General features: G+C 47.4%; 20 protein-coding genes and 2 long non-coding RNA genes across 59 annotated transcripts in view; 12 read left to right on the top strand and 10 right to left on the bottom strand.

The window, feature by feature from the left end:
• FGD5 (FYVE, RhoGEF and PH domain containing 5) overlaps window positions 1-2,769 on the top strand; it is a 78,834-nt gene extending 76,065 nt beyond the window's left edge. For all 3 annotated transcript variants that reach the window (XM_051627321.1, XM_051627320.1, XM_051627322.1), the window contains exons 20-21: window positions 430-578; window positions 1,292-2,769. In XM_051627321.1, coding sequence (XP_051483281.1) covers window positions 430-578; window positions 1,292-1,328 — 186 coding nt within the window. In that variant the 3' untranslated portion in view covers window positions 1,329-2,769. The remainder of the gene's footprint in view (window positions 1-429; window positions 579-1,291) is intronic.
• The window catches only part of LOC127388153 (uncharacterized), a 145,247-nt gene extending 138,180 nt beyond the window's left edge, over window positions 1-7,067 (bottom strand). Inside the window, exon 1 of the long non-coding RNA XR_007890324.1 lies at window positions 7,004-7,067. This is a non-coding gene — a long non-coding RNA (uncharacterized LOC127388153). The remainder of the gene's footprint in view (window positions 1-7,003) is intronic.
• Window positions 7,068-12,312: 5,245 nt separating this feature from the next.
• Window positions 12,313-49,356, top strand: NR2C2 (nuclear receptor subfamily 2 group C member 2). Of its 13 annotated transcripts, none has more exons than XM_051627177.1 (18): window positions 12,478-12,529; window positions 13,959-14,145; window positions 15,586-15,669; window positions 16,920-17,019; window positions 22,443-22,553; window positions 23,898-24,098; window positions 25,283-25,385; window positions 26,395-26,574; window positions 27,310-27,457; window positions 29,025-29,139; window positions 29,501-29,634; window positions 31,038-31,215; window positions 33,297-33,418; window positions 33,920-34,059; window positions 36,936-37,073; window positions 38,574-38,679; window positions 40,781-41,033; window positions 44,438-46,874. In XM_051627177.1, the coding sequence occupies exons 5-17, from the start codon at window positions 22,482-22,484 to the stop codon at window positions 40,953-40,955; spliced, it is 1,812 nt and encodes a 603-aa protein (XP_051483137.1). In that variant the 5' UTR covers window positions 12,478-12,529; window positions 13,959-14,145; window positions 15,586-15,669; window positions 16,920-17,019; window positions 22,443-22,481; the 3' UTR covers window positions 40,956-41,033; window positions 44,438-46,874. The 13 variants fall into 13 exon arrangements, with proteins under 13 accessions (XP_051483148.1, XP_051483147.1, XP_051483136.1 ...); XM_051627179.1 differs by lacking the exons at window positions 12,478-12,529; window positions 44,438-46,874 and adding exons at window positions 13,533-13,607; window positions 48,489-48,578; XM_051627175.1 differs by lacking the exon at window positions 12,478-12,529 and adding an exon at window positions 13,533-13,607.
• A 483-nt stretch (window positions 49,357-49,839) lies between these two features.
• On the top strand, window positions 49,840-51,702 carry MRPS25 (mitochondrial ribosomal protein S25). Of its 4 annotated transcripts, none has more exons than XM_051627446.1 (5): window positions 49,840-49,928; window positions 50,379-50,470; window positions 50,601-50,679; window positions 50,990-51,077; window positions 51,311-51,702. In XM_051627446.1, exons 3-5 carry the CDS (start codon window positions 50,631-50,633, stop codon window positions 51,501-51,503), a joined length of 330 nt encoding a protein of 109 aa, XP_051483406.1. In that variant the 5' UTR covers window positions 49,840-49,928; window positions 50,379-50,470; window positions 50,601-50,630; the 3' UTR covers window positions 51,504-51,702. The 4 variants fall into 4 exon arrangements, with proteins under 4 accessions (XP_051483406.1, XP_051483405.1, XP_051483404.1 ...); XM_051627445.1 differs by having other exon boundaries at window positions 50,573-50,679; XM_051627444.1 differs by having other exon boundaries at window positions 49,855-49,947; window positions 50,573-50,679.
• Window positions 51,703-52,617: 915 nt separating this feature from the next.
• RBSN (rabenosyn, RAB effector) lies at window positions 52,618-65,151 on the bottom strand. Its single transcript, XM_051627442.1, has 12 exons — window positions 65,068-65,151; window positions 64,530-64,779; window positions 63,204-63,344; window positions 61,341-61,441; window positions 60,668-60,713; window positions 60,396-60,557; window positions 59,299-59,540; window positions 58,740-58,810; window positions 57,978-58,064; window positions 57,433-57,535; window positions 56,940-57,014; window positions 52,618-56,091 (listed from the first exon to the last, which is right to left on the bottom strand). The coding sequence occupies exons 2-12, from the start codon at window positions 64,690-64,692 to the stop codon at window positions 54,958-54,960; spliced, it is 2,325 nt and encodes a 774-aa protein (XP_051483402.1). The 5' UTR covers window positions 64,693-64,779; window positions 65,068-65,151; the 3' UTR covers window positions 52,618-54,957.
• A 6,222-nt stretch (window positions 65,152-71,373) lies between these two features.
• TRH (thyrotropin releasing hormone) lies at window positions 71,374-75,350 on the bottom strand. Of its 4 annotated transcripts, XM_051627914.1 has the most exons (4): window positions 75,264-75,350; window positions 75,122-75,174; window positions 74,022-74,239; window positions 71,374-72,824 (listed from the first exon to the last, which is right to left on the bottom strand). In XM_051627914.1, the coding sequence occupies exons 3-4, from the start codon at window positions 74,215-74,217 to the stop codon at window positions 72,244-72,246; spliced, it is 777 nt and encodes a 258-aa protein (XP_051483874.1). In that variant the 5' UTR covers window positions 74,218-74,239; window positions 75,122-75,174; window positions 75,264-75,350; the 3' UTR covers window positions 71,374-72,243. The 4 variants fall into 4 exon arrangements, with proteins under 4 accessions (XP_051483874.1, XP_051483876.1, XP_051483875.1 ...); XM_051627916.1 differs by lacking the exon at window positions 75,122-75,174 and having other exon boundaries at window positions 75,264-75,342; XM_051627915.1 differs by having other exon boundaries at window positions 74,022-74,233; window positions 75,122-75,287.
• A 27,625-nt stretch (window positions 75,351-102,975) lies between these two features.
• TMCC1 (transmembrane and coiled-coil domain family 1) lies at window positions 102,976-183,567 on the top strand. 10 transcript variants are annotated; one of them, XM_051627401.1, is made up of 8 exons: window positions 103,451-103,543; window positions 105,877-106,123; window positions 111,011-111,159; window positions 113,166-113,222; window positions 116,405-116,649; window positions 170,470-171,404; window positions 177,765-177,900; window positions 179,369-183,567. In XM_051627401.1, the coding sequence occupies exons 5-8, from the start codon at window positions 116,446-116,448 to the stop codon at window positions 179,681-179,683; spliced, it is 1,590 nt and encodes a 529-aa protein (XP_051483361.1). In that variant the 5' UTR covers window positions 103,451-103,543; window positions 105,877-106,123; window positions 111,011-111,159; window positions 113,166-113,222; window positions 116,405-116,445; the 3' UTR covers window positions 179,684-183,567. The 10 variants fall into 10 exon arrangements, with proteins under 10 accessions (XP_051483356.1, XP_051483358.1, XP_051483355.1 ...); XM_051627399.1 differs by lacking the exon at window positions 111,011-111,159; XM_051627396.1 differs by lacking the exons at window positions 103,451-103,543; window positions 111,011-111,159; window positions 113,166-113,222 and adding an exon at window positions 102,976-103,053 and having other exon boundaries at window positions 115,942-116,649.
• Window positions 183,568-203,135: 19,568 nt separating this feature from the next.
• On the top strand, window positions 203,136-272,369 carry PLXND1 (plexin D1). The gene is made up of 36 exons (XM_051627580.1): window positions 203,136-204,829; window positions 218,599-218,775; window positions 221,183-221,314; window positions 222,848-222,948; window positions 223,357-223,486; window positions 224,349-224,523; window positions 226,027-226,135; window positions 226,578-226,680; window positions 230,226-230,330; window positions 231,994-232,083; window positions 232,719-232,812; window positions 235,173-235,336; window positions 236,806-236,957; window positions 237,065-237,164; window positions 239,825-239,964; window positions 240,644-240,811; window positions 241,838-241,928; window positions 242,059-242,334; window positions 243,241-243,390; window positions 245,938-246,052; window positions 247,123-247,230; window positions 247,901-248,013; window positions 249,219-249,326; window positions 249,959-250,089; window positions 250,507-250,705; window positions 256,434-256,580; window positions 258,436-258,592; window positions 259,256-259,359; window positions 260,344-260,407; window positions 261,450-261,484; window positions 263,027-263,131; window positions 263,902-264,065; window positions 265,517-265,664; window positions 268,216-268,356; window positions 269,216-269,290; window positions 269,693-272,369. Exons 1-36 carry the CDS (start codon window positions 203,522-203,524, stop codon window positions 269,807-269,809), a joined length of 5,796 nt encoding a protein of 1,931 aa, XP_051483540.1. The 5' UTR covers window positions 203,136-203,521; the 3' UTR covers window positions 269,810-272,369.
• Window positions 272,370-273,537: 1,168 nt separating this feature from the next.
• Window positions 273,538-274,816, bottom strand: LOC127388418 (protein B4). The gene is made up of 5 exons (XM_051627889.1): window positions 274,801-274,816; window positions 274,323-274,606; window positions 274,107-274,239; window positions 273,964-274,022; window positions 273,538-273,894 (listed from the first exon to the last, which is right to left on the bottom strand). The coding sequence occupies exons 1-5, from the start codon at window positions 274,814-274,816 to the stop codon at window positions 273,538-273,540; spliced, it is 849 nt and encodes a 282-aa protein (XP_051483849.1).
• A 1,998-nt stretch (window positions 274,817-276,814) lies between these two features.
• Window positions 276,815-279,644, bottom strand: RHO (rhodopsin). Its single transcript, XM_051627816.1, has 5 exons — window positions 279,183-279,644; window positions 278,147-278,315; window positions 277,892-278,057; window positions 277,428-277,667; window positions 276,815-277,055 (listed from the first exon to the last, which is right to left on the bottom strand). The coding sequence occupies exons 1-5, from the start codon at window positions 279,541-279,543 to the stop codon at window positions 276,936-276,938; spliced, it is 1,056 nt and encodes a 351-aa protein (XP_051483776.1). The 5' UTR covers window positions 279,544-279,644; the 3' UTR covers window positions 276,815-276,935.
• A 4,061-nt stretch (window positions 279,645-283,705) lies between these two features.
• IFT122 (intraflagellar transport 122) lies at window positions 283,706-314,590 on the bottom strand. Of its 3 annotated transcripts, XM_051627338.1 has the most exons (29): window positions 314,502-314,590; window positions 314,130-314,196; window positions 313,023-313,107; window positions 312,254-312,332; window positions 311,409-311,485; window positions 310,946-311,012; window positions 309,775-309,921; window positions 308,327-308,402; window positions 307,603-307,794; window positions 306,751-306,889; window positions 305,937-306,139; window positions 305,382-305,519; window positions 304,473-304,637; window positions 303,496-303,693; window positions 301,925-302,065; window positions 300,192-300,245; window positions 297,877-298,038; window positions 294,814-294,980; window positions 293,979-294,150; window positions 292,753-292,855; window positions 291,513-291,653; window positions 290,427-290,524; window positions 289,430-289,530; window positions 288,156-288,321; window positions 287,094-287,205; window positions 286,546-286,674; window positions 285,641-285,720; window positions 284,828-284,992; window positions 283,706-284,152 (listed from the first exon to the last, which is right to left on the bottom strand). In XM_051627338.1, the coding sequence occupies exons 1-29, from the start codon at window positions 314,540-314,542 to the stop codon at window positions 284,063-284,065; spliced, it is 3,555 nt and encodes a 1,184-aa protein (XP_051483298.1). In that variant the 5' UTR covers window positions 314,543-314,590; the 3' UTR covers window positions 283,706-284,062. The 3 variants fall into 3 exon arrangements, with proteins under 3 accessions (XP_051483298.1, XP_051483299.1, XP_051483300.1); XM_051627339.1 differs by lacking the exons at window positions 310,946-311,012; window positions 311,409-311,485; XM_051627340.1 differs by lacking the exons at window positions 309,775-309,921; window positions 310,946-311,012; window positions 311,409-311,485; ... (2 more) ...; window positions 314,130-314,196; window positions 314,502-314,590 and adding an exon at window positions 308,506-308,851.
• Window positions 314,591-314,659: 69 nt separating this feature from the next.
• Window positions 314,660-318,232, top strand: MBD4 (methyl-CpG binding domain 4, DNA glycosylase). Its single transcript, XM_051627148.1, has 7 exons — window positions 314,660-314,950; window positions 315,247-316,079; window positions 316,549-316,623; window positions 316,955-317,089; window positions 317,332-317,481; window positions 317,746-317,849; window positions 318,062-318,232. Exons 1-7 carry the CDS (start codon window positions 314,664-314,666, stop codon window positions 318,137-318,139), a joined length of 1,662 nt encoding a protein of 553 aa, XP_051483108.1. The 5' UTR covers window positions 314,660-314,663; the 3' UTR covers window positions 318,140-318,232.
• A 125-nt stretch (window positions 318,233-318,357) lies between these two features.
• On the top strand, window positions 318,358-320,240 carry RPL32 (ribosomal protein L32). Of its 3 annotated transcripts, none has more exons than XM_051627151.1 (4): window positions 318,358-318,432; window positions 319,416-319,516; window positions 319,619-319,800; window positions 320,065-320,240. In XM_051627151.1, the coding sequence occupies exons 2-4, from the start codon at window positions 319,421-319,423 to the stop codon at window positions 320,192-320,194; spliced, it is 408 nt and encodes a 135-aa protein (XP_051483111.1). In that variant the 5' UTR covers window positions 318,358-318,432; window positions 319,416-319,420; the 3' UTR covers window positions 320,195-320,240. The 3 variants fall into 3 exon arrangements, with proteins under 3 accessions (XP_051483111.1, XP_051483110.1, XP_051483112.1); XM_051627150.1 differs by lacking the exon at window positions 318,358-318,432 and adding an exon at window positions 318,579-318,685; XM_051627152.1 differs by lacking the exon at window positions 318,358-318,432 and adding an exon at window positions 319,267-319,291.
• Window positions 320,241-320,391: 151 nt separating this feature from the next.
• On the bottom strand, window positions 320,392-335,889 carry LOC127388102 (cullin-associated NEDD8-dissociated protein 1-like). 2 transcript variants are annotated; one of them, XM_051627146.1, is made up of 15 exons: window positions 335,755-335,889; window positions 332,864-333,007; window positions 331,232-331,386; window positions 330,182-330,305; window positions 329,304-329,560; window positions 328,698-328,803; window positions 327,891-328,030; window positions 326,939-327,231; window positions 325,537-325,678; window positions 323,834-325,339; window positions 323,373-323,468; window positions 322,887-323,056; window positions 322,630-322,794; window positions 321,871-321,978; window positions 320,392-321,677 (listed from the first exon to the last, which is right to left on the bottom strand). In XM_051627146.1, the coding sequence occupies exons 1-15, from the start codon at window positions 335,820-335,822 to the stop codon at window positions 321,450-321,452; spliced, it is 3,702 nt and encodes a 1,233-aa protein (XP_051483106.1). In that variant the 5' UTR covers window positions 335,823-335,889; the 3' UTR covers window positions 320,392-321,449. The 2 variants fall into 2 exon arrangements, with proteins under 2 accessions (XP_051483106.1, XP_051483107.1); XM_051627147.1 differs by lacking the exons at window positions 332,864-333,007; window positions 335,755-335,889 and adding an exon at window positions 332,241-332,325.
• Window positions 335,890-335,916: 27 nt separating this feature from the next.
• On the top strand, window positions 335,917-341,809 carry SEC13 (SEC13 homolog, nuclear pore and COPII coat complex component). The gene is made up of 9 exons (XM_051627149.1): window positions 335,917-336,034; window positions 336,246-336,290; window positions 336,961-337,076; window positions 337,494-337,645; window positions 338,381-338,514; window positions 339,143-339,276; window positions 339,790-339,910; window positions 340,403-340,549; window positions 340,939-341,809. The coding sequence occupies exons 1-9, from the start codon at window positions 336,032-336,034 to the stop codon at window positions 341,047-341,049; spliced, it is 963 nt and encodes a 320-aa protein (XP_051483109.1). The 5' UTR covers window positions 335,917-336,031; the 3' UTR covers window positions 341,050-341,809.
• A 1,697-nt stretch (window positions 341,810-343,506) lies between these two features.
• On the top strand, window positions 343,507-345,900 carry GHRL (ghrelin and obestatin prepropeptide). Its single transcript, XM_051627612.1, has 5 exons — window positions 343,507-343,538; window positions 343,814-343,951; window positions 344,423-344,536; window positions 344,966-345,074; window positions 345,873-345,900. Exons 2-5 carry the CDS (start codon window positions 343,844-343,846, stop codon window positions 345,890-345,892), a joined length of 351 nt encoding a protein of 116 aa, XP_051483572.1. The 5' UTR covers window positions 343,507-343,538; window positions 343,814-343,843; the 3' UTR covers window positions 345,893-345,900.
• A 452-nt stretch (window positions 345,901-346,352) lies between these two features.
• On the bottom strand, window positions 346,353-360,172 carry IRAK2 (interleukin 1 receptor associated kinase 2). Its single transcript, XM_051627602.1, has 13 exons — window positions 359,837-360,172; window positions 358,739-358,918; window positions 356,417-356,587; window positions 355,710-355,822; window positions 354,103-354,297; window positions 353,603-353,667; window positions 353,164-353,278; window positions 352,689-352,798; window positions 352,140-352,335; window positions 351,497-351,559; window positions 350,273-350,473; window positions 349,598-350,108; window positions 346,353-349,247 (listed from the first exon to the last, which is right to left on the bottom strand). The coding sequence occupies exons 1-13, from the start codon at window positions 359,997-359,999 to the stop codon at window positions 349,129-349,131; spliced, it is 2,202 nt and encodes a 733-aa protein (XP_051483562.1). The 5' UTR covers window positions 360,000-360,172; the 3' UTR covers window positions 346,353-349,128.
• A 2,474-nt stretch (window positions 360,173-362,646) lies between these two features.
• On the bottom strand, window positions 362,647-365,054 carry VHL (von Hippel-Lindau tumor suppressor). The gene is made up of 3 exons (XM_051627610.1): window positions 364,816-365,054; window positions 364,482-364,592; window positions 362,647-364,201 (listed from the first exon to the last, which is right to left on the bottom strand). The coding sequence occupies exons 1-3, from the start codon at window positions 365,015-365,017 to the stop codon at window positions 364,017-364,019; spliced, it is 498 nt and encodes a 165-aa protein (XP_051483570.1). The 5' UTR covers window positions 365,018-365,054; the 3' UTR covers window positions 362,647-364,016.
• Window positions 365,055-365,693: 639 nt separating this feature from the next.
• LOC127388280 (uncharacterized) lies at window positions 365,694-388,792 on the top strand. The gene is made up of 4 exons (XR_007890347.1): window positions 365,694-365,791; window positions 366,671-366,807; window positions 387,030-387,231; window positions 388,560-388,792. It is a non-coding gene; the product is annotated as an uncharacterized LOC127388280 (long non-coding RNA).
• THUMPD3 (THUMP domain containing 3) lies at window positions 365,775-371,441 on the bottom strand. 2 transcript variants are annotated; one of them, XM_051627605.1, is made up of 9 exons: window positions 371,207-371,441; window positions 370,911-370,988; window positions 369,911-370,426; window positions 368,676-368,806; window positions 368,185-368,254; window positions 367,693-367,808; window positions 367,398-367,508; window positions 367,031-367,154; window positions 365,775-366,765 (listed from the first exon to the last, which is right to left on the bottom strand). In XM_051627605.1, exons 1-9 carry the CDS (start codon window positions 371,411-371,413, stop codon window positions 366,634-366,636), a joined length of 1,485 nt encoding a protein of 494 aa, XP_051483565.1. In that variant the 5' UTR covers window positions 371,414-371,441; the 3' UTR covers window positions 365,775-366,633. The 2 variants fall into 2 exon arrangements, with proteins under 2 accessions (XP_051483565.1, XP_051483566.1); XM_051627606.1 differs by having other exon boundaries at window positions 367,398-367,505.
• A 3,602-nt stretch (window positions 388,793-392,394) lies between the features above and the next one.
• SRGAP3 (SLIT-ROBO Rho GTPase activating protein 3) lies at window positions 392,395-489,995 on the top strand. 3 transcript variants are annotated; one of them, XM_051627599.1, is made up of 22 exons: window positions 392,395-392,618; window positions 440,292-440,484; window positions 443,706-443,868; window positions 450,466-450,528; window positions 455,811-455,996; window positions 456,975-457,103; window positions 466,215-466,436; window positions 466,921-467,022; window positions 467,246-467,443; window positions 468,729-468,813; window positions 470,919-470,946; window positions 473,663-473,765; window positions 476,196-476,256; window positions 476,668-476,745; window positions 477,545-477,679; window positions 480,032-480,137; window positions 480,410-480,637; window positions 481,280-481,359; window positions 482,967-483,147; window positions 483,679-483,828; window positions 484,185-484,512; window positions 486,852-489,995. In XM_051627599.1, the coding sequence occupies exons 1-22, from the start codon at window positions 392,552-392,554 to the stop codon at window positions 487,266-487,268; spliced, it is 3,303 nt and encodes a 1,100-aa protein (XP_051483559.1). In that variant the 5' UTR covers window positions 392,395-392,551; the 3' UTR covers window positions 487,269-489,995. The 3 variants fall into 3 exon arrangements, with proteins under 3 accessions (XP_051483559.1, XP_051483561.1, XP_051483560.1); XM_051627601.1 differs by lacking the exon at window positions 473,663-473,765 and adding an exon at window positions 475,508-475,538 and having other exon boundaries at window positions 392,397-392,618; XM_051627600.1 differs by lacking the exon at window positions 392,395-392,618 and adding an exon at window positions 398,925-398,948.
• Window positions 489,996-507,522: 17,527 nt separating this feature from the next.
• RAD18 (RAD18 E3 ubiquitin protein ligase) lies at window positions 507,523-542,781 on the top strand. The gene is made up of 13 exons (XM_051627603.1): window positions 507,523-507,639; window positions 507,939-508,020; window positions 509,062-509,123; window positions 510,523-510,593; window positions 517,172-517,527; window positions 519,594-519,693; window positions 522,412-522,596; window positions 525,709-525,785; window positions 526,484-526,544; window positions 528,197-528,328; window positions 530,459-530,615; window positions 540,413-540,475; window positions 542,569-542,781. Exons 1-13 carry the CDS (start codon window positions 507,586-507,588, stop codon window positions 542,669-542,671), a joined length of 1,503 nt encoding a protein of 500 aa, XP_051483563.1. The 5' UTR covers window positions 507,523-507,585; the 3' UTR covers window positions 542,672-542,781.
• Window positions 542,782-559,997: the final 17,216 nt, after the last annotated feature.

Below are 559,997 nucleotides of genomic sequence, written 5' to 3'. Positions count from 1 at the left end.
ACTACTACTTGCACTCAGCAAATAAAAGTCGTTGAAAAAAACAGAACTGGAAGCAAGTCTCAGGCTTTCAGAACTGTTGCTGTACTGTCTCCCATACTCCCAATAACCTCTAGTTCGCCTCCTGGACCCTTATGTCAAATGTAGCAATTAAGAGTAATGGCTAATTTGACCTTCCTTGCCATGTGGATGATCACAAAGAATTGTACTTTCAAGGGTGGTGTTCAAGTTCAGGACTAAGACTAGATGAACTCGTGCACAGGCACCACTCCTGGTTAGGCAAGAGCCACCAATCCAGCAGAAGATTCACACCACTGCTTTGCATCCCAAAGAAGGGTTATCTTACTGTTTGGTCATATCATTACCAGAAAGAGCCTCAAACTGTTAAAAACCCTCTCTCTAATTTTTTGTTAATTTCTTGTTTGCTTTCAGGACAAAGTTGCCACAGAAAGTTTGCCTTTGCTGGGTTTCACCATTGCCCCAGAAAAGGAGGAAGGAAGTACGGATCCAGTTTTCCATCTGTACCACAAGCAGACTCTCTTCTATAGCTTCCGAGCAGAGGACAACAATTCAGCACAGAGGTAACAGGGATGGGCTTCCACGCTGGCCAGTGTCCAGCTCCAAAGGCTTACACAGGGCTTTACCCTTCCTTCCCTTCAGAATGCCTTCATTACAGGAAACCAACAGCTTTCAGAGTGTTGATTAAGCCCAATGCCTGTGACTGGCCTGGGCAACATTAAAAATCTAGCCAGTGCTTTTCAGCTGCCTTGGCAAGTAGAGTTTGCTCCCTTGTGTAGATAAAGAGGAAGCTGAGTCTTAAGAGCCATGCCCAGAAGTCTGTCAAATGGTGTTACTGCACACAAACTTCTGACTTCCGTGCTGTTTGTCTATCTCTCAGCTTCCTCATCAACAAATAATTGTTTAGATTTCCCATTCTAACGCTACTGCTTCTACATAATAAATAATGGAACTAGTAATAAAAATGCCAGCACCTGGTGACACACAGGGAAAGAAATTAGTGTTTATGGGAGATTTTGTTGCTTTTAAACATAGTTCAGTGTTTTCATCATTCCTACTCTAAGACAGCCCTTGTACTATCTTTGATATTTTACAATAACTTACTGCTAAAGGTTGTCATAGAACACCAGTCATAGTACTACCAAGTTTCCTGCATCAATCTGGGAGCTGGGATGGCCAATACAGTTCTCTTCGGGCTTTATGCTCTTAAAATACATATACTCTTGAAATGTACATAATTTTATAAGTACCACTTTTTCTTTCCTGCCCTTTTCAGGTGGATTGAAGCCATGGAAGAAGCATCCATATTATAGCAGCTATTACTCAATGGACTTGGAATAAATTCTCAAATTTCTATACATTCCTGGCAAACCTCTTCTCTCTTACAAAACTGAACAGTGCATTTCAGGCAAACTGGCTACGTACACTGGATATGAACTGTTTCCAGATTGCTCTTTTTGCTTCCTTCTTCTTACATCCACATTTTTGCAAAAGGAAACTTTAAAATAGAGAATATTTATGGTGGTCTTTGTGTCTGTGCAAGTTCAACCTGTACTATAAGCTTCTCCTCTGATCCCACATTAAACTAAATCTAACATCAAGACAAGAAAACACATGGAAATACTGACTACAGTAAGTTACAGGCTCAGTTTTACTTACTCTAGAGCACTATCATACTTCACTGGGTTGTTTTTGATGTCTACTACGAAATGAGAAACAATATAGTAAACAACAAATGCTCATTTAAAGCACTTTATTATTTTTATTGAACTACAGTTTCATTATTTCATGTTTCTAAGGAGTTCTGTGGCCTGATTTCTCATCCATTAACAAATGTCAACATGAAATTATGCCCTGCATACACTAAATTGCTTCCACAGAAAATGAACGAACAACACATTCAATTTACCTGGTCTACCAACACTTCATTGGCTATGATCCAGGATAATTACTGTCAATTTATAATTTTACACAGATTACTGTATAATTTATATTAAAGGCTTCTATTTCATACTACTACAGTACTTTGAAATGCATTCCATCAGCTCTAGAAATCCAGACATTGAATTATATCACTTCTCCCTAAACACTGCATCAGACTCAAACCCAAAGGTAATTTTTAATTTATTATAAGCCTACAGTTTTTATTTAACACTAGTCTACCTAGTAGTGTTAAGATTTTTATCATCTATTTAAATAGTCTATTTTTCAAAGGTCCTGTTGCTTCTGCTGTTCTTTTTATGAAAAATGTCATCAGAAGTTCAATCCATAAACCAGCACACCACTGAAATGTGCTGGTGGGCTGAAATGCACTTGTCTGAACCTGCTCCCTGGAGTGCTCTGAACTCCTGTGGCTGCATGCCTCTTACATCAGACTTCTGCTGTGCACTACATCTCCAGGGCTGGATTCTCAGCAGACAAGTGTCTGTAGGCCTTCAAAGATGATCTGCTGCTTTACACCAGCTGAGGATGTAAATCTCTGGAGTTTTGGGGTTGTTTTTCTGTTGTTTTGGGGTTTTTTTTATTTTTTGTTTGGGTGAGGGTTGGAATTTCTTTTTGGTTTTAGTGTTTTGTCTTTTTATAAAGGTTAAGACGTGGTGTACTAATCATTGCAATAAAATGGTTTGTGTCCTGTATTTGTCATAATATTTGACTGAGAAATAGAATGGCATTTATTATTAAAATATATCTTTGTATAAAAATACCATGTTCAAGAATTTACTTACATTAAACTATATTGGGGGAAGACTTTTATTTTCATTTGTCCTTTTCTTCAAAGAAGCTTAATGGATATCTGAATTTTTTATCCTAACAAACTGCTTAGAATTGTCCATATTTTAAAAGGTCTACAGTATGTATCCAGCTGATAAAGGCAGTTCAATTTATCACCTGGGGAAAAAAAAAAGCTTAAAAAAAACCCAAATACATAGCTACCACTAATTAAAAACACAGTTGTTTTAAGTTTTTTTTTTAATTTATATTTGAGTGTGATAGCTTCAGAAATTATCATATGCAAACAGAAACTGAGTTGGGGAAACGTAAAACTTGTATTCTTTATTAATATATGAACACCAATGTTAATTATTCGTTTCATGTTAGAACCATGGCCTTGCTACCAATGCACTGTAAATGTTTATCCCCCCTTTAAAACATTTTGCACTGACAAAAAAAGAACATTGAATAAAGAGCAAGATCTCTAATCGTGGTCCCAAACAAAACAAAACTGCACTACACTACTGCGCTACGGAACAACAGTATTATGAAGATTTAGGTGCTGACATTTAGTGACTGTTGTATGAAGTTTTTAATTATAAGCAGGAAATGAATACATGAAAATATTTTGTTGTAAAAAATAAGATACAGTGCTATTAAACATTGTTTTAAGTAATGTGGAAAAATAAAAAAGCAAAACATAACTGCAATTCTACAGGCTTTTCCTTTACATTATTTTATCTTCTTTAATTCCAGCTTTGCTGTTAGGACAGTTACCTATTAACCAATTCTCTGACAAACTAGAGAAGAATATAAAAGCAGAAGACTGTAGTAGAGGCCTTCTGGTTAAAACAGGATTCAGACCTCACTGCTATCAAGTGTTTTAGTCCACACTGCCTTTACCTCCTGCAAAGCCTGCCTGCCAGTCAACTCCACTTCAGTTACAGATATAAACGGTCTCAACAATGTTAGTCGAACTGTTCTTTTGAGCAAAGCTAAGCAACAGAGACAGAAATTATCTCCATTTCAGAATAAATACAGTGATCAGCTTTCAGAAAATTTTAACATCCTAGAATAGAGGTATTTAGATACTCAGTTTACTATATGCCATTTACTTAGAAACACTCTTCCTAACTTGTAGTTAGTATTGCTTCTTCAAAACAAATAATTTGTTCCACACTTCCACAAACGTTTAAGAAAACAGAACAGAAATCATTTGCAGCGTACTAGGTATTCAGTCAGTAGCTCAGATACAACCTGATCTCATTTGTTTTTTCAGTGGGTTTCTGCTTATTTTGTTACTTATTGAAAAGCATTAAAATTATTAGCCATTATCTACACATAATACTTAGACCTATCTTGCAGTATATGCCTAGTTAAAATCTGGCTTTTAAACCATTATTTATTTTTCCAAACAAAGTACAAGCTCCTCAGCACTGGGAAATATTCAGACATGACAAGATCCCCATGCCCTTTACACAAGGCTGCTGGACCCAGCCCTGGGCCCTCTGCCTTTCCTGAGCTCATTCTGTTTTCTGATTGATGAAAAGCACAGCTCTGGACACCAGCCATCTGGGCTTTTCCTGTTGCTATGCTTTTGTACAACAGCAAGGAGGGCTACTTTCGCTGTAACCACCTTCAGTGAGTATCACTGCTGATGAAGGGAATAAAGTGGCAACAGTACCTTAGGGAAAAGGTTTTTCGCTTGTCACTTTGTGAACCTTCTACAAACTACACTTAAAACTCCAGTCTAACTTCACAAATTACTTAGGTATATAGCATACAAACTTCTGTGTACTAAAAAACAGTGAGATTTTGATCAAGTTTTCACAAGAAAGTTTCTAGACTCCAAGGCAGCTTTACAATCCCTTTCAGAGAGATAAAAGTAAAAATTTATTTTTTAAAAGGACCTCTCCTAAAACACCCATTTCAATATTCTGAATGTCTTCCTTTTCCACAGAATAACAACAAACACCAGGAAACCTTTACAGTGCCCTTGAAACAGCATTGCCATCCTTTGCCACGCTTTCTTTATATTATTATTACTAAACTACAAGGGTTGAACATTCTTTTCATTATTTTAATAGCTTTTTTCCCAGAGAAGTGTTGCAACTTGTTTGTAATCTATATGCTCTGGAAAGGCTTGGAATACCGTTTACATAAATATGCTCTGCATTTTTAAATCTTTTTACCTGTAGAACTACATTTTTACATCCTTTCCTTGCTCCTCTTAAATTAAAAGAAACTGGAAGACAGTTTAAACTGCCTAGTAGTGTCTATATTTGAATTTAATATACTATACATCACGTTATTAACCGTAGTAGATCACAATGTGATCTTAAAGCACCAGAGGAACTGGAATTACTTTCTATTCATACTAACAGTTCTTAGATAGCAGTCATGTCCTGCAGTAGTAATCATCTTGAGATCACTCTGAACTTTGGGGCATGGTTAGGATTTTGCACTGCTCTTGCTTTTCAGTGTCTTCAATGCGTAACAGTTACATATTGTTCTTCAAAGTGCTTTTTACAAATAGTAATAAAAATAAATTTCCCTATATGGAATTTATTGCACAAGAACTCTTTCTAGCTTATTCTCTGCAAAATTTCACATCAAAGTACATCCACTACAGGACAAATAGCAATGATTTCTTGGATCAACAAGTTAATTCTTTCAAAGAGTTTGGTGCACAAGACAAAAGGGCTCAGGTGTGCTCTGATGTTGTTAATTAGATGGTAGAAACCAGCACCTGCAACTCAAGCTCCTGATTACTAAGCAAGTGCAGTAACACTATAAACATGGCATTCCAGGATGGAGAGAAGTTATTGTGCTCTCTAGCGTTCTCACTACCCTTGAAGCACAGACTGTCTCAGCAGACAGTGTGTCCTCTATTACTTAAACTCAATCCGACTGTATTTATGCTCACAGGTTCACTAGAAAGAATTGCTCAAAGGCAAATGCCACAGATTGTACCCAGACAGCACTGCACCTTTGTCCTTGCACATTCTGGAGACAACAGCAAGTACCATAAAGCATTTAAGATACAGACAGTTTTTTAACGTTGCATCTTTTACTCACTGGAGCAGTCCCCACTACACAAGCACTAAAAGTCTCACCACCACCAGAACCTTTCGAGTACAAGGAATCACTCTTCTCTCTTTCCAGAATCAAACAGCATGTTATTAGCTAAATAACCGCCTTTCCAGATAAACCACCAAACTATTCAGAACTCAGTCTGAAGCGAGATTTTTCTGCAAAAGCCCAAGGCTTAGAGCAGTCAGCAAGCTGTCTTTTTAAGAGACACAATGTACGGAGAAACGATGGCCAAAAACCATAGGATGGAGGTCACTCGCTCCCCTCAGCACGGCCCAGCCACATACACACCTGAACACCAGGCACAACGGCTCACACGTCCAAAATCATCTACTAGCACTCAGAAGACAGATTTAAATTGAATGTGGCATTAACAAGTCCAAACCGTTTATAATATTAACACCTTCTCAGCTTTTCAGCCAGTTATAACTGCTGAGGTCTTCCATGCAACATTTCAGCTTTACTCTTAAAATCTACCTCCAGTTCCCGGAAAATTCTATGAAAACTTTAAGCATCTGAAATAACAACCTAAAGTCGACAGAGCTCTACAATGTTGTTACTCTCAAACACTGAACACACATGAATATCTGCCAGCACCACCGTGGGAAACTGCTCTTCCCCGCGACAGCCACCGAGGGAAGCGGCCTGTGCTGCGGGTGCTGCCGCAGCCCGCCCCGCAGCGCTGCCCGGGGCACCACCCAGGCACCCGCGACCACCCGCCCGGTCGTGGCGAGGCTCACTCGAAGATACTTCTGGAAGACTCATCACTCACCAGAGCCGGCCCCTCCACCTCCAGCAGCCTCCACGTGGCGTCCGGGCCTGCGGAGCGGCCTTCCCAGCGCGCTGCCCCAGGGAACCGCCCGGGCCTGCCCGGCCGGGGCTCGGGCTGCGGGGCTGGCCAGGCCCGCGCTGCGCTCGCTGCTCGGCTCCCCGGCCCGGCCCGGCCCCGCGGGGCAGGTGCCCGGCTGGGGCGGCCCCGCGCCCCGGCCGCGGGAGGCAGGGCGGGCGCCTCGGGCGGCCCAGGCCGCGGAGCAGGCGGGAGAGCAGCCCGAGCGGCGGGCGATGCGGCCGCGGGAGGCTGCGGGGCCAGGCGTTCGGCTTTCCCACCACCCACGTCTGTTTTAATTGGCAATTAGTGACGTTCATTTTCCCCAAGTCAAGTCTGTTTTGCCCGTGACAATACCTGGCAAGTGATGTCCCTTTGACTTCCCAGCTTTTTCATCCCGTTTTCTGTCCCGCAGCGAAGGCAGGAGCGAGCAGCGCTGGGGCGGCCTCTGGCCGCAAAGCAAGGCCAACTCGCCACGCTATGGTGGACGGGTTTAATGCTTTCCTTTGCTGCCAGTTTAGTTATTAACCTTTACTTGTGGAGTATCTCGGTTCTCTTTGATCTTTTTCACCTCCAGCATCTTCTGTAGATTTTATTTCTCTCCAGTCACAGCTAAAGCCTAAAAGAGCCTATAAAGCACTTTTTAGTGATGCTCTTTCATAAGTCTGTAAAGTTATAACTTTATAAATTACAATTTAGAAATAATAAATTTAGCAAATTTCAGCATTATCTAATATGATATTGCTTATTAAATAAGTTAAGGCCATACAGTATAGTTCTAAATTTCACTGAAGTTATTGAAAAAAATGCAGCAGAATAACTATTTCAGCTATTAACTAACTTTAAATAAGCCCACGTGCAAGACATTTGCCTCACTAGAGCACAATCAGTATATTTGCATCAGCTACTTCTAGAGGCAACCCAAGAAATAACAAATAACAGCCTGTCACAATCACAACCAATTACTTGTAGCTGCAAATTTAATATTTCCAAAATCTTCAGCAGTTATGTAGATCAGTACAACATTACACAGTAGAACCCAGAATTGGTTCACTACTTTGAAACACAAGAAACAAACTGAATCACACACTCGGAAGTGACGGGATATCAATATTTTTATTTCCATAAAATCATAATTCTATGAAAGCAAGTAGTTCTAACTTATGCTCACTTCCCTGCCACCATCTCAGGATCCTCAGAACTATCAATGCATATGTTGGAACATTTTTGCAGGATTAACACTAAGCAATCTTATTTATTTTCAAATTACTGTGCAAAACATTAAATAGGGTGTCTTCAGATTTTGTTTAATAGGCCATACAATTCTCATCACTGCGTTTTCATTTCCAGTACCACTTAGAGGAAAAATACACCTTCTAAGCATTTCTGTATTCCCAGCCTTCCAGCAAGGTCAGGAACTGGTTCAGACGCTGGTAACATTCAGAACAATACAGAATTACTGGCAACGTTCAAAACTATACAGAGTTTTGCTTTAAGATATTAGATCACTGGTCTAAGTACAATATCCTGACAAAGAAAATGTATATTGTCAAAAGCACAATGATGTAATCAGACAAAAATACCCTTTATCTTCACCACAATCAGTTGGACTCCAAAGCAAGAAGTATTCAGTGCAATGTCCTCCCATAGCAAAATTCTCACAGTGCCAAGAACTCTAGGAGGGGGAGACCTGCTGAAGCAGCCTGTAACTGAGGTGCAGGTTGAACAGGGTGAGGAAATGACATGCTTGGAAGTTATCATCAGCACATACCTGCTTTACGGAAACCAGGACAGCAGAGCATCCCAGTGATTGCTGGTCTTTTCCACTCCATGATGCCACAGCAATCCTTTAACAAATTCACATACATTTGGTTGCCAATATATATATTGTATTTTCAAGAAAAACTTTCAGAAACCAAAATCCCAGTTTATGGAAGGAAGTATTTTCATTTCCCCTTGAGCTACCAAAGACTATTAATACAGATTAAAAGGATATTGCAGATCATTAATTGTACAGGTTTACGTAAGAATCTTGGAGAGGACTTGTATGGTCTTCAGACATACATGTTCATATTTACAGACTTTCCTCAGACAAATCTCACACTTACCTTAACAAGAATTTTGTTCATATAGGAAAAAAAAAAAAGGTAGTGACAAGTCAGGGGTACATTCTTAAACACAACACAAGGGGCAGAACACTTTTAGAGACCAAGAAACAGGGGTGATTGCACAGACAAGAGGAGCAACCTTCCTAGGTAGGCCACCTGACTGGCTGTCCCACAGGGCACACAAGGCTGTTGCTGCAGTGCCTGTGAGCCCCAGCGTGCAGCATCACAGTAGTTTTCAATAAATAAAACCAAAAGACAACCTATGTCAAAAGAGGTTACAACATGATTATAAGACAGGATAGATGGAGGTAAGCAAACCAGTAAATTAGCTGCACTATGTAGTCTCTAATTCGTCAGTTCTCGGGCAACTGGTAAATTCTTTCATGCACTAAGACCACTGTCGAAGCTGTGCCGTGGCATCTAGTGCACTTTTGCCCAAGCCAGTTAAAAAAAGAAACCACCACACCCCCCCCCAAAGCACACCCTTGCACACATCTCAACATGGAGTAGTGGAAAGGGCAGAGAAATGGAATAATTACTTATCTGGTAAGAAATTATAGAACAACTACAGAAAAGTGAACAAATGCCAAAACACAACCACCTGGGAGCCCTTGAAAAGTTCTGGCTCTCTCTAGGCATGAACTGAACAAGTAAAAATGTCAGTCTGCTCCCAATACTGACAGTCAGAGACCAGAAAAGTAGAAAGGAACAAGTTAGAAGACAAAAGCTACAGAAATGCTTGACCTCCATTTTAAGGTGTGGGCAAGAAAATTTGCTAGTGAACGGAATCAAATGAATTTAAAATATATTTTATTATCAAGTAAAAATAACACTTTTTTTTTGGTGAAGAGCTCAAAATAATAATCACTGCTGAGATTTCTATATAAAGCAGGAATTTAACTGAAAGCACACTGGTCTGCTTGTTATCTGTTCTAGATACTCTGATATTCCTGGTCTAAAATATAATTCTAAAAATTAAAAGCTTCTTTATTCGTGGTGGAATTCCCCTCTGGTTTATTCAGCAAGTATCCATTACTGGAGTGCACAACTGAACATAACCATTAGCAAGAAACACCAGGTCTTGCCAGAGGTTTCTCTGACCACAAGATTCACATCTCTTTCTACCAAATGGTGTGAAAAAAAAAATTAAAATATTTTAGAAAAACGATTAAGATTCTAAAAACAAAATTTTAGGATAGTCAATAAAGAACAAAACTAGATTCAGTTTACATTTTATTACAACCATGATCCAACAGATGTACATCTCGTTGTTTAAAGCCAGACTAACAATTTATTCCCTTAGTTTATTTCTGTTTTAGGAAGGTGGGCTTCTGTGCCAAGTCTTCTATTTAAAAATATGCTCCACAAGTCATTATTCCTGATTTATAAAAAGGGAAACACATTCTGACCCTAATATGTAACCTACTTCTACAGAAACACTATTATGAGAATTTTGAAAATCATTAAAGTTATGTGTTACAAAAATGTATTTACACCTGAATAGTATTTTTAATGAAATTAAAAAAAAAAAAATGCTTTTGAAGGGATGTCCATGTCCGTATTTTGAAAATTTGCAAATTCTTGATATATTTAATGTTACAGTACCATACAAACACCCAAGACATTTTTTAAACACTTTATTCATGTTATTGCAAACACATCTGTATGGCTTGTGCTTTATTAACTCCAGTTTTCTGTCAGTAACACATAGTTCTTCAATTCTCATATCCCTGCCCCAAACAGTCAGTTCTAAAAAAAAACAAACAAAAACCAAAAACCCACCAAAAAATTAAAAATCAGGATGCTGACTGCATAGGTATTCAGACAACAATTTCAGTGATTATTGCCTTCAGCTGCTTCCAAACATTTCCTTTCAGGAATTCCTATCACTTCACATCTTCCATTTTTACTGTTCATCTGACTACTCCTTAGGTTAGCTTCTGCCAAAATTACTAGACTTCAGAGAAACCTAATGGAAATATTAAGGTAATTTTTTATACGAGTAGATTAAGAAATAGCTACAGAGTTATGACAGTGAACGGGGGCCACAGTTCAACATACGACAGCTGCTGTGAGATCAAGCCCTTGAAAGGTGGAAAGATCTTAAACTAACGTGGCCCATGCCTTGGAAGCAGGACAAGCCTTACCTAGTGGTCAGCTCCATTGGGAGAGCCCTCATCAATGCCATCAACTTCACAAAATGACAGGAAAACTTGGGATAGTTTGGTGGCTGTGAGGGACCAGCCCTCTGGACCTACTTTGGGAGATGGTATCGAAACCCCACTGTAGCCCCTGCTCATATGCATCTGAAAAGGCCTGCCTGGGAGGATGGAGGCTGCAGGAACGGCCTGCACAGGCCTCAGGTCTGCAGAGATGAGACAAGGACTGAGATAACGACATGATCGAGGGGTGGAGGGGGTGTAGGTCCACTCCAGCTGCTCACACATGTATAGCTCAATCACACGTACTCGTTGTGAAATCAAGATTCCAGGCCTATAGAATAGGGGGCTGCAATGGTGGGCTTGGGGAGTTTCATCAACACTGACCATCGACACCCACCCTCCCCCGCTGGCTGGACCAACGACAAAGGGCCGGTGATTTTCCTGTCCTCTTCATCTCTTTCGCCCTCCCTTCCTGTCACCTTTTTCTTCTCATCCCCTTTTCCTTACTTAATATATATATGCAGGTGGTTTTGTTTAGGTTGTTCAATATTAACTCCTACTGCTGTAATAAAAGTGTTATTTGTTATAAGCAGACCTTGTGTGTCATTGCACCTTAACCTGATCAAGGGGTATTGGACGGTCGAGCTTTTACTTGGACCATCATACATTTACTCTCTGGGAAGAGACCAGGTCTGAGAGGATTTTGGGCCCAGCCGCACCAGGCTCCTCTCTGAAGGCAGTCTGGAAAGCAAGGGGGTTCAGTCCTCATCTCCCTGGGCTGCCCAGTCTGAGTTGTGACACGCACAGGGCTGGATCCAGCTGTGCATGGCTCCTCTATTGCAGCAGGAGCTTAGAAAGCAAGGAGGTCCAGTTTTAACCTTCCTGGGTGATTAAATCCGGGCCGTGTCAGTGGCGACCTCTGTGAAAACCACCATCAACTGCAAGCCTACCTGTGACCCTGCACCTTCTCGAAGAACCAAGACGGACGCGGCAAGTAACGCCCACCTGTGCCCATCACCCCCACCTCCCACGGATTAAGCCAGGCTACAGGAGGGTCACCAGGGGCGGCCTTTGCACAGGGGCAGTACCGTCCCCTCACAGCTTCGGGGAGGGAGCATCGGAAGGGATCTGCCAGGCCCCGATGCCTGCCCTGCTCCCGCCGGGGGACAAGGAAAGCCCGGCGCAGCGCCCGGCGCCCCCACCTGCGCAGGGCCCGCGGGAGCGGAGCGCGGCGCTGGCGCGGAGCGGCGGCCCCAGGTAGCCCCTCCCCGCCGCCGGCCCCGGCCCCGCCCCGCGAGGGGATGGAGGGGGCCGCGGCCGGGCTGGTGCTGGGAGGAGGAAGCGGGGAAAAGCTCCCGGGCGGCGGCGGCGGCGGGCGGGGTCACGAACTCTGACCTTTCCCAGGGGCACGGCACACAAAACAAAACACCACCCCCCCCGCGCGGCCCCGAAATACAGACCCGGCCCCCTCCCCTCCGCGGACCCCGTTAGCCCCTCACCGCCGCGCCCCACGGGGGGAGGGAGGGCCGCCGCTGGGCACCCTCTCCCAACACCGGCCCGCCTGGGCCCGGGGCAGGGTCACCGCCAGGGCACGTTTGGCGCCAATATCTGAGGTAAAAAAATCGTTTTTTAAAATAGAGGCGGCCCGGTTAGGTTTGTTTCGTTGGGGCCAAGGAGAGGGAAGGGGCGCGGGGAGGTGGCCTCGGGGCCCTGGTCGGGGCACCCCCGCGAGCGGAGAAGCGGAGGGGTAACGCTCGGCTTAAGGGGAGGGGGGATTTGAGGCTCCGGTATTTTGCTGGTAAGCGAGAGCCGGCCATGAGGAGAGAGAGAAAGAGAAAGAACACCATCTGGGGGTGCCGGGTTGGTCCGGCGCGGGGGTCCCGCTGCGGAGCCGCCGGGCTGGTATGTGGGCTTCCTGAGGTCGGAGCCGGTCCGGTGTCGGTGGGATCAGTCTGTTGTCCGGGGGTCGCAGGGGCGATGGTCGCGGCGATTACGAGCTCGGGACACGGACAGAGGGAGAGAAGATGGAGTCTGAGCGGGCGGAGGCGGCGGCTTGAACCCGACCCTTTTACCTTTGCCACCGGGAGGGCGGAGGGGAGGGGGCGGCGGGTACTTTGCATACGGGGCTGAGACCGCCGCCATCTTACCGGCCGCTTCCCTGCTGCCATGCCCAAGCCTCTCGTAGCCTGACATGAGGAGATACCGGCGCGGGGGAGGGGGCCTAATGGCGGCGGCAGCAGCCCCGCCTGGGACTTGGCCGACAGCCAGCGCCGCCATTTTGTGCTGCTCGCGTCCCCCGGGTGTTTTCCTTCTTACTCGAGAGGCGGGGCCAGCGGCGCCACGGGCGGCTCCCTCGGCCAATCGCTGGCGAGTGTCTGACGTGAGGTCATCGGTTGCCACGGGAGGCGGGAAGGAGGGCGGTGCGGCCCGCGGGGCGCGGTGTGTCCGCCGCAGCCAATGGCGGCGGCCGGCGGGGCCGCTCTGCCGGGGCTCGGGCCTCGTTATTTTCTGGCCTGTCAGTTGTTGCAGGGGTTTCTGCCGGCTTCCTGCCGCAGTGACAGTGTAGCAGGGGCTCCCGGCAGAGCCTGGCCTGCCAGCTCCGCGCTTCCTGTCTCACTCTCCAGGCTCCCGCTGGGGCGGTCCGTGCTGGCCGCCTCGGGCAGGCGCTCTGAGGAACCGGGACCAGGCTTCGTAAGCTTGAACTTGGCCTTTTGCCGTGTCGTCGTAGTAGGGCCGTACCCACAGAATACCTCAGATGGAATCTGTGACTTTCTTCTGAGATTCCAGGGCAACCTAGGGAGAGATTTATGATTTTGTGCCAAATTTTGGACAGCAGCACATCTGCAAGTATTGAGCTGGCTGCCACGCGGTTAACCTGTAAATATGTTCCTGGTACTTTAAGTGCCTCCTTGCAGTTTTTAAGTTCCGCCTTTCTTGTTGGGTTGATTTGGGGATTTCTTTTTTTTTTTTTTTTGTTCTCCTTAAGAACTTAGCTGCTTAGAGATCTTGCTAGGAAGCTGATTTTGCCTTGTTTCATGTTAGGGATGAACGAGCTTACTCAGCACGGCTGTAAACGGTCCCTGGGCTTCCAGTGGCATCTGATCAGATTGCCTGAGCCTATGGCTGTTTTGGGAAGGTCGAAGGCACAAAAACCTTGGTGGATAAACGACACCAACAGCAAATCTGTCAGAGCCTTACCACGGCAAAGACGTCATTCTGTCTTAGAAAGGTATTCTTACGAACAAAACAGCTACACTTCAGGGTGTCCCTCATCTTAAAGCACTGAGAAAACAGCATTCTGTGAGCATATGGTTATCTTCGTTGCTGAACATAAAAAAATAATTTAAAATAACATAAAACAGAAAAGGAATTACTGAACAGCTGATAAGGCGTTCTCAAGCTGCAATATTAAATAGGTCTGGTGGAAATGGTGCATAAGCTCACTGTGCAAGTTAAACACTAAAAATTACAAGCTGTGTGGGAAATTAGAATGAATACGATTTCCATAGGAAATGTCTCAACTTTGATTATGCATTAAGAGTGGTCTTTCATTGATATGTACAAAATAATTTTCACAATTACCTCAATACCATGTAATCTTTTAAACTTAATAAATTTTGACATTTTCAGCTGTCAAATAGGAGTTGCATTTAAGAAGAGGGGTTGCTAGAAGCATGTGTGACTTTTTCTGTAACATGGTTTGCGTTGTTCACAGCATTTTTAAATTTCATGTTAAATGTTTGCTTTGCAAGTACCAGCAGGTTTTCAATAAAACAGCAGATGGGCCAGCATTCAGAAGTGCCTTTTCATTACCTACACCTGGGTCAGAATCTGAACTCTGACTCTGTAATGAGTAAGTCACAATTAAAAGCTGAATGCATTAAGTTGAAATCATAGATAAATTTTCCCTTAGAGAAACACAGCCCTGGTAAAGTTAATTAAAAATATATTGGATGTGGGTTTTTCTTCTTGTTTCTACCTTTTTTATTTGCTTTTTTTCTTTTCTTTTTAAACCCTGTGGAGGATAAGGTTGAAGGTACAGGTACTCACCATAGGATAAAGCAATTCTGCAGTGTTTTCTCCTCAGAGTGATAATACTATCACATTATAATAAAAAATAGTTTAGATAAACTGTCACATTTAAACTTATCTTCTGTTATTTGCTCTATTGTGCAAGATTGCTGTAAGAATATGGATGAACATGGCAGTTTGATGGAATGACTCAATCAGCATTTGCTGAAGTCACAGTTTCCCGGTTAGGGCAGGAGTAGCTGAGCTGTAAGGAGCCTCTTCCCTTGAGGAAAGTGCCTTAGAGAGTCGAGAATTCCACACACTGCATCAGTAGTTGACACTCACGTTAGTCCTTTCTACTGTATGAAATTTACATCTCTTCTTTGCAGCTTAAATAATAGACTAGAAATGGTATATTAGAGGCTTTATAAAATAAAAGAATAACTATGTGCCTCCGCTTTTTGAGCAGTTTGGTTCCAGCACCTACTGTACGTACACGTGTCTATGTATGTGGATGTGCACACACAGGCATCTGTGGCATATTTTCTTATGTGGCAGATATGTAAAAAATATTGTAAATTATATTTTAAAAAGCTTTCTTTAATAATAATACGTGACTTTTGTGCCTGATGGAAGTTGCTGGCATCTTTTCAAACAGGTTCTCTAATGATCTTGTTTCACCATGGCAACCAATATGGAGGTGCTGGCTCAGCAGGTAGTGGAGGCTCAGCAGGTGGCTGAGGTGAGTGACAGATGATATCACAACAGTTGGGATATGAGCTTTTTAAATAAAAAATATATTAGGGAATCCTTGGTGTTTACAATTAGCATGAATGGAACAGAAAATCTTTATAGATCAGTATTGCTTTCCGCCTGGGCACAAACAAGAAACCAGTGCAACCGATACGTGGTTTGTTGGCCCCCATATTAGGGATGCAAGTAGGAAATTCAACACAAACTACAGAGAAACTTGGTTGTATTATGGATTGTTAAAAAAATTAGTACAACAGAATTTCTGGTCATTTGATCATTAACTTGACCATTTTGGACATGAAAAGTTTCTCATCAGTTTTCATCTAGATCCAGAACAGTGTTTAAAATTTCCTGGTTTATACATTATATTGAATTTACAGTAGGGTGACTTGTTTATATCAGGATTTATATTTTCTACCTACAGGTATGGGAAAAAGAGCACAAAATCTACTTTAAATTATATTAATTTATGTCTTCATGTATATACACTAAAGCTTGGATGCTCGGCAGCTAAAATGTCTAAATTGACGCATAAACTTGGAAAATGTGGTCATGGCCATAGTAAATAAGCTGTGTATTTCCTTTAGTATGCAAACCGCAGTCGAAAAATAAACTAGCATTTTTATCTGTCTAAAATTATTTGGTTTAATATCCTTCAAATATATCATATGATTTTTCATATGATTACATAATAAATGGGTTTCATAAATACCAAAGGGCAAGTAGGCTGAATGATCTCTGTAGACAAGGCCACTTTCAAACATTCATACAGATTTTTTTTACCTACTGAACTAAGATTACACCTGGGTATTAAAAAATATTTTTAGTTGAAGAAGAAGCCCTTATATATGAAGGAGAGAAGTGTGTCATTGTGCATTCAGAAATGGATTGTACATTCAGAAATGCTGTACTTAGAGCAATTTTTTTCTAAAAAAAAATTAGTTTGTTTTAAATAGTGGAAAATGGCCAGCTGAGCATCCTGGAAATAGCACCTAAAGAGTGGTTCCTGAAGACTCCAGAATTGCACACTGAAAACAAACAAGGGAGTTTTTACTCTAGTTTGCTATACCAGGTGTCAATTTGGCAACCTGCATTTTTTAAAAACACATCTAAACTATCTTGGAAATAAAAACCTGTAGTCAGAATACTAGCAAACCTTATTCTATTTTGGTAGAACTTGAGTGCTATAATCACATCTAAGGCACATAAAATATGTGACATTTGTAATTCCTCGTGCAGGAAATGCACCGTGGTTACGTAGTGTGATGGTTGTATCTTGCCACTGGAGAGATCGCTCCATCTCAAGAGTGTATGAAGCTCTGTGATTTCTTCCTGGCCGGTGGGTAAATAGAGGGCTTCATCTCTTTATAGTATTCAACTCCTCCTTAAATTATATATGCCTGTCCACTGCGTAACACTGTGAAAACTTTGTTAATGGAAAAACAGTTATAAGTAGCATTATCTCATTAAGAATTAATTACTGCTATGACCATGTTAATGTTGAACTATTTCTTTATGAAAGGCAGTCTTCCTGCTCTTTGTGTCTTCAGTCAGATACAGTTTTTAATAATACAGGTAAATATGTTACTAGTTTTCTTGAAGTGTGCTAAAATTCTGTATTTGTACTCACTTTTTCTCAGAGAAAACCTAGCATGAAATCTGGCACTGGCCTTAAAAATGAGAGGCTTCTTCAGAATATCGTATTGTTCATTGGTGAAAATTAAATGGAAGGAGAGTCATTAATTGTGCACTGGATTTTAAGCTATGAATGATGAGACACAAGTTGCAAGCAGGATAATGTAGTGCAGATTTTGGCAGGTTTAGCTATATCTGCCTCATTTTTTCAACATAATTACCACATATATAGTGCATGGGTTAATTGAGAACTATGATGCCAAGCACCACATCAGTCTGTCATACAAGTAGGCCATATGTTGTTTTTCTTTCTTGAGCAATGGTTCATCAGGTTTGTTTTCCATGAAACTGTGAGTATCTTACAGAAGCTACTGAGTGCATTCCAGTATTACATATATTTTTGTACTTATTCTATGTTTAGGACTTTGTACAATTGTCCTTCAAATAGTTTCACTGCTGTTGGTTGCTTCTGCTTCGTAGCAGTGTTGCTTGCTGCAGTTTTCCAACTGTATTTCTGAAGAGATTGGCTGAGAGCGCTCCATTTTAGGTGCCTGCTGTTGCCTTCACTTACATTTCATGAGACTGGAAAACAGAACAGCTGGGGGGTTCAGAGGAAATTGCAGCAGTTTCTCCTCATCCTGAGTAGCTTTTAAAAAGCATAAAATATACTTTAGCCATAGTGCAAAAATAATTAGTCTTGCTTTTCTCAAGTATTTATTTAGTACTGTCAGTGTGCAATATATCAGTGGCCCAGGTTCAGTCCTAGTACCAACTTAGGTTTGATTTACATATTGTTTAAGAAAAAATTATTTTTTATGAAGTGGAGATGTATTCCCTGTGCAGTGCCTTAGTTTTCAATGCAAAATTTCTAAACAGAACTGTCACTGTGGGGAGGAATAAGGACTACTTCCTCATTTCAGTATCAGCTCTGATGTGACCAGAATTTTTAGTATTTGCTAAAGCTGTCCCCTTCTGGTTCCATGACAGCCACAAACCATTCCCAGTGCATCCCTTTTCTCTGTCAAGAAGCTAGACAGAGAGAGAGAGTGTCACAAGAGATGACTCTACTGAGCCCTGTGCTACTGGGATCTCATTTATGCCAGCTGCAGTCCTAGAGGATTTCCATTGCTTTTTGTTCCCTGAGCACCTTGATAAGCGCACATCAAAACCTTTGGCCTTTCTGAAAGTATGTTTTGCCATGGAACTGAAAAGATACTGGACATCTTTGTCCTTTGTTTTCTTGGCCATCTTCAGATCTCTCTGTCACATTACATCATAAGTAGTTCAGCAATTTAGGGTTTGAGTCCAGATGAAGCACAGTGTGCTGAAAAGGAGAGTAGAAACACTGCTGTTTTGATGGAATAATTGTTTGCTTTGTTGTAAGAGTTAATGAAGTGTAAAATAAGGCCATTTATGTTTAATGTTGACCATTTTCTCATTTCTGGATGAATTTGTAAGGTGGAGTTTCGATGCTGAGTCCTCTCAGGTAGTCTTTAGTTCAAATACAGCTTTTCTCAAGTTTCTGTTAATTGCACAAACCTAGACAAGCTGTCAGCCTGTGAGGTGTCTCACACAAAGTGCACATGGGAGTCATGTATGTGGCTTACGCAGTTTGGCAGTCTCTGAATTCAGGAGTGTTTCCAGATGTGGCAGAGCTGCTGTGTCCTATAAGTACTGGGATGTTAGATAAGATGCAGTCTGTAATTCTTTAGGATGGAGATATGCCACGGAAGAGTTGTACCTCTTCCAGGACTGTTGCCTTCATGTGTCTCGTACATGATCTTGCACCAGTGTCCCATTAGGGCAGTTACACTACAGGTGAGATCTTACATGGTGGATCTGAATTTTATCTGCCATTCTACAAAGGGCTCAAGTGGTCAGGAGAGTTAATCTTTGAGAATTTGTGAGTGACTCAGGTAATTGTGACAAAGCTGCAAACTACGTCAGTAGTTACTAATGTAGTACCAACTACATCAGTACACTACATTTGATAGGTTTTTTATTTTATTTCAAATTTTGATGGCTAGGTAGTATTTTGATTCAGAAAACAAGCAACTTTGTATTATTATTATTATTATTATTATTATTATTATTATTATTATTATTATTATTATTATTATTATTATTATTATTATTATTATTATTATTATATTAAGAAATAGGATAATTCCACTTTCTGTGTGTAATGCAAGTATTCCAAACTGTAGAGTGGGGAAGCCTACTTCTGAACAGAGGTTTATATAGCTGTCATGACCCAGGTAGGGCAACCTGGGGAGATTCAAACTGGACACCCTTGCTTTCTAAACTCCTCAGAGAGGAGCCCAGGTGCAGCTGAATCCAACCTTAGTGTCAGACCTGGCCCTTCCAGAGAGAGAGATTAAAATGTAACGGGCCAGGAAATGGTCGACCATCCAATACCACTTGGTCTGATTATGTTCTGATTATCCTCTCGGCAGGCCTGTTGGGATGCAAATGAAACTTTGTTGTAAGGGCTACAGTGGGGTTGGGGGGCTGGTCCCTCACAGTACTGATCAAGTGTTCAGGATTTGTTTCTTGTCCCAGGAAAGACAGGGACATAATCAGGTATTATAAATGTATTTCCTGAATTAACTGGACAAATAAAAGCCTAGGTTATAAAGTGTGGTGTCAGATAATAAGCACAAGGAAAATCCAACTAAAATTTCATTGGGTTTTCTCACATGTTTTAGGTATAACCCTTTTCCCCACACTAGATCACAGTTGGTCACCTGACAGTTTTGTTGTAGCTATGCTGTAAATACACTGCTGCAGTAGTTATTCCTAGATAATATTTTTAGAGAGTTGTACACTATCAAATCAAGAGCCTAATTTCAATGGAGAGCACATTTCTGTGCTAAGATTAGGAGTCCTTGAAGCTAAAATAAAATACCAGTGCTACTGAAAGACACATGGGTCTTGCATTTGTGTTGCGTAAGGCTTTGTAGTGGAAATCCACTGCATTCAAGTCTACTGTTGTAAAACCTGTCAAGTACATGATCATGTTTCCAAAACTTAACATATCATAACTTTCAACAATTTTCCCTTTCTAAAAATTTTAATATTTTTTTTTCACCCATTTGTCAGCCTTTGCTGCAGCCTCATAAAAATATTTTGTTATAGAGTTTAATGAATCACACATATGTAATGAACTTAGTATGTGAATTCTTACATGTAGTAAGACTGATTATGCTACTTCATATTTGAGGGCCTGGGATTAGGTTAGAAAGGCCTAAGTTCCTTTGAATACATTAGCTTAATGAACTTTAAGGCTAAGGATGCTCCTCAAGGTATGTGGTGGATTTTCCTTTCAATTTTGCATATTTGAAAATAATTCAAGATACAGGCATGCCCTGTTTTCAGATTTCGTTTTGCTGGTTTACAGTTCACAGAGAGTAAGCAAGTTGAGGGGCTTGAGAACAGGAGGAGGGGTAAGCTTGATAAGATGGGACTATCTTCCCCAGATGAAATTAATTTTACTATTAGACAAACTCCTTCAGCAGCTGGCAAAACAGCAGGAACACGTCGATTCTGCTTCCTTGGTTACAGGGAATGATAATGCACTTGACCTTCAGAGGAACAGGGTCACAGAGAGGGCTTTTTAAAACAATGCTGGCTGCTTTCTGTGATTGGAATCCTCGGTAATGGAGACTGGCTGAAAATACCTATAATCTGACTAAAAGTGATATAGGCATTTCTCTTGGATTGTTTTGCCCTCAGAGTTTTGCTGAGGAAAAATGTAAATAAAACTGCAGGAAGAATTTGGCACTGTAAGTACTACAGTCTACGCAGTGTACAGCTAGGGAGCTCCAGTAAGCAGATTATTTTTCCCCTGTCACTTACAATAAGTGTACTTGATGTGTTTTGTATAAGGAAATGAGGTTTTGAGCTGTCTTTTACATTATCTGTGTTATTTTCTGACTGTCTGAGTCACAGTGTTTGTGGCTTCTTTTAAACAATTGTTGATTAAGCCTCTGTCAAATGTGATGCACTGAAGTTTTCTATGATATACAGCCTGCTTTGTTCCTTCGTATCTTGAAGATGAAATCTCTTTAGAGACTCTTTCCCATCTTAAAGAAATTAGTGAATTTATTGTTATAAATTTATTTTAGAATTACAGAAACATACTGTCATTGAAAAGGTTTTGCATGCACAGCTTCCAAAGCAGTTGCTTTATACATAGTACAGGTTTCATGGTGTCAAGTCTCTTCTGAAGAACAGATCAGAATAGTCAATGTTATGTTTAATCCTGTAATTGAACCTAAGATAACACTGAACTGTGTTATCTTCTTGACATGGGTACTTACAAGCTGTTTGCTTTCAGAATACTTTGATTCAATTTATTTCAGATTCTAATTAATGATAGCTTAATTTATTTCTTATATTACTTATGAACGCTGTCTGAAGTTAAACTTGTAAATCTCTGATAGAACTTTTTTAAGGCATTGCATATTCTTGGACTACTACTACTTCTTTTTTCTTTTTCCTTTTTTTTTTTTTTTAAATGTTTTTACTTAGGAAGTCAAATTTTATGCAGTTGACCAGAAAGGTCCATAATAAAGCATCACATATTCTTCCAGCAGATTCCGTGTATCTCTTGTCCCTTGTGTTCCTGGGCTTGGGACCATTGTTATTTAGAGGCCTAGAGAAAAGTTTTTCTAAATTTGAGGCAGCTGAAAATTTTAAAAGCAGTTCATAAAGTACTTTGAAATTATTAAAAGGTGAAATATTTTACATTCTACATTGTGTATATGGTGTATTTTGTTTTTACAAAAGCAAAAAGTGAGACAAATGCATAACTGAACGTGGAAAAAAGTATTTATGCATTTCAGTAAGCCAAAGGATCACATAGTAATTATCCAGTGATTTATTTGGGGCAGAGTGGTGGTGGTTTGGTTTTGTGTCCTGTCATTTGTCAAGTTCATTCAGTTCCCAGAAAAAGCCAGTATTCTGATCCTTTGTTGAAAATAACTCCAAGTTGGTTTAATGACTGTAACCTTTCTAATAAATTTAGATTCCATGCTATAGGGTGACCTAGTCTTTAATAAATTAATGTATTTTTAATTGTTCAGTACTGTAAGAGTACATTATAATTCTGTATGTTATTTACAGGTGCAGACTGTTCAGACTTCACTCTCTGAATCTCCAGTGATGACCAGCCCTTCCCAACGTATCCAGATAATTTCCACAGACTCCTCTGTAGCTTCACCACAACGCATCCAGGTAAAAATCCATTGATTAAATCACTAGCTATTACATAATTATTTTTTTTCTTCTCCCACTTAGGTTTAAATCAAAGCATGCTAAAATCAGTGGAAGATTTCCTTAAATTATGTGAGAACAGGTAATTTTTAGTGCAAACTAGAATTATCTTTCTCCCTTAGCACGTATTTGGTGATGAGCGGTTGGCTGTGTAGGTAATGGTATGGATGATGTAGTCAGTGTGGAGCACTTGCAGAGGTTAAACTTAGCCCAAGTAGATAAGTTTTGAGCTCTAGCCATAGCCAGTGGGCATTGTCAACAGAACACCTAAGATCATCTGCAAGGACATGCCTCTCTCTGTCATAGCCAGTTGGAGACTAGCCTGTTTAGGATGAAGTTAGCCTTCGGGGAATGCTGCACAGTGGGTTGTTGTTACTGACAGATAATATGAAGATCCCATTAATAAATCAGAATGTATGCAGTGACAAAAGATGTACGAATTGTTAAGGCTGCAATACTGCAATACCGAACTTTTCCCTCCCTGACCCTGCTCCGTGCCAGCACAATTCCCCTGTGTACTCCTGCCAGAGGTGGTGCTGGAGAAGAGGACCTTGGGCTAGAATTTGGAACAGCCCTGGCAATGCCGCCTCCATCACAGGATGGACTCTTCTTGGGATTTGTCTTGGTCAGGGTGGGTGGTACTGCCCCTGTGAACAGCCCCAAAACCACTTTTTAAATTATTTTGACATTGTCATTATATTTACTATACCTGGTATGATTTTTGTGTGTAATGTAATGTAATCCAGAAATTCATATTGCAGCATGTATAGAGTAAATATATCAATATGTATCAGTATTTCTTTGCAAGGTAGATGCTGTACTGAAGCGTACAGGAATGGGACTGAGGAGTAATGGTTGTCCTTTAACCTCAGAGCTTCTTTGGTACTTTGTTTGTAGACTCCATATGCTTAGACACTTAAATGTTTATGCATATGAGACATAAAATAGCATATTCTAGTCTGAAAAAATAATCTAAACAGTCCCTGAAAAGGGATAGAGAGATATATATAAAAAAACCTGAAAAATATTAACAATATCAGACTCACACTTTTCACAATTGTCTAGTATTTTCCATCTATGCAGTGGGTATTTAGATACATAAACACTTATAAATTCAGTTTGATTTTGTTTTGCACTTATGTAGGTAGCTGCAATGATTTTGCACCAGTGTGATAAATGTACCAATAGCAGAAGAATAAATTACAAGTGCAATTAAAAGAGATGATCATCTAAGTCTGAGACAGAATGAAATGTTTTAAAACAAAGTTTGCTGTGGCTTATAAAATTCTTCAATATGTTTTACAGATTGTGACAGATCAGCAAACAGGTCAAAAAATCCAAATAGTGACAGCAGTGGACTCAGCTGTGTCTCCAAAGCAACAGTTTATTTTAGCCAGTCCAGATGGAACTGGGGCAGGAAAGGTGATACTGGCAGCACCGGAGACATCTAATGCCAAACAGCTTATCTTCACCACCACGGACAACATTGTGCCAGGCAGAATTCAGGTAAAAACAGTAATTGAGATAGACCATAGATTTCTGTTTCTCAGTTTTCAGATTTCAGATTATTTCAGTTTAGAATTGCTTTAAGACAAACTGCAATAGTTTTCTAAAGTTCTAAGGACATGGGTTAGTACTGGCTGTGGGCTTTGCTGTTCAATCATGGACACTCCCGTCTTCACGTTCCTCATTCTTTTCATTGCATTAATCACCCTTTGTTACGTGTTCTCATTAAATTTCCAAAGACATAAGCTAATACTTAAGATGGTGATAGTGAGGAGTGCCAGCATTGCAGATGGTCTGTTCAAGATCCATAGCTATAAAGAGATACAACTCGCCTGAGCAAACTTATGTGCACAACGCAGTAGCAAGACACTGCATTAAAAGCACTTTGGAGCAGAAGCTGTCTTCTGTTGTTGTTTGTAGGTCTTGAGTGTAACCCAGGCCAATGGGAGTGTTGCAAAATAAATTATATAAACAATGATCTATTTCTAGTGAAAGTTGAGGTTCCTTCCTAGCATTCTGGCGCCTGGTCCTTATTGCTACTGTTACAATAGAGAATATTTTACAGGGAGACATAGATCATTCTTACATAAATATTTGAAAAATTATATAAAGTCTTTTAAAACTTATTCTACTATGTTAAATGGGTTAGCTGATGTTGTAGGGGAGAGTGGCTTTTTTTGCTTTTTTTTAACTTTTCTGTGTTAAATAGAATGTTCTGAAGAGAAGTTTTGGAATCCGAGGCATTTGGAAGTGAAACTGTTTCTGTAGTGGAATTCGGCTTCAGGCTGTCCCCTCTATACCCATAACAGCTAGAGAAAGGATAGATGGGAAGAGCATCTGAAATACAGCCATCTTTGTCCAAAACATAGCAGCTGTTTGAGAGTGATTGCAAGAAGGGAGGAATAAAGTTGACTGCACAAGTGAGGAAACTTGTATTGAATAAAGCTAGGAGTTTTATTTGGAATTTGCTGACTGTTCTAACAGTCTCACTATTGACAGTAAAAACTGCCATTAACTTGCATTTTCTACTATGTGTTTTCATTGCACATGTCATACTTATTCTCAAAATCAGCCAAATATTCCCTATTCATAACCCACTCTTGTTCTGTAGGCAGAACTTCTTACTTTATGTCAGAAGGAAACGGTGGCTAATTACGTCTTTTTGTTCTGGAATTTTGTTTTAGATAGTGACAGACTCTGCTTCAGTGGAACGTTTGCTCGGAAAGGCTGATGTTCAGCGGCCCCAGGTAGTAGAGTATTGCGTAGTCTGTGGTGATAAAGCATCAGGTAAGGAAGCATAGAAAGTAATATTCAAGAAACTTGATTGAAAGGATGAAGGGATGAGGTTTCATGTATTTTAACTGATTTTAGCCATGCTGAAGGTAAAAGCACTGGAGTCCAAAATGAAAAAAGATAACATACTTTGTATCTGTGCACCCAGTATAGTTAAACCCTGCTTGTAAGAATGTTAGTTGGTACTTCAGCTGGAGCATATGACACATTATCATGTGCTGAAAGACAAAATAATGATTGAATAGTTCCTGGTAACTGAAAGAGACTATTTGAAGAATTTAGCCCCCAGCTACGGGCAACCATGCAATAAACATGTCTCCTACAAAATTCTACCTGATACAGGAAAACACTTCTTAGTGCTCTCTAAATCTCCCATTAGATTTTGGTCTTTTGCTATCAAAGAAATAGGCTAGTAGAGATCTAGTGAATCCTCAGTGATTCAGATCCATGCAGTAACAAGAGGTCTACAAGGTAAAATTTGTACAAGCCAAGGAAGCAGACTGTGCTTACCCACTAGAGACACCTTTCTGTCTCTCTGTCTCATTTTTATTTTTTTAAGTGTTTATGTAACTAAAACATATGTTTATATGTTTAGGCATTTTAAATTAAGATTGTATTACATTTTTTATTGTAAAATTACTTATATTCTGAAATTACTTACACTTTTAGCTTGTATGTTCTCTTAATGCATCCTAAATACACAACAGCAAATAGAACTGTACCTGTACTTGCCCAGCATGGAAACTACCACTTCACAGGCCTCTCATTCAGCAACAGACTTAGCCTTCCTCTCTTCTCTCCACTCTCCTACCATAAAGTCCTGACAATAGATAAATGGGAAACATCCTGTAGGACTTTAACAATGATTTCATGGCCCAAAATGATGGTAAGGATGCAAAATAAATTTAAAGAGTGACTTTTACAATGTTTCACTTACTTGAGGTAAATGTTTTTATGCTAAAATACAAGTAGTTTCCTTCTGATAACAATGTATGTTTCCTAGGTCGTCACTATGGTGCTGTCAGTTGTGAGGGATGCAAAGGCTTCTTTAAAAGGAGTGTGAGGAAGAATTTGACCTACAGTTGTCGTAGCAACCAGGACTGTATCATCAATAAACACCACCGGAATCGGTGCCAGTTTTGTAGGCTTAAGAAATGTTTAGAGATGGGCATGAAAATGGAATGTAAGTGTTGAATACCCAATATGATACTGTGCCTACCAAATACTGAATGTGGGGTCTACCACTTTTTAGTGTCTCCTCTCCATTTCAGTGTATGTTGCTTGAAGGAAACAAAACTTTCGGCAGCCAAAGCACCTACCATACCTTTATTTCATCACTGTTTTGGTTTCAAGGTGCAGTAGTAATTTGTTTTGAGCCATGTCTCAGACTGCTGTAGTCTTTGAGGAGCCCAGTTAGATCCTCAGTTGAAAAGGCAAGTTACAAACATGGTGTATGTTTATAATACAAAATATTTTAACATGATTGGACATAAATCTGATTCTCATATTTCATGTTCAGGATCTGCTTTCCTTCAGGTTTCTTCTTGATGCTTTTTCATCCAACGATAGTAGATGATGTTCTACCTGTAAAAAAATAATTAACAGTTTGAAAGCACATTTTGCAGAATGTTCCATCTTATTAAAAGCCAGTGAAATAGCCAGGTGTGACTCCAGTTCAGCAAAGCTTAAAGAAAATTATCATTCTGTGACTTTCTTCATTTAAAAATGTACATTATCACAGGTATAGTATAACTGGAGCCTGTGTTTCTTGTGTCTTTATATTAATTTGCCACCGATGCACTGAGCTGGTGCACCACCAAAACTGTGCAAACTCAGGTCCCACTGCGAGAATTTTACTTTCTTTTTGTATTTTTCAGTTGAATTAATTCCTTTCAAATCTGCATGTTTCCATTTTTAGCGGTTCAAAGTGAGAGAAAGCCTTTTGATGTGCAACGTGAAAAACCAACCAACTGTGCAGCTTCCACTGAAAAAATCTATATCAGAAAAGACCTACGAAGCCCTCTAATAGCAACTCCAACATTTGTGGCAGATAAAGATGGGACGCGGTGAGTACCTCAGTTTCGTGGGTCTCTTTAAGGTTATTTGTACATATTACTTTGCTTTAAAGAGTTGGACAGAGAAGAGCTCCAATTCAACAAATCATCTGTTTGCACTACCAAGAGCAACCTAGATTGCTCTGCTTCCCATGAAAGTTCTTATGGCTTAGTATAGCTGTGTGGTTTTCAGTTCAGAGCTGGCTCTTGTCCAGCCTGGTCAAAGCACTGGAGGGCAAATATGTGATATTCAAGCCCAAAGCCCATGGGCTCAGACCGGTGAGTTCAGGGTAGCCAGTTCTCTGAAGCCACATCTGCAAGTGGCAGACTCAGTCTTCGTTCCAAAAACAGTAGTAAAAGAGACTGCAAGTGACTGCTGATTCAGATCCCAAAAGACTGATTTCAGCAATAGCAAAACAACAAGCAGCTTCCTTTTACTATATAGCAGATATTCCAAGATGGTTCTCGTGCTCTCAGTTGTCTCCAGGGCAGTGGGTGTGGAAATGTGTATCATCATACACAGGGGCAAGATTGTCTTCTTCTGAGTAGAATTAAAAAACAGCTCTAGGTTAAATACTACATTTTTAAAACTGTAGGTCCAGTTAGTTTATGAATGGATAATAACCACCTAAGGATATTGGATCTCAGTATTCAGGTTTTTTTATATATGTACACTTATATTTGTTAAACAAATGATACTGCAGTTAGGAAGACCAGGCTGCAGGTTTCTCGGGACATTGCTTTTTTGGTGTTCTTGTTTGCAGCACAGGCCTATAGATAATATTATAGTCAGTAAGTGTGACTATCATTTATGTAGGATGCAGATTTGCATAACATGTGATAATCTGTTGCCTGTGGTAGTTCACAATGTTTGTTGTTAGTCCCAGACCCCTTAAACTTTAAATTTGCTGGGACCCTAACCTGGCATGCCTGCATTTCTCTTGAATTATGCAGACTTTGAGAGTCATATGAGTAACAAATAAACTTATCTTTGCTGACTGCGAAGACTTCCCACTGTCTCCTTAAATTACATACAGCAAAGGGAAAGGATGTTTGATCAGAAAGTAGCAGAAGTAAAGGCAGCGGGGATTTTTTGCAGACCTTGATGACATGATTGTTTATGGCTGCATTTTGGAATGTAAAGGATATTTTCTTGACATAATTTTTCTTTTCACCGCTGTGCATTGTACAACTTGGAAAGCACAGCTCTGCCTTTCTCCAAAGTCTAATGTGTGATTCTAGAGTTAATAAGTGACTTCTGAGAGCATGAGAAGACAAGAACTTTTATTAAGTCATAATAAACTGGCATAAAAAGATAATGACAGAATATCGATTTGGGAAGTTGTAATTAGATTTACACAGGAAAGGAAAACTTAGTCCAGTCTTTCTGTCTTTCCAGGTACTTGTTGGAAACTGTTTCAGAAAGACTTAAGTCCTTATGAATAAAATCTGAGCTTCATTAAATTGTTAAATTAGAACTTGGTAACCCCTTTTATTCTGAGATAGGTTGTTACATGTTTACATTAAACATCTAATGTTACATGTTACGTGATTAACATTAAATGCTATTGACTGTCAGATGCCGTATGCTTTTGAGCAGGTCAGCAGGTCTTCTTGACCCAGGAATGCTTGTGAATATTCAGCAGCCTTTGATCAGGGATGATGGTACAGTCCTCCTAGCTGCTGACTCCAAGGTATTATGCTTTCAGCTACGTTCTAAACATATATATTTGTTTGTTCAATTTATTTTAGTTATATACATAATAATTCTTGCTCTTGAGAAGATAAGGTTGGGATAAGTATGAAGTTCTGTACAGCTGGAGGTAATAAGCTGACCAACGGGAGCATGATTCTGTTTCATGGGCACATTTCTGCAAAAGGTCACCCACAGGTAGTTGCCCAAAGGATACATGAAATGGGGCCAGTATCAATGAACACAGTAGGGTTTAAAGGTCATTGTGAGCCATTGGCCTTTCTGTAGGGGTTCAGGATGAAGGATTATGTATGTTATATTGCCTCTAACTTTTATCTACTAAAGTGTTTCTTCCTTTTTAGGCTGAAACAAGCCAGGGTGCTTTAGGAACACTAGCAAATGTTGTAACATCTCTTGCTAATCTCAGTGAGTCACTAAATAACGGAGATACTTCTGAAGTACAACAAGAAGAGCAATCTGCAAGTGAGATTACACGGTATGCATTTATACTTGCTTTTTATATTCTGTATGGTGTATACTTAGTGTCATTCATTGAAGTAACTTGGCATTATGATACCAAACACAGTAGAGATTGCCCCCTGCTTTGAAACACAAACATAATTATTTAGAAATCCAAGTTTGGCTGTTGTCCTCTTGTGATCCATGTCCTGTGTTATAAATACAGTGTTCTGAGGCTAGACCAGATTTCATACTTGGAAAAATAATAAATTACTAGTATGTGACCTTGAGAGACACTGAGAATAGCAATATTTAGGTACTGTTTTAACGGATAGGCTTGCTATATGGAAGCTTCTCCTGTGCAATGCTCATGCCCTTAGCACTGCTCTTTAGGAGACTGTGTTACTGCAGATTTGTTTTTGAGATTGTGCTGCCATAGTACTTGCTAATAATGTAGAGAAAATGTAGTTCAACTAAGATGAAAAATCTTTTTCTCACATTTAGAAAGAGTTTAAAGTCTTTGTCTTTATTAATGAGAAAAATGGGGGAAATTAACATGTAATCTTAAAATTTCCAGAGGAGCTTGAAGTGTGTGAAATGATATTTAAAAATACTTGCTGGTGCAACTTCAACTTAGGACAACCTTGTCCTCTGTCTTTAAAGCAGAAAAAAAAAATATCCAAACCCCACCCCCCAAAAATTATTGACAAAAGTACTGGCACTGTAATACTGTCCACTGGTATGAAGTAGGAGCACAAAATTAACCTTTAAATCTCAGCTCTGTTGTCCCAATAAGGGATTTTACACTGCCTTACTCCAGCAGTGGCTCAGCTCCAGCTCAAGTTTGAGGGAGTCCAGGGACCAGTCTCTCTTACGTTAGTGTCATAAGGTTTCTAAGGCTCAGTCTATACTGTGAGATCAGGTGTGCCTGAACATATCTCATCTTAGGGGAATGGAACTCCAGGCATGTTGTCCAGAGGAGTATTACACTGTTCTCCACTGTTCCAAGAGAACTGACATCAAGGACAGGGACTGCAGGTTGTTCTCCAGAGTGCATCTGGTCTGTTATCCTCACATAATCTGTTAAACATTCCAAGGTGAGAAGGAGGGGATAATGAATGGTGAGCACAAGAGACTTCTTTCCTATTAAAATACTAGCATAAAACTATCAGAGCAGGATTTACAGTAGTAGAGTGCTTCTCTGACAAGGGAGATCTTCTATTAGTGATAGATGGGCAGATCTATTCCTTTTTTTAACACCTGAACAGTACAGGCAGGCCAGGTTGTAATAAAAAGTCTGACCTTGTGTCTTAGCATAAACAACTCCTTTATATGTTACCTCTAAGTGGAAATGCTTTATAGTGTTTAATTTGACTGCTATTGTGAATTATTTTTATTAATATGGAAGCACTCTTTCATTATTTATTTGTTTTTTTTCAGGGCATTTGATACTTTGGCTAAAGCACTTAATACCACAGATGGTACAGCAGCTCATAACTTGGCAGATGGGATGGATCCTACAGGAGGAGGGAATATTCATGTAATCAGTAGAGATCAGTCAACACCAATTATTGAAGTGGAAGGACCACTACTTACAGATACACACGTCACATTTAAGGTACTTCTTTAAATGTCTTACTAAACAAACTAACACTTAGATATAAACCAAAATTAGTTTACTGTGTTTGCTTTATTCTTGTATTTAATTTTGGCAACATATTCTAGGCTAGCATCTCCTGTTACAAAGCATCTAATACAGTTTTCACTCCTGCATGCTGTAGCTAGAGAGTTTGGTGTTAGTTCACAAAGCCTTTTCATCAACAGACGGATGCTTTAAAATTTATTTCACTTTCCAGTGCTATTGATAATAACTTCCCTGATGATGCTTAATGCATTTCTAATTCTAGATAGTGTAAAGCTTCCGCCTGATGTTGTCTACCTGGATTTCTGTGAGGACTTTGACACTGTCTCCCACAGCATTCTGATGAAAAACCTGGCTGCTCATGGCTTGGATGGGCACACTCTTTTCTGGGTGAAACACTGGCTGGACGGGCCCAAAGAGTGGTGGGGAATGGAGCTAAAGCCAACTGGTGGCCAGTCACCAGTGGGGTTCCTCAGGGCTCAATGTTGGGAGCACTTCTTTTTAACATCTTTATCAATGATCTTGATGAGGAGATAGAATGCACCTTCAGTCAATTTGCAGACACCCAAGTTGGGAGGGAGTGTTGATCTGCCTGAGGGTAGGGAGGCTCTACAGAGAGACTTGGACAGACTGGATCAATGGGCCCGAGGTCATTTGTGTGAAGTTCAACAAGGCCAAGTGCCAGGTCCTGCACTTGTGCCACAACAACCCCATGCAAAGCCACAGGCTTTGGGAGAAGTGTCTGGAAAGCTGTCCGGTAGAAAGGGACCTAGAGGCTCTGATTGACAGGTGACTGAACACGAGCCAGCAGTGTGCTCAGGTGGCCAAGAAGGCCAAGGGCATCCTAGCCTGTATTAGAAATAGCATGGCAAGCAGGATCAGGGAGGTGATCGTGCATCTGCAGTTGGCATTAGTGAGGCCACACCTCAAATATTGTGTCCAGTTGTGGGCACCTCAATACAAGAAGAACATTGAGGTGCTGGAACGTGTCCAGAGAAGGGCAACAAAGCTGGTGAAGGGCCTTGAGAACAAGTCTTATAAGGAGCAGTTGAGGGAACTGGGGCTTTTTAGGCTGAAGAAAAGGAGGGGAAACCTCATCAGCTTCTGCAGTTAGCTGAAAGGAGGTTGAAAAGAGGTCGTCACTGGTCTCTTCTGACAAGTAGATGGTGATAGAACACGAGGAAATGGCCTCAAGCTGTGCCAGGGGAGATTTAGACTAGACACTAAGGAGAACTTTTTCACTGAAAGGGTTGTCAGACATTGGAACAGGCTGCCAAGGAGGTGGTTGAGTCACCATTCCTGGATGTGCTTACAAGTTGCCTAGATGTGGCACTTGGGAATATGGCTTAGTGCTGGACTTGGTAGAGCAGGGTTAGTGGCTGGACTTGATGATCTTGAAGGTCTCCAACCTAAGGAGAAGTTACAATGGCTACTTAAATGCTTGTTGTTAGGCCACTGGAAAAGATTTTGCATTTCAGAGATGTTTCAGCCTCAACTGAATGTAAACAAACAAGTTGGTAACAGAGCGCAATACATGGTAAGGGTGTTCATATTACTGAAATCAGATTGCACTGTTTCAAGAAATACAAAGATCATTACTGAAATAAGTAACACTTAATGTAGTCAAACTTTTCTTATAACCTGCTTATTCCCATTAATGGTGTCATGGTAGATTCCTATTTCATGGCTTTCCTGTTTTAGATATTTAGATTCTGGGTTTTATTTTGCTGCATTTAAGAAGTTTTAAAAGATCTTTTATAGCACTATGATGCCAGCCAGCACTCCACAGAGCAATGAAAGCTGTCAATTTCATTATTATTAAATGAATATGAAGCATTTTAAAAGGAGACCTTGGAGCTCTCTCCCATGTAATTTCTTGTCTCCTTGCCAGTAGTTGTGAGTTACTGAATACAGTTTTCCTTTGACAATTTCTTGTCACACCATTGCTTACAACAGACTGAGAGTAGCTTGCATGTTTTCACTGGTTATTTCATTGATAATAAAGATGGTTTTATGTCTGAGCTGTGTCTGTGGTCCTGTACTTCTGTTTTTTGCAGCTGACGATGCCCAGCCCGATGCCCGAGTACCTGAACGTGCACTACATCTGCGAGTCAGCGTCACGGCTGCTCTTCCTCTCTATGCACTGGGCCAGGTCCATACCTGCATTTCAGGCTCTTGGGTAAATGGACATATTCTGCTGAACAGTTTGCTTTCTAACTAACTTAAGCACTGATGTGAACACTTTTCAGCTATTATGAATTTTTAAATGATGATATTGTTTAATTTCTAACAAATTCCCTAAAACGTTTGAAGACTATGCAATGTTCTCCTTTTTGAAGAGTAAAATAGAAGATGGCAGAGGAGGGGATAACTACAATATCTGATGTTGCTACGGCTACAGAAGCTAAAGCCGAATCAAAAGCAAGCATTTAATTTCTAGAATTGTATCTTGGTAAAGAACTGGTGAGCACCATTTTACAGATAACCTGAAATGGTTTCCTGTAGTCAGCCTACCACTACTTCCTGCTTGTTGAAATACTTGTAGTATGCCAATATGCGCCTTGTAATGACGCAGTTTGCAATGCATTAATTATTATTAATTGTTAACATAATTCCAGACAGGATAGTACCAACCTGATAGGAAGACTGCTTCAGTTGTTTGTTTTTCTACCACGTGTAGGCAGGACTGTAACACCAGCCTCGTGCGTGCCTGCTGGAACGAGCTGTTCACCCTCGGGCTGGCGCAGTGCGCGCAGGTGATGAGCCTGTCCACCATCCTGGCAGCCATTGTCAACCACCTCCAGAACAGCATCCAGGAAGGTACGTCTTCAGCATCTGATTCTCTGTGTTCAGTCCTGTCAGCACTGCAGGGACCTTTTGGTCATGTTTCTCAGTGTGTTTCCTGATCGCTGACAGAATTGTTCCTCAGGACCCAGGGGAAGGAGAAGCCTTCTCTTGTATCATTTCCTTTTCCCTGGAGATCTACAACTTTTGTTGCACTGACCTCAGAGAGATCTCTGTGGAATGTAAGTGTCCATAGAAAAAGCAGAGATCAGGCTGGAGGACATACTCTGCCTTCTGCAGCTGGCTGGCAGTGCAGAGAAAGACAAGTACATCCCGAAGTTGGGTGTCCTCACAGAGCTTTCTGCTGTCCAGATATAATTTTTGTCCCTCTTAGAATAATGATATCTTCTAAACCACACCAGAATTTTTTCTTTCCAGAACTTTTCTCCTCCTTTTTCCACTGTAAAACTATATAGCATTTGCCAAGTTTCACAACAAGAGTATTCTTGCAAGTACAAAGTTTTTGGTACTGCTGTCATGCAATAACGATTAACATGTTTTGAAGTTAATGCTCTGAAGCATTTAACATCCTATTTTCCTGGCACTCTTAGGAAGATTTATGTAATTTAATTTTTTTGTTCAGTGTTGACCTATTGATAATAACTATATCTAGAATGGATGATGATCTATTATGATTGCTTTTTTTTTTCATTCTTTCAGTATGCTCCCAATCAATATAATTGATTAGTGTGAGAATAACATTCCATTTTTAATAGGAAAAAAACCCCAATACTAGCAGTTTTAAACTCTGCAAGCACAGCATATTATGTGAAAGCTATCTTTAAATTTAAATGTGAATTAAAGGCAGTTACAGAATACTATTTGGTACCAATTTGTTTGATCCTTTGTGGTCCCATTATTGTGCACATAGCAAAAAATGGAAATAGGCTTTTACCGAGGAGAGTAAAACTTAATTTTAGACCTATAAAATGTGCAAAAGCAGATAATCTGAAAAAAAAGTTATCCTTCAATCCTAATGAAGTACATTTGTTTTTATTTACTTTATTAGCCTCATTATTATAAAGTAAATTAGACAGAAATTTACTTCTTAATTGGATAGCAAGTTTTCAGAATTAATGTAGGGGTTGGGGTTGGGGTTTTTTTTGTTGGTTTGGTGGGGTTTTTTGTCAGATTGTTGGGGGTTTTTTTGTAATTTAAGAGACTCTGGACAGCTCTCAAAATATAATGAACTGGTGCTCCTTTCCTGCACAGAGAGGCCAGAGTTTAAAAGACCAGCAGGGAGGTGTGCACATTCATTCTATGTTCTCCAGAGTTAGGCTTATAATTATATCTCTGCCAGAGTAAATACTAAATATTCCATCTACACCCCAGGCAGTGACTTTGTGGAGGAGTAAGTGGTGGGGCTGTTACAACCTTAAGCTGGTTCCACTTCTCTTCTGTATCTCAAAAAAAGAAAAGAAAAAAAATGTGTTCTATAACCTGCATGTCCAGTCATACTGTGTTATCTGGGACTGGCCAAGAAAGAGGAGGGGGTTTTGATTATTTGTTTTACTCATCTATTCTGCAAAGTTATCATGTTGTGTATTATAACTTTAAAATTAAAAAAGAAGTGAAGACATTTAGTATTTTAATCTAGGAAACATATTAGTGATGAAGCTATTTGGAAACTGGAATTCAAGTTCACTTTTCCTGAGTATATCTGCACCATTGTTTCCCACTTAATACAGAAATAAAATAATTACATCATGTCTACCTTAATCCATCTTGAGGAATTAAAAACTCATATAACAATTAATGTATTTTAGAAATGTAATGCTTTCATTATTATTTCAAGACATTGTGCAGAAAATGTTTATTCTGTTCAATCTTTTTTTTGCAGTTTCAGAAAACATGTAAAATAATAATAAAGTACTTGAAAGATTCAGTTTAAGGCACACAGGTCTAAGCAATCATATACACTAATAGCTGTACAGACAAAGGTAAAATATTTAAGTTATATGAAATACTAGCATTAGAGATTATGACTGAATTAAAATTATTCTAATGTATTTCTCAAGGAAAGGTTTTATCCCCTGTGAATTGACTCATCTCTGAAGTTTTATAATAGTAATTTTATATTCAAAAATTTATCTTAGTGTAATCTCCAAGGTTTTCATTCTTGGACTAGTCTGCAGGTATGCAGCCAGAGAGAAGGTATGTTTACCAAAACATAAAACTCTCCCTCCCTTGCTGAGCATCTAATACCGCTCAGTTGTAACTTACCCACAAATGATACAAGATGTTTTTAATCAACATTTTAGGAAACAATGTGAAGGCAGCAAAAGGAATATGATGTGTCTAATGATGGAAGAATCGGTGTGTACCTATGTGATTGAATTTACCCCATTGGAAGGAAAAAAGACTATTTATCACAGTAAATGAAAAATTAATTTCTACAAGTCAGAGGAAAAAGTGGCACTGTCATTACTTCTCTTGAATTCACTTCTGGAAAAGTTTAACTCAGTGTCTTTTGAATTTAAAATTGGGGTTGCATGATAGCATCTGTTCTGTGCTTCTGTTCATTCCCAGGGTCACTCTGGCCATTTGTAGAATAATTAATCATCATTTGAGAGTCTCAGCACAGAACAGTACAGCACTGGGATAAGACTGGTGTGGCAGATCATGCTGTACTGGCAAAGTTATGCAAAAGAGTTAACATTCTGTTTGACAGCACTAGCTTTATAAATCCTCACTTCCATAATCATTCAGGCATCCTTGTAAAGTGGTTTTAAGATAGCAAATGACACAAAAGACTTTAAAATGTCACTTCACTTATTTTTATAAAAGGATGTTGGTTAATGTATCAGATGTGCTTGAGCTGACACAAAAGAGTAAGCAATGTCTTTTTGTAGATAAACTCTCTGGAGACAGAATAAAGCAAGTCATGGAACACATCTGGAAGCTTCAGGAGTTCTGTAACAGCATGGCCAAGCTTGATATTGATGGATATGAGTATGCATACCTTAAAGCTATAGTCCTCTTTAGCCCTGGTAAGGAATTTAGTAACCATCTCTTTTTAAATAACAAGCAGTCATATGTTACATTTAGCAGTTTTTAAATGAGCCTAATGTATTGAAGTGAGGCTGATCTGTTAAGCTGCAGATAAAATGATTGTTCCATAATGATTTATCACAAACAGTGTGTGTTTTTAAAAAAACTTTGGAGCAACATATCCATGTTATTTACATTTCCAACATATCAGGTATTTCCTTGCAAGCACCTTAGAAGACTAGATTCTCAATTATTTCAGCTGAGAATCTATGCGTAATAAGTCATCTGGGATGTGTTCTAGTAATATTAGGGAAGTAAATGGCAGGAAGGATCAGAGGAAATGCATTCTAGCAGTGACAAAACCAAATTGGCTGAAATTTTAATATTTTTAATACACTCATATGAGGGATTGCTGAAATATGAGCAGAAAGACCACTGTATTTTACGTGGAACTTCCACAAAATCTCCAAAACTAAATGTAAACAAGCTGTGTTTCATTTGTTACCAAAAAAAAATTACAGTGGGCAACTAAAATATGATCAACAGTGTTTATAAGATATGAGGACTTAATCTAAGAAGACACATGAGATTTTGTGGAGTGATAAGGTAAGGACATTAAAGAAATGGAAGTGACAGTCTCTTCAGGAAAGGTGCAGAAATGTTCCTAGAATGCAGGAAGGTTAATTTAAAACTGCTGACAGGCTGAGTCAAGGATAGGGAAATTCTTGCTCAAAAATGGGAGTTATTTACTTTAACTCAAAGGTGTTTACCACTTGGAATTTAACAAAATACAAAGAAAAGGAATATCTGGTTATCAGAGGGGCTGGGGGGTTGTGCATTGGTGTTATTTTTCTCTTTGTAATAAAATTTGCTTTAATTAGAAGACACTGGTGTCCTGAAATTTGCTTTTGAAATTTTTTTTTTGCTTTTTATTCAAGTTGGGGGAGCAAGAAACTCTCCAAACTCAAGCTAGCTCTGTCCCGTTTCAAGGGAAGAGCAGTTGGAACACAACATTGAAGGTATTTGAGCATAGTCAGATATGTGGTATTAACTGGTTTGTTTGGTTTTTTTTTCCTGATGATGTAACTGGGAGGAGCTGAGCCATCTAGACTCAAAATACTAGAGAGACTTGGGAAGGTCAAGGAACTGATCTGTCCAGAAAGCAGCCCTGGCTGCTGCTGAGTCAGCATGTTCAGTCAAAGTCAGAGGCAAACACAAGGGACAGTTAAAAACGTAAGCTAGGAGGGTCATTGCCTGCAGTATTAATGCTCTGCCACTTTCTTGTAGATACACACAGCTAAGGAGAGGAAATTGAGCAAGGTAATTCTGAAGCAGGAAGCAAATGTTCAATTGAGTGGTTTCCTTTATACAGCTAAGGTGTTAACCATCACAATGCAAGAGAAATATTTAAATGAAATTAAATGTGAGAATCTTATAACTACATATATTTAATAATGTATAGGGAAACAATCGACATACAGAAATGTTTTTTTCTTTAGATCACCCTGGTCTCACCAGTTCAACCCAAATAGAAAAATTCCAGGAGAAGGCACAGATGGAGTTGCAGGACTATGTTCAAAAAACCTATCCAGAAGATACTTATAGGTATTTATTGTCTATAGTACCCAAAGTAATGTTGTGGGCTGTACTGGCAAAAGTACAAAATACCATCATACCATACCATGTAAAAATTTCCTTTTTGACACCTGTACTTTTTTGACTATTAATGAGAAAGAGCTAGAACCTTGTTCATAAAAGCCAGTAAGTTTGTTTAAATATAGGTAGAAACAAGAATAGCTGTCTAGCCTCTTCCACATAACTTGAGTACTTTATTTCTTTGAGTCTTTTTTCTTGAGAGGTCCATTGCCATGTTTAAAAAAGTAAACAACTTACTTTATTAGAAGTCTCATGAATAACTGCCTCAAACTTCTTTAATTCAAGCTGCCTCCTTTTTCAGCAGGCTTTGAGATAATAAAAGGTGATTATCATCCTTTATATGTTTGTCAAGTTACATATGCAGAAAAGTATTAAAACTTGAAACAGTGAGGTTTACATGTGGGCAACAGGAACCAACTCTCTAACTTCTATTTATAAAAAATTCCCACATCCTATTTATTTTCTTCTTAATTTTTTTCCTTTTTCTCTTTGAAAGTATGTTCCCTCAGCTGTTCCTGTTTCTTATTTGCTAGAAATAATTATTATATTTTCTAATAATCTCCATCAAAACTATTTTAAATTTCATCAACACAATTATTCTCTGCACTGCAAGGGAAATTTTAACTTCTGTGTAGCAATATATCCTAGGACATACCCTTTTACTGTGAAAGGTATCTCCATGCAAAGAAGTATCTGCCATACCTGTAAGCAAGGTTGGAGGGTAGTGTAACTGTAAACAAACAGAAGCCTGTAAAATAGATCTTCACCCACCTCAGAAACTGGTTTCTGCACTGATCTTACAGTGTTAACATTGCATGGGGCAATAGAAGGGGCATCAGGATTCCCAGTTACGGGCAGGGAAGATGGGATTCTCTGCTTCAGAAATATCCTCAAATCCCACATTCTTCTTCTGCGTAAAATTCAGTTATTCTGGTTTGCTGCATGAGAGCTGGATATCTGCCATAAGAAGAAACAGATTTTTTTCCATGTACTTCTCTTTAATAGTGGCTAAGGGAAAAAAAAATCAGAGTTACGTTTCTCAGACAATGTCCTGTATTTTAATTGATACTGTCTGTATCCCCATGCTCACCCACAGATAAGTTTAGAGTACAAATCTGATGATTTATGGGCAACTGACTGCTGGCATAAATTGAGATAGAAGCAGAAGTGTTATAATTTTCACAAAAACAGCAGCATAGCTTGAATCCTTTTGCAGTTTTTCCCTAAAATTTAGAAGATGTGGTATATGAGCAGAAGGGACCTTATGTATTTTCTCAATGGATAACCAGGCATTTTCCAGAGGCCTGTGTTCAGTGCTGCCTAAGGTTTGCTATTACATGGCTCTGGTTCAAGAGATGTACTTGTTTTGGCTTTTGTGATCTATGTCTGCCATGTAAACACAGCAGATGTGCTTTCATCACTGTCCTAAACTTCAAATGCATTAGAAGTCCAGAAATTCAATACAATCACTTCATTATGTTGGATGTCTGTTAACATCCTGGTACATTAAAAAATCCCAGCATTTGGCAACATGTATGAGTACCAGCACATCCCTCCAAATTCCTTTTCCCATCAGAAGCAGATGCTCTTATTTCTTTTTATACATATCCCATTCTTGCTATGTGATTTGTCATTAAGTTGCTAAGCAACTGAGGGCTCTGCTAATCAAGCATTTTACTCTTAAAATTGTGTAAATGGTCTCACTAGTCAGTAGGAATACTATTAGTCTCAGCATTGTCTGAACTATGAAGTGCTTTCAGAGCTGGGAATTTGAAAAGCAGACCAGACCTGTTTGTAGATACACCTTGGATCTAAACAGGGCACAAATAAGTCCTTTTCATTGGAAAACCATGAAGAAAGATGATGCCTTCATTTCACTTGCAGGATAGAATAGTTACCATTATTTTTATGGTAGCTCAGTTAGCTTTCATTGCCTCTTTATTCCCATTAATGAGTTATGGTACTAATAAAAGCAGATCCAGCTCTTTAGCCACAAAATATCATTAACTGGTATTATTTGTATTTATAACCCACGGAACTTCTTTTTCAGGCTAGCCCGGATTCTAGTTCGCCTGCCAGCTCTTAGGCTGATGAGCTCTGGCATTACTGAGGAACTCTTTTTTACTGGTCTCATTGGAAATGTTCCCATTGACAGCATAATCCCCTACATTCTCAAAATGGAAACAGCAGAATATAATGGTCAAATAACTGGCACGTCTGCATAGTGGGAACAAGACAACTTGATGGATCAGAGTAATTTTCATAAAAACATACAATTACGAAGTTAAAAGACTAGCATTTTGGTATGTACAAATATTTCCAACTTCTTGTCAGTTTCCTGTCAAGATTTCTCCTTGTCTGTTTGCTGACGTTGACAAAATCTAAGCAGCTATTAAAAGACCTGCTATAGGACCTTTTCTGCCACAAGGAATATTTTTGATGCCTTTCATTTAAAAGGCTATAGATTACTGAAAATCCTTTTCACATGCTTTGTATTTAAAGATTATCAGTGGTTAAAAATAAGAGTTTTATAATATCAGAGATTAGTAATAAAATTACTCTAAAAGTAAAAATAACAGTATGTATATATTTAAAAATGTCCTTGGAATTAATATCTAATAAATGCCAGGGTATAATACTAGCACTTTGTAAGCACTTGTCAACATAACAATGTCATCAACATCCTGCTGATGAGTATGGAAAATGAAAAACATTGCCTGTCCTTAGTCAAAATGCTAGGGACTTTGTGACAATGTAGAATGCCACAGGAGACAATCATTTATTCTACAAAAAGTCATTTGCTCTTATGTTGTGCATGGAATATTAATGTGGATTCTTAAATCAGATATCCACATTATATGAAACTATACTTTTCAATTGTTGCAGTTGTGATTCACAGTACAGTGCAGTCATAGTGACTGTTGTGTGCTACAGAATTACCCAAAGTAGGAGAAAAAATGAGTTTCTTGCCACAGTAATAATGAAATATTCAGATTCCTAAAGACTATTCAGACCAACACAGGGATGACAAATTTTATTCTAATGGAAGCCTTTTGATTGTGGGGTAAATCGGTCATTAAGTGGAAGAAGTAATTTTCAAGTAGAGCTGTGTGATGCTCTTTGAGTATGCTCTTTGTATTTCCAAATTTACTCCTTCTCTCTGTATTCCCAAACACCCTCATCATCCAGCCAGAGGTTCAATTTAAAACCTTCAATGTGTAGAACCTCTGGCTGCCATCAAGGGGATATTGCAAAGCTTTCTTACTTTATTTCTGCCCCCCTTTCTCCCCTTCCCTGACTGAGCACTCCCAGTTTTGCAGTGCTCTCAACCTTCCTATGGCTTGGTTTAAAACTGAAATGTAGTTAGGATTTACATTCAGTCATGTGCAATTGCAGTTGAAGACTGATATACCATGAAGTTACAGAATTAACTACTTTTTCATTGTCTAGTGTGGTGAGCCATCAACGTGCTTTCTAGCATTGGCCATTAGCTGCAAGCATTGCTTTCATTTTAGTGTAATTGATTATTGTTGACATTAAATATTTTAAGCAATCAAAGTTTAAAAAAAAAAAGTCAAGGCAATTAATACCTTCATCTGATCCTAGTTCATTAGATACATCCATTATTTTAATTATTTTTATGGTAGAGCTATTTTCTACTTGTGTATTTTTATGTTACAAAAATCTATTGGCAAGTTCAGCACTTCTGGTTCACTTCAGTTACTGATGTTTGTGTCTTTTAAGGGTCTGAGTTGTAGCCAAAAGACTTTAAGCAGCTCTAGATGAGGCTTCTGATGTAGTAAAAGTGTTGCCCTGGTATATACTTCATTCTCATTAGGAGGCTCAGGCTTGTAGCACTCATTGTAGCTCAGAAGACTATTTAATTTTACCTTCTGGTTGCATTAAATTCTTCTACAGTTACCATTGTTACTTGGTTCAGACTCTCCTGTCTCTAAAGGCTGCTCCAGAGAGCCCACTATGAATGCAGAAATGTGTAATACTGCATTTTCCATTTCTCTGGGCTTTTGCTATAGTAATGAAACTGCCACGTTTTAATGTGATGGGAGCTCTGCACTCTGAATGTGAAACCAACCCGAATGCAGCATTTTGTACTGGTTGTTTTACTGCAGTGTAGCTTCTTGTGTGATGGTGTCAACACTTCTGATGCAAAGTCTCTGTTTTAAGGGTATACAACTTAAAGATTAATTGTGATATTAACATCAGAAGAAGTAGCTACCTTGGAAAGAGTTGTGGCCATTTTTGTTACAATGTAAAATGTTACTGGGTTTTGTCTATGGTGTTACACAAGCACTATGCATTGAATTACTGTGATATTTTTCATTGCAAAAAAAGATTATGCATTTTAATTTGATTTCAGTATTTTATAAAAATAATTTAAACAGAAAAGTAAGCATTGTTGATGACAAATGAAATATTTCTTAGCAAAAAAACTATCAATTGGAATACTTTTTACCAAATTTCAGTACACGTGAGCTGGCTTTTTTTATTATAAACCATCATTTCAACTTCCAAATTTTTCAAGTACAAGGGCATTTTCTGTGCAAAAATTTGTTTTCATATTTTTTCTTACTTCTGTTGTAAGCATAATGGTTCAGGAAACCAAATAAAGCCACTACAGTTTTTTGGGAACAGAGGGATTGCATGAAATAAAACTTAAAATGTGTGCATTGTATCACATTTGTAAATCCAAATGGTAAATATCATGCAGCTCTGTTTACAAATAAACTACACTCCCTAAGAATGCAAGACCACATAATGCTGCCCGTGATCCATCTCTGGTGGTCACTTACTCTGCAAATAGTTCCCTGAATTTTAGGGATAACATACTAATTTGTATAAATGAAGTAACGACAGTGCAGTCCATATCTAGGTTTTATTTATTATGCATGCATTTAATAGAGGAAATTAAGCAGTTCCATACTTAAGATTCTGATACTATCACCTAAAAGGTATCAAGTCTTTATCTGCATAGCATCAGCATGATTTGCTGGATTGCAGTAGTCATAACCAAGCTAATTTAGTTCTTATGCCATTAACAAAAAGTACTTTATCTAGCTAGATCCTGTTTGATTTACAGACTACCAGTTCGTGTTGTAGAAGTTTGGATGGCAGATGGTAAATGCCAGAGCTTAAGGAATATTCAGACTCTAAAATGCTTTGCATTTTTTCATATTAGCTATAAATAATAAGATAGATGTGATAACCTAACACTTCCTTCTCATGTGCTGCTCAAGGGCTGTTCTAAAAATGAGCCAAAGATGTGGCATGTGATGGAGAGACACTGAATGGAATCACTTAAAGCACTGCCATATAAAGGTATAAATAAACCACCTTCTCCAGTGCAGTAGGGCTGGTTTGCACAAAATGTCAAGTGTAATCACAGATTGGTTGAGGTTGGAAGGGGCCTTTGGAGCTCATCTCATCCAACCAGTCTGCTCAGGCAGGGCCACCTACAGCCAGTTGGTCAGGACCATGTCCAGGTGGCTTCTGAGTATCTCTTAGGACAGAGACTCCACAGATTCTCTGGGCAACCTATGCCAGTGGTCAGTCATCCTCAGCCTGAAAAAGTGTTTCTTGATGTTTGAGGGAACCTCCTGTGTTTCAGCCTGTGCCCAGTGCCACTGGTCCTGTCACTGGGCACCACTGAGAAGAGCCTGACTCCATCTTCTTTGTACCCTCCCTTCAGGTATTTGTACACATTGATGAGATCCCCTCCTGAACCTTCTCTTCTTCAGGCTGAACAGTCCCAGCTCTCAGTCTTTTCTCAAATGTGAGGTGCTCCAGTCTTTTCATCATCTTCATGGCCCTTTCTTGAACTTTCTCCAGTACGTCCATGTCTCCTGTACTGAGGAGCCCAGCACTCTAGCCTTGCCAGTGCTGAGTAGAGGGGAAGGATCCCCTCCCTCCATCTGCTGTCAACAACTGGTCTAGTGCAGGCCAGGATACCATTACCCTTCATTGTGGCAAGGGGCTGTTGCTGGGTCATGTTCAAGTTGGTGTCCACCAGGACCCTCAGGTCCTTTCTGCCAAGCTGCTTTCCACCTGGATGGCCCCGAGCATGTTTTGGTGCCTGGGGTTTTACCTCCCCAGGGGCAGGACTTCATGCTTCCCCTTTTTGAACTTCATGAGGTTTCTGTTGGCCCATTTCTCCAGCCTGTTGAGGCCCCTCTCAGTGGCAGTACGACCCTCTGGTGTACAAAGCAGTGAAGCTGCTCATCTGTCAGTGATCTAGGTGTAATGTAGCAGTGGAAATATTTTAGCTCATTGAAAGATTTTTCTTTCTGTGTATGTCCATTGGCAGAAGATGTTCAAGAGGCACAGAACTGATGAAGGGATTATTTCTGCCAACAGTTTAGGTGTTGCTTAGTAGCAACAGAAGAAAGTGGGCCTTGCAACGTTGTTCTTGCTCTATGTTAACCTTTGACATTATTTTCAGCCTCTTCCAGTCGCTGGGCTTTCAGGCCACTCTTAACATACCAACTGTAGAACAATGTACACAGTACAGCTGCAGACTGAAGCAAGTTTTAAACTATCTGCAGAAAATCCTACAAGGCTGATGGAGGTAGGGTTGTTCCATCCCCCCTACCAGTAACTGGATAATGGTAAAAGGCTAAGCTTACTAGGTTTACTTTTAAATTAGTTTAATTTTGTTTCTTCTTTGCAAATGCAAACTTCTGCTTATTAGTATGGGAGAGGACAGTTTTTATTATTGAAAACCATTTATTGATTTTAAGTATGGAATACCTTGTCTTTATAAAGGCCAAATTTCAATGCCAAACTTGGGTTCCCAAGCTGGGAGTAAATGCATCACAGTCTGTGTGTGATTCTAAGGAAAGTGACATCTCACTGAAGCTTTACTTAGTGCCTAAAATTCACGTTATCAGTTCACACTTATCAACGTGTAGGAGCATTTTGAGTTAGCTTTGAAATACTGATTTTTATTGCATTTGTGACAAGGTCAGGCAAGTATACTACTTTTCTTCCCTTAATTTACTTACATGGGAATAAAGAGACACAGAACAAAGACCATGTGCAAAAGTCATCTCTCTCTGCCTATTTACACTGTCAATTAGAAAGACTGCTTTTGGTCCCACTGGAGTTACTCTGGCATGAAGCTGGTACAGGAGGAAAAAGTAATCTCCAAGGTGAGATCCTTCAAAGAGATCATACAGCCTTTATTTTAGCTGCCTTAAAATGTTAGATTATTAAGGACACTTAGTTTTCAGAGCACTCTAAGGCAACAAACTATTGTTGGTCACCACTGATTACTTGGTATCATTTAGCAAGTCTCTTTCTACCATCATCTGAAGCACCTGGGCCTGAGGGCAGCCCGAACACCTCCAGTGAACACCAGTGGCTCAAGACTTTTGTGCTGCAACAGCTGGCTCTGCAGTGTCATTACAGCACCCTTTGGTACTATATTCTGAGGTGTGAGAGGGAAAGCAAGTCAGGGCTGAAGTTCTTATTGTTTGATGAAAAATGCTCTAACCCCTCTTGTTAGATAATGCTACAACCCTACTTCTGCTGCAGTCAGTGTTAGCAACATGATATGGGAAATAATTTGTGAAAAAAAAAAAAAAAAAAATAGAACATTGTTTATACTGAGGTTGCAAGTTAAAGTAAAATTCTTTGTAAAGTTTAAAAGCTCTAAATCTAAATATATTAGACTTGGAAAACATCAAACCCCAGAATTACCTTATTACTGAGCTTTTTGCTGTGAAGTCATGCTGAGTTCCTCACAGATAATACTGTCATAATGTTCCATAATTCCACCAGCCTGTTTTGTCCTCTGAGTTAAATGACTGCTTTGAAAATAGCTTCTTATTGTTAAATTCATGCCTGTCTTCCTTCTTTTTAAAGGGTTTGATAGTTTTTTACACATCTTCATTTTGTGCCTCCCACCATTGTGCATTTCTGCATGTTCAATTCTAAAACTCACTTGAGCAGCTAATGCATATGTACATAGTTGTATGTGTCTATGAATGTATATGTTTATACCTATCTGTCTAAATATATTCTGTACAGTGTATAGAATGTGTGCAGTGTATATATTAATGTACATAGGAGATGTAGCCATGTGTTCATACCATTCTATATGTAAAAGCTTTTTATTCATTTGCTAATCCAGAGCTTCCTAGTTTTCATTTCTTAGCCTAAACTAAGCCTCGCTTACCCAGGTAAAGCCTCACGAGTTTCAGAGCTTTGCACCTTTTTCTAAACCCAGCCTGAATTGAGTATTTTCTGTTCAGAACAGACATATACTCCATGAATTTTCTGGCTTTCACATTACTCCCTTTAACTTTTCTCCTTTGACCTGTAGAAGTCTGCCAGGGAATAGTTCATTGACTATGTAATGACTGTTAAAAATAAATCAATACATAAATAACTACAGCCATGATACATATTTCCCTGTTTTCAATATATACTCATTCTCTTTCAGCCAACTGAGAGACTTTTTCGTGAAGTTTCTTTTTGCAGTGAAACTTGGAAAGAGATTGATTTTAAGTCTTCAGCAGTGGCAAATTCACAGAGAAACAAGCTGCCCTGTGTCATTATACTGTAGCACACAGAACAGGATGCAGTGGATGCTATTTAAAAAATCAATACTCATATTGCAGTAACGATAACATGAAACTAAACTGTTAGTTAAACAAAGACCATGCCCTCTGCTCAGTGAAACAATGGCGTTGCTGTCACAGTGGTAATTAAGTAAGAGGGAAATTGCAGCTTGTTCATTTCTTAGATCGCAAGCACCGGCTTAGGATTTTTGTGATGCATTTCAGTGGTATATTCACTTTCCAAAGTTATTCTCTTTATTGTCTAACTTAAATTAAACCAAGCTGGTTAATTTAGTTGTCAGACTAATGGCCATTTTCAGGTCCAGTCCTTGCCTAACTCTCTAATCCGTGCAGCTCTTGCAGTGTGTGTGTGAAGTGTCTACTGCTCCCATGGGAGCTGAGAAATGAAATTAGACCTGCAGTAAGACAGGTTATTACTCATAGGGAGTATTCAAACATTTCAATTAGCAAAGTATAAGTAGTTCTTGTACCTTTTCCCTTATGATGACTTGAGTTACAAAGGAAGCTTTCTGTGAAAGTAATTTTATGAACTTTGTGGGGTTTTTTTAAAGCATTTCACAAATCATGCAGGGGAGTAGCTCAGTAAGTCTTGTTGCTGTCAGATTGAAAAGAGGAAGAGGAATTTTCTGGACATTTATTTCCACCTTTTGTACTCAATGTGGCAAAGACAGACACCAGTTAAAATATTGTGAGCTTCTTGCATGCTTAAAGGAAAACAAGTCTCTCAGAGTCAGGCTCTCTGCTTGGAATTCTTTGCTATGAAAAATGCTGAGAACATTCTGTTTCTTGCTGTAGTGTTTAGTAAGCGTTTGTAAGCCTTGTTTCAGATACGGAAAAAACCTGTAAAACATCCAATTAAACACTTCAAACCTTATTTTTGAGATTTTCACCAGGAAAATTATTTAATGGCAGGAATTCCTGTGACAGATGGTCCTTCATTGATGTCTTGACAATCAGTGCTGTTTGAACACTTGCTTTCCTCTCTGAAAGCAGAATGGAAACCTCAATGTCTTATTAATGTCTTGGTACTGCAGCAACTTAGGAAGCCAGTTGGGGTATTGATCAGGATTGAATCCGTTTACTAACTCAATTGTATTTAGAAAAAAGGGCATACTTTAAAATTGTGAACTTGTTTCATATACTCTTTGTATCCTAAAGGACAAAATGGTTTCACATTGAAGTGGCAAGAAAGGCTGTGTTGTAACGTTGTGTGGGAACTGTGGAATGTGACACCAGCTTTTCTGTGTGTGAGCGCGGAAAGGGAAGCCACAGCACACCGCAGTACCTGGCTTCTGTACGTCTGGAATGATCTTAGAGAAATGATAATGAAGCACAGGGCCATCTTAAAATATTTTCATTTGTTGGAGGTTAAAAGTAGGGCTGAATAAATTTAAAATAAAACGGATATTCTTTAAAAAGAAAACATGTTATGTAGAGAGCATGTATGTTAAATTTTCATACTGGAATCAGTATTTAATGTGGGAATATTTTTAATAATTAATCTGTACTCCAAAATACATTGCAAGCCAGTGTTCAGTTTCATAACTGAAAAACTGCACATGGTCTAAGTGTTTTATCTATTTAGTGTAACAGGGAGTTCTGAGCTCCTACAAAAACAGCCAATTTTTATAAGCAGAATTATCTACTTTTAATTCCTTGGGACATTTTCTGGAAGTCTTTGTTCATTATAATTTAGAAAACTTGTTTATGTTATTGTATTTTAATTTCAAGTTCAAAACCTTGCAAAGTTTTTAATTTCTCACAGCTTTTGTGAAATCAGCATTGTTATGTGTGATAGCATTTAAAAATAATAGCATGTTCTTTTTTAATCTGAATTTTATATCTAATCAGTGTCTTCAGTCATGAAGAGGAATTTGCATTGTTGTGTTTGTATATAGAGTATTGCAGTGCATGATTTAGCTTATGCATTTTATTAAATGCTGTTTAAATGTGGCATTATGTTGTTGTGGCTTAATACTACTGCCTAAACAAGGTTTGTACCATTAAAGTGAATTACAAATATAAATGCATTCCTGAGTTTTATTTTTAAGTTCACATATTTCTTAAAACATTAAGTGTTGAAGCTGTGTTACTGCACAGGGAAACAACTGAAATTAATTTAAAAAATAATACATGTGATTGCATTTTGGTTGGGTTGGGGGTTTTTTCCCCCGTTTTGTTTTTTCCCTTTTTTGGGGGCTATTTATTCCAGAGAGGAGCAGTGCGGCCCTTCCTTCGCCCTCCAGCTTTCCGGCTTCCAGAGCTGTCACCAACGCCTCGCTGCTCCCGCCGCTCCCGCCGCGGGCCCCCCCGCCGCGGAGCACCGGGACCGGCCCCCCCCCGCGCAGCCCCGCGACGTCACGAGCCGGGCGGGACGTCAGTGCCTGGCGGAGCGCGGGGCCCGGGCCGGCCGGGGAGCGGCGGGACGCGGCTCCGGGGCGCGTGCTCAGCGCGGCTGCCGCCCCTGCTGGAAAAGCCGCCGGCTTCGCGCAGCCTCCGTAAGAGCAGCGCAGCGCCCGGGACACGCGTGGAGACACCGGCGGCTGCATCTCCGTCTCCGCAAGCTGCGGCCCGCCCGCCCCGCCGGCAGCGGCCCGGGTGAGGCAGCGGGGCCCGGGTGAGGCAGCGGGCCCGGGTGAGGCAGCGGGCCCGGGTGAGGCAGCGGGGCCCGGGTGAGGCAGCGGGCCCGGGTGAGGCAGCGGGGCCGGGTGAGGCAGCGGGGCCCGGGTGAGGCAGCGGGGCCCGGGTGAGGCAGCGGGGCCCGGGTGAGGCAGCGGGCCCGGGTGAGGCAGCGGGGCCCGGGTGAGGCAGCGGGGCCCGGGTGAGGCAGCGGGGCCCGGGTGAGGCAGCGGGGCCCGGGTGAGGCAGCGGGCCCGGGTGAGGCAGCGGGGCCCGGCCCGGCCCGGCCCGGCTCGCGCCGCTGCTGAGGGGCGGGGCTCCCGGCGGGCCCCGCGCGGCGCGGGGCTCCCCGCCCCCCCCCCCGCCCCCCCCCCCCCCCCCGCCGCCATGCCGATGAAGGGCCGGTTCCCCATCCGGCGCACGCTGCAGTATCTGAGCCAGGGCGATGTCATCTTCAAGAGCTCGGTGAAGGTGATGACCGTGAACTACAACACGGCGGGAGAGCGGAGCGAGGGGGCGAGGTGAGCGCGCGGCGGCCGCGCCTGCCCAGACACCGCGGCTCGCGCGGCTGCGCCCGCCTCGGGGACCCCGCGTGTCTGTGCGTTTCTTCTTCTTCTTTCCAGAAAGTTTGTGTTTTTCAACATCCCCCAGATCCAGTACAAGAACCCCTGGGTGCAGATCATGCTGTTCAGGAACATGACCCCCTCGCCCTTCCTCCGGTTCTACCTGGGTAGGCGCTGCCGGGGGCGCGGAGCCGGCGCGGCCCGCGGGGCCTCCCTGCGCGGTTTGCTCCGCCGCTCGGCCCCGCGGGGGGGCAGGGCGGGCGCGGGCTTCAGACGGGGCTTCTGTGGAACCGGGAGCGGGTGCCCGCCTGCCCTGCCAGCTGGCCCAGGCGAACACCGCGCGTTTCCTATTGAAACGTTGTACATTAGAGAAGCAGATGCCTTAGTTTGCATGTTTATAGCACTTCTTGTAGCTACCGTGAAACAGCAGGGCAAGGGAAGGGAGACTGACACACTACTACAAATCTTTCTCGACAGACAATGGAGAGCAAGTTTTGGTTGACGTGGAAGATAAAACCAACAAAGAGATAAATGAGCACATTAAAAAAATCTTGGGGAAAAGCAAGTAAGTAACTCTTAATAACTAACATCCAGTCTAGCATACATTGTAGTACAATCCCTGCAAACTTGTCAGATGTACAGAAGAAAATCACACTTTTCCCAGACAAAATTGACATGTGCTACGTCAAGTCCACAAGCTAGGAACTGTAAATCTGTCTTTCTCATAAATTGTGTTCAGGGAAAGAAGAAATGTTGACATTCAGGGTTCTGATAGTAATAAACAGCTCTCTTTTCTAGAGAAGTACTTGAAAAAGAGGAAAGAGAAAGGAAGAAACAATCACATCCTGCAACTTTCGGGCCCAAGAAGTATCATCTGCGAGAATGCATGTGTGAAATCGAAGGCCAAGTTCCCTGCCCAGCTTTTGTGCCACTGCCTAAAGAGATGAGAGGAAAATATAAAGCTGGTATGAAAAATGAAGCATCAGCCTGATCTCTCAAGTCATGCAGTTGGTTTTTCCTTGGGGCTGGACAGTCAAGGTACTTAGTGAGACACAAGAGCTAACAGTTCCTGGAAACAGGAACAAGCAAATTCATGTAATACAGACAACCTTGTCTCTCAAGTCTTCTTACAGCTACAACTAGAATGACTGACGTGAAAAAAAAAAAATCAATAAAAGTTTAAAACATAAGTTTTTTGGTGCCAGTTTTGCAAAGCATTACAGTCAATATGTCATAAAAGGAAAACAGAACAAGGAAAACAGTGACTACAGCCCTATTTCCTACTCATGCCTGCATGTATAAGGTTATGGCAAAAAAAGGACCATGTTTGCTTTGGGACAGAGACTAGACTAAAAAGTAAATTTATCTTAGAAGCAGCACAGAATACTACAATTTATAGGAATTTGTGTGAAAGTGTTCCTGCTGGTTTCCATCTTGTACAAACTGAAGACAGCCAAATGATCATGTCACTCAAACTACATGCTTAATTTTCTTGTTTAGTTACTACTCAGAAACAGCTAAAAGTCTCATTTACAAGAAGGTACAACCTTTGCAGATGATAGTGCAGCTCTGAGAAGCACCGATCGAGTCAAGAAAATCAGCAGTAAAGAACATGTAAGTTGGTATTTGAAAGACATGCTTTACAATTACCACTCCTTCAAAAAATTTAAAGCTACTTTTAAGGCAAGAAAATTTCCTAAACTAACTTTCTTAAAAAAAAAAAAAAAAAAAAGCCAAAGATAGGAGAACTGTGTCTAGATTGATCAGCTTCCAGCAAAGTCTAGCCAGCAAGTCCATTATGCCCCAACTCCAGAATTGCTGTAGAACTCCTTATCTCAAACACTCCTGCTCTCTGCACATGGTAAAACAAATTCTAAACCATCATAGCTTCTGCCTCACCACACAATTGCATTACACCTGCAGTAGTACATACATGCATCTGGTGGGTTGTGGTACATTGCTTGGCATTTGGTAATTGCACGTGCCTTTAAGTCAGGCTTATAAATGTAAATTACTGTAGAAGTGCATTTCTGAGCTAATGTTCAAATACATCATTTCACACCAATTCAAGCATTCCATAAAAACTGTCAAGGACAAACACCACACAAAATAAACATGTTGGTTTATTTCATCTCTGTTTACAAAGTTTTCATACAGAGTAGTGCATGCAGTTTTAACAGAAGTCAATGCTAATTACTGAGCTTTATGGTTAACATGTCTTCATTCTCTTGTGCCCTGTGATCCTCACAGCAGTCCAAATACCAGCGTAAGGTCTTCACTTTGGAGATGACTTCAGTATCAGATGTCTAGTCTATCACGTTTAACACTGACAACAATCATGAGGTATGCTAGTCAGTTACCTGCTTGTAAAAATACATTATTACATGTAGAATAAGGATACTTTAATTATTAGTGTATTAAACTGAAAATACAAACAAGGCAGGATAGTTGCAACCAGGAAAACCACTTTTTTAATGTGAAAGCTGAAACCACTGAAATATTTTTCATGTTTATGCCAAAAAAATATTTGGGTTACAGTGCAGGGAGCAATCCTCTTGACTAGCAAACAAGTCTGTCTTAAATAGCTTTATACTATTTCTATTAAACACTTGCCATCTTAGCTTTTCTTGCCACCTTCATAAAGCTGGCACCACTGTGCAATTTTGTTTATGACCTTCCAGAAACCTCCACTTGTCATTTCATTTGGTGCAAAATAACATAGCGTTTCAACTAATACATCTCTGTATAAAAACTTCATGGTCTTAAGACAACCTGTCCTGCACATCTTTCAGCTGCAGATTTAGGCTACAGTAAGAACATCAGCTCTCCTTCACTGGCTACTCTTACCTCCTCAGTGACTAGTGCCATTAAGTGAGGAAATAGGTGGTTTGGTTTTCTTAAAGTTCCACAAGTCCCCTCCTCCATTTACTTGCAGCAAAATAAAACTGGAATTCCTGCTCTTTAGGTAGTGTAATTAGTTGTGTCTCTAAAATACTATGCAATGCTTGGGTTACAGATATGTTGATATATATTATCAGAGACACAGTTAAGGGACATCTGAGTAAGCTCACTACTATTTGTGCTATACAGTGTGATCTGCCTGATTTTCCTCTATTTCAGCTTAAAATAAATACACCCTTGAGACTAACCCCTCCCCACCACCCTTTCAAACACTGATGCCTGATGATAGACCTCTGCCTTTCAAAGATAAAAATCAGAGCAGCTCAGGCTCCATGTTTTGCAGAGACAGAGGCTGTCCTCACCCTGAAGTGATCCTGCATTTTGGATACCGACCTTCAGAAGCCCTCTGGCATCACAGCTGCTGGCTGTCACCTAGGCATCCCCTGGACCACAGGGGCACAAGATGACTCCAACGTGGAGCTTCCTTTTTAAGATAGACATGCCTGATTCTCCCAACAGCTTCTGGTGGGAACCAAATACAAAAGAGAACTGCTGTTTGGCACTACTGTAGCCACAGACTTTGTCTCCCAGCTTTCAATGAATTCCAGTTCAGTGGCCCTTCAGCTCTCCATTTTAAACAAGGTATTTTTTTCCTTGAATGCTACAAGAGGGTTCCAGTCTCACATATATGACAAACATGATCATTCTGTCACCCAGAGAATGTAAAGGAATGTGTAGATTCCATAAGATAATTAGGAATTAGAGGGTCACCCTTTATATTATAATTTGAAATGGTGCTAGCCTGATGCTTTTTACATGGAAACAAGGAGGTATTTGTTCCCACACAAGCAGGTCTCCAAAGCCAGCATGGCTCTCTAGTACACCATAGTTTGTGCTCAGAGCAAACAGAAACTGAAAGGGATTAAAAGACAGCATCCAAATGTTACTTGGGGATTGTTACCAACACATTAAAAAGTCACTCATTGATATAAAGTTCTCAGTCTTAAAATCCTTTATGCATTAGCATTGCACAAAACAGATCTGCAAGCCTGCATATTCTGCACCTCAAAGAATCACAGTGGTCTTTTAACAGCCCGTTCTGGTAACACCATCAGGCAGCTGATCTACCTGCAACCCTGCACTGTCACTGCCAGAGGGTGCAGAGGTTCCATAAAATGTTCCATCTCTCTTTAGCCAACAGCCAACTCAAAAGGCCAAGACTGCAACAGAAAGGGGGGCAAGATGACAAATCAACATGGCAACCACTTCCAAATTGTAATTCCCTATTAGCACTTAACCACTTTGACCAAAATAAGCACACAGTAAGACCTCATGCCAACATTTCTTAGTGTAAGCGTTTGGAACCAGCAGCATACCTCAGCAACTCCTTCAAGACTGAGTAGTGGAAATGCCTGATTGAAAGTGCATAAAAGTCAAGATTCTCCCAATTCCCTCTTGTGACCTGTATTCCTGTTTGTATCTGCTCTACCTTCCCATATTTAACAGTAGACTTCAAATAATTATTACCCAACCCCACTGCTGCTTCAGCAGTTGGATTTCTCCTTCTGCTTTGCTAATGTGCGCTTCAGTTCCTTCAGGTTCTCTGTCAGTACCTCCACCTCATCCATTCGTCCGCTATGCTTGGCATCAAATATATAAGCTTTGATGTTATCTATCTGTTGGAGAAGCAGCTCCTCCTCTATAGCCTCCTCTCCAGAGATCTCATTGCCATCCTCCACCTCAAAGGGATTGGTAGAGCATCCCTCTTCAAATGGATTCCCAAAATTCCAATTGTTTGTAGGCTTTTGAAATGGATTTTCATCCTCTTCAAAAGGGTTTGAAGTGGTGCCAGGTGCTCCATTAGTTTGTTCATCATCCTCCTCATCTTCAAATGGATTGTATTCTTTTCTATCACTTTGCAGAGCTGTGTTAGAGAAAGGAACCACTGGAGAAGTGTCTTTGGCAAATGGGTTAGCAGGATCGTCCTCTAACGGAGGGGTATCAGCTTCATCTTCAAAGGGGTTTAGACAGGTTGGCTGAGCTCGGTCATTGTCACACTGTGGGACATTCTGGGGTTTGAGTGTGAAGATCAAGTGCTCTTTAGCTGGCAGCTGCTCAACAGCATGAGTTTCAAAACTTTGCTCCCCTTTGAACTGAGTAATATCCAAATCCAACACATGTGCTGTCAAGTTCCGATTCTCTTTTGCAACTTCATGCTGATGGTGCTTGACTTCTCTTAAGTCTAAGGACCGTGTCCTTGAATGCTGAGACATCAATTTGTGTTCTCTTTCCCACTCTTTTTCACGAAGGATCTGAAGTTCCTCCCTCTGCATCTCTTCCTCTTCTGCCTGTTTTTTAGAAAGCTCGATAGCTTTCAAGGTTTGTTGTTGGTCATACTCATCCTGCAGCTGCCTCAGGTTCTCCTGCAACATACGGACCTCGTCTATCCTGTTTGCTGCCTTTGCTTGTTTAATGAAGGATGTGATATTGTCAATCTGCTGAAGAAGTGGGTCTGCTATCTCACTCTCTCTGGATATGCTAGATGTAGGTAACCAGCCTTCAGACTTCCTGACTATTCCTTTTCTCAGGTGTGTTGTATCACCATTAAGTGCAGCTGCAGATCTGGAGATAAAGTCTTTCTGCTTTTCATCTTGTTTTCCCTGTGTTTCAAGAGCCATCTAAAACAAAAAAACACGTAAGAGAACAACACTGTGAGCTTGAAAAATTCCTTTCTCAAAATCCATAGGTATATGAAGTTAGCTGATCTTAGGTGTTGCTGGCTGTCACTGAAAGGGATCAGCTGCGTTTTTGGTTCCTTTGCAGAAAATGCTTATTTTCAAAATATTACCTAAATAGTTCTGTTTGGCTTGTTTGTGATGAAATTGATCAAAATGCCACATCTGCCACTAGAAATCTGAGAGCAAGTAGGAGCAGTGATGGTGCTTTATACAGAGCAAAAAAGTGCCTAATGCAAGTGTGCTCAGAGTGGTCTAGAATGATTTGGACTGTAACTGTATCAGAGCAGATATCTGAAACAGAATATCAGCATTAAATCTGAACCTCTACCTGAAGATAAAGCTATTTTAGCTTCTAATTGATGATGTCCTCCCTCCTAGCTGTAAAACACACCTCTACTGGAAGAGGTGTTCTTATTCTAGTATGTCCTTTTTCACCACTGAAAAAAATCTCCAAATTCCACTCATGCAAATGAACTCCAGAGCAGTTTCAAAATCCACATAAACTACCTAATGTGCTTGGTTCAGGGTCTGCTCTGCAGACACTGCAGGAGAACAACACAGCTGCTGCCTGCCAGTGTTCAGCTGCTCTGTGTGCACTTGCTCGTGTTCTGGATAGAAAACAGTGACAGTGTCACATCAACCCCTGAAAAAGGGTATGGGATGATCTGGACAAAAACTTAAAAACAAATCCAACAGCAAAGGCAACTACTCATACACACACAGCTGCTGGCCTTAAGCCCTTGAAAGAGGCTCTGGTACAAGACATAACAGATCTTAATCTGTCTTACCATCTGCAGTCTTCTCTTCTTCAGTTCTTCGTACTGGTCTTTGGTTGGCAGGGACATTAGGCCAAGCAGTTTTTCCTGGCAAAAATTAGAAAGGTTCAGTGTTGCTTGCAGGCATTCAGCCCATTTTCAAGTACTTGAAAAGAGAGATACCACCAAGAGAGCACCCCACAAAGGGACACTGCAGCCACTGCTGCAAGTCCGAGTCTTTGCTGCCATAAGGGCACTACTGCTGGCTGGGTTCACAGCCCAGCAAGGGACAAAGCCAAGATCCACACACTCTTAGATCCCTCAACTCAATGCTGCTCTGACTACACTACCTGTAATCAAGATATCTCATTAAGGCTACCCTAAGTCACTGGGGAAACTACAGAAATGCTTTGAATTAAACCTCCTGTCAGAAGTTTCAAACCACAGGGATGCCTGCCCAAGAAGAGAACACTACAGACAGCACTATATAAAATGTACATCCGTTCATATCGTGTGCTCCATTTACCTGAACAAAAAGTGTAGCTGAATATCTTATCATTCTCTGAAGTTGTAGAGTTTTAGGGTGAGGTTGGGGATCTTCATGCAAGCCTAGACTCAAAATCTTCTTACTGAATCAAAGCAAACATACAGCCTCATCAGTTCATAAACAAGGGCCAGCAAAAATGCAACAAAAGGGGAGAGAGATAATATTGCAGTAAAATATTCTGATGTGCTTTTAAGTAAACTACTTTGGGTATTACAAATTATAACACTTTCCACTCCCATTTTTTTAAACTGTTCCACTATTAGTTTCCTCTGTGCTCAGCTATTTCCACTGCAGAGGAATGCATGACTTTTAAGGCTGGAAAAGGAAGCAGAAACGGATGGTGCACTGGAACAGCATCCATCTTTCACATTCTCTTCACAACTGAGCAGACAAATTGATTATCCATACAAATAAGCAGGTATATGCTACACAAACACAAACACCAGCAATTCAGAAAAGCTAGAGAAGCCATAACAGAGGGAGATACACGTGGGGGTGGGGGAAGAGACTTTTTTTTTTTTTACCTTAGAGCATCTATAAATTCGTACACTTTTTGAATCTCCACCCTCAAGTCATTAGCATGTTCAAGATTGTAGGTTGTCTCCCCAGCACTAAGAAACAAATACAACTTTACTGTAAGTCATGCATCCAGCTAACAATATACACAACACTAGAAGTTATCCCAAAATTACTAAGATTAAACAGTGGTAAGAACAGCTAACATTAAAAGGGTTGAACGATTTAATTTCAAGCTCGTTGTTTAAACACCCTTTCTTTGGGACAGAAGTGGAAAATGACAATCATCTTGTGAACATAATTTTATTTTTTGTTGTCTTTTTATTTACTATTCTAGAAGAAACTTTTTTTAAACACAAGAATGCCACTCTACTGATAATACCTAAAATATACACAACGAGCAAACACATCTATTTTGTGTTTTTTTCCAGGTGATTGGATGTGGAAAAAAACACTGATGGAAGAATTAACTATACCAATAAAGTAAAACAGTCATCTCCACTAACACTTGCCAGAAGGCAGAACCCCACATGGGTATAATATTTAAGGTGCTCATAACCAACCATCCACCTGGGGACACAATCAATTATATGCCCTTCACTAGGATCTCATATTTATTGATAAAACAAATTAGGATTTAGCAGGGCAGACCACCAGTTTTTAGCTTCTGTCTCCTTTTATACCACAAATATAAACTCCTTACTCCTTTTTCCTTTTGGTGAGGAAAAATACAAATACATGCATAAACAAAAATCAGCAAATGGGCTTACTTAAGTGATTCTGCCATCCTTATGTATTCTGGTGCCTTCTGGTCAACCTTCTCCATGCAGAGTCGGAGTTTCTTGTTTAAAACAAGATGTATAAAAAATAACTTACATTAAAACACTAGTGCAAGAACATGGTGACATAAACCTTTCATGCTGGCTGGGCACTTTCAGAGTTAACCCTGATAAAAGCTCTTTAACTGTTCAGGGTGACAAGACTGTCCAATTATCTTCAGAAGACACGATGGTGTGGTCAGGAATAGAGAAAAACTCCCTCTACTCCTGCAAGCTGAATTTTTAATTCCAAAGCTGACTTAATGGATAACTTAGATAACATCTAGCCTTAAACCTCTTCAGAAAGAGCACCAACAGAAACTATCTCTCTCCTGTGGCAACTGGCTCCATCATTTAAGATACTACAGGGCCTGAACACCCTCTAGAGTCTACTCTAACACAAGCAACTATTGCCATCAAGTAAGAGCCTGGACAGGAGAGAACAAACCAAAAGCCAACTAGTGACAACTGCAGACAGACACCCTGCGGATGAAAGCAGAGTCTGACTTGCCTCATAGAGTTTCACAATCTCTGGGGTGTGCTCTCTCTCATCAATCTGCTGTTCTCTTTTCAACAGGGTATCTTTGCAGTGCTGGCAGCAACGGATCCGCTCATCGTCCTTCTCATCCAGAACGGAGCTGACGCTGCTGACGCTGCTGATGCTGCCACGGCGGGAGCCATGGACACTGCTGGGTGAGGAGGTCGGGCTGGTATGAGCACTCAGGGCCTCTTTGCTGGCACTCGTGAGTTTGCCTAAAAATTATACACAGGTCATTTGACAGTGACCGGAGAAGCCAACAGATTTTACCAACGCAAATGGATTGCACTTGAACAGAACCTCTACATTCAGGTAGTACTAGAAAACCACAGTGAAGAAGCCTGCTGAAAGATATGCAAGGAACCCATGACAACCAAGACAACAAGTCAGAATTTGGGTTTTCACTGTAAATCCTGCTCCATTCTAAAAGCAGCCAGAGAGCAGACTGCTAAGAACCACCCACGTTGGTTATGCCTAGAAGCATTCTCATGTTGGTGCTTGCACAGTTATAGAATAGTGTGTGGAAGAACAGGTAAGTTAATGCTGTCCATGTTTTATGCTTGAAAGCTCCAAAAAGCATGGTTAGTATTTATTTCCAAAGAAAATACAGTCACCTCTGCAATGCACTAGATGAGGAAATTAAAGTTCAAAGGGTTTCTTAAAGGTTTGTGGATTAATTTCCTTAATGTCATCATTTCGACAACTGTGGGCAAGACTGGAAGTATCCACAATAGTTTTAAATGTCAAGAACCTCAGCAGTTATAATTCCTGACGGGAACTCAGTAAAATAAGACACTAAATATTAATTATATTTACTAGTAGTAAATACTACTACTACTTCTAATAATTTTTTCAACTCTAAAGAAGGAATGGAGAGAAAGGATGGAGAAATCATTCTTCTTACTCTGAATCACAGACAAGTGCCTGCATGAAATCAAAACTCATATTAAAGACCAAGTTTTCCACACAGGCAGAATATAACCAGCAGCTTTTTTTCTAAGGGCAGAAAGCCAGGATGCAGTTAGCACTGAGTTAAGTAAAGGGAAATTAACACCACACTTCCTACTTACTTGCCAAAGGAAGACTGACAAGTTCTGTGCACTTCTTGCACATAATGGACCCACAAAGGCGGCAGTGGTGGCGTCGGTTTCGAATACTGAACTTACTGCCACAGTCTGGGCAGAAGGGAACATCCTGATCACTGACCCAAGGCACAACAGACTTCTCTATAGCTGTGAGTGGGAGAGAGGGGAGAGAACACACAGCGTAAGGTCCTCATCCCATTAATTGCTCAGCTGGTTAAACTATAGGAGCAAATAGGCTGAGGCAAGCTCATACCCACCTCTTATTTTAGCTGACTCAGTGTTTGCTCTGTCAAATGATGTAAGCTAGGAGGAGATAAACAGCACATTCAAGAAGACTGTACTTTTACAAGAAAAAAAGCACAACCCAGCCCAACAAGAAAAGGAAACCTGGCATTTTAAGAAGTAGGAGTCTTTACACTAGATTCCTGCAACTTTTCTATTTATTTCTAATGCCATATTCATACAAGTAGTGGTAAACAATGAATCCAAAACCTGTACAACTCAAAGCATTCTGGACATAAATCTTACAGCATTCAACATTGCTACATCTGAGCCAAAACGTAAGTGTAACATTGGTAGATTTTGAAGAACACAAAGCTGGAAGAATTATGACAAGAACATTAGGGAGAAATTTAGTAAAGTAAAAGATGGAGAAAATAGACAGGAAAAGATGGTTCTTGCAGCACATGGAAGTAGCATCTTCAGCTTGGAAACAGTGCACAGAAACAGAAATTACACCTGCAATACAGGGTCAGACCAAGCATAGTGCTCCAGGGTAAAAAAGGAAAACAGTAGTGTGCAAAGTCAGTCATAGTTTGGTATCCTTTAGAAAGTGCACTGCTAGATAAGTGGGCACACTCATACTAAAATATGATTTTTTTTTAATCTAGAAAACATTCAGAAGGCTGGAATATTAAAAAACAAATTTACCTTTTCTAACCTGATAATTAACTTATTAACTTCAACTACATAGTGATCAATCCTGGCTGCTCGGTGCTTCTTGAAATCAGAAAGATGGCTTCTCATAGCACCTGGAGAGACAGCAGAAAGTTTTCATGGTCACCCAGGTGTTCTGTATGGATTTACATGCAGTTAAAGGCCTCTTGAAAGACAGTTGTCACTTCTTTTCACTATTTATCTCTTATATTCAAATTTAATTTTAAAGACACAGGAGAAACCTACATTTTCAGTGCTGCTCTACATAAAACATGCAGGCTAAAGCTTTATCTCCAGGCTAACAACAGAGTTTTATTTCTACTACAGAAAACAAGCACTATGTTAAAGAGAACATCTGCAACTTGTTTTTTTCTCCCCCTCTTCATCCCTCAGTTACATTTGGCAAAGCTATTATCAACTAGTAGCATTCTCAAAACCAACTCCTTTTAGTTTCCTGGCTACATGTTGAACAAAGGAAACAAGCAAGTCCAGGGATTACTAGAGGTTGAGGCAAAAGCAGCTCCTCATTCAGACTGGTAATCATCCTCCCACCTTTAGGGGTCTGAACCAAATCTTTGAAGGCAGTTCAGGTTTACAGAAAACTGATCACCAAGTACACAAAATGACAATATAGCATGTATTTGAGAAAGGCACAACTGATGCTCTACAATCTTAGTTTAAGTTTTGATCCTTTTTCAAGCAAGATGAGCCAGGTATTAAAAATCAAAGTTACAGAAAAAAACAACAACAACAACCAAACAAACCCCTACTGACTGAAACCACAACATCAGATGCTGCTTTCCAATACACCTACATAAGAATCTCACTATTTAAAGCTCATGAAATAACAAAAAGACCTCCAAAGCTGAACTCACAGGAATGAAAGGGCCCCTCTGGGTAACTGAATTCAAGCACTGCTTCAGAGACATCACACAGTCCCTTCCACAGACCTAACAAATCCCATCCTAAAATTCACAAGGTTCATCACTTCTCTGATGTTCAGAAACCTTCTGATAGTTCACTGCCTAAATTTATTCTTAGCTAACATTTATACTACGATTTCTGCAGAAACTGTTACAAAGTCAAAACTATAATAATCTACAGAATTCAGACTCTGCACACCCAAAGGAGTAAGTCCTAGTCTGTCAGCAGCACAGGGGAAACTTTTCCAGGAGCCACCAAAGATAGCGCTGCTTCCTCCCCCTGAAAATAACCATATTTCAGTATCAGCACGAGGCAATTTCCAGTAGCAGTATTTGTAATTACAGCCTCAGTCAACATGTCTTTGAAATTCTGTGCAGGTTTGGGGTTATTTTTGTTGGTATTTTGCTTGTTTTGTTTGTGTGTTTTTTTACACCTCAAATCCAACGAAAAAGCTGACAGAATTTAAATCAATGGACAGGTTTTTTGTCAGACTTGTAAACTACCAACTACTTTAACTGTAGCCCAAAAGAGAGATTTTACATAGCTATAGCTTAATTACTAATTACTGGGTTATCCGTTTTGTAAAAAGCCACCAGATGGTTGCAGAACACCTCAGCAAAGCTAGATGCACAGAGGAAAACACACATCCAGCAGGCCTCAACAGCTGAGGCACAGTGACCAGACAAACAGCTATCCTGCTCTCAAGGCCAGTTGGGGTACTGATCTCTTTTCCCCCCTCCATTCTCTGCATTTTGCCCATCTCCCCACACAATGTAGGAGGCTGCATAAAACCAATATGCAAACCACAGCCACAGTCCACAGCAAATCAATCACAACAGACACGATTCCATGCAAATCCAGAAACACTGCAGCACTCTCCCAACTCAGATGAATAGAAAAGTCCCCACTGCCTATCAGTTCCAGCTCTCCTACCTACTTCCTGAGGCTCCCACATGTAGGGATCTACTCCACCATAGCTGAATGACTCGTATCGCTCCTGAGACCCAGAATCAGTTCTGTCATCTTCTTGTTTCAGCAATTTCTTCTTTGCTCTTTTGGCCTTCTGGACTAGATCTGAAAAAGATAAACTCAAGTTATCAAATGTGGCAAGCAGTCACTGGACATTTCTCACATGAAACCAGTATGGAATGTTCCTCATCTTTTAGCAGAAGTCTTTTTCCTTGATGACTGGTTTACCCCCTGTGTGTTCTGTTTAGAACCAGAATGTGGGGCAGAGAATCACAGATTATAAGAAATCCTCTTTGTTTTCTGTCATAAAATATCACCAAAGTCCTTAGGACAAAGCAGTAGTTTTAGACAAGTCATTCAGGGACTACACTGTAAAACAGAAAGCTGTCTTAAACTATGGGACCAGTTTCACAGCATTCTGGGACATCATAGAGATAATACCTTAATGCTCTTAATTCTCGAAGATTTTCTTTACAACCACATTCAGTCAACCTCAAAACAAAAACAGGACAAACAAAAAAAGAAAAAGGGGAAGAGTGGGACCCAAAAAATAGTAAAAATTAAAGACTGTCTGACCACTATCTCTAGCATAATAACAGCCAGAAATTTTTTTTGCAGGGAACACACAGAATTATCACCAGCTTCTGCACATTCTTCTCTTAATTTAAAATGACACTGTGTGCAGAAAGGGAGTAAAAAAGGGAACTATTTTAGTTAAATGGAATTCAAAGGAGTTTTGCAAACACGGGTAGAAGTTGGTGACCCACATCACAACCCTGGGACACTCCCAGCACCTACCACCAGCTCCACCACCCACATGCTTTTCAGTCTTTTCCTACCAACAACCTTCTTTAACTTTACAGTAGCTGCAACCACAGTTTTATCTGCTGTCAAAACAAGGGATTAATGAACTTGTTCCTGGCAAGTACAAGAGATTCCCCATATTCTGTGAAGTCTTCAAGTAATGCTTGGGAATTCATCTGGGTTACAGTATAAATAAAGAATTTTTAGAAAAAAAACAACGAAGAAAGAACCCAGGAGACCAATAATCAATCTGACATTTGAAGAGTGATGCCTTTTAAGTACCTACTTTCAACAAGAATATTTTTAAGCATGGAGCACAATGCAAAAATTATGCCCTATCCTAAGGTAGCTTGTAGGGAAGTGCAACCCCACAGCTGACTTGAGAGTCGCTTCCACGGGTATTTCAGTGCTCCCCGACATTCGGGGAGCGCAGGGAGCTGCTCCGCGCGGCACCGGAGGCAGGAGAGCATCTCTCACGGCTCTTACTTCTGAGCTGTCCCCGCACGTCCCGCTCCTCGCCCGAGTGCTCCTCCTCGTAGTGCGCCTGCAGCTGCTGGAACGCCTGGAGGTCCTTCAGGCAGAGCGGGCACAGGAAGCCCTCCCGCATCTCGCCCGGGTCCCCGAAGGGCGGCGGGCCGCTGGCGGCCATGGCGGCCTCAGCAGCGCGGGCTCGGCGGCCCCGCGGGGGCGGCGCGCGGGCGGCGCGGGGGCGGCAGCGGCATCGTCCTCCGCGGGCCTGGAAGAAAGGCGGGCCGGGCGTCGGGGCGGCTCCTCCCCGCGCCCGCACCGAGGCCCCGGGCCCCGGGGAAGCGAGGCCTGCGGAGGGGGGAGGGCGCGGCGGGCCGGTCGGTCCCGGCCCCGGCCCCGGCCCCGGCCCCGGCCCCGGCGGTCGGTGCCGCTCGGCCCGGGGGGGGGGGGGGGGGGGCGGTGGGTCCGCGCAGGCGCGGGGAGGCAGCGCGCGCCAGGCCCCTGCCCCGCGGAGGGGCGCGCGCAGGGGGGCAGGCGGGCACGCGCCCGGCCTCACCTCAGCGGCGGGGACGCGGCGGCCCCGGGAGCGGAGCCCGGCGGAGGGCGGGGCGAGCGCCGAGGGACGGATGGACGGGAAGGGCGGGCCCGGGCGGCTCCATCCGGGAGCGGCTGCCGAGCGCAGAGCGATGGAGGGGGCGGCCCCGCCCGGGGGCGGGCTTGGCGGCCGCGCCGGGCCCTGAGGTGTGTGCGGGCGGTGGGGATGGGGCACGGAGCCCTCTGGGGAGCGGGGCGGCTCCGGGACAGCCGGTACCGCCGGTACCGCCGGGCTCTGCCGCAGGCGGCGGGAGATCCGCGCTTGGCTGCGCGGCCGCTGAGCCGCGCCAAGAGGAGCAGCGCTGCTGGCGGCGACAGCCCCGGAGCGCCCTCGGAGCCCGCCGAGTCTTAAAACCAAACTGATTTAACCGTAGCAGCACATGAATGCGACCAGCAGTGAACCTCTGATTTCCTACGTGTGCCCTTCCTTCCCTGTGAAGGGCTTTATGCTCTGGGTCTCAAACCACGCAGAGTCGATTCAGTTATGAAGAGAGAAACGGGCAACTGTGGAAATAACGCAGAACATCAGTTACAGTCACCTTCCTATTCAGGAAGTGAATTATTTTTAAGTGTTACCACTTTCATTTTAGAACTTGAAAAGTCTTCAGCCTAAAGGGACTAGAAATGAAAGTAGGATAGCCAGGGTTTAATTGATCCCCGTCCCCGATGAGCAGCCGCGTGCTGATTTGAGGGCTTTGCACGGGCAGCTGGGGATGCAAAGGAGAAGTTTGCAGGGTGTAATTAGTGCTGCACTGGAGCAAAACAAGCTATTGTTTTTTCACCTGCTGTGGTGTCACCCTCCTTGCCCTGGGTTTGCAGGAGCTGGGTGCTTTCCTAGCACTGAGCCGTGCTTGTGCCTTGGGAAAGCTCAGATGGAACCAGCTACCTCTCCCTTTGTGGCTACCCTGCTTCTTTTGTCCTCTCCTGCGGCCGGGGATCGGTAACTCGCTGAGCCAGTGACAATGCTCCAGCAACAAAGGTGTCTAGCAGGGCTTGCAGGGCGCTGCCTGGATGGGAGAGTGGCGAGTGTGAGAAGGACGATAGCAGGAACAAGTGAAAACGGACAAGAATAGATGCAGGGCTTGTAGGGGTGTGTCTGTAGCCGTTTCAGTTTTCTTGTGCCTGCTTCGTGTGCGCGTTCTGTGCATTTGCTGGGTGTAGGGGCGGGACAAGGAGCAGGTAGAGCATGGGTGACATGCCTGTCACTAGATGGCACACCAAGCCTTTCTGAGAGCGACCAAAGGCCTGCTGAGGGCCTTTGCAGTGGATTTCACAGCGCATGGGGCTACTTTGGCATCTGTTGTGAAGATCTCTCTCTTGCAGCAGGCAGGATAGCCCTGCCTGTTGAGCTGCGAGGCCCTGATGACCCAGGCAGCTCGGTCTCCTGTCACTCAGAAGTAGAAAGAGTCAGGTATAAGGAAAAGAGGCACTGTACTGTACAGCAAGCTGTTCCCTTAAACCTGCCTTTATCTCCAGCTTCAGTAACTGCTCATTTTCAAAAGGAAAGTCTTAAAGGCTTATTAAAATGGTGAACACAACACTTGAAGTCTAACACCCTACTACTGGGACACAAACGATACAGTGAGAAGGATGATAACAAGCTGGGATGTGAACTGGAAATCAAACTTCACTGAATCCTCAGTTAGTTAATTGTGCTCTTTTGCATCTTCTACATTTGAATACAGACTATGAGAACCCATCTCACCAAATTGATCGTTTTGAATTACTGATAAAGCACCATGTTGTGTCAAGCACTCTTGAAAAGAGAAATTTCATTCAACATTTTCAAAGAAAAATTCCATTTGTTTGCATATTTCTGAATATAAATGGTCTTAGCACTGCCTGAGGAGCTCCTTTCCTGTTAAGTGATTGCACTTTTTGAGTAGGATTTGGATCTTTATGAGAGTATGAGACTGTTACTGGGAGTCTCTCAGAGCTGCAGTAGCAATAACACAAAGTCAGCAGGCCAGATGCAGTGATGTGTTGAATGGAGTCTGTCTGCTGCCAAAGGGAAGCTTGAAAATTTTGCTTTAAAAATTAATTTCTTAATCCATCTAGTTGCAATAGGAAGAGGGGACGATTTAAACCTTACTGAAATGCTGCAGATCCTGTTGAGGACTGAACTGGAATCAGGAATGGCTCACCATTGTGGATCAGTGTGAAGAAGCAACAGCACTGAGTGCAGTGTGTAACTCCTCCTGCTCTGCTGCACTTGAGGTCCTTTGCAAATACTGAGTAAATAAGGTGTAAAATATGTTTGTGAGCTGTTGAAATAACACTAACAGTGAATTTTAGGACCTGGTCTGTTGCTAAGTTGGTCACTGCAACTAATGTCCAAGAGGAGAGACTTCAGTGGGAATGCAGCTGAGAAGAGGGACAGTCAGCCCAGTAACCATGGCACAGTCCTGTCTCTAATTAATTCCACTTGGGTTTGCATGGATTCTCTGACTTACTGTAATGTTTTCAGAGCCATTTGGAACGTTAAATAGTGGAATCTGACTCCAGTACAGGAGAGGTAAACATAAACAAGAAGTCATTCTTGATGATGCCTGTTTACTTCTGAAGGAATGCAGTGGAATATTTTTGCACAAGTATGGCTTGCTTACTAAAAAAAAAAAAAGAAGTGTAAAATATCTGGAAATTAGCAGTGTTGAGTTCGATATAGACTTTGTGGTGGAAGCAGAGTGGAAAAGAAGAATGTTCTTGCTAAGTATTCCCTAAAGTAAAAGCTAGTTAATTAAAATTTATGCTGTTTTTAAAATTGGCCTAAATTCAATTTTATAATTTCAGGACAAATTAAAAAAAAATCCGTTTTAAATCTCCTAACATCGAAATGGGTAGCACAAAATACTTCTTACAACGTAAAATTGTCTTTTATTTTAATTTATCTGAGAAAACAGAGTTTTATTTGTTTAGGTAGATCTAAATCAACATTTTATGTGTCTTTTGTTCAAAGAACTAAACCAATTATGTATCACTCTTCCTTTTAACGAAATACATATTCAATATACTCAAGTTACTTGCAGTAAACTTGATACCAAACAAATTTGGTTAATTAGTCTGTGTAAAAAGGATAGAAGCTACATTTCCATGCCAAACCCTTGGTTTTTCCTGTGTTTGCAGACTCATCAGTCAAAACTGACAGCATGATGATTTGTAAGAGCTGTAGCTGACAACTTGTTGAGCCCCATTTATCTGATTTGCCTATTAACTGCTTCAGTACTGGCAGGCTGAAGAATCTGGCATATTGGTCCTGAGTGCCATGGAATGGCACCACTTTTACACAGAGTAGGTGAATTATAAAGAGGAGATATGAAAATTCGGAATTCCTTTGCTTTTACACTTTCTTTAATGTTTTAACTGTCAGATCCACAGGCAATGATGTCCAGATTAAATTCAGGGCTCATGTCAGATTCTGAGTGCACCATGTCAGACTTCAAGTGCCGTCCTGCTTTAGTGGGGGAGTTGGATTAGATGTTCTCTAGAGGTCCCTTCCAACTCTGACAGTTCTGTGATCCTGTGAAATTACCTGGAGCTGCCTGCCTTTTGGCATGCTAATGCAGGTAGTCCACATATCCGTTTCCTAAAACCAGAAGGATTTCCCTGTCTGCATCTTCTGCGTGGTGTCTCTGTTCATCCTAGGCCTCCCCCAGGCTCATCTGCCCTGCCGTGCTTCCCCACTTCGCTGCTTTTCATCATAGTTTTTACTCGTGGCAATGTCCTGACACTTTAAAATTGCAGCTGGCTGTTTAATGTTAACTGAGTTACCAGGTAGGCAGTGACTCCAGCGATGGTGATGATATTGTTTCAAACTTTCTCCAACTAATGAGTCATTAAAAGTAATAATAAAGGGGTTTGTTTGGGCCACATGTCCCTTGGAAACACTCAGTCCCTGCTAATTATGGTGGGTTAGCAAAGAGCTCAGACTGCTGAGTGTGTGGGAGGGGGCACAGAGAACAGTAATGGTGAGAAGACTTGAACATGGTTGCAGGAAATGTTAATTATACAGCTCGTTCACGTTAACTTTCCCCTCCCATTGAAACAAAAGCTCATTTTGAAAACACTTGCAGAAGTTGCTCTTTATGAATCAAACTCCCTTATGTCTCAATAACTCGTAACATGCCAGAAATGTAAAACTGCAGTAGAATAAACAAAGAGCTCATCTGTGCACAGTTGTTTTAGTCTCAATTAAAGCTGGAAATGAGATTTTGCATGATTGTGGAGCCACATTAGGGCCAGTGCACAGCTTTGCTTTGTGGACCTAATCCAGATTCAGCAGAGGACACGGGAGATTTTTCCACCGACTTCCATAACCTTCGGACCACCTATTGATTTGCTGTCATTCCTGAAGGGCCATAAACTGTCTTACAGACAAACAGTGCACTTCATCAAGGAACTGAAAGGCCCTGCTCTGCAGTTATCAGAATGTGCAAGTACATCTGTGTCTGTCCTCTTTGAGTTTCTAGGATTTTCAAACCCAGGTCGTTGACAAAAGCTCATGTTTCAGCCTCCAAATTATTCTGTTTTCTGTTCATGGACATGTCAGGCCAGCATCAGGACCGATACTGATGCTTCTCTGAATGGATATCTGTGTTTTGTCATGTAAACTGGATACTGGCCTACACTACCTGGAAAGGGAACTTTCACATGTGGCCCCATCCCTGTCCAGGAATCCCTGAGAGTGTTTCTGTCATTCTCCAGAGACCTTTTGCTTTAAGTAATTGAAATGGATCAGAGATCTCCCACTGTCTGCTTTCACTGTGCCTCTCCCAGCCAGGCAAGTGAATTTTCAGCAACTCCAAAATGAAGCAAGGTTTAAAAACTGCACCTATAATCATAATTATATGATAAATCTGCTTTACTGCAAAGTGCTGTCAGCTCAAGCTTGGCTTTAAAAAAAACAAAACTAAAATACCCAACAAAACTACTCAAAACCAACAGAAATAATTCCTTAAAAAATATAGTAGTGATAGCCTTGCTTTTAAGTGGTGACTGGCCCTGGCAGAACTTGGCATCTCTGAAAATACTGAAGCACTCAGAACCTAAAATACACAACATGGAAAAATTAGACTTGGATAAAATCAGTTCTGATAGCTTCTCACTGGCCACACTGAGAAGAGAGCACACTCTTTCCTTTCCCGTAAGTGAGAGAGGGAGAGAGAGAGAGAGAGAATAAAGTGCATTGAGGATTTACTCAGCATGGTGGATCTTATAGAAGGTAACTGAATAGCCTGAACCAGCTGTTTGTAGCTGTGCATTAAAAACTTTGACCTTGGGTTTTCATGCTTCTCCCCGTTTCCTGCCTTGGCTTTCTTGTAGCAGCCACAGCAGCATCCTTGTCTTCCAAGAACTATAATGCATTTTTGTTGTTTCCCACATTTACTCACTTGGTGATTTTTTCTGTTTTTCTCTTTTTTTGGACATTTTATAGCAAGTGGAGGTACTCCTGTGTGGTAGTGTTCCCTGAAGTTTAAGAAGCATTCATTCACTGCTGGAAATGAAATATTTTCTCCAAAGTTAGAAAATTTGATAGACTATGTTAAGTGTGGATCAGCCTGGGAGCATCTAACGTCAGTGAAACTCTCTGAGATTATTCATTATTCTTCTTCAGGGAAACTAAACCATATGGCAAAACCAACTTCTATAACTGAGGAAGTGCTTTGAAGCACTGCATGGGGAAGCATGTTTCGAAGGAACATTTGAGGCACTTCATGTGTCTTGATGGTATTGAAAAGGATGAATATCAGTGGAAAACATAATAATTTGTTTATAAAAAATAAAGTTCCAGCAAAATACTGACATGCCCTAACCTCTTTAAATATACAAGAAGTGACAGGAATAACTCAGTGCACTCAATAACTGCAAAAATCAGTAAATCTGTTGTTCAGACCTGTGAAGAAGAAATCAGACTTCCAGTAAAGTTCCCTGTGACCTAGATGACACGGTTGCTATGGGTTTAGCCCAAATATATAATTTTGTGTGTCATACAGATAGAAGATTTAAAAAGGAGATTTATCTGTATGCAAACCATCTTCTCACTTCAGTAGCACAACAGGTTACATGTGAACATGTGCAGACCACCAGCATGCAAGATTGTGCCCAGAAAAATACCTTTTGATAGTAATTTATTTATCTATCTGTATCTATCTATCTATTAGCTTGGGCTGGTTTTATGTTTTTCACTTTTACAGTATGTTTGCACAACCAGTAAGGACACCCAGAGTTGACAACTGATCTTTATTGAATCATTCATATCAAATGAACACTTTTGGGAGTCTGGCCATGGAGAGTAAAAGCATTCCTTTGAGAGGAGAGAAATCAGAAATCCTTATTGGAAGAAAAGGATGTCTGCTTGGTTTATATTTAAATGTCTGAGGAGAAGGCATGATTTCAAGAGACAGGACTGAAATGTGGACACACCAAAGGTGGGGGTCCTAGCACGGGGGTAGGCAGTCAGGTTCACAATTGCAGTGGAGATGCTCTGGGGTGCATTAACCAGTCGCACTGTGCAGCCTCTTAGATGAGAAGGGGTTCTGTATGCCAGGTCCCAGTCAAACTATGGAGTCAGTCATCTATTCTGTTCCAGTTGGAAAAGTTCCTATCTCTGTTTAGTGCTTAGTTTTTGGACAGATCATAGTGTACAAGGGTTCAGGTCTCAGTAATGTATAATTTGGAATTGAAAACCTCTTCAATTTAATTTTTAAATAATTGGCATATGTTCTTTTCTTCTTTCTCTATTAATTTCCTGGTTTCACTGACGTGAGAGGAAACCATTTAATTATTCCCCTTCAGTAGCATCAGAACAGATATTTAAGACCCTGTTTTTGTCATTTGGGAGCAGAAAATAGGACACACACAGTGGGACTATGGTGGGGTCTTGGCCCATAGGGAAATGAGCACTCTTAACTTTCTAAAGTGAGGGAGTTGAAGACTCTCAGTACTTGCCTGTCCCATTCTACTGGATCCTTTAGTTCCTTTACTTTAAGCGTGTGACAAAGCCATTAACTGAAATGGGAACATTAATGCACTGAAAAATAGGTGCAGAGATAAGTAGCAGGAAGCCTAAAGGGAGTGAACAGAATGTTTTAGTGATCTGGCAGTTTACTTCACCAAATGCAAACAATACACAACTATTCTCTCATTCCTCTGTTTCACTCTCCCATCCTAATCTCTTTCCTGGGTGCTGATGTTTTTCTTCTACCCTGTCTTTACTAACATTTGCTACAAAATCAAGCAGCAAGCTGCCTTGGCTACAGGTGGAGGAGTCCTGAAAGTTGCAGGGCCCTGCATCATCTGGGCTGTCAGAGTTCCAGTGCCTTTTTCCAGGGTGCTGACGTTTCTCGCTGTATGGGTCACTTAGGCCTACCTCAGGATTCCAGCCTCTCTGGCGGGGACGCTGGCGCTTGTAGGTCAGGGACCTTCTGCCTGGATGCTGCCGTTTGGATAACTCGTTCAAGTAGGTTAGCTGTGCACTAGGGATGTCAGTGTTCTGATCTGGCTGTGACCTTCTGCCAGGATGCTGTCGCTTTCTCAGCTCCAGATAGCTGCTAAGGTCATCCTCGATCTCTCTTTTTCCTGGATGCTGCCTCTTCTGAATGTCTCCATAAGATTTGTCTTCCTCAACATCTTTTTTTCCAGGATGCTGTCTCTTCTCCAGGTCACTTAGGTACTTTTTTTCAGGGTGTTGTCTTTTGGAAAACCATTCTGGCAGATTTGATTCTGTCCAAGGAAAATAATAATGTTAATAATCCCCCATAATCCTCACTAAGAAAGATTAAATGGGAATTTGTGGAGTTCTCTGGTGCAGGATTACAATTTGTTGCTCATTATTCCCACGTAATTGCAGTTAACTCTATGATCTGGAATTTGATCACTCTGGATGGCACCTCTCAAAGCAGTTTTGGCACATTTTTAGTGAGGATGGATTGACATATTAGGAGCTGGCTGCAGGCAAATGAGAAGACATCCAATGACAAAGCCGGATGAATTGATTCTGGTAAATGTGTCAGACTCAAGAAAAGGGAGGTGAGTAAAAGATGCTGAGCAGCTGTGAGAAATCAGCTGCCAAGGCTGGGTACAGGGAAGAGCTGCACATCAGCATGAGACAGGGAAAGGACAGGGCTGAGACACAAGAAGAAGCAGGGATGTGGACATTTGAAAGCCAGCTCAGTATTTCCAGCAACCAGCCATAACTCTGTTAGTATCTCTTACTCATTCTTAAGCTCTTTCTAATATTTCGAGTCTTGAATCGACATGACCAGCTCTCACCATTCATGTGAAGAGGAGGAAGTCTCACTCTGTGGGCATTTGGGGCCAGCTCCTCTTTCTTTCTGCAAAGGCTCTGTGCTCCTGGCTGGTGGCAGGCACCTGTGTTCTGCTTCTTCACTCCCCAGGTGTGATTTGCTCCCACTGCTGTGACTAGTGAGAGCAGAGCTGCAGCAGGCCAGGAGGTGGGGGACTATAGAGCAGGCTCTGCCTTCCCAGCCACGGAAAAGCCCACCTCTGTTGGGCTGGAGAAACCAGTGGCTTGAGGTAGCAGGGGAATGGCAGCAGTCCCACCTCCAGTTAACGTATGAGGTACAGTGTCCAGAACTGGGGAATGTCCTCCATGTGTCAGAGCTTCCCTAGGGAAGTACTTGCCAGACAGGCAAGTTTTCTGTGACAGGCTTCTACCTTCTTACTGTGCAGCAGCTGCTCAGTGATGGTCCAACATCGCCTAAGTGGGGAGATCTTGGAGAAGCAAGCACCTTTGGAGAACTCTGTGTTGATATATTGCAGCAGACCTCCTATCCTTCCCCTTAGTTAGGATAACAAATCTGTATATTAGAACCTGGGAACTATACATTGGATCTCATTATCTCAGCCAAGTACTATGCCCACATAACCAGATGGATGTCCCTAGTGTTTTATATTTACCTTTATTAATCTCTTCTTCCTTTTCAGCTTTCTTGAGGACAGACTGAAGAAGGAGGTTTTCAGATGTCTGCAGGATGTCATCCAGGGGACTTCTTCCCATGTCCTCACTTCCCTCTGGAAGGGGCTGTCCACCATTGAGGCAAACACCACACAAGGTCAGGCAGAGGAGTAGCAGTGGCAGCTGGAGAGGTGACATTGTGGGACAGGGGTTCCTGCAGCTTCCATGTGAGAGAGAGAGAGAGCAACAGGGAAGGAGGATGGAGCAAACAAACCTAGCAATAATGGCAATATTTCCAGACACTGAAAAAGAGATATGGCACTTCTGTAGGGATTGAAGTCTCTTATGAGAGTCCTTCCTATTTTCTGGTATTAATCTCTCAGTTTATTTTATATTATCAAATAATCTGTAAATTATTAATAATGAAAACCAGGCACCTGATCATTCTTCTGGGAGAATAAATATGAACATTTCAAACACTTAACTTCCTGATGCACAGATAGTTCTGAAAGCCAGTGATTTTACTTTGCCTTCTGCCAAGAGGCAAAAATAATTTCTCTTTTGAACTTTGTGTTACCTGTTTTCCCACAGGGTGTACACACATACATACCTGCACTAACAATCTCCACCAGGCAATTCTCTTTGTTAAGGGTTCATTTTAAAATAGTACTGGGATTTGCAGCACTTTCATTCCACCTTTACTTAAAACCCAACTTTAATACTCCATTAGTTTTTTAATATCTGTTTCTATATATTTCAAGTGCCCACATGTTTGTGTATGTCAGTACAGCAAGACAGCTAAACTCTGTTGGTCAGAGAGATTTCTTGCATTGGGCAAGCACCTCATATTTTTTTAAGAGACATAATAGTAATAAGCATGTTCTCTGATACATCTTGCCCAGATAATAAGTGTTTTTCTATGCCTTCTAGCTAGTACAGGAATTCCTAATACACTTATCACGGATTTATTTTTCAGTAAGCAGAGCTCCTTCAGTAGAATGGAATACATCTTTAGTACTAGTATAGCAGCCATTCATCTTAATTATATCTTCAGAACATAAAATAAATGCACAATTTTACAAAGTTAGAATAAGTATATTACCTCTTTTATTGGCAGGTTTCTGTCACTTCTGATGAAGTCCTTGGATAACAGCCCTAAGAATATCACACTGGCTGTTTGGCTCAGAGCAATCTTTAGAAGAAAAGTTAAAATCAGCTAAAAAGGAAAGTGTTTGTTAAATTACCTGCTTTGTAGTTTCAGATTTTTGCTTGATAGATCAGCCAAGAGGTGTCTAGTCCCTTAAAGCTGTTTGCACATCTAAGTTTCAAAGTTGCCCTTTTCCTGCGACAGACACACAGAGTATCCAACAGAACTGTTGCCGAGTTCTCACTGGGTGGCTGGTGTTCTTATAGGGACTGCCTCTGGACCTGTATGCAAATAGCTGTGAGGTAATGTAGGTGATGTGTGGCTGAGATCTGCATTCTGAATGCATTTTAAAACTGATGGTTATTTGCTGACCTCTGTATATTCATGCTCAACTTCCAGAAATTGTTATTTTTCCATTATCTAAAGTAATTATGTTGAATTTTACGTAACATAGCATACAGAAAAGGAAGTTTTTCTCTGCTTAAAGCCAAGCTTGTATATCCTCTATTAAGCAAACACTGTGGAGTGAAGGCAGAGAGGCAGGTAATTTATTAAGCTGTGGAAGAAAAACAATGAAAAAATGTAATGGATTGTATTTTAGTAAGTTTATACCATGGGTTGTTATTCTGAATCACACTATCCAGTTTTTGGCTTACAATTTCGTATTTTCTTGGCATGGACTTCCATAAACAGTACATTGGAGTATGGGGTGTGTAGCCCGAGATATTAAAACACAGTTATGTTGCTGCCATGTGCTTGAAAAAGCATTATAGTATTCTAACTAGAAATAAGACTCCCTGTCTTTAACCCGTCTTTCTACTTGAGCTGGAATTTTAGCAGCTCTCTAGGGTGCTGTGCCACAGTCTGAGGCAGAAGGCATTTCAGTGATGCCCTTAAAAGCACTGCACTTAAAACTGGATTAGTTATGCTTATAAGTAATATGGATCTTCATGTGGCCTGTAAAATTCCTGAAGACAAAGGGCATCTCTTCTCTGAACAGGTGTGGAAATACCTGCTAAAACTAAAGAGAAGTGAAGTCATTTGTTCTCTAGCAACGTGACTTGTTACCCATCAAAATACATTTTAAAAAATTGTCATCTTACAGAGCTTTTTTCCCTGCCCTGTTCAGCATTACATGATGGATCACAAAACACACATGAAAAATCTTGGTTTCAGTTCTTTAGGAAATGAAAGCTTCTTTTGGGTGACTTCAGTGGAATGCAGACATTACCTCAGCCTTAATCTATGAGAGTGTGGTTATCTCCTGAATTTTGACTTAATATGTCAGGAAAAATTTATTGGTAGTCTTAAATAGATGTGCTTTTCGATATTAATTACCATGATGTAATTTGAGAAGAGTCTAGGATGTCAGTGCACTTGTTCCAGATTTGCAGTGAGGGCAGAGCTTGGGGCTTACAGCATTTGTAACAATTATATTTAAAAAGGAATATATGTTCCTTCTTGTTTGGATTTCTAAGGGAGTTTGAGACAGCATGCATTTAATGTGCAGAACACATCTGTGGCTTTGTGAAGATGCTGTCTTTGCCAGTCTAAGGCCATGAAAGTATTGCTTTCCTGAGCAGGTCTCCAGATGAAAGATCTGCAAGGCAACTAAACTCAAAGATCAACAGGCAATTTACAATAACAGGCCAGTAAAGAATGACAGGACAACTAATAGTCCCTCATCCAGAGCAAAGATCCCTGTGAAGACAGTTCCGATGTATTTTTAGCTTTAAGCAATGCAGTAGGGAACAGCTAAGAGTTTTATATTAAAAATAGCCTTCCATATGAATGTATTTCATCTTAGCACTGAGCCATTGAGTCAGATTTCACTTGTGATGCAGCAGTTGACATATAAATTTTCTCAGTTATCTAGAAATGATAGAATTGATGTCAGTTATTTGGGACAACAGGATAGCTCAGACTCATGCTTTGGAACTTTGTACGACTGCAGTTTAATAAATCTGCATTTGCCAGATGTTTCCAGTGTGGAAGTCCTCATAATACATAATTATGAGCTGGAAATAATTATCAGCATGTAGTCCTCTCTCCAGTTTGAATTAATCCAGACAGCATCGCAGGCTTGCACATGTGGCTGCAGCTTAGATCCAGCAGGAGCTGCTCCGTGCAGGAGCCTCTGGCTGGCTCGGGCAGGTGCTTGAGGCCACACTGTGCCATCAGTACCCCGTCTGTCCTCATCCTGGGGTGCTTTCTTCTTAAGACTATCCAACCATCACAAACCAAACTCTGTAATGAAGGAAGATTAAGAAGCTATTCAGAATTACTGAAGCCTTCAACCACATGATGAAAACATCCTTTTTAAACAGTGTATTGAGAAGGCACGCTTGGCTTAAGCAGCTTATCTAGAAAGCCTTGTAGGGAGCTAGCAACAGACTTCTTAACAACTTCAGTGTTCTGTTTCACTTTTTATAAAGACATGTTTTAAAATACAGTTCCAATTCCATCAATGCTTCCTTTGATTTATAGGTCAATATACTAATTTTTTAAACTCAGGTGTCATGCCATAAGAGATCTTCAGGAGTTACTACACCCAGGAAATGCCAACAGCTAGTGTGAAGTGAATGAAAATACAAAGCACCCAGCAATGAACATCTATGTTCTGAGACTGCAATGCAGTTTTCATGAAGAATGCTTAGAAATATTAAAAAGGAAGTACTGAAATGAGTACAAAGAGTGTCTTAGGCCTGCATGCCTGGCTACAGCAACAACCTGATTTCAGATTCACAAACAAGGAATGGGTGATCTCGAAAAAAGTTGGGGGTTTTTGTTTTTTTGGCTGGATGGACTTCTGGATCACTAGCACTTGGTCAGAACAGGAGTAGTAGGTCCAAGTTGGCTCTAGACATTGTAGATGAGTTCCTGGTTACTGGTACAGGTATTCTACATGGCATAAAAATGCATGCAAATCCCCCATTTTAGTAGGTAGGGGCTAGGAATTCCCTTTCTCTTAGGAATACCCTCTATGCCAGAATGAATAGGAGTACAGTCCAATGCTAAGTCATAAATCCTGCACTGCTCCTACACTGTTCAGGGATTCTTTTCTCCAAGGAGACAGCTCGAAGGGGAGGTTTTCTGAGTGTTTTGGATCCAAAAGTTATGCTCAGTAGAATTCTACAGGGTGAGATTTGGCTTGTATTCTCATTCATTTTATAATTATAATTTCATAAAAGAAGTTATCTTATCCATTGACAGAAACTAAAAGTAAGCATTATTCAAGGAAGCACATGAAGGGAGGTTAGCATGTTTTCGTTGTTATTAAAATCTGCTTCTCAGCACCCTTGGGCTGAGGACATAATTTACAGACCGGGATGAAATCCTGTTCCAGCTACATCCCCCCCTGCAGGGCTCCTCAGTAGGTGCAAAGTTATATCCACAGTGCAGTGGCCAGGATTTCGAGCCAAGTATCTGGCCCTTTGCTCAGACTTATTTTTGGCTTATTTTGGACTGATTTAGCAGAGCTTTAATGCTTTGTTTAAAGGAAGAAAGGTAAATTTAAGCACCTCAGAGGGTCTTCCATTTTGTGAACATGTCCTTTTCCTATTTCACAGCTGGAAAACTGTCTCTTTTTAACATGTATCTTTCATTTTAGAATGCTCTATTTCTTTTTTTCCACCACATTTTTTCTGTTTCATTTTCCCCACAGGTGACTTTTCTATTTAAAGGATTTCTGGAGGTTTATTTTGTAAGTGGTAATATCCTTCCTTCTCACTCACTGCGCAATTACTCATGACACTGTGAGCTGAATTCATGGGTAGGAGGGAGACTATTTTCTCAAACTCCAGAACCATCTTCCAAGCTGTACTTTTCTGTCTGTCACAAACCCACTGACAGCTCAGACCTGCCCTTTCTCTGCTTGTGCTGAGTCCTTGTCCAGCTCAATGTCAGTGTTTGTAACAATCGGGCCTGTCACTGAGCGCACAATTGTTGGTTCCGAAAAAGATCTTGAAGGTGAATGATGAGAAAATCTGCTGCTAACCCAGGTCTGATGTCTGTTTTAAAGAACATAAACACTCATATTTTGTGCAGTCCATCAACTAGGACAGCCTGGAGTTGGACAGAAAGTTCTCCTTGGCAGATTTTGGCATCTTCCTTGGCACACCTTGCTCTGGTCGCTGTCAGAGATGGGTAACTGAAGTACATTGGTCTTCTTTGGTATAGTCATCCTTTAGGAATCCTACAGTGTAGACGTAGTTATGGAAACTGCTCTTCTTTTAGGGAACTGTAGGATAAAAAAACTGTGAAATTGATGTGCTGCCTGCCATTGCATTTGTTACCAGTTTCACTGGGAGGTGTTGATGGATTAAGTGGTTTGCACTAGGTTTGCCCTGCACTACAGAGCTGTAGTGGCAGAATCAGGAAGTGAGACCAGAATCTATTCACTCTGATTCACTTAACATTCCTTTAATAAAACGGTGTGGTTTTTTGGTAGTACATCACAAGAGACACATTTTTCTCTTTTAGAAAGTTGCCTACAGGACATTACTTCTGTGTGCAAGGCTGAGAGAAATCTCCCCACTGGCTACTTAAAGCATCCCGTTATTTTTTAGTAAGTGTACAATGTCCCTGGGACTGTAGTTTCTAACTCCTCATATCTTTAAACAGTTTTATGCTCTTGATGATTTACTGAATTGTGTTTATTGTGATGACTGCAAATCTAAGCTGTTCTGTCTGATCCTCCTCTTGTTAACTGCTATAAATTGGGAATGACTTGTTTGCTAACAGAAATGAGAAGCAAATCAGCTCTTTTGTTTTCTCTGGAAAATGTAAAAGCACAGCTTACTTATGTCACTCCTCCTACTGTAGTCCTTGAATTGAACTAATTGGGGAGAAAATTATGGAGATGGGTATCAGAAATAGGTGGGCAACTCTATCCTGTGTGATCCTTTCTAAAATGCAATGTCTCATGCATCAGGGTATGTCATTTGCCGTACAAGGAGGACCTGCTGTATTTTTGTGAGAAGTGTATTTCCTGCTTCTCTTCCTCTTGATTTGAATGATACTAGAATGCCAAAGCGGGTACAACCACAATGATCTTTATATGGTCCCTATTACTAGACCAATAGTATAGTTTTACAAGCCAGGTAAGCTTTCAGGAATACAGACCTTTCTTAGAGTTGAGGAAATGCGTTTGTGTCTGAAAGTTTCTCTCTCTTCTTAGGACTAAAAAAGGACTTATGGTGCCCCCAAACTGTCAGCTTTTCCCAGCAATAGATGTCACTATAATAAAAGGTATTGTACCTAACCTACAAATCTTGTATTAAATATTAATCATTGCTGAAGGCAGGGTTCCAAACAAATTGCATCTACCTAGTCCTCAGAATTTGTTTGCTAAGTAAATGGGCCTAGATAGTATTCAGAGGATTTAATGGCATGTGAACAAAGTTGTAGAGACGCAGGCCAGTGTAGTCACAGCCAGCATCAGTGAGCCACTCTGTGGCAGGCCTACCCATCTAGAGGAGCTTCATGGTGGTCAGCAGCACCATGTGTCATAGCCTAGCTGGCTTTGTTGTGATTCGTCAAAAACCAAAAAACATTGAGGAACAATAAGTGTTCTCATTCGTTTTTAGTAGTTGAGAACATACAATCTAGGAGGGGAAAAGAAGGCATTTACTCTACCTTGATCTCTGTTCCAGTACTGAGCCTCAGCCATGGTGCTTCTGCTGTTGCCTAGTGCAAGCTCCTGTGCTGGGAAATACTTGTTTCTGATATGAGCTTGGACGCCTCTTGGAGCTAGCTGCTAGTTAAAGCAAGGTGAGTTAATTGGCCTAGAGAATCTGGTGAAATCATGAGAAGCCCTGCTGGCTAATGCTGAAATGTCACTTGAAGTGTGACCTGGGAATGGTGAGGAACAAAAGTAAAGGGCCTCTTTTGAAGGCTCAGTAACTTTCAGTCAACACCCTCCTTCTCAAAAATTCCAGAAATGGCAAAACCTTTTGCTCTAACTGTATGACCCAGAGTTTTATAGTTTTGCAAACACAGAAGTGTTGAAGCTTAAGCTTTTGAATTCCTTGAAACTAATAAAAAATCCTTTAAGGAAATGTAATACAGAGAGAGATTAGGTCTTCTGTTTTGAGTAATGAATAGGACAAGTATTGAATGTGATGAGAACATTAATTTCTGTGCAGAGAAGCTCTTAATAGAATTACTGAGTAAATTCCACACGGAATGCCCACAGCTCCCCTCACCAATTTAAGTCCATAAAGGCCAGAGAAGGCTTTTGCATTAGACAGACAAGGGAGTATCCCACATAGCAGGAAACTGTTGCCAAAAGGAGTAGAAATAACATGTTGCTTATATCAGCTAAATTGTTTTATAGTTTCATGAGGAAGCAAAACCAAAGTATTTTGACATTAATCCCACATACTGGTTTACTGACACTTTTCAATATTAAACAGCATATTATGGAGTCAGAACTTGGCAGGCTTAATTGTATACTTAAGAGTCAGTCTAACTCACAGTTTGTTCTTTCTGGCATGGTGGCAGTTTGGAATTAAAGATCTCAATGGATTCACTGTAATGTTTCTTTATTTTGTAATTATCTCTGCAATGTTTATGCAGGGTCATTTCTATAGTTTTCTAGTTAAGAGAACCCTGTCATTTGGGAAGAAAGTGGCCATCTTCAGAAAGAGTATAATTGTGCCTTGTCTCTTGTTTCAGGCACAGCCCAGGATCTCTCAAACCTAATAATGTCACTTAATTAAACAAGCAAGACACTATTCAGCCCAGGTGCCCAGCCTATTGTTTTTTCACAGCTGCTAACAACAGCACTCAGGAGATTCTTGTTCACTTCCAATAGGGAGTTAGTCATTGGACAAAGCAATGGCTCAGTATACCTGGCCAAAGTACTGTTTTTAAGCTGGGCTGAGTTTCACGTAGGAAGAAGACATTCAGGGAAATTTGATTTGGTATGAGTGAAAGGGTGGACATCCAACTTCCTTTGAAACTATAAGTCTGATTCTTGCTGTCAGGGAGCTTGTAAAGTCAGTTGGAGGTTTGTAAACAGGAGATCACTACTTCCCATAGCAATTAGAAGAGGGACATGCTAATTGTTTCCACTGTTTCTTTACACTTGCTACTAACACATCCTAATTGGGATAAAGAAGTCATAATTTGGTATGAATTTGGTATGAAAGGGAGAAAATCTGTGAGAGGAGAGTTGACAAGAGATTTTGTGTTGGACCCAAAGTATCTGAATGTGCTGGTTTGTATTTTAAAGTCTCCAATCCTCAGCTTGCAGTTAGTTCTCCTATAAAGTTCACTGGGAGCAATCATCATGGAGCATAGTTGAAAATCCCACCTGCCAGTCCTTGGTTGCTCAGATGTCAAAGGTACAAGGCTCAGGAGCTCCTGAAGGCTTGGCATGCATAATTTATGTCCAGTGGCAGGGGCTCAGAGACCACAGTGGGAGCACAAATAAGAAAATGGAGTAAAAGCAGAAGGAAAAGTTCCAGAACTGGTCCTTGTGGCTGACTATACAACAACTTCCTCTTGAAACTCAGACATGTCTATAGCAGCTTTTAAAATTAAATATTTTTATTTCTTATTGTTACTTTCAGTTGCTGTAAAATACAGCTGTATATTTGTATAAATTATTCAGTAAAGTGAGCTTAAGCCTTGCTTTAAGGATGCAGTGCACATGTGATTTGCTGTCAAGGAGCCGGGACCAGAGGCAATGCCATCAGCAAAGCAGCTACATTTATTCCCACCTGTACACAGCAGCTAAAAGCAGCTGTTCTTGATGGAGGTGCAACCTGGAATCAGGTGTAGAGAGGAATTCTAAACAGAGACCTGGTGTTACTAACAAAGTTAATTTCAGGTACCAGTCGTATCAGCTGGTGTGGTTGAAATAGATAAATTAGGTCAAGTGCTGTTCCCTCCGTTGTTTCTGTGTGCAGGCATATGTGTTATGTGTGTGGTTTTTACTAACTAACTTACTTTCTTGACTTTTTTTCTAGTGGCTTTATTGTTCTTAGTAGTTACTAAGTTATTTTTTTAGCTTATTTTTTGAGGGCTTAAGTTTGTCAAACAGTGACACCAGTGTGGACCATTACGTGAAGGTCTTAGCAAAAAGTAGTGATACAATTTACAGTTTCTGGTACTACCCATTAGTCCTGCTGTGTCTGCAAAGCATGTGCAAAGAGAATAGTTAAGGGCTTTTTATTTCTGTAACTTGCTCCTGTTACTAATGCCACCAGTGAAACTGGAAGCTGTTCCTTAAAATCCAATATCCTTGAGTGTATCAAAGGTATGGATTAGTGGTTAGAAATCAACTGGGATTGCTACAGCTACAAGCTACAGCTTGTACTTGGCTAACCACAGAAGCCACCAGAGATCTAATACAGTGTTGAGGTGTGCACATTGCATTGAGCACAACGGGTCAGCAAGTCCCTTCTTTGGAGGGTTGAGTGAATTACCTGGTTGAGTGAATTACCTGGTTAATATGAGGGAAGTTCATAGAGTACTCAGCTTAGAACTGTTCCCCTGCCCAGCATTCATAGTCATTTAGATTAAGTTGGATGCACAACAGAGAGACATGGAAGAGGAGGAAGAAGATCCCCACAACCGGTTACTCAGGTAAAACAATTTTCATATTATACTATTAGTTGCAAAGCAATAAAGACCTTTATGTAATTTGCATCTTTATAACTTTTAGTCATTGTAATAACAATAGACTTTTCCACTGGTGCTTAATGAGTTTGTTTACAAGAAAACAGGATGAACTAAAAATCATTGGGTATTCAGCTGCCTTTTGGGGCAGAGATTATAATAAAAGCTGTTCTGTAGGCCAAATATTGGCCGTCATGTCTTGTGGGACTATAAAGGCACATACCTGACCAGTGAGGTGTACTCCAAAAGGCCAGGAGTAGCACTGGCTTTTAGAAATGGCTTCTGGGGTCTTCTCCTGGCTTCCTCTTGACCTCTGCCCAGCTGGCACACTCTGTGCATCCCAAGGGAAGCTGAGTGAATGAACACAGAGCACTGGAGTAAAAGTTTCTTGGGTTATTTGATACCTGCTTCTGTTGAGGAGGCTGTAAGGCACAAAGTCTTCTGTCACTCCCTTTCCCTGGGCATTTTCAGCTGAGCCCAGTACATTTAAAAGCAGTTAGAGAATGGTTTGCAGATGCAAACTACGGTGACTGGTGTATTTTTATAAACACCAAGCTGGGAGACCGCATAGTCATTTGGTTAGAATGGGGTCTGGGAATTGGGACAGCTGTGTTCTATTTCTGTTTCTCCTGTTGAATTGCTCTGTGACTCTTAGTGGTGCAGAAATCCAACTGTAGTTAAAATCAGACTTTTAATAGGTGGTAACTGAAATTAGGTAGACCCTTAAATACCTGAGTTTTGTGTTCCCTGTCCACAAATAAGTGATAGTGACACAATACAGTGATTTTTGATGCTTGTGACATGCTTTGAAAATATCTGGTGGTGATGCGAGAGGTCAAAAGGGTTGTTAATGGCTGGTGTGTGGTTTTTTAGGAAGCAAGTATAATTCACCAAGCCCAGTGGGCCTGGTGGGCAAATATAAACCAAGAAAATGGTAAATAGAAAAGCTGTGATTCACTGGACTCCAGTGAAGCTTTGGTGTGACTGTTTGTGACACTAACTTTTCCTGGCCCGTAAACAATGATGTGACATCCTGTTAAATGAGCATTTTCACAGGATTCTTTCTACAAACCACTGATGACTTTATTAAACAGTTTTCTCTTCAAGATTTTTCTTGTCTGTATCTTCTGTCAGATTTGAGATGTTCTACCTAGGCACCTAAATGTTATGATGGAATTCTAGAATGTGCTCCTGGCATGGCAGGTGATGGTCATGGTGTCCTTGAATGCAGAGATAGCTGTGATGCATCAGGCATTTTCAGCCTGTGGTAGAAGACAGTGCAGGGTTTGGAATTACTTCAAAGGAGTGAGTAAAAGGTCATTAATAAAAGCAATCCTTTTGTGAAATTTGCCCTGTGATGATCTGTAGGTCACCTAGAAAATGCTTATAGATGCTTATAAAAGAAGTAAAGCAACTTGAAAAAGCAAAAATATATTTTTGAAAGTATTTCTTAGGCCTTCATTTCCATCATTCTGATTCAAAGGCTACAATGGAAGAAGTGGAGTTAAAACTTTCATAACATTACATTTTTGTAGCTATTATTCAAAAATGTCACCTAACATTTTGACATTTGAAATGGCTCATCAAGAGCAAGAAGCTGATTGATAGACTGTTTTAGAAATACTTTCTGGAATATTTCAGCAATAAGTGGTTATTATTTCTGAGCTTCTGCTGCTCGTGTTGAGTAAGAGAAGCTCGAGTCTTTTTGCATGGAGAAATTATGGAAGTGCCAAGGAATGCCTGATAAACAGGTAGTGCCATTGATCACTAGCTGTATTTTATAAACACGATACCTTTGTCCTTTCAAAAACAAATGATCTCTATGCCAACACCAGAGTAAATCTTATTGACCTTTTACAGCTACTTGTGCTTTTATTGAAAAACAGTAACTCCATCTTCATTAGAATAATTTTCAGTCCTATGCAGGGCCAGGTACTGAGCAAAGGAGCTGTATAAACACCTCCTTGTGTAGGAAGAAGAAGGTACGTAGCAGTTTTCTTCACTTGAGGATATGCAGCATTGGTCAATACTGAAGAGCACTGCTCCCATGAGACTAAGTTCATGATACCCACATTTGGGAGCATGTTACCTAGTTCAGGTGGAACTGGGTTGTATTGAGTGCTTCATGTCTCCAGCTGAAGCTTGCTTCTACTGATGATGGTTCTGCTGCTCTTCAACATGATTCTGTCCCCTGGCCTTGGGGACATATGCCTTTATCACCTCTCTGATGGGCAGGAGTAACTCTGATCTGGCTAAGCACCAGATGCTGAGAGAATTCTGCTGAGTAGAGTTCTGTACATCCTCATCATTTCTGCCTATAAGCACATCACCCCAGGTTTGGGGTCTGCCAGGTTTTCAAATAGTAAAAGGATTGTCTAAGGCTCCTGGGTGAAGACTGGTTTGACACCTTGTGTGAATTTAAGAACAGAGGTGATCTTTTGGAGAGCTGCTTAAAGGCATTTACATGTTGCATTTCTGCCTTGTGTCTGTGGTGTGAGGTGGGTCCCTAACTTAGAAATGTGTGCAGGAGTGCCAGGAAAAAGTGTAATTCTTTACTGAAAGTACTAGACCCCCTAGTGTCGATGACAGACGATGTGGATTTTGCCTTCCAGAAGCAAAAATTAACATCCATTTTATTGGGAACTAGAATCTGTCAACTGCTATTACCCCAGAGTAAACTTTAACTTGGTCTGGCATAGGGACTTCCATGGAGCATATATTTAAAATGAGACCAGAGGAGGAGAGTCTTGCTGTTGGCAATTCCTGAGCACATGGTGACACAATAAATCATGGTGTATTTGGACTTCTGCTTCAGAATCCTGATTACATAGTGTTGTGGTTTGGACTTTGCTAGTATAATTTAGCAGTCTGCAGGACTACAACAGTTTTGTTACCATTAAATTCTGGTGTTCAGAGTTTTCAAGTGCCTGGAAAATTGACAACATAAAAAAGTTAAAAAGAAATTAATGACAATGGATTAAATTAAATTAAAAATAAAGGTTTATCTTTCTCTTTGAGACACAAATGACTCTCAGAACCACAGAAATGTTAGAGGTTGGAAGGGACCTCTGGAGATCATGGAGTCCAACCCTGCTGCCAGAGCAGGGCCACCGCAGAGTCTGGGGCAGGTCACTCAGAAACGCATCCAAGCAGGTCTTGAAAGTCTTCAGAGAAGGAGACTCCACAACCTCTCTGGGCAGCCTGACCCAGGGCTCTGTCACCCTCACAGGAAAGAAGTTCTTCAGGTTGAGGTGGAACTTCCTGTGTTCTAGTTTGCATCCATTGCCCCTCATCCTATCACAGGGCACAAGTGAAAAGAGATTGGCCCCTCCTTCTTGACACCCACCCTTCAGATATTTATAGACATTAATAAGATCCCATCTCAGTCTTCTCCAGACTAAACAGCCCCAGGTCTCTCAGCCTTTCCTCATCAGACAGATGTTCCAGGCCTTAATCATCCTCGTAGCTTCTGTTGGACTCTCTCAAATAAATCCCTGTCCCTCTTGAACTGGGAGGCCCAAAACTGGACACAACACTCCGGGTGGGGTCTCAGTAGGGCTGAGTAGAGGGACAGGAAAACCTCCCTCTACCTGCTGGAGGCACTCTTGTAATGCACCCCATCATGGCATTGGCATGAAGTAGCCAGGTGTGCTGGAGTAGCCATTGTCTTGGTCCCTTCTGTCTTTTGAAGGCCTGACAATGTAACAGTGGCAGCCTCTGGGTGCCAGGCATGTCTGACAACTCCTCCTGGGTGTGAGAGTGGAAGCAGAGCCCTGCTATAGCATGTGAATTGACTTCAGCTCTCAAAGTAGTACAGATCTGGAATAAGTCTGTGATTTTAGCAGAGTTTAGGTGCAATCTGGTGGAAACCCATGTGAAAAGATAAGTTATATGAGTGATAATGTATCATCTTTTTTGATATCACTAGAGGTTGCTAAAGGTCTTAGGTTATTTAATGTTTTCCTGCTTCAGAAAACATGTTAATGTCCTTGATCGCATCCATGCTTCAAAGGCACCAAGATAAACAAATGACTCATGAAGTGGCTGCCTATTGTTTTTGCTGTGATATGGGGGAAGAAAAAAGCAAATGAAGTGATGTCTAGGTTTCAGCCTTCCCAAGATGTTGGCATAATTATGTTTTCTGCCTGTAAAAGCGGAAGAGGCTTTTACAAGGTCTCTGCAGCTAATCTATGCAGCTATTGTGAAATGTCCATATGTGAGGACATTTTCTGGGGTGATTCTTCTCCAGGGCCCTTGCAGATGTTTCTAACTGAGCAAAGTGGGCCTGAACTTTGTCTCAACTGAGCGTCACTCCTCCTGTTCTTGGGAGTGTGAGAGTTTAGGCTTGACTTGTTCCAACTCATAATTTTTATTCTAGTAATATTGACACAAGGCCTGTAGCCTGTCTAGCAACAGGGACAGCGCACAAATAAGAGTTTCTGCTTTTAAAGAGGCTCTCAAATCCAACTAAGGAAAAACAATCAATGACCATTTAGATGTTTCTGACTGAACAAAATGTCTTTAAATTAAGTCTCTCTGCTTCTCATACAAGACTTGGAAATAAGAACACTCTGGCTTCCTCATTTAGCCACCAAACAGCAGAGAAAAAAGTTTTATTGGGTTGTTTGGCCAGGTGACAGACCTTATACTTCCACCAGGGTTCTTAGTCAGTGAAGCATTTTTCTTAGGATGTCTGTCACAGTGAACAAACTACCTTTTGGGGTGCATAATAAAAGTAAAATACTCAATTAGTGATCTTGTAATTAAGCAGCAGTTGATGATAATTCACAGATTATTATATTGGTTCAATGAACTCAATAGTTTTATAACTAATTGCTGGTGCAAGGGACAGAGCACGCACTGCTGAAGGCACAGAGAGGGTAGATTTGGGGCAGCCTGGTTTTAGACCAGCATCATTGACTGGGTCACTGTTAAGCATAATCAGATCTAACTGCAAGTAATCACTGAAAAAGACAATCTCTTTCCTCTCATACTATATTCTTTCTTGCATAAATTGCAGGGAACTTCTCAGCCCCAGTTGATTTAATTCAGCATTCTGATCAGATGGATCAAGAAGGGTCAGAACTTCTTGGCACAGGGCTAGACATTCCCAGGACAAGGACTGAAATCTTTACTCTGCCTTCATTCTGATATATTGAGGTCGCCTTCTCAGTGCACATCATTCTAGGATTGCAACAAATTGTGCCATTGATCTTATTTTCTGGAGTGTGGGGGCTATGGTTATCTGCCTATTTAGAAAAGGTCCCCAACATTTATTTAATTACTGCTTGCCAGAGAGAATTGCAGAGCCTCTGTGGTTGCTCTGTGCCCTTGCTCTTCACAGGATGCTTCCAGGTAGAACTGGAACAAAAGTCAATTATGTTTAACTATGACAAGGTAGTGAAGTGTGTAGTAAATATTATTGTTTCATTAGCAGCTCTGCATTTAATTTAGATACGTGTTTCTGCACAAATGAGAAACTGTTGCACTCTTTACTGATAGCATGAACCCATGCAGTTGTTCCAGTTTGTACCCCAAGCCAGTTACTCTGGCCATGTGGGCCCACCTGCAAATCTCCTGAGGTAAGGAGGGGGAGACAAAGGAAACAGACCTACTGGGAGCAGATCTCAGCCTTTAGGTGCTGGTTAGCAGAAGGACTCTCTTTGGCATAGGTCACAGCAGGCAGTTTGTAACCAGAATTCTGCCTATTTTCTCTTCTTCCTCATCCACAGTGTGATGACCAAGCAAGGCCAGTAATTATTGAGCCAGGATCTTAGTGCCTGGCACAACACTTGGAGCAATCTTCATGATGGTTTTTGAGTGAACTGGCTGACTTTTAGCCTTCTCTAACATTAGCATAGTTCCCTAGAAATCACCCACAGGAGGAAATGGGGTGGAAATGATGGCCAAGACTGGCAGACTGCATTGTCACATGCTGCACTGTTACTGATATGCAGTAGCCATGCTCCTGTGCATGTTGCTGTACCAATATGTGTATCCCTCAGAAAATGTTATCTGTAACACTTTATACAAGCTTATTTTCTTTCCCAGAGGCAGCTGTGATCTTTCTGTCTAATTTATGGCCTAGTTTACCAGCCTGTTCTTCCTCAGTCATGGCTCTTGGACACATGAAGGAAAATGTCAGTTTTGCAGTAACTTTGTTACGTGAAATCCATCACTAAACAATGAAACAGTACTTTCCACTTTATTCTGCAGTGGGTCAAATGCTTGTTTCTTTTAGGTTTTAATTAAAAGTTCCCTTAGTAGTCAACCTGTTAATGTGTACAGCTGTTGATAATTGTTGAGCAGCAGATGGTGGGCATAGGAATTCACCTGTAGGGAGATCACAAACCAATTTGCAGGGATGCCACTGGAAATCTTAGCCCCTCATAGCACACTGTTTGTCATACAGTATATCTTACACCAGTGGTCCACCAGAGCCAGCCCCTGGCCTGCAGCACTGCACAGATGAGCTGGTATATTTATTTACTCTGTTCAAAAACATTAATGTTTTTCAACAAAAAAGGCTCACAAGAGGGAAGTGAAAAATGCTGCAGTGGTAGTGCGTGAGAACATGCATTTCCTTCCCATTCACGAGGAGTTCTTTAGTCATCATACATACTAAAAACTCCTCTTTGTCCCAATGCCTGTCCTCCTGCTCTTTGGCTTCCCTTGAATATCTGTTGCAACAGATGTCTCTTGGACCATACCCAGCAGATCAGCAGGCTGTGGTCCCAAAGACTGTGTGTGTTTCAAAGGTGAATATGCTGTGCGTATCCTGGCAGTAGGCTTCTCTTTTCCAGTTTTATCCTGTAAGTGATGGTAGTTGTAATGAATTAATATAGGGAAAGAAGTGACTTCTCAATGGAGATGGAAGATATAAGTTGGGCTTTACATAGCAAAGTCTTACCCTGACAATACTTGCAAAGTCACACAGTGAAACAGGAAATGGTGGAACTATCCTTTCTCCTTTTGTGGCGTGCATGTTCAGCAAGGCTTCAGCCAATCTTCTTCTGCTTGGATATATCGTTATAGCTACTGGTTCTGCCCTGAAATAAAACACATGCACTAGTATTAGGAATTAAAAGCCTTAAAGAGGGTCTCTTGAACCTGCTACTCATTTGAGCCACAAAAGAGGAGCTGTGAAGTTGGTCTCATAAATATCAGAAAGTTAAATCTGACATGGAAATAAGAGCCAGAGTGATTAAAAACTGATTTGCAAAGCAAGGATTACAAACTTGTTTGTTTCCTCACACCTGCTCTCCACTTCAGCAGTACAATAAAGCAAGACGTATCTGATGCACCTTCCCCCTCAAGGGAATATGATCAACTGAGGCTTTTAAGATCACACCACCATTTGCCCAATTATACTTAATGACAACACGTTGTTCCTCCAAAATGCGTCTTTATTCCTTGGGAGGTTACATTTTGTTTCAGCCTCTTACCTATTGATTCAGCAGCACCTTGTGAAGAACAGACTTCTTTGTTGTCAAGTCCTGTTTGCGAGACCAGGAAAATCTTTCATGTCATCTTCTTGATGTCTGACCCCATCAGTGAGAGAAAAAGCTTGTATGGAACATGACACATTGTAACTAATTTTGTAAAACAAAGCGGTAAACAGAATGAGTCGTTTGGGCTATATAGATAATGGATAATGTTCTCTGTGCACTATTTCTTTGTGCACTTGCTGCTTTGATTTCATAAAGCATCTTCAGCTATGTGAAGAAGAGGCCTGCACTATGCAGCACTTGGAGTGAAGGGTAGTTCTAATCTTGGAATACAAGTAGGCAGATACTGACTTCATTGCAGAAAAGTAGGTGCTTTGTGGAGCAAAGCTGCAGCATTGTGAAGCTGGAGGCATATTTACTTCACATTTTTGTGGGGGTGGAACGGCTTGAAGAAAGCTGGTGAAATGATGTACCCCAAAAAGAAACATTTCTGTGTCTGTCTTCTCTGAGCATTCAGGACTTCAAGTACAGGCTGATGAGTAAGGGCAGGGTTAGATTCTGTTTGCTCTCACAAATTGTCTCCCTAGTTATTTTTACTAGTTGTAAGTTACAATGGAAGAAATACTCTTTTACAGATGCAGAACCATTTTGTAACTTCATAGCTGTCCTGGTAGCTTCCTACCATCTTTCAGCACTTTTTAGTGGAGTTAACTTCAACCCACTGCTCTGGTCTCCAGATTAAATGCCCTTTACTGTGATGTAGTTTCATGGCTGATGGAACAGTGTCATTATTGGCCAGCACACTACTTTTGTTTTCAGTAGTACCCCCCAGACCCTGCTATGGATTATGAGCATTCATGTGTCACCCAAGTGTTGCCCTTCCTGTCCTTTTCCCAGCTCTGCCCATGGGATAGCTGCAACGGGTTCTATTGACCTGAGTGATTTTATTAGGTCTCTCCTTCAATTAAACAAAGTTAAACTGAACACCACATCCAGCCAGTACTTACAGTCAGGTAAGTTATTTCTCAGAGCTTGTGCTGGTATAATGGAGATCAATGTCTGGCTGAGTGTGAGTTATGGCTGCTCAGAGGGAGCTCTGGTAGGAGCAGTTTTTGGAGGAGTGAGTAGCAGTTCTGACTATGCCAGACACACATTGATTCCTCACTAATTAATCTCAAACAGCCCAGCACATGTGCCAATTTATCAGACTTTGAATGTACTCTGCAGCGTAGGCTGGCATGTGCAAATGTCTTAAAAGCCTTGCTTGAGTTCCTGTAGGAGCTCATGGACAGAGTGGATTGATGTCAAGCAGCAATCTCCTTCAGATTCCCTCTTTGCTACTGAGCTGATAGAAATATTTAAATTGGAGAGTTATTTTGTTTAATGACATTTCACCTTCTGCAGTACAAATAGAAATTACCGATTTATTGCTGCTTCTGGCTTGTAGCTGCGTTTCTGTTTTCTTATTTCTTATTACATCCATGGATTTAGAACAAAAGGTCTGATGAGCCTAAATTTCTCAGGATGTGGCCATTAAACAGTTAATCATACACTATTCAATTTAGTCTGTAAAATTTGCAACCTCATCATTATTGTCTTTCCTTCCAACATTTCTTCTGGAGTGCTCCCTGTACAGTGGGCTCCTTCCTGTGAGAACATTCAGTTTTGTTCTCACAAAGGTTCTTGCCAGTGAATTGAGCTGGGGGAGTTCATGGGCTCTGTACTTCCCTTCTCTGAGAAGCACAACTGAGCACAGTGTGCTCACCTGCTTGAATCCATTTTGTCTCCTCCACAGGCTGCATGTTCTGCCTGCATCCTCAGGAAGAGGGCAAACCTGGCAAGTTTTACATACATTGGAAAATGGAAAGATTTTCTCTCCTAGTGTAGGAGAACTGGGGGGTTAGCACTGAAAGTCACGAAGAGAGAAACTCATTATGCCACCAAGTCATTTCTCCCTAGCTGGCTGGCTGAGTATTGATCCCTTGTTCCTCAGTACTTAAGCCCTGTGGTTGATCATAATTATTCTGGGACATCTCATTCCAGTCACTGGATCAATAATGTCTTTCATGGCCTCCTGCTGTGTGTTCCTGTCAGGCCTGGGCACCTCTGCATCACCTGCTGCTCATCAGGAGCCCAATGAAATAATGTGCTTTGGTGTGAGAATGCTGTCAGCCACTTCACACTCATTTCAGTCTCAGCCAGGGCACAACGTGAAGCTTTGGATCTACAGGATTCATGACAAATGCCAGTATTAACTTCAAACTGTCCCACATGTTGAGGCTGGATGATGTTCCCTCAATGTCACATTAAGTCAGGCATGCTGCCTACAGGTTGCTTGTCATGAAATTGCCTTTGAGCAGGAACAGGGATAACTATCCAAGCACCCCTTTTCATCCAGAGGCTCAAAGGAAACCTGTCAGTTAGGCCAGGGGCTCACTGTGGGATGGAGAGCCCAGAGGTGAGTGGCAACAAGGTGAGCAGGGCAGGGGCAGTTTCATTCAAAACAATCAGTTTCTGCAGCCTGTCCTTCTGCTGAGTGTTCTCGATCTTTCCACCACTGTTGCTGCAGGGTATGTTTTGCAGAAGAGCTTTGTCCTCAGTGTTCCCAACTGCACTCTGGTAATGGAAGAATCTGCAAGCCCAGCCTCTGGGGGGTTCAGGGAGCTTAAGACCCACACTTCCCTCTGCTGATGTTCTTGGTGTCTGTCCTGGTTCAGCTCTTTCTGTCCTCTGAGAACAGCCCTGAATCCAAATCTGAGAACAAACCGCGACGCAAATCCAAGAACCCCTCTGCCACCAGCTAGTCTCCCAAGTCTTCTATTCTCCTGAAGTCTCTACAGGATATATATAATATCTGACCTATTAGGAGTTTTTGTATTTCTAGTGCTGATACAAAAATATTTGAATATTATGTCTTTCTCAGGATTTAATCACATATGTGGGCCCTGAGCTGTGTATCTCATAGGGTTGTCCCAGGAAATAATGTTCTGTCTCTAGGTGAAAAACTGTTAAGAGATTGGAAACAAAAATGTGCTGGAGGTTCTGGCTTTCCCAGAGTCAAGCTTAACTCAGCCAAGGCCGTGAGGAAGAAGATATCACTACATCTGAATGTAGATCCAAGGTCTGTTACAGTTCAGGGCAGTTTGAAAGCAGCAGTTTGTTTTGTACATACTTTTATCCAGTGAGTATTGTTTATGACTAGCTCAAAACCCTATTCCATCATCTGGCAGAGGCAGAATTCTAGTCCTGTTTTGTGCTTTGCTCTCTTGCATGTACCTTTGTTTCCTTACATGTATTCCACAGCTACACTGCACGTTACACAGTGTTCAAGCCAGTCTCACTCCCTTGTTCTCTTTCATACAGTTAAAATGGAAGAAAGGAAAAAAAAACCAGCCATAAAACTTCCTGTATTTTTGCATTTCTGTTTCCCAGCCTGATCTGTGCTTCTAGGCAGGTTGTGAATATCCAGCTTGTACAGTAGAGCCAAAGCAGAGCCTACAGCCAGCAGGCTCTGGAAAATAAAGGGAATATGCTCCATAGTAGTTTGTTCTTCACAGTCTGTTCCCTGAACCAGCTCATGTGGCCTGAATAACCCCCAGGCCTCTAGTTCTCAAATTTTGGCTGTGCCTCAGTGGTAGCTGCATCTTATCGATACAAAATTCTTAGGTGTTTCAGTTGAAGTTTGCAAAGAACTTGTCAATTTTTAATAGTCAGGTTTATTGATTTCTGTCTGACCTGCATCACTCCCTGTTCCCTGAATCCACTTTGCACTAAATTATTACGTGAGCATGAACAGCAGGCAGGAAAGGCATTCAGGAGGCAAGAGCAGCTGCCAACAGGAATTGCAGGCAGTGAAGTCGCTGTGGCCGTGGGCACAGACACACGCAGCCTGAAGAGGCGGTGCTGTTGGGGATGCTAATCAGGCTCATCAGCTGTGCCGAGCGATTAATTGCTTGTTGCGGGGCGGGGGCGCTGCTGCCCCCTGGCGGGGCGGGGCGGGCGGTGCGCGGGGCTGGAGCGGGGCCGCGCCGGGCTGGGGGCGCGCAGCACCCGCCGCTGCAGACCCGCACCCGCGGCCTGGCAGCGGGCACGTCCCGCCCTCCGGGGGGTCCCGCCCTCCGGGGGGTCCCGCCCACCGGCTGCGCAGGTGGAACCAGCTCGGTGCCGAGGGGAATGGCTGGGTGGGCAACGCTGCAGGGACCCTCGGGTTTGTTGCGGGGTTTAGGGACGCACACGGACCTTGTTCTGCCTGAACACTCGCAGTGCGCGAGGCAGCAACATCGCAACCTCCGTGCGTTGCTCCAGAGCTTTCTCGCGTGTACCGTGACAGCCGGGGAGCGCACGCTCGCTGGTGCTGCCTCTGCAGCCCGGACCGTGGTTCCTCAGCTGCTTGGTGAGCCCTGTGCTCCGGGCTGCCGGCTCCGGCGGGAGAGACCCCCGGGCCGGAGGGGCGGGACGGCGGCGGAGCTGAGCCCCGTGCCCCCCGGCGTTGCTGAGCCCCGTGCCCCCCGGGGTTGCTGAGCCCCGTGCCCCCCGGCGTTGCTGAGCCCCACACCGCCCTCGCTCCCGCCCTCGCGTGTGCAGGGGAGCTCTGGGAGGGACGAGCCGCGGGGTGTCCTGTGCCCGGGGCTCCGGGACGGGCAGAGACCCGGGGCGATGCGGGGCATGAGGAGGTGAGTGAGCTCCTGCGCCAGCCCGGTTGCAGTGAGAGGAAAGGAGCAAGAGGTGGCACTGCTGGGTAAAAAACCTTCCGTTTGCTGGGCTCACGCTCTTCTTGCAGCAGGTCTGCCTCACCAAGGGGAAAAAAATGTCCAGGCTTTCATTCTAGTTCTCTAAAGACCACGGGGAATCAACGGCAATCTGTTTCTGAAGTAAGGAATTGTACAGGCATTCCCAGCAAGGCGTGGGTCGGATGAGCTGTGGGGCTCGGACGTGCTCCCTGCTGGCAGCTGTGATGCTGGACTGGGCCCCATCCTCTGAGCCTTATCTCCCTATCTCTGGAAATCTGGGAAACACTCTCTGCCAACCTTGGGGAGAGATAAAGCCTAAATGGAATTGAATCTGGCCAGGGATGCAATGACAGGACAAAGGGTAATGGTTTTAAAGTAGAAAAGGGTAGATTTAGGTTGAACATTAGGAAAAAGTTCTTTAATATGCGGGTGGTGGATCCCTGGAACAGGTTGCCTGGAGAGGTGGTGGGGGTCCCATACCTGGAAACATTCAAGGTCAGGCTTGATGGGGCTCTGAGCAATCTGTTCTAGTATGAGATGTCCCTGCTTATTGTAGGGGGTTTGGACTAGATGACCTGTAGAGGTCCCTTCCAACCCAAGACTTTCTCTGATTCTATGTCAAAGACAACAAGAAGGGCTTCTCTAAGTACACAGAAGACAAAAGGAAGACTAAGGAATGCGTGAGCCCATTGGTCAACAAGACAGGTCCTGGTTACACAGGCCTGGAAAAGGCTCAAGTACTGAATGCCTGATTGTCTCAGTCTTCACTAGCGAGACCAACCTTCAGGAATCCCAGGTCCCAGAGACCAGGGGGAAAGGCTGGAACAAGGAAGATGTACCTTTGGTGGAAGAGGGTCAGGTCAGGGAATACTTAAGCAAGCTGGACTATAAATCCATGGGATCTGATGGGATGCACCCAGGAGTGCGGAAGGACCTGGCAGATGTTGCAAGGCCACTCTTGATAACCTTTAATTGATCATGGTGACTGAGAGTAGTGCCTGAAGGCTGGAGGGAAGCAAATGTCACTCCTGTCTACAGGAAGGGTAAGGAGGAGGGCACAGGCAAATACAGGCTGGTCAGCTTCACCTTGATCCCTGGCAAAGTGATGGAGCAGCTAATCCTGGAAACCATTTTCAGGCACATCAATGACAAGAAAATAATCAGGAGTAGTCAGCATGGCTTCATCAAGGGGAAGTCATGCTTGACCTCCTTGATAAATATAAAATACAAAACTTGTATGATGGAATGACTGGCCTGGTAGACAGGGGAGAGCAGTGGATATTGTCTACCTGGACTTCAGAAGGGGCTTTGACATTGTCTCCTGTCAGATCCTCATGGACATGCTGTAGGTGTATGGGCTGGGTAAGCAGGCAGGGATGTGTGTTGAAAATGGATGGAATGGCCAGGCCCTGAGGGTGCTGAGCAGTGTCAGGACTAGTCTAGCTGGGGTCCAGTAACCAGCAGTGTACCCTGCTGGACCCAGGCCTGTTTAACATCTGCATTGATGATCTGGATGGTCTTCATCCTTGGAGATACTAAAAAAATCATTTGGAGCTGGTGATGGGTGGTCCTGCTTGAGCAGGGAGTTGGACCAGATGACCTCCAGGTGTCTCTTCCAAACTCAACCATTCTGTCACTCTGTGATATTAAGGAATTTTCTTTAATTCTAACCACTGGCTTTTGAGAAAAACAAGCTTTACATTTTACCCTTCTTAAATCACTTCCAGTAGTGATTGTTTTGTCAGGGCACTTTTCTGTTTTAACTTCCATCTCTGTTATGCTGCAACTCATGGGCCTTTCCTTTTGATTTCATTATTTCACTGGGCTTTTGATTAACAGATAGATGCCTGGCAGGCTTTTTTTAATGATAGTAACTGGGACTTTGTTTATCATGTGGGTATCACACGGCTCCTAGATGTTAGCCATTGCTGAACACAAGAGGAGAAATAGGATGTGAATCCTTTAAACGAATACCCCTTTGGTCTTTAATTACTTTGCCACAAATACAGAACTTTTTTATGAAGTCTAATTTTTTATTCTTTCAGTTTCTTCAAACTTCTGTAACCCTTTCTAACTGAACAGTCAGAGTGCTGAAGTTTCTATCTTGGCAAAACTACCAGTCAGTATGGAAAGAGTCCCCAGATTTCTCATGCAGAGACTGAGCCAGGCAAAATCAGTCCTAACAACCACCTCCTCTGCTTCAGCCCAGCATGTAACAGAGCAGGCAGGATACAGAGCACTTGCTGGGAAGTCCTAAAATGTTGTTATATCCATCAGCAGACAGTTTTCCGTCTCTCTCAAGTTACTTCTGTTGCAGGAATGACTGAAAGGCTCACCTAGTATCTGTAAAATACTCTGGCTTCATGCTTTTCCAGCATAAGTCTCTCCAAAAGGTGCAAAAGCAAGGGAAGCTGAAGGGTTCAGCTGGATTTTGGCTGGGGAAGGTGAATATTGAAGGAAGTCAGCAGAAGGACACAGCACTCATTTCATCATGTCTCCTAAGAGAGATGCTCATCCCTTGTCCAACATATTTTTTTTTCTCTCCAAAGGAGGGTCTTCCCATTAGGCACTTTGCTTCAGAAATCCAGCCTCTGTCTTGGTAATTGACAGGTATTAAAGCTAAGAGGTGATGAAGAAGCATTAATTGTGCACCATAGGGTGCATGCACAGAACACCCTAGCAGAGGGTTTGCAGACCTTAAATATTCCATAGGTCCCACCTAATTTAAGGGAAATAAGTGAGGTAGCAGTTTTAGTTACTTAACCCATGGTGCCATAATAAATCTTTGTGATAGAAAATTCTGTAAAATGGTTTCCTAAAGGCTGTTTTATATTGCAGACCCTAAAATAGATCCATCCAGAATTCCTAAAAGCGTTTGAAACGACAAGCCCCAGAGAATCCAGGTAAGCACATGGACTAACAGAATCCTTGCAGCTGAGTATCTGATGTTTGCATTAAAGCAAACAAAACTCCCTTCCCTGAAACTAGAGTTGCATGGGTATGAATTAGAGGTATAAACACTAACTGCAAAATTCAATCCCAATCATTTTTAATTCAGTTTGCCCGTAGCATTTGGTGTCTGACATGTTAGACAAGTCCATTCTGTGGGTTCAGAGCCCACATCTGACTTGGAGCCCGGATTTCCTGGTGGTCTTCCCTGGGATTCAGCACTGCCCTAAACTCTGAGCTGAGATGACTCCCTGTCTATCTGAGTTGGTATTTGGGTCTTGCTGTGTCACAGCTTCCAGTGGAATGGTGTGGGAGAACTTTATCTCCTGTAATATCCAGTCTTTCCAGATGTACCTGATGAACAGGTGTCACTTTCCTGACATCACATGTGATTTGTGGAAATCCTCTTAGGGAACTCCTGACCCCGTCCTGCCTCCTGCACTCTGAGCTGGTGGCCTGCTTTTCAGCCCTGCAGGGTGACTCTTTTTTCCCCCTACCCCTTTTTTTAATGGAGAGCTCAGCACTTTTTAGTCCTGCCATGGTAGCAAAAGCAATGCAGTTCTGATTGCTGACATTTTTCTCAGAGCATCCCAATGAAGGTTAAAAGAGATGCCAAAGCAGCTGCCATTGTATTTGCAAGCAAGGCTCAATGTTCTGCTTTATTTCTTATTTTCAGAGGATGCATACAGTTTCTTCCTGCTCTTGTGCAACTGCTGGAGTGGCTAGAATTTGTCAGAGAGCAGTAATTTATTTACCCTGAACACATTTAAAATTACTCTCCCATCTTTCAGTATGTATTACCTCATTGTGTATTTCAAATGTACATACATGAGTTACTCGAATTATTCTGTAAGCAGGCATTACATATGAAGTTACATTTGCTGCATGCATAAAGGAGTTTTGTGCCCAGGCAGCTGTGCTTGCCCATGACTGTGTGAGCCCTGGAGCACAGACACTGGTCTCTGACCAGACACCTGGCCAACTGCAGCAAAGGAAAGAAGAGAGGTTGCTAAATCAGGAGGCAGAGACCAATTGAAATAATAGCAGGCAAGTCAGAGAGAAAAAAACATACTTGCCAATTTTCAGGGCCTCTTTCTGACCTGTAGGCAACAGAGACTTTGGTTTTCTTTCTCATATGAAAGAGGAATTCCAGCCCTAAGTGCTTCCCCCTGCCCTCATGTGGACAAGGCTCTGTGTCCAACTGGACCCGCAGGAAGTGTCAGCTGCTCCATCCAGCATCCATTTTCCAAGACATTCCCAGTCCAAGTACTCTCATTGTGGGAGCACTGCAGAAGTGAAAAGTATCACAGGGATATTGGAGATATCTGTAACGTAGCCAAGTCTTCTGACACTATGCAAGAAGGAATGAAATGGCAACATGAAAGCAAAAGGAATGAGGTCTCTGGAGGGTGGTAATCACAAAACAAGCTCATGGTTGTTTCTGTAAGGCCTCCCTGAGAGCTGATGCAGAATTAAAAGGTAGATTTTTTCCAGGTCAGATCAGCAAATATTTTTATGCATTCTAACCAGAACTGCCCTCCAGAGCTTGTGTTTCTCTCTGTAACAAACTCCCAGGGTAGCTCGTGTCCTTTATTCACCATTTCTGGCAGTATAACCAGTGCCTGCTGGTGCTTCTGAAATGGTATCCCAGCAGTCAGGCAGGGTTAGTTTCTATAGAGACTGGAGATTAAAGAACTAAGCTTTAATCTGAATGTAATTTATCAGTCCCTTACATTTAGTTCACCTGGTAATTTCATGTCTGTCTTCAAGTCTGCTACTTGGTTTCATCCCAGCAACTTCCTATTGAAAGAGCAAACATTATACAAAGACAAGACCAAAAAAATCCCATCTGGTGGCTCAACAGGTCATACCTAAAGGCTGGGGACTGTGGTTGTACCGAAGGGCCTGGGTAACAAACCAGGGGTGGCACTGGAACAAGTGACCAGGATACTGTAAGCAGTGTTTTGAGGAAGGCATAGAAGGGTAAATCTAATCAGTCCACAAGCTGTTTTTATTTTTCCCTGCAGGAATCAAAATAAATTAATAGAAGCACAAAGAGACCCTCCCCAGAGTCAACACCCTACAAGCTATTTGCTTTGGTGTTTCAGCCCAGCTTCCATCCTCCTACATTCTGTTTAGACCCAGAGCCTGTCACAGGACTTCCCTGTGCAAATGAGCATTAAGAGCTGTGCTGAATGCCACCAGCTCAGAAAAATAACTGCTGTGCTTATTTTACATTGACTTTGCACAAGCCCCTGCACTGGACAGAGACCAGCGAGGCCCAAAATGTTGTCTCTTTTGTAAGCAGTGAACTGATTTTAAGTTGGCTCATCAATCACCTGGAAGTTTAGAGCTGGATTACAGTGGTAGTCCAGATCAGTGTCCAGACCAGAAGTCTCTGTAATAAGGGCTGGCTCCTGCCCACAGGTACATGTAGCTGTACAGGTCTGGATTGTGCCTGCACACCCCCCTGACTTCCACAGACACTGAGCTCCTTGGGCTTCAGTTGTTCTGAAACAAAGATACTACAAAGCTAAGATCATAGAATCATAGAATCCTAGGGGTTGGAAGGGACCTCGAAAGATCATCTAGTCCAACCCCCCTGCCAGAGCAGGGTCACCTAGAGCACATCACACAGGAAGGCGTCCAGGCGGGTTTTGAATGTCTCCAGAGAAGGAGACTCCACAACCTCTCTGGGCAGCCTGTTCCAGGGCTCTGTCACTCTCACAGTAAAAAAAAATTTTCTGATATTCACCTTAAACCTCCTATGCTCCAATTTGTATCCATTACTCCTTGTCCTATCACTGGTCATCACTGAAAAAAGCTTAACTCCATCTTCTTGACACTCACCCTTTACGTATTTGTAAACATTGATGAGGTCACCCCTCAGTCTCCTTTTCTCCAAGCTAAAGAGACCCAGCCTTTCCCTCAATATCTATTTGCAGATTTGCAATGTTCCCCTCTTTGAATTAGTGAATATAAAATACTTTTGACCATGAATCACACAGTACAAGATCAGATGTGTAGAAATATATTGCAGAGAGTCCTATTAGAAAGTATGTAAAGAAGGAATATCATTAATAAGCCAAAACATCGATGCCCAGTACCTGCAGAGAGAAGTTAATCACTTTGTGTGTTGTCTAAAAGCACAGATTTCCTCTGATCTGATGTTCTTAACTATGTTGTACTTATTAGACTTATGTGTTAAAGCCAATTTTAATGTCAATTGGAGATAAAACACTAACAATTTGTTACTTACTTGGACATTTCTCATTAACAAACAAGAACAATTAATTAATAAATATGTTGAATAGAAATGCCACCATGTGTGCTGTTTGTTTATGCTGCATACTCTCTGGGGGCAGCTGGTGAAACTTCGCAAGTCAAGTTCACTTTCTGTTCTCCTGTGCTGACACAAGATCTCAAGGCTTGGTTATTCAGCTTTGAAAAGAAGGAGAGGTAAAAAGTTATTTCAAGAGAAAGAGATCTCTTACTAGTTCTGCCAGTTGTTTTTGTAGGAGATAGGGGAAGGACCAAAGTTCCTGTCAGCTTTAAACAAACTGTCCTCATTTCCTGGGTCCTGCAACGCCCAGGCAGACCTTAGCTGACCCACTGTTTATGAAGAGGCGTGAGGCTTGTGTGACCCCTGCGGGGTGGCAGAGGGAAGGTGGCCAGGAGGCAGGTGATGCATCCATCACACTCCTCATCCGAGCCCTGGCTATGCCAGCGCTGCGGATTCGCTTCAGGAGACAGAGTCACCATCTTCTACGTCCTGCCTTTAGGTCTTCTGCGTGTGTCAGGATCCAGGTCCTCTCTGCGCGCCCTGCGACTGTGACTTCAGGTGCCAGGGACGGAGTCCAGCGCAGCTCTTGCCCTGTGCGCCCCGGCGTGTCACGGCCGGGCCTTGCTCCGTGGCTTCAGGACACGCGGCTGTCACCGGGGGGCCCCGGGGGGCCCCGGGCCCGCCGCGCCCGCACGCGGCAGTGGGCGTGGCCTCTCGCCGGACCCCGCCCACATCCGCTGACGTCACCCGCCTCGCCCCCGTCTCGAGGCTGCGCGCTGACGTCGCGCGCGGCCGGGGCGCGCGCGGGATGGCGCAGGCGGCGGCGCGCGCGGGGCCTCGGCGGGGCCGGTGAGTGACCCGCGGCACGTGGGCAGCGCGCGCGGGGGGGAAGGCGCCGGGAGGGGCCGCGCGCCGGGAGGGGCCCGTCCCGCCGCGGAGCTGCTGCTGGGCCGCGCCGCCCCGGCTGCGCGGCCGGTGCGGGGCCCCCGCGGCCCAGGCGCCTCGGGCCGCCCCGCTCCCCCCGTTCCGCGCGGCGGGGCTCGCAGGTCTCGCTGCCGGGGCCGGGGCGCAGGTGCCGCCGGGGCGGGGGGCAGCGGCCGCCGCCCTGCGCGGGGCCGGGCCCGGCGGGGCCGGCAGCTGCTCCCGGAGGCCGCGGGCCGGTACGTGCGCGCAGCAATGTCCGCAGAGGCGCTGCTGGAGCGGGGCGGCTCGTGCCGGCGGCGCCCGGCCCGGCTGGGTTTTAGCAGTAAGTTTGGGGCCGTCTCACCTGTGCCTCCCGCCTTGGCCTGTCGGTGTCAGATAATCCAGAGACTGAAGGTTTCGTTGTGCTGAGAAGTCGGTGAGCTTGGATTTTGCCGTTCTATAGATGGGGTTTCAGAGGCAGGCCTTTGAAGTAGAGAGTTCGGCGGGTTCTGGGCTTTACCGGTGCTGAAAGCCGTGAGCCTTCGAACTGGAGCTGCTTGTGCAGCCGCTGTCACCGGGGGTGTCAGAAGGACCTAGTACAGACACAGCACATCCACATGCAGGGGCTCGAGGCATCACTTTGCTGCAAGGTTTGATCACTGTGGAAGCTTGAGGAGGCTTCTGGGTGGGCAGAAGTGAGCTGAAGGTACAAAGATCTGAGTGGAAGTGTGCAGGACACGAGTCATATAACCACCGCGTCAGAAATGGTGTCCATCAGCCACAAACCTTAAAATCTAGTGTTTCTGCAAGGTGGAAGCCCTTAGTAACACACACCTGGGCTGGAAGCGTGGCCACTGAAGTACTAATGCCCTAAACCTGAGCCAGTGCAAGAGTGTCCTCCTGAGCTTGGGGAGCAAGAGCTGCTGTCCTTGCTGCTGCTCACTGCTGGTCCAGCATGAGCGTGTTGCGGTAGCATCATGTTCAGTCAGCAGGACCGTGCTGCTCTCAGGGTAGATTCTTTGTCCATCTGGAAGTGTCTGGAGGTGAGGCAAGGCAGGTGTGTCAGCTGGGAGGGTTGTTCCTCTCTCTTGGTGCTGGGAGACCCTCTCCCCGGCTTGCAGGACTTGCTCCGTGGCCTCACAGGGTTTGTACAAGTTTCTTGGAGCTTTGTGTCCACTGTGTCCAGTTCAGCTGACTGATAAACCCTTTCAGCCCATGTGGAATTCATCTAAAGCACAGAAACAAGCTGAAGATGGAGGAGGTTCTACTTTCTGTAGATTTTGCTTTAGAAATAAATTCAGACTTCAGGCTTTTGTGTCATAAAAAAAACGCACAATTTTTTTTGCCATTTAAAAGTCTGAGGTCACCTGCCCCTGCCACGCAGCACGTGAAGGTTGCTGGGTTTTGCTGTCAGCAGGTGTCTGGTGTGGCCTTGGTGCTCTCACATGCCTCCCTCGTGGCTGTCCTCTGAGGTGTGAAAGCTGGTAACTTGAGCTTGCCTGGATACTGCTCGATGGAAGGGTCCTCAGAGAGCAGATGGTCCCCTCTGGATGAGAATGAATTTCTTTAGAGCCAGTGGGATTCACATTAGCTCTCCAGGGTGAGAGAGGGCAGTATTTCAGTATTAACCCTGAGACTTGTTAAAGTGGTTTGTGGGCAGCCAGCTCTTGGTGGTCCTGCTTGCACAGGAGTTGGAGCAGATGACCTCCAAAGGTTCCTTCCAACCTCAACCAGTTTGTGATTCTGTGAGCTCAGCACAATGTTTAATAGTGGATAAGCTGGTACTTTGGAAAAGTGAAGTGGATGAGACGCAATGTGAAGGTGGCAGGCTAGAGGGGGTTTGTCAGCACTGCCAGAAAACAAGTAGTCTGCTATGTTTTAAATACTTAAAATTATTAAAGCCCCTCTGCAGTCAAGACACTGGGTATTGTCACAGCACAGTGAGCTGATTCTTAATATTGTTCTTCTGGCCAAGCATATTAAAATGGTCACAAAAGGAACAGAAGTATGTGTGGAGTTAAATGTCTTTTTTGCAAATTGAAATATCTTCATACCTTCAGAAACATTTTATGATATGTAAAACTATGTGACCTTTTTTGTTTGTAAAGAAGAATCCTACTGTTGTACCAAAAGTGCAAAAACTTGTGTCACAGTAACATTGAACAGCTTTGATTTGGAACCCAGATCTGGCATACTATGGGAGATGCAAACACAGCAGAGAAGGTCTCTGTCCCAGAATGTTTACAGTTGTTTAACTTAAACCCAAATTAGGTAAGTTCAGAAGTATACCAGCACTCCTGGATGTTTATGCTGTGCAGGAGCTTCTCTAGTATGTGCCCATACCTGTGCTGGGGTGGACCTGCATCCCTATTGGTCCTTGATCTGAGCAGCAGCTCGGTTCTTCAGTCTGGCGTGGGTCACACAAGTATTTGTGTGAAAATACAGGGTGAACACTAAGTTCTGTCTGAAAGTTTTGTCTGAAACAAGGCACTCTGTGGTGTGGCATTGTCTTGTGTGCTCTGATATGATCAAGCTTTATCTAAATGCTTAGAGAATTTTCCTTCTTGATATAATTTATTAGGTTGAAGTACTCAGAATATGAAGTAGCTTCAGAGGTCTCTTCTGATTCTAAGTATTAAAGCCAGCAGAAACGCTGTGTTTCAAATAAGAGTGAATTCTTTTATCTGAACGAGCCTCTCAAGCTGTGGTGCTGATTTGCTGCTAATCAGATATTAATGTTGTTTCTTCTATGCTTGTTAATTTTGGCAGGTCTTTCTCCTCTACAAAGAAGCTTTGTTGCCAAGTTTTACTCTGAAAATGACCTACACTACTGACTGCAGCTGTCTATAAATGTAGAAGCCAATAAATTGTACCTCCTTCCCTCCTCTGACTTTCCCGTTTCCTGTGGAATTTATACTTCTAAGTATTTTTAAAATTAGACCTCTGTTGAAGACGTTTGGATTACAACTGTGAGCGTACCTATGCAAAGAGACAAACTCACCTGACGAATTTTGAGGTATGTCTACTATAACTTATTACAAATGGGAATAAAAAGCCATCTGATGATAGGGTGAAGGGAGCTCTAGGTGTACGTTTTCTAGATTCAGGTTGATCCACACCGTATTTCTTGCCTTTAGAAAGGGTATATACTATGCACAGTGAGACTGTATGAGCACCAGAATATCCAGCTGCCGTTGTGTGAAGGGTGACCCTGTTTGAACCTGCTGCAGGAATATCCAAAAGAGCGGGTTGCTTGTGTTGCATGGCCTGAGCCTTCATTGCTCACCCATCCAGCTCTTCAATGGCACCAAGGTCTGCAGACATTTTCCTCTTCCAAGCATTTGGAAGTTAAGTAGTCATTGAAATGCACTTATGAGGCAATGGGAGTTTCTCTGGTTAGAAGAAGCATTCCGATGAAGTTAGAAGATACTCCCCTTGAAGTGGAAAGCATCTTTAATGAAGGCTAGAGAAGCAGTAGGTCTTGCTTGCCTTCCTGTGCACAGGTCAGACTGCAGTGGTCTTTTTGTTCACAGAAAGCAGCAGTCCCATAGGGCAACCTGCCTGTAATGACTAGCAGAGCCGGGTGGGCTTTGTGACTGTCCCAGCTTTGTCCCAGCCAGGTAACAGAAGATGGAGAACCTTGGCTCTTTAAGAAGTGCAGAAATTCACCAGCTTGCACAGCTGTGTTTTACCTTAAGGCTTTTAGCTGCACTTCATCTTGAATTCTAAACCAGGAATGAGGAAGTCAGCTAACTTCCTCTGCATGGGCTTCCAGAGGCCAGTGAGCACTGATACCATCTGTTGACTCTCCCTTTGTAAACTGCTTGGACATGGTTCTCTTCTCTGGGATTGTTTGCAAACACTCCAGAGCAGTGGCAGTCTTACCAGCTGCTTGTGGCTTACAGAGAGAGGTGAGCACATCACTGTCTTGCAGAAGACACTGATTAGCCCTTAGTTTAGGGTCTCTTTTAAGGGAAAACTAATGTGCTGAGAGGAGATACCTGACTGAATCACTCAGCATGCTGCATTGCTGTACAGTGTGTGTGTAGAAGACATTCTTTTCTTCAGAGCTTTATTCATGAGCTCCAGTGATTTAGGCTGAGGCAATACTTTATTTCCTTCTCTCTAAATTGAGGTTGATCTACCTTTGTAAAACATTTGGTTTCTTGAAAAGTGTAGTTTGCAATAATTTTCATTATTGAGTAAGTTTCATTATTCAAACACATGACTGAAAGTGAATACTAAGTTGTGGAATGGCAAGGAATTTGAGCATAAGATAAAGTCTTGTTTTGATTAAAGAAATGGTCTGAAAGGTGGAGTTGTGTACATTAATGTTACCCTAGAACTGCCCTACGAGGCATTTAAAAAAAATTGGAAGAACATCAAAGGGTACTGAGATGCTGGGAAGGATGGTAGTGCCATGGATTCAACTTGTGTGTGATGGGTTGTGATAAGAAGTTCGTAGATGCCTACTTACAGTTTCTTCACTGAAAATGTTAGTATTTTTCAGATTTGTGTGAGCTAGTTGGTCTCCCTTAAATTCTTTAGCAGCCTTTGTCCTCAGTTGTTGGCTGTTATGTTCCTGGAAGCTCGTTGCCTTAGTGATTATCCTGTTAGCAAATAAATGTGTTTTTCATGATCTCCAGGTATGCTAGTTTGGAGCAAAAAGGCTGCGTTCTTTTCTGGGACCCACAGGGACTCAGTATTTGTAAACCCCTGCCCGTGGCAGGGCACTGGCCAGGAGTCTTACACTTCAGTAGGTTGTCGCAGTAAGGTGTGAGGCTCTGTGAGGAGCAGGGAGTGTTCCTGTGAGTCTGAGCAATGGTGAAAGTCTGAGAAATTAACAAAGGTATTTAGGATGGCCCATATAGGGTGTATACGTGCTGGGGGCCTGACTGGCTGGAAAGCAGGTCTGCAGAAAGTGACCTGAGGGTTCTGGTGGACACCCCCGTGGAGCAATGTTCTGAAAGCAGCCACTGACACGGGTCTTGCTTGGTCTGTGCTCTGGCTATAAGCCTGCATCTCCTCAGTGGCAGGTAAGCTTCAGCCTTATTCAAAGAAATCTGCTTTCTTTTTGTGCTGCTTTGGGTAAAGGTTTTGTGGATTTTTTTCAGGTTGACTCTGCCATGAATGTGGGAGGGAACATTCTGGTTTTGGCTGAGGCCGTAAATGTGTGAGTGCTTGATTCCCATTGGCAAGCAAGTCGTTAAGCCCAGTTTCTTCATACCAAATGCAGGGAGTTAACTGCTGTCTTTGTGCAGTTGACTGTGGAGGTGGATGTTGAAGAGCTAGCATATTTGTGTGTATGGCACGTGAGAAGCATATTCCTCCTTTTGAGTCCATGTTTAATGTCTGTAGAGGGTGGTTAAGGTACACAGTTTAGAGCAGATATGTTAAAGATCTGGGTTGCAGTATGGGGGTGGTTATCAGTGCTTCGGATTCGTAGATGTTTCCCCATTTCGGGACTGAGTGCCATTTGAGTTAGTCTTTGTAAACTGTTTTCTATTTTGTAACTCATTTGATGCTAAACATTAGTGGAAGGCTTTCATATACCTAATATGAATATATGAATATTTCGTATACCATCAGCACCTGAATCAGTGGGAAAGGCATTTATAACTTTGCTGAGCTAAATAAAAACTTCCTTTGATCTGTGTTTTAGTCTCAGTAAGTTGAGCCAACACTTCTGAAAGATCAGAGAATTAATACTGGTTTTGAGTCATCAGGGGGAGTATTTTACCAGTCTGTGCCAGGTTAGTTCTACTTTCTTCTTTTCACGAGTCATTGTAAAATATGATGCTTTCAAAATTCAGGGCTAAAAGCACATGTTAAGATCGCATGTAGCGTAGGTTGGTGGTAGATGATAGCTTTCTTTGCAAGCCTGGTAATTTAACTTGCTTTCACCCTCTTCAAACTCCAAGCCTGAAATAAACCTTTCTTTCAGAGCTAGAGGTGCTAAATCTTTCTTGCTTCTGTGCTGGCCTTGTCACAAATGGATCTGCTAGGAAGTAAAATGAGAGGCCATCTCTTCTCTCTCTCTCTCTTTTCTTTTTTTTTTTTTTTTTTTTTAATATGACTATGCTTAAAAGTCTCTCTGTAATGCCTGAAAAAGCTGCAGTGTAACCTTTCATCTTGGAAGTGGAATGAAAATACCTGTATTTCCACTTCGTGGTTCACTTGTTCCTGACATTTGAGTTAGCTTTGACACATTGAAAGAGGCAGCATCTTCTGGCAGAGGTGGAGAAGAGCAGCTTTGATCTCTTCCCCCAACCCCCTTCCTCTCCTGAAAGGTCCTGCCAGAATGTTTGGCATGGCCTAGTAACGTTGTGCTTTTCCAAAGGCAGGGGAATTTGATCCAGATAGTGCAGATGTCAATAGCAAAAGTGGATTCTAAGAATGCAGCTGACCACAGGAACATTTGAGATGCCTCCAGGAATTAAATTGTTCCAGTGAAAGATTTCTTTAAGAGGGGTAAGATAAAAGAAGCTGACTTACTCCTTTTCACCTTTGCGCATATGGAATTCATCTGGTATTTGCAGGTAGGCTTTTATTTTTGCTGTGCTGCTCTGGACAGGCTCAGCACAGGCAGGAAACACCTCCAGAGTCTTATCCTCCTCAGTGGAACAGTTGCATCTGCTGCAGTGAAACTGAACTGGTTCCTGCTGCTTGATGTCCCTGCAATAGTGAAAACTGGCAAAGCTGCTTAAAATGGTTTCTTCAAACAAAGAACTGTGGCTTGTTTTGACAAACAGGACTTGGTGCTTAAAGCTGCATTTTAAATGAGACAAGACACCTGAGGGTGTATTGCAGTACTGCAGGAGCAGTTTTTACTCGTTGAGGTCCACATAAGTCAGGAGTTTTCCTCATCTCTGAGTTGAGGGGAGCAGATTGTGCCAATGACCACGTAATTGGAAGGAGAAAAGGAAGTGAAGAGAGTGTTGTCTGCTCATCTGTGACTTGAGTGCAGTTTTACCCACAGGATTAATGTTTGAGCTTTCAGGAACAAAAACCGGTTCATTAGTTTTGCTGGTCAGTGGTATTAAATATAAAGTGATAGGAAGGAATTGTTTCAGCAGGATGTGGATCTGAGGTGAGACTCATGTTGAAAAATCATCTCTGGTATGTCTATGGGTGTGCTACCCTCACACGGGATGGACATGTGAACCATTAGGGGATACAGGGGTAGAAATGGTGGGTACGTTTTGAGGTGCCAGAGCTTAAAATCTGCTTGACCATTTGTTAATGTGCATGGGGAAGGTCTGAGAAAACGTGACTCTTCCTCTCTCCCTCCCCACTTCTCCAGAGAAATGAAGAATTCTTAATGTCTTCAGAGTGACCTCAGGGATCTGGTGTCCCCCCCCCCTTTTATTTGTAGCATGCTCACCCCTAACAAACTAATGGATGGACAGTGTAAATCTATTTTAGGCTTTTGAGGATTCTAAGAGGGAGGTTGTATGTCCCATGTTTTGTATGGGCTCAGACATAGTGCCATTTTTGCCCCTGAATATCTTAAAAATACTGTTAAGTTGCTCCTTGGTGATGATCATGTAATTCTTACATGATCCAGCCTCTCTGTTATGTTATTAACAGTGTGCTGGAGTGAGGTTTTTTGTCCTTTGGTATTCATACAAGTGACCTGTGGTTTATTGTGTGTGAAGAACTGATTTATAGTGCATGTTTCAGTTGACTTAAATAATCCTTTTACCAAAAGTATACACTTGGCTACCTTTTAAAATTCAGCAGCTTGGCATTCTATCTGTACTGATACCTGTACACATTGTCTTGAAGGAAAGCTAAGTGTTTTGCTCCATTATAAAGTCTTTTATTAAAGTACCTTCACTGGTACTACCCTGGGTGTTCCTCTCCTCCTTCAGCTAGCTGGGCTGTTTTTATTTTGCATTAGGCGCAGACTGACTTGCTCAAGATCTGACACAAGCTGGTTTAGCCCAAGACACCTGGTCCTCAGGCCATGCTGTAGCCACCACACTGTGTTCCTGCTGAATCCATGGGATGGAAAGGGAAAGAAAGGATAGCAGAGGTGACATCTTACAGGTGACTTCCTTCTTGACTTCGGAATAATGCTTGGGATAGGTTGGAGGGTTTAGAAAAATCATTACGCAGAAATCAGTAACACCTGTTGGTTTTGCCCTGTAACACTGTGCTGTGGGTCTCTCTCTTTGCCCCGTGTTCCCTGTTCCTGTTAGAGTGGCAGTTTCTCTCCCTCTGGTTCATCCTTGCCTGCTGTATTGGGCGGCAGGGACTCCTTATCCTGAGCACTGTGGATTGATTCAGTTACTTCCCTGAAGCACTCTGTGCTGTTTCATCAGGAGTAGCTGGCTTTGGGCTACTCCTCTTTTCTAAAATCTCAGCTGCAGAACCTCAACAGAAGTTTGGCTGCTTTACACATACTTGAAGCTGTTTTTTTCCCCCCATCTCCCAGTTGCACTATTTGATATGCTGAGTTTTTCTGGTTTTGTCTTTCAGTTTGCTCTTTCAACCATACTCCCTTTCTGCTCTCCCAGAGTACTGTCAGGGTTGTGGCCAGGTGAGGGGCTTTGTATGTGTTTCTCTCCTCCCATCCCCTTTTTAATTTTAGACTTCGCTAGAATGCCAGGAAATCTTTTCTTGGGTGAATTTTGGAGGAGAAGGTATCTTGAAAACTACAGATATCCTTTCCATTGAAAATAGTATTGTTGTCTGGTCTTTAACTGTGTTCCCTGTATTCTGCCATCTTACCCATATTCTTTGTGTTTCGTTTTTTTCTTGTACATCTTTTTCTTCTCCTCTTGTCCTGGTTCTTTACTCTGACTTTTAACATTTTTTATTATTTTGTAATAGTTAAATATACCTGTCTCTTTAGGCATTAGGTAGTCATGCCACTACCCAGTTGGGTTTTTTGAGTCAAGTTCTTTACTCTATTACTGTTGTCTTCCTCTTTGAATGTTTTCCAAACCACAGCCCCCTTGAATTTTACACCCATTCCGGTTTCCCACGAGTTCCTCTTTCTGACAGGGTTAGTTGTGAACACTCAAAGCTTTCTCTCGTTACTTGCTCTGCAGCTTATTGCTGTTGAACAACGATGCTTTTAGAATATCTTAATCCTCCTGTGGGTGTAAATCACTTGCTAGGGTTCCTAGTTCCCATTGTAGGTGGTTTTCCAGTGTGTCTTTGGCCGTTTTGGAGTGAGCTTCTGAAAATCATCTGGGATTTCTCAAAACTAAGCTGGGCTGTTTCTTAATAAAAATCATTCTTATCCTGAAGCAACTGAAAAATATTTTTCTTTTGCCAAACAGGAAGGATGGGAAGCATCTTCTACCTAAGATCCATACAAACTGTGGACTGCAACTCTATGATGAGCCATTAAACTTACCTGCTTATGGCATAAAATAAATATGAGAGTTTCTTTGGTAATTGAACTTCAACATTAATGTTAAGGGTTCAAGGTGTTCAAATACAGTAGAAATAATAGGTACTTGAAATATTCTATGAAAAGACAGAATCTTTTCTGTTGTCTTTGGTTGAAAAGGAAAGGTGGTTGCTGCAGAAGACAGGGGCTAGATTTGTTGGACTCCTGACAGAGGTTGCTGTCAGGCACAGTCAAGGTGACAGAGGTGTCCCTGTGAAGTGAACTGAAAGGTGCTCATGTTTCAAAGTGCTTACAGTTCTCACGTCCTAAAGCAAGCTGTTTGACCTGTGCAGGGAACATTTGAATGACTAAATACGAGGAGAAAATGAAACCTGTGTGGACCAGTCTGACCTTGCAGGCTGGAGCCCTAAGGTCTGCCTGTGCTTTCAGCACATGCTGGTGGCCATAACGCCAAGAGAAAGCATTCCTCCACAAGAGCTTCTTGATTAACTCTGGAAGGCTCAGTTTTAATTTCAATTATATTTGTATCCCTTCAGTTATTTGAAAGAGTTTAAAATAGCCCAGCTTCCAGAGGCATTTGCATTTAAATGAGAAAAATACTTAGAAGTTGGAACCATGCTCACTTTGTTGATTGTCTACATCTTTCCTCCTATTTCCAAGAATTGCATCTCATACCCAATTTCTTTTGCAGTTTTGTTCAGTGGAGGGACTGCTGTATGTCAGCCATGCTAAAGGGCAAGTGATGGAGGCAAGTACTAGTTTATATATTCAGTTGTCTAATACTGTTTTTTTGCCAGTTTCTCCTTTTGAACTGTTTTGTTTCCTAGGGCTGCTGTGAAATAATTGCACAAATTAAGGACTATATTAGTATGTTTTGGGATGTAATAATGTTATAACACTTGCTCAGTGTGACTGTACGTGGAATTGTGAATTTTGTCCTTGATGCATTGTATTCTCAAACGAGTAAGAAATGTGGTTTTTTGAACTTCATGCTATAAAGTACTCCATTTCCTCCTTCAAACAGCTTATAAAGGCTGTTATAAGTGGAGAAAAAAACAAGCACAAAACTTGAATCCTAAGGCAAATAAATGGGTTAATTAACACTTCTTATTCACAGTTCTTCACATTTATGTGTAGTTTTTTCCCCAAAGGTAGATACTAGCACAAATAAGTAGTTAGGTGGATCTTTGTACCAGATACACAATTTCAAAAGCTCTTTCCAGGCTCACAACAGACTGATTGGAAATGTGGATAGAAAGGCCACCATAGAGCTCTCTGTAGGAGCCTCTTAAAGATAAGAGTGTAACTTCAGAAATCAGGCACAGGGCACACAGGGATAGTAGTGACTTGTCTGTGAGCCAGCTGTGGGCTGATCTGCTTCAGGTTTGTTTGTAAATTGGCATAGGGCTAATTGAAGCAGGTTATGGTTTCCAGCAGGTAATGCATGGTCTCTAGTTAGACTGGAGTGGTGTTCTTTAAGATCAGCAGCATTACCAGTAGTAAACTAGCTAGAAAGCATGCAGGAGAGCAAAAACATACTGGTTAGAGGGTGTCTTGGACATCTTTGGTATGAACTGCAGTTCTGCAGTGAGTGCTGACTGAAAAAGGAATACTGAGGGATTAGCTAAGATGAAAAAGGCAGTTATGGGTCAACTGTCAGGTTTGTATTTTATACGCCAGATAATTTTGGGATTCTTGCCTTTTAGACAGTGAGGTTTGTTCACTGAACCATTTGGTCTGTTGGATGAAAAAGGATAATCTAGTTTTGCATTTTTTTTTTTCTCCAAAACTTAAATTGAGTGGAGACCTGCAGTTCAACTTTCTGGAAAACCTGTAGCATAAGAAAAAAGAAATATAAAGGAAGAACAAGCTCAAAACTGAAAGCATAGTACTAGTCACAAAGGCACTTGAAGTAATTTCAGAAAGTGTCAAGTATGTAAAAACAAAAGGTTGGTTGCTCTTTTTTTCCCTCATGCAATTTATGCACAAATGTGGGTAAATACATTACGTTTTTCAGGGATGTACTTTATTACTTTGCATTTAATGTAGTATTGATTAAACTGGCCAATATATTTAGGCTCAATGCTTCTACCATGTCCAAAGTACTGAGATAAAATCCTGTATGATTCCAGTGTTCTGCTTTTTGTAAGTACTGAATCCCATCTTGCCTCCAGCTGATTGCAGCGACATTTGAAAAAAAGAGAGTGTGAGGCAGCTCTTGATATTTTTGGATGCCAATTTGGAAAGCATTTTGGAATATCTGTTTAACCCATTGTGTCAGGTTTTGGATGCAGAATATTGAGAGCGCTCTAATGGTAACCTCAATGCATTATATTTCTGCAGCTGTTTTAAGATAAAAATGAATGCTCTCAAATCCCAAGCATATGTTGCATTTCAAAGAAAATGTTTTTTTTAAAGCACAGTCTGCTTTCTGCCAAGATTGAAGTAGACCTCTCTGATCTGACTTCATTATTTATAGAAGCCTAATCAAAGCTTTCTTCTGCAAGAAAACAATGATCGGCTTCCGAGCATGTGATCTCATGGTGCTGATGTGAAACTCTTTAGATATTGTGTCCTTCCATCCTTCCTTCCTCATTCCTTTGCTGCACTTCTCCCATAGTGTGTTTCTGTATCAGTGCTCAGCTGCAGTGTCTACAAGCAGCTCCTGCCCAAGCCCTGCTGGTAGGTGAGGTTGGGCTCTCCTGGAGGAAAGCTGCCTGTTTTCTCTGCTGGAGACTGAGCTATACATCCATGGTGCTGCTCCCTTTCAGATTGGTTGCTTAATCTACTTTTTAAAAGGCATTCTTGTTTTCTCTCAGAACTGTGGACAAGACTATGCCAATTGAAACCATTTCACTTGCCTGTTCTTGCTGGAAGACAGATTTTCACATCTAGGTTCCAGGGCCATCGGCAGATGTTGGCAGTGATGTGCCATTTCTGACTATTTGGGAATGCATAACTGCTTTGGAAATGTTCTGTTTTCTTGCATATATTAGATACTGCGAAGTTAGGCATTCTACAGGAACATCAGGTAGGCAGAGCAGACATTACATTTGAAGCACAAAATACCAGATCTTTGTCAAGGAACAAAATTAATTCTGCCAAAGAGACTAACAGGCTCCTTGTAAGTTTAAGCTCATGTTCTGTTAGATATTATCTGGGCTTGTTCTTAATAAGCAAAACCCCACTGTTTCCTCCTTGCTTCTCCCTCTTTTGAACAGCTTTTTTTTACCTTTCTTGCTTCCCTGTACCCTTTGTGCTGGGCTTCTTACCCTAGGCAATGAATGACCTGTCTCAGACAAGCTTTGGCTTCTGCATACAGCCTAGGTGCAACTAATACCACATGGAGAGATGCTTGGAAAACTGATACGTTTTGTTTTGTTAATGGCATGTTTTGAGAGTTGGATTTTTTTAACCCTCTACTTTCTGCATGGATGTATAATAATGACTCTTTTGTTTGACATTAGATAAGCATGAGATCACCGTGGCACAGCTGCATGTGTAGTCACTCTTGAAGCAATTGCACACCTAATTGGCAGACAATCTTGGCATTTTTAGAGCAACAGCCTTTTAAAGACAGGGGACTTTTTAATGTATGAATAGTCAAATAAACCTGTTGGGTGTCATCAATGGAGCCCTCTGGCACTGAACAGTTGTGTGATGACCCTGATCCTGGAGGCAAATCCCAAGATCAAGACACCAAAAAGCAACATGAATCAGAGCAAAAATTATCCAAAATAACCCATAATGCTTTGGAGAACATTAATGTGATTGGTCAAGGCTTGAAGCACCTTTTCCAGCATCAGCGCAGGAGGTCGTCAGTTTCTCCGCATGATATTCAGCAAGCTCAGGCTGATCTGGAGCCTGACATGGATTTGGAAAGCCAAAGCATCTGTGCTGACATTGATGGTGTCTCCACCCACCCTACAGCTCTGAACCGGGTGCTCCAGCAGATCAGAGTGCCACCTAAAATGAAGAGAGGGACGAGCCTGCACAGCAGGCGGGGCAAGGCAGAGGCCCCGAAGGGAAGCCCGCAGATCAGCAGGAGGTCTGCACAGGACATGCAGTCAGGTCGGCCCAGATCATCCTCGACTACAGATGCTCCCACAAACTTGTCCGTGATGGAGATTGCTTCTTCTATCTATGTAGGTGGAGAGGAGGCCACAGCAGCAGCAGTAAGTTACTCAGATTTACCTTTGGTCTTTATCATCTCCTTGTATGTTTTCTTAAGCCTTTTTAATCCTTTCTAAAAGCAAGTTTCTTTCAGCAAACACTAATGCTACTGTTTTCAAAAGCTTCTTCAGTAGTGAAGCAAAGAGCCTAAAAGACACAAGCATTAGTCATTTTCTCACATGGCAGGTGGTGTATTTTATATGTATTTGATCAGTGAAATGAGAGCTACTTTGGAAACACGTTACGATGGTTGGATGGCACAGCACAGCCAAGCAGGGAGTGATGGGAAGAGCAGCAGCCAGAGTAGTCCTCCTTAGCAGCTGTTCTGTGGTTCCTGCAACAAAATCTTGCATTTTTGTAGATGGCTTTCTTCCTTCCCCTCTTGTTTTATTGTTTATTTTCTGAAAGTGAGGAATTCCAGTTTGAGTGAGTGGTGCTGTTGATCTTTCAGGCTGTGGAGAGGCTCTGGCTGCAGCCTGTGACTGAGCTGCAGTGCCAGGTGACTGACCCTGGTTTAGAGCTGATATGAGATCCCTGCTCTGCCTCTTCATTTGTCTGGCCTGTGGAAAAAATGTTCACCAAAATGCCAGTCTCTGTGTACTGGCTTATTGAGGATAGCAAGAAGTGGTGTTTGTCTCACCACCTCTTTTCTTTCCCAGATCAGTTTAGTTGAAGCACTCCCTTTTTTTGAGAAACTAGATTTCTGACTTAACTTTAGCTACAACCTATGTTTTCCTGAAATTCTTTGCAGCTTCTTCAATGGAGGACAGACCCTTTGATAAAGATAGGAAGCACTGTGAAACTGATTTCTGGTTTGTGTACTCTCAGTTAAAGTGTGTCTGACCATGATTCTTTGAGCAAGAGGAACAATCTGGTGTTTAATACTGTTGAAATAGAATAGTCCTGAAACTGATGTGTATTTTTTGTTATGAAAATTTGTTCTCATATACCACAGTTTCTTTGATGCTGGCTAGATGACGGGGTTGAGGCTGAATAAAATCTCCTCGGTCATCCCAAAGCTGTCCCACCTTGTTCCTGCAACAAGTTTGTTCCCTTGTACGTTTTCCTCCCCTGGCAGCCTACTTTGAAATACTCCAAGCGAAAACCTTTTCAGAGTATTTGGCAGTATAATATGCTTTCAGTGTCTTTTCCTGATAGTCATCTGGAAATTAGCATATCTTGCATTTATAGATGGTAATTACAAAGTATGAGCAGAAATTACAATGTCATTCTAAGGCAGTAAGTAAAGTTTCCTCTTGGGAGAAGGTCGGAGGTTTTTGTTTCTTAGCAGCAGTTAAAAGAACAGAACTACTAATAAAGTAGTTAGGAAAAACATACTCTTTCCTAGGATGGGTTAATTTTGCAATTGAGCCATTAAGAGGCCTCAAAAAGACACTTCAGGTTTATCTGCTTACTGGCTCTCTTTGTGAGTGAACTTAATACTTGTTTCAGGAGGGTTTTGGGGAAAGGTTGGGTTAAGCCTCTTTTAAAGGTACTTAGAGTGCAACGAATCTAGTTCCTGGTATAGGCTGTCCAACTGGTGCCAAACTCCGCTATCCATCAAAATAGTGTTATTTTTTGCCATGCTGAAGGCAGGAGCAGGCAGAGCAGGAGACAGAGGTGAAAGGGGCACTGCAGCAAGGGAGAGAGAATCTTGCTTTCACAGGGCTCCACAGCCTGGAGAAGAGGAGGCTCCGGGGAGACCTTAGAGCACCTTCCAGTGCCTGAAGGGGCTCCAGGAAAGCTGAGGAGGGGCTTTTTACCAGAGGGAGCAGAGATAGGACAAGGGGTGATGAATTTGAAGTGGAAGAGGGGAGATTTAGGTTAGACATCAGGGAGAAGTTCTTCACCTTGAGGGTGGTAAGGCGCTGGAATAGGTTGCCCAGGGAGGTTGTGGCTGCCCCCTCCCTGAAGATGTTCAAGGGCAGGTTGGATGAGGCTTGTGCAGCCTGGTCTGGTGGAAGGTGTCTCTGCTCATAGCAAGGGGGTTGGAACCTGGTGTCTTTAAGGTCCCTGGTAACGCATCCAGGCTATTTCTATATCTTCTGTTCCTCGCAGAGTCAAGCCCTGAGCTTTGTCCTCCGTGTGACAGGTCAGTTTTCAGCCCTCTGCTGATTAGATACACCTACACTTTTTCCTTTTCGTGCTTATAACTCCATTACATCCCCCACATTAAACACACTACCAGGGAGCTCAGGAAGTTAATCTCCTCAAGGTATTGTATTGTTAACACAAGAGGGTTTTCCATTTGGTTTTTTTCCTCCTCCCCCTGCTTTATGTGTGGCTGCTGCAGAGTTTCGGAGGCAAGAGTCTCCATTTCTTGTTTGTTCTACAAAGCCCTCAAACAGGGACTTGGTGAGGTCAGTGCTGCTGACAAAGGCAGGAGCTGCCTGCTCACTGTCCTGACTCAGTTTAGAAGAGCTTCTCTGACTATGCAAACAGAAGAGTAATAAAATCTCTTCTGTATCTTTATAGCACTAGTTTATGTGAAGAGCAGGGTTAAGCCTGGGGCAGCTGTTAGTTTTTCAAGGGGTGTAATAGACCCTTTTCAGGTAAATGTGGAGAACTTTGGTACTATTTTTACTTTACTTGTAAGTAGGTTGATGTTGTAAGCATTAACTCATGTTTGCATGGTTCTCCAAAGTAATAAATGCTGGATGAGCCTGATTCTGTGTGGTGCTGAGATCCTCTGCTCCCAGTGGGAATTAAGGACATTGAGTACTTTGTGGCATAAGGGAGAGTAAATTCTTAATAATCCTCTGCACACAAAATATTTTTAGTTCACAGTATTGTTCCATTCTCTGTTCTCTCAATTTGTTATTGAAATAAAAGGGCAAAATGTTATTCCAAAACCCACAGATTGGATTTGCTCTAACACCTCATTTACATACATTTGCATGTGTAATAATCTTGCTGCATATTGCCAGGCTTTGTACGGAAACTGAGAAATGAGATTGTCATAGCATGGAAAATAATGTAATAATTAAAGTCTTACTGAGGCACTTCACTTGGTCTTGTATTTCTAGCAGTCTACATTTAAATATTCTTACATAAATCTTTTCTTGTAGAGGCAGCCCACTGACCTGAGAAATCAGAAACGTGGTGGTTGGAAAAGGACTGAGCCTGCATGGGTCTGATTTTGTTACACTGTACTTTGACAGGTTTTTGTGGGGTAACAAGTTACATGTGAAGACATGGAACAGCAGAACAATCTTCGGGTTCCGGAGATACAGGAGTAGCAGAACTTAGGGGAGAATCTGTGTTGGAATGAACTGCATTGTATAGACTCCTATGCTGGACTAATTAAGCCCTTTGACATTGTTAGTTTTTTTATGAAAAAAAATACAAAATCAGTCTTACTGAAATAGAAGTTATTACAAATGTGCGACACCTTGGGTTTTTTTTTTACTGCTGAGAACCTTATGTGGTTTGGTGTCATCCAGACTTGGAGGCCAAGCACTGGTGTTAGAGCAGGGTGGCAGGGAGGTGGGCTTATCCATTCAGGGTTTTTGAGCAGTGAGTGGTTGGTTGTAGAGTTGGTGGAAGTCCTTGGCTGACACCTTCTGGTATCACTGAGAAGGCAGACCAACCTGAATTAGTTTCGTATTAAGTTGTTTAGTGGATTTGCACCTTTTTGCCTCCACAGACCCAAACATTTCCAGTTTACCATTTGCTTGCCCTCACGGTTACATGAATTATAGGAAAAGGGATCTGCTGTCCTGCCATGAGATCCCTGCAGGGCACCTTTCCAAGCACCACTCACTCCACTTCTTCTGTGTCCTGATGGGACTGCCTGTGTCCTCATCCTCTTACCAGTTTTGACAATCAGATGGCATAAGTATTTCAGATATTTTTGGATTTTACTTAACAGCTTAAATCTGTATTCTGTTACTCTCCACATTTAAGAAAATTACCGTATATGCTTCTGGAAAAACAACTTCCAGTCTTAGATTGCAGGCTCCTCAATATTTTCCAGTCATGATGGTGACCCCCTGAGTATCAAAAACCTACTGACAGTAAGCTTGCTTTCCTTCTCATGGCTCTTTTCAAGCAGTCTCACTGGTCTGTGAACAACCTATTAGCATAAACAAAGTAACATGTTCAGCTGTGGCACCCTTTCAGCACATACAGCAGAGTTGTGGAAGAGTGAACAGTTTCTCTCTAACTGTAAATAGTCTTTAAAGCAGTCATTTATTTGCCAGAAACATTTTTCACCAACTCTTGTCCGAAATACCACACAATACACTTGGGACAACCACCTGGGAGCAAGGTATACAAAAACCTGGATGGATTGGTGTATGAGGAACATTTCAAGACAACAGCAATTTATGCTCAGTCTGGAAGCTGGTGCTGCAAACAGCTGGTGCTGCAAACAGCTGGAGCTGCAGGGCTGCCTGTGGCTGACAGCCAGCCTGGTCTCCTGCTGCTGGTGCTTCCCGCGGGGATTGGGTTGCATGGTTTGCATCTCCTGACAAGATAAGATACTGGCAGGTCACTCTAATGGCTTAATTGCAGATCGAGCTAGATCAGGAGTAGGCTGAGGGTTGTTTCGCAAGCTCAGAGATTAATCTTTAGGTCCTTAATTACTCTGGAAGAGCGTGTTGTACCAGGCACCTCTTCTCCCTGGCTTCTCCCTCCCTGCTTTGTGGAGCGCAAGAGCGGCCATGGGCTCAAAGTCTTGTTTATGGGCAAAGGAGACAAACGTTACAAATAAGGAGAGCCAAGAGTTTAATATTGGTATGGCTGAAATGTTAAGGGTCTAGTAATTATTAGTCCAGATCTCCGTGTTACACAAAAATAAATAACAATGCTGTTAAAATTGTTTTATACACACACTAGTTAGTCTATAAGCCCTTTGGGTCATGCTCACCCTTCCACTGCTCCTGCGTCCTGCAGTTGGTGGTTTCATTCTGGTCAGGCTGGAGGTGTGTGGGTGTTACACCAGTAGTCAATATCTGGAGTCCTTCACTGGGAGGAATTCAGTGTTCAGGATGATGGTTTCTTCTTCCTCACCCTAAGATGTACTTGGGGTATTTTTTTTGTGTGTTTGGAAACACGCATTTAGACTTTCCTCTTTCTTTATTGGTCTGCAGCTCCACATGCATCCAAGTTTACTATGTATGGTGTCTTTTCTGTGTCACATGCTGTTCCTTTGTTATGGTGGCATCAGTAGATACCTGCAGATGTGGAATTAGGATCTTTTCTGATACCACATTATGAAATGGACTGAGACAATAGGAAAGGCAATGTAGGTAAACAATCCACATTGGCCAGAGAGTAGACAGAATGGCTCTTTAATTTTCCTGTAATACAATACTGCATTTTTAGCTGAAGTCATAAGCAATTTGTGGTGACCTCTTTTTCCACAAATGGCTGGCTACTTGGTTGCTCAGTCACAGAGCTGAAAAGTCAAACTTTTGTGATAACACAAGTTATGGAGTTGGAGGTACCAGTAACCAGCGTGGACTGTGTAACTGGTAGGTTGGACAGGTTCATGTCTTCAAATTAGAATACCATCTCAGATTTCCCTTGGGACAGGAGTTAATTTGAATAAAAGGGTCATTTGAGCAATTAGGAAATGTGCTGAACCACCTTGATCAGGTTGTCATCACCATGAAGGGTGAGGCTGTGTCTACTGTTCACTGTAGCAGCACCCGGTGTGATGGTGGTTGTGCTGTTACCCAGTTCCATGGCAACTTGGGAACCTTTTGTTTAACTCCTTTCTAATATTAGGATTGACTGCAATATGTACGTCTCTTATTTCCAATTTTTTTTGCAAAGTTGTCCTGAGTGCTTTATGAAGCTTGCTGAAGTGGCTGTTTTGAGGCAATTCTGTTACTGATTTGGAAATTAATGTTAAAGTAATACCACTTCAGCCTTTCCCTTGCAGCAGCCCGTGCACCCCCGTTTGTCGTGCTGTGAGTGCAGAAGCAGCGGGTGTCAGGGAGCAGAGGTGCGGGTGTCAGGGAGCAGAGGTGCGGGTGTCAGGGAGCAGAGGTGCGGGTGTCACTGCCGCTGGTGACCCCGCCTGGAGCAAGGGGCGCTGGAGCAGGGCGGGGGGCTCTGTTTGCCGCTCGGTCGTTAACTTTATTAGTGGGCTGGGTCACTGGTGTGTTGCTGTTTGCGATTGTCGGAGGGGGGAACGGCGTCCCGTGCGTTTGTGTTTCGGCGCCGTTTGCGCTGCAGAGCCCCGGGGGGGGGGCCGGCCCAGCCGAGCCCCGGCCGCGCTCCGTGCTCCGGGCACCCCCGGGAAGGGTCGGGAGCGACCGAAGGGGCCCTCAGATAACGCTTATCGCCCCTGCGGCAGCCGGGGGACTTATCTGACACCGGAATCCGAGTCTTCTGCAAAACACAACTGATTGTGGAAGTAGTTTCATTTCAGTAAACCAGAAGAAAAACATTTAAACGCTTTCCTTGAATCTAATTTGTTTTCCCAAAGCAACTCGTACCCTCTTATGTGCAACAAAGTAGGCTGATAGTGCCAAGTTTAGAACTTAGTATTTTATCTTAAAAAATATTTTATTTTATTTAGAAATGTATCTAAAATAAATAGAAAGGGTTGATCCTGAGAATGTGTGTGCTTGAACACATGAAAATTTTATCTTCCAAGCTTTCTGCAGTAAGAAAACTTCTCTACTGTTGGTTACTGCAACAAGTCCTTCCGTAAGAGTTTATCAGTAAGACACCTACCTATTAATTGAAGTGTATAAACTATTGCTTTGACTTCCATAAATGTTTCTGCTAACCTTGTATAATTTTTTAAAAACTGCTAAAAATTGTTAATTTGTTTAAAAGCTGTCGAAGATCTCAGAGAGAGGAATATTAAAACAAAAAAATAATTTCTTACTGAGCATTTCTAAAAAGAAAAATGATTACAAGATGTTTTGTACTAGAAACAAATACATTCTAATTGTGTTTTGTGTTCTCCTGAAAGGGTGCCAGGCAGAGGCTCTTAGTTTATTAGGCTAAGTTCATTTTAAATTTCAGCACAAAATTCAGTTGCTTTGACTGAAATCTGACTTTCCTACATCCTGAATGTGGTAACAAAGTAAATAGTTTTTTTGTTTGAAAAGAAGTCTTTGATAGACTGAGGGAAGTCTGTTGAGATTTTAAAACCATAAAGACAATATCTTGGGTGGAAACAGATTAAAACTATGGAATTCTCATGTGTGGATATTACGCTGGTAGGTGACTCTGGAGTGTCTGTACACATAGCATAAATATAAAATACTTCTTGATTTTTATCCCTACCCTTCCTTCCCTTTAATTTACACAACATACTGGGTTTTGGTTATAACTACATTTTATACTGGGTTTTGTATAGAAAGTTTTCTGTTAATTCACTACATTTACTTTTCAATATTTGCTAAATATTCAGGTGTCACTGAGTGTCTATATACTACACATTTAATTACACTTAGGCATCTGTATATAATTAGTGTGATAGCCTCTGGGAATTCTGATGCAATAAGCTGTTTAGAGTGTCTCTTTAGAAGTTTGGTATGTCCAGATCTTTCACATTATTTTAGTCTTTGGCTTTGGAAGTACCATATATTAGAGGCAGCTTTGGAAGTGTTAGCATGTTGAGAGACTGTGTTGAATGGTTAAAGTGTTTTATATTCCTGAATAGAGAGAGAATTCACCAATTAATCTGTTACACAGGGATGAACTGCTATAGGACAAGAAGAGTTGTGATAGCCCAGTGAAAGAGGCCTAAGGAAAGAAGGTGCCCGTGTCTCTGCCTAAGAGTAGGAGCCAGTTCATAAAAATCAGTTGGAAATGCTGAGTGTGAGGCCTGGGCTGCGGAGGCAAAGGAGAATGTTTCTCATCTCCCAACTCGGTCTTGGTCTGGTGTGGGTGACATCTCACTGCTGGCTTCTGTCCCGCTGAGCCATCAGGGGAGCTGAGGCACTGTGCCCAGAGCCTGGGAGGGACCAGCTGGTCCTTGCCACTTTGGGCACTGAGGGTGGTTACCCAGAGCCACCTGTACCCACTGTCAAACCGTGTGGAGACAGAGCTTGGATGCTGCAAAGAAATGGCAGGAGGGAGCAGCCTTCCTGGGCTGCCTTGATCCAGTGTTCTGTTCTGACACAGCTGTGCAGGGGATTTGTCTCCACCCTGCGTGGCTGTTTCACTGCAACTCCTTCAGAGGCCGTCTGACTGGTCTTTGGGTTCCCAAATGAAATACGGAAATCCTAGGTCTGCCTTTGAACACACTAGACTCGGAGAGAGTTCTTTGGAGAAGCTATTTTTGGCCTCATGAGGATGCTGTCACAGAACTGGTGACAGGCCTGGTGGTCTCAAGGGTGTGTGGCAGCTTTCCAGGCGTGGAGACTCTTAAGATGGTATAGAATTCCTGCAGTAGGAGTTGAGTGGTGTGCACAAGGCTTCTGAAGACATTCAAGTGGCAGAACAAGAAGTGCTGACCCCATTCAGATGAGTGTGGTGCAGCTGTGAGATGCACGATCCCCTGAGCAGCTGGTATGTTCTCCACCAGCATGAATAGCTTCTTCTGGTGTCTCAGTCCCATTGGTTTCCTTTGACTCTACATGGTCATTATAAAATCAAGGCCTGGTAGCTGGGTAATGTACTATCTATGTATTTCCAAGAAAAGTGAGTATTTTGAGAAGAAGCCCAAGTTCTGGCAGGGAACACTTCATCTGTACTGAACACATTTTTGCATTTTGAAACCTCAGAGTTACCACTGACAGGGCAGAATGCTACCAAACAATGCTGTCATGTTATAGCTGGGGTTTTCAGTGCTGAAGTATACATCTATAGATGTTAGTTTATAACTCTCATCTAAAACTAAACACCTCTGTTTAATCTTTTTGTAACTTTCCCATCAAGTTCTATTTACAGAACCATACTGACCCTTCTCATAACCCTTCATGGCTCAACCACAGATGTCTCCTCAGTCTAGCCTCCAAGTCATTTGATGACTTTAAAAATAGGCTAAAACCATTTTTCCTTAATGAGGCAAATACTCTGGCCTAATTCACCTTCATTTTTCTACAAGGCTCTGTACCCATGCATGGCAGTAGTGGTTCTGGTGGTGGTGCAGACTGTGGGTGAAGTAGTACTAGTCAGTTGTGAGTAGTGACATCCCAAGCAGACTTTTTGATCTAATTCCATGTTTTTTTCTGAGTTGCATTATGACAGCCCATTTAAGGTTTAAGTTTTGCTAGTAAATCAGGCTGTGTAGGTGGCATTGAATAACTGCTGCTGTAGATGATTGGAACCAATGAGTTGAATGCTGTTTGAACAGTGAGCTTTTATTTAATTAAACTTGGAATATGAAATCTTTTGTGGTGGATGCTTAGTGTAATCTCTGTCATCCAATCTCATCCATGCAGGTGACATCTCTTCCTTGAATGTCCTAAGTTAAATAACACAAATATGGGGAGAGGTAATTTACATGCTATTAAAAATGTGGCACAGAAAAAAACATGTACAAGCAGTCAAATAGAGGAAACATTTTTATATTTGTATGAACTAATAATTCCTGTGTTTTCTGTAGTAAAAATATTTTTCTACATATTATGGGCAAAGCATGCCTGTAGCTTTGTCTCCAACATTAAAGGAATTTCTGAATAGCATTTCAGATACACTGAGATGTGGTTTCTTTTTAATTTCATTTTGAATAATTGCTTTTGAAAATAGTGGAATTGAAGTCTGTATGTCATGTTAAATTGTCAGTCTGGTACTAAAGCAACTCTGCAGTGTCTGAGCCAACGTTGTGAGTACTGGGTGGAAAGGAAGGCACCATGATTTTGCACCCTCTACAAAATCTGGCCTCTGCTGATGGTGGTTTAGTCCAGACAATGCATTTTTAGGGTTTTTGTTATTAAGGACTGTTGAACAATAAAAACACAATACTGTAAGGCAGCATTCAGTGTTCCTCCCGGCAGAGAGCAGTGCAGCATATGGCATTAGCGGAGCAGGGGTGCTGGAGATGGAGCACCCCTGCGTGCCTGGGGGCAGCCGAAGGGCTGCTCAGTGTCCCTTCCTACAGGAAGGCACCATCAGTGTGCATGAGGACTAGCTGTTAGAAAGGTGATCATGCTTCTTAGAAGTGTCTCTTTTCCCTGCAGTGTCCAGGACTATGCCAGTGTTCACCACTGAACAACTCCAGCACAGGTTCTCATGCCCCGCTGTCCTCCACGCCAGGCAGAGCTCAGCTGACAGGGTGTTCACCAGAGTGAATCACCTCAGCCAGGAAACAAAACTTGCTGATAAGCAGGGACTGAGAGCCATGATGATCATCTGCTTGCAGAACAAAGACACCTGCAAGCCAGTCACTGAATTCTGTCAGTGTTAACCAAAATCTATAGACAAAGAGAAGTGCTGTAGGACTTGAGCCTGCTGTTCATGAAGCCTATCTGCCAACTGGAGCTGTTTGCCTGGCATGTGACCGTTTTTACAGAAGTTGTGTGTCCTCGCATGGTGGCTGAACAGAAGACTAACCTTGCTCTCAAGCAAACCCTTTTCTAGTATTCTACTTTAACACAGACACCAAGTCTGGAAACTCGGTGTGTCTTTGCATATGTCATATGCTATTAACTATGTAGGGGGGTGTATGTGAGGCAGACTCATTTCTGTTGCACATACCTTGTGAGATAGATCCTCAGGCCTTCCCCTGAATTTTGTGCTTGCTGAATTCAGGATGGTTTAGAAACCAGCCTCCCTACTTATTTCAAACAGAATTGTAGGAAATCTCCATCAGTTCTCAGGTATCTGACTCTGTAGATTGCACCTAAATCCAGATTTCTTGGAACCTCTTTGAGCATTGCTGCAGAACCTGTAGCAAACTCATGGAGTCCTGTAAACCCCTTTTCTGCATGAAGATGTTGCCGTGTCCATCACTCACAAAGGACTGTAAGGGGGGAAAGAGCAGTTTAAGGGTTTAGAAGCCCGGGACGTTGGAGGAAACAAAAGTGTGCCTGACCCTTTCACCATAGATCGTTATTGTGCATTTGTAGTGGGAAAAAATAAATATTTCAAGTATTTTGCAGTGATTGCAGCAGGGTGTTCGCTTCTGGTTCCTGTAGGAGGATTAACCTTCACCTGCTGTAACGTGCGAAGGCGCCTGGAGGGCCCGGCCCGCCCCCTCCATTTCCCTTTTTTAACTGGTTTTGGGGCGCAGCGTCGGCACCGACCGGGGCTGGAGTTCGTTCCTGCCGCCCCCGGTGTGGGGCCGGGGCCGCCCCTGCGCACCGCCCGGTGCGGGGCTGTGTCTGCGGGAGCAGCGGGGGTCGCTGCCGAGACCGCGGGACGGAGCAGGGCCCGGGCGGTGCCGGGGGAGGGAGCAGCGCCCGCCCGTGATGCAGAAAGCACCGAGGCCGGGGTTGCCTTTCGCGGTGGCACCGCCCGCGCCCCGCCGGCGGCTGCCGGGCCCCCCGAGCCGGGCGGGTCTGCCCCGGGCGGGGCGGGCGCGGTGTCCCTGCCCGCCCGGGAACGCGGGGCCGTGCTCGGCCGCCGCTGCCCGCAGCCATCCCCCCGAGGCCGGGGCCCGGCTCTGCGGGGCGGGAGCAGCGTTCGCCGGCTCCGCGCGGGGCCGGGGCGGGGGTGCGGGGCCGGTGCCCGCCCCCCGCAGCAGGGAGCGCCCCGCCCGCCCGGCCCGCCCTGCCCCTCCCCGGGACGCCCCCAGACAAGGAGCAGCCTCGGGCCCTGGGGCGGGGGTCCGGCCGTGCCCCGCGGCCCCGGCTGCCGCCCTGCCCGACGGGCGAGCAGACCATGGTCCAGCGCTTCAGCCTCCGCCGGCAGCTCTCCAAGGTGGGTCGCGGGCAGCGGCGGCAGCTCCGCTCGCCGCGGGGGCGAGTCCCGGGGGCGGCTGCTCCGTCTTTTGTTCTCGGCTCTTGGAGACACAAAGGGGTTCTGCTTGCTCGGGGGTCCCGGTGCTCTCGGGCGGACTGGCTGTTTGCAGGGACGGGTTCTGTGCCTCTCACGCCGCGGCTGCCGTGCGGGGCTTTGGGAAGCTGCTGTTTCCTGGGCTTTATCTGGGGTCTGAAGGAGGGGCTGTGCCGGGGGGAAAATCACCAGCAGTTGTGCCCGCTTGCTGCCTCAGAGGGTCACTGAGGCATGTGCATTGTACTGCCCGGAATGTCTTCGGGAGTCGGGAATATGAGGTGTCCCAGCCACACACCTGCAGAACCGGGAGGAAAGCTTGCCCTCTTTGAAGTGCTCAGCAGCTTGCTGTTAATACAGGGTCTAAGAACAAAGGAGCTGCTGCGAACAGGTTTTGCTGTTTAATAATTGCAAGTGTTCTAATTTATTTCAAGAAGCTGCTTTAGAGGAGAGAATAATTAATCTATGTAGTTTTGCAGTTTTGTCACTGAATCAGTCCAGTGCATGTAGTTCAAAATCATTGGGGAAAAAATTCAATCCATGAATAAAAGCAAGGATGTATAGTGCATGCAGGTAAGAACAGCCAGCACAGCCCTGCTTCTGCATCTAACCATTCCTGTTGAGCAGACTTGGCTCTGGACTTAGGATTTACAGTATTAATTGGACACTTAAATAGCAAGCTGAATTTTCACTTGGCATCTAAGCTCTTCTTCCCTGTGTGTGTTTGTAAGGGGTTTTAAAATACGTTCATCAAAATTTTAAAATGCTGCCACAGCATTTAAAATAGGTCAGAATTCACATCCTGCAGACTGTCTTGGGAAAAGCTACAGCTTTGCAATCAGTTGGTATCTTCCTTATTGACTTGTGATTTTATGTTTTTTTATTTTGAGCTTCTGCTCATCTTAAAGAAACAGAGGTGGCCATTTTTAGGAGGAGTGAACAAGCGAAACTTATGTCTTTTAACGGTTTACCTTGTTCCATGTCAAGAGCAGTGCCTGCAAGTAGTAGAAGTCTCCACAGGCACCAACAGAGTTTAATCTTCCCCTCAAAAGAGACTTGATCTAGTTAGTGATGAACTTAGCATCTAAGCTCTGCTTATGTGGGGCAGCCAAAATAACTTTAAATTAACTCCTTTGGATAACTCAATTTTGATTCTGATTATCAAGGCAGGCAGGGTGATTTGGAAGAACATTTACACTGATATTTTACTATTGGAGAACTGTTTCAAATTTGTTTTTCTAGCTCTCCATTTTTGTGTTGTCTGACATAATTGTGTCTTGCAGTGAATTAGCTCTGTGTCAAGCCTGCTTTAAACAATTGTCTAACCTTGACAGCTGCTTCTTTGTTTTAATTGTGAAAGAGTCACAACTTTTACAGTATGATGAACTGAAAGAAAAAAATGAGGTCTTGGTCTGTTTACCAAAATAAAAAGTGCAGTTATGTGAAGAAGCAATCAGAATGGATTGTGGTTATCTAGGCTTGGATGTGGAATGAGAACATCATCTCCCTGTCTCCTCACAGCTCTTCCAAATGGGATTGGGAAGTGCCTTTGTCTTTGGGGCACAGGGGGGAAGGGATAGCAAAGGGATTATAAACCACTCTGTTGTCTGCTAGAGAGAAACTGTATAAAATACAGAGTTTTGCTGATATATTTATCAGCCAAAACATAATGACTGCCAGATTATATAAAACAAAGCAGTATTTTATTATTATTTTGTGTGCAAAAATCTGGATTCTTTCATGGCTGCTGACTTAGACTTCAGAGTTGGCAATCATCTGTGTAGGGCCTGGAGCACCTGCTACAAGGATGTGTTCACTTCTTGGGTGAACTGGGACATTATTAAATGGTGTGCCTGTGTTCTGCAGGTGCAAGGTCAGAATTCCAGTTTCTAACCATATTTAATGGTGGAAGCTTCAAATAGAATGTGACTGTGCAGATTTGAGAGCTACAAGCTTAAAAATGCTGCCACCATTGCATATACAATGCAAGCACAAAAAAAATGTAGGGCTTAATGTGGGAAGGAAAAATATGGCTTTGTGATACAGGGTTTAGCCTCAAATAACTGGTTTCCCTTTCCAACATGGCTATTTGCACTGCGTGGCTTTGACAAAATCCTTTAAGTTCTCCCAGCCTCTCTTTCCCTTCTATGAATGGGGCTAATGCCTTTCTCCTATTTACAGAATGCTGTCAAATTTTGAAATACCGTTCTGGGGAGAGCTGTATAAGCACTTAGCTGTGTGCTGCCTAATTAAACATTCACATTTGATAACCCATTTGTATCAGGAATTCAGAAACTTTTACCCAGACTTATCTTCACGTGTTACTTCTTATTTCACATATACTGCATCAGTGGTTAGTATGGGTGGGTTACTGCTTGGATTCTGTGTTATTTTGCCAGCTTTAAAGTCTGTAGCAGTTAAAAATCTAAGCAATAAATTATTGCACCTTTACGGTTAAGACATAAAGGCAAATACTTTATGACTTTTGGATTGGTTCAACAAATGTCTTCCCCTGAGTATCCTGAGTCCTTTCCAAGTATTTTGGTTGAAACCACTCTCTGTCTTGCACTGTTTAGAAGTTCTTGGAGGGCCTGCAATTACTGCCACCCAAGACCTGAAGAAGTACTGTTGCTGCTGTGTTGCATTTAGTTGGGAAACTCTCTCACTCATGGAGTGATAGTACAAAACTGTGAACAACTTTTCACTAAGCTTGACTTTGTCCAGATGATTTAGCTTGATTTATGAAAGGAAATCAGTGAAGATAAATTGAACTGTATTTGAGGAAGTTTTTCTGAGTTAAAATGTGTTCCCTTTCTTTTAAAGATTCTGCTCTCCGAGAAGATGCTTGGGGAGCCAAACATGGCTTTCATTTATGGCTGAGGTTTTGACTAGAAAAGGCTAGATTAAATTTAAGGAAATAAAATGCAAAAAAAAAAAAGTTGTTTTTTGTGAACCATGATCTAGTCAGTTCATTTAACCAGCCCATTAAACACTTAAAATTTCAGGCTGGACTGTTATGTTCTTAAGTATTATATGGGTTTATTAACATCTGAACTGCCTCTGTGTTGTCACTGGTGTGGATTGAGTTTATTTATGGGCAAGGATCATCGGAGGGTTATGCTGAACTAGCCCTGGAACGCTTGAGCTGGAGCTCAAAGCAGTTGCTGCCAACCTTTCCAAGAGTTCTAGCGGCGGACGAGCTGTTGTGCTGACAACAGTCTGCACTCCTTGTCCTTGTTGCAGGTGGTTTCTTCTAACAGTGTCTCAGCTTCCTTGCACCACACGTGAGATCAGGCAGACACAGCACTTGATGTCATACCCTGAGTGATTTGCTCTTCTTCAGCTCTGTTCCTTACCCAGTGTTGATGGATAATGATTTGGTTCCTTTATGCTGCTGACCTTGCGGGTTTTTTGGGGGTATAGAGTTAGCAATGGGAGTCTCTATCCATACATGTAAATGGTTTGGTAAAGAAGGATGTAGTATAAAATAACTGTTTTAGCAATCTAAATTTACTATGACCTGATATGGGGCAAATATTTAAAATATTAAATCAACTAACCCCTTAAGACCGTGTCAATTAAACTGTCACCTAAAGAGATTCCTGAGCAGAATCATAATGCTTGGGATTCAAGAATAAATAATGGTCTTTGCTAAGTTCTGTGAACTTCCAGAGCGTATTGCTTGACTTGTTCATGACTGTATTCTCCTTTTTGTCTTACTGTCTTTAGGAGAGAAAGTCCCTAAAGAAGCTTGTAATGTGAAGTAAAATTACTCTGTCCTTTCTCAAATCAGTAAAACAGTTACCCAGGAAGTTAAAAGTAGAGTGACTTGATGCTTCTGAGCTCTAGGGCCAGTTGTGGGGCTGTTTCCCATCTATCAATGTTCTACATGGAAAAACGCATCTCAGTGCCTGGGGAGTTACTCAGAAATTTCCTGCTGCTCCTCATGGAAAGGCGGGTGTGCTGGTGCTGGCTGTTTTGGAGCATCTCAGCCTGTTCCTCCTCACATCATTTAGTTTTGACTAAATGTGTACTTTGTAAAGTTTCATTGGGCAAAAGGCTTGTCTAAACAAAGCTGAGAGGTGGTGGGATATAAATAGGTCCCCAAGAATTTCTGGCCATGCTGGTGTTGCGGGAATACTGGCAGGGATTAGAAATATAATGAACGTTTCTAGGTAAGATTTGCATTAGTTAGTTTAGATATTAGATAGTTTTGCATTTGGGGAAGAAAAATGTCATGCACCAATACAGGTTGGGGGCTGACCTGCTGGAGAGCAGTGTAGGTGAAAGGGATCTGGGGGTCCTGGTAGACAGGAGGATGACCATGAGCCAGCAGTGTGCCCTTGTGGCTAAGAAGGCCAATGGCATCCTGGGGTGCATTAGAAAGGGGGTGGTTAGTAGGTCAAGAGAGGTTCTCCTCCCCCTCTATTCTGCATTGGTGAGGCCGCATCTGGAGTATTGTGTCCAGTTCTGGGCCCCTCAGTTCAAGAAGGACAGGGAAGTGCTTGAAAGAGTCCAGCGCAGAGCCACAAAGATGATGAAGGGAGTGGAACATCTCCCTGATGAGGAAAGGCTGAGGGAGCTGGGTCTCTTTAGTTTGGAGAGGAGGAGACTGAGGGGTGACCTCATCAGTGTTTACAAATACGTAAAGGGTGAGTGTCAAGAAGATGGAGTTAAGCTTTTTTCAGTGATGACCAGTGATAGGACAAGGAGTAATGGATACAAATTGGGGCATAGGAGGTTTAAGGTGAATATCAGAAAAAATTTTTTTACTGTGAGAGTGACAGAGCACTGGAACAGGCTGCCCAGGGAGGTTGTGGAGTCTCCTTCTCTGGAGACATTCAAAACCCGCCTGGACGCCTTCCTGTGTGATGTGCTCTAGGTGACCCTGCTCTGGCAGGGGGGTTGGACTAGATGATCTTTCGAGGTCCCTTCCAACCCCTATGATTCTATGATTCTATGAAGATGGGTCCCTCAAGAAGGGAAATGAGCTTCCACTACATCATATTGCACATAGAAATGTATGGGAAAATCTTCCCATGATATCATCTTCATCTTACCAAAGGGAAATGAGCCTCTGGCATTCTGTTTTAAGAAGCAGGAGTAACAGGTTTCATGAGCAGTTTGTCCTGTCTCAGTGTCACAGCTTCATGAATGCCATGACTGAGCAAAGTAAAATGGACTTGAAGCATCTTCCCACATTGGTAATTAACAGGGTGGGTGATCCTACACCTGCAGAAATATTAGAGGTAGGGCCAGGAACTTGTCTTCATGAAAAAATGTTGCTGGCAATCCAAAGAATTACCATATACATGCCAGCTGGGGGTCTGGAGAGTTGCACATGATGGCTCATTGCCAAATAGACAGATGATGTTAAAAGATGTAAACACAGACTACAAGATGGAATGCAGCTTACATAAATGCATCTTTCTAATAATGAAATTCCACAGCTCATGGCAGTTTGCTCTGCAGAATATCATCAAACTTTATAATAGGTGCTCACATGGGGCTGGATAGCAATAAAGATTGGAATTTCCTACAAGCAGTGATCAAAGGAAGCATTAAAAGTATCAGTGTCTTTACTCTGAATTAGTTACCTTTAAGGGGTCCTTTGTAGAGATTTTCGCTTGTATTTGCCCCTTTCCCCTCAATTCTCTGTGATAAATCAGCAGGCTTCTTCCTCAGCTAGTGATTCTTCAGAGGCAGAGAAGAGCGTGCTCTCATTCTACAATTCTTTCCATTCTGGATGCGACAGTCAGTGATAAAAATGTATATGTAAACTAGATCCCGAAAAGGGTAGAAAGGCTTTTATGCTGGAGGAAGGCCTCAGAAGTTTAGGGCCAAGTCTGTGCAAGAGAATACCTTGGAGCCGGCAGGCCTCAGGGGGTTAGCAGCCGAGAGGTTTATGGGGGAAAATGGTCAAAAGCTATCATAGCTCACAGTAACTGTACGGCAGCGTTCCTGTGGGGTTTGACATTCCAGAGGGGATCCGGAATGCCAAGGGTACCCCCTCTCTGAGCCCAAAAAATGCTGGTGTTGGCAAGAGCCCAGGGATGTTCTCTGTCCCAGGCGCCCGCTGAGCTGCAGCAGTTTGGTGCTGCCACGGGACTGGCCACTCAGTAAACCTATAGAAGCACCTAGTAGTAGTAACATTGAGTCTGGCTCAAACATGAACTTCTGCTCCACAGCAGCCACTGTCTCTTGCAGACCCCTTACTAAGTGCAGCATGCTGGGGGAAGCCCAGCACTGAGGCCAGGCAGGCCTGACCCTGGCACTGACCCCAAGGCACTGGCCGCTGCTCAGCCTCTCCAGTCTTGGGACTGATGCTTTCTGTCTCATTCTGAAGCAGCTCTTCCAGGTTCTAAAATCAGTCTCCCTGCAACATTTGCGACGAGGAATCTGGGGCCAATCCCATCAAATAACTCTGTCCATACTGATGTGAAGTAACTTTTAAATCAGTGGCAGTTTTTGTTAGTATGCAGCATATTAAGTTGTACGTGCAGTACAGGCTACTCATGTTGGAGGGGATGTGTCAGAATAGCCCGTTTTTTGAAGACAGAAATGAATTAATTTAAAAGCATGCTATGTTTCAGGAGACATTGACAGGAAAACCAGAGGAGTAAGCTTTTTTGTTCTTTGTTTGTTTGTTTGTTTTTACTTAAGATGCAGTTTGGGTGCCACTGAGATCAACTGGTGTATGAATGGGGAATATCGGCTTAGAAAACGTTGTCTTCTTGAGTTGTGAGTTTTGAGACTATTTAAAATAGACAGGAAAAATTTGTAAGGAAATGAAGCAAGAGTCTAATCCTTAGAATAATCCCTGTGAATGACTTAGTGTGCTTTAAAAAAGAAAACTGTATTTAGATTTGTAATCAGAGTAATAAAATGTTTCAGCAACACAAGTGTTATCATTTGACTTTTTTGAGAGGGCATTCAAAGGGCACATACTTAGCAAGAATGGCGTCCAAGATGACAGGAATGCAAACTGTAAAGTTTTACTATAAGGGGTTTATTTGTGTTTTTGTTTTTTTTCCTTGAGTCCTGTTGGTAAACACTCAGAAAAATACTTTCTCTGTGTTATGTGCACCTATCATACTTAACTCTCAAAACCCACAAGCACTGATGACACATTTGGAAAATGTGTAACTAGTAAAAGTTTCAATTCTAGAATCACTTAACTATTCCTAAATAAAATGAAGTTTGAAGGAGTGCTAAAGTTACTGTGGAGTAGCCTTCATGTAGATATGTTTCTTCGCTTGCTCAAGCACATCTGCCTTGGGGGTGCACTGGAGCCCACTGCCTACACCCCCAGTGTGGAAGGACCCAGGGTCCTGTTGGTGGTGAACAAAAGCTCATGGGGAAGGCAATACTTCTGTTGTCAGACATACATTATTCCAGCCTGATGACATTGGCAACAGGACAATAGGAGTGGAGGAAATGAAGAGCTTCAAGTTGGTGTGGAGGAGGTGTTTCACTGGAGGCTGGATTGCAAAGCATGTGAAATATTAGTGCAGAACTTGCCCACAGGTCTACAGAATTCCAGACAACTGTTTTGGAAAGGGACTGAAGTGTCTAACAATCTTCTGTATTTAAATAAGCTTTTAGTTGATCTGTGTTCTTTCTTTTGGTGAGATGTGGGCTGCCTTTCTCTTTATAATAAAGACCTCCACCCCACCAAAAACAAAAACAAAGAAAAGAAAAAAAAAAGGAGAGGCATTCCTCATCTTTTTATGCACAAAGCATTAATTTCAGTAGGAGTTGGGCGTATCTTGGGATCAGGCCCATTCATCTCAAAAATAATTGTGTATCGCAGAGACGTGGAAACGCGGAGTCCTGGAGCTGAGTAGGGAAATTGTGCTTTAGTCATAGTTACTACCTGATAGGATAAAGTGCTATAAATTAAACTACTTGTCAGATTTGGAGTTATTCCCGCACTTGTTTGGTGCTTTCAATATTAACGTTCTGAATAAAATAGTTGCTTAATTAGGGTAATGTTTTGGCAATACTCTGATAACTTGATCTATTCCATCCTTCAGTCTTTTCGTTGGGTTACATATGAGTTCATCTAATTCGGGGTTTAATTTTTTTCCTCTGCTTAATGTCAGCTACAGAAATTCAGAGGTATATTATAGCCTCTGTATATCTTATGTAAAATATCCTGTATATGCATAGACTGCCAGAAGTAAATGGTTGCATAAAATATGAGATCTTAAGCACTCAAAATGAGACATTTCAAAAATTAGATACTCCTGTGAACAGGTGGGAGAGGTTGTGGATTATCCAAACAATTAAGCTAATCAGTACTGAGGAGAGAATCTATCTCTGAACAAATGAATCTTTATGCATGTTCCTGCCATTTTGTACTGCCATGTCTCTAGCTGATCAGATGTTCCTCAGACACCATCTGTAACCAGCAGTTCTATGTATTTTATATATATCATAAGTTTGAGTAACTGACACCTTACTCAGCTGAATGTTTTCAGTTACCTTTGCTCTAGCTTTCCTCTACCCATCCAGATCTGACTATCAAAACTGCTAACAAGGAGCAGAGACATTTCAGCCTTTTATGTATAATTAGAGAATTTAAAAAGTAAGGTGTATAAAAAAGGCCTCCTGGTTCTGTAGTGTCATTCAAGCAGTTTTCTTCTAGCATTTTAATGGTAGGCAGTACACACCTGACAGTCTGTCATAGCTGTGTTTTGTTGCTGGGCCTGAGATGTTGAGGCTGTGAGCGCTTTCCTGGCAGTTGGGGTGTGTACTGTTGATCAACTTGAACTTGGCTTTTCTGATGTTCTTCATAAGTGGATACTTAATACTTACCTGGTGAATTGGTGCTCTCTATGCAAGCTTCAGTGTCTGGGCTGTGGATTGGAAACAGTGGAGAGTAGCAGGAGGCAGCAGCCAGTGTGCAGCTGGCACATTCCCGGGCTGGAAGCGGTAGCTGTGGATGTGGATGTGTGCTGATACGAAGGGTGGGGAGCAGGGTGTGAGGCTGTCAGAAGAGAACTTACACCCTCCAAGGTGCTTCTGGGGTTACACCACCAGCTAGCTCATCACCCAAAAAGGCGATAGTTGCATTCCAGAGTTGAACCTTGGGTAGATAAGGCTCAGTATAAAACCGGAAGTGGAAGGAATTCCAAGGTTTATCTTCTTTGGGTCTGTGGTGTCTTGCAGGATTGTTTGGTTGGCAGTTTGACCTGTGTCATACTCTTAAACTATCACAGTATGTTGCAACCATACAGAGCTCTAAGCAGTCTTAATTATGCTTTAGCCTTCATTAAGAGAAAACCCTAGGCGTTATTTACCAAGATTAGATTAGCATGGGGTTTGAAAAAACTGTGATAACTTGCAATACTGAATGTAATAGTCATCTACAGGAATTCCACACATTTCTCTTAAATCCAGATACTATACGGAATGGAATCCCTGCAAGAAGACACATTGTTCACATATTAATGGAGGGTGAACTTCTCTTCATAACCCTTATTTTTTTTCCATAAAACATAGATGCCAGTGGTCTTTTATTTCCAGAGATGGAGCACTTTCAGCACACAGCTCAATGGTCTGGTGACAGCATTTGAAGAAAGAAAACATTAGTTATTTCAATAAAATCTGCAGACTTGCAATCCAGTATACATTAACTTCGTGTTCTATGTTTGTCCATCTACACTGGTGTGGCAACTTGCTGCAGGTGGTGCCTGTTGGCCAGCAGAAAGCTGGAAGGAGCTGGTGTGTCGCCAGCCAGCATCACTGCAGAGAAGCAGCAGCAGGGAGAGGCCTTGTAGAGTTATCTCGATACTCAGCCTAACGTTGGGATCTGCAGAAACATCATCAACCTTCTGCTATTGCTCAACACTGCTTTTGGGAAATATTACAGTCCCTCAAGCAAGGTGGAAACCTCCCCATGCTCCAGTTCAGGTGACTTGAGGTGTGGGTGAACCAGTGAGATACTGAGAGGCAGAGCTGTGCCCTGGGGCACCAGCATCTCCATGTCCTCCTCTGGCAGGAACAGCCACCAGGTTTCTTGCTTTTGCCTGGTTCCACATTGTGGGATTTCTGTTTCTGCAGATGCCACCAGGAGCTGGTACGTGTGGTAGTGGGCAGGTTGTGAATACGGACACAGTTCCTCCTAGTCCTTAGCTTCTTTTCTGAACAGTGCAGTGTTGCTTTAGTTAACACAGCAACCCTTCTGTATCTGATGTCACATCTTCAAAATCAAAAAGTAGGCTACTGCTGTTGCCAGCAAATGCCCCTTTCAAAGCCAGATAAGAAGTTCAGATATCCACAGTCAGGAAGCAGCATTCAAAATTAATTTGATTGAAGTTGGCCCTTGCAGCAGTGCTCTCCTGTGCCTGGAGCCGTGTTCCTGATTGTTCAGCTCCTGGACACCATCCGAGCTACAGCACATTGTGCCCAGTCTTCAGGGGAGAGAATGAGAACGTAGGTTGAAACTGCCATACAACAGGCTCAGTGAATTAAAACCAGTTGGGTTTCAGGCTCACTAGCAAAAGTTCTACAATAGCCAGGTTCAAAGTGTAAAACCTTCTGTTTAAAAGAAAATCAAACTGATTTTGATATGTACATTTCTTTATATAAGCATTTAATAAAGAAATAACAGTGGAGCACATTATGTCTTTAGAGATCAAATGCTGAATAGAAATGAGTTGGTTTCATGTGCTGTCTGTGAATTAAGTGGTTGCTGTTGCTCCTTGAGCAGCAGCCCAGCCCACTTACGTGCTGTGCCAGGCGCGGCTCTGGGTCCCATCTCCAGCAGCAGGTCCAGGGCTGGTCACTTAAATGCTTCCAGCTTCAGCCCTTGCAGGTGTCTCACTACTGGTGCATGGTCCTGTCCCCTCTAGGCTTGAAAAGCTGGGTAGCTCTCACTGAGGTTTTGCCATTAGCAGGTTCTGGTGGTTTAGTGAGCTGCTAGTTAACTGAGGGTTAATGCATCTCTGTGCAGCTTATGCAGCTAGTCTTTGATCCTTTGATTTGGTGAAATGGATTCAAGCCTGTTTTATTGCTCTTGGTTGTATCTGGGATGTGCAGAGAACTGGTTCCCCAGAGAGGAATTTACGTAGGCACTACTCTGTAATCTCTTTGCAACGCAGTGGCATGTTGTCTTCAAGGATTATTTGGGGATTTCAACAACTGACTGGTCTCTTGGATTGCTCCAGGACTAGAAAAAAGTGCTTCTAAGACTTTTGCGGTTAATTATCCTAGCTAGATTGTTTTAGATGTACTTGTGGATGCTGCAGTCTCATTGTGGTGAGCAAACATGGTCTTCTGTTGATTGTTTTTTTTGACTTTTCCTTCCAAATAATGAGATGGATAGATGGATGTATTTTACAGAAGCATCGCAGTTCACGTTTGCTTAAAATTCCCATCCAAATACACCGATACTTTTTCAATCCAGAAGAAGGCAGATGAGATTGTGGCATGCCTTGGTTCTCACCCTGGGGGAGGGCTTTCTAGCACTGGATCAAAAGGTGCTGGTTCAGCACCCTCTATTTTACCAAGGCAATGAGGAAAAAAGTATCCCACTACAGTGAGAGAGCTTAGCAGAAGTCATCTTTGAGTCCTCTCTGAACCAGCAGTATAGGAAGAAAAAGCTGTTGATGACTTGGTTACGGTTCAGGCTATTGAGTTTCTTCTGCAAAGGCAGGAAGAAGAGAGGTGTCTTCTTGTGCTGCTCTGATGTTGCTCATAAGTTAATTCAGGCTGGAAGGCATCTCTGGGGGTCATCTGTCCAGTGACCTGCTCAAAGCAGGGTTGTCTCATCAATTCCTTTCTCTTTTGAATCTGTGGTGGGACTGACACTTACTAATGAGCTGCAAAATTCCAAATGACACCAGGAACGAAGATGTACCTATCATGTCAGACAGTGATTTCAGGCATTTAGGTAAAATTCTCTGTACACTCATTTTTTGAAGAATTCTCTATTCAATTTTTTTTTTCTGGGGTGAATTTATGTTACCAAGTGTTATGCCCTGGCTGTAATCGTGGCTGTATCTGGTTTGGGAGTTCATAGGAAACGAACAGCTGACAACTATTTTGGTAGTTTAATTTGTGAGGGAGGTTTGCATGGTACAGTGTCTTTCAGTTCTGCTGGCTCACCTGAAGGAGAATGGAAGGTGCTTTTGCCACTCCTTCAGGAGCCACCTTTCTGGCAGAAGGCAGAGGGAACCAAAAGCCTCCATTCTTGAAGTAATTGGTGTTCATGAACCTCCTGTGCAGACTGGCTGTGGGAATGTTGGGTGCTCTGCTTGGGGAGTCACCTCCTGGTAAGAGGGCATGTGGGTGGGTCTGTCACACCGGGACATTTGCATAGCTCATCTCTCCTCTTGGCACCCACACCTCTCCCCCCACTTGCTTTCTCTGAAAATGTTGGACTCTTAATACAAAGGACTTCTCAAAGCAGGTCTCCTTTTGCTATTCAGCAGTGTCATAAATTTAAAAAAAACCCCAACAAATCAAAACAACTGTAGAAGCAGGCGTTGTACATCTTTTATCCATGTTTCCCCTGTGATGATGTGGCAGGTAGCATCCTTGAGACGCGACAGGGCAGTGGGAACTTGATCAGAGGAAGAGATGAATTACTGAGTTTTCTGCTTCAGTGAGGCAGGGGGGAAATGAAATCCTGCTCTCTTCAGCATTGCAGGTTTTAACCCAGTTTCTTACTGTGAGATACCAATTCTTACTGGATTGTTTTCTTACAAAGATATGTAGAATGCAGTCATCCTTCAGATCCATGCTGTTTTCCTTAAGAAATAATTTAAACACATTTAAAGTCTCCTTTTAAAGCTAGAAAGGAAATGTCCTATATGTTTTGACAAGTTATAATCCTTAGGAGGTAACTTTGTATGGAGTGTCTTACTCTGTGCTGTGTTAAACATCCTGACTGGATCTTTTACTGTTCAAGCAATTGCTGAAAAATCACAAACGTTTTGACTTGTCAGGTCTCCTACTCAAAACAGGCCCAGTTCACAGGGGACTGGAAGTCTGTTGCAACCTGGTCACTGCTTAAACTCATCCTGAAAAAGTATTAGAAACCAGAGAGGTCATCCAGCACCATAAGCTGATTTGGTTTACATGGAAATGGAAAATTAAATGCATTAAGTGTGTTTTAATCAGATGCATCTAATGAAGATGCAGAGTGGCTCATACTCTCTGTGCATGGTAATTTCCTGTGTGTATATTTCTCTTCTGTTTTGTTTTAGAAGCTGGCAGATGCTTTTCTCTTTGTTTTTATTTGTGATACTTTTGGAAATCTTAATTTCAGTATGGAGTTCTGTGAGCATTTCTGATATCAGACCCCTGCAGAAGAAGCAACCCTGGCTTTCCCTGGGGACAGTGGATAAGTGATGTCAGAGCCAGCGGTGACATCAGGTGCACTTGCAGGAAAGCAGGAAAGGCAAAAGAAATTACTTGATAAAGAAGTCAGTGGGCATCTAGCCGAAAAACATTGTGGACACAAATTACATGGTCAAGTATGATGTCTGCAAAGAGAAATTAAACTATTAAAATCTCCTGTGCAAACTGGAGCTGCCAGAGGGATGTTGGAGGAGGTCAGTGGTTGGAGTCTGTGCAATCACAGATTTGATCAGAACCATGAACTGTGGAATTGCAGCTCTCGGGTTCTGCATCTCTCTGCCTTAATGACCATGAGCAGATGGCTTTGAATTGTTGTGCTTCAGTTTTGCTGCCTCTGACACCAGCTGACCCCTCAGTGGGAGAGGCATATTCCGCTGCTGCTGCTGTCTCTTTCCTCCAAGCAGGTCCAGCCCAGCAGCTCCGCACGGGCTGCGCTTGTGTTCACATGCTCATGGAATCGCCACTGAGGTGACTGTAGCTCAGGCTTAGTCTTAGCAAGGCTTTGTATCTATAACATTTAGACAAGGATCTACCCCCCCACTTCCCCTTTCCAAGGGCAAAGAAAAGTACTACTGTATGTTTTGTGTTAAACTGCTTTCATGCAGCAGTACCTTGTCTGTTAACACGTATTCTCCAGTGTTCTTTGTGTACACCTTCTTTGCCAGTAACTTCTAAAGCAGTCTCCTCTTTGAAGGGAATATTTATGTGAAGTGATGTTTTAATGACTGATTGCTGCAATCCACAGGCAGGCAAATCCCCTTCAGTACTGCTGGTTGCATTAATGCTGCCAACTGCGGCAGCGCAGGACTTGAAACAGAAAAGGTCTTGCATGGGTCACACGTGATCCCTATCTGCATTGTGGGAGTACAGTGACATTCAGATACAGGACTGCTTCTTTTCTTCTTTTTAACCTATAAATAGCATTAAAGGGTTTTTTTTAGCAGGGAAGAATGAGGCCATGGCACCTACCTATACATTGATAGCTACGCTCACTGTTACAGCTTCAGGAAAATGCCTTGCAACCTTAGTAGGTCTTACTGCAGAGTAAAGTCAGTGGCTCTCTTCCTGCTCTGCAGTGTATCTCACTGTTTCTCCCCCTCTATCCCTTTATCTCTCTACTCAAAGTTAATTGTGGTTGGACACATCCTGTTTGAAAACAAAACAGGAAACAGTTGGAAGGGGAGAAATAATAATGGGTTTAAGGGTTTAGATCACATTGATTTTAATATAGCCAAATGGATGCTTGAGCTAATTTTTAATGAATCTTGACACTCAGAATAGCAGACATTTCAAGGAACATCCTCTCTGTATTTTGGTATCCTAACTCTTTGACCGTTGGAAGCAGTATGAAATAATAAGAACCTGAGCTAATTTAGTGTAATCTGAAAGTAACAAATATGTATATTTGGCATTTCTACTGAAATTCTCTGAGATTTTCTGCCCACCAAAAGGTGACAGGATTTTAAGTACAAGCAAAGAGAGCTGGTATAAGGACACTGCCATGCTTTATAAAGAGACTTGGTCCCTTAGCACATGCTGATTTCTCTGGGTATCTGGTTGATTTTGACTAAAGCTGGAATAGATTTATCCTGTCTTCAGGATGCCATGTGGGCAAACTTGCAGAAACTCGAGCTTATGTGTCTGCTGCTGCACGAGCATTTTGTTGTGTAAGTGCTCACCACAACTCTGTCCCTGCCCATAGCTCTTTCCACCTACCAGGATTCTTGTGTTCCACAATTATTTCCAAATGGTGCTGCTGCTCTGTGAAAACCTGGAGATTTGGACAAAATGCTCTTCAAGGCAGAAGGCAGCACAGAACGTATTCCACTGCATTCCATGTTCCTGGTATTCTTAAAACACTTGTACCCCCATTTGTGTCCTCTGCTGAATTTCCAGGGCTTTCATCCTCTGATACAGTGGTTTATGAGGTCACACCCTCCTGCTTTTCATAAGTATCTGTCCATGTTTTCAATTTTGTAGGAAACTGAAGTTCACATGGTTACAGCCCAAGCTGCAAATAGGTGAGTTCCGCTTTAATTGGAGACATTGCTCTGAGGTGTCTCAGGGTGTGTTATCTAACTAGAGCCAGCCCAGCCACAAGAGTGTTTGCCACGGGTGGAGCAGACTCCACCTTGTCCCACTCTCTCATGCCCCTGTGCTGTTGCACTGCCCTTGGGCTGGAGCCAGCAGTCCTGCAGCCCAGGACACAAATGTGCTGCTACATGTGGCACTTCTGGCTTGCAGGCTGCTGCTAAAAGGTCCTTGGTTTGCATGCTCAACCCAACTGACCTTAGAGAAATCTTTAAGTAAAGTGTTTCTTTAAGTTAGTTTGTGTTTACTATCAAAATGTTGATCTCTGATTAATATTCAGTGACTTGTATCATATGTACATAATAGGAGCTTGTTGCTTTGTGCTAGGAGTAGAGATAAAATACTACTTTTCATGCCAACAGTGAGCAAAAAAGCTAAAGACTCGGCAAAGAAAGAATTGTGCTGTGTTAGACTTGAAATAATTTGATCTAAAAAGGCCAGGCAAGGAGCTCTTGTTGGCTGCTGCAGTTCAGTCATGGGTAATGCAGCGTGACTGCATCTCCCATCTATCCATAGATAGATAAACAGCCCTGAAAACATGTCCTTTCTCTGGGCAGAGTTGAAGCTGCAGGAGTTGGGAGGACTCAGGCACTGCTGCAGCTTTGCAGCCTTGACCTTAGGGGTTCTCAAAACAAGCGCCTGTTGTGTGGTTGACTGGCAAACATAGAAAGGTTTTTGGATACAGGAATCATCAGCTATCATTAAGCTGTTTTTCACGCTGAGCATAATACAAATGTCTGCTTTAAAAATAAATCCTTCCTACGTAGGCTATGGTTATAGGTCTGATCTGGTTTGCAGGGATACTCCTTCCTTTAGACGTATTCTCAAAGCCATTGACATCTGTTGATCTTTTCTAGTTCTTCACTAAATTAATTTCTGCATATTCTTCCTGAGTTTTCTTAAGTAAAATACCATGAGAATGTTTCAATTCACTGTGTGGGAAAAATTTCTGTGGGGAACTATGCTTAAGTCAATTTCAGAATTTTCAGTCTGTATTGGTGGTTTGTTGTCCATGTGCATCAATGGAAACAGGAGAATTGCGAAGACTCAGTGTGTCCTTTTACATGAGCCTAGACCTAAGTGTTATCTAAGTTCAGAACTGTGCTATGTTTCATATTATCTTGCTTAATATTAATAAAATTCAGTGTGCACTGCACTTTACTGATATGTTCTCCGCTGTAAGTGTTTGAGAATTAGCCTATCCAAACCCAGCAAGAGTACAAATGGTGCCTTCCCAAAAGTGGTACATGTTACTAAGTGATTGTCTGTGTAGGAGGCTGTCTTTTGAGTATCTGAAACACTGAACCTAGATTATAGGCATATAGATTAGGAACTTGGTACTTCTGCTCAAAAATGTGGAAAATGGACCTTGCTGCAGGTGTCACTGGAGAGTCACTGGAAATTAGTCAGACATGTTTATCCCACTTGTTTAACTCTGAAATTGTATCCTTTCAGAATCTTCTTGTCTGGTAAAGTAAGTGTACCTTGGCTAAGGAAAAACCACGTGTTCAAATGGATCGAACTGTTGTAGATGTGCAGTATGAGTGTGAAAACCAGGGAACAGACATTTGCTGGCACTCCCCTGGCATTGCCTTTCTGCAGTAATCCTGCTGCTGCAGGTTCATGCTGCAAATAATTTTCTGTGGTATTTAGTTCTGTGGCTGAAGCATTCTGCAAGTCCCCTTCTGCTGGCACCCACTGTCTGGGTCCCCATCCTTTGCCAAGTTGCTGGTGTAGTTGGCCCCACGGTGTGATGGTTGTTCAGGTATCATCCCTGAATTCTTGTTGCAGTTCATCTGATAGACATGTTTTAGTACACCAGGACACTTCTCAAGGATCATCCTCCTCTTACCTGCTCGTGCCCAGGCCCTTCCTGATCAGGTTTCATTGACAGTGTTTTAGCATGTTTTTGTTGATGCAACCATCTTGAATATGACCTTTTTTTTTTTTTTTAAACTGTATATAATTAATGGTTTTAGCAAGGTAAAGGGAAATTTGACGTTATTTAACTTCAAAGTTGAGAGAGAAAAAGCACTTAAAGTATTAAGATTTGTTGGAGGCCATGTGGGCATACTGTGTATGCTGAAGACTTGGTAAGTTCGGGTGGTTCAATATTACTCGTTGGTGCAAGGACCCCACAGTGTGTCTGACTCCCCGGGGCTCTGCTGCCAGGACATCTCCAGAGCAGAGTCCCACACTGCCACAGCCCCTGGGGCTGGAGTGGCAGATCCCTGTGCTGCAGAGGTGTACAGGCAGCGTTTAGCTACTACTCTGGCTTTGGCCTACCTGACTACCTGAGTAGTCATTTACTGTCTCCCCAGAGGAGAGGTAGCAGCACAGGTGGATGTCTGTCCTTTACCACTGAAATGGTGCTGTACAGTTGAATAAAGCCTGGACAGGCTCCACAGGGAGCTGGTCAGTATTCTCTGCTGGTCTGATGTCTGCTCTCAGCAGAGGATCTTCGGTTTTGCCAGTCTGTTTCCTTCACAGTTAATCACCCTCAGTAGACATTAATTTTGTGAGGCTGGTATAACCCATTATTGATAAATTATGGTCTGGTGGCTGGATTCATTTGGCAGTAGGTCCGAAATTATGAATGCTGAAGGATTTTAAATGCATCCCAAAAGTTGGACAAACACAGAGTCACTGAAGTCAGAAGGGACTTCTGGAGACTGTTTTGTCCAACCCCAGTGCTGAAGGCCAGGGCAACTAAAGCAGATTGCCCAGGGCAATGTCCTGGGATTTGACTAACTCCAGGGATGGAGTCTGGGCAACCTACTGCAGTGTTTGATCATCCTTGCAGTAAAAAAATTGTTGGCTTCTGTTTTTTTTAATGTTTGAAGTGTCTCCTGTACATCCTTCATAACTTCACAGTGAACAGCTTCAGCACAGACTAATCTTTTCATATATTTACTCTCCTTCCAGGATGAAAAGTTTCTTTGAAATTTGCAGTTGATTCAATGCTATAATGCAGGAATCTCACCAGACTGAGACCTTGAGGAACAGAATTTTGATGATAACATGAGTTGTAATGAAGATGCTGAGCCCTTTGTGTCCACATGGACTGAAAATGGTTACTGAGATAGCAGGAGAGTAGGAGCAAATACTTCAAATGAAGAAGTACGTAAATGTATATAGCTCTTCCTTCTGGAAGCCTGCAATAAAAGTAGATAACCCTTAAGTGTAAAAGAAGGGAGTTTTCTGAAGTTCCTCTAAATAGATATGAAGTGCAAAGAAGGTTTGAAAACAAAAACTGGACTTGATTCTGTGAAATACAGTTTATGCAATGTGCAGGGTCAGTGTTACCACGAAGATCACATTTTATATGTAGCTTTTTAAAAATTGTACATAGGTTTTTTTTTAAAAAAAACTCAGTGTGCATCCACTACTGTCTGTCACTCTGTCTAGTCATGTTTCAGGTGACTGAGGATTGCCAGTCTAGAGTTTCTTCTGCTTCCTTCTGACTAAACCTGATTTATAGATTAAATGACCACTCTGTTCCAGGAGGTAATTACCTGTAAGATTAAATAGCTTGTGTGTAGAGAATGGTGCTGACATCTTGGCAGCCGTGGTAGCATCTCAGCTACAGGCTTGCTGCACAGTACTAGAAACCTTATTTCTATTAATGTCATTGCTGAAAAACTAGCAAACGATATTTATATCACATTTTATAGAAAGGGCAGTAAATTGCATTAGATGCTTTGTTGTGCCATGGAGAAGCAACACTTAATTATTCAAGTGGCTCAGTGGATATTTTGACTGAAATTCCATCCGCCAATGCACAAATTAGTTCTATTTTTAACAACATGAGACACTCTTCTGCAATTATTCAGCAGAGTTGCTTCTGCAAGGGTATTTTCATATGCTAGTTTTGATTGTCTTCTGGGTGAAGTTTGTGTGTGATCTTCTGTGTATACTCTTTGTTGTCTTACAACAAAGCTGAGCTGTCTTCAGCTATTCCATGACAGTTTTCATTAAAAATGTGTGGAAGAATTCCAGTCAGTAATCAGAAAACAAGTGGGTATTTTCAGAAAAGTTTTATTCTCTACTCTGAGGCCAGGTTTCTGAATGGGGAGAGTAATTGAGCAGTGGAAGGGCAGGACTCCAGCTCTGCTTGTCAGGGCATTGTTGCTCTGCTTGGATGTGCCCTAACCCTAACCCTGTGCACGGGATGGATGCTGAAGGCTGCACAGCTGCAAAATTGAGACAGTGCCGTTGGAATTTGCTTTGTAACTTCAACTGTCCTCTCTTAACTGCCAAATGTTAGTCTAGATAAGCTGGGCCAGTGAAGAATGCTCCATGGTAACTGTGTGGTTACCTGGTGTGATGTTACTGAAAGGCCCATGAGAGCTCCAGGAGTGTCTGTGGTCAGGGTGTTGTTAGGGAGCTGGGAACAGCATGGGCAGGGGAGATGCTGCCTGGAGGATGGCACCCATTGGCTGAGGGAGATGCTCCTCTGCCCTTTGGTTTCTAAACTAATGATTCCAAGTGACAGAAGCTGAAGAATTTCTCCATGAGCTAATTCCTGTAGTGACAAATTTTCCTTGAGCGCCAGTCCCAGGCGGGTGTGAGCCGTGGGCTTCAGGAGCCCCTGGGGCTGGTGGGCAGCGCAGGCGGGCTGGTGGGGCTGGCACGGCTGTCCCACTGTTTGGGAAGGTGACCTTACCTGTGTGGGCTCAGTGGGACCTCATTGCCCATCTCAGTAGTCATCAATACTAAATACTAGGCAGAGCCCATAGGGTAAATTGAGAGTAAGGGTGAATTAATGTGTGTTGGGATTGATGCATTTTTACAGTAAGACCTAGAAATGTAACAACTTGAGTTCCTTAACTGAGGGCAACTTCCCCTGAAACAGAATCATCATAGACTTGACAGACTACTACTAAGCAGTCTGACTAAGATAGTTATTACAAATCCAGAGAATACACCAATGTATGTTACCAGTCTTTGTGACCTGAAAAAGTATGAGGGAATTGTACAACGTGGTGTCTCTTAGACTTAACATCCACGTCTGCTTTCCTTGAGTGAATATGGTACAGACAGCCAATCTGATCAGCAATTAACAGAACATAATTCTTGTGAAAACATGCCTGGTGAATAAATTAGCATCTTTCTTTTCAAGGATAGATCTGTTATGAATAGATGGCGAGCACACTTGTCTGACTGCGGAGCAGTAAGCTATGAAGAAGCTTCTCTCACTTCTCCTTTCCCAGAGGAATAAATTTTCTCACCACCCAGTGGTTTCCCAAAGCACACAGAGCAGGCTCACTGTGCTCACCCAAGGCATGACACAGAATCCTCCTCTTGACATGTTTTCTGCTTTGGGCTCGTTCAGAGCTGCTGGGGATCCCCTCTGCCTGTGATGCCTTCTGGATTTGTGCTTGGTGGAGGAGAGCAGGGGCAAGGCTCCCTTCTGCTTCCTAGAAGAACCTCTCTGTCAGCAGGGACAGACCAGATGCATCACGTCTTTTCTCCCTGTTTTCAGTCCAGTGGCTCCTTCTGCTTTTCTCTGGGCACCCTAAAGCTGTGCAGGGGGCTCCAGCCATGGGGCCGGGGTTTTGTTGGTCTCACCTGAGACAATGCACAAGGCTTCTGCACCATCTTCAGCAGAGCAGATGTTGAGTTTGTCTGCAGTTAGCTCCTTGGCTTGTAGCAGGAGCCTGAGCAGTCTCCCCTGGTAGGATCCAGAGGGGGAGATCTTGAGGTTGCAGCTTGCCTGGAGCTCTAGAGGTGTCATTCACCCCAGCAGTCTTCCTGTTGGAAGGGAATGTGAGAGACTGATGGGGTTTTGTTGGTTTGATTTTAAAAACAAACTTCCAAGACCGATGCCAGCAGATGTACTTTGCTTTTTTTTTTTTTTTTTTATTCTCCACAAAACAAAACTCTCACTTCAGATGTGTTCCTGACAGGTTCAGCGATGGGGTATTTTTAACAGACTCAGTAACATTTCTGCAGTGCATTTGTGCCTCGCTTGCTCAGGGCTGCAGTTGCTTTCTCAAACATGCATTCGGGGCTCCTGCCAAGACACCCCGGCTGCTACTGCCCGATGTTACAAGGTCCTGCTTTGTCAGGGCAGGATCAGGGCTGGCGCGGGTCCCCGCTGGGCAGGCGCAGGGGCTGGAGCAGCTACCCGCATGGAGGGATCGCCGCCCGCTGCCCAAACCGTAGGTCCCAGGGCTTTCTCCTCTCGGATGTCAGCTCTGTCAGGGTGGTGAATGTGACTGGTTTGCCAGACACACACCCAGGGCACCAGCGAGTGCCCGGGCTCGGCATTTTTGTTTGCTGCTGCTGGAGTTTGCTTTTTAAAATCCGGTCTGTGAACTGGTGCCTGTTGTGATGCTGAAGGGATGAAATCAAGTAACTTCTGTCCATCCTCTCTGCCACGGGATTAGAGTTTGTTTCTCTCCTGTTGCTCTGTAGTAAGCAGTTATTGCGCCCTTCTTGGGCACGATATTAAAAGAAGGAAAATTGCTTGCACTGCTGAGGAGGTGTTTGCATTTTAAGTGTTTGATATGTTCTTGCTGTGGGGTGAAGGTTTTATGTTGGGAGGTTCCCCGTGAACCCAGAGAATCTGTGGTTTGAATGGTTTAGCGATTGCAAAGGTTTTCTAATACCAGAAGTCTGTGTCTTTTGGGCTTGTGGTTAGAGCTTCTCCAGTTATGTGATTTCTTCCAGGGAGTTTTGAGGTCACGCTGCCTCAGGGTAGCCCTCTGTAAAGTGCTCCGGAATTTGTCCTAAACGAGTTGTAGAGAATTTGTTGGAAGGTGCCAGGTACAGACTTAATGAACAGCAAGGAGTGTGGGCAGCAGAGGAAATGTGGCTGAGATCAACTTTTAATATTGTTTAGAGTTTCTTTAGCATTTTATGACAGTGTTTTAGCAGGACAGTGAGGCAGTTCTAGGAAACTTTTTGGAAGTCTGCCTGCATATCCTAGTTTAACTAGTAATATTTTGGTTGGCTTTAAGATTGGTGCTTCATTAAGGAAATGATGGTGAACTGCAGAGCAGTTCCCTTCCCTGGAACTAGGGGAAATGTCATCAATTCGGGGGTGGCTGGTGGGGTTGGCCCTGACTCTGCCTCCCCGTTGGGGCCGTGATGCTGTGCCCGGTGCTGGTGCTGCCAGGCCAGGCTGTGTTGGAGGCAGGTTATGCTGCGCTCAGGACCTGCTGGTGGGTGGGACGGGGTCCTGCAGGGGCCTGGGGGGTCTGCGGGGTTGGGGCTGGCCAGTTGGGCTGCGGGGCTCGGCATGTCCCGGGGGCTGGGGCGGCTGCCCCGCCGTCCCGCTCTGCGGGGACAGAATCGGAGAATGACACAGTGTGTTTGGCCGTGTCTGCGCGTTCCCAAGGACAGAGCTGCATTGTTGGGACAAAGAAAAGTGAAAATACTAAAAGCATTCAAGCTATTTATTTTTATTTGGGAAGCCTTTTTCTTTTGTGGAGCTCTGCTAAGCAGCCAGACCAGCATGTAGAGCCACTGACAGAATTTAAAGGTGAGCTGAGAGTAGAAAGAAAGTCTTGTATGTGTTTTGCTTTTTTCGCAGCTTATAAGGAAGGGGTTTTATATTTTTATGTGAGACATTATCAAAGCTAGGCTAAGACGCCTGGAGAACTAGTACAAAAGATAAGTGACAGCTGATCGATTTAAAAGGAGAAAATATTTTTAGTCAATCTGTTTTCAGATTCTTTTTTATGGTGCATATTAGATTTCAATGACTAATACTTTGGGGTTTAAAAATTCATCTTTCTTGTGTTGTCAGTTTAGCTGCAAGTATCTGAATCTTCAATTCCTCTCTAACAAAGCCAGGAAAGATCAGATTTTCTGCTATTCAGATTCCTACAGTTTAAGAAGTGTGGGTTAAAGGGAAGAGCTTTTGCAACAGAAAGGACCTGTTACGTATGTTTCTTTTTAAGCTGTCAATGGGAAAAATAGCACAGGGTTACATATTTAAAAAACTTTTTTTGTAGGTCATCTGCAAGGAAGAATTATGTTTGTTGTTGAAAACAGTTTTAAATGGTGGGAGTTTCTTTTTTTTTATAAAACAGAGTAGTGGGTGTTTGGGTTTTCTGGGTTGTTTTCTTTTTTTAAATGCTGCTTTGACATTCTACTTTCACCAAGGCCACCAAGAAGTATCAATCCAGGACAGTGACTTATTGTTCAGGATGATTTGCCATTGCTATTCAGGATGCTGCAGCTTCCTCGCATTAACAAAGCTATTAAATTAGTAGGGTATTATCAATTGGAAGCTTCATTATTATCTTTAAGACCCAGAAGATAGCTGTGAAAATAGCCATGGCAAACAGCGGTTCATTTTTTTACAGAACAAGGGTCATACTCTGAACAATTTAGTTGCTGTTCAGATTTCCCTGTGCTGTGAAACATCTTCAGATAGAATCATAACCCAAGTGAAGATAAAATATTTTTTTTAAAAAAACACAACAACAACAAACAAATCACAGCAGTGTTAAAACGATGAGAGGGCAGCAGGGGAAAGGGAAGTTCCAGAGACAGAAAAGCCCTCATAAGCACACCTTCACAGTGGGGGGTTCAAATCTGGGAGAAAAGAACTGAAGCCAACCCAAAGCTGAGTCTCTGGAGCAGGTGGCTGGAGTGTGGGGGAACAGGGGGGGTTGGTGGGTGGGGATGGGGCTCAGGGCGAGGCAGCAGCACTTGGGACATTCCTGGCAGCTTTGTGTCCTGGGGGCTGGTTGTGGGCTCTCATATTTGGAACTGGGTTTTAGCAAATGGGCAGAAGAAGTGCAGATGTTCAGAGGGAAAGCAGTGTGCAGATCCAGCTTTCAGAAGGAACAAAACTGAGCCGAGGATGAAGCCTCTTGATGAGGACGTGGCACAATAGGTTCAGGGGATATTTCCCATTATTTTTGATGGTAAGAGTGCAGGTAGAGGTGCTTTCAAGATAAGAGAGCTTCTGGAAGAAGAGCATTGTCTGAAAGGACAGATGTAGAAACAAGACATTTGTCAGGTATCCAAATGCTTAAGGCAGGGAATGCTAATTTGGGGAAGACTGGTGAAGAAGACAAACATAACCTGAAGATACCCAAACACAAATGCTGGTTTCTGTGATAGCCAACTGCCTCTATATAGTCTGTGGGAAAGGACAGAATTTCCTGTTTTCTGTCAGTGAGTTGGACACATCTTGCCAGCATTTGGACATTATACAGCTCTGTCCACATGCTGTGGTAAGGTAGGATGTGATTTCAAAAGCTTCTGGGTAGGATCACTGTGAGCAAAGATTATCAGAGCTTGTGACTTTTGAATTGATCAGTCAGTGAAGTTGCTCAAATTATTATTTTGTTCTTTAAAGAAAGGAGTAAATAGGGATTGTTGTGTGCCAGCCACTGACTTGGGCAGCCTCTTGTACATCAGGAACCCAGAGCACACAGAAACTGAATCCTTATTTTGTTCAGTACTTGCTCTGAAGCCTGCAAGAGCAACAACATTTTCTTTTGTCTGGAGTCATCCGCGTAATCAGTGGCCCTCTTCATAGTTGCATTCACGTCTTGGTTTGGTATTCTGGAATAAAGGACCCTTCTCTAGAATGTGTTTATATTGTATTTATGGCTTGTGGGGAATCTGCTTTCCTCCACACCCAGTCTGTTGTGACATTATTAGTTCTATCTATGTAACTTAATAATTTATTTCATAAATCATATTATGTGAATCTGATAGATGGGCTTGCTGAATTTTATGTGCTACAATCAGAGAGCTTAATTGGCTTTTCTGGTTTCAGGATTTTTGTAGAAGTTCTGCAAGTTCCAGGTAGAGCTTCAAATTTTCTGTTACACTGTGACTTTCATCTGCTTTCGTGGCAGAAAAGCATTCAGAAGCAACCAAACAGGAAGAAAAGCAAAGTATACTGCTTTCCAGAGGAGGTACAGCTGTAAAGGAGTGTGGGCATGAAGCTCCTTTAGAAATCAAGAAACATGTTCTGAGATTATCTTTCAGTTGTGAGCTGAGAGGAGAGCTATCAAATTCATTGTATCCAAGCCATTTCAATGAATTTAAGACCTCAGATATATTATGGAGTTAACAAATTAGCCTATGTCAGCTAAGCTGCAGTAACCCATCATGCCACGTGCTTATTGCACACTTTAAGGTCATTGCAAGGTAGGAATAAAATCTTGAATCTTGATCTACAGACTTTATGTTTAGGCAATGATTAAACAAAATGTTTTTTGGAGGACTGGGTGTATTCTGCATCAGTTAGACTTCTATTGGACACTGGAATGATGTTCATGCCAGCAGTATGGAGAAGCTGGACATCAAGCCTACTTGGAAATTTTCCTGTTCATCACTGTGGAGCTTTTAGGTTTCAGCCTTATTGGTAAACTTAATTATTTATGCAGACTGGGCATTTTGCCTTGATTGTGGTTTCTGTTGAACCAGAGTCATGTTGCACGGTATGCTAAAAGTCTTTATTTAGTATTTTACCATGTCAGGAAAGAGGAATATTTTTAAATGCAGATTTCTAACAGGATAATGAAGTAATTATTTAAAAAAAAAAAAAAAAAAAAAGGCTAAAACCACTTAAAGACCATCAACCATTTACTAATTACTTACATTACAATTGGAATGGGATTTCGAATGCTCAGATTTTACATTTGGTGCTATTTGAGGAAAATCAGAGCTGTGAAAGTAGACATGCCCAGTATGGATACACAAGAGGGATGGACAGTTGTTTTTTCATGAGGAAGAAAAAGGAAGCCAGTCAGCCATTTCTGCTGCAGACAAGCAAACTTCTGACTTGGTCCTGTACTGCCAACCTAGAATTTTCTTTTGCAGCAGGATCTCCTTTGCTTTAATGGGATTTAGTACAGATCTGCATATCCTTTGGACAGAAGCCCTTAAAGTTCCATTCCATATTGGGGAGGGGAGCTCAGTCAGTACTAACAGATTAGTGTAAAGTGAAGTTTTGGGTCATCATGTGAATAGCTGGAATAGACAATCTCAGCAAAAACTTTTTGAAGTCTCTTCATGCTGGGTTATAAATATTGAGAAGTCCTTTTCTAAATGGACATAATTTTAACCATGTATGCAAATCTGGTCTAGTAGCAATTTGGCAAGCAGCAGCCAGATTTCTCTCATTGTTACTGTGGGAAGGTTGATGTGATGCAGCAGTCATCAAGAGAATGCCCTTGGAAGGTGTCCTTGGCATTGATAGCCTCCCAAAGGAGGATCTAACCTGGTCCTTGGGGCCATCTGCTGGCTAAGAGCCCTGGTGAAGGCTTTTATTTTGGGAGTACCTGAGTTTGGAGCAGTATCAGCAGAGCCTGCCACTGTCTCTTCCTCGAGGTTTGATGTTGGTGCTGAGTGCTAAACTGGTTGTGAAGTGACCATCAGCACAGGCAGGCTGCACACCAGGGCTGCAGTGTGCTGCTTGCAGGGGCTGACCTTCCTCATGATGAAGGGCTAGCAGAAATATTCTGCATACTTGTGCAAAGGTGTGTGGGGAAAAAAAGGCCTGCTTTTAGTGTGGTGATTAAAGCTGGGACAAGAAACTGCTAAGAGTAACAAGGAAAGAAGTCCTGTACTGAGCATCTTTTGAGTAAAACCTGAAGAGCACAAATATAGTCAAAACTAGTTTTATCCCAGTGTGTATGTACAGAGGGGCGGAAACTCCAGTTCTGTGCAGTGACTTTGAAGTTTAAGAGCTTAAATTAGAAGGTAAACATTAAATAATGCATTAGCTTAAAGTGCTTCTGGACCGAATGGTACCTTATAACATTAGGTTACTGCAGCTTTTATAATCACACACGGTTTGTAACTTACATATGCCAGCAAGAATATTTAGGTGGCTTTAGCCCTTGTCCCTGGCAGTGAGCAAGAAAGCGATAGTAGTAGCTTTAAGAAAAGTTCAGGAGAAAGGTTTCCTTTCCTGAGAGAGAATGTTTGTGTGTCCAGGAGTTCTGCGCAGCACAACAAATGGGGTCCCTTGCTCTTTCCTGTTTTTCTTGCCTCTTCTGTATTTTATCAAGCTGGTATTTTCAGTGTAGGTGAGATCCCCTTACCCCAAGTGCAAGGAAGGATATGCTCAGAAAACCAGGACCTGCAAATGTGCAGTGGTGTGACCAGGTTGGTGGCAACCACCACAGGGGCTGTGGCAGGAGAACTTGGAGGTTATCGTTGTGTCATGCAGCGCTTCCCAAACTGAGGTGAAAGGTTTTACAGAGATGAGTCATCGCCTGCTGCAGCTCTCTGCATCCAGGACCATGCTTCTTAGAAAAAACCTCAAAACTGAAACTGTTCCTCTGGAAAGAGAGCTCATGAAAAGGGAAGGAGGATGACGTTTTTTGGTGACGGATTCAAGTCCCGTATCAAGAATAGAGTTTGCAGTGTTAGTAAGAGGTGCAAGATGGTTCCTGAAGAGCTGTATTTCTAGGCAATCCATGGTTTGGTCAAAGGGTTAGACTGCTTGAGCATCTTGCTGCCTGCTGTCTGTCTAAACAGAGTCCTTTGGAGTTGAAGTGATCTTTAAGTACACTGAAAAACAGGTGTTTTGTACTCCTTGTGTAAAAATACGGTCATTTTGGATTTATTTAGGAGAGATTTCCTAGTTTAGTTAGAAGAAAGCTGAGCCTGTTACGTTTCAAGCAGCTCAGGAGAATTATGAATTCTTTGGACTTTAGAAAGAATGTTTTCTTTCTGAAGTCCTGAAAATGAGTTGACTGATGCTGAGTGCACAGTCCTAGCTGAACTCTGGCAATACTCACTAATGTGAGGAGCTTTGGTTCTGGTCCATGGGCTCCATGCTCAGTTGCTTACACATACCTCTTCAGTTGAACTGGCAGAAATACTAGACATACTAGACAATATAGATTATTAATTTGAAAACCATGACAATTTTTGCAATAATTTTACTATTTTACAATTGCAAGTAGATAAAATTAATGTATACACTGTACAGTTCACATGTATTCTGATAAGTACTTGTATCATGTTTAGTTTGGACATGAAAAAGTGAAAAGGCTGAGTCTGATTTGGTTTATTGCCTCCCTCCCATTTTTAATTTTTTTTTTTAGCCTGTTGTGTTGGTCAGGGGATGTCTCTACATGTCTGATACTTGTAATTTGATGTACTGATACCAAGTGTTTGCACTTCACTGCTCTGTAATTAAGTTCCTACCACTCACTTGGCTTTCTGGCTCTCCTCCCTCTTACCTGTCATCCTTCCCTTGGAGAACCTGATTCAAAAGGTTCAAAGCAGATCTTGATTTCATGAGCTTTGCAGTTTTCCTGTACCCAGAGAGCGTGAAAGGGGTTGATATTCCAGCTTACTGTCCTTTTATTAAAGTGCTCTCTGCAAGTACTAGGTTGGCCTCTTAGTAATCCTTCTTGAATCACTAAGAAGCAGAACCTGAACCAGTATAAAGCCTGAGTCTGAACGGGTGTTCCAAGCCCAGGAACTTGATTAATAACTAGTTTCAGTACTGTATTAAAAAAAAAATTGAAAAAATTATTTTACTTTGCCACAGATTAGTATTACTGAAGCTTCCAGTTTGTACTTGCTGAATTCAGAGCTCAGCCACTGTTTCTCCAAATGTTCCTCTCTGATTTTATGTAGCTTTGTATAAAATAGAGTAGTGCAGGTTCTGCTGCAGAAGGCAGTGGCAGGATGAGCTGTGATGTGGGAATGGTTTTAGCTGTAGCATCAGGGTTAGAGCACCTGCTGCAGCTTTTCCTGGTTCTACCTGGTGTCCCAGTATCTCTGCATGCAGTAGTCTCAAAAGTAATGGAGTTTAGAAATCCAAATGATGAAGCTTTGGAAACAGCCATGTTCCAAGTTTGACAGGACGATGTTGTATCTTGTATATTGCATTAACTGCCCAACCGTGGATCTGAGTGTTCTCCTAAACATGCCCCCAGTGCTGTGGCCTGGGGTGGCTGGAGAGCTGCCGAGGGCACTGAGGAGCACGGGCGGTGCCGGCAGGTCCCGGGGCAGGGGCAGCTGCCCTGGTCCCAGCAGAGCCCCGAAGAGCCCAGCCCTGAGGCCTCTGCTCCTGGCACCGGCTGAGGGCTTGGGGCCAAATCAAGGATGTCCTGCCATGCTACCAGCCCAGGTTTCTTCTGGTAATTATAGTCTGCCATTTTAGACTCCTCTGCCATTTCAGTTTCAGGGTTTTGCTGCCCTGTAACTGTCACTTTTCTGTGTCGTTTTCCTGGTTCCACAGATGCCAAGTGCAGTGCTGGTTGTTGCTGTGAGGAGCCAGTGGACACCAGTGCACCTATGGTGGAGGGACAGGGCTGTACCTCGCCTGTCCCACAGTGTGGCCACCAAGTTAGGGGACAGCTCAGCAAAAGAACAATCCCACACTGTTCCTGAATTTCCCTCCAGTTTCTCAATCTCTGACTTCATATTTTGTATTACTTACTATTTGGCAGCATTCATATTTCCCCAAATATATGGATCTAGCCCCTGCTGTATTTTTTCCTTAAACTTACTGGTTTTAAAAGTCTTGGAAAGATTTCTCATCTTGTTGCAGGGGTCATGTGAGCATCTAATCTCCATAAGTTTTTAAGCTGCATCAAAGCTCATAAAGCTCATTTGCTTTTTTTTTTTTTTCCCCTCATTGCTCCTCTCTCCAGTTTTCCTAAGTACCTTCAGGAAAGTACTGCTCTAGAGGGCAAAGGAGCTGCTGGTGCGGTGGGGTCCAGTGGCAGAGGCTGAGGGAAGGTGCAGGGACAGGGCCTGGCAGCCCTCGTCCTCTCCCTGCCCTCTTACTGCTCCTTCTGTTTATGAGGCTTTTTCCATTCTTGGCTGGGACCTCTGGGCACGCCTGTGTCCCCCACGTTTCTGAGGTTTTATCCCACCTTCTGGCTTCTGCTGTGGCCTTGGAGCCGAGGGGAAAGGCTGCAGCCATTGCAGAGCTCTGTCAGTTTGGTTAGCAGGGAAGAGTCACTGTCGTGCTCTTTTTATCATGTTTCTGTTTCTTTGTGGGTGTAGAAGTCTACTTTTAACAGCACGGAACATCAGCGCACTGTTGCTGAGGTTTGAGAGTGTGACAAAACTTACTGAAGAAAACATGCATTCCTCTGGGATGAGAAGGGAAACCAATTTCTCTTAATGGAGGGGATAATCAGCCTGGTAGGTTGGTTTTGGTTATATTGCTCTGTAAAGTTTGTGAGGGCTGTATGTTTATATTAAGTAGAATAATGAGCATATTTTCATGAACTTCCTTGTTGTGTTATGTGGTGAAGTGATCTATCTGAATAGCAGTAGAATTCCTGTGAATCAATATAGGTTGTCCCCAACATAAACTGCTCCTAAATAAGGGTAATGACATTCTGTACAGGAAATTTCACCTGCCTTTCCTTTCACCTCTGTCAGAGGGGATCTGCTATCATTTATAGATAAAAAGTCTTAGAAATCTGGAGGTTTCTTATTATAGATACTGGTTTTCAAGAGTAAAATCTGCCATGAGAATGTAAAACAGTTCCCTGAAAAAATTGTGACCTTTTTATTTTTTTAATTTCTTGTCTCTCTGTTAGATTGAGATACGAAATGTAGCGTGTGCCTTGAACTTGCACAAGTATAGAAATTGTTTTACTTTCTGTACTTAGCCTGGACAGCTTTTTTTAGCAGTGATTTCTCAGCAGACTCTTGCAACAGAGTGGATGCCTTTTGGCCTGGTTCTTGCCTCTAGTTGGTCTGGAGCTCAGCCCATCAAGTCAGAAGTGACCTGGCAGCTGTGCAATGCTGTGCCGTGCATCAGTGTAAAACTCTTCTGCATGCCCTAGATGACTGCCTGAGTGCAGAGGTTTTGCAGATGTGGGGTGGGATCCTCATCTGGTATAGGTCAGTGACTAATACCAACATTTCCTTTTAAAAACCTTAACAACAGCTTTGCTAGATGGAATTCTATGTGCCATTTGTTAGAGTAGTGCTCTCATGATCAGAGAATCTTAATAGCTAATGTTCTCATAAGGTAATTAATCTTTAGAGACCCTCTTACCATTTAACTCTGAGAATACCCACAGAGAAATGGTAACGTAAGTGTCACATGAATTACATTTCCTTTAACTTCTGGCATTTACAGTCGTTTGCATGGCACTACGTTGCAGTTTTGAATAGATGGCAATATGCTAAGGTATGTTGGTTTTGTTCTGTGCTGTGCAGGTTTGTGCCTCAGGTGTGGCAGATCTGTCCCTGGGGCGCAGACGAGCAGGGCACGGAAGGGCTTTGAGGCGGATCACGGAGCAGCAGAGGGTTAGAGAGCAGGGTGAGAAGAAGGTGGCTCCATCCAGCAGCGTGGGTGCTGCTGGTGCCTGCTGGTGCTGGGCTCCAGAGCCCGGGTCTGTACCAGAGGCTGGTGCTCACAGTTTGCTGAGCACCCACCGCCCCCTTGCAGGATTGCACCAGTTGTTTTGGTTGCCACCTTCCTTTTTCCTTTCCCTTCATCCTTCACCCTTTGTGTCCTGTTCTCTAACATCACAAAATGCTATTGTGGGTTTATCTTTTAATGTCTCCACACCAACATGCCTTGTCTTCTGCATGAATCAGACTTTATTGTTCTTTTTCTGGGTAACATTTGCATTCTCAATTCCTGTGCTAGATGCCCATGCAGTATACTTGCTCTTTCATCATAATGGTTTTCCAGAAATGCCATCTGATATATCAGTATAATTTAAGACAATGGGTTTTTTGCTGTTTTTCTTCTAACCCTGGTTCCTACAGAATCCATTTTAATTCCTCTTTTTTTCCTCCTTCCTAATGAAATCTGAATTTTGCTCTTAGTAACATTTTCTTCCACATTGCCCATGTTTTGAGTCATTCAGAGTTTTTTCCTCTTACGTTGCTGAAATGTGTATTTTATGAGTTAACATTTCAGTGCAAAATTTCCTTACAGTAGCTGTGCAATACTGTAAGTTAAAAGGTTGATTTTAAAAAACTCCAAACCTCCCAAGCCTAACCAGTGTGATGTCTATCACAGCCTCTTAAGAGTCATCTGGCTTGAAAGGATAGAGGAAAAGAAGGTATCAAAGTTGCCTCCTTGTATCCGTGCAGCCAGCACGCTGCAAATATGTTGCATGGGTAAGGCAGTAGGAAACTTCTGCAAGACCATTTTAATTCTATTGGTTTGGGCAGTTCCTGGTATTTTAGCCTTGGGAGCACCTTGCATACTCTGAGGTAAAGGTTCTGAAGATCTCAAACTTAGATTATATGTGTCTTGGCTTCGTGAGACAGGAGAAGAGCAAGGGAAGAAGCAGCCATGAAGTGAGGGTGGATTTTTAAAAATGGGTCTGAAGGAACAGGGCTTGATGGCATAAGGTGCTGTGTGTTAGAGCTGTCACAAACAGCTGAGGAGCCTTTGCTTTGCTTCTTCTAAATATGACAGTGGAACACCTTTTCTGTGACAAGGAGATTAAGAGTGGTGGTAAAGAGGTGGTGAGGTTTCTTGTTACAGCAGTGACAGCTGTGGTTAAAATGCTGTTGCTGGCTCTTTTTTCTCTTGAGTCCTTCTCTGACAATTACTTTATAATTGGCATTTCAGCCTTCCAGGAGATCACATTAATCTTCTGAAAATTTATTTAGTGATTATTAAATGGCAGTGTTTTGGTGGTGCTGTAAATAGAGCTTGTAGTTGATCGGTGGGTTTATGTCCTGCTGTGCACCTTGCAATCTCCATTTTAGTAATCCTGCTTGAGTCTTGCCACCGAGTTGGTTGTTCTGGACGTGCTGGGGAGCGTCCGTCGCCTGCGCTGGATCCATCTGCTCCCGGTTTCTCCGCCTTGCCCTGTGCAGGTTTTTTGGCTCAGAGGCGCAGTTTTAAAAATAGCGCCATGCGTTCAGCCCTGACTGGAAACGCTGCAGCTTGGCATCCCGCGGTCCTGGCCCGGTCCTGGCCCGGGAGCAGCTCCTGCGGGCCGGAGGAGGGTGCCGGGCAGGAGCGATGCGCGGCGGGGCCGGGCCCGGCGCAGCCCCGCGGGGCGATGGGGCCGCGGGGCCGGGATGTTCGTCTGGAGCTGCTGCTGCTGCCAGCCCGGCAAGGTGAGGGCTTCCCATCGCCATGGCAGCCCTGCTGCTCGGCTTGGGCTCTTCTCTTTAAATCTCCGGTGGAACTTGACCTCGTTTGGTGGCATCAGCCTTGGAAATGCTGCGTTTTGCTCCAGGCGCTGATGCTGCATTTCTGTGGTTGTTTTTTAAATAGCTTTTCTTTGCTTCCGAAGCTGAGAAGTATGAAAAAGGCTTCTGTCTGAGTGAGTGTTGTAATCTATCAGCAAGATTAAACGTCGTGTTGCTTTTTGGGGTTGTGTTGTTTTGGGATTTGGCTTGCATGATACAATGAATGATGAAACAAGGGGCTAGTAAATGCAGCCTGATGTCTCAGATTTTTATTAGTAGCTTTCTAAATGTGACCTCTGTTTTGCTGTTTTAGCTGTGCAAAATGTTTTTTCAGGAAGCAGTAAACAAACTGCAGAATCATATTTTTCCTCCAGGTGAAAAAAGAGTAAGACTGTACAGCTCCCTGTGGAGCTGGTGACCTTCAGAAATGAATAAGTACTTTTCTTTGATTCTGCTCTGCTGTGTAGCTGGGCATTGCCCTTTCCTGGCCTGGGTTAACTGTAGGCTGTGCTTCTCCCCCCACATTTATTAGATATTGAAGAGACACAGTGAGGGCTTTGACACTGATCTCTAATGCAGAATGGAAGATACTTCTCTTCACATTGTTACAGTTAGCTCTCCAGTGCTTTGAGGCTCCAGTGTTTGGAAAAATCAAATAAATATGGGATCCAGACTTTTTTTTTTTTTTTTTTTTTTTTTTTTTTTTTTTTTTTTTTTTCTGTTTGCCTTTGCTGTGGATGAATGTTTGCCCAGGGTTTGTTATCATTTGCAGATGATATGGTTGAGAAATGGCATTGTGTTGCTGTTGTGTTTGAAGCATATATGTTTAATCACAATTATTTAACAGGCTCATTACTTTGCGAAGTTTTGGATCTCCCAGACTGGGACATGTACCTTCCTGACGGCATTCATCCGGCTCTATAGCAGAAGTGACACACAGGTGGCTGTTGGGAGCAGCTCTGCTCAAGATGCAGAGCTGAGGTGGTGCAGACCACCGAGGTGGAGGGCAGCAGGAAAGGAGGGGTTTGTTGATATCCCACACCCCAGGCTGAGCATACTTTGTATCTTGGCATGTGTAACATCAGGCGAACGCGTCCCTGCTTGAGAACTGGAGAAGAGGCAGTGAGAGCAGGATACCCTGCTCTGTGCTCTATACATCAGGCATCTGCTCTGCTGCCAGGGGAGCCTGAGCTTTTCACCTTGGCTCGTGATATGCTGCTGCAGCAAGATTTGTCTCTAGATGGAGTTCTAGGGGAGGCTTCTCGCTTTTTGCAGGAAACTGAAAGCAGCATAATGATTTCAGTATTGATTTAATTCCATGTTTGTTATGGGTTTCTAGACACGTGCCCTGCTGGGTCTTCGTCATCCCTTGAATGCACTTGATTGCTCTGCATCCCTTGAGTGCTCTGATGTCTCATTGCTGAGTGTTTTCTCCATCCAGGTTCTGAAGGCACACATGTCCAGCCCCAGGGAGGGGGTGTGGTTTTGTGCTGTAGGGGCTGCCCTTGCCTACGTTGCTTCTCCTTGTCCTTGGGCAGCTAAGTTGGCCCCTTGGAGCAATCTTACGGATTTAATAGGTGCTAATGTAGGAGCACCCTTCAACACTTGGAGCTAAACAACGGGCCATGCTTGAACAGGAGAGGAATCTCTGAAGCCAGGTCTATTGCCTAGCTTTATGGCAAGTGTGATTACCTGATGAACTGTGTGTATTTTATATTAGAAAGGCTTTAAATAAGGAAAAAATATCTCAGGAAATGCTATCCGGGAGTGACAAAAGAAATATGTTCACAGGAAACATGAATCCTGCTTCTTTGAAATATCCTTTCACATAAACTGTTGATTGGATCAACTCTGAAATACTGGTTCAAGAGTTAGTTTTGGTTATGGTCACACTCTGTTATACCTGCAGAAAATACTACCATTAAAAATAAATAAAAAGAACTTAAGTAAGTGTAGAAGTGCAGTAGTTCTGCTGTGTATGGGAGCCCTTTAGACTAAATACTTGGAGATGACTTGCTTGTTTCATTTCAACAGAAAAAATCTGAAAAAGGGTGGAAATCCTCACTGTCACACATGGGTATTCTCTGCAGTGATTGCACAGAGATGTTTATTCTCCCAGACTCCAGACCAAGTTTACTCCATTGGTTTGCATGTCAAATTTAACTTACAATCTGAAAATTAAACTGAGTTGTTTACAAACAAGTATGTAGGATGCAGTTATAATCTGTATTTGTCAGATAGCAGCTTGAAGCCTAAAAAAATCCCCAAGCTACTCTCTAGGAAGTGTTAACAATAATTTTGTCTCTAAGGCAATGACATATGATTCAGACATACTGCGGAAACCAGAATTACTTTTTTTTTTTTTATTTAAATACACAATACACAGAAAGTCCCTGTCATTTTACATAGCCACTTTCTGATAAAACTTGTATTAACTTGTTTCGAAATCCACCCTCTCCTCCCAGTTCCTATACTTAATTTTTGTTCAGCCTTGCCTCATTTCCTATCCTTATTATTGTAACTTTTGGCCTGACTGGCAGTCCCCCGTTGATTAAAAGTCTGCAGCTGCTAAAATAAACATCCATTAATGTTGTTTTGGCTGTATCTTTTGCTATGTCATCCTTTTTTGTCTCAAAAATCTAGTTACTGCAAGCCCTTGTGTATAATTCAGTTCTCTCCTATTTTTCCATTCAGATTGTTTTATCCATTCCCTTGGACTTGCCTTAATGCCCCGTTTATTCAACCAGCACTGCTTATTTTCTTGACTAGTCTGTAGCTTTGGAAGAACATTATTGCATTGCACCACCAAGCCTTACTCTGTTTTCATGGAAAAGTATCTTTTCTCAAGATTTCACAAGTGGGAGGTCAAGAAGGTAAGGCAGGGAGCTGCTCACCTTGGACCCCCACCAGAGAAGGGGGCGCTGGGTCATGCAAGACCCTCGGGCACCTTGTGAGACGTTGCTCTGCTGTGGTTACCCTGTTGGTCCCGTGTTGGGTGTCTGCCTCCTCTTCCCCTTCCTGTATGGTGAGGATGTGCAGGAATGCTGGGAGCCAGGCACCAGGCTCTGCCTTGGCAGGTGTACCCTGAGCACCCACGTGTTGGAGTAATCATCTCTTGGGATTGTGTAACTACTGTGAGTAAGGTTTAAAGCCATTTCCTCTTGGTGTTGCCAGGGTTGGTTCCTTGCTCTAGATGTTATCATAGGCTGGCAAAGGGATTGTCTTGGAATTCTTTATTTCTTTTTTTTCAAGGTAATTTTTAATTTTTGTTTTCTCAGTGTTTTGTGCGGGTTTTTTCCATAACCGGGATGAGCTGCCCACCATTTTGAAGGTTAAGTGCCCACAGACAAAAACTGTTTATTTCCTTTAGAAACCCCAATTATAATCTAACCAATGAGCTGCACTATGAAAAATACACAGCAAGACTTCCTTGAGCTGTCCATCTGTTTGTATGCTTTCCTTAGCCAGCTTTGGTTTTGATTTGGATTTAGGAGTGTAACAGGGGTAGCTCCAAACAGTGGCTGGCAATGGTGACCAGCTATTTCTATGGATAAGTAGATGGAAGAAGCCTGTTAAAATGGGAAGCTGCTCTAGTTTCTGAAGATTAAATTGGCCAATAAAATTTTGCAGGATAACTGCACGGTGTGTCATGATGCATCACACTGGACCTGTTATTTTATTTCCTTTTGTATTTTTCTTGGCAGTAAAGCCAGGGCAGGTGTAACATAGTGCAGGAACACGTATGTGAGCTGGGCACCTGCTGAGGGAAGGTGGATTCTTAGATGAATCCACAGCTGAGTGGGCAGTTGTGTTTCTGTGGATGGTTCCATGCAGCAGCATTTGGATCTCCTGTCTGCGTTTAATCAAGAAATGAGTGGACAGAAATCTTTTCCTTTACATATGCTATTACACTGGATTTACAATGATACAAACCTGCAATTTGAAATAAATAGTGAACCAAAGAGTTGTTAGTATTAAATACGTGGCAGTGCTGCAGCACACAGACAAAAAGCATTACAGGTCCAAATTTTTATTACAGAGTATCTACAAATGTAATATGTGGGTGTGAAATCTCTGTTTTTGGAGATAATCCAAAGCTGCCTGGATATGGTCCTGGACAGGTGGCCCTTGGTGGGCCCTGCTTGAGCAGGGGCTTGGAGCAGATGACCTCCAGAGGTCCCTTCCAGCCTCAAGCATCCTTTAAAAAGCAAAGCATTAGAAAAAGCTACCTCAGCCACAGGTCGTAAACTGGGGCCCACAGACGTGGCTGGACACCAAGGATGTTCTCTTTTTCTCCGCTATAGTTTTTATTCCCCATAAGATGTTAAGTACAGATCTTACTAATGAACTGTCCTGTGTCTGTCATGGGAGCCCACTGAGGCAGGAGACCCTCAGCCCATCCACCCTGGAGGGCTGGGCCTCACCGGGCCCATGCCTGGCCCTGGCCAGCGAACGCTAATGAGGCTGCTAATGAGAGGTGTTTCCGACCAGGAAGTCTGAAACTTAGGACTTTCTATGAGTCTCCCAGATTGTTCTGCTTGTGTCACTGTACTGCCTTCAGCCCAGTGAGGAAAAGGGAGCAAAACAACTTCTGGATGTTTGAGTGGTTAGTTTCTCTGCCGTTCAGGGTGCTCTGTCACCAGGAAATGTGATTAATCCAACATCTTGGCCTCCATTCTCTCCCTCCCAGGGATGCTCTCCACATGTGTCATCTCAGCTGTCCTGTCTCACCTGGCCCTGTATATTTTTATTCCAAGTAACATGAAGCTTTTCAGTCAGTTCTTTAAAGCTCCAAGTAGGAGAGGAGGAAGCAGGAACTGAGCTCCTGTCACAGTAGCCTTGCTCTGAATTCTGCTATTGGCTTAAGCCAGCTGCCCTCTTGTTAAAAAAACCAGTCATTGTTCTTGGTGAGTGACTTGGTGGTATGTGCATTCACTGAAGCAGTTTCAAAAGGAGAAACACCTTTAAAGGAGCTGTGTTTAATCTTCAGCAATACCAAAAGGCAAAATCATAGGTTCTTTTTGGGCTGGGTGTTGCAGAATAGATAACATAAAAAAAACTTTTACAGGAGGGAAGGCCTGAAAGTGCCAGGAATGTGGTAGGATCTTGAGGGGGAGAAGGCATAAGGTCCTCACGTGGTTTCATTCGATTTCTGGTGTAATGCCAGAGCAGTTTTCAGTGTAACACCTGGTGGGAGCTCAGGCAGGTCCACTCTGTCCGGACTGACTCAATATACTGGAAAATTGATTGCAAGGCAGATTGACTAATTGAATTGTAATCCCTGTTTTTATACAATGTTTTTATACAAACATTGACCATTACAGTATTTAATTTACCAGCATCTTTTCAGGACAGATTGCCAGTCATCTTAAATCAATAATATGTCACCAGCGTTTCCCAGGGACCCAGTTTGTGCTGAATCTTCCCTTTCTCAAGCCTTGTCAATATGGAAAAAATGCTTAATTTATATCAGGTCTGTTCCAGAATAGCACTTTGTACAGCCATTTGCTTTTTAATTGTAAAAAACCCTTCTTGTTATTCCAGAATAATAGTCACACAGCTGGTAATTATAGAGTAATTATCCCAACACGGTTTATTCTGCTACAGCTGCTCTAGTTTATTTTCTGTCTCAGGTATAGGAAGTTAACCTGAGGAGAGATGCTGAAGTTGATTGACTTTAAAAGGGGGGAAGAGAAAGTTTCCATAACATTTTCTCTCACAAAACTTGTGTCTGAAAAGAAGAGTATACCGTTAGTGTAATTCACAGCAATTATACACTCTAATTAGACCCAACTGGGAGTAAATGAAGCTGATAGAAACTCTCTATTGCAAAGACATGTTGAGGTCCCATTGGTTCTACAACACTGAGATGTGCACGTTTTGGCTCAGAGCAAGTCTGTGCTGTGGCAGAGCTGGAGGCCCAACAGGACCAGCAGCAGTTTGGTTCTGGCGTGCTGGGTCACTCCGCTTGCGCTTGGCTTTTCACTGTCCAGGTACAAAAGTATTGGTTTGTGAAAAAAAAATCGTGATTTCACATTACGTTCTAAAAAAGTTGCATCAATTTTGTGGAACTTTCTCTTTTTTCATCTGTCATTAATACTAACATTTCCTTCTTCTTGAGTAGATACGGATGGTCAGAAATGGACTGTAGGGTTCTTTTTGAGGAGCCAGCTTGTTTTGTAAGGCAATTAAGAGGAATAATAGGATTGTATCAGTTTTCTGAGCAGAAAAGTCTGCGCTGTGCTGCTTTAGGGCTTCTGGTGAGTTGGAAGAGCAGCGAGTGGAGCTATGTGCTGTTGTGCCTGTGTTCAAGGAGCTGAGCAGTCACTGCGGGGAGGTGGTTGATGCTGTGGGTCCGGTGTGTCCTGTGCACGAGAGTGTTGTTTCCTTCTAGACCATGCCTAGAAATCACATCAGTGACAAGCTTAAAGTAATTACTAATGCCAAGAAAAGAGGTATTTTACCAAGTGTGTGCTACTCTGAAATAAATGTCCCTAGGTCTCAAGAGGGAGTACGTTCTGTGCAGTATTAGTATCATGCATGTTTTTGGTCCCACAGGTTAATACGAATTCTCCGCAATAATTTTCCAGTAATCTGCCCAGAGATCAGGGTTTCTAGAACTAAACCTGGTTAAGAAAGCAGTTGACATTTCTGTAGTCATTACAGACTGAAAACTGATGTTCTGCAGTTCCCAGCAACTGAACTCCTCTAGAAAATAAATCAGCTGAGTTTTCCGTGTGTCTGATGGGTTTTCCTATTGGTGTTCCAGGAAGGAGGACCCCAGCGTAAGGCTGCTGGGAAGGAGCCTGGCTGACCCTGCCCACACCTACTGCAGGGTGTTCATTTTGTTGCATTAAATTATAAATATGGAATATTGAAACAATAGAGAGAGGGATGCAATTAACTCAAATAGGATTTTTTGTTTTGTAAAGTATATATTCACAAGATAAATGCAGAAATGTGTTCAGTATTTGGGGAGTAAGCAATGAATTGGCTGGTAGTTGTTTAAATAAAGTATTCTGGGATGCTGCCCAGTGTTTCAGTGGAGCTGTCGGGCCCCGGGACACAAACAAATGTGAACCATCCAAGCTTGTTTGCTAAATGTGTAGGGCGTGAATCACAACCTGTTTATCCAACATGTTGTAGGTCTGTTGGCTGCGTCTACAGCAGCCAACACGTCTGTTTGGGTTTGCATGGTTAAAACCAGTTAAAGCTTACTTTATTTTTTGCAAGTGTCAGTGGAAGGAAGGGGTAGCGAGGCTTTCCTCGCAGTGCTGCGGGGCTCGGTTAGACAGCAGCCTTGCGGTGGCGGTTTGTAATTGGCGGCTCTGGAGAACGAACGCGGAGAGAGGACGGACGGCGGCCCGCCGCTGCCGCTGCCGGGGGCCTGCCCTGCCCGCGCCGCTCGGCGCTCGCCCCGCGGGCGCTGCGGGGCCAGGCGGGGCCAGGCGGGGCCAGGCGGGGCCAGGCGGGGCCAGGCGGGGCCAGGCGGGGCCAGGCGGCGGGGCCAGGCGGCGGGGCCAGGCGGCGGGGCCAGGCGGCGGGGCCAGGCGGCGGGGCCAGGCGGCGGGGGCCGTCCCGGGCCGCCCGCTCTGCCCCGGGGCGGGGCCAGGCCCAGGTGGGGCGCGGGGCGCGGGGCGGCCATGCGGGCGGCCGGGAGCCATGCACTGGGAGCGGGCGCTGCTGCCTCGCCGGGACAAGGTGCGGGGGGCCGGGGGTCCGGGGCTGGGGGGCCGGTCCCGCGGCGGCTGCAGGCGGGGGGCGCGGAGCGGCCCGGCCCTTCCTTCAGCCCTGGGAGTCGCGTCGGTGGCCACTCTGGTTACTTGGTGTGGTTCGTTTGCGCTGGAACAGAGTTCAGCTTGTTTTTTTGGATGAAAACGGGGCTCGTCCTGTGAAACTCGCCGTTTGCCGTCCGTGCCGAGGCACCTGCTGGCGGGCCGCGGCAGCTGCAGCCCCTGCGGTCCTGGGGAAGCGCTCGGCTTAGCAGACCTCAGGTCTGCTGGTAGGGTTCGTAATTCCTTCTTCCACACGAACAGATGGAGCACTGCGAATAACTCAGGCTTGCTGTACACTTGATCTGTGTGGCTTTTGCTCTTTCACAGTTACCTTCTCTGTCTTTTTGCTGCCCTGCTGACAGAGCTGCTGGCCCTATACCAAAGCTTCAGAGAACTCAGCCTGCCAAACTTGGGTGCCCTGTCTTGCTTTGGCCTTGAGTTTGTGGTTGAGACCATTAAGTTGGCTGGAGTAGGAGAGGTTTTGCCTATTTCTCAGCTTTTGCTAGGTGTCTGTAAAATAGATGAAGCTCAGTTGATAACATACCTTGGTCAGCTGAAAAAAGGTGGGTTTTTGCAGTTACATTCACTTCTCTAGCTGGCTGGCACAAAGAAGTTTTATATTAGCAAAGCTGGTGATGACATGTCTCTCTCCCTGCCTAGATCGAGCGGTTGGAAGTCAGCAGCCTCGCACAGACCTCCAGCGCAGTGGCCTCCAGCACTGATGGCAGCATCAATGCAGACTCTGTCGATGGGACCCCAGATCCTCAGCGTACGAAAGTGGCCATCACACACCTGCAGCAGAAGATACTGAAGTTGACCGAGCAGATCAAAATCGAACAAACAGCCCGAGATGACAACGTGGCAGAGTACCTGAAGCTGGCCAACAACGCAGACAAGCAGCAGAGCGCCCGCATTAAGCAAGTGTTTGAGAAGAAAAATCAGAAGTCGGCCCAGACCATCTTGCAGCTGCAGAAGAAACTAGAACACTACCATCGAAAGCTGCGAGAAATTGAACAGAATGGGATCCCTCGGCAGCCAAAGGATGTCTTCAGGGATATGCACCAGGGTTTGAAAGATGTTGGAGCAAAAGTCACTGGCTTCAGTGAGGGAGTTGTGGACAGTGTAAAAGGTGGGCTTTCCAGTTTCTCCCAAGCCACACATTCAGCAGCAGGAGCTGTGGTTTCCAAACCCCGGGAGATTGCCTCCCTCATACGGAACAAGTTTGGGAGTGCAGACAACATTGCTAATCTGAAAGACTCCTTAGAAGAAGGCCAGGAAGATGGGACGGGAGGCAAGGCTCTAGGTGTTATTCAGAACTTTCAGTCAAGCCCAAAATATGGCAGTGAAGAGGACTGCTCTAGTGCCACATCAGGCTCCGTGGGAGCCAACAGCACAACAGGGGGCCCTGTGGGAGCTTCCAGCTCCAAAACAAACACTCTGGATATGCAGAGCTCAGGGTTTGATGCAATACTGCATGAGATACAAGAAATTCGAGAGACACAGGCAAGACTGGAAGAATCATTTGAGGACCTTAAGGTTCGCTATCAGAGGGATTACTCATTAATAATGCAGACTCTGCAGGAGGAGCGGTACAGGTAGGTACTTTTGTACTTTGTTTTGGTACTAATAGTTGTGAGGTGCAGAGCACCACCGTCCCTCATTCGGAGGGGAAGTTCCGTGGTCTCAGGGTTTTGCTATCCCAGCTCTGCCTTTTATCATTACTTTGCAGCTCATCTCCCTTCCTGTGCAAGAAGTAGCAAGGAAAAAGGTTATTTCACACTCAGATCCATATCTACCAGAGAAGGAAATATCTAGCTTTCTTAGAGCTCTCCAAGAAGACATGATCGTGCCCATGTGCCAAAATTAGGATATCCCATTCCCTTTTCTGCTCAGCCCTACAGTGGCAGGGCTTAATGAAATTAAGTTATCTTAAATGTCAGATACTGGCAGTGCTCTTGTTGTGGAGGTCATGGGGCCCTGGAAATGGAGTTTCCGTGTTTCCATCAGCCTTCCCCTCCCTGGAAGAAATGGAAAGTGGAGGAATTGCTACAGTGCTGCCAGTCCCAGATCAGGTCATAGGGGAGAGGTGACAGTGATGTCAGGGAGGCAGCTTGGTGACATGGCATGGCAGTTCCTCCAACCCTGAGAGTTCCCCCACTATCCCTTGGAGAGGTGCCAGGGGAATGCTTTCCCACCCCTTTCTTTGCTGGTGTGGGGAGCTCTCAGCAGCCTGCCTGTGCTGTCCAGCAGAACATCTTGTGTCCCCACCACATGCTGGGGGCAAGGGCTCGTCCCCAGGCTTCCCCTCTGCAGCTGTGCAGCCTAAATCAATGTGATGATTAAACCGTGTTTTTTTAACTTTGCATAACAAATGCAAGGGGACCAACTCGTTCTGTTGGAGGGCAGCAGACTTCTTAATGAGGTTGCTTGTGGCCTTGTTGCTTTGGCCAGGCTGCAAAGCACAACCCGTGAGGCTCCAGAGCTGCTGGGTGTGGGGACAGGCTTTCTGAAGCAGCCTCTGCCACTTGCTGCCTGGGTTTGCACAGTAGGACATGGGATTGCCCTACAGCTCTTTAGACATGCTGGTGCCAGATGATTGGGAAAACATTTGAAAAGGCTTAGCCTGCTAGGATCTTGTGGAGACAGCAAGCTTTCTGTGTGCTGTGCAAAGCCTGGGTGGACAAAGCCAGACCAACACCACTTTCTAATCCTACTTTGCAACAATCAGCAATTTGGCTGAAACCAGCACCCAGCACAGCAACTTTGGTTCCTAGTGCCTCATTGTCATGAAGCCATGTAACAAAGTGATGTGGAGTCTGGCCTTCTGCTCCCCAGCAGAGCAGGGTCCCGTTGTCTGTGGCTGTGTATGTTGTTGTTCCACCCATACAGCAGCAGCCATTCATAGCAGGAGGCTGTACACTGCACAGTACAGCCTGAAAGTACAATGGAAGACCTTGGGCACTGGTGTGTGTCGTCAGCTAAACTGGCTAGTTATTCCCTGAAGCCTTTCAGCAAGGTTGACACAGGTCCTTGTACCAGTGCAGTATGAGATCATATCTGTTGTGTGCTGTTAGCCATGACTGAGTGCTCCCAAGAGTCCAGAGCCTCACCACTAGCCAAGGCAGCCTGCAGTGACAAGCTTCCGGGAGAATCTGTATTTGGCTTATAAATGCTTAAAAATGTGTAATTTAGATCTGCCATTTTGAATGTTTGTGCAAATTCACTAAAGGTGTGACCTTTAAAGTGAACCAGTTAAACCACATAAGTGTCCTTAGCTTTGCAGGCTGTCAGAGGTGAGCAAGGAGCTGCACAGTCCACAGGCAGCTCATGGGTTAATCACAGTGCGACTAGTACCTTAGTGTGCATGTTTGATAACTTCTGTATTTTAAAATGTGAAGATAAAAGCCAGCATCACCCTGAGAGCTGGAAGGTTACGTGATGTGTCTGAGGGCAGAGAGGGCTGGTGCTGGTTCCTCTGACTCCATCCTCAGCTCCCTTCAGAAAAAGGGAAAAGATGGGAATGAGGTTGTGGTTTGAAGCTTGGAGGCTGGGGATTGAAAATTAATCATAACTGGCTTTAAAAGCTATAAATACCTCATAACTCTGCTCTATTTCTGGGAAGCTTTCAAAAACAAGCACCGAGTTCAGTTAAAGCTTAAAAAAGAAGTATTTTGGAGCAGCCTGTGCTCATGGGGCAGCACTGAGTGCTGGTGTTGTACCTGGAAGCTGGAACAAAGCGTGAGCTGTGGCATTTTCTCAGCCAGTCTTTGTCCATCCGCCCTTTTTTAGATGTTCTACTTTTTTGCAGGTTCTGATGTCTTTTCCTTGTGTGTTTATGCAGTTTCTGTTTATCAGCCGTAGCTGGCCTTGCAGGTTTTCCGTGTCCTCTTCCATCTCCTCCCTCCCCTTGCCTGTCACCCCGCCTGACTGCCGGCTTGGAACCAGCTGCGGGGCCAGCACCTGCTGGTGCAGTTGCTCCAGCTCTCCCACCCTGGTGCTGCCCGGTGCAGGGTGGGCTGTGCTGGCAGCACGTGCCAGCCCCGAGCCCCTTGTGGCTCCACTGGAGCTGAGTCGTGGAGGAAGGAGGATCCTTGGCCCTCATTGTGTTTCTGCCGCACCGGGAGCAGGCGCTGGAATCGCGGTTGCTTATCTCATCGGTTGGAAGGTGGCGGTTGTTTACTGATAGGAGCAGGGACTTTCTGTGCTATTGAGACTGAAAAAAAGTTCCTGCTGAGTATTTTCATCTTGCGTGTCCCTTTAGGAACCTGTTTGTACGCGGTGAAATCATGAACTCACATACTTGGAGCGTGGCCAGTCTGGGAGTTTGAGTTTCTTCCCAAGCCCAGCACCCTTGGAAAGGGCACTGAGGTCTCCCACACTCCTGTCAAGAGAAATCCATCAGCCAAGATGCTAGATGCCTGTGCTTTCATTTATCTGATTTTTGCTGTAGTCTAATTGTTGTGCTTCAGTCTGTTCTCATGATTTATTTTAAAATAGATCAAAGGTGCTAAACCTTTGAGGTCTAGAAGGGTTGAAGAGGCCTCTCTGGAGTGTGGCTGGGCAGTGCAGGCAGCATGTTGGGTCAGACTGGTCTTCACCCTCTGTGAAAGCACCAAAATGTCCCTGCAAAGCTGTCATCCTCTGCCAGGGGAGGTTTGAAGCTGAAAGCACAATGTGGTGTGGGCACTGAGAGCAGCTCATGCCACCTTGGCAGCAAGCTCTGTCCCTCATGTACCATTTAGATAGAAGACTTGGATGTGTTGCAGATAATGCTGCTTTTACCTGTTACTCTGCTATTGAAAGCAGTGTGTTTAGTAGCATGAAAAGTATATTTGGATGACAAAGATCAAATGTGGTTTTGTTTGACTCAGCTGTAAAAAATAAGGTCCATCTTGAGAGATACTTGAAGAGAGGTATTGAACAGTGCACTGCACAGATCTTTTAGGATCAGTTTGATCAGTTTCTTCACTCACCAGAGCACTTACTGAGTGCTGATGAAATGTCTTTGTCATCCCATCTCTTACTTACATACACTGTATTAGCCATATATTTTGCAGCTATTACTTTAAAATGCCTTTAAGCTGTTAAAAAGATGAGATGGTCGTAATTGAGCTTCTTAGCCTTCTTCAGATCAGTTCCCAGGTTCCCAAGCAGTGAGCCGCAGAAAATGTGTGACATGGCTTGTTTAAAGGCTGTGTCCCCATGGCTCAAGGCTCAGCCCCAGCAGTGCACAGGGTGTCTGACACCAGCAACTGGGGATGGTGCTCCTGGCAGGCACCACTGGCCTCCTGCACAGGAGAGTTTCCCTGCCAGACCTTGTTAATCTAGAGGATAATAATTTTAAGGAAAAACTTCACATTTTGGCTAGTGAAAAAATAATTCTTGGACTCTAATGAGGAATTTTCCAAATCTGAAATAAAGTGGGGCTTGATTATTCAGGGCGCTGCTGTGTTCACAGACCAGTTTAGTGCCTGTTGCAGAGGTGCTGGTGCTCACATGGTAGAGAGAAGTGTGAGTATCACCTGAACCCTCTGGTGTCCTATCCCTTTTTTATTTCTGTAATGCCTCTGAGTTAAATGCAAGCCATCCTTCAATAGGAAAACCCTGGACCTGTAAGTTACAGGAACCCCTCTTGGCTTTTCAGATGTAAACATCAGTAGAAAACAGCAGGAAAAAGCCCACTTTTCTAAACTAGATAATGGGGCAAGGAGTGAAAAGGAGATGGATGGAGGAAGTGTAATTTCAAAAATAACTCTGGGTTGTTTTTTTGTTGTGGTTTTTTTAAACAACCCAGTTACAGCGGTTGCCTGACACGCCAGTTTTCTGAAAGTGCAGGTGATTCTTGGGTGCAAACTGCAAAAGTTCTGGAGCTGAGCAGGGAAATGAAGTGTGGTTCAGGAACAAACCAGTAGTCCTGCATTCAGGGCAGGGAGGACTGGAGCCAACCCTTTTTGCTAATCATGTTATGCTTAACTATACGGATTTGCAGGGTATCCTTATGTTTCCTGTAGATTGAGGTAGTTTTGAAGTTACTAAAATACAATTGTTTCTTGTCAGAGAACAGGATTTAAGCTGCCTGGCAACAGACATTTTATGAAGGGCGTTAATGTGAGAGGAGGTTAAAAGCCATAATCATATTTTCAGAAATGCTTAAGTCTCTTTTTTTGTAACAAACTCACTGGAGAGTTTTGTAATTTATTAACAAACTGAATTTATTTCAAGTAATTGATGCTGCCTTTGGGAGTTAGAGTGGGTTTAGTTGTGATTTCTTGGTTGTTGGCAAGTTGTTGTTTTTTTAGGTTGGGTGGGAACAAATGACAGTATTAATTATCTGGGCTCCTTCTTCATTAGCCAGTCTCCACATGGCTATTCCCTTGCTTGCAGCTTGTTGCTCTTGGGAAACCAGTTCTCCTGTGTGTCCTGTCTGGGCTGCATGGCCGTGTGGCACCTTTTGGGGCTGACCTGTGTCAGCCAAGGGTTGCCTTGGTGTCTCACTACTGGCTGACCACATGTGTTTCACTCCTGGAAACTGTCTTTCTGTGTCTGACTCCCTCTTAGTTTACAGCCAACATTGCATTGGGAGTATAAATGAAAATTCTCCTCAGACTTTTCAGGCTAGCTTGTGCCTACAGATTGTGAATATTTAGCTTGGGAAGCACCACAAATCTTGGGGGAGTGAGGGGAAGGAAGCAGGATTTTTGTCTCAGTTTTAGAACTTGTAATTAAATTCTTCATTCTCTATATTGTTTATTCATTTTATTAGTGTGTGTATAAACTAAATTCAGATGGAGTCTAAGGAGAACTGAAATTAACCAAGGAATTATCTCTGTGCTGGATTCATTGAAAATTTCTCAGTTATTAGTATCAGGGGTCAGATGATAAGAGCTATACAATAAGCTTTTTCCATTCTGCTACAATGAGAAGACGGTGAAAAAATCCAGTGGTCACAGTGGCTGTACCCAGACCTGCCTTTCCTTGGAGCTGCTGCTTGTAGGAACCAAGGACAAGAAACCATCAGGAAGTGGTGGAAGAGGGTGGTATGGAGGGTGCCCAGGTCCTGACCCCCTTGAGCCCTGGCCTGGCTCTCTCTGTGTGTTTACCTTTTGGAAGTAGGAGAAGCACTTGCCTGATTTTAAAAGGCTATTGAAGCATGAGTTGCTTGTAAATTTTGGACTTGTAACTCCAGAAATGTGCTACATACAAATGCAAGGTGTCCCTAGTACACCTTGAAAGTGCTATAGTAACATTGTGGAGCTGTCATTGCAGTCAATTTAAAATTCCCTCAATGAGAAGCAAAACTCTGTCTTTCAGAAGTACTGTAACTGTTTTTTGGGCAGCCCTCTGTCTCCGGGCTGCTCTAAGTCCATTCATCAGTAGCAAACTGAAAAATAAACCTGCAGGTTAATGAGTCATGTACCCTTCCTATAAGTAATATGATGATCTGTGCTAGTTAAGCTGAATCATTTATGAGAGATAAAGAATTAAGTCAGAGATGTCTGCGTGACTCACATGTAAAGATCAGGCAGGACCATCATGTTCTCTGAGGCATCAGTCATGTTTAATTCTTGTGTCATTTTTATGCCTGTTCCTGTTGCGAGTGTAGATGAAAATGAGCTTGTGTTACTAGAAGGAAACTGTTCAGTGTAAACAAAAGCTTGGGGAACAACTTACACTATTCTAATTCTGTCCTTTAATTCTTGCATCACTTGACAGTTGTCATTTAACCACTGTGTATTTTTCCCCAGGATAGAAGCAGGATGAACATTACCTTACCTGGTAGAATTTCCATGATTCCCAGTGAGAGGGCCCTGCTCTGTAGTGTGTGCTGTGTCACCACTGAGGGAGCCTCCCTAGTTTCAGTAAAATGTCTGTGATGTTCCTTGCTCGGTTGTTACAGGTGCCATTTTTCAGTCCACTCCTCACTAAAGCTTCTGTACCATGTATGTCATTTCTAGATGTGAAAGACTGGAAGAGCAGCTCAATGACCTGACTGAGCTCCACCAGAACGAGATCCTTAATTTGAAGCAGGAGCTGGCCAGCATGGAGGAGAAGATCGCCTACCAGTCTTACGAGCGAGCCCGGGACATCCAGGTGGGTGACAGGCAGGGACACTCCAGTCCTGTTTTCCACCTGCCTTTCTGTAACTCAGCTCTTCTGAAGTACTCATGTCGTTTGATATTTGGTTTTAATCCTTGTAGCTTTATTGCTAAACTGCAGTTTGGTGAGTTCTGAAAGGGCCTTTGTTCCACCTCTGCCCCTCGGGTCTCTGCAGGAAACTCCTGTGGAGAAGAAGGGCTGTGTCTGCAGGTTCCTCAGAGGGACCTGCCCCTTGCCCCGCAGCAGAGCTTTCAGAGGAGCTGTGTCCAAGTAGAGGTCTGCATCTCCTTTCTGTACAGGGCTTTGCAGGGTAGTAGAAACAACTGGACCCTGACCCGAGCACTTTTTTTTACAGTAGCATTCCCAGTAAACTGACCCTAGGGTGTGTTTCTGTGTCACTAATTTTAGAGCAATGATCACATATGTCTAAGGAAAAACTGCTTTGTGTACCACTGCCTGGAGTCAGGAAACTATTCTTTCTGTTGATTTTGCCCAAATAAGGAGGTGTTTTAGAAGACAAGTTTCTTTCCGTATTAAAAGACCAAAGCTATAGAGATAGTTGGAGGGCCTTCCACAGAGCAAGAGACCTGGGGAATGACCTGAGCAGCCATTAAACCTTACAAAGAAAGGCTTGTTGAGAAACGGGTCCATCGTCCATTTTAAATCCTTGTGCCAGTTTTAGCAGGCATCTCGGTTTCGATCGCTGACGTGGAGATATTTATAGTGTAAGCAGGGAACTGTAGGTCAAAGTTCTCCCTTTTTCCTCCCCCCAAAGAGCCTCTGCCAGGTGATTTCCTCTGGAGACAGAGCAGGCTGTGCTTTTGGCACACTTGGAGACCCAGCTGCAAGCCCTGCTGAGCCCATGTCCCTGCAGGTTGCTTGCTGCTAGAGGGGCTGATCAGTTTGCCCCATGGTTTCAGGGACCATAACTGCAGAGAAGCCCTCGCATTTCATTAACCTCCACAGACATGATGCAATGACAGAGAAATGTAACAGGTGACAATGACCTTTAAGTTAAGGTTAAAATAAATAGGTGTCTGTGGACAGTGGTCCCATGGCCTCTGACAGAGTAAACAGGAGGCCCTCCCTTGGGGAAATGTTACAATATTCAGCTTTTGTTTTCCTCTCTAATTTAATACAGCAGGAAGACCAAAGGCTGAAGACTTAAATCGAAGTGGGGATTTTTCAATAGCTTTTAAAATCCTTTTATGATTCAGAGCTTTAATGTAAACTTGCAAATTGGCAACAAAGGGCAGTGCCTAATTAACGAGGAGCCCCTCGCCCTCAGCCACGTGGAATGGCAAGGTCTGACATGGGCGTGGTGACTGATGTCCTGCAGAGGTGCGTGGGGCATGAGGCAGGTGGCCCTGGCCTGGCCCAGGTGGTGAGATGAGAGCGGTGGGCTGTCCACAGCTGGGGCACCCCGGGTGCTGGCAGCCCAGCACTGTGTTCTCGCCCACAGGAGGCACTGGAAGCTTGCCAGACCCGCATCTCCAAGATGGAGCTGCAGCAGCAGCAGCAGCAAGTGGTGCAGCTGGAGGGGCTGGAGAATGCCACAGCCAGGAACCTTCTGGGGAAGTTCATCAACATCCTCCTGGCTGTCATGGCTGTCCTCCTCGTCTTCGTCTCCACTGTGGCCAACTGCGTGGTGCCCCTCATGAAGACTCGCAACAGGACGTTCAGCACTTTATTTCTCGTGGTTTTCATTGCCTTTTTGTGGAAGCACTGGGATGCCATCACCGGCTACTTAGAACGGTTCTTGTCTCCCCCCAGATGATGGTGGCAGGACCTGGCTGCATCCTCCTCCTCCCGGCGCTCTCGGTGAGCAAGCGTGGCAAAGATTAGTCAGCAGCTACTCTGCTGAAGTTTTAAAGTGTCCGAGTGAATTTGTTTACATTTAGAATAATGTTTTTTCTCTGCGAGATGCATTGCAATAGTATTTTTTAGATTTTATTCAAGAACTCTTTTTTGGCGAGAATCCTGGATAATTTTTATGTAGCATGGTTCTCTTTGGATGCAAATCTTAAGATTCTCTGAAGTGTACAAAAGAAATAAATAAAATGCAGAAATTTGGAGCATACCAATGGGCAATTCAAATTGTGGCTTGAACTACTGTACTAAACCTGTCAGGAAGAAGTGAACGTGATTAGCTTGAGAGGAGCAAAGCTAAATCTAGTGCACAGCCTTGAGTGATGGTACCACAGCAAACCTGTAACACTAAACTTTTACTGTGAAGTCTGCTCACATTCCATGTCCAAATGTATGCGTTCAGAGTGGTTTCTTTCCTTAACAAGAGAACAACAACGTGTGGATCTCTTCCCCAGCCCAGCGTCTGGGTTCGCCGTTTGTGCTGACCTGATTTACTGTAACTTTCTATAAGGCTGGCTAACTTTGCTAAGCATATGAAGTGGAAGCCTCATGCCATACGTAGTAACTGCACAGCTGTGCTACAGTATTTTGAAGCAGTCCTTGAAATACTTATCTTTAAGTAGAAGCCCTTGGTCGCACTTTTAAGGTTTTTTTTATATATGTATATTCACAGATTTAAAAAAATCCGAACAGCATACTTGAAGAGTGTAATACTCAAACTCTCAGTGCTTCCTTATTGTTTCTAATAGGATTTTTTTATTATAATAATTATTATTATTGGGGTGTGTTTGTTGTTTTTTTTTAAGGGATTGGGAGGGTCATTACTTTTTTTTTTCCTTTTAAATAAAGAAGTGATGTTTTTAAATGAAGAAATACGTGAATAATTGTGAGCCGTCTTGTCCTGAAACAGTTTTGAGGAGGGCAGAGAGTAGTTTCTAGTGCCAGCTTGTCTGGAGCACAGTGCTGTCCATATGCCATGTATCTGTCCTCCAGAGCATACAGATGCAGCATCATGAAAAACATCTTATCTTCTCCACACATTTTTGTCATGCAGGGCTTTTTTTCCTCACTGTGAAGGAGAGTATGTTTATATTTCTCATTTGCATGTCATCTCTCATTCCTGGCCTCAGGATAAGGAATTTATTTTTCATCCCTTCCTACGGAAAAGACAGGTTCTTTTAAGGAAAGAAATACTGAATCAACAGTCTACTTAAAAGAATGGTTGTCTCAGAAATAGCTCTCATTTAATTTTTAAATAAACCCCTAAAAAGTGAAACCAAAGTTTTCCTGCTGTCAGGCTCTGGTAAGATCATTTGTGTGTCTGTCTGTACACTGTACCTGTGTGCCATCAAGAGCATCCTCTTCTTCAGCCATGGGGCTGAGTACTTGGTGTAGAAAACTTTCACAGCTCTACAGGAAATAGCAGCTTCAAATGTGCCTCTGAAGTCCTAGCAACGTGCTGTTGCTGGTGACTTGTTGGTACTGGTGGGCTGGCTTCATGTCCAAGGAATCAGCGTTCACTCTGTGCTCTTTTGTTTGTCCCTTTTGCTTTAATGAAGCCAAGATTCAACCTCCATCTCCAAGAAATAAAAAAAACCCTCCAGGATTCTCTTTCAAAACCATGTATGATGTTTAGTTAGATCTTACTGTTTTCCTTTTTCAGGCTTAAATTCCCTCTAGGAACCAAATGTTGCCCAAGTGACCTGAAATCATACATGTACATACATGGAACACGTACATCATATATATATATACACACACGGAAGCCTAGGACTTAATGCAATTCTGGGTTCTGAGAAATTCCCTCAAACTAGGTAACAGCCTTGAGGGTCTTCTGATAAGCAGCAGAGGGCTTGCCATCCTTCTTCCTTCAAAGATTCTGTCTATTTTTTCCATAGTCACAGGAAACTCAGGTACCCTTCTCCCCAGGGATCCCAGCACACCTCTCTTTGTCACCATGTTCACTAATCTGCTCCTGTCCTACTTAAAATGCAAATTGCCAATTGCAACTGACTCAAGCCAAAAATAATCATGCTTTCTACAGAGTTGCAGAGAGAGCAAAGATTGCATAAGCATTCCCTCCTTAGACCATGCTTCTAGCTCCAGCAAAACTCTTCTGTTTACCATGGTTCTCTGATGAATTCAAATGACGTGGGCAACCAGCGCCATCCCATTACATAGTTTGTGTCAGAAACAAAGGTGTCAGTAACCATAAGAACTGAATTGGCACAGAATTGAGAAGCTTTGTTGCCTTTATTTCTGGACCCTGGCCTTTGCACCTCTTTTTTTTCTCAGTTCTGATGACACTAGAATTGCTCGTGGTAGGTTTTTATGTGGTGAAAGCAGGAAGGAGTTGAAAGCCAATGGATCTGGACACTCAGTGCCACTTGTCCGTGGTATTTGAAAGAAGTGTTTATCCCTCTTTATATCCTAATTTCATTTAGAATCTGAACTCTGTGTTGTCTTCAGTAAATACCATTTGCTAATTTGCCAGAAGGCACAGGCTTAATAGAAACTTATCACCTCAAAACTGTTTGGTGAAGGCCACGTACATATGGTTGTGGACAATGTCTGTCTGTCTGTCTCTTTCTCTCTCGGCAGTTTCTTCCATTCCAGAAAGTTGTCTGCAGTAATGCCACATGATGCTGCATCCACTTTTCATATCCTAACACAACTGCCATGTGTTTTGCCTTTTGCATTAGCAGAACTTTGTGGGGTTTTCTTCCCTCTTCAGTTTGAAGGTCTGTGATGATTTCTGATAGCTTAACAATAATTATACTGTTGGAAATGTGATTCTAGCTTTAAAGCTCCCTTTCCTTGTAAGTGGTTGTGTTTGCTTTCTTGATGAAGCATCTCTGGATGACTTGTAGAAGACAGTTCCCACCATGGGTGTAAGTGTGTGTGTGAGTACCTTGTATTGGCCTTCCTTATGGAGGTAAACTTCTTAGTGACCATCTCTGAGTTGCAGAATGTTTCCCAAAACATTTCATATTCAGAGTTGAAATTATTCTGAAGTTGCTTAGGTATGTTTAGCACGTATCAACTTGGCATATAAAAAGGGAAGAATATAATGGACTGTGTTAGTTTAAAAAGCAGCAGCTCTTCCTTGAAATTCTATGGTTCAAATGAAGTTTATCTGTTTCCCCCATTTGCTTTCTCAGTGTAAAGAAGAAAATCTTAATGCAAAAAATATTTACATGTTTAAATTTTGTGAAGTTCTCTTTTCTCTCAGCCTCATTAGGTTAGTTTAATGATACTGAGCATGCTCACAGCAATTATTTCATTGGTTTATTCCAATCCCGTGAGTTCTTAAAGTTTGATCAGATGAAATGTTGAGTTCTGTACATGTTGCACTGGGACAGAAAAGCACTGTCTTTCAGCTTTGAGAATATGCATTTTTTTAATTAAAAACGCAGCATTATAACAAAAGAAGCCAAGCTACAAAAAGGTTCAAGATTGGGTAGTTTTGCCAGTTTTTAAATGAATTCTGAACGTGGCTAAAGAGTTTTAAACCCTGTGTGTCTGTGTTGTGTATGCCAGGTGGTATAGTAGTAGGCAATTGACTTAGCTGTAAGTGTGTTTTTAAAGTGTAAAAAAAAATAAACAGAAAAACTCACTTGCACGGGTTGAAAAGTACAGAAATGACACTTGTGAACGTAACACTGTAGTTTATAGATCTTAAGCTGCTAATTGTTGAGAGAGATTTACATTTGTCTTGTCTGATTGTTGCAGATTTATCTGTGACACTTTTACTGTATATAAAAAACTTTAAATAAAGACCTCAGCTATTAACACTGGCCTAATTTGGATGTTTCCAAAGGGATGGGGAGGAGGTAATCAGGAAAGCAACAGAGAGGTGTTTTAAAACTGGGCTGAGCCCTCTTCTACTATCGTAAAACTTGAGCCTGTTCTCCACGGATCTGATCATCAGACTTCATCCTGTAATCAGCCATACACCCCCAGCCTTGGTGAGGATAAATGGGCTGCCTTGTTTGGTCTGTGGGCAGAGGAGGAGCCGAGCTGCATTCCTCCCTTTCCTTCATCCCTGGGGAGCCTGGGACAGCCTGGCAGGGTGTTGCACAGCCTGCAGGAGGGACGGTGAGGGAAGGTGACTTCTCCAAGGGGGTTCAGTCTGAAGGCCTGGGAGCTGCTCCTGTGCTTTCCACCTCTGAGCAGGTCTGTAACTGGGCTGCCCCAGCTGAGATGGGGTGGGGGGCTGCTCCCCTGGGCCCTCTCCTCACTGGGACTGCAGGATCAGCTCTGTGCTGAGCTGTGTGTGCAAAGCAGGGTACAATTGTCACCTCACCTGTGTTTCTCACATGCTGGTTGGACTCAGTATGGTTGTTGAACGTGTGAGGATCAACTGGGGGCACAATGACCAAGGGTGAAAGCAGTGGCCTTCTGCTCCCCTGTCAACAGTTTTAATCCCATCATTTAGAGGATTAGGAGTCATTACTCAGCTTTTTGGTTAGTCTGTGGGAAGTGATTTGATAGCTCCACCCAGGTCCTGGGGGACAAACAGGGATGTGGCAAGGGTCTGGCTATGCTGGGTTCCCACAGTGGAGGCAAAGAATTGGCTGATCTTTCCGACTGGAGCAGTTGTTCTCCCAGGTCAAATCACACCTCAACGTGTTGATCAATCTGGGCAAACAGCTCCCTACCCCAAGGCATCTGCCTTCAAGTTGTTTCTTAACAAGCACTAAATCCACGTTCTCCTTTAAAAGACCATGTTGGTTCCTAGTTTGTTGGCCTCAGTGGAGCTGAGGAGAAAAGCCAGGACAGGATGGGAAGCTGTGGAGTGCTTTCATCCTTCCTCCCCGCTGCAGGTTTGCCTGTGCATGGCTGATGCTCAACTGGCCTTGCAGTCAAGGTGTTCAGAAGTTCCTCACACACACACACACACAAGCTCTTAAACCCCGAGGCAGTGGGAGCCCGTGAGCGTGCCTGGCCTGCACAGACCAGTCTGAGTGTGACACCCCCCTGCTCCCAGGGGCTCTGCCTTTCCAGCTGGGTCGGGCGCTGCTGCTGCTGCTGCACATCACCCACGAGCCCCTTAATGTGGACATGAGCTCTGGGCCAAGACAATTCCTGTTCATCCTTGGCCTTCTGGATAATGTCCCTTGAGGGGAGACTGCTGGAGCAGGCTGAGGAGGAGGGAGTTTTTTGGTTTGCTGTGGGAGGAACTGTGACCCAGGAAGCACAGCTCATCCTCGGTCACACCCTGTGAGCTAAGTGGAGCATTTAGGAAATGGACATCCTGCTTATGTGGGGGAGGGATCCTGAGAAGAGAACAGGGATCATATGAGGAGCGAGTCACGTTCCAGTGGTGGAGCACTCCTCAGCAGAAAAGATCTTCAAGGAAGTAAGATCCCTCTGATCCTCCCGCTTTCCATCTCCGGCGTCCCGAGGCAGTTGTGATGCTCAGCATGGGCTTAACGGCACTTTCCCAGACTGCTCGGGAACTTGGGTTATGTTCTTTTCAAAAACCTTTTGAAAGAGCTTTTGCTTATTTCAGATCAGCTCTGCTCCTGCATTGGTGACGTTTGCATTTCCCTCCCGCATTTGAAACAAACTTTCAGGTAGGATCAGCTGCTCTCCCTCTGTCCCAGCCGGGCCCGCACCACTGGCGGGGAGCAGGCTCCAGGACTGCAGAGACAGGCAGAACAAGTGACCCGAGCGAGCGAGGGGACCCCCCTTTTCTCCCGGCAGCCCGGGCAGCGGGACGAGACGAGCTGCCCCCCAACCCGCCGGCGCCCCCGGAGCTCCCCACGGGCTGCCAGCTCCCTTCGCGGGCCCACCGCAGGGCTGTGGGCTGAACCACGCACATCGAAACCGTGTTAATTGCCTGGGATTAATGACCAGATTTTAACGAGTCTAATTTAATTTACGATACCCTAAAGAACGCGAGACCCGCCCCAGCAAAACCCCGCACCAGTGGCCGTCCCGCCACTCCTGCCGCCGGGCCGGAGGGGACGAGCTGCCCCAGCTGCCCCTGTTGCTGTTCCTCTCGCTGCCCCTGCCCCTGCCCCTGCCCCTGCCCCCGCCCCCGTCCCCGTCCCCGCCCCCGCCCCCGCCCCTGCCCTCTGCCGGTCCCCGCGGCCCCGCCCCGCCGCCGCTCCCTGCCGCCCTCTGGCGGCCGCAGCTGGTCCTGCGCGCCCGTCCCGCCGCGGTCTCTGGCGCCACCCGGTGGCGCCGCCGCGCCCGGGTCTGCGGCGGGAGGGACCGGGCGGCGCGCGCCGCGCGTGGTTGCCCCGGGTCTGCAGGGCCTGTTCCAAAGCGCAATTGCTCGTGGTACGTGGTGATGGCGCTCAAACCAGCTGTCACGTAAGGCTGAATGCTCGGGTGTTAAGCATGGCTGGGCTGTGCTTACAGTGAAAATACATTATTTGACCTGGAGCTTTCCTCTTCTCTCCTCAAAGTGGGGCTGGAGTCTATGAAAATTTGGCGACGTGCTCCTGCCAGCTTCCTCCACCGTACAGGCTCTGCTGGGCTCACGGGTCTGACCCTGCCTGCGCCTGCCGTGCTCTGTTCGAGGTGTGCTCTGCTGGCAGCCCTGGCCCGCGGGGTCTGATGTTTCTGTCTCCTGGACAATGTCTTGTTCTGTTTGCTGACCTGCCCCAGCAGCGGCTGCTGAAGGGCCTGCCCCAGCCCTGCGGTAGTGGAGCTGTGTCCTGAGGCACAGAGCACACACCAAGGTGCCTTTTCTCTGGTGCAGTGTAGATTCCTAATAAAAAATAAAAAAAAAAAGGGGGGGCGGGGGGGAGGGGAGGAAACATATGAGGTTTGTAGGCTCTCTGGGCACATGACAGCACACAGGCACAGCTGCCACATTGCTAAATTGCCTGGTCCCCAGCACTGGCTGTGGAAGGAAGGAGCTCTGCAGCAATGGTGCTGCAGAACAGTGGGGCCTGGAGGTGGCAACCGGGCCAGCTCGGGACATGGCCAAGGGGAGAAGGCCCACAGGGTATGCAGGGACATGGCAGAGCAGACAGAGCTGTCAGGGACAAGCTGCCTGCTCTCTATGGAGCCAGACAAGCCCGCAGAGGCTCAGCCTGAAAATGCTCTCTCCTGTTGGTGCAATGCCCATTGTCCTGCTGCCACGTCCTCCTCCCAAGCTCTGCTTACAGGTGGCACCTTTTGCCAAGGGTTGTTAGTGGGGTTTATTCCAGGGGGCTGAGAGTGGACTCAGCCTGGGAAGGTCTCAGGGTGTGGAGCAAGGGCTGCCCCAGTCTGGGGACAGGGCACAGCTGTGAGCTGGTAAAAGCAGGGTGCTGGCTCGGAAATTACTTTTAATTGGGCTGTTAAAAATCCTTTCCCCCTCTTGACATCAGCAGAAGGCAACCTGGGGCTGTGCTGTCCGAGACACTTGCTCTGTTCTGGCACCTGGACAGGAGCTGCTCATGGAGCCCCACAGAGCAATTCACCAGTGAGTGAGGTGGAATGTCCCAGCTGACCACCAAATGACTCCAGTGCTGCTGCAGGGCCCTGTGGGGACACCAGCCCCACGGAGTGCTGCCCGGAAACCTGTGAGCAGAGGTGTGAGCCTGGGGCTGAGGGTCGCTGGCTCTGGGGTGGTGTTGCTCTGGCACAGCTGGCTCTTGTAAGTGTTGGTGCAGCCGTTTCTGCCACAAGTGTTTGCAGGGAGCCCTGGAGCTGCTGTGGGGCCCTGATACGTGGGGGAGCGTGTGCTTTTCCTCTCTGCTGTGCTGGCTGATAAGCACAAAGCAGATGAAGAGGAGAAGGAAAGATGAACTTGTCCAGTCTCCAAGTCTGATACGGAAACTCTGGCGAGGCCTGGTTTGTCGGTCAAGATAACAGCTCTTGCTAGGCTAACCTAGACGTTTTACACACAGACGTAGCAGTGAGCAGGAGTGATAATGGCAGTGGAGTAGATAGGTTGCTGCTATCTGGATTACGAAAGGGCTTTTATTTAATTATGCTCAATTTTCTTTCTCTTCCTCTGGATTCCAGCACTGCCATGCAGGGCTTGACGATGCTTGCACCCCAGGGCCTGCCTGGATGCTTCCTGGGGTGGTTGGAGCAGCCTCCCGTGGGCAGGCATCCATAGCCCTGGTGCCACAGGACCCCTCACACCACCCCCCTCCCGGCTGGGTTGGCTCAATCCCCGCGCTGGTTTTGCGGAGGCTGCAGCACCTGGCAGAGCCAGCACGCTCTCTGTTGCCTTCTATTTATAAGATTTCCCTTTGAGCATGTTCATGGGGTAGCTGCCATCCATCAGGGTCTCTCTTGTTGGGGTGATGGTGAGTCTCAGCTGCTGGGAGGGTGCTGTGACCTCCTTGAGACAGAGACATCCAGAAGAGCCACAGGTCCAGGGACAGCCAAGGCCAGCTGGGACTGTGAAGGTCCTCCTGGCTGCACCACCAGACCAGAAGGCTTCACACTGGAGTTTCCCCTTGCTGAGGTGTCTCCCCCCGACAAGACCATGGACAGGGCAGAAGAGGGTCTATCCAGGGTACCCCTGTGCAGCCATGGAGCCAGCAGCCCTGCTGAGGCCCCAGTGCTGCCTCAGCCACTGGCAGCTCACAGACCCAGTGGGGACACAGAGCTGGTGCCCTGAGTGCCAATCACAGTGATGCCAGGCAGGACCACATCCAGGCTCCAGGCCAAGCCCGAGGACCAGGAGGGACCCAACAGTGGCTGGTTGCCCCAGGGCTCACTGGAGACCATGCTGGATGGGTCCTGGTTTTGCTCACAGAGACTGGGGGTCTGGTGCTGAGCCCCAGCCAAGGGTCTGACCCTGTGGGTGCAGGCTGGGAGGGGGGCAGAGAACAGGAACCAGCTGTTTTTTCTTGCCACACTTCCCGTTTCCGCTGCTTGTGGCCATTCCTGCAGTCCAAAGCAAGACCATGGCTTTTAAAGGTGCTGTTTTTGCTTCTCTGTTAGCAGGCTTCAGCTCTGACTCACTTCCTTTCCCACCGACACTGGTGGGAGGTCCCGCTGTGAGTCCCAGAGGCTGGAGGAGCAGCTACTGGCTGGTTTTGTCTGTCTCCTCCACCAACAGCAGTTTCAGTAACTTGCCAGGTGACAGACACACAGGCTGAGAGGTTCAGGATACACCTCTGCTCCCCTAAGCCCTGTCCCGTGCCCATGGACTTCTTAGGAGGTGCAAACCAAAACTAATCACTGCTTGTGTTTGTTTGTTTACTTCTGTTGATGGCTTTGGGCTTGTGGGTGCTCACCCAGCATGTTTGATTTTTTGACTGGAGCATCTGGAAACCCTGAGAATTTCAGGCAATACAGGTAGCTGTTGCAACACAGAGGTAATCCATCCTGCCCTCTCAAGGACAGAGGATCTGGGGAGGGCTGAAGGTCTTCACCAAGGAAGTTTCTAGCAGATGCTTGAAGCTCTGGCTAAGTATGGATTAATTAATCTTATGAGCTGCCTGCCAAGCAGCCTGGCAGAACAATCCTCCTCCAAACAGCTACAGGGAGGTGGAATGACATCCCCAGAGTCACCAATGCCATCGGTGGAAGCTCTGGGAACAAGACTCTTGAGCCCCTTGGGCAGCAGCAGGAAGCTGGGCTGCTCCAGCAGGAGTGTGGGTGGGAGCAGAGGTGTCCAAGGGCCTCGCAGTGTGTCCAGTGCTGGGCTCTGGCTGCTCCTCTGCCCAGGTGGGCACGGGCTGCCCCACACTGGTGCTCAGACCCTTCTGATACGTCCCTCTGGTGGGGGACAGGCAGGGTCTCTGCTACCCCAGGGGGTTATGCCAGTCTCCAGCCACTACCTAAGGTCTCTCTGAGAGGTGTGAGAAATGCTGAAGCCCCTGGCAGCCCCCAGCCTGTCTCTCCAGCCCCATGGGCAGGGGCAGGGGGCAGATTTTGTCACGCTCAGAGAAAAATCACATGGAGCCTGGTTGCTTTTCCACCTTGATTTACTATCAGCTTTGACAAGCTCTGTCTCTTGGCTCCTCTGGTACTGCCAGCTGTGTCTAATGCTGTTGATTTGATAATATATCTAATCTGCCTTTCTTGAAAGTGCCCAGTATCTCAGAGCTGCTGTTCTCCTACTTGAACCATCTTCTTTCCTTGCCTTCTTTCTATCTTCCCCAGCTGGGGCCAATCTGTCTGGGAAATAGTCCAATTTGCTTCCATCTGATGGGAGCGGATCCCAGCTCCGTTCCCTTCATCTACTCTGGAGTCAAAATCAGCCTAGGTCATTATTTTGAAATCCTTTATTTTCCTCCTCTGCATTTTTGCTGCTGCTTTTCTCCCTCAGCAGAGACATTGGTGAAAACACATCTAAATGTCTTTCTTTGGGGTTTTTGCAGAGCAACCAGCTCCCCCTCAGCATCACACAGACATTTGAGCTCTGGACAAGATATTGCCCACATTTTAGACCCTCCCATGATCTGAGGAGGGCCTGGAAAGCGCCAGTGGCCAGGGAGGGAGGCTGGGAGCTCAGTTGCATGGTGGTGTGTCACTAAAGGACCTCTCAGCCCCTCTCACTCCATCAGGGCTTCCTGGACAGGACAAGGAAGGGCCTGTCCGAGCTGCCTGTCACCTGGGGTGTGGGCTTCCCTGTCACCTGGGGTGTGGGCTCCAACAGGCCCTAATGGCCCTAAGCAGCCCCAGCTGGGCTTCCCACACCCTGCCCAGTCACAGGACCTCATTTAAGCCCAGGGCTGGGAGATCAAGGCTCCCTGGGCTGTGCTGTAGGTGCTGCTGTTTGGCTCTGTCTCTGGTCACTGCTCCTGCACTGCTGGTGTCCTTCTGCCTGCCATGGTGCTCAGGGAGGCTGCAGGCTCAGCCCCTAGGACTGTGATTTTGGTGGAGTCATTAACTCAACCAATACTGTGTGTCCAGGGTCTCTGGATGCTGCCTGAACATGACAACAGCATTTCCTGGTCTGAAGCATTGCAGCCTCACCCACAAGTGGCTGAGTCTGTCAGCCCCAAAAAGCATCAGCAGGTGGGCTCAAGGGAAGGTCTTTTCACAAGCTCTGGAGTGTGGCTGTATGGAGAGGCAAACTCATTCTGCTGAGGAGCACAGAGCAAGGCTGTGTGGGGCCCACAGCAGGCTGTGAAGAGCTGGATGTACCCTGCAGAGCTGCTGGGAATTCAGGTGAGTGAGGGGTGAATATGTGAGAAGCTGCTGGGATGCCCTTCTGCTGAAGGGGTCCTCAGGCATTACAGCCACAGCTGCACTGGCCATCCGTGCCCCTGCCAAACTGGGGAACTGAAACCAGTCTCTGAGGAAGTGTTCCCAGTTTCCATGATTCAGGGTTTCCAGGGCATTGTGGTCGCCATGAGGTGGCACAGGAGATCCTGCTGACACAGCTGGAGTGGCCCTTGTGCAGCTTATGGGGAGCAGAGCCTGAAAAACTAGAACAACCCCTGTGTGACCTGGGGAGTGAGGCTCCCAGAACTCCCATCTGGGCATAAGAGGGAAAGCAGGAGGCCTGACTGGCCCCAACTTTGGGCCACCAAGCTCAGGGTGATCTTAGCGGGTGTGTAAATTGGTGCTTGTGAAAACAATGCAGTGGCCACCGAAGCTGATGGAGTAACAACTGCCCTTCCACTTGGCCTGCAGACAAAAGGGCTTTAAGCTTGTAAGCAAACAAATGCAAACCTGTAGCAAAGCCCAGCAGCCCTAGACGAGGGGAGATAACAAGGCAGAAACCGGGGAGATCCAGAGGGAAGGTGTGTGTGTGCGGCTGAGCAGGAGGGACCCCCGGCCCTGCCACCCAGCTCTGTCTGACTGGTGCTGAAAAGAGAATTGCTGCTGAATTGTCTAGTTTATGGATCCACCCAGTTAATTAACCGTGATTAATAAGGCACTGCCAGAATGAACCCTGCTGTCAGCTTTATCTGTATAATCCCAGTTTGTGTCTTTAAAGACTGATAGGAGAGCCAAAAAAAAAAAAATCCAGACAAAAAGATAAGGGTGAAGATGCATGGTGATGTCTTGGAAATTCAATTTAGTGAGGAAAATATCCCTTTTAAAGCCACATTATTAACTGCTGTCAAGTGACAGCCGTTTGGGCTCCGTGTGCAGGGGGTGGTTCAGCCAAGCTGCGTCAGGCTCTGCCCCGGCTGCTTCCCTGGTGCTGCGGGTGCATCGAATCTGCATGATTGCTTTGGGATGGAGCTTGTCAACAGCGACTGCAGCTGGGCTGTGAATCACTTTAATTTGTCATGTGAGCTGGTTTCACACCGATATCTCTGGAGGGAAAACGCTGGGAAGTTGGGGGGAGGGGGGAGAGGGGATGTCAGACACGATCCCCGTGCCCCAGTTCTTGATAGAAATGTTTATCCCTCTCCACCAGCTAATGACTAGTCCTAATTTAATAGAATGGAGCGAAGTGGTCAACATAAAATGCGTGTTTTGTTTTCACATCTGAGTCTAACATGGCCACAAGTCATAGTCTGAAATGATTGGGGGTGTTATCAGTCACACAATCTGACATTTTGCCAGAAGGTCTCTTTTGTCTCTGAAGTGCGAAAACAGGGGATGCTATTTCTTGTGCTCTGTAAAGAAAAATGTGGGTTGCAGAGTCTTAAGGAGCCGAAGGAAACCAAAGAAGGAAAGAAAAATCAAGACCACTTCCTTTCAATAATCATGCAAATACTCCAACTCTAGGGTCACTTCATGGAAAACATTTGTAGGAAGCACCTGAAAAACTGGCAGGGAAATTTCCCAACCCAGCCTTCATATTGTTTCCTGCATCCTTTACTGGGATAACCTTGAGAAAAATAAAAATAATAATATAATAACTTGATTAGTTTAAATTTTGGATTTATGTATTCCATCACCATTAATAACAATAACAATTAAATACCCACCTCTGACTGAGTTCCCTTGACACTTAGTTAAAATACACAATTATGCAAAATAGGCAGACTCCCAGTGCATGTTATCCCAAGCAGCAAAAGCATAAACCAAACATAAACCATTCCACAGAGACAAATTACCCATCAAAAGAATTACTCACTGTGGACCAGGAGATTTTTACAAGGTTGACTTTAACTGTGCAGGTGAATGTTACACCTCTTAAGAATTCATTAGTCAAATCTGCAGCAAAAGAAAAGGAAACGTAGATTTGCTTTTCCTAAGTGTAAAGGGCCTTATACTGTGCTGCTTGAAAGTTAAATGCCCTGTTCTCTTTCTTTATCAAATCAAGGTGTTTGATCATGTGTCTAGGTTTAAGCTCACAGTTAGCCCTCCTGAAATTAGAAGAATTACTTGCTTTCTCCCAGAGTTGCATTGTTAGACATCTTGCAAAGACGAGAGGGGCAGTGAATGCAAAGGTATGACACAAATGCCCTTTTCTAGCTCTCCCTCAACACGCTGCAATTTCCCCTCTGGTATGTACAGAGCCAGGGATCTGTGTGGCTGCTCTGCAATCTGTCTGGTTGGAGGCTCTGTTGGCACTGCTAACATCAGGGCTGATTAGCATGCTATTGCAGTCCATCCCCTCCTGGTCCCCAGCAGCCAGCCCAGCCCTTCAGCTCTTCCCAACAAATTACTAATCTGGCCTTGCAACACGGAGCTCCCGCGGCAGCCGTCCTGGTAAACACCATATGTGAGGATGAGCTGGTGGAGCTGCCGTGGAGGCATTTGCTGCTCTTAAATTCCAGCCCTGTTACAGCAGGCAGAGCCCACCTGTTGGCAGCAGGAACAACAATCCAGCCTGGGTGGGCATGTGGGGAGTGCAGTGTCCCTGGGTGATGTGGACCAGCTGCCACAGCAGAGCTCCCCAGGCTCTGTGTGCCTCGGGGGGTGCCTGCTGGGCACCAGGCACAGTGTCCGTCTCTGGCACCTTCACTGAGAGCCACAGAGACCCAATGCCAACCAAAGCTGTGCTGGGAACAACCTCCTTGGTTCTGTAGTACCTCCTAAATCCACTCATTCTTCAGCTGCTGCTTCTGATACTTCCCTTTCCCTCACTGTGCAGTCTGAGCCCGCGGAGGTTATGCACATGAAAGGAGGCAAGAATTGGCCCCTCAGGGAGGAAGTAGGCACGGACTTTTTCTGTCTGATTCTGGAGCTAACAGCTCCAGCCAGGAGCTGTTCTGATGAGGTCTTACTGTAAAACAGATGCAAAGTTTCATGCAACGAGTGATGTAGCATAGGGAAATGGATTTATTTTTCCATGCTGTCTTTCCCCATCTCTTGCATGGGATCAGAGCTATTGGATCTGAAGCTGATTAAGTGTGAGACCCCAGCACAATAACAACAGTATTGGCCACCAGTTTCTTAGAGATCGTCTGGGAGATGGAATGTGATGTTCATTTGAAATACTGGCTGCAAACAAGCTCTTCCCACTTTTTTACCCTTCCCCACTTTCTGCCTTAGAAAGAACGGAAAACAGACAGGTTTGCTAATAGTGTCAGAACTGGAGGGTAGAGGTACATTTACATTCAAAACCTTGCATGAACATCCAGCTGCAAGAGTTTCCAAGCAAGGCAAAAGCTAGCGAGTGAAAGAAGCTGGACAATTACACTCATTTGTCTGCCTTGTTTTCATTGAAATAATTCAGGCAAGGCCAACTGTGTTACTTGGATTCTCTAAGGTGTAATTTAGGCATGAGATGTTTACAATCAACTCTCATTTGCATCAACCGGGAGGAGAACGTGGGATCTGTTGGATATTTCAAAAGCTGGGTTAATTACTAGTTTAACCACTAATATTTATTCAACGTTCTGCATGTGCCACCGGGCCAGATCCTGCCCCTCTTGCTGCTGTGCTTGCTCTGCAGCGAGGGGCGCTGGGCAGGCCCTGCGAGTGCAGCTCTGCTGGTGCCAGGGAGACCCAGAGCCAGGGATGGGTGTCTGACTGAGAGCCCAGAACCGTCAATCTGCCGGGAACAAGATGCTCCTCCTTTCTGCAGCCCGGAAATGGGCTTAAACAAAGACACTGTTTACTATGGGCCACGCTCTGTTGTCGGTGCTAGTGATGATCATTGAACTTTGTAGCAAACAGCTTGATAAAATCAATGGGGCCATTTGCTAGGTAGGAACTCCCCCCTCTGTGCCAGGAGCTCAGGGACTGACCCCGGACTCTCTGTGAGTGCTGCCCAGACAAATCTGAACACTGCTAAGCCAAGCTAAAATGAGCAAGGAAGTTTATTGACAGTTTTGATTGAAACCAGAAGTAAGTTTTGCTGGTTTTTGGTTGTTGTTGTGTGTTTTTTTTTTTAACCCAGGCTTAAACAGACATCACTTAGAAGAAAGATATTGATAGAAAGATAAACCTAGAGCATGAGAGGACCCTCAAGGTGAAAAGTGCCATTAAGTAGGTTGAAGGAGCCTGCCCTGCTATGACAAGCTGCTCCCTGTGCAGGAGGACAGAGAGCACTGAGAGGGAGATAAGATTAGGAGGTCAGATGCAAGGTTATGGAAACCTTGATGGCTTTCTCCATCTTGGGCAGCTCTGTGTGGCTGGTGGCCTAATGAGGGCTGGCTGGGGTGGTTTGGTGCTGCTCATGCCTGTCCTCCAGGAACCAGCCCAGCCCTGTCAACTGATTCCCATATGCCAGTGGCTTTCTGGGTGGATATTTAGCTGCTTGACCTGAAAGGATTTACCAGCAGGGAGGAGAAGGGTCCCATGTTTCATGACATGTCCTGAAGTCACTTATGTGAAATGTGTGTTTTCCCACCATGACCTCTGGCAGCCCCTGACAGCCCCTTGGTCTCCTCCCCTGGCCAGCAGGAACAGATACTTGCCAGGGGTGGTGGAATAACAGCAGGCTCAGCCTGAGCGTCTGGGCATGGGTGGCTCTGCAGGGTGGCCGGGAGACAAAACCAGGGCCTGGTGTTTTGCTGCTGATGGCAGGAGGTGGGAAATTCCAGGTTCAGGTCTGGGAGCACAAAGAGCTGATGGAGCCCAGATCGGACCCCACAGTGCGAGTGAACCAGGTTTGTCTGTCCAGCCCCAGGGATCGAGTCCTCCTGACACACTCCTGGTCTGAGGGGCAGAGGAGCTCAGCACCCAGCTGTCACCTTCAGCAGAGAGCCAGTGTCTGCAGCTCATTAGTCCTTATTGTTATTAAAGCTCATTATTTTTCTCTCTCTCTCCAGAGGAATGCCATGAAGCCAAGGGTTGCTGCTGCTTCCTTTGCCTTTCCAGGGCTAAGCAGGACATTAAATTCACTAAAGCTATTGCACCCTGTGTGGCAGACTACATCCCTTACACTGGACTCGGGTAAGACGGCAGTGCCATTTGTATGATTCCATCTACCATGTGGGGCAGAAGGTGCTGAGAAAAGGGAGTCCCCTGTGACACCAGGACCCCTGAAATACACAGTGCATCTATGTGCAATGTAATTCCTGGGTGTGAAAACAGAAAAAAACCCCAACTGCTTAGACAGAAGAATGTGAACAGTCGACTTTCAAGTGATTAAAAGTGCCCCAGTCTTTCACTGTAGAGTGCTTACATTTTTGAAAGAGTGAGAGTTGCATGGTCATTTTAACTATTTAGGCAGTTTAAGTACCTTTTCTTTTCCACTTTTGCCAGCTGTATCAGCAGGCTGCTCCATCTCTCTCTGCTTTACCTCTAGTTCTGCTCAGCTTCAGGGTCACATTCACTGATGGGTGAAGAGTTTTGGGTGCATGTGCTACTGGGTTATCCAAAGAGTGCAAAGAAAAAGCTGGTTTCACTTGTATACGGATTCATGTGAATGTTTCCATTAGCACATAGTTTTGTAACATCATATTTTACATAATGGATTTTGTGGTGAGTTCAGACACAAATGCACATGTGTGCACAGGAGCATTCAGATTGTACACAGGCCTTATCTTTGCAGGCTAAACTGAAACAACTGGTAGTTCTTTTCCGCTACAAAATTAAAAATGCTACAATTTATCCAGTATAGGACCTGCCAACATTTTAAAAGTATATGCACCCACGTGTCTTTTTTAATCCATATGTATGTGTGTGTGACTTCTAACTTTTGGCTTATCTCTAAGATTAATGAACGTGTTGACTGCACATGAGAAATGTATAAACCTTTTAGACTGTTGGGGTCACCAGGGAAATGTCGAAAACAAGATCACACTCTTTACAGTATGTCCAAAAAGATAGACCCCAGACGACACCCCAAAAGTGACGTTACAGTGGGAGGCAGGTACCAGAGGCACAGTGGAACACGTGCTGCTGGAGCTGTGTGTCAGCCACCCCCGCAGGGGTGCAGGTGGCAGCCACGGCCCTTGGCGAGGGACAGGGCTGAGGAGGGCTCAGCTTTCCTAGGAAAAAAAAGTGGGGGCACAGGTTTGTAACTAACACTTGCTAATAAGTTTCTCTGAGAGGCTGACCCTGCACCTCTCCAAGTGGCAGGACATGGTGCAAGTACTGCAGGACACGATCCACCCCCCTGGGCTCAGCAGGTGGAGGAGCATCTTGCCGAAGGGCTGAGTCCTGCCTTGGCTGGAGGTGGCAGGGACAGGTGGTGGGCTGGCCTGGGGCTGGCACAGGTGGGTCGCTGGCAGGACTCTGGGCTGGATGGTGCAGGGATGATGGTTACGGTGCTGGAGATGGGACTGATGGGGCAGGGCTGGGAGAAAGCCAGGAGGGCCCCTGGGGGATCAGAGTGAGAGAGGCTGGCATTCAGCATGGTTTGCTGCAGGATGGGGTGATCCCTGCTGGGGTAGGTTCTGGGGATGGTGCTGCCAAGCTGGGGCTGGCCTTGGCAGGTGCCCATGAATTCGCATGTGCCCTGGGTCTGGCAGTGTCTGGGGAGCTGGTTCAGGGCAGGTGGCAACCACGGCCACTCCTCTGGGATTAGGAGACCTGTGAGAGAAACTGAGGATGTGGGATAGAGCTGGGAGGTGCCACCTGGGGTGTACAGAAGTTTGCTGGTGACTGGCCCTGCCAAGCTGAGGGCACGTCTGAAGCTGGTCTGGGGTCTGCTCGGCTTTGCTCAGCAAGGTGGAGAGCAGTGATGCTTGGAGCTGGACACACCAAACACAGTGCTGACTGGGAGCTCAGTGAGACTATGTATATTTTAAAGCAATGATGAGATTTTAACCAAAACACTTATGTTTGTATTAAGATGTGAAAACAAAAAATCTGCAATTAACCACCTTTAACCCTTTCACTTCAAAGCACTTAATAAGCATCAACACTGAAGCCTCAACTAGCCCAGTGAACATGGGAGAGAATAACGTTCAACTCCCTAAGTCAAATGGGTTGGGATTAACAAGGGTAGTGTGGGCTGTAATAATATATTTACAGCCTGGTGATTATACTGTGGGAAGGAAGGGAAGGGGATTAAATCTTTGTTTAGTTTAAACTGCATTTTAGTGCAACCAGTTCTTCAGTAGTACACAGTTAAAAATATAGTCTGTCAAATCCTGCTGACATATTTTGGCAATAGATATTTTCTCTAATTGAAAGCAATTGTTGTGTTGTAAGCTTTCCCTCTTTCCCATTTGTTTTGGTTAACGGGTAGTGGTGGCCTGTCTGCTTAAGCACGTATTGAGCAACTGCTCACTGGAAAGCTCACATATTGCAAAGAGCGCGGCACGATCCTGCCTGACTTCATAAGGAAAAACTTCCTCTGGGCTTTTGCGGGGGATGTTTGAACAGAGCTGGTAGGATCAGCCTTTCTGGTTGTTATTGCAGGGCTGTGCTGTTTGGGTCAGCTGGGGCCTTCATCAGTGAATCCTGGGGTAAAAACCAGGCTCGCTTCCAATGCAGCCATGCTTTGTTTTGAAGACTCAGCACGGCCCCCGCTGGGAATCCCACGAGGGGATGCTCTGCTTGATGTTGCCTTTGCTGCCTCTGCTGGGAGCCCAGCTCTGCCCCTACGCTGCTGGGACGGGCAGGGACCCCTCGGCCGCAGCTGCCGCGGGTGGGCAGGGCCCGGGGGGCTCGCCCAGCCCCTGCTCAGCCGGTCCAGGCAACATGGGGCAAAAACAGTGCATCGACCAGTGCACAGTCAAAATCAACAAGGGAGGTGTAGGGACAAAAGACTGTTAGTGTGGTGAGGCTGGGGTTTGAAGGGATTGTGTCTTCACCTCACCACAGGCCCCAGCTCGTGCCAAATTTCCTGCAGGGCAGAGCTGGAGACCCGTTTGAGCTCACCAGCCATGTTTCCAGCCCTGACTGGAGTGAAGCTGGGGTGAGTGAGTGCTGAGCCCTTTCTAAGCCTCCAAAGAAAATAAAAGCAACAGGTCACCAAGGAGACCTGCAGGAAACTGGGGAACCTGCTGCTTTTGCATCCCAGCTTTCCACCCACAGCACCCAGGTCAAACCCCAGCGCAGGCTACAAAAGACATGATTTTTTATTGCTTTGCAATAAATCTGCTGGTCTGGAAAATCCTGCCATTATTGTGTATATGAACTTTCACCAGCACCGAATCTGTCATTAACCTAGAAGGAGACCTTTTCATGCTCACAGCCTCTGTCTGCACAGCTCCTCTCTGGAGGCAAATCCCTCACGGTGAACACGTCAGCCGGCCGCACGCTGCCGACAGGGTTATGACTGCATTACATGCTCTGAAGGGAGCAGTGCTCCACATAACACTGAAAAAGGTCCATCTTTTGCAAACAAAGAGACTTGATGGAGAAAAAAACCCCATGATTTTACTCAGTGAGTGCCTCAGGTCCCCATAAATCCCTCTTGCCCCTGCTCAGATGGGGCTGGAGGCCAGCAGTGGGGTGGCAGCAGAGCCCCCCACACCGGTACAATTCCTGCCACAGCCACTTGCAGGGAAGGCTGAGACCACAGTGGAGTGTGTGTTTAGATTAAAGGACATTTGGGAAGGGACCTTGCCTTAATCTTTCTGCTAAGCACCTAGCAGATTGCCAGTGTGCTAAATCATGAGTAATAACAGTAATGACAGTCTGGCCAGCTCCTCCATGAGCAGTGTCTGCAATACAGAGTAATAATAATAAAATGGGGACTTGGTCCATGCTTCTCCAAAGATACACTGAGGATTGCTAATCAGTCTATTTCCAAGGCCTCTGTTATTTCTGAGTGCCTTGAAGTGCTTCATGAGCACTTTCCTGATGCATCCAGCCTGATGACACAGGGCACTAACAACTAACTGGACAAAGGCAGGGTGGCAGACAAGACTGGAGAGCATCAGAGGAGTGGGGTGATCAGGGAACAGGTCTTGTGCAGGCAGTGATTTCTCCAAGTCTAAGTGCTTCTCAGCTCCCCTTGTGTTTCCCTCCTTTCTGTTTAGAAATTCTGCTCCAGGGAGAGCTCTGTCCTGCCAGTTGAGGGCTGGGCAGGTGGAGACCAAGCAGGACTGCTCTGCTCTCGCCTAGCTCTTACACTCTTTTCTTGGTTAACTGCTAGTGGCTTCTCCCAGGATGGGGAAAAGACTTGAGTTGGACCCCTGCTCTGGTGCTGTGCAGAGCTATTCAGTGGCCATTTTCCATCAGTGTGGGTTTCCGACAGGGAAAGCAAGCAGCCAAAAGGATACAACACACATATCTGCTAAGTGTTTGTGCATGCACCTTACGGCCTCCTGCCAATCTGCCGTGCAATAATCATATAGAAAATGACCCAAATAACACACTTAGAGGCAAAGAGTGTAGGAGAGGGGGAAAAAAAAAAAAAAAAAAAAAAAAAAAAAAAAAAAAAAAAAGAGGACTGGCTGCCTGGGTAGGAGCAGAGGGACCTTCCTGGGTGGCTGCTGCTGTGTTGGCTTTTCCTCTGCTGGGGCACCAAGTGTCCCCTCTGTGGTGGGGCAGAGGGGGCGTGGCTGCTCTGCACTGCCTGCTCGGGCCCTCCTGGTGTCACAAGCAAGGATGTGAAGCATGCTGCTCTTCTCCAGGTGCCAGCTCCTGAGCCATTCCTGGGGGGGATCCCACTGCCACTGTTTGCCCAGAGCTGCCAAGTCAAACCCGTCCATCCCTGGCATGCCAGGGTGAGCCTTCTTCCCAGATTCATGGTGTACTTTATGGGTACCTTGCAGATAAACCCTGATAGATAAATAAATAGATGTTTATACTCCCTGTATTAAATCTATTAGGTCCTGGGTTTTGACCATGTTGAGTCAATATAACCTGAGTAATTGCATGAGTAACTTGTGTTTCCCCTGAAGGGAAACTGTTCTTGTGTAAATATATTTATTAATAATTAAAGTGTTTTTGAGTTCTTGTGCACACAGCCCCTCTCCTCCACAGAGAAGTCTGAAAGGTTGTTATCCTTAAACCTGCACAGAAGTCAAGCGGGAGGGATTTTGGCAGGGGGTGATGATTGGTGGCAAGAGGCATGTGGTTTAATTTTGACCTTTTTTTCTTTCTGAGCAAAAAATGATGGCAAAATCTCTCAATGAGATACTTTAAAACCTCTACTACTCCATTAGGAGCATTACCCTGAAATACTCACTGGAGCTTCTAACAGCCCAGATAACAGGGGTGGGAAATCACTTCTGGAAAATACTCCCCTCAAAGTATCTTAACAAGGATTTTTTCCTAAGAACAACAATAAAATCTTAGTCAAATGATCCTTCAATACCACAGATATTTTGGCTTTAATTGTATCAATGTAGATAACTGCTTGGCATAGGAAATGGGAGTCAGAGCTCCTGGGGGATTTTTTCTGACAAAGCCAGTGCTGGATACCTTTGGGTAACTCACATTTTTCTGTGTTCTTTGGCCTAATTTTTTTTTTCTAAACTGACTGTAATCTGGAACCTAATTTGATATGCCTTAAAAGACTGATTTCACATGGAAGATGCTCTACTATCAGGATAAGCAGCCATAAGAAACCCTGAAATAGGCAGATTAAAGGTTTGGGATCATGGAGGCTTATTTCTATGCAATTAAAGACATGATCACATTTACAAATTGCTAACTTGTAGTTTAAAAAAAAAACCAACAGCCAACCAACAACTTGAAGTCCCACATTTAAAAACAGCTAATAACAATTAATTAAGGATATGATGAGCAGAGACAATGGGTTAGATAGCATGAAGCACAGCTTTTAATTCAATGCACATTTTCAGCGGACATGGCATGGCCAAGGCAGCCGTGTATTAATTAGTGCTCTGAGCAGGGTGAGGGGGACAGGAAGGGGGTGAGGGAAATTGGCAGGTGTAGAAATGAGATTAGACAACAACAGAGGATTTTTCTCTGCAGAACAGAAGTAATGCAGAATCCTCATCAGCCTTGCTAACATGTTTTGAATAAATGAACATACATGCCATGAGAGCAGGCAGGGCAGTGGGGCACACCCTGGGGATAAGGACAGGGAGGGCAGCTTTCCAGGGCTGGCTAGAGCGTTTCCAGGAGGTCCTGACAGAACACGAGCCTTGATTTCCCACCCTCGCTCTGAACACTGCTGGCTATTCTGGATGGCGAGGTGGCTCCACAGCCCGCCCGTGCAAGGGGACCGGTGCAATTGCGCTGCTGTGCTGCCGCAGCAGCCCGGTGAACCCAAGCCTTGGGGCTTCCCTTGGCCCGCCCCCATCGCGCAGGTGTCCCTGCTCTGAGTGGAAAATCAGGCTTGAGAAAAGGATGCTGCGACCATGTCCTACAGCCTCTCCCCTGGGCTTCGACTTGAAGAGCCCGCATGCTGGAGCCCACCCGTGCCCCTCTAGCACGGGGAGAGGATGGATCCTCTGTTGCTGCCCCGGGCGCACTCTGTGCCCAGGGCGGTGCGGGGCCGCAGGGGTGCGGGGCCGGGCAGCCGCTCAGGGGACACCGGCTACATGGGGAAACCACCCCCCGCCGCAGAGCTCGGCCCCGGGCAGCCCGGGCCCCGGCCCTTCCGCAGCGCCCCACGGCTCTGGGGGCCCGTTTCCCCCGCGCTCAGGGGTAAGTTCAGACGGCGCGGGCGGCCCGCGCAGGTGGAGCGTTTCCCGGGCGGGTCAGAGCCCGCGTTGTCTCGGCGCTGCGGAGCCCGGCGGGCGGAATTTGGGAATATCATAGTTCCTTTCGCGGTGTCTTTTTTTTTTTTTTTTTTTTTTTTTCCTCCTCCCACAGTTAAAAAAGCGCCCGTTGGAGGGCAGAGGAGATGCACAGTCCTACTCTGAACTCGGCTTTTGGCAAGGCGTGCGGGCAAAGCTCCCCTGGGGGTGCAGCCCAGCAGCGGCCCGCGCCTCCCCGCCCGCCCGGTTCCTCGGGGGCTGTTCCCCCACGGGCAGGCGGCAGCGACTCGGGGTCACGCCCACCCCTCCGCCTGCCCCCCGCTCCTCGAAGCGCAGCCCTCGGCAAGCGCGGCGACCGGGACGGGACGAGTCCTGCAGCCGCCGGCGAGGCATCCGTGTTGCGGGGAAGGTCGAGACACGCCCCGACACACACCCCCGGCGCGGTCGGCGGGTCTGCTCCCTCCACGGGCTGCCTGCTCCCTCCACGGGCTGCCCAGCCCGACCGCCGCGTCCCTGCCCCGAGCCCGGCTCCGGCTGCCGGAGGCTGCGGTGGGTGCCTGTCCTGCTCCGCCTTGCTGCTCCGTAGCTGGGAAAAGCGCTTCTTCCCCTGCCCCAAACTGTTCTGCGGGAGAACGCGAAGGAGACACCGGAAAGGAAGGAAAGCCCGGAGGAGGCAGCGGAGGGGCCGCTCCCTGGGCGGGGGCCGCCATGCCCGGTGCCCACCGGTAACTTCCCCGCTCTGATATGACGGGCCCGCCCCGAGCCCGGTGAGGAAGGCGGCGGGGGCGGAGCGGGCAGGGGGCGGGCGGGAGGCGCGGCCGTGAGCCCCCCCCGCCCCCGCCACTTCCCGCGGGCGTCGCGCGGCGGCGGGCGCTGCCTGCGCAGGAACCGGCCCCGGCCCGGCCCCTCCGCTCCGCTCCGCGCGGGGCCGCCCCGGCACTCTGCGGCGCGGCGGCGGGATGGCTCCGGCAGGCGCTGAGCCGCGGCCCCCCGCGCTGCTGCCGCTCCTGCTGCTGCTTCTGCTGCTGCTCCTGCTGCCCGGCCGCGCCGCCGGACTCGAGGTCCAGCGCAAGTTCCTCTCGCCCACCCCCACCAACAACTTCGCCTTGGACGGCCCCGGCTCCCGCGTCTACCTGGCGGCCGTCAACCGCCTCTTCCAGCTGTCGGGGGGCGAGCTGGCGCTAGAGGCGGAGGCTGCGGTGGGGCCGGTGCTGGACAGCCCGCTCTGCCACGCTCCGCAGTTGCCTCAGGCCTCCTGCGAGCACCCCAAGGTGCTCACCAACAACTACAACAAGATCTTGCAGCCCGACCCCGAGCAGGGCGTCCTTGTCGTCTGCGGCTCCATCTACCAGGGCCTCTGCCAGCTGCGCAGCATGGCCAACATCTCGGCGGTGGCCGTGCGCTTCCCACCGGGGGGCAGCGACCCGGTCACGGTCTTCCCCAGCATGCTGAACGTGGCGGCCAACCACCCCAACGCCTCCACCGTGGGGCTGGTGCTGCGCCGCGGCGGCGGCGGCGGGGCGCGGCTGCTGGTGGCCGCCACCTACACCGGCTTCGGCAGCCCCTTCTTCCCCCGCAACCGCAGCCTGGAGGACCACCGCTTCGAGAACACGCCCGAGATCGCCATCCGCGCCCTCAACGCCCGCGGCGACCTGGCCAAGCTCTTCACCTTCGACATCAACCCCTCCGACGACAACATCTTCAAGATCAAGCAAGGCTCCAAGGCGCGGCACAAGCTCAGCTTCGTCCGCGCCTTCCTGCACCGCGGGGCCGCGCCGCCCGCCCGCCGCCCCTACGCCTACCTGGCGCTCAACAGCGAGGCCAACGCGGGCGACAAGGAGAGCCCCTCGCAAAGCCTGCTGGCCCGCATCTGCCTGGGCGAGGCGGCCGAGGCCACCCTCAACGGCAGCGGCGAGACCAAGAAGCTGACCGAGTCCTACATCCAGCTGGGGCTGCGTTGCGGCGGCCCCGCCGACGCCTTCACCCGCCTCGTCTCCGTCTTCCCGGCGCGGGCGGCCTGGCGGAGCCCCCCGGGCCCGGCCCCCGCCCCCGCCGAGGAGCTGCTCTTCGGCGTCTTCGAGCGGGCCGGGGCCGGCGGGGGCGGGCGGCCGCAGTCCGCGCTCTGCGTCTTCCGCTTCGCCGAGATCGAGGAGACGATCCGGGCCGCCCGCAACTCCTGCTTCGTCAGCCCGGGCGCCGGGATGGTCACCGTGTTGGACAGCGTGGTGCAGGGCACCGGCCCGGCCTGTGAGAAGAGGAACATACAGGTACGGGCGGAGCGAGCACCTGCCGGCACCGGGGGAGCGGGGACGGGCCCCCCGGGACGGGGCGGGGAGCCGGGACCGGCGGAGGCAGCGGACACGGCCCGGCCCGTTACCGCCTCCCTCGGGCCGGAGCGCTGCGGCGATGGGGTGCGCCCCGCTCCCCGCACTCCTCTCGCCCCGCACTCCGCTCTCCGCACGTCCCGCTTTCTCTGTGCCCCGCACCGGTCCGCGTGTCACACCGTGTCACACCGTGTCACACCGTGTCACACCGTGTCACACCGTGTCACACCCTCAGAGCCGGCCGGGTCCCCGCTGCCCCCTGCAGCCAGAGCGTACTGCGGGGCTCGTACCGGGCGGAGAAGGTGCGTGTGTTGGGGGAATCCCTCCGGGTGTCAGTCCCCGGTGAGCCTCGGGGATGCCCCGGTGGGTGCCCTTGGCCATGAGCATCGCCGGCTCGGGCGGGCCCTCCCCGCATCCCGTCCCGCCCGCGGCCGGGCAGCCCTGCCGGGACCCGCACGCTCAGGCTGTCCCATGCCTTGCGTTCGGCTAAAAGTTTGCTTTTGTCGCAGTTTGTTACCAAGTGGCTGCAAACGTTGACGGCAGATAGAGACGCCTGTGCGATGCTTGGGAAAAAAAGAAAGAAAAAAGCTCTGCTTTGAGACTGCGTTTTTGGCTTCCTGTGGGAAGGATGCATAACAGCTCCATCAGCGATCGTAAAAACATCTGTTTGATTTCCAAGTCAAGATAGAGTGTTGGGGCTTGGGCTGTCCTGTGCAATGTCAGTGGCAAAGAGAGAAAGGTTTGCCATGGTAACTGAAGTGTTTAGTGTGGCATCTCCACGCTGTGTTATGTTGTCTTAATGCACTGGCTCATAGACCTACTCTAGCAAAGTTAAATAGTTTTTCCCTGGTGGCAAAGTACAAGCTGCCTGGCAGCCAGGAAATCTGGTAGTCGTCCTGGCTTTTGAGTTAATTCCACAATGACTCCATGTGTTAAGCAGTGGGAGCCCAGTCCTGAAGCCATGGCATGGTCACGGCTCTCAGAAGAGTCACTGGGAGTCAGGAATCCTGTTCACGGTATGTGAAGGCACCCACAGTTCTTGCTGGCTGTTGGCTGAAGCTCAGCATCCCTGGAATCTGCCCCTCAGCTCCGGCAGGGGTGCGCTGTCAGGAGGTGTGGCTGAGGCTTCGGGAGGGCGCTGGGGATTAACAGCCCACTTGTAGTCGAAGCTGATGGCAGAACCTGCTTCCCCTGAGCTTCCTCAGTGCTCCAGGACTGTTGGGGAAATACTGTTTTTTCTAGCTGTTGTTCAGTAGGGAAAATAATGACTAACACTGCTCTGTTAACATTTAAAATAACGAGTGCTGTATCCAGTAAGGAATTTTGACAGCCAATTCCCTGGTGACTCCAGGGGGTTGTAATTTCGCTCTGTCCTTGGGTCTGGCCCATCATGCTGTCCTGCTGTGCAGCATCCCGGGTAGCAGCCCTTCTCTGAGCCTTCCCTGGGTGGGTGAGGAGGGTGGCTGTGGGTTTGCTGTCAGTGGTGCCACAAGGGCAGTCCCTGAGGGGTGGCTGTGTTCTTGAAGGGGTAAGGGGCATGAGATTTACAGGAGCAAGCTAGAAATCACTGAGCCTCTCGAAGCATATAGAGTCAGTAGAAACCCTCCATGTTTAGCACTGTCAGACCAGGCTGTGAGAAAAATGGTCTATATGGAGACAGTAGTATGGCTGGTGGTTATATAGGGTGGACAGGGGAAACTGGGATCTAGTCCTGACTGACACTGCTGCTGTGTTGCTGGCCTTGAAGCAGTCATTTAGCTCCAGGTGCCTCAGTTTCCTGATTTGCCACATACTCGTATATTACTATTATGCAGAAACTAACTGGCATGTAGCATATTACTGTATTTGTAAAGCTGCTTTGAGATCCTTTGATGTCAAGTACAGCAAGATAAATGAAGCAAACCATTAATATTCGTTCATGCCTAATATTTCTACACTTTCCACTTATTTGAAGAGTATTCCTCTAAAACCGCTGACCAAGCCTGCTGGGAAGCTTTCCTACCAGTCAGAAGGAAAGCCTTTCATTTTTTTTTTTGCCTTTTACTTAATCTTTAGAATTGCCAGCAAGTTAACAAGCTGGTTTTGTTTTCAAGTCCCAGAGTGGCAGTGTCAAGAGAAGAGTTGTAATATTGTGTTTCTTTGTGCTGCGAAAACATGAAGTCCATTTCCACCTTCAAGGCAATGAAATACTCTAATACATTGTGTGTCCCAGCCTTGGGAACACAGCAGGAAAATGTATTAAAGCAGCAGCTGGTTCGGCAGAGCAGATCAGCATCTCGCTGCCTTCCCATTATGGGCTCCATTTCTCCACCCATTAGTGGGTTTCCAGGTTTTCTTTTGCCTATGCATCACTGATAGGTGCTCTGGTATTATCAAAATTGTAGCTCATTAGCCCTTCCTGTGGACTAGGTGGTTGGGTTTTAAGCTCCTTCTGGAAGAAAACATAAAAACCTAATGATGGCCTGATTCATTCCGAGCGCGTGTTCGGCTGAAGTCGGTTGTTGCAAATAGGGAGCACGGGCTGTTAGGTGTAATGTGGTGTGAAAGGAAAATCATTGCCCCCTTGTGTGCTCTTCTGTCTAATTGAATGCTCCTCTCCGGCAGCGCCGGGCTGTGGCTCAGCCAGGAGCTCAGTGCTCTGCTGCCGCTGATGGGTTTTGCCAGCGGGCCCTGGGCAAGCCAGCCAGCCCTGCAACCCCAGCGAGGGGCCGAGTTTGTGACCCCCAGCCGGTGCTGAACGGAGGGGCTTAGTCCCCGTGCAGGGGAGTGTCCTCCAGCTGTTGTGGCAGCTGCTTGTTGGGCTCCTGCTGTGCCGCCGTGGGACCCGCCCTGCAGGAGCTGCAGGGGGTGGCGGGCCAGGTGGGCCTGGGGACAGTGCACCCCTGGGAGCTGGCAGGGGTCCTGGGTGGCTGATGAGCTGGTGTCCCCAGGGTGGGCAAGGGGAGTCACCAGCTTTGGTGGAAGTGCGAACTTGCAATTAAGCACGTGCCGAGCGGCTTGTGAGAGGTGCAGAAAATGTGCAGAGGAGGATGCTCTGGGTCAGGAGTGGAGGCTGGTTGGTTGTTCTCAGGGAGTGCTGCTGAAAAGTCACTTACCAAGGAGGTGAATTTGCAGCAGCAGCTAAGGGGAAGGAGGATATATTAGGGAAGGATTATGTTTGATGGGGTTCTTGTGCTGAGAGTGAGTGGATGAGCACTAGGATTGCTTTCCCTCAACAGAAATAGCTTTTTATAATTAATTTTGTGTCAAATACTGGGCTGTCTGTAACACATGCAGTTAAAATTAAATACCCACATGGAGTCACTGCTGTGTTTTGCCCACTCGAAGCCTGGGTGGAATTTGGACCTGAGCCCCCAGGAGAGGAGTATGAGCTCTCGTTAACAGGCTGTCCTGAATGTCACTTGCAGCAGTGTGCTGACAGAGCTTGTCAAATCCCAAGGACACTGCATGGGTTTGCTTCATGTCTGAAGCCTCCTGCCCTGGCAGGGTTACACCAGGTGGGTGTTAAGGTCACCTTGGCAGTGTGGCTGGAGCAGACTGGGCAGGACCCTGTCCCCAGCTTCCTGCTGACTGTGAGGAGCAGCCGGAAGACTTGGGTTTGCTACTCAGAGATCCACACCTTTCCTGGGAAATATTTGGGGTCTGCAACTCTAAAAAGGCTGAAAATCCAGATTGTTTCCTGTGCTGAAAAGCCTAGGCATGGCAGCATGGGATAATGATGCGTTTCAGCATTAGTTCTCAAGTTTCTGGCTCTTGTGGCTTTGTGTCAGATCCTGCCTGCTCGTGGAGCACAGTGTTTTGTGGTGTGATGATGAGATACCCACCAGTGAGCTTTACTATAACGGGTTGTTAAACAAAACGAACTCCTTGGGTAGACTGTATAAACAGTCTCAGTGTATGTATGCTTGGGCATGGAAATGTGGTTTGAAACCAGTCAGAAAATGTTCCCAAAGAAAAAAATTCAAATACATGTGGGAATATGACAAAGCATCTACTTACTGTCCAAATATACTGAGGCATCTCCGTGGGATTGAGTTTTATAGGAGCTGAGTTCCTTTGAAGTGCTGCTTTATACTAATCTAGAAATTTCAAACATGAAAATAAATGTGCTCTAACCTTACATCTACTCAAATAAATTTGGAGGATTAGCCACACAAAGGAAATTGGGAATTTGCACTTAATTTGTCCATTAAAAATGAAGCAGGAGTTCTCATAGCAGGCTTAATTTCTGCTCTTTGTGGCCGGTGCTGTGTGGAGTTGCTCTCCCTCTCCTGAAGGTGCAGATGCCCCGTCACTGTGGAGCTGCACCGTGCTCTTGTTGTCACCATAGCTTCCTTTGCTTCTGGATATTGTTCTACAAGCAGTGGGAGGCCAGTGTCCCTCCAAGCCACTGTCCAGAGGCTCAGTGGTAAGGGGCTGATCTGTCCATGAGGAATTGGAGGACCTGGAATGCCCCAGAGGAGAGGTTCAAGCCACAGTCTGAGTCCCACGTCTTGCAAAGATGTTTCCTTGGGAATGTCTGTGGAGATGCAACCTCCTGCTTGCATGCAGGCAGCTGGGTGCAGAGAGCAGGAGCTGTGAGTCTGGTCCTTCCTGGGAGGGCAGGCTCAGCTCCCCAGGGTGCCTGTGCCGGGGGCCCCCGCGCTTTGTGCCGAGCAGGGGAGTCTCCAAGGGAGTGGCTGGATGCCCCCGAGCTGGAGGTGGGTGGTGGGAATGTGCCTGTTGGGGCCCCGGGCTCACCCCTGCTTTGCATCTCAAGCTCAAACAGATCCTGAGTTGCAAAGGGAAGTTCGGTCAAAGTGGCAGAAGTTTCTGTGCCTGGAAATCAGAAGCTGGGCTGCTTTAGGTGAGAGATGAAAGTGGCTCCAGGCCAGGGCAAAGCACCTGCCTGCTCCTGGAGCATCAGTACCTGATGAAAGAAGGTTGGTGGAGCTGAGGGCCCCTGGAGAGGTGCATAAGGCACCTAGAGATGTGGACGGGTGCTGAGGATGCTGTAAAAGCACCTTCTTGTGCCGTGTAAACCCCAGCAGGCGTGTGTTCAAACACAGCTCGCAGGGAGCTGCACCCTGGTGATACTCTGGTCTGGGAGCAGTAAGCTGTTGGAAACATAATAGGTCTGAGCCCCTGCCTGTGGTAATCTAATGCAAACACGGGGCAAGCTAGAACTGGCAGCAGTTGGAAACAATCAGTTAAAACCACGGGAGTGCTACCTACAGCATCGTGACTGTGCTCCAGCTTGGGCTCGTGCACGGCACGTGCAAGGGTCACAGCTGCAGGGGCTGCACAGGGGTGTGACTGCCCATGGACAGTGAGGAGGTGATGGATGGGGTCAGTGGTCCTGGCTGGGAGGAAGAAACCGCTCGGTGGCCAGGGGCAGGTGGCTGGCAGCTGGCAGTGTCACAGCTTGCACTGTGCCCCTTGGGAAGGAGCCATTGTCACCCCTGGGGACAAGGCACCAGCCTGTGCCAGGAGTGTTACTGCCCTCTTTTCACAGGGGAAGTGGCAGGAGGCCACTGGTTGATGCCTCATTGTGGGTCAGATGTGTGGCAGCATCAGGATTTGGATTGAGGTCCTGAGTACTGGAGTGCTGCTGTGTCACTGTCCCCAGCACACATACCAGGGTCACAGGGTGTGGGGGTGAGCAGACCCCAGCATGCAGGAGGATCTGCTTTGCTTTGCTTTTGTGTTTGGTTTTGTTGTTGATTTTACTGAGTTGGTGAAGAAATAATTGCGAGTTCTTGTTTTCTTTTCAAGTCAGGATCTCACACCTTGCAGCAAGTGGAGGAGGTGGCAGACTGTGCAATCTCTTGCTTTGAGCGACGGGTAGCATCCATTGACTTTTTCGTCAATTAATTAAAATAATTAAAAGGGGCCATGGAAACCCTGGAAAGTTCTAGAAGACAGCTGTGTGTAGAGTGATCCTTTTAGGAGGAGTTAGGAAAAGTTTACAGTATAAAGATAGCACTTGATGAAGAAGAGGAGAAGCAAAAGATGAAGGTTTTTAATGTAATACAGCAGTTTTCAAAGCCGTTTGACTCTTGAGTCCCTGTAATCCTTCAATATATCCCCTGGGTCAGGATGTTGACTGTGAGTTGTGCAGGGGCACTGGGATTGGTGGCTGTTTTGTGTGGTTCCTTAAAAAGCTGTGACCACTACCCAGTTCTGGGAACAAGCTCAGGTCAGGCTTTTGGGACTCAGTGTTGCAGGTTGTTAGATGGGAAGGAAACTGTGGCTCATCTCTGCTTGAGGGGAGATCTGGGGAGCAACTGGCACAGATTATTTCCTCCCCACACTTTTGGTTTGAACTGTGCATGTCCTTGGAGTCCCACATGGCAGAAGGCTGGGATGGGTGGAAGTTCCCTCACATCCCTCCTGGGATCCCTCCTGGGATTCCCCCTGGACACAGAAGGGCTACTTGGCCATGGTACAGTAAGCTGATGAAGAAAGGGTTCAAGCTCTGGGGAGGAGCTGGGGTTGTGCTGTTGTGTCCCTGGGATCACCTGACAGTGGTGTCCATTTTTGCTGAGGTGGGTACCACAGCAAGCTGCAAAGCTCAGTGGGTCTTGCCAAACAGCTTTGGAAACATCCATTTCTACACATTTTGAAGACAGGCAGAGAAAAATATGAAATGGTAGAGAAAAGGAAAGCCTTCCTGACTTTGACCAAGTAAGAGAGGTGCTCAGTTGCTGAATCCAGTAGGACCATTGGTTTTTAACAAATTTTGAAATTATCCATGGGGGCACGGCAGGGACAGCACTGCCCTTTGGAGGCAGGTTGTGCTGGGGATGCATAAGGGAAGAGCAGCGCTCTGCTCATTAGCTCAGAGCTTAATTGATTTGGCAGAACTAACGAGGAAAATACAGGAAAGCGTTTACTATAAACTATTGCTAAATGAAGCATATTTGAACTGACACATGCAAAAGACTGGTTGTGTTAGGTAAGAAGTTGTTACCCTAATGGATGCTTTTTTGAGCTCTGAAACACACAGATGTGCCTTCAGAGCACTCTGAGCATGTGAAGTGCTAAGTGTTAGTAGTAGCAATAATAAAAATATAACCCCTGAAGATGGGGGAGCCAAACTCACAATTCACCTGGGACTCCTCCCTGGGGGAAGAAGTTTGAATAGTTGGAGATTGGTTATTGAAGCCAAAGCTCAACCGAAATGAGAAACACAGCTTGAGTGGCGGGAGGGGGGCTTTCCCGAGGAAAGAGCAGCTAAGAAAATACAGTGTGAATAAATCAGGCATCTTACTCCAAGCAGCTTGGAGGGGGACACGTTGGCTGGGCTGTCAGAGCAGTGTGTGTCCTTGGGACAAGGCATGCTGGGCTGATCTGCTCTGCTCTGTGTCCCTGGGGAGTGGGGCAGAGGAGCCCACGGTTCCAACAGGCAGGAATTTAAAGGACATACAAACCCTCACTGCTAAACACATGCTATTTTGACTATGACAACCCCTTTGGAGCCTGTTGTTTGTTAATCCCTCTGCCTGCCCATTCCTGGCGGATTTGATTGCATAATCTGAAGTATTGTATTTAATGCAGGATGAAGGCTAACTTAATAAGCTTGACCAGTCCTCCTGGCAGCATGAAGGATGTGCAATTTCAGTTAAAAGACTGCTACTTTTTAATATTTTGCTGCTTGGAGCAGTTCCCCGTGCAGCGGCACGTGCAGCTTCAGCTCTCTGCAGGGAGACGCGCCCGCGCCTGCCGGACCCCGGGGTCCTGGGGGTGAGAAGGGGACCCAGCCCAGGAGAAGGTGTTTTGGGGGAGGCCTGTGCATGTCCTGCCAGGCTCTTATCAGCATTGCCCTCGGCTTTGCATCAGTGACATCACAACAGGGCTGCTGCAAGTCCAGCTGGTCGCTGTGGGAGGAGGTGGTGGGAGAGACCAAGTGGGTGGTCACACCATCCAGTTGCAGTGCCTGGCTTTGGTGCTGCTGGAGGCTGGAGCCACTGGGGGCTCCTCGGGCTCGTATGTCCTTCCAAACACTCCAGAAAACGCTCCTGGTACAAACATCTCCCACCGTCTCCTCCTGCACCTGATGTGACCCAGCAGAAGAAGGGTGTATGCAGGAAGCCTCTGTGTGCAGCTGTTGTTGAGCTTTGGCTGTGCTGTTGCAGAGCGACCGGCTTTGCCTGCACCAGCTCCTGGTCCTGTCCTGGTCCCTGCACTGTGTCTTCCCTCCCAAGGGACTCTCCCAGGCTTGCAGGGGAGGTACTGAGGCTGCTGCTGCCGAACAAGCCAGAGCTTAGGTTTTGCCTCTGAGCTGAGACGTGGTGCTGGGAGCGTCTTCTGGTGTTTCAAACCATCTCAACATTGGTGGTTTGAGGTCTGTGGTTGTGGCAGAGGTGACACTGGCTGTGGTCCCTGCGATGCCGCGATTTGGCCTTGGACTGGCTGGAGATTCGTGTCTCCCCAGACTCACTGGAAACGGTTTCTGGTTTGTCTCTGAAAACAGTTTCTTGTTTGCTTTCTGGAGCTGGTGGGCTCAGCACGTCGGGTCAGCCCTGGCCTGAGTCCAGTGTCAGGCACACGGTCTGCCCAGCCTGTCACCACGTCACAGGCAAACACCTCGACTGTTGCCACAAACCCAGAAGTGGGTGAAGGGCAGGACAGGGGCACGGGCAGCCGGGGCTGCCAGGCATCGCACGCTGCCGGTTGTGCAGATTCCTGAGCCGTTCTTGTGCAGTGCAGAACAGGTCTAAGGCGATGGAAAGTTCCAGGAGAACCCTGGGACACGGTCCGGGTGGCTGCTGAGAGCAGAGGGGTGAGTGTTTGGGCAGCCTATCACTGGTGTCATGCTGGTGGCTCAAACAGCACCCTGGGCCAGGGCTGGCACTGTGCTAACGTGCAGAACACAGCAAAACTGCCACTTCCTCACTCCAGAAACTTGTGATTCCAATAAAAAGTGAAATGAGGGCGCAAAGCTCATTTTAAGCCTTTTTTTTTTAAGGACATCTGCTGTGCAGGACATGTGCTGGTTTCTTAGTGAGGATGATTCTTGAGCAAGATTCAGCAAGACTCATTTATCAGAGGTTCTCAGCCCAAGTGCCTCGACTGGCCAAGAGCGCACGATGATTTGCCTCCCATTGCCTAAAAAATGTGGTGGGAGGTCAGAGGAGCTCTGTGGTAACGCCTGCCCGTGTGGCAGCACTGCAGTCACAGACCGCTTGCGTCTCAAGTGCCTTAACAGTAGAGTCCTCTTCTGAGGATGACATTTTCCTCCAGGCATTCCAAAAAGCCTGGTTTTGACAGCTCTGGTTGTGACACTCGGCAGATAAACGCGTGATTGTGTGTGTACAAACTGCTGGCAGCGGGGGGGCCCTGGGATGAATGGGCTCGGCTGGGGAGGGGGTCGTGGCCAGTCTGGGCTCTGCCCGACACAGAGGAGGGCTTGTCCTGGCTGCTTGTCTGGCTTGTCACCATCTCTTGTTCTGCCCGTTTCCCGATGGTGTCGATGCAATATTTCCACATTGGTTTTTAGCCTCTCTTTACTGAGACAGTATCCAAATTATTTGGATTATTATTTTCTCTGCATTCAGAGATTTCCCTGAGTCATACCTAAATGTTAATAAAAGCCTAATGGTTTATGTTAAGGAAGGCAAGAGATAAAACTGGAGCTCTTTTATCACAGACTTTAATGGCCTGAAAATGTCAGTTGTGTGGGAGCAACTGCCAAATTTTGAGCCTATGAAGATGATGGCTAAGTCCCACAAATCAACAAGTTTGGAGCGGATTATCGGATGTTGGCTGTGTCATTTTCCCAGGACTCCAGGCATGCTGGAAGCCAACACTTTAATCCGCTCTGATACGATGCATGAAAGGGGCCGGGCTCCCTTTCCTCTTGCTGCTCTGCAGGGCGTTTGGACCCACTGGAGCAGAGTCAGAAGAGCCTTGCTGAAAGCAAGAGCTGTGGGGCTTTTTTTCTGAACTGTAGCCTGCTTTTGATTCAGAAATAAACTCCATCTTTGCCTAAGAACTATTTTTAAGGTCACAAACACAGGATGCAGAAATCAGTATGTTTCATGGTTTTCCTGAGTGCTGCCTCACCACTCCTCTTCCTCCTTCTGTTTCCAGCAGACGTCCTTCCCGAAGGGACATCCTGCTTGCCTGCCTCTGGGGCGCAGCGCCCAGGCCTGGGGGGCTGTAATGGAAATTCTGGAAAATCACTTTTTTTGCTCCCTTTAGGCCTGGGATAAAGAACTGAACCCGTGCCGTGAAAAATGCTGAACTCTTGAGCTCTGATGTGGCTGGAAATCCTTTATCTCTGCCCCCCTTTGTTTTTGCAATCATGCTCAGAGGTTAATCTGATGAACCCTCCTCTTAGATGTGGCTCCTTGGTTTGAATTGATTTGCATCCCTTGTGAAATGTTGCAGAAATACGGAGTCTGCCCTCCTTGGTGACAGCAGCCCTGCTCAGCCAGCACTTGCACCTGAGGTGGCTCTTGGATAGCTTCAGAGTCAAATGTTTTGGGAGTAGAAAGATTCAAATCTAGACTGCCCCAATATTTCTGTGAGTTACTGAGCATCCAGAGCGTGCAGCAGAAATATAGTGGCAATATAGTAAATGCCCATAGGGTTCTTTTAAAATGTGGATGATAGAAAGAGATTGGTTTTGGAAGAAAGCTCTGGGTTTATGCTCTCCCTGTTCAGAGAAGGGCAGTTTGGTTTAAGGTGGAGCAAGATTTAACCCATCCTGTGTGGCGAGAGGCTTATAAGACAACTTTTAAGTGAGATTTCCCAAGCTGCAGTGATCCGGTGCCTGCAGAAGGATGTGACTTGGCTGTGTCCTGTTTACAGTATCGTGACAGAGTTCAGGTGTCCCTGTGGTGCTGTGGTACAGACAGCAGCAGTGCAGTGTCACCCCACCCTGGGACCCGAGAGGGAAGCACCATCTGTCTCCTCCTGCCGGTCGGAAGAGCTGGTGTCATTTGAAGAAAGGTGTTTCAGAGGAAGGATGTGTGCGGCCAAAGCAAGGCTCGGCTGTGCTCAAATAGCCACATCCTGTTTACTGTGGAAAACACTTTGCGCTGGTATTAGCTCTGAAGTGTGTGATTTATAAGCAGGCAGACGCAGCAGATAAGGAACTTCCCGGGATTTCAGCCACCTGTGAGAAGAAAGGGCTGTGTCCCCTGGGCTGAGGGTGGCAAAGACAGAGGCCGGCGCTGGGTCCCGGCAGCTGCTGGGAGGAGGAGCTGAGCATCCCGGGGCCCTGGGAGCCTCTGTGCCTCAGCTGCCCTGCAGGAAGGAGCCCTGTGAGCTTCAGGGGTTTAATGCTCTAACCAGTAAAGACCTGGGGCTAGAGAGAATCATCCCCAAGACAAATAAATAAGCCCAAGTGTTTTTCTAAAGGTCTGGCTGTGAATGGAAGAGACCACTAAGTGGGAAACATGGATGACTTGCTGCATTCTCTGTGTGGTATAAAAAAGTTGTATTGCCCAGTTACAGGGGGAGAGATACCAAAGAATTTGGGCTCTGATTTTATTTTTTAATGGAATGAAATGCCAAAAAACTGCAAAATGCATTTAGCAGAGTCACTTGTGTCCACAACACTTCATCCTTTCGTCTTGGTCCCATGTGGACCGAGCTGCAGCTCTGAGTGTTGCCTCCTGCTTGGCACTCACTTCGGCAGAGGAAGTTTTTCAAATCAGTCTTTGTTACTTCTCATCTGAGGTGACCAGCAGCAGCAGCAGGAGTGGGGTCTGGTGTCTGCTGGGGTGCAGGGACTGAGGGCAGGCTGTTTTCATGGTGAGGACCCAGCCTGCTGTTTGTGGTAGCAGGGAGATGAACCCTGGATGTGTGGGCAGTGCTGTGCTGCCTCTGCGTTGCTGGAGGGTGGCACCGACCCCAGAGATGGGTGGTGCTGGGAGGGTGGGACAGGCACGAGGCAGTGGGTGCCCCAGCCTGGGTCAGTGCAGAGGAGTGGTCCTGCTTGTGTGTCACGCTCTTGCTGCAAAACCTGGAGATTTGCCTAATCTTCTGAACTGTCTGGAGAGGGGGGACAGCTGAAGATTTTAGTCTGGTTCCATTAATGAAATAGTAACTATAATAAGGGAATTAAAATACAGGCACTGGTGCACTCGACCCAGGGAGGAGGGACTAGGCTGAACTGGCTGGTTGTCAGCTTCTCCTGCCTGGGGGGAGCATGTGGTCCGATTTCTTAACAGACATAGCCTCAAATCCTGCATTTTTTCTGCTTAAATTAGCGCTCCTGATGATTATGTTGGAAGGAATATGTGTGTTATGGCTGAGTTCATTAAGGCGTAAAATGTGCTTAGTTTTAGGGGTGTGGGTTGCAGCCTCCAGCAGTGTCATCTGGGATTTTGCACAAGCACGTCCCCAGTGAAGGCCTCGGTGTGGAGTGGTCCCTGGCAGCCCACAGGCACCTGTGTCTGTTGACATGTCATCCCGCAGGGTGACAGGGGGACTGCAGGTCCCCTTACCCTGAAATGACACCGCAGACAACACAGGAATGGCCCTGGAGCAGCTCTGGCTGCACCCATAGCACCTGGTAAGAGCTGCTGCCAGTGACAGCAGGGAGGTGGTTGGCAGCGAGACCATGGGGATGTTCAGGTGCTGTTGAATCCATCCACATTGTCTGAGCAGAAATTATGAGGAGTGTCTCAGAGGATGCAGGGTGAGAGTGGTCGTAAATCTTGGGTGTGCCTTGGCAGGGTAGGAGGAACATGAGGCATCAACCCTGCTTTCAAGTGCTGCTGTCATGCAACAACGGTGCTAATTAATTTAGCGCAGGATAGTGAAGTCTGTTGTCTTGCTTTGGGCCAAATGAGCCAAATGCCTGCTCACAGACAGGGCTCTCAGATGAGGAGTCCTTAACAATTGTCCTCTGCCTGGGAGCCTTGGCAGTGTCTCGTGGCCCCAGTCCCCAGCCCTGGTGGCTCCTTCGTTGGTCCAGCAGTGGCTCCCTGGGCCATTCCTGCCAGGGTTGGGCACCCAGTCCAGCTGCTGCACCTGCCATCCTGCTGCAGGGAACTTCACTGCTCTGTAGCAGTTCCTGCTCCCCCAGAGCTTTGATGAACAGCTTGAAAGCAGAAGCCAGAGGCAGATAATGAACATGTTGAGGTGTTGGGTGCAGGGCACAGCTGTACGTGCTCCCTGGGCATGGTGCGTGGCTGCAGGATGGGGCTGGTGGCTCCAGCATTTCTGGGCAGAGGTTTGCAGCTGTTGCTCTTCCTCCCATGTCCCACAGCACAGTGCCTCCTCCTGCTTGGCATCTTTCCCATCCCAGTGGGAGACCAGTGGAAGTTTTACTGTTGACTGCAGCAACAGCAACAGCAGAGCCAGGATTTAGTCCTGAGAGTCACCAGCAAGCTTTCATTTCCCCTCTGCCCCTCCCTCATCTCTGTTCTCAGTCACTTCCTTACTTATTGCAGAGAAATAGTATTTTGAGTTCTTTTATTGGAGAAACTTTTTGCTTCACCTTACGTTTGAGAAGGGAGGGGCTGGAGATGGCTGCTGGGCTTACAGCCACCCCGCTGAGCACGGCTCCCTGTGCTCCCGAGGGCCAATCCCAAGGGCTGCCCCGCGGGAAGGGGGGACACACCGCGGCTCCCTATCCCTGTTAACCACTTTCATCTCCCCTTTCCACGACTCAGCAGCGAGGACCTTCCCAGGGCTGCACACAGTGTGTCCCCACAGGCACAGGGGACACGCGGTGTCTGCGCAGCCCCTCGACCTGTCCTGTCTCCCCGCAGCTGCAGCCGGAGCAGCTGGACTGCGGCGCCGCACACCTGCAGCACCCGCTGGCCATCGTCCACCCCGTCACTGCCACCCCCATCTTCACCCAGAGCGGCCTCACCGCCGTGGCCGTCGCCAGCGTCAACAACTACACGGTGGTGTTCCTGGGCACAGCCAGCGGGGGACTCCTGAAGGCAAGTGGGGGCAGGGGGAAGGGGCCCTTCCAGCCTCTGATCTGCGCAGGGGACAGCGTCTCTCATGGAGTTTGTCCAAACACCTGCTTGTGTTTGGTGGTGGAGAACTAATTGGATGCTGCCGTGATCTGTGCAGTGATATATGCTGCCTGGTGACTGGTGGCCGTTAATTACTCTTCAAGGCTGCCACATGAGCAGGATAATCTTGATGAACCCTATGCTGGAAGTGTTGTTGTGCAGCATTGAATTATCCACAGCTCTCCTGATAAATTGTCCCTGTAAGCTGGTGGCTTTTGAAGGCTCCATGCAGGCAGGAGCATCACTGAGAGCTGCTTCATCCCAGCTGAGTTCAAGGCAGGTGTGAATCCATGCATCTGATGGGGTTCTGCTTTAAGTAACATGCCAGAGGTGGTGCAGGGCAGTGCAGTGCCCTGGCTCCAGAGCCAAGTAGCTAGGCCAAGGTTCAGTGACTTTGGTGCTTGAAGTTTGCCAAAGGAAGTTTTGATTCCAGCCAGCCACAACAGTTTGGTGTGCTCTCAGCATTGTAAGTCCACAGAGAAGAGGAGACAAAACCCCCTGGAGCAGAGACAGGGCTGATACTGCTTTGTTTCAGCCTGGGATGAGTAGTGCAAAATCTGGATCAAAGTGCTTGGAGAGAGGAAAACTGACACAGTCTCTCCCCTTGCATCCAAGTGCTCCTGGCAGAAATGTGGGAATGATCACAAAGAAACAGACTGCTTTGATTCCTGCCCACAGGGGGGACACTGGCACCCTGGGCAGGTGCAGTTCGGGGGCACATGTCACACGCAGCGCAGCCCCTGTTCACACAGTATTAACAGCTCTGCTCCCATTATCATCCCCAAGAAAGCAGCCTTATCTGCTGAGGCTCCATTAGGGAGAGGCTCCTGGCTACCCTTTGCTAGGATAATTTGCTCAGATAGCTCTAATCTAATTCTACAACACAGCTGCATAACCAGAAGCCCTTTTACCTTCAGGGCTCCTTGTTATTTGGCACGGGATTCAAGAGACTTTGCGTGAGTTATCGTTCAGATTTGCTGCCTGAGAAAAGACAGCAAAGGGGCAGAAACAGTGCTTGACTAGCTCCTGCCAGCAGCCATTAGGGCTTCCAGGGGTATGTTTGGGGAATCAATCAGGCTGCAGACGGGCACTTGGTGAGGACCATTATCAGTGCCACATCCAGCAGCTGTGGAAGAAAAATCAGCACTCGGTGAGTGGTGGCTGGGGCGAGATGTGGCAGGGGCAGTGCCCTGGAAAGAGCTGGGGTGGAAAGGGTCTGTGCTGCCCAGTGCTCTTGTGCCCAGCTCTGTTGCCAAGGTGCTGTGGTGGAGTTGCCCAGAGCTGCAGCCTGCTCCACTCCTGCCAGTGCTTGTGCAGCACATGTCCTTTAGCCCACCCAGCCCTGCTCTGGTGGGGAAAGAGGTGTTCCTGCCCCTGGCACTGCTCAGGGATCTCCTCTGGTGCAGGAAAGACACCTGAGCCATGGCAGCGTGGGGTGAATGAGCCCAGGAGGTGGGGGGACCCAGGGTAAGCACCTAGAAACAGCCGGGCACAGAGAAACCTCAGCAAGAAAGGGAGAGGGGATGGTCACAAAGCTGAAGTTGAGGCATTGGGACTCACTTCATGGACGGCTTGGGTGATCCCTGGCAAATTATTTTGCTCCTGGACAGCTAGCTTTTAAAATGTGGATAATGATAGCTCATTTCTTTTTCTGCGTAGGAGCTTGCAGGGCTTGTATTTGGTTCTTAGGAGAGGGAAGCCCTCTGCTTTGAGCTTCTGCTATCTTACTAGGACATGTTGGTGCCGCTCTAGTGTGAGAATTAATTCATCCTATGTTAACTAATTAATCCAGACTTAAAGAGCAGAGGCATGCTTGGTCCTCACAGTCATTGCCTTCCCTTGCTAGTAAGGAGACAGGAATTTTCCTCGCTCCCTTTCTGTTTTAAGCTGAAAAGTGACCCTCAGGAGAAATTGTGTAGCCCTATTGTTATTTCCTCTCAGCAATGCCACATTGAATTTGCTGAGTTTTCAAGTCAAATGCCAAGACATTCTGGGATCTGAAAGGCAGGTTGATGCTCTGCAGCTCTGGCCATCACTGCCAGCACTTCAGCTGGTGCTTCACATGGCAAGGTGGGATTGAGCAGCTGCCATGGTCTTCTGGAGGCAGCAGGGATAGAAGTTTCTTTTGGCCAGGAGTGACAACACTTATTTTCCATACGTGCAAGGAGCTCCATGTGTGCAGCTGGTGAAGCATGTAGAGATGTACAGTCTTGGAGATGTGGAATGCCATTAGACGCCACTTTGATTCTTGATTATAACTGAGGAAAAATAGTCTTCCTCCGATAGTGTTTGAAAAATGGTCTCAGGGAGTGGCTTTTTCTCATTACAGATTAATCTGGACAGCACCATGAAGGTTATTAGCAGGAGATCCATTTCAGTGGCTTACGGAGAGCCTGTCCACCCCATCATGCAGTTTGACCCTTCTGATTCCACCTACCTCTATCTGATGACCTCCTATCAGGTGAGACCTTCAGTCTTCAGCAGAATAGTCCTTTGAGCATCCTGTTTCTGGTTTAGCATTCAGCCTTAAGATGGGAGCTGGAAGGCAATAAAATTTGCTTTATTATTAATGGGCAGAGCCAAGAAGTGCAGAGCTCTGGGGGGGGGGGATGTCAGAGGGCTTTTTGGGGAGGTCCCTGTGCTGGTCCATTCTCCTGCAGGGTGAGGATCCCACCGAGCAGACTGGCTTGTCAGGCTTTCTGGTCTTGGTGGTGACCAGGTAAAAAGAAGAGTGAAAGTTAAAGAAATGGATCCCACCTGTGGGGGTGCAGAAATCAGCAGATGTTGTTCCTATACAGACACCTGAAAATAACAGTACACAGCCTTTAAGGAGGCTTTTGGGAGATCCTGCAGACAAAAGTCTGCCTGTCGGAAATGATCCTCAGGGCAGTTTGTGCTCAGCCTGGCTGGCGGGAGGGCTGGGTAGGAGGAGGGCTCTCTGCAGAGACCAGGAGCACCGCAGCAGGTAGGAACAGACGGGCTCATCTCCCTCAAGTGAGCAGAGCAGGAACACAAGAGCTGAGCGCTCCAGGCGCTGGTGGTTTGTCCTGAATTACATTTTAATCTGTCAAAACAGATGCACAACCACAAATGTTGTATGTTGTATTTCTATTTTCTAAGCCCTAATTCCCTGCAGATTGGCCATTATAATTTCACAGAGCCCTCCTAGGATGCCTCTTTAGCTGATGCTTCAGCTCTGCTCCCAGGCTGTGCTGTGCTCCTGCTCAGGCTGGATCAAACACCCCATGCAGCACTTGTGATCCCAGCCTCTGTCTGTTTCTTCTCCAGGAAACCAGAGGAGTTAGTTTTTCTTTCATAGCATGGTGAGGAGCTCTTAAGGAGCTCGGCAGGGTTGGGCTAAGGGGTTTCTGAGCACCATGGTGGTGGGGAGCAGCAAAGTGATGCAGGTGAAGTGGGGTCAGGCCAAGGAGCCCACCGCCGATGTGCGCTTGCCTGATGGGAGCTCAGGGCTCTCAGCACCTCGCATTGCCAGTATCTGCTGTACATAGTGACTCAGTTTTCCTTCCCAAATGTATAGAAATTGAGGGAGGTAAAAGCAGAGACTGACACATTATTTTCCTCCACTGGCTCCTGCCAAGCAAGGCCCCAGAGGTCCTTTGATTTCTTTACAAATTAAGGTTTCCAGAGTGATTTTGCTTTCTGGTCATTCTGTGAATAGCCAGATAGTGTTCAGCTGTCTAGAAAGGAGCTTTCTGCAGCTCTGAGCAAGAGCTTTTCACAGGAGGGGACAAGCTGTGAGTCCATCTCCACTTGATGCATCAGGAAGGCATGGTGTCACTCTTCATAGCCTGACATCTCACATCCATTGCCAAGGTGTGGCTGGCGAGGGGCAGCTCGTGCTGCAGCAGCGAGCCCTGTCCCTTGGCCATCCTGACCTGCCCCAGGAACGTGTCCCAGGCTGGGACAGGCTCTGCTGGGGCAGCAGTGGGGTTGGGTGCTGTTGTGGTGGTGTAACACTTGTGCTGTTGTGCAGATGGCGCGGGTGAAGGTGGCTGCCTGCAACCAGTACTTGACGTGCACGGAGTGCCTGGCCGCCGCTGACGCTTACTGCGGGTGGTGCACCATGGAGACCAGGTAGGAGAGCTTGTGTCCTGCTCTGGCCTGTCCTTTGGCCTTCTAGCCTGGGCAACAGTTCTTGGTGCCTTTTGTATTGCCACACTGTAGTCACACTACCATTAGTCTTTGCCTGTTCCTTATGAAATACGTACTCAGATGGCTGGGATGCTCTTCAGAGCCCGGGTTTGGCTGTGGCTGCATTGTCACGCTGCAGCCAGCTGCCCATGCAAGGAATAGCTTGCAGGCATCCAACCATGGGACAGAGAGAGCCAGCACTCAGTGAGAGGCTGTCTCTTACCCCTGCAGTTATTATTCAGGAGTAAGAGACAACTGGCACTCGAAAGAGGATTTACAGAATTAAACCTGGTGTTAACAAATGTTGTTTTAAAAATAATCAAAGACGAATTGTTCTCCTGTTTGTTGCAGGTGTTCTCTGCAGCATGAGTGCACAAACTTCACAGGGGCCAATTTCTGGACGAGTGCAAGCGAGGGAGTGCAGCAGTGCCCTTCCATGACCATCCTGGAGCCTGAGATTAATATCGACAAAGAGAACCCGGTGTGTTTGGTGTGAATACCAAATTAACCTTGTGCATGTCCCATGTAGTTGTTACCTGCTCTCAGGGCTGGCAAACACCCCTGCCCCTCCAGCACTGCAGCTGGGCTCCGCGCGGCTGCGGGTCCTGGGCTGCCAAGAGCTGTCGGGGTCTGGGCAAGGCTCTCCAAAGCACCTGAGGTGACCTCCTGCCTGGACACCCTGGAGCCTGCAGGACATCAGCTTCTCAGCCCCTAAACGGGACTTGTAAGCTGCTGCATTAAGCATACTGGAGAGATCTGCAAAATTTCAAAATGCAGAAGATCAGCTGCAGGCAGCTAGATCAGCTGGTTTTCTGGTTTTGTGTGGTTGCTATTTTTAACAATATTTTAATGATATTTTAAATGTTTTCATCAAAACACTTTTTGTTTAGAGACAGACTCTCTCCCAGTGACAGAAATTTCTCTCTGCCAAAGTTCTTGACCAGCCCTATCATGGGGAAATCACTCACAAACAGGCAGCGGTTGGGGCAGAGCCCAGACCAGAGCTGCAGAGGAGATCCCACGGGACGCTGGCACTGATTCGGCTCCATGTCTGTGCTTTTTCCTGAGTCACCTTCCTAAAAAGCACTCCCGTTCTGCAAAACTTTCTGTCCCTTCCCTTGGAGGCTGATGGCAGAAAGACACCCCTGCACCAGTCCGTGGGGCCAAGGGCTCCTGCCAGGAGCTCCTTCCAGCTCTGTGCCTCCTGTCACTGTCCCTGGCCAGGAGGGGTCGGGTGCCCAGAGCAGGGTTGGTGTTTGCTGCTGGTGCAGGCAGCGTGGCTGGGGCACAGCCTGGGCACTGGTGGGAACTGACTGCTTTTTTTTTTTTCTGTCGAAATGTAGGCCCTGATCATACAAATAAATGGAACTATCCCGAACCTGAACGGAACAAATATTTCATGTGACTATGGAAATAATATCCGCACGGTAGCCAGAGTGGCTGGAGATTATGTGAACCAATTCATTTATTGCAGTTTGCTTCCACGTGAGAAATACCCAACGTTTCCAGATGACCAAGGTATGTAGAGGAAAACAAGCTCAGGTCATTCTGTGTCCACTTTTGTGGATACAATTTTTCAGTCTTTTTTTCTTTTTCCTGTTGTGTGCACAGATAACACCTACAGGGAAAAAAGGCCCAAACTGCGTCTGTTTTATAGGACATGTGACTTTAAAGCGTGGGAGTTCCACCATCTTAACATGAATTGACAGTATTTCAAAGCTATCAATTTTCGTTTTAAACATCAGATTTTAAAAGCCAGTTCGTGTACTTATTTTATTAAGATTTATCTAGTTAGAGCTTCTGTTTTAGATTTAATAAGTACCAGAGCAAAAATGTTTTAGCCCTGGGGAAATAACATGCTTATTTATATTGATACTTTCAAATGCTTTTGGCTAATTTCCCTCCTGAACATGCACTACCTTTCAGGAGTTCTGGAAGAAGAGCAATTGTGTACCTAAAGACAGCTCAGAAACACTTAATCCCAGTTATGCAATTAAAAGCCAGATGGAGGTCTTCTAGTGTCACCCTGCTTTTAGGTGGCACTGAAGGGGACACCCACCTTGAGGCTCCATGGAGCTGCATTCCAAGTGACAAGGTGACAAGGACCTGCAGATCTGGTTGAGATCAGCTGAGCCTTGATGGCCAAGCTGGCCAGATCTGATACTGGCACTTGGTAATGGAGACAGCCCCATTTTATAGCTCCTTCTGAGCAGTTTGATGCTTCATTCCAGACTTGAGTGCTTGTTAAATCTTCATCTTTCAAGCCTGAAGTGAATGCTCTATTGAAAATGTCTGACTTCTGTAGGAGAAGAATTAGCCAGTCCTTTTGAAAATCCCACTTTTCATAGGCAAGTTTATAAAGCTGCATTGTTTTTCTCCTTAGCTATCCAAAGAATGGGAGATCATTAACTGTTCTGTATTGTTGGTTACAGCAATGTCCAAATGAATTTCTGGAATCCACTGCGCTGATTTATTGTACATATTCTGAAAGAGGCATTGTCTCTTGTCCCTGGTGCTTATATGGCAAAATTGCAAAGGAAAAAAAATAAATTAAGCAATTTTGGGGGAAGGGGGAGTTAGTATAGCGTGCTAAGTAGCCAAAAAAGGGATTTCCACTCTTCTCTGTGGGTTTGTTGTCATGGGGAAATTGAGCGGGGTTTTAAAACATGATAACTAACATGTTTTAATTATCCCTTAAAAAAAATATATAATTTAGCACCAACTGTAAGCAAAGACAATAATTAACTCTGTTAATTAACACTTGCACAACATGCTGGAGTTTTCTGCTGAAAGTCACAATGTTCTTTTCTGGGGAAGGTGATAGAAAGTGTTGATTTAAGAGGGAAGAGCTGAAAGTCAGAGGGTGAAAGATGAATGGTCCAAGCTCTGAAATGCAGCTCGGAGGAAACCCTAGAGAAAACAAATCAGATTTAGCCCTTGTTTTCCCAAGGGTCTGTCTTGTCTTCTAAGCATGAGCGAGAGGCTCTTGCAACCCAATATCCTCTGGCTTGATTCTCTCAGACCACGTGGTTGTCGGAGCCGCTCTGCGGGTCAACAGCAAAAACATTATCCAGGCCAATTTCACCATCTACGATTGCAAAAGAACTGGAAACATTTACCCGAAGAGAGCGTAAGTGGGCAGGGTGGGCAGGTGGGCACTGTGGGGTGGGTGAGTACACACACACAGCCTGAGCAGGGTGGGCAGGGGCGTGGGCAGGGCTTGGCAGGGCTGCAGGGGCTGCTCTGCTAGGGGCTGACACAGGAGGGTCCTCGCAGCGTCTGCAGCCATCTGGACATGTTGGGTTTTTTTCCATGTGAATAATATTTTTGTGTGAAGCTCATTCTCTTCACCCTTAGGCAGCAGAGCTGGGCTCCCTCACCATCCCTGGGGAGTGAGGGAGGCCTGGGCACCTTCTCTCTGTCCTGTCTCCCCTTCCACGTGCCCCTCATCGGCAGAGTGGGCTGCAGGGGAGCGGTCCAGTCCCACCCACAGACAGTCATGCCCCTCCCAGGACTGTGTCCCCCTGTGCAGCCCGAGATCTGCTCTTCTCACAGCACCTTTCCCATTTCAGATGCACCAGCTGCCTCTCGACCCGGTGGAAGTGTCACTGGTGTCCCTCCACCTACACCTGTGTCTCCAACCACTCGCAGTGCCACGACGCGCTGCAGATGAAGGTAAAGCCCATCAGACCTGCCTGCTTTGGGACACCTTCCCATGTCTCCAGGCTGTTGCTGTGGTTTCCCTCTTCTCAGCAGCTCTGTGTCTCCATCAGCTGCTGGCACGAGCTGGCCATGGCTTATCTGGGGCTGGGGCTGGAGCTGGGGCACCCTCCTCTGCTGGTGTCCTGGGGTGGGACAGGTGTGGGGCAGGTGACCACAGCTGTTCCTGCAGGTGTGTGTGCTGGCAGCCTGGCTGGAGCATTCGGCTTTCCTGATGCGCTCAGCGGGCTCCATCCCTGGGCTCTGCCTCCCCTCTCACATCTGCAGCACTGCCACCCCGCCTCGTCATCCTGGGTTGCACAATGCAGTAACCAGCAACCCTTCACAATTCGGTTAGCTTTGACTAGGCTGTTGTGGGGTGTTAATAACTTGCTGGAGCACTGCTGGTGGTGCTCATCTAAAGGAGAAAATCGCCCCTTTCCAAATTACAGCTTTAATAACCCAGAGGCTCAGTGTGTTCCTGCTTCTGAAATTTAAATTGAAGTTAATTTAAATAAAATTGGCCTTTTAGCAATCAATCTGCCATAGATTCAAGCCAAGCTTTTACACTGTAAATTGAATATCCCTTTGGCAGCGGTGCTCTGCTCTCATCTCAGCTCTTCCAGCAGTTCCCTGTGCTCATTGCTGGTGGGAGCTTGGCCACATGTCAGTCGTCCCACCCTTGGGCTTAGGCATCTGCTCCTCTCCAGCAGGGAGGACGTGTTTGGCTGCAAGCACAGGGGACAGGGAAGGAGAACCCTGGAAACATGGGGACCCCCATGGGTTGGTCCTCCATCCATGTTGGTCATGGCTGTTGCGCAGCGTGTTGCTCATTACATCTAGAGGAAGAGCTTGGGCTGTGAGAGGACTCCTGGAGAAGGTCCCTGGATTGACTTTTTCCATGACAAAGTGCTGCGTATCCTGCAACTTGGCAAAAGCTAAAATTGCCTGAGATAATTTGTCTCCTTTGACTTAAGTGTAGCTGCTGCTGGAAAGGCAGGGCTAAGCAGTTATCCAGCAGAGCAGGGAGTGATGGGCTTTCCTGGCCCAACCCGTTGTCCCTGCCAGACTGTGTCTGAGGAGATGCTGTGGTGGATTTGAGGACAGGATCTTACCACATCCAGCTGCCCCCTCATTCACTGCCCTGCACAGCAGAGCCTGGTCTTGTTCCCTCCCTGTGCAGGGCTCCTGGTGAGAAGACAATCAGTAAAACTGAGTATGTGGGGGTAAAACCTCCTGCCATGCCCGTGGGGCTTCTCGCACAAATCCTGACTGTGAGGACCATGTGGGACAGCGTGGCACGCGGAGCTTGGCATGGGGAACAGCTGTCCCTCAGCCCAGAGGGAGGAGATTAGGGTGGTGGGCTTGGGTCTTGAGGAGCCTTGCCTACATGTTATGGAGAGCTGCACCCAGCCTTCCTGCTTTGCTCCCGTCACCTTGGAGCAGGCAATGAGATCCAGGGCTACCCTCTGGCAGAGATAACCATGCTTCTCCTTCCCTACAGATAACCATGCCTATCTTTGCTTTCTTGCCTCTGATCTACTCCTGGGGTGCAGTTGGGTTGGATGCTGCACCTGGCTTGTGCACATTCCTGATTTTACCTCCGTGCCTTTCTTAGCTCTTCCTGCTGGTTTCCATGAGCAGCCTGCAGGACGAGGTGCTCTGTAGCCCTGGAAACACGGTGCTCATCCTACAGTCAGAGCTTCCAGTAAACAAACCATTGCTGGCATGACTGCACCTGAAAACTCGTCCACTGGGAAGCCAACGTCACAGGCTTCATCCAGGGCATTTTAAACATCAGACCCTCTGCCCTGATCCAGACATGAATGATACAATCAGCTGGAAAGCTCTTATTTCTAGCCACTGATGAACAGCAGGAGAAGGGGCTTTGAGACGACAAGTTAATCAGTCCTTTAAAGTGTATTTTCTAGGAAGCTACGCCAGCTGCTGTGACATGCAAGGACACACCAGGCTGTAGGAGCTTTTACGTGAATTTTCAATTGTGGCCCCGCTGGCTTAATTTTAACTCTTGATTCTCCTAGAAGAGGCTTGGGACTGAAATCTCTCCCCAGTGCTTTGCTTTGTTGTTTTACTTCTCTTATGTGCATCTCTGTTATTTAATCTCCTTGTTTATAGGTGGCACCAACTGTGTTTGGCTGAGTGTCCTGGTAGGAATTAGGTGTGTTTTCCACAGTCAAACAAGCACTCCCAGATAGTTTCCTGACCTGCAGCTTCATCAGAGGAAGGCAAGAGAGAAACCTCATGCTCACTGGATGTCCAGCACTGGGGATGTGTCCTGCTGGGCATCTGAGCACTGGGTGGGCAGGCTGTGTCACCAGTGGAGTCACAGTGGGGTAACCCCTACGGCATGTGGGAAGGAAATCTTGCCTGCTGCAAATAATTCTGCATAATGGATCAAAAACGTTGTTGTCTTTTACCCCAATGGCTCCAGTGTCAAAGGCATTAGTGTGGATGTGCCCTGGAGCAATGGAGAATCTGGCTTCATTTCTGCTGTAGTTTTGCGGTACCATTTACATCTCATGAGAGAACAGGATGGGCTTGTCATACAGACTTGAATTCTGAGTCAGCTTCAGTATCTGAGCCATCAATTTCAAGTGAGAACAAAAGTAGGGGGACAGATGACCTTTAAAAATCGTTTTTCAGCTTCATTTAGGCCTTTCATTTCAGCTGTCCTGCTGCTGCAATCCCCTTGCTGAAGCCCTTGCAGCTCATTTATTCCCTTTCCTCTGCACACGCTGGTGCACACAGCAGCCCCCGCGCCTCTGCATTGATGCTGTGCAGGAGGGAGCCCGCCGGAGAGCAGGGTCTTTGCAGGGGTTTGCAGAAACATGCATCATGATGTGCGAGACATCAGCTTCCTGCTGGCAGGGGGGTCAGGCCAGCAGACTGGCCATTGGAGGCTGCAGGGCCTCCTTTCAGTGTCTCTCACGCCCTGTCCTCTGACATTGAAGTGCACGATGGTGCCCAGGGTGGCAGCTGAGGAGCGCATGTGCATTTGCTGTTTACTGGGGAGGGCCTTTTTTCCGGTGCTGGAAGATGGAAGTGCAGGCTTGGCAGCACCACTGCCCAGGGGATGGGAGCTGCGACGTTCCCGAGCTGGTGGAAGAGCCCAACAGGAGCAAGGGGGATCCCTGCTGCCCTCCTCCCTTGGCTGGCTGTGGCTGCTGGCCCATGGCTGCCAATGAGCTGCCCTGGAAGCCCAGCCACTGTGCCACGGTTACCTTGCTGGTGGAGGGGTGGATTTTAAGGCAGTGCCACACTGGGCTGAACATAAAGCTGGTGACTCGGGGGAGGCAGGTTCCACGTGGTGCTACGCTCTGTGCGTCACGGTGCCGTTTTGGTATTCACTTCCTTTGGTTACAGTGAGATTGGACTTCGGAGATGCAGTGAAGCTAGTATTTTCAAGTGACCTGATGTGTCATCTTGTCTTATCATTAGGGGTGCTCAGCATGCACCCAGCTCACCTCTTTTTTTTTCCCCTCTTGTTTTGTACCTAACAGAAGAAAATTGACTGTCCACGAATTGTGCCTGCCTCGCTGGACCCGATGCCCACGGGAGTATCTCGGGATATTATGATCTCACTGGCCAATGCCACTTTCTCTAAGGTAAATAGCTCCTGGAGAGATGGGGAAGCTTCAGATGAGCCCAGGCTGGTGTGCAGCAGGGCAGCCAGGTCAGCCAAAGGAGGTTTCAGTGCGAGCTGGTTTCTGCCTGGGGAGCAGGTGGTGGGGCTGGTCCCCGTTTGGTTTGGCAGCTGAAATTGTTGTGTTCACAAGGGGCACTGGTGGGAAGCCGCCACCCGCCTGGCGAGTGGGGTTGCATGGCAGACGGGCCTTCAGCAGGGCCCTTGAGTCGTGTCTTGCTGTGTCCCTGCAGAGGATACTGGTACACTGGGCAGCCAGGCAGCTCCTGCAGGGAGAAGAGAAGGTTGGAAGTGCTGGTGGAGTTGTTGGAGCTGCCAGCTCGCTGTGCAAGGCATCGCTTCCTCCAGACCCTGCCCTCCAGCACGGGGGCACAATGAGCTCTCCCTGCCTGTTTGAGCTTCTGTTTCCTGCGTGGGTCCAGCCTCTGTGAAGGAGGATGTGCCCTCTGCAATCAGCAAGGCAAGGGCGAGAAATCCTTCTTCCTCTGGGGATGCTGAAGGTGGCTGAAGGGGAAGCAATACTTTATGTAGCCTGGTAGGAAATGGAGTCAGGAGGAAAGGGGCTGAGGCACCATGGCTCCAGGCTCTGGCAGTCTGGCTTCCTCCTACCACCATTCACAGGCTGTCCTGGGGCACCAGCCACATTCCTTCTCCTTTCTTCTCTACTTCTCTACGGGAGTTCACGAAAGCTGCTGGAGCTTGGAGCATCAGATCCACGTGCCTTGACCCTCGGCTGTCAAGGGGACACTGCCCCCTGGCTGGGGGGCAGGGGCAGCTTGAGGGCAAAGGCTTCCTGGGCACAAGCCCTGTGCTGGAGGAGATTCCAGTTTCCCCTCCTGGCCACATGTGTGTTTGCTGAGCAGCAGCTGCCTGCCAGGAGTCTGGCCCTTTCATGTCTTTTATTTGATCCACTGGTTTTCAAAGGTTGGTTAGACCTCAGTAGTGGTAGAGCATCAACCTGCTTGGAGATGGGATTTTTTCCTGCAGAACGCAGCCACAGCAGTAAGTCAGGGCAGGATATCATCTTTGTGTTATCAGGAAAACAGCATAGAGAATCTGCCTTTGAACATACTCCCAGCTGGGTCCTTATTTGAATTAGAGATTTGCTCTGTGCAGTTGTTGGGAGGAGAAGGAAGGTGGCTTTGAGCCCAAATCATGCACTGGATTGGGCTGGCTTGTGCAAGGCAGCTTGGGACCATGTTGGCTCTCGTTCTGCATTGCAGCATGAGCTCCAAACACCCCAGTCCAGAGGAACCCACGTACCGTGCTGGTGGGGCTAGCAAGAGTGTAGCCCAGCCAGACATGTCTCCTGGTCTGCACATGCCGTGGGTCAGACACATCCCTTGGTCTGTGTGCCACATGTCCTTGGCTCCATGAGTGGAAGCCCCACTCCTGGTCATGATACTTGATGGCAGCAAGCTGTGGGTGTGTAATAGAGCAGGATTAATTAGGTCCATTCATTAATGGAGCTGGCCCCAGCCCTACTCACAGAGTCGGGTTCTGCTCTCCTGACTGGGAGACATGTCTCAGGTATTGGTGGCAGAACCGCGGTGAAACCCGGCACCTGCCATATGGGTTGATCAAGACGTTGTTGTTGCAGCCATTCTGCCCTTGTCTCCCCGCAGGAGACGGCTCTGGAGTGCCATTTTGGGGTGGACAGGACGTTCGAAGCCCGGTGGGTGAACTCCTCCACCGTGGAGTGCGCGCATGTGCTGGTGAGTTGGGGGGTGGGCTGCCAGCCCCTGCTCCGCTGGGGTTTCGGAAGGAGCTGCTTGTTTACCTTTCCAGATGGGAAGAGTTCAGCTCAGGCAAAGCGTTTGGCTACCTTTCAATGTTGCTATTTATGTAGCTTTTATTCTGAGCTAGGAACTGGCCTGAGAAAATGCTCACGTGCCCATCAAGGAGCGGTGTGTGGTTGTTGGAGGGCCAGCTGCACCTCTGAAACACAGCAAACATTTGGGCTTCCACTGATGGGAATGTCACAAGTAGCAGCTGGAGGGGAGCGCTTTCCATCGTGTCACCTGCAGAACTCTTATTGTAGCCTACTGCTGAATAGGTGCAGACTGGCCAGTTGATTAGTTTTCCTCTCTGTTTCTGCTAAAAATAGCAGCAAGGGCTCTGCTCTCGCTGGCTGTGCACTGTGTCCTGGTGCCCTTTGTTTGCACCTCAGCAAAACAATTAAAACAGAAAATAGCTTTCCCTCTCTCTCTGCTAAAGATGACACTCTCCCATACTGAAAAGCAGTGGTCAGAGAAGCCTTATGAGGAATGTTAATCCATGTAGTATGTGTATGGAACCTTGTATTTTACTGTTTCCTAAGCTTTTGTTTATGTTTTTTATGTGCGTGCAGCTCCACACAGCAGAAAAAAGCCATCTCTTCCCAGTGAACCTTCAGCTGAAGGACAGACCAGACAGATTTATCGACAGTCCAGAGATGATGACAGGTCTGAGTTGAAAATATTTTTATTCTGTTCTCATCTGGTCAGCTTGAATGACTCTCAAATCCTGGCAAAGTTTATGGGTTCAGGAGAGAGACCACAGCAGAGCCAGGCACAGCTCGGTTCTTTCTATCAGGCACACACAAAAAATGTATTTACCCAGAGTTGTGTCCATGTGAAGGTGAGCCCAGAGACCAGCTGGACGGCCTTGGACATCCCCTCTGCACCAGGGAAGGTCAGGGCCTGTCCTTGGGCGCAGGGGCTAGCTCAGGGCCCCCCTCGGCAGGGTGTGGGGCAGGCTGTGCCTGTGCTCTCAGTCACAGCAGAGATGGGGGTGCTGCCAGGCCTGGGAGAGAATTCCTTCCAGAGGAGATAAGGGACAAGGGAGGGCTCTGCCTTGAGCTCCCACAGGAGTGTGGCATCAAGGTTCAGCCCACTGTACAAACCAAGGATTTATTTTTTTTACCCCTCCTGTTTTGAGAAAGAATGAAATGTGTAACATTTCAGCCCTGGTCTGCTCTGTCTCTGGGAAGAGCGCGAGGATTCCCGAAGAAGCCCTTGCTCCCTCAGCAGGCTCAGGAAGGCAGGCAGTGTTGGAGCAGGAGGGTGCTGGGTGAAGGTGTCTAGAGAAGCCAGCCCAGCCACTGGCCACCAGAGCCAGCACTGGCCCAGGGACACCAAGCTGGCCTGGGGACACAGCACTGGCGCTCCAGCAGCAGTGCAGGGCTCTCATCCTGCTCGGTGCTGGCAGCAGCTGTGCAGAAGGTGCTGACCTACCTAGGTGCAAATGAGAGCTCAGTGCCTGAAGTGAGATTTGCTTTTAGGGGTAGAGAGACATTAACACCCTCAGCCCCTGGTCAGGGGAAAAAGGTTTACCCACAGGAAATCCCAGTGTGTAAAGGAGGCTCATCTGGCAAGACTGGTGGAATAACCTTTGGAACAGCAGCACGGGCAGGCATGAGACATGACTTCCTTAAGGAAAGGTGTCTGTAGTTTTGAGATATAGAGGTGACCCCGAGGAGAGGAGCGGGAGTTCTGAGCTGAGACTATTTGATGTGAGAGAGAAGACTCTGGGTTCTCAGCGTGGGTGGTGCTGGGAGCGGGAATGACAGCAGAAAGAGCATGAAATCCCCTCCCCTCCTGAGCGGAGACAGAGCTCGCTCACACTGCTGTGTTTGCGGCAACCAGAATTTGCCAGAATATTTGGAGATCCTGTGGGACCATCAGACTGCTCAGGCTCCTCCCCGCCTCCATCAGAGTGTGGGGCGGGTGAAATTAGAGAAGCCGACTTGCAAGCAGAGACAGACCTGCCAGGGCAGTTATTAATGTGTGCATCTTCTGTACTGTCTCTAATGGAATTACTGTTATCAGTGTTTATTATCTCAATATTCATTAGCTTTTATTGTTAGCTGCAATTTGGTTGTCCACTGAAGGAATCCAAGCTCTTTGCTGTTGAGTGGAAAACCAGCCAGTGTAACTCACTGCTGGGACTTAAGATGAGGTGAAATAAGCTCATTTTTTTGTGGTGCTGATGACGTTTTATTAGCAGGAGCACAGGTAGGACTGTTGAAGGCTGGGGGATTCTGTAGCTGCTTATGAAGCGCCTTGAGAACCTCCCGTGAGCAGAAGTGCAAAGTGTGACTGTTTCTTTGTTTTATGTTCTCCTGCAATGTCTCCTCTGGGAAAAAAGGGTGTGAAAGCAACGTTTCCTGAGTGTTTCTGGCTGTTTATCTCAGCGGATACCCACACTCCAGCAGTAGAAGTCTTTAGGCTGGAGAGGAAATGTAACCTAGGGCACCAGCTAAATAGAGGTGAAAGCGGTGTAGAAAAATGATGTGGAAGCTGAGCTGAGCAGATCAGAAGGGAGAAGTCAATGAAAGGGGCCTGTGGTCACCAGGGGGAAGGAAAGGAAAAGTAAACACTGTACAGAGCACTGTAACCATCCGATTCTTGTCAGAGTGTGGAGGCAATGTGATTGCTTTGCTAACAGGATGGAGCCAGCTTTGCAAAGTGGCTTCCCTTGTGGATGCTGAGAGTTGGAAACATGTAGCAGAAATTGACAAAAGGTTCCGAGTTTGGGTGTTGTTTGTTTTCCAAGGGGAAGAAAAAGGAAACGAAAGTGCTAAATTATATTGCAGTGAGAACAAGCACCCAGTCCTTCTGGGAAATCTTCAGGAAGGCAGCCAAGTGCTGCCTCATCTTGCTCTATGTGCAAGCTGCTCTGCTCATCCGCTGGATTTCAGATGTTGCCTGGATTAATGTAGCTGGGGGTGGGTGAGCGGGGGGATGTTTGTCTGCCTCAGGCTGAGCAAAGCTATGAAAGCCTCAGGCCCAGGAGCTTACACCTTCTGTTGTCTCTGGTTTAGTGGAGGTGTACAACTGTGCAACAGGGAGCACGGACTGTTCTCAGTGCCTGGGGAGGGAGGACCTGGGGCACCGCTGCGTCTGGAGCGAGAGCAGCTCCAGCTGCAGGCTGCACAGCGAGCCCCAGCACGTTTCGGACGCCTGCCCAGCTCCTGAGATTAGGAAGGTAAGACCCAGACAGGAGAGGGAGGGCACATGTGGCACGGCAGGCAGTGCAGGGGCTGCAATGGCTGCACTGTCCCCAGCCGGGGCTGAGGGGAGCCACGCTTTGTCACTGGCACCTGACAGGGTCAGGACCAGCACTGAATTACACACTGACTTTCTGTGCTGCTGAGACACCTGGTGCCAAGGACATCCTGCTAGTGATGAGATCCAGCCTTCATCATGTTAGTGAGAAAAACAGCACCAGCACAATCCAAATGTCCCAGATTTCCTGGGGTTGCTAAAAGTGAGAAGGATTTGTAGGGCTGGCTGAAGGCTTCTTATCAGGAATAGTGTTTAATGGAGCATAGCTGAAATGTGAACGTGAGCACTATCTCCAGGCACATGTGCTCTGCAGTTCTGCTGAGATGAAGAGTGACAGAGGAACCTTTTGGCATTAGGCCTTTTGAAATGAGTCTTACTTAAATTGCAGTCAAATGAATGTTTGTTGGGAGTGTTTGGATCTGGGGTTCTGCTTAGAGGTATGCTATGAGCCAACAAATTTGTCCCTGACAAGTAGCAAAAAAAGTATATAGAGCAAATCTTAAAATGAGTTCCCTAGGAAGGGAGAAGCTGGAGAGGCAAAACAGCTAATATGAACATCAAAATCAGCAAGGATGTGGGATTTCTGTTCTTAGGGAGGTGTGCAGAAATACCCGCTCAAATTCTGGGTGCTGTACCACTGCATGGAGGGACTGCAGCACCCTGTCACCATGGGAGAGGGCTGCCCCCTGAGAGCCTGTCCTTCCCCCGCACACATCCAGTGTTATCAGCAGCTCACCAGAACATAAAGGAAGGAAACCAGAGTTTAGGTTGCAGTGTTGCAGAACTCTTGCTGTTTCCTTAGCAAATAGTAGCTGGTAAATCCCAATGCTCCAGAGTCAGGCAAAGAAGCCCTTGCAGAGCCTTCTTGGAGGGAGGGGGAACATCAAGCTCGGTGGTGGGTCCTGTCCAGCCCTGGCCAGCATGGCCAGCTGGTGCCACCAGGCACGTTGTGCTGGCTTGATGTCCCCTTGCCTTCACAAAGGGAAAAGAGCCATTTCTGAGCTGGAGGGATTTGTCTCACCCTCTGAATAATGCTGCCACGCAGCCCAGGGCTGCCCCTCGTGTGGTGGAACGGCATCAGGCCATCTCTGCCCCAACTCCATTTGAAGCTATGGTGTGAAAGGAGAGGTGTTTCGTTCCGATGTGTCTGCAGCTGCAGTGATTCCTGACCAAACGCCAGTACCAAACCCAGGGGTGGCTTCTCAATGGCAAAGCTGCAGCAAGGGGGGCGAGGTGGTGGGCCCACTGTGGGGGGAGCAGGAAGGTGAGGAGCGAGGTCTGTGTTCCTCACGACGGGGCTAAGTGGGAGGTGGACCTGGGTGCAGGCGCAGGGTTGAAGGGCAGAAGCTCCCTGGTGGTTCTCCCCTGACTGGTGTCTCGGTGCCGCAGATCGAGCCGCAGCGGGGGCCGCTGGAGGGGGGCACCCTGCTGACCATCCGCGGGAGGAACCTGGGCCGCCGCCTCAGCGACGTCCTGGGCGCCGTCTGGATCGGCAGCGTGCCCTGCGCGCCGCTGCCCCACAGATACCTCGTCTCTGAGGCGTGAGTGTCGGGGGCACGTCCCTGTCCCCCTCGTGCCCCCTGTCCCTGTCCCTGCTGCTCACCCCCTTCCCAGCGGCCTCTCCCAACCTCCCCTTTCCCATCCCCAGGATCGTGTGCCAGACCGGGGAGGCTCAGGAGGCGTTTTCTGATGTGGTGACAGTTAATGTCAGCCGGGAAGGGAGGTCCAGGGATAGATACTCCTACGTGGTGAGTAGCTGCCTCCTGGATGTGATTCTCGCCCTGGCTTTCCCTGCAGCCCCTGTGCCCCCAGCTGGCTTAGGGAGAGGACCCAGCAGAAGCAGCTTCAGGGCCCTGCCCAGCAGCTGGCCTGTGTCCGTGCCCGTGGTGACGGGAGCGAGGCCGTCAGCTGCAGGCTGCGGCACGGGCAGGACTGCAGCACAGCTGCTGGCCTCAGCTCCTGCGGGGCTGGTCACTCCTCCTGGCTCTACTGTCATTTCTCCTGCTAGAAAAAGGAGCTCATTTTTCTTCCTCCTCTTTTGCTAAAGTGCCATTACAACCTGTGAGATATTTTCAGACTTGTAAGGTCTCTTTGTGCTGGGTGAGTTATGTACCGTGTACTCACATTATTTAGGACTGATAGCTTTTTGCTGCAGGGATTGTCTTAGCTTTTGCATGGGAATAATATACTTGAACTAACCCTGTGGCATTATTCTAAGAAAAGCCCTTTATAGCTTTGTGCTGTACCATCTCACAAAGATGACTTTCACCTCTATAAACATGAAAGAAGTCCATGCAGCTCTTCTCTTCCCTACAAGCTCCCTCAAGTTCCCAGGAGGACATTTGCTCTAGGACCCATTTCCCTTGTTACCAGGCATCAATGTTGACATCCAAAATGTCTTGGAGATCCAGCAGTCTGTAGCAGAGCAAGGTACCGCTGGGGTACGACCCCATAATGCACCTTGGGTCTGGGGTTGCTGGTGCATTGCCATCAGGATGTGTGTGCTGACTTGGCCACATCACCTGCTGCCAGGCCGATTGTCTTCTTGACAAAGGGGAGAAGGGCCCGAAGAGTGGGAAGGGGCTGGGCAGCTTCTTCACCAGCTTTTGGCATGCAAGGAAGAGCCCTCTCAGGAAACACCTGTAAAAGCACTGGCAGTAAACAAAGCAAGAGGAGCCCCAGCCAGTCACTGAGCTCAGCCCAGGTCCATGAGAGCTGTGTGCTGGCAGCTCCCAGGCAGGCTTGTGGCAAAGACCGTCCTCCCTGGGGCAGGAGAGGAGCCCTTTCCTGCTTGGGTGGCACAGCAGAAAGCTGTCTTGTGTCTGTCTCAGCAAAGCTTGGAGAAGGATGAGGCAGTGTCCTGCTCTGTGCATGTCAGGGTGTGAAGCTGTGTGATGTGTAGCTGCTGCTCTGCTCCATACCAAAAGTGGCTCCTGCACCATTTGCAAACCTAGCAATACTGTTTAGTTCCGTTGATTCCGCTCTCACTTATGATGGCCTGAAGATGGAGCAGACTACACCACACAAGGCCAGTCTTGGTGAGACCTGAGCTTGAGCATTGATAGTAGTTTACCTGAAAAAATCTAAAAGGCTTTTAGAGCTGCCCTTCCAGAGAAAGACACTTACAAAATATCAAATACTCTGTGTGTGCTACATCTTTTAAAGTCCCTGTTAGATATATGTAGAAGAGAGAGTATTCAGCTGTAATTCTGAGGAGGAGGGAGAAACATGATCAAGAGCCTTCTCCAGGATGTTATAGCAGGCTGAGGATGAGCTGAGTTTGCCAAATGAGCTGAATTTGCAGAAGTTGCGATGGAGGCCGTCAGTGCTGGCAGAGCACTGAGAGCAACAGCCACTGGCTCTTGCTGAGGGCAAGAACTGGAGAGCTTTGGGGGACATGAATAATCCTCTCTGCTGCTGTTGTAACTGCAGATTTAAAAGCATCATTTAGGGTCCAAGGGCAGGAGACAGCTGCCTACAGGCACTCAGAGAAAGACTGATTAACGAAATGAATCCTGTGGAAATGGGCAATGGTCAGAAATGGGTTTGCTCTGTGGCAGCAGCCAGGGCTGGGCTGTGGGGCTGAGCCAGCCCAGCAGCCTCGAGCCTCCAGGGTCTGTGCTGTTTGACAGGGGATTACAAGAGCCTTAGGAAAGGGTCTTGAAATCATTATTTGCTCTGCCCTGGGTGTTATATCCAAACCAGAGCAGGGAGGTGGCCCAGCAGACTCTCCCGGGGTGCCCTGTGTAGCAGCCATGAGGGTTCAGTGGTGCTTTATCAAAGCCTCAAGCTCATGAGTCTCAGGAAGATTTTCAGGGGCTGCAAATGCAGATAACATACACGATAATTTCTGCTGAAAATGGCGAGAGGCGAAGTAACTTCCTTCTTAGTTCCTGTTGCCTCAAGAGATTCAGATTTGAAGTTTCCTTAAGAAAGAGTTTGATACTCAGTTATCTAGACCCAGGTAGCTGTTTCCACAGATCTGAAGGCCATCATCCAGTACGGCTTTAGCATTAGCTTCACATTCAGGAGGAAATGGATCTGGAAGGGCTGGAATGGAGGAGAAATTTCCTTTTGTTGATGGACCTTGAGATGTTACCAGCTCTGGATCTTCCATTGCCAGTCTCAAGGGTCTAATGAGATCCTGGGCTCCAGTTTGGACTCCTGTCTCATTTATTGCCAGAATTTAGGGACTGCAGAGAGTCACAGAGATTTTGCATTACCTCACTCAGCACTTGTACCTCTCTCCTTGTTCTGAAACCTGCCAGCAAAAGCTTTTGTTGTGCTAGTGTTTCAGAGCCTCACAATACTGGATACTTACATTTACTGAAACAATTTCCACCTGCAGTATGGAGTATCCAAATGCGACTTTACTGGCCTCTAAACTAGATCTCCCCTTTGTTTTTAGCTTCCCGTGGTGCAGTCCATAGTACCCCTGAATGGCCCAAAGGCTGGTGGAACCAGAGTGACCATCAGAGGCAGCAGGCTGGACGTCGGCTCTGAGCTTCGTGTCCTCGTCAATGCCTCCAAGCAGTGCACTGACCTCAGGTGGGACCGGTTCTGGGGGCTGGTGCTGAGCAGGAGCCAAAGCATTAGGAAGGATGATACTGTCCTGAGAGATCAGGAAGTGCTGGGGTTTGGGTATGGGGCACCTTGGCATGGGCTGCATGGGGCAGAGCTGCAGTGCAGTGCCTGATGCCAGGGCCAGGCCAGTGTTCCTGGCAAAGTGATGATGTCGGTGTTGCCATGTTGTGTGACAGCCACCAGCAGCAAACAAAATGCTTCTCATGTGCCTGACACTGCCAGGACCCTTGGGTGGTCTGGGACTGGGACCAAAACCCTGGGAGGGAAGCAGACATGGGCTTTGTTCCCAGATCTGCTGGAGGCAGGAGGCACCTGCATGCACAGGGACCTGCTCCTGCGGCAACAAACTGGTGGGAAGAAACCCCTCCTGCTGGGTGTTCCCATCCCACCAGTGGGAAGAAGTAGGAGCCAGCACTTTTTCTTGGGATGTATGGGAGCTCACTCTGGCAGCCCGGGATGTTACTGGCTCAGAATTGCTTGTTAGTAGGCAATGTAATTAGTATGTGACTGGCATGTGAGTGGAAGCTCCTTGCCTGTCTGTGCTGAGCAGGTTGCTTCCCCAGGGGCTCAGGGCTGTGGTCCTGGCTCCATTTGCTCTGTGGATTCCTGCTCCCTGGGTTCCTGACCCTGGCTCTCCCCGCAGCCGCAGCGACAGCACCATTACCTGCACCATGCCGGCCGCCGAGCTCGCCACGGCCGTGCGCCTCTGCATTCAGTTCGAGAACAAGTCTTGTGCCAGCGACAACATCACGTTCAAGTATGAGAAGAACCCAGTTATATCAGACATCAACCCCAAAAAGAGCCAGATCAGGTGAGATCCCCCGCCGACAGAGACAGCCAAGTCTGACAAGATTTGTGGCCTTTGCTGAGATCAGCCTCGTTGTTTTTGCTGAGCGCAGAAGTGAGCAGTGCTCTGCCATCCCAGTGCAGGGCTGACTGGAGTATCCTGGTGTGGCCTGCGAGCTCACCCTGCCTGTGCCTTGGAGCCACCCAGCTGCAGAGCACATGCTGAGCAAACCCTGAGTAGGAGCCCCTGGAGTCATGGAAGCCCAGCTGGAAGGCATGGGATCAGGACCCCATGCCACACTGTTGGAGCATCATGACTTCCATTTCAGAGCTGGCACATGTCTGCACATGCCTGCAAAAGAGAGGGTTGGCTCCAGGCTGGTGGGAGAGGGTCCCACAGGGAGAAAGGGGCTTTCTCTGCCCTGGGGGGTGACATGTTGCCTTGCTGACAGGTACCAGTGGAGTGCTCTTAGATTGCTTCAGGGTACCCCAGCACTGGGATAGAAAAGGTCTCACACACCAGGACTGTCCATAGCTCATTTCAGTGTGTTTAAGCCTGGGTAACCATACTGTGGACACCTGTGGGTGCTTTAGGGAGGTCCAGGCAGGGGCTCTGTGAGGATTTTTCTTGGCAGTCAAACTGCTGGAGGGTAAACTGAGATTTGTAATCTTGGATTTCAGCCTTCCCTGAGGTCGCAGTATTTAATTTTTAAAGCACGTTGCTTTCAATTTCACGTCTCTCTGTGGAGCTCCCAAGCTCCTGTTCCTTTGGATACTGTGGTGAGATCTCACCTTTCTCTTCAGTGGAGCTTGGAAAGCCCAGGGCTGACCAAAGGTCCAGCAGCTGCTGCTCCTTCTTCCTTCCCCAGTAGCTTGGCAGCAGTGTGGATGCTTGCTGCAAGTAGGAGGAGGACCTTGGCTGTTGGGTTACATTTTCTGCACAAGTGTCTGGGAAACATCCCTGGGAAAATGACAGCAGGGAGACCCATTGCACCTTGCTGTCTGTACTGTCCTCTGCAATCTCCCTGTCTTTCTTCTCTTCTCCTCAAAGCGGGGGCAGGATCATCACCCTGGAAGGAAGAGGCTTTGAGCTGGTCCAGAACGTGTCCATGGTGGTCCGTGGCATCGGCAGAGAGCAAGTGGTGTGTGTCCTGCAGGGTCTGGCTGGTCGCTGGGAGCAGCCTGCATGCTGCAGACTGGGCTGAGGGCAAGGCTGGGTGGGAGCACTCAGGAGGTCAGGTTTGTGATGTGGATGCTCTCTCCTGCCTCCAGAGCTGTAAGGTTCACACCGACACCATCATCACCTGCCCCTCTCCAGCAGCCTGCAACACCACTGTGGGGAGCAAGCCTGCCCCTGTCGATTTCTACCTCAACGGTCGCCTCTACACAGATGACCGCCCGGCCCTGGATGAGGAGATGTACCCTGAGGAGCTCTTGCACATCAGCAAGTTCAGCCTGGAGTACTATGCTGATCCCCAGTTCTTCACAGCCAAGAAGGAGAAGTGGATCAAGCACCATCCTGGCGAGCCCTTAACTCTGGTCATACATGTAAGAGAGTGACATTTACAGCTCTGCTCTTTTTGGGGTGTTGCCTGCTCCCCACGGGGAAGCTCTTCAGTCCTACGTGCCAGCACAGTGACTGTCCACAAAGGCAGGAGGGAGAAGAGGGGAATGAGGATGGGAGAGGCAGGACCTGTTCAAGACCAAGCAGTTCTTTCTCAGCTGATGCTCTTGCATCTCTCTTGGTACTGCCTGACCTGAGGATGCACTTTGAGGCATGACGACAGAGCTATATTTGAAGGATGTACTATCAAGAAGCTAAATAAAATACTGGACGTATGAAAAAGAGTGATAATGCACTGGCCTGAAATCAGGCAGGTCCTCCAGAATGTCCTGACAATAGATATTTATTCCTGCAGAAACAGGTCATGCATTCTTCTCTTTTGGCTACTGAATTCAGCTCAGTTAACGAGGAAGTTGGGATACAGCAATTGAGTGGCTTGGACAATGTGCAATAGTAATTCAAAGGCCATTGTTCACTGCAGGATATCCTCACTGGCTGCAACGTGCTTCAGAAAAGCACTCCCCTTTCTCAGGCTCTGCCGAGCATCCCTTGGCCATCTCCTCTGCTGTACATCCTTCCCCCCTCCCAGGTGGGCGCTGAGATTCTTATCTCTGGTGCACAGCCAGGGCAGATCATAAGCAGAGTTTTCCAGGTTCCACAAGGGGCTTGCTCGTCCTATGCCCCACGCTGAGGGAGGAATGGAAAACAGGAAAATGGGGAATGGGCGCGTTCTGAGTTTCCTGTGGAGTGCTGGAAAAATGTCCTTGGAGAGTGAGAGTGGTCTCAGGTCTGAAAAACAGCAGGCAATATGGAAAGTAAAGCAGGAAAATCCATTGCAATCCCAACTGCTACTCTGAAAACTGACATCCTGATTCTATTTTTGTCATTAGAAAGAGCCTGACAACCTGGGCCTGGAAAGCAATGAGTACCAAGTGAAAATTGGCCTTATCTCCTGCGAGATCCAGATTGTTTCGGACAAAGTCATCCACTGCTCTGTCAACGAGTCTCTGAGCACCTCGGAAAGACAGCTGCCGGTGACGGTGAGTGCCCAGAGCCTGCACAACAGAGTGCAGGACAGGACAGGAGGGAGGACAGAAGGGGCCCTGCTGCCACCCCTGCCTGCAGGCAGGACCTACCAGGCACAGGCTGCCCCACAGAGGCCGCGCAGCTGGCAGGAGGGACACGGCACGCTGCACACGGGCTGTCCCTGGCGGGTTTCGGAGCAGAGCTGCCCTGAGCCCTGGGCCACCTCAGCTGCCTGCTGACGTGACTCTGCTGCCTGCTGGGGGGGTTGGGTCAGTTCTCGTCCAGCACTGCAAAATCCCGGGCATGTGAGTTTTTGTCACTTGCAGTAATTTTCTTTCTGCCCCCCATGAGATCTGTTTGGGGATTTCCATCAGCTTCCCCTCAGCTGGCCTCCTCATGCCAGTAAAGGAGCTTCCAGTGAATAGGAGAGTCCCACCCTTACCAAGCTGCAGTAAGCCACTGGAAATGTGTCCTTGTGTGTGGCTGGGGAGGGCAAGAGGGGGATGTAGGGCTGGAAACCTTCATGTTGCTTCCCAGGGTCTGCCATTTTGTTGCTGCAGAGTTTGGTGTTCAGGGCTGATGTTCATCTTTGTGTCTGCAAAATTCACAGTACTTTGTTACCATTGTTATTTCCACAGAGGGCTTAACTTCTTGCCCTTGGTTTCCCTCATGTCAAGTGCAGCCCATGGCCACGCAGGGATGTGGTTATGGTTCTCTGTATCTGGAGAGAAAAAGCCTCCATCTCCATGGTGTGAGGCCCTGCAGCCCCCTCCCCATCTGTGTGTTAACAGTGGGGGTGGGAGGCTGCAGAGGCAGAGCAGGGGCTGAGGGCGCTGAGTGCCCAGAGGAGAGGGACAAAGATGCACCACCCGCCCACTGACAGGGCTGTCCAATTCCTTGGCTGCAGTCTGTGGTGTATGAAATTCTGTTGCAAACTGGAAACATGGAAATGCAGAAGTAGCAGAATTTCCCAAGTCAATTTAGTGGAAATTTTAAATAGGGTAATTTTGGTTTCAGTGAGAAATGAGAAACAGGGAAATCCCTTTGGGGAAGAAAAGGAATTTATGAGTTGGCTAGTCTTGGTTTGACATGAAACATTCAGGGCAGTGCAGTGCCTTAGCCAGTCCTGAGGAAGCAAGAGAGTGATGCCTAGTCCTAAAGTATCACACAGCTGTTAAGAGTGCACCAGCAATGAGAGTGCAGCTAAATAATGAACCTGTATTCACATCTGTGCACAGTTATTAAACCTTCATCCATGGTGTGTTATTGCCTGCTGCCTGTTTCACAGGCTGCAGCAGCCCCTGTCACACTGGTAATGGCTTTGGTCAGACAGGGCCAGGCTCCCTGCCCCAGGTGTGTGTCCAGGATGGCTCTGGGGACTGGAGGCCCCGTGCTGAGGGTGGTTCTCTCTCCTGGAGAGCCAGGATGGCCATGGGCACTGCCAGGCAGCTGGGGGTGCTGCAGGAGGTGGCTCTGCCTGGCAAGGGCCGTCCTTCCCCCTGGGCTGTGCAGGGAGCAGTGCAGGGGAAACCTCCAGGCCTGTCCAGATGCCTTCAGCTGGCAGCATCAGTGCCCACACCAGTGCTCCCTGGAGCAAGGGCTGGGATTTCCTGGAGGGCATGGAGCTGTGCTACTTGATGTTTGATGGATGTAGTGGGAAAGCCCTCTTTGGGGCACTATTTTGCTGTAGCTGCTAAGGGCTGACCATAATTTACCCACCTAATCACATATTACATCTCTTCCCTACCTTGTTTCAATTTTTTTGCTCAAGTATGTGTTGCTTCTTATTCCTTGAGAGAAGTGAAACTCGCATTTCCAGAAGCAGAAGACTTGCATGGTCATGAGTTTTCCTTATCAGATGATGCTGTTGAACCCTTTCATCCCAGGGGCCTTGAGAGCCTTTGGTAAACAGCACCGAGTAAACTTGCCAGCCTGCCTGTGATGTGTGTTGGCCTCTTTCCTTCTGGGGATCAGGAGACCAAAGGACGGAGCTCAAGCAGTTTTGCTTGGTGTCACAAGAAGTACGGGTTGGGAGCAGAGCCAGCACCTCCTGACACCCAGTCCACTGCTTTAGCCACAAGATCGTTACTCCTCTCTCTTGTTACTATTTGTTTTTATTCCCTTGCTTGATTTATATTTCAAAGTTTTTAAAGTTTCTTTACCCTCCTTCTCCTGAGTGGCAGCAGTTTTCGTTTCAGAGGAGAAAGGAGAGTGCAGCTGGGATTCAAAGGCCGTTCAGAGGTGTAACAAAGTCAGATGATTAGTGGAAGTGGTTGGCTAGGAAAAGTAGTGCAGGCAGAACCGTGTGAGCTGACCTTGCCTTCCTATTGGAGCGCTCAGGAAGGGAATTGGGCTCCTTGAGACACACCAAATCCCCCAGGGTCCAGCACTGAAAGGAGCAGCCTGGCCTCCCTGTGAAGCCTGGTGGGCTGGGCAGCCTGGTCAGGGTGTCCTCGGCCAGGGTCTGCTGAGCTGCCCCCAGCCCCTCCCGCTCGGCCTCTGCGCCGCTGGGCAACGTGCGGCTCAGCTCCTGCTTTCCCTCCCTCCTTCTCCCTCGCCAGATCCAAGTTGGGAAGTTCAACTATACAATTGCGATGCTGCACCTCGGGGGAGGAGAGACTGCAATCATCGTCTCCATCGTCATCTGCAGCATCTTGCTGGTCCTCTCTGTTGTAGGTAAGGAAGCAGAATGCTGAGTTTCCAGGCAGTGCCGAGGTTTCTCTCACTGCCTGTGAATGACTGCAGAGGACTCGCTCACAAGTTAGGAAGCCTCTGAGTGCTGCAGTTGTGCATGATCCGAAACTGGTCTGGGTGCAAAAAGTAGCCATGCTCCTCTGTTCAGGACCAAGCCAGTACCCAGGACCCAAGCCTCTTGCTGCATGGACCCTTTGCTGGCTGAATCCAGGGCTCAGCTCTGTCGCTTGAGCCTGGGATAGTTACAAACTTACTCTTTCCCCGAAACACTTAGTAGCTACTATAATACAGAACAAAGAAGGGTGTGAGGAACTGGTGTTGGACTCAGACTGACTTGAACAGAGCTTGCTCACAGGCGTGGCTGTCCCAGACCTTCCCAAAGGTCCACCTGGCCCAAGGGCCTGTCACTGGTAGCAGCCAGCAACAGGCGCCTGGCAACGAGCACAAAGAACAGAGCAAGTGTCCTTTGCTGCAGATCTGGAGCAGACAGAGCAGGTTGCCAGCCTCACTGGAAGCTGTGCAGCACACCTGTGTTCTCTGGCTAGGAATCTTCTCATTGCATGCCCAGAATGGCTGTGCAGCAAGAAACCTGTCCTACTCACAGCAAATAAGGTGTTTCTAATAGGGATTTAATTTATTTTTAATAAAGGTTATAATGCATGCCATTTATTAAATGCACCACTCATCATTAGAAACATGTTTCTGGAGGCATGGGAAGACTGTTAGACATGAACACTGTGGTACAAGTGGTAAACATCTTAAAAATCTGTATTTATTAATCAGCTGGAATACATTAATATACAGTTAAGCTGAATATAGACAGCCCAGACCTAAATTGAAGATGACAGTTACAGCATGATCATTAAATTCCAGCTGGTTTTACTTATTTACAGATAATAGAGAACTGCCTGATCAGATACCAGTCTTGTTGTAGGTGTTAAACCAACACTGAGTTTAGCTTTCTACACCCATGTCAGCAGAAGACGGCTCTGATCCCAGCTGCAGCTGCTCCTAAGCCCCAGTCCAAAGCTCATTCCCTTCCTCTTTTCCAGCTCTCTTTGTGTTTTGCACAAAGAGCCGCAGAGCAGAGCGCTACTGGCAGAAAACCCTGCTCCAGATGGAGGAGATGGAGTCACAGATCCGGGAGGAAATCCGCAAAGGTAAGTTGGCGTGCTGGGCACCAAGGAGGAGGCAGGAGGGAATGCTGGAATTGCAGAATTGGAGCCATTCTGTAGAAGTGTTCAGAATTCTTTTTAAGAGAGTTTCTGTCAGCATCTTTGAGCTTCAGCAGGGTTTGTGGTTGGGGCTCAGTGTCTGGAGGGGTGGCTCTGCCGCTGTCCTGCTGCCTGAGTAGGGCAAGCCACTGATCAGCACCACTGCCTTCCTTGTCTCGGGCTAATGACCCTTGGCCATGTCAGGGGGTTGCTTGAAGGCCACAGTAACCTTCAGCGTGCTTCTCCACTGGGTGCAACAAAGATTGCCACACACTCCTGCTAGAGCAACGTGAGAAGCAATCCAGGCATTGTCACCTGCTGTCCCCTGTTGTGGTGCATGGCTCTGCAGCGTGGTCTGAGGTCCTGCTCCTGTGACCCAGGCTGGGGACTGCTCTGCTGGCAGCAGAGAACGTTCTCCCTGTGCTGAGGGACACCATGTGTAGTGCTGATGGGTACACCCTGATGGTGATCTGCTGCGCTTCAAGAAAACCTGGAGGGAAGGGCTGGAGGAGGCAGAGCTGAGACATGCTCGTGTGTTCCATTGCCAGCCTGCCTGCTCACAGCTTCGGCTGGTTGAGGATGGAGCTTTTACCATCTGTGGGTCTCTTTGCGTAAGGTTTTGCAGAGCTGCAGACAGACATGACAGACCTGACCAAGGAGCTGAACCGCAGCCAGGGGATCCCCTTCCTGGAGTACAAGCACTTTGTCACCCGGACATTCTTCCCCAAAGTAAGGTGATATTGCGGTTCTTGGGGGCCTGATCGCTCCCAGGTCCTTCCTCACCAGAGCAGGGATCTGCTTTCCCCCTGCTAAAGGGTTATTACAGTGTAACCAAATCATTCTGCTGTTGTATATTTAGTTGTCACGTATTTCAGCCTTAATTATCATCAAAAGTGGAGCTGCAGCTCCTGGGCTGTGAAGGAAGGTCAGACTTGCTGGCACAGGGTCAGAGCCCCGGGGCAACACCTTCCTGGGGTTGCTCTGGCTGCCTGTTTCCTGGGGTTGGACTCCCCTTCTGAGAGCGTGTTCACAGGCACAGAAGGTGCTGGAACCCCCTGCTCCCTCCCTAGGGCTCCAGTGTCCCCCCGCTCTGCTTGGCGGAGGCTGCAGGGGGGCTGAGGGGCATTTCTCCCCTCAGCCTTGGGGGAGCGGGGCTTTCTGCGCCTCGCAGCCTGCTCCTGGCAGCACTGCTGCTGCCTGGGGGCTCCTTGGGTGTCTCTGTCCCCCCCTTTCTCCTCTCTGCCAAAGGCAGGGTGCATGATGCCCCCAGTAAGACACCCCGTGGGCACCCAGTCCCAGCCTGTCTGCCCAGAGCCCCCCAGGGCCGCGCCAGACGCGCCGGTGCCGTCATTGCCATCACCGGCTGCTCCGCCGTGTCGCCGCGCGCCCTTAACAGCGGCTGTATTTCACCCCTGGGGCAGCTGCATTTCAGTGGTGAGGAGTGAGATGGTGATTTATGACTGCAAAGTGTTTCATTAGTAGTTATTAATCAGGTTTTAAGTTATTCAATCTTGATATATCTGCACACTAAAGTCTTTAAGATTCAGGCTGCTACATGAATGTTGGAGACTTAAACATTTTTCCCATCTGTTTCAAAAGTTACATATGTTAAAGCACCCAGTACTCCTCTATTTTGACTTAGTCTTCCATAATGCTTTCTCTTCTGGGATTTTTCTAGCTGTCAAATGAGTCTATTTGCAGTCTCCCTACCCTAACAGCCTCGTGTCTGCACAGACATCTGCCTCCCCCCAGCCTTGTGGTGCTTGCTCATTCCAGAGGCTCTTGCAAAATGAATGTACCGAGGCATGTCTCCATGATGGGTGGGCTTCAGCCCTGATGACGTGTCTCTCTCTCATTCCCTGGAGGTTCTGGGGCAGAGGAGGAGGCCTCAGGCAGGCAGAGCTGCCCTGCTCTAATACTGTGCTTGCTTGCAGTGTTCCTCGCTCTATGAGGAGTGCTACATCCTGCCGTCCCAGCAGCTCAGCTCCCAAGGGGGCTCCCAGGTCCAGGAAACTCATCCGCTCCTTGTGGGGGAATGGAAAGTGAGTAACTCACTAACCAAACAAACGCTCTGGAGTGGTTGCTAACCACACTGGCGTGCTGATAGTGCCACATGTTTTCTTCTGGTGTGGGGGGGATGCTTCATCACTCAAAACAGTTATCACATACCGGCACTGGATCAGCTTTGGCTGATTGCAGAAGGCAGATCTGTGGATCTGCTCTCATGAAGGAGCATTGTCCTGAGATACTTCCCAGCTCTGCTGGGAGCTTTTCCAACCAACGTATCATATTGTGTGTCACTTCAGTCCGTTGAGAAGTTTGTCATAAATGAGATTCCTTCCAAGCAGGGACTTGATAAAGCTGTTGTTGTCCCAGAGCTGGGTTTCATGTGGACAAGAAGTAGGAATTGAAGAATCAGAGGGTCTCTTAGGTTGGAAGGAATATCTGCTTAAAGCAGGTCCTATTAGACGAAGTTGCTTCTGATGCAGCCCCAGACAGTTGTGTCCTCGCCAGGGAAGTGTGATGCTGACTTGGGTCAAGCAGAGGGAGTAAAAGGTCTTCAGCTCAGCGCCTCTGTGTTCAGCAGGGACATCCTTGCAGTCAGGAAGGATAAAAGCTAGAGGAAAACAACAAGCAAGGTTTTTCTGACTCTGCTTTCTAAATTTTTCTTTAGATCCCTGAAAACTGCAGACCCAATATGGAAGAAGGAGTCTCACTGTTTTCCACCTTGCTCAACAACAAGCACTTTCTCATTGTATTTGTCCATGCTCTTGAGCAACAGAAGGACTTTGCTGTTAGAGACAGGTATGAATTTCAGAACCAAAAGCCTGGCAGCTGGAGGAGACTGATTTATTCCTAACCTGTAAGCAACCCAGCCCAAGTCTGGTGCCGTGCCTTTCAGTTAAAGGTTGTTCCAGTTGCCTCCCATTTTTCTATTAGTTATGGACAGCCATAAACCTTCTTTATCCTGAAGGCCACCAAAAGGTACAATGAGTGATTTGCTTGTGTTTGTGTCCCTGAACATTTGGTTTACCAGCAAGAGGGTGCAAGCTGGCCCAAGGTTCTGCAGCCCTGAGAGAGGATTTGAAGTTTTAACACCATTGAGAAGGCTCATGAAAATTGTCTGAAATGCAGCCTTTGTGTTTTGGGTTTTTTTAATGCCAGTTGTCAGTTTAGACTTGCTGGGTTGGTGCTTGAATCTTGCTCAATTCTGTGTTTCAGATGTAACCTGGCCTCCCTGCTTACTATTGCATTGCATGGCAAACTGGAGTATTACACCAGCATCATGAAGGACCTCTTGGTGGATCTAATAGATGCTTCAGCTTCCAAAAACCCCAAGCTAATGCTGAGGAGAACAGAATCCGTGGTGGAGAAGATGCTCACCAACTGGATGTCCATCTGCATGTACAGCTATCTCAGAGTAAGAGAACCAGATTGCTGCTGTGGTGGGTGCCAGTTCAGCACTGCATGCGGGGGTAGCGAGGGACAGCTGAGGACCTAAACACCTGCCAGCATTGCCACTGGAGTGGTCACTCCTGGTGGACAAACTCTAGCCTATTGAAAGGTTCAGGTATGGAAAAGCAACCTTCAGTTCAGTCGCTTCTCCACTTCTGCTCAGGGGTTTGGTGAGATCAGCCTCACGCAAGGCCAGGGCGTGTGCCAGTGTTCTCAGCCTGCTGGAGATGAGCTGCAGGGGAGGGGAAAAAGAACCAGAAGGGCTTGAGGTTTTGGAAACCGTTCCAGTTATTTGTTGTTCTCCCTGACCAGCTCTCAGAGCCCTGTGGATGGTGCAGCAGTGTTGATGGTGGTGCCCTGTTCAGGGTGGTGCCCTGTTCAGGGTGGTGCCTGTTTAGCAGCCCCAGGTGTGGGGGGCAGTGGCCCCGGGGCCGGGGCTGCTCCCACGTGGTGCCCGGGGGACCCTTGCACGGAGGTGTCCTCGTGGCTCCATGCTGGCCAGGCAGATCTTAGCAGGAGAAGGGGGTGTCTGTCCCAGAAGCCCGACTGTCTTCCGACAGTAACGGAAAAGAATATATTTGGCATCTCACAGCACATCAGCAGTCCATCTGCTTAGTGCTTTATCTCCAACATTTGCCAGTTCTTGTTGGAATTTCCCAGAAGAATTGAGCAATAACTTAATTGATTCCATGGCAGTTAATTGGAGGACACCCCATTATACCCACAGGGGAGAGCCTGGAAAAAGCCTTTGAAAAATCTCTTTTCCCCAAGTGTTTGCTATAGCCACAGAAGTGATGCTGTATTGTCCTCATACATATCATAGTGTCTTCTGATCCCAGCTGATGAACACTTTTTGTCCTAAAGCCTGTGCGTTTGTAGTTAATAATCTTTCATTTTAGCTCACATAATTAGCCATTATAATGAAATAAAAGTTATAGGAGCAAATCAGGATGGCTGTGCCAGTGCAACATGACTATCCAGCCTGTAAGAGCAGAAAAGAGTGGATTAGTGAATTTTTTTTAATCTTCAGTTTTTGTGCCTGTAGTTAAACCATTGGAGAGAAAAAAAAAGTGCTGATCTCTCCTTTTGGGGAGTGAAGACCACATGTGAGGCATCTGATCCAATTCCAGTTTGTGCTAAAAATGGACATTGTGCAAGAAGGCTTTCTCAGGGACAAAAAAAAAGAGGAAAGTTGAGTCTTATCACGTGGTGCTGAAGACTTGGGCACACTATGTGGCTAATTAGGGCTGAGGAGCTCCCCAGTGTGGGCGCTGCGCCGGGAGGTGCCGTCACCATCGGCTGCTCCAGGCTGGGCTGGTGTCTGTCCCTGCAGCAGGGACGGTGCAGGTGGAGCTGGTGCCAGCTGAGGGCTGGCTTTCCCATGCTGTGCCACCCTGGCTCTCTGCTGGTGCCAGTTGAGAACTGTGCTACCCTGGCTCACCCTGCAGAGGAAGGAGAAAGGATGGGGTAGGGATAGAGCAGGTCTGCGGGGTGATGGCCTTTTATAGAGCTGATGGGCCACCAGCTGAGCCTGCATCTCCAGCCGCCTGGGATGGTGGCTCCTCAGCAGGGGCTAACATTGCACAGTAGGTCTGCTGTCCCCTCTTTGCTTCACATGCCCAGTCTGAGGCCCTGGCAGTGAAGACCATAGCTGCATTTTCTACCACAGGATATTTCTCACCTCACAGTTTCCACAGGAGAGCACAAGAAGGAGCTGATTTCCAAGGTCACATCCCATGTGGTCCACGGTGAGGGTGGGGGACTGGTCAGACAGAAATGTCCAGAGAGGCCCTTTGATGGTCTCAGGTGGACACGAGCTCAGCTGTGCAAAGGGATGGGGGCTCAGTCCAGATGGGAGAGCTGGGACCTTTCCTGCTGTGCAGACGAGTGCAGAGCTGCAGCAGTTGGACAGACAGACACAGCTCCTCCTCACACGGGGGTGGTTTCAGCTCCGGGCTGCGATTTAAGTACTAGTGATAGTCAAATGCCTCCCATGTGCCTTGCGTTCCTCTGGATCAAACTCAGAGAGGGAAATGCCTTCAGAGGGGCAGTTCTTGGTTGAAATAAAAGCTGCCCGCCTGCCTGTAGCACTGGTCTGTCAGACGTGTGATGATGGGTCTGGTTTTCATTCCTGAATTATCCCCATTAATCACAACGTCTATTTGAAACAGCTGTTGCGAAGGTCCCTGCCTGTGCAGTGGAAAAGTTCCAAGTGCTTGTATTTCCCCTTGTAAGTCAGCGCTACATACTCAAAACATTTGTTTCATATTAATTCTCTGCCTAACAGTCCGTCCATTTGTGTTTTGGGGGAAAATGATTTGGAGGAGCTGTCTTCAACTGGGAAGGAGCTGCAGGCCACAGTCACTCGTGGTCTGAACATGTGGAAGGCACCTGAAGGCAGGGGAGTCACCACTCTGGCAGGGGAGCTTTGCTCCCTGCGTGCAGGACATATGATGGAGAGCTAGCAGGAGGCTTGCTGGGAAGGGATTGAGAGGAGACTTGCAGCATTTGCACCACCTGTGCAGACCTCTGCCTCTGCAGAAATGAGTGAGAACCCTAGATAAAACGGTCTGTATCTCTGCTTCCTGCTACTGCTTTGGTGGAAAATGCTGGGAAAAAGCCTTCCCCATGAGGTGCTGTGGTGCCACTGTGCCTGGCTCCTAACAGCATTAGGGGACCAGGAGCTGAATGAAAACTAATGTCCTGGAATTCTGCTTTTAGGTCTGCATCCAAGCTTCCCAAAGTCGGTTAGAGCTGAGGTTTGTTTCTTCACAGAATGCAAATAGATAGTCATCCCAAAATTAGCAGGCGCTTGGGGCAAGCAGCTGTTTCTGTGTTTTTCCCACCCCAGCCTCACCAAGGCATTTTGGAAATGGCTGTAACGTGTTCCTGGGAGGACACCTCTAATGCCTTGTCAGCCTTGTTAATAGGGCAGCAACATGTGAACCCAGTCTGTACTCTAAACCTTTTTTTTTCTCCAAGCATATAAAAATCAAGCCCTCCCATGCTCATTGTGCATGAAACAGTTCGAGTAGTGCCAGCCTGAGCTGTGCTTCCCATTACTGCAAAGTGGTTTCAGTGCCCTGGATAGCTTTAAGAGCCCATAACAGTTCAGTCAAAAATGAAAATGAAGTCTCATTAAAATATATCCACAATAGGAGGAAAAAAGGCCCCAGACTGTGTTTTTTTTAAGTATTTTTTTGTCCTGAATCAGCACTGATCTCTTCTAGTTAAACTTCCTTTCTCCCTACCAGCCAAGTCCAAAGACAGTTTTGATTCATTTCCAGATGAGTTTTCCGAACAAAGCTTGAGGTTTCCAAGTTTGCCATTTTATCTCTAGTCCCTGCCTGCCAGCCCTTCTTTCCCCTCTTTGAAATTTGCTGTCTGATTAGCACTTTTGCAGATTTCCATAACATCCCACAGTTCCTGAGCCTGAAAGCCAAGAAGCCAAACAAACAGGATCCCGCCGGCGGAGCGCTGCCGCTATTCCCGTGTGTCCATCCTGGGCCTGGTGCTGCTCGTGCCCACTGCCCCCAGAAAGGGCTGCAAGGTCAGCCTGACCCATGCACTCTCCACTGGTTCCAAGCCCTAAAGAGCTCCTGTATCAGCAGGACTCACACGTTTTTAGTGTTTTTGGAGCAGCCGCGTAGCTGTTGGCAGCCTCCTCCTGTCTCTCTGTGGCTGGAGCCACGGCCAGAGCTTCCCACGGGGAACACGGGGCAGGCTCCAAAACCCGGCACTGAATTTAGCCTTGGGTTCATGCCTGCCATGTGCCCACACACGTATGATGTGAGCAGAGTTCCTGTTGCAGCAGGGCCATTGTTAGGGTCGGTCAGCACTTCTTGTGCAGGGTCAGCTTGGACCCACTCCACAGCTGACATTATGGGGAGAGCAGGTTTTGCAGCCTGGGGGTCTCTCTGTGTTGCTGTCACCCCCTTGCTTGTTATCTCATACTTCCACTTTTCTCTAGGAAACTAACTCTTCTTTATGTCTCCTGACACTTTTTCCACTCTGTTCACCATCTCAACTCCTCCATGTCCCAACGACTTCTCCTCTCCCTCTCCTTTCTGGAAGCTGCACCTTCCTCCATTTCCAGCGCTGGCAGCTCGGCTGCTCAGCCCGTTTTGTGCTGCCTGCTCAGAGGGAGCCTTGCAGGAAGCCATTAGGCCCCAGCAGAAGCCCTGAGGAGCTGCCCTGTGTTCATAAAAGAAGTTGCCCTCGGCAGATGAAGCGGGTGCAGCGCTGGCACAGATGGTGTGTGCCCACCTACAGCCCCGCTGCAGTGCCTCGCTGGCAACTGTGCTGAGTGCAGCCCCATCAAAACTGACATCAAACTAATTGCTTTGGCAATTATAGGGCAATTAGAATAAAAGAATCACCAAGTCTTAATTAAGAAGCAGATTGAACAGGATTTAGCAGCTCCTAGCTGAGAAATACCAAATCATTCAATATCTGTTGTCTTGAGCAGGATTTCAGTTGGCAGGAGTGCTTGTGCGGGGTGTGTGTGATGCTCAGAAAGTACATAAATGTGCAATAATTTGCACTTGCCTCCTTGGAAGGAAATTGCACATGAACATTAGGGAGAATGGGATGTACTCCAGTACTGAAGAGTTTCTTAAGAAAATAGTTTATGTTTTACTTGCACATCAGGGTAGCAGACAGAAGTGGATCAGAAATCAGAATTAAACCGTGTAGCTGAACTGCATCACAAAGAGCTGTTCCCTGTTTTGTTTCTGTTTTCATTGCAGCAGTGTCACAACTCACCTCTCTCTCCTGTAGGATGAAGTTTGATGAATGTAAGGAGTTAAATGGTGTGTTTGCTTCCTGTCGCATGGGAACAGCTTGTTGACCCTGATCTTTCTGCTTTGCTGTGATCAGGGCTCTGCTGTGGTATGAGAAGTATGAACACCAGTTCCCAGGCACAGGCAGTGGGCTCACTTCCATCGAGCTCAATGGCAAACCAGGCAGCACAAGAAGGGGTTCAGCTGATGCCTTCATGAGGAAGCTGAGTGCCCAAATATCCCCACAAACCTGGATTTTTGTGCACATTAGCCCATCCTTGTCCTGCTGAGTGCAGTATGTTGTACTGTCAGTTCTCTGTCAGATGGCAAGAAACATCTCTGCACCAGAATACGCCATAATCCCCCCAAAGTTCATGTGTAATTTCACATGTAAATTAATGCACATTTGTGTTTTGCTGAGCATCGTGCACACACGTACCCACTCAGCACAGCTCTGCATATGCCCCAAACTTCTGAGCAGTACCCGACCACTTTTCCCGTGAGATAGCAAATGCTGGCACAGCCTGTTGGTGACAATCCACAGCCCCACAGGATGTGCTGTAGAAGTTGGATGGGTTATGTTGATGCTGACAATCACAGCTCACCCTCCCCAAAAATCGCCTGTGGCTGTTGTCAGCTGTTATGTCCTCTTTCTCATCTGTGCTATCACATTGCCACAAGTCTGAAAACTTCTGAGCATTCTCAGAGATGCTGTCAGGAGTTGGGGGCTGATGGCACTGAGCACCACTGACATCGTGTCCCAAACAGGGTGAGCTACACATGGGCCAGTTCTGCTCCCTGCTGTGAAGAGGCACCTTGGGTGTCCATGCAGAGCCCGTCCCCACTGCACTGCTGGAAGGAGTTACCATTGCCAGTCAGGTTTGCTTACTTGGACTTCTTTCCTTCCCCCAGGAGACAGTCGGAGAGCCCTTCTTCCTGTTGATCTGTGCGATCAAACAGCAGATTAACAAAGGGTCCATTGATGCCATCACAGGGAAAGCCAGGTACACCCTCAATGAAGAGTGGCTGCTGAGGGAGAACATCGAGGCAAAGCCGAGGGTGAGTACCTGTGTGGAGGCCTGAGGGACATGTCCCTGGGGGGAGGTTGTGCCTGTGGCTGATTTGGTGCCCGTGCAGGTGCCATAACCATGTAGGTCCTACCCTGCAGTCACCTGGCTGCTGCCTAAGCACATGGTGACAGACAAGGCTTATAATGACTGGTTGTTTTTATGTCTGTCCCTTGGCAGACCACTTAAGTACCTCAGGTTAGGAGTGGAGGAAGGTGAGAAAATTTGTTCTGCCCTATTTAGAGAGGTAAAGCAACAGGGTTACTGTTCCTGGCAAAGAAGCATCTTCACCAGCTGTGGGAAGGTGCCGGATGCAGCCCTGAGTCCCGGGTGGGGGCTTTGCCTGGGGTGTCACAGGAGTGGGGCTGAAAAGTGGTTCTGCAGAAAGGCTCCAGTGGGAACAGAGCAGACGAGGACTGTGCATGTGAAGGGCTCGGTTCCCTCCAGTGCCTGACACAGAATTCAGCAGACACCTTTCTAGAGCCTGGGTCAAATCCTGCTTTCAATTACCTGGCATAAATCTGGAGTAGCTTCCCTGAAGTCAGTGGGTTATCCCAGATGTGCATCACCATAACTCAGAGCAGGTTTGAGCTCCACATCCTCTGCAGATTCCTTTTACCAATTGACCTGTAAATTTACAGCACGGGGCGAGCAGCAGGGTGCAAAGTATTAGCTTTCTCAGCAGAAATGGTAACTTCATAAGTGTGAGCAGGGAAGTATGGCTGCTTCCTACTGTATTTGCAAGAAGAGAAACAAAAGTGACCAGGATACATTGGAGGAAGGAGAGCACTGCAGGGTCAGTGCTAACTCACTGGCAACACCCCCTGTTACTGCTAACTGAACTTCTGCTTTGAAAACCACCTGCCTAGTATACAATGCAAAAAAAGTCTTCATTTAATGCTACAGAGAAAACTGGACTTTGTATGTGCATTTGTGTTGCTTTGATAGTCAAAGCTGCTGCCTCTGTAGCCAGGCAGTGAGATGGCTCCGGGGCTCCGTTCCCCACCACAGGAAGGTGGTGTTGCCCTCAGGTTCGTGTACACCAGGCAGTGGACAGGGCAGAGGCAGAGCTGGGGCTGTCCTGGAGCAAAGCCCCTGGGTGGTGGGAGATGCCAGGCCTGTAGTGTTGGGGTCTGCACAGCTTGGCAGAGGAGGAGGCACCTGGGCTCAGGCTCTCCTTGCTGGACTGCCATGGCAGCAGCTCCCACATGAGGGGAGGGTTTTTCTCATAGGAAGAGTCACTCTCATGGCCCTGCAGCTCTCTGCTGTGACAGTGGCAGTGCCTGGGCATCCCTGTGGTCTGAGCTGGTGTTCGTGGCAACCTGCAGCCACGGGAAGCTGCTTGTCCTGTTCTTCAGTAGGTTCTTGAGCTGGTTATGGGGCGGTGCTGGTGGAGGACTCCAGGCTTGCTGCAGCCCTAGCCTGCAGCTTGCTTACTGCTTGTTTAAGCAAAGGAGCTGGATGCGTGGGGAGAGGCTGAGCAGTGAGCTGAGGCAGCCCTGTTCCTCAGCGGGGGGAGCTGAGGAGCTGAAGCCTTGGCTGCTGATGGGGCCCGGCCTTTCCTCCCGCCCGGGGTGGTCTCTGCACCAGGGGTACGGCCCATTAGCAGGGCAGCGTGAGAAGAGGTCACAGTGTCACTGCCTGTGTCCTCCTGGCTCCGTCAACAAACCGGGGCCTTCAGCCTCGGGCTGTAAATCAGCGCAGCTCAGGAGCAGCGAAGTGTCGCTGGTCACATTTGTTCCTCACAACCACCAGCTGGGGCCGTGCAGGCACCGCTGCTTCCCTGCGCCCTGCGGAGCAGCAGCGCTGGGCAGGTCACCCCCTCCTAACCACCCCTCTGCCCACAGAACCTCAATGTCTCCTTCCAAGGCTGCGGGATGGACTCCCTGAGCGTCAGAGCCATGGACACGGATACGCTCAGCCAAGTGAAGGAGAAGATTCTGGAGGCTTTCTGCAAGAACGTCCCCTACTCACAGTGGCCAAGGGTGGAAGACGTTGACCTCGGTAAGGACCAGATACTTTGGACCAGGTGGTCCTTAAAACCAGATTAAGCACCTGATGTTTCATGGCAGCTCTTGGTGTCCGTCAGAGGGCAATGGGTGAAGCAGCACTGACGAGGGCAGACATCAAGGCGACCTTTTCTTGAGGATGGTTTTCAGGAATGAGCGATGGGACCAGATACTTGTGGGGAAAAGGGAGCCACATAACTAGAAGGAAGCTTTATGAACACTCAGGTGGAATAGAGGGGTGGTTGGACTTGCCCCCTTTAAAGCCTATTATCTGAACTCCAGAACAGATACCCTCTAAAACACCCCTGAGCCTGCAGAAGGCTTGTTAATACGTCTCTCCTTTAGCAGAAATCATTGAGCCCGTGGACTCCTGTCTGGCCATGGATTCAGATCTGTCATTTACCTGTCCATGGCCAACTATTTCTCCCAGAATTTAAGATCCAAGCCCAGTGCGGGTAAGAGAAGCCCAGGCTGTCTGTGGTGCCTCCATGCCATGCAGTGAGCTGTGGAGATGCAGGCATGATGTCCAGTGTGGTTGGTCAGTACCAGAGGGAACCTCTGCAGAAGAACACCCTGGGCTGGAGCAGGAACAGAACCCCACTCTGCTCAGCTGTGTCCCACTGGGCTGGTGTCTCATTTCTCCCTTCTCTCTGTTCAGAGTGGTTTGCCACCAGCACCGACAGCTACATCCTGCGGGACCTCGACGACACCTCGGTGGTGGAGGATGGCAGGAAGAAGCTCAACACGTTAGCACATTACAAGGTAACCTGCCGGTGCTGAGGGGAGACTTTGCTTCCTCAGAGCCTGCCTGGCCTCGGGGCGAGCTGTGGTTCCCCCTCCAAAAATGGGATTATCAGGAACAAGCAGGGAGGTTGCCATAGCTCCGTGAGAGCTTCCGGGGAATAGACATCTGCCCTGGCAAGAAGCTCGTTAATATTGCAACACACTGAAACTAATTAAACACTCTTCATGCAAAACAAGTTATTACTGACAACAGAAAGAGGAGGAAAAAAGCTCCTATTCCCAATGGCCACCAGCTTGGCTGATTAGTACCACTCTGCTCTTGACCCTTCTCCTGTTGAAATCAGTGGCACAAGTGTCGCTGCCTGCCCTGAGAGCAGGGGCTGGAGATGCCATCGAGGAGCAGAGGCCAAAAATGTGGGAAGTGTGGTGAAATGTGGTGAATCAAATTGTTTTCTTGACCGTGTTTCCTTTTAAATTAAATTAAACCAAAAATTCTGATAAGATTTCCATATTCCCTGGTACGCCAGGGAGCATAATCCTCACTGGTCTGTAGCAATGTGTGGAAAATAAAAAAGGGAGCTGAGAACTTCTGACTGATACTACCTGTGTAGCAGCTGTGCCACAAAGCCCCTCTGCTGGCCCCACGTCCAGGCTGCAGCCAGCTCCTTTCCCAGGGAAAGGCAAAAAGCATCTGCACAGTGTAACACTCTTTGTCTTTGAATTACCTGGTGTTGACATCCAAAAATGTATTTTGGATACTTGAACCTGTCTGATTCCCATTGGATTGGAGAACCTCACTGTCTTGCATTTGCATTTGCAATCCCTGTCCGTGCAGGGCAGTGCTGCTACTGCCAGTTTCCAACCTGAGCAGCAGGGGCAGGGTGGGCACCAGGGATTGCACCAGCACCACCGCTTCCCAGGATTTCCTTCCCAGGGAAGGGCTCCAGGGGAGGCACCATGAAGGTGCCAGTCATGGACTTCTGCTCTTCCCTTCCTCCTCAGATCCCCGAAGGGGCGTCGCTGGCCATGAGTTTGTCGGACAAGAAGGACACCACACTGAGCAGAGGTAATGCCTCTCCTCTCTCCCCTGCTGCTGGTGGTGGCAGAAGCACTTGTGTTGTCCCTGGCCGGGGGTGCAGAGAGCTGGCTGCCAGCCCCGTGACCGCTGGGGTGGTGTTACCTGGGCAGGGCTGGCTCTGGTGTCACCAGCACCCTTTGGTGGTGGCACGTTGGGCAGCGCTGGGCATCAGCTGGGCCTGGGCAGACACTGGGCCTGGCCTGGGTGTGCTCAGGGAGCCCCCCACACCCTGCAGACCCCCTTGCCCATGCTGCTGCATACGTCTGGGGCAGAGACAGCCAAGGAGCTGAAGATGATGCATGGTGGCTGGGGGATGTGGCCGTGCTCCCCACGGGGGCCCAGGGCTGTGTCCTGCCACGCTGGCAGCGGCAGCGCAGCGTCCCGGGGGGACCAGTGGCGAGACAGAGCAGCAGAGTGGGGACACTCAGTGCTGCCAAGTGTGGTGGCATTGCTGGAACCGCAGCCAGCACCAGGGGAGAGGGATGCAGGGAGCTTTGTGCCCACTTTTCCTTCTGTAGGAGACATGCACAAGGTCTGGGAAGTGTAGGTTGCTGATAGATGCAGTGCGGGGGAGGCTGGCGGCACACTTGTAGTTTTGCTTTAAAAATGCAAAACCTGGTTGGAGTGAGGAGCTACCCTGGGGGGGCTGGGAGATGGCCCGGGGTGCACAGGGCTGCAGGGCATCACAGAACATCACAGGGCATCATGGGGCGTCGCGGGGCTTCGGAATACAGGAGTGCTCCTGTGCTGACCTTGCTCTAGCACCCTCTTGCGCCCCTCTTAAAACACCCCTTGGGAGACCTCAAGTCCTCCTTAAAGTACCTCCTGAGGAACTCCCCATGCACCCCAGAAGGTGATAAGCACCACCAATACAAAACTGCTGCAGTTCCTTGGGGTGGGAACACCAGCTCAGTGTTGGAGTTCTTGGGGAAAGCAAAACACCTCCTGACACAGCGGGTGTCTGCAGAGGTGGGTTTTGGTTTGGGTCCCCTCACTAAGCCTCTGCCTCTCTCTCTCTTGTGCTTCACAGTGAAGGATTTGGACACCGAAAAGTACTTCCACTTGGTAAGTTCCCCACTCCTGGCTGCCAAGGCTGTGGCTGTGTTAGGGGGCCAGGGGCCACACTCCCTCACTGCCCACCCAGGGGAGCACTGCTGGGGAGCAGAGCCATCGCTCCAGGACACTCCCAGTACACAAGGGGATGGGTCACAGAGCTGCCCATCCAGGCTCCTGGGTGTTGCCCCTTCGTGATGGCCACCCCTTAGCAACAGCTTCTGACTCTGCAAATGCTGCTGAACCAGCAGCAACTGGGCATGGGGGCAGGCAGCCCTGGGCTGTGGTCCCAGCATGGCAGGGGCCAGCTAGTCTTCTGCTGCCAGGCTGGCTGTCCGGGGGGACATCACCCTGAGGGGCGGCAGCCTGGAAAGCACAGGGAGCAAGGAGGTGACGAGGCAGGCTGTGTGTGCACAGTAGTCCCACAACTCTCCTGCACTTAAGTCTCTGGTCCTGTTTTCTCAGTGTATGTGATGAAAGAGGAGAAAATCTTCTCAGCCTTGCTGATATTAACTTAATTCATCTCTGTGGGCTGGAACGTCAGATGTGATGAACAAGCTGGATCAGAGCTCGTTGTTTTTCTTCAGAGAGGCTCAAAGAGGCACAGGAAGGTTATCTGTAGACAAGCATTAATGCTGTGGGACACAATGAGAATTTTCCAGGAGGGCAGAGCAATTGCTGTGCCTGATCCAGCTGTCAGCAGCTGCAGAGACACCCGCAGCGGGTTGGAGCGCGGCGCCGCCGGTCGCACCTCACCCAGCCCGGGTCCTGGCACCCACCGGCAGCTCCTGGCACCCCACCAGCTTCCCAGGGCTGGCAGATTTATTAGTTCCTGCTTGTGTGCCACGCTGCAAGTACCAAGTGCTAAATGTTGCTAAAAGCTGTTATGAAAAAAAGTGTTATGGACAGTAACGATATTTTATGGCCCGAGGTTGTGGGTTTTTTTCACTGCTAAAGTTTCCATGCTCAAATAGAGCACAAACACACACACGTGCACACACACACAGAGCAAGAAGGGAGGGGGGATGGGAAACTGAATGTGCGCATGTGAAACGATGCCAAGATGAACTTAAATGGCTTGCTAGGTCATTACAGAGCAGTGATTAACTGACCTGTCCAGTGGAATATTTATTTTTGTTTTTAAAAAAGCCAGAGTATAAATATTGGCTGATTGTTATTGCACTTTTTCCAAATCTAAGACGAGCTGGTTTCCGTGGAAGCCTTGTGCCTTGCTCCTGGGAGCCTAAACTGCAGACACACAGGAGCACTGCATGGGGACCAGGAAGGCGAGCAGACTTACATGCAAAGTGAGATTGATTGTTTCATTTCTTTGTTCAGTTTGAGAGAGGCAATAAAAAGCACAAGAGAAACAAATGTCAGAAAATCTGCATACTATGAATCACTTTTTTTAAAGCCATATAAGGGTGTATTTATAACACAGTAACTGCTTTTTAGTTGAACTTTATATGCAGTTGAAATTCTATACTTAAAGGAAAATTCAGTGTGACACTTTCAGAGAGGAGTGCTCTGAACATGTGTTTTGTATCGGACCAGGTTCTCCCAACCGATGAATCCATTGAACATAAGAAGTCCCACAGGCAGAGCCACAGGAAGAAAGTCCTACCAGAGATCTACCTGACGAGGCTGCTCTCCACAAAGGTAGGAGAGGGGACGCCCTCCTTCACAGCAGGTGGGATTGCTGTTTGTGGTCCTGCTCTAGCAAAGGAGCACTGGGGGCTGGTGGCTCTCCAGAGGTGGTGGGACTCTTCTGTCCTGGATGGCTGGAGCATGTTTAGCCAGGCTGTCGGGCACCTGGAGCTTGGGGTTGCCTCCAGCTTCCCAGCTCGCCCTTGGAGCAGCAGCGCAGCTAATGGATTGCCTGGGCTGGTCTATGCACATGAAAGGGCTGCTGACTGCCTCAGGACTCATGGTGCATAGTTCAGACCTGAACCCACCTCCCCAGAGAGAGATCCTGCTGGGAAAGGGGGTAGAGAAGCTCAGCAGGGGATATGTCCATGCAATCTTAATTCAGATTAGAATTTCACCACTCTCTGTGAGTGTTCAGCTCCAGCAGTTGGGCTCCCAGCCCATCTTTAATCCCAGCATGATGCCTCACTGGAGCAGAGATCACAAGAATGGCCAATGGTCTCTGGTCTTCTTGTATTTACTGTGCAGAACGATCACAGATGTGAGATCCTAGCAGTAAGAAAGAAAATACCAATGCCAAAAGAAATCAAACCCAAATGCAAGCTAATTATATCACTATGCACAAACAAACCTTTCCCTCCCTGCTTTGGCATCCCCCTTCCCTTCTGATTTATCCAACTGGCAGCAGAGGGCTTTCCCTTGTGCACAGCCCCTCGTGCTGTGCTCCTGGGCTCGGGTGCTGCTGCTTTCCCTGCTCTCCATCGTGTGCACTTGTCCCTCAGGGCACGCTGCAGAAGTTCCTCGACGACTTGTTCAAAGCTATTCTCAGTATCCGAGATGACAAACCACCTGTGGCCGTGAAGTATTTCTTTGACTTCCTAGAGGAGCAAGCGGAGAAAAGAGGCATCACAGACCCTGACACTCTGCACATCTGGAAGACCAACAGGTTTGGAAGAGAAAATATCTTCTTTCTTTCCTTTCTTCCTTCCATCTCTCCAGAGCAGCAGCTGCAGAGCCTTGGTGTCCTGGACTAATCATTAGGTAGCTAAAAGTAGAAAAGGAACTTGGAAAACAAGGACAAGTGTGGAGGGGGGAAGGAGATGAGGCCAAACACAGGCTTGGAGAGCTCTGAACACATCCAGAGCTCAGGGGAGTGGTGAGCTGGAAGAGGAGGGATAGGCAGATAAAGGGCAGAACAAACTGGAACACTAATACATATAATTGAAGGAGAAACAGCAGAGGGATGGGATGGCAGGAGACAGCAGTGGTGTGAGCTGCAAGCACCAGAGATCCAAGATAGAGTCCAAAAATCATGCCAGGTTTTGAAACGTCATGGAGATTTAAAAAGCAGCGTATTTGGCTCCTCCTTTTCATTTGCTTTCTGGCTTTTCAGCCCTTGGGAGCACTTTTCCCCACTCATCTCTGTAACCAAGCTGAGACTGCAGGGTGTTCCCATGACTCCAGCTCGTGCTGTGACAGCAGCATGCTGGCGGGCACAGCGGCTCTGGGGACAGGCCAGGAGTGGTGCTGAGGGAGCTGGAAGCAGCAGGAATGGCACAGGGGGGAACAAGGTGAAGGGGCAACATGGAACAGGAGAGGAAATCGAAGTTTTGTGAGCTTGGAGGGAGCATCGAGGCGAGGCTCAGTGCTTCTCAGGCTGCAGGGACAGTAACTGTTTCCAGCCCAATATGTGAAAATTAAAAGCAAATTTGGCTGGGATAGCAGGCGTGCAGACACAGCCATTGAGCTGCAGATTTGCCTGTCCTTCATTCCCTTTGATTGCCAGTAGAGCAAAGACTGTGGCTTTCACTCCTCAGCTGCTGAGGAGGGATGGTAGGAAAGATAAGTGATACACTGAAACTGTTGTGGCCAAGTGAGCACTGAAAGACCTGGAGGAGAAAGTTATGAGAAAACAGAAATAAAGACATGTCAGATGCATTTCACGGGGCCAGGCTTACCATCAGAACCAGATGACAGTTACTGTCGAGGAAGGGGGAAAAGAATCTGACACCATTGCTGCAAAGCTGAGCCAGGGCTGCAGCCCAGCCCGGTGCAGGCAGAGGCAGACCTGCCCATGTTCCCCCTGCAGCCTCACTGGCTGGGGAGCTGCTGAGGGAGCCAGGGCAGACACTCACCCAGATCAGGTTGTACATGAAGTTTCCTGTCTATGCCATGTGCTTCAGCCTGAAGAAAGGTATCTACAGGTTGACGATGTGCCCCTCTAAGTAGGTAGAGGGCTGCACACTACTGTGACTTGATTAAATAGCTGAACCTGGCCTCTCACCTTTTTCCTCTCTGCGATTCACTTTCTCTCATCATCTTTACTCCATTTCCTCTGGTCTCCCTCTGGAGTACACAGATTCAGCTGGTATGTGTTTCTGGTTGTTTCCCTCACAGCCTACCTCTGAGGTTTTGGGTCAACATCCTGAAGAACCCCCAGTTTGTCTTTGACATTGACAAGACCGACCACATCGACGCCTGTCTCTCTGTGATAGCCCAGGCCTTCATTGACGCCTGCTCCTTGTCTGACCTGCAGCTGGGCAAGGTACTGTCCAGAGGGGACATCTTGCTGCAGCCTGGGCAGCCACAGGAGCCACCAGGAGGGTGGGAAGGAACAGTCAGAGGCCACCCAGTCCAACTGCCCCCGGCAGTGGGGCTGGCTGGAAGCCACTTGTTCAGGTCCATGAGGCTGAGTTTTGGCTGTCTCAAAGGATGAGTTCTCCCCTCTTTGTCCAGTTTTCTCAGTCAGGACTGATTTTTTGGGGCAGCATTGACACAACAACCCTGTAACAGCAGCCAAAGGACAATGTAAAGTCCCAGTGACCGGATGGAAAATGAAGTAGCTTCAGGGGAAGTTTTCCTTGTGGCTGTCAGTGGTTTCTGCACAGCCTCTCAGCTGTAAGGGGCTGGGACGATGAGCCGAGCCCTGGTGAGCAGCAGCTGTGCCTGCCCGAGCAGCAGGAGCCAGCGGGCTGCAGTGAAGGTGCAGGGCTGTCCCCTGGGCACTGTCCATCAGCAGGTGGGAAGCACCAGTCGGTGCTTCACCGCGGTGGCAGCGCCTCCGTCACACACCGGCCGCCTCCATCCATGGTCACAGCCGGTGGGCTCGGCCCATCCACCAGGGAAGCCGAGGCTCCCCAGGGAGCCTGGAGGCTGCGCAGCCCAGGCCTCCCGCCATCGCGCTCCCACGCACCAGCACACGCCCAGCCCGCCCAGTTGCTCTCCTCCCACTGGCGTGGCTGAGCATGGTGTTGACATTTGGGACTTCCCGACATAAATAAGGTTTATTAAGAAACGCTGCAGGACTCCCCCCACCCCCCGGCTGGCGGCAGCACCAGGCCTGAAGCAGAGGGACCCTACGGAGAGAGGGGCGGGAGGTGGGTGCTGCTGCACAGCCCCCAGCTGGGAGCAACAGGAAGGCTCTGCTGGGAGAGGTTAATCATGGAGGAAGATCTAATGAGTGCTTGATTTTTTGTTTGTTTGGGTTTGGGACTTTTTTTTTTTGCATGCATTACAAAACACCTACCATTTGTCCTTGTCAAGCTGGGGATGAGGGGAAGAGGGGTCAGCTGGAGTCAGAGAGCAGATGGAAACATTTTTCAGGAATACAATAGCATAAGTGAAGGAATTGTTGAGTAATGTGGGAAGAATAAATCCTCAGCATAAAAAGCAGCTTGCATATGCATGCAGGATATTGCTGAATGTTTTCCAGGCTGGATTCTTCTCCTGGTTTCAGTATGTTGCTCTTGATACTGCAGATGGGAGGGCAGACTCAGAGTCTGTACATCTACAGTGCACAAGCAGTTAATAAACCAGTACCCATCTCTTCATAATACAGACAAGTAAGACACAAATTAAAAAGTAACTTAGAAAAGAATCAGCATGAGTTTCTTTTGTGCTTCCAAGGGAAAAAAAAAAAAAAAATCTGTTGTGAGCAGGCTCTGTAACTTGGCTATGTTCCTGTAGTGCCTTGTCACTGGGTTTGAAAATAAACTGCTGTGGGATCTGGTGCCACAGCCTGGTGCCCGTTTCCCATTCCCCCCGCAGCATCAGCCAGGCTGCACTTTGCAGCAGCAGATTGCAGTTACCCAGGCTCCTGCTCACTGCCCCATGCAGCTGAAGTGCTGCCCCGTGGCTGGATCCCCAGGGGCCTCGCTCCCCTCTCCACCTGCCCGAGCATCAGGGGAGCTGCCTGCTGCGGGACATGTTGATTTTACTCCCTGGGGCTGTTTCCCTTCGGGATGCAGCACTAGGCCAGTCAGCCAAGTTCATTCCCAGGGTAATGATATCAGCAGGGCAGGATCGCCTCGAGGTTAAAATCATTCATTCTTGGGTCTGCAAGTACTGCAGGCAGGGTTACGCCTTCCCTGACAACCCAATCATGTGGCTAGGAGGTTAAGGCTGCTTTGTCCAAACTGACATTAATCAAGAGAACTCAGTATTTTCTGTTAATTACGTTACATGCACTCAATATAGGCCAGGCAGGCTGGGTTAGCCGATGCAAAATAAATCAAAGCTACATGAAAAATCCAAGAGCAACATTTCAGCTGACAAAGTTCAGCCTCTAGGAGAGCTTTGTTCTTCAGTTTAAATCAAGCCGGCTGCTCAAGAGCCCCAAGCAGATGCACACAGGAGCCCTGCCCGTTACCAGTTTCCACAGAGCACAGGCGGTTTATCTGACACAGCCGTGCCACACTCCTGGCAGAGCCTTGCCTGGCAGCAAGCCACCCCCCTGACTCTGTGCAGGCTTTTCAGCTGCAAATCAGCACACACACACACCTCCTCTGGCGGGGCAGCTGATGAACACTGAGCTCCTGCTAGGACGAAGGGCAGAGGGATGGTGGGGTGGCTGAGGCTCCACGGGCAGGCAGTACCAACACACATCGATGTCTTGGAGCAGCTGCCTCTGCCACTGGCTCTTTGGTGCCTTGGTCCCACCATGCTCCTGTCTCCAGGGTCAGGACCAAAGACGGTGCTGTTCCTTGAACCCAGCTTAGCTAAAGTCAGTGTCTGATGGCCAGCACTTGGTCGGACAGGATAGGTTTTCAGGCAGGAACAGTCAGGTGTCTGATTTCAGTGTCTCACCCCTGCTCTAGGATTCCCCAACCAACAAACTGCTGTACGCCAAGGAGATCCCCGAGTACAGGAAGATAGTGCAGCGATACTACAAGCAGATCCACGACATGCCCCCGCTCAGCGAGCAGGAGATGAACGCCCACCTGGCAGAGGAGTCACGGGTAAGGGCTGGGCGGCCAGGGACAGGGTCGGCTCTGTGAACCTGCCCTGCTTGGGCTGAGAGCAAGAGTCTGGGAGCAGCAGGGAATGCAGAGAGGCTGTAGTCAGCTCCTGCTGCAATGCTGGAAGGAGCTGAGAAGAAAGGATATGTTGCCTCAAAGTTCCAGGCACAAGCTTCATCTGACCTAATTCCAAGCATCTTCAGTTACTGCCAGAGCTGCAGTAAACACCCACGAGTTAGGTTGAACCTAACTAGCTTTGGCACCACTGGGAGTTGAAAGTGAAACTCAGTGCCAAAGAGCCAGGAAGTTTGGAAGAGGATCTCTGCAGCCCCCCAGCCAGCTGGCCCCGGGTGCCTGCTGCCAGGGCCGGCCCGAGTCCCGGGCAGCCAGACCTGGCATCTGGCCTGGCTGCGGGACACCAGCCCTGGTACCAGCTTCAGGAGCTGGCAGCCGTGCTTGGATCCACATCCTGCCACTGACTGTGCTGCAGCTTCTTCAAAATCCAACCCTCTCCCCATGGCATTTTAGCTTCAGCCACTGAGTGGGTATTTTCTGCCAGCATTCCTCTGCCCGGCTCTCACACCACCCCATCCTTGGAAATGGCTTTGAGCACTGCAGGGTGATCAGTGCTGCCAGCCGTGGGCACTTACAGCTGACTTTAAAAAGCCTGAGACAGTTTCTGATATGAGCAATTGCACCTTCCTTAAAGGTGTAAGTCAGAAGTCTAGCTGCACCAATACAACAGCTACAAAAATACCCAGAACCTTATTTTAATCTATTTAATGCCTGCTGACTGGCCTTGAACTTGCTTGCTGCACCACATTAACATTCCTCCCTGCTTTGTTCTGTCTTTATACAGAAATACAGAAATGAATTCAACACCAACGTTGCCATGGCTGAGATCTACAAGTACGCCAAGAGATACCGGTCCCAGGTAGGGGGCTCAGGCCTTGGCACCCCCTGAGGGAGCAACGCCCGCCTTTGGTAACCCAGCGGTCAGGCACATCCAGGCCCACAGGAAAGGGATCAGCATTCTTTGCATAATCCCATGCACACACGTAATACATGCACACACAGACGCACCTGCTCTCCTGTCCCTTGGCTGATGACTTCTTGGAAGGGAAGGCCAGCTATTCCAGGCAGATTTTAACAGCATTTGGCAGGCTGAAGCAGGGCTGCCGTGCCCCGGAGCAGCCGGAGGGGGCTGGGGTGTGTGACACACACAGGGGCTGTGGGGCTGGGTGGCTCTCCCTGTTTGCTGGGTGGGGGATCTGGGCTGGCAGGTGGGCACCCTGCCCACGCTGCCCCAGCCCCCACCTGCCCGTGTCTCCTGCAGATTGTGGCTGCCCTGGACGCCAACCCTACAACGAAGCGCACCCAGCTCCAGCACAAGTTTGAGCAAGTGATTGCACTCATGGAGGATAACATCTACGAGTGCTGCAGCGAAGCCTAGGCCGACTGCAGCCCTGGAAGTGACCCTGCAGTGCCATAGGGAACCTGCCTTCAGCCACGGATACACTGTGGATGAGCTCCACCAGGGTCCTTCTCAAACCAACCTTGTGGTGGGGGTGGGCCTAGCCCACAGCCAAAGGACTCCCTCACCTGACAAGAAGCCACGAGACACCTTTCCAAGCACCAAAAACTCCTCTGGTCTGCACTGTGGCACCCATAATTTATTTGCTGTTGGCAACCAGATATGGAGACGTGAAACTTGTGGCAAGCTCAGTTCACCACTCCCCTCTGATCAGCACCAGAGGTCAGCAGCTCCCTGCATCCCTGCTTGTGGTTCCTCAGGGCAAGACATGGGGCTGCAGAAGCAGTAACAATGGACAAAGCAGAAGGGGAGCCTCAGGGAGTAACGAGCAGAGACAGCAAAGGCCATTGGAGCAACGCCTGAGCGCCCCTCCGCACCATCCTTCTGACATCCTTGTTTTTCCAACACCAGGGACTCTATCAACTGTTCATTATCTGCTGCATTCTGTGTAGTTTTGTGCCTTTTAATTTTTGTACTGTACGTGTAAACTTAACCACTCCTCCATATGAGACTTGGGCAACACAGGGAACTTGGGGCCGATAGAAAGCAGTTGTTTCCCAGGTAGCCAGGGCATGGTGAAAGCACTTTATCCCCTCACAGAGAGAGCTGGTGCAGGGCCAGAGGGAGCACGTTACTGCTAGATAGAGCAGGAAGGGCTGTTCCCCTTCCCCAGGTTCCCAGACACGTTTACAGTGAGTGGGCAGGCAGATATCCCCTAACAACTGCCTTCAGCCAGATGGGCACAGCCATGGCTGCTGCTTGGAAGCAGAGGACCAGACATGGTGGATGGGGGACAGGACTTCTCGGGCTCCAGGCTCCCTGCCACACTGGCTGCACACACATCCGTGGCACTGTCCCAGCTCAGCCCCAGAATGCTGCTCATGCCAAGAGGGGTCAGCTCCTGCTGAGAGCCCTCCAGCAGAGTGGGCTTGAGCCACATGCAGAGCAAAGCATCAGGTAGCATCTTCCCTCCCTCTGTCCCACGTGCTCTAGTGTCCCTGCAATCACCACTGAAAACAAGGCCAGTGCTACAGAAGTGTCTTCCTAAAGCAACTTGTTCTGCTTGTACAGACCCAGCCCACCATGGCTGTCACCCAAGATCAACCAAGGGGGCACAGCTTTGCTCTGTGCCCAGTCTGTTTTGGCCCATAAAGGCAAAGGGAGCAGACCCCCTCCCCTGGCAGCTCCACCTTCTGGCTCAGGCTGCTCCAGCACCCCTAGCTGCAAAGACAGAAAGTGTTCCACGCCTCCCTGCGCTGGGGCCAGCAGCAGGGTCCCTCTGCACAGACCTAGAAGTTTCACTGCTGTCCCACAGCATCCATGCTGGGACAAGCCCCTGTCCCAGCTTGGTGGCCCCCTTCTCCCTTCTGCAGGCAGGGGAGCCGTGACCACTCCAGCCCTCTTCAGCATCCCTCTGCAGGGGCTGTGCTGCAGCAGCCCCCGGGCTGGCAGCCAGCACTCCCCTGCAGGCACAGGCAGCCTGCCCTTGGAGGCCAAACCCAGCCACAGCCACCACGCTGTCACACTGCCAAACAACAAAGAAAAACAGAAAAAAGTTACTACCTCACTGCAGGCAGGGTCTAAGGTGAGCCTCCAGCACTGCTCCAGCTGGCACGGATGCAATCTGGTGTGGAGTGACTTGGGTCCACCACAATTCCTCCTAGGTGACTCGCTGCCATGGACAGGTGGCCGCCATCCCATCGCTTCCAGTAATGCCACATTTGAGGAAATCGGAACATCAGAATCGTGTGTGTATATAGATATCTATTTTAAAACAAATGATAGACTTTATCCAGTATGTTAAAAGGGGGGGAGGGAGGGGAGAGAAAGGGGAAGAGCAGAGTTGCTTTTTTTAAAAAGAGAACTACAGAAAAAGTACATACACTGTAGAGATTTCAATGCTTTTGCTGAAGATTTGGCTTCAGAATAGAAACTCTAAGAATGTAGCTGGGCTACATTTTATTTTGAAAGTGATTTCACAAAAAATTCTTGAATCTTTTTTTTTCTTTTAGAAACTGTGAATAGCTGCCAGAGATGTAGGCAGGCCCAGCACAGGGAAGGTGAGGGTGAGAAGGACCAAGGTAGCAGAGAACGTTGAGCTTGTCTGGAGGTGAGGAAAGGGCCATGGAGCAATAGCCCCATGTTGTTAGGAGGAAAGGGTACAGGTGAGTTGACAGTGAATACAGTTTGCCTTCAGGTAATGTGGCTGGGCCATGTATTGGGGCCTAGTGCTTTATTATTTAATTTTTTCCAAAGTGTAAAAAAAAAAATAAAAAAAATTGCTACAACCATTTTAAAGGATCAACTTTACCAGAGCAGAAGCTTGAGGGTTTGGAGTGTTGCCTGGAACCCCCAAGCCCTTTGTAATATGTTTTTTAACTTTGGCACATGTTGTGGGTGTAGTGCCCTTACCTGCTGTGTAGTGGAAGTGGCAGACTCTTGGAAAAGCTTATCTTTGTAATAAAACCAGGTGCTGAAACCCGTGTGGTGACCTTGCTGGCCCCCTGCACGCAGGGGACACCCGACATGGTGGCAGAAAACCGTGGCATTGCTAAACCCTCTCTCTTCCACCTCCCCCAAGAAAAGCTGCTCTTTCCAGGCACCAGAGGGATTTTCTTTCCCCACTAGAAAGCTAAATCTTAGCAAAGCTAAATCCAGCCATTAAATGGTTTGGCCCCTCTCAAAGCGAGAGCCTCATGTTTCACACTGGGTGCCTAGTGAGAGAGGAGGCAGCTGCTGCCTGGTCCCCTTGCAGAAGGGACATGTCCGTGCCTGTGAGCAATGCTGGGTGAGGTTAATCACCAGCAAAGGGTCAGGCAAGCTCCGCTCAGTGATCACTGCAGCATCCCCCATCCCAGCCCTGGGGGGAACACGAGTTTGGGTTCCATTAAAAATGGATCAACATAGCCAAGGCTGAAGTTTAAAGAGAAGTTAGTTTGCTCAGCTTTTGCTTAAGCCCTAAAGCAAGGCCAGGAGCCTTGGAGGGCACTGGCAAGGCCAGCTGAAGATTAGCAAAATCCTCTTTAGGAAGAGAGTTTTACTTCCACTTATTTTCTCCTGCCCAGGAGAACTGTAACCCTTTGCATTATCAGGCTGACCTTCAGAAGGGCTCTGTTCTGTGCAAAGCAAGAGAAAGTCAGGCAACTGAAGCTATTAAATCAAAGTGTTCATACATTGACCCACAGGAGTGAGCAAGACTGGTTTAGAGGTGAGCACTGTGCCAAAGATAGGTAATGGGAACACCAGCAATGCTGCAGTCTACAGCAAACACCCCATATTATTTTTTGAGCCCTAAAATACTAATATTTCCTCTTACCGTGCCAGAGCACAGGCAGCTCCCCTGGCGCTAGGGACCCTTGCCCATGGCATGTGCCCAGTCTTGCTGCCCTAGCACTGCAGTAATCCCAGCTCAGCCAGGCTTTAGCACAAGGGCAAGTGGGAGGGCAGCAGGCTGACACCCCCAGGGGTGGGAGCAGGGGGCACGTACCCACCTGCAGGGCAGCACACACACCATGTCATGAGGGGAGTGAAGAAGCTTTATTAGCAGGATGTGAACACAGTTAAAACCTGTCCTGGGGACTAAAAACCAACACAGACCTCAAGGGCTGGAGCCCATCTGGAAGCAGGGCTGGGGGCTGCCTGGTCCCCTACGGGCCCTTCTTGCCCCCCTGGGTGGGGGCTGCCTTCCGCAGCCCTGCCTTCTCCTGGCTGGCTCCTGGGGCTGCCAGGGGCTTCCTTGCCTTGCCTTGACCCCCCTTCACCTTGGGGGCATCCTGTTGTGCTCTGTTGGGTGCCTTCCCCTTGCTTTTTCCCGCAGGCACCTTTCGGGGTCCCTTGGCTGCAGCACCTGCAGAGCTGTCACTGTCACCATTGCCCTCTCCTGCATCCTTGGCGGCCAGATCCACGGGGGGCCCCAGGCGCCTTTTGCCGGGGCCCCTGGGGCGGCTGGCTGCGGGCAGGGTCTTTGCTCCATGGCTCCTGGGCTTCGCTGCTGCCTGCTGGGGCTGGGGGGAGACAGCACCTCAGGCTCTGCCGTGCCGGGGTCCCCCCACCCCACCTCAGGCACTACTCACCTCCGCAGGCTTGGCCCTCGGCTTCGGTTTCACTGCTGCCTGCTTCCCCTTCGCAGCACCTGAGGGAAAAGGGACAAGTGGATGAGCCCAGGCAGGGGCCCCTCCAGGGGCCAGGCAGCCCCGGGCGGCACCACCGCCTTTACCTTGCTGCCCTGCTCCCACCGCAGGGGCCTGGGGGACCTTGGGGGCTCCTTTCTGTCCCAGCCTCGGGGCCTGTCTTCCATCCGGATCCACCTGGCCCGGTGGCTTCTTGTGGTGCAGCTTCTCAGGTGCCAGCTGGGGAGAGAGAGGGGATGGAGGGAGGGCAGGCAGCCCCGCAGCCCCAGCCCGCCGCTCTGGGGCCGGCAGCCCCCGCTCACCTTGAAGCGGCCAGTGGCCCCCATGGCAGAGGAGTTGTGGGGCCGCACCAGGTCCCCACAGCTCAGCCCCTTGCTCAGCGCCTGCTTCAGCAGGTACTTGAGGCGGACGGGGTCCACGGTGGGGTACTTGGCCAGGATGAACCTCTTGATGGCGACGACCGAGGAGCCCTTCCTCTGGTCCTGGGCCCGCAGCGCCTCCATGACCATTTGCAGGGTGGGGGGGTGCGGACGGCGCCGGCCCCGGGCCAGCAGACCTGGCAGCGGGGCTGTGCCCGCTGCTGCAGCTCCTGGGAAAGCCAGAGGCACCTCCTGGGACCAGGACCAGCCCAGAGGTGCTCACAGCCCCCAGGGCTTCAAAGTCCTCCTGAAGCCAAGCAGCCATCACCCTGCTCATCCCTGCAGCCCCACAGAGGTCACAGCCAGCACAGCCCAAGCTGAGCCAGAGCCCAAGCCCCACAGGACCCAGCAAGCCCCTTACCTAGCTGAGGTTCCATAGCAGCACACACACTCCTGAGCACACCAGCCAAACACTCCAAGCCCAAACAGCCCCAGCTCTGCTCACAGGCTCAATTCTCTCCCAGCTAATTTATCTGATTAGCACCCAAACTGCTGGGGCTGGTTGGCAGCTGCTAATTGCTCCAGTTGCTGCCCCAGTGGGAGCAGGTGGCTGGGAAGCTGATTGCCCTTTGCCAAAGCTTTGCAAGGGGCTGGAGGGAGAAGGGGCACATCTGAGCAGAGGATATGTGGTGAGGTGAGAGGAGGTTTGTGGGGTGATTGCCCTGAACGTGCAGGGAAAAGGCACCTACTGGTGGTGGAGTGCTGGGATGGTGGCTTGCTGTGGGGCACAGAGGGAGCCAGCCTGCCATGTGGGGCCCACATGGCACCCATCCCCAACGTGCTGTTGTGGTGTGTCAGCTCCCTTCTCCTGGATCCTGCCAGGATCACCTTTGTCAAGGTCTGTGCCTGCCTGCTGAGCCCAGGGACAGATTCTGGCAGGGACTGAGGTGCCAGCAGGAGTCAGGCCTGGAGCAAAGTGCTGGAAAAAGTACCCAGTGCTGGGAACCTGCATGCCCAGCTCCCCTCAGACCAGCACTGTTGGGCTGTTTCCTGCTCCATTCTCAGTCCATTTCTGAATTCCCCTGGAAGGGTCTGGTGGGGACACTGGGAAGGCTGCAGGGGCTGGCACCATGGCGGGGTAGGTGCCTCACTTCCAACCACCTCCTCCTGGATCTAGCCAGCTCTGTGGTGCCTCCAGCACTCTCCCGGGCTGGCAGGGGGATCCCAACCCGTGCCAAGCAGCCCAGGGCTCCTGTGGAGCACAGCCCCACCGACAGCAAGAAAACACCGAATCCTTCCTCCTCTTCCCTCCAAAACCAGCTCCCACATTTGAGGTACATGAATCAGACATCAGCCTAAACACTGAATTATTCATAAACCTCTAATCTTTAGATTTCACTGAATATGCAGAAGTATCAATAAAAAAAATAATGAGAGAATTGTACTTGCAAATTGCTCTTTATTAAAGGTTTAACTCGCGTGGGTTCTATACATTCCCTATTAGACCTTGCAAAGGTGCATAGGATTAGAAATCAGAGAGGATAATAATGTACAAAAATAGTTTTAAATGCTGATAACACTGAACAGCAAGAAAAACATCTTATTTGTATAACTGAGCTAAAAATAAAAATGAAGAACACTGCTACAATTGCAATGTGCCATCTTGTAGTGCTTAAAACATATGCCGACGTCTCTGAGCCATATGCTCCTGCTACACCGAGGGGGAAGCTGCGCGGGCACCGACCCGTCCCCGCAAGGACAGGCACGGCCGAACCCCCGCCTGGCTGGTGCCGAACCCCCCTGCTAGGGCTGGTGCCGAACCGCCTGCCGCGGAACCGGCGGTGCACGGGAGGACCGGGACTGCCTCGGGGTACGGCCCCGGCGCGGCGGCCCGGAGGTGGCTAAGGATGACGGCGGGACTGCGGGGAAGGGTTGCGGGGGCACGTCGAGCGGGGCTGCGAACACCCTGTGCACGTTGCTGCGCGGGGACCCGCAGGAGCGAACACCGGTGGCTCCGCGGGTGGGCACGCGTGGCTGCGCCGCGCTGTGCGGTGCTGTGCGGTGCGGTGCGGTGCGGTGCGGTGCTGTGTTGTGCTGCCAGGCCCTGCTGCTCCCTGCGCAGCCACCGCCTCTGCAGCACCGCGGCCTCTGAGCACCGCTGCCCCATCCCGTTCCCCCGGAGGGGTCACGGTAGCTTTCAGGGCTTCCGACGCGTCGGAGCAGGGCAGGGCTGGGGCACCTGGCGGGGCTGGGGCACCTGGCAGGGAGCGGCAGAGCCGGGAGGTGCCCCGGCCCCCTCGGCACAGGCAGGACAGAGCCAGCGCCCGCCGCGCTGCCGGGGTGGGCAGGGCGGGCCGGGGCTCGGAGCGGGGGGAGCAGGCCAACAGAAAGCACGGATTTACGCCAGTGGAGGAGCTAAGCCTTTGCATTTTAATTACAAAACGTGTATACACATTTCCAGCCTTGTTCCCAGGGTTCCTAGTGCCAGGAGAGAGGAGCCCGCCGCGCGGGGCTCGGTTCCTGCCCCGGGGCGCCGCGCCCCGAGCCCCGGCGGGACTACGCGGGGGAGACCTGGCTGGTGGAGACCGAGGAGGTCTCTGTCTTGCCAGCAGACGTGTCCTCGTCGCCTAGCGGGTTCTTGCCGCAGCAAAGGGTTGTGATCATGCAGTTACGGAACTAGAAGAGAGGGAAGCCCAGGGTGAGGGGGGCGGGAGCCCGGCAGAGCTGCTGGGCAGCCCCCACCTCTGCAGGGCGGGAGACACGATCCTGGTGGAGCCTCCTTCCCTGCTGCCTGCCCTGCCTGCTGCTTTGGGCTGGGGCTGGTGCAGCCCCAGCTCTTCCACCGAACCAGCACCTGAGTAACTCCAGACGGGAACGTGTGTATGGAATTTATGTGACAGCAGGGATGAGCTGCACAGTTGCCAGAACAAGATCACCTAGAAACCAACTCCCTGCCTGACCCACTGGTACCTCAAGGTGCTGTAGCTCCTTGCAAGCTGTTGAAAGCAAAACACAACAAAGGAGATTGCAGGGCATCCTGCCAGTTACCTGTTTGTTCATGACGATGTAAATCACAGGGTTGTAGATGGCAGAGCTCTTGGCAAAGAACGCCGGGATGGTCATGAAGATGGGCCCGAAGTCTGACCCCTGGTTGGTGAAGATGTAGAAAGCAACACTGGCATAGGGCACCCAGCAGATCAGGAAGGAGATGACCATGATGACGACCATGCGGGTCACTTCTTTCTCTGCCTTCTGGGTGGTGGCAGACTCTTGCTGCTGGGCGGCAGCCTGCGGGGAGAAGGGAATGGAAATGTGATGGAGCTGGGGAGGGCTGCACCAGCACGGGGCCTGCGGTCAGGGCGTGGGGTGGCTGAGCTGCACGTCTGCAGTTTGCTTTCTTCCCCCTTCATGGAGGGCCAGCCTGCCCCTGGGGCCCTTCTGTCCCCAGCCTGGAGCCCCTAGCACTGGGGATGCGGGTGGGCCCTGTCCCACCACCACTGGCAGGCACCCACCTCCTTGACAGTGCAGACCAGGTTCCCGTAGCAGAAGAAGATGACGGTCAGCGGGATCATGAAGTGAACCACGAACATGTAGATGACGAAAGACTCGTTGTTGATCTCCGGCTTCAGCGTGTAGTAGTCGATCCCACACGAGCACTGCATGCCCTCGGGGATGTACCTGCGGGGAGAGCCCGGCTGGTCGGCACCCAGCGGAGCAGAGCGGCTGGAGGCCCCGGCCCTGCCAGCCCCGGCCCTGCCGCCTCCCACCTGGACCAGCCGAAGAGCGGGGGGGCCGCGCAGGCCAGGGCCATGACCCAGGAGAAGGCCACCCCCATGATGGCGTGGTTCTCCCCGAAGCGGAAGTTGCTCATGGGCTTGCAGACCACTACGTATCTTTCGATAGCCAGGACAACCAGCGACCAGAGAGCAATTTCACCTGCACCGGGGAGAGAGAGGGACACAGGGACTGCAGCAACAGGAGGAGAAAATCGCGCTGATGCCAGCACGAGGCCTCCCCAGACTCCTGGCAACAGGTTTTGAAAATCAAAATGAACCAAGGCCGAGCGCAGACACAGCAGGAAGGCAGGAGGAGACACTTCCTCGCTGTGCTGACCCACTCTAACCACTCTGCTGCCGTTGTCTGTGATCTGTGGCTGGATCCTGCCACTCATCCAGGACAGCACCTGCACCTACAGGCCTACAGCCCCACTCTGGGATGCAGTGAGTGCCTGTCATTCCAGGATTTCCCCTCACTACCCACAGCTTCCCAGGAAACTTGTGCCACAAGGACTGAAACAGTTGCCTGTGGCTGAAGGCTGTGCTGAGCAGAGAAGGGCATTTTTAGACACAAGATTTTTGTTTAACATCTGTTTCAGTCCAAGCCCGGCTGGCATGGGGAGGAGAGCCAGCCTTGCTGCCCTGCACCACCACACACCACATCAGAGCCAGACTCAGCTCCTCAGAACAGGAGGAACAAATTTGTCACCTCTCAAGTCAGAAAGCAAGCCAAAAAGATGTGCAAATCCAACAACTGCAAAATCTGCTACTGGTTGCTTTTCATTGCTGCACTGTTGTTCTCAGGATACTGAGCAGGTGGCTACCAAAATAAGGTAAAAAAAATAAAATCGTTTCAGTTTATTCACCTCCCACCCTGAAACACTGCAACTGCCCCGGCCCACATCAGCAGCAGGCCAAGGACCTTCCAGATACCATGTTTTCCAAGATCATCTCAGCATCCTCCCTTCCCCTCATAAGACCTGCAGCAATTCCTGGTGGAAGATTTTTGAAAGTTTGGAAAACTCACCACCCAGTGTAGCAAAGAAGCCCTCGATGTAGCACCCTGTTACTCCAAAGACAAAGTACCCGTTCATCGAGGTGTACATGGTGGTTGTGAAGCCTCCAAGGACCATGAAGAGGTCGGCAACTGCCAGGTTCAGAAGGATGTAGTTTAGAGGTGTCCGGAGCTTCTTATGCTGGATGGTGACGTACAGGGTGAGGAAGTTGATGGGGAACCCGAGCAGGATCAGCATGAACATGTAGGCAGCCAGTGCCGAGAACTTCCAGGGCTCAGCCAGGTAGTACTGGGGGTACTCGAAGGGGCTCCTCACCACCCCTGTCTTGTTGGACATGGGTATGTAGAAGTCTTGGCCTTCTGTGCCATTCATGGTTGCGGTTCGTGAGGTGCCTCTTCCTCAGGGGTGGGTTTTTTGAGTGCGGGGGGCGGCTTCTGAAGCGGGACTCCTGCCACCTCTCAGCCCTCGCTGTCACCCGGGGAAGTGGCTACAGTCAGCTCTGCAGGGTGCCCCTTATAAAGTGCCCCTTGGGGTAAGCTCTGGGCATCGGAGTCAGCGCGATTAGGGCTTACAGAATTATTAATCATAATCATCCGGGGGTAAGTGGCTTTCCTGGGAAGGTATCAAGGTGACACCTGTTCCTGGCCCTCACTGTCACTGTTGGAAACCACAGCTCGTGGTCAGATAAAGAAGAGGGAGCTCTGCACCACACCTCTCACCAGGGGCCCCAAACCAGGCAGCAGCTAACGGGAGGGAAGTTTGCAGTTCAGAACCCCACAGCTGTGGGTCTGGGGGCTGCAGATGGCTGCTGGCCTGGGCAGGAGTGGTGTGGTTTGCCAGTGACAGAGCAGTCCCAGGCCCATTCTTACAAAGGCAAAGCAGGTCCACGACAACAGCTAGTCCCCACTGGAGAGCTGTCCCCACCATGACCACCATTCCCCATGGGAGACTGCAGAAGGGGGCTCTCAGGCAGCATTAGCACCATCAGCCCTTCTTCCACATGGTCTCAGCCACCTCTTTTTCTGCTACTGGATTTGGCCTGGGAGGTCTCAACACCATTGAAACCCTGACCCTGCTGGCAGGTTTCCAGCTGTACTATTTGGGTTTGGTTCAGGTCATGACAATTACATTGGCAAGACCCAATTAATAACCTAGTCCATCTGTTCTGGACAGGTACCATTCCGCAAGGGTGCTCATTCCGTCCACCGCTGCTGGACAAGGCCCTGAAGGCAGGGTCTGAGCTGAGGCCAACACTTGACTTCATACAGTGGTTGACAGGCATCTTTGGCCTCCCCAAAACCTTGCAGAATCATCAAACTCCATAGGGAAAGCCCTTGTTGGAGCCTCCCATGTCCTCCATGTCTTGCTGCCTTCCCACTCAATGCACTCAGTTGTGCTTGAGATGTTCTTTGTGCCACCCAGCAACCCAGTGGGACACTGCGTTTTCTTAATTTTTCAGAGGCAATGGGACAATCTGTACACCAGAGTGAGCACAATGAAGCCAACTGCAAAGGCTCTCTTTTCTGGATAAGGTGTTTCCCTATAGTTCACACCATCACAAATAATATTTCAAGCCCCAAAGCTATTTTCCCCATCTTTTCTACCCACTGTTTATCACCTTTCTCATGCACAGTCACTCCAGCGGGCAGGCAGGTACCAGCTGATTCTACCATGGAGGCCAGGCAAGGACTGTCTGCTCTGCCCCTTGACAGGGGACAGAGGCTGGTGGGGACCTGAGCACCTCCCCTCCCTGCTCTGGCTGAGCCAGGGGCTGAGCTGAGCAGCAGGTGCAGCCAGGAACAGAGGATGGGGAACCAAGAGCCTCATCTGGTACAGGAGGCTGTGCCAGAGCTGCTGGAGCTCATGGGCACAAGGCAGGCAGAAGATCATGTCCTCTTGGCCCTAATCAACTCTCTTCAGCCCTGGCCCAAGTTTTACCAGTGTTCCCCATGGGTTAGTTTAGCACATGCAAAAAGTTTAAATGCAAAAACTCCAAAGCTCTGTACTCTTGTTAAAGAAGAGGCCAAGCTGGAAAACCTTCAGTCCAAGTGGGGAAGGTCTAAAGGAGCCAAAGCGCTGGCACTAGGGACCAAGGAGACCCTCGTGCCCAAAGACAGGCCACAGTCATCCTGGGCGGCCACAGTCCTCCTTCATGCTAGGGTGGGAACACCACGTCCTCACACTCTCCCCTCATACTAAGTCTCTCTCCATTAACTTTTCACACGTGTTGCCAAGGCCAGAGCAGTGCCACTCACTGCAAATGCCGCTTTCATACTTGCACCCAAGAGGGATTACAGCTTTATCTCCCAAGACATAAATATGCCACCCTAAGCTCTGATGCAACAAGCTGGTGCTGAGCTCAGCGGGGGCTCAGGCCCATGCGTCACGGGGCAGGCCAGCAGGCAGGGGGAGGGACACTGCTGGTCAACCCCCCACAGCAGCTTCTGACAAATGGACCATGGGGGGACTTCTTGTGTGTCCAGGGACTCCTCACCATGGAGTGACCCAGCCTTTCTGTGGCACGGGCAGTCTGAACTAGAACATCTCCACAGCGCACAAGATGGGTCAAGTATGTTTCTGCCCAGAAAAGCCCAAAACACTTCAAACCTAGACTGTGTTCACTAAAAAGAAGAAAAAAAGCTCCCTTGCTTGATCCATTTTGTTTCTGTCATGGCAATCCCTATACATTTATTTTTATAATTCTCCATTCCCACTAGCTCTGCAAAGCCAGCTCAGTTCCGGGAGAACGAGCCGAATTCCATCCTGGCTCCCATCCCAACCAGCATTGTTTATCCGTGTCAGTCACTACGTCTTCATTGCAAACAGTGACAGATGAGTCAAAAAGCAGACAAGCAGTAATTAGAACAGAATGTTTTTCAAGTGGTGAATTAACCAAACTTTGTGAGGAACCACTGAGGGACTCGGAAAGCCTGCAGTGCCATTGCAGAGGGTCACTCAGGAGGACCTCAAGGAGACAGGACATCTCAAGTGCCATGTGCAAAGTGCTGTTTATATGGTAGCTGCTTTACCAGCACCCAACCACCTCAGCCAGGAGCTGCAGACAGGAAAGCTGAACATAATTTCCCACTCACAACAAAGGGAGGCTGTGACAGACAGGATGTCATAACAACAATAGAGCTCATGGTAACATGGGCGCAATTTATACTGGATTTAAGTCAAGAGACCTTATCACTTCCCAGCTCAAACCCAGCCCAGCTGGTTACACACACAAACTCTCCTGCTGTGGAAGAACTCCTCGAGGACCATCCTCAAGAGACTCAACTACCCCGAGTACAGTGGTGGGCTGGGTCTGGCTGGGATGGAGTTAACTTCCCTAGCAGCAGCCATGTGGTGCTGCTTTGGATCTGTGTCCAAACCCGTGTCACTAGCACAGCTCAGCAGTGCTTCCACAGCACCCAGGTTCTCTTTCGCCTACTCTATCTCTGGCAGCAATAAGCCAGAGGCAGGCAAGAAGAAGGGAGGGGACAGAGCCAGGAAAGCTGGCCAAAGGGGATTCCACACCAGATGAGCTCAGCAATAAAAGCTCAGGGAAAGGAGGAAGGATGCTGTGTTTGTGGTCTTTGCCTTTCCGAGTATCCCTTCCTCATGCTGAGGCCCTGCTCTCCAGGAAGCAGGCTGGACATCTGCCTGCCATGGGGAAGCAGTGAGTGAATTCCTCATTGCTTTGCTTTCTCTCACAGCTTTGCTTCACCTATTGCACTGTTTTTATCTCAACCCACGAGCTGCTTTGCTTCTGCTCTTCGGCAGGGACTCCCCAATCCTGCAGGAACTGGGGAGTGAGCAAACTACTGCAGGAGGTCCAGCTGCTGCCTGGGACTGACCCACCATGTCTGGCTGAGCAGTTGCATCACTAACATCCCCTCAGCCTCAGGGAGAGGCTGAAGTAGAAAGCAGCGGCTCCATCTCCTCTCACCTCTACACATTGTTTGCCCATGGCTCTGGACTGAAATGATGGTGGGGAAATACTGCTCAGAAACACTCCTTGAGCTCATACAGGCCTGCAGCCCATGCCACACAGGTATGCTTGGATCACAACAGCTTCAGGTGATGTGGGAAACCACTGCCTGACTACAAGCCTGCAGCTGCTCTGGTGTTCCTGCCTCACACCCCGACACCTTTAAAAGCGTGCAACTGTGCTCAGTTTAGTCCCCAGGTCAGGTCACTGCTGTTCCTTTCAGGAGCGGTAAACAGGCTAAGGTTACCAGGTCACCCAGGTGGCAGCAGGCAGTGGAGGTCCTTCTGTCTGTGCACCCTGGATAACACGGAACGTGTCCTTCCGTGCACAACCTGGCATTTGGATTTAACAAGAGTGAATTCTACACAGATGAAGAAATTCATCCCCCTCCACCATGTGTGGCTGTGAGAGATGCTCCCTGATGTCAAGCTCAGTGTAACTCTTCAGATCATAATTTAAGAGCTCTAAACTCTAGTACTGTTCTTGCCTACATGGAATAGAAAGAAAAAATACAAGCTCAGAGGAAGCAGGATTATTGCAAACTCCCAAGACAAAGAGTAGAAAAAACCAGTCCCATTTATTTGAAGATCTGTGAATAACAGCTACATATTAAGGAGGAAATTAAGTCATAACACAAGTTGGAGTAAAAACTATTACTTCAAGGCTGAACTTGACCATAGAAATGTTCCAGTAAAAAGCTGTGGCAGTTCAGCTGCTTGCCTGGGAAATGTAGAGGATGTTCACAAACAGACATTGTCATTAAAAAAATGTTACATTCCTGCAACTCAGTTCCACTCCTGTGTGCAAACTGGAACAAGATGACTTAACTAAGTTGTTTGGAAAACTCTGGATCTAAGAAGTGTTTTGCCAAGCCAACAGGGAAGTCTGTCAGTTGAAGTGCAAGACTGTTTTTCTTCATTGGTTTGACTCATCTATTCTCCGTCGACAGAACGGACAACAGTTATGCTGGAGTACGAGAAGCTCATAGTCTTCTGTGTGAAACATCTGTTAATTAGGAACAGATTGAGGGACAAGTTAGCCTGTGACCAGCTCAAAGAAAATGCAAACTGAGCTCAAGGGCTTCTCTATGGCACAGATATTCTGAAGGTGCATTCCAAGAGAATTGGTCCTCCTGCTTTCAATTGCTACAAAGTGGAACAGAGCAGGCATGTCACAACCACTGCCAACACTGCTCAACAGGCACAAACCCACTCACTGCTTTTGCAGAAAGGACAAAAATGAGACAGTTTCTTTGTAAGCAAACATAACTGAACTCCAGTATTTCAAAAAGCCATTCCTGAGAGGTGAAGGAGAGGGATTGAGCCACGAGCTAACATAGTTACTGATTTTCTCTGCTAAGCCAAGCTGAGAGAGACAGAGCAAAAAGAAATAAATACAAATCAGCATTTGTTGTTCAGCCAAGGTTTGCTCTACAGGCTCTGGCTTGCTGTCAGTGCAACCTTTCAAATTCAGCTACCTCCAGGTTTTCAGAAGGCAGCTGTTGCTCTGTGTATCTCAGTGCTCTGCTTTGGGTTTTCACTGCCTTCTCTGTCTTGACATCATTCAGGAGCTTGTTGAATACATTTTAAAGTATCAGGTTTCAATGACTAGAATTGTTTCAGCCACAGGGTTCTCAGTAGGACTTTTTGGTTGTTTTAAACCTGTCGATGGAAACACTACCTGGAAGCAGGAGGGACACATGGTGATGGAGGCCTCGGGCAGCAGGGAGCGGTAGTACTGCCAGCGCAGGGGCCTGGGCCAGCGCTTGACCAGCACGTCGCGGCGGCTCATGGACTGCAGCACGGCGCGGGTCACCACCACCGGCACGAACCCCGAGCCCCCCTGCTGCAGGGAGAGACAGGCACTGTCAGATCTTGCAAAAAGCCAAGAAAAATCCAGTAGAAATATCTAATCTAGAACTGGGCCGAGTCCAGTCCCACCAAGTTCACAGTTTTATCAATACCTGCAGCAACAGCACCATCCAGCCACATCTAGCCTGGCCTCCGTGAGCTTCCATTAGTCATTTCAACACAATTCCTTGTAAATAACACCCATGCCAGAGCCTTCATTAAAACCTCAGTAATGACTGGTTTACAGGTATATTGACCAGACACAAACACCCCGGGGGACAGCCCTATTGTAACATTTTTCAATGATAAAACTAAATTCCATGAATATTTAATGTTGACTTAAGATCTTTGCTGTTTTGTGGATTGGGGATGTGTATTTGTGTGTGATTTTAGGAGTTCTTTGGGGTTGGGTTTTTGGTTTTGTTTTTTTTTTGCTGGGTTTCTGTGTTTGGTTTGGGGTTTTTTTTGTTAACTGGTAAATCCCTTTCCCTCTCAAGTTCCATCCCTCTCTTCCAGCCCCCTGCTTTGTATCTCTCTCGTGTCCTTGTAACACATTCACGAGAAGAGCTGCATGGATTAGAAGTTAAAACTTTCTGTTGGTAGGCAGAAAGAAACAAATGGAACATACAGGAAAGGCTCTTACCTCAAAGCTCAGTTTTGCTATAAAGGGATCATCTTCTTCAGTAATATCCGTGCTGTCATCAAGCCTCAAGCTCTGTGCATCTGGATGCATTTCTTAAGGAAGGAACTGTTCTATAACTTGTGAGCAGCCAGCCCTCAGTGACTGAGGCACAGCAGCAGGGCTGGTCCCCGCACTGGTCCAGAGTGTCAGGGCACTGCAGGGCCTGGATTCTCACAGAAGGAGCTGAAGAAGGGCTGCTGTGACTGGGGAGATTCATCACTGCAGCTGCTGATGGCAAAGCTGGCCACAACCAAGCATGACATCATGCCTGCTCTTCCTCTCTGCCCCTTCCGACGGACGACAAAAAGCAAAGGAAGCGTCTTTCAATTACACATGGAGCAGCTTTAGTCAGAGATTGTGTTTTCGTGAGCATTCCTCTGCACCTCATGTTCTGTGTGTGTGTCCCCCCCCCCCGTAACTGGGAGCTCTGGATGCCAAAGCATTACAAACCAGATTCCAACAGGAATGGTTATGGGGAAGGTCCGTGCTGGCTTCCCTTGGCTAAGGGAAGGCAGCCTCTGCAGCAAGCTGTTACTCGAAGTGGTAACACTCTTCAGATTCTCCCCATTCTTTACAGAAAGCAGTAACAACAGAATAGGAAAAGCATGGTGTTCCATTGTTAAAAAGAAATACTTTACATTATTAGAAACAAATTTTCCTGATTAAAAAGCTTAATGAAACTATTAGATTTAGTTAAAACATCGCTTTAGTTGTTATTCAAACTTGAAAAGGAAAAATAATGCAATTGTACTCACATCAGTTATATGACAAAAAAAAATTAAAGCTATGGGGAGAAAATTTCTCAAAATTGTTGCTTTTTTTCCCCTAATAAAAGGACTGGAAAACAATTTTAATCAAAAGGATACGGTCACTCATGGTCTCTTGCCATTTATTCTCTCTTGTATTTGTCCTTGGAGCTTCAAGATCAATGAGAGCTACAGCTTCTTCATCTGTGATGCCATCTTCCAGGTAGAACTCCACCAGGTGCAGAACTTCTAAAGGGGTGCGAGAAGCAAGAGCATCTGCCCTTTGGTAACTCAGAGAAGATACTGTGCCCCTTTAAAAATTAACACCCTCTGGGCTTCTATGACGGTGGTGTTCTGGCCCACACGTTCTCATAAAGCAAGTTAAATAAAACAAAACCAACCCCAAACCCCCTCAGCTTCTCACAGATTGTATCTGTGTTAATTAAACACTGCATACATTCAGTGTCTTCTACAGCAGCACTTCTGCTGCTGCTCTCCTGCCATGGAATCCTGGGACAAGAGGCAGCCACGCAGCTAAATCTCACAACACTAAGGGGAAACGTTTGTCTGCCCAAGAAACATTGCAGAGAGAACAAACGCAGCACTAATCGACTCAGTTAAGGTTTCTCTAGCTGAAGAGCACGCCCAGGGGCGATGTCCCAACGCACCGTAGGAGGAGGCGGAGAAGACGAAGGGCTGCCTGCAGTTAATGCAGACGTTCCCCAGGTTGTTCAGCAGGGGGTTGTTGGTGGAGCACCTGTAGCACAAGGGCACCAGCTCCTGCAAAGACACATCCAGAGCACGGTAATCATCAACCCCGAGCTCTTTGTTTTCAATTACATGCGGGCTCCTCCGGCTTACACCACTGATATCACATCAGCACTAATCTGGAGAAATACTGCTGTGAAATCAGATCCTTTCACATCTGAAAATGCTTCCCCTTTTTAATAAAACAGTAAGTTTTCACATTAAAATAGCTGTCTTCGCCATTACAAGAATTAAATTTTCACCTTGCCTTTGCAGTAACAGAAGCAGAATTCCACATTAAATAGGCAGTGATAGAAGAAGTCGAAGAGAAGGTTACTGAAAGTTTTTTTTGCTCTAAGGTTTGGTCAAATTTAAGTTCTCCAATTAATTCACCTCTCTTCAAGAGCACAGTTATTTTAGGCAGTTCTTAAGATTGTGTTTCCATTCTTTCAGTGCCCAGGTGCATGTTCACTTGCACAATACAATTTATTTTTAGTGAGAACTCCATGAGACATGGCTTTATAGAGCACTGCAGAAAGTCAGACTTCAGTTAAAGAAGAAAAAGTGCTAAAATAAGAGTTAAGGAAGGAAGGTCATTCCAGGGATAGGGGGAGGAGAAAAGGGGTGCTAGAAGTGGCACAAAAGAAAGGGACCTCCAGCTGGAGAGACAGACAAAGACTGGAGTAATTGCATGTGGATGGGAGAGAAAAAGGCTCGAAAGAATTAATAGGCAGAGAGGAAGGTGGATGCAAGAGAGGAGAGGGAGGGTGGGAGCTGCCCAGAACAGAAAGGACTGATTTTAATTTGTTCTCGGGAGCAAAAGGAAGTCTGACCTGAAGCCTAACAATAAAAGGACTGTGTTCCCAGCAGAAATGTAATTATATCACAGGGCTATGCATAATGCATTTCAGATTTTTTTGTGCATACAGATTCTTGGATTAGGCCATATATTAATAATTAACATGAACCACATTACAACTTACTTCACTGTCATGGAATGGCTTGGATCGGATTGTCAGGCTGCCCAGCTCAATGGATTTCTGGAACCTGGCTGGGATCTGCAGTCCCTGGAGCTTGTCATAGGCATGACGAGCCAGCTTATATGCACCCAGAGCTTTACTCTGTTTTGCCAGAGCAAATAATGTATTGCTATATTTTAATTAAGGAATAAAAACACATATGGCATTTAGGAAAAAATGCAATACACCTCCTAATCAGAGGAGTCTACAATGAAGTATATCCAACACCAGCACTTGAAACAGACTAACAAGAGAGATCAATTTACATAACTCCATCTAGAAACAAGTGTGGAAGGACCATCAAAGTGTCTGTGGACAATTATTAGCAAGGTAAGGAACTGTCCCTACATGAACACTGCTTTGGTTAAGTGTTCTGACTCCATGTACAAAATATCAATAATTTTAAAACATTTTCACCACCAGCAGCCCACTGACACCAACCAACCACACACTATCCCACTGCAAATAAAGCCTAGGCTCTGGGTCACTGTCCAAGCTTTGCTTTTCCCCTTCACTGGTGTGTAGCAGCAACTGCTGCTTAGAAAGCTACTGATGGCAAGGCACGTTATGAAGGATTTTATGAAATATGACACCTTTTTAAGTGAGGCAGTTATGAAAAGGAAAGCCAACATGACATCCAAAGCCATAAATGAAGTGAAACAAGAAAATCAGGCCTCCCTGTGGCATCAAGTGACCCTGCTTGTTATCTTTGACAGACAGGTGCATTTCCACAGGTTTCACACAGAGCGTTTATGAAGTGCTCTCCAAAGATGCAACAGGCACTAACAAAGCTGTGCAAATGTCAGCCTGACAGACACTACACAGCTACACCAGCCTCCTGTGAAGGAAAAGCTCCTGGTTTCCCCTCTCCTGTCTCAGTTCAGTCTCCTTGCAACAACACTGTCAAGACTGAGAGCCAACAACCTGTTGCAGTGACTGCTACCCTAGAGCCTGCTTCTCTGACAAAGGTGATACACTAGATGGGGTGGGTGGTTTGCAGAATTACATGTCAGTTGATTTGTACAGGTCTACAAGACTATTAAAAAAGTAGTTCAGTTAAACACACAATGTTTTGAATATTTCCTTAGGGAGAAAAGTCAGTTTCCATTAACTATACCCAACAGCTGAAACTGAAGACACCCTACAGGAGATCTCTGAATTGTGGATCAGCATCAATTATTCCTTTTCATGTATCTCACAAGATAATTTCAGGATTTTGTATTGTATGGGAAGGATACACTTTTGAGATCCCCACGGGAGTCTCCTTTGTTAAGCTGTGAAGCAGGAACCTGGAAATATTGAAGAGGGTTTCAGGCAAGTGGGAACTGAAAGGCTCCTCCTGCAGTATTAAAAACAGACATATTTCTAAGCTGGAAAACCAACAACTCGTTCCACGCAGTGTCACAGCATTTCAAGAACCGCTTCTCTCAGCTGTAAAAAGAGGAGGTGCTAACAGAGTATGGCAAGTGGATTTTGCATGTCTTTATCACTAAAGCTCATGCCTGCTACATGCAGAAAAAGAGAGGAAGAGATCCATGGGACTCAAACAGAACCTTTACCAGACCATTTAAAACTGAGGGCATCCTGGCCAGCAAGTGTAGAGTCTCCCCCACTGCAAGCTCTGAAGTGGCCTGACCAGCAGAGACCTCTACCTTCTGGGGCAAGGGCACAGATCAAAGCTTCTCAAACGTTTTACAAAAGATACTCTCACCAACAGTGGCAGCAACATTACTATACTGCTGGAAGTAGCAGGAGTCCTCATGACTGCTCATCAGTTTGGAGTATTTTACACATGACTGACACATGTATCCCAGGGAACCACCCCTCAGCTAGGCTGCCTTCTCCTGTTCAATCCTCCTGGTTTCCCATGGTGAAGGGACTGCAGCCTGTGCAGGACCAGAGGCTCAGGCCACTGTGGAACCATCCCAACATAACTAGAGGGGCTGGGAAGTCAGTCTCATTACATTTTCTGCTCACACTTGAGACAAGAACAGATCTGGCAGAACTGCACTGCAGCTGTTGGGAACTAAGACAACAGAAGTTCTTCCACAGTACAGCAGAAGGCTGTATAATGAAGTAAAGTTAAGTAAATTAAAAAGTTACTATACAGTATCACTAACCTACAGTCAATATTTGAGTGCTTGAACAGTCATTGATTATCCCTAGTTATTTCTGGACTCCCAAAAGCAAGCTGCTCAGGAAGCAAACACACAACTTCTACAGCGAGAACCTTACAGTGTATCTGTGAATGGAGTGATAGACGTGGTAAACTTCTGCCAAATGCTGGAAGTGATGAAACTTCTGTAACATCTCAGCCTTCTGTTGTTCATTCTCTGCAGGAGGCAAAGCATTCGTGTAAGTCTCCAAGATGAGTCTATGAGACTCATTTGGAAGAAAACAGCACCTCATTACTCCAGCTGCAGCACTTCCATGAGTATGTGCCAGTTCAGGTGTGTCTCACCTATCTGTGCAAACCACATGTTGTACAGACCTGCCATCTTTCTGAGCAAGTTTCTGGTCTAAAACAAGCATGATAAAACACAAAGGAGTTGAGGCAATGGTTTAACATAGAGGCTACAACGTAGTTATAGGCAGAAAATAGGTGTGCATCACTGGGAAACTCACCCATAACTTCAGAGCTTACGAATAAAATAGATTTCAAAGTATTTGTTTAATGAATATTAAATATGCTACTAAGTCAACTAGGTAAGTTTTCATCTCTATAAAATACCCGAGTGATAACAGATTAACACTATCATGCATCAGCTGAACACAAAAAATGGCACTTAGCAGCGCCAGGCAAAAGGCAGTATTAGCAATCTTTTGTATTCATGACTAAATGACACCTATTAACTAGTGGCTCCCCCTCTCACCCAGTGAAATACATTCAGAAGACAAGACGATCCCTAACAAACAATCAGTTTTATCTCTGTTGGCAGAAGCAATTTGTAAAGTCCCTCTCCAACCTATGTTCAAATATTAGATTTATTTTACCCTCCTTTATTTAATAGTACTTTAACCCTCCAATCATTTCTCTAGTTAGCGTGAGGATACACAGTCCCAGGAGACACAAAGTTGATTCCAGTCAGATTCAGGAGGCCTGTGCATGCTGGTGTTGCTGTTTGCTTATTTGCTTTAAATAAGCACGTGGGAACACCAGGGGGACTACAAAAATAGCACAAGCCATAGCTTTAAAAAAACCCAAGCAAGACCAAAGCCACACAGGAGTGAGGCAGCTGCAGCAGGGCAGTCCCAGTTCAGTAACTGCTTGACTACATGCACGAGAAGGTAACAAATGGAAACCTCCTCCGAGTTCCTCACCTTGGGCCATCTCTAAGCACTGCATGGAAAGCATCCAGTAATAATAGGCTGCGTCGTTGAAGCGGCTTTCAGCCACGGCGTTGTGGGTGAGCTGCTCCAGCACTCTCACAGCCTCCCCCTGCCTGCCAGCCTTGTGAAACGCTGCAAGGAAGGCCAAAACAAAGAGGATTTTACAGTGCGATTATATCAATTAGCTGAAATTAATGTTTTTAAATTAAGAGCAGTCTATTCAGCCAGTATCACAGAGTCTATCCAGGGCAGGATGAAAAGGATTACACGCTGGTATTTTTCTCCTTGAAAGCAGCGACACTAATGAAACACGAGGAGCATCTGAGGGCATCCTGGGGCTTTTGCAGTGTCTCAGCAGCCATGCAGCTCATTGGCTTTGTGCAACACTGGCTGCTTTTGTTTTGTTTTTTTTTAATACAGAGAAAAGCACAATTTATGACAATGAGAGCTCTGTGCAAACAACAGTGATCTCTAAACACTGCAAGTCTCAACACTCAAAACTGCAGTAAAGATACTGAATTCTCATGTGGTTAACAGACACTTGGCAAACACAGTCTTCACGCAGGGTAATGGGGATAGGGGGACCTACCTCCAGAACCCCAACCCCACAGCACAACTGCCCCCTGACTTCAGCCAGCTCAGGGAAAACTCTGATGGGATCTCCAGCTCACCCAGTCCCGGGGCACTGAGGCTGGGTGAGCTACAGCAGCACAGAGCTTTGTGGAACACTGAGAACAATGTACCTATGTTCCCAGAGTGCAAACCACCAAACAGCCCAAAAACCAGGTGCTCAGAGGTTGCTGCTGAGGCACACACTGTGCAGGCCAGGGCTGGAAGGGCCACCATCTGAGCTCCTGCAGGCTGCACCCCAGAACTGGAGCCACACTAACCCTGTGCTGGCTCCACATGGAGCTGGCTCCAGCATCTCCTTGGCCCTGCAACAGTTTGTGAATGCAATTTTGAAGCCTGTCCACATGATGAAAGGTTGACAGTTCTCTTTAAAGGCAATTTGATAAGCCTAACAAAAATACATTCAAGTTCTTAAAGAAACAGGGAAATTTAACTTGTACAAACCCAACACTACCTAAACAGAAGGAAAAATTACATGTTTTCCACTCAGGTTTATATGATGGATGCTGTATTTTGAATATAGAGAAAATAGAGACTGGAGAGTTTGGAAAAGTATGGAGTAAATGTCAAGTGAACAGTAACCTGGCAGGAATATTCTTACCTTTTTGGGCTTCTTCAAATCTATCATTCTCTGCCAGCCACTGAGCATAAGGGACATAGACATCATCTTTGAATTCAGGATGCTTTTCACTCAAAGCAAATGCCTGAGGTAAATAAATTCATTTTTAGGATATTGCATGGTTTAAACAGTTAAAAGGTTTAGAATATTCCATGAGATCAATCCTTTAGCTCTAAGTGAACTCACAATAAAAATATACATAAACAGAATAAAGAGTGTAATCCATATTTTCTACAGTATGAAACTAATGTATTTTAAAATAAAAAGCAATCCACAACAAAAGAAGAGAAGCTAAGCATGGTAACAATCAGGTTATTGAAACAGGGAATCTGGAAAGCTATTATCTAGGAAATGTAGCAGATTTCACAGCAAGAGACAAAAATATTTGTATTATTACTGAATATACCTTCTGAATAAATTGAAGTAGCACTGTAAATGCACTTTAGACTGGGTTTCTAAGCTTGCTAACTAGTTTATAAAGGACTAAGTCTGCAGTTTTCCAAAGCAACCATATAGCTAGGGGGGGATATGTGTGTGGAGAAGGGGGTGTCAACTGTAGCAGTACTTTGAAAACATTCCCTTAAGAAACTGCACGTGTCAAAACCTCAATGTGAATAAACAAGAACAAAATTAATGGTGACCCCAGCTGTGACATGGACGGTACTGGTAGACCCATTTTTTTTGTGCAAAACCCCAGTGAAGTCAGAGCTTGACCTCACCAGTTTCAGAGTGGGGCCCACACTGACCCCACAGAGTCATCAGATCCGCACTATGTGTGTGGTGTTCTCACTGGGGCATGTCCACATTATTAATAATACAATTCAAAAAAGAAGTTCCCATTATCTAATTACTGCTTCTTCTGACAGACTAGAAGCACTGCATGGATTACCAGAGGAAGTGGGCAGCTCCAATTCAACATGCAGAAAAGGTGCTCACAAGGGAGACCAAGGAACATTCAGCCAGGAAACCAAAAAAACCCACAACACCCTAAACCCCACAAAACCCCAACCAAACCAAAACCACCACCAAGCAAACACTGAGCATACAACATTAACTGAAATACTGTGCATCACCCTCTAAGAGAAACCTCCCTCCCTGCCTCTCCCCTCACTGCAGGGGTGGGACAGCCAGCCCCCCCCCCCCCTCCCTTCCTTGCAGACAGAGACAGCAAGAAGTGGTTCCCAACACAGAAATGAAGGGCGACTGACCTCTTCCCAGCGCTGAGTCTCCACGTGGAGATGGACCAATGCTTTCAGGTCACCAATCTTCATGTAGGTCTCTGCTGCATAGCCAGGGTTGTCAAGTTTCTTAAAATAGAAGGCACACTTGGAGAGCAGCTCACGCTCAGCTTTATCCAGTTTTCGAGCAATGTCAATTAACCTAGACCCAGTAAAAAGGAGCCAGATGTTTGCCTTTTGTTTAATTATTGTCATAAGTTCACCTTTAATCTATTAGTATTTAACACATATTAGTTCTCAGTAAAAATTACTAGCTCTTTTTTTCCCCTCTGCCAGACAGCACAGCTGGGGCAGGGCCAGCTGAGTGCCCTGTCCAAGCAGCAACTCAGCAACATCCCAAACTGTCACCAGTTGCACTTCAAGGAGAGTTTGACCAGTGGCAGGAGCAGGTCTGGAATTTTTAGGGATCCTGCACTCCAGTTGTCTTCTCTGTGCACTAGATGATGATTCTTAGCAGCTCAAAACAACAGAGCCAGGCTATGGCATCTAAACACTGCTGTGATGATTGCTCTGGGAAGTTCAAGGCATGCAAATTTTGGAAGACAGTCTCATCCTACAGATAAACCCATTAATTCTCTTTACTGTTGCAATGCATTTGTTTCCATAACATATTTATGTCCCTACCCTCCAAACATATGTAACTTCTACAACATTTTTAATTGTAGATGTGCTTCAAATACTCCATCTGATACAAACAAGGGCACATTTCAAACAAGCTTTGTCTTGTTTCAAAACTATGCAGAATTCATAACAACTCATCTGAGTTTTCAGTATATATTATCTCTGAGATGGAAATAAAACCTACATATCAACCCAGCCATGGTCCCCACTGAGTTCTATGGCCTTCATGTGCTCTCCTGCAGAGAGGTACATCTCCACTGCTGCCTTGGGCTCGTTGATATTCTTGGCCCAATCTGCCTGCTTTTTTATTAGCATCTTTGTGTCTTTGGGGTCTCCAGATGCCAGGAAATCCTGAAACAGTGCAATACAGGAGTGTGCATTACCTTCTGGTCACAAACATTGCTACAGTCCAAGTTCTAAAATACATAATAGCTTTTAAAATTAATATTGTTATGCCTCCTAAGAAAATAGACACTGCTACAGAGCAATGTGAACTGATCCAGCCTTCAGCAACTAATCAAGGCCCAGAGTTTGGTAGGAAACAATGGCAATTCTCCCATTTAGATAGTTTTTAATTTAAAAAGTGGAAGATTCTGGGAGGGCAGGAGAAGGACCATACAGATGCCTCTGAAATAATAAATGTGTCCCCACTAGATTCCTTGGAAAGCTTGCTCTCTGCTGAGCCTGTTGAATTGGATACAAACCATGATTTCTGCTTGATTTTTGGGAACATGCCCTTCCAAAACAAAATGGTACTCATCTCAAAAACTGTAGTAGATCAATCCCAAGTCTCAGATTTTCTTTTGCAAGCCACAAGGGTACAGGTTCATTCTCAAAGATGACCCAGCCCCACCCTCTGCTGAGTTAACTATAGTATGCCCACTTAATCATGTTAGCATCAGGATGTCCAACCACAGCTCAATTAGAGGCTGAAATTCCATTTTCTGCAACGACACTTGATAATTATATTACAATATATCAAAGAAGTTCTTTTATAAGGACAGAAGGACAGCTGCTCAGAAGTGAGAGTGACTCTGAACTGCTGGTCAGGCTCTGCAAGGAATGCAAACACCCAGCCTGGCTGCTGTGATGATGACCATTTTGGAAATATTTCTAATAGTTTGTTCAGCTTCTTCTGCCAATACCAAAGCACTGGCACCATATGGCTCACATCTGTTGACATCAGCTGCCAGGAAAAAAAAAAAGTACTTCAACACCAGAAGATGGATTAAGGGCAATTTTGTCTGTTAACAGAACAGGCTACTGTCCATTAAAGGAAGTTCTATCAAATGAAAAACTAAGAGGAGAAACTGGAAGGTGAGAAAAGAGGGTAAATAACCTTATCCTCTGTGTTTCTGATAAATTCTGATTGAGCTTTAAAAAAAAAACACAACAAAAAAAGAACAAACTGACAAAAAAAGCCTTACAAAAAGCACCCAGACAACAGACCTGCTGCTCTGCAACAACTTCCCTGTTCCCCTGACACGGCCAGGTGACAGGTACAGACAGCACTCATCCCTGGTCAGCCCCTGGCTGAGCTCCACACAGGATTTGGCTCCAGCTCTGCCTGCTGCAGCACAGCCCTGACTCCCGTGAGTAACTATGGAGATGGCACGATGATCTTTGACTGTGAAAAACTGAAGTGAAAGAATCAAGTTGAACAGTATCTTTGACACAACTTGTTTTTCAGCTTTGGGCACCAAGCTAATCCCAAGATCAAAAGCTCAGCTCCTCACAGCACAGGGTGTTGTGAGCTGTGTGATCTGGCACCATGAGAACAAGCCTATCACCAGATATCAAAAGATGTCCTGAGCTCTGCATCCAGTCTTGGCTCTCTGGCCAGAGCTAATCAAAGTCAAGCACAAGATATCAGGTTCTGTAAAGGTTCCTTTGTGTAGTTCTGGCAGCATTAAAGCAACAACAACCACCACCACCAAATCAACCCACAAACACATAGGGGAGGTGGGGTATCTTTCCTTGGAAAAATAACTGGCAAACAAAGGGGTTTTACATATTCTCCCATGCAGTGTGCACTCCCTGCACAAGAAGCTCCCTTCATTTGCTCTAGGTACCTTCAGTTTCCTGTGCATGAAGAGGAGACACAAGACCTTTTGCTGTCTGCTAGTTAAATATAGACATGACTACAGCCAAGAATTAAAAGATTCTTAAGAAGACTTATGGGAAAATATTCATCTATGAATTACATTTATGTTCAAGAGAAGCCAAAACACTGAATCTAACAAAGACTCATCAGCCAAAAATAGTGGAAGTCAGACTTACATCAGCAAAGCCCCAAAGTATTTATACTAAGCTCTTGGAAGAAAAAGATCTCTCTGTAGCACAGCCTGGGGAATCTATGCTAGAACAGCTTCTGTGCATGTCACGGTCAAGTCTTTGTCCAGCATTGGGCAGAATAAGGCTCTGATGAGTGATGAATGAGACTGAACAGTGCAGGCATTCTCAGGGATTTTGATAAGGATACATGAAGGAAGACTTAAAAGCCAAATAATGCTTTCTTATCAACATATAAAACCAGCACTTTTAAAAACCACACTCAAATTATTTCTACATGGAAACAGAATTTAAAAAAAAAAAGCCAAGAACTATGGAATCTTTGGAAGAAAATTCTCTAGTAAACAAAAACATACTAGGTTAGTACGTAACACTTAAAATACATCAGTATAGAACTAACACACCTACTGAAGTTCAAATTCTGAAAGAAAAATATGTTTACTATAATACAGAAGCGAATTCAATGGATGGTGTGCTCACCCCCACTTTGCACAGGTACTATCTTTGGAAGATAAAAAATAAAAAGGGTCTCTTGAGCGAGACAGTGGGGAAAAAAAGTCATAAAAATGAGATTTTAATTTTCAGAAGAAAAGGAAATTTTCTATGGATAACACTATACAATCACAAGGAAAGAGTCACCTCTGGTTAGTGTTAATGGCTTCATCCTGGCTCAAACCAGGACACCAATGAAAAAATCCACTGAAAAGACATGACATTTGAGACTTGGCAAAACCCACCCGGCTACCTCAGCAGCAGCTGCTGAAGACAAAGCCCACCATTCCAGCTAGCCACAGAGGACAGCTGGTTTTCCCCTTGTAAGCCAAACTTCAACCTATTAACTGAGAAAAAGTTGGACTTCAAAGCCCACGTTTCATCTGACCCTTTTGCAGGATCATACTGTGGGAACAGTTACATTAACATTTCAGCATTTAAATACTCAGTTGCAAACTGTTACCTTTGCATAGTCAAACATGCGCAGATCAGAGTACATCTCCAGAGCCAGGTTTTCATGTCCGCTCTTCTTGTACAACCTGGCTGCCTCGTGGAATTTTCCCTGGTAGGCATAAACATCCGCCAGGAATAGCTCCTTGTTGTTCTCTCCCTGCTTCTTCCGCTCCTGGGGAAAAACCCAGAGAGAGATGTGGAAAATATTCCAGATGATCAGGATCTAGGTGAGAAATAGCCATGGAAGAATAAGATTTTCAGGTTTAATTTTAACTGTTAATAAAATCCTGTAAGAGGATATGATAATTATGCCTCTCCTACATTTCTGGTGAATTTATAATTAAGGGATTAAATCCCTTCTTAATTAAAATTAGGAAGAGCAAAATTAAATGTCACTATAAAAAACAAAGTGATGAAAAAAAAAATCACTTCTCTTGATTTCACACAGGAGAATGAACAGTCTCTCATCATGCCATGCTGGTTTTTAAAAGGCACCTGATGGGTTCCTCGCTTCCTCCTGCAGAAACTCACTGGCACAGAATCCGGCCACATCAACAACATGCACGGGTGGGATGACACATGAAAACAGCTGGTGGCAAAAAGCAGTTTCAAGAAGTATGTTAACTGGCCTCTGAATAAACATCAGTGTCCCCACAGGCAAGGGCTCCCCACTTCAGGTAGGCACCCCCAGGGGCATACCTCCCACCAGTGGGAAATGCTCACTGGGATGGTGTGGGAAAGGCCCAGGGAGGCAGCATGTGCACAGTGACACAGAGACACCCCTGGGGTGCCCCACACCACGGGGACACCAGCTGCAAGGAACCAGTGCCAGAGATACACACACACACACGTGCTCCAGCATGCACTCCATCCCGCGCCTCGGGAGCCCTGCTCTGCTCCGGACACAACTGCTACCACCATTTAGATCACTTCACAGAGGGGAACTGAATGTCAAGAAAACTGCACAGAAAGGAGAAAAGCATTCCAGGAGCACACAGATTCAGGGCTCTGCTGCCAAAGGGGGCTCAGCCATCACTCCTGGCCACATGTATGGACTGGGCTTAATCTGGACTGGTGCTGAAAGTGCCCCTTGAAAACTTGGTTAAAAGAATCATCAGAGTTGTTACACCATTTTTAATGACTTCACAGAATCTTGCTAGACACTGAGATCTGGCAGTTAACATTTCCTGCTGTCATCAATTAGAAAAAAAAAAGTGTCATTACTGAGAGAAAACCATCATATTACTGGAACACATGTGCTTAGTTACACCCTTACAAGCCTGAAAGGAATCTGACAGACCACAGCAAGAGCAAGCAGTGGTGTACAGCTCTCACTTCAGAAGAAGCATTCTGAAGAAGTCTGAAAGTTTATGCCTATTTCTCTCATTAAACAGAATACAACATGAACATTTCAGAACATCCTCAACAGCAGCAGATCTGGAGCAGCATATGTGGACAGAGGTTAGTTGTGGTGAGCGAATGTGCGCATCTACCTCTACCCTCTAAAAGCAACCAAAAGAAGAGGCTCCTCAGGGAGAACTTTGTCCCATATCAGATACCAAGGAAAGGTAACTGCAGCAACTGGCATTTTGACAGAACCAGGACAGCTCTGCAGAAAGGGAAGATGAGCAATGGATTCTTTCAGAGAGGGTGTAAGTCTAATTAGTGTGAGGAAGAGGAATTCCCTTTGTGCTGTCTCCGCACAGATCTCTGGGCATTATCATGCAGTCTCTGTAGGAGGACATGACATGATACCATGTCTTTTAATGTGCTCATGACAGACAGTTATTGTCTAGTGAAATTCTATCAAGAAGTGTGAAAAGAATAAGAACTAGTGATTAGAGCACAGTAAGGAAGCAAGGAATCCCGAAATCTATTTCCAGTTGTCACAGACTTGTCAGGAGACCTTGAGTTTGTAATTTTATTTCTCTGGGCCAGTTTCTGCCTCTGCAAAAATGAGATAATAGTAATTACCAACCTCCAGGGGGTAAGGAAAGGCTTAGTTACCTCATGTTTATGAAATATTCTGTATTAAGTTATGTTAGCACAGTAATATTCTACCAGTTCTTAACTGAATATTGAATATTTTTCCAGTTTTCCGAAGACAGTTTCAGAAGTTCTTGTTCTCCCTCAGACCTTTTTTTCCATGAAGTTTCAGTCATATGATCAGAATTTGAGTCACCTCTGCTAATCAGGATTTTTCCCTCTAAACACATCTCCAACAGTCAGAAGCACCATCTGAATAAAAGTCCCTTCGAAACAGAAAGTGCTGATTTTGGCACAGCACTAAGTGTAAGGAAATACACTATTGTAGTTCTCTCTTACCTCTATGCTGCTGATCAATTCTAAGTACCTAAGGTCTCGTACCCTGGTAAATGCCTATTGAAAAAGAAAGAATATAAGGAATTAACTTGAAATGCCATAAAAAAACCCAAACAAACATAGTATCATTACACATAAATCAAGCTGTTTTCATGCAAACAGACAGCTGAGCAGCCCCTGACGGGCCTCTGGGGCACTCCAGCCAGTGAGAGGAGGGTACAAGGCAGAACGCCCCCAGGAAGAAACAGAGGTGTGGGGGGGGACTGGTCCTGCACTTGTGTCAGCCCCCCAGAAATACAAAAATTTAAAACAACTTTACTTTCAAACATTACGCACTTTTATTCTGGCTATTCTGTAGCTTTTACATCTTGGTTATGGCACAATCCAGACCAGGGAATTTAAGGAAACCATCAGAAGGTAGAACACTCAGCTGATGGCACTGCCAAGCATGCTACACACACCAGCAGCTTTGGCACCATTTTCCAAATGGGAGGGGGAGTCACTCCAGGAGAGGAGGGGGAGTAAAGAGCACGGGAAGTTAAAAGTACTGGAAGGCAGAGTAATATCTTTTGCAAATGGAGAGAAATGTGCAACCCAAAGTCTCATGTGGCCAAGTCATGTGCCCACTACAGCAGCTTAGCACTTACTCTTGACATGCATCAAAAAAAACAGGAATTTAACTCTTTAGACCACATGTTTATAGACTTCTAACCAAACTAATGCTTCAGAGGGCATGGAATATTCTGCTTACACCAGATTGGACTAGGAACTGTGAGAGCCTTTAATGTCAAGAAGCTGCTTTTGTTCAAATTAATCCGCTCTAATTCTAAGAGGGCACTACTTTTGAATTCCAAGGAGGCACTAAAAACTTCTTTTTAAGAATATCTATTTGCATAAAGCTGTCTATGAAACTAAAATTATTCTGATGCCTTCACTTAAGAAAAAAAAAAAAGCATTTAATTTCCCTTTAAAAAAAAACCCTGTTATTAAAAGATGCCTATAATGACAGGCGTTTCCCAGCATATTTTTAGAATGTTTTGTCTTTCATACAATATTCATGACATTAAACTCAGTTTGTGCTCTCTTATTTGAATAAAGCTGCTGAAAGAAAATAGGCAAGTATTTTATGCTGGAGAAAACACTGTTTTTCAGTATTTGCCAAAGCACAGACCACTCCCAGAACCAAGGCATTCCAGATAAAAAAATGACTAAAACCATGACACATCTCACCAGCACTGCCTTCAAAGAACATTACTGCGTGAAGAACAAAGAACACGAAACCTCCACATTTGAACTGAGGTTATATTAAATCCTCAGGGGAAAACCGAGGAAGTTTACAGGGCCGAGGGGGAAGGCGGCCGGGCCGTGCTTTGCTGCCACCCGGCGGTCAGCAGCACCCCTTCCCACTTCTGCTTTCCTCGGATTTATTAACGCCTTTTCCAGCAGATGAAAGAAAACACTTCCTCTGCATTTAACGCTTTGATTTAGAACATGGCACTTCTTTAGAGAGATAAATTCGCTTTCAAATTAAAACCTCACCTCAAGATCCCGAGTATAAAACAAACCGGTATTTTTTTGATACATGAATAAACACACCCACAGCAAAGAGAAGGCATTAACCCAGCAACCCCACTCTACTCCAGCCATAAAACACACATTATAAACACACACACGATATATATATATATTCATATATAACAAAAGCTTTCTGCTGAAAAAGTAACTATCTGCTTTACCTTTTTAGCTGTCTCAAACTCCAGCCCTTCTAAGGCTTCCATGGCTAGTTCTTTCCAGTCAGCATCGGTTACCCCCAAACATGCAATTTGATAGGCTTCTTTAAACATTTTTCGTTCCAAATACTGATACATGGGTGCAGACTGAGGATTTACAGTGAAAAACATGTATTAGAAAGCATGATACTGAGATATTAGTGGAATTCTCTATCTACAAAGAAAATATATATTCCAATTACAACCACTACAAGCTCCACGGAGAACAAACGTGTATTTTTGTATAATAGAACAACATTCTAGGGTGATCATTATTGTATCTTCAGACAAGATGGGTTAATTATATTCCAACTTCATCCACCTTGATCTTCAGCTCCTAGCATAGAAGTAGTCAAGAAGGTGAATTCCTCTGAGCATTGTACATGCTAAGTGCTACGTACGAGCTTGGAATTTTTAATACTATGGAGGCAGAGGAAAGGAGAGGGCACTTTATTCTCAAAGGCTGAAAGCATGAAAAGCGCAAGGAAGAGGAAGTAACCCTTCTGGGCCAACCCTGATGGCAAAGCTGCTTTACCAAGACTGTGACTATTAAGCCCAGAAGACACTTACCTGCAGGACTTGCCCTGGAAGGGCATTACAGGGAGACTGTGTCAGCTGCAGGAGCTGCTCTGCAGCCAAACACAGGAGGCAGACTGGATTCTATGTTAGTTTTATCAATTCACCTGAAAACTGTACACTTCTTGGTACTCCCTCCCTCCAGAAGTGTGGCTTTGGAAAAGCTGCCCCTGTGATACTCGATGGTGATGTCGTGGCACGTTGGTGGCCACGGGCTGCCCAGGCCAGCCCCAGAGTGCAGTGTCCTGCTCAGCCCCATGGCTGGCAGCCCCAGTGGGAACCCAGAGCCTCAGGAAGGACCTGCAGAAGCCCCAGGGAAGGGTGGTCAGTCACACAGCAGCCACTCCTGCAGAGAACCACCTGACACTTCTGCCTTGTTGACTCTCAGTTTCAAATCCTGGCCACACTTGGGTACATAAGTCAGAATCTTTTTCCTTGTGTTGCTTCTTGAACTGCTTTACGTTCTTCCACTGCTTCCCATAATGCAGAAAATAGCATTTTGCAGAAGGCAATCTCTAAATTTAGAATAAAAAACTATACGTTCAGACTAAAATATACAGCTTAAATATTGCCTAAACACATTTAGATGAAGCAACAATGAGAAAATATTTTATGTACTTCTAAAAAAAATTAAATTGCAACTTGACAAAGAGTAAATAGAGAGACTACAGAAAGAACAGGAAGAGGTAACACCTGGAGCATATCTTCACCTTTGCTTTTAGAGCATTTGCAAGTAGAAAGGGAGAATCAGAAACAACAGCAGCAACAAGGAAGTTAGCTTAAGTAATGCAAAATAATCAGAAGTAAAACAGATCATGCAGTATCACTTGAAAAACGAAGAAAGTGTGAACTGCAATCATTCTGGTAATGGAATACAACTAAATCTCAGAAAAGCTTCTTTACTTCTTAAACATTGATGTTTATGAAATGTAAAGCAACACTTAATGAGATTAAAGGATTACCTGCGGAACTTCCACAGCTGACATGGAAAAAACATGAAGACAGAAGATCTTGGAGCCGTTGTAGCCCACAACAAAGCCTTGAAGTTTTTGCTGGTGGACAGGGAAGTTGCTGGCTTTGATATTGAGGTAACCCCCTCCAGAAAAGCAAAGCATATCCTCACATTGTGTATTCCAAGCCACACTATTAGCGTTGGGTTCCTGACAAGCAAAATACGCGATAATGACAACAGATGCAACCACATCTTTCCCTTCTGACCTATTGCCTGAGTGCACACACACACACACACTCTTACTTACATTTGTAATATTCTGAAGTCTAGTATATTCCTGAACATATTTACAGGGACATACTTTACTTTTTGATAAACAGCTGCAATTGTCCTTGGCTTTTATTTACTAATGATCTATACTATCAAACTGTACAACATAACATAAAATTCCACAATAACAGTTTGTTAGCTAGCAAATTTAACTGATGATGTTTCTGGCCTTTACAGAAAGTTACAGACCCTGCCTTCATTGCACTTCGTACTTTCTAGCCAGTGTTCTCTGAAAATTCATGAGTGAACCCTTAGAGCAACTTGCTGAACTGCCAAGAGAGAATTACCATTATTCATTTTATAGTCTGGGAATACACAACAAAGAAGTTTAGGTTTTGATTCTGTTTGTACTAATGATAAAGCCAAAATGCTCATTAACTGTAACACTTCAAAAGGAACCAGGACAGAGCTCGAAATCAAACTGAAAAGGTGCCACGTTTAAGTGCTCTTTATTCAGCTCATTCCTTGTCTATCGTCTTACCACCTCTAAAAGGGCAGTTTTGATAGAGAAACAGATCACAGTAAAATCCTACAAAATGTGCTTAATGGCTTAAGTGACAGTTACATGGATTTCTGCACAGCAACACTTGAGGTGTTCTGTGCTCCACAGCACTTTCTGCTCTCCCCCCTTTCTTTTTCCTAAGGCTTTGGGTTCACCTGGAACAGCAGCTCTTTGGTGTGGATGTCGTAGACCAGGCAGGTGTCGTTCTCATCCACCACCGCCAGCTTGCTGCGGGAGGCGCTCATGTCCAGGCAGCGCACGGCCGTGCTCTGCTTCAGCAGCACGATGGCCAGGGCGTTGTCCACAAAGATCTTCAGGATCTGCACACACCGGGAACCTGCCTCAGACCACCCGTTCTGTTCCTCCACCGAGAAACAGCTCAGCAGGCACACACCTCCAGGCTGCTGAAAGCCTGCAACTGCCAGAGATAAACTCTGCATTCCAGTTATGGAAATGCTTCCAGTCTGAGGTGACTTGGAAAGACTTGTTTCCACAAGGTGCTCCAGGCTGCAGTCCCCTACAACTAACACATTCACTCTACATCCCCCTTTGTTAACGCCCTGCTGGTTAAACAATCGTGTTAAGATAAAACTACAGGAACATAAAGCAGAGGTACAGAGACACAAAGGCTCCAACTTCCTCTCTGCTCCTTTCTGTCAATGCCTCTGGGCTCCAGTTTGATGTTTTCAGCTGCTAACTGGTTTGTGGAATAAGGAGCCATTTCAGCTCTAGCGCATCACACCTTCACAAGGGGTCACCAAGTGTGTACACACACACACCAGCCCCTACTAAGGACAAACATTCTCTCAGGTCACCAGGGACTTATTTTTTGCCAATTGTTCTTACCAACTTACAGACTTCAGACAAAGTTAAACATGTTTGTTTGAATTTTAGAGCCAGAGAACGTGAAAGATAGAAGTAATTAGGCTTTAATCACAAGAAGAGATGCTGTCAAATAAAATTCTAGGTTGTAAAAGAGCATGCTGCTCCCAAACTCTCCCCCTAAGAGCATGAAACAGATTTTACTTGCACTGAAAAGACACACACTGGACATTACAAGTTACCTGACCATTCTTTAGACCAACTAAGAGTCCTTCTCTTCCTGGAGGTCCTCCAATTACTTTAATATAACGAATAAGAGATTCCATCAGCCACTCTCTTTCTTTAATGCCACTAAATGAGAGGCACTGCAGTCTTTTCTCCTAAAGGCACAGTAAGATAACAAAATACTGCATGGAGGTAAAGATAAAACCACTGTCTTTCATAAGCCACATTTACACATGTACTAGCATGTGTGCTCAATTTCACATATAAAAATCATAAAAGTCAAACAGTCAGTTTAGCAGGGTGAATTATTTAAAGTTTTCCAATGCTGTGAACAAACAAGACCAAAACCACCCCACCTTTTCCTAGCAGTTCATCCCCACACAAAAGTGCCCCTGGATGATGTGCTAAATTATCAAATTCACTAGAGTGTTCTACTGAAGCAGAGCCCCCTGCAGCCTGCCCAGCTATGGCTCAGCACATTCCAGCAGCACCACCCACCCATACCTGGGGGAAACTGGAAGAGATTATACAGGAATGCACCCCAAGACTGTTCTAGATGTTAAGGAACATACCTGGCATAAAATAATGTGATTTGAACATACAACCAGCAAGTTGCATTCAAATTTTTTTACTATCTTTTCCTTCACTCGATAATACATATCTGAAGAATCATCCGAGCACAGCTCATAAATCAAGATTTTCTCTGGCATCTGGATTGCTAATCTGTTCTTGTAGATGGCAATTTTCTTTACAAGCTCTCTGCCTTTTATTCTGACTAGAGAAAAAAACAAAAAAACCACAGTATTGGCTGACAGAAATAATGGATACAGAAATCAGAAAACTTGCTGGTACATTACAATGGAATCTTTCTAAAGCACTCTACAATCAGAAGCAGATTCCTGCTCAGATGTGTTTGCTGTTCTGCATCCATGTAATCTACTATACCCCTCACAATCTATCACTCTCTATTATTTGTCAACAGCATGCTTGGGAGCAAGACTTTGACTCCCTGCCATAAAAAGCCAGATACAATGAAACAAAATCAGCACAAACCCTTAAGGCTGCAAGTAAGAAAAAAAAATCTAAATATGATGTACACTACTTTTATCTCATTTGCAGAGATTAAACCCTTATCTTAAAAGCCTCTGCCCCTCCCAGTGTCCTTTCAAATCCCCACATCTTTCACTAAGCTTGTCAGTGCTGACCCTCCAGAACCCTCTCATCCTGCTAACAGCATTCCTCAGTTTTACTGTCAAAGTGACAACAGGCTGTCTGGTACAAGCAGCATAGATCCCAAGTGTTTTGATGGATATTAACAAAAAAAACCCAAACAAGCCAAAACAGAGTGAGAGTGAAGCTCTGGCCTGACTCCAAGTGTGAAATCACCTTTCTGTTCAGTGATGAGGTGCTGGACAATCACATCAGTCATGCTGTCTCTGTACGCGTAGCGATCCTTGTACAGGCCATGGACGGTGCTGAAAATCAACTGGTAGAAGGATATTGTTCCATCTTGGCATCCCACGGCCTGAGCACAGGGAGAAAATGATTTTAGTTAGCTGGTACATGGAGGTGAGAATTGGCAAAATGTGTAGAATGTATAGGAACATTATGTTCCTTTCCTGCATAATGTACAGACTACTAATTACAGCCTGCTGGTGCTTACGCAGTGGCAAAGGGCAACATGACACAAGGGCTGATCTCATCACGGGCCATCGAGACCTTCATGGTGGGGGCTGGTTTGGTTTTGTTGCTGGGCGGGTTTTCTTGAAGGGAAGGGGGGATGCCTGTTTGTTTTTCAAGTTGCCCTGAATCTCTTTACATTTGTGCAATGACAGAGTGCAGCATTTATCACCAACAGTTGCCTTGTAGGCTCTTGCCACAAGGTGTCATGCTAGAAACTCCAACACATTGGAACATTTTCTTCCCGTGATGGAATTAAATCCAGTCAACCTAGAAGTTATTTTCTACCTTTTTTTCTTCTTTTCGCTCCTTTTTGAATCAAAATTCAGCAAATGCCTTATCACCTGGAAAAAGGTGTCATACTCATTTACAGCTTTCTTGCAGCTCAGGTGTTACTTCTGCAGGGTACCAGAGTATTTTTCATTTCAGTGGCAGTTCTAGGACCTCACCAGACACTGCCTAGGTTCTGCTGCCTCAATAAGAACGCGCAGATTAAGCAACAGCACTGGAAATCAGGGTCTTACCTTACATGACAAATTGAAAACTGATCCTACTCACCACGTAGTTGGAGTCTGGTTTGGCTTTGCACGTCCACACCCAGCTGCTCTGCTCCCCGATGGCCCCGAGGCGCACGCCGTCCTTCGTGAAGAGGGAGACTTGCTTATCTGAACCTCCCAGTAAAATATACTCTCCTTTAGTAAAATAGCTAACACAGCAAGGATCAAAATTGAGCATTCTGTCTTTCCCAACCTACAAGGGAAAACAAAACAAAACCATTAACAAAAGGATAACTTCATGATTTCCCAAGGCAACAAGTGCCATCACTGATACCATTCTTCTCATCTCTCCAGCCATGCACAGCTTTCCAATACCCCAAAACCACTGGCTATATTAGGATTTTCAAAGGCAGCTCTAACACATATCCAAGAATCCCTCCAGTCCCAAACCAGGCTACTCACAATGCAAGCAACTCACAAATCCCCCTTTAACTGGTTGTAAAACATACAAAGCTGTTCTGCACAGACCAGTAACCCTGATCATACAAGTCAGCAAAGCTGTAAGGGCTTTAATACAAGAATTGTCAGAGAGCAGCTGAGTTGCCATGGGAAAAACAAGAGCTGAAGGAAAAGATGGTTAAGAAAAGCAGACTCATTAAAGGTTGGGAAAGCAGAAAACATTTAATGTAGCTAATAAAGCACTAATATGCAAACACTTAGAACACAGGACACAAAACAGAATTGGAAACGGCCTGACACTCTGGAAGGCACTTTCTAAAACATACCTGTTTGCCACTAAGCTGGTAAAAGGACAGTCTCTGACCCCAGTCTGCCACAGCTAAAATATCATTGCGTTCATCTCTAACAACAAAAAAAGCAAGCAGTAATTCTACAGCAATTTATTAATACATTTCTTAGTGCAACAGAATCAAGTAATGGGATAGCAGAATATACTTCATCTTACTCTTTAAAAATAACACCGACTGAAAGGACAGCAGTTACATCTTGCCATTTAAAACTGAGGAGGACAGCTTGGGGACACAAAAGAAAAGTCAGGCTCCTTTGCAGCAATAACTGCAAGGCTTGATGGATCATGCCCTGCCCAGCTGTACAGGCTGTGGATTCAGTGGAGCTCATGGTCCCTGAGCATCTGAAGAACCTGGGCCCAGTTCTGGTCTTGGCTACAGCAGCCCAGAGCCACCAGAGCATCAAAGTCAACACAGCTGGGCAAGGGTGAGTTACAGCTGTCAGTACAAGGCAGGAAAAAATTGTGTGAGACCAGCAGAAGACTGAGGAAGGGCTTCAGGACTCAAATTTGTGAGCTTTGGTACTCCAAGAGGATCTGTTCAGCTTGGGGCAAAACGTGAGTCACCTTCTCCACAACTTTTGGCACAGGAAGATGGGAGATGGCAATCAGAACATTCTGCTGCAAATGATGCCATGAACTGAAAAGGGAAACAGGCAGAAGACCTGATGAGAAGCCAACTGTTTGGTGAGCACCCTGCCTTTGCTCAGGGCACAATGCACACCCCACAGGGAAAAGCAACACTTCAGAACTGCTTCATCATGAACACCCACTAGCAAACAAATTAAGACCATACAGGCAACTGTTCATCTAGAATTTCCTAGTTTTTGAATGTCTGGTTTTGTACCCTGCATAATACTCTCTGCTCTTGGTGCTTTTTGTAAATTACTGTTCTAGATAATACTGATATATATGTTCATTTGAAGTTTCACTCACAAGTTGAAATCCATAGAGGTGTCTTCTTCCTGGTCTTGTCCCTCTGTCTGACTACACTGCCTACTGTCAGGCCTGGATTTCTGTATCTCCTCTAAGCAGCTGCCAGCTGACTCCATTTCATCATCTGCTCTACTCCAACAATCCTCACAACTGCAACAGCAATTATTTATTCACATTCTGGGGACAATATCACCCCTGAAGTGAAAAACCAGCTCCCTTCCCTCCCCTCCAATCCAAAGACACCTGCCCACCCGCAGAAAAACCCAACCACAAACACAAAATAAATGTTTCTTGAGATCAAAGTGGAGCTTGTTCCCAGTTTCCCCATTCAGTTAAAGAGTGACAACAAAGCCCAAACCCCAGCGCATGATCACTCAGAAATAACATCCACAACACTCATCCTGCAGCAGGGATAAAAGTCAAGCCTTCCTGCAATCAATAACCCAAGTATGATCTATTCAGCATAAAAAAAAGAAGGATGAAATTATTTACCTGGATGGATTCCAGCAAATTGACCATATTGGAGATGAAGCACCCCCTGCACGCTCTATTTTCACCTTCTCATCACCATTTTTGTTCCTTATGCTGACAATGCCGTTGAACATCCCCAGAGCAAGGTACTGGCCATCATTTGTCCAGCTGGCAAAACACACACATTCTGAAGAGCAAACTACTAAAAACAAGCAGCAGGAAGGTAGGATGGTGCAGCACACTCAAACAGGGATGGTAGATTGAAATACACTTCGAAGAGGGAGTTCTGGGAGGTAGCCAGTAATCCTACAGTTTGTTTATGCATCTAAATCCACACTTATGGCACCAGCATGCACTACAGCAAGAACATTTCATGATGTACACAGAAATTAAAGATTGTAGAAACAACAAAAAAATAAATCAAAGCTATCATCTGCTTGCAATACTTCTAACAGAAGTTAACTAACTAAGCTAAGTAACAGATACATTTTTGGGGATGACGGTGTTGGCAGTAGACCAGACTGCTTTAAAAGCCACATTTAGAACACTGATCAGACAGAACTACATGGTGCAGCACAGGGAAGTGGGTTTCTGTTCTTGTCTCTGCTGTAGGTACATGGAGGACTTCACACAAACTGATGTGCCCTTGCTTCAGGTCCCCTATAATGGCAGTATCTCCTTCTACTGAAAATACCAGCAATACAGGAAGTTAACAGCTCTACAAACAAAAAGTGTAACATTTTCCTCTAACTTCACTTTATTGTTATTGCCCAAGATGGCTAAACAGGGAGAGAGAAAAGTGAAGACACTTGCTCAAGACCAGAACACCACTCTGGTACTTTCAGAAGAATTCAGTTATAAACAGTACCAAATAAAACCCAAACCCTTTGCTATTAAAAAAGGGAGGGGAAGCTCTCTCTGAGAAGACTACACAAGAAAGAACAAATCACCCTTGGTAATTAAGTCACATTCCCACTGGAGCATTACAGACACTGCCCAGGTATTGTAATGATGAGAGTGGGGAAGCAGCACAAAGTGCACGATGCTACTCAGGAGGAAGGCAGGAGTGCCATCTCACACTGCCAGGCACTGTCTCTGCATACATTGGACTATTTCACTTGAACTTTTTTTCTTTAAGCTTGTATATTATTTCGACCTGTTTGTATTGACACAGGTAATCCTTAAAACTTACCTACAGCAAGTAATCTTACTGCTGGTTTTATTTTTAGTGACTGACTTCTGTTCAGGAGACCACAAGCCTTGAGTAAAGCAAATAAAAAGCCAAATTACAAGTAAGCATTTACCAGTGTTCAGATTAGAAACTATCAAAAAACTCAGTTGGGACTTCACAGGGATCAAAGTCTCATCCACTGCTAGACAGACATTTAAATATATATTACTTATCAATAAATGGGGACAAAAATTAATATAAATAACACAGGAGGGTCAGAGACAAGGCAGTACAAGTTACCCTCAGCACCTCACTCCATGGTCCTTCCCAACTGAGTTTAAGTTATTTAAATAAGCATCTAACGTTACTTCACTGGGTAGCTGTGTATCCCCTCTCATGTGGGTATCAAGAGCTGTACCTCTCTGGAGCTCTACACCTTTACCAGAATTCCCTGGCTTAACAGACAAGTTGGAGGCAGACATACCAAAATCACTGGAGGAGCAGGATGCCAACTGATGAGTAAGAGGGTTGTATGAAACGCACTGTATGGAGTCATTATGCCTAGAATGAAGTTACAGTCATATCTCAATAAATCATTCTTAAATGCCCCGTTTCTGACTTTCAGCAAGATAGCTGAAAGGTTTGCCAGATGCCAGAAATAATGTGATCAGCTTCCATTACATCAAATTAATCTGCAATTACTGCAAACTAAATCATAATAATCCTTAAAAAAACCCTGCCTCTAAGTGGCAGGATTCATTGTATTTCACCAAGATTAACTAAAAATGTACATAGATGGTGGTTTGTGAAACACAATTAAAGGTTAGCTCCAAATTCCAGAACAAGCATGCTTGTGGGCAGCAGCACACTGCTTGTGCCACTAACTCATGTAGACACACATTCAGAAACAGCAGGTGAAGATGTTCCTTAAGAAGGATGCCAAAGACAAAGCCACAGGAAAGATGAAATGATACTTCACGTATCAAACCCTGTCTTTAATTTGGCCTTTGAACCAGAAATTGATTAATTCTGTTTATTATACAGGATCAGAGTCACATTCTGTTTCATTATACAGTTACCTCAGCTCTCTGCCAGCCCTCTAACTCCAGAGATTTATCTAGATTTTCACCCTCTTTTATGGCTTTAATTGCTTCCTGCTTCATTCAAATACCTCCACTGTTCTTCTCTTCCCTCTCCTATTGCCCACTCACCAGCATTTTCTCTGACCTTAGTCAACCTTCTTCCAAATCTAATGGCATGTACTCTTTGACAGAAGTGCATAACCAAAGCCTGCTTTTGAGAGGCACAGAACTGAAAGGCATCACTTACGTGTATTTCAGGATTCCCTCTAGCTTTGAAGTCCAAATTATCACACTTTTATCAGCAGAGCCAGATGCGAAACGTTTGCCTAGGAATTAAATATAATATTTAATCCCACACACACAGGAATCACTTTCATTCCAAATACTCAAAGATAGAGCAAGAAGCTCTTGAACTTGACAAGGCTGAAGTCATAGAGGGCCTAACACTGCAAGTGCCTTGGTGTGACTGCACCTCTCCACCTACATGGAACTCCAGTGGCCTCATTAGAGCCCCCCCACACCAGCAAGCAGCCAGGTTTTCCCACACTGCCAGTCAGCAGTGTCCAGGGAAAAATGGTACATTTATACAGGTACCCCCTGTAGTTCAGTTCCCACACAGAGTAAGACCTGGAAACAATGAAAGAACTGGAAGCAGAACAAGGTCTGTAGGAAGCATGGTGATGTGTGAAGGATCAGAGGATCAGGAGGTTTTGGGACAGAGAAGCCATGAGAATAAAAATCAGGTGGAGCACTAGAAGGAGGGGTCCCTGGGATAAGGCTTCTCCTCACATTATCCCACAAACACAAACTGAACCTGTGCTGCAGCAGGAGGGAAAGGGCACTTCTGCCTGTAGCATTGTACAGCAGCTCCAACTCTCCATTAAAACAAACAAAACACCAGCACTCACACACACATTCAAAATGCTGTTACCAAATCAACCTTGATCTCTAAGGACTGGCAGCAAGAGGTGGGAGAGGTGCAATTCAGAGAGCAGACTCACAAAGTGGTTATTTACCATCTCTAGCATAAGCCACACAGTACACAGTGTCCTTGTGTCCTTTCAAAGGCTGGATTAAGGTTCCATCAGAAGTATCATACACCTGTTTAAACAGAGGCAAAACAAAATCAAACAGAAAAAGAAAAAAATCACACATAAAAAGTCTTCCACTGAAGACTAGGATATAAAATTACTGCAGGCCAACAAAATTATACACTTTCTTTTGTTTGCTCCTTCTCAGAGCATACAGCCCACGCAAGAAAAAATGTTCTAGTGTAGCAACAGCCCTCCTTTGTGGAACAGTGCTCAGAAGGAATGAAGACTCAGTATTAGAAAGTTACGTGCACATAAGAAATTTCCAAGCAGCTCATTTGCCCAGCTTGTTGTCATAGAATCATACAAAGGTTTGGGTTGGAAGGGACCTTAAAGATCATCTAGTTCCAACCCCCCTGTATGGGCAGGGACACCTCCCACTAGACCAGATGTTTAAATATAACAAATCACTGGAAAGGACCGTCACTAAATACACCATTCTGTGGGCACTGAAAACAATAAAGCCTGCTGTCCTGCAGTTCTGAACAACATCTCTAGAATGGTGCCATCAACCCATCCACCCTGCAGCTTCTGCACCTGCCCCATCTAACAGCTGTGCAGGAACCCTGGGAAGCCTGGTCCTGAGCTGCTCCTCTGAGGGGAGCAGCAGGCCAGAGGAACCAGGAAACTGCAAAGAGCTCCAGCTGAAGCTTCTCACAAAGCAGGGACATCGATTTGTGTTTCTATCCCCTTTTCACAGAGGTTTTCATGAAGCCTGTAGCAAGGCCATATCTGTACACCCTGCCACGGTGCTCAGCTTGGATGGTGGGTCACGGATTTCAAACCACTGGGTGAGGGGCAAGAGGATGAGATGAGACAAGTCACTTATATCTCATTAACAGAGCTTAAAACGTGGTAAGAAACATCAGAAGCCTTAAGAACACTTTATAGTTAGTCTGCATTAATATGTATGTAGATAGGCTGGGCTGGCAGAGATAAAAGGATTTTTTCTAAGTTATATTCATAAAAGTTAATGTGAAATAAATCGTATTCATACAGCTGTAAATGCAAGAGGAAAAAAAGCTTCCCTACCAGCAGCCTATTTCCGGCAGCAATTACCAGCTGAGTCCCGTCCGGTTTGAACGCGAGGTCATAAATACTGGAGGAAAAAGCCGAAAAGACCCCACATGAGCGGGCAGCACACGCGCTGCCCCGCACCGAGCAGCCGCGCACCGGGACCCGCCGCCTCCCCCGGGGCCGGCGAACCCCGAACCGCGCCCGCTGCGGCCGCTGCCCCTGCGGCAGCGCCCCGGGGAGGCCGGGGAGGCCGGGGCTGCGGCCCGGGCCGCTGCGGCGAGAGGCGGGCGGAGCGGCCGGCGGGGCCAGACTCGGCGGGGCGCGGCGGGGAGCGGCGGGGCACAGCCGCCCCGCCCCGGGCCCGCAGTGACGCCCCGGGCCGCTCACCCCTGCTCGGCCCGGTCGCGCCAGGTCAGCGCGGCCCGCATCCCGGCCCGCCGGCGCTAGGGGCAACGCGCACGCGCGGGGGGCACGGCCGCAGGGGCCGCCGCGCCGCCAGGGGGCGCCCGCCGCAGGGGCCGCCTTGCGCATGCGCAGAGGAGCGGCGGGATGGCGGCGGCGGGGCCGGGGCAGCGCGGGGCCCCGGGGGCCTGCCCGGGCTGGGGCCTGTCCCGCCGGCACCCGGCCGGGGGCAGGGACCCGCCGAGCGCCTCGGTGCCGCGCAGCATCCCGGGCGGCAGGGGGGGTGCGGCTGCGGAGCCGGCCGGCCCCCGCGGCGGGGGCACCGGCGCTCTGGCGGCGGGCGGGCCCCGCAGCCCCCCCCGCGGCTGGCAGGTGCTCACCCGGCGGAGGCTGTCGGGCCGCACGGCCGGGAGGATCGATGTGTACTTCGTGAGGTGAGGCCGGGCCGCGGCCGGTCCCGCGGGAGCCGCGGGCAAAGCGCTCCGCCCTGCCGGTGGCGCGGGCCGGCAGTGCCGGGAACCGAGCGTGCGCCTGGCGCGGAGGCCGCCAGCCGAAGGGCATCGGCCTGCAGGGTTATCTGTGAACTTGTCTGGTCAGGTCACAGGCACGCCTCGAGACGTCGCCCTGTCACCTCTCGGCACTTGTTTGAGTTTTTAAGCACTAGAACAGCTGAAGCGCCGTGCAGGAGCATGAGGAAGCCATCACTCATTTACTTTCTTTCCTACCACAGCCCTGAAGGAAACAAGCTGAGATCCAGGAGCGCCCTCCGGGAGTATCTTCGGAAAACAGGGGAGACGAGTCTGAGAGCAGAAGACTTTGATTTTACAGCTCCTGGTCAGCACAGAGCCCGTTCAAGGGGGAAAGGATACAACACAAAAGCCGTGGGAGCTGCTGCAGAGAGTGAGGATTGTTATGGCCAAGAGCAAGGCCTGGGTGCACAAAATGGGGCAGAGGACAGAATTCAGAACATTCCAGAGGGAAGTGAACACCTGGAAGACATGACATCCACTCTGGAAAGTGAAGGTTTGATCATCAGTGGTGTTACCCCAGAGGGCTGCTTGAGAACCAACAAAAAGGGGACAGGTGGAAAAAGGGGTCAGAATAAGAGAACTGGAAAGACCTCAGAAAAGAGGAATCGAGAGAATACCCAGAGCAAAAGAGCAAGGAGGGTGTGTGACAAACAGGAAACCCAGTGTGCTCCAAACAAGTGGCTCTGCAGTCGGGCAGACCCATGTGCCAGTGCCTGGCAGGGGGGCTGTCACCAGGACACAGACCCCAGGGGCTCAGCAGCAGCTCAGGTCAGGGCTCCTAGGCCTGGGTCAGACCTGGAGCTGAGGGCAGTCAGGCCTGGCTTGCCAAGGCACCCGGGGAGCTCAGCAGAGGAACGTGTGGAGGCAGGTTCCAGTGACACATCTGCCCAATCTGAGGGGAAAACCGTGGGATTGGAAGTGGGGAGAGAGACAGACCAAGGGAATCCAGATTTCCAACCTGAGGCTGACACAGACACCAAGGGCTTGCAGCTGTGTGACAAGAAAAGCTTCACTGCAGTGAAAAAGCCACCAGGTATTTGTTTTTCAGCAGAACATTCTAATGCTCTGGGGGGTTCCCTGACTGTACAGACTATTCTGTTCCAGGACAAGCTGCTTTGACATCCAAACGTGTCTCCTTTATTCTCCAACAGCATTTAACTTCATGCAGGGTTATTCCCAACTTACCCTTATTACCTAACTCTTCATTTCCTTTCCTGCATCAGCTCTTGATGTTGCTGCACTGTTGGTCAGTTTAATGCACAAAAAAGGCTCCTTTTAGCTTGTTTCATTTGCTGGAATCTGTTTCCTCAGTAACACTTCACCTTCCAAAGATTTTTCTTAGGCCTGGAATACAGAGGAGCACTGGAGTTAATCTATAGCACATTTATGTTCCATACAGGAAATCCTTGCTTTTCTGTCACAACATAAAGTGGAAATACTGCATGAAACATGACAGCAAAACACTTGGGTATTTTTAATGCTGAAATATTGTTTCCTTACAGAAAAGTCTGTCCCACGGACACAAGTGGACAGGAGGAAAACAAGTCCATATTTTTCAAGTAGATACAATAAAGAAGGTACAGTATTGTGCAGGGAAATAAATCCTCTTCTGTGGGGGGAGGAAGACGGGACTGGAGGCAACATGGACTGTGGCAGTGGCTGGGGGGCCCAGGGCCCCTCTCCTCAGGACACAGTGTCCCGTGGGACACACAGGCAGCCTGGACCCCCTGCAGCCTGTGCCAGGAACATGTTGTCTCTTGCACTTCAGTCAAATTCTGTGTGAGTTGCCAGTGCCCCATCCATGTGCAGTGCCCCCACAAAGGTGAATCTTAAACAATGATTTTCATTTAAATAGGTAAATCCATCTTCTGCTGCCCAGTAACGTTCCTGTTGTGCCTCTGTGTGCAGCTCCCAGCCCACCCAGGAGAAAGGCCTTCAGAAAATGGACTCCTCCACGTTCCCCTTTTAATCTGATCCAGGAAACACTTTTCCATGATCCCTGGAAGCTTCTCATTGCAACCATATTTCTCAATAAAACTTCAGGTAAATCAAGTCATACCATTTTGTGTTGTGTGAACGGGGGGTGGGGGTGCAGGTCAGAACAGCTGCCAGGGTGTAATGGCACTGATGGAAGAATAAATGTATCTTGTGTCTCTCTAAAAAAAATATATCTGTAATTTGTAACTCTTGCCTCAGAAGCAGCTCCCTTCAAAAAGCAGATATAGGTAATTTCAGCAGACTCTCCTGCACAGCCTCCTGTCCATGAGGGTTTCTTCCTCCACTAGGTAAAATGGCCATTCCTGTGCTCTGGGAATTCCTGAGGAAGTATCCTTCTCCTGAGGTAACCCGGAATGCCGACTGGAAGGAGATGTCAGAGCTGCTCAGACCTCTCGGCCTCTATGAGCTCAGGGCAAAAACCATCATCAGGTTCTCAGGTGGGTTCCCTCGGGGTGTCCTGGGGAGGCCTCAGGCCGCCCAGGAACAGCAGGAGCGTGTCCAGCATTCTGGCACCTGTGCTGACAGCAGCAGCGTTCCCCTGGGGGCCCTGAGGAGGGCTCTGGTTAAAGCTCACTCGCAGCGGCAGGTTCGAGTTGCCCCCCATGGGATTCCCCGCCTGCCGTCCCCGGCAGCAGCCGAGCCGTGTTCCCTGCGCGGTGCCCCGGGCGAGTTCCCGCCCGGTGACGCTGCCCTCCCTGCAGACGAGTACCTGAGCCGGGCCTGGCGGTACCCGATCGAGCTGCACGGCATCGGCAAGTACGGGAACGACTCCTACCGGATCTTCTGCGTCAACGAGTGGGAGGAGGTGGGTGCTGCGGGGCTTCCCCGCTCCCGTCAGGAACCGGTGCCCTGTCTGCTGGCCCCGCCCCGAGATGGGTGCGGGGGCCTCCGCCGTGCCGGGTGCCCTGCCTTGCCCCGGTGGCAGGCTGGGGCGGGGGGCGGTCCCGGGGCTGCGGGGGGGCGGGCGGGGAGGTGCGGGCAGGGTCCCGGGGGCCGCTGAGCGCCGCCGTGTTGCAGGTGCAGCCGCAGGACCGCAAGCTGAACGTGTACCACGCGTGGCTGCGGGAGAACCGGGAGCGCCTGAGCCTCGCCTGAGCGGCGCTGCGCCGGCCGGGCCGCTGGCCTCCCCGCGGGCTCCTCGCTCAGACGTGGCTGCGGCGTCGCGCTAATAAAGTTTGCAAGTCTCGACCTTCGTACCCGCGTGCGGCTCCTCCCGCGCCGCCTCGGCCCGCGCCGCCTGCCCGCCCGGAGCGGGGCCGCGCCCGGAAGCGGGGGGCGGGGCCGCGCCGTTGCCCTGGCGACAGCCAGTCAGAGGCGGGCCCGGGGGAGCGGAAGTGAGGCCGGCAGGTCCTGGCAGACCAGAGCAGCCCCGCACGGCTCTGGTGCTGGTAAGTCCCGCTCCGGGCCGGCCCCGCCGCGCACGGCCCCGCCGCGCACGGCTCTACCGCACACGGCCCTACCGCACACGGCCCTACCGCAGCCCTTCCGCCTGGCGGCAGCTCCCGGCGGCGGCCCGAGCGCCCCCGGGGCGCGGTGCCCGCTCTGCGCAGCCGCGTGCACCTGCCAGGACCCGCCTGTCCCATAAGCCCGTGCGCGCGCGGCCGGCCCTCTCTCGGCGGGTGCAGCCGCCATCGGGCACCGGTGAGTTCCCGTCCGTCCCCATCCGCCGCCATCCGCCCCCGCCCCGGCACTGCCGGCCCCCGCGGCGGGACCCCCTTTCCTCCAGCGCCGCTCCTGCCCGGGGCGCGGCTGCCTGGCCCCCCGCGGGCCGCAGGGCCGGGGCCGCCCCGGTAGCCTCCCGGGGCCGGGCGGGGCTGTGCCTGCCGGGGCGACGGCCCTGCCCGCAGCGGGCCCCGGCGGCGGCTCCGGGGCGTGGGCGGGCTGGGAGCGCCGGGCCCTGACCCGCGGCCTTTGGCGGGCGGCGGAGCCGTCTGGGCCGCGCTCGGTGCGCGCTCGGGCAGAGGGGGGTGCCGGGGGTGCCGGGGCCGGCGCGGGGGGCGGCACTGAGCGAGGGGCGGCCGGGGCCGCAGCTCCGCCCTGGGTGAGGCTCGGCCGCTCCGGCCCCGCTGCCAGCCCGTCCCTCGGCGGTCGTGCCTGGGTTTGGGGCCGGGCGGGCTCGGGCTGGGATGGAACGGCTGCGAAGGCGGCCCCGGGAGCTGTGCGAGCGCTGCGTGACCTCCTAGGATCGCATCTGGAGAGCTCTCCGTGCTCTTCCAGCTTCGGAAACGGGAGGGAGAGGGACTGCAGGTGAACACCCATTCCCTCGCCGGCCTCCGGGTGGCCAGCGAGCGGAAGAGCCCCTGCTACACGTGGGGCTCGGGCGGAGCACACACCCCCCCCCCGCCTCCCCGCTCACCCCCGTCTGTTGCAGACACCATGCCTGCCCTCCGGCCCCTCGTGAAGCCCAACATCGTGAAGAAGAGGACCAAGAAGTTCATCCGCCACCAGTCTGACCGCTATGTCAAGATCAAGGTACGGGTCACCGGGTGCTCTTAGGAGACGAGCTCTGGGGCAGAGGGTCAGCCTGGCAGGGGCTGCAGGCGGGCCCTGGGTCACACCTTCCCTGCGTTTCAGCGCAACTGGCGCAAGCCCAGGGGCATCGACAACCGCGTCCGCCGGCGCTTCAAGGGGCAGATCCTGATGCCCAACATCGGCTACGGCAGCAGCAGGAAGACAAAGCACATGCTGCCCACGGGCTTCAGGAAGTTCCTGGTCCACAACGTCAAAGAGCTGGAGGTGCTCATGATGAGCAACAAGTGAGTGCAGGGCCCGATCAAACAGGGATCAGACCTGGGGCTGTTGGGGCGCGGGCAGGAGTCTGTGGTGCTGGCTGTCACAGCAAAGTAACGAGTAGTGACACCACGGGAAATACCTCACACTGGCTCCTCATGGGCATAATGCCAGTGGAAGGGCCAGGCTGCTCTGGAGACAAGCTGCTGCCTCGGGCAGGGTGGCAGGGCAGGCACAGGGCTGCTCACAGTGACACTGTGTCCGGGCCTGACGCGCAGTCTGTCCCACAGGTCCTTCTGTGCAGAGATCGCTCACAACGTCTCCTCCAAGAACAGGAAGGTGATCGTGGAGAGAGCTGCCCAGCTGGCCATCAAGATCACCAACCCCAACGCCAGACTGCGCAGCGAGGAGAACGAGTAAACCAGCCTCTGCATCCCAGATGTATTTAATAAAGTGTAAAAAACAACTCGGGTGGGCTCTGAATGGCTGAGGGGACAGGCAGGGCCTGGGTGCCTGTGCTGGGGCAGGGCCTGCTGCAGGGAGTGGCAGGAGTGTGAGCACAGCTCCCAGGGCACCTGTCACTGGGACAGCTAATGAGCTCAGGAGTGCAGCCAGGCTCACAGGTACTTCTTTATTCTTTATACCACCCCAACCATGGAGGCTCTCACACAGCACTATAAATACTTTTCACATCAAGCATTCTTGTCAAAAGATAAAGCTTGTTACAGCTCCATGGCTACAAGAAGCATGTCCTGGGAGCCTTGCTCTCCCAGCTGCTGTCACATCCTCTCTCTTAAGGCTTCTTTCCCCCACACAAAGCAGGATTTGAACACAACAGCGGCTACACAGGAAGGTTTCAGATGGCAGAAGGGTCAGTGCAGCTGCTGGTGCTTGCACCTCTGGCTGTCGCTTCTGTGGCACTGCTGAGCACTGGCTTTCCTGCTTGGTGACAAGGGCTGTGCAGGTCCCTGCTGCGGGGGGCTCAGCACAAACCCCAACCTGCCCCACAGAGGAGGAGCAGCCAGTGTGATGTGCAAAGAGCTCAGTGCGAGGGTTAGTGCTGTACCATGACTGAGTTACCACCTCCCCTGGAAGACAGCTGGCTGAGGTATTTTGCAGTCAAAACCGTTAGAATAGAAATCAAGCAAGATAGTTTTGTGTTGCCCAAACACCACAGAAACACTGAGCTAACAGCCCAGTGGGTTGGGGCCCAGGTGGAAAGCAACAGCCTGTCCCTGTGCAGCTCCTGCACTTGGCCAGTGCCAGGCTTCTCTTTCTCAAACAGCCTGTGGCTGCTGAGGCACAGACCTGATTAGTGAAACAAATACATCTTCAGGCAATTGGGGCAGAAAGTGCATGTGCAGTGGTTAAAAAAAAAGACATTTTAAACTATTTGTACTGCAGTAAGGAAATCTTTCAGAACCACATTCAATTTTGATTCCTTTTAAGCCCTGTAACAACTTGCTGAAAAACTAGATTACTGTTCTTCCAGCCCTCCCCTCTGTAAGGATGCATTTCCCTCCTCTCACACATCTCTTCAGGGCTCAGCAGGTGCAGCTGGACCCTGCCTTTCCCTGCTGCCATACCTGGTGACTTACAAGTGGCCCTTGCAGTAGAGTCCAGCTGGATGATGTCCCCCTGGGGGCAGGAAGGTGGTGGCATGAACGAGCAGACCTTAGCTCATGTCCATTGACTCTGAGGTGGGCAGGGAAGCAGAATCCTTCTGAATGCTCTCAAAAAGTGATGCCATCTCGGGACTGGCTCTGATCTGAGATGAAAAGTCAGCCATTGCTGGGCTCTTCTCTACTTCAGGGATGGTCAGGAGAGCAGCAACTGCTCTCATGGCAGAGCGTTTCAGTTCATCCTGCTTCTCAAACTCCTGCTTCACAGAACCAGCTTTCACCTGCAAATCCAAAGCACCCTTTTCAGCTGGCATTTGGAGAAGGGAGAGGCACAAGGAATCAGACACACCAGCAGAGACAAGCAAGATACTTTCTAACCGGAGCAGTGCAGGGTGCCAGCTGCTGTGGAGCAGGGGCAGGAGGCTCCCCACAGGGCTCTGGCACCACCCCGGGTGTCACACCCCCTGGTCTCACCTTGGTGGAGCAGGTTGCCCGGAGAGGCTCGATCAGCCGCTCGAGCCGCTGCAGCACAGCGCTGGGACAGAGCGTGCAGAGCCGGGCCAGCATGATGAACGTCAGCATCTGGCAAGGGCAGAGAGAACAGGGGCTGTTCATGGCAGCCTCCCCACGGAGGCCCCTGTGGTTGCTCTCCATGCTGTGCCACATGGCACCCACAGGCTGCCCAGTTCCCTTGGACATGTGCAAGGGGCTTCACCAAGAGCTTTGGCCCTGTCAGAAACGCTCCCGCTGGCAGCCAAGGTCCCTGAGCTGCCCAGCTGGGCCTGGCACCCCACTCCAGGGTTCTGGTGAGACAGCCCGTGGCAGGAAGGGCAGTGCCCAGCACAGGGCTGTGACACTGCTGTCAAGTCATGCGGGTCAGTCAAACCGTGTTGTGACAGGGACCTAGGGCTTCTGTTAAGCTGTGAGGCCACCAACCATGGCAATGCCAATGCAGTATCACTGGCCACACTGAGCAAGCCACGATTCAGAGATACTTCAGACTTTGGTGCATTTCCTATCAAACCAACTACACCAGGCTTGCAGTTCCAAGGCCACCAGGGACAAACCAGACACTGTCAGGGGAACGGCTGCCACAGTCACAGAGAAATAGGAAACAGCACAACAGGGACAGCTTGTGCTGTGGTGACACGTCAGCTCAGTTCAAGCCCAGGCCCCCAGGGGATCAGTAACACCAGGGATGTCCCCACCCTCCAGGTAAGGTGCAGCATCTACCCGAATGTCATAGTGATCCTTCAGTCCGTCCTCCACGTGGTTCAGGTACTCGTAGATGTCCAGGCGGTCGAGGCAGCTCTCCAGCAGCGTGTACATGCACTCAAAAGCAGCTTTCCTCACGTCAAGGCCATCATCCACAGTGTGCTTGAATGGCCCCATTTCTACCTTAAACAAGAAGAAAAGTACAGCTGTCATTTCACAGCAGAGGGTGGCAGCTCCACCTCAGCTCCCCATGCCCACCCGGGCTGCTGACTTACCTCCCGGATCAGCTCCCTCCTGACCTTGGTTTCATCGTACAGGCTGGGCAGGACTGCAGTCAGTAAATCTCGGATTAAAGAAGGTTTGTTGTGAGCAGCAGAATTAAACAGGGCTAAAGCCACACGTCGAACATTCAGGTCTGGATCCTGAAGGGTTTTTAAGAAGTCACCTGTGGGATAAGAACACACCAGTCAGTCCTGCTGCAGTGTTTCAGAAGGATTTTCAAATCATATAATAAGTTTAAACACAGAAGGAGCTTATGGTCCCTAGAAATCTCTGTCACCACTGGAACATGCCCAGGAGCAAGACATCAGAGCGTTTAACAAGGACTCACGTGACAGTGATGTTCTTTAACCCCAAAAGCAGAGAAACACAGGTGAAAACTAACTGGCTTGGATGAGGTTCATGTAGGAGTGAAAAAGCCCTGGGCTGTGAATGATGACCAACATCTCTTCCAGCTCTCCTCGCTGTTCCCACCCACCTACCTATGCAGCCTTTCAGGAGAGGATCAATGGGCTGGGGCTGGTCTGCAATGGTGAATTTTATGGCAGTTACCACTGTGCTCCGGGCATGTGGAGAGCCTGTGGTGGAGATGGAGAGAAAAAACAGGGACAGATCAAAGGGACAAAATCATTGCTGTACCTTTGCAGTTCCATGTTCTGTTCCTGGTCACATTGCACACAAATTGACGAGGTAACAGGATTTGTCTTAACAAGCTCCCTGTTTAATTCCTGCCCCAGCATAATCTCCACGTGCAGTCCCTGTTCCTAACACCCTCCTGCACCCCATGCAAGGCAGTGCTCCTCCTCCCCCTTGCAGAGACCCCTTGTTTCCTTCTCCCCTTCACAGGCTGGCTTTGCTCCCCATTGAACCCACCAGGAATTTGGAAGAAGATTTTGAGCAAAACAAGGCACTCTCCCACCTTCACCCTCGCCCTTGCCATTACCTGATGACAGCTGCTTCTTCAGCCGGGGCAGCAGCTCTGAAGGATTCACCAGAGTCAGCTTCCCCAGGCACTCTGCCACCACGTTGCGTGTCCCTTCCTCCGTGCAGTCGCAGTGCTTGAAGAGCAGAGCCCAGATGTCCTCCACGTAAGGCTCAAGGCCATCGGCCGGGGAGGAGCTGATGACTTCTTTTAGAGAGTGCAGCAGGAGGTACTGCCTCTTGGGCTGGCTCCCAATCTCCTTCAGCACGAAGGGAAGATACTCCTTCAGATTCCCCACACTGACATTCCCCAGGGCGTAGGAAGCCGCAGATTTCACCTCTTCGCTGGGGGCAGTGAAGGCCTCCAGGATGACAGTTCTGAGCTCCCTCTGGGCACTGAGGTTGGTGGTGCGGCCCATCTCTGCCAGGGAAAGGAGGGCCAGCACTTTCACAGCTGAGCTGGACTTGGGGCTCTTCACATCCTGGACAAACTGGTTCACTGTCGCAGGGGTTTCCTTTGGGCAGGCTGAGGAAAGGGCAGCCACGCACTTTGCCGCCGAGTAATAGGCCTGTTTGTGTAGGGTGGCTGGTGCCTCTGCTGACCCCGAGGAGTGGATGGGTGCAGTCAGCTGCCTCAGCAGCTCCAGGTAACCCATGGAGGCTGTTTTCGTCAGGACCAGTGCCTGGAAAAAGTCTGTGATGGCATTTAGAGCCCCTCCTTGGAGCAAAGGAGAGTGGACAAGCTGAAAGATTTCCACAAGAACAGAGCCACTGATCTTAGAGAGGCAGGAGGGGTACACCTGAGCCAAAGTAGTCAGGAACACGATTGCCACCTGGGAAACATGCATGTCATTCTCAGTAATTAATGCTGGGAGCTCCGTGAGGACAGACTCTATCATGGCAGGCTTGAGGCTGTCACTGTAGTTCTTCACCAGGATGTCCAGAGCAGTCAGAGTGCTCAGTTTCAAGGCACGCTGGTTCTTTCTCAAGAAGGAAGCTAGAATAGGAAAGCCTTCCCCTAGAATGGGTCTCAAATCTATTTTAAGTGGAGAACTAGCAATTAAGGTTAATGCTTTGACTGTTGTCAATCTGGTGATTTCATTTTTGAGCCTCTCCAGAAATATCTTCAAGGTTGGCTGGAGATCAGTGCTTAAATGGTCTCCCAGACTGTAAATGATTTGTCCCATGCAGGAGATGGCACGCTCCTTCACCTCCTGGTCAATGTCAGCTGCCTTCAGTCTCTTCAGAGTGCTGGGGAAAAGGTCCTTCACGTAGGGCTTGGCATCAAAAGTGCAGGGCTTGTCCAAAGGCCTGATAACTTTCACAAGTTGCTGAGTAACCAGCAGAGCTTCTGAAGTGATCTTATAAAAGGGGTCTCCAATGCAGGTGACAACCGGAGGCAGCAGGCTTTTGATGTGAGGGTGAAACACCTCAGGTTGGTGGTTGCAAAGAAGGACATGAAGGAAAGACAGAGCATCAATCCGCATGTTGGAGGAGCTGGATTTATCAGCCAAGGAGAAAACAACACCTGTGCAGAAGAGACAAGGAAGACTGCTGCCTTATTCCATCAAGTGTTCCTGTCGAACCCCCTCCCCTCAAAACACTGACACAATCAGTTTCCTTTCCTTCCTCTCCCCGCCCAAAAGGTATGAGCCATTGGAGAGAGCTGCTGGGAATGGATTGAACCAACCCTGCTTCTGCACCCCGAGACCACCACCAACTTACCAGGGACCAGTGCAGGGATGTGATCTGCCAGGCAACCAGGAAGGACGCTGGCCAGTTCTGTCAGGAGGCTGAAACACCCCTGTCGTGACTTGATGCTCTTCTCTTTGAGCTGCTTGTGCAAGGCCTTGACAATGTTGGGGACCTGCAATTGGGAAAAGAAAACCAGAAATAAACACCCATCAGCCCATCCCAGGGCACAGGGCTCTGCCACCAAAGCAGCTTGCTCAGCTGGGCCAGCATGTGGCTGCTGTTCCCAGAGACCAGACTGGGGACAGCACAGGGCAGGGACAGGGTACATGGAGAGAACTCTCTTTTTTCCATATTCTACAGACTCCTGAGCAGCCTTTCCTGAAGCTGGAGTCATCCCCTAGCTCAGAAGCTTAAAGAAACACAACAAAAGGGTCAGACGAGGACACAGGGCTAAAGGAGCTCTGAGTTCTGCAATGCCTTCCTGCTCTGCTGCCCAAAGACCCAGCCCCAGCACTGCACTTAACCTTGGACACCCTGCCAGTGTTTCAGTGAAACTAAAATGTAAATCACAGGGCTGAGGTGCAAGTTATATCAATAAATATCTCATACATCTGAGAAGATTAATCAGGGATGTAATTACATTTTGGAAGGGATTTTGACCCTCCTGCTTCAGGGACTCACCAGTCAGTAGCAGCACTGGCCAGAAAAATCTGCTCTTGTGGCCAAACTATTCTAGAACAATGTGGTTATTTCCTATGTTTCTTTTTTCTTCTAAAATGGTGTGTATGGGCCTCAGTGCCAGCAAGGATCCTGGGCAAGGCAAAGCCCTGATCAGCATGTGTGGTGAAATTGTCCTGACTAATTCCTGCAGCATGTTTCTGAACTGGAGCAGCAGGTCAGAAAACTTGCCCCCACTGCTGTGTGTCTGACCAGCAGTGATGGGCACAACCACAGCAACCTGCCTGGGAGGCCTCTGGCTGTTTGCCCACAATGGACTGAGTCATGTGCTCTCATACACCTGCTGACCAGACCCAAACCTCTCTGAGCTTCCAGTGTCATACTCTGGTGCCTACACCACAGTGTATTCCATGGAATTCCTGAGCAGCAGCTGGACTCACTGTCAGGCCCCAGACTGGCACCTCACCCAAAGGCTAGCCCATCTCACACCCCTTCTGCCAACCTGTGCCTGAGGCCAGCAGAGGTGCCAGGCAGGTTGTGCCTCAGTGCTCCTGCTCTGGCTCAGTGCTCTCCTGGGAATGCAGGAGACACACTGGGAAGCTGGCCCTCAGGATCTGCTTCCCTCTGGCTGTGTGCCAAGGGCGCCTTCAGCCAGCTGTGTTCTCAAGCTTTTCCACTCTGTGTGGCCACAGGTGGCATGGTACCTCGTTCTCTTCACTGCTTTCTGACTTCATCTGGCCCCCCATCTCCTCACCTGGTTCTGAAGCATGGTCAGGGGAAGGTCCTCCTTGCCAGCAGCCTCTGACGCATGCAGCCAGCTCTGGATGGGCAGCGTCTGCTTCAGCAAGGAGATGTAGGCACTGAAGATGTCAGCTTTGACATTCTCCTCCCTCTCCTTGAACCTGCTGATCAAGACTGGGGAAAGAGTTCTGTAGAAGTCCTGAAGGAGGTCGTGCCTGCTGCTGACCAGGGCCTCCAGGCACTTGGCCGCAGACCTGCGCACCTTCCAGCTCAGGTCGTCATCGTCGCTGTACTCGTCGTCGCTTTCTGGAGGGGAGAACAAGGAGCACCATCGTGAGGAAACCAGGGGCAGAAGATCACTGGGTCCTCACAGCTTCCCTCTCCAGCTGACCAAACAGGTGCAATAACTCACACACCTCTGGGAACATGAACTTGTCTGAACAGCCTGGCCAGTACCAGGCAATAAGCCCCAGGGCTGGGGCTGCCCTCTGCCAGATTCCTGCTCCAAGTAAGAGCTGATGGAGAATAAACCTGAGTGGCACTGCCCTTACTGGCCACTCAGCTCAGGCATCAAGGCTTTTGCTTTGAATGCAGAATGAGGTTCCCAGACTTTTAAAGACAAAAATACATAAATATGTGTCTTAGCAATTTCTGAATAGCACAAAACAGCCTAACCATTTACTGTGTTAGTGGCAGAATATCTAACATACTCTCCATGGCCAGGATCTTACCCCAGTTAGTATGAATATAAACAAAAATTACTTTCTTCCAGGAAACTTGTTCTAACACTTGCTCTTAGCTGCCAAGCTACATGCAGCTATAAACAGAGGCTTATGAAATGTTGTCTATAGCAAGCAGAAAGTACAGCAAATCTGAATAGTAACATCACAGAGGTAAGAAAGCAGGAAGGGGAGAAATGTTAACCCAGTGTTCTGCTGAGCACAGTCATCCTCACAAGCAGGCACCTTGCTCTTCATCCTCCCCATTTTCAGTTTCCATCATCTCTTCCTCCTCATTGTCATAGTTGTAGTTTGGGTCAAATGTGATGTACTTCAAACATAACCCCATCACATTATGGATGTGAGGGTCAATTTCCTTTGGGCACCTATCATGACAAATAAAAATCCTAAGAGTTAATAAATTAAAGACTAAGCAATCCTAAATATCCAAACAAGATAATTAATCTCAAAAGGATCCCAAAATGCTTCACAGACTACATGACCCTTTTGTTAACATGAGTTAAACCAGAGCTGCTCCTTCCTGCTGTGCACGAAGCAAACCACGTTCTCCTGGGGAGGAGGCAATGATTTCTGAAAGGAAAAACATAGAAATAAATTGCCTTCACCACCTGTTGGAATCCCCTCTTCATGGGAGAAAACCTGGGCAGCTCTTCAGGGCTCCTTTTCCAAGACAAGCAGCAAATATTTGACCCAACCGTGGGAGAGCTGCAGCTCAGCAGCTCTTCTGCCTGAGCCCCCTTCCTGTCTCCCATTCCCCCCATGCACCAGGAGTGAGGCTGCTCCCTCTTGCTGAGGAATATTTCAGGGACAAGGAAAACTCCTGCTCCTGCAGAACCAGTACAGAGACACACTCACACGTTGAGGTAAAATAGCTCACAACTCCAGCCCAACTCTACCTGTAAGGAAGATGTGACCTGTCCTTCCCAACAGGAAGCTGGGAAGGCACTCGACCCTGGGTGCTGAATGCAATATTTACAGCAGGAGGACACGGATGCACAGGACAGGGAGCAGTTGCTCCTCAAGGGCACACACCTTCTCACAAAAGACTCAAAGGCCTGAAAGCAGTACTCCCTCAGCTCGTCATCTTCCACGTTACAATACTGGACAATCAGAGGAATTATCTTCTCCAGATGTTCTCCTGGGAAAGACAAAGTAGGCAGCAGTGAAAAGTCAGCCCAGGGGTCACTTCCCATCTCTCACTTCCCTCGTGTGCCTGGCAGAGCATTCCTGCCCTGGACCTCATGGTCCAGCCTTGCAGGGATTTTCAGCAGACAGCTCCTGCTCCCTGTCCTCCCCTTGCTGCCACTTCAGTTATGGAAAGAGCTGTGACTAGAAATCTTCTAGGCCCTAATCTCAGCTCTGGCAGATCGTTTAGGTAAGATTTCTTCTCTCATTTAAAGAGGGGGAGTCCACCGATCTAGTTCAGAGATGTTCCTTCAGACCAGGGAAGTGCTTGAGATGAAATCACCACAGAAGGGCAGCCAGGGAGATGCTCTGGTGTCTCCTCCCTTCCAGCTCAGGACCATAGTGGGAATCACAAAGCCCAAGCCACTCCAGTTGTGCTCAGGGTGCAGACACTCCCCGTGCCACCCAGAGGAGCTGCTCTACCCCCAGACACGTGTCAAGCCCCCGTCCTACCTATGCGGTGCCCGGCCTGTCTGCTGATGCCAGCCACGCACTGGATGTACGTCCTGGTGGTTGAAGTGGACTCGTTCCTCCTCAGCTCGGCCAGCAGGTGCTCTGTGAGCTCGGAGAAGATGCTTCCACTGCAGGTCAGGACCAGATGCCCCAGGGCAATGATGGCCCTTTTCCGCACTGCCAGCCTGGGGCTGGTCAGCTGGGGAAGGAGGCAGCTCAGGATGGAGGAATGGAAAGAGTAGAGTGTTCCCCCCAGCCTGCAGTCAACAGCAGAAGACAGAGGTTGAAAGTTAAGGCCTCAGAGCCTTCTTGCCAGCAAAAAAATGTAAACATCCTTCAGCAGTGAGGACTCCATACATGATGTGGGGAGAGAGTGGAAAAGGGTGGCTTTGGCATTTTGGTCTGAACACAACTTGTTCTGCACAACACCGGGAGAGGTGACTTCTCTCCATCAGAGTCTGGTTTTGACAGTGCCCTTCTGGATGACCTGGGGGTTGTCAATAATTTCCTGCATGCAGGTGACATATGACACTGTCACTCTGACTCATGTAACAAGAGAAAGAGGCAGCCAGGAAAAAAAAATGCATGTGTGGCCAGATCACAGGGCTAAAATAAACTTCCCTGCTTTGCCCTCTCCCTCCCCACAGTCATTTGAACGGAGCCTCCGTGGGATCTATCACCAACATCACTGCTGCTCCCAGGCACAGAAGGGCTCAGCATGTTGTCTCTTAGCCCTGCTGGGGAATTTGTTTTGCTGAGATATTCCCATGGCAGCCAACCCAAGTCCCTTATTTTTAAGTCCTCATAGCAGGATCAGGGAAACACAGAACCCCAGAGCCAGCACACACATGCAGCCCAGCTGGGAAACCCGTGGGTACCTGCTCAGCATATCTGACAGGATGTCAAGAGCCTCCAGCTGCACAGACACATCCTCCTGCTTGCCAATGGCCCCTGTCAGCTGGGCTGTGATCTTTTTGCACACGTTGGCTGTCATGGTGGAGCCTGAAAGAGAGGAAATTTTCCTCAACGTCAGCTAAAAGGAAGCCTTTTATTGCTAAAAACCATTTAATCCATCCTATAATTGAATAAAAAAGAGAACAAAAGAAATCACCACTGGGAGCCTAAGCAGAACAGCAGTGGCTGGCTTGTCTGAGAAGGTGGGGAGACACTGCAGACAGAGGTGTCACTCCTCTGGGTGTGAGGCACTATCTGGAAGAAGCTTCTCTTCTCCCCTAAAAGGCCCTGGCTATCACCCAGGCAGCACCCAGGCCCAAGCAGGGAGCAGATGCAGGTGGGAAGGTTCTGGCATGGTTTCTTCTGTGTTTTTAACTTGAAAATGTTCAATTTCAACACACACAGGAAGAGCAGTCTCCACAGACACTGCTCCTTAGCTCTGTGATGAAATTTCAGGGTAGAACTAGGTAAACTCATCCCAAAATAACATGTTACTGAGGTTCAATAACGTGTTGAGATTACAACCACAGTCCAGAACCTCCATCTCCTACAGTCCAGGTCAATGTCTAGATACAAGTTTAGTCTTCATGATGGGCTGTGCTTGACCCAACACCAATTTTTGACTTTTTTTTTTTTTCCAGTTGTTTCAGTGCAAAGCACAAGCAGCTTCAAATTACACAGAACTTTCAAAGGAAGGGACAACTGCTTCCCACACCACTCTGAACAGCCTCCGTGACGCAACTGAGTCCCTTTAGCACTGTCCTAAAAAAAAAAAAAAAGGATTTCTCCAAGAACTCAGATGCAGTTTCAGACTTAAGTACCCTTGGGGTGATAATCTCAAGTTTTCATTTCATCCCACCTTTAAGCACATTGGTGTCTCAGCTTCTAGTCTCTCTTCTCCTTATCCCATTGCTTGTCCTCTAGCCAGTGAATAGGAAATCTGTAAGTCTGGCACTCAGGGTCGGACACTTTACCTGCAGAAGCTGGTGGCAGCTCAGAGATGACTGTTTTCAGTCCAATGCTGGAGATATCCCGCAGCTGCTCCTTGTCAGACAACATGTTTGCACACAGGGTATCCACGATGGTTTCCACCTGGTACTCCTTCACTTTGCCCACCAGCGGGCCCAGGCTGCAGGAGGGGAAGCTGGTCAGGGTCAGGAGGAGGAGGGATGGTTTCCACCATTCTCAAGGAATGCTCAGGCTCACTCCTCCTTAAAGGCAGCTCAGCCACAAGTGCAAATGCTACCAAAACATCAAGCACCAATATACCCCAGCAGGTTGTGTCCCTGGATTCAAGGACCTCACATTGTTGTCTCAAACCACTCTCTATCTGACCACAGTGAATTCCAGATCAGGTTTGTAGGAGCACATTTCACATCAACTACTGCAAATGTGAGGCCAGCTAAGATCTTACTGGAAGGAGCAGCTCAGAAATTATAAAACAATGAACTCAAACCAAAGCAACCATGTTACACAGAGTAACGGCAGAATTTACAGGCATTTTTGGAAAAAAAATCAAAAACAACCCAACCATCAGAAACTGATTTTCAGGAGGAAATGCCAAATGGGTTTGCACCAGCAATTAGCTACTTACAGCCCTCTGCCCTTTGTGTGAAAACCTCCACCTCAGCCAAGGCTCAGAATTAAACAAAACAGAGACAGCTCCCTTTCCCCTGCACTTCTAAAAAAATTATAATGATTACAAAAACGTTCTGTTAACGACCTATGAGTCCTGCTGACAGGGCAGGAGAGAAGTAGCTTGCTCAATGCCCATGCGTTTTGCTTCAAAAAAACAGAAGAAACAAACCCAAAGCAGGCAGAGACAGGAACAGGGCCAGAAAAAGTCAGGACAGAAAGAAAGGGCCAAAGGTCACAGGGAAGGTACAGGGAGAGAAGCAATATATGGTTAAAAAGATGGAAACATGAATAAGATGCACAGTAGGAAAAAATACAGGTCCTCAAAGTTGTCTTTAAATGGCCCACCTTTCTGGAGCCCTGTGCGTGAACTGACCCAGCCAATTCCTGTCTAGAATGAACTCTCCCATTTAGACACTCTGGGGGAAAGAGACAGGAGAGAATGTGTCAGCAGAAGGATCAGTTCACCAGATGATTCAGAACTAAAAGAGCCTTCTGCCTTTTTCTTTGGGATTAAAAAAATACTGAAACGGTCCAAGGCAGAGCAACAGCACACGCTGCACTTGGAGCCAAAGCAGGGGAAAAACCAAGTGCATCATGAACTTTAATGACAGTGTCCTTGAAGAGCAGGACTTGGGCCTGAAATTCAAGGGCCATTTGGAAGGGGTGCACCTGCTCAGTACCATCTCTACCAAAGGTAGGGCCACTGGGAAATCCAGCACTGGATTTCAAAGCCTCAGAAAGAGAGGAACTTGATAACCAAAATTTTAAGCTGGGCTTCTCTCTGAAGGAATAGAACCTTTATTTAATATGGTAAAATTCAAAATATAAACACTGAACTACTTCCAGAATCCCCTGCTGCTCCTAAACAGGCATGTGCATGCTCACCCTTTCTGGACAGCAACAGAGAACAAGCCTGTGACAGCTTCACCATGGACATGGAATATGGTCATTCCTGCCCAGGCTCTTACCACTTGACAGCAAGGTTCTGCACTTCCCCATTTTTGTCCTCCAGCAATTTCAAAAGCATCTTCACAACTTTTTTCTCGCTGTCTTCATCTAGTTTTATGGAGTCTTTCTGCAGTTCCACCATCAGGTCGTTGGTGGCCATAAACCTGAAAGAACACCAGGCAAAAGTGGACTGGCTGACACAGACACAATTGCACTTCCTTCCCACCACTTTGGACAATGGAACTTGACAATGAGTGTTTGTGTGAAAACACTTCCAAAGAGTAATAACCTAAAACCCTTTTCCCTGTCCTGAAAGACAAGGTACAGAGAATTACTGCTGTCTCACAAGTGGGAAGCGCAGGTAGAAGCAGCTGGTGAAAAGGCTTCAGACAAGGAATCTGTGAAAATCAGAAATACATGTTCTCTCCTTAAAATAACAGGGATGGAGAAAACTAAAACACTAAAATTAGCATGCAGCTTGTAGATTTTTGTCTCAGTAACTAAACCAAGATGATTAAATGGGCTAGAAGATACCACAGAGTTTTTTCCCCAGCTGCCAGGCCTAGGAAAGCCAGTCTGGGGTCTAAGAATGCACCTGGCTGTCTTCCCTCTGACTTGTTCAGCACCGACAGTCTGATCCCACATACAGAGAAGGGGCTCAAGCTATCAAGCTCAAAAATGAAAAACAAACTCATGAGTCCACCCAAACCATACCTTAAAAGCTCCCTAGGCTATTTATAGATTGCTATTGTTCAGCCCAGCCAGAGTTTGTTTATATCCTTCTGCTCCTGGAAGCCTTTACTAATCCAAACAGTTGTGTCCTCCACACACTCAACCTCTTTCCTTGTGTAACTCCCTCTCCAAGCTGTTTGGGTTTTTTCTGTTCTACAAAAAAGACCCTAAACCTCTGACTCCAGCAGGGCTCCCCTGGTGCTGGGTGCAATGCTGCCACAGGCTGGTGTATCACTTGGGCACCAATCAGACCACAGAGGCTGCACCTGTGCCACAGCTTCCCTTGCTGACCAAACCTCTACAAGAGCTGCTTCCATCCAGGATATGCGCAGCCTCGACCATGCCAATCCCTACACCTCATCCTCTGGTGCCCCTTTATTAAGAAGCACTTGTCTGCTCTTCAGTCCTTATCCACTGTCAAATTGATAATGCTCACATTTTAATAGCAAGATAATATTTGGCATGAAGGAACATTTCTGATTTTTTCTCCCATGAGCAAACCCAACATCTTAGCTTGGAAGCTTAGAAGGAAAACCAAACTCCCAGCTGTTAGTCAATGTAATTTTCTAACAGGGATGATGTCAAAATGGATAATGAGAAGTACTGGAAAGTATCTATTTTTCTGGGAGCAGGAAACGTAAAAGCTGCTACAAGTCTGATGTTCTGAGAAACCTAAGTGTGGTTATTGTGTTTGGTCCCTTTCTAATGCTGGCCTCAGCACAGGGATGGGAATCTGAAAGGAAGTGCAGAGAAGCTCTTCCCTCTACCAAATGGCACCTCCATTTTAAATTAGGCTTTGATGTAATTAATTCAGCATGTAAGGGCCCTCATGTATCAGGGCAACATTTGTGTCTTCCACCTGCAAGCCTACTCCTGAGCAGCAGCTGGGCACATCTGGAAGGAGGAAAGGCTGTGGTGTCAGGCAGCCAGGAACCCAGAGTGAGGAACCCAGAGGGCTCTGATCTACAACGCTAGCAGTATGTGATCTATTTTGGATTCTGCCAGAGCTACTGAGCTGCACTTGCAGTCCCATGTCTGCGCGGAACAAGCATGACCAATTATGGCCACGGGCTGAGCAGAGCCTTCCACAGCGACACGTGCAGCTTTTGACCTGCTACCTGCTGCCACCCTGCCCACAGCACCTGGGACACTGGCACCAGGGCCCTGTACCAGTGGGAAGCACCTGCAACCTGCCCCTGCAACTGGTGGCACAACTGGAGACACACAGCGTGCCGACGTCTGAGCCTGTGCTGGCAGGAACGGCCCTGGGGTGTCTCTAACATGACACATGCCCCGTGCTGGGCACACCTCGTTTGGAGCGTTAACTGCAAATTCTTTGAACAAAGTGTCTGTGCAACTACTCCATCACTGGCTTCTCTAAAAAGCACCTCTTTTAACATCAGAAAAACAACAGCAGCCTCTGCAAAAAACAACGTACTTTCAGGATATGACTTGCCTCTCTCTTCTGCAGGGCCTCAAAGCCCCAAGTCTGGCACAAGCACCACCTCTCAGGCTGGTACCATAAGAACAGGCTCGTCTGTGAAACGCCTCGTACTCGTCAGCTGTAATCATTTTTTATGGGGCTCTTTAAGCGTTATGCCATCAGCCTCAACCCTAGAAAGATGTCATTTTTGTTTTGCTGCTGACATAAAGGGAACACAAGAATCCCGGTGCTGCCGGAGGCCGGTCCTCCCGCAGCACGGCCCGGCCCGCAGCACAGCCCGCACATCCCGCACGGCCCGGGCCGCGCTGTGCTGCCCCGCACAGCCGGCGCCAGAGCAGCGCTCTCAGCGCTTTTGCCGCGATGCTGCTCGTCTGCAAAGCGAAGAGCCTGAATCCAGCCGCCCGGCCTCGCACCCCCCCCTGCTCTGCCGGCTCCTCAGGCGGCAACCTCGGCCAGGGGGGCGAGCCGCTGGCTTCTGGCGCTCCCCTCTCGGCCTCAAGGGCAGAACCGGCCTCAAATACCGTCAAACACGCCCGATTAACGCCCTGGCACAGAAACTGCCCGCGCAGGCCGGGGCACCCCGCGACCGCCGGCCCGGGGGGACGGAAGGCCCCGCTCCGGGGGGACGGGCCCGGGGGGACGGAAGGCCCCGCTCCGGGGGAGCTCCCCGGCCCGCACCCGCTCTCCGGCGCCGTCCCGGGCGGCTGCCGCCCGCACGGCCGGCCCGGCCCGCACCTGAAGTCCTTGTCGGTGGAGGTCATCTTCTCCAGCAGGCTGGAGACGTGGTACGAGCCGCTGGCCATGGCGGCGGGCGCGGCGGGCGGCTGCCCTCGGGCCGGGACCCCGAGCCGGGGCTGGGCGGGACCGGGCGGGGCCCGCAGGCCCCCGCCCCCGGAACCCGGCGCGGGCGGAACCTCCGCGCGCAGCCCGGCGGGCGGGCGGGGCGGGAGCGGCGCTGCCACGTCCGAGGAGCCGCGCAGGCCGGGCCGCCGCGGGGCTCGGGGCCGCCGCCATGGTAGGCCCGGGCGGGGGGCGGCGGGCCCCGCTGCGCCGGGAGGGCCTGGGGAGGCGACGGGCCGTCCTGCCGCCCGCAGCAGGAGGGAGAGGTGGCGGGGTCGGGACGGCGGGGAACCGGCAGCGGGGTCGGTGCTCGGCCCCGGGGCCCGCGGGGTGCGAGGCCGGCTCTCCGCTCGCGGTGCGATCGCCGTTGTTTCTCCTCCCCGCAGGTGTCGGTAATTAACACGGTGGACACCTCCCACGAGGACATGATCGTAAGTGAGCGGGGGCGGGGGCTGCGGGGCCGGGCGGGCTGAGGGAGGGCCCCGTCCCGCCGCCGCGTCCCGCCCGGCCCCGCAGCTCCCGCAACCACCGCAGCCCCGTCCCGTCCCGTCCCGCCGCCCCGCGGGTGGGAGGCGGCCCTGCGCCTTGAGATGGAAAATCCTGGCTGCAGTTCGGACGCTGCTGATTTACCCCGTGCAGGCAGGGAAATCTGGCTTCCGGGGAAGGGGAAGATATCGAAAGCTATTAATTTTCACACCTTGGCTTGGTTTCTGCTCGTTTCTATGAAAGGCTCTGTACTTGTGTCCCGAACGGCGCAGAGCTGCCGCCGTGACACCGAGTGTCCTTTGGGGGGTGTCTGTGGGCGCAGGTGTGTAGGTGCAGCAGGGGAGGACACCTCCAGGTAAGCTGGGTGAGCCAGGAGCCCGGGTAGACCGTGATGTTTCCAACATAAACGAGGGGCCAGCGGGTCAAGACACAGAAATACAAAACTGGCCAGGGCTTGGCAGCCAGCGTCACTGCCTGCTGCCCCCGCCTGAAACCCCCGGAACGCCTGAATCCCCCGGGTTAGTCCCGCACGCCGGGGGCGCGGTTGGCAGCGGGCGGGTGGGGGTGGAGCAGCGCGTGGCTGGTGCTGCGGGCGCTGAGCCAGCCCTCCCGCAGCACGACGCCCAGATGGATTACTACGGCACCCGCCTGGCCACCTGCTCCTCCGACCGCTCCCTCAAGATCTTCGACGTGCGCAACGGGGGGCAGATCCTCATCGCAGACCTGAGAGGGTAAGGCTGCCCTGGGCACCACCTTTTAGCTGGAATCTGAGCACGCGGTTCGCTTTGCCCCGTGGTAAGAGGAGGTGCTGGGTAAAGCCAGAGGGGTAATTGCTCTGGTTATCACTGGGCAGCTCTTCAGGGGCAGGACAGAGAGCGAGTCGGAAATAACACTGGGGCTTTTTCGTTCAATATTTGATACCTGTAATTTTCAAGAAGTAGGCTCACAGTCTTAATTGCTAATAAAAGGATAAACGTGGAATGTTTTCAAAGGCTGTGGCTTTGTGTGGCAGTCCTGTGTGCCAGTTTTCATCCTGACTTCCCTCACACCCTCCACATGGCTGTGTTCATCCCTTGCAGGACCCTGCCTGGTGGTGACACTGGCTGTGGAGCAGCCCCAGCTTTTCCACATCACTTTGTTCCTTGCAGGCACGAAGGTCCCGTGTGGCAGGTTGCCTGGGCTCATCCTATGTATGGGAATATCTTGGCTTCCTGTTCCTACGACAGGAAGGTGATTATCTGGAAGGAAGAAAATGGCACTTGGGAAAAGACGTACGAGTACACAGGGCACGATTCCTCAGGTGTGTGGGGTCTGGGGCTAGGGGGTGAGGGGATTCAGAAACCTTGGAACGAGTCCATCCATGCTGAGGAAGAAAGCCTCTATCAAACAGCCAGGGAGAAGCTAAGGGAGGGACAGTCAGTCTGCTGAGCATGAGCAGGTCAGGTCATGCTGCTGGGTAACCCCCTGTCCTGCTTCATGCCAGAGTTGCTGTTTAACCAACAAACCCCCTTTCAAACCAACACATTGGCTGGGTGCAGAGTTATTGAGGGAAATGTTGTGTGTATCACTAAGGAAAGAAAGGGGAAAGGTGGATTTTAGCCTGCTGCACTTTGTGTTTCAATGGAAACTTGTTTTTTTCTTGATCCTCCTATGTGCAGCTCTGAGAAGTCAGTCTCCAGCTCTGCTGTGTTATTGACCCAGATTTCAGATACGGTGCTGGCTGTTCAGCTTTGGTTCCAGAGTCAGTGATGCTCCTCCCTGCTGTGGGGGACAGTCAGAGTTTGTAATCTCTCATTAAGAGTGCTCTTTTGGTGTCCTCAAAGTAAAGTAAAACTGCCAAAAGTAAAGGCAGTTTCCCTTCATTCAGGAGACAGTGTTGACTGACTGCCCTGCTGAGGTTCAGGGATGCTGAGACTCGTTCTTGGCTTTCAAAGCTGCTGGTTTTGGTGACTCTTCACTAGTGCTGGTCAGAGCCTTGGTCAGTCAGGGGGAGGTGGTTGCTGTGTTGTGATGCAGCCTGTCTCACCCTCCACAGTGAATTCTGTCTGCTGGGCACCCCATGACTACGGCCTGATCCTGGCCTGCGGCAGCTCGGACGGGGCCATCTCGCTGCTGAGCTACACGGGCGACGGGCAGTGGGAGGTGAAAAAGATCAGCAATGCACACACGGTGAGTCTGGGGCTCCTGGAGCTGCAGATGAGCACTGAGCTGATGCCTCAGAGAACCTGGGGAGTATATAAATACTGAAACCCAATGAAATTATGTGAAACAGTTTCCAGAATCAAGAACAACTGGTTTAAGCATTGTGTTAAATGCAGTGCTGGAAGTAACCTGGTAGTAAATGGAGTTGGTGCTAAGAACACTTTTACAAAATGAAGCTGGAAAAACAGCAGGACTCATGTTTTCCCCAGAATAGTGGGGATTCGGGCAGAACTTGGTAAGCTGATGGCAGTGGCTCACAGTAAAAGGTAACCAGGCTGCAGAGCCACAGGGTCCCTCTACTCCTCATTCCTAAATCTTAGCAACTTGTGCCTTTTCAGTTTTATCTCTGTCTCCACTGTTTACATGTCCAAGATCAAACAGTCACTTGGCTACCTAAGGCTGTCAGTGAGTGCCCTGTTGAGACTCAAATGTAACTTGGTTCCCTAGTCAATATCCATCCAGCATTGTGCAAGACTCCCAGTTTCCTAAGGTGGGCTTATTCTCCCCACCCCCAATGGACAGGATGCCTTGGCCCCCTCAGCAGCTTTTTATTTGTTGCAACTTTTAATTTTTTGTATTTTTTTTCATTAAATAGATTGGGTGTAATGCAGTTAGCTGGGCTCCTGCTGTTGTACCAGGAAGCCTTATAGAGCAACCATCTGGTCAAAAACCAAACTACATCAAAAGATTTGCATCTGGTGGCTGTGACAACCTTGTCAAGATCTGGAAGTAAGTTCTCTGTTGCCAGACTTAAGAGCTTATAAAACCTGATATCCTTTATAGTCTTTCAGTGTTCCTCTAGTACCTCAAATAATATTTTGGCATATTTATGCTTTCATCCTTGAATTACTGTTTTAGAAAAGTGCATTAAAAATGGAAACAACTGAGTGATGTACAGTGTCTCACATGGTTATAGTAATTTGTGTCAGCCCTGCTTCATCTTACCTTGGAAGGTGGCTTTCTAGTTGTCTTTGATTACCTGTGTCACTTGGACAACAGCAGATCCCTGTTCAGTAGCTGAAGATCAAATCCCTTCTCCTGTGCTGCTTTCTGTCCCCTGGGAGGGGTTTGTCAGGGTAAGCCACAGAGCATTTGGGAGGAGAGTGGGGGACACTTGTGCTTTGTGTTACCTGCTTGAACTGGGAGTCTGAAAGCTACAAACCCAAAGCCTTCCAGAACAGGAGATGGGAACTGCAACTACCTGCTGCTGCCAGCCTTCTGACTGTGGGAATGTGTTTCCAGGGAAGAAGATGGTCAGTGGAAAGAGGAGCAGAAGCTGGAGGCTCACAGTGACTGGGTTCGAGATGTAGCCTGGGCTCCATCCATAGGTTTGCCAACGAGCACCATTGCCAGCTGCTCACAGGTGAGGCTCTGCTGGGGGGACAGAGGCAGGCTCCTGGGGCCTGCAGAAAAGGGGGAGGTCAAGGAACAGCAAGGATAGAACTGCTCTAACAGGTCCTCTTGGCAATCTTTTGCTATAGCTGAGTCTGTGCTAATAATGCGGTAAATGCTTTTTTTCTATCAAGACTACTCACTAAGCTGCTAACATGCTCTCTTGTGACTGGAAAGCAAAATCTCATTCTGGGGAAAAGACTTCAGCTGAAATGTGTGTATTTTGGGAGCTCTTCTCTGGTGTTTGTAAGTCACTATCTGTGTAGTTTTTCTCATCACAGCTGTACTCCTGTCTTGCTTTTAGCTGTAGGAAGAACAGCCTCTGCTGTGCTGAGCAGAACTCCCTGTGGACACACCTGGGGTTCGTGTCAGCTGTGGTTTGAGGTGCAGCTCCAAGTACACTCAAGGTGGTTCTTTCTGTGCTGTAACTTGTCCAGCTGCCTCAGTCTGCTTGCTTCTGCAGGATGGCAGAGTGTTCATCTGGACCTGTGATGATGCCTCTGGAAATTCGTGGTCACCAAAGCTGCTGCACAAGTTCAGTGATGTCGTCTGGCACGTGAGCTGGTCCATTACTGCAAACATTCTTGCTGTGTCTGGAGGAGACAACAAAGTGAGTACTGCTGCCTTGGCCTTTGCTCTTGCATGCTGCAGTGCCAGCAAGCTGAGATGAGACAGGCTCTTGTCAGTTTGGTTAAGACTGTTGGAGATTCTCCTTTGCTGGATTTTTTTCTCTTTTGACTTACCAAGAGGGGAGTAAGACCCCTAACCTCTGTCAAACTGCTTGCACTGCATCCTTGGTCCTACTGGAGATGAGAAATGCAGGCTCAACTCCACGTACTTTCCCTTTACCCCTGGATAATTATTCCATAGACAGCCACAAATAACTTGATACTTAGAACAACACTGCAACCCTTCTGTAGCTGCAGGTGGTCACCAGCCTGGTGCTGTGGCTGCAGGGACTGTGTGGAGGCTGGAACTGCCTCTTGGTCTGTTTTTCAGGTGACGCTGTGGAAGGAGTCGGTGGACGGGCAGTGGGCGTGCATCAGCGACGTCAACAAGGGCCAAGGAGGGGTGTCTGCTGTGACAGAGGGGCAGCAGAATGAGCAGTGAGGCACCAGGGGATGCTCCAGCTGCAGCAAGCGATCACTGTACCTGATTTGCAATGATTCTTGAACCAGATGAGAACTGTTTTTTTCTAAACTCAACATGAAGATGGGAAACAATTACCTAATTTGATGAGCACTCTATAACCATTGCTGGAAGGCTACAATATGTTGATAATCAGCCTTAATTGACATTCCTTTAAATTTAAAGAGCATAGCAAAGCACTGTGCCTTATACTACTCCTTGATACTGTAGAAGTTGTGCCCTGTTTTTCCAGCCTAGGGATCAAACTGAGTTGGACGTGCTGCAGACTTCAAGCACCTGCCTAGGAAGGGGAGGCAGCTCTTGGGGGTGAGGTGTGAACCCCTTTGTACAAGGGGACAAATCCTCTGTCCCTTCCAAGGCCAGAACTGTTTCAGGTGAGGAGAAGGGCTGGTGCAGTTTGTGGCACTAAATGACAGTGTGTGAGCTAGCCCTTCTGGTGGTAGTGAAGTGGTGCTTAGATCTTCCTAAAAATAATGTGCTTGGATATGTGGAAGTCTCTGTGCTGTCCTGAGGATTAAAAGGAGTAGTGGAATGCATATGTCTTTTGCTTTACAATAATCTCAAACTTGGTTATTTAACCAACATCAATACATCAAATCTTAACTCAAAAGATATTTTTTTTAAGCCACAATTCTGTACTGTACCTCAGGTTTGGTTTTGGTTGTTTTTTTGTTGGTTTGTTTTGTTGAGATACCAACAGAATAAAGTCCTCTTGGTTAAAGGCTGGTGTGCTGTATTAATAGTCTTGTCAAGACTGTCTCATCTGCCTCCAGTCACACCCCTGCCACGTTGTGTCAGTCCCCCACAGCCTCACAGGAGATGGTGTCAGAAGGGACACCATGTTGCCCTCAGTTGCACTCATGAGCCATGGCACTTCAGGCCAGTACCTTGGGCTGGAACAAGCCCTGTTTCCATGTGCCCTCAGCTGCAGGATGAAGGACTCTTCCTCTCTCACCTGAGGGAAAGTGCTTCACTGAAAGGTCACATTTTTCCTTTATTCTTCAGCTGTGCTGAAGCAAGTGAACACTTCACTACCTTCCTCCTTCTCCAAGGCAGTGGTTCCCAGGCACACTCTTTGTGTAGCATAGTCAAGATAATACAGCTGCTTTTCTAGAAAGGCAAACCTTGTTCTATGATTGTTATCTATACTAACCAAACACTAACCCAGCTGCTCTCACAGAAGCACACACATGAATTATCTCTCTGTACACCAACAGGAGTATGCAACATTCCTGTTTGTGTTTAAATGCACTGTAGCCTTACCCCAAAGCAATTAATCAACCCATCTAGAAATTAGCATTACTTCCCAACAGTTCCATTTCAAATTGCACAGCAAAGCAATATTTCCTGTCAAGCTGTTATGAGTTTCTACCAGGATGATGATAACTGCTGTTATCATGGTGAACAGGCAGCCTTTTGTCCCCAGCACTACCACTTGTTCTTCCCTGGTACCCAGCACCCTGCCACCTCAGAGGGGTCTGGTTGCCCTTTAATGCCTGTGCAAACTACAAACTTGAAGTGGAAACAAATCAGCTCCAACAAAAAGGCTCAAGAATGAAACCTCACTCCTTAGTTTTACCACACTTCATTCTAGGGAAAAGGGCACCAACTCCTTAAGTACAGGGCAAGTTTTTGCCTGTTAGGGATATTAGGTTTCACAGCTCACCATGTCACAAGCTATCCTTAAATTTTTAGTTTTAATACTTATGATTCAAATCTACTCCACAGCAAGGCCCAGCTCAGCCTGTTGCCCCTTCATGCTTAAGCTGAAATGTATCTCCATGGTTTCCAGTGATGATCAAAGCATGCCCAACAATTACAACTGATAAAAGATTAAGAGATACACAGTTCTGATCACAGCAACTTGGTCAACATCATTTTCTCCTACTCTCAACTTAAAAAAAAAAATATAAAATCCCACTGGGATTTTTTCAGACCCTCAGCCACTGCTGTTGATCTTCACTGAATTGTTAAGAAATTGTTCACCTTCTGGTTTTAGAGTAATGGAAGCAAGGTTTCCAAGGTATTATTTGCAGTTTCAGTCTCCCAGCAGAAGATAAAATGTGCTAAACCAGAACCTGGGAGAGAAGACACAACAGAGGGTCACAGCACCAGGAAAAGGGTTTGGGGCTTTTCCTTCTTGAGAAACACACATTACAGCCATTGATTAATGTTTAAAAGGAACAATGTTAATGCCACAGGAAAAAAGGAAACTCTCCCTTCATTCCCCTCACAACTCCATTATACACACAACAGGCCTAGCCACAGATCTGTGCAGTTTACACTTTTTCTGTTGATTTTGTTACCTTCCAAGTAGGCCAAGTTTCCATGGAATTTGAATACCTATCAGATTCCATTTCCAGGAATATTGTAGCACAGAACAAATACTCCACTTGATATATAAAGTGCTTCAGAAAGCAGCTGTTTGGTGAAGCCACAGAACTAACCAGGTAAAGTTTCTCAGCATTTGCAGCTTTTGCTGGTTTTCCTGTGTAATTCCTCTCCACTAATGTGTCTGCTCCAGGACCTTTATCTTAGTTATAGAAGAAAACACTGTAAGTAATAATCTCTTTTGGACAGGATATTTTTACCTTTAGCATATACAAATGATGTGCATTTTATACATCCATCTTTAGAATTTCAGCAGAAAGATTCTCATTGGATCTGGATTCAATTAAATGTAGAGGCTGTAAAATGTGTTTTATGTTTCAACCTGTGTTTTCAGGCTTGACAACCTGCCTTTGGAAAGATAACTATGTTTCTCAGAATTACTCTGCTGGGAATGATGCTTTTCAGCATCCTCTGGACAGAAACTACTCTGGCTGGCTCTAGTTTTTTAAGCCCTGAATATAAAAGAATGCAGGTAAAAGAAATTCAGAAAAATACCTTCTCAAGATTATCTTCCTCTGTAAGTCCTTCAAACCAATATTCTTTACAGCATTCAGAGAAGCTTTTAGAAGACACAGTATCTGGAAGAGGAAGGAGTTATTCCAGAGAACTTCTGTAACAAACCATTAGCATTGTGTGCATGCTATGAGAATATGTATCTCTTGTATAACAACTGAAGAGAAAGCATAATTTAAATAACTTGTTGGCATCTTCTTCGGAAATTAACTGTAAGGTACTTGTTATTTAATTAACCTTGAACCAAAGAGCTATGTAAGTGCATGCAGTGGTGGCAGTTCAGTTCTTACAGACTTACACATCCACATACCATGTCTGATGCCTTCAGCTAATTTGCTACATCTGTGTTAATTATAGGTTCTAATTCCCCCACTACAGACTAACTGGATTATGGAAAAAACATATAGATGTTATTTTGCTTGCTTTCTAGCAACAAAAGGGTCCAAAAAACCCCCCAGCACAATTACATCGCCGAGGCTCAGAGGGGTTTTGGGATGCAGATGAAGTGGGAGCAGAGGATGACAGGAACAGCATTGAAATTAAGGTGTGTATTTATTCTTCTTGCTCACATACAAGGTTAAGGGGTGGGGTTGGTTACAATCTTATTTAACTTGAAACACAAATAGGAAAGGGCACATGAGAACTGCCAGCACTGATGGTATGAAATGATTTAGGCTTTGCTGCTGTAATTCAGGTCAGTTTGCAATTTAGGATTCACCTACATTTCAGAACTCAGATACAATAATGGAGATGCTTGTAAAGGTTTCTTTCCTCCACTCTGCTGTGCAGTTTGGTTTGCAGTAGTTGCACACCCTGCTTCTCAGATTTTGTTACATGTCTCGGCACTAGTAAGTGAACAGATGGAATAGCTTTTTATACCTCATGCTTGTCATCATTCATGTGAATAAAATTAACTTGCAGTGTCCTTGTCCAGAACTTGTCTGTTAAACTCTGTCTTTTAATGTTTTTATAGTTTAATGTTCCCTTTGAAATTGGTGTCAAGATAACAGAGGAAGAGTACCAAGAGTATGGACAAGCTCTGGAGAAGATGCTAGGGGACATACTTGAAGGGAATGCTAAAGGTAATGCAGCCAAGACAGAAAAGCAGGGGGTTGTGTTTTATTAAATAAGAAACAAACCACCAACACCAGAAACCAAACAACTTTTGTCATCTAATTTGTAATGTGAGACATTCAGATCAGCATTTCAGAAGTGACTGGGACTAAGTTGCCACTAAGAGAACGACTAAAATATCTGATGTCCAGAAACTGCCAGTTGAACTCTCAGGAGGCACAGCAAGGTACCCCAGGCAGAAGGGGAAGGATTCCTTCCTCTCCTTGCACCACCAGTCTCTATCTTCCCCTTGCCCTCACATCCCAGCATTCAGCTAAGACCTTCACAATCTGCATGGTGAAAAGTACTACAAGCCTGAGTGTAACTAAGATAGTTCTGGCAGATTCACTGGTACCTAAAACTCCAGTGAGCAACTCCCAGCACGTGCCACCTGGATTTACCTTCTCAGCTGGCACTCAGGATCTGCCCTCACCCACCTGGAGCTGAGCTTGATGGATCTTGTGCTGTGATCTTTATGTCAGCCTGGATATCCACGTCACGCAATCCAGCTACAAGCTGCCTCACACTTCTGCTCTCAGTCTGCTCCTCAGGCTCCCCAGACTTCCTCTCTGTTTCCCAAGTTCCTTCCCAAGGGATGCTGCCCCGGCCAGTGCAGAGCCAGGGAGCCTCCTGCCCACCTGGAGTGGGGCCATGTCAAAGCCACCTGATCTTCCGCCTTCAGCTGTGGAACTGCGAGGTGATCTAAACAGCACCTTCAGAAAAATATTAAAACTATCAAAATTAATTTTTCTCTTTTGCCTTTTTAGAAACTCAGATGAAAAACTGAGGCAAGAGGGACAAAGGCAGCACTAAATGGCCGGATTTTTTTTTTTAATTTTACTTTAAAATGAAATTACTACTGATTTCACAACTCTAAAGAAGAAAGAACTACAGGAAGCCAACAGACTTGGACTAGCTTATCTTTTAAGGAAGAATACAAGACCTAAAGCCAAAAATAATCAAGGGCAAGGTGAATCACAGGCTGACATGCAGGCTTATTCTCTTATTTCACCTCTTTTCCTTAGTAAATAAAATTATTATCCTAAATGACATGCTTGAAGGCTATACAAATTCTTTCTAAAACTGGTGGAAACCTCTTCTTACACTTCTATACACATCTGCCATAGAAAATAAAGATTATGCTGAAACTACAGTTATTTGTGAGCTGTTTTTTATTTGCTTAAGAGGAGCTCAAACTAGATAGTTCATGTAAAAAATTACACAAACTACATTGACAAGGACTCAACTTTCAGCTGCCAAATTAGCTTCATTGCTTTATTGACAAATTGATCCATTTGTCAATATGGATCTTATCAAGGAAACCATCTAATATCTCTTCCAGTTTAAAAAAAAAAAAAAAAAAAAAAAGACAAAGAAAAACAGAGGAGTGAGTTCTCCAGTTAACTTGCTTGGATACAGAACCACATCCATAAAAAATGTCAGTAAAAGACTTTCAAGAACAGTAAGTTGCATGATTATCAGAACTAGCTGGCACACAGATACTTGGGCTGGCAGCAGTGAACTGCACCAGCAGCAATCACTGAAAAATTCCTAAAATTCTTCTTTTTCCCCATATTGACATAAGTTTTAAAAAACAAGGGCATCTGGACTGTTGCTGTGATTACACTGTGGTTCATTCTTACTAATAATTTAATATAACAATTTATTTATGTATTTATTTATTAAAGATCACCTTGGGAAAAGGCAAATGCAGCCACCACAGGACTTATCTGCAGCTGCAATCCATCCCCAACTGAGGATGCAGCATTATTTTGGTTTTCAAAAAAACTTAGGAAAAGCAAAGCTGTCTTCTTCCACTAATTTGACATGAGGATGCAATTGTGAAACTGAAATAAGGTGACTAATTAAGCTATAATCAACCCAGTTCCTATGCAAGCAAAAAACCAGCTAGTAACATCACATCACAGTCCAGGTCCCTCAAAATGAGCAGCTAGTATTTCATAATGAATTTAAATGTTTAATTCTTTATAGATTAGGGAAGTGAAAAATAGCCAGTCACTTCAACTGTAACAGTTCCCCAATCTAAAGAATGACCTAATGTTTGTCTTTTTCTCCTTTTCCTGTAATGGTTCATCACTAGGCTGGGCTTTACAAAACCAGGACAATTCCTGAAGTAAGAAATAGACCGAGAACATTTCACCCATTTTAGATACAAAACTGGTTTTGTACAATGGACAGAGACATAAGCTGCAGACAATGGTTACAGAAACACTGGCTGGTTTGTTACACAGCAATTAGGAGCCTTGAACACTGTGTAATGCAGCTTTCTGCAGGCTCTGCACATTCAGATGCCTTCTTAGTTTCGCTAGTAGATGTGATACTACATGTTTCTAGTTATTCACATTACTAAAACTTAATGTACAAGAAAACACAGAATAATGTGCCAATTAATTGCTAATTCTTACCATTCACCAACCACACAGGATCATATTCAGCCTCTGGGTTTTATCACCACCTTTGGGAGGTACTGGTCTCCAAATTAGTTTTACTTGCACAGTTCTACAGTTCTGTAACAACTATATTTTTTAAAAATTTATATTCTGTGACCTTGTTCTAGTGTTCATGGGAAAAAAAAAAAAGCAGAGTTGTCCTTCATGCTTGACAAAGAGCTACAGTGTCTTAAGGATAAAGAATACTATAATACTATACTACTAGAATACTATATGCATCTAAACAGCAATAAAGGTCAATTTTAAATCAGTAATCCCTGTAATTAATAATTTTAGAGTGAAATTTTTCTCTAGGGACACCTCAAGAGGAAAAAATCAGCTATTTAACAGTGAATGAAGACTGAAAAACATGTTTGTATTAAAAATTACTAAGGAACAAGTGTGTGCAAACAGACCTTGAGCTGCTTCCCTACCAACACAAACTTGCCTAAATAGGCTGGATTGAGAGACATTTTTATGTGCCATAAATCACGAAAAAGCAGTCTATAAAGGAAGGGTTTTTTTCGGGTTTTTTTATTCACAAAGGTATTAGTAAATAGTAATGTATAGATTTGCCAAGTTAAGATTAAAACAGGCACTATGACTCCTCTAAGAGCATGTGGTGAGTGTGGCACCAGAACAGGCCCACGTATGAGCTCCTCTCTCACCAGTTCTTTCCCCCATTGCCAAAATAAATAAAACTAATTTCAAGTGACATATAACGAAAATTAAAGATATTTTAAATTAAAGCCTTGTCTCTAGTCCAAGATTTACAAGTTACCACGTGAAATTCAATGAGAAACCTTAACAACATGTAAAGGACACTTAGGAAAAAATCACCTTCCAAAAATGCTTTTAGGAAGTATCAAACACTGTCTCAGCCCCTGACAGTGAAACTTGAAGGCTGGACTTTGAACAGTGTCACGTGTAGGTACGTAGTAGAGCAGCTCCTAGACTAACACAGCTTAAATTCTTCACTTACAGCTATTCCAGTGCAATTCAAATGGAGACTGAGTCACGTGGAACACATCTGAGAACTTCCATACCAATTCCCCTCCCTGGCAATGTGGTGGGTCTCAGTACGTAGGCCAAGATTACACAGTATGGGACAGATGAATTTGAAACCTGAGCCCTGCTCCAACCTCTGAAGATTTCTGCCTGCTGGTACCCAGCAGGATGACAACAAAGGGTATTGCTCACTGGCTGCTGATCACTTGCCCCACAACTTCTGGACTGTGGTTTCCAAGACATACATCATGTGTAGTTGCTCTTTGGAAAAGGATCATAAACTATTTTGGCAGCTGTTTGTGTCTGCGTAGCTTTTTGCACTGCAGATTGAGAGGAATAAGGCATTTCTGGCTGCAGAGCAGCACTGTGCTTCAATCTGCTTCAGAAATGATGTTTTCTGTTTCTTCCCAGTGGGATCACTTTTGCTTCCTTCAGTCAGGGCTCACGTTTCTGATCCGGATCTGCTACTTCACCTTACATGAAAGGCACTTGTACTGTCTTTCTAAAGGAGAGAAAGTCCTAATTTCTTCTTCTGAGCTGGCCACTGCTGAGAAGTCCATCCAATTTATGATTCAAAAAGTTCAGAACTGTTTAATTTGTCTTCTTCATACAGCAAAATATTTTCCATGAGCTTCTTTTTTTGATCATTTATCTCTATTTTCCAAGATGTCTCTCTGCTTAATGCTGAAAAACAAAAAATATTGAGAAAAAGATCCATCTAAGGAATAAATCACAATTTTAAATATAAAAAGACCCTCACAAACCTGGCTTGGGAAAAAAATCAGAGAGAAAACCAGGGAAATATTTCATGGACTCATTGGTAAATCATAGCCAATGATGAAAGATTTACTGAAATGTGTTTAGAAGTAGGATGAAGAATCTAAGCAATTCTGGAGAAGACAGTAGTTTGTCCCTACTTATAACACCAGGGCACTTTTACAAAGACTGGTTCTCACAGCAGGAGCACGGGCAGGTTTGCCAAACCAGCTTGACGACCGCGTGTTTGAACGTTCTTCAGACTTATCTAGACTTACCTTGTGAAGAACACGAGGAGTCCAGGTCTGCATTCCTTTCTGGAAAGGTGCTCTGCGCAGCAGCCGCTGCTTCCGAGGCGTGGGCACTTTTGGTGCAGGCAGCACTTCTCTCCTGGAGCCCATTCGCAGGTTTTTCCTGCTTCATCTTCGGCTCAGAGGCTGCCACGTTCCCTGCCTCGTGAGAGCTGTTGCTGGACAGCTCATCTGCAGATCTCTCTGAAGGATTCCATATAAAGCTGCTCGACTCGTCGGATTCGCAGGGGACCCTGGACACCTGTCCGCAGCACTCGCCAGGCGAGACGCGTCCCGCCCGCAGCGCGCGTGGGCTGGTGCCGCTCGCGGCCGCCGGCTGCGTCCTGCCCTCCCGCCTCTGCCCGGCAGGAGCCACCTCCGTGCTCACTGTCTCATCATCAGTTTCTTCGGGAGTGTTAATGGAGAATCCAGAAATGCTGCCTCCACAGAGGTAATGCTCTGTTAGTTTATTTTCAGCCATTTCCATAGTTTCAAGCACCTGTTTTTAACAATAAAATCCGTGAATGCAGATTAATTCCTGTTCCCCTGCTTAGACACATTATCCTACGTCACCCTCTCAGAAATAAGCAAGGCATGAATGTTGCAGCTTCAGACCCTGCTGTCAAGAAGGCTAAAACCCTGGTCATGTATTTAAGACACTACCTCTGCTGCGGTGGAACGCTTCTTTCTCAGACACAGACAGATGGCTGAAGCAAAATCAACAGCAACCTCCTCCAGCAAGTGGCCTGCTCTCCTGTCTAGGTATTTACAGCAGATCTCCTTGGCAGCCAGCTTTTCAACATTTTTCACTTTGGAACACAAGCTTTCCTTCACTGTTTCAATTTCATTGGCAATCATATCTTTCTGTTCAAAGGAAACAGAGACGTTAGTGAAGAGAACATTAACACAAACCTGTATCTATCTGCATGACTGGGAACATGACTTGAGTATTTGCTATTACTGCTCCTTAACCACTGGTTTACAGACCTAAAAGCTTTAAGAATCTCCATTGATGGAACTGTCAGAAACGTGTTTCCACAGGAGAGAAAAGGCCAAAGGTTTTCTCTGCAGGTGTCCAATGTCAAATTCACCAAGGCAGACACAGCTCCTCAAGGCTTGTGCCCATTTATAGGGATGAAAAACATTCAACGCTGTGGATAGCAGCCTTGCTCAGGACTTGCCAAATCCAGGGAATCCTGGATTAAGGGAATCCAGAGGATCCCTTATGTTCTGAACCCATTTAACACTGCTGAATTGCTTGGAAACGTAAGAAAGAATAATGTTGTTTTCCGCTCAAAGGTTTCAACAATGGGGCAACTCCAGGAGCACATCACACAGGAGGAAGAGAGGTGGAGTCTGTTCCCATGCAGCTGAACCAGCTCTGCTGCTTGTGCAAGCAATTTGTGCAGTTCTCATCACTGCTTGGGCAAGTTGGCCAGAATGTTAAACCCAGGCACTAGTGCAATAGATAAACACCCAACAAACACAATCATCAGCAACTGCAGTCACCACCTACCCGGGTCTCCCCATTCTGTTTGGCTCAGAACCCTTCTTCCTGGCACATAAAATACATGCAGCAGCATTTTAGCCCAAAGCCTTGACTCTTAAATAATCCATTCTTTAAACACCAATGATTCTGGAATATCTCCTAGTATGATGAGGCCAGCACTCCTGAGTGTGGTATGTGAAATGGGAGGAGACATCCTGCTTCCACCTGAAGGCAGGCAGGCTGTAGGTGGTAATGGACCCAGGATACAGCTCCTGAACATCCCTTCTTCAGGATGTGTACAGCAGACTGCAAACTGTATTTATATAAAATGAAAATTCATTTTATGACAGCAACCCCATTCACTCGTGCTGGTATTCATGATTCCTGCTTTTTCTTACCAGATAAATGGGGTGTCTTGCTTCATCCAGTGCCTTAATCCCTGTCAGTATCTCTGCTAAGACCTAGAAAGAATATTTGAAAGAGAAAATAATTTGTCCAGAATTAATGGTATTTTTACTTCAGATGGCTTAACAATGTCAGACTTGGGCACTTTAGATCTACCTCCAGAGCCAAGTCCAAGCTTTTGTTAGGTAAAATAAGACATTTTTTAAACAAAGGATGAGAAGAAAGTAATTCTAAATCTAGATAAGAAATCACACTGAGGAGAATAACGTCCTATTCAAATAGAAACATCCAAGACAGGTGATATCATAGACTACCAATTATTTTAGCTGAAATTAAAAAGTGACAGGTGATGTCTGTAGCAGCTCATGTGGCAAATCTATGAGAATTCCGAGTACTGAACTGCAGGCTTTCAGCTACTCTTTTTTTAACTGATCAGTAGTAATAATTGTTCTGTGACAAGAAACAGTATTGTTTCTGTTGTTCAGAACATTCTTCACAAGCTGAACATGTTCTATAGTCAGGAGTTGTGGCACGAAATTGCTGGGAAAACAACTATATGAGGCACCTGCTGTTATATCCAGTTTCCTGTCTAGAAGCACCAAAGAATGCAACAGAACATGGAAAAGGGCAACGTACCACACCACAGCCAAATATATCCACTTTTTCTGTTAACTGCCCATGTCTGACAAAGTCTTCTGGCAGATAAGTAAGAGAAGCTTGTAGGACTTTGGTTTTCATCACAGCATATGTTGATTTTTTATCAACAGAACACAATCGCAGACCCGAGTGTCCAAGCTTTGGGGTGAAGTTTTCATCCAACAAGACATTTGAGCTGTGATAAAGAAAAACAAATGAAAATATTGGTAAAGAACTATAATTTGACACTTTTAAAGTTAAGTGCTGAAAGTTCCCAGCACTTGGCTTGCTGTGTGTGTGAATGAAAGGATAAAGAATGGTAGAGAGAGGGGAAAGAACAAGCACTCCAAAAATGACTTCAAAAGAATTACTCCACCATTTAGAAAAGAGAGACAGATTAAACTAAAACAGTAAACACTCTACAGAATGAGAGAGCAAAAAGATACTGCAAATGGATTTCAGAATTCCATAAGCTTTCAGCCATTACTGTTAAAGAAATCCTGGTATTAGCAGGTGACCAAGAAAGTGCTGATCTGCCAAACCCCTCACCTTTTGATATTCCCATGAAGAATTCCAGAATTATGTAAATACTCTACAGCTCGGATCAGTCCTAGAGAAATGCTGATTCGCATCTCCCAGGTCAAAGGAGCAGAACCATCCTGCAAGGAAGTGAGGAAAAAAAGGTATTTTATAGAATAAAAAACTGTAAGACAGTGTCATTGTGAAATGTCAGAGCACATTATATCCATGGATACAATGACGGATTCCACAGAAACATACCCCCCAATCCAATGAAATATTACAATGTGAACGGACATATTTTGCAGATTCCTTATTACTTTCAAAATCTAAAGGCTGCACAGCATAACCTTGCTGTCCTGATCTGCTCTGCAGCTTTGCAGTCAAGATGTTTGGGCACTTTTTTTTTACTGTTTCTCAGAATTCAAAGAGATGTAATTGCTTTTCATACAGCACCAGGACAGGACTTGTAATCACAGATAACAGACCCAGATGATTTGCTTACTTGACACTGCAGCTTGTTTTGCAGGGATCCATTAGGCAGGTATGGATATATCAGGCAGTGCAATCCAGTTTCTACTGAGAAACCCAGCAGCTGCAAAATGTTGATGTGACAACACCTGCAGGCACAGAGCAACAGTGAGTACTTGCAAAGGAAATAAGAGCAACACAGAAAAATGCATTCCTGAGCTGGAATAGATCCCTAAATACAAGTCAACCAGGCCTGCTGTGCTGCAGCTGGAAGCACAGGCTGGCCCAGCTGTGGAAGGCACAGCTCCCTCACCATCTCGCCCAGTGGCCATGGTGGGGTTTGCTCAGCAGGGCCCTGGAGCCCCCCAGGAGGGCAGTACCCTGCTTGCCCAGGGCCCCAGCACAGCCCTGGCAGCCCCAGCTGGCTCAGCCTGGCCAGGGACATGGGCTGTGGTGAAGAGGCAGACACTGACCGAAAGCAGATCTGCACTTCTGTGTGGAAGAACCTCTGGGTGGAATCCGGGCTGGTGCACTCCACCTGAAACATGATGAAAACATGCAGGGTCAGCAGAGAGTATGAAGATCTTGCATTTATACAGATCTTCTAGGCTGTAGATGACAAGATACTTTAGAAAAAAGGCCAGTGTAACTGATGGCAATTTTGTGTCAAAGGCAACAATTAATTGAAAATTAGAACAAAAAACAGTGTAAAGACCCCTCTGACCCCATCATCAATGCATGAAGCTACCTTGCAGGCCACTCCCGTGGACAGAGTTACTAAGACTACTCACAGAAGCACATTATCTCTCATACGTGCTTGCTGAATCTAGGTTTGCTTACTGCTCATAATTCCTCTCCTCTTGTGTAGCTGTTCTGGTTCCCTGCCCACACAATATGATGCAACAACTGCTAATGCTCAAGAGATACTAACAACACTCTTCCTTCAAAGAAAATGAAAAGGTAGAGTACTTGCCTCCTTCAGTCTTTTGATGACATACACCATATTGTTCCTCTGACCTTTGTAGACATCTGCAAAAGTACCTTCACAGATCCTGCTCTTGTCACTGAAACCATTTGTGGCATTAGTGACTTCCCTCTGGGTCCACAACAGGCTCCCGCTGGGGAGATCCATCATCGTCTCCTGCTGAGGAGCAGACGAGCTGCAAGGCTACACATTTGTAGAAGAAACAAGTTTATCTCACGAAAATCCATATGATTTTTCCTTCTTTCAGGTGTCATTTCCTTCCCCATGATTTAAGCAGTCACTGTGACTGTTGAAGGAAATTGTGAAAGGTCCTGTGCAATCCCTCATTAGGGCTTCCCTTTGTGACACCTGCCTCGCTGTGTTTTGCTAATGTATGAATTTTGCATAGTAGAAGAGACTTGGAAACAGTTACCAACTTGCCTTTCCACCTTTCCCAGAAAACAGACTTAGTCTGTGTATTTATTTGAAGTTATGTTATGTTAAGTTATAAAAAAACATTAATCTTTATGGCTGGAGCATCTACTAGGAAACAGCTGAATCAGAAAGTAGGGTCCCTCATAAAGTATTTGTGTTCTGCTGGGAACTTCACATCTACTTCTGAAGCATCTGGTGTTGGTTGCACAATAATTTGTTGCTTCCAGCATGGCAAGTCCTAATGCCAACTACTATTGCAGTTCAGTGGAGCCTAATTACACAGCCTTCAAACCCTGATGTGAGAAAACAACACATTAACTCCCTCTCAAGAAACTCTGGATCTACTGCATCCTTTGTAGCCATCTTCTCTTTTGGCTGGTACTCTTGAACCACGTTATGCTGGAAGAGTTTAAAGTCTTTAATCACAATCTTGTTTAAAAAAAAATAAATCAACCAAAATAAACCAAAGAACACAGGCCAAGGCAGAACCACGATGGAACCAGAGCATGCACATGGGTCTGGGAAACACCCTGAAATCCCACAGGACAGCTCTAGCTAGCCTGTCATAAAGGCAAGAGAGTGTCAGCGAGGAAGAGCAGGAGTCTGTGCTAAAATCCTTGGGAAAACTTCTGACAGTGAGAAGGTTAAGCACTGGAACAGGGACTCGGAGAGGTGATGGAACCTCCAGCCCTGGAGACCTTCAGCTACACAGAGCTCTTGGCAACCTGACTTAAAATTGATACTAGCCCAGTTTTGAGTGGAAACCACATTTTAAGTGTAAAATTAAACTAAAAGAAGTATGTCATTCTGACTAGTCAGTGATATACACTGCACTGTGTCCTATGATCACACCAGAAATGTTAAGTCCTCTGTAAAACCTATACTGGAAATTCCTTCAAAATGAATTGCTATTTGTGGTCATGTTATCCATACTGAGCTATGCAGCACATACAATTGTTATTTTTTTCCCCTCACTGGTCCTTCAGTTGCAAAAAAAAAGTGATATAAACTGTAAGCAATCTAACTCCAGCATTAGTACTGTATTCAGTCCAAACAAATTGCAATCAAACCCCATTTTTTCACCAGATCTGTATTTTACACAAGTGGAGGGACAAACTTTAAAGGAAGAAACACAGATTATTTTTTTTTTGTTATGATCAAAGAGTACGAAAGGGATTTACCTTCACACTTGATGAGACAGGAGGATTTGACTGTAGGGATTTCAAAAGGTCTCTTGGGGGAGGTGGTGGAGAAGGGAGTGAATACAAGGCTCCTTCAGAAACAGCACCTGAAACTGAAAATAGCAGCACTGAGAGGACACCCGATTCTTGTCATACCACACAGCCTGTGACTAATGATGAAGGTCTGGGGTATTTTGTTGAATTTCCTAACCAGGGATAACCTGTGATGAGCTGTCAAAATGTGACATCCTGGGTGAACCCAGGGAGCTACGTCCCTGGTTCCTCTTTGCAGGATGACCTGCAGTGGGCCCGGGGGGCTGCTCCTCCCTCTGCCAGCACCTGCAGCCCTGCTCCTGCCTGCCGCTGACCGCATGGAGGGACGGGCAGGGAGCAGGAAAGAGATGCCCTGCTCCAGTCCGTGGAGCCAGGACAGACCAAGGTGTTCAGAGAGACCCGAGAAATGTCATGGAATCCCAAGGAGAGAAGCAGCCAGCATCTCTCAAAGTCAAGAGAGCTACAGGAAGGAGGAACAAAAGGCCGTGTGCTAAAGTTAGGAATAAACAGCTCAGGAGGCAGCAGTGCAAGGAAGAAGGCAAATATTCAAATGTGACCCCTTAGAGGAGCAGTATATTCATTATACTGCCCTGAAAGTGAGTGGTAAGCAGTCTTCTCTGTATATTAAAGCAAATTCAGACTCTGTTACTTACCACCTGCTGGTGACACTTCCAGGTGTGAAGAGTCTGGCGCTGGCAACAGACTCATCTCATTTTCTTTATCTTTATTTTTGTTTCCTGTGGGAGTTAAAGAGATGTTCTCCTGTTTAGGTGGCTCTACCAGCTCTTCTTTTCCAGAGTTGGGGATATTAGAGGCCGATGTCCCTTCAAAAGAGAAGAAGGATAGATTAGCAAGGAAAACAGAATCTGACCCAGATTTTTTTCATGCTGTTTTATCAGCTTTATCTCTTCAGCATGGTGGTGATTTGGGGATTAAAAGCCACAGGCCTCTGCATTTGAAATCAAGTAATAGCTTTGTGCTCTTTTTTTTGTACAAAGCACTGGGAGTACCTGAAAGGAGCAGGAAGCAGTATGTTTTGTTTATGATCTGTGCTCCTTACAACAAATCAAGATGCAAAAGTGCTGAAGAGAAGCCATGCCAGCTTCAGTGGCTGAAGGGCAGGAGTATTTGAAAAGCATTAATGGCAGAAACGGGCATGTTCATGTTTTCCTTTGACCTCTGGGGTTTGTATCTTTCTTCAGTGTTGCCTATAAACACAGGTTTGAATGAAACTAGGTCTTCAAGTTAAAACTCAGAAAAAAACAGGCATGTTTCTTCATTACTGCGTTAGAATTATCCAAAATCCCAAGTTTCAGGCTTTTTACACAGGCTGTCAGACAGCCCAGCCACAGGCCTTTTGTGACAGCCCCTGGACTCTGCAGTTGTTGGCTTTTCCCTCCTAAGCTTTAACCTAGAAGTCTCTGAAACTAGAATCACTTCCCGCTTTTAACCTGGTTTTTAGGGTTTTTTATTAATTTTGCAACTTCCTGTACACACACACACATTACTGAAGCTGAAGAAATGACATAAAAAGATTTATTATTATGGGCCACAGAAGTGGAACTTGAGTAGTGCAAGAAATTGCTGAAGGGAAGTAGAGCTCTCCTAGAAGTAACTTGTCAGGAGAACATAAAGGGGTACACTGAAATAAGCCAGCTGTAAATAAAGGTGGGCCCAGAATGTGCTCCAACAGGGAGAGAAGGCAAGGGCTGGCACTAGGTAGAGCTTAAGGTGTGGTAGGTTACATGGTGTTGGGTAAGAGCACCCACAAACTCTTTAGGGACCAGGAATCAATTGTTAAATACTGAACACAGAATTGGCATTGCATTGTGGTAGTCACCCTCTACTCCCAAGTATCCACAAAAATACCATGATCACTTACTGCACTTGTAGTACCTAGATTAGACTTACTCAATGTAGAGATTAGCAATAAATAAATAAATAAATAAATAAACAGAGATTTTATTTACAATCCTGTCCACTCAGACCAGACCGTCAAAGTCACAGTCACTGTGACTAAGTTAACAACTGGATTACTGATACACAAATGAAAACAGATTCGAGTTCACTTTCCTGTAGCTTTGTTTGCTTTGCTGAGGAACTAGGACTAAGGATTGACATAGTCTCCCAGGCTGAATGCTGTGGCTGAATTCAGTCAGAAAGTGGATCTGCTGAATGGTGATGCCAAAACCAGTCCTATTAACTGAGCAATGCACTCGTTAGGGAAAGTGGTGTGCCTTCTATCAGGCAATGGTTTACTTTAACCAGGCACACTGAGTCCAAACTCAGATCACCCTACCTCAGAAAGATAAATCTGAAACAGAGTGAAGTGGAGGTAAGAAAAATTACATCCAAAGAGTTAGAAACAACTACAGTTGCTTTAATTTGTGAAGGGGTCAAGAAGAACATATGATAGGAACTGAGAAAACATGAAGTGGAATAAAGAAATAGTAATGTAGGCAGTTGATAAACCATTTCTCTTTCTCATAATCTTTTTCTTACAGTGCAGGACAGCAGGCTGCACAGGCAAAACTGGTTATCTGTTTTTCTGCTTTGAGTTTGTTGACAATTAGAGTATAAAGACAAAATTTATGGGAGAAACAAGCATGTATTAAAAAACATTCATAACTAAGCTCTGTTTTGAAACCATGTCTGATGCACGGATGTACCACCCCTGGCTCAGAGCACAGCCAACCCCTCCTCAGCACCGCTGGAAGCATCTAAGATGGGCACTACAAAGGCAGGATGAGAAAGCAGAGGCACCAGTGATTGCTCCTCTGTGTCACCTCTCCCTTTCCCACCACAAACTCTATTTGAGAGAGTAGAAAATCACGATCGTGGAGAAATTTTAGAATTTGAGCATGAGACTCCTGGCAAGAAGTTCCTTCAGGCAGCAAGAGAGACTGACTGGAGCAGGTCTGGGTGCTCTGGGCAGGGGGACAGCCTCCCTGAGGGAGGAAGGGGCAGCTACTCACAGTCCAGGATGACCTGAGCTGCCCGGTAGAGCTGCAGCCCCTGCAGCAGGTCCAGGAGCTGCTGCACTGTCGCCAGCCTCACTCCCCACCACCACATGAGCTCTCGTGTTATGCTGATCCCCGTCTTCTCCATGGACTTGATTTTCCGTAGCTCTGTCTGATCAGTTATCACGTAGGAGGCTAGTGGGAGACAATGGAGATTTCTGTTTAAAAAATCAGAAAAAGCAAGCAAGTGCAAGGGGGGAAGGCTAAGGTGTGAGGCACACTTTGCTTTTGCATCTGCACACTTCTAAAAGGAAGGATCACCATGAATTAGCTATGTGGAGGAGAAGAAAACTCAGTTCCTACAGCAAGCCATTCCATTTATTCCTTTGACTACTCTGGAAAAAAGTATTTTAATATCAGAGACCCAAAAAGAAAATCCAGTCACACTTTTCAGGATATCTTCCCCATAATCTTCCTTCACCTTAATACTCTGTACCAAAACAAGTTAATATGAAATTTCTGGCATGATCCTCCCAAGGCAGATAACAGGAGTAACTGGCAGGACTGCCCTCCTGTCTGCATTACTCAATACCAGCACTGTGGTAAAGCCAAACAGCTGCTGCATCATCGGGGTGTTATTTACAGCCAGAGAAACCTCCCAGTGAAAGGCTGCTACGTTTAAAGCAGGGGCTAGGGTGCTAAAGCTGACCCCACACACCGTGCCCAGCCCCTCACCCACACGTAACCCACCTCCCGCCGACCCAAACGAAAAACCCGGGACTACGTCTGCTATACTTATTACACAGCCAGGACTGACAAAAACAGGGGCAGTAAGTATGAGGGAATACACATGAAGTGAAGGAAGAACCTAAGAAGCAGCACATCTGGCCAGCTGAGGGGAGACCTGCAGGCAGGGAACGGGAGGAGCGGGGAGCGCGGGGGAGCGCGGAGCCGCCAGGGCGAGGCGGAAGTCTGGAATCCCATCCATTAACCAGCGCTTTCACTCGCTCCGAACACAGCCTCGTGGACGGGAATCCCCGTCCGCAGGGGCGCCGCAGGACGGCCCGGCACGGCCCCCATCGCCCCAGCAGCCCCGGCCCCGGCCCCCCTCACCGAACCGCATCCAGTCGTAGTCACTCAGGCAGTCCATCTTCTGGCAGAAATCCTCCAGCACCCAGGCTGGCATGCTGTGAATGTAGAGAGCCGGGGGGCAGCCCGCTCCGGGGCGCAGGGGCGGCTGCGGCGGGGACATGGCCCCGCGGCCCCGAGCGGCCATCAGCAGCGCCCGCGCATGCCGGCCTCGCCCGGCCCCGGCCCGGCCCCGCTGGGAAGGCTGCCTGGCTCCAGAGCTTCCTCTTCTCGGAGGGCTGGCCCGGCCGGCCCGTCCCCACCCGCTCCGCGCAGGGCCGGCCCGCAGCGCGGCTTCCTGCCCGCCTGACGTCAGGACACGGCCCCGCAGCCCCGCCAGGCTTTCCTCTCCCCCAGCACGTGTTGCTCCCGCCTCCTGCCGCAGCGCAAGCTTCAGAGATCACAGAATGTTTGGGTGGGAAGGACCTTAAAGCCCACCCAGTCCCACCCCTGCATGGGCAGGGACACCTCCCAGCAGCCCAGGCTGCTCCAAGCCCCATCCAACCTGCCCTTCAACACTGCCAGGGATGGGGCAGCCACAGCTTCCCTGGGCAGCCTGGGCCAGGGTCTCACCTCCCTCACAGCACAGAATTTCCACCAGATCTCTTAGTAACAGTTTCTTACCCCCATCATGGCAAGTAAAAGCTGAAAAATGTGGGATTAACGTAGCTACAATGTCAAAAGACTCATGACCACTGCCACCTTCAAGACCTGTAACAATTCTGTCAGACTGCGGTAAGTGGGTCAAACGTTACCTTAGGTGTGACTCAGTGGTCTGAAAAAACAAAACCTTGTCAGCTACTTGTGAGAAAAGTTTTTAAGCACTTCTCATCTTAGACAGGAAGTTACTAAGTTTCTAAGCCTGATGTATGGAAAAAAGAGGTATTTCATGATTTGTCAACAGGAAAATCAACACTTGCAAAACTTAAGAACTAAAACTAGTTACGTAGTCACAGAATTCACATCACAAGAAATCATATCCACTGGTGAGATACATTTTCTGGTCAACAGGGTTCTGCACCAGACTTTGCATTTGCGTTCAGCCCCTTCCTCTCCCAGACTTCTTGCATAACTTTGGAAAACTCAATTTCATTTGCAAAATGGAAATAAAACTTCCTCTTTTCTCTTGTCTAGGGAAAGTGTAAGATTTCAAGCATGGATTGCCTCTTGCTATACATTAAGCAAGAAGCAACCATTATTTTAAAAATAAAGTACCTCCTACTTAGGGGCTGTGCAAAGAGTTGTCAGCTACTGCTGTCAAGCCAGATACAAATAATGTACTTGGGTACTAAAAATCAGATGCTATAGTGCCCAACTTGAAGACAGCTTCCTGACATGGAGTCCTGAAGTCCCTGTCTGGCCTCTGTGCTGCACATGAGGCATCTGCCACTGCAGGAGGGAATGGAGAGCAGCTGCTCTGCTGTGCAAGGACAGCACTTGTGCTTAAATTAAATGCTAAAAGCAAATAAATTAAGCAGGGTGTGTAAAATCCCTGTCCTAGGACCCATACACCTTGAGGATTCGGGGAAATGCCACCTTCTGCTCGGGATTCTATTGTTAACTGCATGCAGACTTCAAAAGAATTAAGTTAATTTCACTTTTAAAACAGACATTGAGGAGGGAAAAGTGGTAAGAGAGACTGTGCAGATATGTGACTGCAGATGACAGGACATAGTTGAACAATGGTCTCTACCCTGACAACTTTCTGCATTTTTATGCAATTTGAGTTGAACAGTCACTGAGCAACACAAGTTCCCTGCTTTGGGTGCACTCTCATGAGGTGGGGTGTTGGGTGAACCTTTGTCAGGCTGGGGACTGACAGATCTGCAGCTCGTTTCTATGTGGTGACAAACCACCCTCAACTCAATCTCAAAAAAGTGGACAGAAAATGTCCCTTAGAAAATGGGCTGAATCAAGCAAAATCAACACAAAACATTCACAACTAGTTGCCTACCAGGAGCTGCTCTTTAGCTAAGGATTTAAGTTGCCTTGGAATTCAGTAGATGCAACTGACAACACAACAACGAGCCATGAGATTGTGAGGCAGTTTCTTATGTTTGTTTTTGACAAGTCACAGCTATGTAAGTATGCTTTTCTGTCCTCTAACATGCAGGAATCCAAGGGATCCGATCCTTTAGCTGTGACAAAGGCTACACTAGGAAAGTATCACCAACTGGTTGTAGAACTGCAAGGTCGTAGGAATGGAATAAATAATGGAATCAATTTAAATTATTCTAATAAGCAACATACAAGATCACAGACCCCACATAAACCAGAAATATACAGAATGTTTGTGGTATGCACACACCTGTTTAACCTAATACCTACTACATTATAAGAAAAACTGGAGTCAAGCAGGTCAGCTGTCTGCACCTGGCTGGCAGTACTGCCACGTTCACCTGACACACAGCACCACAAGGACACTGGGAGAGAAATTCCTCTCAGGACCCAATGCAGGAGCACAGTGCAGCACCCTCTAACCGAAGGGCTAGCTCCTGGGAGCTGTGTGACTTTGATGTCTGCTCCCCAGGCCTGCACAGGCTTGCTTTCCCCTGACAGAGATCTGCAAACGGTGGTAGCAGCAGCAGCAGCAACACAGCTGTGCTCACCCACAGACCCTGCCTGAAGCTGCACTGACAGGTCCTGCAGCAACAGGGGCTGCAACAGGTTCTAAACTCAATCCAGAAGGACCTGTTACTGATCAGCTAGGACAACTTCCAGGAGTACTGCAGGAATACAAGCATTCAGACACAAGCACTGTGAAGTTATTTTGACAGAAACTGAGTAAAAAAAGGTACGGATTCACATTTTTATGACAAAGATCAATTCATACACTTCAAAGATATACAAAAACCAAGTCCACAAAAAGGGGAGACATTTCAGACTTACAGAATATGTTGACAGTCAGTTTTACAGCTGTGTTTCTTAGAACATAGAACTGGAAAGAAACATATATCACAGAAATGCTCTGCTAAAGGTCCCTACCAGCCTGCCTAACACTGACCAACACTGCATCTGTCACTTGGTGGACAACTCAGACACCTGCCAAAAGCAATGCTGCCTCCAGTTACATGTGCCCATCTGTACGTCCACACAAATACACATCCTGAAGTAGGGGAAACAAAATATAGGCACAGAAATGTTTTCTCTGCTTATCTAGCCTGTAACAAAGCACAGATCTGTCTGTGAGCTGGACCTAGCAGTAGGCCTGTATGAGCTGACCCACACTAGCAACTTGAGTGGTCCACACTCCCCCAGAAGGTCTCTCACTATGACTTGAACTACTGCATTGCAACGGGAAAAGGTAGCACAGGGAGCATCTACCTTCCATGAACACCACCTGATATGCCTGCATGGAAAGCTGGGGAAGCAGCTGCAGAACATAAAGGTGCCCCAGAACCAGGATCCAGTACACATGACTGACCAGGTTGATCACCTTAAGATCAACTAGGCAAGAACACAGTTATGATAGACAAATAAGGTATTCAAGGTGTGATCTGTATAAAAATGCGTCAGCCTCAGAGTTAACAACACACTGGTTTATAACTGCAATGGTAAGAGGCAGAGAAAACCCCAAACATTTACACATGCCATCCTTCCACCAACATACCTTTTCAGGCCAGATCCTCGGCGTGGTGGAAACCCTCACACACACAAACAACCCCCACACATTGTGGTTCACAGGCTAAGCGTGAAATTCCATCAAAAACAAATCAGTCAAGCAAAACTGGTTTTGGTCTGCCACTTATAATGATTAGAGTCTGGATTAGATTAATCCTCAGGTAATTTACTTTCTAATGCAATGAAAGCTAATCTTGATGAGTATTCACCAAACAGATGACCTGACCTTCTATCCCTATGCAGTGTTCCGAGTTGGTCCAAACAGAACTTCTCTGAGTGTCATCTGCACAAGGCCTCTGGAGTCAGCAGCTTGCAGTATGTGTAAGGAAGAACAGAGCTGAACCATCAGGAACCTGGCATGCTCCTACGAGTTGTTTAAGTCTTTTGGATGTGACTTATCACCATAGCAAATTTTCTATGACTGAGCTGAACTCGTGTTTCAGAACTGAAAATACAGATGCTAGCTCTTGGCCTGTTTTGTGGCGACTGTCCCTGCTCAAACTCAGTAGTTTGCTCTTTAAAGAGTCTGGAATGAGTAATCATGTTATTCCAGAATTCCGTTCCTCAATGTTTCACTTCTTTCCAGAGAAAGCCGCTGAAGATCCTTCCTAACATCAGGATGATCTTCCAGGTCTTCATACAATGAGTGAACAATGTCCAGCTTCCTGTAGTCCACGGGTTTGACCAGACTGCGAACAACCTGCAGACACCTCTCCTTCAGGGTGAACACTGAGTTAAGAACAAACACAGAGAAGGGCTCTCGTTAGCTGCTGCCTCCAACACAGACAGCAGGTGGACACAAACACAACACGCAGCAGTGTTATTCACAAAAGAACCTGTGGTTTCCTGCCGTGGTGCCCTACAAAACGCACCAGAGCATATTTAAAACGAGAGGCCGGATCAACGCCGTGCAACGACACAGCTCGGCCTAGAAACCCTCGCGATCTCTTCCTATTTCTGAGGTAAATGTTATTCCTCAGAGAAGCCCCGCTCTGCAGGGCTCTGTTACCGGGCAGCGTGATGTCGGCTTCGTTCACGTTGGGAGCCGCGACGAAGAGCTCCTGGTTGTTGACGAGGAGGCCGTCGTTTGTGCCCGCGTCCCGGAACAGCCAGAGGTGACCTGCGGGAGAAGAGGGCGGGAAGGCAGCGGTGAGGGCGGCGGGAAAGCGGCGGGAAAGCGGCGGGAAAGCGGCGGGAAAGCGGCGGGAAAGCGGCGGGAAAGCGGCGGGAAAGCGGCGGGAAAGCGGCGGGAAAGCGGCGGGAAAGCGGCGGGAAAGCGGCGGGAAAGCGGCGGGAAAGCGGCGGGAAAGCGGCGGCCCGCGCCGCCCGCGCCCCGCGCTCACCCCGGTAGCTGTGCATGATCCGGCCGGTGCGCGGCTGCAGGACAGGGTAGGAGCGCGGCTGGCCCTCGAAGTCCACCCAGACGGGCAGGACGGAGCGGGGGCTGTGGTTCTTGAAGACCACCTTGGAGAACTCGCGAGTGTCGACGGAGCGCAGGCAGGGCTCACCGCCCTCCGACCCGGGGCCCGGGCCCGACGGCGCCATCGCAGCCCCGCCGCGGCACCACCGCCCCGCCCCGCGCCTGCGCACCCGCACCGCTCCGCACCGCCCCGCGCCTGCGCACCCGCACCGCCCCGCGCACCCGCCCCGCGCCTGCGCACCCGTACCGCCCCGCCCCGCGCCTGCGTACCGGGCCCGCCCCCGCGCAGGCGGAGCGGCGCGGGCCCCAGCCTGCGGCCGGTGCGGGAGCGCCGTGCGGGGCTGAGGCGGCCGCGCCGTGTCTGCTGCTGGCGGCTCTCGGGATCGCGGCCGCTCCCTGCCCGCCTCGGCAAAGCGCGGCCCGGCAGGGCTGGCGGGAACGGGACTCAAGCAGAAAAAATACTTCAAAAGGCAGACACTGGGGCCTTAAAACGTTACGGTGCTGGGGTTTCCTTCCCCGGGAATACCAGCAGCAACAGAGCCCCAAGGCGTTCATCCCTTGTAAGTCTGTAACGTGCCCCCGTTAAGCCGCGGGCTGGGCCAGGGCAGGAGCGGGCAGGGCCAGGCGCGGGGCTGGCAGGGAGCGCCGCAGGCCCGGGCAGGCGGGGCCGGCCCACGCCGCGCACCCACCGCGGGCACCGCGGCACTCCTGTGCAAAACTGCCAGAACGGCAACACCTGTTAGTTCAGCTCTAAACAACGTCCTCAGCATGAATACACTGCAACGAGCAGGGCGCTGGTAACCAGCGCCTTCAGCCGCTGGCAGCAGAGAGGAAGAGGCCTAAGGTACCACACTGCATTTACAGACAACAAATATTTGCAACTTCAAGTTACTCAACAGGTAATATATTTTTGTAAATGTGGTATAGCTACAGCAGTCAAATCACCTAACAGATTTAAACAGCCAGCCACCTTGATGTGTCTACAGTAACACTGAAAACATGAACTTTCAACTACAACTGCTAAAAGCATCGCTGTTCTCAGACAGGAACGACAGTTTGCTAAGGCTGTGAGTGTTGTCCCCTCACACATGGCAGTCGTGTGTAAAAACATGGATTAGACATTGACTAATAATTAGCACAAAGTTGAGGTGGTATGAAGAACCAGTAGCATCAGCATACTTTTTACTAATTGATGTTTGCTTATGAGACCATAAAAAACCAGATACTGGCTTATTGTAGTTTACATTTGGGCAATGATACACATTAGAAAACTTAACAGAAATATCACTAAAGAGGTAGTACCTCTAAACCCTTCAAGATTGTGGTCTCAGTAGTCTTGTTAGTCATTTTAAGCTACACGTATGATTTCTACAGTTTGGGAAATAAATTCAGTTACCTCCAAAGCTGCCTCAGCATGTTCTCTCCTATAAGCAGAGGAAATAAGCATTTAACTGAAAACTACAATGGACATGGTAGAGAAGACCCTGGCAAAGGAAAGCATTCCTAATTCCACTACTGAGTGCCAGTTTGGGTGGCAGGGAGGAAAGAGGTGATTAAAGTAACAAGGTTTCAGAACACATGGTACAACTGGTAGCTCTCAAATTGATCCCTGGGTTGATACTTGTGTTACACAAATTCTACGCAGGTTGTTTGGTTTTCTCCTCAGGAATTGGCAGGCCTATGCTCTCAGGTGTCATTATTCAACAAATTCTGGAGCTGTCTTCTTGTCTTCCCCCACAGGTTACCAGAATGATCTCTTCTCCTCTGCTCTCTCCCAGGTGCGTTTCAGGAGGTAGACAGCAGCGTGGAGCCCCCCCACGTTCACCCACACAGTCTGGCCCCTGCGCCAGATGTGTCCCAGTCGTGACAAGGCCTGCAACCCAAAACACAGCCAAAGAGTGGTGGCAGCTTCAAGGTAAGGTGATAAGGGTACACTTGCTTTAGAAATTATTTTTGATTATTCTAAATCACACCTGATGGCAATGTAAAATTACTCCTCTGGCCCCAAACTGCATTTAAATGCTACTAATTATTGCCTAAAAATAGATAATCTTCTTTAATGAAGTCAGTTTACAATTTTTTTTCCTCAATATATTTTCAGGTGTAAATAGATCTAGATATTCTCTCACAGAACACACCTTAGCAAAGCATTTCTTGTCCTGTGTCAGCAGCACAGCCCTGCCTGTCCCTGGCGTGCAGATCCGGCCCATCTCCATCAGGCAGGCTGGGTAGAGATCCCAGTTCTTCTTCTTTGACCCTATCCTGCAAAATACATTAAGATCCTCTTTGTGACCACTGAAAAATACTTAACTGCTGTTGGTCATTCAGACATAGACTAGCTTGTTCAGGACTACGTTTACTAGTAATTTCAACCACATTTTTAACATAGGGTACATCAATACTTCTTAATTAGGCCCTGTGAAGAACTAGAGAGAACCCTAACCCTGGCCAGGCAAGCAGAGGCAGCAGCAGCTGAGCACAGTAACTTCACCAGTGACTGCTCACCTCTTCCCAAAGGGCATGTCTGTCACAATGATGTCCACAGAACCAGTCCGCAGAGGCAGATTGCAAATATCCCACTGAATGATGTCCAAGGGTATGCCCAGGGAAGTGCTGCTGCAAGGACAAAGATGTTTATCTCAGACACAGTTTACTGAGAACATTTTTAATTTGAGGAGGTCAGTAACAATAGCAAAATAATAGATTAGAAAATATTAAAGACAGTCAAATGCATTGATGCAAAATGGGTTTCTTTACATACAGTACTACAGGAAAAGAAAATCAGCTGTACTCTTCTCACCTTTCCTTATTCTCATTTTTCTTTAGTAAAGAGCAGATGTTGTTTGCTGCTCTCTTTACAGCTTGTGGGTTGTTATCACCAGCAATATGGTAGCAGCTAGGCCATTCTGTAGCTCCCTGGGGGGAAATATTGACAATAAGCAACATTAGCATCAACATTGCTTAATTTAAAACCAAACAAACGGAAGAATTACTCAAATATGACAGATGACAAAGCAACTGGAAGTGGACATTAATTATTTTAAGCTTCTGTAAGAGGTATCTGGTACTGCTATGATGCACCTTAAAAGCTCAAAATACTTCTGGATTTAGCTTCTTCCTACTACTGCTTTGGGAAGGAAAATGAGATCATTTTCAAAAAGTACATCTGCTTAAGAGCTGGTGAGATACTTCTGGAGTTGGCTACTCAGTTATTACCAAGAAAATGTACATGTACTATGCAGTGGCAGACACTGTCAAGTTTTATTAAATTAAAAAATAAAGTAAGAGTCACCTCTATGGGTATTGCCCCTGTCCCACACATGGGATCCACGATGATATCTGTTGGCTGTGGGTCACAGAGTCTGAGGAACAGAAAAAAAGATATGGTGAGAAAAGTCTTAAAAATGTGAATTTGTCTAAGGAAGGAAAACAGAACTATTTTAATTACTCTGATCCTACCCTTCTAACACAACAACTTCTGTGTGATAATTTTTCCCATTCATTAATTAGCCTTTTAAAAGCACCAATGCAGTGAAATACTTTGAAGAATGTGATACAGTATTTTAAAAATGGACTAATGGATCACAGCAAATGTTTACTAAGCTGGAAAACAGCCACTGTTAATTACAGAGCACACCGTCTCAGCAACTGTGCTTTTTTCTTTTTCTAAGAATTAACACAAATGGCTTTTGAGGAAGCAGTGGGGAAAAATAAAGCATCTAATTTCTGAAACAAAACACCTTGTTAACTGAGGATAATGCAACACTATGCCACCAAACTGACCTAAGCATGCCATAAGCCAGAGTTGAACGAAGAGTTGTGGGGCCAAAATGTGTAATATTTCTTCTGTGAAGGCTCTCTTCAGTTAATGCAATGCCCACAACTACTTCATTACTGTGAATATTCAGAAGAACCTAAAGCAAAAACAAACTACATTTCAGGAGTAATCGGAGTTTTACATATTTGGGAATATTTGAGAATCTTAGATAATAATTTTAAAAGAGCAAATACAGATCAAAGAGCATTCTTGGGAGAAAAGCAATGCACCATTTGTAATGGCAACAATGGACAAAAAATCAGGAGAGCACTCACACATTTTCTTTCATACAGAAAAAGAACAAGCATTTTCTCATTCACACAAAACCTTTTACACAAGATTTCAAAAAGTGCTACAACCATTAGCTGACTTTTTACAAGTTTTCTTCGTAAGCAGTGAGGGGAGCAGGGCAAGTCCTGCACCATGAAGCATTTGCAAAGCAGCCATAAAAATCATATTCCTGGTCCCCTCCACCCTATGAATCTGGAAGGTGAAAATACTGTTACAGGACAGTGGGCCTTGACAGACCTGCAAGAAAACCTTCTTTTTTCTGCCCCCCAAGAACAGTGGTCCTACACCATGGATGGACCACATCTGCTGGAGGTCCTTCCCAAATCTCTGCTGTTCCTATCCTAAGAAATGAACACTGCAGCCAATGTTAGCCCTTCATGCCCCCTCCAACCACAAAACTGCAACATCTAGGTGGAGCATCTTCTGTTAACTTACACTGATATAAAGCAGTAGATGGAGCAAAGATTTAGTGGGGGTAAAAGTGAAGCAGAATGCACCTGAACGAGCCCAGACACTACAGAAAGAGGCAACAGGGGGTACCACAGCTTTGGACGTTCTTGGGGGAGAGGGGAAACCTGCTGAGCACCAGCTGAGCTGCACTGGGTGCAGTGATGTCACTGGGTTAACTTGACAACAGTGTCTGCAGAGCAGCAGTGGGACCCAGGGAAGAGGAGAGGTGCCCAGCCTGGGTCACAAAAGAGGTTACTGCGGACAGCCAAAGCACCTGGTGGGATCTGAGGACACACATGATGTGCCAATGAAATGAATGCTGAGGAGGAGGCCATGACTGCAGCACTGCCAGTTTTTAGTTCCACAGTGACTTTTTGAAGGCCTTTTGGAGATCTTTAAGCATCAGAATTAAGAATATTTACAATAGAAATGCAGGTATTTCCAAGGAACAACACTATACCTCTACATCAAAGTTAGTCATGTCAGCTTTCCACTGGAAGTGCTCCTGCACAGCCCCACCGAAGTCCCTCGCAGCCTCGTTGGAGGTGAAACTGTGCTTCTCTCCTGCCCTATTGCAGGTAACACGGAACTTCAGCACCTTGGCCTGGCCTGCCTGACCCTCACCAGCCTGGCCCTCGCTCCCAGAGCCTCCCTGCAACTCCTCTTTAGCATCAGACTGGTCATTATCATCCTCCTCCTCCTCCTCCCCTTGGGTCTTCTCTGTGTCCTGGCCACCGATGGGTTCTCCCCCTGCAGCGTTTTGGGCACTGCCCTCCTGTTTACTAGCATCTTTTTGATCTGCTCCTTCCTCTTCTCCATTGTCATGCAGCTTCTCCTTGCTTGCAGTACCCTGCAGATTATGTTTTTTGCGTTTTGTCTTTCTCTTCTTCAAGCTGTTGTTCAGCTCCCAAACTTTCAATGGGTCTGTCCAAGGCAGCTTTTTAACCAAATCTTCCAAATCCTTTAGAGCATCTTCCTTTAAAAAAAAATAAGAAGTTGAGCTTTGAAGTCATTCCTTCCCTTTAAAAACTAGCCCTTGTTAGGTCTCTCAAATGAGTTCCCTGAACATTTAAGCACAGCTTCAGGTTTTCTGTGCAGCTTTTGCCATAACTAAACCAAACTGCACTACGTCACGGGAACGACAGTATTTCATCATTTATCTTGTAAAACAAGCATTTAACACTAAAGTACAAGATACTTTACTGTCCTGTGGCTAAGAGTGACCTACAAGTGTGGTCTCTGCTCTCATCCAGGATTTTGCCTATGGAACATACACAGCTGAGGCACTGATGACAAACACGACTGCACTAACATTTTATGAGCTGGGAATGAACTGGGATAGTATCACAAATAAAACAAACCCCCTTTATTCGTGAAACAGAACACTTCCTGAAAGCAGTATTACATTAAAAACAACCAACACTCCAGAAGCCACGATTGAACAATGAGATGTAACTCACCTTGTTCTCTTTAAATGGATAGTCTTTGAACTCCTGAACTACGACAAATAAATTATCCACTGACCTGAGCCGATGGACCTGGAAGAAACGAGAAACCACAGCGGCAGTTACTGTGTACGCCTGGGGATGCTGTTAATTGCAATTAGCACCGTCAGCTCGCAGCTCGATTTAAGGACCCACGCTTTTCCACGGCTTTTTTCTGCCAAAGCAGGGTTTTGAACTGGTTTTCCACACCGATTCCCTTTAAAACCGAAGCGCCCGGCTGGCGCCGGGCTAGCCCCCCGCCCCCCGCGGACCTGCGGCAGGCTCCGTGCCGGGACCTCGAAGTAGATCTTCCCGCGGTCCCTGCTGATCCTGGCGGCCGAGCCCAGCTTCTCCTGCACCTCCTCGGCCGCCGTCAGCTCGAACCCGGTGGGCACGGTGGCGCCGACAACGGCCGCCAGCTCCGGGGCCGGGGCCTCCGCGGCCGGGCCGCAGCCGCTCCCGCCGCCCGCCTCCGCCATGCCCCGCGCCGGGACCGCCCCGCGCCGCCGGGACCGCCCCGCGCCGCCGGGACCGCCCCGCGCCGCCGGGACCCGCCCCGCCCCGCCGCCCCTTCCGGGCCCGCCCCGCGTCCCGGGGCTGCGGGCGGCCCCGCGGCCGGGCGGGATGCGGCTGCGGCCCCGCGCCGTGCCCGGGCAGCGCGTGCGGCCGGGCAGCGTCCCCGCGGGCAGCCCTGGCTGTGCGGGAAGAGGTGCGTGTCTGCGCGGGGGCAGCACGTGGCGCTGTGAGCGGAACGGGCAGGGAAGGGAGAGGCCCCTCCTGCGGCTGCCGGGCCCGGCTTCTCTCGATCTTCTCGCTGTTGGCTCTGACACGTTCCCAGCGCTAGGACTGACTTCCCGATACAAAACCCTAGCCGCCAAGTATTTTTTCAGGAGACACAGAGACAAGCCACCTCGGTATGACCCGTGACCGTGACTGACCAGTGTGACAAACCGTGAACCGCCTGGAGCCGCAGAGGCAGTATCTTCCCTTCCCCTCTTTCAGATCCCTTCGTCTTTACCTTTTCCCAGCAGTGGGTTTATCGGTGTAAACACAGCTTGTCCCTGCAGCTGCTCCTCCCGCAGCTGCAGCGTGTACCGGCAGCAGTGCTGTTTGCTCTCGTTTCCCTGTGCCTGCTCAGGTTCCCTGTGCCTTCTTAGTAACGAGCAGGGTGCCTGCAGCGCTGCTCTTGCCATCAAGTCTTCTGAAACGTTGCTCTGCTTTCACATGAGAAGTGTGTGTGTGAGAGAGTGTGTCTCAGTGAGGGAAGGTGTGGATTTTATTCCATCAGTTTATTTTTAACTTGTGATTCAAGTCTGAAAATACAGAATTAAAACCACGGAATCTGGGTCATAAACAGACTGCAGAAAGTTTCTGTGAAATGGCTTCTCTGATGAGAACTTAGAAATAAGCTAAAGCAGAGAGAACCACTGGGGCACGTTTGCATCCTCTGAACCACAGCTGGCACCCTGCAAGGTGCTTTCAGTGTCACGGCAGTGCTGTGGCACAGGCTGTGCTGGGGCTGCACGAACTGCACGTCCCCACGGGTGATGTCCCTGGTGGCCACTGAGGTGACCCTGCTCCCTTGCCGCAGTGTTTTCTAGCTTGTAGGTAATGCTGGTGTGTTTGCTGGCTACTGCAACACACGGGCTCCTTGATTCAAGTGGGATAACAGACTCAGCTTGCTGACCTGCTTCAAATAGCAACATTTTCAGCATGTTTTGGTGAAGGTGTTTGCCAGACACTGAAATTAATTCCCTGTGTCTGGCCTATCAGCAGCAGCTCTGACCTTTCCCAGTTGGTCTCAGATGGGAAGCTGAGAGCTGGTAATCAGCCTGCTGTGCTTCAGCTCTTGAAATCTGTCCAGGCACCACTTGCAGAGTTTCTCCCTGCCGGTGGCCAGGTCCTACAGTAGCTGAAGACATGTTTGTCTAATACCCATGCAAGACTGTTCTTAGAATCATACTGCACTTTGCTTGCAGCTTTCCTCCTAAAAACTCCTGACATGCTCTGTGTAAGTAGAGCTGAAGCACCTTTCAGTTTAAATAGGTGGAGATGTTATCTCTGTCAATGACAGACAGAACCATTTAGACCAGCACCATGTGGTTCAATCTGTGACAGTGGGTGGAAGGAGGAATTTTCACCTAAGGATTCAGGACATGCCCTCTGATGTAGGAGGCCCACTGGCTTTGTAATACATGTAAATGTATTGTTAAGATTTTATCTTCAGAAGGGTCCTCTACAGTGAGTTGGAGGATGGTCCTCCCATGTGGTCTGAAAGGTGCAGATCAGCCATGTGGGTGTCTGAGTGTCCTTGGCTGCCACTAAATCACTTCTTGCCCTACTATGAGATAAACTGGCTTTCAGATTTTCAGCTGTGCATCACCTCATTTCTGTCTCTTTCTGTAGAAGCAGATCATACATGTGTTGGTAGTTGGTGCTGCATAAATAAATAAGCTGGGAGGCAGTCAGATGTAGGTGGAGAAAGAAACTCTTGCTGTGCTGTTCTGCGGGAGTCAGTGCACCTTGTCAGACTGGAAGCAGCAGGTGTGTCCTCAGTTATCCAAACAAAGTATTTTTTCCATATAGACAATATTGGACCTGTGTTTTGGTAGGAGAGAAAAAATGACAAACTGTCTTCAAGACAAAACCAGAGCTATATTTTGATGTTCATTATGAGCACCCCTTCCCAGAGCCAAGAAATCAAGTTGCTCCTGAAGAAGAAATGTTCAGATAAAGGAAGGAGGTGCCTGCTGGGTAGATCTGTTTGACTCGTTTACAGACGATAGCAGTTCCTGATGAGCTGGAAGCATTGATTTCATGGCTGGTTTATGACATACCTGAAGAAGAACATTGCTGACCATTAGTCTGGAAGGTTTGGTACGCCGGGCGATCGGACCATGCTCCGAATGGCAGGCTGTGTCCCAGAGGGGTTCTCTGCACTCCTGCTCTTCAGGGTAAACCAACAGGATGATGGAAATAGCCACCATCCAACTAAGGAAAATGTGCTAATATTATCGTGGGGTAAATTATTTGTCTCATAATATTGGCACATAACTGAAGAACATTTACAATAAACTTAACTTACTAAAAACAATAACTTGGCCTATAATCAGACTATAGGATGAACATTAAAAAAAGACCAATCTGGATTTTGCAACATGTACCTCAGAACAGGCACATGCTTAGTTTGCCACTGACTTGCTGTGGGGCTTTGGAAGAGCCACTGAAGCATAATTTACAAATTTGATTTTAGAAGTGTGGTTTGGATCTCTATATGATGAATTGGGGCTTTAAAAAAATTTTTGTTACTAGCTTTTCACATGAGAGAATTCTGGGTTTCTGGCTTCTTTTGGTACTTGGGATGTTTTGAAGTTGACCTATGAGAAGCATATATAGAAGGATAAAGTAATGTTATTTTGAAACTCAGAGCTCAGAAGAAGAGTGAATTGGCAAGTTAATGGTGACTGGATGGGGAGAATTAGTATTTATTGCAGCGCTGGCAGTTTTGTGCCTCAGTCACAAGAGGTGTGAACTGCTGGAGGTATTTTGTTAACAAGGGGGTGGCCTTTCCTCTCCCAGCAGATTCTGCACATGAACAAATGCACCACGATTAGCAAGTTCTGTACAGGCAGCACAGGCAGTTGCAGAGCTGTCTAATATTCATGGTATTGCATCCTAAGAAATCCGCAACAAGGAAAACCTTTGAAGTGAGATGTTTTTCAGTGTCTGGATTTTGCTTCAGACCATCTCAACTTTTACTTTGGACTGAAAAAACGATTAATCCAAGTTAAACATAAGGATTAATCCAAATTGCTAGTATCAGCCTTCAGAGCCAAGTCCCGTGTGAGCTGCCACATGTCCCTCCTGATGTGTGGGTCATGCCATCAGGCAAAAGCCCACCCACACGAATGATGGGCAGCCAGCTCTTCTCCCATGTTGCTTGTCCAAAGATCTCCTGGGCTTGATGTTGTAAGCAGCAGGTTGTGTTGGGCCTGGCCGAGTGATTTGGGTGTTGCTTGGTTTTCATGGTCTCTGGGTTCTCCTGTCCCTGAGTCCCACAGTACTCTTGGAGGCTGTTGGGAAGGATGGGGTGTTTGGGATTCCCAGCATCCTGCCTGCGGAGAGCCTGGAGTGCCTGGTGGAAAAAACAAACATCCTTGGCTCCAGACATACTGCACCTAACTTCATTAGCAGAGGAACTATTGTCTTCACTCATTTATTTGAGGTAATTTGTGGAGACTTTATGACCTCAGGGCCATGGAGCTACTTACCTAGAATGCCCTGGAATGGAAAGAGCATTTCAGCCATCCTGGAGATGATTCTTTGGCAGAGCAGCTGCAAAGGAACCACAGCAGCAGTGCCAATTAGACAGTGAGGAAGGAAGGCACAAACTGATCAGAAGTACTGGCTGCAGGCAGGATCAGGACTCTCCAAAGTCAGCACTCTTGTCTTTGAGGGAATTAACAGAGATCTGCAAATGAGTCTTTTGTGCCCCGTGGAAGCAGCTGCTGACCAGCACTGCTGGCACCAGCACCCCCGGCTGCCTTCCCGCAGCGCTACAGAGGAAGCTCTGTAGATCTCACCTGGATTCAGCACAAGTCTGTACTGCAGGGGGGTTTCCTCCCACTCGGTGCTGCATGAGACCTTTTTAGTTTCTGGCAAGTCACAGATTTATAATGTCTTCCAGCTGCCTTTCTGTCCTTGCACTAGCATGCCACGCTGCAGGACAGAGCAGAATTATCTCTTGGTTGTGATGACAAAACATTTTAGATCCAAATTCGTGAACAGCAAAAACAGTTCCACACATTTCCTTGTGGATATGAAGAAAATCACACATTTATGCAAGAATGACTGGCTTTCTGTATTCTGCTTATTTAGCCAAGGCTGCTTTTAAAACACGTATGAAAATAGCGGAGTGAATTTCTGGGATAACCTCATTGGCTTCACTAGTTACATTTGAGGCTCATCTCAAGGTAATCCTGGGTTCACTGTGATAATCAAAATCAGAAGAACCTCCAGATATAGTAGTCTCTTGCTCTGTTTACATCTCTCCCTACATTCATAAAGCTTTCCCCTTCTAGTGAGTTCTCTTAGATCCCCGTATCAGAGATCCTATCAGTTATTGTTAATGAAAACTGCTCTGCAGACCAACAATGAAGCCCCAGATACAGGTCTGCACATGGACAGGATGTTATTGCTCTGTGTGCACGGCAGTGAAGAGAAATGACAACAAAAACAACATTTGTGTAATGCTGAATGTTAGTAGAAAGGGTTTCCCAACGTGTTCCAGACTTGTGCAGGTTTATAGAGACCATTGCTCCCTTTGGCAGTTTGAGGGTAAAAAGGAGGGCCAGTTGAAAAGCTGTAGTCCTGGGTAGCTGAAGCCTTATTTGTGGATAGATGAGCAAGATCCCATGATCCTTGTTCTCGTTTCATTTTGAATGAATATGTATTTTAGAAAATTAAATTATTTGAAAAGTATGTTCAGGAAAAGAGTTGCCTGTTATTTCAGCTAATGAAGACCTCATTAAATCACTGCAGTGGCTGTGCCATGCCACTGTCAGGACTTGCCTGTATTTGTGAAACAGCCTCCATCAATTATGACAGTTTTTCTCCCTAGGAATTTTTAATGGCAACAGCAAGGCACCATCAGGTGGCTGCTAAGAGAAGCAGCTCCTGGTTTTGTTGGGTTCACATCCCTCTATCATCAGCCAAAATACTCCTGTAAGTGGTGTTATGTGAGCTGATTGTTCATAGCACTGGGAATTCATGAGGCCCTCTGTGGATTTGCTGATCCTCTCGTCAGGAGCTGGTCTGAGCCTCCTGTTGGTGTCCCAGCCAGACTCGCAGTGCAGCCCTGGCCCCCCGAGGTGAGGAGCAGTGCTGGGCACGGGGCAGGGTCGTGGGGATGTGTTGGGAGTCAGCCCAGAGCTGCAGCCTGGGGGGCTCGGTCCGTGCAGGCTGTGGGCAGGGTGTGCTCTGCCACTGCCCAGCCAGGCAGACACGGTCCTGGCAGCGCGGCTGGGGCTGCACACACAGCACGCCCTCTGCTCCCAGCAAGACACGAGTTGGCCGTTGCCAGCTCCCTGACTTCCATCTTTGTGTGTGGGAGCACATGTCTATCATCAAAAGTTGCCTCCTGCTGAGAGGCCTGAGCCAGAAGGACATTTCAGAGCCTTCCTGGGCTGAGGCCTTTCCCTTCGGGTGTGCTTTGGTCCAGCCAGCACTTAGAGCCACCACTGCCTCCACGTGTTTCAAATAAAGCAGCTTGAGCAAGGGGACCACACAGGAGAAGGGCTGGAAAAGGAGGCCATGACCACCGACAGGGATAATTTGGAGGAAGCAAATCTTCTGCTTTCTCTCTGCTTCTTTAAGAAAGTTATTTAATTGAAAGGGAATTGTAATAACAAGAATATAAACTGGAGGTCTGCTTGTCCCCATCCCTGCTGCTCAAACTGCAGCCTCTGGCTGAATGTGCTGTCACAGAGTAAGCAGGCCTGTGAAGCTGAAATCTGCTTCGTTCTTTTATGAGGTGAAGTTTGAGGGCAAAATATTATCAGATGGTCTAATCATAGCTGTAGGGGAAGGAGAGGGTAATGAACCCCATGGAAACATTTTGTTTGGAATTTTACCCCTGCCCCTTCTGCCCTCAAGTAAAAGAAATTCTGCTAAACTGAAATCTTTAGAGCTCCCTCTTTCCTCCAACTTCACTGCTAGCTCTTCTGTGGCTTTCTGCAGCTCTGGTGAGGGGATGGGTGTTGGCTGGTTGAAGCTGTGGTGCTGAGCCCATCCAAGGTGCTGTGTCAGGGCACTGCTGGGAGGTACCAGGAAACAAGCAGCCCAGAGCATGTGGGTTGCACTGGGTTTGTGCTTCCAACCCGTGACCCACAGGTGTGATGACAGCCCCAGAACAGCTTGTTTTGTCCCAAAGCCTGCTCCTGGTTCTCCCATCCCAAGGGCGCTCTGCGATGCCAGCGTTGCATGGTGAGGAGTGTGACTGCCATGCACCCCCCAGAGCGGCTTTGTGTCCCTGTGGCTGCTGTCACCAGGGCACTGTCCTGCCTGTCACACAGCAGACACGTGAACGTGGGGTGGCAGGGGATGGTGTCATTGCGACACGGGTGCAGGGTGGGCTGCACAAGGTTACTCCGTCTCTCCGTGCAGTAACCTGGCGCAGTCTGCAGCATCCTCCCCCCACTTTGTGGTGGCCCACCACCACACCCTTCCACCTTCTGTATTCTCATGAACGGTTTGGGGGAGAGGCTGGGGAAAAGGCTTTTGCACCCGGCAGTGGATGGAACAGACAGCCCGTCCGAGAGCAGGGCACCCAGGGTCACCGTGTTTAACGTCCCCGGGGCAGCCGGGGGAGGGAGCACACAGCCCTGCTGCAGCCAGGCTTGGGATCTGCCCGCCAGATGGGAGCTGCCCGAGGGACCAGCTGGAAGCCTTTTGGAGCAGTTGCAGACAATGTGTGACTTTCCCCCTCTGCTTTGTGTTTATTCTGCTCTCTGGCAGTGGCTGCCTGAGCCCACGGCCGGACTGGCTGCATGTGCTGAGCTGCTGGACCCCCTGCTCCTGCCTGCGGGCTGAGCCACCTTGGAGTCAGTCTCGGCTGTGTTTGATGCTGGTGCCTGCTTCCAGTGCAGTCCCCTTCTCTTCTGGAAGCGATGTGCAGGGAGCACCATGAGGAGAAGCAGCAATGAGTAAACCCTGGGTTTCCCACTGCTTGATCTCTGCCAAACGCAGCACCTGCTTCGGTCCTCGGCACATGCAGGGTTCACATGGTGCCTGGTGGAGAGGTATGCAGGCTTCACATGTCTGTGGATGCACAGCCTTCCTCTTCTAGGAAAAGAAGTAATCCCAAGTTACAAATGCTTACTGCTACACGTTCACCCTAAATAATTTTAAAAGATGAGGATGTAAGTTAGTAAGATGGGAACTCGGATTTGGTAATTCAGATTCCATTCTGAGCCTACCATCAGGGTCTCATGAAGCACCACTGATCTGTATGGATTCTTCCTGCATTTATGTGCTCTTTCAGGCCACAAGCAAACCCCTTACATGTTCTGGTTTACATATGAACTTTTCATTATTATTGCACTGTGATGAATGTTCTTTCTAAGCAGATATCTGGCTGATTACTTAACGGATTCTACAGCACTCCTTTTCAAGGGGGGATGCCTTCTGAGTTAGATATTGTCCAACTCCATCTGTGAAATCAGCTGTGGGGAATCCAGACTTTACTTGCACCCCAGCTATTTGGCATCAAATTCTGAAGGTATTTTAAAGTGAAACTGGGAAAGTTGTGCAACTCTGTTGGGAGCAGAGTCTAGAACAAATTCCAGGTTTAAATTTTCTCACTGTTTTTCTGCAATTTAGTGATTTGTTTGTTCTATATCCATGACTACATAGCTGTTAGAAGCAGACTTTTTTCATCAAATGTGTCTCATATGAAATATCTGCAATCCTCACAGTAATTCTTAGTTCCTTAGTCTCCTGGGCTGTGGACACCAATCCTCTGGCAAGGTTGTCTTGCTCTCTGGCGCTGCCCCAGCAGCCTCGCCCTGGGCTTGAGGGAACCTCTTCTGCGAAAGACAGTGCCTTGTCTTAGCTACAAACAATGAAGCCAGAGAATCAAGAGTTGTTATTTTGGAATTCTGAGACATGATGGATCATCAGACTCATTTCATAGGCCAGAGGATGACTCTTCTGGAGTCATGGATCCAGTTTATTGCTGATACAAGACATTCACCTAAATTCCTATCTGTAAGACTTTGTTTCCAAAGGCATAAAAATCCCTGCAGTGGTTACAGCCATTCCCCCTGTGTGTTTGTGGCTCTTGCAGTTTGCCTTGGTAGCAGGCTGGACTGTGCTATGTGTGTTTTATTTAATGTGTCTGTGAGAGTTTCCAGGGGACCAACTTCCCTGCATTTTGGTGAAGACTGCAGTGAAGAACCACCTGCAGCATTACACTGCAGGCTGTCGGATGTGGGTCCCAAATGGGAATGAGAAGTGTTGTTCAGCCAGTCAGCATTATTTGGTGGGTAAATGGGAATGTGGGAGTGAACTGCAGGCAGGCACCAGTCTGCCCAAATTTGCAGCTCTCCTTGCCTGGTGATTCCCTGCTGGTTTCACATCGTAGGAGGGTACAGAGCTGTCAGTCACTATTTCTGCTGACCTGGTTCTTCTTTCTTAACTTGGATACTCTGTGAACTGGAGCTGTTCTGGATGAGAAGTGACAGCTGAGAGAACAGGGAGCAGCAGCTCTTCCCCTGTGTTCAAACCTGAGCCACAAGCCATGGGTCACAGTCAGTGGGATTTGATTCTGTTCAGAATATGTTGGAGCAAAAATCTTGCAGTGCTGATGCAGAGTTTTTGTAGCATTTTAAAACCAGTTGCAGCTGAAGGGCTGCAGTGTTTTGTGTGCTGTTCTTCTGTGGCCTGGCTCAAGTTTGCTGCTTATGAAACAAGTGACATTGCTGGGTGATTTTCTGGAGAAATCGTGCTCCCTCTGCTCTGGCCCAGCCCTGCGCATGCAGCAGAGTCTCTTTAGGCTGCAGCAGGCTCTGGTGCTGGTGTCAGCTCAATTTCCTCCTCTTAAGTGCATGCCAAGGGCTTGATGCCAAAAGCTGGCAATGAAACAGCTCTGGGAAGAACCTAGACCAGGAGCGAGAGGGGACATGGGAAGGATGCCAAGGCTTACAGAAACAAGAGACAGCAACTGCCAGGATGGTGACTGAGAAAGGACCGCATTGCCCTGCACTGTCCTCCTTACTCCTGGAGGAGGGAAAGGAGCTGCTAATGCTACAGACAGCTTTTAGGCTCTGTCTGGAAATATTTCTGGGCTATCTGCATCTCTGCCTGGGGAAAAAACTAACCACAATCCCAGACAAAACCTCAGTGCAAACACCCTGTTCCACACATCCTTTGAAGTGAAAAGAGAATGAGATGAGAGAATGTCAGAGGAGAGGGTTGGTGGTGCTGCAGCTACAGGAGGGACTGTTACCTGGTTGTGGGATGCTGGGAACAGGAGGCTTGAAGCTTGTTTGTAAAGAAAGAAGGAGGGATGAAATAGGTCCTTCAGCCTGGGACATGAAAATAGCTATTTAAGCAGTGCTTTTTGAGTTACCTGAGAGAGAGAGTGAGAGAGGGTGGAAAAAGTAATACCCTGAGTGCAGGTAAATCAGCATTTTGTGACAAGAATGAAGTGTGATCTTGTGTGTACAGCTTGGTTCACATTAGATACATCATACACCAAGTCAGACTGCAAGCGTTAGAAAATCACCAGTTAGTCCTTGAAAACTGTGAATCTTCCTTTAGAATAATGAAATGACAATTAAACCAAAAGGAGCTCAGGAAATTGCTCGTGTTTGTGTGTGGACCAAAGAGCAGGAGCTCTGAGACCCATTTTGGGCTCTGCTGGTGATGTGCTGTGTGATTTCTAGTGAGTTTTGTCCCTCTGTTTCCTCTCACCTCATCCTGTCTGTTCTGATTTTCATTTTGTCAGGACAGGATTATCAGGATTATCATCTTTCTCAAGAGCTAAATGCCTCTTTGAAGTATTCTAAATTAAAAACAAAACAAACAAACAAAAAAAAAGAGAGCTGTTCTCTCCTCCAGCCTTTATTTTAAATTAAAATCTCCCACAAAATATTACCTCTCATACAAGTCATAATACTGGCCTGGAGTTCCTGTGAGCAAGCAGGCTGTGTTGTTGTTGAGGTTGCCAGTTAGATCTGACAGCAACACTTTGCACCGACTCTGGGCACAGGGACAGCTGGCAGAGCACTGGTGAGTTCCTGTTTTACACACGTGTTTTACTCCTCAGATTTTGGAGCTGTTGCAGCCCATGCACATCCCTGAAATGTCAGAGCTTAGGAACAGCTCCCCCAAAGCACGAGGCTGTGTCCTTACCAAGGAGAGAGGTGTTTGCAGGGAGCACTGCCTGGGTATCACCCTGCAGTGCTGGGAGGTGCTGGTGCAGCAGCCACGGATCCTTCTCCAACCTGATGAAGGTAGTCAAGGTCACTGCCATATTTTCTGGTAGTGAAAAGAATAAAAAACCCATCTGGCTGCTTGAGAGGTTGAAACCCAAATTATGTAGGCTGCGTGTCCACTTTACCTTTGGAGAAAGCTAACTTGGAGACAGCTCTGGGCTTCCAGAGTAGTGAGATCCTCGGTTTCTGGGCTGTGTTGCAGAGCTCTCAGTAAATGGAGGTTTTCCCTTCTGCAATAGTGCGGTGCTGAGAGGTGTGTGCCTCGGGAGCGCTGCACACCCCGTTACTTTCCAGCTGGGAGGTTCTTCCCCTTGGGTGAACTAGAGCCCGGCAGCCGGTGTGCGGTGGGCGCTGTCCTCAGCCGGGACGGTCCCGATCTTGCCTAAAAGGAGGGATTCACATGTGCCTGGCACGGGACGGCAGCGGGGCTGGCCCAGCGGCCGGGGAGGTGCGATGCACAGCTCTGCTGGGAAAACCCCGGCGCGGCTCAGCGGCTGCTGGGGCAGACCCGGGGACAAGCGGGCTGTGCCCTCCTGCCTGCGCACTGAGCTGCAAGAGCAGCGCGGGCAGCCAGTGCACGGGGTGTAAAGAAAGGAGAAGGAGAAACCCAACATCAGGGTGTTACTGAACAACATCAGGGTGTTAGTGAACAACAGCAGGGCTGCTATTTTTGTCAGAACCCTCCGAGCTGCCCTGCCAGTCCCACGCTGCAGCTGCAGGCAAGACGGTGCTTCCTGCCCGTGCTGTGCACCTCTCCCACCAGAAGAACCTGCTCAGATACAATTGTTTTACTGCTGCTGTTGGAAATCCCAGCTCTCCTGGGTCTCCCTGTTGTGAAAGCTTCCCCAGCTTATCAATTGCATATCTATAATGTGACACTCATCTTTACTCTGAAGCTCTGCCAGCCATTGCTAGGCAGCGTCTCATCACACAGTAAATCTGCCTCTAACTGCACTGGAACAGAAGCCTAATGTAGTGTGCAAAATGGAACGAGGGAGACAGAAGTGATAAAAATCAAATTAGATTCACTATGCACACAAATTTTCAAACTCAAAGCCTAGCGATGCAGAGAATAGAGGGGAGAAAATAGAGCTTTAAAAACGCGGCGTCCAAGCAGATTGCTGTCCCCGCGTCACTTCTGGGGCGGCTGTGCGTTCTGCAGGCTCAGCCCGGGGAGAGCCGGGCCGGGCTTGTGCAGATGTGCCCGCAGCCCCGTCCCAGCGCTGCCGGCCCTCCCGCCGCTCCCGTCCCGCGGGCCCGCCGGTGGGGGGCGGAGGGGGTGCAGGGCCCCCCGGAGGCTGGGGCTCGTGGCGTGGGCGCCGTGACACCTCCTGCTGCGGACACGGGCCCGAGCCCTCCCACCCGGCCAGGAAGGGCTCCTGGCCAGTTCAGCCCTGCTGAGAGAGCAGGTATTAGCAAAGCGCTTATGTTGCTTCAGCTGTTCCAGGAGAGTTGGGTTTACGCTGTTGCAGTGAACAGCCGTTCCTCTCGATGGGAAGGTGCATCCCTCCCAGCACAGCTCCGGTGGGCCGTTCAGGTTTGTTGGAGGGGCTGTGCCCTCAGGACACCGTGGCAGAGCTGGCTGGATCACAGCGGAGATCAACACTGACTCTGCTTGAAGGGGAGGATCAGCTGCTCTAGCCCCACAGCAGCAGCTTTACTGGGAGAACAGAACCCCGGTGCTGGTGGTGCAGCTTGGAGGTGACACCAGGGTCCTGCCCCTCGGGGCTGAGGGTGGGAGGCCACCAGACCTGCGGATGCTGCACACCCTGCTGAACCTTGTGTGATTAGCTGGTCAACACGAGTGTGGTTACCACCCTGTTGTGGTGTTGAGGTGGACAGTAACACTGACATTTCTCATGCTGATCTTTTCTTTTTCCTGTACTTTTCTTTCTCATGTTTTCCCCTTTACCCATGCTTTTCACTCTCCCAAGCAGCACTGAAATAGTAACAAGAACTTGGTCTCCTCTGTTTTAAGAGGTGAAATTATCACAATAATGAAACGGGTAAGGGAGATCCTCTGTGATCAATCTTTCTCAAAAGAAAAGAAAAAAAAAAAAAGCTCTGGCTGGTCCCCTCCCCTGCAGGTCTGGAGCTGCGTGGCTGAGCCGTGAGGGGAGGAAGGGCTTCCTCCTCAGCCGAGAAGGTTTACCGAGGTTACCGAGAAGGGGTGCTTAAAAAAAACCCCAAAACTTTCCACTCTCTGTTTCAGGAAATGACACTGTCGTGCTGGAATTCACAATGAAGTTGTGAATGTGGCTGGAGCCCGGGACTTCTCCAGAGGGCCCCTTGGCCAGCTGTATTCAGCTCTAATGAGAGGGCGAAATTCTCCCTGAAAGGCGTGTTTTCCATTTGGCCCCTTTTCCTTCATCAATCGCTGCCACCCTAGACAGAGGCCCCGCGCGCCGCTTCCCTTCGGCTTGCGCGCCGCCCGGGGCCGCGCTGCGCGGGGACAGCCTGCCCTACTAAATGCATCTCTGAGCCCCCCGGACAATAGCGCTTTGTGTCGGCAGCACAGTGCCCTCTCAGTTTCCCAGGCTTTTCCTTTTCTCCTCTGCCCTCCTGCTGGAAGCCCCTGGCCATGCGGGACGGGCAGAGGCTGCCGAACAAAGGGGCTCGGGGGTCCCTGCTGTGCGGGGCTCCCCCCTCCCCAGCGCCTGGGTCCTGCTGCAGGTTCTTGCACATAATTTGCCTCAAGTACAACAGACTTGAGTCATTTCAGCAGGAAAGGCAAACCAGGGGGTGAGCAGCTGGGCCCCTTGCTGCTGGAGGCCTCCACATCCCCTGACTCCTGATTCCAGGAGGTATCAGGTCCCCTGCTCCGCTGCAGCATTGCTCAGGGCAGATAAAGATGCTGGAGTAAGAAGCAACCAGGGGAAATGTAAAAATAATGATAAAAAGAATTAAAACCATAGGCTGAATCTCTGCAGCAAGTCACTGGTGGTCATGGATGCAGGCAGGACAGCAGTGATGCCTGGCCCATGCTCACTTGCATCAACAGGTGTGAGGGAACCCCCAGAAGAAAGCCAGAATGCCAGCTGCATTTACAGACAAGGACACAGGGGTAAGCCCCAGCCCTGGGTGTCCCAGCAGGCCCCACACCCACCCGCACCTGCTGCTGAAGGTGGGTGTGCTGTGCTGTGCTGTGCAGGGCTCGGGGCTGCTGCGGGGAGGTGCGGGGGCCATCCCACCCAGGCTGCAGGCTGCTTGTCCCCCTGGGCTGAGGGGGTGGCAAAGGTGCACACAGGCAGGGTGCCCTGTCCTGGGCAAAGCTTCCTCTGACCCAGACCAGAGTGGGTCCAGGCTTTGGCCATCCTGTGCTCCTGAGCTCTGGATCCCAAAGTGCCTACAAATGAGGTACGTGGGTTTCATGTTGCAGATGGAGAAATGGAGATCATGTGTGACTAAATTAATTGCAAACAACAAACAGTAGTGACCTAAATGTCAGAAAGCAAGTCAGTGCCTGACAGCCCCTGCCACGCTGGAGTGTTCCTTTGGCTCCAGCTGCACCCACTGCAGCGGGCTGGGCAGGGTCTGCCTTTGGGGAGGAACAGCCCTGGAGCTGCTGTGCCCTGCTGCCCCGTGCCCTACTGCCCTGTGCCTTGCTGCCCCATGCTCTGCCCTCCCAAGCTGCTGTGCCAGATGGCTCACCCCTCAGAAAGTGGCAGGAAAAGCTGTTTCTTATTTATAGGATGCGTAGTCACAAGCAGTCCTGATCTGCAGGGTGCAGAGTCCTTGGGATGTAAATGGATCGGGGAATAGCTGCATCTTCACGGGATAAAAATGGGCTCAATCCTGCAGAAGGAAATTGCCATTGTATAACCTACAGAGGGGAGCTGAAAACCCAGCTTTTTGTGACAGGCTTAATATCTGGCCTTGTATCTGCAGCCATTGATACTGCCGGGCGTGATTGATTGTTCATAAACAGGAATTCAGGGATGATAAAAAGATGCTAAAGGAGCAGCAAGCTCCTCCTTTAGTGCAAGTTCTTTTTTTGGTCTGTTGCTACAGCAACTCTCTACTAAGAACAAAGATGACAGAAGATATTAAATTTTGCAGCAACTCAATTGACTCCTGATTTGCCTTCTTTTTTGCCTCCAGTAACTGAATCCTGCTCTACTAATTGTGTTAGATTTCAGATAGAAATCATGCCTTCCTCTGAAAAGAATTCCTGTGTTGCATATTCCTCCTTCTCCTTAGAAAACAATTAAATCAAATTAACTTATTTAAATCCAGTGGGTGATTATAAAAACTAGACTTATTTGATTTCTTTCTTCTGCATATGGACATCACGTATTTTAGGCCATAACTCCTATTCTCTACCAAAATCCCCCAAGCTTTGATATTCTCTAAAAAGAAGTAAACAGTTCTTGGCAAGTTTGGTTTTGGCAAAGTTCAGTTTCTGCCAATGGCACAGATCAGAAATGTATCCTCTCAACGACTGAATTTATGAATGTTAAAACTGTTTTTAAGCAGTACTGCATTTCAGTTCCTTTTCCCTCACCCCGTGGCTGTTATTCCTTGCAGGGCAGGCAGTGAGAAGGCTGCTGAATCTGGATCTCTGGGGTCACTTCAGATCAGGAGAGAGCTTGACAAGTTGTTGGTGGGACTGTCACCTTCCCAGCCCCAATCCTGGCCCGTGGGAGATGGAGGCAGGGGGAAGCAGGGGCATGGGGGAAGGGGGCTGGCTGTTGCAGATGAAATATGACTTATTTGGTTTCACTCCTAGTGGGAGAACAGATAACAGCAGAGCTCTGGCAGCTTCGGGTTCAGCATGGGGTGTACAGGAGGGACCAGCCCCAGCAGAGGTCTGGGCCACCCTGGTTTTAGCTCAAGATTAAATCTCAGGAAGTAGAGCAGTGAAGCGAACCAGAAACAAGGTTCCTGTCACTTTTCCCTGAAAGCTGTTGTGCAAAAGCAGTTATTTATGGGCTTAGGTAGTCCAGGGCAAAGGACTCCAACCTGTCCTGTGGATGGGACTTAAACAGCCCCTTGGATTTCAAATGCACACTTTGGACATTAATATGCAAATGATAGTGTTGTGCTGATGATGTCCTTCCTAAGGAGCCAGGACAACAGAGCCTCCCTCCTTTTGCAGGAACAGCTGTGAATGTTCCTCTGGGAGAGGATGTGCATGGCTTTGGAGGGTGACTTCAGCTGCCTTCCCCACGGTTGGACCCCTGTGTCCCGTGCCGTGGGCCTTGCTGCCCTTTCCCTGAAGCTCCAGCGGCACCTCCAGATGACAGCAGAGACGCAGCTTTGCCTGCCCCATCTTGGTAATCTCCCCGAGGAAATCAGAGGTAACGGATCTTTAGCAGGAAACTGAGACCTTTCATAACTGCTGAAGCAACGTGCAGTGCAACTCTGGTCCTGCAGAGTGACGCCAAATCCCAAGTAGTTTGTGACTCAAATGCCTTTCAAGGGAGAATTACAGCTGCTGGGGACAACTGCTGTTGCCAAGTTGCTTATCACCATACCTCACATTTTTAGTCACAAGTAAATATTCCCATTTCTTACAGTGACTTGAATTACTGACCAGCATAGTGCTGAATTCTACCATTACTACAAAGGCTTAAAAGTGGAAAGTGTGAAAAGGCAGGTACCCAGGTGGGCTCATATTTTTAGAGCTCTGTATCTGGTGAAGGAACCACACCAGTACCGTCCTACAGAAATGCCACACATTTTTCATCTGGGCATCTCAAATGGCTCAAGAGTGTCTGAAGCCTTGCAGCCTCCCAGAGATCTCACGTGGAAAAGCTAAGGCATACAGAAACCAACACTTGTCCTGGGCCCCAGTCACTTTGGTGCACAGGCAGGATACCTTGCTGCAGTGGTGTCAGTGCCCAGTGACTGTGGCACTTCACTGCGTGCAGATAAAACAGGCCACAGAGGGAGGACTAGTTCTCTTACTTGTTCGTATGACAAGATAACAGCACTTAGCTGGCAGGGTATCTGTAATGTTCAAATAAACAAAGGTGATGTGGTGCAGAGCAAGCAGCTTCCATGCTACAACCAGTGTATCCTCACCCTGGGAAGCGTGTCAGAGCGGGAGCCCCGGAGGCTCAGCCGGCGGCGGGTCCTGCTGGGCACGGGGTCCGGCAGCCCCTCCTCAGCAGCGGGGTATGTGGGGAGCAGATCAGGAAACACTGACAGTCTGAAGCTGGAAACAAAGAGAGCAAGGCAGCTTCTGCCTAAAGAATTTTCCTTAATTTAGGAATTGCTTTAAGCAAACATTACCTCTGCTTCCTGAGCACACAGAAGGCTACTGCCCTGGAAGTAATCTGCATTAGCCCTGCTGGAGTGCCTGCGTTGCCATAGCTACCGTTGGTTTCTCTATGCTTCAAGCTTGGAGTATTTATTATTATTAAATCCCATCCCATTCCTCATTTAAAAATTCTGTGTTGAAAGTGTCACCAAGCAAATTATAATGTAATCCTTCCTCTTTAAAGGCTGCTTTAAGTAAGAAGTAAATTATCGTAGATGTTGATATTTATTAAATATGATTAAATTATGATTGGATTATTTTTCTTTAGACATCACTGCTTCTTTAATTTTAGTGATGTTTGAATAGCAGAAAATCCTGACACTGTTGCATAATCTCATGATTGTTTGTTGTTTTTTCTTTCAGCACTGTGTTGCATGCTATTGTGACCAAAGGTGTGTCACATCCTCAGTGCTCCTCTCACCCTCAGGGCAGCCACCCACGCTTGAACCAGTCCAGCAAGAAAACAAAAATCTGCCCTGTGACACAGGCTGTTATTAGAAATATTTGGTATCTGCTCTCCTAATACCTGTGAATGCTACAAGGAGAGGTAACTGCTGCTGGGATTCATCTATTATAAAATGGCCTGTGTTTCTTCATTTCTGTTTGTTTGTTTCTTTTTTTTGTGGAGAATGAGCTCCGAACCATAAGGTCCCAACCACAGTGGTCCTTGCTGCAAAGGAACACAACATCAGTGGCCCTGTGCTTTACAAGCATGTAATTAATACGTAGGTTGGCTTGACTTGCTTTGGAAAATGATATGTTGTAGTGGTGTATGACAGATCTTTTGCTATCCCGACACCACCGTCTCCAGAGACCTCATCTTCCCGCAGGATCATTCTTTGACACCTCCCAGCTTCTCTTGGCATTCCCTCTCCAGCCCCGCTCCAAGGACAACCCTGGGCAGACCAGGCTAACCCCAGGCTTGGGCTGGGACTCACACACAGCATCCCAGCCCCTTCCCAGATTTCCCTGGCAGGGAATGCAGCCACATTTGGTGTTGCCAGGCCGGGAGCGAGGGGCTCCCAGCAGCATCTCTGTTGGAGCCCACCGAGCCCGACAGCTGCAGGGCTGTCACTTGGCTCACAGAACGCTTGTTATTATTCTTCTTTCCCACTAGAGTAGTCCTGCCAAAAACTGTGTTTTTATGTAGAGCAAGATTTACTACCAAGCTCGTGCTTTTGGAGCAGCAGATAAACATGAAGCGTGAGTGGTGCAGAGGGGCAGCGCATCAATGGAGAGGATTGTGCAGATCCTCTGCAGCCGACTGAGGCTTATCTCCTGGACCTTTTGTTCCACAGGTGATTTATTATGGCCAGTACAATGCCCGAGACACTCCCATTTTCTCCTTTTTTCAGCTACAATGTCCTTCTGTTTTCTTGTTTCCATGCCTGCACCCAAACACCCTGGAATCAGCTCCCAGCCTGGCTCAGCCCTCTCTTCTCTTGAGGTCTGTTACACATCCACTTTTCTGGACAGAATCACTCTCAGTGAAAAATCTTGCCATGTTCCCATCCTGTATGAATTTGTGCTATTTTTCTGTTTTCCTTTATCACAGCCACTAGAAGCTTAATAGATCTCTGATCTCTCTTCCATTTCCCTCTGTCAGCGGTTACATTGTCCAGCACCAAGAATTCCTTACCCAAGCTAAGCAACATTTTGGAGACAGTTTTTGTCTTGCAGCCACCTCCCTGCACACAGCACTTGGACTCGCTCCTCTCTGCCTTCTGCATTGCCCATTCTTCTAAATGGTAACGTGCTGTGTTCCCAACTGGCCTGTGGGTCTCACCCCTCCATTCTCAGTGCTGCAAAACTCCTCAGATCTAGCTAAATGGTGTTCCACAGGTGTTCTGACACAAGATGTTAGGGGTATTGGTGAGTGATGCAAACAGACCCAGGCAGAGGGGCAGGGCCAGCCTGCTGCCTGCACTGCTGTGGGCTGCAGCTGCTGGATGGACACCTCTTTGGGCAGAGAGGGCACAGCTTCCTGATTCCCCATCCCAAATTAACAGCTTCCTTCTCCCTTACCCCTTCTCTTTACCTCAGTTCAGCAACTGATGTTTTTTCTTCCAGACTGCCTAGGTGTCCTTAACAGAGGTGTCAACACTGCTCTGCTGGTGTTTCCCTAATCCTGCCCCACCTTCCTTGCTGAGATGAGGGAAGCAGGTCCTGCACTCAGGTCCATGCTCACAGCCTCCCATGCCCTTTCCTGCTCTGTGGTCCCTGTGCTCTGCCTCTCCCCATGTCCAGCGAGGCCTGAAGCTGCTCCCTGTGCTCCCCCTGAGCTCCTCAGCCCTGGGCAGTGATGGCTGCTCAGCCCTGCAGCCCTCGGCACAGGCTGCTGCTTCCCCCGGCAGCACTTGCTTTGTCTCCCTCCTCTCTGGGTCTTTCATGGCTGCTGGAAATGCAGAATGCTCTTCTGTCTTGCCTGGGAGGGCTAGGTAAATTATTTGTTTAATAGGCTTGGTTTATTTTTTTGTAAGCTGGCAGGATAACTGTGAATCATCAAACCTCCCTGAATTCGCTCCACACAAGATAGCAACAAAAGGATTCATTGTGCAGAGCAGCCATCGGAGGGTAGCTGGGCTGGACAGAGGAGCCATACAGAGGGTCTGGCTTCCCAGGAGCCTGGGTAGCAGCACGAGAACCAGTACGTGCTGCTTTGGAAACACATCGCTGGCAAAAGCGTGGGGGTATTTTCATGGCACTGGGTCCCAAATACTCTTTCTTACTCAACCAGAAAACCCCTGGAAAAGAGCCTTAAATAGCATTGGTGCTTCTGCTAGAATGAACATTTTTGCCTTTTCCCTTATTGTTAACAAAAAATTACAAATCTATTCTAGTGCAGCTCCTCTCTCAAAGCAGCTTCTGGATGAAACCCACTGTGATCGGATCCTCAGTTTGTGGAGGGGCTTTCACTCCTGTCAGCCTGACCCCCAGGGGCTCTGCAGCGAGCTCTGCACCCAGGGCTGCTCCTGCACAGACGGAGCCCGCACAGGAGAAGGGATTGTCCAGCTATGCACCCCTCACAGAGCTGTCTGGGTGTGAGCTTTCTGCTGCCAGCTGCGAAGCAGGAGTCTCACTCCTCAAAACGGCCTTCCACATGTGTGCTGGGCCTGCTCCTGAGGAACAGCAAAACCAGACATTGGCTTGTTGCTCTGAACAGCCTTTGCCATGTGTCGGGGCCTGGAGCTTTCCCCACGCAGGTTGAAAGGGTGGTGCCAGCCAGAAGATACAGCGGGTTGAGCTGGGCAGCCCGGGAGTTTCAGCGTGCCACTCAGCTCTCCCATGTGCTGCATGTTCTTGCTTTCGTATCATAAATCCCTCGCGGCCGAATCGCTGGCCTGTGGGTCAGAGGGGCCTTGGCAGCGGCGCGCGCTGTGCGGGGCGGTGGGGACGCTGCGGGCCTGGGCTGGCACCGCGGGGCTCCAGGGGCGCGCCGGGCACACCGTCCTGCCAGGCACACCTCTGCCCCGCCGGGCACACCGCCCCGCCGGGCACACCGTCCTGCCGGGCACACCTCTGCCCCGCCGGGCACACCTCTGCCCCGCCGGGCACACCGTCCTGCCGGGCACACCGCCCCGCCGGGCACACCGTCCTGCCGGGCACACCGTCCTGCCGGGCACACCGCCCTGCCGGGCACACCGCCCCGCCGGGCACACCGTCCTGCCAGGCACACCTCTGCCCCGCCGGGCACACCGTCCCGCCGGGCACACCGCCCCGCCGGGCACACCGTCCCGCCGGGCACACCGCCCCGCCGGGCACACCGTCCTGCCGGGCACACCGTCCTGCCGGGCACACCGTCCTGCCAGGCACACCTCTGCCCCGCCGGGCACACCTCTGCCCCGCCGGGCACACCGCTGCGCTGCCCGGCCGGTGCGGCGGGGGGCGGCTCATTAACGCAGCCGCCTTGCTGGCGAGGGGCGGGGGCGCCAGCCGGGCCCAGCCGCGCGTTGCCGGCCCGGCAAGGGGCGGCCCCGCGCCCCCCGGCAGCTGCCCCGCTCCCCCCCCCGCCACCCGCGGGGCCGGCCCCTCCCGCCGGGCGCGGCAGCCGCAGGGGCGCCCGCCCCGCCCCGCCCCTCGCGGCGGCTCCGCCCCGCGCGCAACCTGAGCGCGGGAGCCGCGCCAGGCCCCGCCTCGGCTGGCGGCGGGCTCGGCGGGTGCGGGAGCGCTGGGCGGCTCGGCTCGGGTGCGGGGCTCGGGGCTCGGCTCCAGGCCGGCGGCGCTGCGCGGGGTCCCCGGCGCCGCCAATGAAGGCAGCCGCAGGCGGCGGGGCCGCGGCCGGGTGAGGCGGCGGCGGGGCCGGCGGTGCGGTGCGCGGAGCGGGCGTCCCGGCGCAGCCCGCGCTCTCCCGCGCCATGTCATCGCAGGGCAAGTTCAAGAAGGACAAAGAAATCATCGCCGACTATGAGGCGCAAGTCAAAGGTGCGGAGCGGGGCCGCCGCGCTGCGGGGCGGGCGGGCTGCGGGGCCGCCTTTGTGTGCGGGGCGGGCGGGGCTGGGGCTGCGGGAGCCCGCACCGCTCCCCGCTGCCGTCCCCTCCCCGCGGGCGCTGCGGCGGGGAGCGGCCCCGGGGGTTCGGCGGTAGCTCCCGGCGGTACCGGCGGCCGGAGCTCCGGCGCTGCTGCTGCTGCTTGGCCGTGTCGGGCTGCGGGGGGGCTGGTTATTCAGACCTGGCTGTGGCGGGGAGGGTCTCGCTGTGCGGGCGGTGGGCGCCGGGACCCGCAGCCGCCCGCACGTCACCCCGGGCCCTGCCACCGCGGCGCCGGGCGCTGCCGGGGGGCACGGGGGCCTGGGGTGCAGCGGTGCCTGGCGGGGAAACCGGCCTTCCCGGGGACGTGGAGCTCGGGCCGGGGAGCGCTGGTCCTGCGGGTCTTATGTAAGGAACTTCGCCGAGCGCCAGGGCCCGCGATTTCAGGGGACACGGTCGTTATTATGCAAGTCCTGGCATTGCAGGATGAAGACGTTTGAAGCAGACCGCTTTGTTTCCAAACGTTGGAGAAGGATATGATTAAAGGTTTTGTCTATCGAGACCAGTAGGCTTCAAATATCAGACTCCAAATTAATGTCTGTGGCAGTTAGACTTCTTCTGGAAAGTTGGTACTCTCTGAAGCATCAGGAAGGTCTGCAGGCTGGTGAGAGACTGTGTCAGGATGTGTGTGCACAGACAAAAACATTAGCCTGTGCAGCCATCTCTCTGTTACAGACATAGCATTTTTAGGATCAGTAGCAAACTGTATTAACTGATATTTTTGATAACTTCAGGTTGTAAGTCTAGTCATTATTGCAGCAATTCCTAATTCTGTTAGTTCCTGATAATTTCTTTCCCACTTTCTGCTAGAGTGTGCTCAGCTGCTTGCTGAACACCTCCCTAAGCTCTGCCCCCTTTGAGTTCCCTGCTGTTACACAAAATTGTCTCCCGTCTCCATTTGGTTTTATATAGGTGTGCGATCACCATTTTGTTGTGTTTAAGGCTTTGGTTAAGACAGAGTGAATGAAAAATATAAAAAAGCTTTTCTGAGAATTAACCTGTGAATGTGCAAAGCAAACAGGTTTCCTGTTTCCTCCAGAGGTCACTTGACATGTTGGATCTTGAGCTGGGTGCTGTCTGAGCCGCACGCAGCGCTGTGAAATGCTGCAGTGCCATGGCAGATGGAAGGATGCTGGGGAAGGGGCTGTCTGATTCCGTGCCACTGTTTACTTTCTTGCCTTTCACTCTTTTGTAGTTGGCTTCCAAGAGTGATGTAACAGTCACAACATGCTCTGCTTAGTGCCAATTACCTTTCTGCTTGTGTGTAATTTGGGCAAATTGATGTTATTGCACCCTGCAGTTAAGCAGAGGAAATATTCTTTTAGCCTGTGGGATTGTTCTGTGTTTTGGGAGGGGATTTGTGTTTATTCATAGCGACTGCCCCATGTTTTCATCTTGTTCTTGAAGATGTCCTGGGCCAGGTGGTTCCTGCTTCTCGGGTGCTTGGGGCTGCAGTGGGGTGGCTGGAGGCAGGACTGGGTCTGATCTGTTCCAGAAGCTTTGCTGCAGACATCTCCGGTGTTTTTTCTTGTTATTCTTTGTCACTGGAATACTCATTTGCCATGATCATTCCTGGCCGGACTTCTGTAGCCTCATGGTTTCCATATGTTAGACAGTTAGTGCTGGGGTTATGTTATAAGGGTGTTTTATTGCACCACAGCAATCATGGTTTGGGCCGCTTTTCTGGACAGCTGTAACACAGTTTGCTGAGGGGCTGTTAGTAATTTCCTTGATGCTATTCTGTGCCTAATTACACCTCCAGAAGTGTTTATTTTCTGATTTAGGGTACTTGGTCTGCATTTCCATCTGAGGGAAGGTTAACTCGTGTGTGATCAGGGCTCAGCTGTGCCCAAAGCTGGAGTGAGGCGGGAGGAGCTGGACCCCAAGGCCTGCCTGTGCTGCCGTCACGGTGCTGGCAGCTCCATCCCTGAGACACCTCAGGTCTGCCACAAGGCTGGTGTGGTCTCAGGGTCACCTGGGTGAGGTCAGGAGGTTCCGGTGCTCATGGCTCCATCCTGATGGTCATTGTCCTCCCTGCCACCTCCCTGTGGGGACCAGGGCAGCTCTGATCTTCCCTTGGTGCTAAACTGTTGAAGGATGATAAACATCTGACTCGGAAGGGGTTGATGCAGAGTTCTGTTGTAGCTCATTCAGTAGGGGCAGTGGGAGAAAATGTAACTGGGCAGAAAAGTTTAGTGGAAGGTCACTGGTTGGTCATTGTGTCAGGATGGGGTGCCAGGGATGCCCTTTAGAGGCAATGGGACTTTTGCTTTGCTTGAGGGTTTGTCATTGTCTACATCTTCTCCTGAGCCTGTGACAGTGTCTAGGAACACCCACCTCCGCTTCTCCCCTTCTGCAAGAGCCACCTCTCTTGGCTAAACCTCAGGATTTCATGTAGGCCACTTCATTATCCCACATACCTTGTTTGTTTCCTTTGGGGATTTAGTCAATATTCTATTTATATCTAAACCACTACTACTGTGGTGAAGACGGACACCCACAGCTTCAGAGAAAGACTAAAATGGAAAAAGAAATAGGGAGAAAGAAAAGGGAGTGGCAGCAAGGGAGACTAAGGGAAACAGTGTTGGCATGGAAGAGCTGAGATACAAAGGTGATAAAAGATGGAAGTATGAAGTGATGTCCTGTTACGGAGGATGGGGCTGAAATCTGAACACAGCCCAGGGTGGTCTGTGTGGTGTGGTCAATAAAACAGTAGGGAGAAAGGTGGAAGACCCTGTGTGTGAGTGCTGGGGATCCACGGCAGTGTGGTGGCAGTGGAGGTAACTGAGAGCAGAGGCACATTTAAAATGCATTTTGAAGATAAGGTCTCGGGGAGGGTTGGAAGTGGCCAGGGTGTGGGTCAGGGGGGCCAGCTGGGGCTAGGGGCTCTTGCAAGGCAAGGACCAGCTAGTGGTGCCCCACGTGCACAGAAACCCATCAGCTGCCCAGTGTTACTGGAGGAGCCCGATAGGCAGCTGGGAATAACGGGGGGAAAAAATGTTGCTTATACTGATTTTAGGCCAGTTTTTCTGAAAGCCCTCTTGGTCTGGCTGTTGGGGTGCAGAGCACGGCCCAGCCAGCCCGTTGCTGCAGCCTGGGAGCCCAGCCCTGCTCCTGTGGCCGCCCTTAGGAATCGATGAGCCCACATCTTGTGTGGGGAGCATGACTGGCCTGAGGAGAGTTTAACTGGCAAATAATCTTTGTGCACAGGGGTGATTTATCAGCTATAATGACTCCCTATCTTCTTTCCCTCCCTGGAGAATTGTCTGTGCTCTGCTCGTGGTGGGAAGGAGTCATCCTGATCGAGGCGTGCTGGTGCCTCTGCCGCAGGCTGCTGCGGAGGGGCTGGGGCTGTGCCCGCAGGGATGCGGGGAGCTGAGGGGTCGCTGCTGGTTGCGGGAGTGGCAGCACCGGCGGTGGCCGCCCGCCTGCCCCTGCAGCCCCGCACCTTTGCCTCTGCCCGCGCTCGGGGACTTCCCTCCGTGGCCGCTCCTGAGCACACGCGCCGTGAGGGGCTTCTTCCCGTGGGGTGGTCTCTCCTGCCCGTTATCCTGCATCCATTTTGTCTGTCTGAAGTCTGTCCTTTCCTTCTGCTGCTGCTCTGCATCCTCCAGCTGTCCGGAGAGGGGAGAGCTACCCCGGGACTGGCAGCAGGTGCCCCCTTGACGGTACCAGAAAGAACATGTTAAGGGTACCTTTTAGGAGGCAGACTTTCTTATTTGTTCTTTTTAGATTTCCAGACAGGAATAGCTGCATTAAAAATAAATGCCAAGAAAGATATAGCTGCCTGTTTACAACTGGCACATTAAAGCTACTTGTGGAATAGAGAATGCAGTTGATCCTTCGATGCACAAGTTAAAGCCAGTGTTTGGAGATGTTTTAGACCATTTTAATTGGTCTGGCCAGAGAGATAAAAAATATGGCTTTTCCTCATTAATGAATGCATGATTTGTTGCTTTACTGCAGCAAAACTAGCTGGTTTTAATTATGTAGATGCAACTGTCTATGGTACAGCATTGTAAATCTTGCACAAAATTGGGCATCCTGTTGATTGGCTGTTTAATTTCATATTGCTTCCTGAAGCTTTTCTTTAACCCTGGCAAAATTCAGGTCAGGAAATGATCTGTTGGGTTCTTGTTGGCAGGAGGGCTGCTGTGAGTCAGTAGCATCTCCTGTCACAGGGCTGGCAGGTGAGCAGCCTCCCTGGTGGTCTGAGCACAGCTCCCCTCCACAGGTGTATGGCTGCAGGGCGGTGAAGGGGTACTTGCTTGTGCTCCTAGGACTCTTATTTGCTGTCCAAATTGATAACAGAACTAGAGTGTTGGTGGAGTTAGCATATGAAAACATTAAAAAGGCTTGCAAACGTGGGTCAAAGAAAACCAATGTGTTTTTTCCCATTTTTTGTGGGAGAACTGCAGCTTGGGTTAATTTGTCACTGCTTGTTACCTTCATTTTACTTTTTCTAGTGCAGGAGCTACATCCCTTCTTTTTGGTCTGTTCTTGTTTCCTACCTATTGTTGTCATTCCACTTTGCTCAGAAACTGTTGGGAAAATTCTCATACCAAATTATTTTCTGGGATTATGGCTCAGGAGCAAAGTATTGTTGCCAATTGGAGGAGGCATCAAGGCTTGAAACTTGACAGCTCATTTAATAAAATGGGCCAAAGAGAAGAAAGTTCCACCCCTTTGGGTGAGCTGGTAGGAAACGGCTAAATGTTAATCACAGAAACAGATATAAAATTTGCATTGGCTTAATTGTCTTGCTTAACAAAATGTGGGGAAGCATGGCCTGGGGGCACGCTGGCAGGCCTTGGTGCAGCTCCGTTGGCTTTAGTGGAGTTGTCTGCAACAGATAGATCCTGATGGATATGGTCTAGCTTCTGCTGTGGGACTTCAGAATGGCTGCTCAACTTTGCTTCGTGTTCAGTTGATTTCCGTGTAGATTTTTTTGTTATCTTCCACTTCTCAGTGGTTCCTCAGCAGGGTCTGATAGCCCTGGCAGATGGATGTTACACGAGACCTGTGTGTGGGGACTGGGAGGGCCATGTGTGGAGAGCAGCAGAGAGGGCTGTATGTCATTCATAATAAAGATGAATTGGCAGTCTGTAATGGAAACAAATTGAATCTATCGGGATGTTTCCTGCAAAGCCAAGACCTGAGCGCTTTGCTGGAGGCTGGGATGGTCCAACTGAGTCAGCAGGCTCCTGCACATGACTGACCATCAGGGTGGTGGTGGTGGGATGGACCTTCCCAAAATGTGTTGGGACCAGGAGGGGTGAGTGTGTGGTGGGTGCACAGCTGGATCACCCTGCCCTGGGTGGGTCCCCGCGTCCTCTGTGGCACCTTTGTCTGGTCTGTGGGGTGGACGGGGTCTGTGACAGGGTCTCCAGCCTCCCCCTCCCCTGTGAGCCATCTCCCAGCAGCTGTGGTCAGAAGCTGGATGATGAGTCCAGCCTAGCAGTTGTGGCTTCCCCTGGGGAAGGGGTCTGGTGGTGAGCAGGAGCTGAGGTCTGAGGCCTCTGCTGAGAGCCAACGGCTGCGTTTCAATACAAAGAGGAGTATTTTGATTCTTGGAAGCCTAGCTATGTGCTTTTCTGATAGCAGGCAGGGGCCTGGGTGCCGCAGGCATTATTTATCAAGCCCTTCTTCTTGATAATGGTAAAAACCTCTTATAACTCTTATTCATGGCCTGTAGCTAGTCCTGGTTCCAGGTGAAGAGTTTTAAGGGCTGTAAGAGTGCAGCACGAAATGCACTTCAGGTGCTTAACAGATATTTATAATCTTCTGCAAGATGTAATATTTTAAGTTCTGTGTGCACAGTTTCAGCACTTATCAGGAGCAGGATTTACACTCCCCTTCTGCTGGCCCAGTGAAGGTGGGGGAAACCCTCCCCCTCAAGCTCTTAAATTCTCTCTTGCCTGAATTTGGCTTTGCTTCAGTAGCTGTTTGTCAAGCTACCACCCACGGCAGCAGCAGCAGTCACCTTCTGAAACGCGTGTCCAGCTCCAGAGGCAGCGCGCTCCTGGCTGCGGCAGGTGACGCGGGCGTGCGGCGGGAGAGCAGCAGCCTGTGCAGTCGTGTCCCTCCTGCCACTGCCCAGCAAAGCTGCCATCCAGTCCATCTCCCTTTTCTTACAACCTAGGAGGCTGTTTAATCCCGGGTGTCGGTTTAATTCCAGGAGGCTTTTGCTGAGCTGCTGGCAAACGTTCCTCTTTAAAAAGATGAGTATGTCTCACTAATGATTGTGTTGTGTGTGCCCTGCCTCTGTGTCTTTGATTGGGGTGTCTCATAGCAGCAAGGGAGGACACAGGGAGGAGTAAACAGTGTGATCCCACGCAGTGCCTGGTAATAAGGGTTGTACCTGCCCCTGGTGACCTCCTTAGGGCTCCCAGGCCTCCCCCGCGGCTCCCGCTTTGTGCCTGTGGTTTTTGTTGGACGCACTTGGAGCTTTTCACATCTCAAGAGCCTGATTTGTAAACTTTTCTCTGAAAAACTGGCCCGAGATGACTTGCTTTGGTGTCCTTTTTCTCACCTCTGGGAGACAGCTGCAGCAGTTTGGGAAGAGGCAGCTGCTGAGCTGCAGCGCTGTTTTAGGAGAGGAAGTAGAGAAGAGCATTGGAATAATATTACTGGGGGAGCTGTGGTGGGTTTCCCTGGGCTGGGGCTGTGCTGGTGTGACAGGGCTGGTGTGATTCTCACTGCCCCAGTGCTGTGGGATCGTTTAATGACCGTGAGTGGTCAGCAGCTTGGTTTTAGAGTGCATGTGAAAAATGGCACCATCAACAGCACAGCAGCCCTGGCATGCCAGGCTGGGAATATACAGCCTCGTTATTTATCCCAGCGTTGTCATTACTCATCAATGAGGAGGCAGCTGTTGGGATCCCGTCCATGGCAGGGAGGGAGAGGTTTTTAATCATCCTCTTTGTTTTAAATCGCCCCCTTTGTGTTAAATCATCCTCTTTATTTTAAATATTCCCCTTTGTTTTAAAAACAGAGATATGTAAATGGTGTGGTGGTACAGTTTCCTTACGGAAGTTGATGCTTCTGCCCCAGCATCTTCCAGAAGGTGGGTTTCCAAAGGTTGCTCTTGGCAAGGCTGGGGGCTACAGCTCCCTGGGAGGGTTGTGTCTGTATGGCTCTGGCTGGGGTTGCACTGTAGGTAGAAAAGCCAACTGTAGTGATGAGGTGAGACTCTGTGTTGATTTATTATCTTGCTTGTATTGCATGAGTAAATATTTAAAAGAAAAGATACAAAATCATGTGAATGACCAGAGATCAGGAGATAGGGACCTGGCTTTAATGAGTCCCGTTAAGGGAGAAGGGAGCCTAGTTTTCCACCACCTTTCTAGTCTGTTGGACCAGGTTCAAGCTCTGAGGTCCAACTCTGGGGAGCAGTATCATGCACTGGAGGATCACAGCAGAAATCCCTGTGGTGGACTTCATGAAACAGAGGCTTCCCATTTACCTTGAAAGAGCACCAAAGATTGCTTTTCTTTTAAATGTTGTAGCATGGATTAGCTTTGTTTGTTTGAAGAGTTACTTGTGGTCTTTGGGTTGTTCTGTGGTGTGGTTAGTGCCTGAGGTTAGAGTATTGCTACTTGGAACAGCTTGTTTAGTGAAGATGACCTGAAGAATAGATTTCTTAGCTCAAGGTTACCAGTTAGATAATTTTGGGTTGCTGGCCTTCTGTGTGCAATGTTTTTCTCTGTCATATGCACCAATTAATCAATAATTGTTTCATGGCAATATAAACCCTTGCTAAGGAATGACAATGCTTCCCCTGCCTGAGGTTTCCTAGAGTTCTGCCTCTCTGTAAGGTGAAGGCTGGTGTGCCCAGAGCAGCTCCCTGCTGCTCATTAGGGCCAGGGCCTCTGTCTTAGTTTATGGGCTCCAGCAGCTGAGATCTGAGGGAGCTTGCAGCAAGGAGTTACTTTTTCTATTGATGGTGATATTTAAAGCTTCTGGCTCAGGCAAGGTCCTGCTGCTGTAGGTAGGAGCTGCTGTCCAATGTTAGTGACCAAATGGCTTTAAATAAACTGGCTTTTGGGAAGAAGTCTGAATTTGAATCTCCCTTCCTATTTTATTTTTTTTACTTCATAGAAATTTAACTCTGCTATAATTTAAGCACTGAGAATACAGAAGAACTCATACAAGGGTAAGTATTAGAGATCAAACTGTTGGTGTGGCAGCCTAAAGCTTTTGTGTTGGCAAAGGCTCTAGAGAAAATTCAAGGTTTTTCTCTGTGTGGAAAATGGGTTAATTGATATTTGGAAGACACTAAAGGATATTTTATTCAAGCTTGTTAGTGTTTGAAATTTTAAAGACACAAACTTTGATCTGGAGAGAAAAAAAAAGTCCAGCTGTCATTTTATGGTATTGGCAGTTGCAGCAGGATTAAAGCTGCAGGAGAGCTTTGAGATGGGAGGAGGTTGCTGGACAGGGCTGGTCAGGAGGAGAAGCTGGTGCAGACAGGTCCCGTTGGGCAGGCAGCCATGGGGGGGATGCAGCTGGAACAGTAGCTGCAGCTCAGGGTGGGAAATGGGCTGTTGACCTTTCTGCAAACTGCTTGTGTTCTTGGTGGGTGCACTGAGGCTGGATGGGAGTACTGGGGGATGCTGCATGTAGGTGGCCAGCTAGTGAAGGAGGACATGCTGTCTGCAAGGCTGTCCTGTCAGGAGCAGAGAGAATGTTTCTCTTTTCCTCAAACTCCCTGTTTTCTATTCTGTTTGCCCACACAAGCTGGTGTCCTGGTCTGAGCCAGGATGAAGCCAATTTTCTTTTTACTGGCTTTCTTTTTAGTTCAGTGAGCTCTCATTTACACAGCAGCAAGTCTTCCAGCCAGGGGACTTGATAATGCTGGACTCTTCACAGATTCTGCTGAGACACCACGGACACTTTGCTCTGCTTGTTGAATCTGCTGCTTCCGACACTAAGGGAGCAGAAGAGGCATATTTACAACCCTCCTGTAGGGAAGAGTGGGTTACACAGATGGCAAATTCAGCAAACCAAAGTATTCCATACTGTATATAATTCAGGGATCACAAAAGTCCAGCCCCTTCCTTCCTTCTCCCCTTCTCTTCCATCCATGGCCGGTGTCCAGGGAGGACTCCATCTGTCCATCCCCATTGATTCCCAGGCTTGTGTATCTCTGACCCTCATAACTCTTCCCTCAGCTCTTCTCTGCTCTGCCTCTCTCTCTGGCAGCTCTGGGACATTCTGGAGCTGCTCCCAGCTCAGGGGAACTTGCTGTTCCTGTCACAGAGACTGCAGCCCGGCTGCATCCATCCTGCAAAGCAGGCAGTGGTGGGAGGGCTGGCGAGGGTCTCCTCCTTTGGTATATCTGTTCCTGTGAGTGAAAGCCCTGCTGGTTGTCACACTGAGTACTTGAGCGGTGATGTAGTGTACACGAGGCTGCTGATCCTTACTGGGAAGTCATCTGTGTGTTGCTGCTCAGTAGGGTGACACCCCACCCAGTATTGGTTGGAATATCATGCTGCGGTTTTATTTTGCAGTGTTGCCTAATGACTGCTTGTTGGAGATGGGTGTATTTTCAGAAGGGCTGAGTACTTTTACAGTCAATATTATGTACAGTGAAGCATGCTGAGGCTAGCACAATCAAATATCATGCTTCAGGGTGGAATGTGATTGCTGGAGAGATCAGAAAACAATTTCTATCCTCATGCAGAGCATTACACAATTGACTGGATACATTATAGTTTCCCTGCAGCATCACAGCAATGCTCTGAGAGAGGCCACTGGATTAAGTAACACTGGCATGTCTGTAAATACCCATGTAATAGTTTCAAAATGTTTAAGAGTATTAATGATTTTATTTTCCCAGTGCTTCTGAGAGGCAGGCAGGAGTGTTCTGCCTGTGTGGCTGATGGGGAGGTGCAGAGGCACAGAGACTCGGGCATGAGGGCGGTGGTGAGGGGCAGGGACAGGATGCAGGTTCTTGACTCTGGGTCTTGCACAAGGAGCAGAAGCTGCCTGGACACTGGCCATTTGCTTCAGTTGGAGAAGCCTGGAAAAGAGAAGGCTCTGGAGGGACCTCATAGCTACCTTCCAGTATCTGAGGGGGGCCTACAGGAAAGCTGGGGAGGGACTTTGGACAAGGGCTTGTAGTGAGAGGACAAGGGGACATGGATCAAAACTGGAAGAGGGGAGATTCAGGAAGAAGGGACATTAGGAAGAAATTCTTTAGTGTGAGGCTGATGAGACCCTGGCCCAGGTTGCCCAGAGAAGCTGTGGCTGCCCCATCCCTGGCAGTGTTGAAGGGCAGGTTGGATGGGGCTTGGAGCAGCCTGGGCTGCTGGGAGGTGTCCCTGCCCATGCAGGGGGGTGGATCTAGATGATCTTTAAGGTCCCTTCCAATCTTAGCCGTTCTTTGTGTCTTCAGTGCTGCTGCAGGGATTGGGTGGTGTGTATGCTGGATGATTCTCCTTTCACCATCTGTTTGAAGCTTGGTTGCTCTGTGAGGTCTAGAAGACGGGCTGATCTGGGGTGATAAGGCACGGGGAGGTCCTGGCCTCTTCTTGCCTGTTTGGTCGACTCAGCTGCACTTCCTGTTTTCAAGGGAGGTTGGTGGTTCCTCAGGGCAGGGTGAAGTGTTCCTCTGTCTGTGCTGCAGAAATAGATGAATCTTCACCACGGTGCAAGTAATGCTTAGCTGCACAGTTTAGAGATGTACCATGATAGGAAAATCTGAGTTATTTAAGAGTTGCACAGAAACACTGCTAGCCTGGGACAGCTAGCCTTGCTCTGTCCTGGAAACCACTCCCCTTCTCACCTTGGGGGAACTGAACCGTGCTTTGTGGCTGGGGCTGAATATGCCCATCAGCCAGAGAGAGAGAAGATGAACTTGTTGTACAGGTCATCCTGCAGCCCATGGCTTGTATGTACACTGGGAAGTCTGTGTGCAGTCAGGGTTGCACCCCGAGGAAGCTGTAAGGCTGTTGATGTTACAGTTGGAGCTCTTTGAAATTACTCCAGCAGTCACATACAGAAACTCTGCAAGATTAACCTTTTATTTAGCCAGATTTTCCTTTAACCATTCCTTACCTTCCACTGAATACAGCCAGTGTTTTCTAGGGACTGAATTGCCCTGTTCTTCTTTACCATTGAGGTGCATGGGACTTCTGTTGTTGCAATGTGTGAAACTGGAAATCAGGATCTCCACTCTTAAGTGTATTTTTCTGGGTAGTTCAGGAAAAACCTGAGGAGGTGTGGCAAAAACTGAGCAGAAGTAAATAGCAGTGGTGAACCACTTAGCTTGGAGTATGTCAAGTGAATTGGGAAGCAGGCTCTCAACAGCAGGTTCTTCTAAGGCATTTTTTTGTTTCTTTTAACATATTTTCTTGATGGTTCTCAGTGATTCACACTTTTAAAAACAGATTTTCCTGTGCAGTGCTTCTATGCTTTTGACCTACCCTTGCTACAATCCCTAAAGAAGCAATAAGGAAACGTACTGCAAGTGAAAATGTCACCTTATAAACTCCTGAAAGTGAAACCATGTAAAACAGGGTACTTACGTAGTTGTTGTTCTTGTGGGGTGGCAGTTTGAGATCCTGCTGGAATGACAATAAACTGTTTCATGTAAGAGGTCAGCTCAAATCTTAAGGGTGAGTGGGAAGAGGACAAAGAAATGCACATTGCTTGCCTCTCCTGATCATATGGCACGTTCTCGTTCTGGTACCTGGAGGGGATAGTGCTGTTGCTGTTCCCTGCTGCTCTGCAGACGCTTTTGGAATGTGGTGAGATGGCATCTGTGTCAGATGGGAGAGAGTCTTGCAGCAGATGCCTCTCCCGAAGCACTGGCCAGAAGGAGATAATTTTGCAGGTCACAAAACTTCAGGATACCTCATGCTGGGGCTTGGACAGTGTGTGGCAAATGTCCTTTTTACTCCAGAACAGATGCAGCGTGTCCTGTGCATCTCACTGCATCCAAACTGATCCTGCCTCTGGGTGCTACAGAGGTGTGGAAACGTGGGGAGCAGTGGACATGTGTGGGGTATCTCCTTCATGCTGGAGCACACAACAGGGACCCAGATCTGTGTCCCTGACTCCTGTGAAGTTGGATGGAGCCATTTGTGTATTGCTGGTAGCACTTCCATCACTCTCCTCTGCTTTTGTCCCTCTTGTAAAACCAGCTCAGTGTTGCATACTGTGGGAGCTCCATGCTCTTTAATTGTTGTTTGTCATCATGGGAATTGCTTGTTCTAAAACCAATTACAACCTGACAAAACTGATCTGCCTTATTTACAAATACATCCATCTGGTTGTGGACTGCCTGCTATCACTGCCAGAATAATATGAGGCCTTTATTGCTGCTGCTGAGTTACTGAAGGGCTCCCACGCCGGCGTGCTGTGGAGCTGCATGATGGCTCACTGCATCCCTGTGCACACGTGTCCTTTGTAGGACAGAATCAATGTTTAGAGGAACAAATCCTGTGTGAACTGGCTGGGAATCAAACACTGGAGTGCTGCACCTTGGCCTCAGCCATGGTGCTCCCATCACGGCTTGGGTGGGCACTGATGCCTGGAGCCTCGGGCGCTGCATGGACCAGTGGGTGGGCTGTGCCATGCTGGGGTGGGAACGTGGGGCAGCAGGGGCTGCTGGTGTTATGAGGAGTGTGCACATGTGTGTGCAAGAGCTGGGAAGCTGAGGGGCCTGAAGTACTGCAAAGGAGTTGGTGGTAGACACTGCTCTGGCACATGTCTGGTGACTTTTGGCTGCTCCCACAGGCTTGGGAACCAGGGTTGCTGAGGAAGAGTCTGTCTGATCAGGCATCTTCCAGAGACTTGTTCAGTAGTTGAGGTAGGACTGGAGTCCTCCTTGGAAGCTGCAGTCTTCTGATAGGCTTCATATAGACAAGAGAGGTGGCAGGTGTTTGGGGTGCAACACTTCCATTTCTGTGTGTGTTCCTGGAAGTCAGCTTTGAAAAGGCTCAAAAAAGGAGGAAATTGGATGGCTGGTGTCAGGACGTTGGAACTTAAAAACCATCGGAACTGGTAGGCAGAACTGCTTCTGACTGCTTTCATTTTTTTATGAACGTTCAGTTGCAGTTTAAAAAAGCCCTGAGGAGTTATGAATCATACTGATTTCACCCTCAGGCCAGCAGTTCAGAGCTGAATATAGTGAATTTTAGAAACATTCACTAAAAGCCTCCATTCCCTGTTTGCTGTGTGTGTTATCCACAGAGGGTAGAAAGCAGAGACATATGTATGTAAACAAATTTACCGTGAGGGAAAAAGGGAAGAGTTGCCCCCTGAATCAAGCAATTTAAATTAGCATTACTAGGTTTCAATGTATAACGGGAAGTATGTTACTCATTGTGAATAATATATATGATAAATTCAGGTCTGTTTTTGTTTGTGATTTATCTAGGAATTTTAGCTTTTGTATTTATAAATAATCACTCAGTTTTTGCTGAGTGGTTGAGTAACTGAGTCAGTAAATCATAAATCAGTATGAACTGGAGGTACAAAATACTGCAATCTGCATATGAAAACCTGTGTTTACAGGAATCTAAGTATTTTTTATTCCCCGTCACCATAGTAACAACATTTTCTGTAGTGGTGAACTAGTCTTGCAATGCGAGTGTGAGACAGGACACTTCCATGTTTCCTCCAGGGGCTGAACTGGTGGGACAGATTACTGGGGTGCCTGGAACCTGCCAGTCCCTTCACATGGGCTGTGGAAATTGAGTGTGTGAAGTCAGAGTGGGTATTTGGTAGCACTGCAGTGAGTTGATCCCAAATCCTCCTCATCAAGGCTTGGTGCCTGGGTCTGTCAGTGCAAGAAAATAATCTCCATCTGTTCGGCCAATTAAAGGTCTGTTGGAGAAAATACATTCCTGCCATCATTTTGTGGCAGAAACATGCTGTAATGTGGTCCTGGCTGGGCAGTGGCGTGTGTGGGGTGAGTGGCTGAGGAGTCCACCTGGCATGGTGGCCCTGGCATGGTGATCCCGGTGCACTCCATGCTTCTGGGCTTGCTTTTGAGTAGCGTGGAGTCCCTCCCTGGGTCCTCAGTGGCTGCAGATCAGATCTTTAGTAGCATATCAATGTGGGCTCTTGGTGTGGGGCTTCTTGAAATTGGTAGCTGCGATCGTGCCGAAAGCAGTGTTGGTGTTACAGCCTGTGGTTTCCCCGTCACTCTCGAGCTGTGCCTGTTTCCTGTTGCTGGCTCAGCTTCTAACAGATTTTTAGTAAGAAATTTTCTGAAACTCATTAGAGATTAGTATCTGTCCTTTGATTCTGTCTGTGTGTGTGTGTCCCTTTTTTGTTTTCCTCCTGCTTAACAGGCTGTAATTTATTGCTAAAAATACAGATATGATGCTCCATGGGGGAAACTTTTTTTTGACAAAGCGATTAACTGAAATACACGTGGTTTACAGTTCTGAGCGATGGTTTGCTGATAGTCTCCTGGCAGGGATGTGTTCTGCAGCCCCCCAGCCCCTCTTGCAGACCTTAGTGAATCTCAGTCAAGGAAGGCCCTTCCCCTGGGTGCAGAGGACAGCTGAGAGCAGGAGGAAGGGCAGAGGGAAGCAGAGTGGCGGCACCGTCACCTCCTGTAGCACGGACACAGCGGGGCTGAGCTCCTCTGGCCACCAGCTGTAAAACCATGCTGTGTTTTCTGTTGCCTCTCCCTCATGAGCAGCTGTGTCCTGAAAGGGGATGTGTCCTGGGGGGCTCTGCAGATTTTGCTCCTGGCCTGTTCCTGGGGAGCTGATCAGGGCACAGTGGCTGTGGCCAGAGCCCCGAGTCCTGCCAACCAGCGTGTCTGATGTGCCTCTGCAGCCAGGAATGTGGAGGACTCGGGCTGCACCTTGCGTGGGGGATTGCTTTTGTTCGCTGGTTTTAAATCCAGACAGAAATTCATGCTTCTGTGATGATGATCTTTTCCTTAAAATATAATTACAGCTCTGTATAATACAGCTGTTCTTTATCCTGCAGTTAATAAAATATCCTAGATGGAGGCAGCTTATTGGACATAATTTATGTGTAAAGGGATCTTGTGACGTTTTTTCCTGTGAGAGCAGGAGAGAAAATCATTAATGAACACTGAGGTTGTTAGGATAAAAAGCATGTATTTTGAAGAAATTAATTTGCTTATAATTGTTAATGAAATCTATAGCTAAATTTACTTCAGTATTTGCACATTGTTTAGTTTGGACAATAAAACAGGACAGGATAACGTCCCTACCTTGTTTTAGTCAATTTCAGTGCTGGTTTGAGTTAAAGGGAGATTTTTCACTGAATTCTAGTGTTTGGAATTAATCCCTAATAAGATACAGTCATGTAACAGATAAACTGACATTATTTCAGGGAAATAGTAATATGTAACCTTCTGCCTTTTCAGTGAAGTGATAGTATTTTTATTAGTAATTTGTATTTAAAAAACTTTAAGTAAAAGTATAAATTTCAATTTGATCTTGAAGTTACTTTATCAGTGTTAGAAAAATAAGATTATTTTTAAGGGTCTCAGATGTTTTCTTTCATGCACTCTGCCTCCCCTGGTTGATCTGTCCCTAGCCTGCGCCTTCCTCAGCATCAGCATATTTTACTTAATTAGTTCCCTGAAGGCCATTATGTGTGATTTTTCCCAAAAAGGGAACACACACAAGGCCATCAAAGTGATAAAGGCCTTGAGAGCTCTGGCTGCTGCTTTGTGTGCTCAGCTCAACGAGCTGCCCCCAGCCCTCCTCCTGAGAGGCAGCATGCAACTCCTGGGAGAAGCTTCATGTTTATTTCACTAAAATCTTGCTGGCTGTACCCTTTTCGTGTTAATAACCGTTATTTCTGTGTCTAAGGAGAGCTCTGCCGCCTGCCCGGGTTGCTGGGTCTGATGGCCGCGGCGCCGGGCGGGACGGAGGAGCCGTGACTGTCCCTGGCTCTGGGGAGCAGGCTGTCTAGCCAGAACGACTGTGCAACCCTCTTCCTTCAAACTGACGTTTTGTCGTTGGCTTGTTACACTGTGTGTTATTTCCCTCCAAAAGGTCTCTCTTCTTTGTCTTGATCTTCCTCGCAGCATGGGCATCTGTGGCAGATGCTCATCTAATCTGCTGATAAAAGCCTGCAGTGGTGGAAGATCTGACATCCTCCCTGCTTAGTCTGGTAACTGGTTCTGAGTAGACTGCTTTTCCCCCGGTGTTTTAGCTAAATTTGATTTTGTGAAAAGAAGCAGACTTGTTCCTGTGTCTCCCTCTGTGCTTATGAAGACCAGTTGATCAGCCACCCTCACACAACAGCTGCTCATGTAGGGAAGACTGTTGTCATCTCTTCTTCAGCCCTGCCTTTCCCAAGCTGAGCAAAACTTCCCTCTGGAAAGGGAACCATGACACTGGAGCTGCCTTTCCACTATACTTGTACCCATCAGTACAAGATGGATCCAAGCTAAGCCTGTTTTAGCTGTCCGGCGGATCAGATTGACATCTGTACTGCCATATGTAAACTGAGGGGACATCCTTTGTAAAACCAAACACCTACATGGGCCAAAGTGTTACTGCTTTGCTTGGCAAAGAACTGGGAAGGAGGCACGAGTCTCCTTCTGTACCTGTTAATTGCTCTGTGAATGCGGGAGGGAACTGGGAATTGCTTTTTGTGGGCCTGATGATGAGGTTTCAGTGTGAGGGGTGGTGGGTGATGCTTTCACAGCCCATCGGTCTTGGAGGTGCACACATGGAAAAGCAGCAGTGCAGTGGCTCAGCAGCGTGTGTGTCTATCGCGTTGTTTGAGGCAGCTTCATCAGCTGCACGGGCGTTGGGCTCTGGGGCCGTGGTGACGTGTGGCCTCAGCAGCTGGAAACTACACCATGAAGAAAAACTGTCAGCTCTTAGACTAGGCCTGAACTTCAGTTGAGGGGGTAGGACTGGGAAGCACAAGCACTCTAAGGAGAAAATTGCTTCAGAGAAATCATAAAACTTTATTTTTAGAGTCCAGTTGTGTCCTGGGTGGAGCAATCCGTCCGTGCAGCAATCCTCAGCCTGAAGGATTTGACTGAGCTTTCCGGGAAGCTGCTGCGTGTTCTGAAGTGAGAGGTTGATGGACCGGGTGGTTGTGCCGCCCTTGAGAGGGATCTCCACAAATGGAGAGATGGGGACAGGAGTCTCCAGGCTCAGCGAAGGGAAGTGCCAGGTCCTGCAGGTTGGTAGGAACAAGCCCAGGCACCGGCACAGGCAGGGACTGCCCAGCTCTGCAGGGGAGGGCCTGGGGAAATGGCCCTTCTAGATGCATTACAGTGCTACACAGTGAACTTCTTAAAAAGCACTCTAATAAAATAATGGTCAGCTGGACTCCAACTGGATCTAAAATATTTCATGTAATTCACTGATGCCTTTCCCATCACAATGCCAGAATGTCTGTTGTGACTTTGAGGAGGTAGCAAATGGAATTTGGAGAGAATTCTGAGCTGTTTATTTTAAGCAGGATCTTCTTACTTGTGGAGCTTCCTGCCATGGCTAAGAAGACGTTTAAATGTATTTTCTTGTTCTTGTGTGCCATTTAATCCAGTCAGCGTGCTGGAGGTCCTCCTAAACAGTGCTGTGTGAAGCTATTCAGTTTAATAGAAATATAGATGTTAATTGCTTGCTTGGGGCAATGTCCAGGCCTGGCTGTGGAGCGTGGTGATGGAAGATGTGCTGTGCAGCACAGCCCACGGTGTCACCTTTGGTGGCAGTGCCTGAGCTGACTCCCCTGGCCCTGCAGGGACTTGAGGCTTGCTGGCAGGGAGCTCTGTGTGGTCATCAGCTGAGCAGGACAGTGAGGGTTAATGACATATCTGCGAGTACTGCCTTCCTTTTTCTTCAGATTGTTGGCACTATCATCTTCTTTTTCTTGGTAGTATCTTGGTCTTCCTCTTGGTAATATCTTCTTCCTCCTTCTGTAGTATCATGTATCTTTCAACAATGCAGATTCCTATAGGGTTTTGCTCAGAGTCAATCAGCCATTCTTTGATAAGATCACACTTAAGACAAAAGCAGGAGCTGTGCTGCTCTCATTCTTTGCCCTGCAGAATGACTCCTTACCCTTGCAGTGAGGGTGCAGGTCCTCCCTGGTCCTTTGTCAGTGCTCTGAAGGTGCCCTTCTACTGGAGTGGACTTCAGGGACAAGAACTGTCAGTGCTGGTAAAACATAACGTTTTGCCCTATTTGGGATTTATTAGCATGCACTAATTATTCATAGGGATAATTACTCTTTCCCAGTTCACATTAATTTAGATGGCTTTTGAGAAGCAATCAAGAAGAGCAGGGAATTATAATACTTTGAGATTAATAAGGATGTGGCACAAGAGAAATATGGTGCATTTTTATGTAAGAGGCCATGTCAAGGCACTGTCAGCTTCTTCCTGCAGATTGCAAATATTTGAACTCAGTTTGATGGTTGGAGCTAAAGGCCATCTGTTAAATATGCTCCCCACCTCCAAAGACCATTCATGCTGTTCATCTCAGTTTTGAGTCCCTTCAAAGAGGGAAAACATCATCTTATGGGGCAATGGTACAAAAGGGGTCATTCTACCATTAAAAAGTTGCTTGCTTGTCCCTGAACTGGTAGGTTTAAATTCTCTGGGGCTTTCATTATCGAGGAGCATCTGAAGCTTAGGAATACAACAAATCCTTGCCTGCCCTCCGCCACAGGGATGGGCACTGGAGCCTCCTCTTCACACAAACCAATGCGTTCCTCCTTCTAGAAGGGTGCAAACGAGTAGGTTTTGGCAGCACAGTCAGACCTGCTGTTTGTTTAGAGAGTCACACACCTCTGGTGCTTTGGAATGTTGCTGTCTCTAGGTCACCTTGGTCTTTTCTGACTTTTGAACTAGGCAGTGAAGATGAAAGGCTTAGTGTCCCATTAAGCACATGGCCTAAAAATACCACGTTTTTTTGCTCTGGGTTACAGAGAGTAGATGCTGCTCTGGAAGCCAAATGTGATGTGATGAAATAGGAGTGCCTTGGTAGGCAAAGATACTGAGTGAGTAATCCTTGGAGACGGGCAAGGAACAGCGGGATTATGTTTAGGTCAGAGGACAGGGAGCAGTGGAGTGTGGATGGAGGCTGCAGTGGTCATCTGCTTATTGGAAGAGAAGAATAATGACCTTGTATTGCTGCAGTGCTTGCTGTGCTTCAGCAGTTAAAGCCTTGTTTTCTCAATTCAGTGAGATAAATCTCTTCTGTGTTTCCAGTGAGCTTGAAGCTGCTCCTTGCAGGGCTGCTGTGGGTGCTGAAGCAGCTCCTGGGGATACCAGGAAATACTGAGCACTCAGCACCGATCACCTGGTGAGAGGGTCTGCAGAAGGGAGTGGTTCTTGCACAAAAACAGATACCAGTGAGTGTGTAGTTCCTGGAATGTTTTGCTGATACTGACAAGTTCTGCTAACAGAAGAAGTCTCCATTCAGGAAGGTTTGCTGGGGGTGGTTGCACACCTCAGATGCAGGGGAGGCAGGTGTCAGCTGAGTGAGTTTCGGGTCCCATGTTGGTGGTTTGGAGCTGGGCTGCTGCTCAGGCTGGTTTGGTGCACTCTGCTGCAGATCACTGGCACACAGCAGCACACTCCATGTGCATTATTGACAGCTGAGTGAGCCCTTGAGTTTGTTCAATGCCTCATTGCTGGGCTGTCCCATTCAGCTAAGGACACAGGATATGAGTGCAGGACCGACTTGCTGGGCTGCTGGTGGAGCTGGCAGCCTGAGGACAGTGTGCCCATCTGCACCTGAGGGGCTGGTGTCCAGGGGCTGCTCCTGCCTTGCTCTTCTGCTGCTGGGAAGGGTTTGCTGCCTTTCCCAAGATGCTGCATGGCTTGGCCATCCTGCTCAAGCGATGACCAGAGGAGGCGTTTTAAACAATGAGTGTGTGCTGAGCTGGGAGATGAGGAGGTTGAGGCTTTAGTTTGGGTCTAGCTGTTGAGCAGCAAAACAGTGCTGAACAGATTTCAGAATCATGTATGTTTGGGCAGGTTGGTGTGTGGAGGAGAACACAAATAGCATATGGAGCAGAGCAAGGGAAGGATGGCCTTGCAAGGAGCCTGGAGCATACTCATTGCTTAGAGAGTTAATCCAAGCGAGTGGTGATTAGTGTCTGAAGGGCAGAGGTTAAAGGAGCTCCTGAATGAGCTGATGTGTTTGCCGTGAGAACTGGGGCGACCTCCTTTGTAATGCTGCTCAGCAGAGTAAATCATGAGGAAGGGATGCACAAAGGGCTCCAGGAGAGAGGAGAGATGTGAGGTGGAGCCCAGGGTAGGCAGCTGCTGGCGGGGCAGGGTGGACACTCACAGAGAGGCTCTTGTGCTCATTTCTGCAGTTCTGAGATCAGTGAAGTTGTGGCTGATGCCTTCAGAACATGGAATGGTTAGAGCAGAAAAAAGATAGCACATGTTTGGAATTCTACCAATGTATAACATGTTGCACGTGTATTATATAGGCTCAGGGAATTATGTTTAAAATAGCTGAGCCTACAGGCTGCTTGGACAAAGCAAATATTAAGAACATTAAGCTGTCTTGCTAAGCTTGACTTGCTGTTCTTATTAAGGTCATTTCATTGTGTGCTTTGATAACGATGAAGTGCTTGTCTAATAACTTTGTTCTTCAATTTTATTTTTTTTTACTTTAGAAGGAAAATTTTTGTCAGATTGCTGTCGAGGTGTCAGTGGGGGCTTCACGTATGCAGGAGCAATGAATAAACACTTTTGAAGTAATTTAGTTCTTTTTTACTCCTAGGCTGAGAAATCAGGAGAAGCTTTTTCTTATCTTGCAGGTCAGGTAGAGGATGAGAATAATTTTTAGAGGGACTGCAAATGTGCTGCTCCAGTAAAGGAGGAAAGAACCTCTGGGCAGTCACTGCTGGGAGCAAACAGGGGGAGGTCTGTTCCAATGTCAGATCCTGTCCTAAGAATGATCTGTAACTTGCCTGAGGATACTGACCCCTAGAGATGATCTTGGAGCCAAGGAAAGTTCAATATACCTGTCCAGAGAATCTCAGTATTTCAGGAGAGAGTTCTGGGAGAGTTTGGGGAAAAAAGTTTCCATATGTAATACAAGAGTCGTTTAATAATGCATTAAAAAGTGATGATGTGTGTAAGGCAGTGCTGCTGCCTAAAACCTCTGTGGTTTAACTAAGTATTAATAAACATATGGTCTAAATACTGAATTCCTAACAGTTTCTTAATAGATGCTAGTTTCAGTATTAGTTTTGGAAGGTCAAAATGTCAGAATTATGTGTTCGAGTGATAAATGTGGTTTTGTTGAAAGTAAATTTAGTTAAAGCAGCTTCTAAATTAGCAAGGAACAACAGTGAATCAGCAGAGAGAGGGGATATAAATACTGTAGCTGATGCAGCAGCTGGGATGGCAGTTAGGGGAGAAACATATAATGTTTATAAATATGGAAAGGGCGAGAGTCAGGAGGATGGAGCCAGGTTTTTCTTCTCAGTGATGTCCAGTGATAGGACAAGGGGCAGTGGGTGCAAGCTGGTGCATAGGAGGTTCCACATAAACATAAAGAAAAACTTTATGTGAGGGTGGCAGAGCACTGGAACAGGCTGCCCAAAGAGGCTGTGCAGTCTCCTGCTCTGGAGACATCCCAAACCTGCCCAGATGTGTCCCTGTGTGAGCTACTCTAGGTGACCCTGCTCTGGCAGGTGGTTGGATTAGATGATCTTTAGAGGTCCCTTCCCATCTCTAACATTTTGTAATTCCATGTTTCCATGGTTCTGTGAAGTGATCTGGGAGATCCTGGGCTGTACTGAAGATCACAGAACATTCTGAGAAGCTGTCAGGAAAGAACCAGAACTGGTAATTACAAGGTGCTCTCAAGATGCATAGTATGGAGTTTAATGGTTGATTTCCCTTAGGTCCTCTGTTACGTTAGTGAAAACACTGAAATGGTGACTCTGGTGCTTCAGTTGTGCAGATGGTGGGAGCTCCTGCAGGTGCACATGGACTTCATGTGCAGTATTGCAATCATGCTGTTGCTTTTCAGCTGTATTTCCAGTACTCTGGAGGGAGAGTTCACAGCAGTAAATAAGCCCTTAATTTAACAGAGGCTTAAAACAAAATCTACAGTAACCAGCTGTGTGTGCTGTTTTTGAGACATGCAGAGTTTTGGGTCTGTCTCCCTTCAGGACACTCGGCTGCACCCACGCTCACCCAGGTGACTGACTGAGCAAAGCAGTGGATGTCCAGGTGACTGTGGCATTGAAGAGGTGCCACAGGGCTGTTTCCTGCTGCAAGTCTAACCTGAGCACGTAACGTGGGATGTGGAATCTTGTAATTACTCCTGAGAAACAGATGAGGGTAAATGGGAGAGAGGTCAGAGATGGCTGTGCTGGGTTCCAGCGGGTGTTGTTGGCTCCGCAGGACTCGTGCCAGGGCAGCAAAGTTTGCAGCAGAAAAACTGGATGTTGGGAAATGGAGGAGAATGCAGGAGGGGATGCCAACTGGGATGATGAGGAAAAAGAGTGGGGCAGGCTGGCTTCTGTTCCCAGTTAGCTGAAAGGGGAGGAAAGGGGAGAATGGGCTAAAGGCTGGATTCCTGAGTGTTGCAGAGAGGGCACTGGTGGGGCTGCCCATGTGAATGATGGTGGTGGGATGGAGAATTAGTTCCTTGTGTCATTGCTGCAAGGTTCACATGGAGAGCTGACTTGGGGGTGTCAGCTGAGCAGGGCCCAGCAGCTGGGACAGCAGTGATGGGAAACAGACCCATGAAAAGCAAGCAAAAGCTTTAAAAAATAGGAATACCTGAGTACAGGAGAGGATTAGGCAATCCCTGAAGGCAAATTTCCCAGCAAAACACAGGGGAAAACAAGAAAGTATACAGCACGTGAGATAAATGGGAATATTTTGGGCCAATCCTTAAGGTTTTGGATTTGTTTGTAGCAAGGAGTGGGGGAGACAGAAAGGGAGCTGTCTTGTCTCCTGGAAAAATGCATGAGGGGAAGCTGGAGGCCAGGGATAAGGCATGGCAGTGCTGGGATGTGCTCTAGAGCTGTCTCAGAGGCTGGAGCCCTGCCCTTGGGGACAGCTCAGATTCTGCTGGAGCAGGCTGAGACACTGAAATGCGTTGGGTTGTTTTTGTTTGTTTGTTGGAAGCATTGCTTGGTCTCAAAACCAGTAATCTGTAGGGCCCAAACAGCAATAGGCTTCCCAATACGTGGCATGATGAGGGCTGTAGTAGTTCTGATGTTAATGGCTCTTCCAGGGAGATCTGTGCTGGGGGAGGTCAGTGCAGAGCTTGGCTAATGCAGGGGTGGGCAGCATTTTCCTCCCTTGTGTACTGAATGATTAGTTTCTAACAACCTGTCTGGAGCAAACACTGGCTTTTCTGTTACTTCTGCTTCACTGTGGGGCTTTTCCTTATGGTGAGAGCATCCACACTGTTTGTTCCTTTGCTGTTGTTTTTTCCACCAACTCAAGCAGCTGAGAGTTGAAAGTGTAGGTGCCTTGTCCTTGTGTTTGGGCAGGCAGAGAAGGATGCTCAGCCAGGCAGTGGGACAGGGCAGGGCGAGCGGCGCTGCCCGTGTTGGTGCAGCCTGGCTGCCCTGCCCTGCTGCTGGGCAGGTGGATGGAGTTGAGCAGGAGTGTTTGTCAGCCTTTCCATGCCAGTGGGATGGTGCCCGTGTGCCCACTTGTACACGCATCCTGTGTGTTTACTGTGACTGTGCAGTAATCAGGGTATTCTCACAGCCCAGAGAGCCAACTGCATCCTGGGCTGCATCACAAGGAGTGTGGCCAGCAGGGCCAGGGAGCAGTGAGCCTTAGTGCTGAAGGGTGGGAAGTTGTCACAGTCACAGCTGAGAATTTAGAGAGATTAAAGGGAAAATAATGTATTGATGTGTTTTTGATACTGAAGATTATCTGGTAATAAAGTAGTGAAATGTGTTACAGAAGATGTTTATTTGCGGGGAGATTTGTTGATGTAGTTGCGGCTTTTTGCTCCTTGGAATGGGCATCTGCACCCATATTTTTTTTGAAGTGTGTGGTAGAAACCAGGCACTGACAGGTTTAATTCAGACCCCTCTTCCCCCACTGCTGCAGGGCTCTTCCCACAAAGGTACTTCCCTGTGCTTTCCCAGTCTGCCATGAGGGATGCAGGGATGTGGTTTCTTGCATGTCCCTTTCAGTTTCCATTTTCAATACTTAGTTCAGGTTGCAATCCATTGCTTTATTTGGAATAGTTCCCACATGTCTTGCTCACCACCTCACCCCAGCATTTGCTGGAGCATCTGAGCACTGCCACTGCAGGGGGGACACTGAGCCCTGCTCCTGGCCAGGGGACCAGGGTCACTGGGAATCATCTCTGCCACCACAGCTTCTGCCAGGCTGGAGGAGAACCACAGGCAGCTGCCTCTGTGCTCCGAGACCCTGCGGGCACACGCAGGCTCTGGTGCAAGCAGGATGTTCTGCTGATGAGCTGAAGTCTGTGAATGTTGATGTCCCTGTGGTGCTCCTCCCTTTGCTCCGTGTTGTGCTGCTGGGTCCGAGAGGTTTCTCTGCATCTCTACACGGGGCTCACACCTTCAGAGCGAGGGCTGCTGGCAGCTGGCTCCGTGCCTGCCTCTCCTCTCGGCTCTGCTCAAGTTTGGATTTCAGGTGGGCGGGCGCTTCATTAGTCTTTCTGCTCCATCTCTGCAGATTGCAGTCTAAGCTTATTTTAGAAGAGCAGAAATCAGGAGCAATTAGCAATCTGCTTCAGGAAGGATCTATTAAAAGACCAGACACCATCTCTGTTGCATGCAAAGGACCGAGCTTTTCTCTAACTTCCAGCCAGCGTGCCCATGGTAGCCTGTGGGGCTTTGTGATGAACATCAGTGTGACATTTACGTGCAAGCTTCTCTGCTGACAGCCAGCAGTTGAAAAGAAATAATATGGAAGCTCCTGGGCTTGCTTTTTTCTGATGTATTTTAGATGTAAGATACAGTCTCACAGTCCCAGGTACAAGAAGGGAAATGTGCCAGCAGTGCTGTACAGGAGAGGCAAATGTGTCTGTAGCCCCAGGTTCAAACAAAGCCACAAAACCCCACAAAAAGCACAGGCTGCCCCAAGTGTCCTGCAGTTACCTAGGCAACTGGTGGGGCAGATAAGGTGGTACCTCAGCCAACCTGAAAGCCCCATATTTTGGTCTTGTATGAAGTCATACGAATTTAATGAATTGGAGAATTCTGCGTATCTGAATGCGAGCAGAAAAAAGGAAGGCGGTTTTCTTGTTTAAACTGTGCCTTGACAGAAGGAATGCTCCCATCCAGATCCTGTCTTCCTTGTGGGTGTGATAAAAGGCAAGCATGCAGGAGAATCCTCCAGAGAGAGCACTGCAGAAATTCTGGATGTGTGCATACCAGGGGAATAAAGTATTTGAGGGATTATTTTCTAGAAGTGACGGACACCTGCAGAGACAGCTGGTTGCAGCCAGAGCTGTGGCTGCTGGGGAGCACTTCCTCTTCAGACGGTGCTCCAGGAAAAGACCATGCACATCAGTGCACATCAGTTGTGTTTGCCTACCCACTTGCTTCTTTTCATGAGCTGCCCACGTACCTTTGTAGCACTGATGCCCTTTTTAATTTTCTGGGTGGGAATTTAACACTTGTGCTACAACAGGCTGTTTCCCTGTTTTCATTTGTGTTGTTTATCTGTAGCCATCTGGTTCTGTGCCCACTAATAAATGAAGCCTGGGATGCTGGGGAGGATGATGAGAAGAGACAATATGCTTTATGCTGGTTTTCCTTCCTTTGGAGGGGAGTAATGTGATCACTTCATACCGGAGGATGTGATGACTCTTACAGAAATGAAGCATCCAGGGGCGATTAGCTCTGCTTTCTGAGTGGCAGCTGCACAATCCAGTGAGCCCAACATGATGCATATTATTAGCCTCAAGTTGAGCTGTCTGCAGCCTGAAACATGCTCCAGGTCTGTAGTAGATGATGAATTAATGGTGAAGTTGTGAAGTATTTGTCTGGATCCTGTCTGGTATGGAAAGCCCTTTGGACACCATCTCCCCACAGCTGCTGGTTTCTCCATTGCATGTTCTTTACCTTCTGAATATCCACGTGGTCCTTCTGCAGTGCAATAGTAAGATGCAGCAGGTATTTTATTCACTCTAGAACTGAATTAAATTAAAAATAGACCATTGTATGAGAATGGGCACCCAAACCTGGCCCAATTTCGAGAGCAAAACCATCTCATCAAATACTAGACAACTTCAGAGTGCAGTGCTGCAGTCTGTGCTGACTGCCTTTTTCTGGAGGAAATTTTCCCCTTTGTTTAAATGATCTTCTGACTTGGATCAAGAAAGCCTATCAGTCCCCCGTGAGCTGCATCTGTGTGATAAAGACTGACCAGTGGGCCTGCAGGCTGTGCTGGGTGTGTGAGGTGCCCTCCCTGCACGTGAGGGTGTGATGTCTGTACCCTGGGACAAGGATTTGAGGGAACTAGGGCCCCTGTTAAAACCATATTTCATTCAGTTTGCAAAGCCCAAAGCAGGCTCTCCCCTCCCTCTCTCCAGGGCCAGAGCTCCTGCAGCCAAAGGCTGGCTTTGCAGGAAAGGGCTGAGCTGGTTCTTGCCTCTCAGACGCACCAGAAGATGAAATTCCTCCTTATCTTTACTCTTCCTCTCTTCAGTTTCCAAGCTGGCTGGATCTGAGGACAATGTACTTTCATTGGTCTCAGCAGAGTTTTCCCTTGCTATGCTAATGTTAAGCTTTTTCCAGGAAAGGAGGAGGAGTGAAGAGGAGTGTCGGCCTTGGCCTGGCGTTTGGCTGATTTCTTCTGAGGCAGAGACCTTGGAGGGAGCAGCAGGATCGTTCCCTGGCAGCAGCTCCTCGGACACGTGCTGATGAGGCAGCAGGCAGAGCTGCACTCGCCCTCAGCCCTGCTCTTTCATGCTGGAATTGCAAGTGCACCGTGGGGATAATTAGCCAAGAGGACATGGAAGAGCAGCGTTTCTAGGCAATTAGGACGTGCTTCAAGTGAAGCACGATCAGCCCCTGGAAATGCACAGGATGTTTTTGTCTGGAAGCATCATTTTCTTAAGCAGGTCACTCAGTAGCATCCCTGGCTTTCCCTCTGCAGGGATTTGTCCTCAGCAGTTGCACTTCCAGGTGATTTGGTTTAACCCTTTTCTTGAAAGATACACCCATTGCCTTCGTTCCTTGAGTCTGCGTTACAAAGCCACTGTGATGCAGGCATTTCATTGGACGATTTCATGTTTTAATTGTGATTCCTGTGCAGCAGAGGCTGACTGAGCCTAGCCCAGCTGCCTCATCGGCTGAAGGAGGAGAGCATGGCTTCCTATTCAGAGGCACTGCTCTTGCCACTGCTTTCCCTGCAGCCTGACAGCCCAGGGTTGTAGCTGGAGAGGCTGGGGGTAATCTGGGGAGCTGCTGAGGACGGGCTAGTCCCACCCTTGGCATTGTTCCTGCTGGTCTCTCCTCCCTGCTGTGCCACAGGCAAGGGTCGCTGTGTCTCGGTGTGTTCAGGAGGTGCACTTGGCTGATGACACACCTCCCGCGGGTCATGGGATGTCAAAACTTTCAATGAGGAAACACTTTGGTGCCCTAGGGAAAAGTTGTAACAGCCTTGGGGATCTGGATGAGCTGTGAGCTAATACACAAGGCGTCTGCACTAGCCTGACTGGAAAACAATGTTCTTGTGTGCAATGTGGTTAGTATTTATAGGGAGTGTGTATGTGAGGTGTTCCTGTAGTCTCATTCATTCTTTTACATGTAATAGGAAGTGTTAGGAAGCCTTAAGTGTGTGTGGTGCTCCACCCACTGAGAGGGGGGGATGGTATGGAGAGGCGAGTAAAAGTCATCTTCCCAAGAATTTCTCATATCAGAAATCTGGAGTGCTTTGGTGGTTGGTTACACAGCCTGACAGCTAACCTTCTCCTGGGTAGCCCTTCTCAGGCTTCTCAACACTTCAGGGTTGTTGGAACCTTCCCTCTATCATTGCATGATGACTTTCCCCTTTTGTAGCTGCTGTACTCTGCTGGGGATCATCCCTGCAGAGCAGAGGCCCAGAGCCAGGTTTGCTGTCTGCACACTGCAGTGCTCGCCCCTTGCACAGCGCTGAGGCTATTGTCTGTGGCTGTTTTGCTTTACAATTAATAAGCCTGTGCCCTCGAGAGTAAAAGCAGCTGATGCCCTGCCAAACTGACTGGCCCCTGAGGACATGGTGTGCAGGCTGCTTGGTAGCCTGGGGACCCCTGCAGAGGGGCTGGTGTGTGCCCTGGGTGGCCCTGCCTGCTGCTCCTCCTGTGCCTGCAGCAGCTGGCTCTGCTGACCCTCCCAGGGCATAAATTCACTCTGCAGTTGGAGGAGCTGTGCTGGTTTGTGAGCTGAGATCCCATGGGCAGGGGCCAGCTTGCTGGCTGCAGTAGGTGTTGGCAGTGCCACGCTTGCTTTGAGCATGTCCACCCTTGGGCTGGAACCCATGAAACCTCACAGGCCCTAGCTAGGATTGTCATCTTCTTGACTGACACTGTCTGGGACCAGCTGATCTTGCTCTGGTAGGGCCAGCAGAGGAGGTAAGGTGGGCACTCATCTGAGGTTGGTTGGGGTGGGGGTGTCCCTCCACAACTGTAGGAGGGGATGCAGGTCTGGCACTGGCTGGCATTGAGCTGGACACTACTGGGGAGTGCCGGGCAGCTGTGGGTGCAGTCTCTAGGAGCCTGTTGTCCATTGTATTTTTAGGAACATTAAATCGTGCAAATACAAGAAACTGGGCAACTGCTGTTGTCAGAAATGCCAGTTTGTACGTGGTCCTAAATTTGGGCTAACTGTTTTGCAATTGGTTCTTACTTGTTTGTGCCCTTCACAGACTGCAAGCAGCTTGTCCGTGGGGTGAAGTTCAAGCCTGTTTCCCCTACAGAGTGGCAGGGTGGGGGCAGAACAGTGACAGAGGAGTCTGAGGAAGACTTTTTTAACCTATCTGTAAGATTATTGTGATAATCCTTCCTTCTTTCTCAGAGATTTTGAGGCTTACATGACTATAATTTATAGGATGCTTTGAGATGTCAGATGAGAAGTTGTTTAAGGAATTAAACGTCTGCGGAAGAACAACCCCATGTACCAGTACAGGTTGGGGGCTGACCTGCTGGAGAGCAGTGTAGGAGAAAGGAACTGGGGGGTCCTGGTGGACAGGAGGATGACCATGACCAGCAATGTGCCCTTGTGGCTAAGAAGGCCAATGGCATCCTGGGGTGCATTAGAAAGGGGGTGGTTAGTAGGTCAAGAGAGGTTCTCCTCCCCCTCTATTCTGCATTGGTGAGGCCGCATCTGGAGTATTGTGTCCAGTTCTGGGCCCCTCAGTTCAGGAAGGACAGGGAAGTGCTTGAAAGAGTCCAGCGCAGAGCCACAAAGATTATGAAGGGAGTGGAACATCTCCCTGATGAGGAAAGGCTGAGGGAGCTGGGTCTCTTTATCTTGGAGGAGAGGAGACTGAGGGGTGACCTCATCAATGTTCACAAATATGTAAAGGGTGAGTGTCAGGAGGACGGAGCCAGGCTTTGTTCAGTGATGTCCAGTGACAGGACAAGGGGCAGTGGGTGCAAACTGGAACACAGGAGGTTCCATGTAAACATCAGAAAAACTTCTTTACTGTGAGAGTGACAGAGCCCTGGGACAGGCTGCCCAGAGAGGTTGTGGAGTCTCCTTGGCTGGAGACATTCAAACCTGCCTGGACACGTTCCTGTGTGATGTGCTCTGGGTGACCCTGCTCTGGCAGGGGGGTTGGACTGGGTGATCTTTCGAGGTCCCTTCCAACCCCTAAGATTCTGTGATTCTATTATTATGTATTTTAAATGCACGTAGAGATGTGAAGTGTTAGCCTAGAACATAATTGGTTCAGAGGATCCATGAATGTACAGATTTTTCAGGCCAAAAGATGCTGCTGGGTAATCTGATCTGACCTGTGTGTATAATTATTTATCCTGTTACTGCTGTATGGAAGCCGGGTGGCCTGTATCTACACGGGTAGCCAAGGTAACTCTGGTAACTGGCTGTAAAGCTCCACTCTTAATGAGCTGTGAAATCTTTCCATGCCTGGATTAAGGAATGTGAGGTGCTGGAGTGAACCATTTAATGATCTTCTCCTTTATTCCATCTCAGTGACTCAGGGGTGATTCACATTCCTGCACAGCTCTCTTTTGCTCCCAGTTTGAATGCATTCTCCTTTGCATCTTAATAGCCGCGGAGCTCGGCGCTCGGGTTACTCACGGAGGGGCATTCAGCGCTCAGAATTCTCCATCCCGCCCCACGGGACAAAGCTCGGCGCTGAATGCCCCTGGTGCCTCTGCAGAGAAAGCCCGGAGCTGCTGCAGCCTGTGCTGAGGGGGCAGCCAGAGGAGCTGTTTTCTTTGGGGGAAGAAACCACCATCTGTTTTTGTGAGGCTTCCTTTTGTTCTTCTGACATCTTGAACAAACAGGACAACAGATCTGTTTGGCTCTTTCTTTTTAATGCTTCTACCGGTTCTTATGGATTTCGTGCTTCTTCCTTCTGCTCCTAGTAAAGAACAGAAGAGGAACCAGCCCAGCAAAGCCAGTTGTTTCACTTTCCCTGTTTCTCAGCATGTTCCTGCTTAGGAAGCAGTTGGGGACAAAGCTGGCTTGGACAGAGCTCCTGGCTGTGGTGCAGAAGGTGCTGGTGGAGACAGGGGTCCCCCCAAAAGACCTGAGCAGCAGAGGCTTGCCAGGAGTGTCCAGATGCTGGAGGCTTGGAACAGGTCTCTTCTCACCCAGAGCTGGGTCATTGTCCTGGTAGAAGTTAATCTTGTTTAAAAACAGCACAAACAAAAACCCCAACCAAACTGCCCCAAAGTCTTGTGTTGCTCAGTATTTCCTTGGGCTCGTTCCACCCTCAGCCCTGTAAATCCCTCCCTGTGCATCAGTGCAATCCATACAGCTGTGTAGCCCTGACAGTGGGGCCTGCCAGGGGTGGATGAGATTGACCACCTCGGTGTTGCTCGTGGTCAGAGAACAGTGGAGGCAGCTGTGGGCAGTGCAGCCTGTGGGTGACTCTGCTGGGACTTGGAGGGTCCTGGGGCTGCTGCTACACAAGTGCACGCTGTGCATCTGCAGGGGTTCATGCAGGACACCCCTTGGGGCCAGGGTGCTTGTTCTCCTTAACATGCAAAGGACAGTTTCTTTTCCTTAGGGCTCGATGCCCATCCTTCACAAAATCTGGGAATAGGAGGTTCATGGTCAGGTCAGTGGGGGCCTCTCTCCTTGTCACTGCTTGCTGAAGTGGTCTCAGGGCAGGCCATGTAACTAGGGTCAGCCCCCCATGCACCCGAGTGGGTCTGCAAAGACTGCAGAGGAGTCTAGGGTCAGTCTTCTGCTGTGTTGGGGTCAGTGGCTGCTCTTCCTTAGGAAGGAGGTCCTGCAGTGCATGGGCTTTGGCTACATGCTTCGCTTTGAGAGCAGCTGACTCTTCTTCCTCTTAGGTGACTCTCACCAAGAATTGCTTCTGTGCAATTGCACAATTTTAATCTTCCTTTTTGCGGTAACTGTCAGTTGCAAAACCCATGGTATCAGAGTTTTGTGGAGAACATGACCCCTGTGGGTTGCTGGAGACTGCTCTTTCTCTAAACAGTTTCCTTATTTTGTGTTGAGAGATGAATTTGGTGTTGAAAAGGGGGAAAAGTAGGGCAAGGGAGTTTTCTCTTTATTTCCACACAATACTATTTTGAGTATCTTTTTTTGGCTGCTGTGGCCAGTGATGCTGTTGGAGCTGGTCACTGCCTGCAGTGGTTGTGTCAAAGTGTGGTGGCAGAACTGAGGAAGCAGTGGAGGAGATGATGTTAGGGACAGTGTGGGAACCAGAGTGTTTCATGGCTTAAATCACTGGTGATGTGCAAGGATTGCTATGAATAGTACCTGCTGTTTTCATGTGAATTTGGTCATCCCCTTCCCTTGGAAGCCTCTCCAAAAGAAATAAATCTGCTTTTAAGAGCAAGGCTGTATGTTCATAGAGAAATTACAAAGTTCATCTGAAGTATCCATGCTTGTCTTAACTTTTTTGGCTTTGCAACTGCAGACCTGTTTCTTTTGCTTAAATATTGCTTATCTCTACGTTCAGGGCAGATGGTGTGTTCTTGCTTCTATGTTCTTTGAAAGAAAAAAAACCTAGAAAATCTGAAAGTCCTGTTCTAAGCTCCCACCTTCATCTCTTAGATTTGGTGTTGAGGGGTTGAGGTCCTTGTGTTCATTTTTGTTTTGCAGTGAATTTTGTGCAAACTTTTTTTTTTTGATGAAAAGAGCCTGAGTTTTCATTTAATTGCTTTCTGACTTCCCTGCAGGCACCTCTGTTTGAAATATGGGAAAATAAGCTTTTGAGGTTTACTGACAGTGATATTATACTGAGCTTTCTGTGAGCCTTTAAAAGTTTTTAAGGTAGAACTGAGTCTTTGGAAATCAAAGTCACAGAAGAATAGAAAGGTGAGATAAAATTTATATTTCTATATTTATAAAAAGATACAAAAATATAGTACTGAGAGACCAGTCAAACTTGACAGTCTGACAAACCTTTCATATCCCATTTCTTTTTCCAAAGGGCTGCAGCCTGTCTGGGGTGTGTGTCCTTTTTGGGTCTTCCACAGAGTGGTCCCAGCCTGGTGGGGTCTGGCAGGGGCAGGGCCTGAGAGCAGCCTTGTAAGCTTTTTTCAGTGATGACCAGTGATAGGACAAGGAGTAATGGATACAAATTGGACCATAGGAGGTTTAAGGTGAATATCAGAAAAATTTTTTTTACTGTGAGAGTGACAGAGCCCTGGGACAGGCTGCCCAGAGAGGTTGTGGAGTCTCCTTCTCTGGAGACATTCAAAACCCGCCTGGACGCCTTCCTGTGTGATGTGCTCTGGGTGACCCTGCTCTGGCAGGGGGGTTGGACTAGATGATCTTTCGAGGTCCCTTCCAACCCCTATGATTCTATGATTCTATGATTCCTGGTGTTTTACCCTTAAGACCAGGGTAGAACAGAGGAGGGCACAGCTAAGGCCTCCACATGTACACCTCCTCAGGCATGCTTGCCTCTGCTGGTTTCCCCATTTACCTACTGTTTTTTCATTTTATGCTTTCTTAAAATATCCTGTGAAATGCTCCAAAAAAAGAAAATGTATTCTTTTTAATTGTAGTGGGACAACATACACTAGTTAACTGCAACTATAGGTAACTTAAAAGAAAAAGGATGATGCTAGAATTTCAGATTAATGATGCCAGCTTTTGTTTCAGAGTTAATCAGAGATGACTCCCTACTGTTAGCATAGAAAAAACAGCAGTGGAGGTTTTGATGTTTGGCGGCAGCTTTTTGTACAGGCAAGAGCAGCTGGAGGGAAAGTCAACAGCAAACACAATGTGGTTACGTTTTCTGTGCCTGTTCCCTCCTTACAATGCTTCTGGTGATGCCGATGGTTGGTTGTTGTGGTTTTTTTTTATTTTGTCCGTTGTCCCCAGTCCCGACTTTGGAATTGTGCCTTATTAGCTCGTCCACTCATTTGCTGCAGCTTTTCATGGCTGTTGTTTCGCCTGCGCCCGCGCTGCGGCTGGAGGGGTGTCTGGGCACGGCCTGCTCAGCTGCTGCTCCGCGAGGAGGCTGATCCTGCTGCTGGCTGCTCTCCTCACAAAGCAGGAGGAAACATGAAAATCCGCGTTTTTTTCACTGCCTAAATTTAGCCCCCAAAGCTTGTCTGGTCCCAGCGGCAACGTGTGGTAAACCACAGCTTGAAAGTGAGGGTCAGCCACATCTCCCCAGCTCTCTGACGGGGACGTGGGTCAATACCTGCTGCCAGGCCTCTCTTCCTGGAGAGACGAAGGGAACAGAACCAGTTTGAGTTAATTTGCTTAATTTCTGTGGTATAGAGTGAAATAAAACAGACCCTGTGCTGAGTGCCAGGAGTTATCCCAGGCTGGCTCAGAGGAAGCTTGCTCAGATACCACTGCGAAATGGCCTGAAGAGTGTGGAGCTCTGCTGAAAACCGCTCTGTGGAAACAGGTTCTCCTCTGTTGCTGCAGATGTTGGTTTTGGCTGGAGCAGGCTCCCCAGACCCCCCTGACTGTGATCGAGGCTGGCTGGGTGCCTCCTGGCCTGCCAGGGCATCCATTCCAGCAGAGCTGCCATCCCCATGGGCCCAGCGGGTTTGCTCCAGCTCTCGCACACCGGGGCTGATTTTACTTCATAGAATCATAGAATCATAGAATCATAGGGGTTGGAAGGGACCTCGAAAGATCATCTAGTCCAACCCCCCTGCCAGAGCAGGGTCACCTAGAGTACATCACACAGGAAGGCGTCCAGGCGGGTTTTGAATGTCTCCAGCGAAGGAGACTCCACAACCTCTCTGGGCAGCCTGTTCCAGTGCTCTGTCACTCTCACAGTAAAAAAATTTTTCCTGATATTCATCTTAAACCTCCTATGCTCCAACTTGTATCCATTACTCCTTGTCCTATCACTGGTCTTCACTGAAAAAAGCTTAACTCCATCGTCTTGACACTCACCCTTTACATATTTGTAAACATTGATGAGGTCACCCCTCAGTCTCCTTTTCTCCAAACTAAAGAGACCCAGCTCCCTCAGCCTTTCCTCATAAGGGAGATGTTCCACTCCCTTAATCATCCTTGTGGCTCTGCGCTGGACTCTTTCAAGCACTTCCCTGTCCTTCTTGAACTGAGGGGCCCAGAACTGGACACAATATTCCAGATGTGGCCTCACCAATGCAGAATAGAGGGGGAGGAGAACCTCTCTTGACCTACTAACCACACCCTTTCTAATACTTCTTATACTTCTTGTTCCCTCTTGCTTTTCCCTGTTCCTGTTTACAGCCCCATCTCCACTAGTGTGTGTTCCAGACTGCTCCGAGGCAGCTACAAAAAGTAGGTGTATTTTAAGGGACTGGTGAAAGGTGTTCTTGCTGCAGTTCCTTTGGGCTGGACTCTTCCTGGAGCAGCTCCTGGTGGTGGTGGTTTTAGGTGGACTGTGCTGCGTTTTTCCCTTCTCCAGCTGAAGCGGTGGGTGCTGCAGGCTGCTCTGCGGCCTTCACAGTCACATCTTGCCGCAAGTGACTGGGCAGGTTGATGAAAAAGTAACCTGTCAAGAGTTACTGAACCAGAACGGGTCTCTGCCAAAGACACCCCAACAGAGAGGACCTGGCGTGGTGGGATCTGTGAAGTCGTTGTCCAGCTGCCTCTGGGCCCCGGCATCGCTGCTAGCCTGGGCTGGCTTGGTCTTCAGGGCAAAGCTCTGCGTGACAGGTCCCTGTTGGGGGCAGAACAAATACACCTCTTGAGGGACTAGTGAAAGCTGCAGGACTTTCTCTCAAAACAACTCTTAACACCCCAATGTTACTGATGGGAGGCTTGGGTTCAGATGTGTAGATTTGGCCCTTCCTTCCTGTCAGACCCTCCTTTGCCATCATCCTGCTTCTGACAGAAGTGTCTGTAGTTACCTTGATGGGACTGGGATGTTTCTTCAGTTATTGGAAGAAAGGCCAATAAAGGACTACATTCTGCTCTGTTTTTTCTCTCTTCTTTAACAGTGCTGAACATCTTGCCAAGCTCTTTAGCAAACAGTGCAGTCATCAGCGCATTGAACTGATTAGAGATTGGCATTTAGACAGCGTGCAAGAGCTGCTGACGCCCCGTGGAAAAATTTGAGAACTAATTTTGCTTATAGATTTATCTGGGTATTTTTTGTCCACACTTGAATTTGTTTTTTTAATTTGACTCTGGAGTTCAGCTTTTTAAGTTTATTTTTATAGAAATAATTTTCCTTTGCTAATCATTGCACTAAGTAGGCAGTATCAGTAGAGCTCTTTGTCTGTGATAAAAACAGCAGCAGGTATCATGAGATGTTCTGCTCCTGGCACCTCTGCCTTCCATGGTGCTTCCACAGCAAGGCAGCCTTTCCTCCTCCTAGTGGGGAAGAGGCTTGCCTTCTCCTTGCTCTTGAAAAGGAAGGACCATGACATCCCCTGGCAACACCTTCACGCCAAGAGCACCTGGGGACATGGCAGCTCTGCACTGTGGTCAGTGTCCCCGAAGCACGGGCTGGTGGCTGGTGGTGGGGATGCCCAGCAATGTCTGCTCTGGGTGCTCCTGCCAGTCGGCTTTCCTGGACGGGCTTGTGCTTCCCATCTGGCACCTGTGTGTGTGGTTTGAAGCTCTGCTTCTGTTTTTAAACTGAGCATAATTGCAACATGCCATTATATTTGTTGTCAGTTTTTATCCCTGGAAAGTTTTGGTTTTGAGGCTGAGCTGAAGTTAAGAATAAACACTGGTTTGTTTTGGTTTTGTCCCTTTCCTGCCCCAGCAGGGCAGAGCTGCCTGAGCTTGGCAGTGCTGCCTGCAAATGGAAGAAACCTGGGTGCTTTGCTTCACCTGGAGCCCTTAGTCTTCCCTGCTGCTGGGTAGGGCCTCTTCATGGGCCAGCCTGGCTGCTTCTGGATCTGCATCCCAAGGCAGTTTGTAAGGAAAATGCACTGTTGGTGGCTTCTGTAGGTTTGGATGGCAAAAGCTTGTGATAAATGCTACGACCTCAGCAGCTGGAGTGGCCGCTGTCGTGTGTGAGGGTCAGGAGGAGAGGAAAGAGGGGAGCATGTGAAGAGCAAGGTGTGAGGTCTGCTGCCTCCTCAGTGGCTCTCAGCAGGAGACCTTTGGATCACTTGTTCTTGCCCAGTTAATTTTGAATTATTTCAAGACTTCATTGTCGCCACCTCAGTTTTGATCTTTGCTCTCAGGCATTGAGAAGCTGCTCTTGCCTTCATTGCTTTCAACATAAAACGTGGGGCTGCTCAGTGCCTGGCTCAAGGAGGATCTCCCCAGATAAGTGTGGTCTGAGCCTCTCCAGCACATTTCAGACAGGCCTAAAGAGAAGCATCAGTCTTGCTGCTGCTACTGGTAGACTGTTGTCTGTGATGGGAAGGAGAGACTGATGGAAATGTTGGAGGTGTTTCCATGGGCTCATTCACGAAACCCCTTGGCTACAGGAAGTGGACGTTGCATAAGTCTGAAGCCAAATTCAGTGCTCTTCTAAGTGTGGTATCTACTTAAACCAGGACTAACTGGATTTTGGAGTTTGCTTGGGGAATAGGCTGATGCCATGAAGTTTTCACTAATTAGGTCAGAGGAAAGGAGTCATTGTATCTAGGTTGTGGTGTGTTTTCCTTTTATTCATTGCGCCACTGACTGATTTGAAAGCCAGTGATGATTTTGATTCAGGTCCTGAGTTAATGGTGGATGCCTGGGTGAGACAAACCTTGTGCACGTAGTCACCTGTGGTGGGACCCTGTGCTGCCTTAGCAGTTGCATTTTGTTTTAAATTATTTTGTGAGAGTAGGCTTGTTTGTCATCTAGGAAGCTTTTTTATGACCTAGAAACATACATGAATGCTTGTGTATCATTTCTAGTGAGATGGAATTCCCCTCTCTGAAGTGCCAGCAAGCAGTAAAATGGAAATAGCTGTGTTAGCTCTAACCAGAGATTATCAGAAGATTATAACTTCTTTCTGATCAGGTTTGTTTTACTTCCACATCTGCTCTCCTCATGAATGATGCCTTCCTAATTTGTGTTCTAAAAGTGTGAAAGCAAAAAATTATTTGGTTGTTTGTGGGTTTTTTTTAATGTTACTACTTTTTTAATTTGCATTTTGCATGTTAGTGTTAAAAGTAAAATAAATACAGTAGTTACCAGTGTTTTCTTAAACCTGGCCTAACCTGTTGCACTTGCTGCAGTGGTTTCCTGAGAAGAGTGCTGGATGCTGTAGGGTGACTTGTGTGTTCTCTGTTTGAAAAGAGCAGAAGGTGTGGGGGAAGAGCATCTGTCACAGCTGCTGTGGAGCCGGGAGAGGCTGTGGCATGGCCCTCGGGTCAGGACAGAGCTGGGAGAGCCCCTTGGATGGGGCACTGCTGTGGGTGTTGCACCATGGGGCACATGGCTTTGGGCACCCGCTTCTTGGCACAACCCTGCCCTGCTCTCAAGCCACCAGCACAGCTGGTGCATTGTTATTGTGTTGTTTTGGCTGGACTAAGTTTGAAGGGAAGGATTGCTTGTGCCCTATAGAAATGGAATTTTTCTTCATGGCATGTCTGCTTTTTTCCTGCAGCTATGGTAAGGAGCCTGTCTTGTGCTGGGAGGCTTGTTTTCCACGTGCAGGAAACCCCAGGACCTGGCCCACTCACCCCCTGGAGCGAGGGGTGTGCGAGGAGGGGCTTGGGCAGGGTCCAGAAACCAGCTTGGCTAGTGAGAAAACACAGCTGGCATTTTCCTAACCCGGGCTGCCCAGAGCTGCTGGCTGGGGCTCCAGCCCAGTCTCTCCTCCTGGGGATGCTGTCCCAGGCCTCCTGCATCTTGCCCCAGGCTCCCTCCAGGGCTGGGGTTTCCCAGAAGGTAGAAGTCACTGTGTTCAAGATCTAATTTCTTACACTTTCACTTGTTTTTTTAGTAGTCACAAATTAAGAGGTCACCTTACAGCCCAATGAGTAGTGATGTAAGGGCTCGATGTGTGTATCGAGGCAAAGCTGGAGCTGTTGTTGGCGGGGCCTTTGTAGTGGGGCTGTGTCTGGGAGCAGGCTGGCTCCTGATGCCCTCCCTTAGGCTGGGGATTAAAGACATGCATGAAAAAACTGTATGAAAAAAGCCAGTGCCTCATGAATTGTTTTCAGACTTGAGAGAATTGGTTTTTTTCTTCTTTCTCTCTTCAAATCCAAAACTTGTAGTTTCAGATAAAAGGCTTGACTCGTTCTTCGTTTTACTAAGAGCCAAATCTCTTGTCTTTTCCTAGACAGGGTTATTACTACTGATGTGTAAGGGAAGGAGGAGGCTTGTTTGCTTGCTTTGGGCTGTTTGTTCCTTCATAGGTGTTCCCCAAGCCTGGGGTACCCTCAGGGGGATTTGTGTGGCCGGAAGGTGGAAGCATGGCTGGCAGCTCACCTTCAGGCTGCTCCAGTCCATGGTTCTTGACGCTCCTTGGCTGTTGAAGCTGAGCAGTGTCACTCCTGGGACCTGCTGAAGCCTTGGTCTGGGTTCAGCCACGGCCATGTGAATGCTCCTGCGGCAGCATGTCCCTCTGCTGCTGCTGAGCTGTGTTGGTGGCGGGAGCTGGCAGGGTGTGGGGTGAGACGGGCGGATGAAGAGCACCGTGCCGGGGAGCAGGAGCACCCCGTGGGCATCTCGGGGCCTGTCCTCATACACAGATGGCTGCCCATGGAGGCCGAGTCCTGTGGCCCCCGAGCAGTGCTGTGGGGGCTGTGGGCACTGCTGGGACTTGCTGGCAGCTGCCTGGCCTGGGGCCGTGGGTTTGGTTGATGTCACGGCCCGCTGAGCGTTTTAATAGTGAGCTAGCTGTGTGTTGGATGTGTGTGCAGGGGCTCTCCCCAGAGAAATGGTGCAGACTGTTGAAAAACTGCATGACAAAGCACTAGAGCACACATGAGAGAGAACTCTGTGATGAAGAGGGCTGGGCTTTTAGTGAAGACAGCACATGAATAGTCTGAAGTAGGACATAAAAGAAACGGGGAGTCAAATGGCCTTCCTAGTGTATTCCATATTTTTAGAAGAATTGGATTCTGCTCCGAGTCCAACTTGCCATGCTATATTTGCAATAAACTACTGGGTCTAATCCCAGTTGTGAGGCAAACAATGGCTTTTGTTGCCAAGCATATTTTCTCACTTGTCACAAATCAGTGGGGTGGAACATATGTTAGAGGAGTGGCTGTCCTAGGCTGCCCAGTTGGAAGATAAGCCAACGACGTTTTTCTCCTGAGCAGACAGTTCAGCATCCCCAGGGCAGCCGCGCTCGGTGCTGGGTGGGCTGCACCTGAAGCCCCAGCCTGGGGGCCCGAGGGACTGCGTGATATGGCCGGTGGAGGTCTCAGAAAGCTTTCATCCCAGCCGGTTGCTAGAGAAACCTCTGCTTTTGTCTGTCTGTGTCTGAGCAGCCGGAGCTGTGCCTTGGCCCAGCAGGACCCTGCGGCGGGGGCTGGGGAGGGGCTGCGTGCCAGAGCTGCCGTTTCCCAGGGGAGCAGGGCGCTCGCTGCCAGGGCTGGGGTGTGGGGTCCCTGGGGGCCAGAGCAGCACCGTGGCCTCCTGGCTTCAGGCCTTCCTGCCTGCTGGGGCACACTTGGCTCCTGAGGGCTCTCATGTTTCAGTCTGGGCTACGCACCCTCACAAGCCTTACCTGTCTGGGTTTTACGTTGCCTGCCGTTTCACCAGGTTTTGCACATACAGAATTGGGTTTATTTAACAAGCCCATCCTAAACTTGTCATGCATTGTCTGTATGCTTTGCAGCAGGTCCTGGCTCCCCCACATCTTCTGGCAACACACTCTGCTGGGACCCCACTGAGTTTTAAGTGTGCAGGTGGTTGAAAAGCTGGGGTGTCGGGCTGCGAGCGCTGAAGGTACCGCAGCAAGAAGTGCCACTGTTTGTCTCCTGTGCTGCTTTGACCTGTGATGGGACAAGCAACAGCAAATGTAGCTGTGAACCTTTGTACTCTGGTTGCTTAGCTTGAGGTTGATCACTCAAACTTTGATTTCTTTTAAAGATGTTTTACTGTTTATGAAGAAAGGAATTTCTGAAGTAGCAGTAACCAGCATGACACTTCTGCTGGGGCTAGTTTCCCCTATGGTTGATGCCAGTTAAGGAGCTTGGCCTTCATCAGCAGTTGAGGGAAGAAGTATTGAAGCCAGGAGTTACTGGAAGAGGGGGAGACTTGCAAAATAACTGCTGGAGAACAGGATTGTCTCACTCCATGTACTGCCAAAGGATGAAATCCTAGCTCCACTGAAGCTGGTGGGAGTTATGCCACCGTCTCAGCTGGGGCTGGGATTTCAACATGGTGTTTGTAAATGCCTGAAACTCAGAGATTCTCATGCCCAGGAGAATATGTGAACTGTATGAGGACACAAGGAATAAGTGACTAAAAATAATAGGGAATACGACTGGTAAAAGTTGCGTTCATCTAGAGTTTGTTACATTTAAAAAATGAGACCATATGGAAAGTATCCTTCAGTAAGCTGAGGGTGGGACCAGTTGAAGTAGTGGCGTGTTCATAATGATCTGGAGCTCAGCGTGCTGTCTTCATCTTGACCTCTCTACGTAAGCATGTTACTTCTAATATCAGTACTCAAATTGGCCACGGCTTGTCCCAAATAATTTTGTTCTGTGTAAAGCACTGCATCACCCCTGTTGTCAGAGGTATGCTATTTGGACGTGTGTCATCGCTCTTGCACTCTGTGCGTGGCTGCCAGCATTGTCCTCACTGGAGAATGGATGAGGTGAACAGCCTAGGAGAGGAAAAAATTAGACCTACCCTGATATGCTGTCCAGGATGTCAACATCAGCCCCAACAACACTCTTCTGAAGTCTTGAAAAGGTTTGGGGAAGTGCCTTCGCTCTGTCACTGGCGCACTGGTACCAGTTTCCAAGTCAAATGCAGAGCTCCCTCAGGGTTCAAGAGCAGATCTGGCCGTGGCGGTGATCACATGAACTCCGGGATCTCTGGAGGTCCCTGTTTTCACAAGTTCAGCAGAAGTGCCCCTGAGACCCAGCTTATCTGGGTACCCTGCATGAGCTGCTCCTGGGGATGCTCCCTGGGGTGCTCGTTCTGCTGGGATATGTCCCAGGGCTGGAGCCCACCTGGGACAGTCTGGGCGCTGCTGACATCTCACGTGGTACATGCACAGCCCCAGAAAAATGAACAGTCATCAGCTGGGATATGGGCTAATTGATTTGAAAATATTTATAAAAGCCCAGTCTCCAGATCTTCTGATTACAGATGTTCCCTCTCCTGGCTGGATTAGCAGTCCCACAGCCTGTCTTGAGTGTTGTTGCTGTCCTTAGTTTGCCAAGGAATTTTGTTTTCTTCAAAATCCCTGCCACTGTGCTTCAAAAGAGCTGAGGAAATCAAATTTCTTGCATTTTCTACCTCTGAGTCTGTGTTTTAAATAACAGGTCTGCTCATGCTGGAAACTAATTTTCTTTATGAACAGAACCAAACAAACTGGGAGGAAAAAAAAAAGCCTTTTATTATCATATTCTTTCCATATAGCTGATGGATTACCAAGAATCTTCCATTTTGCTCCTGTGTTCTTGCCTTGAGCACTGAATGTTCCAACAAATGGGCCACCCTGATACTAATTTTTGAACATTCTTCTTGAGGACAGTCAAACATTGGTCTCCCACATGTGACAGTTTCAAGTCTCAGTTTGACAGTGTGCTGAGCCACCTGATATATACTATAGTAGTACCTAGAAAGGTTGGACCAGATGATCCTTGAGGTCCCTTCCAACCTGGCATTCTATGAAATATGACAGCCAGCAGTCCAGAAGAGCTCAGAGGGACTTGAGGAGCTTTTTAGCACCCTTGTTTGCAGAACATTTCACTCTTGTTCTCATGTGACACTGCTTGTAATTTCATACATTGTGAATTAAATAATGAGAGTGTTTTAGACAAACTACTGTGGAAACGTGACCAGCTACACAATTTCATTTAATGATTTGCTTTCTGCTTTTTGGTAAATGCTTTCAGCTCTTCCTGAGGCAGTTTGGTAGGGTTTTGTTTATTGATTTCTACTAAAAGGTCCTATAAAATTCCAAGTTCAAAAACACAGAGTGTGAGGTGGCAGTTCTCCTGCGGACCTGCAGCATTTGTGTTCACATCCTGATGGTGCTGGGCAGAAGCCAGAGCTGGAGAGTTTTCCTTGTGAGTTTTGCTCTTCATGGCAAGGAGCTTATTTTTAATCTAGCAAGGAAAGCTTTGAATGTAGGATATTAAAACCACATGTACTAGTTGAACCAAAAAAGGGTGTGAGCCCAGTTGGGTAATTTCTTTAGCTTTCACAGAATAACTCGCTACTGCTGCTCTCAGAGGCATCCCATTTCCTTGTAGTTTGCCAGATTATTTTTATTCAGTGTAAATAAGGGCCTACCAATGTTAAGTGAGTTCCAGGAGTTACCAACCTGCCACTATACAGCACTGTCTCCTGTACATGTGTCTTCAGCTCTGAGTAGAAGCAGTTCTCCTATTGCTGCAACTTCTTAGTAACAGTTATGCAGAAGTGTGAAACCGGAGAGGTCAGGCTGACCACAGATAGCTTCTCGTTAGGTTATAAGGGCTGCTTCCAAAGTTTTGAGGAAGAGGAGTGCAAATTGAATTGCTTGCAGTCCAAACCCTGGCCTGGGTGGTTGTTTCCAGCTTCCCTCTAATGGCCAGAGCAAACCCCTCATCTCCATGTGCCCTTTGGAGGTGCTGCGCTGCTCCAGCAGCCTGTGCTGACCAACTGCCAGATCACCTGGGATGAAAGGGTCAGCCAGGGCTTCCTCATCCCCAGTTATCTGAGAAGCAAATGGCTGTTTGCCCTGGGAACAGCGGGGCAGGGCTGTGTCCAGCTGCCCAGGGACAGTGGACACACAGGATCGCTCCCGACCAGGGTGGTGCTCGTGGGCCGGTTCCCCTGGTGCGGGACTGATGCAGCGCATGATAATGCTGGCCAGAAAGTGGCTTGGAAACAGTGCTGGTGAGGACAGGGCAGGCTTTGGTCTGGATTCTCAGCTGGTGCCCATCAAGGTGTGACCCTGAGCATTAGTGGGGGCCTGTTGGGTTTGGGTTTGCTGGGGATCTGCTCTTGGTATCTGGTGTGTGATCAGGCCAGGTTGGAGGGAGAGGGGAAAGATGGAGGAGCTTGGGACCAAACAGCAAATGGTGGCTGCTCCGCCCATGGGGCCAGTCTCTGGCTCCAATGCACCAGCAGGAGAAAATGGATGTTCTCCAAGCGCTCCTGCCCGTTCCCTAGGCAGCAGGCATGAAGGGCAGAAAAAGGCTTTTCTGCCTGCCTGTATTTTGTCATGATTATCTGAAAAGGCTACTCAAGAGCAAGTTCATTTTAATTGGAGGGAGGGAGCCTCATAAATGCAGCAGCAAAGTAACTATGGAAGCAGGGGGGTGATGATGCAGGCACTGTTGGGGCTGGGGTTGTGAGCGGCTGACTCACCGAGACCTCCAAAGCACTGAAGAATGTTGTTTTCTCTGTTACTGCTTCTGTCTGTGCATTAATGGTGGCAGCAGCCCTTAGTTTTGTTTCCTGCCTCAAACCTTTTCCATTTAATGTGCAGCAGCCCCTGGGGTCAGTGTCCTTCTGCATTGGTTTGTGTGACTGCCTGTAGCTGAGTGGCCTGGTGGCTCTGGTGTCTAGGGGTGCTGCCCTGGCTCAGCTCCTGCAGGGAGACGTGGAGGTGTCACAGCAACGTGCCATGGGAGGGGGGGAACAGAAATTCTTGGCCAGCCTCTCTTGATGTTGTCTGAACTTCCCTGAATGACCCCTGTGAGAGCCAAGGAGAAATCTTGGTGCCAGATAGAAGGATCAGATGAGCAGCAAAAAAATAGGAAGAGAGGAAGTAAATTGAAAGGATTGAAGAAAGGTTATTGATATTACTGGTATTTCTGTTCATTGTCTGTGTTAAGAGCTGTTCTAGAGACCACCTTGGGCTATAATCCACTATCGAAAGAGAATAGTGTTATTTTGTTGTTTTGTTGGTTTGGTGTTGTGTTTTTTTTTTTTTTAAATATCTCTGCTCAGGAATCAGAGCTGTGCTTTCAGTCCTGCACTGGCACCAGCAGGAGTGGGAATGTAAAATCCATATGGGATGGAATGAAACTTCCACTGACCTTGCATGGGAAGCAAACTCTTGTCGACGGGGGAATGTAAAGGTTTTAAAAACGTTTTGTTATGAAACTGGCACCTTTGTATCCTGTAGAGATGTAGCAGTGGGTTTTAGGAGGCTTAGTTGGAAGGTGGTTACTCTTTGCCCTCTGGGCTCCAGTGAATGCCTCCTTAGCTGCAGTTTGTGTGACAGGGACAGTGCCCACCCTGGGAAGGGGTCTATGGAGCAGCGCTGCAGCTGGGCAGCCGCTCTGGGGTGAGGGCTCCAGGTTGTCATTCTGGCCCTGCTGTAAGGCACGGAGCTGCTGGGAGCCATGGCTGCAGAGGTGGCCATCTCCTGTGGATCCCGACAGGCAAGGCAGCTCTTGCACAAGGCAGAGCCCCTGGAGAGCAGGCTTGCTGAGGAAACAGAGCTGCAGTGCTGCGACTTGGCAGCTTTCTGTCTTAGCCCAGGCTATTTTTCAGCAAATGCTGGAGTTCCAGCTACCAAGGACTGGATTAGCTTTCAGGTGTGATGACAGAGTGCTGCTCTCTGGAAGGCCACCAGCTTCTCCAGCCATTCTCATGCATCTCTGTAGCAAAACTAGAGTTAATCTTGCTGTGTGGCATTGAGGCATCCTTTCCCGTGCCTCGGAGAAGGTGCCATTGCAAGGGGAGCAAATTTGTTTTCTGTGTATGAGTGCAAGTGTGAAGATGAGAGGATGGAGAAGCAGTGTTGTTTGTGAGGTGTGCAGCTCTGTTTTGGCATGGTGCTGGAGACCATAGGGGTAGGATACTGCTTATTTTGTCAACAGAGTGAAAACCGACACTCTGTGACACCGGTCATTTTGAGACCTCTTTTGCAATGAGAGTTTAATTTCTTCTCCATTCATTTAGCAGCCTTTTTTTTTTTTTTTTTTCCCCAAGGATATTTCTGGCAGTGCTTATGTACCTGACTTGTCTTTCATTTCCTGGTGTTCAGGAGCTCAGCTGTGAGTGAGGGCTGATGTCTGCGTGCAGCAGATGCCCCAGTCTGAGGGGAGCGGGACTGGGCAGGGGCAGCAGCCTGAGCAGCTCAGCATCCCTGCTCTGCCTCCCCTTCCCAGGGCCTGGGCCCTCCTGGCCCCCCTGCCCAGCATCCTGGAGCCTGTGGATGGGATGGATGTGGGTCAGCAGCAAGTCAGAGGGCTTTGGGTGGCACAGGGATGGTTACAGTCACCCAGGCAGGCTTCAGGAAGGGAAAATGGCATTGCTAATGGCCAGGTGCTGTGGGTTGAGTCCTGCTCCAAGGCTGTGTATGAGCCTCAGATGCATTTTTATGAGCAGTTGTGCTACCATCTCAGAAAGCATCAAGAAAACAAAGGAACTGCCATGAAAGCAGTGCTCACGGAGCATCCCACGTAAGGTAACTGATTATCTTTGAGGCTTTCAGCATATGTTATTTCCAAGGAGCTTTTGGTTTTTAGGTGACCTTCACACAGCCCGCAGCCGCCAGTCCCATTACTGCCATCGTTAAATTACGCAGTAATGAGTTTGCTGCAGGTGTCCTTGTTCTGCAGGTCCCCAAGTTCACCTGTCAGACTGCGAGTGGCTCGCTCTTGCATAATAGTTGTTCTGTGCAGAAATGTTGAAAAAGATTGGATTTTATGATGACAATTTTAACCTCCTCCACATCGGATCCTCATAAATTTGAAGAGCTTGAAATTGTCCATAAATCTTCTGTGATCTCAGTGCTTTGCAAGATCATTACTCAATTATTTATCAGTTCAGCATCCACTGTGGAGTAATGACTGTCTGGATAGGATGTTCCTGTAGGTGCAAAGCTGTGGGACAGACTGATGCTATAAGGGCACCAGTAGGGCTAGCCTGTCCTGCATATATTTATATATGTTTTTTATGTCTATGTATGTATGCATACTCAAGATTATTTTGCACATTGGAATGATGCTGCTGTGTTGTCCTGGCTGAGGTCATTTGGCTTCCCAGTTAGGATGCAGTTCGTTCCAAGCTTGTGTGCTCAGGCTGCACAGGCTTTGTAATTTGCTGTGGCTGCTGTGGGAAAGTTGTTGTTTGTCATCTTACCACGCTGAGTTTGCAGAAGGAACCAAGCATGAGGTCTAGCCCTCTTGCCAAAGAGATGCACCAATTTTTGGACTTCCTTCTTAGTACAGGCTGGGCCTTCCTCTCACGCAGGCAGCAACTGCTCCACATGTGCAGTTCAGCCTCGTGCCAGACCTTTGGGAAGATCCAGCTCCTCTCATGGAAAACCCAGGCAGAAAGTCACTCCTGAGCTTGCCTGTGCAGTCTGCTCCTGGCAGAGGACTTTTCAGCAGAGGCTGTGGGGCTGTAGTTTGTCTGTCACAGTGTCTGAAGGTCCTTATGAGAAAGAAAAAGCATCCCTGGAACAGATCAGTCGGCAGTGTTTTGTGTGCTGGGGTCTGGGGGGGTCTGGAACACTTGTTAAGTCCTGGAGCCAAAGAGGAGTTTGATTTGTCAGTTGACTGGCAGCTCAGGGGGCCGTGGGCATGTACAGTGCCAGGTTCCTGCAGGCCACTCTCTGCTGTGCCCTGGGTGTTCAAATGAGCATTTATTGAGAAATAAGATGTTAGTTTAGATGCAGAGAATACGGGATTTCAGGTAGTACTAGATAAATGGAGGCATTATATTTTAGTTTCCAAAAGGCAACTGGAAGCTCTGCGGGTTGGTCTCTGTGTGCTTCCACAGTTGTTTATTTTGAGAAAGAACAAGGTTTTAGTATGAAACTGGTGAATGAAATTCTTCAGCTCTTGCTTGGGGAAAAAAAAATCCACTGGTTTTAGTAAAGCCTTGAGTCAAGCGTGAGGCTTGTGAAGGAGCCTGCTCTAGCAGTGCCTGTGGGGTTTGCTGTGAGACAAGGACGGACAACCCTCCTGGCCAGGGTTTGTTGCTGACTTTGTGTTTCCTTCTCCTCTTGTGTGCACACAGAAATCCGAACTCAGCTGGTGGAGCAGTTCAAATGTCTGGAGCAGCAGTCGGAGTCGCGCCTGCAGCTGCTGCAGGACCTGCAGGAGTTCTTCCGCAGGAAGGCTGAGATCGAGCTGGAATACTCCAGGAGCCTGGAGAAACTGGCTGAACGTTTCTCCTCCAAGATACGCAGCTCCAGAGAGCACCAGTTCAAGTAAGCAGTTCCCAGGGGCAAAATGGTGCAAAGGGATGGGCCAGGAACTGCCCCAAACACCAGATGTGAAGCTGCACAGTCCAAAAGTGGAGTGAGCTAAATAGCACCAGCGGTGACCTGGGCTGCCCTGTCACTGTGCAGGGCTCACAACAAGAACTGGAAATGTCTTTTTCGAAGACTTTTGCCACAGCATTAATGAGCTGTGCTGCCCAAATTTTACTTTGTGTGCACTTCTTTGAACAGTACAATAAAAATGTGAACTGGGGACTAGGAAGGAGTCAAGCCCCTTGATTTTTTTTTTTTTAAGAGGCTTGGATTTGGCCACTGATTTGGGTGTGCAAATGATGATGGGCCCATTTTATAAACCCTGGTTTGTGTATTTAGTCCAATCCTTAGTTGTCAGAGTGCTTCATATTGCACACAGACCTGCTTACAATCTGAGACTTGGAAGCAGTTTCTGGAAATGTAATTTATTGCAGTTTTTAAAATGAAGTGTGTATGTTTTCTGTGTACACACCCGTACAGTGTTGAAGCTAGGCACATCCATAGTGGAAATATTTTGAAACAAAGCTTTGAAATAGGGAGCATGAGCTGGATGCTGGAGTTGTGTGAAACTCAGACTGATGATGAAAATTGTGAAATCCATGAATGTGTGAATATGTGCAGGTTTTCAAGGCAGTCTCTTCAGTTTAACCACACTCTCGAGCTTGGCTGAAATAAAGATCTGAAAAAAACACCCAAGCAACAAACTTGAGGCAGAATTTCAGTCTGGAGATGACTGATTGTGGTGAGGATACGTGGCCTGTGCTGCTGTGCTGGCTGGTTGCTGGCTGTGACTCGGAGGCTCCTGTGAAGGCTCCTGTGGCTGCTGGAGGGGCTGGTCCCGGCTCAGGGATGAGTGGGGTGCTCCCACTTGGGAGTGTCAGGCCAGGCTCCACGGGATGGGGCTCGGGGTTGGCACGTGTGTGTGGGCACCTTGCAGGGCTTTCCTCTGTGCTGCTGGTTGTGTGCCCAGGCACAAAGATCTTCTGGGACGTGGGGTCTGGCTGGGCTCGGTGTGCCCAGTGGAACCAGCAGCACCTGCAGCTCGGAGCAGATGCCCATTCTGGCTGCTCAGGCTCCTCACCTTTGCCTCCCCTGGCCATTGCATTTGTCTCTGGCTCTTCTGACAGCAGTGTCTGCAAAATAGTCTCTCGGCTGGGATTATGCCCTTTGCTCAAGATAAAACTGGTGTAATTCAATTCAGTGGCCAAAGATGACAGCCACTGTTTAGCTCCTTTCCCAGAAAACGGAGGGTTTCACTTGTCTGAGGCATGTAGCCTTACTAGCCCCTGGCTTTTTCTTTCTGTAGCCCCTTGTGATGTTTTTTTCCCCTCTTTCAGCTGCAAGAGCAGTGATTTCTGTTGTTACATTACTAAATCCTATTTATTCCATATTACTAAATCCCATTTAATCTGTTTACTCAGTCTCTCTAGTGAGCAAGGCTTTGCTGTTGTCTTATGCAAAAGTCTACTGAAAAGGAATTGCCACTGAATGCTGTCTGTTCTGTTTGCTGCTTGTCAGCTGAGTGGTGCTGGGCTGTGTCCTGTGTTAGGGATAGCTGTCCTGAGGAAGGAATGGGCCAGTATGGGCTAGGGAGAGTGCTCTTCTTCAGAGATGGAGCCCCTGAGGCCTTCTATCAGCTGCAAGCAGTATCATGGTACTGCCCTTGCTAATTGTGCAGTATCTACAGGTGACAATGATTCTCCACCCACATAAAGCACCTGGGCACAAGTGCCTGGTGTTTGTGGTGGCACTGATGGTGCTAATAGGCTCAGCTGGATTTCGGTGCACACTTCTGCCCAGTCCTCACTCTGTGTTGGGGGGGACTCCCTTAATGTGCTTTTCTTCCAGCCTGCCTTGTGTCTGCCCTTTATTAGGTTCATCTGCATTGCTTCCCAGCTTGCTCATGAATGTCATTATTCTGATGAGGCTTTTGACACTTAAGAAATACGGTCTCTCCAGCCTTGCCTTTGTCCCTGTGTAGCCATGTGCAGCAGGCTGTGCCAGCCCTTCTCATTCCTGCTCTCACGTGCTGTTGTTTTTTCTGTACGTGCACACAGAGACTTTCTCGAGTCACTGTGCCTGTCTCTCTGTGGGCTCAGTGGTGAGGTGGGCTGCACCAGCCCTGGTACCATGATCTATCTCAAAGGGTCTCAGTTGGACAATAGGATGTGTTTTGTTTCAGTTGTCATTTCTAGAAGTGTTTGTCCACGTGTGGCCAGTACATGGAGAGCAGTGCATGCCTCTCTGTGTTGAGATGGAATGTGTCCACATTAATGAAGCTCTAATCAAGTGCGAAATGTTTGCTGTAATTTCCCTCAAAAGAGACTTTTTCTGACCTTCCTCTGGCTTCCAGGTGAGTCAGGGTCTAGGGATGCCCCTCAGCAGGGTCTCACCCAGCAGAGCCGGTGGGAATGAGCTCACTCTGCGGGTGCTGCCTGGCTCCTGGGGACTCCTCAGGTCACCTCCCCATGCCTGCTGCCACTCATGGGAAGCTCTTTGTTGTCTGCAGTTGGATTAAGACCATCGTAAATATTCAACATACATGGATGCATTCACGTTGTGCACAGACACTTCATGGTAACACTGGATGCAAAACATTTTGTTTTGTGTTCCTGCAGTATCACAAACTGGCCTTTTTCAGCCCACAGCTTCTGATGGCACAGGCATGGAGCAGAGGACCAGAAAGCACACAGGGTGCCCCAAGAAGTCAAAGTAGGGTAGAAGAACCAAGCTCTGTAGGGTAGATTACACACAAAGATCCACATATGTGTGTGTTGAGTGAAGCACAGGGCTGTGCTCTGGGTCATCATCAGAGCATCCATCTCCCCCGCACAGAAATCTCTGTCCTGCCACCAGCAGCTGTGGGAGGCTGGTAAATAAGGACAGAGCTGTGGGAGAGAGCAGCTTGGGTCAAAGAATGGGAATTCCTTGGCTTGGTTGAAGCCCTTGTGTGTAGTGTTTAGCCTGGGAGTTTCTGTGTTGGTGGTGATATTTAAGCACCTTTGCTGCACCCAGGGGGAGGTGTGGCTGTGGTCAGCGGGTGTCTGAGCCTGGGTGGCACCACCAGCCCAGCTGGGGCAGCAGCTCTGGGCCAGCACCTGGAAGATGACATGCCTTTTGGACTTGTCCACTTGACCTTTTTGATTAAAAAAAAAAATATTTTTACAATTCCCTAGGAAAGATCAGCACCTCCTTTCCCCTGTGAACTGCTGGTATCTGGTTCTGACACAGACCCGGCGAGAGAGCAGAGATCATGCCACCCTGAATGACATCTTCATGAACAATGTCATCGTCCGGCTGTCACAGATCAGCGAGGATGTCATCAGGCTCTTTAAAAAGGTAACCAAAGAGTTGTGCTCAGTGAGGATCCATCCTTGCATTTTAGTCTGAGAAGGAAGCATGTTGTGGACTTTGGCAAAACTTTGCACACTCACCCCTCCAGAAGTCTAAAGAGGTATAAAAAGGTCAACATTATTAAAAAGCAGAGAAGGGTAACAAGACTTTTCTTAGAAGCACATGTCACAACTTAATGAGAAAAGGACAGAAGAGTTTGAGCTCTGGACAGCAAAAATGTAAAACTATAAGGAGGTAGACTGAGTGAAATTCTCAGGGACAGCTTGCTAAAGACTTAAAGCAAACAAAAGCTCCAAAATCACAAGGAGGAAACTTGCCTCAGGCTGTGGAGGGGGATGGAGGGGTGAGGTGCAGAGAGGCTGTGAGGTAACAGCCAAAAGCCACCTGGCTGCTGGAGCTTGGTCGTCTTTGGGGAGAAGCTTAGACTACAGGTTTTGTGGAGGGAGTGATGGTGTTACCAGCCTGAGGAGCCTTGTCCAGATGAATTGTCATTAGATGTTGCAAAGCAATCCGTACAAGGGATTATCACTTTTAAGTCTTTCCAGATAATATTTATCCAAGAATTTTAAAGAAACTGAGAAATAAAACTGTCAAGTGACTAGCAGTGAGGTGTGACATGATGTTTACACTGGCATCAGTGTCAGAGAAATGAAAGGTGGAAAACACAATGACTGTTTTTTAAAAGACTCCTAGAGGGCTTCAGAGAACAGATCAGCAATCTGACTTTAAAACCAGGCCTGTTGGGTAAAACTTCAGTAAAGAGCAGAATGACAGGCATGTAAGCAGATACAAGAGAGAACTCAACCTGGCTTTCTTAAGGATTAATGAAAAGCAGGGAACAGTGGGAAGGAGAATTTCAGTGGATTTGAAGAAAAGGATGAATAGTAAGATGATGAAGTCTGCTGATAATACAGGATTATTGATGATAACCAAATTAAAAATGAGTGTCAAAGATTTGTAGGAGTCTCACAGTCAGGTGGGCCAGGGCTCCAGATGAGGGAGGAGTGTGTGATCTGGTCAGAGCATGAGGGGTAACAGGCAGTTTGTAGGGAGTGAGGAGGGATGAGGAGCTCGTCGTGCCTGCTGTGAGCCATGGGCAGCAAGGCACTGGGCAGCAGGAGGAGGTGAGAAGGAAAGCCTTGTAAACATCATTAGTACTATCTATTACATGTGCAATATTATGGGTAATGCTACATGTTTATTGCCTTATACCGTGTTTTTGAAAGCCAGATATATAACCTGGCCCTCCTGTGAGTTTCTATGGCCAGTTTACTCTAATTTATAGATCTGACCTTGAAATTAAACTGCAAGGTCAGGTTTGGATTTGCTGATCTGATACAGGATAGCATCCCTTTTCCTATCCTTCTTGCCTTCAGAAATAGAACAAATTTGGGGTGTTTCAGTTAGTTTAGTTCTAAGCTGGTCTTGAAATCTTCCTCTCATTTGCATTTTACTCTGAACCCAGTTTTCAGATGTATAATTAAGACTAACCTACGTCTGTGAACGGTGTTACCTCCTTTTGAACCATAGGATAAATCCAGTCAACATTCAAACTGAGATGTAAATAGAGTGTTTGAACTGTGTTTTGTTTTTTTTGTAGTATATCAGTCCTCAGCCAGGACAAGATGTTAAAGCATTTAGTCCCTTCAGCAGAATTATTTCTTTGTGTTTGCTTTTTCCTCTGTCTCTCCATCCCTCCTCTTTTTAGGATTTAGGTTTTAACTTACACAGCAGTTATACTCTATAGAAATTGTTGCTCCTTGTTTCTCCCTCCCACATCTCCTGCCTGGAGAGGTGAAACAGCACTGACTCCACCTGCAACCTGCCAAAGCCAGTACCTGCTTGGGACCAACAGGCTTCACAGCAGAGTTGTGGGGGTCGGTGGCTGCACTCGCCTGTGTCCCTTGAGGGACACAGCACTTGGGCTGTAGCAGCACTTGGTCCCTGGAAAGGCTGCTCAGCTAAATCATGGAAAAGTTTCTGCAGAGAGATTTTTGAGTCAGACACAATGTTATCTGGAGATCAGGAGCTGTAGATCCAGGCTGAAAGAGAGAGACAGGTATTTGCCCCAGAACTGCCAGGGTGTTGCTGGTTAGAAAAGTTGTGGGTGCCTCTGTGGCACATGGTCAGCATGGTTAAAAATGGGCCATGAAGACAGGGTGCATCTTCTTCCCTTCAGCCTTCTGCTGTGTATTTGAGTCTGTTCTCTGCACTTGGGTGGAGAGGTGGGTGGTTTGGAATGGGTGTGTTGGGAGTGCCCTCTGCTCTGTGCTGATGCCTGCCCGGGATGGGTGGGTTTGACTGTCCTGGTGCTGTGCAGTGTGCTCAGGTGGCTCCCTGCTGGTGTGGCATTGGAGACCAGCCTGGGGCCCAGGAAGGCCATGGAAACCTTCGCTGTTTCTCTCATTTTGTTTACTGCAGCATGCTGGATCTCACAGTTGTTTTCCATCAGGGAAGCATCCACAATTGCTGGGAGTGGCAGACCAAGGCAGAGGAAGCTTTCTGAGGCTGCTGTGAAGAGCCCAGGGCTGAATGTGGTTCAGAGCAGCTCTGGGTGGCTTAATTTCAGTGGTGGCTCAGCCTGCAGCTCCTCCTTGCAGTCTTCCCAGTGCCCCACATGGCTTGAAAGGTGGGTGGTTTGGGGAGGGACACAGAGCTGCAGGAAATCAAGAGTGGAAATTGGGTTTGACTCTCCAGCTCTTCCTGTCTTTGCAGCATGGCTGCCCCAGGACTGGCTCTGGGGGTGACTTTGGGGGGTCTCCTTTGCTTGCTGCCAGCCCTGGACACTGACAGTGATGTGGTGAGGTGAGCAGGGCTCTCAGATGTGAAAGGCAGGGAGTGTGTGGCCTCTCGAGTATTGTCTCCTCTTTCCCAGGAGCAACATAGGGCCTGGAGATAGTGCTGCTCTCTTGAGTGAGGAATGGTGTCCCACCAGTGACTTCAGAGCTGTGCCCATGTTTAAGGGTATCCTGTGATGCTGTGGGGGAACCTGCAGGTAGGTTGAGGAGCTTGGTGGGAAGTGTGGGGAGACCAGTGTCCTCTGGCCAAGCATCCCCAGCCTGCAGCTTCACCCATGCAATGGAGACGAGTAGCCAGCCTCCTGCCTGCTCCAGCAGGCCCTGCTGATGAGGAAAGTGGAGGAAGAAAACTCAATTGGGCAAATTTCCCTGGAGCTTCCAGTGTGAGTCACGTTCCTGGCACAGGGAGAGATTATCAAGGCAAGTGTTAGTGTTGCTAATAGGCAGGCAATAAACAGAGATGCTGTGATGTGTCAGTGCAGACCTGACTCGACCTGCTGTCAGAGCCAGCCCCAGTCACCATGAAATCCCACAGCTCGTCCTCCTGGCACAGGCAAACCCAGGTGGGGATGCACTGCCAGCCCCTTGCCAGGCAGGTCCTGTCTTCTCTTTTACCTCCTGCTCTGGCAGAAATAAGTTTGCTGCTTCTTCCCAGAATGGAATACAGGAAATTATATGTTTGAGACAGAGCACTGCTAGTCCAAAATAAGTGTGCAGCCTTATTCCCCAGTGTGAGATTTAATTATGTTCCGTGACAGTGAATTTAATTATGCCCCATACTGCGGTGCCCTGGATGGAGATTTAATGAAGAAGTGGTGTCTGTCTGGAAGGGAGCTCTTTCCTTTGTTTCTACAATAAGCGTTCTTCGTTGCCAGTAGTCCGAGTTGGTTCTTCCCCTTACTTTGTCTGCAGCAGCAAGAATTGTAATAAACCTGCTAAACTGGAGCTGTCTCTATCCCAGTGAGCAACTGTGGTTTTTAGGAGGCATGGAAGGCATAAAGCAAGTGGCTAAATTGGAGTTTGGGTTTTGTGGATGGTACCAGGGGATTGGAATGAGGCTTTGGCTTTCTCTCCCATAAACACACAAATGCAATCTTTCTGTTAGAAAAAGGGGAGGCAGCAAAACTGGGAGAGGCGAGTCCTTCAGCTTCCTGCCTGCATCTGGAAGAGGCTCCAGCACCACGAGGCTGGATGTTGCCCTCTTGGGTGCCAGGAGACTTTGGGTGGTGCCAGAGACCACTTTGGTCTCCAGCAACAGGATGCAGGGTGTTTGGTGTGTGGTGTCTGTGAGCATCCAGGTCTGGAAATGTACCCGCCTGTTGTCCCCTGTGTTGGGGTGACTCACGGGACCACGCTCTGCCCACAACTGAGATGTTTTGTGTTGCTCTATTTAGGAGCCTAAAATTAGGTTTGAAAATTACAGCTTTGTGGAATTCCCTTCTGCCACACAGGAAGCCCAGGGCAGAGGCAGGAGCTGCAGCTGACTTGGGGCCATTGCCCCCACCACACCCCACCTCCTGTGCCTTGGGGAGCTCAGTTTGGGGTCTGGGCTGTGGCTCCACAGCAGCAGGGGCAGCTCGGGGGGCTACATGTGGCTCTGACCCCCAGCAGCCTTGGGCCTCTGGGGTCTGAGAGCCCCACTTGCAGACCCTGATTGAAGTAACTCATGTTGTAGGTGTAACTGGGAGGGATTTGTGCTGTTAATGGCTCTGCTGCCTATTAGCAAGTCAGATTTTTGAGACCAGCTAGTGACTGCCAGCATTGGCAGGAGTGGAGGGGGACTGGGGTTTCCAGGAGACGAGGTTTCCAGATGGCTGGGGGTACTTAGCACCTTCTGCTAATTGGCATCTTCTTGGCACCTCGCACACGTGAGAATGGGAGCAGTGTGCATCAGTCCAGGGGGGTCTGTTCCAAATACCCTGCCACCAATTCACAGATAGACTGTAATTACTGGATATTCACTGGATGGGGGTGCTTTGGCTCTGTGGATTCCTTGCTTTGCTCTTTGCATTCAATTCTAACTTTTAATAATCTAAGGTTAAGCTTTTCAAGTATGCGGATTGTCCAGTTAGCTTTAATTAGAAGACCTCTCTGTGTTCTGGGTTTCTTTGGCCAACCAGCCCAGAAGCTGATGAGATGTGTTTTGTTTTTTTTTTCCCTATGTGCACAAAAATGCATGGAGTTATTTGAGGAAACCTGAAAGAAACTGCTTGTTGTTTTGGTTATTTTTTTTGTAGAGGAGAGAGGGTGTCTATACTTAGTTTAAACACATCTTCAATCTATAATAATTGTTTCCTAGCCAGGAAGATTCTACAGAGAGCTGTGGGGTGTAATTACAAGGGAGGCAGGAAGGCGGTGTGTGCACATCTGCTGTAGCAGCCAGCAGCTGGATTTCTGAGTAGGAGCAGACTTGATCTGCAGCCAACCCAAAATGTTCAGCAGCTCCCCTAGTCGTGGCCTCCCCCGTGCAATGCCATGTCCATGCTGTAGGGGGTGGTCCATGGATCTGCTTCATCCTACCTGGCAAGAAAAATGAAAATACAGACAACTGGATTGCAGCGGGTGGGGGTGGAGGGAGGAAGACGCCATGAGTGGCTGCAGGCGTGGGGAGCTTTGTCCTAAGCCTGCTGAGCTTTGGTTGTTGTGGTTGTGCAACTGGAAACCTTCTTATATAACAGTGGTGTAGCCATTTCATAATATGGTGTTCTTTTTGAGAGAGACTTTGGTTCAGTTGGGTCAGAAGAGTGAAAATGAGCTACTGAAGGCGAACTGGGGAGAACATGTCATGGTCAGGGTGAACTTAAAGCCTGAAGTGCTTGGGGCTAGGGAGCCCTGCTCATCAGCATTTGGAAATCCCAAAGTTGATTGGAAATAGCAAATACAGCAACAGGTGTCTCTAATAAATCTGTCAAATCTACATAGATTGACAGGTGACACTGTATGACTGCAGAATGTACGTAAAAGTGAAACAAGACCTCAAAATGGGGGAGAGTGTTACAGGTTAGAACCAGGCCACGGGTTGACTGTGGACTGGAGATAAATGCTGCCAGAGGAAGGGCAAAGTGATGCTGTTTGTAATTCCAGATTCATCCCTGAGTGTTTGCAGGATAAATAAATTGTGTGATGTCCCTCGTCATGGTCTCTGAAACCCAGGTTGAGTGATCTATGGACAAACATCGACCTCAAATGAAAATGCAGCAATTCTGAAATAGCTCAAGTATTTGCTGAACTGGATATGCTCACGTTTAGAATCATGCATTTTATTTTGTTAAGGATTTGTAGAAATTGAAAGGAAATCAAAATGCCAGTAATGCTTTTAAACTTCAGTGTCCTGGGCAGACTGGAAGAGGAGGCCAACTGTATTTTGGTTTTAATGTTTAGAAATGGAAAAAATAAAGCTCAGCTGTGGATTGGCAGCCCTGTCATTGATATCTTTTCAGCTCCCAGAGCAGGAAGACTATTAGACAGTGTAAATAAGGCCCTTGGGGCATTTCTCATGCTGTGGGGCTGTTCTGTTTTTTAAAATAATATCTAGACTTCACATGTATATGCTTTGGTTAACTCCACTGCAGAGCAAAGAATGGCAAGTCTTGTGTTTGTCAGGGAAGTTGAGGGGGCAGGAGGTGTTTAAGATGGGCATTACCAGGAGCTGGTTGTGCTGCCAAGGTGCAACCACTCCCCTGGCCTGAAAGGAGGGAAGAGAAATCCTGCAGGCCTGAGAGAGGGTACTGGGGTTTGTTCTTTGCTGAATGGGTGTGAACTCTTCTTCTTTTTTGTCTTTCAGAGTAAGGAGATTGGCTTACAGATGCATGAAGAGCTCCTGAAAGTCACCAACGAGCTCTACACGGTGAGTGATGAGCTGATGCTGCCTGTGTCCTGCCTGTGCTGCCCAGGCAGCACCAGTGCTGTCACTTGCTGGTACCAAGTGCCTGCTCAGCGTTTCAGTGGCAGGAGGAGGCTGCCTCTCCCTCTCTCTATGTCCCATTTGCTCCTCTTGCACTTGCCGGGAGCGGTTCACCCTTTCCTGGGTTTGAAGGCAGCAGAGGAGGCTTTCCCAGGGGCTGTGAAGGGGCTCTGCAGCCGCTGCAGGCAGGGCCGTTCTGACTGCTTCACTTCAGCATAAATGTTGATGTTCTGGGGCACGATCCGCTGTGATCCCTGGTGTCTGTGATGCTCTCACGTGCCTGGCCTTTCACACCGTGTTGCCTTTAGGCCCCTTTCAATTTTTCACTTGGTTGTTGATTTCTACCAAGCGTTAATGGCTCAGAAGTTGTGCTTGAAATTGGCAGTGCTAATTTGTGGCTGAAACTGACCTTCTTGTGTGAGTCTGTTGGCCTGTTGATGAAGGCTGAACATGACCTTCTGCTGAGGAATGCAGAGAACTTTTGGCTCCTGTGCGCTCAGCTTCATCTCCCTGCTCTGGGGAGCACTTTAGTTGCAGAGCTGTCTCCGTGCCTCCAGGTGAATTTTTTTGCTGTTATTCAGGACATTGCTCTTCAAGCAGGTTTTCATAGAAGGGCAGTAAAAGTCTTTGTGTCACTTCTGTCTCTTGCCCTGTAGCAATTGTGGTTTTTATTTTATTTGTGGTTTAGGATCAACAAAGCAATATAAAGTCTGTCTTGTGTTGGAAAATTGAAGGGATATATTTGCTTTGTTAGGTTGTATCTGTTACTGGTCCATAAATAACACTACAGTAGGTTTATTCCTAAACAGTCATTTTAGTCTGCCTTTTTGAAAAACAGGCCTAAACACAGAACATGAATGATATTATTTGAAATTTCTGCCATAAGTCTTCTCTTAACAAGTTTGTTTCTGCATTGGTTGTTGAAGGATGCAGTTCTTGTGAGACCTGCAGTGTGGGTGGACAGCCATGTTGGATTAAAAAGCCTGTGTGAGATTTGGGAGTGTGTTGTTGATGGCTGAATGTCACAAGCTGTGTTACTGGTGGTGACTAATTAAGATTAATTACAACAGAAGCATGACAGGTGCAAAATAACGAAAGACTAACAAGGACTGGGCTGACCTTAATACCTGTGGACCAGTGTACTCAGAACCCAGACATGGGACAGGAGCATCACCTGAGGGATGTGGTTAGGTCAGTTTGAGGATCAGAAGGGTGCAGAAGTCTGGAGTGGATGCAGTTGGCCAAAGAAAGAGCAGGGACAGCAATTTTGCTCCCGCTGAGTCTGTGGCAAAACTCATCTGCACTGGAGCTGAGATTTCCCCCCATTTGGTGCTTTGCTCCCACATGCTGAGCAGAATGTGTTTGAGTGGTGAAACAGACTGGAATGGCTGGAGGAGCTTTGTGTTTTCTTTGAGCTGACCCTGCTGCTAAGATAACAAACCAACTGTGTCATCTGCTGGGAAGGAGCCGAGAAGAGACAAGCTTGTTGCAAAAACGATGGTGAAGCATGAAGGAAAAGCAGCCACAATCATCTTAACCCTGGGCAGTGCAAACCAGCTCTCCTTCATAAAGAGTTTTCTGTCCTTGAGACATTAGGTGAAACAGACTCAATTGCATCCTTGGCTTGCAGGTTAATCCAGTGTCTGGTGGTGGTTTGGGACATCCTCAGGACTGACCTGACGTTGGTGTGTTCATTGTGACATGTTGGGTACCTGGGAGGCGCTCGATAGCTGTGGCTGCTGCCAGAGCAGGTACAGAGCCAGGGCTGCAGGCTCAGAGGACACCCAGCTGCTCTTGTGAAACCTCATTTGTCTCCTGTCAGTGCAAGGAAGTAGTTTGTCTTGCCTGTGGCCAAGCCCTGTATCCATAGTACATTTGTGCCGTGGCCAGGCTGCTTTTTAAGCCTTTCAGAGGAGAATTCTGGGCACTGTGTGGAAACTATATAATTTTTTACAGGCTTCTCAGGCATTCACTGTCTCAAACTTCAGCCAAAATAACTAAATTGATTTTAAATTCAGCCTGGTTGCTGTTCTGATGCAAGCCACTCTGTGTGGAAAGAACTAAGCCCAAAACCCCTGCTGATTTTTAATTAAAAAGGAAGTGGATAACTTTCATTCTAAAGTAGGAGGGGCTTGTGAACAGTTCTGTACAGAAGTAATTCAGCTGTGAATTAAAGGCAGCTTCATTCTTTTGATTCCTGCATACAGACTCCAGCAGACAGATGCCAAGTCCCTAAAGGCAGGAGGTTTTGTGTTCCTCTGCTCACAGGTTCCTTTCTTGGAGTCTTTGCCACAAGGTGATATGGAAGAGGGATTAGTAAGTGTGAAAGGAATTGTATTCATTAAAAGTACCTACAGATGCACTGCCTGGGTTAAAAATAATAAGTCATCCTTGCCTGTGTAACAGGACTTAAAGTGGCTGGAGGAAATGTCCCCTTTCCATCGGGAGAGCTGGATGGGGAGGCTGTACCTCCCTGGCCAGCGGGCATTTTCTGCCAGTGTCTGTAGAACTGACTGTGTCACACGGGGACACACGCTAGTGCTGGCTCTGTCACCCTGCAGAAACACTGCCAAAGGAACAGGGTTGCTTTCATGCTTTCTTACAAGACCAGGGAGCTGGAGGTTGGTGTCCATCACTCTGCTGGGTTTCTCGGGGTGTCTCGGGTGGTGCCAGAAGCTCCATCCAAAGAGGATGGGCCATGCTCTTCAGCAGGCCCCTCCCATGGCCGAGCTCATCTCTGCCTCTCCTGTTTGGCTGCTCTTTTGGTGTCAGCTTCAGCAGCCCAAGCCTGTACTTGTCATGGGTCATCTTTCTTCTGATCTGGCTCTTCTGCTGGATCAGAACCGTAATGATGAGCTGTTCAGAAATACAAAGCACTTCCAGCTGAAGGCAGCAAGCAGTGCCATTTATGGCCAGTGTTTTGGCAATGGCCTTTATCCAGAACGCCTTATTAATACTGGAAAACACAACTTGTGTTATTAAATAACTAATGAACATTAGAACATATTTTTCTCCCTCCACTGCAGCTAATTAATTTATTTGCAGAAGAGATTTGAGGGACGCAGCTGTGGGAGTTTTTCTTTGTGACAAGTGTGAGGCAGGAATAGTGTGACTTGACTGCAAGTGCCAAGAAGGCACCAGGGAATTGCGGCTCAAAAGGGCTGAGTGCTGCAGTGCAGGTAGTCCCCTTTCCAAATTAAGGCAGATACTAAAACAAACAGAAATATCCTCTGAATATCTAAGCACAAGCTGTGCTGCTTGGCAGCTGAAGAGGAGCGCAGTTGACACAGGGAGCTGTTTACGGCTTCAGCAACGTGGATGCTGAAGTTGGGGGAAAATATTTTAGTGTGATCACGTTAGATCCTTTGCAGTTTAAGAGATTTTTAGAGAAGTTTTGAACCTGGTTCCCGTGTTACCTTTTCAGGTTCAAGCAGGGAATAAATTACAGAGGAGGAAAAGGAGTTGTTGTTAGGGAAAGCTTCTCTGGTCATTTGCAAGGCTCTTACTGATTTATTTGCTAAGGTACTGGCTCGGCCTGTGTTGTGGAGCTCTGTACAGTGGGGTCTTCCTTGCAGCCACAGGAGACACTGGAGTCAATGGGAAAAGGGGCAACAGCAGCAGTGGCACAGCCATGGGGGAAGGAGACAACCCATGAGTTGTGCTGAAGTTTTTCTGGTCAGGTAATCTTCCCACAACTTTGGATTTCACAGCTGTTGTACCAGTGGGACCACTGTGCAGTCATGAGGCTTTTCTGACACCTTGTGTTAGGGTCTCTCTGGGTGCTGGGGAACCTCTCCCATTCCTGCCTGACTGCTCTGAAGTGCAGGACTTTTCTTTTTCACTCTGAGTTTTTCACAAGAAGATGGAGACAGTGAAGATGAGGAGGGCTCAGCAAAGCCCTCTAGTCTTTCTCCCTAGGAAAAAATGCAGAAATTGTCTGTTTTGTGTGTGACCTGTGATGTTCACTGCAGAAACTGCAGTTTGAAGTATGCAGCTTGAATCTGTGTTAGAATTTGTAGGATTTTGTAAGAAAGCAGCTCAGAAACAAGGCACAAGTCTCTGCTTACTGTTCCTTGCAGTTGCCTAAAACTGTAACTCCAGTGATGGCACATTTGTGCAGGCTTCCATGCGGCGTTTGGAGCTGGTTTGCAGCTGACGTTTATGCTTGGCAAGAGGAGAGATCATGTGTTTGAGCCTAACCATGTCCAAGTCAAACACTCCTGGTTCCTGCCGACAACCACAGCTGAGGTTGTCATTAAGGCTTGTGCAGAGCTACTCTGCTTTGGTGGGTTCCCCTCCTTTGGAGCTGGGGCCCCGAGGGGAGCCTGTCCCTGCGGCCATGCCCAGACATGACCCATGGGGCTGGTCTCCAGCAGGGTCAGGCATCTCCTGGCCTGTCAAGGCAATGTGAGATACAACATCCAAGGCCTGAAGGGAAGTGATGGAATGGGACAATGTGACTAAAGGCATAAAGAGAGAAGAGCAGATGTGTTGCTCTTGCCAGCTCCATTAAAATGATCACAGTATGCCCTTTGGGCTTTTCTATCTGAAAGCAAAAGCTGTGGTAGAAGTTTTGCCTGCAGGAGTTTTCCTGGCAGTAGATCAGCATCCTCTATCCAGAGTGACTGATGGCAGTCTTGATTTGAAAGGACTTGGTGTTGCTGCACTGTGCCCTGGCACTGCCTGTGCCTACCAGCAGCAACAAGAGGAGAACTAAGTGGTAACAGGAGACCAATTCCGTTTCTGCTTGGACCTTGCAGCTCCTCCACCTCCAAGATGGGTTGTGTGGAGGGGCTGTCTTAGCAAGTTCAAGTCTAGGAACAGAAAAGTTGAGTCAAAAGTGATTTCATGTTGATTGTGGCCTCCTCACAGTCTCTTGTCATGGAGACCCTTGTTCCAGCTGTGAAGCACTGGAAATTATTTCTCATTTCCCTGTGGGAAGATACCCATTGCTCTTTGAACACTGATGTGTGCTGGAGGCACATCTCAGCCTGTCCCTGCCATGGGCTTGAGTGGGGATAACTGTTCTTAGACCAGCTGTATGCCATTTTGAAATAGGGCTATTGGTGGGGTTAATTTTATGGGCTTTTTCTTCCCATCTTGTTCTTTAATGTCATAGTGGCCTCAGGCAGCCCTAGCACAGCTGAGACCTCTCCACGCTGCCCATGGCTGTCACCTTCTTGTGCACCACGGGGCAGGCGACTCACGAGCTCCTGTTTCCTCAGGTGATGAAGACCTACCACATGTATCATGCAGAAAGCATCAGTGCTGAAAGCAAACTGAAGGAGGCAGAGAAGCAAGAGGAGAAGCAGTTCAACAAGTCTGGGGACATCAGTGTGAACCTGCTGCGGCACGAGGACAGGCCTCAGCGGCGCAGCTCCGTCAAGAAGATTGAGAAGATGAAGGAGAAGGTGGGTGGCAGGGAGGGAGGGGGAGCCAGGCTGGGGTTCCCTGCGGACTGGAGGGTTTGGCTCTACCATGCTTTCTGATCCAGAGGTGGGACCCTGCTCTGGAGGGGCCGTGGCTGGTTCGTGACTTATTTATATTTAAATAAAGTGCTTTCAACAATGCACGGCAGCTGTCTCAGGGTGCCTTCAGTCATGGACTTGGGGCAGGCAAAAAAAGGGTTGGGTATATAAAATAAGTGTTTCTTCCTCCACAGACTGTCTGGGAGCTAAAGTGCAGCTTGTAGTTGGTTTTGCTAGTCAAAGCAATTGGCTCCATTCCAGCTTCAGCAAATCACCCCAGTTCTCAGGATCTCCAAAAGTGTAATTTTTCTGTTATTTGTGGATAAAAAGCAGTGGCTTCCTCAGCCAGGACACGTTTGCCTGGGTGTTGATCCAGCACTGGGATGTTGTCTAGCAGCATGCTGCTGTGAAGGGTTAATCTTCTGTGCTAAACCTTTAGAGCAGTGATCTGCCTGAGCAAACGCCCCCGATCTGAGCACATCTGCTCTCCTACAGAGTTTGGAATTCTGGGACCTGTTCTAAATTTTGTAGCTTGGGCCTCTGGGCCAGATTCCACTTTGATACAGCTGCATAAATCTGGAGCAAGTCCAAATGTGTGTCAGCGTATCTGGGAGGAAAATTTGGCCCTCTTAATTTTGATGCCAAAAGCTCCACGAATGCAGAGATGAAGGAGGAGCAGCTGGGCTCGGGATGCACCGGGTGCATCTGAGCAGAATGTGCTTGTGGTGCGTTGGCTGATGGTACCAGGGGTGTTTGTGATCTCCTCCATCCTGGCAAGGGTGCCTGTTTCTGTACCCGATACCAAATTGTATTAATTAACACGTCACACACGGACCGCGCGGAGCTGTGGGGCCCTGCGGGAAGGGAAGCTCTGAAAGTAGCATCCCATTTGGGCTCTGAGACTCCATTTTGCTTTTTCAGAGACAAGCCAAATACTCTGAGAACAAGCTGAAGTGCACCAAGGCCAGGAACGACTACCTGCTGAACCTGGCAGCCGCCAACGCCGCTGTCAGCAAATACTACATCCACGACGTCTCCGACCTCATCGATGTAAGTGTGTCCTCCCCAGCACACGTCCTGCCCCTTTCCTGCTGGTCACTGCACAGCCTCAGCATGTCTTGCTCCTTAGGTGCACACTCATGTGGTGGTGATGAAGGGGTATTTGTTGGAGCTTTAAAACACAGTTACCTGGGGCCTGAAAATGTGCTGTAAGTTTGGATGGTGTGTTGGTTTTTTTTTTCCCTGTGGTGGTTTTTTCACTCTCAGCTGCACACACACCTTTGATTTCCCCCCCAGTTGATGTAGGCTTATATGAGCAGAGCTAGAGCTGCCATTAGATGAGAATGATAGAATCACAGGATGGATTGGATTCAAAGATCATCTAGTCCATCCCCCTGCCATGGGCAGGGACATCTTTCAGTGGATCAGGTTGCTCAAAGCCCCATCCAACCTGGCCTTGGACACTTCCAGTGATGGGGCAGCCACCACTTCTCTGGGCAATGCTCAGAGACAGCCTCCTCTGAACTTGACAGCAGCCACACGATCACACAGCAAAGTAATTGATTTCTGTTTATGCTCCATGTAAACTTCTTCCATCAGTGTCTGGAAAAAGATGGAGTTTTTAATTGTAGCTGCAGGGTATGAACCAGCCTGAACCCAGCACTTTCCCAAGCACAGAAGCAGAGGAGTCTCGATTGACCTGTCTGGTTCAGGCACATCTAATGGACAAACTGCTTGGACAAACATGCAAATTGCTTGACCATTTTCTGCACCTTTCCTGCCATTCCCTGAGCCTGCTGAGGTCTGGCTGTCGATGCACACGGAGCCTTGGAGTCGGGCAGACATGGTGCTTTGCTCCATGATAGAGCAACAGCTTCATCTGTGGCCTCCACCCTGCAGGTTGTTCTGTGGCTGGAGCTTCTCCAAGTCTGGAGCCTTTGGAGGGGAATTTGCCTTGGGCCAAGCCAGGGAACCTGGGGCTTCCTCCTGTCCCATCGATTAGTCTGCATTTGAAACAGATATGCTCTTGTGAAGATCAGATACATCCTTGGGTTTGCTGTGGAAAGAGAGGATTTTTTTCTTTCTACTGCACACATCTGCAGTCTCTGTCAGTGGAGCTGCCCTTGGCAGCCCTCAGGGCAGGAACTGCTGGAAGCAGGTTTGTAGTGATGGTAGGAACTGAGCAGTGTATCCGTGACTCTTGTGAACGGCTTTGAAATGATTGGAGAGAAGGGATTTTTATTTCTTTCTGTAATAGGCATCTTCATGTGGTATAGGTTGCACGGTGCAGAGTTCCTTCCTGCTAGAGTTGCTTCAATGAGCAATAAATCCCTGATCTATAAGTAGCAAGTTAGTCTTCTGGCTTCATCATGACTTAAATATTTAATTTAAAAATGTGCTGGAGTGTTTTATCTCCCTTACTAACCTACTAACTCATTCTTCTAAGCTCAATTGAAGAAAGTAAATATTCTTAGCATGTCCTTTCCCCCCCCCCCTTTATTATATAAAATGTATTTAGCCATATGAGAAAAACAGTAATTTGATTGTGGAAATACTTGAATGGCAAGGTATGATAACACTTTGATTTATCTGTGGGGTTTCTATTTTTCTTGTGTATATTTTCTCTGTCTTTTTTTTTAATGTTTTTTTTTCTGGAGCTGTGAGGTTGAGGACTTCAGTTTCCTGGAGAGTTGCTGAGTTCCATGTTAGTTTAGGCTGTTTAGGTTATTCTTCCCAACTTTATTTGCTTGCTGACACTTCCACCAGAGTCAGCAGATGGCTTTTCTTTGGCACTCCAGGAATCCCTCCAGGGGTCTTTAACTAAAGCTTCTTCAACTCTGTGCAGCTAAATTCCCCTGATTATATGTTTTCTTCACCAAAGAAAACAAGGTATCGGATGTGTGAGCTGCACATGGCTGTCCTAATTTTAAATCCCCAAAGGAAGAGCAGTTTATTTAAACAGACTTCAGTACAAATTCCATGTATCTTGCAAGAGCGTGGCAAGAAGGGTTTTGATACTCTCCAGAAGAAGATCCTCTTCTAGTACTGAGAGTGGTGGAAGGAGAAGACAGTCATTGGAGCCAGCAGCATGGGGCTTTCTGCAGGTGGCTAATCCACACAAAGGAAGATGAAACAGATGTTTTTAGATGTAGTTTTAAAGTTAATGTTTTAGTCTCAGTGCATTTAATGACGATAAGAGCGCTGTGCCTGTCAGGAACAGCAGTGCTGTTTGGGGACAGTGGGTCTGTGTGTGGCACGACACGGGTCCTCTGTCCCATGGGCATCCGAGGTGTGGTGGGCATGGGGAGGGGCTTTGGGCAGGGAGGGTGGATTTTGCCTCTGCTGGAGGCCCAGCAGGGCCCACAGCTGCAGCCTGTGCAGAGTGGGGCAGTGCTGGGCCCTGGGGGAGCAGGTCTGCAGGGGCAGCACCTGCCGAGGGGCTTTGTGGTGGGATCTGAGCTGTGGGTGAGCTCCAAGGCTGGCCAGCCACACCCCACTGGGATCCCAGCACTGCCCATCTCCTGCAGTTGTGCATATCCTCCTCCAGCCTGTGTCACCAAGGGACAGGAGGGGTGGGGGGGCTCTCCTTCATGTCAAGCACAAATTGCCATGTGCAGCTTCTTGATTTGTATGCAAATCTGAACGGTCAGGACATGGAGCAGCTAATCTAGCAGCATCCCCCCCAGATCCCAGAGGGCTCCGTGTCATCTATCAGGCACAGCCTTGACATTTCTTGTGCCCTCCCATCACTGCAGAATGGTGACTTTTCTAACAAAGCCGCCCTGCTAATCTCCTGCTCCAGCAAGGAAGAAGGCCCCAGCTGCTCGGGAGAGGGCAGAGAGTCCTCCCAGGGCTTTGGTTTTAATGAGAAATGTAAAACTCGATCAGAGGAGCCGTGGAGCGGCACAGAGCACGTCTGTCCCTCCCTCGTCTCCAGTGACCTTTTTGTTTTGTCCTTTAGAGAGAAAGAGAAGAATATAGAGACAGATCAAGTTAAACTTGGATTTAAAGTACTTCGCTGTGCCCCCTCCCTCAAAAGAGGCGTGTGTTTATACTAAAACGTCTGGGCTCGTCTCTCATTTCTGTCATTAACTGTGACCAAGTTAATCTCTTTGGCCATGTATGTGAAGTGGAGATAAAGCTGCTTATCCATCCCTCTGGAGTTTGTGGGAAATGGCTGTAAAATATTTTGAAGTAGTCGCATGAAAGGTGTCGCCGGATTTAGCACAGTAAAATGAACCCATCAGTGTCAGTACGTGCTGATCCACCAGGACTTGTCCAGCCTCCTGTAAACCCTTTTGAAACAGCAAAAGGGCTGCTCTGTGCATTGGTGTGTTGCCGTATCTGAGACAGACAAGCAGGTAAAGGAAGGGAGTTCTGTGGAATTCAATATTATACACTGCTGCCAAATTGTTGAGTCTGTAGAAAACTTAGCTGATGGTGGTGTCATTTTTCACATGGTCAAGTGTTGCTTACTTGAGTTAGGAGACAGAAACAGCAGTCAGAGTTGTTATGCCAAAGATCTTCATTTGGCTTCACTTACCTTGCAGAAAGGCTCTAGGTTTTGCAGTAATGTCAGGGGAGTGGAGGCCAGAAAAGACAGGTGTAATGCACAGTATTTGTTCAAAGAAAGAATAAAGAAAAAATGTGGGGAAAAAAGGGAACAGAGCAACGGAGGAGACCTGTCTGTCTCCAGCTAGTGCTGGTACTGCAGGATGAGGACTTAGGCTGCTGTTTCCTGGTAGACCAGCTGGGATGCTCCAGTTTTGCCATGTGCTGGAGCCTTGTTCTGTGCCAGTCTCCTCATTGGTGGGAGAGGCTGAGCTGGGCTCTCAGACACCAGCTGTACTTCATGTGCAGGATTCAGCCTCCTGAAGGCAAGGCAGATACCAAGGTGCTACAGCCAGAGACTGCTTCTTTAGGATTTGCTTTTAGGCATGTGTTGCAGCCTGTGTCATGGCTGTTCCAGCAGTGGCCAAGTGCCTGGGCAGGCTGTGCTTGCAGGGCAGCAGCCAGGCTTGGTGCAGCCTGTTCCCTGTGTGAGTGCACAGGGATGCTCCCCCAGCCTGGAAGCCTCTGCGGGACGCCACTGCCTTTCATTCAGAGATAGTGGTTTATACAAGCAGAAGGTCTCTTCTGGGGATTTGCTTTGTTCTTTGAAGTGATTTTTCCAGCATAAAAGAGCCTTTCAGCTCCACAAAGGCACTGAGGTTCCTCCCACGCTATCCTTTGCGTGGGCTTTCTGCCAGATGCCAGGCCCCTGCCAGCTGGAGAGCCAGGTATGCTGTGTGCTGGCCACTCCACACAGAGCAGTGCTGTCAGCAGCCTGCCATGCAGAGCAGCCCCCACAGCCCAGAGCTGCCGGGGAGGGATCCCGGATCGCTGCTTGCCCTGCTGGGCGCCCGCAGCTGCATGATGCTGCTGCAGGGCTTTTCACATAAAGTCAACAGGGCAGCAATAAAAAGAATAAACAGCTTCCATCAGGAGGCATTAGGCTGTCCCAAGAGGCTCAGTGCTCTTTACTGCATGGCAGCTGTGTCCCTGTTCCCAGTTTCCTGCATGGGCAGCAGTCCGGGAACGCTGCCGGCAGCTCGCAGAGCCGCTCGGCTCCCCCTGCCACTGGGGAGAAGGAGTTGGTGAAGAACAGAAACTGAGATGCATCTAGTAAACTCTTTATTCCTCACGTGGGTACCATGAACATTGGAATGGGCTTGCTAAATTGATTGGGCACATACGCTAATTGTTTTATGAGCTGGAGGTGTCAGGCGGTCTGTAGATTTTACTGCCAGGAGACCATGAGCAGTCTTTGTCTGATGGACCTTGTTAGCTTGGTATAAAAAAACAACAGTATTTTCCTTTAGAATAAATAATTTCTTCTTCACACTTTTTCAGCTGCTCTTCACAGTAGCTTGAAATAATAGCCTCAAGGTCTTAATGTCTTTAAAAAGTTAATTTACCAATGCCTTTATCTTAACAAAACAAGCCCAAAACACCACCACCTCCCCCCCAAAAAAAACCCAAAACACTAAACAAGCCTCCTGACTCCCCCAAAACCCAAACCATCAAAAAACCAAAAACCCCATTTAAAATCCCTAAGAAAATACACATGGGACAGGGAGCACTAGAGAGATGAAGGAGCAAAAGAATATGTAGGTTAAAAATCCTCCAGAAAGAATCCTCCAGAATCCTCCAGAAACTCTAGAGTCCATAGAGTTAATTACCTGTAGCTAGATTTTGAAAGGGCTACATGGTATTTGGCTGTGTAATATAACTAAGGAACCTTTGATCAGAAATAGGAAAATCTTGTGCCTCAGGGCATGAGCTGATTACTGCAGGGGCCAGGGAGGATGATGTCCTTCCCTGCTACGTCCACACATTGTTCCCTGTTTGGCTAAAAGTAAATCAGTTGTTCAGGAGTGTTTATGCTGTGGTTCCTGCCCGTTTAGAGCAGTGCATTTTGGAGAGCTACCCCCACCTTTCAGGGCCAAAAACTTCATTGCTGCACCTCTTTGTCTCGGCCCTGTTGTGCACCTGGGCCTCCCCCACAGCCAGCTCCCACCTGGCATCAGACTTGCTGGGGAACGTTAGGGGCAACACCCGCCAAATGAGGCAGCCCTTGCCTTTATTTGCTTCTTCCTGTCTTCTCTGGGCAATTATCTGTGGTTGCTGATGTGTCTCAGCCCTTTCTGCCTTCTCCTGGTGAGGTTTAATTTCCTTTGCTGCCTGGATCCATCTCTCAGCGTGCAGAGCCTGTTTGTTGTGGTGGAGAGTTGCTTTTTCACAAGGATTTCTCACACCTTGGCTGGAACATCATTTGTAACTGGGTTTGTCTTGATGCTGGTTTGCTTTGAGGGCTGCAAAGGTGCAACTGTTGTTTTTTTCTGTGCATTTAATACTTGGCAAAGAAATGTTTTCCATAAAACTGAATGAGAACAGAAGCAGTGTGAATATTCCTCCTAGGATCTGAAGATACTTTCAGGTATGAGTCAGGCTTCCAGGCAGCCTCCAGCATATCCTGGGGCAGAGCTGGCTCTCCCTTGCTGCCTGATGGCATTTGCCTGAGGGAAGATGTTTTAGTACGTGTGCAGGGCTGGAGACTCCTTGGCTTTCCTCTTGGCTTTGAGCAAACCTTTTTAAAACTCTCTGTTTCCCCTCCTGTGTCTGTAGTGGTGTCACTGGCACGGGGGTTGGTGGCCAGCAGTGGTCCTCTGCAGCCCCAGCCCCTCCTGTCCTGCAGCTCAGTACTGGCTGGTGGGAGACACACACACACAGACCTGGCTGCTTCCATGGCCTTTTGACCAAAACTGGCTTATTTAACCTCTGGGCTGTTGGTTTATTTCTCAAGTTGCACACAGTAATATTTCCAGCCCTTGCAGGGGTGTTACCAGACTTAATGAATTAATATAGAAAGAGCTTTGAGCTCTCCAGATGAAAGGCTCTGTAGAAGGGATAAGGATTATTTTTTGTGGTTCTAATTTCTTTCCCATCAAAGAGATGAGAGGGATGAGAAAATGCCATTTGTTCTGGAGCTGGGAGCAGGAGTTTGAAGTCTTTTTTTCTTTCTTTTCCCCTCCCCTTTGTGTGTTTCTCTGAGAATTTCATGGAAGTCTCTGCTCTGTCTTTTCTTCCCTGGGCAGCAGCGTGTGAAGCAGCTGGCACAGTGCTGATCACCAGGGACTTCCAGGGCTGTAGCACCTCAGGAAAGTGCCTGCCCTGGTTTTCAGTAGCATCCCATTTCTGGGCATTGCCAGCTTTCAAAGGAAAAGGAAGATTTCACATGGAATTTTTTTTCTCGGAATCATCTGGCATTGCCCTGAGCCCCATCTCCTTGGGTTCTGTGGCATTCAGCAATTTTCCTTTGCAATAGCAACAGTCCTGCATGCTTTGGGAATTCCCACCCCTGAATAGTGTCAGATATTTTTGGCTGGGAAGAGCAGGGCAGCTGCTGTGCTGCGTCCTCTCGACTCAGTGGTTTCAGAATGCAGCCCCTTCAGCAGGACTTCATGCTGGAGCTGCCTCACAGGAGAGGCTCACAGCCCTGGAACAAGGTCTCACCCCAAGAGGTGAATAGAAATTTGCCCCGATTCCTTGTTTTTTTTGTGTTGCTTTCTGTTTTATGAAGGCATAGCCATACAGTCCTTAACTGCCTGTGTTTTCAACTAATAAGATTAGAAGCTAAACAGAAGCAGGATAAATGGTGGATTATGACCATTTGATAGTTCCTGCAGGAATCCTCATTGTTGTCTGTGTGGTTACGCTGCTGTGAAAGCTAGATGGGGTCAGGCAAGCTGGACCTTCTGTATCTGTGAGCAGGAATCAGCCTGTCAGGGTTTTGCTGCTGCTCTGAGGACAGACTAAACCACATGCAGCTCTGCCTGTGACTTGATCAGAGCTGAGGGTTGTCTCTTTGGATTGGCAGAAAGCATGAGATGGCTTCTTGGGTTGGAGCTGCTTGTGGCAACAGCTGAGTTTTCGTATTTCACTTTGAGTTTATCAGTACTGATGTTCTGATGCAGAATCACTTCTTGTTCCATGCTGGTCCTCCCAGCTGGGGCTGCAGTGGGGCTGAAGCTGACTCACCAGATACCTGCCCATGGCTGTGCCAGGGTGGTTTTGGTTACAGCCTGGACACTGAGGACTTCCCACTCCTCTAATCTGTGTGGCAGGAAAGTGTCCTAACTTCTGTAATGTAATCTGTCCTGGAGCAGCCTCTGGCTGCTGTGAGGAGAGTGATCTGCTGCCTGTGGGTAGTTTGGTGCTATGTACCATGGGAGATGTTTCTCCTGGGGTCCCTCTGTTTCTCCCACAGAGGTGTCCCTGTGCCCACAGCTCTCCTGTCCCTGGCCATATCTCTGCAGGTCACATTGCTTGTGTGCAGAGGGGCCCGAACAGCTTCAGACTGAGCGTCCCACACTGCCAGTGCTGACTGTGCCCTGCAGTGGTACCTGTGCTGTGCCAGGAGATGGGAATGAGCCATTATGGAACTCCTCACAGAGGGTAAAGCTGTAGTTATCTAGCTTTACATCCTCTGTCAGGAGCTCCAGCCCTCTCTTACCCAGAAATAGATGGGCTTTGATTTTGGACTGCAGCCCTCGTGTTTAGCTGAGCTCTCCTCACAGCCCCACGGTGTGGCTGGGGCTGATGTGCTGTGCTCCTCCTGCTTCCAGCATCCTTGCTGTAGAACAGCATCCCTTGACCCCCACATTTTGGGCACTTCCTTGGTGCCTGCCCTTGCCCCCTGCTCCCAGGGCAGCCCTCGGAGCAGAGCAGAGCCCTGCACTGTGCTGGGGCTCCTGTTGGGGACTGGGAGGAGAGCTGCTAAGAGTTCCTTTTTGCTCAGCTGTGATTAAGTGTTCACAGCAGCAAATCCCTACGCTGTTGCTATACTTAACATGCCAAACTCAGTTATATTGAGAAGAGAGTTTAAAAACAGGCTTTTGTCTAATGTACAGTATTTTGGCAGCAATTAGCTCCAGGTTTTATAATTTTCCCCAAGGTGAACATGAGAAGGATCAGTCATGCATGAGAAACCGTTCCATCTGAGAGAGGAAGAAGGCAGCTCCCTAGCAAGGACAAAAGGGTTTGCAGGTTCTGTAGGGCATGTTCTTTGTTGCCACCTTGGTTAAATGTCCATCCGTATTTGATAACTTTGAGAAATACCTTCTTTGTGTAAAAAGTGCTTGCAGAGCAGTTCATGAGGCAAGAAGATCTCTGGGAACAAGCAGTGGCACAGCCCCTCTGCACATTTCTTCCCAGAGACCGTGGCAGGGCACAGGGCACCCTTAAGGCCCCTGTGGTCGTGCTGGCCTGGGCTGGTGCTGAGCAGGTAGCCAGGGAGAACTGTGCCTTTGGGTGACGTTTTTTCCTTTGTCCTGTCTTGAGCAGATCCTACGCTCTCCCCAGTAAAATGAAGGGCACTGCAGCCTGGTGCCCTGGTGAGGTTCCAGCACAGGGTCACTGAACTGCCTGGCTGTTTGGTCCCTGGCACCTCTTTCTTTCTTGCCCTTCCATATGGGGTTGCAGGATGCTGTTAACTACACCCCAAGGGCTGGTGCATTTCTGGGACATGTGGTGCTTTTCTTGGTGTTTAATGTACACGTGACTCTCCAGAACAAGGGTGGGAGTGTTTGTGTGACCAGACTCTTCCTTGATGTTCCTCAGTGCTGTGATCTGGGGTTCCACGCCAGCCTTGCTCGGACGTTCAGGACGTACCTGTCTGCTGAGTACAACCTGGAGACCTCCCGCCACGAGGGCCTGGACATCATTGAGAACGCTGTGGACAACCTGGATGCACGGAGCGACAAGCACACCATCATGGACATGTGCAACCAGGTCTTCTGCCCTCCGCTGAAGTTTGAGTTCCAGCCTCACATGGGGGACGAGGTAGTGTACTCACCCGAGGGGCTGCAGAGCTGCCTTGCAGCCTGCCCTGGCTTCCTCCTCTGCTTAACCATCACTCTTACGTGATTTCTGACTCTTCTCCCCCTGTGCTGCCTTCACACAATGCTTAATGAGACTCTTGGCTCATTAGGGCTGCTCCTTTCACTGTGCCACTTGCTCTGTATCTCTCCCAATTAGGAAGCCTGTGGTTTGATTCTGGGCTGAACTGCCCACCAGATTTGTAAAGTGGAGCTTTGATTTACCTGCTGTAATTGGAACACTTCAGAGTACAGCTTTCAAATGCTGGGTAGAAAGTGCTCTGTGCTGGCCTGGGTCCAGGGTACTGCTGATTAGAAACTGGGTGACACAGCCTCACTGGAGGCTGTGAGGAGCTTGTCAATGCTGGAGAGAATCATTTAGGCATTTCAATGTCTTATGTCTGGCCAGTGCACAACCCATGGACTGCTCCCCTGTTTCTCTGTCCCAGGTGTGTCAGGTCAGTGCCCAGCAGCCTGTGCAGACCGAGCTACTGATGCGATACCACCAGCTCCAGTCACGACTAGCCACCCTCAAGATTGAGAACGAAGAGGTGAGGAGGCATTTGGGTCTGGTGTTGGGCCCTGTAGGCAGCGTTGCTGGGCCTCTTGCCCGTTGTGCCTGGGGTGTCCTGGTGTGCTCAGAGCTCCCGCTGCCTGCAGCCAGGGAAGGGCATGCCCAGCGCTTGGGAGCTGCCTGTTGACTGGTTGTTTTGGCTCAAGGTGTTTCACTTTCCCAGTCTGCTTCAAAGCCACGCTGGCTTCTGTTTCCAACAGGTGCGGAAAACGCTGGATGCCACGATGCAGACTTTGCAGGACATGCTGACGGTGGAAGATTTTGATGTTTCAGACGCCTTCCAGCATAGCCGCTCCACTGAGTCGGTCAAGTCAGCTGCATCAGAGACCTACATGAGTAAAATAAACATTGCCAAGAGGAGAGCCAACCAGCAGGAAACCGAAATGTTCTATTTTACAGTGAGTCTCATCCCATGCGATACCGGACAAAAAGCACTAATTGCTCGGGCCAAGTCCCATTTTAAGTGCTCCTTAGTGAAGAGCAAGAACCAATTCTGTCTCTTTAAGGATTTGTCTTTTGTCTGATTTGGGGTTGGAATGCATTTCTCAGTGGCAGGTTGGTGCATAGAGACTGACAGTCCAGTGTCTGCCTTGCTCGTCTCTGTGGAGGAGCTGGGGCAGCCAGTTGTGACTGAAAACTGTCAGAGCTTGGCAGGAGGGGCTCAGAGCAGGGCAGCAGCCTCCAGCCAGCCCCACAGGGCAGCCCCACTCAGTGGCTCTTCCTGGAGGCCCTTGCAATTTTAAACCATCAGCCAAGCCTTCCTTCTCTGGCCTGCACAGCTAAGATCTGCCCTTGGCCCATGGATGAGCTACTGGGCCATTTTTATCTCGTGGAGGGTGTGGGAGGTAGCTCTGCAGGGCTGTTGTGTGCACAGGGCCCGGCCTGCCCTGCAGCCTCGGTCCTTTGCTCCCAGGCAGGGCTCAGGTTCTCTGAAACAGGGCTTGAAATGTGGGTGCTGAGCCATCAGATCAGCAGGAGGGGCCCTCGTGAGCATGGTTAGTAGGCTTCGGTTGGTAGCCTATTACATAGGCATAGAAGAGCTTCTACTTTCTCTTTACAGTGTTACTGTTCCAATTTGGGGCGGGGGGGAAGAGAACTTCGGAGTTGTGCTTGGGCTTTTATTTAATGCTTTCTGCAATAATATAAGTTTTCTCGTTCTCTGCCTTTCATTTTCCGTCTCCTGTCTCCCTCACTCCTCTTACCTGTGAAATTGCTTGCTGGAGTGCTGCGGGGTGCCGGGGTCTCAGGACGCAAGGAGGGGCTGTGCTGGCCGCGGTGCCCCGGCTGCACAAAGCTCCCGAGGGTCCTGCCCTGGACGGCCTGGCAGTTCTGGCTCCGCAGCGCTTGTTTGCACAAAGGCAAAGCGCCTGCTGGGGGAGGGAAAGCCTCCGATTTTCCTGGCCGTTCCCAGAGGCCTGGGGAAAGAAAGCTTCTTTGAACTCTTTTCTTTGGAGCTCCTTGCATTCCCGGGCAGGAGGTGCAGCACCAAGGAGACGGGGCTAATAAAATCAGGGCTGTGGCGGGAGTGGTGTGATGGGAGCCTGCTCAGCCCTGCGGTGCAGCCGGGCCGGGTTTGCTGGAGCCTGCCGAGCCCCTCCAGCAGCCCCTGGGCAAACCTGCACAGCAGTTACTGTGTCTGCCCAGAGCCTTAACACACCTCGTTTGTTTTCTTTTCAATTCCAGAAATTTAAAGAGTATCTGAATGGCAGTAATCTTATCACGAAGCTCCAGGCTAAACATGACTTGCTGAAGCAGACTCTTGGAGAAGGTGAGTGGTGGGGACAGGTCCAGGGAGGAAACTCCTGTTGCGTGAGGTGGTTTTAAACCACACGTCACCTTTCGGTCTTCCCTGCTGGGTTTTCCTGAGGGACTGATGGCTTCTGTGGCTGGCTGCTGCTACCAGGTTTAACCAGTAACATGCAAAATCATGATTTCCCTGGAATGTTACTCTTCTTTCACCTTTCTTTGGGAGTGCACATAGAGAAATTTGTTTGAACCTTTCATGGCAAAGAGCTGTGGTACTTCTGCAGCAGCAAAGAGATTCCCACCCGCTCCAACCCTCTGCCTTTTTCCTTTCTCTCCCTTTTAGTGCAGCCCTGAACACAGGTACTGTCCTTGATGCTGGGGGCCTGTGTTACAGATTTGCCAGCAGGCTTGTTGGTTTCATAGGCCCCTTGGGTGCAGGTTTTTGACTTGCTCTAAACCAGAACTGCAAAATGATCCTTGTTTTTCAATGTAACTTTTCCGTAGCAGGCTTTTATTAGTTCAGATGACTTCAGATGTTTGGTTTAGAGCACGTGAACAGGCTTCATGCAACAGAGGGGACAGTAACTTCTGAGGGAGGCAGGAGTGCACAGCTCTGGCTGGGATCTGCCACTGCTGGGGTAGTGATGTGCAGCCATGTCCCTGGAAGAAGATTTTTAGCTGCTTTAAAGGGTTTTTTTAAAATCGCATTGTTGCCAATGTAAAGAAGATGGAGATGAGTTAGTGTCCTGATTTTCCAGCTGGAGAGAGTATATTTAAATTCAAATACACAAATGGTCCATGGTCATGTTTTTACATGAGTATCTCAGAGTATCAAAAAAAAAAAAAGTTTTTGTTGGCTATTGGCCAAACATATTTTCTCTGCCAAATTTACTTAGCCTTAAAATCCGCTTTCTAGTTAGATCCTGTGATGTGCTCCACTCATTGAACACTCAGCCAAGTCGAGGCACGAAGTGTGAGCACGGGGGAGGCTGCAGGGCTTAGATCTGTGGGGCTGCTATGAATTGGTGTGAGAAGTGATGTTGAAGATTAATTTGATCACCATCCTGGTCTGTCACACGAGAGCCAAACTAATGCCAGATGTGGGAGGAGGAGTGCAGGGTCGGGCACGTTGATTCTCTGGAACTGTGCAAAAGCAGCCATGGAAGATTTTCACATGAAAACTCTCTGAATTTCTCCCAGGCCATGGGATCATCCTGCTATGTAGGTGTTCAGCAAATATTTAGACCTGAAATGCCAAATGCTGCGTTTCAGCATGAGCTGATTCTCATTAGGAAGAAGTCTGGGTTTGCAAAATACTGGAATTTTTTTCTTTTTCAGTGAGGAATTGGCTGCAAGCTTACTTTCTGCATGTGCCAAGGGAGAGCAGGAAGGAGGCATGTGTAGCCAAATGCTCCCTTTTATGTGTCTTAGAAAAAGGAAGAATAAATCAGGTTTCCTGGCCTTGGGAGGAAGGCACAAACAGCATGTGAAATTAGTTTATTTTTTTTCAGTGGGTTGACAAATACTTAAAAAATTAACAGATCTTATCAGTGATGATATGCTGCCATTCATATGAAATCCAAGCACTGAAAATGCACAAGGGGAATGAGAATATTGACAGCCAGATCAGAGTCTGCCTGATGGTGATTAGATGGGCTGTAATCTCCCAGGAAAAGCCAAAGAACTGTGCACTGTGCTGCACTCAGGTGCTTAGTGGTCCTTCAAGAGGCAGTGGGATAACCTCGGCAGCTTCCCTGGGGACTCTAGCCCTTATCAGGCTGCAGCTTCCCTGCTTGGGGTTGGCCAATCCCAGCTAGTGTGAATGAGCATTTACTGCAGGGGTCCTGTAGTGCCTCTGGTTATTGATGAGATGGGCTTCATAGTGCAAATAAACCTCTCCTATCAGGAACTGAAGATGCTTTCCCTCTCTTGTGGCTGAGTCTGGGCATTCTAATGTGCCTTTGAGTGGCAGGGGTTTGTACAGCAGCCAGCTCAGCAGCTCCCCACCCCGCAGGGCCCGTGGGCACATTCAGGAGCCATTAACCCCGGGTGTGCAGAACCAGGAGATGCGTTTGACTAAACGGTGACTAATGTGGAGAGATGATAGAATCTTGTGTTTCTTCATAGGTGAAAGAGCCGAATGCGGAACAACCAGGTGAGCAGTTTCTTCCACTTCATCTCCTTTTGGGAAGGGCTGGCTCTGGCAGGAGGAGGGTGGCTGTGGGAAGGGTGGTTGGCTTTGCTACTGATTCAGCGTGGTGGGGTTCAGGTTAAACCATCTCCATCCACCCTGTGCTGGTGGGCTGGCAGCCCCAGGCTCCCCCACATCACTGCCCTGCTTCTCGGCTGCATTGCTTGGAGTGGATTAATTAGGGTGATGACAAACAGGCCCTTGGTTTTGCTGCAGTGTGATTTCCAGCTGACTGGCTCTGAGGTGCCTGGAAGTGCTGTGTCAGCATGGTGTGGTGCCTTGTAGTGTAGCTGAGCTTGGGTTGTGTTCAGACAGTGCCACACAGGGGTGTCCACCCGCTCCTACCACCCTGTTCACTTGAGGACTCTGATACACCCCTGAATGCGTCTCCCAGCTCTGGGTTCTTTGCTTGGCAGTGCAGAGAGTGCCTGTGTTCAGACTTCCAGCCTCTCCAGCAGGAGATGGTGGTGGGAGGGAATGACACAGGGAGCAGTCTTTGATCTGTGTCCAGTCCATAAAGCATCTCCACACAGCCCTGGTGGCTTTCTGCACATGTGCTGGTTTTCTAACAGTAAGACACCAGCCAGCAATGCTTCCAGACTTCCCCCACAGCATGTCCAGCCTCTCTCTGTGTTATCTTTTTGCAATCCTATTTCAGTGTTTAATAAAATTTGCAATACCAGCAAAACCTCCTGCGTTCCCTGTTAGAAGTGCAGCAGCAGTTGGTGAAGCCTGGGCTACCTTCCCAGGCAGGAAGAGGCTGCCCTCACAGAGTTGGTGGGGTGCCTGGCTCTCTCCTTCTGGCTGGAGGGACCATGCTGCTGGTATCAGGGCCAGGCATGCCCAGGGCTGTGCTGCAGGGTGCTGAGGTGCCACAAGGACACAGAGGGGCTTCCCTGCCCCACAGGAGAGCACAGGAGGGCAGCGAGTGCCTCAGCACTGAGGTGCTCTGGAGAAGGCAGACACAGCCTGCAAGGCCAGCTCTGGTCCCTGGGATGAGCTGGATGGAGAGACCATATTCCCACGGCTGCCTAAAACCACAGGGAGAACTTGCACTTGGGAGCCTTGTGTGTCTGGAGTGGGTGCCTGTGGGGTGGTGGATTCGCAGGCCAAAACCATCAGAGGCATGAGTAGCAGCCTCCTACATGAGAGTGATGGCACAGCTCCCTGCTGCTCCTGTTTGCTGTTTCAGCAGTTGCTTTTCCTTCACAAACAGAAACAAAGAAGAGGCTGTCCCTTCCCTGTGCCAGGCAGGGCTGAAAGTGTAGGCAGGATAACCTTCCCACCAGAGAGAGGAGGAGGCCAGGCTGTCCTGGCCAGGGCATCCCAGGGGAGAGGAGATGACAGGGCAGCAAACAGCACAGGGCTGCTCTGCTGAGAGCCAGGTAGCATGGCAGTGATTCCTGCTCCTCAGCTACCAGTTGAAGGAGTGGTTACAAATTATAGGAATGTAGAGTCAAATTGCTTCAATAAAGATGTGATAAAGGACCCAGCGGATCACAATTGTCATCTTTGCACCTGTGTAAATTATACATGTCCATTTGCCTCTGCTTTGGGAGAACTTTTTCATGAAGGCTCCTAGCACTCTTGTTTGCAGTTGTGATCTCTTTGCAGGCATCAGTATAGCCGGGAGGTAGAGGACAGCTTAGTTTGGTTAAATCAAGGTATGAGTTGAGCTCTTCAGATGCTCTTGGTGCTTTTTCAGGCTGATGGAGTGCTGAACTGGTGGAGGTGGGAGGAAGGTGTTAAAAGTCCTGCTGTGCACCAACACCTTGCTTTACGTCTAAGATGCCATCCCTGGTGGTAGCACAAACACTGAGCAGTAGTTTTGGTATCTGGCATCTCAGAGAGGGAGAACTGTATCTGCAGATGGTGGGTACCAAAGGCAGTTGTGACCAGCTGAGATTAGGAGAATTTTTACTCTCTGGCTTGAACGAAGCAAGTTCTTAATGAAGAGTATTCCTGATCGCCTGTTGTTCATTGAAGCTGTGGTTGTTGGTATAGTTACTGCTCTGTCACTGGTATCTGAAGATGACTTTTTTACTGTACAAACTAGGACTCTTCAAGAAGCCTGTAGCAACAGGTAGTTAGACAGTAGTGTGTGGCTGCAGCTGAGGTTAGAGTCTGTCTGATGGGGAAATACTGGAAGATTATGGGGATGGAAAGTAACGGCCAGGCCGCCTTATTGCTGTTAAATGTTTCTATTATTAAGATTAATCTGGATTTATTGCTTAAATAAAGCCTGCAGTTTTGACCTTGACTTGAAGTTCCATGTGTAGCGTATAGTGAACAGTTCCAGCTGTGCTCGGGCTGCTGCTGTGCCAGCTGGGCCTGGCCTCGGGGAGCCACGAGAGCAGGACATGTGCTCCAGAACCAGTTAGCCCAGGTAGTGCTGGGGTAGCCCCAGGCTGCTGGAAGAGGGCTTTGGAGTCAGTGGAGGGCAGGTCCCTGGAGCTGTGGGCACTGGATGTGGTGTGGAGGTGCAGAGCCATGCTCCTGGTGGAGCCGTGTCCGTGTGGCAGGGACACTGCGGAGTGTGTGGAGCTCCGTGTCGAGTCCTCACAGAAGGATTTTTCTCTTTGGTTTATTTCTTATTCTCAGTCATAACCTTTGAGATCTCACCCTGTCATTGCATTTATGTTGGTGTTTTGTTGATTTCTTTTGTTCCATTTTCTCCCAGGCCCCCATGTCTTCCCCCTAAGCCACAGAAAATGAGGAGACCTAGGCCTCTCTCAGTCTATAATCATAAACTCTTTAACGGGAATATGGAAACGTTCATTAAGGTACTCATTGGCTGACAGTAAGAGTTTATGAACGCTCTGAATGTAATGGTGGCTTTCCTGTCCTAACTGGCTGCTTTCCTTCCTCACTGGGGTCTCTCTGGCCTGCCCTGCACCCAGTCCACGTGGCCAGTGCACACTCTGCCTCGGTGACCGTTTCTCTCCATAGCTGTCCTGGTGTCTTCCTTGTGTTACCCATCCTGCCATCACCTGCATGTCCTAGGGTGAGAGCACTGGTGAGGGTCCTCGTGGCTGGTGGCCATTGGCCATGCTGCCCAGCTGTGGGGCTTGAGGTCCTCTTGGCTGAGTGTCCCTGTCATCCAGTGCTTCTTCCACCCACCCCAGAAGGGAAGATCAGACAGCAGGGATAACCCTGGCACCCTCCAGGGATCAACAAATCCCCCCACCTTCCCTTTTTCCACACATATTTGTCTTTCCCATGGCTGAGCGGGGAGGCAAAATGACTCATAAGCTCCTGGAAAGCATCTCCCAGTTGTAAGGACTGGTAGCCTTGAACTGGAGTACCATGTGTGCAGGTGGGAATGTAACTGTGCTGTCCTCATCCCTAAATAAAGTATATTAATAATAACCAGCTGGCTTGTCTTGATGCCAGCTGCTGAGAGGTGGCTGAGGCCTGTTGTCTCTGAGCACGCCAGGCAAGGAGATGCTGGAGCTCTTCCTGAACTGCTGCTGAGGCATTCCCTCCTCACCATGGCTGGCAACATGCAGTGTGTGGTCTTCAGAGATGTGGCCCAAAGTACTTTCTTCACTTAAGCTTGGGTGGACTCAGATGAACGCAGTGAATTCCATTGGAAGGGGGGCATTTGTCCCTGCTCATCCCAGGAAATTACCCAGGAGGAGAGATTTGAGGAGAAAAGTGAGGAGATGGGGACGTGGGACTTGTCCTAGAGGATTCCCCAGCTATCTAGGTGCTGATCCTCCAAAATCCAGCACTTTGCTATTGCCTGGGTGCTTGAGGGATTTCCAAAGGAAGTGATGCTGTTCCTGTTACCCAGCTTGTTTAATCCTGTGCTGAGGAAAGCTGTAGTGAAAATACTGTAGGAAGCATCATGACAAACTGTTGGATTAGGTAAACTAATAGGCATTGTCCAGCTCTGACTTATTCTCTTAGGCTCTTGTAGTGCAACCGTAAGCCTAAGGGTGGTGTTTGTGAACAGTGCAGTGTCACCAGTAATGTACAGGCCTGACTGACAAAGCTGGTAATCTCTTTAATACTTGTAATTATTCCCTACTTAAACTGATTTTTAAAAAGGGAATGCTCATTAAAGTCCAGCCTGTTCTGCACTGTGGAGAGGGAATTAGCTGCAGTGGAAATTCATGTGAGCAGACAGGTGTCCTGTGCCAGCAGAGGCTCCTCGGGGATGGTGCTGTGTTGCTGGAGCTGTCCCCAGGGCCGGGACACGGCTGCCATGGGGTGGCTGCAGGATGGCTCCTGGAGCATGGCCGGGACAGGGGCTGGGGTTGGCCTCGTGCTCCCGCGGGTGCTGCAGGGCCAGGCAGGGCAGAGATCAGAGAGGCTCCTTCTGTGGTCCCGAGGCCGGGGTGCAGCGTGGCAGGCGGGGTCGGGAGGGGGTGGTCAGCCCGAAGCCTGGGTTGGACCTTGCTAAGCTGCCATTGCATTTGAGCGTTCATGGCCTCCAAAACAGATGCTTACCTCTAACTGAACTTATCCTTGCTTAATCTTTTCTTTTTTTCCCCACTCTGCTGCTTTTTTGTGTTCTCAGAGGAAGGAGGAATGCGCGAACGAGAAATCAGGTATTTACTGGAGGCCCGTCTGTGGGCCAGAGCAGATGAACAGAGAGCTGCAGCCATACTCTGCTGGAGAAAACAACCCCACACAGCCCCTCAGGAACATAAACATCCTCTTAGGCAGTCAGACACAGCTCACATCTCACTTTGAGCTCCTTCCATGAGGGGCTAGGAGAGAAGTGGCTTTGAAACAAAAACCAGAGCTCACCACAGGTTCAAACACAGGCAGTTTGTTTCACACACGATGGTGTTTTTGTGTTTTCTTTAGCATCTACTGATAATAGCTCTTTTTTTAGGTGGAAATATTGTTGTAAGCTCTGTTACTGGAAGCTTATTTCATCAGACAGGTATAGCACAAGGCTTTTTGGCTCAGCATTATACCTTTGAAATGGAATAGCTGTGATCCCGTTGCATCAGCCTCCTGTCTGAACCGGATGGTGAGCAGCAGTCTCACACACATTGGAGAGAGCTTGCTCTGTGCATAGCTGACTGCACATAGTATGTCCAGCACTTTTTCATGGCTTGGTGTCTGTAACACTTCCTTTTCTTGCCTGTCCTCTTACTAAACTCAATGGCACTGATTTTCAAGTCTCTATTTTTGCAGACTTTAATGCATTTTTTATCAATAAACTAGTAATTTTTTTACTCTTTCCTTTCATTAAGGACTCGGGCCAGGCTATCCCACTCGTAGTAGAAAGCTGCATTCGTTACATCAATTTGTATGGTAAGTTAATTCAATAATACCCAGAGAACCTTTCTGGAAAGGAATGAAATGCTTGTAGTTAGCAGTGAGATGCAGCAGAGGTGCCCACAGCCCTCGCTGCAGAGTTCAGGTTACAGTTACAATGGCATCGACTGTGGAGTAGCGTTTGGATGACTGACAAATACTTAGGTCTTGTAAGGATTTATTCAGGTTAAATTGTTCACTTACACCCCAGGTCATCAGGAGCCTTTTAATGCTTTGACCTGGGGCCCTTGGCTGGAGAATGTGAGCAGAAAATTGCAGTAGGCTCTCCCCTCCCTGCTCTCGGAGCCTTTCTTTCTGGGAGTGTAGACTCCCAGTTTCTGCTGGTCTTTACCAGAAAGCACTGTGGAACAGTTGCACCAGACTTTCTAAAGTGTGGTTCCTTTCCAGGCCTCCAGCAGCAGGGCATTTTCCGGGTTCCTGGCTCCCAGGTAGAAGTCAACGACATCAAGAATTCCTTTGAGAGAGGTGGGTTTGTTGGGGATCCATCTTCCTCCTTCCTGCAGCCATTTGTCAGGGAGGAGCATCATTTCTACCTGTACCTGGTGGCAGTGTTGGTTGTCGTGTTGACAGTGGTTCTGTTGGGAAAAGCATACTGGAGATGTGTGCTGGCAAGGCAGGGCAGTCCTGCTGTCACTGAGGGAAGGTGATGCTGTGAAAGGGACAGGCTCGATGGGGGTGGTGACCTCCATAGCATTAACCTTGAGCAGCGTGGAAGGGTCAGGGTGGATGTGGCCAGGCCAATGAATAGGGCAGCGGGGAGATTGTGAAAGGCTGGAGGACTTGCACGTCCAGTTTAAGAGGAATTGGTATCCCAATCCCTTGGGTTTTGAAAGCCTTTTATAGATATAAGTCCGTACAGTGCTATCCAGACCTGTCTGGTCTGTTCCAGGGGCATAATTGCATCCTCCAGCCAAGCCTGTCCCCTCAGGCTTTCGCCCACCATCCTTTAGATCTGCTCAGCTCTCTGAGCTCTTGCCTTAAATGCAAAAATGCACTGGGCTGGAAACTCTGAAGGAAAACTAATTAATAACATCCCCATTTTCAGGACAAGTTTAAAATCTCCACAATAAACTGTCTCAGCGTGATGCTGTGTTGCTGCCTTAGTGAACTCTCGTCTTGCTGGCAAATGCTCAGCATTACCATTCCACACACAGGGGGTTCTCAATGGGGGGAAATTTGGGATTTCCACTGATTTGTAGAAAACACTTGTTGCATTAGTCCAACCTGATAGTAGTGCTGGAAATAAAGACTCCTCTCTGGGCAGGTGAAGATCCTCTTGCTGATGATCAAAATGAACGTGACATTAATTCAGTGGCTGGAGTCTTGAAGCTGTATTTCCGAGGACTGGAAAACCCCCTCTTTCCTAAGGAAAGGTTTCAAGATTTGATATCTACTATAAGTAAGTACATGTGACATCTCTTCTTGGAGAATAGGGCGGGACGAGAAGCAATAAAAAGTACTTTGGGATGTGAGCAGAGGGGGAAGCTGAGGGTTTTAATCATGAAAGGTCTGGGCTTGACGTCAGGTTCCTTCTTGTTCTGTCCTGTATTCTCCTCCCAGCTCCACTTGTTCCTCTGCAACTGAAGAAATAGCCCAGCTGGGGCTTATTTCTCTCAGTAGCTTGTGGTGATGACATTTATTTATTGGCAAGTCGTGGGAATGAGTCCCCTGGGGGAAAGGAAGAAGGCAGAATGAATTTCATGTTTTGGAGATGATGGAGGAGTGAGTTGTGCTCTTTGGCTGCAGGGTGATTTTATTTCACAGGAGAGGTGTTGGGGTCGTTTGGGGGTTTGTGAGTACCTGGGTTGCTGGCTGGTGAACATGTGCTGAAGTCCTTCATCTGGCATTCCATGGCTCCTTCCCCCTCCTTGATGTTAGTGTGCATAACTGCTAGAGATTTAGAGATGTCAGGAAAGACAGATGCTGTCTGGAGGGTAATGATGCAGAGATGGGCTTATTCCAGAATGAGAGGAATTTCCTCTTGTTTTTCAAGAACAGTTGTTTTATATAGTAGCTTTAGGAATTCCACGGTTGCCTTTCAGTTTTGGGGTGTAACACTGCAGCAGCACCCCTGTGACATGGTGAGCAAAGGGGCTGCTCCTGCCCCAGACAAGGAGCTGGAGCCTGGGTTGCAGAGCTGGCTCTGGCTGCCTCGCTGGGTCTGCAGCCTGCAGGGTGGGACAAGTCCCCTCCTGTGCCAGGAGATGTGCCTGGAGCTTGGTGATATGACTGTGTGCTTGCAGATAGGCTTGTGCTTTGGAACCATCCTTAATTAATGCCAATTTGTGCAATTTATTAAGCTTTTGAGAGCTTTTCATTGCAAACATAATCTGTTAATTTTCTGGCTAGTATTCTCATTTTTTCTCATTTTATGAGAAGTGCATCTGCTTTTCTGTGGCACAGACACAGACTGTGTAATAGGTGTGCTGACTGCACAGATTGCAGGACCTTCAGCCTTTGGGAACCAGTGCTCAGTGAAATGTCCCCCTTGCTGTAGGATGTTCTGCCCTGTGTTGTGATTACAGTGAAGGGTTAAAGGCAGCTGGTTTGGTGCAGGGCATCATGGAGCCACCTGGACTTCCTCTGCCTCTGGGAAGGTGTTTGGAGCCCATGCCCTGCGGCAGGGGCTGCTGGGCAGGTCCTGGGCCCACAGAGTGTCTCATTCCCCTGCTGCCATGGAACAGCCTGGCTTCCTGGGCACAGGGGAGAGCTTGGCTTTTCCTCTTACCTTTGGGGACTGAGAGTTTACATGGACACGTTTCTCAAATGCACATGAGAAATAGATGGGGAGAAGAGGCACTTTGTTTGCAAAGGTTCACTCAGGGCTGTGCCTGTATTGTCAAGTGATTGATGATTACTCCAATAATTCAGCCGATTTACAGCCAGTTGAAACATTTCTGCTAAGTAAAACAAGACAAGTGCTTCAAGACAGCTTGTTCCTCTGGGTTTCAGAAGAGAATATATTATTGTAAGTTTTTATCCAGTTCTTATTTGCAGAAGTAGAGAACCCAGTCAGCAATGACAGGGGATAAATACATTCCTCGAAAGGAAAGATTTCCAAACCAAAATATTATAAAGATTTCCATCTTTGAACTGGAGCCAAATTCAGCTCAGAAGTTTTGAACAAATGGCAGCCCAGCTACATGTTGTCAGTGCATTTTATGGTGATTAGCAAATGTCAAAGTTTGAGCCACCATAATGAAGTAAGTATCTCTGCACTGATGTGGCTTATTCCACGCATCTGAGGCTGACTGCTCTCGGGAAAGCCCTGGTGCTCTGGCTGCTTTCTGTAAAACAAAACCCCCAGGATTAACCATCTACATAATGTATTGAGTGGACAGGAGGTTAAAAGAGTGGCTTTGGGGCTGGATCATGGTGCCACCTGCTGTGGGAACGGTGCTGAGCCCCCTTGGTGGGAGTCTAGAGCATCATCCCTGGGGGCAGGGCTGGGGTCCCCAGGCGAGGAAGCTGGCTTTGAGAGACCACAGCTCTAAGGCACCCTCCTTCCTGCAGAAGGAAGCTGGTTTCTGGAAGCAGCTGTGGGCTTTGTGTGCTGAGGAGAAGAGGAGTGGGTCTCAAAGTGCTGCCTCAGACCCAGTTCAGATTCTCTGCCAAACCAGTGGATCAGATCTGGAAACAGGCTGTTGTTTTCCTTGCCTAGTGGGCTACTAGATCTGGAACAGGTCCCTCTGGTGCTGTGTTGTCTCTCCTGAGAAGGTGTAAGGATGTGCTTTCTATCTGTGTGTTGCAGAAATCGAGAACCCCACCGAGCGAGTGCACCAGATCCAGCAAATCATCATCACTCTGCCCCGAGCTGTCATTGTTGTCATGAGATACCTGTTTGCTTTCCTTAATCAGTGAGTAATTTTTTCCCCCTATTTTGCTGAGTTTCTCCTTGCCCTCCTTTTATTCAGGGCTTCCCTGTCTTAGTTTTACTCATCCTTTTTGGTATTGCCATGGAGAGTTGTGTTTTGCTCCTTCCTCAGCCTTGCCCAGCCGTGGCTGTGTGTTCAGGGAGGTACAGCTCAGCCATTGCTTTCCTGGGCCCTGGGTTGTGTTTCCTGGGGAGAAATCTTCCTGAGCAAATGGGGAAGCCAGCACTGCACCTTCCTAATGCTTGTGCCTGCAGCTTGTCACAGTACAGTGATGAGAACATGATGGATCCCTACAACCTGGCCATCTGCTTCGGGCCCACGCTGATGCACATTCCAGACGGGCAGGATCCGGTGTCCTGCCAAGCCCATGTCAATGAGGTCATCAAAACCATCATCATTAACCACGAGGGCATCTTCCCCAGCCACAGAGAGCTGGAAGGACCTGTCTATGAGAAGTGCATGACTGGAGGGGAGGAGTACTGGTAAGGAAGGGGTGGGACTCCATGGTGTGCAGGACTTAACCCAGTTAACTGGCTGCATTGCACCACGTCTTTCTGGTGCACGACTCGCCCTAATTGGTGTAGGCAGGATAGGAAAATTCCATTAACTCCCAGGTTAGAAGTGTAAGTGATATTACACATTTGCTTGGAGGATGCTGGAATTCTAAACTCCCATTCAGATCTGCGTTTTAACAAACTGGTATTTGTAACAGACTTGAACTAATTTGTGTGCAGATTTTGTACATTTCTGAGGCCTAATCTGCCCTGACACTGATCACCTGCAACCATCCTCACTGGGGCAATTGGAGGGTGAAACACTGAAGCTCATTGTGAGTCAGTGGGTGGAACATTATAGCTTGGTATCACTTTATATTTGTTTTGCCAAATACAAGTAAGATGCTTGAGCAACAGGACGTGATGTTCTAGGCCTGAGGCCGTGGTGTGTGTCTGCTGTTCTCAGAGTTCAGAAATCTGCTGTGATTTCAAGTCACTATCTCGGTCCTATAAAACCCAGAACCTTAACTCTTTCATGTGTCACTGGGGCCAGAATGTCCCTCCACTTGTGTGGAGTGCCTGGGGAACAACCTCCTCCTTTCTCTGAAGGCAGGCTGTGTTTCCTTGCAGTGACAGCCCGCACAGCGAGCCAGGCGCCATCGACGAGGCTGATCGTGACAATGGCACGGAGCCGCACACCAGTGATGACGGTGAGCCCAGGCAGCAGTGGGGAGGGTGCTTGGAGGGCAGTGCAGGCAGGGGGGCAGCATGCACCCTGCTCCTTGGCAGGTTAGGGGCTGGACTAGTGTCTGGCACAGTGTTTCCGTGTCCTTGGGACTGCACATGCATGCTATTAAGTGTTGGTTATAAGGTTTCCATCAGAAGATGTGCATGGACCTGTGCAGTGTCTGACTCCATGGCACGGTACAGGGTTGTTTTTTTGGAGCTGTTTTATGAGATACTATTAATCTCACTTATGACCTTTTTTTCCCTTTTCCTTGTCATCTGTGCTTACATGAGGACATGGTGTGTGAAATAGCTCATGAGAACAGGAGGGGAGATGGGCTAATGTGAGGGGGCAGACTCTGTTCATCTGGTTCCTTGGATGCACAGTGGGGAGGACAGTGGACATCAGTGGCCCCAGTAGGGGCCCTCCACAGCAAGGGGTCTTCCAGTGGATTTCATTATGCTGTGGGTCATGCCCTGCTGAGCAGCCACCTCCTTGGCGGAAGCCTGCTCTCAGCTGCAAACAGGAGCCGACAGGACTAGAAGATGAAGGAGAGAGCAAGCTGCCATTTAGCCAATTTTATGCTTGAGTGGCCACATTAATAGCTCAGATTGGAGTTTCTGGGTGATTAACTGTGGTGCAAGTGTGGAGAAGAGGAGCAGCTTTACTTCCTGAATTTACATATTCCTTCTTTGCCTCTCCCTCGCCCCATGCACCCTCCTTGCTGGGAAACTTGGCATTTTATCAGGGGTATGAGAGCTCTTACCCTCCCTGCTGCCTCCCCTCCAGAGCATCCCCCGTTGCTGGTGCTGCAGAGCTCCCTGGCAGTGTGCTGCTGCTGTGGGCTCCTCTTTGGGTACACCTGCAGCTCCCAGGATGATGCCCTTGGCCAAGACCTCAGAGGTTCCTGGTGTGCACACAACCTCCCACAGTGAAGTCCTGCCTCAGCCCTCTTGGATTTCAGGCCCTGAGCTCCCCATTTGTGAATCCCTGGTGTTTGATAGAGCTGGAATTAGAAAAGGGGGAGAAGTGGTGAGGTGGTGTGCTGGAAGGTCTGCAGATGGGGGCAGTGAGGCAGAGCAGCTGCCTGGCCAGAGCTCCTATCATCCCTTCTGTGGGGATCCCCAAAGGGGGATTCTTTACTCATCAATAATTCAGGCCAAACTGTCTCCAGGATAAGGCAAGGAAGAGACAGTAAGTGGGGCTTTGATCACAGTGTCTAACATAGCTTGACAGGATCCCAGACAGGAGGATAACCGGGTCTGTAACTGAAGACATCATCTCATAGGTGGAAAACGAGAATGTGGGTGATGATGCCACATGCATGCAGGGAAATTTCAGTTACTCCCTATCTGGTTTGTAGCTTTTTGTAGTTGCTGGTAGTTTGTGAGTCTGTGAGGAATTCCAGAAAGGCTGGAAGACCAAAAAGAATTGATCAGTCTAAAAATAAGATGGTTTGTCCTCAGTATAAGGTGCTCTGGGGAAGCTAAGGCAGCAGCATGAGTGGTGTTCTGGTGAGATGCCCCTTACTAGGATTGATTGTGCTCTTGAGATTGTTGAACTGAACTTTTCTCTATCTGTCCTTTGCAGAAGTGGAGCAGATTGAAGCCATAGCAAAGTTTGACTACATTGGACGATCTCCACGAGAGCTTTCCTTCAAGAAAGGGGCCTCACTCCTCCTGTACCATCGGGCATCAGAAGACTGGTGGGAAGGGAGACACAATGGTGTGGATGGCCTCATACCCCACCAGTACATTGTGGTGCAAGACATGTGAGTAAAGTGGTGTGTGTTGGTCCAGGATGTTAAAATCACATACCTACACAAGGTCCACAGTAGCCACCTAAAACAGGTGGTCAGATTTTCCCGGGTTTAATGACTTTGGTGAGAAATCTGAACCTGTTCACATTTGCCTCTCCTTGCATTTCTCCAGTGGTTTCTCGTTCAAGTCCTAAATGCTGCACTCCAGTGTGCCTGACCCTGTCTGTCACTGACTCCTTCAAGTGCATGGCCCAGGCTTAGCATTGGCCATGGCCCCTGTGTACATGGACCTGGTGTGGTTCAGTGCCCACCTGGCCTGTGGGCAGATCTCAGGGTCCTTTGCAGGTGCCGCTTCTGTTACAGTTACTGCACCTGGATTCATTAAAACGGTGCTGGGTGCTGTCTGGAGTTGTGGCCTTGGTCCAGCCCTTTGTTAACAAAGCCTGGAGCTGCTGGAGCAATGGTGTTCAGATCCACACTGTGGCTGGGCCCTACCCTCTCTCCTGGGGCACAGCCCTGTAGCTGATGGAGGTCTCCTCCTAGGGATGATGCATTCTCTGACAGCCTGAGTCAGAAGGCAGACAGCGAGGCAAGCAGCGGGCCCCTGCTGGATGATAAAGCTTCCTCCAAGAATGACATTCAGTCTCCAACGGATCACATTGTGGACTATGGCTTTGGGGGAGTGTTGGGCCGGTAAGGAAACTCTCCTTTTCCTGTGAACACAGTGGTGGTTGCTGTCATGTGTGAGGAGTCAGTGTGTGGTGGCAGGGCAAGACAGAGGGGAGGGCTCCAGTCAGTTGTGTGAGCATGGAGGGGGTTTTCATGTGCATGCTAATGCAGAGCTTAACAAGGAAGGAAGGTGCAATGCTGTCCCTTTCTTGGCACTGGCTAAAATGTCTGTCTTCCCTCTTGCCTTAGTCTTCTGGAGCCAAAAGGCCTGAGTTTGGTTTGCTGTGAACTCGGGGAGCTGAGCAGTTTTCTCACAGCATGCAACCAGCTGCTTTTGGTCTGATGGACGGTGACCTAGTCTTGTGATGGATTCTTTGCAGAGTGAGATTGAGGTCTGATGGTGCAGCTATCCCTCGCCGCCGCAGCGGGGGGGACACCCACAGCCCGCCCCGAGGGATGGGTCCTGGCATAGACACTCCTCCTCGAGCTGCAGCCTGCCCTAGCAGCCCCCACAAAATACCTCTTAACAGGGGCAGGATTGAGAGTCCTGAAAAGCGCAGACTGGCGACATTCGGCAGTGCAGGCAGCATCAATTTCCCAGACAGGAAGGCCTTGTCTGATGGGCACCCGCTGAGATCAACCTGTGGATCGACTAGACACAGTAGTCTCGGAGATCAGAAATCTCTAGAAGCAGAAGCACTTGCTGAGGTAAGAGGGTTGTGAAGTGGCTCTTGGTGCCCAGGGACTGAGAAGCTGGAAAATACGGGTCCCTTGGGCAGCACCACAGAGCCCCTTCTGTGTCAACACACTTCAGAATTACAGTGCTGTTGTAGCTGCAATGGTTTAAAGACAAAAATAAGCAGCCAACAGCTCCCCTGCTTTCCCAACCACATCAGTTGGTCTAATAAAAGCTGCTGCCTCCCTCCACAAACCTTGTGTCTGTGAAACCACAGACAGAAACGTTCGATTCACCACTGAAACGTGCTGGCAGCTCTTATGTCCCACAGGGAGGGAAGCACATTATCTTAATCTGACACTCCATAAGGAGCTTAGCAGGAGAACACTGGATTTGCCAAATCAGAATTTGACTGATGTTCAGTGTTTGGAGAAAAGTGCTTCACGTCTGTTACTGGCTGTTTGTACCTGGGGCCTCCAAGTGTTAGTCTAGTCCCAGTATGACACCTCCAGCCATGCAGTGTCATCAGGCCATCAGTTCCATGGGGCTTCTTAAATTCATGTTGCCTCCAGCACAGCCTGCAGGTCTCTTCTCCCCACTGCTGGCAGGAGGCCCTTGGCCAGGTATCAGTCAGGTTACATCAGATCTGTTAACATCTCAGAGAATGGTCCCTTCATGGAGCTGGCTGTAGAATTCTCCAGCTCCCTGGGGACCATGGAGTTCAGGCAGTGTGGAGGTGTCCCAGTGGCCACAGGTTGGGCTGTTCTGAGGCCCGGGGCTGGGAGCTCTGTGGACAAGGCTGCATTGCAGAGGTTTCCAGGTGGTTTGCTTCATGCCACCATCAGGTAGGAGCAGCAGCTGTCGAACAGTTGGGGTTGCCCAGCTGGGACACCCCAGTGCCCCAGGGTTTGACAGGCTGTTACATGTCGAATCAGCTGCTTTCAGCGAGGTAATTAACAGTGATTGCAGAAGGGAGGAACTCTTACTGTCCTGTTTGCTTTCCCACTAGCCACGCTCCTTGTTCTCTTGCTCTGCAGCACGCTGCCCAGCTTCTCTGTCCATCAAGAGCTTGTGTTTGGTGTGAGCAGTGACAAAGTGGTGGTGGTAGCACAGTGTGTGCCCTGAGCAGGGCAGCAGCATCCAGGGAGTCCCCAGGCTCAGCCAGGCTGCAGCGTGGCACCCACAGCCATGCCTGGGGCCACCTTCTCCTGGTGCAGGGCAGGACTGTGGGTCTGGAGCCTCCAGCGGGACCGGGGAACGCTGAGTGTGGAGCATGAGAGGCACAGTTCCTTTGGGTGGGTGTTTTTAAACTTTGAAGAAGATTCTCATTCAGCTGATGTAAATACTTACCTCGAAGTCAGTAGGACTGCTGGACTTGGTAGTCCTGAGGCTTAGCTCTGGGAGAGTATTTTCACTCATTATCTGAACAGCTTAGTAGAGTTAATCGGCGTTAACTTGATGATTATTTCCCTTCTGCTGATCCTCTGAACGTTCTTTGGGGCTCACTGAGCATTTTGTACACATTATAAAATGAGGGACTCAACTACACATGGACACCAAGGAGAGTTAAACAGAGCTACTTTTTAAACAATTTGGTTGCCTTAAACCGCTTTTCAGATGGCCTCTTGCTGAGCAGTGGCCTTACCTCAGGTAAGATGGATTTGAGTGAAGCCAAACTAGGGCCTCTATTTCCGAGTGAGACAATCAGCACTGAGTTGTAGGCTGTTTAGCTAATTTACTTGAAATGGGCACTTCCAGTTGGACTGGGGTCACCCTCTGGAGGATCTCCATGGACAGACCCGTGGAGGCCAGGCCTAGAGACACAACCCAAGGTGGGCAGGTGGTGAAAGGCTGGGGCAGCCTCCCCTCAGCTGCAGGGAGAGGCCTGGTCGCTGCCTCTCTGTTATTTATCTTGAGCTGCCATTGTGCTGCTCATTCCACCTGCATCCTGCTGCCTTTCCACCCCACACGTGTAGGCACAGGGGCAGCAGAGATCCTGTATGTCTGCTGGAGGCTGCAGGGCCTCCTTTTTTGGGGAAAAGCCGGCCTCTGTGCTGCGGGGGAGTGTGGAGGTGCCCTGTCTTGTTGGAATGTGGACATGCTGGTGTTTACCCTGCTAGCTGTGGTGCTCAGGGTTTGCTCTCTTGGAGAGCAAGCTCCTGTTGATGTGAGAGACACAGAACACTTTTGTGCAGCCACAATTGGGGCTTAAAATCTTCTCCTGAAGCTCCAGCTTTGCCTGGAGGGTCTGCCTCAGGTCAGAGGACCCCCACAGACACACAGGGCAGGGGCCTGTCCATGGGTGGGGTGCAGGAGAGCGGGGTGATGCTGTTGCATGGGACTGACATCCCTTCGTTGGTGGCGTTTGCAGGACATCGAGAAGACCATGAACACAGCGCTGAACGAGCTACGGGAGCTGGAGAGGCAGAACACAGCCAAGCAGGCCCCTGATGTGGTCCTGGACACGCTGGAACCCTTGAAGAACCCCCCGATGGGCGCTGCCAACTCGGAGCCCGCCAGCCCCCTGCACACCATCCTGATCCGGGACCCCGAGGCGGCCATGCGGCGCAGCAGCAGCTCCACCACCGAGATGATGACCACCTTCAAGCCAGCCCTGTCCGCCCGGCTGGCCGGGGCGCAGCTGCGGCCGCCGCCCATGCGGCCGGTGCGGCCGGTGGTGCAGCACCGCTCCAGCAGCAGCAGCAGCTCGGGGGTGGGCAGCCCCGCCGTCACCCCCACCGAGAAGCTCTTCCCCAGCGGCTCGGCAGATAAATCGGGCACCATGTAGGCCGGGGAGAGGCGGCGGGGGAGCCAGGGCCTGGGCGGCGGGAGCGGGGCCGCGGCGCGGGAGAGCTTCGCTCGGCCGAGCGGGAAGTCTGACCGTGCTCCAGAGGGACCTCTCCCAGCGGGGAAGCAGTGCGTAGCCTCGGCCTGACTGCTGGTTGTACCTACTACGTGTGTGAGCACGGACGTGTGTGCGCGCACCCCATCCATGCAGAAACGCTTCCCAAGCTCGCAGTCCTGCGGCAGGAGGAGACGCTGGGTCTACGTGTTGGCACTGGAGAATACACGCTATATGTAGAAGTATATATTAAAAAAAAGTATGTACAGAGTTCAATGACTTTTTTTAAAATAAGTAGATTTACCTCAGAAACTGGCTCTGAAATGTCCTATCTAGAGATGTTGGTTGATTTGGGTTTTTCCCCAACTATCTGTGTGCGTGTGTGTGCGTGGAGGTACGTAGCAGCTGTGCGTTGAGCAATACAAGGCCAATCCTGCAATTTATTTCTACATCTCTTGGCATTTAAACAAAAAAGGTGGCGGGGGGGGGGGAAGATACAGTGGGTTTTGTTCACTGCTGGCCTGTGGAGAAGAGCTGGGAGTGCATAAATGCTGGTGTGTGCCAGGCCGGCCAGAGCGTCTTTTCAGACTGAATCCCGAGACGCCTCGTGGTGCAGCGCGACACGCGGACGGAGCGGAGCAGAGGGTGACGTGTGCTCCCTCAGCTTCACCCGGGGCTGAGGACACTGCTGCTGCGCTGGGGCACAGCCCTGCCTGCCCCGCGGGGCCACAGGACTCTGGATTTCTTGAAGATTTCAGAATGAACAAGGACTAGTGACAAACCTGTGGTAGAGCTTACTTAGAATAACTTAACACAGTTTTGAGATGCTTAATTTCCCTTTCCCCAACACTTTTTTTCTAGATAAAGCCCTAATGGTGTCTCGACAGATGGGACTGAACAGGCGAGGAGGCTTTGGTACAAGAACGTTCCTTTCATTGAAGTTGCACAGCAGTACATGAGGGTCTTGATTCAGTTTGTGTCCTCTTGCATGAAAAGCATGAGCCATATTTGACCATATCAGATGCGGAACCGATCTGATGGGGTGATATTTTGCACTTTCTGTACTGTACTATAGAATACAACAGTTTGAGTTTATGCAAAAGAATCTACATTTTCTTTTTCCTCTGAACATTTAGCCCAGAGAAAAAAATATGCAGAACGAGCTGGGGATTGCATGGTACTTTGATAATCACGTCTCTCTGTGAGTGCTGGATTCAAGACACTCTGCTTCTCCTGCAGGTTTTTTTTTCACCTTGTACATATTTTCATGCAGTTACCCATGGTTTAATTTGGTCACTTCCATATGGTCACGTACAACCCCAGCCTGGAACGGGCCGTGGCGTCTCTTGGCTGCACAGAGAAGCCATACTAGTGGCTCCTGAACCTTTCTCCTTTCTTCTTTTCTCTCTGATTTCTGCAGTTCTGTCCATCCGAGCAGCCCGCCAGCCCTCCTGCCTCACCCACCTGCCCCTGCCCAGGGCTTCATTTTTGATCCTCCTTCATCATCCTCTTCTCTCCAGCATGGCTGCAGCTGGAGGAGCAGCTGGCAGCTCACCGGGCTGTGCCCACCCATCTCTGCCACCCGTGCCCAGCCTCTGGACCTCCACACACCCAGCACCCACCCACCTGATGGGCCTGGCACTTGTGCCTGTGCCCCGTGCAGCAGCATGTGCCCCTTCCCCCATCCTGCCTCGGCCCTCTCTGTATATAGTGCTCTACTTGCTGGAAAGTAACTGTTAACATGTAAACTGTACAAAAAATAGGCTAAGATTAGATGAAAGCCAATACCACTCACCAAATCTTTGCACTTAGTAGGTAGCTCAATGTAAAAATAAAACCCAGTAATAATAATAATAATAATAAAAATAAGTGAAAAAAGAAAGCTGCCAAGCTAACCTTTCCGTGTACAGTGGGGGAGAAGTACTGTATGTAGTGGTTCTGTCCTTGTTCCTCTGTATAATGCTGTGAGGGGAAATGGTGTGTATGTACTTGTCTATTAACATTGTTGACATTTGTAATTACCACAATTGGTTCCTATTGATGTTTATTTTTCCTCATAATTTTTCCCCCCTTTCCCAACGTAGGCTAACCCCGAGGTCACTGCCTCTCTCATTATGGGCAGCAGATGTTCCAACAGTCTGTCAGTCTGGTCTAGTAATGAACCAGCAAATGTGCTTTCAGGGGGAGGGAAGGAACCCATTTGGCTCAAGAGCTGTGTAGTTGATGCCAGTAATTATTCTTTTTTTTTTTCCATTTAGTTCCTGGAGAACATTCACTTTGCCAGTCTTCTGGGTTTTTTTATATACTTTCAAAGATTACTTGATAACAGAACCATTTTTTCCCCTCCCTTGTTACTTCTGAAGATACAGTACCAGTTCCTGTGTCTTTCTATTAAATTATTGCCTTTTGTTTTTGTTTTGTTGTGGGTTTTTAATACAATTGTTTTCTTATCTTTAAGTGCCTTTTTGAGCACCAGAACAAATGCTTGGAGTTAATGTCCTAAGGAGCTGTACCCATCATGATTTCCTTTGAGCAGTTGCGTTGTGCTGGGAGTGATTGCTTTTAAAGTTCTTTTTAAGTTGTTTGGGTTGTTGTTGTTTTTTTTTTTTAATAATAGAAAAACAAGATGTTTTGCTGAAGAATAAACTACCCCTTTTTAATACAGTATTCAAATTGTAGTTTTAACTACTGTAAATTTAAGGGAAGAAATGTATTTTTCTGTATGGTAACTTGGCACAAAATTGACAGACGTACATGGTAGGAGCGTCATAACTGGAACCTGCTCGTGTTCCGTGGGTAGCCGTGCCCTGATCCTGATACCTCTGAAGGCGCAGACTGTTGGGTTCAGAGCTCCCAGAGCTTTCACTGTGCACTCTTGGAGGCCAGCAGTTGCTGTGGGTGGGCAGTGGGGCTGGCGTAGCCCCTCAGGGATGTGGCAGCAGGAGCCGGGGCGTCTTCATGGAGCGGTTGTTTCTCTGCTGTGCAGAGCAAGTGCCGCCCGCCGGCTTGGTCCTGCAGACCTGCCCCTTCCATCCCAGCCCTTGGGGCCGTGGCTGCCTCCACAGGGGCAGCTCGGAGCTTTCCCGCCCTCCCTGGGGCTCTGCATCACCTCCCACAGTGATGACTGGAAAGCAGTGGCACCCACAGGATCTCTTCTCTGTGCAGACCCTCCAGCAACACGCACGAGGGTGTGGATCCCCGGGGCGGCCGTGGCCGTGCGCTTCCTTCCCTAGGCTGCAGTGCCCCTGGTAGGTCTGTTTGGTAAACCCTGGGCTATGGTATTTAACTAGCAGTTCTGTGGTGTTTAACTAGCAGTGCTGTGGTTTTTTTGCTGTGGCAGTAGGTTTCCTAAGGCTGGTGTGCTTCCAGGGGCTGGGCTGTGTGACCTGGTGGGCTGGCTGTGGGAACCGCTGGCTGGCTGCCCCCCGTGCTGCTCCTCCTCTGGTGTTGTCTCTGTAACGTGGTGAGCTGCCGTTCAGCTGGAGTGTCTGAGTGGGTCCTCTGTCGTGTGTGCTGATGATGCCATGTAGATGAAGCCACTGGTTGGGTGTGGACTCATCCTGTTGAATAAAACTGCTTAACTTTTCTCAAAAACACTGGGTGTGGTTTTGGAGTATTTGCTGCCTCTGGGAGCTGTGTGGGCCTGCACCCCCCCCCCCCGTACCCCACCTGCACCCCTGCTCGGGGCTCCCCCGTCCCTATGCAGGCAGCAGTGCCCATGTCTCTGGGTTGCTGCTCCCCTGTAGCCATCAGCCAGGCCTGTGGCTGCTGCCATGGGTGGCTTGGAGTGCTCTGCTGTGTTTATTTAGCTGAGCATCCTGAGAGCACAGATGGGCTCTTTCAGCCCTGGGCATATGGTGATAACATGCAGGGAAGAGAGATGTAGGCCAATAAAAAAAACCACCCCACCTCCTCCACCAGGGTGTGAATTTACCCATTTCCATCGGTGTGGGAGGACCTGTGCTGATCTACACCAGCCAAGATGTACCCTGTGTTTCTGAAGTGTCATTTCTTCTTTTCAGTTTTATTTAAAATGCATGGAGGTTAAAACAATGGGAATGTTCTTCCATTTTATTTCAGATTTCTGGCTTGAGGCTCACTGCACTGAAGTGCAGTAGTTGAAGGCTGAGGAGGGAGCTGTGTGGGGTTCTCCTGGGGCCAGGGCTGGTGGGGAAGGGTCGCTTTGTGCAGTGGGCAGGGGTGAAGCACTGTAAGAGCAGCCTTGCTTTTCTTTACAGAAGCTGATTACACAGAGGTTAATTATCACTGGAGGGGATGACCATGACACAGTGCTCTCCATCTCTCTGGCCCCTCACTGTATGAAGCACTGATGCCGGAGGGCTCTCCAGGGCCAGCCATGGGCCATGGCAGGTGTGTCACAGGGTGCTGCAGATGGGCAGTTTCAGCCTTCATCAGTGATTCAGCCCTAATGTCTTCAGCCCACCCTGGAGCCTGGCAGCTGCAGCAGCAGAGCTGGTGATGTTCTGGCAGTGGTTTGTGTGGGACTCCAGCCACAGTGGGACCTGTCCTACACCTCCTGAGGGCATAAGCCCACCTGTCCCTTCCCACAGGTAAGGGGCACAGTCTTGGGGAGGGCAGTCATGGGCTGGCAGCACCACCCTGGTTCAGGGCTCCTCACCCACCCTTGCCCCATGCACCAGGAGCTGGGTCTGGGCACTTGGCAAGGGGGCACCCTGTGCTGAGGAGGCTCTGGGCACCTTCCCTGGGAAAAGAGCCCCTAGGGGCTTCAGCAGAGCCCTGGGCAGGGGTGGAGGGCAGGGGGCCCGGGGCAGTGTGGTGTCAGTCAGATGCACCTGATGCTCTGCAGCACCCACAGGTTGGGACTGTAGAATCACAGAATGGTTTGAGTTAGAAAGGACCTCTAAAGGCCATCTAGTCCAAGCCCCTGCAGTGGGCAGGGACACCTTCCACTAGACCAGGTTGCTCAGAGTCCCATCCAATTTAACCTTGAATGTTCCCAGGGATGGGGCAGCCACAGCTTCTCAGGACAACCTATTCCCGTGTCTCACTGTCCTCATAGTGAAAAATGTATTCCCAGGATTTAGTCTAAGTCTCCCCTTTTCCAGTTTAAAACCAACACCCCTTGTCTTGTCACTACAGCTCCCCTAAAAACTCTGCACCCATCTTTCATACAGCTCCCCTAAAAACTTGCACCCAGCCTTCTTACAGGGTCCCCCGGCCCGCACTCCCCTGCGCTGCCACCAGGGGGCGGCAGAGCCTGCCCGGCAGCGCCCGCGGCTCCGGCCCTGGGCGGCTGCGGCTCCTCCCGCATCCTCCCGGCTCCTCCCGGAGCCCTCCCGCATCCTCCCGGCTCCTCCCGCATCCTCCTGGCTCCTCCTGGCCCCTCCCGCATCCTCCTGGCCCCTCCCGCATCCTCCTGGCCCCTCCCGCATCCTCCCGGAGCCCTCCCGCATACTCCCGGCTCCTCCCGCATCCTCCCGGAGCCCTCCCGCATCCTCCTGGCTCCTCCCGGAGTCCTCCCGGCTCCTCCCGCATCCTCCCGGAGTCCTCCCGCATCCTCCCGGCTCCTCCCGCATCCTCCCGGGCCAGTCCTGCTCCGCTGCTCTACCTCCCCCGCCCCGCTCCCCGCGCCGGTGGCTCCGGGGCAGGTGCAGCAGCCCCGCAGCAGCCCCGCAGCAGCAGGGTCGGTAGCTGGATGATGCTCCTGAGCGTGACGATCTGCGTTCCGCTCTGTGCCACGCCCCTGCGGGCAGGCTCTTCCATAAGGCCCGTGTGATGCTCAGCGCTGCCTCAGCCGCAGCGAAGCCGCTGCTCTGGCAGGCGGGGCGCGCAGGGGCCGTGTCCGCAGCCGCGCTCCCGCCTCTGCCCGCAGCCGCGCTCCCGCCTCTGCCCGCAGCCGCGCGTGCTCGGGCTGCGCGGCCCCGCCGGGTCCGGGTGTAGGTCCCGCCTGGAACGCCAAGTGGTCACAGCTCCGTGTGCTTCGGCTTAGCTGAAAGGCAAGACCTGAGCTGCTTCTCTGCTCCAGGTCATACCTGGCTGAAGCGGGAACAATCATTAACTCGCAGTACAAAGGGTAAATGGAGTGTATTAATTTCTTGGGGCAAAGGCAGCATTTGCATTTTAATTGACTTGCCACACTACTGCACACCCCGTATGTGTTGCTTTCACTCTAAAGTTAAAAATACACATGATTATGTGTAAATACTCAAAGTGATGACTGCACAGGGCTGCTATACTCCTCACACCGCAGGGCTGTGCCAGGTCGGGTGGTGGAGCCCCTCGGAAGAGTGTGGGCTTTGGGACCAGGAGGAACCTACAGCTCGAAGATGCTGGTGCAGGCTGGGAGCAGCCTGGGGTGCTGGCTCAGGCCGGGGGGCTGCCTGGCTCTGCTCCAGCCGGGGCTTGTGCTGCTGGACCTGCTGTGCAGGGTGCAGAGCAGGGGGCTGCAGGGAGCCCGGCCGCCCCTCCGGAGCTGGGACCTGAGCAGCAGCCCTGGAGCTCCTGGAGCTTGGAAGTGATCCTGGGGTCTGAGGTGACTGCCCAATCGTGTCCTCCCGCTTCTGCAGGGCATGCTTGCTGGTGATGTGCAGGTGAGAAAAAGTGACCCAAGAACAAAGGTGTTCTTGTGGACATGCTGGGGGCCAGGTCCAGTGCTTTTGTTCTTTTTTCCCAGCACTCCACAGGGTCCCACCCTGTGAAGGGCGTTTGTAGGTGTGATAGTTTAGCTCTTGGAAACAACTGCATTATTTTCAGATAGTATTTCGAAACCTGAAGTTAGTGGAATTGTCAGGGACCATTAAGGAAGGAAAAACTGTGGTTTGGGGAATGAATCCTTTAATCTTTCTTTTGACTGAAACTGGTGATGCTTTTATCTGAGGCAAAGCTGTAGGGAAAGGTCTGAAAGCACTTTACAGATGAGCTACAGCAGGTTTTCAAAGATGGATATTTTTGTCTGCACTATATTGTAGAGCCATTCTGAGGCTCCTGTTACTGAGATCTCCACAAAAGTGCTGTAAGAGATTTTTCTCCACCCAGGTTTCTTTAAGAAAAGTGGGGAGGAAACTAGAGGCAAACTCACCCTTTGGGTGTTAAACACCACTAGACCCTTGGCATTTGGAGTCCTATTGTGCCTTTAACTTGGTTTACTACCTTGCTAGTTACCAAAGAGGACATTAAAATGTGTATGTATGGTTTGTGCATCACACTGTAATTATCTGCCAGGCCCACTTGAGCACTGCCCCATGGGCTTGGATGCCACCCACAGGGTGATGCTTCATCTGCCCAAGATTTCACATAGAAAATAACTGTGCTTTAACAAATACCTTGCTTGGCTATTTCTGAGTTTTTTGCAGTGTGGTTTTGTACTGAGGTCAAGAACTAAACTTTCCCAAGGAATCTTTTTCTCTGCATTTCTTAATACAGAGATTTGGGTGTTTTACTAGAAGGGAAAATGAGCAAAGAAGGTACAAAGAGCACGATAGCGAGCAGAAGATGTCTAAAGAACATTTCCTCAAGCTTGACTCTAAATCTTATCTGAGACAGTTACTACAGCTGGAATTCACTGTGATTGTTCCCCAGATCAGAAATTTGATTTATTTTCCGTGGAACTAACTTGCTTGGTGCTGCAAACGGAGTAATGAAGCTGATCTGTGATCTGGGAGAGAACTTATATGTGTTTTTTCTGTTTTAAATAGGTTGCTCTAACTGAAGTAGCCTCTTTCTTTTGTGAAATACGTGCACCACAGCCTATCATCTCTGCTGGGATATTTTTTTTTCACAGAAGTGTTGATGACACCATTACTCCTCAGCAATAATGTGAAGAGGGGCCAGGGATTCTTGCTTGGCTGAGCAGGAACAAATGCTGTATTTCATGGAGCACATGTGGCAGTGCCTTTGATTTGCAGTGGAACCGTTTGTTTTTTAGACAATATTGGCTAGGAAAGTGGCTCACATTGATTCCTCCTCGAAGACTCTTTTGTTTTCTCCTTTTCAATACGTGGGGTTTCCTTGTCAGGCACTGGCTCCTCCTGAGAGGAACCAGACCCACTGAGGTGGCAAGGGGCAGGGTGAAGGAAGGTGGTTCTGTCCACAGCTAATGAAGCAGCACAGGGATGGAGGCTGCTCTGCTGGGTCAGGGGCCAGTGGAGTGTCCAGCATTGTCCCCCCAGACCTTCTCGGGGGTCCCTGTGCCCCTGCCCCAGAGCAGAGTGGCAGCAGTGCAGGGGCCAAGGGGCATTTCTCGTTACCATGGGACAACTGGAGGTGGAGAGCCCCGAGGTGTCAGGGGCTGGTGACCATGAAGTGCTGCAGAGCTGTTTGTGTGCAAGCAACCAGGGCTGTGGAGCCGTGGCCTGGCTGGGGGGTCCTGCTGGGAGGGGTCTCAGGGCAGAAGCACACCCAAGGGTGCAGGAGGACACACGTCTGGGGGCCAGGGGGTGTTGGGGGTGCCCGGCCTCTCCCCAGGCTCCAGAGGGACCTCCAGGCTGGCACAGCCCCTGGCACTCTGCATCCCTGGGACAAATCTCCACATTCCAGGGGAAAACCAGCCCTTCTGTTGAACTAACAGGGCAGTAACCAGCAAGGGGGATTTGTGAGGGGATGTGAACATAATCTTGCCCATGCAGTGTCCAGGTCCACAGCCAGGCAGGGGCTGGCAGCACCCAAGCTGCTTTTGGGGCCCCTCCAGCACCCTGTTCCTCACCAGTAAAGAGGAGCAGCACAGCACTGAGTGTTAACCTTGCAAATGTTTCTGGCACAGTTACACAGGTGCTGAGGGCACAGCAGTGCCCCAACCTCCTATCTCAGATTCACCAAGGACCTGATGGTTCCACAAGACGGCTCTGAAGTGCTGAAATGAAACCTTGGCCTCCTCCACTCATCTTTCAGGTAATTAATTGTCAAGAAATGCTCAGATTTGCCTTTTATTTAGGTGGACCAAATAATTCAGTACTTAGCTGGATCCAACAGCCATTCACTGCATGTGCTTTAAAGGTTCACTTAGGGGCAGTTTCACTTGTCATGGTCATAGCTAATAAATGAAAAAATGACACAGAAATGAAATGTAAAGGAAATGCTGGCAGAATTTAGAGTGGTTAATGCTTTGAACCTGGACTTGAAGTGCAGGAAGTGCTTTCAATCTTGCTGACTGAATTAAATAGTCCAAATTAGCATTACTTTTTTCTTTTTTTTTTTTTTTCCTTTTTTTTTTCCCCTCTGTGTAAAGATGTTGAAGTGCCTTTAGCAGATGAGGTAAAGATTTTCCATCCATGTCTGAACCAAAAGCAGAGCACTGTGCTGTGGCATGCCCCAAGTCTGCACCCAGCTGGTGGCACAGGGCTGTGTGGCCATCCCCCCTCCCTGCAGCCCCCGGAAGCACCAGCCTGAAAACCTCCTGCTGGCAGCTGCTCTATTGCACTTGCTCTGGTGATGAGGGTATAGATTAATTGCTAAGGGTATAAATCGCTTGTGCTGGACTGCATCCAGACTGGGCTATGCAGTGCATTTCTTCCTCCCCAGTGCCCTCCATCCGTGGCACACCCAGTCCAGGGCTGCCACAGCCCCCGAGGCAATAAGGGAGCAAAGGCAGCCCTGCCACGGGTGGAGATGCTCCCGAGTGAGTGTGCATGTGTTCCTGAGGCATTCCCTGCCAGCATATGCTTAATTTCCTGTGCAGAAGGGAAAGGATTTGCCAGATTAGAGTGACTCTTGAAACTGGCAAAGCATCTGTTAGACAGTGAATTCCCCAGGGCCCACCTGGTGGCAGCTGCTGGTGAGGGACCTGGCACGGCAGGGCTGCATGTCCCTGCTTTCTGCTTGTGCTTTTAGTTTAAGATCTTTTTTCTTGGAATGTCTCCCTTCCTGCTCCAGGGTGTAACCAGCACAACACAACCATCCCCCTGGAGCTGCAGCTCTCCCCTGGCCCTCCAAGGCTGATGTGCAGCAGCCACCCAGCCCGAGCTCACCTGCTCTAGCAGGGAAGTAGCACTGGGTGCTGTGCCTGAGCTCACTGCTGTAGCACAGGGGAAAATAAGAGTATTTCCCAGACTTTTCCTAACTTTTTCTTTTTCCCCTTTAGAATAAAATCACAGACTGGTTTGACTCGGAGGGTACCCAATTCTGCCATTGACAGAGACACCAGCCCAGGCTGCTCCAAGCCCCATCCAACCTGCCCTTCAACACTGCCAGGAATGGGGCAGCCACAGCTTCCCTGGGCAACCTGGGCCAGGGTTTCCCCACCCTCATAGTGAAGAATTTCTTCCTAAGATCTCGTCTAAATCTGCCTAATATCCAATCTGAATGTATACCTGTAGGCTGAGTCTCCACAGAAGCACTGGAAACCAGTTTTACCAGGCTTTAGGGACTGCAGTATGATCCATCTTCTGTAAATGCAGCAGAGCTGTGTGGAGGTGGAATCTGGTCATGATTGCAGCCCAGCTGAAAACCAGGGCTGGGCTCCTCAGCAGGGTGGGAGGCAACAGCTGTTGGAGGGGTTTGGTTTAATTGTCCTGCAAGCAAAGTGCAGGAAACGTAAATTACTGAGTTTTAGATACTCCTCATGCATTAGGAACAGAGGGAGCACTGTAGGTGAACTTATATTTGTTCTGTGCCATTGAGAACTTCAGCTCTTCACAGAGTTCTTTGAGACACTTGTGCTTGGAGTACTTTATGCCACAAAATCGATGGAGATTTTTGTCTTGGAAATTAAGCTCCAGCACTGGATCAAAACTCATTCCAGTCTTTTAAATCTAATCGTGCCTGCTGTCAGCATCCAAAGGCCAGACACCCTCTTGGCAGCTCCTAATTCCACCCTGAGCAGCCATCAGGATGAGTAAGACACGTCTCTGTGTACATGCAAATGTGCTCGGTTCTATTTAACCAAGATAAATGTCTCAATTAAGATAACCAACCGCCTGGAGGGTTTTGAACATCCGTCGGGAGCTGCGGGCCGGGAGCGGCACGGCCGGGCTGGCCCGTGTCCCGGTGCCGGTGCCCGGACCCGCTGCGTGGACACACCGTGTCCCTCTGGTCTCCAAATATTGCCCTGCCACAGGACGTGCTGCTGGGAGGTAACTGCTGCTGGGAGGTAACTGCTGCTGGGAGGTAACTGCTGCTGGCCGCGCTAATGGACTTGCGGCTTTTAGCCCGAGTGCTGCGGGCGGCCGTGCCAGGCGGGAGCCAGGCGGTCAATTAAGTAATTACCTGGTGTTTCTGTTGTCAACACACCAGGCCTTTTGGTTCTTAGAGCCTGCATAAAACCCTACAAGAGCCTTACCCCAATCAGCGGTGCGATGTGGCCAAACCGCTCTGGCCCGCGGGCCGGGCTGGTGCTGAGCACAGCACCGGGCACCCTGAGAGCGGTGGGGACAGGAAAGACACTTGAGCGTTCTCTGGAGCAGCTTTAAGCGGCCAGGTTTCCACAAAACCGCTCAAATGCACCATTTCTTTCTTGAGGTTCCGTGGCAGGAGGAAACTCCAGCAAGTGTTGCTGAGGAGGAGGAACCCGCGTCCTCGGTCGCTTGTGTTTTTGTTGCTTTTTTTTTTCTTTTGTCCAAGTAGATCACTTCTCTAGAAGGGACTTTCACTAGGGTAACAAAGTGGTTTATAGCAACAAACATCTTCTGACTACTGCCAGTGAGCTGATATATGAAAAAAAGAAGGGCTGATTAGCAGCAGTAACGAATGCAGCCCCAAGCACGTCAGCACTGGGCGGGCAGGATGCCTGAGGGGAGGAAAATCTCATTAGGGAGCCGGGGAGAGCGGCCAGGAGCCGGGATATTCAACATACAGATGCGCAAATCAGCCGCGATGGAAGGCCGAGCTGTGGGGAACGCGAGCTGTTTGCCTCTCCTGGCCAAGGAAGAGGGGAGCCCGTCTCGGGACAGAGGCCGGGCTTGGTGCTTCGGGAGTCTTCCTCTCCTGATGGGAAATCCAGGCTAGTGGCCGGGCAGTGCGGGGCGTCGGGGCTCGAGTGTCTTCAGCAAACAATAAATTCCTTCAAACCAGTTTTATCAGCCCTGAATTAGTTGCGAATTTGTTTCCAATGAGCCCGATGACGTTGGCTGGGAAAATTAAACAGCCTGAAAGGCTCCGTGGGGTGATCTCTGTCCATCACTCTTCCTGAGGGTCAGGGAGAGAAACTTCCCGGAATGTCTCTTCTTTTCTTTCCTTTTCTTTTCCTCCCTGCTCTCCCCCAGGATCCCCAGCGGGACACGGGGATCCCGAGGGCAGGAGTAGCAGGGACACCCGTGGCTCATGGTTAGTCATTTTAACAATGTATGCAAGAGCTTTTCCCTACAACCACCAGCACATCAGGCCAGGGAGCAGCGATGTTAATTATAGCACTTCACGATTAGGTCACACATTAGTGTATGTTTATGTTTCCTGCTGCTGGCTAATTAATAGATAATTCATTATTTGAGATGTCTGAATAAATTGCAAAAGCAAGAAGGACAAGTATCACATAAGTTCATGTATCCTGATTTTGCAGATAAAGCTGAATGAAATTTTTCCATGAAATTTTTGGTGGGGAAGCAAGCATTAAACATCGGTTGTGTTTCGCAGGGTAGGGACTGGCCCTCATTGCACACTGAATTAGAAAAACGCTGTATTTTGAATTCGTCAGAACTAAGCGTAGTCACCTGTCCTTGCAGGTCATTACTTGGAAGACTAAATTACAGCAAAGGGAAGAGGAAACCAGAAGCTGCAGTAGTGGAAGTGGCAACATCTGGTTGATCTGAGCCAACCCTTTTTAAAAAGGGTAGATCCCCCCCTCCCTAGTTGTACATTTTGGTTCAATTTAATTTGGGCCCGGAAACTGTCTGGGAATCTCAGCTGCACCCTGGGCAGGAACATTGTTTTCTCTGTAGGCTGAGTCCTGGAGATCTATTTGTCACCAGGCAGGAACCAGGCTCCCTTCTGCACCGCAGGTCCCTCCATGTGGCTGGAGCTGTTTTTCTGCAGGTGCTCTGGTTATAAGCAGCTCTTTCTTTCCCTGTTTAGTTTCACTGCTAATAAATAAATCCAGGCATAAAGAGGCTACGTGGACTGGGAGCCAGAATTGCCTGCTCATAGTTCTCTGGTTCAAGTTATTTTACAGCCAGTCTGTTTGACGAGCCGCAGTTAACCCGGTAAGATGAGGAGATAGTGAAGAGCTGAAGCCTGGGAGGTGGCAGAGCCCGGCCCCGGGGACACCAGCGCTCAGCACCAGCCCGGCCGCGGGAAGGGGGCAGAGGCCGAAAATGCTAGAGCAGCTTGTAGAAGGTTTTATGCAGAATAATTTTCAGACCTGGGAGGAGCTCCTGCCTCTGGGTCCCTGGCTGTGGTGCCAGGGACGTGGCTGCCCCTCCCAGGTCCTTTTGGAGGTTTGTGGGTGCTGAGCAGGGACAGAGCTCGGGAGAATGTTGTCCCGGATGATCACAAGGTGAATCCTGTAGAAACCAAAGGAGCTGATTGATTTGCTTTACTATGTTCCCAAAACAAGATGTTTACTGCTAGGACAAAGAGGAGGCGGTGGGAAGGCAGAAGCTCACCCGAGGCTCTGTCCTCCCTGTGCAGGGGCCCAGAGAGTGCAGGACTCTGTGCTGAGTGCATTTGCAATTATCCAAATTGCTCTTCCTAGATAAACTCTTTCTTCAGCAGGTGCTGGTGATGCTGCTGCACCTGCATCCCCCGGTGTGAGCTCTGCAGCCCCACAGCTTCTCCCTTCAGGCCCACACAGAACAGGACAAAGCCAGCACCCAGGACTGGGGCAGGAGCTGGGCTGTGCCACCCAGACCTGCTGAACATTCAGGAACAGGGGAAGGCCTCAATGAAACCATAGACACAGCAGCAGAACAAACCAAACACAATCTTTAGCGGAAGAACAAAGTCCCAGCGATGAGCGTGTTGGTGGCAGATCAGCAGACATGGGGCAGAAGAGGCTGGGAACGATTTGTGTCTAAACTCTGCTCCCAAGCCCTTCAGCTGCAGAAGGCTAAACCTGTGCGGGAGAGCTGAAATGTCAAGTGAGGAGCACTTCAGTTCATGTAGAGACATTTCCCCCTTAGCATTTCATCTGTTTTACCCCTTTTTTCTCCACAGGGGTGTGCAAAATGTTGCTTCCTATTTGACAGCTGCTCTCCGTTCCCCTACTGGCAGTTCTGAGCAGAGGTGAGCACAGAGCTCTGAACGTCGTGCACACCCCAAGACATGGAATGACCCCTCAGGAATGCCCTGGCAGCAGGTAAAGTCACCTCCTGCTGCAAAACAGAGGGGCTTGGTGCTGGCTTCCCTGCTGCACGGGTGCCAGTTATGGGGGCTTTTTGCAGGTGCTGTTCCTCAGCAGTATGCAGCATCCTGGCTTTTCTATAAGTAGCTGAATTAATTTTGCTCAGCTTTTTTTTTGGGGAAAACAAAGGATTTATACCCAGGCTGAGAATCAAGCAGCCAAACAGAAACTCTAAATGAAAAATCTGGCAAACAAATAAGCTGTTGGAAATTACTAACTAGAATGGAAAATATTACAGACCTACCAATGTGTCTGACTGTGCCCAGCTTATCAGTTTGATAGTTTCTATATTGGAATAACTCAGAGCTAGTGAGATTACTTACTATTTTAATAACATTTATTGGATCAGCATCCGTGTCCAAATGGGAGGTATCTGCATGTGCTAGAACAGCAGCTCTCTAATGTCAACAAGCATCTGCTGTGGCAGAAGATCAAAATCAGCAAAGACTAATTCATCAATGGCTTATTATCTGAATTTGTGTCCCTGTCTTGAGCCAGGGCTGTGGTGGGTTTGTCTGCTGCCTCCTCCCCCTGAGCTGCCTGTCAAGCAGTCACTGGCATTTGATGCTGCCCTTAGGTCAGGCCCATCTTGATCAGCATTGGTTTATTATGAAATGCCCAGAGTGATTTTACTCATTGTCTCTCTCAAAACAGTTCAAGAGAAAGTTTAAATGTTGTTTCTGGCTCCTACAGCCACTAACTCTAACAGCTTTTTCATGGAAGTTTCCATGCTGCTCTGTAAAACTGTGAGACTTTTTTCTACTGATTCATATTGGCCTAAAAATACTTAACTAGGGTGAAAACAAAATAAGGGATTTTGTTTGTGCTTTCAAGGCATTTCTGTGTGAAACAGCTGGATAATGGACCCACTGCACTGATGAATAGCAGCAAAGGGAACTACTGCAGTTCTGTGTGGTGGTACCTGCCAGTACAACCTCTGCTGGAGGTGATAAACACATTTCAGCACCCGAGCTGCACACATTTTGATTAATGGAAGATTATCAGCATTTTTCTTGTGCTTGGCAGGCAGTGACCAAAGCTCTGGGGACTAGACTGCTGCCCTGGTTCACCCCACAGTGGAAATGGGGTGATGGGACCCTCGTTAATCTGGAGGATTTTAGCCAGCTGCTAATGATACAAAGAAAAATTAGCACCTCCGAATTGGCCTCTGGTGCCTGTTGTCTTTGAATCTCACAGTGATTGATACCTGTTCAAATAATTAACAGAGATTGCAGGGTTCACCATCACCCCCTTACAGACACCCCGAAACCTCACTCCAGGAAATCCACCTCTGCCTGCTTGGATCTGTGCTGGTTTTTCCCTGGAAAAGGAGCAGCAATGGCAGCTGGGGTGAGAGCTCAGGCCCCCAGAGTGTCCAGTCCCTCAGGCACTTCCCAGGTTGGAGCAGAGCTGGCACAGCCTGGCCCCTTCCAGCCCGTCCCCCACACCACCTGCTGCTGAATGCACAGGCACCTTCCCTGGCAGCACAACTACTACAATTACAGAGATTGATTAAGACATAAAAGTTAAGCCCAGGCTTTGAGGGAAAGGCACTCTCTGTCTCATGAAAGCTCATTTCATGGCTGCAGCTGCTGTCTATTTTTGTAATGGCCCTTCAAAGAGTTCCTGGTTTCCCTCCTCAGCAGACACTGGCTTCCCTGTTTCATCACAGTGAAGGTGAGAGTGGGCTGGGAACACCAGAACCCAATTAACTGGGCATTTAATTCCCACTTGGGAGGGCAGGTTTGATCCTGGTGGTATCTACAGCAGCCCAGCAAGCTGCCTGAGCTCCCCATGGCAGATAAAATTTCCTGCTTCTGATATAGCTCTTCCTGTCTCAGAAAAGAGAACTTTGGCACCAGTGCTAGACATTTGCTAGGAATTGGATGCTGACAGGGAACATTGGAATGTTCCTGTTTTCCTGCCTGTGAAGATAGAAAAGAGTGTCTCTGTTGTAGGAATGCTGAGGATAAATACATGGATATTAGTGCCACAATTCAAGTATTTACATCCTGGGCTTGCAAGGTGCTGATGTGCTGTGGTCTGCAGCAGATCCTGGGCAAGGCAGAGAAGTGTTGGCACCCCTGGAGAGGTGTGAGGGAAGCACCCAGCACTGCCATGCTCTGGGAGCTCTGCTCTTGCCCCAGCCCAGGCCAGTCCTGACGTCCTGTACCTTGCTGTGGTGGGAAAGAAGAGATTCAGCTTTGTAAAGAAATACCATGCTTTCAGAATGAACCTTCCAGTAATTTGTGTCTCATCGAAATTCTTCTCCTCAGCTTCATGCTTGAGAAGTTTGTGTGATGGTGGTGGTTTTTTTTCCTAATAGTCAAGAGAAGACCTGAAATGACAATTGGGGTAATAGTGGCTATTCTTAGAAGATTAAGGCAGCCAGACTGAGTAGACTCTAGAGAGACTTTTCATCCCAGCTTTATGTCCTTCCTCCCACACAGAACTCCCCCAGCAGACCTCTGAAGAAGCCCTGGAAGTGTGCTTTGAAAGGGAGCCTGGAATGCTGCTGCAGCTGCCCCCTCCCCTGATCCAGACTGTGGTGTGCATGGTGCTCCCAAATTCCGTCAAAAACCAGAAGCTGGGCAGTGAGTCCCTTTTGTGCCTCGTTTAAACCCCCTGTGCTGAAACCCTTGTGGCTGCTGAGTGACAAGGGTTGTAGGTATTGGCTACAATATATGTGCATATATTCGTATGATCTTGACTGCTTACAAAACTTTGCAAGCAGAAGCAGGACAAAACATACATTAACGGTATGTTCTGGTGGTGTTTTTTAGCTGAAACTATTACCTACAAAAAGATGGTGCCAGTTGCTGTCAGGTATCCCTCCTGACACTCAACAGAAGGCTGAGGCTGTGGTGCCAAGCCTTGTGTTCTGTTTGGTCCCGGAAAGAGTGAGTAAAGCTCTTTGGAGCTGGGTCTCAGCCACATTTTGGGGCACAACCTTGACTTGGTTAAGTGGCCTTGGTCTGGTAGCTCTTTGGTCTATCCGTGCTGGCAGCTCTGCAAGGCTGCTGTTTTGGTTGGCATGGTGACTGTGAATTCTGGTTGCTATTGGAAGGGTTGCTTTGACAGGGACTTTGTAGAGTCCCATCTCAAGAGTTAGTACCTCATGCTGGGTGTTTTTTGTTTTGTTCTAAAATTCTCAACATCAGGCTAAATTTAGTCATGTGGAAATCAATAAATTACTGCTGACTTTAACATAAGGGCAGAGTTGGGTCAATGTTGAATGTTTTTGACCAATCTTACCCATGGTGTTCAGGCTCTTCTCCTCTTCAGCTGGGAACAACATGACGAGGAACTTTCCACTGCTTTAAATGTTAAGGAATCTCTGAAAATATTTAGAAACAATCAATTCAATGTTCTATGGTTTGGGGTTTGATTTTTTTTTTTTGAAGTACAACATGTTGTTTTGCAGATTTCCACCCAATCTACATGCCTGTGTCCCAGAGCTTGTTTCCATGGTGCATTTCTGTTTCTGTCATGGAGCGTGTCCAGCGACACACACACGTGAGAGGCAGCTCTTGCTGGGCCATTTTGTTTTAGGACAAAAGGGCAGCTGAAAATGAGCTTCTTGTCTGCTAGAACACGGGGAAAACCACTTCTGGAACAGCACTGAAGCTGGAGCACCCTTTGGGAACAAGGACTTCTTGCATTAAGTTGTGTGTGACCAGCTGGGAGCTATGTAAACCTCCAGTATTTTCTTTGTCTCAGCAGTACCTATGAAAATAAGCGGGTTTTGGAGGTTTGCTTTGCATTAGGCTACTCTGCCTCCTCCTAAGCTCTGCCATACGTTTTGCTCTGCTCACAGAACAGGGCAATAAGCTCACAGAAATACAAGTTGGTACCTACTGGTATTTACATTTAAATGAGTATTGGAGGGGGTTGGGTGTATGTTCCCTGTTTTGGTGTTCTGTGTATAATAGCAGATCGTTACTTGGTAGCTCAGCAAAATAAACCAGTTTCATCCTGCTGCACCAAAGCCCAAAGTGCCCATAAAACAGTGGGAAGCATTCCTATGGAGGAGGAGAACTGTCCTCTCTCTGTGGGAGTCCTTGGGTTTCAGTCTGCTCCCTGGGACCCATGGTGCTCCAGCTGAGCAGGCGGGAGCATTTTCCTTGACCAAATTGTCCCAGCAGCCCAGTGTGGCTGGAGGGGGATGAGAGGCTTCCCAGCACCTCTGCTTGTGGTGGGAGAGCTGCTCCAGGACATTTAGTGATGAAACACTTGAAGTTGCTTTTTATTCAGTAGCAGCCTGTGTGGACAGTGCTCGGCTATAAACTCATTGCTCTTTGCTATTTATCAGCCTACCAAAATAAAAAATAAACATGCCCCTATAGTAATGAAACCCTTGTGTCCATCCCTGGGGGGGGGGAGTTAATTGCCAACCAATAGACACATGTCAGAATGTGTGTGAACCTGGAATGAGAACTGCAGAGAGCAGGAGGGAAGACAGAACAGAACATTTAATGAGTGCTGTAAGAGATAAAAGCAGAAGTTGAATCTTTAAGGTGAGAGCAATGGGCACTTAAGTGGCAATGAAATTATTCTGTAAATTTTAGCGCTTTCAGCAAGTGTCAGTAATTTGATCTATTCAGGCATAAATTCAGATATTCACAATGCATAAAGCAAGCACAGACCATTACCATTTTTTCTGACATAATGAGTCAGAAAGTACCTTTTATTTATACATAAAAGAAGTACTGAGTGCCAGTTTGTGGAGCTTGACTTTATTTTATCTGAGTCAAAAATCAGACTAGCACAAATCAGGAGTAAGACAGTGGAAATTACACTGCTACAAACCCTCATCTTTTAGGAAAAACTAGGGATGCATGCACATGGTTTTCAGACAGCAGCACGTTTCAGCCACCAGCAGCTGCAGAAGTGAAGTGCTTAAAACAAACCCGTGAAATGAAGGTGGCAAAGGGAGGCGTCAGTGCTCTGCAGGCTAACGGATAGAGGTTAAACATGCAGCGTGTGTGTAAAAACCTCTGCTACAACCGATCTAATCAGCAGGAACCTCGGTGAGAGCGTGGAGCGTGGCAGCAGAGCACCTGTGAGGGGCCGGGCTGCCTTCCCGTCCCTGTGCCACGGGCGTCACCCCAGGGCCCTGCCCGGGATGGGGGTCGCGGCAGGGCGCTGCAGGTTGCTCTGCGGCCTCACCCTGCCAGGGGCCGGCAGGCCTGAGCTGCCCCCGCTCCCCGCGGCTCAGCCAGGACCGCCGCGACCTGCCTTTGTTTTGTTGTTTTCCATCCTCAAGGGCTCGTATTTTTATCCCGGGTTTTGCAGTGTCCCTGTGTGGAACTCGGAGAGCCGGGCCTGGCCGCGCCGGGGCAGAGGCGGTGGTGCCGATGCCCGTTTCCATGGCAACCCCGCTCAGCCCCGCGCCCGCCGTTCCCGTAGCAAGGGGAGCCGAGAAACCGGGCCGGGCGGGAGCTGAGGCAGCGGGTCAGGCAGGGGCTGCTGTGCCAAACCTCCTCGACTCCGTGTCTTAGATGTTTTTAGAATCATAGAACCACAGACCACTCAGGGGGGGAAGGACCTCAGAGCCCCCCCAGTGCCCCCCTCCTGGGCAGGGACACCTCCCAGCAGCGCGGGCTGCTCCCAGCCCAGCCAGCCTGCCCCGCGGGGACGGGGCAGCCACAGCTCCCCGGGCAGCCCGCGCCGGGCTCTCCCCGCCCTGGCAGCGAAAAACCTCCGGGGAGATGCGGGTGCAGACCCGGGGCTTCCAGGACCGCTCACCGCCACGTCTCGCGTGCCGCCGCAGCCCGCCCCTTCTCCCCATCCTGGCGGAACCCCGGGCGGCTCTGGCCGTGACGGGACGGGCCCGCTCCAGAAGGCTGCCCCGGCCCGGCCCGGGCCTACATCTCCCGGCGGCCCCCGCAGCGGCGGAAGCGGCGCCGGTGGCGGCGCGGGGCTGCGCGGGACGTTCGGACCCGCCGAGCCGAGCTGTGCGGTGCCGTGCCGAGCCGTGCCGAGCCGTGCCGAGCCGCGCCGTGCCGAGCCGCCATGGCCCTGGCGCTGCCGGAGCCGCCGTGGCCGGGCAGCCTGAGGCCGCTGCAGGTGCGTGCGGGGCGGCGGGGCCTGCGGCGGGAGGCGGGCGGGCCGGGCGGGCTCTGCCTGCCGGGCTGGGGACCCCCGGGCTGTCCCGGCAGCCGCGGAGGGCCCGGCCCGCCCTGCCGTCCCGCTCGGGGCCGCCGCGCTGCGGGCCGGGCGCGGGGCCTGCAGCCGGGCGTGCGGGTCTGGCCCGGCCCGCAGGGGGCAGGGGGGCAGCAGGGGAGGCCCGTGCGGCGGGGAAGGCGCGGCCGCTCGTGTGCGGGTGATGATGGGGAACCCAGCTCTGCCCTCGGCTTCCCCTGCAGGCCGTGGACGACTTGCTGCGGTGCGGGATATGCTTCGATTACTTCAGCATCGCCATGATCATCCCGCAGTGTTCCCACAACTGTGAGTACGGTGCTGCTGGGCTGGGTGCGGGCGGGACGCAGCCCGGCCTCCCGCCCCGCCTGCCCTCCCACGGCACCAGCCGGCTGCATAGAGGCCCACACGAAGCTTGCTTCCCTTCCCGTGTGCCTCCTGTCCTGCGGTTAATGTGTTTTCTGGGGGGCCAGTTAGTACATCGCTGTGGATGTGGCGGTTGCAGCTTGAATTTACTTGAGTTGTAACAAAGATTGCACAGCAGTTCTAATAAAAATTGCCAGAGTGGGAGCCAAGGTCAGTGAGACGCTGTGGCAGGTCAGTAAAGGGGTGGTGAGGCCGTTCTTCCTGGTACCCCGTGACTTGGTGGGATTTAGAATGAACGTATCTAATGGAAGGGCCCGTTGCCCGCGCCCCGGGGCGGCTGAGCTGGCAGCGCGTCCCGCCCTGGGGCTCCTCCTGAGCCTGACTTGTCACTCGGGTGGCAGACCAAGGCAGAGAGGTAGGGCTGGAGAAGGTGTGCTCAAGGAGAGTTTGGGTGCATGGTTTGGTCTTCAGACTTCTTTCCCAGGAAACACGAGACTGGGGAATGACCCAGTGGGCCCTGTGGGCTGCCAAAATCTTCTGGCACCGTAGTCAAGGGAGACAAAACTATTGAAAAATGCCCTCAAAAATTTTTTCTCCTTTAGAGTTTCAGAAGCGAGTCACCATTTGACCATTTATTATTTACTGGTACACAGAGCAGAAATTACAGATCCCTTATTTCCTTTATAAAACATGTAGCTCTTCAGCTCATGGCTTAGCCAGCCAGGACATCTGCCTCCTGGAAGCTCTTTTGGCTGTGGGCTGGGAAGCACCAGCACCATTTCCTCAGTTGTGATTGCAGCCTTCCATCAGCACAAACACGTGTTGTCTGGGGTAATGCACTTAATTCTATGGACAAATGGTGCATTTTCAATGTTGGTGTATTGGGGGATAGTTTGCATGTATTGTACCAAAGGAAAGATGCCAGTGAGGATGTTGAACTGCATTTGGAAGTATGGTTGCCTATAATTTGTTTCCTTTTCCCAGATTGTTCCCTTTGCATACGCAAGTTTTTGTCCTACAAAACTCAGTGTCCAACATGCTGTGTGGTAAGTGTTTTTCTCAGCTTGTTTTTGTTAATTTTTTGGTGAATCTCAGGAGCTTTTCTCTTTGGACTATACTAAGTAATTAATTCTGGCTGTATATTACCACCTTCCTTTTGGTGAGCAGCTCTGGGCAAAGTGTGGTGCTCATACCACTGGGATTTTCCAGTGTCAGAGCTGCTCTTGTGTCAGCACAGGCAGAAGTAGATGGAACACCAAGCCTGGTTCAGAGCTGTCTGTGCAGGTCTGTCACAGAATATTTAACACTGCCTCCTAATTTTTTTAATTACTCTGTCATTTAAAATGTGAGTGGTGAGATTTAAGCCCTTAAATTTTTCCTTATGGAGTGGCCTCACTTCATCTTCCAAGGAGCCCTCAGCAGTGTCCACAGAGCACCCAGTCCTGAATCTCCCTGCCCGTCCTGTGCACCCTCTGTGGGGATGAGGGGGGGCATTTGCCACGAGCATCAGGTTCTCAGGGAGGGGCACTGGAGCCAGGCTGGGCCTGCTCTGCAGGTGGTGGTCATTTCCCTCTGCCTCAAAGGCCTTTTTTGATGAAAGAACACAGAATGCAATTTATTCTAGGCCTTATTAACTTTCATCCTAAACCAGTTGGGCTTTATTGAACTCCTAAAAATGGTAGGCTGCCTAGAAACAGTGACACTTCAGGAATATTGACAAAATAGCAATAATTTTCCCTTGTGTTTCTAAAGCATAACGACTAGGCTTTTCAAGACTAGAAAACAGATATATTTGTAATTTGCCAGTTTTTAAACATTCAAACAAGTGCAGACCACTGGTGTACAATTCTGGGGAGCGCATTTTACCTTCATAAAAATGATAGGAATTGGTATCAGCAAGGCTAATAAAAGCTTTGTAGAAAAGAAGATCAGAGGGACAGCCAGAGAGATAAACAAATGATTGGACTGCACAAAGCCATCTCATCATCCACATTTTCATTCCGTAATCACTCAAAAGATTAACATTTTCCTTCATCAGTTTTCATGCCTTGTTGCTTAAGGTTCTTACCCCCTTCATGGGTTCCTTGGTTTGGTTTTCAAAATAGTTAGAACCAGGCCATAATAAAGCACTGTTGGAGTCTTAGTATACTAGAGTTTCTTGCTTCAGCTTTATGCTTAATTTTTATCTATTACCTATCATTTCCCAGACTTACAGTTCTCAGGCAGTTATTTTAGTCTGAGAGATTTATTTTGGGAAAAACCGCTTACACATGATGCGTCTTCATTGATGTAGCAATTTAGCAGGGAGTGGTTGAGGCATTGATCCAAAAAACAAATTATTGATCACTGGAGCATTTTCTGGGTACTTGTTGTTTTCACTGCATTTGGATATTTGTTGTTGTTGGGTTTTTTCTCCTGTTCTTTCTTTCTGTTCTTCTTTAATAGGCAGTCTCTGAATCTGACCTGAAAAACAACCGAACATTAGATGAACTAGTGAAGAGCTTCAGTTCTGCAAGGTGTGCTGTCATCTTACTAATGCAGTCTCTGGTTTGCCAGCTGGAAAGGCAGCTGTGACTGACTTTGCATGACCAGTCCTTGCAGAGGATCAGAGCGAGGAGCAGTGTGAGAACTGGGCAAAAAAATTCTGTTGTCACAGAAACGTTGTCAGAGATGCTTTTGGAAAAATCCTACAGTTTCTGGCTGAGGGTTGCTGTCCCCTCAGTGATGTGTTGGGGCTGTGTAAGCTTATTTTGGTTTTGCTTCTGGTTAGCTGCTGTGCGAGTTACAGTCTCTTCCAACATCTAGGAAAACAAGCAGATGTGTCAGAATTCTACAGGGAAAATAATGGTAAAAATATTTCCTTCAAGGATCCTTCTTCTATGTGCAGGGGGAATTCTGGACAGAGAGATTTTTGTCTAGGGGTATTGGTCAACTTGCAAGAGAATCCTCTTGGTGAAGTCATTGGATGGGAAAAATGTAGGTATTGAGGGACCAGGAATGTGACTTTTCCTAGATAAGAGAAGTAATGTTCCACCTGGATTTCTCATAGGTTTTAATTGATTTTTGATCTCCTCATCCCTTTGAAAGACAGGAACAACAGGATAAGCATGACTTGGTGAACACTTGCAACAGTAAATGGGCGAGGTTTCTTGTGTTATCTCTCTGTTCTCCTTTGATTAGAAGGAGCTCAGGGATTTGCTGGGTCATTTTTAGGCACTCCTGTGTCTATGGGAGGCAAATAAATGGTAATCTTTTTCTCTGAAGTGATCTTGGAGCTTGAAGTCAATGAGATTCTTGGCTTCATAAATGATAGGAAGCAGAGTTCAGTTTATGGCTTTGTATCTTGAGAGAGTTTCTCTGTGATGAAGATCTAATCTCCTGCATGACCACTATTGGATTGAATTGATTTTATTTGAAGAATTGAAACTCTCCAGCTCCATTATTTTAGCTTGAACTCTGTCTTTGGTGTTTCCTAGTGATAAATGGATTACTATATATTTTTTTTTTTTGGTAACATCTCATTTTGTAGGGAACAAGTAGTGCTGACTTGGATCCATTATGATATTGAATCTTAAACATAATTTTTTTCTGACTGCTTTAATGGATCAGTATAAATCTTACCGGTCAGAGAAGTATAATAATCTTTCCTTTTGTGACTTGGAGTTCAATCAATTTCTCAACATAAAGTTAGATCAGTAAGATGGGAACTCCAGTGTCCTGTTTTGCACTGGGTGGGGGGCGAGGTGGGAGAGCCAGGGCAGGCTGCTTTTTGCCCTTGGTAAGAAAGGCCCAGCAACAAATGTACCTTACTAAGGGAACTGCTTCAGTAGGCAGAGTGGTAAGAGAAATATAGATGGTGAGTGAATCTGGTGTCACTTCAGATGAGAGAGGCAGCCTGTGTTTGTGCCTCTCAGCCTGGGGTTGCCCTTACCCCGGAGGAGGTTCAAGGGAACGCTGATTGCCTGACATGACCTGGGTATTGTTAAAGCATAAGAGCATTGCTCCTGTCTGTCCTGGTGATGCTGACACAGGACAAATCTTCTGTCCACCTCTCTCCATCCCCAAGTTTCCTTTTGTCCCTCCTCAAAACAAATCCAAAGTCCAGGGGCTGTTTTTTTTGAAGCATGCTGAGCTTTCCGAGTCCATCCTGCCTTGACTTTGAGCTGGAGGTAGTTTAGCATTTATGAAAATGAGGCCTTAAATCTTTTCAGTATTTCACAAAATGCAAACAAATTTCTTAAGTCAGGCCTGTAGGGAAAGAAAATGTTAATGCTGGTAGTACTTAGCAACATAAAAAGCTGTGCTCCAAGGTCAGTGTGTGCACGGAATAGAAATCTTCCTAACTAGCCCTGAGTGCTGATCCCTTTGTGCCTTGGCTCAACATAGAGCTCGTGCCCAAGTGTTGGCAGAGTTGGAGCCTTCCTGGCCATTTGTGCTCCCTGAGTGTTGCCCTGGGAGCCCTGCTTCCTCCCCACAGGAGCCACGGGTTGTTGGTTCCCAAAAGTGAAGATGATGTGTTGCTGATTATGGCCCGTTAATGTTCTGTTCTGTGGGCAATAGGGCAGCAGTTTAGAATGGGCTTTGACAGGTCTGAATTCATGCCACCCTGCCCAGGTGCAGAGGAAGAACCTCAGCAGGGCTGGAGTTGGGGCTGTATGTGGCTCTGGCCAGTGCTGCTGTCAGGGTGAGAACAACCTGTGCTCAGCTTTCTGCTGCTTCTGCTCTGCTTTGCTGCAGAATTCATCACTGACCAGGGCAGGAGAGCAAGGCAGGGAGTGCTGCTTGTGCCAGCTTTCCTTTGGGAACAACATTCTTGTTGGTTGCAGTGAAGCCAGTGTCTTCAGAAATAGTAAGTGTAAAGTTCTGGGGTCGCTTTGAAATTAATTTCACTGTCCTTTAATAAAGAGATTATTCTGATAAAAATTGTCAGTTTCTGCATTGCCTAGTTAGAAAATTTAGCAATAGAAATTAGAGCTGTACTTGCATAAGCAGGGAGCTAGTCCTTGCTGAAATGTTCTGTGCTTTTTTCTTGCTCAGGGAAGAAAAATATGTTTTTACTTTCAAATTTATATCTTAGTTTCCTAATCAGAGTGACTTGTCAGCTAGTGAGTCAGAGGGATAAACATATCCACTCTGAGTGCCTGAGAGAGCAGGGACTGTCATTTCTAATACACTGATTAAACTTCCATGAGGAGTGCAGAAGAAGAAGTTGTCCTTTAGTACAGTCAGGACTGTCCTGTGGGAGCTGTTCCTGCAAGATTCACAACCCCATCTCTTCCCTGCAATTTATTGATGTGGAAGCACTAGATTCCCACCTGCTTTCCCTCCTTCATAGCTGCTTTGTCAAGGGAGAAGTAAACAGACTTGCCATAAAATGGGAACAAGGATCTTGATGAAGGACACTGACATTTTTTTGGTGGGTCTTGTAGAGCTGAAGAAAGAAATGTTGCAAGATGTGTGTACTGTTACTGAAGCAGAGAGAAGGTGCTGTCCACGGGGGGTTTAGGGGACCATCCGTTTGTAGTCCAACTGAAAGAAGTGTGACAGCCTGTCCAGTGATTAGAGAGGGTGTGTCTCAGAGGATGTGGGTAGTGGTTGTGACAGTGGACGTCAGGACACACTAACATCTTGTTGATTCATCTTCCAGCCTGCACGGGTGCCTGTGGTGTGTCAGCTGCGACACGTTCATTGCGTTGTGCCAGGAGTGGAAAATCGTGTCTGCTGAAAACTTTCAGAGTCTGTGTTGAGTTCTTGAGAGCATGTCATAGGTGATGTTGAGAACTGCATGCAAAATGCAGAGCTTTTTGAAAATGGTTGTCCTGAGGCTTCCCAGTAGAATCAGTCTCTAGGTGAGCTGGTGGTAGAGAGTGGATTGTCCAGGCTTCTGCATGTGTCCTCTTTACTCTGCTGTCTGAATCATGGGTGAATCTGCCCCTCCAGCCAGGCTGTCCCATCACTCCAATAACAGCTGTCAGAATTTCTGTGAACAATGAGAAATTGGAGACGTTTGCTCTGGCAGGGAGGGAGAGGAATGGCAGTTGATAGAGGTGCTGCTGTTGCCCAGGGCTGTGTGAGGAGTGCCCTCCATGCTCTGGCTCCTCCATTCCTGGGGAGCCCAGGTTTGGGGAGCCCAGGTTTGGGGTGCTGGTTGGCAGTGCCACCAGATGTTGTTGCACAGCTAGTGGAGCTGCTCAGCAGGACCAAAATACCATGTTCTGGGAAAAGCCAGTCTGGGACTTTTTCTCCTCTATTGAATGTAGTACCAGCATTTTCTGTGTTTTCCCACAAAAAAAAAGGCATACAGAAATTTCATGTGTGTTTTGGCAAACAAGTGTTCATATTCTCATCTTGGTGTTCTTTCCATTAATTCTGTGCCAAGATCAGATCCCTTCAGAAAGTCTGTTCAAAAGCCTTCGTCCTTCAATACAAGGAAAAACTCATTATAATTATTTGTAGACCAATAATGTAATTAAAGCATTATCAAATTATTGTTAGGATAGATTTTGGGTTTAATACTTTTTCCAGTTTTTTTCTGTGTTTATTTTATACCAGATCATATTTTATTGAGACAACTTGTTATTGGAGAATCTGAAATCTCTGTTCAGGAGATTTCTCTATTCCAGCTGTGTTCATGCAAATATTAACATTAAATAGTATTAACTATTCGAGGTGCTGCAAGATGTACTGTTGTGATATTTCTTGAGAAAGAAGTGTTGAGAAAGATACATTAATCACTCAAGTCTGGAGAAAAGACAAACTGATGTCAAGTTTTACTTTTGGGAGTGTTGTCAGCTCGTGTGAACACATTGGGAAATGCTTTTGAGCTAGTGAATGGATGTTGTGGAAAATTAACAGAGGTAATTGATGGTTACAAATAGTAGAAGGTTCCTTTGACAAGAGGAGGAGCTCTCAAAAGGAGCAGAAAATACACTGAAAAGATAAGGGAGATCAGTGATATTCTCTAGATGAAGACGATGAGTATAGGCAAGTGACTAACTGTTCAGGTATTTTTGGCTTTTGGGGCTGTATTTTTCTTTATGGGAAAAATAAACCAATAGAATGCCAAATTATTGCATTTAGGGATCTGTCTTATGTTACCTGGGCCATGCAGAGCTCAGTTTGCTGTAGCATATGGTGCTGGGCTTGTGTGTAAAATGGTTGTTTCACAGCCAAAAGAATAAGATGATAGGCCTGTGTGTTGACCTTGATTAGCTTTGACATAATGGCAGGCTGCCTGCATGGAAACCTGGGGCAGCCTGAAGAAACAGACTTTTTACATAACCAAAAGATAAATTCCTTGTTCAAAGAGGGGGAATTTTTTTTTTTTCGAGTAGTACATCTTTGGTAGGACACCCACCTTCATCCTTCTGAGGATTAAACTTTGGCTAAGTATATTAGGAAATAAAGGCAGCTAATTTGCTTGCCTTTGAACCTGATTGTAGAATATCACACCTGTGATGTGACAAGTCTTCTGAGGTTACAGTTTGTTACCTTTAAGCTGAGGAATTGTGTGCATTTTTCTGAGCAAAATGAGATTCTTTTGCTGATTATTGCTGCTAATGAGTGCTGAGCCACTTGTGCTGTCAGACCTCCCTGGTCCCTGTGGCCGAGACACCCTGTACCCAGTGCAGGGGAGGCAGGATGGGCAGGGCTGTGTGAGGGCACCCCCTTTGTGTTTCCATCACCCAGCTCTGGGCTCCCAGTAGAGCTGATCCTGTGCCAGCAGTAGCTGGGCCACTCGGAGTCTGTGTCATCTGGGGAATTAACCTCCCTCCAGACTTCAGTCCATATCTAGGCATGAGCAGTCAGACAAACATAGTTTTGCTGCCACGCTTAATTGCACTTGTTTGCACTGCAGAAAGTCAGAGTGTCTTGGACAGATGTGAATTGCCACTGACAGATGAGGTCATTACATCCAGTAATCCAGGAAACTGAAACTCCACGTTGGGCACCCGAGGCTGGGGAGCTCCACACGTGCAGGTTGCCAGGGGCCAGTGGAGCAGTGAATTCAAGGGGAACAGGTTAATGGCTGCATGGGTCCTGCTGACTGTGTCTGGCTGGATGGTGTGAACTTCACTGTGACCCTTGGTACGTGGAGAACTCTTGTCAAAGTAGCAGGGGGTCAGAGTGGAGCCCATGGTTTGTCCATTGTTGATGTTAGCTGGGAAAGCCTTCCTTCCACCTGGGATTGGGCAGGAGTGCAAGTGGGGAGTCTAGACAGCTGAATTGCTATGCTGTCTCCCTGCCAAGGGTGCAGACTTTGGCTTAATTTATCTTAGATTGAGCTGGATAAAATATGTGGCAAAACAAACAAGATTCTGCAAAAAGCCCTGGGGCAAGGGTAGAAATAAAACAGGTCTTTAAGATCTTGTGCAATTGCCTTGCATGAGACAACTGTGACTTTATAATTCTTCATATTAGTTCAGAGCTAAAAGTACTAATGAAACAGACAAAAGAATGAGCTGTCTGCTGCTATTGTGCTCCTACCAATAAAATACAAGTTTGTTTCTTTTCAGAGAGACTTCTGTTTAGCTCATGTCTTAACATTTGATAGCCCTGAGGAGAGTAGGGAGTGCAAGTGGGGAATAAACCAGGCATAGGGGGGTGGGAAGGTTGTGGTGGAGACTGGTGCAAGCTGTTCTTGAGAGTGGTTATGTTTTCCCTATTTTTGTATGAGGAAAGAATGGAAGGTTTGTGCCCTTTGGCACAGCTATGTGAGGTGCCTGATGTGCTCTCTCTTGAAAATGGTCTTCTACCATCTTCAAGTAAGGGGGAATACTTCTTGTTCTTTACTGTGTTCTGTGTGATTTTTTTTTTTTTGGTGATTTTATAATGTGTAAAATGTAATTTATTTTGTTTGAAAATCAGGAAGAGAATTTTTAGATGCTGTTGAGCGTGGTGGAGCTCAGCTGGTGTGCTCTTTCTCCTGGTTTGGGTGGGCCAGCTGGTTCCTGGGTGCTGCATGTGAGCAAAGGGGAGAGGGAGGAAGGAATGGGGGAAGAGCTTTGTTTGTTTTCGTTCTGGTTTCTTCTCAAAGAAAAAGCTGTTACTGTCCAATGTAGCTAACTGTGTGTTGTCTTCTGGATGCTTCTAGACAACAGCTGTTCCAGTTGGTCTTGGATACTCCCCTGATTTCATCTCCATTGGCCAGTAACAGGCGTTCAGCTGGCAAAAGCCATGCTAGGAGTCCTGCTGCTTGGCCAGCTTTAAAAGAAGAGTTGCCAGTGATCGATAGTTTCTTGAGAAAGGAAAAAGTCTGCTCCTCAACAAAGGCAGATGATCTGGCAGGCACAGATCAGAAGAGTTTCAGAACCGAGGAACACAATGACCTTTATAGCAGATCCACAGAAGCTGATGGTAAAGACAATGAAGTGGGATCACAAGAGAGTCCCAAGAGCACCAGAAGTCATGAAAAGCCTTCTACATCAGTGCTAAAAGTAGTCAAGAAAGGTGGGATGCTTAATTTTTGTTTCTGTCCTGTTGTGCTCCCCAGGGCTGTGGCTGTGTTGGCTGTAGGCATCAGAGTGCCCTCAGTGCTCTCACCTCTCTGCAGTGTCTGATCTGCACTGGCATGTCCTGGTGCTTCCCAGTGAACTGGACTGAGCTTCATTCAGATCATGGCTTGTGTGGGACAGCTCTGCTACAGGCATATTCCTGAGGAAGTCTGGGCTGATGCCAAGCAATTAAATGGAGTTCAATGCCTGCACATTCCTTTGCTTTGAGTAACAACTCTAAACAACAATAGTTGCACAACAGACTGACTCAGTAAAAAATGAAGTAATTTTCTCTCTCCTTCCCCTCAATGACTGGACAGACAACACTGACATTCCTTCTGCTCTCCTGTCCTTAGGTAACCAGAAGCAAGGTGTTTTACAATGTATTTGTTGTTTGATGGGTGTACCCAGAATCAAAATGATCCTGGCTTTGTTTTGGTTAATATTCCTATTCATACACACATCAGAAGCGTGTAATCTGCTTTATTCTTCCAGTATTCTCCAGTGTTAAGATTAATTTATTTTGAAGCATGAAAACGCCCATTTATACTAATGAAGTACAATAAAATCACAGAATCCTCTTAGTTCTGACACGAGGGCAGGCATCCTACTGACCCAACTAAAAGCCTGAATTAAAGACCACGTAGGAGTACAACTCTGACTCTAATTAGTTTGTATTTATCTGTTCTTTTATCTTTTGTTTAACAATTTATTGAACTGGCACTCCAAAGTCCACATTTATTCATTAGCTGGGTAAATACTGCTGAAAGATGTGGTACAGCCAGAGGAGTAGCCATTAGAGTGTGGCATCGACTTGGCCAGAAGTTAAGTTGCCTAGTTTTATGCATCAAACTCACTTACATTAGTAATTTAAAACTCATACGGAATTTTACTGCTCATTTATGCTTCAGCAATCAAAATTTTCACTTGCTTAGCATTTTATGACCCTATTAAATCCTCGAGCATGCATTACATTGAAATTATTTCTACAAATGCAAAGTAGTTGGTCAAACAATATAAATGAAGGACTTGAAATGAGGTGATGCTGAAGTGGTTTTAGTGAGTGTTATTTGTTCCTGTGTTTGGAAATTATATAATGGTTTGGGTTAGAAGGGACCTTAAAGATCATCAAGTTCCAACCCCTGAAGAATGAAGAATTGAAATATTAACTTCAAATACAATAATAGGCTGCTCAGAACTATTTGGTTTATGTTGCTGGCCCAGCTTTTTATTTTTACCCCCTTGGACAGAGTATGATGTGATGGGAGTCAGGAATTGCAAAGCCGTGTAACTAGAGAACTCTCAGTTCCCACATTTCACAGCCTTTTCCATAGGTTGCTTTTTGTTTTTGTCTTTTAAATCAAAACTGACTTCATACTAATCCAGGGAATAAGGAGGCTTCCTCATACTGTTGATTTAGCCTTTTGGTTTTGACGTAATGTGATTGCTAAAGACAAATGTTTTAAGTCTGTGTTTTTGACTGTCTTTACAGGTAATGTTTATAGGTGCTTCTTGAAAATACGATGCAAGAAGAACTGAGTTGGGGAGGGCCCTGAGAGGCTGAGTTAACCCAAGTTTTGACAGTGCTGTTGAGAGCCAGAGATGGGGGACATTATGAGTAGAGTTTGTGCTTTACTCTTTCAGCAAAATGAAGCAGCAGAGTGAAATACTGCAAAAGTGAAAGACATTAGCATGGAAATGTGCTTGTGTTTGTACCAGCCCCTAGGTTTCTGTGTAGTATGTGTGTGATTCTAGACTTTTATTAGACATTTCATTCCATCTGGCTGCAGGGAAGATGAGAGCCATTCTGATGTTCCATAGAGAGGAAAATGAATCTTCTGGAATGAAAATGAGAGCTAAAAATGCAGATTCTGGATAGAAATGGCAGATCTATTAAAAAAAAAAAGACATCTGGAATTCTGGATTTTCATTGACTTCAATCAGCAATTACTTTTCCTGATGAAAACATTTGCTCTTCACTGTAATATACACGTTAGTTAATTCCTTCTCCCTTGCTTTCAGTGGAGTGTCCTGTTTGTGAGGTTGCTATTCCAGAGCACTATATAAACAAACATCTGGACAGCTGCTTGACAAGAGAAGACAAGAAGGACAGCCTCAGAAAGTAAGAAACATCTTTAAAAACTTCTATATGCGTGTAGCCATTTTTCTGATCTGCTGAAACAAGAAATACTACTAGTTCATGGGTTGTGATGCAATGGATTGTGCCTGTTTCTTGGTTGCCTGCTGTATTGATCACTCTAAAATCACTGTATAAATAGCATTGTGGTGATTTTCCCCTCTCACAAAAGTTTGTGGGTCACCAGCAGAGTTACTTTTTGTCTTCTAGGGGCAAGAAAACTCTGGACAACATTTTAAATAGTTAAGCCTGAGAGTAAAACTTACTCTGTATGTTATTGTCATCACATTTCTGCTCACTAGCATTAAAATTCTATTCAGGTAACTCCTACGCTCATTTTTCACTTGGTGAATGAATTGCTTCCCTCATTTCAGATGGGCCAAAAGACAATTGCTCCCCTAGGTGTCAAGTTGAAAAATAAAAATGGCACCTTACTCAGCTCACTGTGGTTCTTTCTAAGCTGCCCAAGTCAAGGTTGTTTCATTAGGATTTCAATGTCCATAAGATTAATTCACGCCTTTGATTTCATGCCTCTGCCTTAGGGCCACCACATTCACATCACAAGTGTACATTTCAGTTTATTTTACTTACTGGCATAAACTTAGGCCATGATTATTTCTAATTCATCAGACTTAAGAACTGTGAGGTTCTTTTACTGTGAGTGGTTTCACTGTGTGCCTGTATTTCCAATTCCTCTGAACCCTGAATTAGGAAGTAATTTTCTTATTTTGCCCAGTCATGCTTAGAATGCAGTCTGTAAGGTAAAGGACTTTGAAGACGAATAAATAGTAAATTAATATTGAAATCTGATGTTACACTTTCATTTTACTTTGGAATGTTTTTAGTGTTTTCTCTGTTCTTAATGAATGGAAATAAAAGCCAGATCGTTCTTTGGTGCCAAGCCCATGTCCCTAACAGAATTTTAAATTTTGCTAGTTTTATGTAGACTGCTTAGATCTTAAGGAAGTGTCACACAGGATACTTCTTGCGGCCTGGCTGTTCTGTGTTGAACGCTGGTTTTTGGGCAAGATATTTATATTATGGCAGTGTTGTTCAGGTTTCAGTAACAGCACATCTCTAGTTCTTCTCTGAGGAAATTTAGCTCTGTTTATTCTCAAATTAGGAGCACGTGGTGTTATCTTAACAGGTGAGCAGTTTTTCAGCAGAACTGATAATTTAGTCCCTAAAACCTGCACAAGACTCATGTATACATACACAAGGCAAGTGTGTATTCACAAAGAACTCTGCATTTCTCAAGGATGGGGGGAAAAAAAACCTCACCAACTTTAGGATTCAAAACTGTTGTGAACTGTTTTCATGTAGCTGCTCACAAAGCTGTCATCACTCTTCTGGGTCCTGCTGATGCTGAATTGCAAATACACGCAAAGGTTTTTCAGGACTTTAACAAGATTTATTAATTCAATGAAATCTTGTGTATTTCCCAAAAGATCTGACAAGTCTTTTCCTGAAAAGCATGTTGTGCTAATGCATCTGTTTTCTGCCACCTATGCCACAGGGCCTATATGAGAGTAAATGAGTTAATGACAGTTTTTGCAGAAGCTCTGCACAAGCTTTTGTTTTATTGTTTTGGTTTTTTTACTTCGAAATTTATTTTCAACATAATGAAAGTGCTGAATGGAGTTTGGAAATGAGTCTCTTGCTTTCACAATGGGAAACTATTGGCTGTTCTATAATTCAGGGTGGTGCAGCTGAACTTCATTTTGCTGCAGGAAGAAAAGTGTCTCTAAATGCTCTTCTCCTGTAGCCAATAAATTCAGTTGAAGACAGCGAGTGAGACAGTAGATTGATTTTGGTACCTTTCTTGGCTAGTTTGAGTCTATTTCACCAGGTGTAGGGAAGAATGAGCTCATTTGTGCAGAAGGAAACTGTTCTGCTAATTTTAGATGACAAAAGTTGTAGTAGGACTTGAATTTTCTACAGCAGTGTTGTGTAATTAAGATGTTTTCTGTAGCTGTACCAGGAATGTTAATTTCCTATGACATAAAGCAGTGTGAATGAGTAAATTTTGGTTTTAGATGTTATTCACCTGATAGTACTCTTAGTTCTCTTTAATGCCACTCTCTCACTAACCAAACTATCCTTCTGTTAGGAGGGAACTACAGATTTGCTGTCAGGTACATGACTGTTTTTCTCAAAGTCATTTTCCCAGAAACTGAAAAGTTCCCTAATCTTGGCTTGCAGTTTTAATGCTTTTAGAACTCACCCACTGGTTCAGGTAAGACACGACCAGTACTTGGGTGGAAATCCTGTATTTCAGCATCTGAATCCAGGGCACTAACTTTGGAATTCAGAGCGAGTGCAGATCCTGGTGGAGATGAGCAAGACCGTGTTTGCTGGTGGATTCTGGAGCCTTTGCTGTAGAAACTAAAGACTGAGGCACAGTCCTGGGTGCATGAGGGGGTTTGCACCATTCCCTGTGGAAAACCAGACTAGACCTGTTGCTTTCTGTGCATCCCAGTTTTCTTTTTGCTAGATGGAAATATGTTGCAGCTTCCTGGAGCTGTGGCCCTTGCACCTCTGACACCTTGAGTACTTGTCTGTGTGTCTGGCATGGCTGAAATGATTCTTCCAACTACTCCTTACCCAGAGTGGGTAACATGCCTTCTACAAATCTTAAGTCCGTGTTTTGATTCTTACTAGATGTATTTATTTAAAGCAGTTTATTTCCTTTTCCTCTGGCAGTTCTGCCCACAAAAGGAAGCCTATGTCTAAAGTTGTTTACAACTTGCTCTCTGATCGTGATTTGAAGAAGAAACTGAAGGAACATGGTCTGTCTACCCAGGGGACCCGGCAGCAGCTCATTAAAAGACACCAGGAGTTTGTGCACGTGTATAATGCTCAGTGTGATTCTCTAAATCCCAAATCAGGTGAGTTAGAAATGCTAGCAAAGCTGTTATCATCACAAACTGTTTGTATGCATTTCTGCTTCTTTTAGTTCCCAGGGTAGGAACAAGGCTGGCTTGAGTATTTGGGAAAACTGGAACAGGGAGAATGTTTCTTATAAAAATTATTAAAAAGGAAATGTAATGAAAGCAGAAATGTGTTGCTGTATTATGGACACTTACTCTGTTCTGAAAAGTGTTGTGTGTTCTCACTGATTTTTTTCATTTTAATGAGTATCTCCAAATTAGACTCTGAGGCTCATAGTCAAAGAATTGGAAATATGTGAGGGTCTTGGTAAGTGAATAGATGATTGGTTTATCTTTTGTTCTGACTGTTCTCTTTCTCATATACACTGAGACTTTTATATTTTTGCTGGATTTAATTTCAAAATTAGATTTCTTTTTGGAGATGGTAGGTAAGGGTAGAGTGAACTAATAAGACTGTTAATGTGTTGTTGGAGTTTATATCCATTTAGGTGCTTGGCAGCAATTTTATACAATTAAACTGAGACTATATTTAGCATGAAAGAGCTGTGTGGGATAAGAGGAATGTGTTTTAGTCTCTAATGTGAGTGCAAGATAAACTTGCTCTAAGCAGCAGCCTGTTGTTCACATGTGCTCAGGCTTAATGCTTGGAAACTGCCAGGGCTTGAGCAGGGAGGATGAGATCCCAGCAGGGTTTTTTTTGCTGCCTGCTTTTGTAGGTCGGGTGGCCATTTAAAATTTTTTTAATAGTGTGTATGAACTAGAGGGAGAACTGTCTCAACTCATCTTATATCTTCTATTTTATACAAGATGAAAACATGGATCTTTAAAAAAGATGTAATTTGTCATCTTTCAATTCAGCTCTGCACATGATACAAGTAAAAGCACAGATACACTGGTGTGTGTGGGTGAGAGACAGACAGCAGATTTATAGTGTATATTATTTTTATTTGGTTAGAAGCTTATGGCAAACAGTCCTTTTAAAGAAATTTCTGCCAGGATGATGTTCTGATGTTGCTCTCTGGGGAGCTGCACAGCCCGTGGTGTCCTGGAGTTCTCATATTGCTGGTATTGCCTGTTCTGCTCTGGTTTCAGGACAGAGCTTGTGGTCTGCTAGGGCTGTGATGTGAGTCAGTCCTGCTGCTGGCAAGACCTGGGCTCAGGTCCCTCGAAGGCAGAGAGATGAGAAATGTTGTTCCTCACCCTCAGTTTTCATCCCTTTAATTTTCAGTGACAGAGAGACCAAAATTCACCATGTCTTCCAGAAGTTGTTAACAACTCTGAATGTTTTTGTTTGTATTAGAGGGCTCAGAAACGTCTTGGACCAAGTCAATTTTTGGTCTCTCTGGCAGTGGGACTGTCAGGAACTGCCTGAGGGAGCAGGGAAGTGGGCTGGAGCTGAGGAGCCCCTCCTGCAGAGCTGGGTTCAGCAGCACCAGGGGGCAGCTCAGGTACCACTGCGAGTGCACAGCTACACATCACAAGTGCTATTTCCTGCTGGTCTGTAACAGGAATGAGTAACTTGGGGCTGGGGTGAGAGGCACCCTTCGAGCAGGATGCCAGAACCAGCGTGCTCAGTTAAGGCTGTGTTTGCCTTCAACAACAGTAGAAGTTCAGGAAGTTTGTTGTTCAAGTCTGATAGAACACTTGTCTCAGAATTTCAATCACAATATGATTTATGTTAGTTTTGGAAATTTAATTAAACACTCAAAGCCCCTCTCCAAGTTCCCCCAGCAGCTGGAATAGAGGTGAAGCTGCTGCAAGTGGTGGAGATAGGCTGTGGTCTGATGGCTTAACAGGAGTGGGGCAGTTTTGAAGTGGGGAGTGGTCTGGTTGGGAGCCGTGGCAGCTCGGGCTGAGGAAAGGAAGGGTTATGGGGTAGTGTCTGCACTGCTGCTGTGATGGTGCAGGAAGGTCCGTGTGGGAAGTGGGTGCTGGTTCCCCTGGAACCCATGTCCACTCCAGGTGTGCTGAAGCTGTGCAGGTCTCTGCTATCCTTTGAAGTGTGGGGGAGTCCTCAGCTCTAGGGGGGATTCTTCACTTGATGCTGGGGATGAAGCAGCACCAAGTCCCCACCTGCCTCCTTCCTCCAGGCTGCTAAATGAGGAGTTTCACAGTGTGCCAGGGTGTACTTCAGCTGCTCTGCCCTCAATAGTGCAAGACACTTAGTGAGATCTGGCTCAATACCTGTTTATAACGGGTGAATTATTAAGCTAGCAGTTAAGATGCAGACATGCCCTTTCAGTGGCAGCAGGTCACTGTGTAACACTAATAGCTGTGCCCCTGAGGAAGCAAAGGTGCCAAATTAATGGATTTTCTTTAAACCAGTTTTGAACAGGTTTTATTCCTTCACAGATTAATAAGCTTCTTGTTCTCTGTTACTGTGTGTTGACAGTGTTTGTTTTAATAAATACCCATAGCTACGTAGTAGCTCTGTGGAAATGATTAAATGTAGAAACAGATGTGTAAAAGGAAATGTCAAAATATCCCATGCAGGGTCCTGCATAGCTGTAGTCTTAGTTGAAATATTAACACAGTTATGTCTGTTTATGTGCTCTTGAGGTGTCAGACTTGATAGTTACAGTACATTGTAATTCATCTTTGAACTATGGGTTTGGACAAAAGCCTGCAGACAGTTTTGTGGTTCCTTGGAGGGCAGTGCTGGGAGGTATAAACATAAGATAAACAGTTGATGTTATTATTTTATCTTCTGTTTAAAGTTACATTATAAAATGGAAACTATAAAAGCCACGCCTGTAGACAACAGAAACACTATAGTGTGCTAGAGCAAGATTCAGAAGTCTGCATTTTCCCATGAATTCAATACAAAGGAAATGAGAGCATCAGCCCAGGAGGTGGCTGGGAGCCAGCTGCCAGCAAGGAGTGAGGGGCTTGGGGTCCTCCTGCCCACCCCCCTGGCTCCCCTCCCGATGTCTCAGGCTCTGCTGCTCTGCCCCTGCCGTTTGAGGTTTGCCTCTCACTGAAGTCTGTTGGAGAGCTCATGCTGGTTTGTCTCTGTGACTGAAACTCGTGATAGTTTCATTCAGGGCTGTTACTTCTTTTTATTTAACAGCTCCTGTGCTAGTGATCCGTTTCTTGTATTTCCCAACAGTTGCAGAGGTTGTTAAAGAGCTGGAAAAGAATGAGAAGATTCGGGTTCAGCTTGAATGTAATAAAAGCAGTGAAAAGGTAAGATAATTATCTTTGTTCCCATATGGGGCAATGGTTAGGAGAAATTGCAGAGTGGACACTGACCATGATTGCCTGCCACTTTACTATGGGAATTCTCAGATTCCTGGACTGCAGGTTGGAATTTGCATTTACCATCTCATAATCAACAGGATGTTCTCATACCACTCTTATGTCATGGGCAGTTCTTTGTGTACTGCTGATGTTTCTATGCCTGGACTACTTAATTAGGAACATTTTTTGATTGCAGTAAAAATTCTTGAGAAATGTTCCTGTTGGTCATATTGGAGGATGTTGACCCTGCATGGCAGTGTGGGGAATATTTTGCTTCCTAGAATTCTCTAGGATTTAGCTAGCAAATTCCTTGCTTCCGTATCAGCTATAGTGCCTGTTCTTTTCCCATGACATATGATACTTTTGTGACTTTAGGATCGTGTTTGTTGCACAGGATTAGGAAATACTTTATGGTCCATACATGCTGAGTGTTACATGGGGTGCAGTCCTGTTGACTTTGGGAAAGCAAAGCAAGACAGCACATGAACCTACATTCAATAGACTCTGTCTGGGGATGAGGTGGTGAGAGCCCGTGGGGAAAAACAGACAGCTGAACCTTCTTCCAGTTTTAAGTGTCTAGTTCTAAAGTATGCAGCTCTGTAATCGTTTGCTTCTATCAATAAACGTTTGGGTGACTTCTGTAGAGCTTGACCTTCACAAAGGATCAGACAGAGGAAGAAATAGACGAGATCCACACTGATTATCGTAAGTAATACGCAAGTTTCACTGAATTTTGCTCTGAGATTTACTTTCTTTTCCTTGGTATTAAAATATACACAGAAGTGTGTGTGCTTTCCCCCACCCTCCATTTAATAAATCAAAGCTGGAAGTTAGCTGTTTGGGCTGAAACTTCCTTTTTGAAACTGTTCAGTAGTGATGTTTGACAAAACTCACTGCCAGGGCTGGGTAAGACTGAGATGGGGCCGACCGTCTCCTTGGCACATCTCCAGTTATGTACTTCCTACTTACCTTCTTCATGGTCCTCCTCTGTTTGTTGGACATAAAGAACAGGAAAAGAGAGTTTTTAGTCTCCTGCACTGGCTGAGTGATGTGTAGTTCCATGGTTTCACTGGGAGCCCTCAGGTGGAAATAAGCAGAACTTCTCTGAAAGGTCTCCCCAGGACCCTGTGTGCAGGCCCTGCAGGCCAGCTGTGTCCCATCGGGCTGCCTGGCTGTCATGTTTCATTGTCTTGCTCTGCATGACCCTCTCCATGCATTTCTTACTCTGTTTTTGGAGAACAGATGGGCAGTTGTGACTGCCTTTTCCATATTTTGTTTGTATCCCGTGGAACCCGTGCAGCACCCGGCCAGGGCCATCCCCCCTGGGGGAGCAGGACCACCCCATCCCCACCACCCCATGCACCTGGGCCCATGTCCATTTTAGCTGAAATGCTTTATTTATTGCAAAAGGACAAATCCGTTTCTCAGAGTGACTTTTTGTTGAAAGTCCTTCCAAATAACATAAGTTCTGCTTACTGTACCAGCTCAGGACAAAGCCACCTGTATGGACAGGCCAGCTTTCCTGCTGGGGTGGCTACACACAGATACACTGGCTCAGCAGAAGTTGGTGTGCTCCATAGGGAAAATGTGTTCCCTTTGTGCCCAGTGAGGGCTGGGTGATCCACGTTGTCTGGCTGAGGAGACTGGGTATTTTCTCAGCCTCTGAGTAAAGAATTTCAAGTATCTTGATTAAAAACCAGCTTTGCATTGACTGAATACCAGAGGGTTGCTTAAAACATACATGACTGAAAGTGCAGAGTGTGCCAAAGAGCAATTAACTGGGATTAGGGGATGTGAATCAAAATAGTATAATAAGCATGACACAAAGGCTTTTGACATTGCTTTACTGCAGAAATGGGGAAAAACCCAAAGCGACTTCAAAGCAATTTGCAGAGTAGTAGTGAGAGTTGACTCCTCCTGTCCAGCAGAGCCTGCAGGGCTGCCTAGAACTAAAGTGTGGACCAAGAGCATTGTCTAGACCCTCCTTCAGCTCTGACAGGCTTGGTGCTGTGACCACAACATTAATGTTGGCACAATGGTAATTGTAATACTTACCAAGTTAGGGAAAGAGAGAAAGAGAAAGAAAAGCAGAAATGAACACAGTTCTCTGCAAAAATGAAGTTTGAGTCTGTGCAGGTGTTCTTAACTACTGGGCAACTCTTTAAAACATAGACAAAGATTAGGATCCTTAGTAGGATAGGGAACATATTGCAGTAATTAGTTGCTTCTCTTTTGCTGTAACAAAAATGTTTTTAATTAATAGTTTTTGTGTTTATTTCTGTTCACATCCTTTGCACTTTTTCTGGCTACCTTCAGAGTCCTGTGTCAGTGATCAGTAATGCACTGTTACATTTCAGGAAACAAACACAGAAATGAATTTCAGTTTTTGGTGGACCAAGTGAAGAATCGATGGAAGAAAAGTGGTAGGAGGAAACCAGAAATTGCTCAAAACAAAGAAGTCACTGCCAAAGAATTGCCAGCAGCCACAGGTTAGTGATGTTATAGTCCTGCTCTTAGATCCACACTGGTAAGTGTGGGGGGTTCCCAAATAAATGTTCTTTCCTCCCATTGTTCTTCTGCAACAGTCCTTAAGGGGGAAAAAAGTGCACAAAAATCAAACACTCTAAAAAGATTGACTGCCATTGATTTTGCTGTGATACATAAACACAAGCCATAATAAATAATGATTTGTTTCATCTTAGTGAAATTATATATTAATGTGCCTTATTTAGGTGCATGCTTTAATTAGCTGGTTAATTAGCTGAAATGGGATCTTGGGTTCCAATCCAAATCTACTGAAGCTGCAGAGGGTGTTGCTTGCTGGGTTTCAGCCCTTCTGCATCACTAATGGGCCCACAGACTTGGAAATAATAATTCGTTGCTGTGCTCTGTGGAGAGCTGGGCTACTGTGATTTACTGGGTTTTCATCTTCTGTGTAAGTTTTTGCTTTGTGCACAGAACTGCTAACATTGAGGTGCTGGAGGAAAGACAAGTAGTTTTTCCAAAAGAGTGCTCAGGCAGGAAAGAAGTGATAGCAGATGTATCAGCCTGCATTGTGTTGGCTGAAGTACACGCTGCACCTCAGCTGGTTCTGACAAACCTGCAAAATATGAATGATGCTTTGCAGTTTCTGATTTTGTGCCAGACATCTGCATCTAGTTGATTGTTTCTGAATGGTTTAAGAAATAAAACAAAAAAGCTTTATGGGTGAAAGAAAAAAATGCCTAAAGGCTGTTTCCTCAGTTTCCTTGTTAACAGCAGTTACCTTTTCATTAAAATGGAAATGATAATAGGTGAAAGGCAGGAAACCAGTGTCTGTGACTTGTCATTTGAAAGCACAGTTGCTGGGAAGAGCAAAGGCTTTGTATTATGTGCCTTCCTTGCCCCCTTTATTTGGATTCTCATGGAAATGATTGAATTATACAGTCTTCATAACTTCTAAAGGTAGGGTTTTGCTTTGCCTAAGGGGCAGCACTGTAAGAATTTGATAGATCGTTGTGATCTACCTCCTCTGGGTTGCGTTACTGCACAGGATCTTTGCTGTTTTTAACCTGTTACTTTTGGAGTTCAGTGTCGTTAATTGGACAACTGACTCACTGTGCTCTTCTTGTTTTCAGCAGACAAAACCATGCTCCTGATATTTAATTACATGTCTTAGCAGAAGGGAAAGGGCAATCTGTAGCCAAATTCTAAGATTGTATAGCTCTTCCACACTCTACAGTTCTGCTCAGCCGTGTCTGTCAGAATAATTTCTGGAGGGATAGAACAATCAAGGGGGTTTGGTTGGTGAAGGTGAGCAGTACCCAAAGTAAGGATTATTGATGAGATGAGTCTCACTGTGGTTCTAACTTCTGTGCAACTTTCTAGTTAAATAACTCATTCGAAAATATTTGTGGGTAGGGCATAAAAGTAGTTTGTCTTTACATACCATACTTTCTAGTCTATATTTGCTCTCTCTTTAGAGGTAGAAGTTATCTTTTCAGAGAATGGTTGATCTTTTTACAGATAAAAACATGTTGATGTAAAAATACTGGAATAGCTTTACAATTTGTGTCTGATGTGTCATGTAGAAATGTTTTTTCCTATTAAAAAAAAAAAAAGGAAATGGCATTCATCTCAATTGACATTGTGTTTCTTAGGTGCATGAGGAAGTAAATCATAATGCTTCTCTTACTGAAAAGGAGCCTATTAACTTGATCTGTAGAACTTTCAAGCTGTCCAGCTGTCCCATGCAGTGGATGAAGTGAATTGGTAGGAGGAAGCAGAGAACAGTGCAGCCTCATTAAGTGTTTGCTACTTTCTGAAACAAAGTTTCATATTACAAAATGTGACATACCCTTACCCTTTATTTTTCTCTTTTTTCTGTTTGAACCTTGTAACAGTGGAGTGTTCCTGTTTCAATCTAGTTCTTAGAGAAGAGGGTGTTTTTTTTTTTTACTATTCAGGAAAAGAAATTAAATGTTTTGGGAAGCAAATAAGTGGGAATGAGGCCTTGGTATTTAAATATTTTAAAGATTAGTTGTTGGGTTTTTTTAAAAATCTATTCCCAAGCTGCAAAACTTTAAACAATAGTATGTAGCTCTCTCATTCTTGCTAATCTCTGCCTTCCTTTGTGGTAGAACATTCAGAAGAGCATCACCCTGCTGTTGTCCTTGGAAATGCCCAGACACTGGGAGCAGAAACCCCTGATGGCAAAAGCAGTGAATCTCACTCCTTGGAGGAAGGCCCGAGGTCAGGCTCTCCTGCATTCTCACTGTCATCTGGATCAACAAGCAGGTCAGTGAGGAAGAGTTTGTTCTCCCTGCTTTGTACCAGGTCAGACCATACATGGAAAAACTTTGCCAGTAACCTTGAGCAATATTTGTATTCTGCTTCATGGGATGGTTCCTAAGCTGTGGTTACTGATTCCTTCTCCTCCTGGTTTCTGGCTGCTCAGTTGCTTGAGGGATGGAGCTGAAATACATTTAGAATTCACTTAATAGTTTTGTAATGACATGATAGAGGGAGGATGGTGTGAATGTTCCTTTGGGTACAGAAGCAGTGAGTGGAATGTTTGTGGAACCAGGAGGACGTTTGGTGTTTCTTTTCACCTGCATCATCTTCCCTTCTCTTTGAGGTTTTATGTAGAGGTCCAAAAATTGATAGAACCTAAGCGTTTTAATAGCTCTCTAAGCTGAGCACTGCTGTAAGAACTAGAGTTTAAATGACCTGTGACTTGCAGTCAGTGGTGCAGTGCCACTGAGCTTTGGAGTCCTGACAGCCATTCACTTTTCCTTCTTCATGCATTTAGTTTTGCTTCCTGAAGTTGCTTTATTTGGACTCAGAAGATGAAGGATCAAGCTCTGCTTTATAAATAATGTAAGATTTTATGCTTTTGATAGTTCAATAATAATTTTATTGGAAGAAGATTCAGCTGTTATTTCTGGTGAGGTCTGTCTAGTTTTTGAAGGGAGTTTGTATTTAAGATATTCATGGATCATAATTTGCTCTCTATGCTCAATTGTCAAAGATGGCAACTATGAATACTTAGATAAATATCCTGTTACAGTACTGATTGCTGTGGCTCCAGTTTCTGGAGAAAAGGTGAAAAAGGCACTGAAAACAAATACAGAATAACTGTTTTTTGAAATGTGTCTAAAAGCAAGAGAGCTACTCTTGATAATAATCTTGTTGATAACAGAAATGAGAGGCGAAGGCACCCCTTGCAGTTCTGCATTGCTAGGAAGTGGGAGATAATGAGGGGAAGTAGCTAAAGGCCAGGCACAGATCAACAGCTGAACTAGGAGTAACATTTCTTAATTTCCCACCCCTTACACCCATAGTATGTGCCTCTTCCTCCTTGTTCTGCAAATATTAAGAATGCTACAGTGTTTTGCTACAGTGTTCTTTTTTATTAAAAGAACAAACTAGTTCTTGAAAAGTTCAACAGAAACAATTTTTTCTACATTAATTTGCTTTACTAAGGGTTTGTTAAAGTCATCATGGGCACTAAAGATGTTGCCTTTCACAGAGGTAAATACTAAATGGTCAGTCAAAACCTAGGAGGACATAGGAAAGAGTAGATCAACTTGGGGAGCTCTGATTGTTATTTAGTTCCACAAAATAAATGCTTTCAGCCTGGTTCTTCATCCAGAATTTAAACGAGGTGTTCCTCTTCTTCCCTATTCTACTCATTTTTTTAATTGCAAATTAACCTTTTGGCATTAAGAACCCTGGAAAATTTGGAATTTTAATCTACAGAGTGAGTTCTTGGGAGGTAGAAAAGGCTTGTGTTAGCTCATCCAAGGTACCATTAAATCTCTGTTTCTCTGCCAATTTGGTGTGTGGGTGACGTTAGGAATGATTCTGTCCATGGCCTTCAACATCAAAGTTAAACTTTCATTCTTTACCTTTTTCTGTCTCTGGGCTCGTGTGTCTCACTTCACAGTTTGGATGAAGGTGTGTCCAAGAGACTGCAGGAAAGCTTATTGCAGGATACTGGTGTGTGGCAGTTATTAATGAGCTGAATGTGCTTTCATGAAACAAGCTGTCAGGTTTTGTTGGAAAGTGTGCATTTGTTTGCATTATGGGTGGCTCAAGGCAGAGTTACTTGTTCCTTCTTTTTATGCATCCACTCTCTCCAAAGGAAGTATTTCCATAGACTTCCTGAATCAAACATGCAATCTCACTTGTACAGATCAGTGGGTGTGCATCACAGATATCTGGACCTTTTTTATTTAAAAAAAACATGCTTAATAGCTCCCTGTGGTGTCCTCTGAAGTTCAGGTCCTGTGAATTACTAGGGTCTGCACAGAATTGCTTTTTCAGTGTGCTGGGGCCAAACCCTTCGTTTCTGAAGAACACTGGACCATTTCCCTCTGTCTGCTGGGAAGCAAACCATGGTGACAGGGACCAGCCCCTCTCCAGATACGGTCGTGGGGTAGCCTTGGTGAACAGAATTAAATGAGCTTTTTGTCTGTACTGGGGCTGTTCCTCACAGCTGCCCTGATGTCCTGGTGCAGCACCCAGGGCTTTGTTTGGCCCTGGGAGCCACACTGGGCTCTACCAGGTCTGGAGCCCAGCTCAGGGCTGCTGGGGGGCTGCTGGACTCCTGCTCCAAGGATGCTGCCTACACAGTTCTGGTATGGTCAAAATGGACCTGAATTATGGCCAGGTTTTCAAGGATTGTAAAAAGTAGGTGTAGTCACATAAACTGCATGAGAGATGTATGTTGTCATACTCTGGTTACCATGGAGTTAATGTTTTAATGGTAGTGAAATAAATAGAGCAAAGCTCAAAAAAAGAATGGTTTAGATTTTGAGGGTTTAAGAAATATTGTGCTGTTGTACCAAGTAATGATTTTCTGAGGCTTGTATTTTATTTCTGATAATAAGAGGATATCCTTTGACGAGGGTAAATGCTTTTCACATTGAAATGTCAAAAGTTGAAATTTATTTGAAAGTCCAAATTGGCCTGCTGTGTTTTTATGAAGAGAGCACTTCCAAATGGAGGGCTGGGATTAAAAACAAAGTAGGATTTTGAGTAGCATATTGAATATAGCAAAACAGTCTTGAAGGTGGAGAGTTGAATTTTTTGGTTTGTAAGAAGATGTTGCAAGTAAATTAATGATACTTATGTTTTCTCCTTCTTAAGACCTTCAGTCTTGTCAATCTCATCAATATCTGCTAAGAGAGCATTTGGTCAATATTAGAAATCCATACATTGTACAGTAATCACTGATATACTATTCAAAAATTGATACTTTGAGAAAATGAAAATTTTACACCTCCTGGAAAAAACGGAGGTTATAGCATTGACCCAAACATGTTTGGCCTCTCAGTCTCTCACCACGAGAGCAAAAGGTGCATAACACATGAAGACCAAAACAAAGCCATGACTTTTAAAGGATAATTTTTCAAAGCCATTAAGTCATACATGAAGCTTTCACAGAACTTTAGGGCTCCATATAAATAGTCCCAGTGTGTTCTTTTGCTTTCTGGAACTGAAGCCAAATTTTGTGCAACAACGATAGGAAAATTACTAAAGAAGTTATGTGGGACTGTGATAAGCCAGTTAATGGATTATGAAGAGGAAGTATTGTATTGAAAGGATTTGATATAATGGTGATAACATTCAATTTCTTAGATTATTTCTGTTTCAAACTTTGTGTTACAAGATTGCAGTTCTTGATGACTGGAGTGAGAGACTTGCAACAGTTGACAGACTTATCTGAGATACTGAGGTGCACACTGAAACCCAGTGACTTAATTTTGCAATCCTGATGGAAAAGGGCTGTATCTGCAGCTTGTATAAATCTCTGCTGTTGGAACAGAAGGCACAGCAGCACTGGCTGCCAGGTGAGACTCATGCCCAAGCAAGGGCCTCATTTGCAATAAGTGAGGTTTTTTGGCATGCAGTTGAGCCTATTGATCAGGCTCTAAGATTTGAATTTAGCTGGTCACTTCTGCTTGGATTTGCGTGCTTTGTAGCATTTGGGCTCTGCTTCATCAGTGGAAGAAGAAGCAGGAACAGGGAGCTGTGCTTCAGTTGGTCTGGAGTTCACAGGATGGCAGCAATCCTCTGAAAACCCAGCAGGAGACACCAGCTTGTCAGGGACTGCTGACAGGAGGGAGCTGCTGTGTGAGCCCTGCAGCCAGGGCCCAGCCAGCCGGGTGCTGCTCCCTGGGCCCGCCATCGCTGTCACGGGAGAGAAGTGCATGAAAATGTGTTGAGCAGGGCAATAACTGCCTTTTCCAGTTTTTTAGTACAGTTTTGATTTAATAAATCTGGAACTGCTTTGGCTCAGAGATAATGTATATTACAGTGTTAGATAGGAGTGTTTTATCTTGATTTTTGGCTTCAGGTATGGGCTCATTGTGCAGGGATGACGATACTTCTCTGCTATGTTGTTGATTCATACCTTTCTTCCAAAAACTGAGCTGTGACACATGCCAAGAGCTGTGCGGCATGGTGGAGAGAGCCCAGGAGCAGTCATTCCAAACAGGAACAACTGATGGCTTCAGATGTGGATGGGAGAAGGTGATTTATGGCATGGGTCCAGTCAGGGCATCTGTCCCCAGTCTACAGCCATGGGACTTGGACATCTTTGAGCCCTGAGAACTGGGAGAGTAGACCAGTGCTCTCCAGTGCTTTAGCCTAGATGTCCCAAATGTTGCCGGACTCCTAAGGAATGCAGTTTAGATCCAGCAGATCTTTTCCTTTTCTGGAGGCAGAGCCTCGGGGGCATGCTCTTCAGCTGCAGAGGAGACCACTCAAAACCAAGAAAGTTTGGAAATCCAGAGTCAGGAAAAACAGTGAAACAGGGGAATCTATGTAAGGTTTAGGATAAACGAGTGCCTCCGTGGAGAGTCCTGGGGAAGGTCCAGGGCTGACAAACCCACTGTCCTTCAAAGTCAGGAGGATGAAGCCATGCCCAGGGGTGCCAGGGGTGTGTGGTTTGATGAGAAGGTTCTAGAAAGCCAGGAAACACTGTGGTCAGCAGTTAACCTTGGATGTTACATGGGACTCTCAGCCACTGCAGCAGCAAGCTCATGCTGTTTATCACAGGCAGGTCAAAGTGGAAGTAGGATTGCAGGGTGGAGAAGACCATTTTCCCTCCCTCCTTGCAACTGGGCATTCACCTTCAAATGACATTGGTAAAATGAGACAGGCTGTAGCTCATTTCTCATGCCAGCATTCAGGAAAAAATGCACAATACACGTGCCAGAGGGGTGCACAAAATGGCCAGTAAGATGGGCTGATTAAAGGACACTGGCTGGTCACCGTGAAGCCAAGAAGGAACTTAATCTGCCTTAAAATAAACAAATTCAAAGAGACATTTGCTCCTCTCATTTTTAGAACGAGACATGTTATTCACACTTACGTCAACTTCTTTCTCTCTATTTTAAGGTGGTGTGTTTATCTGTAAAGAAAAAAAAAGAGGGGAGAAAGGGGGTGGAAGTCAAATCCCAATGATGGTCAGGAAAGGAATAAGGAATCGCTTACTCGTGGTTGATTGTCTGGAAATGCTCAGAAGGAACTAATCCTGCAGAAAAGTGAACCTGAGCTGGGGAACTGCCTGAGCCACTGGAGCTGCACTTCTCTCAACGTGGGGATGTGAATTAGTCCAGGCAATGAAGGCTTGTCACACCCTTTCACCCTGTCAGTTGCATCTCAAGCAGTTAAGTTTCAGAACTTCAGTGGGTTTGCTGTAAAAATGTACTCATCTGGAACAGACATGTAAACTCTTAGGACAGAACAATGACCTTTCTTAAAGAAATGGAGAGAAAACCTCTTGTGGGAAATAGTCTCAAATTTGAACTCTGAATTAAGTCTGGAGCTGTGCTTTGCTTGGGCCTCAGTGCAGGTGGGTGTCTGTGGGGTATGGAAAAAGCAGAAACTGCTGAAGGAAGGAACCAAACTCTTCTAAACTCCATCATCTCTTTGGGCCCCCGAGGCTAGATTTTTTTTTAGAAGCAATGTATGTAATGAGGTAGCTGTTTCTTTTTTGTGTAATTTGTTTTCCTCACTTTGAGGACTAATTGGGCTATGATATGAAAAGTTTAGGACTTCAGGAGAAAAATATCTTAAAATGTGAATTCAGGTAGTGATAAAAATTTCTTTTGCTTAGTTGAGAATGTTTTTGATAATTGTTTTTCAGCTGTCTGGCATATTTAAGGAGTTTTTAATTTGAAAACAATTTTTTTTCCCTTGCATGTGGGTGAAAAATGTATAATTACTTCAACACAGAATCAAGCAATTGCTGATTCTTTGTAAAATAATTTGAAGTTTAAGAGAGACTGGATGCAAAGGATTATTTCATGGAGCCACTGGCTTGGAACAATGGATTGCTTAAAGAAGTTCTGAAACAGAAAGCTTTTTAGCTACAGCTGGAACATTCAGAGCCCTGTAGCTTGGTTCTGTAGTTCCACACATACATCCTCAGGCTCCTGATGCAGTTGTTTTGTCAGAGCAGAGAATGGTTTGGGCTGGAAGGGACCTTAAAGATCCATGGGCAGGGACACCTCCCACCAGCCCAGGCTGCTCCAAGCCCCATCCAACCTGCCCTTCAACACTGCCAGGGATGGGGCAGCCACAGCTTCCCTGGGCAACCTGGGCCAGGGTCTCACCCCCTCGCAGGGAAGAATTTCCTCCTCATGTCCAACCTAAATCTCTTTTTCTTCCAGTTTTAATCCATCATCCCTTGTCCTGTCACTCCATTGATTTGGTTCCCTGAGCGACTCTGCTCTTCAGCTGGTAGCCTGTGCCCACCTGCAGATGTAGCCTGTGGTGGTCACTTACTCTAGGATGTTCTGTGCCTGGTTTGAGAATAATTTGGTAGACATTGACTATGAATGACACATGTAAATTATCAACTTGTATTATTGTTCTGAGTGTTAGCCAAATCTTGTCACTTCTATTGTTTTGCTCGTGACACAGTTGGTGCTAAATGATAATAACACCACATTTTTCAAGGCAAAGTAGTACATCATGTTCAGGCACCAAATCTGTTCTTTTTTAGGGGACTAAAAGCACACAAATAGCCCCTCGTTCTCCCTCTCTCCCTCTCCTTTTTTAAAAAATATGTAACTAGAACATTGAAGTAGGATTTAGAAATAGAATACAAGCTCATTCCTTGGGCATCCAGTTTGTGTACCAAAAATGAGTTTTTGACAGACTTAGAATTTTGAGAGTAAAACCAAAAAGGCTGGCCTTCAAAGCTTTCCCCATCCTCCATTGCTTTTACAGCGCTTTGCCGTGTTTTGCACTTCCACGTTGATTTGGTGCTGAACTGAGCGCTGTGAAAGGCTGCCCAAGCTCAGGCTGTGGGAAGGGGCAAGCTTGGTTAGCTGAGGAGCAGCTCCTTGTCACTGAGCCAGCTGCACCAGCAGTGGTAGCCCTGCTGACCCCTGTCTTGGGAGCTCCTGTGAGCCCCTGGCTGCTGCTGCTGGTGTCCCTGGGCTTTCTCCAGCCCAGCACTCACACCTGGGGCTGGGCTGTGCCTGCTCCTCCACAGTGTCTGTCAGCAGTGGTATTGACAAGGGAGCAGGGATAAAACCTTTTTCCTCTGTAAGTGCAGTCACTGCTTTTAATTCCAGGTGACACTGTTCCCATATTAAAACTGTTCAGTGGGGTAAAGTTTGTAATTTGACAGATTTATTCAGCAATTCGTGAAAGTTCCTGCGGAATTGTTGAAGAGTTTCTAAAATTGGACACAACTTTGAGATCAATTTTGTTTCAAAATCATTTCCTCCATATGGCACCAGTGCTTTGTGCGTATTTTTGGTACCTTTTTCCTTTTTATCTTTATGACTAATTGTGCAGGTGTTAAAGGTTTCTGTAATTTAATCTGGTCTTGTTTTTCTCCCTTGAAATCCTGTTGGTGGTTCTATAGTTGCCACCACAGTAACATCTGATGAATCTCACTTCAGAGGAAACAGAATGGCAAAGGATGAAAAATATCCTGCCACCTTCTGAAATTTGCATGTCATTTGTTAATTTATTTAAGAAAATCTTTTTTAATTTAAAAAAAAAAAAAGGAGAATGGTATATTTTCATGTGATTGAGCCATGGGCAGGGAGAACTGGCAGTATGGGAGACTGGGAGCCCCTTAGAGCAAGAGAGCCTGGGGGGGGACAGGAGCAGCCCAGGTATGCTCACCTGCTGCCTGCCTGCAATATACCACAATGTGGTATGAGGTGTTTTGATGAAATTCTGACTCCTCAAAAGTCTGTGAACCAGGTAGTGAGATGTTTGACTTGTGTCCTGCACCTGAGCTGTGGAAGCTGTGCAGAGAGCAGGTCTTGCTGTTTGGTTTTATTTGCTGCACAAAGTGGTCTTCTCTTCATCCAGCAAAAATGATACTGGGCTGGTGCAAGGGGGCAGCAAATGTGGTACCTGCACAGGGAGATGTGCCGGAACCATCCGACAGCAGCTTTCACCTTCCTTCATCCCAGGAATGGCAAATGTGGCTCCACCTTGGAAGGTACCCAGGAAATTCACTGCCATGGGTCTTCTGTACAGAGGTGACCTCTCTAGCAGGAGGTGTCTTGTTTGTTAAAGCTTTTCTTTGGCAGAAATACCGTTTGTACGCTTCAGAGATGGTCTGTATTGTCAGGCCTTGGCTTTGCTGGGTCTGTCCTGTGGGAATGGGTATTTCTGGGCTGCTTTCCTTAGGGTGTGTGTTGAGCAAACACATAGGGACACTGATGTCTGTGTATAAAGTTATGGCTTTGGGGATGTATTTTTACAAGTATGTCTGTCTCTTCTAATAAGCAGGAGGCTGGGTTTTTGTTGTAAAACCTTTAAAGTAAATCCAGGAGAACTGGTGTCAAACTGCTGTCCCATGGTTTACACTAACACCTCCCAGCTGTCTGTGTGACATAAAGTGTTCTGTAATTTCTGCAGTAACGCACAGACTGGTGGAGCTGCCAGGCATCTTTATGAAAGATAGTTTCCAGAAAACAACATTTTCCAACTTGTTAGTTGATTTCTGCAGCCCAGTGATTTGGCTTATACTTGAGAACTTTGCAATAGCTTATATCACGGAGCCTGATCGTGCAATAGAAGTTATTTATCAAAAATTGGCCAGAGTATTACGTTCACTTAATTCAGATTTTATTGAGATTTAACAAAATTTCCGTATTTAAAATACAGGCTGAAAATATATCTGTATAGTTGGATCACCTCAATTTCCAGTATCCAAGGCACTGAGATGCTTTTTTTCCGTTGTCTAAGAAAAGCATCCATTAAAGTTTAAAGTTAATTGTTCTAATTGAGCAATAAGTAGCTTTATGAAATGCACCTTTCAATTGTGAGTTTTATTCTTTTCAGAATATGTGATTAAACCCCAGATTCAAAACACTTTCCTTCAGGGGCAGATAGCAGCTGAAGGCTGCTGTGCCCTGTGCAGCACATGCATTGTCTCTTCTCAAGATGGGACCTTCTCCTAGGAAGGTGGTTTGGACATGGAAAACTTGCTTCAGGCAGCTCAAAATGCAGACAACCTCTGCTTGTCTGATGAGTTACTGTGGTGGTTGGCAAAGCACATTGCATGGGGCTTTTATCCAGCTGATGGTCTTGGCAGTTTACAGTTTTGTCACTACATTTCAATGCTAAGGTTTTTTCGTTATGTTGATTCTTTGTGGGTGTTGTTTTTTGTTTTTGTTGTTTTTTCTGTTATTGTCAAAATGTGTGCTCACACCTAAACCTTGAGTTTTGAGTTTAAAAGTGCCTTTACTGTTTGAAATGTTGTACTTGATCTACCAAAGTATCTTGCAAATCCTCTCCAGAGAAATTGCCTGGTGTGTGTGGATAGAAAGGTAGCGACCACCAGGCAGACATGGACAGAGGGAATTGCCTTGTATGTTAAATAATGAAATGACACCCATGAAAATGATGGATGCAGAGGCAGAGCTCTCTGGGCTGTGTTGTTGTTTGAAATTATTCCTCACTGGTTGACATTACTCCTTGTATCCAGTGCCATGTGGAGGGCTCTGCCTCGTCTATGGATTCTATGGCCTTTGCTCAGTAGAGCCCTATTTTGCTGTAGGTGTTGCTAAAATAATTGACACCTGTCTTATCTTCCCTTTCAGCTCCAGTTCAGACATTTTGAGAGATCTGCAAGGGCCTGAGACCTGCTCAGAATCCTCTGACAAGTAAGTAGAGTGGGTGGAAAAGTCCTTGTGACTGATGTAGGTCAGTAGGTTCCAGGTGTGGAATCCTGTGTGTTTTCTGTGTTCTGTAGCGGTAATATTTAAAATCCTGGTCTAGCTGTACAAGGTGTTGTACAAAGAAACAAAAAGAAAGAATTCAAGGATTCCTGAAGGAACCCCATGATATACATGAAGAGGGAGAGCAAATACGGGGGTGTGTGGGGGTGTTGAAGCTGTGAAGCTACAGTGAAATTTGGGATGGTGTAGTGTTAGATGAGCTGATTAGTTTTTATACAAAGGAAAGGGAACGAAGACTGGTGGGCTCTGCAGAAGAGGTGCAGTACCCTTGCACTGAAACTGGCTTCATCTGGGATCTCTCTTTGAATACCCACTTTGGTAGCTGTTCTTAGGGGCATGGTGAGAGCCATCCTGCCTTCAGTTCTCTTCGTCTGCTCTTGAAAGAGTGTGACACAGTTTTTCTATTACCCATTACATACATTTATGGTCAATAGATTGTGACAGCTCTTGAAATCCCTGATTAATGACAGAAGAAACATTTGAAACTCTCAAATGTGTGTTTAGATGTCTAATGGATTTTAAGGAGCTTTAATGGAAGCACTGGTAAGGCCTTGGTTACAGTGGTGTCAGAGGTCAGTGTTGGAGTACACTGCTGGAAGGACAGGAAGCAATCGTGAAACCTTTTTTGTAGAGAGCAGCATCACTTTGGCATGGTGAGTGGTGTCTCCTTACCTGAAGTAAAATTAAACCAAGGTTGAATCTCTTTAAAGACCCCTGAAGTAATCAGCATTATGTCAGTGATCTGCTTGGAGAGGCCGCGGGGCTCTCAGGGCGCTTTGGGGTTCAGCTCTGCTTCTAGGTTAAACAGGGGGATTCTCTCCAAGGATTGAATGCAAGGATGGAGATGGGAAGTGGAGGGTGCAGCCAGGAGGGAAAGGCCTGGGGTCACCATGTGGTACAGAAATCACACTTGTAAGGTTTGTGCCATGTAGGACTGGGGAGGGCTGGAAAGGGTCATCCACGTGCACTCTGTCCTCCTGCGTTCTGCAGGTATGTGCACGTAACCCCACTGCCATCTCCAGAGGTACAGGCTAGATCTCATTGTGTTGGGATTTGCCCTGATCTTCCTTGACATGGTTAATGGTCTCAGATGCAGGAGCTCTGTTTCCATCGTGGTGCTGAGCTCTGGAATACGAGTTGTTCTTGTTAATCTCTTTAGTATGTGTCCCGTGGCAGTCGACAGAGACACGGACTTTGGCATCTGAGAGTTCTCCGTTGTTATTTTCTGTTGTGAATTCCCAGTTTAAGCCAAATGAATAGTCCCTGAAGGATGGATTCATCCTAGCAAATGGTAAATAAAGAGTGCATTTATAAGGAATGTTTAATTAGTAATAGCTATTGATGGATGAGCAGTGTCTTTCATGTCAACACTACATAGGATTTTAAGCTCTGAGGCTGAACAATGGAAATTAGCTGCTTAATTTAAATATTGCTAGTTTAATCTTTTGGGTTTTTTTTTTTCTTTAAAATTAACTCTGACTAAAAAGAAAACACTTATTTGAGTTTCCAGTGGAAAATTCTTTGTCCATACATGAGAGGAGCATCTGGCAAAGAGCCTGTTGGAAGATGGGAGTGTCGGGCACTTTCCTTCTTGGGTAACTGTGACCAGAGCCCCCTGTCCTGTTTGGGGTGGCTGTACTGCTGGGGTGACTGTTTTAGGCTGACCTTTTCTGACACCATGTGGTCATGGCTTTGTCAGGGGCTCTTCTTGTTTATGGATAAGGAATTTGAAGGGTTGCTGCTGCTCCTTCCTCTTCCAAAGTGGTCCCTGGTGATGGGCAGAGAGGCACTGGGACTCCCAGGGCCCTGTGGTTCCTGGGGGCTCTTATCAATTTGTACAAGAAGACAGAGCAGTTCTCTTGTCACCATCACCAGCACCATGCAGGTGTGTGTGTGTGTGCCACATACTGCTTACAGGACTTCAGTACAGCCTGCAGCATTTGTTGTCTTTAGAACATCTTCAAAACCATATTTTCTTTTTTTTCTTTCTTTTTTTTTTTTTTTTTTTTTAATTCCAGCATCAGTCTCCTGGGGCAGAGAGTTAACAACAGAAAGTCCCTTCGGCCCCGAGTGCCAGAAAAGGATCAACTGCTTCCCAAGAGCAAGAGGAAGAAGAGCTAGTGCCGTGGCCGTGGGGCGTTGCGGGGGCCTGACCCCTGAGAAGTGCTCGGGGGGTTCCCCCAGCTCACAGTGTATCTGGATACTTAATAAAGTGCTGAGTTTTCACCTAACTGGCATTCAGACTGCCTTGAAGTGACCAGGTTGGTGTACTGGTGTCTTCTCTTCACAGCACTGGGGGCCACCTCTCCCTCAGACGGGCCATAACCTCCGCGGTTCCTGCTGGTGTCCCCCACAAGCTCCCTCTGCCTCCTTGGAAACAATCATGGGACAGTGTCTGGGGGCAGTCAGGCAGAAGCTGATGGTCCAGTTACCTGGCTCAGTGTGAGGGGAGTCCTGGAGCAGCCAAGGGATGGGGTGGACTTCTACAGAAATATGTCTGTGTAAACTTACTCAGGAGTATATGTCATTATTTCACTTTAGTCATTAAATGTTACAGAAATTGCTTGGTTGCTGGACATTAAGTATTCTTTTGGCATCAAAAGGTCTTACCTTCCTTAGAGGATGATGGAATTATGGAATGAAGTAAAGCAATGCAAGAAAATGATAGTAAACCTGAACAAGAGGGTGAGTTTTAAAAAAGAACAGCTTGTGAGCAAAATACTCAAAATGTTATTACTGAGCCCCAAAGCTGCTGCCATGGCCATTCGTCAGGAGCTGTCTTTTGACTTTAGACTGTAGCTGTAATTGGAACTTTGGACATTTCTAATTTCTAAATTATAATTTGTGAATTGCACATTTTGCTTTCAGAAATAGTCTTCTCAAGCCATGGTAGCAGGCACTGTTTTTGTTTAGTATGGGCTAAATCTGGGGTGAAGATAAACTGTAAAACTCCTTTGAGGTAAGTTGATGCAGAGGAAAAACAGGAAACTGGTTTTTACCAAAAGCAAAACTTTTGGAAGAGAGTAATTATTGGCTTCTGCTTTTAGATCTGCCTCTTAATCATAGAAATTAATACAAGGCAGATTTAAATCTTGTGCAGCTAGCCAGAGAAGAATAGAAATGTTTGGGTGTGATGGCCAGAGTGTGTGACGTTCCTGGCATGTAGGTCAGTTGACGTCAGCTGCTGAGCATCCCTTGGAGGCTGTTGTTCTGTTTGAATGATACTGGAGTTAGCAGCACTTCATGTGCTTTAATATGGGAATGATGGCCACGGTCAGACACAGAAAATAGCTCCAGACACTGGGTCAGCACTGTCAGGTGGGACATGAGGTCTGGCTGTAGAAGAGAGCAGCATGACTGTACCTCTGGTTTGGCTCAGCCCCCTGGTGCTGTGGCTCCAGCAGTCTTGGGGTGCTGGGGACACTGGGGACAGTTTGCCAAGGGCCAGCCCTGGGCCATGTGCTGTGGGAGCTCCTTGAGCTCTGCTGAGTGGCAGGAAAACAGGGATCCTGCTGTGTTTCCTGGGGACTTTCCTTTGTGATACAGTGAGTGGGCTGGAAATGTGTTGTATCAACAGCAGACACTTCCTGTGTAGCTTTGGAACCAGGGGCCACTTGCAGAGTCAAATTTGTAGTTGGTAACTACTGATGTGAGACGAAAATGCAGTTCAGTGCTCAGGAAGGAGAAATAGTGTAATTTATTAAGTATGGGCTAGAAAGTACTTAGAAAAAAAATCAATATAGAAGTTGAGTAAAACCATAGGAACTGTGATGTCCGTGTTGGTGCTGAGTCCAGCACAGCCTTGTGCAGGGTGGCTGGAGGGTTTGTTGCCCACCAGAGCAGAGCAGGAAGATGCTGTTGGGGCCGTGCAGGGTTTCCTGAGCTCCCAAATCCTTCCTTCTTGGTGTGTTCACTGTTCTGTCTTCAAAAAGCCATTATTCATTTCAGGCTATGGTTTAATAAATCACAGCCTGTGTTTGCACTGCGTGTTTGGACTGATGTAGAGCCAAATTTATCCTTTCTGAAAGATGACCTTTTCGTGCATCTATTAGAAAATGCTTGGGTTTTCACTGGGGTGTTTTGTGCCTGCTAGAATGCAGCTCAGAAAAAGGAAACCTTGAAGCTCAGCCTCTTTCCAGACCAACTCAAAAGGTGCATTACAAATTTTTTTAAAAAGAAATATTATATATATATATATATAAAATTGCCTGAAGTAGTTCTCAAAGTTTTCAGGAACACCTGGGAGGTTTTGGAGCCTAAATGCCAGGCAGGACACCAGGCAGTACAGGTAGAAACAGGCTGAACTACCCCCCTGGCTCCAGCACACACCCAGCCCTGCTGTTGGCTGTCTGCTGCCTTTGGCTGCAGGCACAGACCGTCAGCACCGCGGGATGGGGACGGGGACAGGGATGGGGACAGGGACAGGGATGGGGACAGGGACGGGAGGGCAGCTGTGTTTGCTGCCGTGTCTCGCCCATGCACATCGCACCCACGCCCTGTCGTGGGCACGGGGAGCTGCCCCGCTCCTCACTGCTGCAAGTGCTGAATCTGCTCAGGCTCTGGGGACCCCCCCGATGCCAGCAGCGTCTCTGGAACTGTCTGGGAATGTAATTTATCATTTCCAGCCCCTGGCAGAGCAGCTGTGACACGAGTGGTGTCTCAGCTACACGCCCACCGGTGCTGAATAAGCCTCTTGTTTGGAAAGTGTTTGCAGTTCTGCACTGAAAAACAGCTGCCCAGACAGGAGCACTGATGGGTTTGGTGCCTGAGCAATTGCTCCCTGAGTCTGAGAGAGCAAGTGCTGCCTAAATGTGACTTCAGGCCACAATGGCCTGATGGGCATCAGGTTTTCTACTGACCTTGTAATTTCTCTGAGGATGGATTTATGCAAGAATGGGATAGATGAGCTGAAAGCTGCCATTGTTTTAGGGCGGAGAGTACGAGCTGTGGTTGGTTGGTCACAAAAGGAATGTCTTTATTTTCCTGTACTATTTGTTCTGTCTGCACTCAGAGCTGGGTTGGCACTGCCAGGGTTAGCAGTGGAAATGGGGCTGGGGCTGCTGAGGTGACCTGGGGCTGGGGCACTTGGTGCCTTCACTAGGCCATGGCAGTGATACATGGCAGTTCAGGTGGGTGTTGGGTCCCTTCCCATCCCTGCTGCCCACTGGCTTCAGTGTTTTGCTGCTTGTTTCCTGTTGCCCCCAGCACACCAGCTTCCCATAGCTCAGCTCAGGCTGTGCTTTGTGAGGAGCACAGGGTGTTTGGGATGGGAGCTGCTGGGACCTGCTGTGCCTCTGGAGGGGAGCAGAGGCCTCATGGGCACCTGGAGCATGTCAGGTTGCCATCGTGGCTCCTGCCCAGGGCAGGTATTCCTAATTTCTGGCCTACTCTGATAGGAAATTACATCTTGCATTGAGCCACAGCTTGAGGACCGTGTCACATGTCCCTGTGTCTCCCTTTCCAGAGCTCTAACTCTCCCAGCTGGGATAACTTGATGGTTTGTCTGTAAATACTTCAAATTGGTTTGAAATCTCTCTTTTCAGGACAGCTCTAGATATAAGATATAGATCTGGATCTTCCTGGAAAAATCTCTGCATCCTTCATTGTGCCAAGGTTCTATCGATGGCAATTTTTGAATTTGACAGTTCCAGCAAATAATGATGTGTCGGTGGCAACACTGCCAGCATGAAAAATTCCTTGCACAAAATTGAGTGAAGCAGATACCTGAGTAAAGCTCAACTACAAAATAACAATAAACCTAAAACATCAGGAAGGTTTTAAGAAGAGAAATTAAATTTTCAGACCATGGGAAGAAGGTGATAGTCAAGGTTATCAGTGGGTAGCGGCAAAGGTCTCCAGCTACAGCACAGACACCTTGATTTACTGTAGCAATAAGCAAACAAACTGCTGTTTCTATGTGAGGAACGCTGTTGGTAGGCATGAGCACACCCAGGAAGGCCCTGAGGAATCTTCCCTTTGGAGTGTGAGATTAATTGAGCTTCTAATTGACAATTGATTTCTTAATTTTACCTGGTGATTTCTTCTTGCTGCCGACTGTGTTCTGTGTGTGCCGGCTTCAGATGAGCAGCTGTGGAACGCTCCTGCTTACACCACAGTGATCAATCACTTCTATGGTTCTGCACTGAAGCAGAAGCAGTTTCAAGATTCAGCCTGGGCTGTGGGATTGAGATGGAGTTTTGTGTGGGGGTGTGAGTGGAGCTTGGGTGCCAGCAGGTGAACACTCTCCTGTGGAATCCCTGTGTCCCTGGTAAACATTCACAAAAGCCTTTTAAAATATTTTCAAATAATTGCGTTATTAAATACTTAATGCACCTCCTGATTACAGATGAGCAAATAATTAACAGTGAGTATTTAGAGAGGTTCTCTAGGGAGGTTTAACCATTCTTTTTCTCACAGAACTTCCATGTCTACTCTGTAAGTGATTAAGTTACTTATTGTTCATGTTGGTTCACTGGGTTTTAAAATGTTGACTTAGATTTTTGCTGTGATGATCAGTCCTTAGACAGGATTCCCTTGAAACCTGTGATGCTGAAACCTGGGCTCTACTTCCATGCTGCCAGAGGCACTTCTGCCTGGAAACACCCTCAGCACCCAGTTCACCATTTACCTGCTGGAAATGTTGGTGTGCTCCCTGACTGGTGTCCCCTGTTCTCCCTCCCATGCTCTCCCAGTGTCCATCCCTGGCCGTGCAGCCTTGACGAACCCGAGGGGTTTCATCACCCTCACCAGCTTGGTGCTGATGATCCCACCCCAGTGACCTGCTGGCGTTGCTGCTCCCAGGGGGCAGCAGGACATCTGTGTGTGAGTGTGACCCACAGAGCAGGGAGCAACTCATGTTCTTTCTCAGCAGTGCTGGTTTCTGTGACCAAACCCCAGCCTGCAGTGGACTGGGACAACCTCCAGTGTGGTTTTTGTGATCAGAAGCAGATGACCTGCCTGAGAAAAGGTTTTTCAGAAATATTTTTTGCAAAATCTAATTGATACAAGGCTGTTTTGAATGGCTTCCACAGGCTTCAATGTTTTAGCATACCAGTGAAATTAGAAAAGCATGTCGGAACGTATTTATAGATCCAGCATATCTCTGGGGTGACCTTTGGGTCTATGCAATGATATTTAATAGTGAGAAATACTGTCTTGTTCAAAAGGGAGAATGTTACATTATGCTTGGCCTAAGATTCAAATTAACTAACGTTCTTGAACACACAGATCTTGCTTTTAATCCATAGGTTTGCAGTATGGATTGAGCTTGATCCTTGCAGTGGCTGTGGAGGTGCAGGTGGAGGGTGCAGGGAGCCTGCAGCCCTGGAAATACGGAGGCTTGGGAAAACCAGGGGGGTGTGAGGGCTTGGTGCCTCACAGTCCCATCCTGATAGCATGGGGTGCCTGGGTAGGATCTGTGGACACAGGCAGGGTCAGTGCCAGCCCTGCTGGACACAGGGCCAGCTCCAGCCTCGGGGTACAGCCTTTGCTGCTGGTGTCCCCTGAGTGCCATCAGGGACTTCTCTGGGGCTGTTCTCTCACCAGCCCTAAATTCACACAAGCTGGAGAACGTAAGGGAAAAAACAACAGGGGAAGGAAACGCTGTGTCCTCACCACGCTGTCCTGTCCCTGGGCTCCCTGGGGCAGCTCTGCTCCTCCGTCACCGAGTCAAGGGGCAGCTGGGGAGCAGTCAGGGACTGGTGAGGAGCAGGGCTGGGGACGGCAGGCGCAGCGAGGAGGAGCGGAGGCAGCGTGGGGCAGCAGGGATGCTCAGCAAGGCGCTGCTGTGCTTCCCCTGCCCCAGCAGCGCTGCCGGGGCAGCTCCCGGGCTGTGCCAGGCTGGGAAAGGCAGGAAGCCCACCGGCACCGTTTGGAAGGGAGTGCTCGTTCAGGGGGGTTCCTCATTCTCTTGTCACCCCTGCACTGGGTTGCTGAGTAACAGCCTTAGTCGCCCTTTGTAGCACCACAAGGAGTGCCCTGTGCTGGGCTTGTTGGTGTGGGGGGCCCAGGGGACCCCCTACTCCAAATCCAGACCCTCCATGGGTGTTCCCAGGTCAGGGGGTCCCTAGGGGTGATGGGGGGATTGCTGGGGGGCAGAAGCCCCAGTAAGCTGGGGCAAAGCGGGCAGAGGGCTTTGGGAATGGCGGTGATCGGCAGAAAATCCACCCAGGAGGAAATAAATTAGTTTAGTCACAGGGCGGTCCCTCAGGCCAGGGCAGGAGGGTAAAACTTGAAACAAAATAATCACAGAGACAGTAAAAACATAGACCCTCCTCCACAGCATCCCCGGGAGCCGTGTGAAAAGGATTCCAGGGAATGGTGGAGCCACTGGTGGGGCTCGGGGTCCCCACCCGCTCCTGCTCCATGTCCCTCTCCAAAGCCCAACAGCTGGGGGAGGCTGAGAGGGATTTGGGTGCTGAGGGGTTCCTGGGTTTGGCTTTGCTTTGCAGATGAGGGGCAGTTTCTAGCAGATTGTTTTTCTCTGGCAGGAATGTGTTTGGAAGCAAAAGGAATTGCCCCAGACTGGGACATCCCTGGCTGTTATCCCAAGGTGTTTCCATGCAGCTGGGGCCGGGGCTGCAGTTGGACCCCTCCAGCACTGGCTGCCCAGGAAAATGTGAACACGGCAGCTGAGCTACTGGAGAAGGTGACGGGGTTATTCTAATATTGCTCTTGGCCCCAGGAAAGTTAGTGTTTTGGAGGAAATAATAAGGAATTGACTCCTCTGCCACAGCGGCTCCAGCGGGGAGCGTATCCCTGCAGCTGGAGGGTTGGGTTCCTGGAAGTCTGATGGGGAGAGGGAGCGACACGGAGGGTTGGGTTGTGCCTGACTCTGTTCTGATGTTCTGTGTCAGAAATCATGGAATAGCAGCTGCCTTTTGTAGGTACTCCAGGGTCTAAACAAGGTGAAAAAATGGTTTCGTTTTCTGAAAATTGGTAGAGGTTTGGGTGACTGGAAACTTTCCCATCTCAACTTTTATCACTGGGAAAATTAATTTCCCAGTTAATGAAAGCTTTTACAGAAAGTATTTGTTTTATTTAACTGACCCTGACTGTTTTGTTGGGGTTTTTTTTTCATTGATTTCTCAGCACTAATGTCTCCTTGAATTTTTTACCTGTTGGTGGTTCACATTTTTAAGGACAGAGAGGCAATATTTTGTGTGGCAAAATCATATTTATTCACCAGTGCTACACTGGGCCTTTCAACAACGGTCTGAAACCCTCTAGGGAAGTGTTAAAGCCACGAGTATTTGTCCTGTCTCTTGTGGTTGGCCCATGGCAAAGCCCAGGTGAAATGCATGTTCCTCTGTAACGGAACCATCAGGTGGAGGGGTAAAAATCCCAACCAGTTGTTTGTTTCCTGGGGAAAAGAATTATCTTCAAATGAAGCAGGAAGAGTTTACCTGCAGGGAAGGGGATCTTGCAGGATGTACTGAGGAGGAGGACTGCAAGGTGAAGGTGTGTCTGTGTGGATGCAGCTCCTTCCTCCCTCAGCTGACGCCGCTGGCAGCAGCAGGATGGCTTTGAAATGCTCACGAAGGAACCAGCTGGAGAAATTATATCATTGAATACAATATAGCTTATATGAAATGGCAATTCAATGAAAGCAACAAACTCTTATGGAAAAACATACTTTGGATCAATGTGTGGCATTCTGCGTTGGTGGGAAGGGCAGGAAAGCTGGTGTGGGAGCTGATGGACACGGGACAGGCAGGGCAGGACTGTCACCCCACTTCTGTGGGAGGTAAGGGGTGGAAGGGGCAGTGGGAAACCCATGGGTTTGGGTGGGTAACCCCCCTTTGGCTGTGCCTCTCGGCAGCTACTTTTATGCACGTGAAGGGATGTGATGGAACGTCAGTGATTTTCCCATTGAAACCCTTTGTTTTGATTCCTCCTCAGCTGTGGGGCAGGTGGGTCACAGGGACATCCCTCCTGGGTGGTCGGAGGTGGTCGGTGACCTTGAGTACACAGGACCTGGCATCCCTAAGGCAGGTTGTGATCCTGAGGGATCCCGGGCAGGGGAGGGCACACCAGGATCCCCACGTGTGGCCCCGGGCCAGAGGCTGCTGGTGTCCTGGGGACCCGGCTGGGCTGTGGCTGCGGGAGGGGTCTGTAGCCTGGCAGGTCAGGCTGGCACAGCAGCCCCCCCACCTCATCACTGGGATGTCTGGAAGAGCTGGGGAAAGGCTGGGAGCCCAGGCAGCCAGCTGGGGCTGGAAGAACCTTTATTTTGGTGCAGTGTGAGTCATGGCTCCGTTTATAGCTGGGCGGTCACGGCGCTGCTGGCCCAGCCCCTGCTGGGGTGAGCAACCATCGTCATGCAGGGCAGAAGGGAACAGATTTTGCTGGTTTCCCAGGACAGGGAGCCTCTGCAGGGGCTGCTCCATGGGCTGGCTGTGCTCTCCCCAGGGGATGCTGTGAGCAGCCCCTGCTGCAGCTGAGGATGGGTCTGGCTGCCGGGTGTGCTGGGCTGGGGGCTGCGGCGGCTCCTGCACAGCCTGGGCAGAGGCAGCCGGGGGGACTGACTGCATGTCTGGGTCTTTAGGATCAGAGACCCCCAGGATGGTTTGGGTTGGAGAGGACATCAAAGATCATCTAGTCACAACCACCTGCATGGGCAGGGACACCTCCCACCATTCCAGGCTGCTCCAAGCCCCATCCAACCTGCCCTTCAACTCTGCCAGGGATGGGGCAGCCACAGCTTCCCTGGGCAACCTGGGCCAGGCTCTCACCACCCTCACAGCCCAGAATTTCTTCCTAAGATCTCATCTAAATCTCCCCTTTTCTGGCTTAAAACTGTTCCCCTCATCCTATTGCTACATGCCCTTGTAAACAGGATGTGAGATCCCCACCACTTGGAACAGCTTCTGAAGCTCAGGAGGGTCAGGCCAGGCTGAATTTTGGACCTGAAGGCCCTGCTGTAACCTAAGGTAGGGGTCTGCACTGGGGTCAGCATGGTCAACCTTCCCATGGCCCTCCCCAGGTACTGCCACTGCTGGTTCCATGGTGGATTGGCCACTCCTCATCCCCTGCACTCTGGAAAACCCTTGGCAGGGGACTGCAACATGTTGGGCTCCTGTTCACACTTAGTGACAGTTAATTATGAGCTGGCTGAGTTCCCTTTACCTTGATAATGGATGAAAAAGTCACAGCTTGAGTTTCTGATATGCTCATTAATTCCTACCTTTGTTTGTTTAGTTTCCATTTATGCTTATTCAGATCCCTCTGGCTGCTTTTACCAGCCATGGGCTGGATTCACTGACCCTGATGGAAAGGGCCTGATTTAAAAGCCAGCTGAATGTGTCTAGATACATAAGGAATAATCAGTACTAAAATAAAATTAATTTCATTTGGACTTTGTTTGCATAAGTGAAAATTGCTGCACATGTAACAGTTCCCTGCTTCGGGGCTTTTAGAAAAATTGCTGTTCTCTGGTGCTCCAGTGTGCTGACATCTAAAGTGAGGGTCATAGATGAGAAAAATTAATATGTGGTTTAAAAACCCTACCAGACCACATAAAAGAGAGTGACAAAATGATGATTATGTAGCTTGATCTGTTGGAAGGACCATTTGGCTGGAGGCCTTTGTTCCTACAAGCCCGTGGTGGCTCTGTGGGAACCCATGTGAGGAGAGTCCCACCCGCTGCAGCCCCAGGCTCCAGGGTGTAGCTTTGCTGGTGTTTAATCAGCAGAACTATTAACTGTGCTAATAGGAATTTTCCCAGTCAAGACCTTTCTCTATGAAGCAGCTACTTAACTTCTGATGGGTGAAGCAGTCCATGGTGGGAAGCGTTTTGGTGGGATTTTCCCATTTTGCCATAGTCGATGCAATTGATTTAGTGCAAAAGTGCCTGCAGGGACTGGTGTTTTAATGGCAATAACACTGTGCATACAGCTTTGGGAAGAAGTGATCAGCCCTGGGACTCAGGGATCAGCCCTGCAGAGAGTGAGAACTAACGAGGTGACCAACGTGTGAGATGAGAAAGCTGAGTGTAAAGCTGTGAACACACAGCATGAAGCATGCAAGGACTGGGGGGAAGTGTCTTCTTGGAAGTTTAATGCCATGATCCTGGAAAATGCCTTTAAAGCTGGTCAGTGCATGCTGTGGCTTTGGGTGGGTTTTTTGTGTTTATTGCACAAGTGGTTTACATGTTACTTCATGCAAGGTTTCAGTTGAGAATAAGTTTCCTGATCAGTTATGGTGTCTCGATGAGTTTAGACATGGCCCAAGTGTTGAACAGCACCTGGCTGGAGTAACAGAGGCTGAGCAAAGGTAGCCCCAGTTCTGTGAGTGTTCCTAGGAGGTCTGAGCTGTATCTGTTTGGTCTCACAGGCTCTGCCCCAGGGTTTCCTTGGAGCTGCTCAGCCCTGTCCTGCAGAGCCTGGCTGCTGGTGTGTGAAGCAGTTGCTGAGACACTTCTACCAGATGGCCAAAAAGCACCTGGACTCCTGCCTCCAGCCAGAGGACTTTTCTCCTTTAGAACACCAGGTGTTCCTGTATCCCTGCAAAGCTGCCTGCAATAACTGAGCTACCTGAGCCTCGGCAGTGCTGTCCCTGACTCTGGGGGCTGGGCTGGCTGTGGTTTGGCCAGGTTCTGCTCTCCATCACAGCCCAGACTGGGCAGCCAGAGTCAGGGACATGGTGCTGGGCTGGGGGTCCCCGTGCTGAACCCATGGGGGCTGGAGATGGGCAGGGGACAGGCAGGGTCCGTGGTGCCTGGAGGCCAGCCCTCCAAGGGTGGCTTGTTTGCTGGCAGGAGTGATTGCTAATCGATCCTATGGTGTGTGGAGAGTGTTCCAATAGAAGAAGGGGTATTTGGGAATTTGAGTGCCCTCCCAGGTGCAGGAGTTGATGCTCGATCATCCTTGCAGCCTGTTGGACAAGCCACCACCGCTGGGTGGCTGCTCAGGGGAATGTAAATGATGATGGCTTTTCACAGCCGGCGGTGGAGGAGTCCCTGCCAGCGCTGAAGGAGAGGCCCTGAATGCAGAACAATCCCAGCAAATGGGTGAGTTGGCTCAAAATCAGCCACCTGGAATTAAATGAAGCGAAGGACAAATTACTGACTTCAGGAAGGAGAAGATAAACTCATTACTGCAAATGGTGAATAATTAGCGAGGCAGAAAAGTTTGTATAAATGTAGCTGGGCTTCCTCTTCAGAGTGAAAGTTTGCTGCCCGGGGTAATTGTTTGGCTCCACTGATGCATTCCTGGATTGTATCATTTACATATGAATATGTATTAAAATAAGCAGACGTATGTATTGTAGCTTGGCTCTGGCTCCCCTGTAGCAAGGTAAGGTGTTGTGCTGCAGTCTCAGTGTGCCTCACTTTGATGGCCAAAAGCCTTCCCTCCTGCAGCTCTGCACATTCCCAAGTTGAAGCCTGTAGCCTGTGCTGGCCTTAAAGGAATGGTCCATGCCAGTGGGCATGGAGAGAGAGAGATCCTGTTAATATTTATAGCATGGAGTTATTCTAACATACAGTTGAAAACAAAAAAAGTTGCAAAATTATTATATAGTCTCCCAAAAAAACCATGTCTGTGTATTTCCACCGTCCTGTATTCGGCCAACTTGTTATTCCCAAGCCCTGGGCAGGCCCCATTGATTTTTATGGGCTTCCAGGCTGTAATGGGATGAAGTGAGAAACATTTTAGCATGAACAATGTAATTCTGGAGCTGTGTAGAAAACCCTCAGCCAGGTGGGTTCAGCTGCTGCAGGGAGGTGCAGGTCCTGTCCCCTCCCTGCCTGTAGCAGGTCCCCCAGAGCCACGGGCAGCAGACGGGCAGAGCCTGTGGATGGCCACCTCGGGAAGGTCTGCCACAGGCTGAGCTGCAGTTTTTGGATTATAGGATCAGCCTGGATTACAGGATCAGCATGTTCCATAGCCTGCTCTAGCTTAAATAGTTTTAAGCTGATCGATTTGAGTGGAGTGTTGCTGCTGTGTCCCCTGGGATAACCGGCCCCGGAGCAGGAGATGGAATCCTCTCGGCAAAAAACCAGTGCAACATCAGAGGCTCTGCTGGGGACTGGCACTTCAGTGCTGCAGTAGGGATGCCAGCGAATATGGAAATGGGTACTGGTTTAACACCAACAAATTCAGGCTCTTTTTCAAGACTTTATCTACAGAAGCTGAATGAGCATGACTTGGGCTTCTGCATGGCGAGAAGCAGGAGCAGAAGTTGACTGTGTTCAAGTAGAGGATTTCTTGGAATGAGATGGTTTGAATCCCATGAACCTTACAGCAACGTGATGCAAAAGGATCTTAACACCAAGTTCTCTGCATAAGCTCAGTGTTCCTAGACAAACAAGAAGGGAAAAGAAGAAATGGGCTTGATACGTGGCATGAACTTATGCAAATTCTCCTTTTCTACTGGAAATGTTTTCTAAAGCTTGAGACTGCAGCATCCAAGTTGTTCCTCCCTCCTTCATTTGCCTGTGTGCAAGCCAGCTTTTCTGGCTCTTCTTTCCCTCCCAGCAATGCTTTGATGATGTAGTTTCCAAAACAAACCAGGAGGATCAGAACAGCTCTGAGCCGAGCCCCAGCGAGCCGGTTTGGGCGCTAGTGGAGCAGGAATGCTTGGAGTGACAATGGACTTCGGCTGTAATTTTCCATGACTTTGTTTACTACAATCGATCTGAGGACTAGTTTTTGGGTTTGGCTTTTGTTTTTTTTAACTAATGGAAGGAAATACCGTGGCCAAGAGCAAGGCCAGATGATGTAACTGGTGGTAGGACACTACCCAAGAGTGCAGCAGTATTTGACCTGCACCTGAAGAAGGTGTGGAGCCCTGTCGTGTGTTGCCACTGACCAGTGGACTCATTAACACAATGAATTCTGAGTGAGTCTCTGGGACCAAATGATTTTGTGCATCACTTCTATCTCCATGCTTTGTCTCCAAAGACTTCCTGACTTATGTATGGTACAATTTACAATCATTACTCTCAGTGTGTATTCCTCTGAAAATCAGCATTCCGGATGATGGCTTTGCAGGCATTTTATATCATACCTGGGGATTTCCTCATGTGTACATGCAAGAAACACGGGGAAACATCATTTTCCCTACCCTTAGTATATTCCCAAGGCTTATCTAAAGCCCATGACACTCAGCAGCTTTTTATCAAAGCACTTACACACCTTTTCCAGGGAGATGTGTGCATCGGACTGTGCATCTCTGTAGTTTTCCTGACTTGACCAAAATTGGGCTTCTTGCAGATTGAGTGCAGGAGGTGAGGACTAGGAAAAAAATTCTAGGATAAAGAGAATTTCCCATGCAAAAGCAGCCAGATAAAATACCCTGGCTTTCTAGCTTGAATGCCTGCTCTGGGCCATACATGAGAGTTCATGAGTGGCTGCATCTGTAAAAGAGTGGCCTGGATTTGAAGCTTTGCCAGACCTCTTGTATCAGGGGGGCTGTAAAGTTGGGATTCAAGATAGCTATTGGAAAAACAGCTATTTCAGATGCAGCCGTAAACTGAAATGCAATTAAATTTAGCTTTATGTAGCATTTGTGCTTTTGATTATTCCAAGGCATATATTTTTAAAATCAAAATGTTTCCAACTCTATGGCATTGTTGAAGTTTTTTAAGCTGGAAGGAGCTGGGGGTGACTGAGAAACCCTTCCATTCTTACAAAATTCTTCACTTTAAAATCACGTGAATGTTTGTTTTTTAATTGCAGGCCAGCCACAGCTTTGCCTGACTGGGGACCAAGGGGCTGAGAGAGGCCTTGAGCATCTCCCACTGCTGTGGATCCACCAGCATCTCCCGCTGTTGCAGGGCCAGTGCGGGGAAGGGCACCAGGAGCTGGAGCATCCCGTTCAGCAAAGGTGGGATGTTTTGCTAGGACAGTTCCCTTTGCTTTTTCCCAGTACAAAGGGAGTGGCAGGTGAAACCTTAGGGCAGGTTCCTTCCACTGACCATGACTAGACCCCAGCCCTGACCATTCAAAGCCCATGGGGAAGGCAGGTGGTGCCCAGCATGGGCCCCGTGCTTGTTTTCAGCAAGTGCCTCTTTACTGAGCCCCTCGGGGGTTTCAGACTTGGTAACTTAGGTGAGAAACTGATGTATGGGCCAAACGATGGATCTTGTCTTTGGCTCTCCTGCCTCTGTGGAGGGAAGCCCCCACCAGTGGTGGCTCCAGGGCTGCAGCTCCCAGTAGCAAACCCAAAGCAGTTCCTCCCCTGCACAGACACAGCAGGCACCAACCTCATGCAATTAAAAGAAAAGCGTTTTAATTCCACTCAGTGACAGGGTTATTGCCTTCTCAGTTGGGAGGCTGACCTTGGGAGCCAACTCCAGGAGCTGCAGCCACCCAGAGCAAGTGGGATCCAGGCCCCTGTGGCCAGGGTACATGGTCACTGTCATCCTGGTGGGCTGTGGCCACAGGCACTGGCTGTGCAGGGCAGAGCTGCTCTTTGGTGCTGTCATTATTTGCTAAATTTACATTTATAGGTGCAATGAAGTGAACCCTTACGGCAGATGGCAGGATGAGTTTTTGACTGGACTTACTGGTTTGGAGAACTGTTTGGAAATTTTTCTTTAACAGAAAGTGAGAAAAAGAAACTGAGCAAGGAAAAGTTGAAAAGAAAAAAAAAACAACCCAGAGTTTTTCTGCTTGGTGCATCATTCAGTGGCTGTGCCCAAGCACAACTGGATCACCCTCCACAGCCATGCTCATGGCCCATGCCCCAGGAAGGGCCAGTGCTGCAGGGGCCAATGGCACTGGGGAGTTCCAGGAGGGTCTGGAGAGGAGGAGATTTCCTTGGTGGAAACCTGGACAAGGTCCTTGGGCTCCTACGCAGGCCTGGGCTCTGAAGGAAGGCTCCAAGGTGGGATGTTTCCATGCAGGGTGTGGAGGTGGCAGTGATGGCTGGGCTGTTCTGGGACCCTGAACCCAAGCTCCTGGAGCTGCTGAACAGCTTGTTTGTTGGTCTGGTGAAGCAGTGATCTCTGCTGAGGGCTTTGCCCTCATCCCGGCACTCCTCTTCCAGCACTGGGACTCTGACAAAGGCGGATGGCTAAGCCCAGAGGCAGGCAGCGGTGCAGGTGCCAGTGCAGGCAGCACCGTGCCGGGAGCAGCCCGGCAGCATGCAGGGACAAGGCAGCTCAGGAACCTGCTGGATGGTTTCTGAACTTATTTTCAACCTTTTTATTCCTCCCCTGTGGCTTACTAAGCCAAACAAGTTAGCTGCCAAAAGCCAGGGTCATTGATGAGAAAAGACATGGGGGAGTCAGATGTTGTGTAACTGGTGAGGTTGATGCCAAATCCCAGTGAACAGTTTCAGTCTCTGAGCTGCCCAGGAGAGGAGATAAACTTGGTGTGGATGGAGATGCTGTCGGTCCAGGTTTCCCTGGGCTTGCCTTCCTGGCCAGGCAGTGGGAGCACTTCAGCTGTCTTGGCAAGTGGCAAATGAGTTGAAGCTCCAGGCGAAGCTCTGGCTGGAGTTTGTCCAGCCACAGATCCAGAGCAATGGCTACTGGGGAGGAAAGAGGAGAGGAAAGCAATGGTCACGGGGATCGTGTGTATCCAGCACAGCGTGGGGCTGTGCTAGGGGTGCATGTGCACCCAGGACACACAGCAGCCTCTGCACCTCTCTGGCAATTCAGTCCCCTCTGTGCTGGGGAGGGGATGACACTGCAGCCCCTTCCATGAAGAAGCAGAGACACTCCCTTGTGCTGCTCTGGGTGTGGGGCTTGGTTGTGTCTGGTGGACCCTGCCTCTCTGAGTGGGACGTGAGTGAAGAGCTCAGGCTGCAGCCAAGACACTGAGAGTAAAGCTAATTAAAACCTTCCGTGACTTAGCCTTCTAAATCCCAGTTTCAGTCCTCAAGGCGTATGATCCTCCACCTCGACAGTGAGCAGCTCGCTAAGCTGCTCCTGCACTACTGAATCAGAGCAGAGCACTGGAAAATGCAGCCCTGGGAACAGTTTGGCATTGGCAAGGGGACAAGCAGGATGAATCCTAGGAGAGCTCTTTCCACAGCTTAGCATTTATGATTCACTGTTGAAATCAAATGTATCCTGCAGTTACACACCGCTCTCGGAGGCATTCAGCTGCCGCGCGGCTGAGCCGCGCCATCCGCATGAGGCTCCTTCCTGTGCTGGAAGTGGCTCGGTTCTAGTCTGTGAGGAAATGAGTGTCTGTGTAGGTATGAAGGACACCTCATCTAAGAGAAAGAGGAACAGTGGCTGCTCTGTCTCACCTGAGGTGAGTGTCTCACCCCAGCCAGGTCCTAGAGCATATTTACCGTCTCTCAGTGCCCTGCAAGATGCTAAAGGATCTGTGGAGAAGCCAGGGGCAAACATCTCCTTGACTCCACTGGAGCTGGGATTTCACCCCTGGTCACCTCCTCCTGCAGAACTCAAGGCAGAACAATGAAAAAAAAAGCATTGCACATGGTGAGTTGTGAGCCTCAGCGATTCCCACAGCCGTTTTATTGCCCGAAGGAGGAAGAACGTGAACCCTGGAGGGAAGAACTTGCCAAAGTATTTAACATTTCTACATCTTGCATGGATCTAAAGGTTCCCAAAAATCTTTAAAAATAACTGCAGAGATGTTTATTCAAGGCCTAAGGCTGGGCCAAATAGAGTTTGAGCTGTGGCTTTTGGGGAAGGCAGGGCAGGAGAGGGAGCTGTGGCTGGTGTTGGGTGAGGGGGCTGCAGCAGAGGGTCCCTGCTGAAGCCTTCTTGGGTAGCAGGCCTGGGAGTGACTCGGTGGCTGCTGCCAGAGAGAAGGGGGAAGGGGATGGGCTCTGATGATCTGAGCACCTTTCTTTGCTCTCTCAGGTCCTGGCTTCCCTTGCAGGGAACCTGGGTGCTGGGGAAAAACAGGGACATGTGCTGCTGAGCTGGTGGCACTGATGGCAAGCGATGTCCAACATAACCACATTATTTTTTCTTTTATAGAAATGCATTAAAGAGACTCTAAAATAATCCTCCTGAAAGGAAAAAACCCAAACCAAACCGAAACAACAAACCCAACAGTCTTTGGTGGTGGCTGCTTTACCTGCCAAGCAGCAGGAGCACCAGCCTGCTGGCCGGACTAGGCTGTGCTGCTGCTGAGATGGGAGCTTTGCTGAGAGCGCCTGTGTCCGGCAGCTCCGGCCGCTGGGATCCAGCCCCCCAGGGCTGCCCGAGCCCCCCAGGGCAGAGCGGGCACCCACCCCTCGGCGGGCAGAGCCCCGAGCTGTGAACGGCGTTGCTCGTGGGCGTTTGACACTTTCATAGCATCTGCCCGACAAGAAGAGGGTTTCTCCTGCAGCTGCGACCGCCGAGCCCCGGGGCTCACTCCGGGGTCACTCCACAGGAAAAGCAGATTTTCCTGCACCAGGAAAACCGCACCTGGCCTCGTCGCTCGCAGCTGCCCGCGGGATTTCTGCCCTCCCCGGCCCCCGGAGCTGCCGAAGAGGTGAGCGGGCTGTGGGGGCTCCCCCTGCCCTGCCTGCC

This window comes from Apus apus, chromosome 9 (genome assembly GCF_020740795.1).
Source record: "Apus apus isolate bApuApu2 chromosome 9, bApuApu2.pri.cur, whole genome shotgun sequence".
NCBI lineage: Eukaryota > Metazoa > Chordata > Aves > Apodiformes > Apodidae > Apus > Apus apus.
Note: the sequence above shows the minus strand (reverse complement) of the source record. Positions and strands in the feature narration are given on the sequence as shown.

What these genes read in the sequence shown, in the direction of transcription:
- NR2C2 (XM_051627179.1), top strand. Translation starts at nt 22,482, where the DNA reads ATGACCAGCCCTTCCCAACGTATCCAGATAATTTCCACAGACTCCTCT. An exon ending in CCTGCATTTCAGGCTCTTGG is followed by an intron (nt 33,419 to 33,919) that starts GTAAATGGACAT and finishes TACCACGTGTAG; the next exon opens with GCAGGACTGTAACACCAGCC. An exon ending in TATCCAGAAGATACTTATAG is followed by an intron (nt 38,680 to 40,780) that starts GTATTTATTGTC and finishes CTTCTTTTTCAG; the next exon opens with GCTAGCCCGGATTCTAGTTC.
- MRPS25 (XM_051627443.1), top strand. Translation starts at nt 50,337, where the DNA reads ATGCCGATGAAGGGCCGGTTCCCCATCCGGCGCACGCTGCAGTATCTG. An exon ending in GAGCGGAGCGAGGGGGCGAG is followed by an intron (nt 50,471 to 50,572) that starts GTGAGCGCGCGG and finishes TCTTCTTTCCAG; the next exon opens with AAAGTTTGTGTTTTTCAACA. An exon ending in AAAATCTTGGGGAAAAGCAA is followed by an intron (nt 51,078 to 51,310) that starts GTAAGTAACTCT and finishes TCTCTTTTCTAG; the next exon opens with AGAAGTACTTGAAAAAGAGG.
- RBSN (XM_051627442.1), bottom strand. Translation starts at nt 64,692, where the DNA reads ATGGCCGCCAGCGGCCCGCCGCCCTTCGGGGACCCGGGCGAGATGCGG. An exon ending in TGAGTCAGCTAAAATAAGAG is followed by an intron (nt 60,558 to 60,667) that starts GTGGGTATGAGC and finishes TCCCACTCACAG; the next exon opens with CTATAGAGAAGTCTGTTGTG. An exon ending in AGAAGAGAAGACTGCAGATG is followed by an intron (nt 56,092 to 56,939) that starts GTAAGACAGATT and finishes TTTTTGTTTTAG; the next exon opens with ATGGCTCTTGAAACACAGGG.
- TRH (XM_051627914.1), bottom strand. Translation starts at nt 74,217, where the DNA reads ATGTCACCTCTCCAGCTGCCACTGCTACTCCTCTGCCTGACCTTGTGT. An exon ending in GGAAGAAGAGATTAATAAAG is followed by an intron (nt 72,825 to 74,021) that starts GTAAATATAAAA and finishes TTCCTTGGACAG; the next exon opens with AATCAAATCTGCCAGAATGG.
- TMCC1 (XM_051627396.1), top strand. Translation starts at nt 116,104, where the DNA reads ATGGAGCCCTCTGGCACTGAACAGTTGTGTGATGACCCTGATCCTGGA. An exon ending in AGGAGGCCACAGCAGCAGCA is followed by an intron (nt 116,650 to 170,469) that starts GTAAGTTACTCA and finishes CTCCCTGCCTAG; the next exon opens with ATCGAGCGGTTGGAAGTCAG. An exon ending in CTGCAGGAGGAGCGGTACAG is followed by an intron (nt 171,405 to 177,764) that starts GTAGGTACTTTT and finishes TGTCATTTCTAG; the next exon opens with ATGTGAAAGACTGGAAGAGC.
- PLXND1 (XM_051627580.1), top strand. Translation starts at nt 203,522, where the DNA reads ATGGCTCCGGCAGGCGCTGAGCCGCGGCCCCCCGCGCTGCTGCCGCTC. An exon ending in TGGTGCACCATGGAGACCAG is followed by an intron (nt 222,949 to 223,356) that starts GTAGGAGAGCTT and finishes TGTTTGTTGCAG; the next exon opens with GTGTTCTCTGCAGCATGAGT. An exon ending in ATATCGACAAAGAGAACCCG is followed by an intron (nt 223,487 to 224,348) that starts GTGTGTTTGGTG and finishes GTCGAAATGTAG; the next exon opens with GCCCTGATCATACAAATAAA.
- LOC127388418 (XM_051627889.1), bottom strand. An exon ending in GGGCCACTGGCCGCTTCAAG is followed by an intron (nt 274,240 to 274,322) that starts GTGAGCGGGGGC and finishes CTCTCTCCCCAG; the next exon opens with CTGGCACCTGAGAAGCTGCA. An exon ending in GGTGGGAGCAGGGCAGCAAG is followed by an intron (nt 274,023 to 274,106) that starts GTAAAGGCGGTG and finishes CTTTTCCCTCAG; the next exon opens with GTGCTGCGAAGGGGAAGCAG.
- RHO (XM_051627816.1), bottom strand. Translation starts at nt 279,543, where the DNA reads ATGAATGGCACAGAAGGCCAAGACTTCTACATACCCATGTCCAACAAG. An exon ending in CTTCTTTGCTACACTGGGTG is followed by an intron (nt 278,316 to 279,182) that starts GTGAGTTTTCCA and finishes TCCCCGGTGCAG; the next exon opens with GTGAAATTGCTCTCTGGTCG. An exon ending in TGGTCTGCACTGTCAAGGAG is followed by an intron (nt 277,668 to 277,891) that starts GTGGGTGCCTGC and finishes TTCTCCCCGCAG; the next exon opens with GCTGCCGCCCAGCAGCAAGA.
- IFT122 (XM_051627338.1), bottom strand. Translation starts at nt 314,542, where the DNA reads ATGCGGGCCGCGCTGACCTGGCGCGACCGGGCCGAGCAGGG. An exon ending in CAGCTGTGGAAGTTCCGCAG is followed by an intron (nt 302,066 to 303,495) that starts GTAATCCTTTAA and finishes GTAAATCCTCAG; the next exon opens with TCTGCACCCATGTATCAGTA. An exon ending in CTTCTCCGCCTCCTCCTACG is followed by an intron (nt 286,675 to 287,093) that starts GTGCGTTGGGAC and finishes GCACCCCTTTAG; the next exon opens with AAGTTCTGCACCTGGTGGAG.
- MBD4 (XM_051627148.1), top strand. Translation starts at nt 314,664, where the DNA reads ATGGCGGCGGCGGGGCCGGGGCAGCGCGGGGCCCCGGGGGCCTGCCCG. An exon ending in TGCAGTGAAAAAGCCACCAG is followed by an intron (nt 316,080 to 316,548) that starts GTATTTGTTTTT and finishes GTTTCCTTACAG; the next exon opens with AAAAGTCTGTCCCACGGACA. An exon ending in AAGTAGATACAATAAAGAAG is followed by an intron (nt 316,624 to 316,954) that starts GTACAGTATTGT and finishes CTCTGTGTGCAG; the next exon opens with CTCCCAGCCCACCCAGGAGA.
- RPL32 (XM_051627151.1), top strand. Translation starts at nt 319,421, where the DNA reads ATGCCTGCCCTCCGGCCCCTCGTGAAGCCCAACATCGTGAAGAAGAGG. An exon ending in ACCGCTATGTCAAGATCAAG is followed by an intron (nt 319,517 to 319,618) that starts GTACGGGTCACC and finishes CCTGCGTTTCAG; the next exon opens with CGCAACTGGCGCAAGCCCAG. An exon ending in GTGCTCATGATGAGCAACAA is followed by an intron (nt 319,801 to 320,064) that starts GTGAGTGCAGGG and finishes TCTGTCCCACAG; the next exon opens with GTCCTTCTGTGCAGAGATCG.
- LOC127388102 (XM_051627146.1), bottom strand. Translation starts at nt 335,822, where the DNA reads ATGGCCAGCGGCTCGTACCACGTCTCCAGCCTGCTGGAGAAGATGACC. An exon ending in CATCCCTGCACTGGTCCCTG is followed by an intron (nt 325,340 to 325,536) that starts GTAAGTTGGTGG and finishes TCTTCTGCACAG; the next exon opens with GTGTTGTTTTCTCCTTGGCT. An exon ending in GAAGAAGCAGCTGTCATCAG is followed by an intron (nt 323,469 to 323,833) that starts GTAATGGCAAGG and finishes TCTCCACCACAG; the next exon opens with GCTCTCCACATGCCCGGAGC.
- SEC13 (XM_051627149.1), top strand. An exon ending in CCTCCCACGAGGACATGATC is followed by an intron (nt 336,291 to 336,960) that starts GTAAGTGAGCGG and finishes GCCCTCCCGCAG; the next exon opens with CACGACGCCCAGATGGATTA. An exon ending in CCATTGCCAGCTGCTCACAG is followed by an intron (nt 339,911 to 340,402) that starts GTGAGGCTCTGC and finishes TTGCTTCTGCAG; the next exon opens with GATGGCAGAGTGTTCATCTG.
- GHRL (XM_051627612.1), top strand. Translation starts at nt 343,844, where the DNA reads ATGTTTCTCAGAATTACTCTGCTGGGAATGATGCTTTTCAGCATCCTC. An exon ending in GGAACAGCATTGAAATTAAG is followed by an intron (nt 344,537 to 344,965) that starts GTGTGTATTTAT and finishes ATGTTTTTATAG; the next exon opens with TTTAATGTTCCCTTTGAAAT. An exon ending in ACTTGAAGGGAATGCTAAAG is followed by an intron (nt 345,075 to 345,872) that starts GTAATGCAGCCA and finishes TTGCCTTTTTAG; the next exon opens with AAACTCAGATGAAAAACTGA.
- IRAK2 (XM_051627602.1), bottom strand. Translation starts at nt 359,999, where the DNA reads ATGGCCGCTCGGGGCCGCGGGGCCATGTCCCCGCCGCAGCCGCCCCTG. An exon ending in ATATATTTGGCTGTGGTGTG is followed by an intron (nt 351,560 to 352,139) that starts GTACGTTGCCCT and finishes TATTCTTTCTAG; the next exon opens with GTCTTAGCAGAGATACTGAC. An exon ending in CAAGACACCCCATTTATCTG is followed by an intron (nt 350,474 to 351,496) that starts GTAAGAAAAAGC and finishes TCCTTTGAACAG; the next exon opens with AAAGATATGATTGCCAATGA.
- VHL (XM_051627610.1), bottom strand. Translation starts at nt 365,017, where the DNA reads ATGGCGCCGTCGGGCCCGGGCCCCGGGTCGGAGGGCGGTGAGCCCTGC. An exon ending in GATCATGCACAGCTACCGGG is followed by an intron (nt 364,593 to 364,815) that starts GTGAGCGCGGGG and finishes CTTCTCCCGCAG; the next exon opens with GTCACCTCTGGCTGTTCCGG. An exon ending in AGCCGACATCACGCTGCCCG is followed by an intron (nt 364,202 to 364,481) that starts GTAACAGAGCCC and finishes TTCTTAACTCAG; the next exon opens with TGTTCACCCTGAAGGAGAGG.
- THUMPD3 (XM_051627605.1), bottom strand. Translation starts at nt 371,413, where the DNA reads ATGGCGGAGGCGGGCGGCGGGAGCGGCTGCGGCCCGGCCGCGGAGGCC. An exon ending in CTGGCTTATGGCATGCTTAG is followed by an intron (nt 368,255 to 368,675) that starts GTCAGTTTGGTG and finishes TCTGTTCCTCAG; the next exon opens with ACTCTGTGACCCACAGCCAA. An exon ending in ACAAGAAATGCTTTGCTAAG is followed by an intron (nt 366,766 to 367,030) that starts GTGTGTTCTGTG and finishes TTTGGGTTGCAG; the next exon opens with GCCTTGTCACGACTGGGACA.
- SRGAP3 (XM_051627599.1), top strand. Translation starts at nt 392,552, where the DNA reads ATGTCATCGCAGGGCAAGTTCAAGAAGGACAAAGAAATCATCGCCGAC. An exon ending in TTGAGAAGATGAAGGAGAAG is followed by an intron (nt 455,997 to 456,974) that starts GTGGGTGGCAGG and finishes TTGCTTTTTCAG; the next exon opens with AGACAAGCCAAATACTCTGA. An exon ending in GAAGCAGACTCTTGGAGAAG is followed by an intron (nt 468,814 to 470,918) that starts GTGAGTGGTGGG and finishes GTTTCTTCATAG; the next exon opens with GTGAAAGAGCCGAATGCGGA.
- RAD18 (XM_051627603.1), top strand. Translation starts at nt 507,586, where the DNA reads ATGGCCCTGGCGCTGCCGGAGCCGCCGTGGCCGGGCAGCCTGAGGCCG. An exon ending in GCAGCCTGAGGCCGCTGCAG is followed by an intron (nt 507,640 to 507,938) that starts GTGCGTGCGGGG and finishes CTTCCCCTGCAG; the next exon opens with GCCGTGGACGACTTGCTGCG. An exon ending in CGAGATCCACACTGATTATC is followed by an intron (nt 526,545 to 528,196) that starts GTAAGTAATACG and finishes GTTACATTTCAG; the next exon opens with GAAACAAACACAGAAATGAA.